At 37.5% G+C, this 487,587-nt stretch overlaps 1 protein-coding gene and 1 pseudogene across 2 annotated transcripts; one reads left to right on the forward strand and one right to left on the reverse strand.

Annotated features, from left to right (window-relative positions):
- Positions 1-75,369: 75,369 nt before the first annotated feature.
- Positions 75,370-480,603, forward strand: SLIT2 (slit guidance ligand 2). 2 transcript variants are annotated; one of them, XM_005897066.3, is made up of 37 exons: positions 75,370-77,432; positions 80,107-80,178; positions 81,311-81,382; positions 93,463-93,534; positions 325,750-325,821; positions 339,047-339,118; positions 345,307-345,378; positions 347,955-348,118; positions 350,629-350,767; positions 369,478-369,549; positions 370,046-370,117; positions 374,768-374,839; positions 378,832-378,975; positions 379,088-379,251; positions 380,215-380,238; positions 384,026-384,176; positions 387,825-387,899; positions 389,470-389,613; positions 395,151-395,294; positions 396,784-396,950; positions 397,823-397,955; positions 402,328-402,396; positions 405,477-405,548; positions 406,396-406,467; positions 408,184-408,255; positions 411,378-411,541; positions 421,466-421,590; positions 421,730-421,827; positions 426,651-426,790; positions 446,058-446,151; positions 452,508-452,645; positions 452,751-452,991; positions 455,215-455,345; positions 468,503-468,657; positions 476,585-476,876; positions 477,090-477,301; positions 478,828-480,603. In XM_005897066.3, exons 1-37 carry the CDS (start codon positions 77,254-77,256, stop codon positions 479,067-479,069), a joined length of 4,593 nt encoding a protein of 1,530 aa, XP_005897128.2. In that variant the 5' UTR covers positions 75,370-77,253; the 3' UTR covers positions 479,070-480,603. The 2 variants fall into 2 exon arrangements, with proteins under 2 accessions (XP_005897128.2, XP_070228289.1); XM_070372188.1 differs by lacking the exon at positions 380,215-380,238.
- Positions 214,914-215,745, reverse strand: LOC102272463 (nucleophosmin pseudogene; annotated as a pseudogene).
- Positions 480,604-487,587: the final 6,984 nt, after the last annotated feature.

The raw sequence follows: 487,587 nt of genomic DNA on the forward strand, positions 1-487,587 counted from the left end.
CCATGGGGTCGCTAAGAGTTGGGCACGAATGAGCAACTTCACTTTCGCTTTTCACTTTCATGCATTGGAGAAGGAAATGGCAACCCACTCCAGTGTTCTTGCCTGGAGAATCCCAGGGATGGGGGAGCCTGGTGGGCTGTCGTCTATGGGGTCACACAGAGTCAGACACAACTGAAGCGACTTAGCAGCAGCAGCAAATATATTGTAACAAATAAAAACTTAAAACAATGCTTCTATCTCCTTTGACTGAATATTTTCCTGGCTTTTGATCTTTCTCTTTTGCAGGACATTGCCTACTAAATCTGCCCACCCAGTTATTATATCAGGATTAGAGCCATAATCTCCTTCCTCCAGCCTCAGCCAGCAACTATCTATGGGAATTAAGTAGTAGAAACAAAATGTAAGCAAAAATAAGCTACTAATTGATTATTTCAAAATCTGAATATTCCTTTATTGAAATCTTTGCTCAAAAAGCATTTTTCTATCTGGACCATTATGAAACAAGGCTAGCTGCCACTCTCACTTCTATGTGATCCAGAGTTATATAATATAAATGAGAAAAAAGGGCTTTCCAAAGTAAAGGCAATGAAGTGGGGCAGAAATTTTCTAGTTTGGATAGCTCAACTTGATTTAAGATTTAAGTGATAAATATAAAGTTGGGCATTTGGCAAGCAAGCAAAGGAGCACATAGTAAAACAATGCTTTCAATAAGCAGATGTGCAATGTTAAAGTAGAGATTAGGTCACCATATCAGATTCCATTGTTGCAGTGGTCATATGTTTATTGTAACAAGCTATCATCAAAGTTTTCACCAGAACCAACTGATTTTTTTTTTTTGGCAGCTTCTTCCAAGTTGTCAACTATTAAATGTGACTGTTAATTTATTTGGCCAGAAAAAGAAGAGATTCAGAAGGCAAACTGGAAGTTAAAAGTGATTTATTTTAAGAATAACTCATACTTATTCTATAAATAATCCATCAATTAACCATATCAACACAATATAATTTGTTTACTTAGTTAAAATATATATTTTGTTTTTACTCAAATGAACAGAGAAATCCAAATTCAAAAAAAAAAAAAAACTTCAGGTTATACTGCTTTTTAAAATAAATTCAAAAATATCTAAAGGACTTTAGAAACTACATAAAGGCCAGTGTAACTTACTAAAGAACACTTCTATCCGACCAATAATTTCATCTAATTATGTTGAAGATTGATAAGCATCAGTTCAGTTCAGTTCAGTTGCTCAGTCATGTCCGACTCTTTGTGACCCCACGAATCGCAGCACTCCAGGCCTCCCTGTCCATCACCAACTCCCGGAGTTCACCCAGACTCATTGATAAGCATGGAAGATTTAAAAAAAGAAAAAAAAATGTGTTACTTATATTTTAATAAGATTTTGTCATGCAACACTGTATATTATAAAATTCAAACTAATTAATGAGAAATATCTTATTTGGGTATTACATACTGATTAGGCTGATACATAATTGTTTCACAAGTGATGTTAACAAAACTTTCCTCACCAGCTCAGAGATAAGAAATATGACTAAGTTTCACAGAGGCTAATGTTGAAATCTTGATTACATTTACGTATTTTATCCATAATCTAAGGCATATCTTCAAACAATTCTAGAATATTTTATAACTGAATAAATTAGACTTAATGGTGAAAATAATAAGATTCAATAGAAAGAAATTCAGACAAAAAAAAGAAAGTTACCTAATATGAGAAAACTGCAGAGACAAGATATAGAGAATAAATGGCAGTACATCTAAATGAATTCAAAGGTTATCTTTTCTTTGAATTTTTATTATACTTACTGTGTGAAAGACGTATTCCATTTCTTTATTATAGGTTATGTTGTATTAATCAAAAAAAATTTCCCATACTTATAGTTGAAGTCTTCCAGAATATTTCAACTCTATAAATTATGTGTTAGAAATTATTTTTTATTATTAGCTTATATTTGATTTGTCATTAATTTCATGGAAACCATACAATGTTCTGATGATTATGCTCAATAGGCAATTGTTAGAAAAAAGGTGGACTTAGGTGCTGATAAGAAAATGTAAAATAAATAGCTGACATTATAGGAATAAAAGAGCTTGGCCAACACAATGTGATTTGCAAAAAAAAAGAGAGAGAGAGAGTCAGAGACAGAATCAAAGATAAAAGTTCCGGTGAAAACTTCTGTAAGGGGATACACAGAGAAACTGTAGCTAAAGAAATGTCTGAAAACTAACAGCGAAGGAGATAAAAAGAGAATAAAAGTGAAGTGTTTTATGAGTAAAATGTAAAGAAAGTTTCATGAAATAAGGCATCAACATTCCACCAGAGCACAAGTGAAAAATGGAGTCACTTATGAAGGTCCTGAAGCAAGACTGGACCGTGGATAGATCAAATTCAGGGCAAATCGCAGAAAAGTATCTGGAACTGGTTTTGAACTCAACCTAACTGTTGAATAGGAAGGAGACAGTAGGGATTAATTAAATGTCTTTAATATTTAAAATATAAGATACTTAATATAAACTGTAAAACTAAAATTTCAAAGAGTATCTTTGCAGACCACAACCCAGTTAAACTAAGTGAAAATGTGCTTGTACATGTAGGTATAAAACAAAAACAGGAAATAATGGTGAGTTTTAAATACTTTATTTTAAAAAACTACAAAAAAAATAAACCTTTTGGTCAATGAGAATGAAACAGCTATTATAAGATTACAAGACAATTAGAATGATAACTTGCCACATTTCATCTAGGATATGACCATTCTTGCCATCTGAGGCCTATGCACAAAACTGAGTGCATTTCTTATTAAACAGGTTGCTGGGTATAAATAAACTAAGCCTTCAATCCACAAAGTTAGAAAAGGAAAGACCTAGGGAAAGAGGATGAGAGAAGCAAAAATTAATACATTTGAAATTAGAAAAATTAAATTGGAATGAATAAAAAACCCAAGAGCTGAATCTTTGAAAAGCAATAGCAAAATACACAATCCTGAGTAGTCTGATCAAGTAAATAATCAAATAACATTATGCAGAAATAAGACAAAACTATGATCCCAGAAACAAGTAAGATTTTTAAAAATTACAATACTATGCATAATTCTCTGATATGATAATCCCTAATGAAATAAATAATAATTCTAGAAAAACTGCGGTTACCAAAGTTATTTTAAGAAAATCTGAATACACCAATAACTATGTAGTAAACTGAAGCACTTTAAAAGAAATGTTCTCTGAAAAGGCATGAAGCTCAGGTGGTTTTAGTAAGAAGTTCTTCCGAATTCTGAGAAGAAATGATATTTTTATCCTATTTAAACTGTTACAAAGCATGGAAGAAATGCAAAATGTCATTATTCATGTTATCAAATGATGTTGCTCTTCTCTGTAACTATTCTTCCCCCCACTCAACCCCATGCTGTTATGATCTTTAATTTGCTGCCTCAAGGATTTTTAAACAATTCTCTCTCCTCTTTTGCAAAAACTCCACTGAAGAGATCAGTTTAAGTATTTTCATGGTGGAGATCAGTTTTTCTTTACAGGAAAGCAAAAAAGAAATTCCCTCAAACTTCTGAGAAAGAAAGATTTATAATTCCCTAAAAACATCAGGGACCTGAACTCTGTGCTCTGGCATCTTCTAGAAGGCAGTAAAACCTCTGAGGAAAATGGCCGCATAGGGATCAAGGACTGAATAATAGATAGCTTGGGAGTAACTGAGGAACAGAGATGACTGATTACAAAGGGTTACCTCCAATGCCTAGCACTTTGTAAGACCCCAGAAACTTTATACTATCTTAGTAATAGGACAAAGACTCAAGAATAACTGACACTGAATTCCCTGCCAACATTAAGGCATATGCACTTGTAGCTGGAATTAAACTGATTTAAAAGTAACAAAAACTATGATGTTTCTTTCACAATAAAGTTTATGCATTAAGATCATACCCACTACATACAGATTAAAAATATTTATTTAATATATTGTTGGTTAATTAAATCTGGAAGAATAATTTTTTAAAAAGTCAAACTGGATTAATTCTGCAAATATAAGTTTGGTTAAATATTGAACAATCCATTTGTAAAATTGACTGAATTAATGACCAAACATAAAAATTATGATTATACATCTAGTTGCTGAAAAGGAATTTGAAAACATTCAATATTCTTGATTTTTAAAAGTTCAATTAAATTAAAAATGAAAGGTCACTTGCTGCTGGTTTGCTATGCTCTTTCATATATTTTTCCTTTTTTAATTCTTAACAACCCTATCTTTCTTTTTTAGACATAAATTTTTACCCTGAAAAGATTGAATAACTGGCCCAAGATCATTCAGATTACTAAATGAGCAACTTAGAATGCAGATGTCTATTTCTGTACAAACTTACTATGTCATAAAGTTACCTGGTCTAAAACATAGCAAATTATTGGGTAAAGAATAAAAAGAATATATTTGACTCTAAATCCAGTGCTTGCTATACTCAAAGTTGGAAGTGTTTGTCTCTCCTGACACTTCTTAGACCACAATCTTGACTCATTCATCTTTGTTTCCCCTCATATCAGTATTGTACTAACAACCTATTATGAACTCTACAAATGTTTAACAAGAATGAACATTTTGAGTTAAATCTGTGGGCAGGGGTGATATTGAAAATGTTTGACAACCTACATAGTAGAGACACCAGCTAATCAGAATTGGCACCAGCCGGAAACAACCATCACAGCAATAATGAAATCAGTATGTCCTGATAGCTGTCAGGCCTATCCAAGAGTGCCCAGCTCAATCCCTAATTTTTCCTGTCCACAGGAAAGTACCATTGACATACCAGCAGTCATTCTGTTTAACCTACCCCTGTTGCATTTGACAAAGTTGTTTGAACGATGGAACGATGGTTAACACCAGACATACCCCATTTCCTTCCTTTTCAACCTGACTCCCTAGATACTACAGATCATTCCAAGCCAGACTATGTGATTCAAATGGGTTCAACAGAGTCCGTTTCCTGAGGTCTTAGAATTTGTCACATCGTAAGGCAGACACTCAATAAAAGAATTAGTATTTCATCAGGTGGCTGGACATTTGAAAGATTCTGCCTACTCTCAGGGAGATATTTTCCACCATAGTTTCTGGAGATGCACAAGGATGCTATACAAAGAGAAAGAAATGCTTGAAGTGAGGCTGAGGAAAGGCAGAAATGAGGGACATTCTTGATTTTTAACCTCAATTCTTGATCCTTAGTTTTTTTCCCCTAGCATGTAACAGACAAGGTTCAACCAAAGAAGCCGAACAATTAGGATATAGAGATACATCCTAAGAAATGTATGACAGGGAATTTGCTTGCCCAACTAAGAAGTCACCATAAGGCTGACTTCACATCTAATGTCAGAGCACGAAGTTACTAAGGAAAAGAAGGTCATCAGTCCACTGCCACTCCATGAGAACCATCTGGAACTCCACAGCAGTGGACTGAAGCTTGCATGTATTTTTATTGCCACTGACCTTCAAATAGGTATCTTGGAGGAGACACGGCCCTTGCCCAAGTTGCTGAACACACACACACAGACACACACCTGGCCAAGAACTAAGACAACTGGAAGATCAAGGAGGAAGTAGAGCAGTTGTAGGTCAGTCTGCTGCTTCACACCAAGGCCGGGAGTCAGCTGATCAGCAACAATGTATGTATCCTACAAACTGGCTGCTGCCTGCCTTCCTCTCTCCTGCTCTGGATAGAATCTTCTCTGTATCCCCTGCTTCCAATGAAATATACCTAAAAAGGGCATTCTGGGAAAGGCAGTTCAGCTTAGACATATTGACGTTATAGAGGCACTGAATTGCAATGCTAACTCAGGTACGTCTTTGTTGCTCTTAACAGCAGCAAAAAATAACCATTCCTAACTTACGCAAAAGAGGATGAAAACTGTGGGAAATGATCGATAAAAGAGTAGAAGATATGTGGAAGCCCCAGAATCAGATTCCAAATGATAATACAAAATAATAATAATAAAATGACATTCTCATGACAACAAAAGATATTCAAATAACTTCACAATCATAAGAACTACTAGAAGGTAGAATTCCCCATATGGGCTTATACTGCATTTCTTAAATTGCTCTGAAACTAGGACAGATATCCGTGTGTGTGTGTGTGTGTGTGTGTGTGTGTTGGAGGTGGGGGAGACTTGGTAGTATCCTTTAGCTTAAATAGAAGAGCTGAAGTAGACTTCTCAAAATTCTTTCCAACTACATGATTATATTATAAACCAAAATTTCTTTAATTGCCCTTATTCCCATAATTCAATTAGCTTACTCATATTAAGAATCTTTTCGCTCTTAAAAAACATATCCATAACTTGTTGGCAGGAACAAGTGTTTTCCATGAAATGCCACAGGAATAAAAGTAACTTTCAAAAAGAATAAGTGCTTCCAAAATTTGACTTGGAACAGATATGCAGTACCTCTGCTGCTTATGAATAGCATGTATGATCAGATCATAAAAATAGCTTCTTGATTTAGGTTAAATGAATCAGGGTTAAACTCTGAAAATGAATAAAAGCTGAGACTATCAAACTTCTCCCACTTGCCCTAGACAGTTCCTGTGCTGGGCCAGATTTGAATGAGGAAGCATGTCTTTATTTGATACATTGAAATACCTCCATTTTCTGAGTCATTTTGCCACTAGCTCTAAGCTCATAATCAATGTCAGATCACATTAAGGGCCACTGATTATATGAAAAGAGATGCCATCTTGATAAACACATTCATACAACCTTGCTCTGGCCTTAATTTGGTCTTCTCAGGAGAATGAGCATTAAAAAAAAAAAAACAAGCAAGAAAGCAAAAATAATACAAAGAAACTAATTTTATTTGTGGACTTATTGTCATCATTTCAATTATATACACCCATTGGAAAAATATAGATGTTTGCACAAGGAAATGAAATAATTAAAAGCACCAAAAATTGAACAATCACATTTCTATATTTATCCATATATTTTCAATGTATATAGATATATAGATACACAAGATACATATGTGTATATAAATATATACATATATATGTATATCGGAGAAGGCAATGTCACCCCACTCCAGTACTCTTGCCTGGAAAATCCCATGGGCGGAGGAGCCTGGTAGGCTGCAGTCCATGCGGTTGCAAAGAGTCGGACACGACTGAACGACTTCACTTTCACTTTTCACTTTCATGCATTGGCGAAGGAAATGGCAACCCACTCCAGTGTTCTTGCCTGGAGAATCCCAGGGACGGGGGAGCCTGGTGGGCTGCCATCTATGGGGTCACACAGAGTCGGACATGACTGAAACGACTTAGCAGCAGCAGCAGCATATATGTGTATATATATGTGTTTTATGTTTAAAACATATACATATATGTGTATATACGTACACACACACATATATAATTTAATGAATCGTATCAGTCAAGCCACTGTTTGAAGTACAGAGTATACATGTTAACCTTTTTAGTGCCATTGTTTTGCTTTTGGAAAAGGAAGTCAAAGACTTCCTCCTTTCTGCCAACCCAGAGTCAAGAAGGCAGCATAGATTGGTTAAATTTCATAATCTCTCATGGGGCCTAAGTTCCAGAGGCTCAGGAATTTATTAGGCATGTTGTGAGGATCCGTAGGATCTGCTAGTTTCATAGAGCTAAAGAAATAAAATCTTTCCCTGGCTCCCACTTTTCTATTCTGAGAATTCTCTGCTTTCCAAATATATTACACAAACAAGTATATGAGGTGCGCTTGTGCCTGGTTGAAGACGACCTGAGATAGGGGGCTGGGACCACCTTTGCCGGTGCATCGGCACAAACTTTGTGTTCTTTCTGAAAAAGAAGAGGCTATATCTGTAGTTGGTGGTAAAATCTGACACTCAGGCATGTATCAGAGTAAATAGAAGGCAAATGGTGTATTTTGGTTCCAGTCCATTTGAGCCTGATAGTAGCAACTCTCGGAGAAGGAAATGGCACCCACTCCAGTACTCTTGCCTGGAAAATCCCATGGACGGAGGAGCCTGGAAGGTTGCAGTCCGTGGGGTCACTGAGGGTCAGACACGACTTCGTGACTTCACTTTCACTTTTCACTTTCATGCATTGGAGAAGGAAATGGCAACCCACTCCAGTGTTCTTGCCTGGAGAGTCTCTGGGACGGGGGAGCCTGGTGGGCTGCTGTCTATGGGGTCGCACAGAGTCGGACATGACTGAAATGACTTAGCAGTAGCAGCAGCAGTAGGAACTCTATGCAGTGCTCTTATTCCATGCCAGTAATTGTCCTGAGTGCTCACATGGATCACTTCATTATCTGTCATATCAACCAGACAAGGTTACATCATAACTCAAATAAGACAATTTGGTTATTTGGAGTTTGGTTATTTAGACAATTTGGTTATTAGAGTTAGCAAGGCTAACTCTCTTATTCTTGGTGGTAGACACTCTCCACAGTAGCAATGTGAGATGTATGAGTTTGCAACTTGGTCAAAACCTCTCTACAAGGAGGTTATAAAGAAAGTAAACCACAAATCAAAACCTGCCACATATTAAAATCATTAATTAAAGAATTATTTATTATTGAGCAGGAACAGAACAGTTTTTTCAACCTGTTCTACAGGTTTCATCCATCTTGTTTGTCCTTTTATGTGCTCCAAACTCCAACATGAAGGAATAGATTATTTAAGACAGATGACCACATATTTAAAAGGCAGAGGTCCATTAACAAAGTCAGCATCAGTTAAAAAAATCCCCAAACCAATGGGCTATATGGACACTAGCCCCAAAGGGTAAAAGCTACTGGTCTCCCTAGATGTTTCTGCCTTGTTCTGAAAAGACAGAGCATGACTGGTAATATTTTTAAAATATTTAAGTCAATCCACGAATCTTTAAAAACTTCAGTTTACAGGGACATATGTATACCTATGTCTGAGTCATGTTGATGTACGACAGAAACGAGCACAATATTGTAAAGCAATTATCCTTCAATCTAAAATAAATAAATTTTAAAAAAATAACTTCAACTAACTAAAGTCTATTTCTAACATTCATTATTCTAATTTTCAGATAACAACTTATTTCTGACATTCACCATTAACAAACTAAAATTACAAAGTATATTATGTTGATTATGCTATCAACAACAGAAGAATTTGCATACATTTCAAGTGGTCATCTTTTTTTAATATACTGCACCTATATTAGAATACTTGAAGATAGGGAATTCCCTGGTGGTCCAGTGGAGAAGGAAATGGCAACCCACTCCAGTGTTCTTGCCTGGAGAATCCCAGGGATGGGGGAGCCTGGTGGGCTGACGTCTATGGGATCGTCGGACACGATCCCATAGAGTCAGACATGACTGAAGTGACTTAGCCAGTGGCTGTGCTGTGATTTCAGTAATGTCCGACTCTTTGCAACTCCGTGTACTGTAGCCCATCAGGGTCCCCTGTCCATGTGGATTCTCTAGGCAAGAATACTGGAGTGGGGTGCCATGCCCTCCTCCAGGGGTCCAGTGGCTAGGACTATGACTTCCCAAGGCAGATTGCCCAGAGTTCAATCCCTGGTCACCACTACTAAAACCCAGTGCATGCAAATAAATAAATAAATAACATTTGAAGATAAATTTGTTGTTGTTGTTCAGTCACTAAATATGTCACATCACTCTTTGCGACCCCATAAACTGAAGCACACCAAGCTTTCCTGAACTTTGTTATCTCCAAAAGTTTGCTCAAACTCATGTCCAGTGAGTCAGTGGTACCATCCAACCATCTCATCCTCTGTTGCCCCCTTCTCCTCTTGTCCTCAATCTTTCCCAGCATCAGGTCTTTTCCAATAAGTCAAATCTTTGTATTAAGTGGCCAAAGTATTGGAACTTTAGCTTCAGCCTCAGTCCTTCCAATGAATATACATGGTTGATTTCCTATAGGATTAACTGGTTTGATCTCCTTGTTGTCCAAGGGACTCTGAGTCTTCCCCATCACCGCAGATCAAAAGCAGCACTTCTTTGCTGCTCAGCCTTCTTTATGGTCCAACTCTCACATCCGTATATGACTACTGGAAAAACCATAGCTTTGACTATATGGACCTTTGTCAGCAAAGGGATGTCTCTGCTTTTTAATATGCTGTCTACATTTGTCACAGCTTTTCTTTCAAGGAGCAAGAGTCTTTTAATTTCATGGCCATAGATTTCATAACAAGCAAGAACTGTGATCACCTCTATGTTACAGCTTAAGAATTTGAGGTCATCAAGAGATTACATAAGTCTAAGATCACATTTAGTCAAACTTCAAACCTAACAAGCTTGTCCCAGGACCCATGCATTATTTACAAGTCTCAGCTTAGGTCATAGGGTTTTATGTGTTAGATTTGGGAACCAAAATGTAACACTCAAACAGACTGCTGCTTTGCTAACTACAGTTCTCCTACATATGTTTTCCCTAGCCACCCTTCAGGAAGTAGTTACTGATTAAAGAAAAGATCAGATGATCTTGGATGCCAGAATAAATATGTTTGCTTACCATATTCGGTTCATACCATTTAAGTTTCAATTTGGTGTTTGTTCAAATGGTTATTAATCCTAGTTTCTGTTGCTTTCTCAAAAAGAAAAAATACATTAAAAAAAAAAGTAAAGTGATCTAAGATTGCTTTGGTATATTCACATTTTGACCATAATAAAACCTTAAGTGCTAAATATACATTGATGATATTTATCAGTCTTTATATTTTCAAAATAATTTAAGGCTTCTGAATTTCATTTCTGTTTGATGCTGATAAAGTACTGCTTGTCTCTGAATAAATAATCTTAAACATGCTTGAAACAAAGAATCTCTAAGACCCTTTAGACATCAAATGGTTCTTATGAAACCCTTGGATGGGCCAAATATAAAAGACTCAGAAACACAAGGATTAAATTTCCCTCGACATCCACTTAAGTTATAAAATTAAGAAACTGTGATTGGCAAAACAGTTTTGGAAATTTTGTAACATTTGTAAAGGCATTCAAGATGTTTTTCAGAAATTAAAACAGGCTGGTTCTTTTATTCCCAATAAAAAAATATATAATAAATTTACACACATAGGGAATGAAAATGTATATGTACATATATATAAAATGGGCGTGTGTACTATTTGTGCTTAGTCATTCAGTCATATATGACTCTTTGATACCACATGGACTGTGCAGCATGCCAATTCCTCTGTCTTTGGGATTCTCCAGGCAAGAATACTGGAGTGGGTATCGGTTCCCTTCTCAGGGTATCTTCCTGACCCAGGGATCGAAAGCATATCTCTTATGTCTCCTGCATTGTCAGGCAAATTCTTTAACCTTCTGAGACATCAGGGAAGCCCTGTTCATGTGCATAAATATATATAAAATCATTAATTTTTTTAATTTTACAATTTCAAGTGGAAAGTTTGTACCTCAATTTTGTAATCTCTAGTGAGACCTCATTATACATTACTGAATCCCATTACTTTAAACCCAGAGACCAATTTTCTGCTAGAATTTTTTAAATATGGAAAAAATTTTAATTACTCACCCAACTTCTACTCTACTCTAGTAGCTGGAGGCTCATCTTCAACTACTTGCAACTTTAGGAAGTGAAGCTTCTGGTGTCATAAATATTATCTGCATAGTGGAATGCCTCCAGCTTACATTCCATGACCTAGGATACAGATTGTGACCATGGCTCTTTAGATTCCCCTAGTTTTATGGATAGTACTAATCTATTATTTTTTATTTTATAGCTTTACTGAAATATAATTGACATATAACATTGTGTAAGTTTAAGGTGTACAATGTGATGATTTGAAATATACATGCATATATATACATACAGTGAAAAGTGAAAGTGAAGTCGCTCAGTCATGTCCAACGCTTTGCAACCCTATGGGCAGTAGCCTACCGGGCTTCTCTTTCCATGGGATTTTCCAGGCAAGAGTACCAGAATGGGTTGACATTTCCTTCCCCAGGGGAATCTTCCCGACCCAGGGACGAACCCAGGTCTCCCGCATTGCAGGCAGATGCTTTACTCTCTGAGCCACAAGGGAAGCCCTAAGTGAAAGTCTCTCAGTTGTATCCAGATTCTCTAGGCCAGAATACTGGAGTGGGTAGCCTTTCCCTTCTCCAGGGATATAGTGAAAAGTTCATCACAAAAAGATTATTTAATATGTAACTTGTTATTATTGATGATGAAAATGCTGAAACTCTATTCTCATAGCAACTTTCACATATACAATACAATATTGTATTCTCATAGCAACTTTCACATATACAATACAATATTGTATTGTATATGTGAAAGTTACTATGAGAATACAATATTGTATATGAATACAATACAATATTATATTGTATATGAGATATACTATAATCACCATACTGTACATTAGATTCCCAGAACTTATTCATCTTGTAACTGGAAGTTTGTACCCTTTAACCAATATGTCCCCCTACAGCCCACCCTTAAACCCTGGCAGCTATCATTCTATTCTGTTTCCATGAATTTGGTGTTTTTGTTTTTGTTCATTTGCTCAGTCATGTCTGTCTTTTTGTGACCCCATGGACTGTGGCATGCCAGGCTTTCCTGTCCTTCACCAACTCCTGAAGCTTGCTCATACTCATGTCCATTGAGTCAGTAATGCTATCCAATCATCTTGTCCTCTGTTGTCCCCTTCTCCTCCCCGCCTCAATCTTTCCCAGCATTAGGATCTTTTCTAATGAGTTAGTTCTTTGCATCAGGTGGCCAAAGTATTAGAGCTACAGCTTCAGCATCAGTCCTTCCAATGAATATTCAGGATTGATTTCCTTTAGGATTAACTAGTTTGATCTTGCAGTCTAAGGGACTCTCAAGAGTCTTCTCAAGCACTACAGTTCAAAAGCATCAATTCTTTAGAGTTCAGCCTTCTTTATGGTCCAACTCTCACCACCATGCATGACAAAGCTACTGGAAAAACCATAGCTTTGACTGTATAGATGTTTTTGTTTTTAGGTTCTACATATAAGTGAGTTCACATTGTCTCTCTTTGTCTGACTTATTCCACTTATCATAATGCCTTCAAGTTTTATCCACATTGTGGCAAATGGTAAGACTTCCTTCTTTTCTATAGCTAAATGATATTCTCACTTTACATATATATTCATATTTATACTTTTCTTAATAAGGAAAAGTATTTCTTTGTGTCTTGCACACTTTTCAAAAGCAATTATTACTATTCATTATTCCATTTCCCTGGTAGCTCAGTTGGCAAAGAATCCACTTGCAATGCCAGAGACCTGGGTTTGATCGCTGGGTTGGGAAGATCCCTGGAGAAGGGAGTGGCTACCCACTCCAGTGTTCTGGCCTGGAGAATATCATGGACTGTATACTCCATGGGGTCGCAAAGAGTCAGACATGACTGAATGACTTTCACATTGCTATTCAATTTTGATATTTACTACAGTGTTGGACTCAAAGTCTACAAAGAAAAGCTTATTGAATAAATGAATTACAGGATGAATGAAATGATATATACAGTAATTTCTTGAGAACTCAAATTTTATTCTAGTGACCCTTCTAGATGGCCCCCATACCACAGAAGAGTTCAGCACATGCCAAACGTGTGCTTGATCTGCATAGAAAAATGTATCACACTCTAGTAATATTCAAATTGAATGTGGAGCCATAACTTTTTTCCAGAAATTAAACCTGTATAATTGAACATTTGCTGAGTTACCCCCACTTCCTATCTCCAATTAAACATGTCCCAAAATGAACACATCATTTTCTTGTCTTGCTTTGTCTTAAATCTGTTAAAATCACTTCAGCATTGTCAGTATAATGTGTGTATATTAGTTGTCAGTCACATCCTAGGGACAGTCAATTGTCCTAATATAGAAAACATTTTGAGAATGGGTCTTGGCATTTAATTTAAAGACAGAGTTACTTGAAGTAATTTAGCTATCTTTTTTTTTTTTAAACACGATCACAGGTTTTACTAATTAGCATAATGGACATTAAAGAGGAGGTTTTATTTATGAAATCAGTGGTATTCATGACCTGCGACTAGATGGCTAGCTAAATCCTGCCACTAAAATACTAGCACATTTGCTTCCAGTGAATATTTGCCACTAGGCATATCTGCCTGCAGCTGCTGTCTTTTTAAGAATCCCTAAACTAAAAGGACAAAGATCCTTTCCTTTCCACATCTCCTATTTTTTGTTTGTACACAATTGGCTTCCTTCAGCCTCCGTGAACTTCCCTGAGTTCCAAAGAACAAACTCAAAGTTTAGGGAAGTGAGAAAATGCAGAAACAAAGAAAAGCAGTCAAGAAACTATAGTACAGTGATAGAGCAACGTCCAGGCTCCTCCTGAAGGAAGTGCATTACAATATCTTAGAGTTCTTCAGGGGGAGCTAAGGCCCCCATCCAGAGGAGGATGGTAACCTCAGACTGAACACAAGATTCCTGGAGCACCGCCCTGTTACCTCACCAGCAGCCAATCAGAAGAAAGTCACTCACCCGAAATTTTGTCTATAAACACTTATCCCCAGTAACCACCTAGGAGTTCAGGGGTTTTGACCATGAGTCACCTGTTCTCCTTAGTTGGTCCTTCAGTAAACCTTTCTCTCCTCCAAACTAATGTTGCAGTTTGTTTGGCCTCTCTGGGGACACAAACTTCGGCTTGGTAACATTAATACCTTGATGGAGTAATGAAGTTCTCAAAACAGACACTTATGACTTGCCATTGTGTTCCCTTGAGCAAAGGCACAGAAGTACAGAATAGCAAAGCATTTCTGCAGAACGTTCAGCTGTTAGTAGTGACTGAGGCTGAAGTGAAGATGGTAGGATGATTCAAGATTAGGGGAGGCTGGTGGTAGCCACAACATGACAAGCCTTGTGTTCATCAGCAGATGCTTGGACTGCATTGCATTTAGGTTTTCTTTTTTCAATTGATTTTTTTAGTTAAGAGTTTTCAACATCTACCCCACAAAGACAGGCAGTTATAAAATTAAGCAAAAATAGTATAGGTTTCCAAAAAGCATTGCAATTTTCGTTAATTCAATTATTGCAATCCTTAATGTGAAGACAAACTGTTAACAATTAATTGGTAGTTAGTGTCAAATCAATGATTTCCACTTATTAAATGATTTGTTTTTTACTATGAATTCTTTTGTTGCATTCAAAACAATGGTCTGAGTTGAAGAATGATCTTAAAACTTTTCTTAGGACCATAAATGAGAAGTTGTTGTTTCTCATTTTCCTCTGCTTGCTGTTAATAGTAAGTTTAGCTATCAGAAACCTGAGAGAAAATCCGGTGATTTTTTTACCATGTGATTTTCTCTGACATACCAAATCCAACAGAACCAAACTTTGAGAATTTTCCCTGGTTCATCATAAAAAAGGAAGAAGGAGGAAGAGCAGGTAGAAGAGGAGGAACAGGAGTAAGAGAAGAGGAAGTTGAGGAAGAAAATAGTTCCATTTAGTATTTTAAATTGCTCCACTTATTTGGTTTTTAGGCTAATTTGTGATTTCCCTGTGAAATCTTCATTTAGCAATCCCAGGCCTACTCAGTATGGTCAGTGCACTCGAACAGAGAAATGTTTGGTGGTGTCAATTCTAATCCCCTGTGGGTGATGACATCCTTGAGTGCTGTTGAACTATACTTGCAAGTGGAAGTCTGTAGTTTGGGTCATATGGAAGCAAACAAACATACAGAACCAGGATGAACAATGCAGAATCATGGTGATGTCTGTTTATAAAACATATGTTACACGTCCATAATGGAAGAAGGCAGTGGCACCCCACTCCAATACTCTTGCCTGTAAAGTCCCATGGACGGAGGAGCCTGGTGGGCTGCAGTCCATTGGTTCAATACAAGTCGGACACGACTGAGCAACTTCACTTTCACTTTTCACTTTCCTGCATTGGAGAAGGAAATGGCAACCCACTCCAGTGTTCTTGCCTGGAGAATCCCAGGGACGGGGGAGCCCGGTGGGCTGCCATCTATGGGGTCGCACAGAGTCAGACACGATTGAAGCGACTTAGCAGCAGCAGTAGTTAGCACAGGTCCATAAGTGCTAAAGCAACTCAAGACAATTGTAAACCTGATCTCTTGGAAATGTACCAGAGCAAGTGCTTTTGCATTTAAGGCAATTAGAGATAATGTGTTATGTTAAAAGAATATATTAAAGAGAATTTGGTCAAAGTGCACGTTAGCCACTTGGTCATGTCCAACTCTTTGCGACCCCATGGACTGTAGCCTGCCAGGCTCAGCTTCTTTGTTCATGGAATTCTCCAGGCAAAAATACTGGAGTGGGTTGCTATTTCCTTCTCCAGAGGATCTTCCTGACCCAGGGATTAAACCTGGTTCTCCTGCATTGCAGGCAGATTCTTTTACCACTGAGCCACAAGGGAAGCTCCTTGGTCAAAGTAAACATACAATAAAGTAGGGTTTCTCTTATACAGGTTTTGAGAATGAGCAATCATCATGTAACAATCTCTGTCTTCGTGGAACTTACATTATAATAGAAAGAGACAGTAAACAAAGAATATATATATATTACATTATGTTAGACAATACATATAGTATGTTCTAAATTGATTTTGCTATGAAGAAAAGTGAAATAGGAAATAGACAATTAGAAGCATGGTGATAGTGGTGGAACTTTTCCATAAAAAGATGGTATCCCATTCATGTTGATGTAGCGCAGAAACCAACACAATATTGTAAAGCAATTATACTTCAATTAAAAATAAATAAGTTAAAAATAAAAACTAAAAAATGGTATCCACACATCTTTAGCTACTTTCCTTTCTTGTTTCTTACATCCATATGTTTATTGCATTTTTCTTCTTCTATGAATTATCTTTTTACAGTCATACCTCTTTTTCCTATTTGGATTTTTCTTTTACTAAGTTATGTCTTCACAAGTTAAATATAATATATATTATATTGATATGTTGCATATTAATTATATAATTAATCCATAGTTAATTAATATGATACTGATATTATACTAATATTAAATAATAGTATTATGCTAACATTAGTATAATACTAATTAATTAATTATGCTAATAATATATTACTTATATATGCCAAACACAAAGTACATACAGTATAACACATATTTCTCAGCAATATAGAATACCTAATTCATCATTGGTCTTTTAACTTTACAGTATAATCTGTGTACATGTATCATTGCTCTTTTGAAGGAGAATGTACATCATTAAAATATTGACTTCACTACAGTGACAAATGTATTCATGCATTTACGTACACTTGTTTTTTCTCGCTTTATATAAGATTCTAGAACATTTTGTTTGTACTGAAACAGATCCTGAAAATAAGTAATTTTTAGGTATCTGTTGTTACTTTCCTCCCTATTTTATCTCCTGCTGATTGAAGTCAATATATTGTTTTGTCTTTAATTGTTTCAACTTGCAGATTCCTTGAAGAACTGATGAAATCTCTGGAAATTTGTCTGAATAAAATGCCCACAAATAATTTTGCACATAATTTCAGAGACATAGAGATCTCCTAAAGATCAGAGATAGACTTTTTAGTTGTCTCTTAACCCTAAATTTAGATATTCTATAATATGCAAAACTATTAAAGTTTGCAGTTTTAAAAATTCAGTCATCTTTCTGAATTATCATATATGTACTCTTTCAATGACTTCTCTAGTATTTTCAAAGTAGTCAATATATCACATGTAAAAACAATATCTTCACCTTACAAATTATTTCTCATCTATTCTGACCACTCTAACAAGTACTTTAAGAAAAATATGAAATATTATTGGAGAAAACCCTAGTTATCAAATATTTTACCTCGTGTGTGCTGTTAGCTTTAGTGAGTTTCTTTATCATAATACAGAAGTATCCTTCTATTCATGTTTTACTGTAAGGTCTTATCAGGTATTGGTGTTGAATTTTTCTGATACTTTTGTCAGTATTTTTTGAATCATCATATAATTTTTATTTGTTCAGGTAAAATGTAAATAATATAAGCCAGGGAAGTCTAGGCTTTTATATTTTCAGTAAGAAAATAATCCCAAATCCTATTAGATTAATACAAGAAAACCTTTTTTTACTCATATGAGAGGCTTTGTTTGAGGTGCCAAGGGGACACCATGTAATAATTTAGGAATTCAGGTTGACAGAGACTTCCCCCTTAACAGCTGCCACAATTACCAGAGCAACAGGAAGGGAACCTGGAAGATCAGACTGATTTTACAGTTTCTACCTCTAAATAACATGCCAAATTCCACTCACATTTCATTGGATCACTGGTTCACACTCAGGTTTAAGAGAAGCAGAGAAGGTCAATCATAAGTGTCAGAGGAGGGACTATAGAAGGAATTTATTGTCCCAACATTTTTGCAATCATGAAATAAACATTATTTTATGTTTTAGGCAGGGTTTTTTTTTTAGAAAAGCAGAACGTATGTGTATTATATATCACTTCTGGAAAGGAATAGGCTCTGATGATTATGAAGGCTGAGAAGTCTACATCCAGGAGAGCTGATGGTATAGTTCCAGTACAAACCTGAGTCCAGATGCAGAAGACCAATGGGTGTGTGCTTGCTCAGTCATGTCCAACTCTCAGTGACCTCATGAAGTGTAGCTAACCAGGCTCCCCTGTTCATGGAGTTCTCCAGGCAAGAATACTGGAGTGGGTTTCCATTTCCTACTCCAGGGGGTCTTTCCAACCCAGGGATCAAACCCATGTCTCCTGCAAAGGGAGACAGATTTTTTACCACTGCACCACCTGGGAAAACCTAGAAGGCCAATGAAGACCAATGACTCAGCTCAAAAACCCTCAGGCAAAGAGAAAGAATTCTTTCTTATTCAGCCTTTTATTCTATTCAGTGCTCCTTTGGCTGATTGGATGAGGTCCACCCACACTGAAAGTGAAAGTGAAGTCGCTCAGTCATATCTGACTCTTTGCGACCCCATGGACTGTAGCCTACCAGGTTCCACCATCCATGGGATTTTCCAGGCAAGAATACTGCAGTGGGTTGCCATTTCCTTCTCCAGGAGATCTTCCCGACCCAGAGATTGAACCCAGGTCTCCCGCATTGTAGGCAGACACTTTACCATCTGAGCCACCAGGGAAGTCCAGGCAAATTTCTCTGCTCAACTTTCCAATTCAAATTTTAATCTCATCCAGAAACATCCTCACAGACACACCTAGAAATAATGTTGTTTAATCAAATATCTGGATACCCTATGCTCCATTAAGTTGTTCAGTCACTAAGTTGTGTCTGACTCTTTGCAACACCATGGACTGCAGCACGCCAGGCGTCCCCGTCCTTTACTATCTACCAGAGTTTGCTCAGACTCATGTCCATTGAGTCAGTGATACCATCCAACCATCTTATCCTCTGTCATCCCTTCCCCTCCTGCCTTCAGTCTTTCCCAGCATCAGGGACTTTTCTAATGAGTTGGCTCTTCTTGTCAACTCAAGTATTGAGTGGTGGTCAAAGTATTGGAGCTTCAGCTTCAGCATCAGTCCTTCCAAAAATTATTCAGGGTTGATTTTCTTTATTATCATTAATAATAATAGTTATTATTTCCTTTATTATTAATAATAATATTTATTGTTTCCTTTATTATTATTATCCAAAAATTATTCAGGATTGATTGATTTGATCTTACTCAATACATAAAATTAACCATCACACTATATTCAGTGTATTATTATAGTAACATAGTTCTAGCATTTTATTACTTATTTTTTACATATTATCTCTTTTTGTTTTTATCTTAATTTACCCAACATAGACTTGCCCAATCCTTTTAAAATATTGAGTTTTGTTGTGTTAGTGCATTTGTTATATAGATAATAAAGATTTGAATGTTAGTTGTTTTTTGACCTAGTCCTTTGTCTTTAGGTTTTCTTAAGGAAGTTTATAAATTCCAGAGTGGACAGAAAGAATGAAGGATCAGTGATTCCTCATTTGAGAATGAGCACCAGGGATTTTCTGACTCTTGGGCCTTTCAGAAGAATGAAACAACAGATTCTATACTTTTGCTCAAATAACTCATTATGTGTTTCTGAACTTGAAGTCAAATTAGTCTCATTTGCATTTCAGATAATTCTAATTAATGAACTGTATCACTTTATATTTCTATTTATACTGCTTGAATGTTTTCTTTTCTTATCCTATCCTTTACTATACCTCCACTGTTACTATTGCTTTGTCTTGTCTCCAAAGACATAAAACTGCTGCTGCTGCTGCTGCTGCTAAGTCACTTCAGTCGTCTCCGACTCTGTGTGACCCCATAGATGGAAGCCCACCAGGCTCCCCCGTCCCTGGGATTCTCCAGGCAAGAACACTGGAGTGGGTTGCCATTTCCTTCTCCAATGCATGAAAGTGAGAAGTGAAAGTGAAGTCCCTCAGTCATGTCCAACTCTTCGCAACCCATGGACTGCAGCCTACCACGCTCCTCCGTCCATGGGATTTTCCAGGCAAGAGTACTGGAGTGGGGTGCCATTGCCTTCTCCAAGACAATAAAACTGAGTCAATTCCTAGGCAGGTTGATAGGAAGTGCAGGGTCCCTGAGGAGGAGAGGGGAGTCTGGGGCTCTCAAAGAAGAGATAGGGGTCTGAAATTCCCAAGGAGGAGGGAAGGACAAATGCCTTTTGTTTCTCTATGTTCCTTAGTCACCTGAAACCTGGTTGTTTTCTTTTTTTTTCTTTAAGCCTGAAACTGATGATTACACAACAAACAACTCATTTTAAACTCTGTACTAAGGGTTACATAACAACAATGTATCCTGCTTGAAGACAGTTTCTCCTTCCTAAAAACCTTCTGGCTAATCCTGTTAAAATGCAAATTATGGGAGTGGGTCTAGTAACATATTTAAAACCTTGAGGCTTTCTTTTGATTTACTGTAATAACTGATTAGAAAAGTATATACTCCCTTGCTTAGACTAGCAAGCGGGGCACTCCCCATCCCCCTTCTGATGTCTGTGTCAGAACCTTTCTCTGTCCCTTTTTCACTTTAATAAAACTCTGCTACACAAAAGCTCTTGAGTGACCAAGGCTGGTCCCTGGTCCTGAAGCTAAATCTTCTACTTTGGAGATCATGAATCTGACATCGTTCACTGTAAGCTATCAAAATTTTGCTTATTTTCATTCTAGTAGTGGATGCCTTTAGAATCACATTTTAAAATGTGAGCCTCTATTTTTCTTCCAAAGCAATGATTCACTTTAGAATAAATCATTTATCCTTTTTTTGGATGAGGGGCTTGTGTTCTGTATTTCCTCTCCTCCACACTGACAATTTATGGAGAATAATCTAGAGTTTTACAACCTGATTATTAATATTAACTTAATATGTTAATACATTTTAAATAGCTATATTATATTCATTTTAACAATTATTTGGCAATCAGTAATAACAGCAATCCAAGTTTCACTCTGACTATGGTCACTTCTTTTACAATCAGTTTGCCCATATTCCAGATCATTATTTTTATTCATTTATCAGATGAACAGGGTAATTTTCTAAATACACTTTTTATGAAAGATAATCAGATTTTTTATTTTATGAATATTTACAAGTGTATGATATTTTTTTTTGTATGTCATATTGTTTTGGATCAAGTTTAGCTACATCTAAGAGAAATATCTGGAGAAGGCAATGGCACCCCACTCCAGTACTCTTGCCTGGAAAATCCCATGGACGGAGGAGCCTGGTAGGCTGCAGGCCATGGGGTCGCGAAGAGTCAGACACAACTGAGCGACTTCCCTTTCACGTTTCACTTTCCTGCATTGGAGAAGGAAATGGCAACCCACTCCAGTGTTCTTGCCTGGAGAATCCCAGGGACGGGGGAGCCTGGTGGGCTGCCATCTATGGGATCGCACAGAGTCGGACACGACTGAAGCGACTTAGCAGCAAGAGAAATATCTAAATGAAAAATTGCTTAAAATACATTAACATTTATTTCTCTCTCGCTTAAAAGAAGCCTGGGCATAAGAAGTGCAGACCTGATCTGGTAACTCCATGAATTTTGTTGGTTATCTAGGCTATATACTTTTCCATCCATGGAGTGCACAGCATTTTCATGATCCAAGATGGTTGCTCAAGTGCCAGTTATCACATGTACTTTCCAAATAGAAGAATGTAGGTAGAGAGAGTAGTGAAAATAAAGTTACTACTTTCTTTTAAGAAGACTTCTTGGAAGTTTAAACACTTCTAGTTATTTGAACTAATAGGAAGAAAATTGTCACATCAACACACATAATTGCAAGGAAAATTAAGAAATGTGCCTGGCAAAAACTGAACAACTGATGGAAATTTGAAAATACGTATAAGTTATGGCTACATAACTCAGCATTGCTATTTATGAATAAGTAAAATTTAGGGGTCACTGTCTTTCTTTCTAAAATCTCCATCAATATTGCTTAATTATAACTGTCTTAAAGAAAAGCAATTATCCAGATTTTTCTCTTTTGTAGGTAATATCTTTTTTCTCATCTCAACATGCACTTTTTGAACTTGATATGCATCTCTGAAATTATGAAGAAAAACTCAAACATATCTGTACCTATATACTTTTTCTTCATTACTTTATTTTAAATTCAATAATCCCTTTTAATCCTAAAATTATAGTTTATCTTCTACTCAGAAAGTTTCTTTTTCTTACTTTGATTTTTGTTTCTCTTCCATTTATTTTACTTTTACTCCCTGGCATTTGTATTATAAATATATTGGTTTCTTAGAGCTCTATCCTCAGTAACTTATCTTTCCTACTTTATATTTTTATTTACTTTTGGAGACTTTCTTTACCTTATTTTCTAAGTCACTAGTTGATTCATTAATCACATTATATTTCCTCATTTGAATGAAGCTTGCTTTAAAAAATTTAGTAGTAATATTTTTCCTCAGGAACAGTTCCTAACCTTCCTTGTTTCATGAAATAATTCCATTTCAAAGGAGCACATCTGTACTGATTGTTTAACACTATTTTCTTTTGGACTACTGAGTCTTTTCACAAACCTGTAATTTTTTTCTGTCTGAATATTCTTAAACAAGAGGTCTACGTTGGCCTAGTACTGTGATTTGTGGTTTATTTTTCAGAGATTGTGTTTAAGCTTTTATCCCTATGAAAGAGGAAGAGAATGTTTATGTTTTCTGTGGTTTGATTCTGCTGGCCTGGGTATCCAGATGGCCACAAGGCACAGGGATGGATATGTTTCATCTTTTCTAGCAGGTCCTCTAAAGCAGATGACTGATTTCTGACCCATTCTAGCCTGTAAGGTGGCCAAGAATTAACTCTGAATTACATCTTCAAATGGAAAGGTAGACATTATTATAAAGCTAAGACTTAAGCAAAATCCCTTACTATTCCAACTGTTGCGTGTTGTTTCTCCATGTTTGTTGTGTATCAAGAAAGGTTTGAGGAAGTCTGCTATAGCTGGTCATGAGTACAAAGAACTTTAATAAATAGAACTCACTCCAGATTATCTAGCTAGCTAACTCCCACCTCTAGTTCTTATTATTTATTTTCCCAGTCTTCAGGGAGAGAAGCTACCCACCTACCTAACAGGCAAGACAGCTCCTTTGCCTCCAGCTGCTTGACATTGTCCAAAAATTTATCAAAGATTCTTGGTCTTTGATGGAAATTCTGCTCCCAATACCACATAGACATATTTTTATCTTTAGACTTCTTGTTTAATTTCAATAATATTGGGGGGAAGGAGAAGTTGAATTCATGAACACAGATATCTATTTTGAAACTAAAACCTGCAAATCTGTGTTTTGAGCCAAACCACTGTGTAAAGGCCAATTTTCCAAACTATAAATATGGTTTAAAATGTTTCCACTGCTTACAGTATGTGATGTGTGGTGTAAAATATTTTAATTATTTTGACAGCAATTGTTTCATTTCTTAATGTTGGTAAACCTATGCATACAGGAATATTATAAAGCTTAAAATATGCTAACTTTATCTAAAACCAGGCTTAGCACAACTCAAAAAAAAAAAAAAAAAACCTAAATTGATAAACAGGGTACATGTATAATATGTTAGGTTTTACATAACAGAATTATGTGGTTGATACTTTTCCCATGTGTATGTGAATACTTAACTAAATTGGGCACTAAAAATATCAATGGTCTGCCAAATTTTAAGGCCTATGAGGCAAATTTTTACCTTTAATTAAATGTTGGTGACACATGTACACCTATGGCTGATTCAGGTCAATGTATGGCAATTTTTTTTTTAATGAAAAAAAAAATGTTGGTAATACTTACTTAACAGATTGAAACTAATTTTTTACTTCTACCCAGAATAACTCCCACCCTCACATCCCAGCTATTCTCATTACTCCTTCCTTCTCTTTTGTCAGGTCTCTTCTCAAATATCTCCTCAGGGAAGTTCCATCTGACACTCTTCCAAAGAAGTGCTTTCTGCCACCTCCATATCCCCATTCCACTTTCATCTTCCTAACTTTTCTCACATCTGCTATTACCTTCTGCCTCTTCCATGGTGTTATGAATTGCCATGGGCAATAGGTGTGTCTGCTTTCTCCCTGCCACATCCAACACCAAGAACCATGCCTATCACACAGCAAACACAGCAGCTATTTGCTGAATAAAGGAAATGAATCAATGAATCAAATAAATGAATCTATAAATCCCTTTGCTCCTGGCTTAATCCAGGAATAGTCTGTCACAACCCAAAGTTTGCAAATGTTAGAGTATCATTGTGCTAGTTTTCATGAGACAAATTAAGGCTTAGATGATTAAGGAAAAAGCAAGTCAGAGTGGCCATCATCAAAAAATCTACAAACAATAAATGCTGGAGTGGGTGTGGGAAAAAGGGAGCCCTCCTACACTGTTGGTGGGAATGTAAACTGGTGCAGCCACTATGGAGATGCAGTTTCCTTAAAAAAAACTAAAAGTAAAAATACCATATGAGCCAGCAATCACACTACTGGGTGTATATTCTGAGAAAACAATGGTTCAAAAGGACACATGTACCCCAATGTTCATTGTAGCACTATTTACACCAGCCAAGACATGGAAACAACCCAAATGTCCATCAACAGCTGAATAGATAAAGAAGTGATACATATATATACAATGTAATGCTACAGCGATAAAAAGAAATGAAATTAGGTCATTTGTGTATATATACACACATATTTGTATGGTTTTCTAAATTTCTGGATTTGCCATTCTGCCACATCATACAACAGAAAGATACTACATTTTTGAAACAAGCTAGCAAGTCCTATAGACAGACCATTCACAGTTGAATAGGCAATTGTGTAAAGAAACAAAGAAACAGTAACAGTGCTCATAAAAGGACTAGGAAGGAAGAGTAAGGTAGATTTCAAACTTTTTCACCTATTTTCAGTTCTATAGCTGTCATTGTTTGCCAAGTCACCGTCATCTTTCATTAAGACCATTGCCATAAATTCCTAACTAAGTCCTCCTTCTTTTCTCCCTCTTCTATCTGTTAACACACCGCAGCCAAGATGAACATTTAAGACACAAACGGGTTCTTATCCTCCTACTGTGAGTGTTAAATGAATGTTTAAGCCCAAGTGTTTCAGAAAGCAGAGCCTAAGGCAAAAGCTTGTATGTCAAGACTACATGTACACACTGTTAGATGTAAAATGGATAACCAACAAGGACCTACTATATAGCGCATGGAACTCTGCCCAATGTTATGCGACAGCCAGGATGGGAGGGGAGTTAGAGGGAGAATGGATAGATGCATATGCATGGCTGCGTGCCTTCACTGTTCACCTGAAACTATCACAATATCACTTGTTAATCAGCTATACCCCAATACAAAAGTAAAAGTTTTTAAGAAAAAGATAGTGTTGAGGAGTTCAATGCCACAAAAGCCAGAATGAGGGAAAAGGGGAGGGAAGCAGGAAAGGAGAGAGGGAAAATGGGATGGTATGCAACTGACCCTTGCCCAGACCCAAGTAACATGTCAACTCAATGCCACATGACCATCCCCCCATGGGCCTTGTAAACTGTGATGTCTCAGGACAGTCTGTGAAAGGTAGAGTTGATTGGAGAGGTGAAGAGACTTTTTCTTCTGTCTCCCCTATCGGTCAAAGATTTGTTCCTCAGTGCTTTATCTCCCCCATATTTCCAGTCTGGGCAAGTATGGAATCCTAAAATGATTTTATCTCAGCAGCCACAGAAAGAAAAGCCCTGCTGCTGGAAAGGTAGATGTAACAGGGGTACCTGAGTTGGACACGACTGAGCAACTTCACTTTCACTTTTCACTTTCATGCATTGGAGAAGGAAATGGCAACCCACTCCAGTGTTCTTGCCTGGAGAATCCCAGGGACGGTGGAGCCTGGTGGGCTGCTGGTCTATGGGGTCGCACAGAGTCGGACATGACTGAAGCGACTTAGCAGCAGCAGCAGCAAGACACAGTGAACTCAGGGTGTTCCAGAAAATTTGATTTTGCAGTTACTAGGAATGGAGCAGAAGTTGTGGCCAAGAGCCTTGGACACAGTGAGGCTGAAGGGATCTGAAATGGTACTAAAGAGCTGCCTGATAGAATGAGTTAATATAAAGTGCCTTCTTGTCTTATTGGAAGCATCCAGCAAATGTTATTGGTCTATTACTTATAATTAGTCCAGGTGAAACATTTGAAACAGGGGCGTGATAGTTATAAATATGTTATAAATAGCACTCAGTAGACACATGGAGATTTCATGCATTCATTAATTATGCTTTGTTTAATTCTATTTAAGAATGTTCATTGATTCATTGGTTTTGATTGACCACTCACCTTGTACAAGACAGTGCTTGGGACCAGTGATCACAGTAGTGAACAATTAGATATGTCTTCTGTCCTCATGAGAAGAGAGAGCCAAACACATGATTCTGAATTAAATCACAACTTTGATGGGTAAATACAGGGCTCTCTGGGACCACATAAAGGAGGGATATGACCTAGTCTTGGAAGGAGATTATCCAAGAACCCACTTGCCAATGCAGGTGACACAAGAGATGCAGATTCAACCCTGGGTCAGGAAGATCCACTAAAGGAGGAAATGACCACAAAGAATCAGACATGACTGAGCAGATGAGCACACAGAGAAGTGACACTTTAATTGAGAAGAAGAGAGAGAAAGAGCTTGGTGGACAGAGGTGGCAGTGTAGGTATGGTGGTTAATTAAATGTGTTAATTTGGCTAGATCATGATATCTGATTTTGGGGTCAAATACCAGCCTAGATGTTGCTGAAAATGTATTTGTTAGAAGGCACTAACATTTCAACCAATATTAGTTCAGTTCATTCTCTCAGTCGTGTCCGACTTTTTGCAACCCCATGAATCACAGCACTCCAGGCCCCGCTGTCCATCACCAACTCCCAGAGTTCACTCAGACTCACGTCCATCAAGTCAGTGATGCCATCCAACCATCTCATCCTCTGTCGTCCCCTTCTCCTCCTGCCCTCAATCTTTCCCAGCATCAGGGTCTCTTCCAATGAGTCAACTCTTCACATGAGGTGGCCAAAGTATTGGAGTTTCAGCTTTAAAATCAGTCCTACCAATGAACACTCAGGACCGATCTCTTTTAAGATGGACTGGTTGGATCTCCTTGCAGTCCAAGGGACTCTCAAGAGTCTTCTCCAACACTACAGTTCAAAAGCATCAATTCTTTGGTGCTCAGCTTTCTTTATAGTCCAATTTTATAGTTGAACTTTATAGTTCAACCAGTATACTTTGAGTTAAGTGAATTATCTTTCATAATGTGAATAGACCTCATTTAATAATTTGAAGGCTTGAAAGAAAATTGTTGTTTAGTTGCTAAGTTGTCACTGACTCTTTTTCGACCCCATGGACTGTAACCCATCAGGCTCCTCTGTCCATGGGATTTCCCAGGCAAGAACACTGGAGTGGGTTGCCTTTTCTTTCTCCAGGGGATCTTCTCAACCCAGGGATTGAACCCGTATCTCTTACATTGGCAGGCAGAATCTTTAGTACTGAGCCACCTGGGAAGCCCCTTGAGAAAAAATGTTATACTCCTAACTTATCCACCCCCTTTTCTCTTTGGGAAAATAGATGGGAATACCAGACCACCTTACCTGCCTGAAAGAGATGGGAATACCAGACCACCTTACCTGTCTCCTAAGAAACCTGTATGCAGGTCAAGAAGCAACAGTTAGAACTGGACATGGAACAACAGTCTGGTTCAAAATTGGAAAAGGAGTACGTCAAGGCTGTATATTGTCACCCTCCTTACTTAACTTCTATGCAGAGTACATCATGCAAAATGCTCATGCTGAATGAAGCACAAGCTGGAATCAAGCCTGCCAGGAGAAATATCAATAACCTCAGATATGCAAATGACACCACCCTTATGGCAGAAAGTGAAGAAGAACTAAAGAGGCTCTTGATGACAGTGAAAGAAGAAAGTGAAAAAAAACTGGCTTAAAACTCAACATTCAAAAAACTAAGATCATGGAATCTGTTCTCATCACTTCATGGTAAGTAGATGGGTAAAAAAAAGGGAAACAGTGACAGACCTTATTTTCCTGGGCTCCAAAATCACTGCAGATGATGACTAAAGCCATGAAATTAAAAGATGCTTGCTCCTTGGAAGAAAAGCTATGACAAATCTAGACAGCATACTAAAAAGCAGAGATATTACTTTGCTGACACAGTTCTGTATAGTCAAAGTTATGATTTTTCCAGTAGTCATGTATGGATGTGAGAGTTGGACCATAAAGAAAGCTAAGTGCCAAAAAATTGATGCTTTTGATCTGTGGTGTTGAAGAACTCTCAAGAGTCCCTTGGACTGCAAGGAGATCAAACCAGTCAATCATAACAGGAATCGAACCTGAATATTCATTGGAAGGACTGATACAGAAGCTCCAATACTTTGGCTACCTAATGTGAAGGGCTGACTCATTGGAAAAGACCCTGATGCTGGGAAAGATTGAAGGCACAAGGAGAAGGGGACGACACAAGATGAGATGGTTGGATGGTGTCACTGACTAGATGGACATGAGTTTGAGCGATCTCCAGGGGGTTAGTGGTGGACAGGGAAGCCTGGCGTGCTGCAGTCCATGGAGTTACAAAGAGTTGGACACAACTGAGTGACTGAACTGAATGTCCCCTTTGGTAACCATAAATTTGTTTCTATGTCAGTCCGCTTCTGCTTTGTATATAGATTCATTTGTATTCTTCTTTAAATTCCACATACAGTAATTAACACAGTATTACAATATTGTAAACTGTTATACTTCAATATTTTAAAGTAATTATAATTTTTTTTAAAGAGAGAGAAAGAGAGAATGGGCTAAATTTATCTGGCAGTCAAATCCTTGAGCAAGTAGTGCCTTGAGGGGCTGGGGAAATGCTACAAACACAAGGGTTTACCTTTCCAGAACACACCCTGAGATGATGTGGCTTTGGAGGAGTCCGGCAGCCAAGAAGGGCAGGCTTAGCCAGCATTCCTGATAACTATGGGATTAGGGTACCTGCCAACTTTCCACCAGCTTCTGTCTCCAGATAAAGACCAAAACTGTTTTACCATATATAAGAAAAAAGTCCACAAGAGGAACTCTTTTATAATTTTTTTGGATTTCAACAAAATTTGCCCAAGTGATGTTTCTGCTGTTTTTCAAGTTAAAATCCAATTCTCACACTTGAAACTTTTGCTTAGAGCTATAAAATACATTTGGAAAACAATGTTAATATAATATTAATATGGAGGAAAATTGCTATTTATTAGGGTTAAAGAAACTTTGTGTGGATCATTTTATTGCCTTGTTAAGAAAAACCTTAAAACTTTGACAATATGTTTACTTCAACACTTATGTATTTTCAATGTTGATGATTCTGTAAACTGAATATGGAAGTTTCTGATTTATAGATTGACTAATTTGGTATAGATTGAAGAAACAGATTTTAAAAAGTGAACATCACCCTGCATATTCACTGAATTCTTAAGTTCTTACTTAAAATGACTTAAGCAATTTTTTTTTTTTTGCTTTTCAATGATAGTTTAATGCTAATTTTTGTGATCTTCTCAAATGCAGTTTGGAAATCCCCTTGATCACAGCTATGACTAATTTATTTTTAATTGCATGCTGACATTGCTTAACTTCCTCTACATTTTGGCAGTTTTCTCCATTCTTTTCAGCAAGATTCAGCAAGATTATTTCAGCAATCTTTTCATGAGAAAAAAATATTTACTCCAAAGTGAAAACAGGTTTCTTTGTGGGTGTCCTAATATATTTGTCACTTTCCAGTTCTAGAATATTTTGGCATTGAAAGTGTCTATCTGACCTTTATAGAAGTTTCTGAGAGTTATTATGTTTTAATATTATTTCTAAGATCAAGTTAAATTTATTTAAAATGTTGATTTCTGCAAATACTAATATAAGGAGACAGCATCAAGTTTAACTGAAAATACATATTTAGACTGTGAATGTATTTATGCAGGTTGATGAAGCTAGGATGCAAAGGGACAAATGAGACTGTGAAGGAGTATGTAGGTTAGATATTAAGAATTCCATTTTTGAAAATGAGGAGATTCAAACTCAGAGAGTTTATGTGATATGTCCAAGGTGAGAGAGCAACAAAACCTAATGTTTGCATCCAACACTCATGCTTGTTCTACTATTCCATGTTGACTTGTTACTTTTTGGCATTTCTGAATGAATTCCATCCACAAGGGGAAAAAATTTGAAATGGAATAATGATGAAAGATTTCTGTGGCTTTGAGACAATGAACAAACCAGGCATTAGTCAGTCATTTTCCTACCTCCTCCCACCCATCTTTTAAAATTTGGTCAGAGACCAAATTTATTTTTTGTTTGTTCCAGTACTCTTGCAGATTGTTCTAGGGGGAAAAAAGGACAAGTGGAATGTAAATAGAACATTTGATTCTTGATCTGAGGCAGTGTATGGTATAGAGAAAGAGGAAAACTACACACATAAAATAAGGAAAATGATTTTTTTAAAGCCATGTATTAGTTCAAATTGCATACAAATAAGGACTAAAGTGCTGGGCATACAGATGGAACTGGAAGCAGATTTTTATCATCATTAGATGGACTGCTTATGAAAGGCTACTTGAAGGAGGTTTTAAAAAATTTCAAAAAGATAGAAAATAAGAATATGTGGGGAGAAACAGAGAGGGAGTAGGTCAAATGTCCAAAGACAGTGATGTGCTCAGCTTGAACGGGACACCTTAGAGAGGGAAGAGTAGAAGCTCCTGGAATTGGTAAAAATCATTGAATGCTAGGCTTCAAAGACTAAATTTGACTGTAAAGTTGTCAAAAATAGTTAATGACGAATGAAAAGAGTCCTTCAGATTTTGTCCTTTCGGATGCCTGAAATGCAAAATGTCCCAAATCAAACACTTGACTTCCTATCTTTTGAGTCACAGGTTTCACAAGCCTGGGACCTGAATCATCCATAACACCCTCCTCTTCCTCATCCTCCATCTCCCAATACAATTCCTTCCACGTTCTGGCGATTTTACTTCCTGCTGCTGCTGCTGCTGCTAAGTCACTTCAGTCGTGTCCAACTCTGTGCGACCCCATAGACGGCAGCCCACCAGGCTCCGCCGTCCCTGGGATTCTCCAGGCAAGAACACTGGAGTGGGTTGCCATTTCCTTCTCCAGATTTTACTTCCTAGACATCTCTTAAATCCATCCACTCCTCTCCATCTCTTTTACCACCATCCTAATGCACTCTCCCATTGTCTTTCTCTTGAATTCTTTTCTTAAAATATCCTAATGTGTCTATGGGCTTTCCCTGTTGGCTCAGTCAAGTAAAGAATCCACCTGCAGTGCAGGAGACACAGGTTCAATCCTGGGTCAGGAAGATCCCCTGAAGAAGAAAATGGAAACCCACTCCAGTATTTTTTCCTAGGAAATCCCGGGACAGAGGAGCCTGGTGGACTACAAACCATGGAATCTCAAGAGTTGGACACAACTTAGTGACTAACCTTCCCTCTCTATTTGTACTCATCCTGATTCCTCTCAAACACATTACCTATGTATGCTTTTCACATTCTCGCCTTTTTGACCAGTTCATGTGAACTCATTCTTTGGCTTTGTTCTTAAGCAGAACATCCCATGGTTTCTGCCTCTGACTTACCTGACTAGGTCAAATTCCTGTTTTAAGCTCTCGTGGCACCATTTACCTCTACTCTGAAGCACTTAACAACGTTGTTATCAATTAGCCCCTTTAATTATTGAAACAACTCCGCAAAGATGGTTTATTTATTTTTATGTTCTATTGATAAGAATAGCGAAGAAAGAGGTTAAATAAATTCTTCAAGTTTATATGAATAAAAGGACTTCCCAAGTGGTGCTAGTGGTAAAGAATCCATCTGTCAACACAGGAGACATAAGAGATGCAGGTTCGATTCTTGGATTGGAAAGATGCCCTGGACAGGGCATGGCAACCCATTCCAATATTCTTGCCCAGAGAATCCCATGTACAGAGGAGCCTGGCAGGCTACAGCCCATAGGGTAGCAAAGAGTTGGATACAACTGAAGCAATTTAGCATGCCTAGGAATAAAAATTGATAGAACTAGGAGACAGACTTAAGCAATCTTACTTCCAATTCTGTATTCTGGATGCTATAGCTGCTTCTATATGCTTGTCAACTGGTGGATGGAGAGATACCTGAATTAAGCAAATGAGTTAATGTCAGAAGTTATTTTTTGGGGTACTCAAAAGAAGAAAGAGGAGGGAAAATGGCTATCCATAGACTTACAATGGCAATCATGTGTTTTGCTCATGGTGAGTTTGCTAATGAAAAAAGATCTGTAGAGTACACATTCAAAGAAGTGAGAAAGCGAGACAGGTAATGACTGATGCGTCAAGGTCAAAACTGAAAGAGAAGCTGACAGCAATTCTAAGAGCATCACCTATGGAATTGGGAGAGTAATGCTGAAAGTGTTTTATAAATGCTGTGGGACCCCTCAATATAAAAGATTTTGTCCGTTATATTCTTCTGATGAGTTTCACAAAGTTTTCTCACATCATCCTCTTCCCTGAATAGAAATACCTCTTCAAATTTGTAAATCCCTCTGAAACATACAAGTTTTATACCTGATCATTGGGCTAATGCATAGTATAGTATGATCTCTGGAGCAGACCTCATTTGTGATATTATATGACAGCTAGCTTTTTATTGATCATCAAAATTATAGCAATTTCATTTTATTACTAATTTCTATTTGAAACAAAACTTGGGACACCACTTATGCCGAATATGGGTTTAGAAGTCAAATGCTGTAAGATTAAACTTGCCTCCCCCCCACCATTAGTAGCAGTTTTATGATGCTTTTGATGGTAACATTTTTTTTTTTTTTTCCTGGAAATTTCTTTTAGTCAACACATTTTCAAAGCATTATTTGTCTTTTGAGAGATTTCACTAAGACAGACTGTCAGCATGGTGAGGTATTAATAATAATGTAAACTATACAGAATATTAAAAATAGAGCCTTTCTAAGAAACAGTCTTACCAAAGCTAAGCTTTTCAGCACCACTTTAAAAGATTCTATAAAGTATGTTCTTAGATTTTTATTTATAAGTACACACTAATTTTCTAAGAAACAAGAATAACCACTTGGAGACACATGAAGTGATTTTACTTGGGCACTGGGTACAGTTTCAGAAATCCCTATCTTTGCATCATGCATAATCAGACAATAAAGGTTGGTTTCGCTTTTTTGTTGGTTTTCCTTTAAGCATAGCTATGACTTGGATGATTTCTCAAATGAACTTGGGCTCTTGTCTGTGGAAATTCTTAGAGGGGAAAATGACCTTGAAAAAAAAATCTTGGAAAAAATATTCTTGTAGCAAATTTGTTTGTTTGATTTTTGTTGTTCTTGTTTGGTGTTGCTGGGGAGTGATGGAAAAGAAGAGGAAAAGTCTTTACCACTGCAGGTATAAATGAATGTGAACTCTGAAGCCATATTGCCACGTTTCAGCTGTGCAACCTTGAAAAAGGTACTTGAACCCCCTGTGTCACCATTTTGGAGAGGCAGAGTGGAGTGAGAGTAATATCAAGTGCATGGAGTTTCTCATGAATTATAAAGCAGTTGGAAGAATTCCTAGCATATAACAATGACATAATCAATGCTAGTTCTTCTTATTATTAAATGTTAATTTCAACAAATCAGTCACTTGTTCAAAGTCTTTCACAATTTCCCATAATCTTCAAATCACACTAACTTCCTTTCTATCTTTCAAAGAAATTCATAATCAGTTCTTACCCCCTCCCCCAGTTTAATCCCTTATCCTCTAGGAACATAAGTCACCCACCCTAATAACATTGTCTCTTTGCTGAGTTATAAATACCTTATACTCATTACATGTGCTGAGACTCCTTTAAAAATTACTTTATTAATTAATTGATATTACCCTTTCAATCAATTAATTACAGTTTCCTTATTAATGGACACAAGCATTGTGCCCATTCCTTTGTTATTTTATAAATGATATGGTACACATTCTTACAGATATATTAACATTTAAATCCCAACTTAGTTGTTTCATAATTTGAAAAATAATAATAATAATTTGAAGCTTATCTCGAAGTTTAAACTGTGAAGAATTATTGTGAATAATTTGATGATGAAAATGAGTAGCAATTTATATCCCATATATTAAAATGCCTCCTAAAGTTATAATGACCCAAGGGAACCCTCTTACACTGTTGGTAGGAATGCAAACTAGTACAGCCACTATGGAGAACAGTGTGGAGATTCCTTAAAAAAATGGAAATAGAACTGCCTTATGACCCAGCAATCCCACTGCTGGGCATACACACAGAGGAAACCAGAATTGAAAGAGACACGTGTACCCCAATGTTCATTGCAGCACTATTTATAATAGCCAGGACATGGAAGCAACCTAGATGTCCATCAGCAGACAAATGGATAAGAAAGCTATGGTACATACACACAATGGAGTATTACTCAGCCATTAAAAAGAATACATTTGAATCAGTTCTAATGAGGTGGATGAAACTGGAGCCTATTATACAGAGTGAAGTAAGCCAGAAAGAAAAACACCAATACAGTATACTAATGCATATATATAGAATTTAGAAAGATGGTAACGATAACCCTGTATGCGAGACAGCAAAAGAGACACAGATGTATAGAAGTCTTTTGGACTCTGTGGGAGAGGGAGAGGGTGGGATGATTTGGGAGAATGGCATTGAAACATGTATAATATCGTATAAGAAACGAATTGCCAGTCCAGGTTCGATGCCGGATACAGGAAGCTTGGGGCTGGTGTACTGGGATGACCCAGAGGGATGGTACGGGGATGGAGGTGGGAGGGGGTTCAGGATGGGGAATACGTGTTCACCCGTGGCGGATTCATGTTCATGTATGGCAAAACCAATACAATATTGTAAAGTAATTGCCTCCAATTAAAATAAGTACATTTAAATTTAAAAAGAAAAAGTCATAATGACCCAAAAAGTATAGTTGTTCACGAGACCTGAATCTGGATCAATGAAACAAAACAGATATAGAGATTCTAATCAGAATGCACAACAAAGGCAAATTGCAGAACAAGAAAGACAATGGATACAAGAATGATATATAAAAGGTAAACATTCTTAATGTATAAAAAGCCCTAAAATGACAATATGAAAAACCAACCACCGAATAGAAATTCTAAAACATAACATTTGAATATATCAATTTGACATATTTTTCCTAGAAAAGCTGTTTGTGTATATTGATAGTAGAAATAAATTTAAATTGACAAAAACTACAAACAAACCATGAAAAGAAATTTAGCACTATCAAGGAAGTCAAAGAATTTGTAACTTTTGATACAGTATCCCATTTCTAGGATCCTAACCTAATTAAAAATGAAGAAAAAGCCAATTAAATACGTCTAAGTATGTATGCGGTATCATTGGTAAAGCAATACAAAAAAAAAAACAGTCACAGCCTTTGGTCTATCAATGTTGTTGTTTGGTCACTACGTGATGTCTGACCTTTTGAGACCTCATAGGCTGTAGCATGCCAGGTTCCTCTGTCCATGAGATTTTCCAGGTAAGAATACTGGAGTGGGTTGCCATTTCCTTCTCTAAGGGATCATCCTGACCCAGGGATTGAACTCCCGTCTCCTGCATTGGCGGGCGGATTCTTTACAACTGAGCCACCAGGGAAGTCCCTGGTCCATCAATAGAGGGAGATTAATTAGTTAGTACAGTGATTTGATTTTTAAATAGTAGCTATTAACAGGAAAAAAATGCTTGCAAAATATCATTACACAACAAAACCCAGGTAACTTAATGGAAGCTCAAAAACCCGCTTCAAACCCTGTGTTGCTCTCTCAACCGAACAAAAGGACCGAACAAAAGGACCAAAGACTGTAAAGGTGTAGGACATTTTAATCAGCAGCGAAATGAAGGAACAGCATCAGACACAAATGTCAAGGAATTTTGACTGGTGTATTACAGATGGAGACACTGAAAGACAGACTCATTCTATTCTGTCCAAGAAAATGATGCAGAATGGCAGGAAGAGTTTAACAAATCTGGCATAACATCACAGCCATCCTTATTTCAGAGACAAGGTTACAGTCAAGAGTTTCCTGCATGAGTAATAAGGACCTCTATTTGGGGTTCTTTTATTTGAATGAAACATAATCAGATGCAGCATCTCATGGCCCTTTTGAGATATTTGAGGAAAATGCCTGGGGGCTGTACTTCCTGTCTCTTAACTCATCTCTCAATAGAAGACTAGCCTGGATGTGTAGTGTGTGAAAATAGACAAGCCATTCTATAAATTTCCCATTTACTCAGCTGTAAAATGGGAAGAATAATAGTGCCTACCTCCAAACACATGGAATTGTGAAAAAAAATTAGATAATGTAAAGGAAATTCAAATATAGGAATGTCTTACTAGGTCTTTAAGATTATTATTATACAATGTATACAACTGTACAATATATTATAATACAACCATAACTAAAAACCTGAAAGGGCAAATTTTGAAGGTGTGGTGGTCCATTAGAGAGATGATGTCTTAGGTAGAGTACTCCAGGAAATAGATTCTGATATAGAAATTTGCCTGTATTAAGGAGTATCTTCATAGAAATGAGACCAGTAGGACTGGGTAGAAGCAGAAGCACTTGGAACTCAATGCATCTGCAACAAAGATTTCAGCCTATACTATGAGAAGCTTTTATACCGGGATGAACCTTCAGAAATCACAGATAAGACATTGGTTTGTGGCTGCATTGGAGAGGAGCCTACCTATGGGGGAAATAGCTTGTTTGGGGCAAGGCAATTCCCAGGGGAGGCCTCTACAGTGAGCCAAAAACACACAACACATTCCCCAGCTGGGGCCCGAGTACCTTCAGTCCTAACAGGATTCTGGGCTGGGCCCCAAAGCACCATTACAGAAGAAGCTTGCAATCTTTAGCCACTACAGACCAAGAGTCCCAGGAGAATCGTCATGACCATACCAAAAAGGAGATGTACAGACTGGAAAGATTCTTTTTTTAGCCTGATATTTCATCCTCAATACAAGATAGTCTTTTTTTTTCTTGCCACATGTGAGGCATGGAGATCTTAGTTCCCAGACCAGGGGTTGAACCCATGCCCCCTGCATGAAAGCATGGAGGTTTAATCACTGGACCACCAGGGAATTTCCCACAAGATAGTTTTTCTTTTTTTTTTTGGTTGCACCCCATGGCATGTGAGACCTTAGTTCCCCAACCAGGGAGCGAACCCCTGCATTGAAAGGTGAAATCTTAACTTTTCGACTGCCTGGGAAGTCCCCTGATAGTCTTAAATATATTGTAGACTGTTTCAAAGAGGCTTACTCAAACTTCAAAGGCAAAAACTACAGGAAGGAGTACAGACTTAATCGCATACTTTCCTCTAACAAAAACAGAAAACTCAACATCAGATGCCCAGAGTTAGACCCCAGTACAAAAATGATAACAACTTCATAGAAAGAACAGGAACATATCTGCATGACCTACACACATACAAACACACCAGAGGCAAGTCCCCATTTGAAACTGGTTTCTGGCCTCTGGACTCTGTACAAATGCATCTTAACAACAGCTGGGTAAAGAGAACAATGGCATATAACAGGTTAAGATACAGAGAGAAGAGGGTTTCTCTTTACTTGTTGTCCAAAACCTGACATCTTTAGGAAACCAGAGAGGACCCTCAGAAGAGACATGTCGCCCTTCTCTTTAAAATAGGGAAGATTCCCTCGAGCTGGGCAGGGGAGAGGTGATGTAATGTCCACAGTGTGATGAGAATTCTGCCACTGGTGAGTTCTGAGAGGAGGAGGTCCCCAACCCTGCAGTCAGAGAATAGCTACACTTAGGGCTGTGAATTCAAAGAAAGGGAGACCTTGCTGGTCTTGCTGGCAAGAGCCTGGAGAGGCTGAAGTCCTCCGGAGCTGGGTAGATGTCCACACAGCTAGGTTTTAAATCCTCTTATTAATGAGTCCCCTGGTACAAAGCAGTGAGAAAAAACCAAATGAATGAATGAATGAGTGATAGTTGCTCAGTCATGTCCAACTCTTTGCAACCCCATGGACCATAGCCTGGCAAGCTTCTCTGTCCACAGGATTCTCCAGGCAAGAATACTGGAGTGGGTTGCCATTTCCTTCTCCAACAATCCTACTTCCAAATATGACCAAAGGAATCTTGTAAATCATAAAAAGTTGACCACTCCAATAGGAAAACAAAGGCAAAAACTATTTTTTATTACTGCTTTATTTGCTCAAAATAATGTGAGTCATTCATATTGGTGCTATAATTTATCCATTTCTTGCTGATGGACACTTGGGTTATATCCAGCGTTTTTGGTATTACAAACATGATTGAGGATCTTCTTACGTGTGCCCTTGGGGAATATGTGCAAGAAGTTCTGAAGGGTTTATATTCAGTTCAGTCACAGGGTTAGAAAGTTTGCACGTCCTCAACTTTATAATGCCAGTTTCTTTCCGAAGTGCTTATTGTTATTGTTTAGTCACCAAGTCATGTTCAACTCTTTGAGACCCCATGGACTGTAGCCCACCAAGCTCTTCTATCCATGGTATTTCCCAGGCAAGATTACTGGAGTGGGTTTCCATTTCCTTCTCCAGGATATCTACCTGACCCACATCTTCTACATTGGCAGGAGTATTTTTTTTTTTACCACTGAGCCACCAGAGAAGCTTGTATCAAAGTATATTCCCACCTATACGATTTGTGGAAAGGTTTACTTTCCCCTGAACACTCAAGATTGTCAGGCTCTTTAAAATATGCCAATCTGTTGGGACTAAAAAGGCATCTCATTGGAGATTTCATTTGCATTTCATAATTTTAATGATGCTGAGTCTTTATTATTGCTAGGCTGTACTCAGTCATGTCCAACTCTTTGCTACCCCATGAACTGTAGCCTGCCAGGCTCCATTGTCCATGGGATTTTCTGGTTAAGAACACTGGAGTGAGTTGCCATCTCTTCCTACAGGGGATCTTCCCAACCCAGGGATCAAACCTCCATCTCCTGCGTTGCACTGCATACCACTGAGTCATGAGTCTTTTTCATGTTTATTGACAATTCTTTTCTGTGAAAAGTCTGTTTGCATCTTTGTTTCGGGAGTGAGTTTTTAACCTCCAAATGTATGGGAAATTTATGCTTCTTTTAGTTTGCATGTATCATTTTATATCTATGAAGTTTAATATATGTAAACTAAATATACAAACTAAAACAAATATATATATATAACTAACAGAGAATGTGATCTAAATGAAACCAGTTCCCTGAAATTTGTTAAGACTTACTCTGTGGGCTATAGCTTTTTGACATTGATTAAATTTATAAATGTTCATGTGTTGAAAAGAATAAACATTTTCCAGTTCTGTATAGGATGAAACTTATTTATATATTCTGTCTATATCTATTAGATCAAGCTTATCTATTGCTTGTTTTATCTACTTGATCTATCCAATGCTAACAATAGTATATTGAAATAGCCAATTTTGTTGATATATCATCTGTTTCTTCTTGCAATTGTGGAAACTTGCTTTAATAAATTTTGAACTTATGATACTCAATGTATGTAAGTTTAGAATTGTATTTTTCTGGTGATTTGATCCTTTAATCCTTACTTAGTCACACAAGCTTTATCTGATTATTATTTGTCTACTATATTATTTTGTACTCTTTCTCTTACAGCTATTCTTATACTTATGGTTGAAGATTCACGCATTGTAAACAACATTTTGCTGCATGAGAAATGTTGAAAAAGGTCGATAAAGCTAAACGGTAATTCTGTTGAACGTTGGAAAAAAATTTTTCTACCTTTGGCAAGAGTGCTAACTGTTACATTTTTTGTTATTCCTGATAAAAATGGATTTAGTTTTATCATCTTAGTTTCTATTTTGTTTCTTCTTTGTTTTGCTGCTTTTTGTCCTTCTCCTTTCTTTACTTCTCTTGCATTTATTAATTTTTTTTCTTTCTCTGTCTTTTCTCCCTTATTATTGGAAGGTATATGCTCCTAACTCTTCTTTAAATGGTTACTTATTTCTTAACTTTCGTATTTTACTTAATAAGACTAAATACATCAGTGTATTTACTCTTTTTTTAGACAATTCAAAGACCTTAGTGTTCAAACTGTAATCAGTCTCATACACGCATACACATACACATGCACACAAGCTCCTCATCTTGTTTTTCGTAATACCCTCAATGTAAAGGTTATTATAACATGCTTACAATTTCTTTTGCTCACCAACTTTTTAAGAAAATCATGCCTTTCTTCTGGAATCACTTTTCTTTTTTTTTTTTTTAGTAATTCAGTTGTATTTGCCTGAAAATGTCTTCTTACAATGTTTTGTAGGCTACATAGTTCTAGGTAAATGATTATTATTCCTCAATATTTTAAATATACCACTTCTTCACATTCTTCTGTCAAATTCCTGTATTTCTGTCTTTGATGTTTAGTAGTTTCACTGTGATGTGTTTTTTAAAATCATTCTTAAATATATTGTACTTGCCAAATCTAAAATGTATGTTTTCTGCCTTCTGTCAGTTTTTTAAAAAACTTTTAGTCTTTATCTTTTAAATATCAACAATTAAAAGCACAGCCTCTAATGCTAGACTGCCTAAATTTGACTTTTGGCTCTGCCACTTACCAGCTATGAAATCTTTGGGAAGTTATTTAGTCAATTTCTGCTCACTTTCCCTATCTATAAAATGTATTAATAATAATATGATGATGGTTATTATTAATGCTTCCTTGATAGGGTTAGAATACTCCCTGGGCTATAATAAATGTATTTATAATATGTCATTTATAACATAATAAGTATTATTATTTTTATTACTATTCTTTTTTACTTTCTGAAAATCTGATGTGTGATTTTTTTTAGAATGTGTATTTCTATGTTTCAAACGTTCTTTTTAATAGTTCTTCTTTTTGCCTTGCTGTTTTTCTCTGAGTAATTTTTAACATTTGTCCTAATTCCTGCTGTCAGATTTTTTAACCCATTCAATGAATGTATTGTATAATAATTCTAACAGCATGTGTTTTCCTGAATCTGACTGTGTCTTTTATTGTTTTGGACCCTCTTTTCCTTATGTGTGTATGTGTTTTGTGTTTTTGTATATATATGTGTATGTAATGGAGAAGGCAATGGCACCCCACTCCAGCACTCTTGCCTGGAGAATCCCAGGATGGAGGAGCCTGGTAGGCTGCAGTCCATGGGGTCACTAAGAGTCAGACACGACTGAGCGACTTCACTTTCACTTTTCCCTTTCATGCATTGGAGAAGAAATTGGCAACCCTCTCCAGTGATCTTGCCTGGAAAATCCCAGGGACTGGGGAGCCTGGTGGGCTGCCATCTATGGGGTCGCACAGAGTCGGACACAACTGAAGCGACTTAGCAGCAGCAGCAGCAGTGTATGTAAACAATTGGAAATGCGTTCCCCTATGGATTAAACTCAAAGTTCTTAATATTCAGTTCTCATCTTCGGTAGTGAAGATATATGACCCTTAACTAGTAGCTCGGTTGGTAAAGAATCTGCCTGCAATGCAGGAGATCCCGGTTGGATTCCTGGTTCGGGAAGATCTCCTGAAAAAAGAGAAAAGCTACTCACTCCAGTATTCTGGCCTGGAGAATTCCATGAACTGTATAGTCCATGGGGTCGCGAAGAGTCAGACATGACTGACCAACTTTTACTTTCACTTTCAACTTAACCAGAGCGCTGTCTTGAGGGAGAGTCTCAAGGGAAACTCTTACCACCTGTGAAGCCATAGACACTTTAGCTGTCAGTTTTTCATCTTGAAGAATACCTTCCCACCAAATCTAGCCAAATAGCTCTTTTACTGTGGTTTTAGGATACCTGCCTGTTTGAACAGTCAAATACTCATTGATGTGGAATAATGGACCAATTACGGGGTTATTTTTGTTTCTTATGATATATTCTTCACTACTTACCAGATTTTCCATTACTTTCTTAACAGATTATCCTTGCTTTTTTCTTTGAATAATGTATTGTTAATGTTTTGTATTTTAAGGACATTTTAAATATTTCATTTGTGAGAATGAGCATCAAATGAAAGTTTGATGCTTAATCTAAGAAATTAATTTAAATTCTAGGAGAATTTAACCCAATGAATATGTATGATAGTGTGTCAGTAGATCTTTAACTAACTAGTTAATAAGTAAAAATATTTAAAGTAGATTGTTTGCTTCATTCTGTGTTTGATATTACTACTGCATACATCTACAAAAAGGCTAGTTGAATTTTCATCCAATTTGTTGAAATAGGTTGTGTGGATTAAAAGTAGGACCATGTAGATACAAAAAGCAGTGATTTCCAGGGAACTTTAAAAAGTAACAAGATCCCAACTGAAAAGGTGATAGCAAATGAACTATGTCTCCTAACTGAATAGTCAGCAGTGACAGAGATTTATTTGTTTAATGATAAGTGGAATAGTTATTTGTTCATTTTTTTCATAATCAAGATAAGGAAATCTTAACAAAACAGCTAAATCTATTTCATGGATGTTATGTAAGTTTTCCCTAAGCTAAAATTAAGTATAATTTACCTAAGCCATTTTGGCTTAGTAAACATAATTTTAAGCAAGCATTATTTATATCTCACTTTATTTTATAATGTTATTTCCATAAAGAATCTGTATGTGAAGAATAAAACTGTAGATTTTCTAAGTTAGATCCTCAGAATACCTACCTTTAAATAGAGATGAGAACATATTTTGCAAGAGTAAATTTTCAGCAAGAAAACTTTTAGACATTATACAACAATGTTTTCAATGACTTTTTGGTGCTGCAGAAAATCATTCCTCCTAATTTGTAAGGGTGACTTGGTCCATAAATGGATTACTCCATCTGTCTGTACAGAATCTGAAATTCTGACCTTACACAAAAATTAGGAAATTCTGTTTCCTGAAAATGTTAATAAATAAATTTCTAGCTTTCATATTTATATAAGTGAGCAAATGTGTTTTGAAGACCCACTGCACACACTGCGATAATCAGTTTTAAGGAAGTGAATCTACTTATTCCCCTTTGAGACAGGTAGGAGCGTGAAGAATATGCTACAGATTACCTGCATGGTTAACAGCATGGAGGGCTTCCAGAATTCAGATAGACAGTACCAGACGGCCTGGGGAAGGGATGCCAATTTTACAGCAACTGGATATATACACAATAAAGCATGAGTGATTTTCTAGGAAAATCTTTATTAAAATTATGAAATCTTGCCCCACTAATGAGAGTGAGTCACTATTTACACATTGATTTTATGACTACATCCTGATGGGAGGAAAATTCAGCCTTTATTAAGTCCAAGCCCTGTAATGCACCACTGGCACTAGAAAAAAGAAGGTTGTCACAATGATCCAAACACACACAAAGAAAACTTCCAGTGCTTCAAATTCTGCACCAAGAAACTATACAAGGAGAAGAAAGAAAAAAAAAAATGCTTGATTCCAAAATATACCAAGTTAAAAAAAATATATACCAAGTTCTCTTACTGATCAAATATTCAAATGCCAACTTAGTTGACATGAGGAATGAAACAAAGGTTTGTAATGCAATAAGGTAATTTCCCTGAAAGTTCTCATACTCTAAAAGTTCAGACAGTCTAGTTTCCACATTCAGAATAAATTTAGGATGCCAGTTCTATTTCAGTGGAAGGATTGATATTTCATCCCTGGTGCTCTGTTCTTTCCTAAAATGCTTTGCATTGTTAATCATATTCAGTAAACCAGAATTGATCATGAAATTTGAAAAAAAAAATGTAGAAAGAGACATTTATTTTTTTAACTTTGATACCAGTGAATGTTTTATAATTTGATTGCTCAAATACAAGATGTTATTAAGAATAAAGAGAGTTTTAAACATCATCTGTAAGAATTTACACCTTCAGTATGCTTACACCGTCACTGTGGTTCCCTTGGAAGTAGTCAGCTGTTCAAATCCTGCTGCAACTGTTCCATGAATATTTATATTTTCTCAGTCAGTAGTGACTCAAATGGACTTGATGTCCATTTCTTTCTATGTTGCTATAAAACAGTCTTTTTTTTTAACAGGTATTCTTGTAATATAAGTTCCCTTTCTGTTTCACTACTTATATTCTCTTCATCAGCATTGTGCTTGATTTGACCTTCAAGTCATCCTTTGTTGTCATCCAGATTGTTTAAGAGAGCTTGAGTAATTTTGTTGACTTCTACCCCATGATTGGCCTTCCCTGATGGCTCAGCAGGTAAAGAATCCACCTGCAATGCAGGAGACACAGGAGATGCAGGTTCAATCCCTGGGTAAGGAAGATCCCCCGGAAAAGGGCATGGCAACCCACTCCTGCATCTTGCCTGGAGAATCCCATGAACTGAGGACCCTGGTGGGCTACAGTCCAAAGGGTTGTAAAGAGTTGGACATGATGGAGCAACTACGCATGCACTCACCCCATGGTTAATGTATTCACTCTTCAATAAATACTTATTGAGTGGCTACCATATCCAAGGCACTTCCACATGCTAGGAATGTGGAATAATATTAAAAAAAAAAAAAAAACAGAAGTTCAGTATTCATGAAGCTTATAGTCTAGTGGGAAGAGATATACAACAAACAATTAAGTAAACTTTATGGGGTGTCAGATAATAAGCAGTCTAAAGAAAATTAAAGTCCGGAAAAGAGAGTCTTTTCAGGAGGTAGTGAGAGGATACTTGCAGTATTTAAAATGACTAGAGAAAGCATCAGATATATTTGAGCAAATGTTGGAAAGAAGTGAAGAAACAGGGCACAAAGTTCTCTAGGGGAAGAAGGTTCTATACACATGAAACAAATACAAAGAATCAGAATCAGGAATATTCATGGTGTGTTCAAGGAGCAGCAAGAAATATTTAGGCTCAGTCACTTAAGGATCAAGATTGCCAGGAGAAATATCAATAGCCTCAGATATGCAGATGATGCCACCCTTATGGCAGAAGGTGAAGAAGAACTAAAGAGCCTCTTGATGAAAGTGAAAGAGGAGAGTGAAAAGTTGGCTTAAAGCTCAACATTCAAAAAACTAAGATCATGGCATCCGGTCCCACCACTTCATGGCAAACAGAGGGGGAAACAGTGGAAACAGTGGCTGACTTTATTTTCCTGGGCTCCAGAATCACTGCAGATGGTGACTGCAGCCATGAAATTAAAAGACGCTTGCTCCTTGGAAGGAAAGTTATGACCAACCTAGATAGCATATTAAAAAGCAGAGACATTAGTTTGCCAACAAAGGTCTGTCTAGTCAAGTCTATGGTTTTTCCAGTAGTCATGTATGGATGTGAGAGTTGGACTATAAAGAAAGCTGAACACCAAAGAATTGATGTTTTTGAATTGTGGTGTTGGAGGAGACTCTTGAGAGTCCCTTGGACTGCAAGGAAATCCAACCAGTCCATTCTAAAGGAGATCAGTCCTGGGTTTTCATTGGAAGGACTGATGGTGAGGCTGAAACTCCAGTACTTTGGCCACCTCATGCGAAGAGCTGACTCATTTGAAAAGACCCTGATGCTGGGAAAGATTGAAGGCAGGAGGAGAAGGGGACGACAGAGGATGAGATGGTTGGATGGCATCATCAACTCGATGGGGATGAGTTTGGGTGGACTCTGGGAGTTGGTGATGGACAGGGAGGCCTGGCGTGCTTCGGTTCATGGGGTCGCAAAGAGTCAGACACGAATGAGAGACTGAACTAAACTGAACTGAACTTGAATGATAAATTTTCAAACATACCAAGAGAGGCAGGACTAAAGGAGGATGAGGTCTTAGGTGGGGAAGGGCATCAGAATTTCATGTTTGAAAGTACCCTTTTGAGATGTGTACTAGACATCCAAATGGGGATATCAAATATCAAGTTGTTTATATCCTTGTGGAATTATGAGAGATATCCTGGCTTTAGATACAGATTTGAGAGATGGTGTGTATGTGTTTGTGTGTGTCTGTGTAATATTTAAAGTCATGCCATGAGATTGGATAAGTGAATATATAAGAAGGAAAAAATGGTCCAAGGGAAAAATCCTGAAAATTCTAATGTATAACCTGAGGATATCTAACTAGATTATGTGTATCCTGGGAATACACAAGATTTTCAAAGGAATATTCAGGCTGGGATACTTTTGAGGAAGTCACTTTCCTTGTCCTCAACATTGATGTAAGTAATCATGACTAGAATTGACTGAGCTGATATTCTTCAGTTGAGCAACCTGGGTGTTTTTATTTCCAACTCCTCCTTTCAAAATATTTCACCTTAGGAGTTCCTTGGCAATCCAGTAGTAAGGACTCTTGGACTCAGTGCTTTCACTGTTTTAGCCCAGGTTCAATCTCTGGTTGGGGGACTAAGATCCCACAAGCCAGGCAACATGGCCAAAAAAAAATATGTATTTTACCTTTATGCACTTTACATATGATATACTTTTCACACATATTGAATCTTCCTATGCTGCATTGCCACAGGTGTTAACACCTTGGGATTCAAAACAAGGGGGAATTTGAAAGTATTAGTGTCTCTTTGGACTTTAATGGCTGACAACAAATTTTTATACATGTCAGGTGGTTTCCGGTTTTTTTATTGCCACAAAATTAGAGGAGCTCAATACAGTTATTACCTAAAATATTAAAAGTAATTTGTGATTATGAATCATTTAATTAAGGAGTGTAGAGTCTTGAAATGTAGTTGAAGAACTAAGTGACATTTTTATAAGGAAACTGCTCCTATCACCATCGCAGTGAATAGTGTTCCTTAGAGAGCACACACAGAAACAATGAAAAAGAGGAAGAGATGTGGAGCACAGTAATAATACGTAATAGTCACTGACAGAAGCATGAACTAGTGAAAAAAGAAAGATTCATACAAAGCATTAAGAAACATGTGTGATTATATAGGAAAGGGAAGAAGAGATCTTGATTGGGAGGGGTGGGGGAGCTTCTATGCTGTGTAAACGCTCTACTTTGTCTCTGGAATGTTGGTTACATGAGTCTGCATTGTGACAAATTCTTGAGCTGTACATCTTTGTCGTGAATTTTTCTAAAGGTATAATTCACAATAAATGGCTTAAAATTACAAGAGGGCAAAATTCTGTGTTGGGACTGCAATGGAAATAATAGTCTGAGGAGAAAAGAGAAGGGTTTATCATTTCGTACTGCAAAGAAAGCCATGTTCATGTACTTTAAAATAGATAAAGGTGTGTATAAAATTGCTATAATATTAGTATTTCCCTGGATATATTTGTCAGTGTGATGTCATGGTTCTATGCAAAATGGCCCTATTTAAAATATGTTACCACATAACTTTTGCAACTGTGTAAACTTAAGGTGAAAATCTTTAGATGTCAACTAAAATTAGGAACGGGCAAGGAGAGGCACCAATGAAAAGCTTGAAGACCTCTGGTTTAGAGGTCACGAGTATGAGGAGATATAGCAAAGCATTCTGAGGTTGAGCTGCCAAGAGAACAAAAGAAGAACTAGGAGAGCACTGTTCTCTGGGAGCAATGTTTCTACCAGGAAAGGTTGATCAGCACCAACCAACACAGCACTATTGAAAGTTTAACTAAAATGAGGACTGAGAATTCACCACTGGATTTGGTAATGTGTAGTCATAGGTGACCTTGATTGAGCTCTTTTGGGAGAGTTGTGGGCAAAAAGCCTAACTGAAGTGTATTCAAGAGAAAATAAGATGAGAGGCGTTTAGGACAGCAAGCATGGACTAACCTTTCAAGGATTTTTGGTTTAAAAAGGCATAGTTGGAAGGCAGTGTGAAGTCAAATGGGTTTTTAAGTTCATTTTTGTTTGTTTAGTTGAGAGACATGGCCACATGTTTGTAAGCTAGTGGCAAAAACCCAGGTTAAAAAAACGACAATGGTAAGCCAAAAGAGGGGTTAGTGGAGCTTTATTCTTGAGCAGGTGAGAAGCGATGGTATCTGGAATATAAGTGGAGGGCTTAGCCTTACCTGCAAGTAGTTCTTTCATAGTAAAAACAAGGAAGACATATATGGATAGAGTTGGAAGTTGGGTGGATATGTTTTAAGGGTTGTGTGGCATTTCTGAGTGTTATCGTTTCAGTGTGACTGGAACAAGATCGTCATCTTAGAGTGAGAAATTGGAGGAACTTTGGGGGATTGAAGAAAGAATAGAAACTGTGAGAGTCATTTGCAAGGTGAGAGACTAAATAGAGTAAGGGCATGGTCAATCAAGGTTAGTGATCGTGAATCCAAAAGTAAAAGCATAGTTTTTTTTTTTTTCTTAGCCCTCTTTAGCCATGTTCACTTTTTCCCTCCAGCTACAGATACAGATGTGGAATAAGCAAACTAATGGATTTGATCAGTGTTGGACCTTGCTTAATATTTAGTCTTAAGCCAGTTCTTTCACTCTCCTCCTTCACCCTCATCAAGAAGCTCCTTAGTTCCTCTTAGTTTTCTGCCATAAGGGTGATATTATCTGCATATCTGAGGTTGTTGGTGTTTCTCCCATCTATCTTGATTCCAGCTTGTAATTCATCCAGCCCTGCATTTCTCACGATGAGCTCCGTGTATAGATTAAACAAACAGGTGACAGCAGACAACCCTGTCGTACTCTTCTTTTGAATTTGCTTAGCAAGTAGGACACAATCAGAAAATTGTGAATGATGAAAATGATGGTCTTGAACTCAGTGTAGGTAATGAGGAAGATGATGGCATGAGGAAAGTGAAAAACAGTGAACAGCTTGTAGAACCAATGGAGAATGCATCGGAGGTTCCAGTTTCATCAACACGCTGCTGAAATCTCCCTTTCCCTTCCTTTTTCCTTGCCTCCTATTTACTGATTTTCTTATATATTTTTTGCTTTCTTTTTTATTTCAATTCTAAATGGCCTTAAACAAATTACTTAATTTCTCTATGCCTCAGTCTTCTCATCTTTTAAATAGAACCCACATCATTATATTGTAAAGATAAACTTTTAATTTTTGATTTGTAAGATACATGTTAACTATACCCGAAAGAGTGCTTGGCATCCAGTATTAATACAAATTCTACAAATGTTGGCTATTTATGCTGTTATAATCATTTCTAAATATCTTTTTCTTTAAATGTTAATACACTTTGACAATGTTCCAGTGTATTATGAGAGATGCCGGGTTACAAAGATGGATAGCACAGGTTCCACACTTCAAATGAACTCTTAATGTTACCAATAATAAGAGAATAACTGAATAGGGTGCTCTGAGATCATATGGAAATACACATCTAGGAACCTAACAATGGCCGAGGCTGATTTCTTATGGATGAAAAGGAATTAGCCAAAAGGGAAATGTTTGATGGGAACAGGAAGGCAATTCCAGAGAGGAGGGGCATATCTAAAGAAAGTATTTTAAAAACAAACAATGACATTGGAAGGCACAAGAATCCTCACAATGGACTGAGACTGATTCAAAAAAGTTAAAAAAAAAATCTGGAATTTCAGTGTTTGAATGAAATATATTTCAGAACTGTCTTGATTTACATACAACTAAGGGCTACTTCGGAGAAGGCAATGGCACCCCACTCCAGTACTCTTGCCTGGAAAATCCCATGGACGGAGAAGCCTGGTAGGCTGCAGTCCAGGGGGTCGCTAAGAGTAGGACATGACTGAACGACTTCACTTTCACTTTTCACTTTCATGCATTGGAGAAGGAAATGGCAACCCACTCCCATGTTCTTGCCTGGAGAATCCCAGGGATTGGGGAGCCTGGTGGGCTGCCATCTATGGGGTCGCACAGAGTCGGACACGACTGAAGTGACTTAGCAGCAAGGGCTACTTACTAGTAACCTGCTAAGTGAGTTATTAAATATCAATGTATTTTTGAATTTTATATTAGAATTAGCTCATTTCAAAGAGTTTTCTGAAATGCTCTATTTTAGTATTTTACTGAGAAATCTAAATTTCAGGAAATGCTTAGCAAAGTACTGAACTGCTACTGCATGTTCACAGAGATAGAATATTTCTAAAAAATTCAAAAAAGGTGCTTTGCTATCAGTGCATCACAGTGTTATGGGATTTGGTGGTGGTTTTCCTCTGCTGTTCTTGCAAAAAATGTATGTTGATTTGTCTTTATCAGTATCAGTTTTGTTGCAAATGTTCAACCAATTTGATAGTTTATTGCCACCCATATTTATGTTTGGGGATTATATTTTTCCAATAAATAAACCTTCAGATTTGCATGCACTGAAATTTAAATACAAATCATTCATTTTTTTTTACTAATATAGGTATACAATTAACTTCCCACAAATTTCTTGTAACTGGATTTTCTTGGTGACATGCTACCTCACACTGAATACTACTCAAAAAATCTTGCATCATATTACCAAGATAAGTTGTAATTAAATCAGTGGGTAATTTTTAAATTTAGAGCATATTTTTAATAATGTTAGAATGATGTATACAATCTCAATTATTTTTTATAAAGTAAATAGCAAGCTGTTTATATGTGTTGCTAGCAGCAAGGTTTCTGCTAAGAATTATTTCCTCTCCAATTTTTTTTTTTCTCAGTTAGCAGTTGGAATAAAGTGGGATTTTATGATCCTCAGAGTTTCTGTCATTATGGTAGAGAGAATAATGTTCTGCCTGAGGCTTCCCTGGTGGCTCAGATGGTAAAGAATCTGCTTGCAATGCAGGAGACCGGGGTTTGATCCCTGGGTTTGGGAAGGTCGCCTGGAGACGAAATGGCAACTCACTCCATCTGGAAAATTCTATGGACAGAGGAGCCTGGTAGACTACAGTCCTGGGGGTCACAAATTGTTGAACACGACTGAGCAAGTAACACTTCACCTTTTTCAAAGATGTCCACTTCCTAACTGGGTCCATTCCTAAGTGTGACTGTGTTATCTCACACATTAAAGAGGACTTTGCAATGAGATTAAGTTAAGGGTCTTGCTATGGAGCTATTATCTTGGGTTATCTGGATATTCCCAGTGTAGCCACAAAAGCATTGTAAGTGGAGAGATGAAGGAGAATTAGAGTTACAGAAGATGTGACAATGGGAAAGGAAATCAGAGAGAAGGATTTGAAGTTGCTACACCCCTTGCTTGGAAGACAGAAGAAATCACAAGCCAAGGAATACAAGTGGCCTCAAGAAACCAGAGAAGTCAAGGAAATATTTTCCTAGAGCCTCCAGAAGGGATGCAGCCCTAGGTATAATTTGATTTTAGGGTTTCTGAACTCAAGAACTATAAGATAATAAATTGTTGTTTTGGTGATTTATTCCAGCAGCAACAGAAAGGTAATACAGTCCAACTGAATGTACCACAACCATTTAAAAATTGAGAACAGTCATGACAAGCATATCTGAATATAGCCTAGACTTGAGCTTCCCAGGTGGCGATAGTGGTAAAGAACCCATCTATCAAAGTAGGAGACATAAGAGACGTGGGTTCGATCCCTGGGTGGGGAAGATTCCCCCTGGAGGAGGAAATGGCAGACCACTCCAGTATTCCTGCCTGGAGAATCCCATGGACAAAGGAGCCTGGTGGGCTACAGTCCATAGAGGTACAAAGAGTCAGACACAACTGAAGTGACTTACCACTGAGAATCTCTTTGGACTTACTAGACACAAAAAATCACTTGAAGGCTACTCTAAATTCACCTCTGAGTTCAGAAATGATCTGCTTTGCATGGGAAGCTCTGGGAGAGAATATCAGAGAAATATGGCATTGTGTGTTAATCAACATTTATTGAATCATCCCTGGTTACTCAGAACCATATCAGCCTCACTGTGCTGCCTTCAATCTACATGAACTGAAACAGCAGAGTTAGACAGCCCATGTTCAAATCCATTCCCAAACATGTTTGTCTAACCACATGTTTATCTAACCACTGTAAAGCCAAACACAAAAAAAATTATTTTTTTTATTTATTTTTTATTTTTTTAAATTATTTTAATTTAATTTAAATTATTTAAAATTTAATTATTTTAAAATTATTTTTAAATTATTTAAAAAATTTTTTAAATTATCCCTTTTAGTCTTTCCTTAAACGGAATAATAGTTTTTACATTTCCCATATAGTTAAAAAGCAAGAAGTGCAAGTGGAATATTATTAAGTAAAATATTCCAGTAGAAGTTCATAAAATGCTATACTCTGTCTAAAGTTATATGACATACCCTTGGTAACAGTGATGGAGTAAATATCAGGTGTAGGAATGAATTTCCTCTAGAGCAGCCCTAAAAATGTGCTAATCTATGGAACTCTATAGCTATCTTTAACAAATTGCCAACCTTCATTCCTTAAATAAGGACTATTGCTTTGGTTTGGAATTTCAATAGTTTAGAGGTTGAGAAATATCTAAATGTTGCAAATCGCTTAACCATCAGTCCACTAAGCATGTAGTAATAAACACAATGTCTGATTACCTGTTTCAAATGCTTCCATAAACAAGTTTTAAAAACATTTCTAAAGTTTTTTTCTAGTTGCTTTTCCTAAGTTGAATATTTTAAAGATAGACTAGACTAACATGTTCTACTTAAAGAGAGGGGTCTAAATGTGCTTTTAGTGAAGAACTAAAAGTGGTATCACTCTTACATTCCTGTTACAGTTTTCATTTTATAGTAACAACGCTTCTTGAGAGATGTGCTATTGAGTGAAGCTATTGAATGATTTGCTATTGCTCAAAAAGAAGTACTGGATAACTGATTCACTGAGTTTTGGCTAGTGTCATGGTCACACAGAAAGTATGATTTGGATATAGGCTCGTCTCACAGCAGAGCTGGAGCTGACTCTGCCAGTGAGACTTCTGGCTTTATTCTTTCCTTCATCCCTCTGCAATGTTGGTTTTGCAGAGAAAGTGATATCAGATATTTGCAAGTAATAACAGTCATATATTACTGCAGTAATAAATTTTATCAAATCATCCCCACACTGACGGGTCAACACAACAGTTATTCATCCATGCTCACACATCTATAGATCAACTGAGGATTGATTGACCTATACTGGCCTTGACTGGATTAGTTTCATTGGCCAAAGCAAACCACACAACAAAGTTCAATATCAATAAAATGAGGAAATGGCTAAGTGGGAGGAAAAAGAAAGAGAATATTTGATAAATAATACTCTAAATTGTTAAAGACTCTAACTTAAGCCAAAAATCAATTTATTGCAAAGATACAGCATAGCTCAAAGGAGCAAAGGAAGAGCTGAAGAATCAGGTTAGGCTTATAAAGGAAAGAGAATGGATCCAGTTGTCTATGTAGCAGGAACCAAAAGATATTCTCTGTGGGCACTGTTCCCTGGTGAATGAGCACCACAATTTTTATCCCTTTGTGTTACTCCAATCAAGTTTGAAATTCCAAGGAGAGCACATCTGTTGGCCCTTGATTGGTTCATGTACCTGTTCCTTGGGTTGGCTATCAGGTAGTGGTGATACAAAAACCAACTCATTTTTATTTTCTTTCCCACCTGCCATGCAAGATGAAGTGTCAGCTTCACTTTAAGGAGGGTGCCCCTGGAGTTGGTAGGACTGACAGCCAACTTTGTTAGGAGTTACATAGATAATAAGATCTTGGCCGTTTATAGCTAGTAGGAGAGAGGAGCTTCTGTCCTACTGTTCTAAGCATGAGACTGAAATTAATTGTGAATGGTTGATTCAATGCAATCCCTATCAAGCTACCAACAGTATTCTTCACAGAGCTAGAACAAATAATTTCACAATTTGTATGGAAATACAAAAAACCTCGAATAGCCAAAGCGATCTTGAGAAAGAAAAATGGAACTGGAGGAATCAACCTACCTGACTTCAGGCTCTACTACAAAGCCACAGTTATCAAGACAGTATGGTACTGGCACAAAGACAGAAATGTAGATCAATGGAACAAAATAGAAAGCCCAGAGATAAATCCACGCACATATGGACACCTTATCTTTGACAAAGGAGGCAAGAATATACAATGGATTAAAGACAATCTCTTTAACAAGTGGTGCTGGGAAATCTGGTCAACCACTTGTAAAAGAATGAAACTAGAACACTTTCTAACACCATATACAAAAATAAACTCAAAATGGATTAAAGATCTCAACGTAAGACCAGAAACTATAAAACTCCTAGAGGAGAACATAGGCAAAACACTCTCTGACATACATCACAGCAAGATCCTCTATGACCCACCTCCCAGAATATTGGAAATAAAAGCAAAAATAAACAAATGGGACCTAATTAAACTTAAAAGCTTCTGCACATCAAAGGAAACTATTAGCAAGGTGAAAAGACAGCCTTCAGAATGGGAGAAAATAATAGCAAATGAAGCAACCGACAAACAACTAATCTCAAAAATATACAAGCAACTCCTACAGCTCAACTCCAGAAAAATAAATGACCCAATCAAAAAATGGGCCAAAGATCTAAATAGACATTTCTCCAAAGAAGACATACAGATGGCTAACAAACACATGAAAAGATGCTCAACATCACTCATTATCAGAGAAATGCAAATCAAAACCACTATGAGGTACCATTTCACACCAGTCAGAATGGCTGCGATCCAAAAGTCTACAAGCAATAAATGCTGGAGAGGGTGTGGAGAAAAGGGAACCCTCTTACACTGTTGGTGGGAATGCAAACTAGTACAGCCACTATGGAGAACAGTGTGGAGATTCCTTAAAAAACTGGAAATAGAACTGCCTTATGATCCAGCAATCCCACTGCTGGGCATACACACTGAGGAAACCAGAAGGGAAAGAGACACGTGTACCCCAATGTTCATCGCAGCACTGTTTATAATAGCCAGGACATGGAAGCAACCTAGATGTCCATCAGCAGATGAATGGATAAGAAAGCAGTGGTACATATACACAATGGAGTATTACTCAGCCATTAAAAAGAATACATTTGAATCAGTTCTAATGAGGTGGATGAAACTGGAGCCTATTATACAGAGTGAAGTAAGCCAGAAGGAGAAACACCAATACAGTATACTAATGCATATGCATTAGTATATATAGAATTTAGAAAGTATATATAGAAAAAACATAAATACAGTCTACTAACGCATATATATGGAATTTAGAAAGATGGTAACGATAACCCTGTATACGAGACAGCAAAAGAGACACTGATGTATAGAACAGTCTTATGGACTCTGTGGGAGAGGGAGAGGGTGGGAAGATTTGGGAGAATGGCATTGAAACATGTGAAATGTCATGTATGAAACGAGATGCCAGCCCAGGTTCAATGCACGATGCTGGATGCTTGGGGCTGGTGCACTGGGACGACCCAGAGGGATGGTATGGGGAGGGAGGAGGGAGGAGGGTCCAGGATGGGGAACACATGTATACCTGTGGTGGATTCATTTTGATATTTGGCAAAACTAATACAATTATGTAAGGTTTAAAAATAAAATAAAATAAAATTAATTAAAAAAAAAAGAAAATGATGATTTGTATGACTGTGCTTATTGCTGGAGATAATGGTCATCTTTTCTCTACTCCTGTACAATGCATAGGGGAAGAAAATACCCAAATGATTATGAGTACCTTTAACAAGAGTGCAAGGAAGAATAAATGCAAAGAAGCAGTAAACTCATGTCACTATACATAGCAAACAGTACCATAAGTTTGGAATTTACTGAAATCTTCCCTGTCATTGAGAGATTTATGCAACACATACTATGAAAAATATTACAAAAAATACAAAAACATATAATTCTATATATCTACAGAGGGAATAAAGGGTAACACCTAATAAACCATGAATAAGTATACATGGGTGCTGAGTTCCTCATAGTGTAACAACACTTTCTGATATTAAAAAATACTTTTATTAATTTAAAAATATAGATTGAATATATATAGACAGATGTATTATGTATGTAGATTTGGGTACCATATACACAAGCATACATACCTAATATGTAAAACATGATGTGGATATTTTTATTCTGGTCACTAGATGGGCATTGATACTAGAATTACATTTAATTTTGTTTTAAATTTTTTATTTTAAAGTATATCGTATTTGTAGCAAAAAAATGCATTTTTCTTCTTAATTTAATATATAATTTTGAATGTTTTAGAAAAAATAACTTCCTAAAAATATAATAGGAATTATCAATGTTTTTCATTTTCTTTTAGTTATACTTTTGGATGAACTGTAACATTTTGTGCATTTTGAATAATAAATTATCTTTTTATTTGTTCTTTCAAATGTACAAATTGAGATTGTGATAGGAATAGATAAAAGAAAATGGAAAATCTTGAAAGGAACTATCTGCTTAAAATTTTAAAAATCTAGAAGCAATGGAAGTGAGCAAAAGTGCATAAAATTTACAAATAAGGCCTTATATTTTCTTTCTATAATGATGATTTACCAATTGTAATAATAAAAATGAACAAGAGGTCAGATGAAATCCCAACAACCTTATTTTCTTAATAACTGAATATGTAAATATCAGCTCAAAACAATGAGCATGAAAAGAGAATTATCCACAATAAATTCACAATTCAGAAAAAACAAATACACCCTTTAATGATCTCCTGATTAAAGAATGATGAAAAGCACATTTATAAAATAGGCAAGTTGAAAAAAAACCTCAAAAATTACTGTGTGGTTCAGATTATGATCTTGGAAAATGGCTGTCACTTCCTTCTGACAGCATGAGAGTGTTTCTGTGAAACACAATCTGACTCAAGTTAATGATTATAAAGTTTTATTGGATATACATGGCAGAAAATTTAGTATTAAATTTTACATTGAAATTATTTAAAAGGAAGAAAAATTGTGCACATTTAGTATTTTTATTCTAAATCGATGGTTAAGAATTGCTACTACATTTATTTATACGTTTCCCAATTAATCTTGACTTGACTAATGAAGATATCCATAACTGGATATACAAGTTTGTGACTGAAGAAACACTTTGCAATAGAAAAAAATTAAAATAATTAAAAAATGCAGTTACTAGTACTCAAAAGTCTGAGTAAATATCTATAAATAACATTCAACAAAGAAAAGTAAATGCCAAAATATCATTGCCAAAATAGAAAATAATATCACACACTTAATACTAACTGTGCTTAAAAATGCTTTTTATGACACAACATGATCAATATTTATAGAAAGGAAAGTAAAAAGTTCAGTTTATTAGACTTCATTTCCAAATTTGTTGGAAATATAACTGATCGTGTAAAATAGAGTTAAAGTAAAAAATTATGAGTTTTACTATCTGGGATGGAAAAAATAATATTAGATTACTAGTTTAATGAGTAATAAAATAAGAAATTATAAATAAATAAAAAGTAAATACTATTCAATATGATTATGGCAAGGATAAAAGTTACGTTGAACAACTAGTATTCACTATAATTGTTGAACTCCCAAAGGCAAATAATAGAACTGAATTCATTGGTTTTACACTGAATGGATCAAGTATGCATTTTGACTTAAGTACTAAGAAACAGTTTTCAATCTTTAGCAATGATTTAAAAGATTTTCTATTGCTATGATAATGATGTTAACATAATTGATAATTTTAAATGTATACAAAGTAGAATCTAGGCCTAAAACCTAGGAACATGTATAGTATATAGCTAGATTTTGTTGCTAGGAGACATGACCATGACTTACAAACAGCAATGACATTCCTTAGAAAAATTTAGAGATTACCATACAGTTCTTTTTTTTATCTGCCCAAACATGGAACAAATAACTTGATAAAATAAATTTAAAATATTGACCTTATAAACATACTTAGACACATGATAATAATGCCAACTAAATAATATTAAAGCAATTGGATTTAATTAAGCAAGATATGAGATATTTTAGAAGAATAGAGGGAAATTAACAGAAGACCCACGAAGAGTGAGACTTGATCTTGGGTGAAGATTTAAATTAATAGTGAATCTGAGCTATTAAGTTAATTATCATGAACTATTGCTTGTTAGCAAAAAGGTTAACAGAAACTTACCAAAAAAATCTAAATTTAGCTGTTATACCTTTTAAAATTCACAAAATATAAACTAAAAGCTGTCTATAAAGAAGAACAAAACTATATGTGTTTTTAAGTCAATAGAAACAATACATGAAATATGCAGCAAAAATTACATGCAAAAAAATATAAGACTTCAGAATAAAGAAAACAAAATGTTTTCAGGCCTATAAAATAGAAAGAATAATACAAATAATCACCAATTTCTAAAGAAAGTGTTTCTTGGTCTTTTTTTTTTTCCTCCCATGGAGTTTTGAGATAATTTCACATTTAAAGTGGTCAGTTCAATGATTTTTAGTATATTCACAGAGTTGTGCAACCATCACCATAATCTAATTTTGTCATGTTTTTAAATAACAGCTTTATTAAGATATAATTCACATATCATAAAATTCACCTTTTAACAGCAGTTCAGTACCTTTTTGTATATTCAGTGTTGTGCAACCATGACCACTATCTGAATCCAGAACATTTCCTCATTCTGAAGAGTAACCCCTTACCAATCCAATTACTAGTCTCCAGTGACTAGTGGTTCCCTTCTCCCCTGTCCAACAACAACTTTCCCCATACCTGAAAAGCAGTAATCTACTTTCTGCCTCTGTGTATTTATCTTTTTTGGACATCCACATACCTTTTATGGGCTTCCCAGGTGGCACTAATGGTAAAGAATCTGCTTGCCAAAGCAGGAGATGTAAGAGACACGGGTTTGATCCCTGGGTCGGGAAAATCCCCTGAAAGAGGAAATGCTACCATCTTCCAGTATTCTTGTCTGGAAAATTCCACAGTCAGAGGAGCCTGGCAGGCTGTAGTCCATGGGGGTCACAAAGAGCTGGACACTACTGAACACACACACATGGCCTTTCATGTCTGTCTTCTTTCACTAAACATAATGCTTTCAAGTTACATCCACACTGTAGCACGTATCAGAACCTCACTCTTTTTACAATCCAATAATATTCACTCATATGGATGCACCACACTGTATTTATCCATTCATCAGTTGATTGACATTTGGGTTGTTTCCACTCTTTGAGTATTATAAACAATGCTATCATGAACATGTGTGTACATGTTTTTCTGTGGACATTTGTTTTCAGTTGTCTTGTATATATACTTAGGAGTGGATCAGTGGATCACTGATCCATATGATAACTCCATTTTAACCTTCTGGGGTACTGCCAAACTAGTTTTTAAACCAGTGACACCATTTTACATCCTCACAAGCAATGTATGAGGATTCTAATTTCTCCATATCCTTGCTAATACTTGCTATTATCTGCCTCTTTTATTGTAGCCACCTCTGTGTGGGCCGGGTGGTATGGCATTGTGGTTTGGATTTGCATTTCTCTAATGACTAGTGATACTGACCATCTTTTCATGTGCTTATTGGCAGTGAGCAGAGCTTCTTAGCTTATTTATTCAAACCCCATGTCCCTTCATAATTAGACTTGTAAAAACCTTTTATTGTTAACTTGTATTTCTTGTCATTTTAAGATTAAAATATAGTCATATTTTTATTGCATAAATTTGACTTATAAGCTATGTTAATTTAAGGTGTATAATGTGTTACTTTGAAATGTTTACATATTGTAATATGATTGCAGTTGTAGCCATACTTATCTCACTATATAATTATAGTACTATTATCTATATTCATTATACTATGCATTAGATCTTTATGATGTATTTATTACTCACTGAAAGTTTGTATTCTTCAGTTCAGTTCAGTTCAGTCACTCAGTCATTTTCAACTCTTTGCGACCCCATGAATCGCAGCACGCCAGGCCTCCCTGTCCATCACCAACTCCCGGAGTTCACTCAGACTCACATCCATCGAGTCAGTGATGCCATCCAGCCATCTCATCCTCTGTCGTCCCCTTCTCCTCCCGCCCCCAATCCCTCCCAGCATCACAGTCTTTTCCAATGAGTCAACTCTTCTCATGAGGTGGCCAAAGTACTGGAATTTCAGCTTTAGAATCATTCCTTCCAAAGAAATCCTAGGGCTGATCTCCTTTAGAATGGACTGATTGGATCTCCTTGCGGTCCAAGGGACTCTCAAGAGTCTTCTCCAACACCACAGTTCAAAAGCATCAATTCTAAGGAAAAATTGGAAATAGAACTGCCTTATGACCCAGCAATCCCACTGCTGGGCGTACACACAGAGGAAATCAGAATTGAAAGAGACACGTGTACCCCAGTGTTCATTGCAGCACTGTTTATGATAGCCAGGACATGGAAGCAACCTAGATGTCCATCAGCAGATGAATGGATAAGAAAGCTGTGGTACATATACACAATGGAGTATTACTCAGCCATTAAAAAGAATACATTTGAATCAGTTCTAATGAGGTGGATGAAACTGGAGCCTATCATACAGAGTGAATTAAGCCAGAAAGAAAAACACCAATACAGTATACTAACGCATATATATGGAATTTAGAAAGATGGTAACAAAAAAAAAGAAAGATGGTAACAATAACCCTGTATATGAGACAGCAAAAGAGACACAGATGTATAGAACAGTCTTTTGGACTCTGTGGGAGAGGGAGAGGGTGGGATGATTTGAGAGAATGGCATTGAAACATGTATAATATCATATATGAAACGAGTTGCCAGTCCAGGTTCGATGCACAATACTGGATGCTTGGGGCTGGTGCACTGGGACAACCCAGAGGGATGGTATGGGAGGGAGGAGGGAGGAGGGTTCAGGATGGGGAACACATGTGTACCTGTGGCAGATTCATTTTGATATATGGCAAAACCAATACAATATTGTAAAGTTAAATAAAATAAAATTTAAAAACAAAACAAAACAAAAGCATCAATTCTTCGGTGCTCAGCCTTCTTCACAGTCATAACATCAATTAAATTTTACTCCTGATAGAATAGAATTTGACAAAATTGAAAAATTACTGCTCTTTTTGGTTTGCCTTATAGCATGCAACTTCAAAAAATTTGAAAGGACAAAATATGTAACACAGATGGATCTAAATATCAATTTTAAAAGATGATGGAATAATAATAGATATAACAGTTCAATACATAAAATCCAATAAATATTTGATTTTATGTATTGAACTGTTAAGAAAAATATTTTTTCTATGATTTGATACTTATGGACCCCTGAATATTATTTGGACATAATATACTAAAAATTAATAGCTTGTTTCTGAATTTAAATATTTCTTGACAAAACTTGTTGGCAATTTCAGTTACTACTGCCTCAGCAGAGCAAAATTTTTTCAAAAAATTACCTCCAATCTAAAAAGTCTATTTGGAAAAGAAATGTGGGCGCCTATCACCATATATTGCCAACTAAGACGTCTGCCTACAATGCGGGAGACTGGGGTTCAATCCCTGGGTCAGGAAGATCCTCTGGAGAAGGAAATGGCAACCCACTCCAGTACTCTTGCCTGGAAAATCCCATGGACGGAGGAGCCCAGTAGGTTAAAGTCCGTGGGGTCGCAGAGTCGGACACGACTGAGCGACTTCACTTCACTTCACTTCAAACCAAACAGATTAAAAATATAAACCCAAATTATAAATGTCTGAGACTGTAAAAAACTTAAAATGATCCTTGATTCCATTCCTTTGGTAGCTATGAGGCAGAGGGAGAAAGCCACTCAGCACATAAGGAAGACATACTCCTAACTAATGCCCACTGCAGATGGGCCAAACGGGATAGAGTCAAAGATCAGGGAGAAAAGTAGTTAACTTGAGGCTTCTCTGGCAGGAAGCAAAACCAGAGTCCAATCTGGGAACATTTCTATCCCATTCTCACTTTCTAAAGCAGAAGATCCTCACCACTTCTGCCTGGTAGGATTTCAGAATTGTTGTGGATCAGATTACTCTCTGCCATGTATCTTCTGTTCTTCCTCTTTCTAAATGGAAGTGGTTAATACAGTTACTCCAACCCTGTTCTACTATTGTATATTTGGAAGGCATGGAAAATAAATTATCTTTTTATTCAAGAGAATCCAGAGCAAGAGAAATCATACTCAGATTGGATGTGGAGTCTATTGCATCATTCCCAAACAGCCTAGGCTTTGAACTAGTATCATGGCAAAATGGAACTTTTGGGTTGACTATTTTGGGGAATGTTCTAGTATATTTTGCATGTGAAAAGTTGACTGAGTTGAATACCTGGTGACCTGAAGGGCAGAAAGTGATAGTCCTTAATGCTTTTCACCAGATATGTCTAGCTTTCAGTCTCCTGGGCATGCAGAAGATTACATATCCTATTCCATTTGCTGTTGAGTGGATCATGTCTCCAGATCAGGCCAGTGGGTTACCCCGTGAGAAGCAGAGTGAGTTGAATACCATACAGAGATGGGAAGTGTTTATTACATAATAATGTAGATTTTCCAATGACTATAGTAACACTAACCTCATGGGCTTCTAAATAAAAAGAAGCATTCTCCAAATTAAACAAACATTTAATGGTAAAACTGGTGGGAAAACATGATGAATTGCGAATATTATCTCAGACCCAGAAAGGTATGCTACTTTTCCCTGTGAAAAGCAGGCAAAGTTCTGAACCTGTGGTCTTTCTTTCCACTTACAGGATTTATAGTTACCGCTGGTAATGCAATGACTTTAGAATAACAGAAGCTAATGCGGCTCTTCATTCCCAGTTTCTCTCCAGGATACTTGGCAGTTTCTCTCAATCTTCTGGTTGCTTTTTCAAAACAGCTGGAACTTAATTCTGCAAATACAGAGAGACAACATTGTCCTACAGCTTTTAATTGCCAATTAAGCAGGTTTCAATTTATGAATCCATCTCGTATGTGATTAAAGTGGAGAGGTTCTTTTGTAAGGTTTTTAAATGCTGTGAGTATTTTTTTTCACATTCCTTATCTGAGTAGAGAGGATTAATAAGTTTTAACGAATAACCATAAATAAAGATAAGAATTGAAGAAAAATAAAATATCTATACTGGCATATTATGTATCTGTGTAAAATTTAATATTAGATATGACAAATTATCACTATAAATTAATAAAAAGATATGAGATAAAACACACAAATATAATAATATATGCATATATCACAAATATGTCCATGTAAGAACTATATATATATGTTTATGTATCAGATAGACCTATCAAGTAGATCTCTGAAATCCTCAAGTGGAAATTTTCTTAAAGTAAATGACACCATATACATGTTGGAAAACAAAATAATATTATAAGAATTTGTCTAAATAACCCTAGACTCCTATTATGATTTCACTGCCAGTCTTAAGTAAATTAAATTATTTCACTATTTTTCTATTATGTTTTCAAACTGTAGTGCTGGAGAAGTCTCTTGAGAGTTCCTTGGCCTGCAAGGAGACCCAACCACTCAATCCTAAAGGAAATCAACTCTGAATATTCACTAGAAAGACTGATGCTAAAGTTGAAGCCCCAATACTTTGGCCACTTGATGCAAAGAGCTGACTCTTTGGAAAAGACCCTGATGCTGGGAAAGATTGAAGGCAAAAGGAGAGAAAAGTGGTAGAGGATGAGATGGTTGGATAGCATCATCATCAATGGACATGAACTTCAGCAAACTCCAGGAGATAGTGAAGGACTGGGAAGCTGGGTGTGCTGCAGTCCTTGGTGTCACAAAGAGTTGGACATGACTTAGCAAATGAACAACAACAAATTTTTCTGTGAGAGGTGGGGTCGGTAGTAGGGTTTACTCATTTAATTGGCTTTGGAATAAATATTTCCCACTTGGTTCTTGCTGTACTTACAAAGTTAAATCATGTAGTATACTAAAAGAAAACAATATCTGGGGACAGTACTACTGAGGATGGCTCCTTTTGTTATTAATGGCATGTCAGTTTGTGGGTTTTCCTCACTCCCACGACCAGTTTCTTTATCTCTCCATGAATCAAAATTGGAGAAAGAAATATAATTTGTCTCCCTATATTTAATATCAAAACTAGCAAATACTGATACTAAAATGGTCAGGAATCTGGGCAATGAAAGTAACAGTTTACTTAAAGCAGAAAATCCTAGTATCAGTCTCACCTTGCCCCAGTCTCAGATAAGGGACAACACCCTCTTGTATAGTGGTTCTTAATTCTGGCTGGCTGCACATTAGACCATGTGGGAGCTTTAAAGAATTCTGATGCCCAAGACCAACCTGAATTCATCAAGTGCAAGCACTTTGGAAACTGTGATAATTAATTTTATGTATCAACTTAACTGGGACAGGAGGTGCCCAGGTATCTGATCCAATATTATTCTGGGTATTTCTGTGAGGGTGTTTTTGAGTGAGTTTAGCATTTAAATTGATCCACTGAGTAAAATAGGCTGTCCTCCCAGGTGTGAACAGGATTCATCCAATCAGCTGAAGGCCTGAATAGAATAAAAAAGACTTACCCTCCCCTGAGCAAGAGGAATTCCTCCTACCTGACTGCTTTGAGCTGGAACATTGTTTGTTTGTTTTTTCCTGCCTTCAGACTTGAACTGAAACATTTGCTCATCCTGGATTTTGAATCTTCTAGCCTTCAGATTGGAATTTATACCATCAGCTCTCCTGTGTATTCAGCTTGCTGACTGCAGATCTTGGAATGTGCCCGCTTCCATAACTGTATAAGCCAATTCCTTCCAGTAAATTTTTAAAAGCCAATTTTACTTGTGTATATAAAAAGATTCTTCAAAACGTCTATATTTTGGGTCGGCCAAAAAGTTCATTCAGATCTTTTTCATAAGCTGTTTCGAACAAACTTTTTGGACAACCTAATATATACATATGTACATTTATTATGTGGGTATTATGTACATATACATATATAAAGACAGTTAAGTGACTTTACATGGCTAACAAAATGTGAGAAGTCATGAGTACCACATGTAAGTCGTGTTCAAGAGTCAAAAGATGAATCTTCTCCTTCTATTTCCTCCTTGAATGTTTTAGGAATAGTATTCTCAGTGAGTATGGTTCTTGAAATGGAGATGATGTGGAAAAACAGTGAAGATGACATGAAGCACAACAGACCCATGTATGGACATGAAGCATAGGTGAGCATAATAATAAACATTATTATTATAGGTTTCCTATGAGTTTTTCAGGCTTGTGTTAACATACATACACTACCCAATCTACCAACTCTGGGGCAATTCTGACTCTGCGTTTACTGTAATGTGAGATAGTATATTTCCTTAGGGACTAAAACATTGGATCATGGCTTTATATTGTTCACATCTCTAATTATTCAAATAGTGCACCAAGAAAACACCTTTTAGTCTTTCAAACCCTAGATATTGTTTTGTCTTCCTTGGGTCTTTCCTGGTATCACAGAACAGCATCAACCTTCTAGTTTTTTTCACACTACTATATATATATATATATATAATGTATTTCTCATCATATGCATCAGAGCAGTTGCTAAGCCTATTTTTACATTGTCTACCCAGTAACTAACACGTTCTGCAACAGAAAGATTTATGTCTTTTCTAGCTCTATTTCTCTGGCATCTAGAACAGTATTAAGCAGTTAATAGGGCCCAATATACATTTTTTCTAAGCTAAATCAAATAATCCTTTGATGTGAAAATGATAATCAACTCATTTATTGATACAATTATCTTCAATGTTTACATGCCTTGAGAATCACATAACAGTGTTGTGATTTTGGTTCTACTATTAAACAGGATTTAGAGAGCACAAGAGAAGGAAATTATATTGTCTTTACTCATATTTTTACTTCCTTTTTTATTTTTTTCCTTTCTGATGTTTCTAGTTCCCTTCCTCCATCCCTTTTGTCTTAGAGAACTTCCTATAGCTATTCTGTCAGGGTAGATTGGCTGTCAAGACAAATTCTCTTAGTATTGTTTCATCTGAACTGTCTTGATGTTCCCCCCTCTGCCCACCATCTAATTGGTGTCACTTGATTGCCTTTTCTCCTTCAAATTGTGGTTTTCTTGGGTTTGGGTGTGATGGGTGATTTTCTTATTGTATTGTGTATGTTGTGTTAGGAAACTCTTGATGCTATTTAAGTCTCTTTTAGCTCGTAGTCAGCCTGTTAATATTTAGCATATAGTTTCTGGCCTACTTCTAAGAGCTTTAGTTCTAATGACACTTTACTTTTCATAGGCTTTGCAATGTGGTTCTGGCCTGTTTTGCTATCCTGATGCTGCTGGGTCTCCTGTTCGATTCCTGCTACTGAAGTAGTATCTTGGATCATCTTCTGCCATAGTGTGGGGGAGAGGCAGAAAATGTCGGGCCTGAGTCTCCTATGCCACAGAATAGGAGGCAGGAATAGCTGGGCTCCAAGGATGCTGCCCCGTTGCTGGGTCAGCTTACCTGCTAGTGTGCCTTCGACAGTACAGCAGGGGTGGGTTGGCCTTTGGGGTCTCTGAAGCTGCTGCTTTGGGTAGATTTCAGCCAGCTGGTGCCCTATGTATGGAGCAGGGCTTCCCATTAAGTCTTTCTTGGATTTGTCCTTTCTTGGCACTACGTGAGACAAAAGGAAACAGGAAACTCACAGTGTTGTCATTCCTCAGGTCCTGACCTCCTTGTCAGTCCACATTTTTTTTCCCTAGTTCTCTAATCCTTTTATCATTGTCTCTTGAATCCTTTCCAAGGCTTTAGTTGTACTTAGAGGAAAGATGGGGGATACGTGAGCCTGTAGCACCTTGTTCCAGAACAGAAAGTCCCCAGGTACTTTTATGGATTAATTTATTTAATTCTCATAACTTCTTTGAAATAGGGTAATATATAATCTCTTATTTTCCACGTATGATAGGTTAAGGAAGAAAAATGAAATTGAATAAGATCCTGGCAAAGACACCAAAGAAGAATATATAAGTGAACACATACACACAGAGTGTTGACTCAGATCTCAAACAGATCTACAGCTATACTGCCTACTTTAATCAAAAAATAAAGCAATTTGGAATGCACAAACAAGCTTTTAGAAGTTACTTTATTTTTATATACTTTTTCAAACAGTATTATAATAATTCATATTTTATTTTTCATAATTTTTTCATTACACTGCTTGGGAAACCGTATATGGTTATATTTTTCTGTTGTGTTATCTCCTAATCACAATGAACAGTACACAGTTTTATGAATTGATATTTCTTACACAACAAGGAAAGACTAGTAAGAAAGATCTAAAGTAATACTTCTGGATTTTCAGATGTGACATTTTATTTATTGAACAGCTGAACTTCTTTGTTTATACTTAGAGATTCTTCCGTATATAATGGTTTTTCCTAAGTTTACACAGACTTGTCTATCATCCATGTCTCATCTGTTGTAGAATTTCCATGTTGTTTCAGTGGGGAAAATGTTCTTTTTGTCTTATGTAATTAAGGGGAGTGTATCCCAAGGAAAGAAAGAGAAATGAAATAATTCTGTTAATACAAAAAGGAGATAAAAAGAGAATTGGTTCATCAAATTATATTCACTCCACTGATTGCTAAATATTTGTATGTTGTTTTGCATTCACCATCTTCAATTAAAAGTAATTATCATAATGCAAATAATAATAATACATTATTTTACAATGTATGTAGTTCTTTCAGATACATAGTTTGCATTTCATTATCATGAATTTCCTATGATTCATAAATTAGTGAGATGCCTAATGCTTTGGACAGTGGCTGCTGAGGTTAAAATTCTAGCTCCACCCTTTTCTGGCTGAGTGACCTTGGGCAGGTTATTTAACCTTTCTTGGCTTCATTTTCCTCATCCCTAAAGTAATATGAGCAAGTCACTCAACCTTCTTTTCCCTTAACTACATCTCTATAAGGTTAAATATAGTTTTCCAGGAGGAGTAAATGAGGAAATAAAGTAAAACACTTGGAATAATGCCTACACATTGTAAATACTTAATAAATGTTACTTTTGTTATCTCCATTTTCTACATGAAGACCATCTGGTTCAACAGATAAGCACATGCAAGAAATGGATATGCAGCATATCTTGTACTAATTTATTTTATATTAAAATGAAATGAATTTAAATTTTCTTTAAATGCTTTTGCAGAATTGCATTTCAGAGTTCAAGAAATAGAGCAGTAGATAATACTGAAAAAGACATTTATTGCTTGTCAAAACGCAGCCACTTTAGAGCTCAGAGCTCTTATCTTTACCACATCCCTTCAAATTTTAACATAACCCTTTAGGAATCTATGATCTCGACCATTGAACAACCACCTCTTTGGACTAAGGTCAAAGTGTATTTGCCACACCTTTTGATATCTGTATATGCTCAGTCACTCAGACATGTCCAACTCTCTGCGACACTGTGGACTGTAGCCTGCCAGACTCCTCTGCTCATGGAATTTTCCAGGCAAGAATTCTGGAATAGGGTGCCATTTCCTACTCCAGGGGATCTTTCTGACGCAGGAATTGAACCTGTATCTCGTGTCTCCTGCATTGGTGGTGCTCTTCATCACTAGCACCTCTTTTGACATCACCAGTGAGCTAGAAATGATTTTTAGCTATTAAATTAGTAATTGATTTAATGATAGAAAATACCTACTTTGGATCCCAATTAAAAGAATATTATCCCCTAGCAAAGAATTCTATAATTCTTATGATTAGATCTATATTACAAAAAAATTAGGATCAAAGCTATATTTTTAATTACATCAGCAAAATAGTTGTATAAATTTGTTTTCTTTATTATGTTGTGTCTTCATAACATCCCTAATTTTGTCTTTTGGTCTACAAAGCCTAAAATACTATCAGATACCTAACAGAAAAACTTTGCTAACTCTTGGTCTAAGACATTATTGTGACTCTTTATTTTGTATGAGAAAATGGCTTTTTGACCATTAAGAAGGTATACATTTTGAACTATATTTTTCTAATAGTGGTTATGAATTGCCTCTGTTCATCAGATTTGATTTTTATTTAAAATACATACTATTTAGCCTTGGGATTTGAAAATATTTGTTTGGAGTTTATGTTAAGCCAGCCACCCTGGTGGCTCAGACGGTGGCCTGCAGGCTCTGCCTGCAATGCAGAACTGAGTTCGATCCCTGGGTCGGGAAGATCCCCTGGAGAAGGGTATGGCAACCCACTCTAGTATCCTTGCCTGGAGAATTCCATGGACAGAGGAAACTGGCAGGCTACAGTCCAAGGATCACAAAGAGTCAGGCACAACTGAGCAAGTATCACCACCACAGCAAATATCTTTGTAATATTAGCCTGATACTGTGACCTTGTCAACCTTTCTGAATTAGTAGAAGGAGCCTGCAGAAGTTATAAGGGGTTCCTGCCCCCTCTTTCCCAAATAACACAGAAATATGTTTTCTTCTGTAAAAATCAGGAGGCATTTTTAGATTTAGTAAGTCAAAAGATTAGGCAATTTAAAACTGTTTTTGCAACTGAATTTCCTTTTTCTCAATGGTTAATTTCCTGTAAATTTATTTTAACCCTGTAAAACTATTAAAATTTTTGTTATTTTCCCTCCGGCTTTTAAATGTTAATGTGTTTTTTTAACCTGCCTCATTGAGTATTAACTATTTCTTTAACCTTGTATTTTGTGGTTGTTCTTGCCTGAATATCTTACACATTAAATGTTCAAATGTTTCTTTACTCCATCTTCGCCTTCCCAGATACACTTTTGTCTTAATTTTATACAGAAAGAATCTTTGCACAAAGCATTCAAATCACAGAATTTGAGAAACAGTTTATTTGATGTTTATAAAATGGAATTTGGTGTCAGAGTGGAATACTGATTGCTACTTTGCCAGTTACTAGCTGTATGAACAAGACCAACTGAACCAATATCTGTGAGCCCCAGTTTTTGTAATTATCTATGAGAGAGAAAAATAGCTTCTAACTCAGAAGACTGTCCTGAGAAGTAAAGAAACCGAGATATATAAGGTGATGAGCCCAGTGTTTAGAACCAGATACTAGTTAATAATACTTTCCCTTATAGCTCAGCCGGTAAAGAATCTGCCTGTAATGCAAGAGAACCAGGTATGATCGATTGCTGGGTCGCAAAGATCCCCTGGAGAAGGAAATGACAACCCACTCCAGTATTCTTGCCTGCCATATCTCATGGACAGAGGAGCCTGGCACGCTACAGTCCATGGGGTCACAAGAGTCGGACACGGCCTAGTGACTAAACCACCATTACTTAATGAATATAGCTACATTACTACTGAGAACTGGGAATGATTTGTTGTTCAACTTGTCTAATCTCAGTCTTTTAAAATTGAGAAAAACTAAGGCCAGAAAATCTCAGTGACATATCCAAATTACAACATAATTTGTAACAAATTATTACAGTGGAAAACCAGCTTCACCTCTTCAAAAGAAGTATTATGGGGCATAATTATCATGAAGCTAACGGTACCATCTTCTCTCTTTTGTCCTCGATCTTTTCTCTACTCTTATAATACACCTTTCCCAGGGTTTCCCAGGGCTCAGCACTAGGAGTTATTTGATCATTATAATAGTTAGTAGAAATATCAAAGCTATTCTAACAATACAAAATATTTTAGAAATGTTCACTGCTGAGTAGTGGTAGTAATGATGAAAATCATTATACTGCCCTTTATTTAATAAGCACCTAGCTCAATGCTGGGTATTATGCTGTTAGTTTGACTGATACCATCTTATCTTCATAGTAATCATGAAAAGTAGGCATTCTTATTCCCATACATATATGCAATATTAAACTGGGGAAAAAAAAACCCTTATGAAATGAATTTTGTACCTGGCTGAGACATAACAATTAGAGCAGCCTGCTGAGATGCAAGCTCTTTCCATTTCTCAAGGCCATTTCTTTGGAAAATGAGCCTAAATTCTTGTTACCTCTGTGGGGCTGTCCAAGAAAACATTTTGGTGCCCCCTAGAGGTGATCAGGAATGTACACTTGTCAAATGCCAAGGAATGAGACACTGAAGCCAAATCAGCAGGTGCTACCTATCATTCATTGCTGCCTGCTTTTCCAAACTTTGGTGGCTCAGATGCAGCCATGGAGAAGCTCTAGAGACTAGTGATTCTCCAGCTTCAGTGAGTATCAAAACCACTTGAAGGCTTGTTAGAACTCAGGTTTATGGTATCTACCCCCAGAGTTTCTGACTCTACCCTGAGGTGGGGCCTAAAACTGTGTATTTCTAACTATTAATATAATCCTTGGTGTTTCTGATGCTGTTGGTCCAGAGACCACACTCTGAAAACCACTGCCCTAGATAATCATCTCAGAGTTTAAACTAGCTCCAAAAGCTGGTCCAGTTTTAGTAACTAGGCACTGATAACTATGGATCCTAGTTCTCCCCTCCAAACAGATGATGCAAACAGATTTAGCAGAGATGTGAACATCTCCTGGATGAGGGTGACAGCTTCTGATGAACTATAGATTCCTTGATTCCTGGAAATTCTAGAACTCTTTAGGTTGGGTATAGGAGAACCAGTTGAGATATGAGTTCAGGGAACTCAGTTCTCGTTTCATCTGCGCCAGGTAATCAGACCTGGCTGAAGACCAACGTCCTGAACACAAATAAAATAGCAACCATTTAGAATTATACTGTGGTTTTTAACTCTTATCAAATAGCTTGGAACATAGGAGGCATGAAACAAATTTTAATTCTTAATTTCCATGCTGTTAAATTTAAATATTTACATTTCTAATACAAAAATATTATGAGAAAAAATATGTAATTTACCTGAACACAATATGCAAAAATGGAAAACAGTACCACTAAAGTAGTTAAATCCACAGAATTATTTTGTGTCATGAATTAAATCAATGCTATTGCTGTTATCTAACTCTGTTTTTACTCATGTTTACCTATTTTGCATCAATTCTGCTTTATTACTCCTTTCCCCCATATATCCCAATTTCACAGAATTTTTCTCCATAGAAAATGTAAATTGAGAGAATGTTTTCTTATTTTTGTTTTTGTTTCTTGTCTTTTTTTTTTTTTTTTACTGTATGAGTGTTTAAGTGTATAAATTGTTTTTTAAATCATGCTAGCAACTGGGTTTGTTTTTTTTTTTTTTTTCAAGGTAATAGGGGACTTGAATGTTGACTTTAGTGGGTTGCTGTTGTTCAGTCGCTGAGCCATGTCTGACTCTTTGTGACCCCATTGACTGAAGCACACCAGGCTTCTCTGTCCTTCAGTATCTCCTGAAGTTTGCTTAAACTCATGTCCACTGAGTCGGGAATGCGATCTAACCATCTCATCCTCTGCCACCCTGTCTCCTTTTGCCTTCAATCTTTCCAATGAGTTTCTTGTTGTGCCAGGTGGCCAAAGTATTGGAACTTCCGCTTCAGCATTAGTCCTTCCAATGAATATTCACGGTTGATTTCCTTTAGGATTGACTGATCTGATCTCCTTGCAGTCCAAGGGACTTTCAAGAGTCTTCTCCAGCACCACGATTTGAAAGCATCAGTTCTTCAGCACTCAGCCTTCTTTATGGTCCAACTTTCATATCTGTACATGACTACTGGAAAAACCACAGCTTTGACTATATGCACTTTTGTTGGCAAAATGGTCTTTGCTTTTTGATATGCTGCCTAGGTTTGTCATAACTTTCCTTCCAAGGAGCCAGTGTCTTTTACTTTCATGGCTGCAGTCACTAACTGCAGTGATTTTGGAGCCCAAGAAAAGAAAATCTGTCACTGCTTCTGTTTAAACAAGGTCAGGCTTTATGGCGACCTCATATGATAACAAGAGGCACCACAGAAGGCTTTCTTCAGGATAGGTGTAACAGAGTCAAAGAGAAGTTCAGAATTCAATTGGGAGCAATGTAGTCTAGAAAGAATGAAGACCTAGAGTTAACAATACTAAAGCAAGTGAGGCCTCCAAAAATGTCCTGAAATAATACTAATATTTTTTTGAATGATAAATCTGGTTACTCATGTATAAGTTGCCCTTTTCCCTGAAAAAGTTGACGACACAAAGAAATTAATGTGCCGTATCTCTCAGGAATTCCTTGTAGTCTTTTTTTCCTTGATGAAATCCACTGGATGTATCTTTTTATTCAAATTTGCATCAAATTAAAAAATATATTTCTGTAAGTATGTTGCTGTAAGTGGTATTTTTGGTTCTTTTCTTGGTTTTACACAGAATGGAAAGTGAGCCAGGGAAAGAATCAAACTTGAACTCGTATCTATGACTTGTATTGTGCAATGATATAAATAACATTACTTGTGAATATTTGGAATGCAAGATACATTTTTGCGATTAAAATACAGAGCCATGATTCTGTGTGGCGGATGAAAGTGAACATAAATACTCATATCTTGTTGCTGACAGGGTATTAAAGTTGTGGAATTAAGTAAACTAGTGTGGTAGTAAACATATTTCAACCATATAATTTACTAGTACAGACTAAAGAAAATTCCCTGGGGGTCTTGTGGGGGGAGGCACAGAACAGTCCTTCATCAATGATACATACTTATTCTTTATCTCATTTTCCTTGCAGAAAATAATATGACCATGGTTTCTACTTCTTCCTTCTTAAGGAAGTTACATAACAGACCTTTATGCTAAAATCTAGAAGGACAAATGAGTTAATGAATGTTAAATGCTTCTGAAGTACTTAAATGAACAGATGAATATAAATTTGTGGCATTAAAATGAGCAATCCAGGGTTCCAATTCAGTTATCTAATGGGTCCCCGGTCTTTGGACATGCCTCAAAATGGCTTCAAGTTTTTCAGGGCAAGCAAAATGACACAGGTAGAGGTAGCTATTTTGCAAAGATATTTTGGAAAACCTAAGTAGGAGAAAAGCTACTGTGTATACTGGAGGAATTTCAAGTTAAGGATACTCTTGTGTTAAAGAAATTGATGAATTTTCAGGGGACCTCCTGTGTGTCGTGTATACTGTTAGATGAAGGAAATAGAAAAATGAATTGGATGGGTCCTCTCGCATTCAAGGGTGTGAGATTGGCATTAGACAGGGGGCTTGCACAAATTCCTGTGTAAGCGGTCTAGGGTGGACTGGGACCAGGAAGAAGGAGGTGAGTTATTTTAAATTCAAGCGAAATTGTCGACTCATTCAGATGTCATTTCAAACCAATGGTGACAGTTTTTGCTTAGGGCGGCGGAGGGGCGGAGTGGGAAGCGGGAGAGTGGTAGCAGTTGCCAGACACACATCACACTAAAAAGACAAGACGAAACAAGGAAATTCTCTTCCAAAACAGTGGGGAAAAAATATCCAGAACTCCCTGAAATAAAGAAAGCCTTCTGGTTACAACGTGCGTTGCTAGGGATTTATTTTTCCCCCTCCTTTCCTAAGAGAGTAAAATCGCACAGATATATTGAAGCTCTTGGAGTTTTGTGAGCGAAGTGAGTACTCAAGACGTCAACTGAGCACGGTGTTAAGTGCGTGACTACAAAGAAAGGGTTAAACGGAAGGGGGTGGGTCGGAGATGGGGAAGGCTGGCGAAAAGGTTCACAAGCACCATTTTCCAACTTACAAAAACTTTGAACTTTTAAGCACCCAAAAATAAACATGTGTGTGTCTGTGAGCTCAGGCAGATATATTTCGGTATTTTTTTTTTTTTTTAATCATAATGTCTCTGTTTCTCTCTCAGTGCTTTAAACACTGAGCAGTCCCCCTAGGATCGCGTGGCAAAAGCTGCAGCAAGGAATCGGCTGCGCTGTTTACGAGCAGCGTTCAAAGCAGCTCTCTTGTCCTCCACCCACTACCAACGACCGTCTTCGAGCCTGGGTTACCTCTGGGGCCCTAGAGCTCGGATCGGGGGAAACCTCCTTCCACCGCCAAACTTTGCTGGGGCGTGAGAGCGAGGGCGCGAGCCGGAGTGCGCGGGAACGCGCCGCCCGCCGCCGCCTCCGCCCGCCGCTGGCAACCCTGGCCTCACCTCTGCCCGGCGAGGTGCAGGAGACCCGGGCTCAGCCAGTGGGCGGCGCCGGACCGCGCGGGGCGGGGCCGAGGAGGGGGGGGGGGTGGGTGGGGGCTCCGCCGGATATATAAAGCCGGCCCCGGCTTAACTTCTGGCTTGGGGTTATTTATTTGGGGAGTACGCGGACGGCGGAGACTGGTGGCGGCGGCGGCTGCTGCTGCTGCCGCAGACGGTGGTTAAAAAAGGCGGCAGGGAGCGGCGGCGAGTGATGGGAGCGCCGTGGCTCCCGGGCGCAGGCGGGATCTGCCGAGCTTTCCGGGCAAGGCGGGAGCGCTGAGGAGAAAGGGGAGCGTCCGGGGGCCCGCGGCCAGCTCCAGAAGCGCGGGCCGGGTTTTTGTTCGGCTGCACTGAGCGCCAGGCAGCCCGAGCCAACAACTCCAGTTACAACAACAATCCACCTTCCCGCAGCCGAGCTAGACAAGGGCTGCTGCGTCCGTCCTATTGTTTAGACACTTGCCAGGAGCTCGGGAGTCAACAGAGCCACCGAGTCCCCGCTCCCTACCGCCGCCTTCCCTCTTCCCCACTTTCCTGCCCCAAGAAAGGGGCGCGAAAAGCCACCTGGAGAAGGGAAGGTACTGGAAGCAGACGGGCTGCTCCGGACTGCGGCCGCCAAGTCAGGTGCAGCGCCCGGATTCGGGCGGCGTCGCGACGTCGGCGGGAGGACTCCCACCGTAGCTGTGGGGACTGGATTCAAAACCTGGGAAAAGTTCCTGCACTTTGAGAAGAAGGGCCCACTTGTGGGCGGCTGTCGGGGGGAGACCGAGGGGCTGCGCCCCGCCCCCGCTCCAGGAGGCTGCTCTTGTTTCTTCCACCTTTGCCATCAGGTGTCTGCTGCGGAGCCGCGGCGTATCCGGGAGACGCGAGGGGCTGACACACGCACGCACACAGGACTGCAGTTCAGCTGCCTCTTGGGGTCTCCTCGGATTAGCAGATCCCACCGACCCAACTGCCATCTCTCTGCCTTCCGGAACACCCCGGGAGGACCTGGGAGGCGGACACCTCCAGCTTGGCCTTTCCACACTCTTTCTGGCCGGCTTGCCAGCCATTCCCTACTCAGTCTTAGCAGGAGCTCTCATCCTCAACTTGGCCTTTTGGATTTCCTCTGCCGTGGTTGTGACTAGTGGATGTTCTTGCCTGCTGTGGCGGTGCGATTGCCCTTTTGTCTTTTCTGCTTGACCTCGGGGAAGGCCCTCGTGCGGAGCGTCTCCAAGGACGCCGGGCGGGAGGCGGAATTGCCCATACATCCTTTAGCGAAGTGCATGTGACGGGGACCGGCTGGGGCTGCGGAGGAGCTGCAGGCCAGGGGGGGAGGCCGCGTGAGTGAGTCACGCCAGGAGCCCCGCAGCGCGGTTCCGCGCCCCCCCCCCCCCGTCTGCGCGCCAGCCCTGTGCGCCCCCGCGCGCCATGTCCAGTCGTCCAGTGTGCTTCGCTCCCGGCCCGCGGGGCTCCTGCGCCTTGTAGTTTCGGAGAGCCCACTTTGATCGAGGCCACCGTTCCTACTGAGCCTCCTCCTTCTGTCTTATACAGTCCCCACTGGAATTGGATTTGCAGAGGGGATCGGTGGAATCGGATCACCTCAGTTCCACGCACAACTGGCCCCTGCATCTTCACGATCTTCATCAGCCGTTACAAGCTTCAGGTCTCTTACAGCCAAGTTGATATTTGCCAGACAGCCGACGCGCGATCCGCTCCCCGCTGCTCTGTAGCCTTGGCCAGGCCAATTGATCTTCTGGACCTAAAGTTGCCCAAGGAGCGTCTGCCCTGCAGGAGAAGGGCGAGGGGAGCTGAGAGGCGTGTACCTGTGTCAGCTCTACTGCCTTGAATATTACTGTTACTTCTGTATTATTTTGTGCACGTTATCTGGACACTCTGGGTGGCTAGCCTCGAGCCAGGCACTGGGCCTCAGGCACCGCGCGGTTGGAGCAAAGGAACGAGCTAAAGAGAAACCCCTGGGGCCGGCGAGCTAGGAGGCGGCGGGGGAAGATGCACGGCGTCGGCTGGCAGACGCTGTCCCTGTCTCTGGGGTTAGTGCTGGCGATCCTGAACGAGGTGGCGCCGCAAGCGTGTCCGGCGCAGTGCTCCTGCTCCGGGAGCACAGTGGACTGTCACGGGCTGGCGTTGCGCAGTGTGCCCAGGAATATCCCCCGCAACACCGAGAGATTGTGAGTATGGGCTCATTCTCCCCCTTGGCCCTCCCTCCCATCGGGGTCGCGCAGCCCCTGTATCTAGACTGGAGGGACCCCGAGGCACAGGGACTTGTGCCTGGGGCAGCCCCCACTAGCTTTCCTCAACGCGCATCCTAGGCTTGAACTCTCTGGGAGGGCGCTGCCCAAAGAGGGGCGGGCCCGCTGACTACTGCGCTTGGTCCCTTCCTCCCGCTCTCGTCCCGCCACTCGCTGCCCTTTGCGGGCTGGTTCTCTGAGGCTGGGGAGGCGGGGAGATGAGGGAAGAGGACTAGAGTATGCCTGGGGCAAGGGAGACGCGACTTTGTCCCTTGGACTCCGTAAACTGAGTCACCTTGCGGTTGGAAACTCTCGCGGGTCGGTTCTGGGCTCAGTTCCGGCTCTTGTCACCGCGGGGTGGCGCGAGGAGAGGGGTTGAGGGGAAGGGGGTACTCAAATGAGAGAAACCTCTGCTCCCGGGCTTTGTGTCTCCCTCCTGGGGATGGAGGGAGAGGAGATGGGGTGTGGGGAGGCTGATCCCGCCCGGGGGCACTTCCACAGGCCACGGAAGGAAGGATGCCCCAGGATAGCGGCCCCGTGCAGCCCCCAGCTACTCTTCCCCCGCCTGCCACTTCCCGGGGGAGGAGGCGGCGGCGGAGAGCCCCAAGGGACGTGTCGGAGCAGGGAGACTTCCAGAGGCAAGACCGCGCGTCCCATCGACTAAGCGAAGTTGGGGCTGGCTGTCCAAACGAGGACTGGTCAAGGCGGGTCTGTCCGCTTTGGTAACCCCGCGGCCCTCGGCTGCCCCCTCCGGCCCTTCCTGCTGAGCCCCAGTGCCCCCTTTCCACCTTTCTGGCAGTTTCTGCGTCTCTGCGCGTGTCAGCAGCTCCCTTTCCTTCCTCTCCTTTCTTCGCGCTCTGCTGCCCGCAGACATCCCCGCCTCCCTGTCTCTGCGATCCCCTAATGAAGAAGTAATAGCAGAGCGGGTGATGACGGCCCACGCGCTGCTTTTGGGGCGCTTTCCGAGTTCAGGGAAGTGAAGCGTGGAGGCCTTTCTCTTTGTGAACGTCGAGGCCGCTGCCCCGGCGTCCGGGGCGCGCTTCCCTCGCTGTTGCGCGTGGGCCGGGCGGGGCAAGGAGGACCTGGGCGACGCTCCCAGGCTGCGCTCACCGGGCCTCTGCGCCCGAGGCTGTGAGGGTGGAGGGCCGCGGAGGGGACCCGCTTGGACTCGCACGCCTCCACCCGCGCGGCTCCCAGCGCTTCGAGTCGATTTTATCCAACCCATTTCCCTCTCTCTCAGTTTAAAGTCGAGCCACTTCTTTCCCTTGCAAATGGCTCCCCCATCCCGAGCCTCACTGAGTCGACCCCTACTCGGTTTCTTCCCTCCTTCCCAGGCCCGCAGCGCTGGGCACGTTGCGGCCCTAGCGAAGGTGTCTTGTCAAAAATGTGATTTACCAAGTTTGCGTGGGATGGGGGCTTTAGGACTCAGGTTATGTCAGGTAGTTCGAAAAGGGAACAAACAATTTGATGGTGCTTTACTCAGCGCGGAAAATGGTTTGGGGAGAAGGTAATGCAAAACTTTCGTCTTAGAGCTTGTCATTTCATGCTATTCAGAATGGTTTAAAGTTTAACCACTGATACGTCTTATTCAACAAAAGGGGAATGCATTTGGGGAAAAAATAAATATAGCAACTGAGTTTTAGGTACTTGAAAAAAATTTAGCCTTATGAAGGATTTATAAAGAATTTTCCGAAAATAGTTTACTCAGTGGCGGCTTATAAAATTATATTATTGACAACATAAGCACATTAAATATAGACCCCCAAACATGCTGTTTTAAAGTCAAGGTAAGGTTTACTTCCCTGAAGGGGAGAACATTCAAACCGCAGCAAAGCCTGGTTTTACTTGAAATGATTGAAACCAGGGCAAGTTTAGATCTTGACCTAAGATGCCAGAAAAGGGGGTTGTGACTCTCAAGGAAACTGTGGTGCTGAAATCTGGACCAAAATGTCAGGGTCTGAATACTATTTCCATTATTGCCCTTGCTGGTAGTTTCACTTTACAGTTCGCAGCGGGGGTTCCTGAACTGCAAATGAAGAGTTTAGTTTTCATACAAACATAGAATTGTTGGAAGGTAAATGCCTATAAATGCCAGTCTTTGAAGTGCAGTTCTTTTGATGACATTTTAACTTTATTCTTTGCCTTAGGAAGGTTAGCCACGGTGCCAGCTAAGGATAGGGGTCTGAATTTTTTAAATTTCTCCCCTGAATAATATTATAAAATTGTTCATTTAACTTCCTGAAGGAAACTTTTTGGGAGTGTTCATAACAATTATAGTAAAAAGCAGAGTATCTGTGAAATGAATATACACCTCCTTATAAAAACAAAAATGAAAAGCACTCCCATACAGACACAAAAGAGAACTCTTGATAACAGAATCACTTCAATTTCTTGTCATATGCCGGTAAGCATAGACTGTGTAAACTTGTTAAGAATCATTTAAAAAATTTTCTTTCACAGATGACTTCCTTCTCCTTCCCTCTCTTTTACTTTGCAAACTAATAATTGGAACTGATCTTTTATCTCACAGTTCTTATTCAGTGTATATTTTTCTTTAACTAGATAGTGATAGAAATTAAATGGAATTTTCATTTTCTTACTTGTTTTCTCTTAGGGATTTGAATGGAAATAACATCACAAGGATTACCAAGACAGATTTTGCTGGTCTTCGACACCTAAGAGTTCTGTAAGTATGTTCGTCTGTGTTTTGGAGAATTATCATGTTTTTTAAGGTTGTGGATTTTGAATCATTACTGATCTCAGGTTTAAAATCTGTCTCAATGACAGAAACATAAAATTTTACCAGGCCTTGGTTTCCTTTCTGTTTATCAGTATACTACAATTTTTAATAAAAATGTAGACTTTTATTAAAGTTTAGGTGCAGGCCATAAAATAGTATTATGGAAATGACCTCAAATATTTGCTGTAACAACCCTAAGTGCTTATGCATATAAAAATGTAGCATAATTGCTTTCACAATATGAGTAATGTGAGACATTTGATATACTTTTAGGATTTGAGATTAACTAGAAAGAATTTAAGTGGGTCTGCATTTTATTATTGTTAATATAAAAATGTTCAGACTTTTCTAGCAATCAACACATATAAATATTTTCTAACATTAAAATAAAACAATCCAGGTTTTTGCAGAGTTCTTCCCACTAAAATATTTTGAATTGGTAATATTTTGAATTGTCTCTTGTATCTAATAACTTTGCAGCTTTTATAAAATTGTTGCAATGTGATTACTTCTTTGGGTGTTGTGAGTGAACCATCATTTGAGATTCAGTGTAATGTAAAACTTTTTTCTTACAAATTTTTAATTAAATTTAAATTTAATATTTATATTGCAGTGAACATATTCTTTTGATCATTGTGTGTTCTCTGTTTATTTTTAAAAGAAACATTTTGCCCTTGATGAATTCTTCCCATTTCTGACATATATCCATCAGTGAATTGAAGTCTATATATGATGAATTGTTGTATGTTGATTCTTTCAGTTATGAACTCACTTGAAAACTAGCCATGAAAATTGTAGTATCAGGGGTTACTCCTCAAGATATACTATAGTTTAAGGTTCAGGATTCTGACTAAATTTTGTGAGAAACTGAATTAGTATTTTTTATGAAAGTTTTGTGATGAGGATACTATTATCCCTCCCTGACTCTTTTCATATATATCATTGTTAGATTTTGTATTGAATCTCAAACCAGAGCAGTATTTAATTTTGTAAATGGACAAGTTTTCAGTTGCTGAATTGAAACTTTTTCAGATAATGAGTGCTAACATTAAGACCCCTGTTATACTTTGCATTTCAGTCAGCTTATGGAGAATAAGATTACCACCATTGAAAGAGGAGCATTCCAGGATCTTAAAGAACTGGAGAGACTGTGAGTATTTTCAATTCCAAATTTATGACGACGTAACTATATTTTTAATAATACTTGCATTTCCAGGACCATGTCTTTAATTTCATGTCTTAGTCTGTAAATTTACAAAAACAAGAGGTTGAATTAGTGATTTTTAAACTAATTTAAAATTAGAAATTATAAATAGTACTAATTTGTGATAAAGTTCAAAAACAGACTTACTTTCCTGACACATTTACTTCCTTGGTAACCATTGCTTTGGTACTTAGAGATGTACGTTTTTTCTTATTGTTGATCTAGTTTGTTTTATTTGCTTATGGGAGGAAAGGTGGTGGTTTTATTTGCATTAATGGGGCATTATAAAACAAAGTTTTGCTGATAATTATTTTAGTTCCCATGATGTTGCTATGTGTGTCATTAATGGCATTGGAAGAAATATTTAAAGTTCTTAATGTTATAAAGATTTGCTTTCTGATATTTAACACTTGTGGTGAATATTTATTTCATTATTTTATATTAGCTTTCTAAATATTCTTTTTGATGGAAAAAGCATTTAAAGATAAATGGAAGTAAGAATTACTTTATCACAGCATGTCATATAACATTAATTGTTGTTTTTCCAAGAAGATCAAATGTGGACTTCAGAATTTAAAATGTATTTTTTTTTAAATTTCAGACACAAAGTCTTATGGATTGATATATATTACTTGAGAACCATTATTATTTTAGGCCTATGTGTATATGTACAAAAGACAGAAGCCTCTGTCTGAAATAATTAAGATAAAATACACAATTTGTTACTTGAAATATGAATTATATATCTCCATATGTGTTGATAATTCAAGTTTAGTAGCTTTGCATTTCTAAGGCCAAATAATGGCTCTATTAAAAGTACCAACAATTATTTTAATAAGTTCTCTTGTCTGTTTTAAGAGGCACTGTAGGTAAAAATAAAAATTTTATTTAAAATAGTGAGAGATGAAGTTCATTTTGGGTATAGCACATACTGATTCACTGGGCCCTAGTACAAAAGTTAATTCAGTATAATTGTAAGTAAAAAAATGACTTGTCAACTTCTAAGTTATTTGTAAATAGAAGCTACACTTATAACTTAAAGTTAAATACAGATATATCTAATTTATTTATAAAAATTTTCTCCATGAACAATATTACAATAAAGGGATATATTTGTGGGACTCAAAATAAATGTAAAGTCACTACTTAAAGCTAGTTTTGGGACGGAAATAAAGATAAGGTAAACATTTGGTTACTTTTATAACAAAGTTCATAAGTTCATAATCTATCTCAGTATATACAAATACTCTGAAAATATTTATTCTTTGATCTCTTTTGTGACTACCTCACTACTAGTGAGTACTTGACAAATTTATTTTTAATTCATCCATTGAAACTAAGCATTAATATAATTTAAATGTTTGTTAAGATGAAGAGATAATTTAAAATTATCATTTAAACATTAATAGTTTTTTCATTAATAACATATTTATTCATGTATATGTGTGTGTGTTTAGGATTTATATATACATGTGAGATATATATGTCTGTATATTTATGGTTTTTTTTCTTGAACAACTTTGACCTTGAAGGATTCTCAGTGGCTTTTCATGAAGTCTCTATTTGGTTTATTTTGTAATTTTAAGTGTTTTCAGAAACACTGAAACAAAACAAACTTTTTCATTATTTTTCAAGCCACTTTGGAGTATCGTTTGAACTTTCATTTTGAAAAAGTTAACTTTTCCTAAAATTTATTAACCAGATACCTTATGATCTGAAATTCAATTAAAGTTGTAAGTAGGTGCTATTTTTTGACTTTGACTTCCCCTGGGAGTGTCACTTCATCTTACAACAATTTTCTGTTCTATGAAGATGCAGCAAGATGTTTCAGAGTGGGAGGAGGGTTTGTAATTTTGAATGAAAACTAATATATATGCAGGACTTCTTTAAATCACCCCAGCTGTTGGCTGAGAGCAAATATTTCATATTTGTGAGGAAAAGCTGAGAAAATTCCTTTTGTTTACAACTGCCAAGTCCATCTGATGGAAACACATTGTTATCTGACAGCCAATTCATCTCCTTGGGACTCTGGAATTTAAAACCATTTCTTAGGAACACTTTTCAAATATTTATTTTTTTTTAAAATACATTAAATGGCAAACAGTTTTGCTAAAGAATGCATTCAGGTTATTGTGAAGTAAACTTTTATATTTTGTTCAGTATATTAATTAAAAAATAAAATTTTAAAAAGCTACCCAAAGAGTTCTATAATCGAATTACTATGGCATTATAATGATATAATTATGGCATACATTTTTATTGTAGTAGGTGATGTCATTAACATTGCACAGATTGCTTCCCCTCCCAATAGTTGCAAGAGACAATGTAATAAATGGGAAGTAACCAGTGAATTAACTTTTAAATAATTATATCTCATGTGAATTTATATGTTTTTGGCACCTTGAATCTGAAGTTTAAATTCAAACTCCAAATTATGAAAAGGTCTATAAATGCAAGTTTATGTTGTAAATGCCATTTACACTACATATGTATATATAGCAACTTAACTTTCATTCTTTGTGTAAAGAACAAAAATAAAAACATTAACATTATTTGTGTGCAATTTATGGTTTTAAGTTTGTTTTTCCATTTTAAAATGATAAAATCAAAACAATTCCAAATGATATTTTGTGAATATTTCAAAATTCTAAGTTTTTTCTTTTTATTTGTTGTTGATAGAGTTTTAACTTGATCTAGAGAAAGAAGACATCTGAGAACAGAAGATAAGAGCAGTTCCTTTTAGAAATCCGACTTTTAATCTCTAAGAAACACGGTCATTTTATCAGATTGAGTTTAATTTTAGTATAGGATAAAAAAATCATTATTGTTAAAACATTATAGGTACAAAAGAAACACTTTTTTTTCCATTTCAAAGAATTGATGGAACTCAAGGTTATCAGTCAAAATACCAAGAACTAGATGGGAATTAAAATCATCTGTCTTTTCCTCTTTCCTTTTTTCCTTTCCTCTCTCACTGCCTCACTGCCTCTCACTCACTTCTTTGTATTGTATAGAAAACAACATCAGATGATACGATGATCAGACTGTGGTTATGAATCATCATAAAAAGAATAAGTTTTAATCACACCTACACACTATGAGCACACAGTACATCCACTTGTGACAGTTTCCTACGATGCCCCTTGACCTAACATGTGCCTGGCAGATTCCCGTGGGTGCTCTGTGTTGCCAGTAGTACTTGCTTATCTGGGATGAGAATGAAGCCGTGAGAATGTGCCTGATGTTGATTGCATTAACAGGTCTCATACTGCATTACAGGTCTCATATTGTTTAATCAAACGTTCAAATGAAAGCTGATATAGTTAAGTGACTAGATATTCAATGGAAGTTAATTTAGGGAAAACAGATAAGCTATAGTGAAGAATTGGAGCATTTAAGAATTAAACTTCATTATACTTAATAGATGGAGAAGGCAATGGCACCCCACTCCAGTACTCTTGCCTGGAAAATCCCTTGGACAGAGGAGCCTGGTAGGCCGAAGTCCATGGGGTCGATAAGAGTGGGACAAGGCTCAGCGACTTCACTTTCACTTTTCACTTTCCTGCATTGGAGAAGGAAATGGCAACCCACTCCAGTGTTCTTGCCTGGAGAAGCCCAGGGACGGGGGAGCCTGGTGGGCTGCCATCTATGGGGTCGCACAAGAGTCGGACACGATTGAAGCGACTTAGCATTAGCAGCAGCAGCATACTTAATAGAAGATACATGTGTATATCTGCAATAAAGTCTCCATACAAAATTATTAATTCAAACTACTTCTTGGCTAGTGGGTAATGTGTTAGAAGGCTGAAAAAAATCACACTGGGACCCATGACTTTTCTCTGCAGGTGTAAAGTTCCATTATTCACTTATGTCTTACAGGATTATGCTGAAGTAATTAAAGTTCTATTTTATGGCATTTTAGAGAGACCCAGGCCATTTTGGGGCTTCCCAAGTGGCACTAGTGGTAAAGAACCCATCTGTCAGTGCAGGAGACATGAGAGATTCAGATTTGATCCCTGAGTCAGAAAGATACCTGAAGGAGGGCGTGGCAAACCATTCCAGTATTCTTGCCTGGAGAAGCCCATGGACAGAGGAGCTTGGCAGACTATAGTCCATAGTGTTGCAAAGAGTCAGACATGACTGAAACGACTTAGCAGGCATGCATGCAGGCCACTCAGTATTTCACTACTGTGAAACATCTGCTTTTATACGTTCCTTGACAACACAAATGGAAGAGTATGAGAAAGGTTTTGAAATTTTTAAAGTTTGTCCAAAAAAATGGTAGGGCATTTTGCCCTAAATGCAATAAACACTTATAATACAAAATAAAATTCATATATGCTTACATTACATTAGTGAGAACCAGTAGCATACCATCGAAAACCTTGGATATTAGGTCTTTCATTAACTTAATAATATCTTACATGCTTACAATAACGAAATTGCACAAGTGATAAAGCCAAAGGCTTGGGTTGTACTTTTGTTCCTATCAGTAAAGTGTAATGGCGTTCTTAAGACAATATTTCTTTAAACATTCCAAATTTTTGTATCTTTGGATTTCAGATTACCTTTTTTTTTTACTAGCTGTGTCATTTGATACTCATTTTTGCTTGAATAAAAGAGTCCTAAAAACATTATTATAATGAAGCCATTGCAAAACCTGTTCACTTGTCTATTTTAGTTTCTACCAAGTAGATACAAAAAAAAAAAAATAACTCAGTTTAGAAAAGTCTTTACAATAGAGCCTAAGTTTGACTACACACTTTACTCTCCCTAAAGGATATCTCAAAGGCACATGTATTTTTTGAAGGTGGCGTTGAGTTATTTCTCCCTGGGTGTGCACACCATTTATAGGCATGTGACAGCTAGTGTGAAACTAAGGAACTCCAACACTCTAGAATTTTGGTTGTAGGTCGCTACCCATTAGTTCAAGCAGAGAATGTGTTGTGGAACAGATCCGAGGGAAGTCTCCCCTGAACCCTTGCTCATTAGGGATGTGGAGAATCCCTCTTCTAACTCATCCTGCAAGTTTGTAGGCAACACATAACACATTCTTTTCCTTGAAGTAACGGTACACTAACAGTGCTAATCTACTTGGAAAAGAATGCAAGCTCCTCATAGTTTCTGGCACCTTTATACTCAAGTTTAAAGTGACTGCAGTTATTTTCTTGGGAAAGTCTCTATAAAGAACATCTCAAACTCGGTAAAGAAGCTTGGTATGTACATTGTAGGAGATAAATCATGCACCTCGATGCTCAATGTGAATTGCTTTATCTGTGATAGCCATTAAATGTCCAATTATTCTTGCCTGTTTATAAGTGATAGCGAACTATTTTAAATTGCATTTACATCTTAAAGGCTTTAATGCAAGTGCACTGTTGAAGTTTAGCAGAACATTGAATCTGTCTGAGAGGGTTTCTCATACAACTTTTTTTAATGGGCCTTGAAGTTGAACGGTGGTGAGAAGTTCTGTTTGCTCTTTGTGGAGCGTTTTATAAATTCTGCAGTGGCAATGCTGTTTATTTTTCCCACATCTGTTTTGGGCTCATCCTTTGTAACAGTGTTTGCTGGATGCTGTGGCCTTTATATCTCCCTTGAAATGAGTAGTTTAGTTTGCACTGTTACAATGTATTTGTGGAAGCAACCAATGTCAAATATTTTACGTTGAACTCCTGTCTTTCATTCCTGTTGGATACCCTTCTGCTTGAATTATGCCTTCTAAACTGAATTTTACAACTTAACATGGGATGAGAGACTTTTCTACATGAACTTTACATATATTGCTCTTACCTGTTTCAGAGCAATTTATATCTGCTGGACTGGAAGGAATGTTGGTGAAAACATTTTCAGAGTGAGAGTTTAGTAACAGTTTGGATTTGGTTTTAATGCAGTTGGAATTTTTGCTTTAAGATAACATCAACAGAAAATTACTTGTTCTCTTGGCAGGGTCCATCTCCTCTGAATGCAGGTGGGACTCCATCTCTTAGCTGTCGTTCTCCTCATTGTAGATAATCTAGCCTCCCCTCGGTAAAAACACCTTGTAATTTTATATGCTATTGCCTGGTGTCCTATGGAACGTTGGCAAATACTCACCGGTTTTACTGTTGATTGTGCTTTTTAAATAGCACAATCTTTTTAAATAGATACGATCTCTTCTCCTTACCTTTAAAACATTACATGAGAGTAAATACTTGATTTCTGTTCCATTGTGAGATCTTGATCAAATTGTCTTATCTTTGAAAACTGCATTTTTGGTCATCATTAAAGGAGACAGTTATTATATCTCATAGCAACGGTATGTAGTTTCAGTAAGATAATGCATGTATTTTCACAAAATACTTGATGCAGAGTTGGAACTTTTTATTATTACAAATTTCAACATCTCCTTTCCTGTTTTTCAGAAACTGAGTTTTGGAAATACTTTATCTTTTTGAGCTAATAAAATGTGTCTATAATAAATCTGACTTTTAAATATCCATATTTACTATCATTTTCCTTCTGATTTTCTTCTTATAGCATATAGTCAATAGAAGAGATGTGAAGAAAGTGCAAAGCCTTCTCCAGATTTTTTTTCAGAGTATTTATCAGAATCGCTCTGAACATATAGAGACTATCAAGAAGTAAGGGGAGTGAAGAGGAAGCAACTTTTTATTAATAAATTTTTATCTCTTACCATGGAGCATAAAGGGTGAAAATACTGATACTGCCGAAAATATAGTTTATCTAATACTTGCTAAATGTTAAAAATCTTTGCTTTAAAAATGTTAGCATAAAAGACAACTGGAAATTTACCTGAGAAGAAGACATTTATGTATGAGAAACGGGAGACTGTAAATGATAGACTTTTAAAGGTAGTGTTCGTCAAATACTTGTTTCAAATCAGGTGCATTGTAAATGTATCACATTTACAGTGATAGGTAAATATGGGACTTTCTTACTAGCTTAGGTAAAATCGTTTTCATTTTACATTTTGGATTGGGGTGAAGGTTGCAAATGTTAATTGGATTGAGGAGGAAGTTGAAAGAAGACCTCCAACCTATAATGATGGATAAGTAACAGGAGTGGGTGGCAGATAATAATCTGAAACAAAGCTTATCAATAATGCCCTTCAAGTTGAGCTGTTAAGAATCTGCATTTCAGAGGCCTGTGGTTTTTAGTGTGGTACAGAAAGATCATTCATCTCACTGAAGGCCACCCAGAGGAAATGGTTACTGGGATCTCTCATCTTTTCCCTAAAGGAATGTGTCTCAGAGACTCATTACACACCTTTCTGAAACCATGACTTTCCAACCAGAGAATTTTTAGTCCTGAGATCCTGTAGGCAGATTCCATCTAGTTAGTGATGACATAGGAGCTGAATATCATTGAATCTCTGTTATGTGTCCTTGGACACAATTGAATATCCTTGCTGGAACAGTTAGAAATTGACCCACCTGATCAGCTTAATGCTGCTAATTTTTGTTGGCTTCATAAATCCTCCTCTGAGATGCCTTTAATTCACTACATGCTGTTTATCTGTTCTTGGACTATCAGATTTTAACTTCTTTAACACATTTGCATTAGAGTTATTATTATGATGCTCTTCACGCTACTAAGAAGTAGTTTGTAGTATTGGAAGAAGCCAGGCTACTTTTTCTCCAGCTCTGTTTAGAAATTATTATGCACCTTGATAGTCTTTTTTTTTTTAATTTAAATTTATTTTAATTGGAGGCTAATTACTTTACAATATTGTATTGGTTTTGCCATCCATCAACATGAATCTGCCATGGGTGTACACGTGCTCCCCATCCTGAACACCCTCTCCCACCTCCCTCCCCGTATCATCCCTCTGGGTCATCCCAGTGCACCAGCCCCAAGCATCCTGTATCCTGCATTGAACCTGGACTGGCGATTCGTTTCATATATGATATTATACGTGTTTCAATGCCATTCTCCCAAACCATCCCACCCTCGCCCTCTCCCACAGAGTCCAAAATACCGTTCTATACATCTTTGTCTCTTTTGCTGTCTCACATACAGGGTTATCGTTACCATCTTTCTAAATTCCATATATATGCGTTAGTATACTGTATTGGTGTTTTTCTTTTTGGCTTGCTTCACTCTGTATCTTTAACATAATTTCGTATTTTAAAAAATACTCTTTAGTTTAAAGATTTAATTCCTGGTCATTGTAGAAAGGAACTCTGCTTTAATTTTTTTCCTTTATTGAATATTTTGGAAGAGTTTCACTTTGTATTGTAATGTTTGCATTTCCATTTATTCTTGGTACTGATGGAAGAGGAAATAGAAGACTAGGAACCAAAAATGTATTGGTATTCTTTTTAAAAAAGTGCAACAATACTGTTTTTCTATTCATGTTATCACTTCACCTGTTACCTACCTTTTTTCATATGACATTACCTTGCTTGATACACATGGTTGGTTTAGACACATGAAGATCATTTATAATAATTTTCATTATATAGTGATAAATTACTTGAATTTTAAGAAAAATATTTTATACACATTTTCATTTTTATTTCAACTTTAGGTATTTTAAATAGATATTTAAAATAGTGCACTGACTAGAAAGCTAGTTTCTTTTTAAAGCTTGATGTTTTATTTCCAGGTGATCCATTCATAGATATTTAAGAAGTGGGCTATGTAAAACTATGTTTTGCCCCAACCCACCCCCCACCCCCCAAAAAAAAGAAAGATTGCTGAAAGGGAAAGTTGAGGACTACATTATTTTGAATTATTGTTTAGGGATGTTTAGACTGTGTCTCTTTGAAAGGAGTGATTCAGGGGGTATGTTCTGGAGTCAGCCCACCTGAATTTAGATTCTAGCTCTACTTTCTATGAGCTCTGTGCCTCCCTCCGAAATAGCAGTGGCACCTACTTATGGGGTAGAATGAATGTGATAATTCATGCGAACTTCTCAGAACAGTGACTGTCACCTGGTAAGTTTAGTATGTATTAGCTGTTATTTGGAGAAGGAATTAGGAACCTCTTAAGCATATGAAAAGAAATGAGAAAAGACACTGCTTGCACTCTTATCTGAATTGCTTTCTTTCTTACAATATCTGAAATTGTGTGGACCCATTAACACGTAATCTAGTGGCAGCTCTCAGTCACTTGGATATCTGAATTTGTTTCAACATATAGAATTCCTTCCAGTTTCTAGATTATGTTGAGAAAGGCATGACAGGGGGAAGTTAAAGGAAAGGAGGCAGTTGCTCTATAGGGCTCATGAAAGCAGGTTTGGTCGTGGGACTTTGATTATCTGGAGAGGGGCATAAAACCTAAGGCACGTACCTTAGAAAACATGTCTGGAGAAAGCTGGCTGAACATAAAATGCACATGCTAGGGTTTTGCCAAACTATATCAAAATGCAAAGAGCAGTTTGTTTTTATTCAGCATTTCCTAAGAACCTAGTAAGTGCCAAGGAAGAGGGAAGGAAATATGAAAACATAGATACAGTGTTTACAGGGTTTCCCCATTGGATGGCTCAGCAGTAACGAACCACCTGCAATTCAGGAGCTGCGGGTTTGATCCCTGGGTCCAGTATTCTTGCCTGGAGAATCCCATGGACAGGCTACAGTCCATGGGGTCGCAAAGAGATGGACATGACTGAAGCGACTTAGCACACAGCACATAGTCTTTACGCTTGAAGAGCTTACAGTGTAGTGGGACTCAGACATTTATGTGAATTAATGTTTTGAGTAATATAGTGTTAGGGACTCTTGCTTATCAAATACTAGAGGCAAATGCAGACACAGACAAGGGAGGAACCAACTTTACGTAGGAGAATCAGGGGAATTACACAGAGGATGTTAGAAAGGATCCTTTGGAGAAAAGGGAAAACTCCATACAGAGATTTGCCTCTGTGAGGGCTGGGGACCTGAAGAAACGTCCTTCTTTTGGTTGGAGACTCATGGACGATGTTTGTTCTCCAGTGGTTTGGATCAGATTATGAAAGCACATCTCTGTAATTTTAAAAATTGGGATTGCCTCTCTGGAAAATGGGGAGTCTTTCCTAGAAAAATTCTTATTACCACTGTTGTGAATATTTGTAATTATTTTTTCAGACATAAATATAACAAGATCATAATTAAATTATAGTTCATTGAAAGTGTATAATAGACTCTGGGAGTCCTCGTACCTTAGAATTATGCCTGGCAAAGAAAAAAATAAAAGCTTTTGATTTAACTTTACATTAATCTTGTTGTGTGCTTTATTCATCAAAAAAATAAAATTAGTGTAAGTGAAAAGTTTACCTTTTCACTACTAATTTTATGATTTTACCTCTGATTGTCTCAACATACATTTTTGTGAGCTATATACATTTTATTAAGTTCTGAGCATTTATCTGTAGATGACTAACCTCTTAATAATATGAGTTATATAACAAAAGATGGTAAGCATAATCATCATTGCCTCATGGCATTTTAGACTTGGAAGAAGTTCTGAGGTTCACTTGATCCAACTTTTAACCTAATGCAGAATTTTTATTACATTGTTGCAGGGAAAAAATGCATAGCCTCTGCTTGAATAATGTGGATAATAATAATAATAATAAAATAAGAGTTGAAAGCTTCCTAAGGCTGTTCATTTCTTAATATCTTTTGTACTTACAAAGATCTTCCTTATAATCATCTATCAATGCTTTGTTAAAAGTTAAAATTACTAGCACCATTTCTACACTCTAGACACTAAATGAGTGTAATTCTATTCCCATCTGATGACCGTTTGAATACATTATCGTTTAAAAGAGGGTAAGATATGATATGCCCTCTTTTCCTGTCCCCTTAACATTTATTTTTAAGACAAGAAACACCTCAAGTATCTTCAGTGTGACTTTACTTTCTGGATATTTTTGCTCTCCTCTAGAACTATTGTGTCAGTCACTCAGTTATGTTCGACTCTTTGAGATTCTGTTGACTGTAGCCTTGTCAGGCTCCTCTGTCCAAGGGATTCTCCAGGCAAGAATATGGAGTGGGTTGCCATTCCCTTCTCCAGGGTCTTCTCGAACCTGGGTCTTCTTCACTGCAGGAAGATTCTTTACTGGCTGAACCACCAGGGAAGCCCAGCAACTTATAAATCATTAAAGTGTGCATTTTACATCATATTATCATCATTTTATTTAAATTTGGAAAAAGGATAGACATTTATTTTGACTGAAATGTTAAGTTGTACACTTAAAATGAATGGGATTGGGAAATTCGTACATTGGGGCTAGAATTTGCCACTCTTCTCTAAGTGTTTATAATCCGAAAGAACTTAGTTATATAGTGCACGCGTACTGAGTTGCTTCAGTCATGTCTGACTGTGCAACCCCATGAACTATAGCTCGCCAAGCTCCTGGGCTTAAATTGAGTTAGGGTTGCAATCAAATTCTTTTCTAAAACATTTAAAACATCCCAATATCAGTTAAACATTTTTAGGAAAAACATTACTTAAACATTTTTGCCCTCACTGTTAATTGTAACTCAGCCTTATTCAGTTGAGAGTAAAGAACTGTGGATTGCAGTTTTCTTCTGATTTTGCCTAGAGGGATAAATCATGCTGACACTTTCTCATACGTTTTTGTGAAACTAAATGGAAAGGTTAAAAAAAATAGAAATTTCTGTCTCCCTTCAGTGACTTGGCTGAAGATTTAGGTCATTTGGGACAGAATATGAATTATTTTAGGGCACCGTTTAATACGATATTTCTGCTATATGTTGAGCTCGCTAAATATACATACTCACTAAACGAGTCCAGAAAGCCTTTTTCATTGTGTCTGTGCTGGTTGACTGATGTTGCAAGGGTTGTGGATATAGAGTTTAGGCCCCAGTAACCATCATCTGAGTAAGCACAATGGAAAATTGCTTTAAAGAATCTTGTAACAAAAGGTGTAACCAACTTTTGATTTGTAATGCTTGAATTCTCTTGAATGTTATTTCATTCTTTCTGAAATACAGGATGAGGCATGACACTACCCAATCACAGTCTCATTGTTGGGTACTTTCTATGTAACATATGCTTTGTTTTGTTTTTCTCAAAAGGCGTTTAAACAGAAATCACCTTCAGCTGTTTCCTGAGTTGCTGTTTCTTGGGACTTCGAAGCTATACAGGCTGTAAGTAGACAGAAATAGTTATTGTTGCTATGTGTAGTACCTTGCGTTTTATTAAATGTATTTTGGATCTGTTTCCTTGTGCTTTCCTGGAATCTATTCACCAGTAGATTAATGGATTAAAAGTTTGTCTTTCTTTTCTTCTTTTTTTGAAACTTATGATTGGTTTTCCAGTGGTTCCAGTTCTTGTGTTTGGTTAGCATTTACTGGTTCGTGTATGTGTTATTGCAGTTGTATTATTCTTTTTTGGTCTTGATGGGGGGATTTACCTAACTTCTTTATGGAAACTTTTGATTAAGTTCTGAAGGGAAAGATTGCCACTGTGCTTCCTTTTCAGAGGAAGTTGGCAGTGTATTCTTGTAAAGTTGGGATTCTTAATGTCTGCCTTTTTGATATTTGCTTCTATACTCGAATAGTCTTTATTAGTCTGGAAATACTATTATAAGGTATTTATAGAGGACTGTAAATTTCCTCTTAAATTTTCCTTTTAAAGCCAGAATTCCAAACTCCACGATATGAATGACTGTAGAGGGTTTCATATCAAATACGTCATCGACTGTTAATGGAAGTATTTCTTTGGAAGGAGTGTTAATGTGGGTTTTAGGCAGAATCAGTTTTTTCCTCCCTGGAATCCTTGTTCAGTGACCGAATGTGCAATAGTGAAAACACACTTTTGACAGCTCTTACAAGTAGGTTTTTAGGCATATGAATGATTTTGTGCAGATGGGAGATAAGCTGCAAAGTGTTGGGGAAATTAATAGCAATGGTTATCAGTGTTCTTGGATGTTGTGAAAAATCATTGGGATATACAGAATAAATTGCTCAGCTTGGTTTCCACCTGGATGGTTGCAAAGTCCCACATGTGGAGCCTGTGGGGAAAGTGAGGAGACTGCTTTTCCGACCTTGACTTTGTAGCCAAAGCTTTGTAACCTATTAGTTCAGTATTGTTATCAATTCCAGAAGTAGGAAGGGTCTTTTCCCACAGCCCTCCCCCACATCGTATCTCTGTTAGGATCTCTGTTAGGGCCTCCTGACACCTTGGCTCATTGTGGAGAGAATTTTCCCAGCAGGCAGAGGTAGAGCCAGTTACACACCAGGTCTTGTCTCTAGAGTCTGACTTTCCTGATTCTATTCTTGTAAGGATAGCCAAAGCCGCCTAGCAGTATTTCTCTTCTGCTTTGTGTTCCCTGCTGATTAATTGGCTCAATTTAGGTAAATTTAAAAGAATCAAATAAAGAAACCTAGAGACTGCCTTTTTAACAAGAATTCTCTAAAGACTATTTTTACCAAAGACACTGGATGTAGGCTGTTATGAAGATTATGTGTATGAATATAAATTAATATTTATATTTAATTATTTGTACTTAGTTTCCAAGAATGGCTACAGAAGTGGTTTTAATAGTATTCTACTTTCTTCCTTAACTTTTTTTTGATTGTGGGGATGCTGAAGAATTGATTTCAAAGCTAGTATATAATGAGTGCTATTAAATTAATTTACTGCTATGCTAACGATGTGCATCTAAAACAATCCACATTGTCTAGAAAATTGTCTGTTGTCTATGTGGCCGTGAAAAAAATTTTTAATGGAATGATTGTTACGGCTAGAATTAAAATTATTAAGCTGAAGGGGGGAAATGTAGGAAATCACTTTAACACTGTCCCTGAGAAACTAGAATGTTTGATTTTTAGTTGGAGAGTATTTGATTAATTTTCTTCGGGTGGTATAATCTAGTGCAGAATCCCCTATCAGCAGATTATGTTCTGTTTAGCATTTGCCTCCTTTGACAATACCATGTAGTAGGCCAAGGGATTTTCACTTAGGTTATATTATGATTTTATAACCTTATGAAGTTACTTTTTGGAAGAAGACAACTTGATATCCTTAAGTAAATGAAAGAAACAGAACCCACGAAACTCTAAGGCAACATCTAGTAAGTAAAAAGCATGTTAAAAAATGGGGAAAACGGGCAGCTAGAAAATGAGTTATAATGTGCCTGTTTGGCTCAAAGGATTTCCCCTGGGAAGTAATGGAAGATAAAATTTTGTTTCTGATGTGGATCTGTAAGGACTCTGATGCTTTGATTTTCCTGAAGTTAAAGCTTGATGGCTTTATGTTCAATATTGCCTGGGATTTGACACCTGACATGGGCACTGGATACCCATGAAAACTTAGAGGTGTACATTTTTTCTGCCTCAGCAAATAGGAATCTATCTTCTTTTGAGTTGAGACACTGTTGTCTCACCCAAGTTAAATGTAATGTATGGTTAACCATGATCTTTCTCTTGAGAGGAAAGTTATCAGCTACCTGTGACCAGTTTTTTATGATGATGATCACTAATTGAATTAAACAACCACCAGTAAGAGTATGTAATAAATAAAGGAACAAAAGCTTGTGAAGTTAACTGCCTGGCTAGTTTAATTTCTAAGAAGATGGGTTCAAGTTCAAGTATTCTTCATATGATACAGGTGCCTAGTAGCTAACCCGAAACAAATGTTCTAACAGATGGGAAAAGTCGCACAAATCTACATGCAAAAATTGTCCTTTAAAATCTTCATTTTAAAATGAACTTTTATTTCACAAGAAGGATAAGTGACAGGACAAAGGATACAGATTTTGGACAAGCAGTATGTTCGGAGAGGGAAAATTTGACTGGTGGCTAATTTGCATATTAAATGATCCACCGTTGCCCACCATATAATGGCAACCCACTCCAGTATTCTTGCCTGGAAAATTCTGTGAACAGAGAAGCCTGGTGGGTCACAGTCTATGGCATCACAAAGAGGCAGACACGACTGAGTGACTGAGTACACACACACACACGCAATTGCCCTACCATATAATTTAGTGGAGCCATACTCATCTAGAATTCATGAAAGAAACAAATTTAGAATTTATTATCTCTAGTTCTTTTCCTAACTTATTTTATATTTTACCGTTACTTAATACTGTTGTTTCTAGATGCATAATCGATGAAAAACTTATTTTTATAGTTCACACACTGATGTTTGATTTTTATCATTGTTTGCTTAGATCAAATCTAGTCTGTTCCACTGGACATTATACAGATTTTCTTTTTACTTCTGTAAGGAATAATCACCATTTGACTCTTGGCTGGAAATGAGATGCCAGGTGAAGAAGCACACATGCTTTTTTAAAAAATTCTAAATGCAGTATAAAAGAAAAGGAGGGTACACTGTAAATGAATTATGATTCGACACGGTTAGTTGCTGCTAGCGGCCAAATATGCTTTTCCTTTGCTGTCTGCTCCGATTTCTCTTTGGACGGGTTGAGAGAGCACTCCGTGTTCAGGTCAAGATGTTTGCTCAGAAATAGTAGTACAGTTGCAGCTGTGTTTGCTGGAGCAGGAGACTAGTTTAAATAGCATTACCATTTATCCAGTCCATTAACAGAACTCTGTAAAATAATACCAACTCTGCATAAACTACAGGACAGTGTAATAAAATTACAAGCACTTGTTGACAGATGGAAAGTGTAAGTAAAGAAGAAAGAAAAGTGAAGGGCCATAGGTTGGAGGTTAAAAGAGACAGTACATAGTTTTCTTACTTATGGAGATTCTCCATCCTCTCACTTGGCTCCTCCTCCAAAACCAGGATTGCATTTTTGTTATTAGTTTATTAAGAGTGGAGAACATGATTTTCTGAGCAATTCAGAGTGGGTTAACTGACAGAAGTACAGTGACTTTTGAAATGGTTGATTATGATGGAAATTTATGAGTAGCATATACAAATCTTCCTGAAAAGTATAACCTTAAAGGTGGCTTGCCAGTGAGTGATTCACACTTTACAGCCTGAGTTTGCAGCTACTCATCTAGGCTCATTAGAGAGGCATTTCATTGGTAGTTCTGTGGTTAAGCATTTGGTTATAAATATTTGTTTTGTGGTTTTCCGTTTATTTCCTTGAGTATTATTATATTTACCCAGACTTCTAACATAAGCTTAAGTAGCCAAACCACGTTGCAGAAACTCATTTTTTTATTTGTATCTCTTGAGACAAAACAAAGCTAACAAATGAAAATAAATACATAGGTTCCAGTGATTCATTTTCTTTGCTTCTTTAAATGAAAACTCTTTATTTCTGGTTAACAAGTGGTGTTTCCCTAGTGAGCTTTGGAGCCATTAAATTATCTAACATTATAAATAGTATTTTTAAAGCCAAGAACTCTTTTTATGGCCTAGTGACTCCTTACCTGAGATAAACAGATTTTGAGCAATAAATTCAATTGGTCAGGTCACAATTCATTCGCTGTCAGATAGGATCTCAGATTCTCCAAATTGTTTTTTTGATAATAATTATTACAATTCTTTAAGAGGAAAACTTAATTTCTATTAAAATAAAAATTAGTTTGGGAAAGATAACAAATATATGATGAAGCTGCCCTTACTTACCTTTCCTTTCTTATAAAAGGAGCCTTGGCTTTTGATTTTGGTTTTGAGGAGTTACAAGAGTAAGTATGCTTAATGTTATAAAGGTCTAGATAATTCAGAAAAATAGAAAAGTGGGAGTATAAATTATTCATGATGTCCCCACTCAGATATAACCACTGGTATACTTGTCAATTATTAGTAGATTAGTTTTCTTTTTCTGTAATTATGCATATAAATACTGCAGTACATGCATTACAAATACGTTTTTTAAATATCCCCAGGGTTTAGTATAAAGCTTGACCTTTAGAAAGCTCTCAGTAAGTGTTTGATGTATTGAATTAAATCTCTGTTGGGTTCAGGGTTTGTAACTTGAATGAGCAAATAGTAACACTGGGAAGACATTATGAATAATGGGGAACCAAATTAAATTTAAAGGATACCTTGGTTCATTAATGTTTATCCCCTTAGGTTTTCTAAACATTGAAGCGTCTATTGGTATGCACTGAAAAATCAAAATAATGTTTTCCACCTAAGCAAAAATATCTTAATTTACTATAATACTATACTTGTATAAAACCACCACCATACTCCCTCCCCTCCGCCGCCGTTCTCTGATGCCAGTTAAGTCTCAGGATTCTTGGATTCGAGGATAAAAGTAGAAGACAAGCATGGTGCCTGTGTCAGAATTCCTCCTGAGTTAATTTCTGCCAGCTCTGATTAAAGTGTGGGCTCCTAGAGTGTCAGGTGTGTAGTCTCCTGCTTCATTTTACTCTTGGCCTGTTTGGCCCCTGCCACAGTAAATCCAACAGTGGTAATGCAGGAATTGCGGGTTACAGTTGCCACGGTTACCGTTGTCCCGCCAGATCGACATCATTACTCATCTAGGGAGCTGTCATCGTAGCTGCCTCCCATCTCTGGTGCCGAGACTGCCAGAAAGCTTTAGATGCAGAGAATAAAAGTTCTTCAAGATGGTGTGTCTGTGTCATCATTTGAAGGATACACTGTATCGTTAATACTGATACCTATCTAAGGGGAACAGATTGATTATGTTTGAAAACAAAGAACCTGTATGAGAGATAACATTTAGGAAAGTGTTAACTGTCAGTGATTAAAAACCCCAAGTCCCTTATTATTTATTAAGTAACTTATTAATTATTATTATTAGGTCCAAGGGACTCTCTTCTTGCTACTTAAAAAACAGAGATATATAAGTAATATTTAAAAATATTACTGTTATATAGCAAAAGGTTCGTTTTTAAGAGGTAGACCAAACTCTTCATAGACTGACCTGGACACACTTCAGAGTAGCCCCTATCTCTTGCCGTGAAAAAAGGCAAGCCGTTGAATAGGGCTTACTTGTGTTTTTGTTTTTAAATCAATGTGCAATAGTATGATTTAGACGTTATAAAAACAATGAAGATTAAGATTGTTTTTGATATTTTTGCCAGGCCTCCCGTGGGAAGTTTTTACTTTAAAGGGATCTAATAGAAGACTTTTGCTGGAGAACGTCAGAAATTGGCAGGCTTCTGCTGTTGCCAGAGTAGATTTTTTGGTGTGAAATCCACAGCATAGTTCCTGGCATAGGAAAGTCAAGTGCAGGAAGGTCTTTCCCACTCAAGTGCACTTGTTTAAATAGTTTCTTCCCCAAATGTAAATGTTTCTGTTTCCACCAGCAAATACTCATGGCTTGCCAGTGAGTGTAAATACTATGAACACTGTGATCCATGCCATGGTGTGTGGCCCACAGAATATGTGGCATTTGTGGACTTTAGCCATTGCCAACTTCTGACCTGTAATATGTACATTAAAGCCTTCAGAGTTCATGGAGACTGAGTGTGCTTTTTTGAAAGATGAATTTAAGTATATGGTTTTCATGTCAAAAAGGTTTTGAACACATATCAGGAAGAAATATTTTAAAATTTGATTGTAAATCATAAAATTGCTGCTGCAATCTCAAGATTATAATTTAGTGATTGAAGTTTATATAAGTATTAATTCTAGGAATAAGTGACCATAAGGTATTAGTTCTATTGAGCTAATTTTAATGTATGTACATTACATTTTAAGAAATCTATTTTGTGAGAAATATGTTTTACTAATATTGTAAAATATTAGTGTTTAAATGCCTACTCAGATGTTAGTGCTTTGCTATCTTTGTAAATCAATGGATACTTCTGGAGCAAAGGTTTCTTTTCTATAAAATAGGGGTGACATTTATCTCCTGGGAATATAGCAAGTCACAATATAGATTCTGTATTCAAAAGAACATTGTCAACTTTCTGGTATAATATGATAGAAATGATATGGTATGATAGAAATGATGCCTGTGGAGTTCTCGTCCTCTCAGTGTAAAATAGGACAAAGTAATAGTCACACAGATGTCCCAGCAAGTTGCCCACAGTCAGAAAAGCTCCTGGTTCTCTTTCATGTTTCTTCTTGCATTTATTCTCAGTGTGATAACATATACATAAGTATAACCACATTAACTTTTTAACACTGCAGATTAGCATAAAATGTGCATTTGCACCATTCCATTTCTCCTTACTTGGCAACACAAGGTATATTAAGGCCAGAATGTTCTTAATGAGGTCTCTCATCTGCTTCCAGTTGATGATTCATATAATTTAAAAATTCTTATATAAAATAAATCAAGGATAGAAAAAGAGGCTGTGACTCAGGAACTATTTATGTTAGTTCACATATTAAATTGTTGTTTTAATGATGTGTTGTCCTGAATAACAAAATGAAGGAAAAATACAAACCAGTTAGAAAACGCTGAGTGAACTCCTTAAGGTATAGATAAACTCTTTTGGACGTTATTCAGAAGATGTATTGCATTGCTAAAGTACATTTTTATCACTAACTAAAATTTCAGTTTAAAAACAATGTAAGAGAAGCATCCCAATGAGCATATTCAAAATATGATTTGACCTGTGAAACATTCTGCCACCTTTACATAAGCTGCATTGTGATATTCAATGGATTTTTAGACTAAGCATTTTGTCAAAATGCAGTTCAAATTGCAAGCTGTTCAGCGCTTTGAATTTAAACGATGATTGATAGTGAAATAAGTTTGAGTCAGAAGTTATTTTTGTTTTGTTTGTATTGTAACTCCAATTCTTTTTATATGTACATAAGCTTTGCCCTTAGACGAGAGTGATGTATGTCCTCTTCATTACACACAACCAAGTTAATTGCTATCAAGAAATTATTTAAAGAGAATTATCCTTAAAACACTTGATAAATTATGATATGAGAAACTTGGGGCAAGAGTTTAAGCTTAAACCCTAGAGAGGGAAGGACTGAAGAGTAAAAAGGCCAGTCTTCGGTGGGACCTGTGGTCTAGGGAATAGCATAGTGGAGTGAAATGCTATTAAGAGGACATCTGTGCCTCTTGAAATGTCCCCGAATGAATGTGAGCAGCTAAGTATGGCAACTTGATTTAAGTGTTTTTTTTTTTTTTTTTTTTAAAGAAAAGAGACATAAATAAGTCTGGAAACAGAATGGGAAGATAGCTTTGCCCCGTCATGATAGGTTTCTTCTACTAGTGAAAGATTAAAGCTTGAAGTATGTGAATAGCTGAGAACAGCACAGAGAAAGGTTGATTGCTTCCCCTCCAACAGTTCCAATTGATTGAAAAAAGCCTAATTTAAAGTTCTGTTTGTTCTATGTCTTAAACCATCAGAATTCTCTTTTAGGACCAGAGGAATGCTCTGGAGGAAAAGAATCCAAGGATAAAAAGTCATTGCAGGCCAACAATTGTTCCTAATCCTCACAAAATGCTGGAGAAATTAAATTTATTCTTTATTGCTCAAAGTGTTACCTAGGTCACTGGGCGATGGGAAAATTGCACTGGAAGTAGAGTAGGAGCAAGCTTTGTTTTGTGTCTAGATGCTTAACCTTAGACACGACAAGGCATCTTAGAATGTGGTGGGAACTTGGTTCAGAGCATTAACACCAAGACTTTTATTACCCCGGATTTATAATAGGCTGTGCTGTCAGGAGATGAAAATGTTGTGTTTACATTGCAGTGTTAAATGATCATTTAATTAACACCTAAGGAAAAAAAGTTGTGAAATTCTTAGCAGCTTTTATTGTTGGTTTCCTGGGAGGTTTTAATATCCGAGTTTCATTGAGATTTCTTTTTTGTTAGTAGAGACACAAAAGACATTATACACTTTTTAAGGAAGACAAACAGTTTAACCTTGACCCTTTCTCCCCTAAAATATTAATTTAAATTACATTTTAAATCTGGTGTGCTTATTTAAAATGTTTCTAGATTCAGATCTTAAAAATATGTCTTAAACACTTTATTTCTATGTAAACATCTGTCATTTAAATATTAGTTAATTTACATTCTAAACTTTCTGCTGTAGAACATTTGAAACTGCCAATTAGTTTATATGAAGTGTAATACATTTATAATACTAACTATATGCATTATACATCTTTCAAGCTACACTGTAGTTACATTATCTTAAGAATCAGTGTCAAAATAGGTAATCATTTTCAAGCAAATTTTATGACAAAAAAGGTACACTGTTATTATATTAACATCATTATTTAGTTAGAGATCATTACTATCATATGATGCAAGAGGTTTATATATAGACAGTAGAAAGAGTAAGAGCATTAGTATGAAAATTCAAATTAACTTCATTAATTGCTAAAAGATTGATATTATCAAATGCCTTCATTTATTCTTGATCTTTTATAAATACAGTTACCTAAAAAAAGAGTGGTCTTGAGACAAATTGATAACACTTGGAAAATATAGGGCAGTTGTCAAGGGCAGCTGAATGCTCAATACACTTTTTCCAGAACTATTATTAAAATTTATATCTGTTACTCCTCTCATTTTATCCAGATATGCAACTTCATATTCGAATATGTGAAGTACTTTAAAATATTTATTAAGTTACTTGCTATTAAAGTGAAATCTTTCTTAACTTTTCCAGAAATGATTATACCATTATAGTGTAGTTTTTTTAAGTACACTGCTTTTATTCATACTGAAACTAAAAATGTTTATTCCCATTTTTTAAAGTTTAAATTCAAGTGCCTCAGGATAAAACCTGCTTTCTGTATTATTCATGGTAAGAGTGCAAGGAGTATTGAATGTTATTAAAATCTCTTAATAGAAAGCCCTGCTTTGAACTGAGAATTATATTCTCATTCACAAAATACTACCAAGCATTACGTAGGCACTTTGTACAATGTTATATGCTTTCCCTACTTCTATCAAGTTTCAGCATTTCTCTAAAACTTTTCTTTTTTTTTTTTTTAACTCACACTGAGTTTTTTTTTTTTTCCCATTCCCAAAGCTGTTTCTCCATTCAGAGTCTAGTAACAAAACCCCTTAAGTAGGAATATTACTTTAAATGTTATCTCCTTTATATATACCTACCTTTTGACTTGAGGTAGTTATAAAACACAAAATGTTCAGAAGTTAAAAAGTATGAAAGAGAAAGAGAAGAGTGACAGTATCTGGTTACTTAACATACTAGATGATTAGTATGTTCTATATGATATAGTTCATTATACCAGTTGAAATTCCAAGCCAAATAGGTACTGTGTGCAGATGTGTGTGTCTATGTGTGTGTGTATGTATGTGGTTGGAAATGGGGATACTGAGAGCTAGGGAACAGCTATTTTGTGAATGCTCAGAAATGTTTGAAGAGTAAATATGTAGAGAAATCATAGGAAATTTTATTTAACAGATAAATATATTGCTTTTACATTAAAAAAGCAATGATATGCTCTTATATTGAAGAAAAGTCAGTGTCAAAATTTTATGCATTAGTTATTTAGAATCTCTAACTTGAAACCAATGAAAAAGATTTCAGGATTTATTTTAGATAAAGTTTCCAAGTTTGCTTCTTAAAAAATAGAAGTAACTTATCTAAATGCAAACAATTTACTGTAACAAATATGTTTGGTAGTTGTTCCATTGAAACCATTGCATGCAAGAGATTGGAATATATAATATCTAGAAATACTCTAGTCCACTCTGTGGGGATTAGGTAGTTAAAATTTTAACTTCCCTTTTGCATAAAACTCTTTTGCCTGACTTTCAATACCCAGGACTATCCAGTTCTGCATTATCACTTTAGCAACATATACGTTATGTCCCAGGCAAGCAGATTTTCATGTTAATGATTGGACATTCCCAGTGCGTTTTTGGACTCCTTGCTTGCTTCCAGTGTGGAGTAGCATAGACTACCATCCTCTTGTTAGCCTCACCTCCTCTATCAAACCTTTCTCAACTGCTTTAGTTACCTCTAAGATCATTAATTATATTGTAGTGGTTCTGAGTACAGACTGTTGACTCAGACTGCCAGAGTTTGAATCACTTAATGGGTAAACTTGGGAATGTCACTCAATTTCCTGCCCTGTGCCCTGGTTCTCCTTGTAAAATGAGGATGATGGTTAGAACTTACCTCATGGGAATGTTGTAAGGAATAAATTATTCACTAAATGAACAAAGCTTAATATGATGTATGATAATAGTAAGTGCTCAGTATTGTTTTTATTTTTTGATTTTTATTATTTCAGCTACCATGTTTATTACCTGCCTCATATGATGTTCTCTTGGGTATTATATTAATAATGTGTGTTAACTTTGCCGAGACTCCTGTCTTATATTTGTCTTTGTTTTATATATAGCATTTAGCCTAGTGCAGCTTAATTAAGAAACACTTTCCAAGTGAATCCTTGATGGAACTTAGCCTGAAAAAGACACTAACAATAGTTTGAATTTGGAATGAAATATAAACGATGTGAATCATAAGTCCAAAAATGTACTAGTTATATTCCTGAATCTGCTATTCACTAGCTGCAGATGCTAAGCAAAGGTACTTGATTTGAGGACCAGTTTTTTGGGATTCCCTGGTGGCCCAGATGGTAAAGAATCCTCCTGAAATGCAGGCCACCTGGATTCGATCCGTGGATGGGCAGATCCCCTGGAAAGGGGAATAGCTACCCACTCCAGTATTCGTGCGTGGAAAATTCCATGGACAGAGGAGCCTGGTGGGCCACAAATCCATGGGCACACAAAGAGCTGGACATGACTCAGTGACTTTTTCTTGGCTTGTAAAAGTATTTGGTAGTTCAGATAAAAAAGGGACAAGAATTTAGCATAAGGCCTCCTGGTGGCTAAGCTGGTAACGAATCCACCTACAATGCCAGAGACCTGGGTTCTATCCTTGGGTTGGGAGGATCCCCTGGAGAAGGAAACGGCTACCTGCTTCAGTATTCTGGCCTGGAGAATTCCATGGACTATAGCCCATGGGGTTGCAAAGAGTCGGACACGACTGAGCGAGTTTCACACTCACATTCTCCTGGTCTCTAGGAAATGTGCAGATGTAATTGAAGGAAGAAGAGGAAATAAAACTGTATAAAAAGTTTGCTCTAGCTCTTTTTTCCAAAATGTGTGGAGAACTCTTCAGACTACTTCTAAGAATTGTAATAGTAGAGTTATTCATGTAATAAACCAGGAATTAGATGAGGAAATTGTGGATGAATGATATTGAGGTTGTTCTCTTTACTATTAGCAATTTAAAAAAAAATAAAAGGAGTTTCTGTGTTAAATGAATATAACCTGCTTACATTTTGCATGACTTTGCTATTAAATGTAAACTGTTTGAAGACTTAGGTTAAAAAATAATGAAGGAGATTTGATGGTTATGCAGTATTAAGTGACTATCCTGATACATGATAATCCCTCAATAGGAGGTAAGTGGTATATAACTGAAGTAATTTCAATATTCACCTGTCCCTCAAACATCACAACTAATAGCATGAGGAAATGAATTAAAAATAAGGCAAATCAAGGAAGAATAATGGTGGACATAGGTTTTTATGTTCGCATTTGTGTTATAATCTTTTGATTTTAACAGGTTTGTGAGCTGGTACCTTCCTTTTCTGTGATTCACCCTACTAAATGCATTGTGCACCCTGGACAATTAATTTTCCTTTTATTTTGAGAAGACTAGAATGTATAGAGCCTGAATATCCTGAAGGCGACTGAAGTCTGGAGTCTGTTTCTGAAAGACAGGTTCCCTCTCAGGGTTGGTGTGGTTTTTCTTTCCTTCTCTTTAAGGAGAATGAATTCCACACCTAATGAATAGTTTCAAGAAAAGTTGTTAATCAGGTACTCCAAGTGACCACCCTGGATTCTTCTTTTATTACAGAGAGGAACATGATGGAATGAGAAAGCAACATAGTTATATTTGATAAAAGGAAATACCTTTTTTCCTTTCCCCACCCACCATGTAATCCTCTGGAATTTAGTTGACACTGGGAAGTTACTGCAGCAAATGGTGTGTTTGAAAAAACCAAGTTGGAGGAACAAGACTAATACTTGTAGCTACAATACTTACATTAAAAATCACAAAATGTATCACTCAGCTTATTTCAGGGTGAGGTTTTCACATGAAACTGTCTTGGAAGAATTTTTCTTTTATTCTGGTCAATTTTACAATGAAGTATTACACAATGGGCAGTGCCATTGTTATCAACATTACTTTTTGTTCTTTTCTGGGTTGTTGGATATCACTCTGTTGCCTGAGATGGGATACTAGATCAAAATCAGATGAAGGACTTAACTTAAATATGACAGAGGGGCAAAAGAGGAACTATACGTATAATGGAATGTTATTAAAATGGACAGATGTTATTCTTCAGCTCTTTCCCATTCAAAAACCATACATTAAAGAGAGAATAATGATATAAATCAGTAAAAATACAGTCAAGATATTGCTTTATTTTCTAAATTAAATGATCAAGTTGAATAACTCTATTAAACTATAAGTAAACATGTTTTGCTAGAGGTTTAGTTATTTCTAAATAAATGTTATATCCATATCATCAGTGTGATATCTGTTGCAAGGTACTTGCTGTCATTGTATTTTTATAAGATAATTCAGATTTAGATCTTTTTTAACTAGAGCTCTTCTCCCCAGTCTCAAGCATATATTATTTTAGTGCCTTGTGTTTATGGCTCTGCTGATTATTTTGTACGTATTGTTTTTCAAAGCAGTGATTCGTAAAGTGTGCTCTGCAGTGATGTAAGAGCAAAGTTTTGTCATCAGATGTGTCAGGAAATAATGAAAGACATCCCCTGCAGTGACTGCAGTGCACGTTTGTGTGTTAATCTCCAAGGCGTCTTGTGATGAAGAAATTCACTTAACTTAAAAAATTTGTTTCTCAGTGTTATGTGGTTATACGGTCCTCCTTTTTCTCGGCTTCCCCGACTAATACCAATTAATCCAAATAGCAAGAGCAGCTTCCAAAAGCTAACTGCTTTTTGTCAATTCTGTTTGAGATTTCTTTAAAAAAATAAAAACTATTTTAGTTATGGGTGGCTGAAATTTAATGTTATTTTTCTGGTGCCAACATAGTGATCTAAACTTTTTTTTTAAATGCATTGGCTTGACAAATCTGTTCTTTTCAGTTCACCTTTGAAAGTAAACTTGATATTCTTTTGTTAACTCTAGAGATAGAGAAACTTAGATCTTTGCGTAACATTTTGATATCTTAATGCTGATATTTGCTTACATGTATGTGTGTTGTATATAAAATCATTTGCTATATGTGCACATATATGCACACACAGATAGGCACACAAGCAGATACCAGTGCTAAGGTATCAAATTCTTACAAAGGGATCTAAATTTCTCTATCACACATGTGCTGTGCTGTGCTGAGTCTCTTGAGTCGTGTCCGACTCTTTGTGACCACATGGACTGTAGACCTCCAGGCTCCTCTGTCCGTGGGATTTCCCAGGCAAGAGTGCTGGAGTTGTTTGCCATTTCCTTCTCAGGGGGGATCTTCGGGACCCAGGAATCAAACCTGGGTCTCCTGCATTGCAGGCAGATTCTTCACCAACTGAGCTACCAGGGATGCCCATCACACACATGGCGCCACTCAACTCTGTTTTAATGACTGAAAACATGTTCATCAGCTGACTCTTTCTCCCTTCCCTGATTCTGTCATTGTGACACCTGGAGCCTGCTGTGCACAGCATTCTTCAGCAACACAGGAAGTTTGCATCCTCTCAGCTGGGCATGAACTTGCAGGAGTCTTTCTCACTCCACAGAGATTGTTGAAACTGAAAGTATTTTATATGCAATTTGTATTTGGTTAACGGACTTTGAAATCAGCATAGAGTTTCATATGTTCAGTATTTTTGACTGAAACCCATGTCTCTAAGGACTAAAAGACAAAACAGATTAGGTTTGAAAAAAATTTAATAGTATTGGAAGCTTCTAAGACAGTTTTTACATATACCACATTGGTGTTTCTCAACAGGATACTTATACTAATCATTACTGAAATTGTGGTGCTTTCCCTTTCTGTTAGTTCCCCCTGGCATGTTGCTTTGACTGCCAATCCTTGTTTATATTAAATATCGAGGGGAAAGATATCAAAGAAAACACCACATTATAGCTAAAACAAACCTACTTCAAAGCTTGATGAAATGGGCTTAATAGAAATAATCACTGCAAATTATCCAATATTTACAAACACATTCTCAATGTTATGTGGCTTTAGATTTAATAAAAGCATAAAAAGAATCCATTGTGTTGTAGTTGGGTTTCTCTTTGTGTAAAGAAACTGAGTATCCAGTCCTCTCTTCCCATGTCCCTGTTTTTCTCCATCACCATCTATCATACTGTATATTTTAATTGTTTGGTTGTTTTTCCCTGTCAATTAAAATGCAAGTTTCATGAAGGCAGAGCATAGTGGTAGGTGTGCAAGAAATATTGGTTGAATGAATGAATATAGGTTTTGCAACAGACTATCAGGATTTGAAACTGTGTGACTTGGAGCACATTACTTAACCTCTCCACCTCAATATCTTTTTCCTTAAGGTGGAGATAATTAGAGCATCAGTGTCACTGAGAGGATTAAATGAGGATGTAACGCATCTGCCACAGAGTTCAATTGATGGTAATTATTTTTCATAAAAACAACTCCTAAATAGGTTGAGGAAAAATAAACAAACATTAACCATCATCTATTAAAATGATTTGTTACTGCTTTTTGGCTGAGTCTGTGTTCCCCCGCCCCCTACTCCCAGCTGTACTATAATAGTATGGGAAACCTAACTGTTCTGTGACACCTCAACATGCTGCTTGTTCTTTCCTTCTTTTTTCCTACTTATTTCATGAGTTCTCCATTTTCATGGCATTCTTGGTCTTCACATTCCTGCTTCTGGGATGTTGAAATGCCACCAGGCTTTGCTACTAACCAGGCACTGCTTTACTTCCTGTCTACGGAGATTGCTGCCTTTCAGAAGTTGCCACCACCCACCTGGGTAGAGGGCTCCTTCCCTGTGTGGCTGTGCAATACCAGACAGTAGATACCTGCCAACACGCGGGTGTTTTCACTTAACTTTTTAACATGATTAATCCATATGCCTTGTAGCCAAGGGAGTTCAAGAAATTTGACTGTCTAGTATATTGTAGAAATATCAATAGTTTATATATATTATGTTTATTAGGTTGTTTTTTTTTTTTTTTTTTTAACAAAATCCACTCCCTGGGTTGTATACCCCTCTAGAGCTTGCGCACTTTCATCTCTGTTCACCATAGAGCAGTTTTCACATATAGTGGGCATGCAAATATTTGTAAGCTGAAAGAGAAGTGCAGACGGTACAAAGGATCCACAGGCATCTTTCATACCACACGAGCTACAAAAAGCACTTGAAGCTTTAACTTTTTAATGTTTTTGCATTTGTTCTCCCTTGATAGTGTTTAGGTTTAAAGAGAAGAGCGATTAGTAAACTTGTTCAATCAGCATGTCATATGTCAGTGTAAGATACACACTTACACGTAGTTGGCTTTTTGTACCAGTTTCCTCACTGTGAATATTGAGAGTCTAGAAAAGTCTATTCTACAATATCTTTGACAGTATTTATAAATTCTTTATGACTATTTTACACATTTGTGTGTGTGATTTTATTTAATTTGCAAATAAGGCAATAGTGCTACAGAATTACTACAAAATTGAAATTGCTAAAATAGTAGGAAGCGATTGAGGCAGCTAGTTTCATCTCATCATTTTGTATCCTTATTTGGGTTGCCAAGGCACAGCTTACACACTTAGTGTGCTTCCACAATTCTTTGCCATTCTAGAGCATGTACTTCTGACATTTTTATTAGGCTTTTGTGTTTGGTCACTGTATTAAATCCAGCAATTTATTCCTTTCCACTTAAATTGTCTTCCCTGTACAAGGGGTGGAGAGGAATTCACAGTGCCTGCACATAAAAGGCCATTATCTTATCTTAGCAAATCCGGCTCTACAGAGACAGTGAATCATGACAGCTCAGCTGGGAAGCTGGGAAGGGAAGTGTATCAAGGAGGGAGAGATAGTGAGTTGAGTCAGTGATGTAGCCTGTGCCTGGGGTGGTACTGAGTTCATCAGCAGCAAAGGTTAGCATTCCTCTGCAGATCCTGGCCTGATAGACCATTTAGCAGACAGACTGATGTTTGCACCCAGGGAGTATCTTCTGCCTCTAAACTTGATTTAGTTGTAGCTTGTACAAACAATTCAGAAGACCCTATTACCCTGTTATTTTCTTGACCCAAATTAAAGCACCTTTTTTTCCTTTTTTTTTCTTTTCCATAGGATAAACATGCTGACATTTTGTGTGTATAGCTGGACATAGGCTGAACAACTCTGTAGCAACTTTGGAGCTTTACTTTAACATAGTCTTCATTCTACGAAGAGAAATATTTCCTGATTGGAGAAAGTGGTGGTGATGAGGGTGGAAAGGTTGAGGTCAGCCATGTTGCACTCATGAATTCAGTGCATGATCCAGAAGCTCTTCTAAGTGGTTCATTTGTATCAATATTTATTGGATCTTCAACGATATGTTGTTGTTCAGTTGCTCATATGTGTCTGACTCCTTGTGACCCCATGGACTGCAGCATGCCAGGCTTCCCTGTTCTTCACCATCTCCTGGAGTTTGCTCAAACTCATGTCCATTGAATCGATGATGCCATCCAACCATCTCCTCCTCTGTTGTCCACTTCTCCTCTTATCCTCAATCTTTTCCAGCATCAGGGCCTTTTCCAATGAGTCAGCTCTTCGCATCAGGTGGTCAAAGTATTGGAGCTTCAGCTTCACCATCAGTCCTTCCAATGAATATTCAGGGTTGATTTTCATTAATATAAAAGAGAGCCAAATCAGATGGGAAAACTGAGACCCAAAGAGATGAAGTAATTTGCCCCACTGGCAGGCTGGCATTTGACTACAGTGTAATGCTCATTACCATGTGTTTTAACTGGACTAAAGAGTTTCTTTTAACTAGGTAAAAACGTCACAGAAGGCATGATCCATATAATCTATTTAAATCCTTACCGTGTTTGATGCGTTGTAACAGTGCACAGGTACTTAGAGAGACCTTGTGCCCCTCTGTCTTCCATTTGTCCGTCACTTATTAAGACCTGGAGCTTAGTGTCACCTTGACTCATTTCCTCTTCCTTTACCCCTACTCTGAAGTTCTGCTGAGTCTACCTTCTGATAGCTGCACCCATCAATCCTCTCCTTTTCCCTGTCTTTAGTTTAATTCCTAACTAGGGTCCTCTGCTCCAAAATTTCTTCATCCAGAGGTGTCTTCTTAAAGAACAGCTTGGTTTAGGTTCTTCCCCCAGTCAAAACTCATTTGGTCTACGAGCATGGCAGTTTAGATTTAGCAAAACATTTTCCCATTACTTTCAAAGGAACTCTTAGAAATACATATCACTGCCTCAATTGTATTAATGAAATAACTAGCCTACAGTGGTTAGCTGAATTACTAGCCAACTGCAATAAGACTGATAAATAGTAGAACTATTACTTTTCTCTAAACTTTTATAATCACCAGGATCTGTAGTCTAAACTCTAACTTGGCCTTTAAGTTTCCTCAGTGGTCTCAATTTATCGTTCTTACTCCCTGATCTTATACTTCAAGAGTTACACACCTGAAGTCAGCTACTCTTGAGCCTGTGGAGTTCTGCGTCTGCTATTTCCTCTGTCCTTTGCATCAGGCAAACGTCCCTTCACTCTTTGCAAGCCAGATCACGCCTCCTCCACCTTGAAGGCCTCATTGATTTCACCTAGGAACACGCAACCTCGTTACTTCAGCGCCTCCGGCAAACAGTGCTCTCCATTTAAAGGTCACAGCAGCCTCACACAGATTATGCCTCTTCCTTCTCTACTGCCTGCCGGAATACTTCTCATCCCCCTCTTTGGTGATAATATGCCTTATGTCTCAAGAGGCTGTCATAGCAGAGGTCATATTTTATTCATCTCACCATCACCTTAGGTCCTGGCCCAAAGTTGGGACTGCTTTGTTGACTAAGTGAGCTTACATGAAGACTTTCATAATGCATTCAAATGAATTCTTCGCTGAGCTTTTTTGGGAGAGTTTAATCTGAGCCCGCTCCCTTTTTGCAGCCCTACCACATAGTTTTTCTTAGGCCTCTCTTAGTTTTATGTAACAGTTGCCTTTTAGAAGAGTGATTTTTCTCTCTCCTAAAAATCCAAGCTTCTGGTGGCAGGTTCTAAGTCTTTTTCATTTATATGCCTCCCAAGGTAGATGCTGTATTACTAAACATGTAACAGGAGCTTGATAAATGTTTATTACATACATTTAATAAGGATTTTACATTCTTTTCCTCCAAGTCACATTTCTATCATCACAACAGAAAACTTCTGTCTTAAAAAATATTTTTAAAAAATCAGTAATAGTGTCTCTGATTTTTAAACAGTTAATATTTGACAGAACTAGAGCATATTTATACAGATTGGTAAACCAGTGTCCAGACAAACAGCCTTGCAGTTGTTTTCTATCGTATTTATTATGGGAATGTTGTTATGTTAATTTATTTTAGAATTTAAATAAATGACACGTGAATCAGTATGCTGTGGTGGAGAGAGCCAGGATTTTGTGGGATAGGATTCAAACTCTAGTTTCAGCAATGTGCTGGGTGGGAAACACTCTCCTCTAACCTGGTTTCCTTGCCTGTTAGGGGATGATAATACACTACGTATGTTATTGGGTTGCTGTAAAGATTGAGTTTGTGGTGTCAGCAAAGTCCTTACATTTAGTAAACTCTCAATAAATATCACTAGTTATTAGAACGGAGAAAGCAATGGCACCCCACTCCACTACTCTTGCCTGGAAAACCCCATGGACGGAGGAGCCTGGTAGGCTGCAGTCCATGGGGTCGCTTGACTTCACTCTCGCTTTTCACTTTCATGCATTGGAGAAGGAAATGGTAACCCACTCCAGTGTTCTTGCCTGGAGAATCCCAGGGACAGGGGAGCCTGGTGGGCTGCCGTCTATGGGGTTGCACAGAGTCGGACACGACTGAAGCGACTTAGCAGCAGCAGCAGTTATTAGAAACACTGACACTTCCCTGAATTCATGTGTTCTACACATGTGCTTGAGAATTGGAATATTTCACTTTATTTCTGAAATGCTCTCTATCCAGGATAACATTTCACGTCAGCCAGCTTATTGTGGATGCTTATGGAAGAGCTCTTCAATGTTAAATATGTTCAATGCTGAATGTCTCAAGACGAGGTAAACTGTTTAAATACAGAAAATAAGTGCTTGTGGTTTGTGGATTAGTTATATGGTTTCGGTTGCAAGTAACTGACACCTGTCTGAATCTGGTTTTAATAATAAGCAAAATTATGAGATCACAGAGCAAGTTCAGAGATAGCTTTTCATTTTTTTCTCTCCACTTTTCCATCCTCAAGGGCAGATTATATTAAGGCTTTGCTCCTATTCTCAAAATGGCTGTCGTTTAGGGCTTCATGTTGAAATTCTTCTGGTTCATATGCAGTAGAAAAGGGAAAGAGAGAAAGAAGAAAATAAAAATCAGAGAGAAGGGAGGCAATATTTCCCCCCTGCCCAGTAGATTCTGTATCCCTTATTCCAGTCCATTGAAGCAACTTAGGTAAAGTTAGATCTAAAGTCTATAACTATAGACCAAGAGTTGCCAAAGAAATGGCATATGGTGATTGATTTAAAGTACTTAAAATATTTCTCTGGTCTTTCAGATGGATAGGTAAGTGAATCAGATTAGGATTCTGTCAGGATTGAGGAAGGGGCACCGATTGATGTGAGGAAATAACCAACAGTGTCCGCTACAGTTAGGAACTTAAATTTTAATTGTTCATTTAATTTTCCTGTAGAAATTTAGAAAAGTTGCTGATATAGCAAGTTTTAGTTTAGGTCCATAAAACTGGAACATCTTAGGTTTGCTGATTGCTTTATGCTCCATCTTCACATGTAGAGATAATAAAACCTACCTTTCAGGTTTTTGAGATAATTAAAAATAAAATCTATGTAAAGCTTGCTTTGAGTAGTTGTATTTTCTTGGTCAAAATTTGTATAGTCATCTTTGACTCTTTTATATTACTGTTTTCCACTTCTAAATACTTACATTATGAATCTACGTAGGTGCCTGATTATCACATATAAGTTCATACACCCAAGAAAAGATTCAAAAGTTTTTTTATAAACTAAAGTCTACATTTTATAAAATCTATATTCATGCAGTTTTCTATGTTCCTCACAGGAGCTTTGTGAGGTAGATATCATTTATGACATTCTCCAGATCTCATTACCTGCCTCCTCCTCGAAAATGTGACTTTCATGAGGACAGAGAGTCAGTCTGTTTTCTTCACTGCTGTGCCTTCAGCATCCAAAATAGTACATCATGGAGGCAGACTGATAAATGCTCAGTCAGTGTTTGTTGAAGGAAAGGAGAAAGGGAGGGAGGAGTTTGCCTACAGAGGGTAAAGGACTCTCTTAGTTCATGACTTAACAGTAAAGATATGAACCCCCTTGTTTTGTGGGCCTGAGACCTGTATCCACCTTGAACTCTTTAGCTACATTAGGTCAGTTTTCTCTCCCTCGGTTCTTAGTTTGCTGCAGCAGGGAATTGAAACAATAGACCAAGATAGCTCAAGCAGGCAAGGTTTATTGAGCAAGCGATAAGTAGTACAGTCTTGAGACATGAGAGTGGACCAACCTCTGCAGGAGTGTTCCTCGCCAGTTTTGATTTCCCTTTTTATATTGCTTGTTTCCTCCCCTGGGCAGTCCCTGAGGCCTGATTGGTTATACCCTATGCAAATGAGGCATAAACTCGAAACCAGTCAGGAAATGGGGTGTGTTGGGCAGGTTTTCCCTCCAGAAGTCTTCAGTCAGGTCTGTTGTTCTCCTTTCCTGCATCCTGTGGCCTCCTAACTGCCACTTCCATCTGACCACTATTTTGGACCCTATTCTGACTTGAACAGCCTAATAGCTTCATTCTACTTTCTTCACCCTCCTTTCCTCTCTTTGCTCAGCTGAATGAGCACATGAAGTTCCCAAGATAATCCTTGCTTTTCACTTTCACAGGACCATTATATATACAGATTTTCAAGCCAGTGGTTCTACTTGCTCAGCCCTCTCCTGCCTTCCTGTACCCTGTCATTGTCTCATAGTATCCCTGGTTGACTCTGTTGTTGTTCAGTCGCTAAGTCATGTCTGACTCTGCGACCCCATGGACTGCAGCACATGTTCTCTGTCCTCCACTATCTCCTGAAATTTGCTCAGATTCATGTCTGTTGAATTGATGACGCTGTCTAACCATCTCTGTATATAGAGCCTTTGTATTCCAGTTCAAACATGACTTCCTCTGGTAAGCCTTTCATGATCCTCCAGATTAAATCACCTTCTCTTTACACATCCACCTACTACAGGATATAGTTTTTAAAGGCATGTGTGTTTGTATGATTATTTTATGGTTTCTCTTTCTTCACAATAGATCTTAAAAACAGGATATGGATCTTGACTTATTATTGGTTCCCTAAAGCCTGAGCAGTATCTGGCATATTCTAGGTGCTCAGTGAATATAACATGTTGACTGAATGTCACCATTGTCTTCTCAGTCTATTTTCATGTGTTTCTCATCAGTTATACTTACAGTTTGCAGAAGAAAGGTTAGTGTTTTGTATAAAGTCCCTTATTTCCCCCCACATATCTTTTCTCACAATAACCTATACACTCCTGCTGCTGCTGCTAAGTCTCTTCAGTCGTGTCCGACTCTGTGCGACCCCAGAGACGGCAGCCCACCAGGCTCCTCCGTCCATGGGATTTTCCAGGCAAGAGTACTGGAGTGGGGTGCCATTGCCTTCTCCAGACCTATATACTGGAAAATTGTAAAGTCTTCAGGACCAGCCACTGCTTACCTGCTTCAAGTCTGTATCCTCATTTCCTTCTCTTATTTTAGGTCTCAGCTTTAAATTTGCCTTCACTGCACTTCACTTCATTCAAGGATAGATGATGGTTCCCTTATCTGAGTGACCTCAGCACTGCTCCCCCACCATTAATGTAGTTAGCATATCTGTTCCTCTCATTTGTCTGTCTATTGAGCTGAAAAATAGACTGAATCTAGTCTAAGATATTTGCCTCGAGCTTAGCGTGGTACCTGAGATGGTACACACCAGAGATATTTTTCCCAGTGACTGAATGCATGTCTTGTATGATATTCCCCAGATATTGAAATCATTCTTGGAAAATGCATTCAGTAAACAGTTGAAATTGAATTCAGTGTCTTCAGTGCAGCATATGCATCCTTCAAAGATGGCTTAACATAATCTACTTTTTAGTGATCTTAAAAACTGAAGAGCATATTGGGTGCTGCAGACAAGTACCCAGCTGGGGAGGAGAATGGGAGATGAAATCCAGCATGTCTTTTGTTCATTAGGCCATATCTACCCCTGAGAGGCTATCTTTAAAAATTTTTCACAGAGATACTGTGTGTGATAATATGACCCTAGATAGAGGAAGAAAATGTTAGAAATTTCTATTTAAATTTTTCTCTCAACTTTGAGAACTCTCTATGTTTCTCTGAATTTTAAAATACTCATAGTGGTACTGTAATACTAAATTCATATAAATATATGAATAAATTATAAATGGTGGGGATGCTTGCTAACTGTACTGATAATGATACGTGATGAAAGCAGTTATGGAGAACTGTGATTGAACTTAATGAGCCCAATGTCAGTGTAGTTTCCGAGTTGACTTATGGCTTCTTCTTGACGCAGTTTTCAGCTGCCCTAAGAAAGGCACGCTCAGGTAATGACATCGTGGACATCCTGTGCACCATGGCACTTGTGCATGTGTGAATCGTGTGTCTGTCCCTTGTTCCTGTGCTTGTAATGAAGAAGAGAATGATTGGACTGTGTCTTTTGTCTGCAGGCTTTGTTCAAATTCATCCAAATGCCTCCCTTTTTGGCAAAGCGTCTTCCTTAATTTCCAGATTCTCAAGTCCATTCTCCTTGCATATGGGTATAATGCATATGATGAGTCTTCTTTTCCCAATTATTGGCATACTCTTTAGATAAAAAAGTAAGTGTTTCATTTCTCCTCTGCCTTTGGGATATGATACTAATGAGTGAATAGTTGGTTTCTGATCACAAAATAGACAAACATGCTTGGATTCAGAATATCTTAACTAGAATCATGGCCCAGCCACTTTCCAAATGTGTGATTTGAACAAAATAATTAACCACTCTGAGCTTGTTTCTTTTTCTATAAGATGAAAATAATAATTAATTCACAGATTTGTTAAAAGAAATAAGCATATGTGAAGTGGTTGGCATAGTATGAAATAGACATTCTATAGAATTTTGACTTTTGAGCATGCTAACTGCAGAATACTTTTTCATATTTATTAGCAATACTAAAATCACAGCTGCTTGTTTGTGAGGTCTGATGTGATGGTTGCTTTAACATAAAAGTTTGTTCCTTCACTGTATTAAACTAGTTAAAATGTAACTGCATGCGTGCTAAGTCACTTGAGGTGTGTCCAGCTCTGAGTGACTCTATGGACTGTAGCCTGCCAGGCTCTTCCATCCATGGGATTCTCTAGGCAAGAATACTGGAGTGGTTGCCAGGCCCTCTTTCAGGGGATCTTCTGGGCCCAGGGATTGAACCTGCATTTCTTACGTCTACCTGCATTGGCAGGCGAGTTCTTTACCACTAATGCCACCTGGGAAGCTCACATTTGTTTGGTTAGATGATTGGCTAATGGATTAATCATTTTCTGAGGAAATGACAACCTCCAAACCTTTTTTATTTTTCATCTTAAGCTGCCATACAAGAGTTGAGTAATGATACAGTGGTGGAGTGTCCATCAGTGTCCTGAATGTTGTTGAGTCATGTGGATGCTACGGGCTTTGGAGGAGTAAAACCACTTCTGACTGCAGTATCTAAGAGGGCAACACAGAGATTCTAAGTGGATTTCTGTAGTTTCCAAAAGCATAAGATGAAGAAAAACATCCATACAGAGAGAATAACATTATTTGAAATGGTTAAAAGGTATGTTTTTTGACTAAGAAAAATTTCATATGCTTGTGGTATTGGATTAAGGAGAAAAATAGTCAAGAAATGTAAATTGAGACCATTTTTAAAGGCTCTGAAATGCTTGGCTAAGGACTTCAAATTTTATTTGGAAGGCAGGGGTCATCTGATCAAGATAATTCTCTGGGAAGATTTTGACTGTACATTGAAGTACAGAAAGACTTTAAAGCCTAGAGATAGTCACAGAAATAATACCACGGTCCAGAGTTCTAAATTCAGGGTGATACTATTAGGAGAAGAGAAGGCAATGGCACCCCACTCCAGTACTCTTGCCTGGAAAATCCCATGGATGGAGGAGCCTGGTAGGCTACAGTCCCTGGGGTCGCTAAGAGTTGGACACGACTGAACGACTTCACTTTCACTTTCACTTTCATGCATGGGAGAAGGAAATGGCAACCCACTCTGGTTTTCTTGCCTGGAGAATCCCAAGGACGACAGAGCCTGGTGGGCTGCCGTCAATGGGGTCACACAGAGTTGGACACGACTGAAGCGACTTAGCAGTAGCAGGACATATAAAAAGATATTTGCAGTTAAATTGCAATGAGTATTGTGTTGCATGATGGTTTTATGTAGAGAACAGGATTTTAAAATTTTAAGTAAAGCCTATGTAAACAACAAAGAAAGCCTATTTCCAGGGCACTTTAATTAATTATGGAACTGCTGATAACAAATGAAGTTCTAAAAGTATAATAGTGTGAAATAGAGTCTTGCATGGAAGAGCACTACTTTTGTTTCAGGGTTTGGAGTCACTTCTTACCTTTTTTCCTGACATATATGCCCTGGTTCCGTTATTCTGTTGCTTGAAGTAGTGGAGGCATAGATCTATTAATGTAACCTTCACTTTTTAATTAGAATAAAAGAATGTAAAGTCTCATGCTAGAAAGGATCTTAGAAACTTAGGTGAAGAAACAAGTGCCAGAGATGTTATGTAACCTGCCCAAGGTTGCCCAGCCTGTGGAGGAGCCTTCACTATGGCTCATAGGTCCAGGCTCCCATGTACAGGTCCTCCTAAGACTCTTTGCTGCTTGGTCTACACCTGCTCCAGGAACCCAGATCCTTTTTCCTTCTTTTTCTTACCATTTCACACTGTTTGCATTTGTTGTTATTTAAAGGCACTACCCTTAAATTCACAGACTATACAATGATGCTCATTATTATTATCATTACTGTCTTTAGAAAGTAAACATGTATTAAGGGTGCTATGCCAGCCTCTGTATAAAGCCAGATAAATCTACAAAGGCCTTAGCCCACACTGTGTCTCATATTTTATAAACTGGGGTTTATATCCTCAGGCCACTGAATTAAACATTTATATGTTAGTTTTCTCCCTCATTCTACATTCTTGCTTAGATGGTTTTTTTGCTTTATTTTGTCTTTAATTCTGGCCAATACTTTTGGTTCTAAGGAAGAGGAAAAGGAAATTCACATGTTGTTTTTCTTTTCCCAGAAGCTATAGGTATATTTTTAATATGTTCTTTCTAGAAGGGCTATTAGTTTATATACCTTACCTTAGTTTACAGATAAAAAAGCTAAAAACTGACTAGCCTTGCTGATGAAATGTAAAGGCATGAATGAAATTCAAATTTTCTTGGATCCATAAAATAGAACATGTATTGAGAAGTGACATCCTAGTATTGACATTGACAAACTGAGAAACACTCAGAGAAAAACACTGAGGATGTAAAAAGTCCTGAATGGAGTATCATATGAGAATCAGTTGAAAAAACTTGAAAGGTCTATAAGAGTTAATCTAGGTGCTACTTAATCAGATTTTCTAAAACATTGAGGTATTATCCTCTCAGTGAAGTTTTTAAATGCTAGCTAACTCAGAAGGTCCAGAGTAATTTGGTAATGGAACTGTGTACCTCAAAGTCTTTACAGAGCGCTTGGTGCCAGGTATCCAATACTAGGCCACTGTTGAAAGATTGTACATGAGTGTGTCTTAAGTGTTTCTAATTTTTATGTCACTGAATTGCATTTAAAAGTGAATCTGATACTAAATGACATTATATAACAGAGATTAACCGTAATTTCTCTGAATCAAGGATGATAATGCGTTCCCTACTCTGGTAGGCTCCCTGAGGGTACTCTCTGAAACATCTGAAACACTTCGTATGCAAAAATCTTAATTTGAAAATCCCTGGGGTAAATAATTTCCAATTTTCATTTCAATGGAAAGATATTAATTTAACTTCAGTTTAGAGCAAGATCAATTTGTGTGCCTGGCTCCTGATGTGTTCAGGAGTTTTGAGGGAAATTCTCACACTGGTTTGTACTGGAGCAGAAGACATACCAGTATCTTAAAAGCCAGTTAGTGCAACTTTATTTATTTCCAATTAAATCCAGTCCTCACTGTACCCCTCTTGAAAGGTATTTGAGCTGCCTGAGAAGTTATTTAACCCAATATAATGAAATAGAACAAAACAAAATCTTATATTATTTTCAGGATTCTAAGGAGGTACCTTCAAACATTTTTTTTCTGCACAGTGATCTTTTTTCTTCTAAAAGTCTTAGATCTATGCGCAGTTGAGAAAGCATAATTGTAAGTAAATCTACTTGAATTTATAGGCTTGATTTTTCTTAACAGACCACTTTTGAAAAGAAAGGATGGAGAATAAAGGACAGATATTATTAAATAAAGTATTGGCAGAGTTACATACTCAGATTATCAGGTTCTTTGATACAGAATGCTGTAGCATAAACTACATTTTCACTTTATTTATATTAGGGTCTGTGTTGTACTTGAAGTCTCTTCCACCCAAGAAAATCTCTAGGAAATAGTAGCATGTTCAAACAAGTTTTCTACTGATTGTTGTCCACTGACTTTTAACATATTGTAGACATTCTAGAAATAACTAGCAAACCAAACAACTGTCCATAACTACCTCTTGTTACGCTTATGAGAGCAGGGTGGTAAAACAGTTTATATTCTCTCACTCTGAATACAGAAATATTTTTTAACTTATTGCTTATTTTATCTCCCCATACTCATACTAATGTCAAATGTTAAAAAAAGATATGGAGAGTGGAATTTTGCATTAAACCAAGAGAATAAAACCAAAAATGAAAAAGTGACCCGAGCTAGAAACAAGTTAAAAATGCAATTTTTCAGCTTCACAAAAGTTACCATGGCATTACCTTTCCTTTTGTGCTGGTGATTTAATTTAGTAGTTTAAGAAAAAAAGTGTCTATTGCTGTGTTTAAAAATTCTAATTACAGGGATTGATAAAGAAATTTCCAAGTACAAGGGGTATTTGTAGAGAACTGGTGAAACTGACAAGTGATTGACATGTAAACAACCCCACTGTGCCCTTATATTCCATTCTGAGATGCTGGACCACAGATGCTAAGTAAGCCCCAGGAAGTTACCCCCATCTAGTTTTTATTAAATGCTTGGCTTCATTGATGTAAACAATATTGTGTATTAGCTGCCTAAATAAACTGCTTTCTTTGGTGCTGCTGTGCTATCCTTCCTCGGTGTGGTGGGATAGCTGTGAAATGAATGAATGGGAACTTTCCTTTAGTATGTTTAACTGAATTTAAACTCTGAAGAGGAAAGCAAAGTGCAGAGTTCATCAAATAGATTGAAACCGTCTAAACATGAATGAAAGGGATAGCATTTCCAACTTGCAATTTTCTGTTTATGACTTACCAGAGTCTGAGTGAAATTGCCCTTTCTTCTCTGCTAATGTAAAGGTGACAGCTCAGCATGTACACGCAGTGTTATGTTATGTGCAGTCAGAAGCTCTTGTAATTGTCCTTGAAAGCAGTTTACTGTTAATATATCTTGATTTTCAGAGTGTCATTGTTTTTTTCTCTTGGATCAAATTTTGGTTTTCCTGCTTCTTTACAAGTAGCTTTCTTAATTCATATGCATTTTTTACTGTACTTTTTAGTTCTCATTTCATTCTAAAAAATCTTTACTACAGCGTGGTTTGATAAACTATTTTGAAAAAGGAGAAATAGATGCATGCTATTGTAAGTTATGATTCTTTTAAGATGGTTTACATATTTTTGTAATGCATTCAAAAGCAGAGAATTGATCTGAAGTAAGACTTTATGTTTTCCTGATTTTTAAAGTTTGAAAGACATTCTTCTGTTTCTTACCATTTTACATTTCTAAAATGTTCAAATGACTGCCTCAGAGTTTGGAGACAAAATATTCTTAATTTTTTTCCTCTTAAACTTGAATGCTAAGAACTTGGACGTTTTAAATGAGCTATTTGCCAGCAGATGACAATTCATTCCAGATTAAAGAGTAACCAAGTACAGTAAGATCTGTGTTTGCTAACCAGCAAAATCTGGAAAATTGCATTTTTGACATTCCCCAGGCAAAATTGTCAATCTAATAAATGTCAGTAAGACTAACTGAAATAGGGTAGGGTGAAATATGTTGGAATTAGATTAAGGTTGCTAGAGATTTAATGTGTATTCTTGTTAATTTAAAAAATCTCATAGGGTTTTCACAAACAAAAATTATATACCTGTGTAAATCATGACATTTCATTCCTTTGCCAGCCTATGAAGGAAAAGTGGGAGGTTAAAAAAAAAAAGAGAGGTCAATATGAATTTACTCCAAGTCAACTGTAATCTATATCGTGTCTTCCTAATATATCTCATAACAAAAGCTTGTTGTATCAGTATATTCCAAACGTTTGTAAGTTATTTAGAACTTGGAACATGTTTTCCCATAGAAACAATGTTGTAAATATTGGTTCAGTTCCCAGGCCAGTGCATCCAGCCTATTTAATCCATATGTATCTAAGATACAGTACCAGTATTTGCTTGAGTCCTGATCCTGAAGGCATATGTGCAGCAAAGAATGCAGTGATGGGTATTTTCTCACAATTTTCTGAAAAGAAAATAGTCCCATAGGAATTTTCCAAAGAAACTATTTTTGATATTTGTCCCTTTCTTTCTGCATTTTCAGTGTCCCAGAGCCCTCCTGTGAACTTACAGTCAAGGCAGGGACAACAAGTTATCTCATCTGACCTTGGAAAGGAAAGCAGTGCACTTTATTTACAGATTCACTGTGGGGAATGGCATTTTGACTCTTTTATTATTATCGACTTTTTGATAAGGTTCGTTAACCTCAACTTTCTAAATGACCAAGTTTTAAGAAAGATAAAACATAAACTATGAATATGATAAAAGACAATTAGTGTTTGACAGAAGCATCTTGATATGTTGCTGATATGTAAGGTCTTAGAGCTTAGAGGTGATTTTTAATAGATTTCCATTTTGTCACCCTTCAAATGCTTCATTTCTATTAAAATGCGTTTTTTTACAGTAACTCTCAGAGCCTTTGTTGAGGTGAGGCAGTGTCATGGGGAGGTTGATAATAAATTCTTAGTGTTCAAATAGGGGACTATAATTTATTGCGTTGTTTTTCAATTATGTAAAATTGCTTTTATTCATAATTGCAATTTTACATTTATTTTAGTGGCTGTGTAGACTGTATTTTCCCCTACTATCCTAATTTTGGAGTAGGAATTTTATTATTTTTTTGTTTTCTTTGCTTTGTACTAATTCCCACTCTTGTCAATCCCTTTGTTCTCAGACCTACTGGGAAGCAGGTTAAAGACAACCCCCCCAACAGCTGAATCATAACAGCCATTTTCAAAAGATACAGGTGTTTCTTAAGAAATGTAAAACCTCTGTTTTGCCCTGAGAAATAGGAACATGCACACTTTTTAAAAATGTCCTTGCTAATGTATATATATCAACAAGGGTAAAAACAAATTTTATTACCAGAACATTATTTCAAATGATATTTTTAGTGAGAAGTAACTTTTATTTTCTCGAGTTTATTTCAAAGGCTGACATGTTTTTTCGTTGACAAAAGAAGACAATAGTGTTTATGAGATTATATATTTTTCACTAAATTGAGAAGTAATTCCAATTTTCCTCAGTAACTGTATGCTGATTTTCAGGATTTTTTTTAATCCAGAAAAAAATTAAAATATGAAAATAAAATAGTATGTATAAAAATCAGATTTCCAGTCTAGTTTTGTAGGTCTTATTTTGTTTATGTTGTTTAATTATTTTTTTTTAAAGATCTGTTACATGATTCTTAAAAATGTGAACTTTCCAGGTCCAACAGGGGGAGCCAATTCCATATTCTGCTCAGGTTGCTTGGCATTTTGTTGTTACCCATTTATCAAAGCCAAAAAATAATTTCTTTGCCCCTCTTGGCCATTTACAGGGTCCCATAACAGATAATAATTAAAATGATGCAGTGTTTTATACTAATTATCTCTTAGTCTATAATACTAAATGTATTAAGCTGTTATGGTTATGCCTAGAAAAGTCTGAAATAAAGGTCATTATTTTCGAGTGTATGATATTTTTATTGAAGGTAATGTTAATCGCATAATCTTTTCACAATAAAAATCAATATGGAAAATAGACCATTTTAATGCTCACAAAAATTATTTAGATATAGAAAGTTCTGAGTAGGTTAATAAAAATGGGAAATATATTCTCTGCTTTTTAAACGCATCAAGTGTATAAAATATTAATAATTAAAATCATATGACTGTTATATGAATGTTTTAAAAACCACATACCTTGCTTTCTTTAAAATAAAGATTTTTGACTAAGTTCAAGGTCTACCACAATGAATCATTTAGGGTGGTATTGAATTTCCATAATTGTTTGGTTTTGTATTCTGTTCTCAAGGAAGAAAGTGGAATGGTTTTACTTATTTATATTGCTATAGGCTATATTTTGATTTTGTCGTAAGACATTCTCAGAAATTAGGAAACTTTTCTGTCTGATATTTACATTTACTTGGACAAAAGACAGAATTATTTTGTGCAAGGACATTGTTTTCACATTTTAGAATACATATTATTTCATAATTTTGAGTGCAATAATTTTATTTTGAAATCTTTCATTAGCTAGCTACAAGTGTATATATATATGTATATCTCCTCGGTTATAATAATTGATAAGTTTATTTGGGTTGTTTCACATTTAGGCACCTACAGCATACACACACACACAAATACACATCCCTTGTGTTCTCAATTATAATAGAACTTTGGTCTTTATTTTTCTGTGTATTCAGACTAACAGTGATGAATGTACTAAATTCCTATTTAAGGATTAATTGCTTATTTTAAATTTCAAGAGAGATAATTCTACAACTTATTGATTGATTTTAGCAAAAGAGAAGGTTTGCATGCATTTTTTTCTCTATGAAACTCTTTTTATTTTTTCTTTGAACTTAGCTCCTGTGATGCCTAGAGCTGTATTGGAATATCAGTATGCTCCTAGGTGCCTAAATACAATAACACTTAGCGAATTTTCAGTTTAACAAAAATTTGATCTGCTATATGATTTTCTAATTAAAAGATTAATCTAATTAATTTTTGTATTCCCTCAACATATAGCAGTACAGTGTTTGCCACATAGTAGATACTTTGTAAAAATGTGGGTAAGTGAATGAATGAATGAAGGGTGAATTCTTACTGGCTATATGACCTTGAAGAGTGTATATATCTGCTTTTCTCATATATAAAACTACATGCTCACTGCCCAGTTTGTTCACAAGGTTGTTGAGAGAGTCAGCTGAGATATAGAAGAACTTCAAAAATTATAAATATTTTATGAAGAACTTATGAATAATGATTAACAGTACACTTTTATAATTTAGAATATTGCCTGTTTTGGATGTATCTTTGTTATAATCTTAAGAAAGCTTCAATATTAGAATGTCTCTTATTTTGCAGTGTTGCAGTGAATCATGCTCATAGGAATGGCCACGTAGATTCATGTTTGTTAAAATGAGATCCCTTTTATATCCAATTACCCTTTTGTTCTTCATGCCTCAGAATGTCATTTTGCCCCAATAGCCAGACATTAATTGGACATGCTAACTCTAGTGTGCCTGCTACTTATGTAACATTAGTTCCAGACTCCCTGCTTTTAATTGAAGTGCTACATTGTTAAATTCTCATGTCATGAATTGTAATTCCCTGGCCCAGCTAAGGAAGAGGACTCTATTGAAATATTTCCCAAATAACATTTCTTTTAAATTGATGAGTGTAGTTTGATTAATGAGATATTAGTAGGCGTGATGTATTTTCAATTGTAAATAAGTGCTGAGATTTAAAAAATTGTTAAAGAAGGCTATTTTAGAATAATCCTATCCCTCATGAGAAAAGTTGTCTTGACAACAGCACCATTTATAATTAGAAGCGATGAATATTTTATTTCTCAAAGGAAAATTCTCCCTCAGTATGCATGACAGTGATTGGGCTAAAATGTTCATCAGTCTCAATGATTTCTAATGCAAAAAAATACACTGGATATCAACTTTTGGGCTCGATAATACTAAGGCTTTACAGTTTAGCTTTAGGAGAGGTTTTTCATATGGATATTTATATTAGTGAGATAAGAAAAGGAGATATTACTGACCTTTATTTACAGAAAGATTTCATGTCTAATAAGTGGCACATTTGAACTAGAGAAACGTGGAATAGATTTTTTGTCTTTATCATTTTGCCAAAGGGTGCAGAAGCATATGATACATTTCAGAATTGTGCTTTTACTCATGTTATAATCTATTTTTTATATCTTAGAATGTGTATCTTTTCAATTTGTAACATTTTACAAATTTGAAGTAAATGAATAGAGACTTAGCTCAGATTAAAATATTCAATATAAATGTCAATCCTTTTTTTTGAGTGTTCACAATTTAAATAAATGACTATTTGCATTAAAGGACACAATTCAGGTTTCATTTTGTGCAGTCATTTTTTGTTTCAGTCATTTGACATTTATCCGGTGCCTACTACATGCCAGACAATTTGAAGGTTCAAGTTAAATGGAACACAGTCCCTCTTGGGGGGATGAAACGGCACACCGATACAGTTGTTGCTGTTGTTCAGTTGCCATGTCGAGTCCAACTCTTTGCTCCCCATGAACTGCAGCACCCCCAGGCTTCCCTGTCCTTCCCTATCTCCTGGAGTTTGCCCAAACTCACTTCCGTTGAGTTGGTGATGCCATCCAACCATCTCATCCTCTGTCTCCCCCTTTTCCTCCTGCCCTCAATCTTTCCCAGCAAGAGGGTCTTGTCCAGTGAGGTGGCTCTTCTCATTAGGTGGCCAAAATATTGGAGCTTTAGCTTCAGCATCAGTCCTTCCAGTGAATATTCAGGCTTGATTTCCTTTAAGAATCACTGGTTTGATCTTCTTACTGTTCAAGGAACTCTTGAGAGTCTTTTACCACTGTTTGAAAGCATCAGTTCTTTGGTGCTCAGCCTTTTTTGTGGTCCAACTCTCACATCTGTAGACCAAACTTCAGATAATTGAAACTGCTGCAAGGTGTCAAGGATATTCTGTTCATTTCCAGAAGGGTCCCATTTTAAGTTGGGAGTGTAACAACCACTAGAGAAAATGTCATATAATCCAGTGGGGTGAGAGAGCAAGGAGAAGAGTAAGTGATGGAGGTATAGGGTAGAGTATTAAATGGGGCCTTAATCCAGAAGGTCTTATGATTTAAAGCAAACATTTAAGTCCCTCACTGTGAATTCATTGGCTTATTGTATCACACTGTTGTTTGTATCTGATTATGTATGATTTGGATTTTGTATGATATGAATTTATGTTCTATCATCATCTATGCTGCATGCTAAGTTGCTTCAGTTGTGTCCAGCTCTTTGTGATCTGCTGAACTGTAGTCCCTCAGACTGCTCTGTCCATGGGATTCTCCAGGCAAGAGTACTGGAGTGGGTTGCCATACCCTCCTCCAGGGGATCTTCCTGACCCAGGTATCAAACCTGGATCTTTCATGTCTCCTGCATTGGCAGGTGAGGTTTTTACCATTAGCACCACCTGGGAAGACATTTTCATTTATATGACCATGTTAAAAATTCATACACTTCTTGAAGTCTTATAACTATATTACAATTAAAGTTTAACATGACGCTTTTTTAAATCATTAATTCAAATATTGTACTTTCAAAAAATTCAAAGGGTATATCCTCATGATGAATTTTAATTGGAAGTAATGTTATATGGAATACTTTAATTTTATGTTTTGTGAGCTTTAGCTTTACTTTTACTAGAGTTTCATTCTTTGGGTTGCATTCATAAGAATGCAACATTTCATTCGAACACATTCAGTGGCCTGATTTAGAGGATATAACATTATCTTATCAGCAGTCTTGGAAGGCAGATATTTTGCTTATTCCAAGGCACTGAAAAAAGGATTGAATCAAAGTGTCCTGGCTCTTTAGATTTACATTTCATTCATCTATTTTTTTTTTTTTTTTTTACGGAGGAGAAATTCCTTTATTAACCCTAATTTCTCATTAGAGCAGTTGCTGCTACTGCTAAGTCACTTCAGTAGTGTCCGAGTCTGTGCGACCCCATAGATGGCAGCCCACCAGGCTCCCCGTCCATGGGATTCTTCAGGCAAGAACACTGGAGTGGGTTGCCATTTTCTGACATCTTAAATTCAGTATGTAATTACAACTGTGATGATATTTTTATTTCAAAGATAGTGCACATTTCATAGAAAGGAAACAACTTATGTGAGATGCCTTTATTTCCTTCTATGTACCAAGCTATATTTGATGCAGAAAATGCCAAGTTGCGTGACCATGAACATGGTGCCCAAAGGGAGCCTTCCATCCATTGAAAGGACAAAAAGGCGAACAGCAGTGGAACATCAATACTGAGTTAGAAGGATGATTGTCAGCTCTGGTGGGGCATATGTGTATTATTTGTTCTTTCTGGGTTTGTGGAGGTCTTGTAGAAGAGTAGTTGAGTGTGGCTTTCAAAAGAAAATTGCATGTTCCTAGAGCTGAGGACTGGGAAAGAGCATTCCAGCTGGATGGAGTGGCAGGAATAAAGACATAGATCTCTGAAAGAGAATAAGAGCTAAGCTGAAGGGAAGCAGTAGGAGATGAATCTGGAAAGGCTAGTTTGAGTTATCTTAAATAAGGTGCTACAGAGTTTGGATCTCATGTAGTTATCAAGGACAAACACTGGAAATGTTTAAGTAGAGTTGTGATACATTGAAATCTGTGCATTAGAATAATAATTACAATTAAGAGGGTGGACTGGAAGCATAATTTTGTTTATTTTCTCCTGAAGAGTTTTATCTATGAGGGTAGAGGGAGTATCTTGTTCAGTCATGTGTCACACACAGTTCTAACTGCAGTGTATTCCTCAGAACTACTTCAGTTCAGTTCAGTTCAGTCGCTCAGTCGTGACTGACTCTTTGCGACCCCATAAATCGCAGCACGCCAGGCCTCCCTGTCCATCACCAACTCCCGGAGTTCACTCAGACTCACGCCCATCGAGTCAGTGATGCCATCCAGCCATCTCATCCTTTGTCGTCCCCTTCTCCTCCTGCCCCCAATCCCTCCCAGCATCAGAGTCTTTTCCAATAGAATGTTAGTTCTTCCCCCTACCCTTAGTTAGAAAGCCCAGTTAGATACTTACCCCCAAAAAAGAAAGTGAAAGAGAACTAAAGATTGAGCTAAGGCAATGAAAATGGATAATATAAATGTATTTGGGAACTATTTCAAGGTGGCAGGCTATTACACTGGCCCCACTGAAACTCACCTCCTAGTACTCATGGCCTTCTGTAGTCCCTTTGGTTGAGCCTGGGTTTGGCCCAGTGACTGGCATTGATTAATGAGAAATTAGTAAGAGAGATGTAGGCAGAAGTTTCATAAATGTCCTCTTGGCATGCTTACAGTTAGAATGCACCTTCTTGGAACAGCTACCATGCGGAACCCTGAGAAGTGACATAGAGGGGGCCACGTGGAGTGAAATGGAAACCCCAAACAACAGTCCCATCTTTGCTCCCAGCCGATCCCAACTGTGGGGACATTTGCAACTTCTAGCCCTCTAAGCACCCCAGCTTTTATTTACCATATAAGGGAAAATTTCCCTGCTCAAACAACAGGATTTTGAGATAATGATTGCCATCTTAAGTCACTGAGTTTGAGGATGCTTTGTTATACAGCAGTGTATAATCTTTGTAAGAATCAAAAATAGCTTTCATGTATCTAGGTTGAATTAATTGGTGGATTGTGATACTTTCATTTAGCAAAGATTAGAAATGCAACAGGAATAGCCCTTTGTTAGCACACTAGACTGAACTTCTGAAAAGAGGAATAAATATTCTTTACTGCATTTTAGCTTATGAAAGGTACTCAAAACTGTTTCTGAATGCAGTATTGAAAGAAAATTATATTTATGATAATGATGCGACATTTAATTACTGTTAGATGGAGAACTTTCCAAACAGCTTTCTTTTTATTTTAGTTTTTGGTTATCATGAAACTCTGTGACCTAACATGCTGAATAGTAATTTGGAGGTGTAAACACAAGTGCACACACATAAGCTCACACAAACACATATATCAAAAAAAAGGGGGCAATATTTGTTCAACTGGAACTGCTTGGGTTAAAACACAGAAAAAAATTAGTCTACGCCATATGCTGCTGCTGCTGCTAAGTCGCTTCAGTCGTGTCCGACTCTGTGTGACCCCATAGATGGCAGCCCACTAGGCTCCTCTGTCCCTGGGATTCTCCAGGCAAGAATGCCATATGCTAAACAAACTCAAGTTAATGAACAAATTTCAGTAACACAGGCTAAGCCAGGCTTATCCATTGTATTACATTTAATCTAACAAATACAGAATACCATGCATGGGAAACCTCTAATTATACACACAGCTTGCATACTTGAGTTAGAAAGTTTGGGGTTCCATCTGAATGAGAGGCAAATGATGTCTTTAGGGAGTAATTACTACTTTTTGATGAAAATGTACAGTTTAGGAGTCCTAAATAAGCTATAGTCTCCAATGGGATTGCTTGAGTGTGCAGATTTTCAAAGCTGTGACTTCCTACTACAGAATTTTGCATAATTATTATACCTTCATTGCTATCAAAATTTCATTTGGCCAAGAAATAAGCCCTCGAACCTTGGTCATCCAGAAAGAAAAGAAAAATGGTGGAATCAGTGAAATTAGTGAAAAACTGTGACTGGACATTTTTTTTTAAACTTAGGACTTATTATTATTTTTTTTTTCCCACTTCTGAAACTTAAAGCAGCAGGGGGCAGTAGAACATTTGAATATGGAACAGAGAAAGGAGGACTGGTCAGTGGAGGGGGACACTGGCATCTCTCAGGAAGTGCTGCTTTTTATTTTTTTTAATTTTATGCATAAAACTTTTTTTTTTTAATCATTACTCATATTTCCTATTCTCACCATCCTGCAAGCTGGGGATGAATAGTCAGACATAGTCCAACATTAATTGTAAATGAAATCACTCCTTAAAAAAAATAACTTTTGCTCTTTCTCAACTAAATAAGTCAATATAATTTGCTTCTATGCACAATATGTTACCATGTTGTGGTAAAACAAATGCTAACAATATGTTTTAAGTCCCTTTTCCTCTTGTGTGTAACTTTCAAAGTCTTAATAAATAGGGTAATTGGTCTTAAATTAGGATGCAGGAGAATTATGAACTAGACGATAAATTGTGCTTTTCAATAGATATATGGGGTTCTTTTCCCTGGAGTTTATGGTCTTTATCCCACTATACTTTCTTGTGCTTCTTGTACTCTAGCAAGTCAAATCATACCACCATTATTCCTAGAGAAATTCTTGGCTCTACCTATGTCTCTTTGCTCATACTGAAATTTTAACCTAGTTTTCTTGTATATTCATGACTCCACCTTATATTCAATCTTCAAAACTTAATTTAAATTCCAGATTATTGGTGACCACTTCTGGTATTTCTCCAACCAAAACAGCTGTACTCTCCATTGCATTCTCCCTAGTGGTATCCATGCACTCAGTTGAGAGTATGCAGTTTCTACGTTGATTTAAAAAATAATTATTTGTGTACAATTTGTATTTTTCTCATAAGAATCTCAACTCTTTGAGTGTAGAAATTCATTACTTTTTCCATGGGATTTCCCAGGCAAGAATACTAGAGTGGGTTGCCATTTCCTTGGGGATCTTTCCCGGGGATCTTTCCCAGGGATCAAACCTGTGTCTCCTGCATTGGCAGGCAGATTCTTTACCATGGGGCCATCAAGGAAGTCCAACAAATACATAAAACCTGCAATAGTTTCTTATTCTTGTTACACATTTGAGAAATATTTGTTCAAGCAAAAAAATGCACTTATACTTCATCTTACCTCTACTGCATTCAGACATTCAAAAAGGTAGGAGTGAAAAGACAAGAAACTAACATTTACCACATATTTAAATGTGTGCTGGGCTTCCCCAGTGGCTTAGACGGTTAAGAATCTGCCTGCAATGCAGGAGATGTGAGTTTGATCACTGGGTTGGGAAGATCCCCTGGAGAAGGAAATGGCTACCCACTCCAGTGTTCTTGCCTGGGAAATACCATGGAGAGAGGAGCCTGGCGGGCTACAGTGCCTGGGGTCTCAGAGAGCTGGACATGACTGAGGGACTAACATACTAAATGTGTGCCAGGGACGCACAAAAAATTACTGTGTCAGTTTTCTTGAAATCTTTATAGCAACTCTTTAAGATGGGAAGTAAGTCCATGCAGATGAAAACACGGAGCTCATAGGCTGTGACTTGCCCAAGCTCACACAGATGGTTTGAGACAAAACTGGGGTTTGAGAGCTCCCCCTACAACCTTCAAAGTCCAATATGTTTTTACAACACAGCAAATAGTTATTTGTTATCTACTATCAGCCACATACTGCTTTATGGACTATTGATTCTACATTGAATAAAATAGTATCCTTGCCTTTGAAAAGCTCACATTCCAGCAGGAGAGAGATTAAAGTAATTAATGTTATTCTGAGTGATAAGTGCTTGAAATGTGCCCTGTAGGCTATGAGGAAGGGACTGTTGGCTGCATGGAGAGCCATGCACCTTGTGGAAAGCTGTAGATCAGATTTGAGAGGTGATGGATCCTTGGGGGATTAGTGGATAAGGTAGGCTCCTTGGGCAGAGGAAGAAGTATGAGGTCAACAAACAGAAAGGCAGAGTCCAGAAAGGCAGACTGTATTCGTTGGGTGGGAGTGAAGTTTGAAGTTTGTGTAAGTGGCCAGAAGAGAGTGGAGGGTGCTGTTGTCACATTGTAGGGTCTCTGGAGCTCTTCATGGTCTCAATAGGTAACCTGATGCATTAAATCATGGGAATGCAGAGGTCTGTAGATGAGCTATGAGTGGATAGAAGTTTATGGATTAGATATGAAAGCAGTACTTCATACTGAATCTCTAAGGTCAGAAGGAAATGTATGAGAAGCAGCAGCATGGTAAAGGAAGCATGGACTTTGAAGTCAACTAGAAGCGACTTAGCAGCAGCAGCAGCAGCAGCAGCACCTTGGAATACCAGCTCTGACAGTTTTTAGCTATGTGTTATTGACCTGACTTTTTTGAGCTGTAATAATTGCCTCTGTAAACTGTGGATATTAACTTCCTCAAAGACTAGAGGTGGGGATTAGAGAACGGATACAGCGCCTAATAGATGGTGTGGTATTATTTAGTAAACACAAGTTTGTCAATAGGCTTCACTTCTCTGCATGTGAATCTACTTATAAAAATGTTGGGAAGGCACTGTTTCTAAGACTGTATATTTTTATATATTATAATGAAGTAGATTTAAGATTCTAATTATATACATAAAGTTGTACATTTGTAAGTATGTAAATACGAACATGTGTATTTATCTTTATGAAATCTTGATGCTGTGAGTGCATACTTTCCATTTTCTTGCATTTACTAACATTGAAGTAAAAATGCTTTTGTCATTCCTCATTGAGCCCTATTATGGGGACTTTTGAGTGAAAAATGAAAGTGAAAGTCTCTCAGTTGTGTCCAACTCTTTGTGACCCCATGGACTGTAGTCCATGGAATTCTCCAGGCCAAAATACTGGAGTGGGTAGCCTTTCCCTTCTCCAGGGGATCTTACCAATCCAGGGATCGAACCCAGGTCTCCCACATTGCAGGCCAATTCTTTACCAGCTGAGCCACAAGGGAAGCCCAAGAATACTGGAGTGGGTAGCCTATCCCTTCTCCAGTGGATCTTCCCGACCCAGGAATCGAACTGGGGTTTCCTGCGTTGCAGGTGGATTATTTACCAACTGAGCTATGAGGGAAGCCCAAAAAGTCTAATTTTGTGCCATTCCTATGATATTTTAGGTCCTAACATCATTATTAATTCAGAATTATAAATGATATGTTTCTTCTGGTTTATACCAGCTCCCTTGTTTTTCAGGTATGGATAATTAACAATAATGCGATACCTGTAACTAAAATAATATTTGCCAGAAGTCCTATTTGAGGTGTTTTTTAGTTAAAACAGTAAATATTCTGTTTGTCATAGTTACTCTCAAGTATTTCAGAAACAACAATGAAAAAAGTTTTTAGTAAGAACACGAATGTATGAAGGATCTCAAATTAGAATTCCCTGAGTTAGAAACTTCCTGATACGCTCATATCCTTACTTTCAACTTTTAAATAAGGCAGTAAACCCTATTCTAGTTTATAACTAATGTTTTAATTTTTTCTTGATTCCCTCTGTTTACTTTTCACCAATTATTTCCATTTCTCCTATATTTTTAGCTTGTTGCTTTTTTGTTATCTCTTTGCCTTTAAGTATGGTCAAGATTCCACTGTCAAAAAAAAAAAAAAGAAGGAACAAATGAATTCTCCTCTTGGTCAATGTTTTTCTGTTTATTAAAATCCTGTAAGCATCTTGGTATAATTATCTATTTGCTACCTAATCTGTCATTAATTCCTCAATTCACTATGATAACCTCTACTCTCTGCCACCCCTAAATAGCTGATTTTAACTAAAATTATTGATAATCCTCTGAATCTCCTCTTACCAAATCCAGTTATCTGGTCTTAGTCTTCATCTGTGACATTGGACAGAAGAATTTAGCACCATCACACAAATCTCTCCTCACATTTCTTTCTCATTCCTTTTTGTTTTTATTCTACACATGTTTTCTGGGCAAGCTCACCAATTTCCAGTTTTAAACTGCACCACCAACTAACACCCCTAAAATCTAGATCTTCATCCCAGAAATTCAGATTCATACAGGCAAATATTTGCTGCCCGTATAAACTTGGATGAAAAACTAGCAATTCAAACTTGAACTGAGCACAAAAATGTGTCTCTCTCACTCTATGCTGATCTCCTCCTCCTTCACCCTGGACAAGAAGGTGTTCCATTCCCTCTGTTTTCTTCTACAGCCCCCAGCACTGTCATACCCTGAGTCACCTAGGGCACAAACCTTGTGTCAGACTCAGACGTTCCTCTCATCCTCACATACGGGAAACCTCAATCATTGACAATTTTGACTCCTAAGCATTTCTTGAATCTTTCCCTTCCTTTCCTATCCTGTTTACCATTGCCCTAGATTATTACATTAGTCTAAAATGGTCTTGCTGGCTAGAGAACTGCTTCCTTCCCATCAATGAATTTGCCCCAATTACTGCAAAGTACTCTGTCCCAAACCTAAGTCTCCCCAAGTGATTATACTGAAAGCTCTTTAATGCTACTTGGACCCATTCTCTAACTTAATTTCATGTTAGCTTTCATTTATAAGTCCTCAAAAAAAGGGAATGTGTTTATTATTATCTGTATTCTCAAGAACCTATCACAAGATAGGTAGTCCATAAATGCCTGTGCACTGAACTCAGTATTTTATGCTAAGATAATTTTAATTAGAAATAAACATATAGGAAATTTGGGAAATTAGAAAATGGTTTTGAAGTTTAAACTCTACATCCTGGTTTAACAACGTGTTGTTATGACAAGATTATCCCTCAGATATTTATTTTCAGGTAAACATAACATTAACTTTTAAAAAATGTGATGAAATGTGAGTATGTTATGATGGCAGTGTTATAAAATAAAAATAAAATAGGACTTGGTGCATTGTAGATGGTTATTCTGATTGTATTTTAAATACAAGTTAGTATGAATGCCAATTGGTAAAATTAAAGCATTTACTAAATTTTTTTCAAACATATTACACACTGCTACTGGCAGTAAATAGTACTAGTTTAATTGGAAGGTTTTCTTTGTTGTGTTTTACCATTGTAATTGAAATGGACTATTCTTTGTGGAATGTTTAGTAAATTACACAGAATATTGAGGCTTGATTGCTTCCAAAATTAATGTAATTTTGTTTGAAATATATTTTATTAAGCCACTATAAATGTGTATCCAATAAGTTATTTGATGAATTAGTATTCAGATGAAAACATATTGAGTTTCTCAAGGCTTTTAATATCAGTTCTATTTCTGTACACATTTTAGCTTTCCAATACAAGGAATACAATTTGAATTGCTTACTGCTGTAAGCCACTGGTTATTTTCAGGCATAATGGAATAATGGTGTTTAGCTGCAATGTGGTATTTTCTAAAAGCACATGAAATATTTCATGAATAAGATTAGCTAAAGAATTTTAGTCTCATTTTATGACCATGACAGTTTAGGTGTGCAACATGAGAAGTTTGTATTTTCAGAACAGTTTCTCAGAGTGTTATTTTTAAGAAAATGAAACTCTTTCTTATAGGATCAGATATTGGGTTTCCACTAACTGTGTTAAATAACTGGTTTTAAGTTACGGTATGGAAAATTTAGGTTATTCACTTATTGAGGCATTTTAATGTAAACCAAGAAGAGTTTAATAATTATAATTGAAAACTGTCACACATATAGGATGGTGTGAGGGTAAATTTATTCTTTAGCAAAATACTATGAACTTTATTATTTCATCTTCATTGGAATGTCCCGGAGGCTTTTGTTTCTTGCCATCCTCATCCTTGTCCCGTCTGGCCCCACCACACACAGATTGCAGTGTGGGCAGCGGTGTCAGAAGTTTGGGAGAGGGATGGCGGGGGAGCGGGGCTGGTCTAGGGCGGCTGGACCAGAGGCCAGACTGGAACATTCTCTTCTCCTCTGAAGCAACAGGATTTCAGCAGCAAAAAGAAAACTAAGGGCCCAGAGGAGCAAAGTTTGATGTTTCCTATGGTGATTGGATTTTAGAAATGGCATCTTAGGCTCCATTTAAATTCTTGAGGTCTGTAAAATTAATGTCTTTGTTGTTGTGAAGATCTTTTAAGAATACAAAGAAAGAAACAAAAACCTGTATACAAAAAATAAAAATAAAAAAATTATTAAACTAGAAACATCTCTTGGGAAAGAATGTTTAAGTTCTAAGTCATTTCAGTGGTTTATTGAATTGATACTATTTCATGAAAATTAAATGAATGTCATTGTGGTAAAAGATTAGAATGAATTTATAAGGGTTTCTTTATTTTATAATACCAGCTAAGCATTTCTTTTCATGACTAAATCATATTATAAGTTCCTCATTCAACAAAAGGGCAATTGCCTTTTCCTTGTCTCATATAGACTTTATAACTTTACATTGAAAAGTTATAAAAATTTTGGGGCTATGTGTTATATCTTCTGAAAATAGAAATATGTCTGTCTCAGAGAAGTACAAATTGTTTTATATAATCAGTTTAAATTGACATTCTCCAAACATTTTTATGAGTGATTACTATTTATGGAAAGTTAAAGAAAGTATGTGCTATAGTTTTAGATAAAATTAAAATGCATATTAAAGGGAAAAAGTTCCAAAATTTTATTTAGAGTAGTAATTATAATTAATATTTTATCACTCTTCAGTGACAAATTTACCACAGATTTTTTTTTAAAAAAAATCTTTATTGAGTATAATTGATTTGCAAGATTTTCTTTAATAATTAATTATTCTTCTGATAATTTTCATGGGGCTCTGTAAGAAATTGATTATAATATTTGATATTTAATTTTCAATAGAAAGATTGTTATTATTTAGCTATTTAAAATGTATTGGGTCAACATTAACCTTTAAGCTTTCCTGTCATCTAAGAATGTTCTCTCACATAGAAGATTGGCAGAAAAGAAGGGAACTCTAACCCTAAACAAAGAATAATAACAAAAGTTTTGGACTGCCATAACAAACTATGTGGCTTTTGGGTAGAAGGGTTTTCATTCAATACTCTTAGCCATGTTACTCCACAGCAGTGTTGCCTTGTGGCACTGATTATGTACCTATCAGCGCCCAGACGTGATAATCATTGGTATTTTAGCTAATAATTCACTATTTGTTTGCTTATGCTGTGCTGTGCTTAGTCACTCAGTCGTGTCCAACTCTTTGCACCCCGCGGACTGTAGCCCACCAGGGTCCTCTGTCCATGGGGATTCTCCAGGCAGGAATACTGGAGTGGATTGCCACGCCCTTCTCCAGGGGATCTTCCCAACCCAGGAATCGAACCCAGGTCTTCCACATTGCAGGCTGATTCTTTACCATCTGAGCCAGCAGGGAAGCCTATTTATGTGTTTACTCACCTTTATCAAATTCTTAGCTGAGAGATTTCTGTTTTCATCTAATTTATAGTGAAAACAGACTGTGCTGAATCTGAATGTAAAATAATAAAATCCAGCATTTTTGACTGAGGGAATTTTTTTTTATCATATCTACTAACTACAAACACCTAGGTGAAGTTTTGATGACCAATCACAAGTAATCCCTGGCAGTTGTTACAAGAAATAGCATTTGAAAAATGAAAGAAGAAAAAAGTGTAATAATTCCACTACATGACTTAAGAACATTCTGGAGTTACAGAAAATTGTTCAATCAGTGATAATTATATATTATTCAGTAGAAGTTACTAAATTATGTTATTTAGTAGTAGATACACACATACATTGGAGAAGGCAATGGCAACTCACTCCGGAGGGTACTCTTGCCTGGAAAATCCCATGGACGGAGAAGCATGGTAGGCTGCAGTACATATTCATATTTATTTTTTACAATTGTTTCTTGAAAGAGCTGAGATTTAACTTACATACTCATGCTGTGTATGAGCACAGGCACACAAAATTGGTTAATAAAGTTCACATCTTTCTTACTTCAGGTTACAATTAAATTTATTTTGTAGCCTGAAATACTTTTATGCTTTTATTGGTAAACATATGTTTTTGACAATCTCTTTGTGATTGTGTTAGAATTTGACATGATTAAGAGAGTCTCCAATTTTGTGATCGGACCCTGATGCTGAGAGGCAAAGGGGATGACAGAGGATGAAATGGTTGGATGGCATCACGTACTCAATGGACATGAGTTTGATCAAATCCCAGGAGATAGTGATGGACAGGGAAGCCTGGTGTGCTGCCATTCATGGGATTGCAACGTTAGACATGACTTTGTGACTGAACAACATTAGGTACTTCTAGACCTAGTTGTAAGATATTATACTTAGCCTGCGTTGTTTCAGTTAGTCACATTCTCTTGTAGCTTCTTGGCACAGTATTTGGCTTTCTGTAGGAAGTAGCCTTCTTGTTGCTTTCTGTTTCCTGTTTTTTTTTTTTCCTTTTAAAATTTATCCACATTACTGCTTAAGAGTCTTAGAGCCCATGTTTTTACAGCTAAGTTTGGGGTCACAAAAATTAAATGTTTATGTATTATGACTGCAAGTAGAATGTTGTTGTTGGTTTGTAGATCTTAGATTGTTTCTCAGTCCTGGGGCAGTTAAAGTTGAAAATTAGATGAAAAGCATATTTCTGCCAACCGCAAGTTATGTATACATTTTGATGGGCAGGATGACATAGTTGAGAGTATCCACATCTGGTGTCAGTAAAACATGGATTTGTATTCCAGCTGTCTATTTATTGGCCTGGTTATCTTGGACAGCTTTCTCAGTATTTCATCATTAATGGAGAAATAACACTAACTGCTTCTGAGGATTGAATTAATGTTAAGATATGCTAAGGATTAGAAAACCACATAATGACAATGTGCAAACAGTCTTGGGGCTTCCTAGGTGGCTCAGTGGTAAAGAATACCCCTGCCAGTACAGGAGCCATAGATTTGATCCCTAGATTGGAGAGATCCCCTGGAGAAGGAAATGGCAACCTACTCCAGTGTTCTTGCCTGGGAAATCCCATGACAGAGGAGCCTGGTGAGCTACAGTCCATGGGGTCGCAAAGAGTTGGACACGACTGAGGGACTGATCATGCAGGCACAAGCAACCTTTCCCACTTGGAAAACAAGTATTTTGCAATTTGAGAGGTTAATATATATACATGCACATTGATTTTAAAATACACGTACACATAGATATTTATTTAGTTTATACTTTTTGCCAGGCTCTGTTCTAGATTCTTAAGATACATGATTTAACAAAGACACCAGTCCTTGTGCTGCTTAATAATTTAGAAAATGACTATTGAAGACTTTTTGTCAATGTCACTAATGTTCATTTTAAACCAATCCAGCAATCTGGGCTGTTTTCTTGGCTCACATTATATTCATATTCCCATGAAATAATGGAAAGAAGAAAAATGTAGAACAGGTTAAGAGTTATTTATTTGTCACGTAAAAAGAGGTTTTTTGAATTGATTCAAAAAGACAAAGGATATAAAGGAAAGTGAGTAAATGATATTAACAGGTAATTCATAAAAGAAGAACTGCGGGTAGCTATTAAATTCATGGAAAGCTACTAAAACTTCCCACCTTGTAGCACAAGAAATGCAAAAAAGAAGGGTATCTGGTATCTTCATAAGACTGGCAAAATGGAGAAGTATTGATATTATCCAGTGTTGGTGAAGATATGGGGAAAAACAGGCAAATTTCTACATAGGGATATGAATTGTAATTTTTTTAGAAAGTGGTCTGTATTACCTAATAAAATAAGAATATAAATGTGGACATACCCTGGATTCAACTTAACTTTTGTAATCTGTCGTAGAGAAACAAATGTACAAATATGTAAAACAATGTACAAATATGTAAAACTATGTTTTCTACACTCTGTTACATTATGATATGTAATAACAAAAGCTAAGATAAAAATCACGTCTTCTTAATAAAGGCACATTTCAACACAAATGCGCTAATTTTGGAAATATGTTTTCAAAGCTATTCTTCAGCAGCGTTTGTGAAAACAAAAGCTGGGAAAATCATAAATTTTCATTAATAATGAGTAGTTCAGTGAAGTGTGGTGAACCCAAAATATGTAGCATTATGTAGGTAAATTCAGCATGATGAATTAGATATATCCCCATTGACCTCGGTGTATGTCTGTGATATATTATTAAGTGAGAAAACCAACAGGCTTGTGATAAACTTATGATCATATCTTTGTCTTAATGCTTTTCTATACATGGTTATTTCAAATATGAAGAGTTTTTAACAAACAGAGAGAGAGAAAGGGAAGAATGTATATGAAACTGTTTCCTCAGTGTGGGGGTTGTTCCTACGAGACGGGAACTCACAGCACTTGACTTTTCTGATGTTTGAGTTGTCACAATGATCATGTATAATGCTGTGATGAAGAAACACAAAATAGAAACAAAAGAAAATTTCAAGCTATTAAAAATGGTCTATTTCGGGTTTAATTAATCCTTCACCAGTGGAGTCAGTTGTAGAATCTACTGTAATGATTTGCACTTAGTGTTTAGTAGATATTTCAATCATTAATTAATTGAAATGTACTGAGGACTCTATATTCAAGAGCTTTAAACACCTATATATATATCAGTTCGGTTCAGTTCAGTCGCTCAGTCATGTCCGACTCTTTGCAACCCCAGGAACCTCAGCACACCAGGTCTTTCTGTCCATCACCAACTCACAGAGTTTACCCAAACTCATGTCCATTGAGTCGGTGATGCCATTCAACCATCTCATCCTCTGTTGTCCCCTTCTCCTCCTGCCCTCAATCTTTCCCAGCATCAGGGTCTTTTCACATGAGTCAGCTCTTGCCATCAGGTGGCCAAAGTATTGAAATTTCAGCTTCAACATCAGTCCTTCCAATGAACACCCAGGATTGATCTCCTTTAGGATGGACTGGTTGGATCTCCTTGCAGTCCAGGGGACTCTCAAGAGTCTTCTCCAACACCACAGTTCAAAAGCATCAATTCTTTGGTGCTCAGCTTTCTTTACAGTCCAACTCTCACATCCATACATGACTACTGGAAAAACCATAGCCTTGACTAGATGGAACTTTGTTGACAAAGTAATGTCTCTGCTTTTGAATATGCTATCTAGGTTGGTCATAACTTTCCTTCCAAGGAGTAAGCGTCTTTTAATTTCATGGCTGCAGTCATCATCTGCAGTGATTTTGGAGCCCCCCAAAATAAAGTTTCTCACTGTTTCTATTATTTCCCCATCTTTTTGCCATGAAGTGATGGGACCGGATGCCATGATCTTAGTTTTCTGCATGTTGGGTTTTAAGCCATCCTTTTCACTCTCTTTCACTTTCATCAAGAGGCTCTTTAGGTCTTTGCTTTCTGCCATAGGGGTGGTGTCATCTGCCTGTCTGAGGTTATTAATATTTCTCCTGGCAACCTTGATTCCACCTTGTGCTTCATCCAGTCCTGCATTTCTCATAATGTACACTGCATATAAGTTAAATAAGCGGGATTACAATATACAACCTTGACGTACTCCTTTCCTATTTGGAACCAGTCTGTTGTTCCATGTCCAATTCTAACTGTTGCTTCTTGACCTGCATACAGATTTCTGAGGAAGCAGGTCAGATGGTCTGTATTCCCATCTCTTGAAGAATTTTCCAGTTTGTTGTGATCCACACAGTCAAAGGCTTTGGTGTAGTCATAAAGCAGAAGTAGATGTTTTTCTGGAACTCTCTTGCTTTTTCAATGATCTGACAGATGTTGGCAATTTCATCTCTGGTTCCTCTGCCTTTTCTAAATCCAGCTTGAATATCTGGGAGTTCACGGTTCACATAGTATTGAAGCCTGACTTGGAGAATTCTGAGCATTACTTTGCTAGCGTGTGAGATGAGTGCAGTTGTGCAGTAGTTTGAACATTCTTTGGCATTGCCTTTCTTTGGGATTGGAATGAAAACTGGCCTTTTCCAGTCCTGTGGCCACTGCTGAGTTTTCCAAATTTCCAAATTTGCTTTCTCTACATATATGTGTGTGTATATATACATATAAAATTATTTATGATACATTTATATATATGAATATTTGAGAGCTATTGCATGCATGATACTTTCTGTCTAGAAATGGCTTTCCTGCTTAGCATGAACTTCTGTGTTTTTTTTTTTCCCTTTGGAGTTGTAGTGAGCCAAGCATGGATAGTAACAGAGCCCAAAATAAACTCATCTTCCTCCAGCTTCCGCCCAGTCTCCAAAAATGTGATCTGGGAAAGGCGTAATGACTTTATGCCTTCTTTCACTCAGTTATTCCAAGGCTTATTGCTTGCTAAGTCTTATGGGGAAACAAAGATATATTCATGGGTCTTTTGCCTACAAGGAGTTTACAGTTCTGCAGGTTAAAAACATGTCATCAATTCCATGTCACTTTATTCTTTTTTTTTTCTGCATAGATTATGGTTTTATTACATACCTTATTATCAACTTTTACCCCCAAATAAAAAACCCCTCCATTTTAACACTTAAATATAAACTTAGTATAAGGAAGTGAAGCAAGGGTGTGATTTTACTGAGGGGCCAGTGAAGATGTTTTTTACATATTTATTTATGATGTTTCTTATACATAAAAAGTAGTAAGATAGAGAGGACAGTTTCCTGCTTGGTCGCTCATTTGTGTCTGACTCTTTATGACCCCATGGACTGTAGCAGGCCAAGCTCTTCTGTCCTGGCATTCTCCAGGCACAAATACTGGAGCAAGTTGCTATTCCCTTCTCCAAGAGGATAGTTTAGACATATTAAAGAAAAATGAATACCATAGGCATTATACTTGTTGGACTAAAGATTGTAGTTTATCAGGCATCAGTTATACTTACCCACTTAAAAAAAACTTCCATTTAATAAAACTTCAATCTTTAAGCCCAGAATTCTAAGCAGAAGAAAGACCTCTAGCAGGTATTTGTTCCTGGTATTCTAGTTGTGAAATTTTTGGCTTTTATTCTACTCATGCTTTTATATAGTTATCTTTAGTATAGAGTCATAGTATTATTTAATACATAATATATCTTTAATAACCAAAAATAAAAGTATATATTTTATGTAGCATATTTATTTAATATAATAATAAAATGTATTATTTTTATATGTTTGTATGTGTATCTTATTATATATTCTATTGTAAATCTGCTAGAACTACTGTTATGCATATATTTTACCTATTGGTAATCCATTAGTATACTATGCATTTTTGATTCTTGTGAATATTTTGGGTAGCATTATTTCACTTGGAGCCTCAGTTTCTACATCTGTAAGATGGGATTTCAATAATGTACTTTCAAATTTGTTGTGCAAAATAATACTTACCAAGTACACATAGCCTCCAGCCAGGCCCTGTTCCTATTAATAACTGGTGTTTTAGCATTCACTTACCACATTCCAATATTGTTTGTAATGAATTACCACAGCAAAGAGTAAACTATGACACTGGCAGTGGTAATGTATTTTTCAGAATCATTCTTTTTCTTCTCATTAGAAGATAAAAGAACAAATGGTGAAACAGTCCTAAAAAAAAAATGTACTTCTCCATGTGGTGACTGATTCTCAACAAAAAGAAAAAGACATTTACATAAAGGATTTCTGTTGGATTTCTAAGTATCGAGAAGAAGCATTTTCTAAACTGCTGATATGTTATATTTAATGATTCGTTCTTTGGGGAGATGGTCCATTTTTTGCACATTCATCATGACTCTAAAACTGAGTAAGGATGAAAAGCATGTAGTTCCTGCCTTGTTCTTACATCAGAAGAATTTTTTCTTTTGTCCATTTTATGCTTGTTTCCAAAGGCTTAAAATGAAAGCTTTGTTTCTGCAATAATGGCTTAGTGTAGGCTTACATTGTTGATCCCCTCAGTAGATGCAATGTAATCCACTTTGGTAATGTGAATTTTTAAACAATCATCGGCCTTTGCCATTAACCCTTCTCTACTAATGATAATACTCTACAAAAACTACAAAGGAACCGGGGCCCAGCTTAACATTAGACTTGGAGCGCACTTAGCTGAATTTGCATTTCTTATTTTAGTAGCAGTGAATTGCTGAGCATATGTTGAACTTCATCAATACCAAATGTAGAATAGGTGATTGTGAAACTAATGTTCAAGTGCAAGCATTCAAATACAAACACGGGAACCTAGAAGAAAATAATGATGAAATGAAGCAAAAGGGCTTTCCAGTCCAAAATTCTCCTTCAAGGGGCTTCGGCTGCAGTTGCTTTTTGCAATATTTTTTAACTTGACCTGTTGCTTTGCTTAGTTCATTGTAGTGCAAATGTCTCAAATAAAGCTGTACATGAGTCATTTTTTTTTTCCTCCTCAGTTCAGACCACTTGGATAATAGCGCATTTTGAACACAAGCATGGGAACCTATTGAATGTTTCCTGCATAAAGCCTTAGAGCTTGGCTCAGCAGCTTGACATGTTTCTTTAGGAGAGAGAAATGGTAAATTAGCTAAGAGTAATTTTATTCCATGACATATTTCCAAACTAACTTTGAGAAAACATTTCCACTTAGTGTTTGGATTCCACTTTGGGGACTTTGAAAAGGTTTCCTGCTTTTGGTTAAGTAATATAGTTGGTAGACGGCTAAATTAAGATATTCTTCAGGGATTTATTTATTTAGTTTTACCTAAAGGAGAGAGGACTTTACTGCCGTTCGTATTGAAGCTGCAGTACTGTATGCCTTCAGGGCCATGGATTTAATAAACAAAAGATCTGTCACTGAGCTTGGTGCATGGTAGGGGGTAGATGTAATTATATACTCTAAAGGGGAAAAGACTGTTGTTATTATTTTACGTTTATTGAGTGCCAACATTTTGCAATGTGCTGTACCTAATATAGAATTAGACACAGTCCTTGCCCAGTGGACTATCTATTTAAATTAGACACAATCTAAATATTTCTCTTAAGTAGTTCCTGTGTTTTCAAATTTGTTACACAGTCCATTGTACCGATACAGAGATATTATTGTACTCGCAAAGACAGGTGGTAGAATAAGATGTGATTCTTAGACTATAAAATTGCTCACGTTTTTCAGATTTAGGGAAGCAGGAGAGGTATTACACTTAGAAAAGGATGGATGTATCCTTTTGATTTTTACTTTGGAAAAACAAATTGCTCTTTAACAGTAATAATGCCACCGATTTACTTAAGTAGATTTGGAGTTGCATTTGTGTGTGTGTGTTTTTAAATTCTATTTATTTATTTTTGCATGTGATTTGTAGCTAATGGCAACCAGAAATTCCGTGAGGGCCAGCATCACATTGTCTAGCCCAGGGCTTTGTAAGTATTAGTCACTCACTAAAAGTTGTTGAAGGGATAAATAAAATGGGCTTGCAAATGGATTTGCATGTAAGCCATAATTTTCTCATAGCTCTCTTTTCTGATTTTAGAGACGGAGGAATCCGTGCTGTCCTGACTTTGGGCCAGACAATAAAAACAAACAAACAGCAGCAACAGCAAAACTCTGAAAAATCTTCCTGAGAATACCTTCCTGGTTTGGAATGTCTTCCGCTGATGAAGATGTCCCTCATCTCTCAGCAGGGCTCAGGCATGACGGTCCAGCAGATAGTCCAGGGCTCTGAGAGTTCCCAGGGCTGTTGTGATCCCCACCAGTGATCAAAGGGCCTTTTCACATCGAATGTCTGGTTTCTAGGGAGGTAGTCACCATATACAGCAGTCAGCTTATTGATCTGGTGTGTGGACACACACTGTTCCTCTTTTTGTTATTAGTCAGGCTGGTATTAGGGGAAATGTGCAGATAAACATAGAGAATATATAAGTTGACCTGTTTATCTATTTGTTCCATATACTGTGACAGTTTCACACCAGCTGCTGCATCCTCAGCTCAGTACCTTCATTCACCTCCCTCCTGATTTCGCACGGTGCACATCAATTCTCAGTTGAGAGATGTAGCTATTCTCTCTGAGCAGAAATGAGAGTCCTTGATATCACAGCAGGATCATCCAGCCCTGAGTTTGCATCTCTGGCCTGCCATTTATTATCTGTATAATCTAAATCAAGTTAACTTTTCTAAGCTGTGGGCTCTTTTAGATGTAAAAAGAGGATACTAATGGTACTTAGCTCTTAGAATTTGTGAAAATTAATCTATGTACTCTGAGCATACTACTCTGTCTTATTTTAGTACCATTAACATTATTATAGATAATAATATATTTATAGTGTCTTTGTCAAGTACACATATCAAAAAGTCAGTTACATGTATACTCATTATTTTAATTTAAAATATTGATACTGCAAAGCAGTTTTATAAGCAGTTACATTCTGATCTGCCAGTAGTGTAAATGTAAAGCTAAAGAAATAGGGAAATGGGCCAGGTTTGATTACCACATCCACCCCTTCCGTTTCCTTATGCGCACTCACCTGTTCCTACACTCATTATAACCCTGTCTCTTTTACCTGTTCTTCCTGTTCCAGTTCCTTCCTGCCTTAAGTTGCCTTCTGACTCAGCTGAACTCTAATTCTTTTCCACATAAGCCTCTACTTCTTATTCTCAGCAATGGCCACACTTTCTACTGTGATAAGCATATGACCTGGGACTTCCCCAGTGGCTCAGCGGTAAAGAATTCACCTGCAGTGCAAGAGCTTCAGGAGATGCGGGTTTCGATGCCTGGGTCGGGAAGACCCCCTGGAGATGGGAATGGCAACCCACTCCAGTATTCTTGCCCCGAGAATCCCGTGGACAGAGGAGCCTGGCAAGCTACAGTCCATGGAGTCACAAAGACTTGGACATGACTGAAGTGACTTATCACAAGCATCTGAGCTAATTTCCTGAAATGTTTTTTATTTTCCTCAAAATTTCTTCTGTTTTCCTCTCCACCTGTCTCTCCCCCTTCTGTTTCAGAACACAAAAGTTTTCTATAACATTTCAGATCAGTGATTGCACCGTATTCTCCATATTCTGTCAGTTGGTCCTCCAATCTTTGCAGAATCTCCATCTTTTCCCCCCCTTACACTTGTTTTCTCCCTTTTGCCCTCTAGATTTCCTTGATCTACTTCCAGCCACTCCACACATACTCACTCTTCTCCCTACCTCCTGGCTAAAACTGTGTTCTGAAAATTCATATCATGTGTTCTTATCACTAACTCTGATGGTCTCTGTAATCACTTACTTTTCTTCCCCTACCCTGCAGCCTTTTCCTCATCCCTATTTTTGAAAGCTAATGAAAGCATCTTCTCCTTCTGTTGGAGCTTACTATCAGCTCCCCACTTTCCTTCACTAACATGTAAGCCTTAGGTCAGGTGTTACATTCTGTATATGATGTATAGATCTGTATACCCCACTTCAGCCTGAACCTCACGTTCCAGGCTTTTTATTTCTGATCCCTTCCTAAACTTGTCCATCTGTCTGTTTTCAAGGCAACTACAGTCAACCAGCTAAAAGCCCGACTTACCACCTTTCCTCTAAACAAGCTTTCCTCATGTTTTTCCTCATTCTATTAATGATCTACCAATTCTCCTTAGTTACTCAAGCTACAAATCACTGAGACATTTGATAGCCAATCAATTGCCAAAATTCTACGGATTTTCCTCCATCTCAGTCCTTTGTGTCTGCCACTTCCCTTGCTTTCTCTGTTCCTGAGGCTTTCACTACCTCTTGCCTCTTCTAGTAGGGGAAATTCTTCCCTGGCCACACAATTTTTAGTCTTTGCAGAAAATGAGAAGTCACAAATGCCTTCCCCAGCCATTCAGGCTGTTAGCTCGCAATGACTAGCTTTTGATCCAGTGACCAAGACATCATAACTTGTAGAGATTTCCCCCTGACTCTAGCCCATTGAGGCTGCAGAGATGGTATACTTTGCTGAGAGAATCCATGGGAAATACTTTGTAACACTCGTTGTCCATTCGCTGGGTTGTAATCATGAGGGAAGAACCACAAAGCATGTACCAGGAGAATCCTTCTCTGTACAGGCCAGTCAGATTCCAATTGTACATTTCCTGCTTTCCTATCTCCCCAGACCTCTCCTTCACAGCTTCGCCCTTTAGGATTGCAGGATCCTCTGTGCCTCTCGTATTGGTCATCATTTTTTTCTGTTTGTTTAATCCAACCATTTCCTCCCAGTCTATGTTTATATTTCACTTCTATGAAATTCTGAAATGAAATCTTCAAGTGTTTATTTCAGTAGCAGTGTTTTTTTTTTTTTTTTTTGAGTGATCATGCATTATTCTCTTTAATCATTATATTCCATGCCTTATGCCCCAAAATAAGCACTAGGAAAAGAAAGTCAATGTCCACGAACCATTTTAATTCCCTGTAGTGTCTGGTACAGGGCTTCTTTGTAGTCTTTGATGATGAATTTTCAGGACTACACACACTAATGGTATTGAACACTCTGAGCCCTTTATTACCCCTTGTCAATATGATGTCACCTTCTAACCCCTGCTCTTAGGGATACTATGTTTATTAGAGACATCTTCTGCATCAGTGGATTAGGTAAAGAAGTACCATTTTAAAGATGTTTCAGAGTTTGCAGAGTACTTTCATAGAAACATGTCACTAAATCCTCATAAAAATTCTGTGATATAAGTACTTTTTTATTTCCATTTTGCAGATAAAAGGACTAAATATTATCATGTTTGAGAGTAGTACTCTCCATGTGAGAGACTATGGAGATTAGAGCAGGAATCTCCCACATACACAGTGATACTAACAGTTTTTCTCTGTAGAAGATTTCAGCTGAAAATACATCATGACCTTGGATTTTCCAGAGCATTTACCCATGTCAAGATTCTGATATCTTGCTTTCCAGGAAAGAGTAACCTCACCTTTTCAGTCATATGTAGTTAAAGAGGGTAACATAGATGGAGAAGAAAATGGATTCTGTCTTTGAATGAAGACATTAACATTTAAAGGATTGGACCATATAAGCAAAATTAATGCTTATATGTACACTCATTCATATTTGATATGGCACCCCACTCCAGTACTCTTGCCTGGAAAATCCCATGGATGGAGGAGCCTGGTAGGCTGCAGTCCATGGGGTCGCTGAGGGTTGGACACGACTGAGCGACTTCACTTTCACTTTTCACTTTCATGCATTAGCGAAGGAAATGGCAACCCACTGCAGTGTTCTTGCCTGGAGAATCCCAGGGACAGGGGAGCCTGGTGGGCTGCCGTCTATGGGGTCGCACAGAGTCGGACACGACTGAAGCGACTTAGCAGCAGCAGCAGCAGCTGTATAAATTGAATAATTAAGATTAAAATTTTTTTATACATTATGGCAAATTCACAATAGATGTAAATCTAAATCTTAGTTTTTATTCTGAGTTTTTCTGCAGCATAAGCAAAAGAGGGAAATAATGCAGTGTATGTAGATACCAGAGTTCAGCCAAAATGGAACTTGCCCTTAATATTCTATGGAAAAGGAATACTCCATATATGGAAAAGAAATATTACAATTTAGTTAGCCGTACAACCCTACTGGTTATAGAAAAATTGTCTCTGGGCAGAGCTCAAACTACCACACAATTGCACTCATCTCACATGCTAGTAAAGTAATGCTCAAAATTCTCCAAGCCAGGCTTCAGCAATACGTGAACCATGAACTTCCTGATGTTCAAGCTGGTTTTAGAAAAGGCAGAGGAACCAGAGATCAAATTGCCAACATCCGCTGGATCGTAGCAAAGAGAGTTCCAGAAAAACATCTATTTCTGCTTTATTGACTATGCAAAAGCCTTTGACTGTGTGGATCCCAATAAACTGTGGAAAATTCTGAAAGAGATGGGAATACCAGACCACCTGACCTGCCTCTTGAGAAACCTGTTTGCAGGTCAGGAAGCAACAGTTAGAACTGGACATGGAACAACAGACTGGTTCCAAATAGGAAAAGGAGTATGTCAAGGCTGTATATTGTCACACTGCTTATTTAACTTCTATGCAGAGTACATCATGAGAAACACTGGGCTGGAAGAAGCACAAGCTGGAATCAAGATTGCTGGGAGAAATATCAATAACCTCAGATATGCAGATGACACCACCCTTATGGCAGAAAGTGAAGAGGAACTCAAAAGCCTCTTGATGAAAGTGAAATTGGAGAGTGAAAATGTTGGCTTAAAGCACAACATTCTGAAAACGAAGATCATGGCATCTAGTCCCATCACTTCATGGGAAATAGATGGGGAAACAGTGGAAACAGTGTCAGACTTTATTTTTTTGGGCTCCAAAATCACTGCAGATGGTGATTGCAGCCATGAAATTAAAAGACACTTACTCCTTGGAAGGAAAGTTATGACCAACCTAGATAGCATATTCAAAAGCAGAGACATTACTTTGCCAACAAAGGTCCGTCTAGTCAAGGCTATGGTTTTTCAGTGGTCATGTATGGATGTGAGAGTTGGACTGTGAAGAAAGCTGAGTGCTGAAAAATTGATGCTTTTGAACTGTGGTGTTGGGGAAGACTCTTGAGAGTCCCTTGGACTGCAAGGATATCCAACCAGTCCATTCTGAAGGAGATCAGCCCTGGGATTTCTTTGGAAGGAATGATGCTAAAGCTGAAACTCCAGTACTTTGGCCACCTCATGTGAAGAGTTGACTCATTGGAAAAGACTGTGATGCTGGGAGGGATTGGGGGCAGGAGGAGAAAGGGACTACAGAGGATGAGATGGCTGGATGGCATCACTGACTCGATGGATGTGAGTCTGAGTGAACCCCGGGAGTTGGTGATGGACAGGGAGGCCTGGCGTGCTGCGATTCATGGGGTCGAAAAGAGTTGGACATGACTGAACGACTGACCTGACCTGAACTGAACTGAGAGAGAAGATTATCTTGGGAAAAGTAGGTAGACATAAACTGTTATAAGTTAAATTCAGTTACTGTGTCATTTCAAGGTTTGCCACAATATAGTGTGTTGTTGATGTTTCCTCTTGAATTCTTCCCATGTGTCTTGCACAGTGTATATGTGTGTTCAATTTGTATTTACTGAATCATTTACTTTAAACCTAAAACACTTCTTAGAATGTTTGGTTAATGATAACTAAATTTTTTAAGAGGCGAAAAAATAATAAGATGTGAGCAGTCATGAGAAAAAAAAAAGTGAAGCAAGTCAGAAGCACAAGGGTAGTGAAATAGTACTTGCTCAAAATACATAAGGCTGGCCAGTCATCACGGCACAAGCAAACCAGTCTGAGGCCTAATCATGTGACATCTGAGGCCTCTGGAGTAGAAGACTGGGTCACTATCTAGGCATAACAGCACTGCTTTTGCTATTTCCGTGTTCCCAGTACATTACAGCAATTTGGATGAACTAAAATGTTGTATCAGTGAAACGTTGCTTACCCTGACCGCACATTCCTTGCTCTTCTTCCACCGGTGTTAAAGCAGAAGTAGTGATTTATAGGGGTATTTGTTGTTGTTGTTGGGGTTTTCTTTCTTTTTTTGTCTTGTAAGAACTTTTATATTTAGAACTAGCCAGGTGAACTCAGTGGCCAATTTTGTTGGCAACATTCCAAAGCATCATAGTCAAACATATGCCTTCTCTCCATTAGGCCTGATCAGGGTGATGATGTTAGCTATGTCAGTGTCACAGAGCTTCTTCATAGCATGTTTAATTTGGTGCTTGTTGGCCTTGACATCCACAGGAAACAGCAGTGTGGTGTTGTCTTCTATTTTCCTCATGGTTGACTCAGTGATGAGGGGGAACTTGATGATGGCAGAGTGGTCAAGCTTGTTTCTCCTAGGGGTGCTCTTCTGAGGATATTTGGGCTGCCTCCTGAGCTGTCTGAAAGTGAGTGAGGTCCAGATCTTTGTTTGTGTCCATGGATGCTTTTCAACACTGCCTCCTTGGCCTTCAAAGGCATTGCTTTGGTCTTGGCTTTGAAAGGGGCAGGGGCTTCCTTTGTTTTTTTTTTAGCTTTTATTGGAGTATGGTTGACTTACAGTGTTGTGTTACTTTCTACTGTACAGCAAAGTGACTCAATTATACATATACATATATCCACTCTTTTTTAGATTCTTTTCCCATTTGATCATTACAGAGTATTGAGTACAGTTCACTGTGCTGTACAGCAGGTCCTTATTAGTTTTCAATGTTATCTTCATGAAAAGCTGGGGATATGCCTTTAAAAAAGAGAGAGATGTACAAAGAGTAGAAAACACCCCTGCAAGTCCTCAGTAAACCCTGAAGATAGAATCAAGAATTGAAAACTCATTGAAGGAAAACTGAAGGAATTGACAGGCCATCTCTCTCTCTTTCTCTAGTTCCTCTTCCTTCTCTCTCCTCTTTTTCTTCTCTTCCCTCTCTCCTCTTCCTAAGTTATTTTCCCCTCCTACTTCCCTCACTTCTGTGCCCCTTTCCTTCTTTTCTTCCCTTCTTCCTCTATCTAATCTTTCATTAAATATAAAGAGAAGCAGTGGTAGAAGATGGCTTTTAACTGGTTTCTGGTTTCTCTCTCTTCCAATAGAGGAATAGCCTAAACTCAGGGAGAGTATGTCCGAACAATGTTGTGGTAAAAAAAGCATCTTACAGGACCCCTTTAGTCTGCTGTCCAACTCTGATCCAGTTAACTGTGGTCAATGACCCAGGGTCATGAAATACCCACCCCTATGTATTGGAGAAGGTAGGGTAAAGGGAGACAGATTTTTTTTTATTTTTTTAAAGAAGGGGAATGAGAAGATGGAGAAAAATAAGAAGAGAAAAAGAAAATGTCAATTTTGACTCAGCAAATATCCTGAAAAATGTTTGCTACACCAGTCATTCTTCCAAATTAGTACATCAGATTGCCAAGATGGGCTTCCCTGGTGGCTCAGACAGTAAAGAATGCACCTGTAATGCAGGAGACCTGAGTATGATCCCTGGATTTGGAAGATCCCCTGGAGGAGGGCATGACAACCCACTCTAGTATTCTTGCCTGGAGAATCTTCTTGGTCAGAGGAGCCTGGCAGGCTACAGTCCATGGGGTCACAAAGAGTTAGACATGACTGAGTGACTAAGCATAGCGCTGCATTGCCAAAATGGAGCTTACTTAATTATTTGCCTTTATATATGTATAACCAAATATTTTGTCCTCAGTTTGACTGGGGTTGTTATTATCCTTAAGTAGAACATTTATCTTTGTAATTTTGCTAGAAAGGATACCATTGACTCTTCCTAATTCATGTATCAGGCTATTAAACAATGCAGATATAGCCCATTTTATAAGCATTGCCTTTGTATAATATTTACAGCTATTTTGCCCTGATTTCATCAGCCTTTGTTTTAAGGAATAACCCTACCTAGAACATTTGCAGTTTTTGTAATTTTGACAAAAGGGACACATTCCTTCCTCATGCTAATTGGTATCTCTCATTTAAATAACAAAACAAAAAATTCCTTTCTGAATTCAAAACTAGGAAAAAATTAACTCCTAGTTGAATGAACTAGTATTTTTTATATTTGACCACAATTTTATACATGTTGTATTATCGTATTTGCTTCATGATGAAATAAAGGACTGAGAGAATTCATCTTACTTAGCATGTGCTTTGGCTACCAGAAATTCAGGGCTTTTGTGTTTAATGGCACTAACTTTTCTTAGTTAAATGTTCCTGCTATATGCTTGCTCACCCTCATTTACTATTTTAATGTTCTTTTATGATTTTACTCTATCTGTGCCCTTCAGAAATCTGTTTGGGAAGTAGCTGGCGTATAAATAGCATAAAAAATAAACTAGCATAAAAAAGCATATCCTGACATTTACAGTTGTAGGATAATTCCATGTTAAGGATGATTCAGTCTGCAAGTAAAGTCGTTGGATATATGTCTAAATATATTTTAGAATCATTTTGATCATCACGTAGCTTTTCTAAGATGCTGGTGTTTCTGGTTTTGTTGCTTTCGTCCCATCAAAACATCCCTCTCTACCCCAAAATGCATAATTACTCAGTTTGGCTAATTTTATCGAACTGATGTTTTTGAAGGGCATTTGACTCTCTTGAATCCTCTCACAGGCTCTACGTTTTCTTAAATGTACTAATCCTACTGTGGATTTCTCTATCCCCAGAAAGCATAAGTACCCATCTTGCTCATTTACATTTGTAAAGTTTTGTTCTTTCTGGATATCTTTGTATTTGCATGCTTTTTCTTTCTCCTTCTCTCTTTTCGACCATTGCACTTGTCTTTAAAAACTGGTTTAGGTATAACCTCTTTCTGGTATGACTTAGTGAACTCCAAGTGACTCGTATCCATGTCTTTTTGGAGTTACTTACTCAGTTTTTATCTATTTGCCCTTACATATATGACATTTTGAAAGCATTCTAAAGCCTTTTTTAAAGTACAAGAAGAAGTTCCGACTCTCCACTTAGAAAATTTGCTAATTGTTTCTCAGATGGTGTCTTCTTTCCCTTTTTACATTATCCCTGAAGCACATAATTCAATGTTCCATGAATGAGGAAATGTTTGTTAAATGGTGTTTGTTCTTAGCTGCTCAGGTTAAAAGATAGAATATTGATGATGTTTTTCTTAGCAAACATTTTATCAAGAATTAAAATGAAAATTTTTTCCAGGAAATCTAAAATTAAACTTAGAGAAATGCGGCACAGTTTTTGCCATAGTTATATATTCAACCATTTCAAACAGGTTTCTAAGCTAGTTTCTTTGTTTCTCCTCCTATTATTCATATTCTTTCCAGATTGATGAAGGCATATGGCTTTAATTATCAAGTATATGCTGAGGACATGCAGAGCTACAGCTTTTTCCTGACTTTTCTGATGAAGCTAGTTCCTAACAGCAACATTTGCCAGATTATTTTATTGTATTATGACATTAAACATGGACCAGCAGAACTCTAGCTAATTGGGAATGATACCTTTTCCCCTAATTGCTTATTTATTTTCCAGGAAACTAATTTAGTTTGGTTATAAAATGAAACCTCAGAACTCAGTATAAATAAGTATGGTCATATAATATCAATAGTTAGACTGAGCAAAATCCTGTAAATAAATAAACAAAACTACTGACAAAATTTATTTAAAAATGAATAAATGCAGCTTTATTGCTATTATTCACAACCTTTAAGATTGGAAGGAACATTGAACACTTGTTTTTCTTCTGTCTTTAAATAAATTAGCCAGCATTATTTGTAATTAGTGAGTTAATTGTTTATAGTCAAAGACTATTGTGAAAGTGCTTTAAAATTAAAAGCAGTTTATTTCATTTCCCTGGAAAATAGGCAAAACTCACTCTTTATGCTTAAGTGATATAATTTAAAAAGTATTTTGTCTCTCAAATTTAAATAATACATGTTCTAAATATAATTTAGTTATTGTATATATATTAAAACTTTAAAATTATATGAAATAGTACAGCATTTGTCATCAACAGCTAATCCCCCTAATACACATCATTTATCTTATTTGAATTGTAGCAGTCTTATTTCTGTCAAAGAAGAGTCTATATCACTTGTTTCATATATGTTGAAATTTTTAAATGAGTGATACTAGCCTGAGAGACATTTACAAATTTGGAACTTCAGTTTTGATCTTGTTCTTGTTTAGTCACTAAGTCGTGTCCAGCTTTTTGTGACCCCTTGTATTACAACACACCAGGCTTCACTATCCTTCACTATCTCCCTGAGTTTGCTCAAATCCATGTCCATTGAGTCAATAATGTCATCTCACCCTCTGTTGCTCCTTTCTCCTTCTACTCTCAATCTTTTCCATCATCATAGTCTTTTCCAATGAGTTGACTCTTCACATCAGGTGGCCAAAGTGGTGGAGCTTCAGCTTCAGCATCAGTCCTTCCAATTATTATTCAGGTTTGATAGTCCATGGCGTCACAAAGAGCTGGACACCACTGAGTGACTAAGCACATGAACTCTTAGTGGTTCTTCTTTCACTGCAAGTCGGATTGTTGTTGTTGTTCAGTCACTCAGTTGTGTCTGACTCTTTGAGACTTTATGGACTACAGCACTCCAGGCTTCCCTGTCCTTCGTTATCTCCTGGAGTTTGCTCAAACTCATGTCCATTGAGTTGATGATGCCATCCAGCCATCTCAAACTGTCACCCTCTTCTCCTGCCTTCAGTCTTTCTCAGCATCATGGTCTTTTCCAGTGAGTTAGCTCTTCACATCAGGTGACCGAGATATTGGAGCTTCAGCTTTAGCATCAGCCCTTGCAATGAATGTTCAGGTTTGATTTTCTGTTGGATTGACGAGTTTGATCTCCTCTCTATCCAGGGGACTTTCAAGAGTCTTCTCCAGCACCACAGTTGGAAAGTATCAATTCTTCAGTGCTCAGCCTTCTTTATAGTCCAGTCTCACATCTGTACACGACTATCGGAAAAACCATAGCTTTGACTATATGGACCTTTGTCAGCAAAGTGATGTCTCTGCTTTTTAATACTCTGTCTAGGTTTGTCATAGCGTTCCTTCCAAGAAACAAATGTCTTTTAATTTCATGGCTGTAGTCGCAGTCCACAGTGATTTTGGAGCTCAAGAAAATAAAATATGTCAGTCTTCTCATTGTTTCCCCATCTATTTGCCATGAAGTGATGTAACCAGATGCCATGATCTTAGTTTTTTAATGTTGAGCTTTAAGCGAGCTTTTTCACTCTCTCTTTTTTCACCTTTTTTAAGAGGCTCTTTAGCTCCTCTCCGCTTTTTGCCATTAGGGTAGTGTCATCTGTATATCTGAGGTTATTGTTGTTTCTCCCAGCACTCTTGAATCCAGTCTGAGCTTTATCCATCCTGGCATTTTACATGATGTGCTCTGCATATAACTTAAATAAGCAAGGTGACAATATGCTTCCTTGATGTACTCCTTTCTCAATTTTAAATCATGCCATTGTTCCATGTCCTGTTCTAACTAACTGTTGCTTCTTAACCTGAATAGAAGTTTATCAGGAGGCAGGTAAGGTAGTCTGGTATTCCCACCTCTTTAAGAATTTTCCACAGTTTGTTTTGGTACACACAGTCAAAGGCTCTATCGTGGTCAATGAAGCAGAAGTAGATGTTTTTCTGGAATTTCCTTGCTTTTTCTGTGATCCAAGGGATGTTGGCAATTTGATCTCTAGTTCTTCTGCCTTTTCTAAATCTAGCTTGAACATCTGGAATTCCTCAGTTCAGGTACTGTTGAAGCCTAGCTTGAAGGATTTTGAGCTTGCTAACATGTGAAAGGAGTGCAGTTGTGCAGTATTTTAAACAGTCTTTGGAATGGTCCTTCTTTGCGATTGGAATGAAAACTGACCTTTTCCAGTCCTGTTGCCACTACTGAATTTTCCAAATTTGCTGGCATATTGAGTGCAGCGCTTTCACAGCATCATCTTTTAGGATTTGAGATAGCTCAGCTGGAATTCTGTCACCTCCACAAGCTTTGTTCATACTAATGCTTCATAAGGCCCACTTAACTTGACATTCCAGGATGTCTGGCTATAGGTGAGTGATCACACCATGATGGTTATCTGGGTCATTAAGACCTTTTTTGTATAGTTCTTTGGTGTATTCTTGCCACCTCTTTTTAATATCTTCTTCTACTGTTAGTGCCATACTGTTTCTGTCCTTTATTGTGCCCATTTTTACATGAAATGTTCCCTTGGTATCTTTAATTCTCTTTTAAAGATATCTAGTCTTTCCCATTAAACTCTGTAAGTAAAAGAGGAAGAATCTATTTTTAATGTTAAACAAATAATGTTTGAAATTAAAACATGGAAAAATATCAAACTTCTAAAATCTGCTGTAAGATTCAAAAACATTAATTATAAAATTGCATTTTATATTTGCAGCTTTATCTACTTTTTATCTTCATCTATTTCTAGACAGTTTTGCCATAATATAAATAGGATGGACTGAAAGGTTTACAAGTGACATTTGAAAAGTTGAGTTTGGATATGTAGAATTTTAAGGAAAAGAATGCTGAAAAGTGGTTATTAGGTTTCAGTCATCTTCTCAGCACTGCACTAGAAAGTATGAATTCAAAGACAAAAGGCAAAAAATGCAGTCTAGAATGAAGAGAGTCACAACAGAAAAGATAAACTAAAAATGGACTGTGTTAAGGCTGATGACGGTATTTTAGTAAATAAATGACTTTGAGCTAGGCCTTGAACTGCAAATAAGAGTGTTCCTGGAGAAGAGTGTACATGGGGAGGGAGGAGGGGAGAAGAGAAAGACAGACAGAAGGTAGAGAGCTAGAGACACAGAGAGATACCTGCTGGTTAATTCATGATGGTATTGCTAAACCAAGTTATGGAAGTTGGAGAACAGGGCAGAATATGCAGAAGAGATACACCCAGTCCCACATATCTCATATACCTGGACATTTCCAGTAGAAAGATGATAGCTCAACATTCAGACAGGAGATTAATGCTGGAGACTTCACTCACTCATTCATTCAGTAAATATTATTGGCTGTTTACTGTGCCTCAGGCATCATATTGATAATAAGCACTGTGTTAGAGAAGGAGATGTAAAAGTGAAAAGACATGGACTATTTTATTCAAAAAATATCCAGTCTGTCAAGGGGACTGACATTAAATAAGCATTATAATGTAATTATTAAGAGAACTTTAATAAACTATTTTATGAAGTTGATATAATCAAAATCTATAATGTCAAATCATAAAATAATTATTATGCGTAATGACGTTAATTGCATGTAACAAACTTATATTGCATTATAATTTAAGACGTGTGTCTATTGCATAGGAGAATGAGCCGCTTATACTGTCTGTAAGCTTTACAGTAAAGGTAGCATTTGTTAAAAGGATTGATGGATGATATCAGAAGTCACTTCTAGCATAAAAGTAAAATAGTAAGAGAAGATTCAATCTAAATATACCAAGTAAGCTTATATTAGGACTTAAAAATGGGTTTTGCTTATACCTTTCAAAGTTGGATTTTGAATCCTTCAGAGGAAATGTCTCTATGGTTCCAGTAATATTCTGAGCTGACTTAGTAGTATGTGGACAGAACAATGCTTCTTGTTTTCATTTGTGGTGAAAATAATCAGATAGACACTAATTATTTGCCTGTGAATAATGTGCTTTGGGTCACAACTAATTCCACTAGTTGACATTTTTCATTGCTTCCCATCCGTCCTGAGAAATGATATGGATTGCCTTGCAGATGAACAGACTTTTCTTGGCTTATCCAACCTTTAAAGTTGTATTCAAGTTCTGTGGCTACTCTAATTTTGTCACTTTTAAGTTTGCATCTTTCTTTTCCTTTTTCCCACTTAGGTTTGTTGTTGTTTTTTTTTTTTTTCCCCGTTTAAACCTTATACCATTAGCATTGCTCGGTAAACTTTCTTATTTTACACCTCTGTGACCACAACTTCAGCAATATTGGCTCTGCAAATCTCACTGAATGGTCAGTTTACTTTTTGGGTTTTTTTCACCTCACCAACTGTTTGGCATATAGATTTTTCTTTTCAGCTAGTTTAGAGTAAATCAATATTCCAGGAAACAGCACAGCTCAATTCAGATGGGTCTGTCATACTCCTCTGCTTGTAGAACATGATGTTGTTTCGAGGTCTCCAAATCCTACTGAAATCTTAAATGCAATTGTGCAAAGCATGAATAAAAATAAGCTATTTGGTGATAATGATGTGCCTGGTGTTAGGTTAGCACTATTGTGAATTATTCCTCATTTATAACACTAAATCAGTTTGGTTTTTGAGAAATAGCTTATTCTTTTTATTTGTGTTTTTGTCTGAGCAGATAGAAAGAATGACAACTTGCTGATTTCATGTTTGAAAGGAAACAATAACTTCAAAGTACTTAGAATATTCACATAATAATTATATAATCCCCCAAGATCCTTATTAATGTTTGTTAGTGTATACTCCTTGTCTTTTCTCGCACTCAATTTTGGAACTTTTTTGAGTTGAGAAGTGTATTTTGTTTCTTTCTCTAAAAATAATGATGATGTGGGAGAAATATGTATAGTATTGAGGATTAATTTGTTCTGAATGAAAAAAAAAATTTGTTGTGAATGATAATCATTCAGAAGTTAAAGTGTCAAATCATGACCTTATGGAGTTAAAAGACTCTTTTCAGATTATATAGTCCAATTTTTTTATTGGAAACAGAAATTGTAAATTACAGGTAAATTTATAAGGTAGCAGAACCAAGACTGGTTCCCATGCTTACATTAAAATTTGTTTTCCAGTTGCAGCTGTCGTTTGTTAGCCTATGAGAAAATCAGCAAAAAAACAAACAAACAAAAAAGCTAGCAAACTCGATGTAGACAAACTTCTCTATGTAAGAAAATGGGTTTCCCAGATGACACTAATGGTAAAGAACCTGCCTGCAGGAGACGTAAGAGACATGAGTTTGGGAAGATCCCCTGGAGGAGGGCATGGCAGCCCACTCCAGGATTCTTGCCTGGAGAAATCCCACGGACAGAGGAGCCTGGTGGGCCACAGTCCATAAGGTCCCAAAGAGTCAGACTGAAGCTACTTAGCTTCACACATGTAAGAAAATCCAGCTTTTTACTGAGGGATAGACATATGACGGAGAAGGCAATGGCATCCCACTCTAGTACTCTTGCCTGGAAAATCCCATGGAGGGAGGAGCCTGTGTTCTTGCCTGGAGAATCCCAGGGACGGGGGAGCCTGGTGGGCTGCTGTCTATGGGGTCACACAGAGTCGGACACGACTGAAGTGACTTAGCAGCAGCAGACATATGACACAGTATTGTAAACTGGCTCTGCATTTTTACAGAAGCACTGTTAGAGTTCATGGTTGTTTTGTTGTTACTCAGTGTCTTTTTGACACCAGCATGTTTTTTCATATATAATTTCAGCAAAATTCAGTATGGGTTTTTGTACATTCACATAAGAAATGACATTATAGAGAAAGGAAATTATGATGACACAGGAAAAATCCTACTTGAAGACAAAGAATTGTATCAGAAGAAAGCAATCTCTGGATAATGAAATAAATTTTACAGCTTTTGCTATCAAATGATATTTATTTACAAAAGCAATATTATGAATTTGTAAGAGTAAATTAGTCAAGCATTAGGTAAAAACATTGCATTCATCTTGAAAAATTAAAAGTTCTATATTAAGTTATTCTAATTTAAAAATCAATCTTGATAAATATCTTTGTTTTCAAATAGTAATTACAGCTGATTATAGCTAACATAGTATTGCTTAAATACCATGATGCTTGTCTGTCTACTAAGAACTTTTTTATGTTTGCTCATTAATTTTTTTCTTATAATCTTTAGTGCTAGATTTTTTAATAAGAGTTTGGTTGAGGTATAATTTACATGGGCTTCCCTGGTGGCTCAGATGGTAAAGAATCTGCCTGTTATGTAGAAGACCAGGGTTCAATCCCTGGGTCGGGAAGATCATTCACATAATATACAATTTAATTTTTAAAGTGTGTAATTCAGTTGTTTTAACATATTTGCAGAATTGTTCAGTCATCACCACTAATTTTAGAACATTATCATCATACCTTCAAAATAAAGCCATTATCAATCAGCAGTCTCCTCCCCCGGTCCCTGTCTCCATGCTCCTGGCAGTCACTCTCTGTCTCCATGTATTTGTTGATTCTGGACATTTCCTATCACATGGAATCATGTAACCTTTTGTGACTGCCTTCTTTCACTTAGCATAGTTTTTCAAAGCTCTTCCATAATATAGCAAGTATATATAAGTTATTACTTTTTACTTCAAAATAATATTCCATTGTATGGCTGCACCACATTTTGTTTATCCGTTCATCACCTAATGGGCTTTTGGTTTTTGTCCACTTTTTGGTTTACATGAATAATGCTGCAGGGCACATTCATTTACAAGTTTTGTGTGGATCGTTGTTTTCATTTCTCTAATGTGTATACTTATGAATACAATTGCTGACTCATAGGCTAACTCCATGTTTAACATTTTGAGAAACTGGCAAACTATTTTCCAAACTGATTGCATCGTTTTACCATCCAGCCAACAATGTATGAGGCTTCCAATTTATCCATATTCATGCCAACCCTTATCATCTCTTTTTGATTTCAGTCATGTTACCCAGTGTGAAGTGGTATGGCACTGTGGTTTTTGACTTGCATTTTCCTAATGACTAGTGATACTGAGCATCTTCCATGTAATTATTGGTTATTTGCATATCTAAACTTTAGAGAAATGTCTGTGCTAATATGTTTTTCCATTTTCAGTTGGGTTATTTGTCTTTTTATTATTGAGTTATAAGAATTTTTCACATTATGGATACAAGTTCCTTATCAGATAAATAATTTACAAAGAGTTTCTCCTATTTTGTGTGTTGTCCCTTCATTTTAAGGGATAATATATTTTGTAGAAAAAATGTTATCAATTTAGATAAAATCCAATTTATAAGTTCTTTTGGTGTTGCTTATATTTATATTGTTATGTCTAAGAAATCATTACCTAGTCCAAGGTCAAAAGAATTACTTCCATCTGCTAAAATTTATTTCTCTGTTTGTGGATGGCAAGTTATCCTAATACCATTTATTGAAGAAGTTATATTTCACAAGTTAATTGTCTCGTACCCTTGTTGAAATCAATTGCTCACAAGCGTAAGGGATTATTTCTGGACTTTCAGTTCTGTGCAGTTGATATATATGTCTATCCTTATGCCAGTATCACATTCATCTTGATTCTATGGCTTTATAGTCAACATAAAATCAGGAAGTATAAGTCCTCCAACTTTGTTCTTCCTTTTCAGTATTATTTTAAATATTCTTGGGCTCTTGTATATCCACATGAATTTTAGGATGACTTTGTCACTTTCTCTGAAAAAGGAAGCTGAAATTTTATCATGATTTTATGTAATCTATAGGTCAATTTGGGGAATGTTTTTGACTTAATAATAAATCTTCTGATCCCCATATATGGGGTATCTCTCCATTTATGCACATTTATTTAGTTTTCTGCAATGAATGTTTTTGTTATTTTCAGTGCACAAACTTTTGTACTTCTCTTGTTAAATTTATCCCTAAGCATTTTATTTTTGTAATGCTCCTGCAGATTGTTTTCTTAATTTAACTTCAGATTTCTATTGCTAGTGTATAGGGATATAATTGATTTTCATGTTTTGATTTATATCCTTCAACCTTACTGAATTAATTTATTAGTTCTAATTGTATGTGTGTGTTTTCTGTAGGATTTTCTATATTCAGGGTATTTCCATCTGATAATAGAAGTGGCTTTAATTCTTTCCTTTTAACCTAGATTTCATTTATCTTTTTTCTTGCCTAAATTGCCCTGGCAAACACTTCCTGTACAGTGTTCAAAAGAAGTGGTGAGAACCAATATCTTTGTCTTGTTCCTGGTCTCTGAGGGCTGCTGTTTTTCTCAACTACCATGAATGTGAGGCTGCTAGGTTTCAAGCTTACTAAGGAACTGGGGAGGGGGGATTATAATTGGTTGACTGAAAGGCTACAAATATTATTGCTTGTATTAAAGTTTAGAGTTTTTTTTTTTTAATAAGTCATCTTATTTCAAGGTTGTTTCAAGCCTTTGGTTAATTTTTAGAATTTTAAAAAAGTTGGTCCTAAAAAAAAAAAGTTGGTCTTTTTGCCTTTACTTTTCTTGCTTTTTTGAGTAATGAATTTCTTAAGGTTCTGACTCTGCTATTTTAGAAGTGGTACTAGGTTTTAGTGGGGCATATTTAGGGGCAATAAAGGGGAAATTTAATATAAGACAAGATCTAACATAAGTATTTTTTCCTATTTTTAAAAGAAAAGAAATAGTATTTTTGCCCAGAAATATTTCTTAAGATGTAGTAGGTGCTAATTTTTTGAAAATGTCAATTTATTTGGGTATCTATCAGTTTCCAGTTACAAAATGATTTAATAACTTTTTAGAAATTATCATTGTATTTGAAACAAAAAATATTTAGTGTAGAATGTGCTTACTCATATTAATTTACAGTAAAAGCTGTTAAACTTTATAGTGTGCTCTTAAATTCTTCTGGGAAAAATGGAACTTTTGATGTATTGATAATTGACTGAGATATCTTTTATGTTTTATTTTGTAAGCTGAGAACTTGAATGTGTGCTAACTTTCTGGTTGTCAGCACACTGTATTTTTAAGCAATTGATTTTCTTTGTGTGAAGTGTATGTGAAGATAAAATGCATTTCCTAATTGTTAACATAGAATATGCTCCTGAATCAATTCTTAAGCAATTGTTCTTAGGTCATTTATAATTACATGCTTTTCACCTTCCTTTCTTTTCTCCTCTCTCCATGGAGAACAGATTAACTTTGGAACACACTACAGTTTGCTTTGCCAGTTACATTCTAGCAACTGAGAAACTTACTTTGTTCTGAGTGTATCTGAACTAAGATGTAGCCTATTCTCAAAATGTGTTCAGGGACAGATGTTTTCTTTAGTCCTCTGTTACTGCATAGGACAAAGAGAAAAGATGCTTTGGCCAATTGAAGCTGCCAGAAAATTGGTTGTCTAATATTTGTGTCAAGCCTTGAGCCACAGAGGATCTGTTTTGTTAGTTTGTTTTAAAAAATAACATGTGTCCATTATATAGTGATGTCGGAGAAGGCAATGGCACCCCACTCCAGTACTCTTGACTGGAAAATCCCATGGATGGAGAAGTCTGGTGGGCTGCAGTCCATGGGGTTGCTAAGAGTTGGACACGACTGAGAGACTTCCCTTTCACATTTCACTTCATGCATTGGAGAAGGAAATGGTAACCCACTCCAGTGTTCTTGCCTGGAGAATCCCAGGGACAGCAGAACCTGGTGGGCTGACGTCTGTGGGGTCGCACAGAGTCGGACACGACTGAAGCGATTTATCAGCAGTGAGCATGTAGAAGAAAACATTATGAAGAATGAATTCAGAAAAGAACTTGATGATGAACAAGTCAAAATATTTTGTCTGTTGTATTTCCTTTGGAATGTTGCTTAAAAGATAATAGAAACTGGTTCACCTGGTTCACAGATTGGTACCACTTGACCTCATTAATTATAATTTTTGAAATATTATTGTTAGTTTTTCTAAGTTCATTATGATTGGCTTGATAAAATAGAGAACTCAGAAATTTTTATAGTGTATGTATGTTTTCCATACATCTATATTTTCAACCATTTTTCCACTATCACCTCTGCCCTGGAAGAAGAATTATATTAAATATAATTCTATTTTACCAGAGAAATTACATACTAATGTAAGATATTTTGTTGCATTCCACTGAACTTTGGAGAGGTACAAACCTTTGTAAGTATCCGAGACTTCTGCAGCCCCCTAAACCCAGTTATTGCCCCTTTGTGGGTGACATTACCCCCGTAGACTGTGCATGCCCTTTATTATCTTTATATAACACCATCTATAGGAAGTTTTTTTTTAATTTAACTTAATCTAACTTAACCTAAATACTAAAGTTTGTTTATATGATGTCATGTCTGTCTGTGCTGCTACTGCTAAGTCTCTTCAGTCCTGTCCAACTCTGTGCAACCCCATAGACGGCAGCCCACCAGGCTCCCTCGTCCCTGGGATTCTCCAGGCAAGAACACTGGAGTGGGTTGCCATTGCCTTCTCCAATGCATGAAAGTGAAAAGTGAAAGTGAAGTCGCTCAGTCGTGTCCCAACTCTTAGCGACCCCATGGACTGCAGCCTACCAGGCTCCTCTGTCCATGGGATTTTCCAGGCAAGAGTACTGGAGTGGGGTGCCATTGCCTTCTCCCACGTCTGCTAGCAGTTTTTTAAAATTCACAAATATTCTAGAATTAGAGTAGAGGTAATATCATTTGTGTGTGTGTACATTCATATATTGGAGAAGGTAATGGCACCCCACTCTCCTACTCTTGCCTGGAAAATCCCATGGACGGAGGAGCCTGGTAGGCTGCAGTCCATGGGATCGCTAAGAGTTGGACACGACTGAGCGACTTCACTTTCACTTTTCACTTTCATGTATTGGAGAGGGAAATGGCAACCCACTGCAGTGTTCTTGCCTGGAGAATCCCAGGGACGGGGGAGCCTGCTGGGCTGCCGTCTATGGGGTCGCACAGAGTTAGACATGACTGAAGTGACTTAGCAGCACATTTATATATATATTTGGAAGCTCTCTTTAACCCAGAGTTGTGAATTTGATTAAAGATATATTTTTTGCATAATTGTATAATGGTTATTGCAAATTAATCTTAAACTAATTCTATTTCTGATTTTATCTCTTCTCAGTTATATTCATTTATTTTATTTTATAGTGCTACCAAAATATTGGTACCTTAAAAATATTGTTTGAAAAATGTGTTAGGTTTTTAATTTTTTTCAATTATTTTTTGACAGTGGTGGTGGTTTAGTTGCTAAGTCATGTCCATCTCTTGCAATCCCATGGACTGTAGCCTGCCAAGCTCCTCTATACATGGGATTCTCCAGGCAAGAATACTGTAGTGGGTTGGCATTTCCTTCTCAAGGGGATCTTCCCAACTCAGGAATCAAACCCAGGTCTCCTGCACTGCAGGCAGATTCTTTACTGACTGAGCTATGAAGGAAGCCCTAAGCAAAGAATGACTCCTTAGCTTTTACATAAAATACAGTAGGATTGGAAATGATTAGGAAATTTTATACAAAAGATAGACAATCTGAATTCTCAGAATCTGAGCATCTATTGGACATTTTCACATTTAAAGAAAAAGCAACTGTGTGTTCAACCAGTATGACATGGTCTTCTCTAGGTCAGATGCAGGATGTTGCCAGGGAGGATGGTTGTATGTAGCACATCCCTGTCACACAGCAACCCTGGACAACCACTGCTGATATATTCATATCTTGTATCTACTTACATTTATAAGTACATAATAATCTACAAGCAAAATCAGCAGCCATTTTAATATAACCTTTAGTTTATCAAAAGCTTATCTGTGTTAGATGTTTTCTAACCATGAGATAAAATGTGAGTAAAACATAGCCCTATCCCTCAAAAACTTACCTGTTACAGTCCAGCTGACACACACAGTCACTAGCGTGAAGCTCATTTTGAGACAATCAGATTAAAAAAAAAAAAACAAGCTTTTCAAAAATGATTATTTTATAATAACTTTGCAAGAAAGATCAAGAGTTTACAGGTGAAAAGCCATAGCATGTATCTTGGCTGAAAGTTGCTAAGTTAGCATTTAATTTGTATAACTGATGAGGCCATCACATCAGATGGTTCTGAATTTATTTGTTCATTTCCTAAAAGACACTCACTAATTTGTTTTAAAAAGTGTGTTGCCTCAGTATTCTGCATTCTGTACCAATACAGAACATATATTACTTCATTTAAGCCTCCCCACTGCTCTGTAAGGTTTTATTATCCTAATTTTGCACATGAGGAAGCTGAAGCTCCTGGAAATTTACCTGACTCACCGCATTTTCCAGAATTTAAACCCAGGCAGTCTTATTCACTGGATATAACTTGTACACAGAATCAGAGTGCACAGGAGTACACAGGTGAATTCAACATGGACCTTTCCCTCAAGGAGTTTCAATGAATTCAAAGAAGATGACATTTGGTGGACAAAGAGAAGTGATTTAGTGCAAAAGAAAGGATTATGTGCTTTCTCAACTCAAGAGTTTGTAGCAGATAGAACAGGGACAGTTAAGTTAAGGTCAGATATCTCTCCTAAATAATTTTAATTTAGTTTTATTTTATACTTCATTATCGTCCTTCCAAATTATCTTTTCGATAGAAGGGTGAGAAGAAAGAATTAAGCCGTGAAATATCAAAAGTGGTTTATGTTCTCTTTTTCTTGGCAATATCCAGACAATGCAGCCTCTCTTCTCCTAAGATTAATCACTGTGGCAAATGGAAGAAAAAAAAGAGCCAATATGGAAGAGCCTGGGAGACTGCTCTCTGCCTGATCTTAGAGGGATTAATATGACCAGTTAGAATGAGCACACTAACCTCACAGGATCCTGGGATTCCGTTCTCTCCAGGTGTTGTTAGAAATTAGAAAGTTTGAATTGGTAGTTTTACCTTCATCAAATAGAGCTGCAAAATATGTAGGTGTTATAAAACAGCTCATACATGGGGGAAAAAAAGTACAGTTTGAACAACAAAGTTTCACTTATAAGTGCATTTTTCAATAGCAGATACTACAGTACTACAAGATCACAGTTAGTTGGTTGAATCTGCTTATATGGAAGAACTGTGAATACAGTGGGCCAACTGTAAGTTACACTTGGATTTTCAACTGTGCAAAAGATCAGGGCCCCTAATTCTTCTGTGGTTCAGGGGTCAACTGTATATGGAAGGTAGGGAATTTAGCCATTATGGTAGATGATTAGAAAATGTAATTTTGATTTTATTTCCTATATGTTTTGAAAGATGCAAATGAAATCTGTTAAAATGATATCCACTCTTTGGAAAATAGAATCTAGGAGATTTTCATATTGCTATGTAGATAGATAGGAGTTTATCCAGAGAGGTTTAAATAAGGAGCATAGAACTTGAGAAGGATTGTGGATGAAGGGAAGAATTAATAAAGAAGGTGGCTTTTGAGATGACTCTTTAAGATGGGTAGAATTTAGATATGTGGAGATGCATGACTGGGTGTGTATGGTAGGGCTTCAAGCAGAAGTTAAAGATGAAACAAAGGCATAGAGTTAGGAGAAGAATGAATGTGCATGAAGTACTGGTTCATGCTGACTTGACTGGTTCATGGTGACCTAGAATCATATATAAATCACTGGCATTAAGAATGGGCCATTTCCTTGAGATAATTTAATTAAATTCCTTGAATATCAAATCAAAGGGTTTATACATTATTATATGGTGAATGGGACCCACTAAAGGCTTTTGACTGAGAAAGTAATATGTTTAGCTAGTTATTCAGGAAGATATACTTGGTAGTAATATGTGAAATAGATTGAAGAGGTAAAATCTGGGAAAACAAATTTAGGTTATAATAATTCAGGTGAGAGTCCTAGTTTAGGCCAATGGCAGTGAAAACAGAGGACAGGAAATAGAATCAGAGAGTGAAATGGAAAAAGGCCCATGGAGTTGGCTGCTAATTGTGTATGGGGAAAGGGAGAGAGAGTTTAGTCACTGGTGATGACCGTGAGGTTTTTGATTCCTAGTATCCAGGAAGATTCAGCTTCCATTAATGGAGATTAAAAAATCATATTTGGTATGGGAAATGTTCACTTTTAAATCTGAACCCATTAAAAAATGCTTAGGCATTCATTTCTAGGTATCTAAGAGTTGATTTGAAATGAAAAAAGAAAAAGTTGTGCTGAAAATGCAGAGAGAGGACAAGGCTTAAGATACACACACAGAGGATGTTATTCATATAGAGGATATTACTATCAAGCCATTAATTTGCATGAAAGTTACAGTTGAATGAATAATGAGAACAAGCTTAAGGCTCTGTTTCAGGGACTACCTACATTTGAAAAAAAAAAAAAAAAGAAAGGGAAATCCATAGCATGAAGAAAAAAAGAGGATCCAGGGACGGCATGTTCCAGAAAAGAGTTAGGGAGGGTAAACACTGGAAGAATAACGTTGGATTGGGTGACAGCACTCATCAAATTAAACACAGTGTTCTGCTTTTAGCAATTAGAGATGATAGGATGCCTCTAAAAGCATTTTTAGGAGTTTGAGAGTCAAAGAAATAAAAATCAGGGACTATGGAATAATCAAAATATTTATTGAAAATCTATTATGTGCCAGTTTGAACATGAGAATAGGTGATTGAACCTTAAGTATATATGAAATACATGTTCTTTATAATATATAGAATGACATTGTATTAATCAAGGTCCCAGCAATCATTAGATGGAAGATTTAATTGGGCAGGGATAAGTAATAACAAGGAACGGTGACACATTTAGGGACTTTAGCAAGAGCCAAAAGCCAGAGGACTAGAGGACTAGGTCCAAAGGATTGAGAGAGAACAGTGTTACCAAAACCCAGGGAGAACTGGTGCTGTAGAAGAGGGGGCACTGCTGTCAGAACGGAACCGAGGCAAAGACGTGGCTGAGGCCTAGCTGTACCTCCTGTTGGATGGAGCAGACTGGAAAAGAAATTATTTGGGAGCTTGAGTGATTCTTTTCAAGAGTCCGATGCAGGGTGCGTGAATCAGGACAGTGTATCTGAGGGAAGAAGGCAGAAAGCATCACCAGTGTACATGGTGCCAAGACTCCATACTTTTAGTAATAGAAGTTGAATCAATATAAAGTAACAATGAAATGGCAGGGTTTATTATTTAATGAACGTATGAACTGTGAAAATGCTGTATAATGGATAACTTTTTCATGCCATGTGTAAAGGGTAATAGGGCTTCCTTGATAGCTCAGTTGGTAAAGAATCTGCCTGCAATGCAGGAGAACCTGGTTCTATTCCTGGGTTGGGAAGATCCGCTGGAGAAGGGATAGGCTACCCACTTCAATATTCTTGGGCTTCCCTTGTGGCTCAGCTGGTAAAGAATCCGCCTTCAATGCGGGGAACCTGGGTTCAATCCCTGGGTTGAGAGGATCCCCTGGAGAAGGGAAAGGCTACCCACTCCACTGTTCTGGCCTAGATAATTCCTTGGGATCACAAAGAATTGGACACTTTCACTCACATAAAGGGTTAATATAGTGGTTATTCCAGTAGTCATGTATGGATGTGAGAGTTGGACTGTAAAGAAAGCTGAACACCAAAGAATTGATGCTTTCAAACTGTGGTGTTGAAGACTCTTGAGAGTCCCTTGGACTGCAAGGAGATAAAACCAGTCTATTCTAAAGGAAATCAATCCTGAATATTCATTGGAAGAACTGATGATGAAGCTGAAGTTCTAATACTTTGGCCACCTGCTGTGAAGAGCTGATTCATTGAAAAAGACCCTAATGCTGGGAAAGATTGAACATAGGAGGAGAAGGCGACGACAGAGGATGAGCTGGTTGGAGGGCATCACTGACTCAATGGACATGAGTTTGAGCAAGCTCTGGGAGATGGTGAAGGACAGGGAAGCCTGGCATGCTGCAGTACATGGGGTCACAAAAAGTTGGACACAACTGAGCGACTGAACAGTAACAGCAACAGCATAGTGGTTATTGAGCTTTTCTTATGAAACAGAGTGAATAAAGAAATAAATGTGAGTTGAAATATTAGTGCATTTGCTATTCCCCACACCACCAAAATATTCTTAAGTTGGAACACAGGGAAGAAGGACTGCTAGTCAAAACAAAAATCAAGAGTCCAGGAATCAGCATTGGCTCACCAAATTTAAGGCGAGAAAAATAGTACTGATTATTTGTGGTTAAATATAACAGAGAGGGACATCAAAACTGCTTAAAGATTTCTAGCCTCAAGGCAAACTGATTGGGACATGTAAACTGAGATGAATCTGCAGATGGGAAAATCAAAAACGTATTATTACCTCATGACTAGCACTCGGTAGTAGTAGTAGTAGTAGTAGTAGTAATAGTAGTAGTGGTGTTCTCCAGGCCAGAATACTAGAGTGAGTAGCCTTTCCCTTCTCCAGGGGATCTTTCCAACCCAGGGATCCAACCCAGGTATCCCACGTTGCAGGCAGATTCTTTACCATCTGACCACAAGGAAAGCCCAAGAACACTGAAGTGGGTAGCCTATCCCTTCTCCAGCGGATCTTCCTGACTAGGAATTGAACCGGGGTTTCCTGCATTGCAAGCGGATTCTTTATCAACTGAGCTACCAGGGGAGTCCAGTATTAGTGTAGTAATAAAGTTAATAACTACTATTTATGGATGGCTCACTACCTGCCAAGCATGATTCTAGTTACTATATAATTTAAGTCTGTAATTTTCTATCCAGTTGCTCATCCAATCTGGAAAAGAAATTATATTATTTCCTCCATTTCATAGATTAGGAATCTGAGACTCTGAGTAGTTAAGTAACTTCTCCACAACCATACAGTGGTTAATAAATGGATAAGTCTGTCATGTATCGTCTTTGGATTCTGTGTTCTCCTACGTTCTCCTGGATGTGCTGTACCTCCTTCCACCTCTTGCAGTCCAGTGAGCTATTAGCTTCCTCTTCTCCTAGTTGGCTTATTTCACTTTTAGTGTCAAATCCTATGTGTCCACTTAACACCTCTGTAGTCGCTGATCCATTGTAGATGGTCATGCCATAACTGATATGGTAGATGTGCATAGAGCCTTGAGAAACTGTTGCCCGTGATTAGAATGTAGGCATTCATTCATTAATCCCAATATTGATTCATTCCCTATTAAGTGTTAATGACTGAAGTACTGGGCACATTAGGTAGTGAATATACCAAGCAGAAAATTTCTTGATGTTATGTAGAGGGGTCAGACAGTAATAAGTAAACAAATATCAAACAATGTCAGGGGGTGGTATATGCTGTTAAGAAAAAGAAAACAGGGAAGAAGACAAAGACTCATTGCAGATGTTTGAGATGGATGATATTCCAGGCAGGCAATCACCTTTTCAAGAAGTAATATTTGAGAAGAGAAAGTGAATATCAGGGGAAAGACCATTTGAGTGACAGCGAATGAAAAATGCAAAGACATTACTTACTGTAGAATTTGCTTACTTTCTCTGCTCATCCTTCAAGGTAGGACCAGCACTATTCTGCTACATGAATACTGTGCCCCTCATAACTGACAGGTGGAGAAAGAGATAGAAGACTGAGGTTAGCTAACCACAGGTCCTTTGTGATATATCTAGGATGGAGATTATCATGTCAAAAGTCCATCCAGTTATATTCCAGATGCATAGATTGATAGCGTATAACTTCTCATTCCATAGTGACGTTTAGACATATCAAAGTCTGCATGTATAGCTCAAGCACATTCACCGGCATAATGCAGTTTTTTGTTATCTCTTGAGCCTCCACTTCCAGTGCCACTAAGCTGAAATTTGTTTCTTCTTTAAAATGTGAAGATGTGGACTTATCTAGAGCAATTATTAGCACAGTTGCGAAACAGTTTTCACAGAGTTGGAAAAGGGCTGCCCGCCCTCTTTAACCTTTCAACTACTCACTGCCCCTCCCCACTCATTACTGTGTTTATTTAATTAACATCCCATGTGCGTGCATGCTCAGTCGCTTCACGCTTGTCCGACTCTTTGCAACCCCATGGACTGTAGTCTGACAGGCTCCTCTGTCCATGGGATTCTCCAGGCAACAATACTGGAGTGCGTTGCGATGCCCTCTTCTGGGGATCTTCCTGACCCAGGAATCAAACCTGAGCCTCCTGCATCTCCTGCATTGCAGACAGTTTCTTTGCCATTGAGCCACCTGGGGAACCACCCACATCTTTATTTCAGGAGTTTTGCTACCATACAGGACTTCTATACTATTTCTTCTTAAAAATTTTAGTGCTTTATAAATATTTGTTTGTGATTGACTACTAAAGCAGTTAAGAGTTGCGTGCAATTTATTTTCAGGGGTCTAATTGCTTCCTTATTTCTCACTTAAGAATTTTCAAGGTGTTTTATTAGAATTCTTTCAATAAGCTGCTATAATAGGATGTATAGGTATTGTTATTGCTTTTAAACAAAGGGCAGGTTAACTAACAAACTTTTAAGTGGCAGCCACTAGATCAACTGATTAGTTAGTTATAGAGTCATGACTGAAACTTAACTTGATTTTATTTCAGTTGTTTCTTTAGAGCTCGATGTTAAAAGGTAATAATGATACCTTCACTCAAACAAGCCAGAATTAGATTGTTACAGGGAAGAACCGACTCCATGTTGGATCTCTTTCTTTTACTTTAACCTTGCTTCCCGTTGTTATTGTTCACTAAAAAGATGCTGTTTATACACAATGGCCGGCCTCAGGAAGCCCTACTCCTTTAAGTAAATATTAAACCAAAATGCCTTTGTTCCGGACCCTGTGGCTGGCTACAGGAAGGAAGAAATTAATACATCTCCCCCCTGATACTTGCCATTGTAGGAGATATTTACAAGGTTAATGACTATTTTACTTTATTTCTTCACTTGCCCCTATCTCTGTTCTATAAAAGAACCAGACCCTGATAAGATGATTATTTTAAGACATTAGTCTGCCATCTTCTAGGTCAGATGACTTTCTGAATTAAGTTGTATTCCTTGCCTCAACACCTTGTCTCCTGGGTTTATTGTTATCTATTGACCTGTGGTGCTGTGAGCACAACGAGCTTGGACTAGGTAACAGGACTACTGTACAAGTGTTTTTAGGCTAGTCGTTACCTGAGTGCAAGCTCCGGGAGATGGTGAAGGACAGGGGAGCCTGGTGTGGTGCAGCCCATGCGATCACAAAGACACGACTGAGTGACTGAACAACAACAACAGCAGCAGCAATACCTGAGTGGGTAAGAAGCAAAGAGGTTGATCTCAGGCAGCAAATAGCCTCTATATTCTTTTCTCAACTGATTGAATGTTGATCTTTCCCTCTTTGCTTCTCCTGGATTAAAAAGAACTAAAAACTCCAAAGATACCAGTCAATTAAATTTCAAAAGAAACCAAAACGATGCCAGTACCAATGCCACCTTTTTCAGTGGATCAAAAAAATCTAAGTTCAGGGTAATTGCTTGAAAGCTGCTTAATAAATTAGTTGTTAATCCAAGGAAATGCCAGAAAACCTTCCAAATGCCACTCATTTGAAAAAGAATGCTCACTTTGGATGAATTCTTAGGTAATTTTTCAAGGATATCACTCACAGGAAAGGACTTTTTTTGTATCTAAATGATTCATTTTTTGTCTTTTATACATTAAAAATTTTCTCTCATTCACATTGTCATAGCTTGACAGAGTTGTGCATAAGGATTTTTATTCCTTTGTGTTAAAATTACAGAAGATGAAAGTATTTTTAAATATCTGTTGTTCAAGAGGGGCAGGTGCTATCCAGCCTACAATGGTCCATTTTACTTCATCAATACACTGTTGGTCGCAGTGACTTCCTTTCTGATGGCAAAAATTACTTCCATATTATCAGAGTGAATTAAGCTTGTGCTACGATCTGTCCTAAAAGATTCAGAACATGATCCTTTGATGTCAGCTTTGGGGCAGGATATTCCCAGCATCACATTTAGTCAGAAATATGGAGGGTATATGTTAACATGAGTTACATATCTCACTCCTGTGGAGTCTTGTGGTAAATAATAGAAATGAGCAAGGAGCCCTGCTTCAAGGCAAATTCACATTATTTCCTGACACACACAGTGAAGCTTATTTTGGGATAATGGCTACATATGTTCAGGAAAATTGGACTCATGAGCCTACTGTCTGAACATTTTCCAGAAAAAAAAAGAATGTATTATTAGAAAACGTCAGGGAGGGGTCCCTCTGTTATTTTTTTATAATCCTTTTCTGTGAAAATAAATACCAACAGTCTTTGGTTTCCTTGTTCAATAAATGAACTGTTGTGGTTAATTGAATAATTTGACAAAATGGCATATGTTATATATTTCATATAGAGTGCAAATGTTTATAATATTGAAAAAATAATAACCAACTCCTTCACATGATAATGCAACTGAACCTGATTTACTTTTTTATTTGGTGGAAGAAAGTGGGGTTTCTGAAAAGGCAGTTTAGGATTTTACAGTTTCTCAGAAGTCTACTTGCTTACTTATTCAAGAAATATTTGTTTAACACCATTGTATGCTAGAAAGAATCTTAGTACCAGGTTTGTAGACAATAATTGAACACATTCCCTACTTTCTAGTGGCTCAGAATTTAATATTAAAACAGGCACATAAACAAGGATTTCCGGAGGAAAAGAGAGCTGTTCTTAGTCGTTCAGTCACTGAGTCATGTCTGACTCTTTGTGACCCCATGAACTGTAGCATGTCAGGCTTCCCTGTCCACTGTCTGGAGTTTGCTCTAACTCATGTCCATGGAGTCACTGATGTCATCCAACCATCTCATCCTCAGTTGCCCCCTTCTCCTCTTGCCCTCAGTCTTTCCCAGCATCAGTGAGTCCGCTCTTCACATCAGAGCTCTTCCTAGTAATCCTTGGGTTATTTGAAAAATTCTTCAAAGAAAATATTGTTTAAAAGGAGTCTTACCAAATGAATTCGTATGTAGTTTTTGTGTGGACTCTGGGGCAAAGGCCTTTTTAAGAAGGAGCCACCAAAGTACATAATTAAAGAGGCATGAAATGTCATTATCCCTTTTAGGTACCATAAGGGATTGGGTGTGGCTGGAGCATAGATTGTTTCAAAGACAGTGAGTCACCTGAAACTCTAGTCTAATGACAGCCCAGGACACTATCCTAAAATGGCTTGTGTGCTGTGCCAGGGTCTTGGGTTTTTAATCCTGAAGGGTCCTAAGTCATTGGAAAACTTAGCAGTCAGTGTAAAAAATACCTAATTGAGGTTCAGAAATATCACTCCTGTTCTTACCACAATGTATATCATCATTGTATGTTTTTCTAAGGTCCCAATATATTTCTAGGATGCAATTATATATCTTTCTAGGTACCATGTGGTTGCTAACACATTGTCAAATGAATCTAAGATTATTATAATTATACCTATTTTCTGAATAACTTGCCCACCAATCTTGCCTTCTCTGAAAACTTTTCTCCATTATCCTCTCTCTTTCTTAATCTGTTTGTCCCTTTCTTGCTAATTTCTCTCTTTCATATTCCTCCAATCCTGAGAGAATGGGAGGAAAGAACAACCACAAACCCCCCAATCCCTTGACACATTCAGTTATGTGTTATACTTATTCATTCATCTATTATCATCTCTCTTAAGCCAAGGGAGAATCTGTATTTTGTTCATTAATTATTTATTAAAAAATTTCCAGTGCTGCTTCTCTTCTGGTGCTGAGGGTATAATAATGAACAGAATAACAACAACAAAAAAAGCCCAGACTCATAGAACTTACTTTCTGGCCAGACAAGATAGATAATAAGAAATATATAATTAATAAGCAAGTTGTATAATATATTAGAACATAAGTTTTATGGGAAAAAAGAAAGAGTGAGGGGGATTGAGATGGTTTGTTTGAATTTCAAATTGAGTGGCTGATTGGCCCCACTTAGGTGAGATAAGGACAGACACTTCAAAGTGGAGAAGAAGGTTACTATATAGATAAGTGAGGTGGACAAATAAGAAAGCCCATGCAGAGGCCTTAAAGAGGGGTCAATCCATAGGACCCTGGGTGGTGAAGGTCTTGCACCCTGAAGATGTGTTCACAAAGTCCTTTGTAATAAAGAGCCAGGATGGTATTGCCCTTCTTCCCAAAAGCATAGAGTTTAGCAAAGGGAAAGTAAAGGAATTGCTTTCCCCTTGGGACGCCCATAGAGAATGTCCTCTATTGGGTACACATGAATTGGATAAGATGTTATATTAAGTCTGTGTTTGAACCTCAGCAGATTCCTTTCCCTTAAGCTGACAGTCAACTAGCTGCTAGAGCTGTTGCACAGTCCACCTCTTGTTTTGTTTATTGGAATGTTTGGTGTTTCTTAAATGTATTTTCATGTGCATTTTAATTGACTTGTTTTTCAAATAGAGGGAAAGAAAATTTCCTTGAGGCATTTGTCATTCCTTATTCAATGGGAACCTGGAGCAGCCTGGCACAGGAGTGAGTGGATAAATCCATCTACAAGTTAATGTAGTGGAACACCACTGAACGTGCTCATTCGACAAAAGTAATTAGAATAAGGGGCGTATTCAGGCCTTTCCTTTACTGTCATCTCCCTGCCCTTTTAAAATAGTGTGATTTGGAAAAATAACATCAACAAAAAATTCACTTCAATCAGTAATTAGCTCTTTAATGACAGAAATTTTCTAGAAATTAATTACTATTCAGTAATTACAGTGCATGTCCACACTAAAGATTTGAAAGAGTTGTAGCTTCTTTTGATGTAAGGTAGATTCTCCAATGTGTGCTTTTACTCCAGATTTTAAAATTATTTTGGAATGTACTGATTTTTAGATTCTGTTAATACTTCTGAGATAGGCTGTTGCACTTTTTTTTTTTAAATAAAATTCCATTTTTGTTCAAATGGTTTATTTTATTGTTTCCCAGAACTTGTTTCTGGGAGTCATAATCAAAGATAAATTTATTAATAATATTAGGTAATAATATTAGAAAGGCCATAGAACATAGGCAGTAAGTGAATAAAGTTGCTAGATTTCTTTGTATAAATGGACAGATTGGATCATGATTTTTAGAAATATGTGTGATTTGTGATTACTAATGATTAATCACATTCCTAGGAAATTAGTGTTTTCCCTTAAGTGTTCATCCTACTATGCTTTTAAATTATATGAACATCTGCTTAACACTGTGTGCCAAAATCTATGGTTAATAACGTAGATTGCATAAGCACCTTTTTCTTATTAGTAGAAATGTATTAAAGATAATGGAAAGTGAGGTAAATTTTACAGTATTTCATAATCAACTCATGTTAACAAGATAGAATGAAGAATTACAATGCTATCGATTTTAGTGTTGGTATCAATAATAATAAAGACCCATCACACGTATTAACAGGGTTGTCCCACGTCATCTTCCGTTCAGAGATTTTCTGTATATCCTTAGAATTAGGGAGATGTGGGTATGGAGTTTGACCTATGCTCTATCTAAATCTGAGCCATATCTCATAATGATGTTTTACCAAGGCTAGAACACTTAGCAGAAACTTAGCAATCTTCGGACCAAAATCTAAGTTTAAATATGCTGCTTTAAAATGAAGCAGTTGATTTTTATTTATCTATTTGTTCACTTTTGAAGTATTATTGAGTACTAGTCACTGTTCCAGGTGCTGAATAATAGCCCCTTCAAAGGCATGGCTGTCTCGCTGTGGAAAGACTGATTAATGACTAGACGCCTAAATGTTTATGTTAGGAGACCAATCATTTCTCTGTTTCTGATAGTGTTTTTTTACCTTCAGAACCATAAAGCTTTTTCTACAATTTTTCATGGTCATTTATTCTGTAATCTTCTTTCATTTGTATAGAACCTAGTCTATGCAAAGAATCTTTTAATTACAGTCAGAACCACAAAGATAGAAACATCCGGTCTTTTTGCCATCATAGCTCACAGTCTAGCAGGCAGAGTTGACAGACACTTGGGTACACCCCTCTGATCGAGGCGGCAGTGGTAGAAGAGAAAGTGAACAACCTGGTATGGAATTGAAAAAAAAACAGAGAATTACTTCTCATTGGGATGATCTGGGAAGAATTCTTAGAGAAGTGTTCTTAAATATTATCCACTTTTTCATTGTCTTCAGTATTTTGATAATATTCTTTCCACACTCTTACATTGCAGTATTACTAGCAGTGTATCTTGGTGTAGGAGAGTCCCTTGGACTGCAAGGAGATCCAACCAGTTCATCCTAAAGGAGATCAGTCCTGGGTGTTCATCGGAAGGACTGATGTTGAAGCTGAAACTCCAATACTTTGGCCACCTGATGCGAAGAGCTGACTCATTTGAAAAGACCCTGATCCTGGGAAAGATTGAGGGCAGGAGGAGAAGGGGATGACAGAGGATGAGATGGTTCGATGGCATCACCGACTCAATGGACATGGGTTTGGGTGGACTCTGGGAGTTGGTGATGGACAGGGAGGCCTGGCGTGCTGCAGTTCATGGGGTCGCAAAGAGTTGGACACGACTGAGCGACTGAACTGAACTGATGAGGGTTTAAATGAATAGAATAGTCATGTGTTTCAAGGAGAATGGATCTATAGTCAACATTTCCTCTTTCTTTTCCTTTCCTACCAAACTCCCCACACACAGTTTGGGTCCTTCCCTTGTCTCCCTCCTTGGCATCCTGGGGATTTTAATTCCATTCACCCTGAAAGTGAAAGTCACTCAGTAGTGTTAGACTCTGTGATCCCATGGACTATACAGTCCATGGAATTCTCTGGGCCAGAAAACTGGAGTGGGTAGACTTTCCCTTCTCCAGGGGATCTTCCCAACCTGGGGTTCAAACCCAGGTCTCCTACATTGCAGGCGGATTCTTTACCAGCCTAGCCACAAGGGAAGCCCATTCACCCTAGTGAGCCATTTTCTGAATAGTTGTCCTTGACCACCATCTAACCAAATAGAACCTTTAATCTTACTAATCCTGCTTAACTTGTGGGTTAGGAAGCACTACTGATAACCCCTAGCTTTCTAAAATCCTGTTCTCTCTTAGGACAGTATCTTTCATATATTTTTTTCTTTTCTTTTGTTTAAACAGGAGAGTGATTTTTCTTCTCTGATATAGTGTATTTTGGGAAGACAAGGGAACCATGGTTAATTTTATTTTCTGTAATGCCTACCTTGCCAAGAACATAATAGATGCTTTGTAAATACATGCAGATTCCTTTTGAGAGGATTTATATCAGTGGCACCCACCAGTAGTTACAGCTTGTGGAATGCGTGAGGGATGTGGCTAGTGTTTCACTAATTTTTGTAAGAAATAACACTTTCTATCTTTTAAATCAAATTAAATTTGATTTTAAATTCACATTTCCCCAGTCAGGTGGGAACTTAAATCTCAGCCATGATAGCATCCTCCAGGATCCTATAAGAACTGAGGGATATATAAAGGGATCCTATAAGAACTGATAGTTTTAGATACTATCCAGAAAATAGTGGAGGGACCTCTCTCTTTAGTTCATCTTTGCCAGTGCTGATGTATTTTCTTCCAAAATTGCCATGGGTCTTTGAAAACCTGTGGCTCTTTGGCTCTTTGCCTTAATTAGGTTGGGTACAGGAATTTTTGCCAAACCTGAGGTCTTGAGTGTCACGGACAAGCATCCTTTTGCATACTCAGATCTTTTCACTGCAGAGGTCCCGCTGCTCCCTATGGATGCTTTGAGGACCTTTGGCCCTTTCCTCATGTGAAATAAATTCTCCTTCCTATGTGGCTGCTCTTGATCCTGTTTCTCCTAGCTTGATGGAGCCAGCTTCCTAGAAAAAGACAAACCTAGTAGCAGGAAGTCTGCACATTCTGCATTTGTTGCTGTAACTGAAGGTCTCTCAATCTCAGCACTCTTGCTGTTTTTGACTGTATAGTTCTTTGCTGTGACTGACCGTCCTATTTATTGTAGGAAGTTTAGCAATGTTGCTGACCTCTACCAAATAGATGCCAGAGCATCCCCCACTTGTGACAATCCAAAATGTCTCCAGACACTGCCAAATATCCCCTCAGGAGATAAAATCACCTTATATTATGAGTCATTGTTTTAATTCAAATATACTGAGATATGAAAAGCTCTATATAAGCTATACTATAGCAAATATATAGGCAGGAGATATTAATTCTTTTTTAGAAAAAGAGTGAGAAAAAACTAGTTGGATTAGTAGCCAAGTGGAGGATGGTGGTAATGAAAAGGAAAGGAGCTGGCACTTACGTGTCAGCAAGATATTACTCATATTTTACTGAACATTAAGGAACTGTATAATGGGACTTCCCTGGTGGTCCAGTGGTTGAGTCCAGTTGCTAGTGCAGGGTACACGGACGGCTTCGATCCCTGCCCGCCTGCCAGGGGTGACTAAGCCCATGTGCCACTGCTGAGCCCACGTGCTACAACCACGGAAGCCCTTATGCCCTAGAGCCTGTGCTCCACAAGAAAAGCTACCAAAGTGAGACTCCTCACACCACACTGAAGAGTGGCCCCTGCTCACCACAGCTACAGAAAGCCCGCAGGCAGCAACGAAGACTCAGCACAGCCAAAAATAAATAGATAAATAAAAAGAAACTCTATCTTAAGACTGCTTATTTATTAGGCCGAAGATGTGAGTTTTAAGCCCACATCCATCCAACTTCAGATTTCAAGTACTTTTCATGATACCGTATACTATTCTAGCTATGCGGTTTACTTTGCCAAATATTTTAATGCATATTTATGAAGAGTGAATTCTTTGCCTTGTTTTGTAATGTGGTATTTTGTTTTGGACACTAGGTTACAGGTATGAACATTTCTCCAAAAATCAGTCAAAATGTGAAATGCCCGTCAGTTTTCATTCAAATTTGAGTAGTAGATGTATCTAGAGTTCTTAAAGATTATGACCTTATAGACTGTCTGCATAAAAAACATCAGGGTTAACTCAAAGCACATGCTGTTTACTATTTTGCTAAACTCTGGTTTTTTTTTTTTAAGGACAAGTAAGGCAACTAAGTAGAACATCAGAGAATTAAGTGAGCAAAGGTGGGAGTAGAGGACTTCTCAAGAGACAGATGAGCAGAGTGTGTCACTGCAAGCTTATATAAGGCAGATGCCACAAAGGCAGAGGATGAATGAAGAGAAATGAATCTGTAGATAGTTGGATATTTGTAGTGGGGTTTTCTTATACTGTTTTACTTGATTCTCTAAGCCATTGGAGAGCCATTGATGGATTTCAAGCAGTAGCATTTCATGAACAGATTTGTGTTTTAGTATTCTCTTTTAATATGGACAGTGGATTTGAGTGAGCATAGGTCTCTGAAAGAAAAGAGTTAAGATGTTGTTGGTGTAATCCAATCAGGAAAATTGAGGTCTTGCACTAAAATCATGAGTGTTGGTTTTTATTTATTCATTTACATTTAAATTTTTTTTCCCCTAATTCACAAGGTCTTAAACTTAAATATGCCTCAAATCACCTGTTAAAATTCAGGTTGAGACCCAAGGTTCTGCATTTCTTAGAAGCTTCCAGATGGTGTCAGTGCTTCTAGTTCATAGACAGTATTGTGGGTAGCCAGGTTCTAAATGGCATCTACTGTGCTGGATACTGGAAGGATAAGGTGGTGGCACATAGTGTTCAACATGTGGTCCCAGGTGACTGCAATATAGATGTTCTGATTCTGTCAGTATGAGACGGTTTGTCTGCCTCTTCATCTTCAACTGTCTCCATGTTGGTTTTACTTTCTGGCTTCACAGAGCTTCCTCATGCAGCTCTGGGAGCTTCCTCATGCAGCTCTGGGAGCTCATCCTCTTTGGTTCAAGTTTGGTAGAAATGAATAACTTGCCTGTTTTCCAGCAGTCTCAGTGGAAAGTCTCATGGTGTTGCACTGGCTCCAGTTAAGTCATACATCTGCTTCTAAACTCATCAGTGAGTCAGGAGGATTCTGATGTTCCAGTTAGCCTGGCTGGAGTTTTTCCATTCCTGAAATCAATAGTAGAGTCAATTCTATGTGAAGTGCTTGGACTGATAATGGGGAAAATGTGTCATTCCCAAGGAAAGATCAGGATATGTAAGTGAAGTGAAAGTCACTCAGTCGTGTCTTCATGGACTGTACCTGCCAGACTCCTCTCTCCATGTAATTCTCCGGGCCAGAATACTGGAGTGGGTAGCTGTTCCCTTCTCCAGGGGATCTTCCCAACCAAGAAATCGAACCAGTGTCTCCTGCATTGCAGGCAGATTCGTTACCAGCTGAGCAACCAGGGAAACTGAAACAGCAGTTAGATTTCTCCTGTATTTGGTGAGTGAATGTCTACCAGAGGTTTCCAAATGTTCTTGATTTCTTAGGAATTTATTCCTGGAGCTCGAGTTCAAAAGAAATACCTAACAGTTCATTTATTTGGTAGTTAGATCCTAATAACAATAAAGATTTATGTTCTAACAACTTACTAGAGTTTTGTTGATTAAGTAGTTAAGTCTAAACAACTTAATAAGATTTGTGTCCTAACCATTAAGTAGCTGTTTAATAAGATAGTGTGTGTATATATATATATATATATATATATATATATATATTTAAATGACAATTTGTTCCATTCTTTACTAACCACAGTACCCTTCTAAGGGGACATGTGTACCTGTTGGGCTCCATACAGTTTCTTGACCTCAGATTCAGATTGGATACTGCCGCCCTCACTTCCTATTGTACATTGATTTTTGTGCAGTAATTGCTTTTTTTCTAAAAAAAAAGTGAAAGTTTTAGTTGCTCAGTTGTGTCCATCTCTTTGCAACCCCATGGACTGTAGCCTGCCAGGCTCCTCTGTACATGGAATTCTCTAGGCAGTGGGTGGAGTGGATTGCCATTTCATTCCCCAGGGGATCTTCCTGACCCAGGGATTGAACCCTGGTCTTATGTACTGCAGGCAGATTCTTTACCAAAATAGCAACTTCTAAATCCCAGCTTTATAAAAATATGATGTCATCAAAAGGAATGTATCAAGAGTATGAACACATACTTCTTGAACTGTGAACTACTATAAGCTAATAATTCTTGATGTAGTCTCCAGAGATGTTAAGTATTACAGTGTTGCTCTAGAAATAAAATATCATGACAGCAGCTACAAATTCCCTAAGTTGCCTTGGTGCACAGTTTGGGAACCATGGCCTTAGAAATTTCACCTTTGAAAGGAAATTAGACATCTTTGAAAGGAAATTAGACATCTTTGAAAGGAAATTAGACATCTGTGTAGAAATGGAGAATCAAATGTTGACTGTTTGGGTTGAGTTTAGATAAGAGTTCTGGACTGGTGGACAGTCTCAGCATAGAGATCCGATTCCTTCTGCATTTTGAACTGAGTAGCTCCGAGATGGTGGAACACACGTCTCCCGTCTCTTCAAGTGTAAAATAATGTATGCCTCCTCAGCTACCACACAGCTTCACTGTAAACTGTGTTATTTTTGATCTAATGAGAGTCCTGAATCTAATTGATGTCCTCCACAGAGTAGATCATTGCCGTATTTGCATTTTATCTTGCTATCGTATTTAAACTGCACCAATAGTGGTGCTTATTTTTCTAAGTTTATAATTGTTTGGATATTGGCTTAAATGACTGGGAGGTGGGCATCATGTATTTTTCATTCAGATTGCGAACACTCTGAAGTTTTAGACTTTGTTCCTTTCAGCTTAACCATGTCTGTAACATGGATTAATTATAAGGAATGAGTAGGACTGCTTCTGATCTTGACTATTTTTTAAAGTAGTTGATAGAGTATTTTCTCATTGATTATGCTTTTCTCCTAGATCGTTTGTTGTTTTAACAGGGTAGGTCAGTATCTTCCAAACTGATTTTTTAAATAACTTAAAATGTAATCTGGAATCATCAGATTTCACAAAGCATGTGCAAGTTTCATTTTGCTGGAATTGGTAACCTTTATTTATTTTTATTTATTTGTTTAACTTTGTATTTTATGTTGGATTATAACTGATTAACAGTGTTGTAATAGTTTCAAGTGGACAGCAAAGGGCTAGAGTCAGTAATCTTTATATGTCCCTAGGCTGCAGTCCATGGGGTCACTAATAGTCGGACACGACTGAGCGACTTCACTTTCACTTTTCGCTTTCATGCATTAGAGAAGGAAATGGCAACCCACTCCAGTGTTCTTGCCTGGAGAATCCCAGGGACGGGGAAGCCTGGTGGGCTACTGTCTATAGGGTCGCACAGAGTCGGACACGACTGAAGTGACTTAGCAGCAGCAGCAGCAGCAGCAGCAGCAGTTCATGTATGAGATATAATGGATCATCATTCTATCATCATTACATCACTGGAGCTCACCTTATAATGTTGCTCCTCATCTCATGAAACTGTCACTTCTACTGATTGTGCAGAATACTGTTTCAATTTCTCCCCATAGTCCAGAAAGTAAAGTATATTGAAAATATTAGATACATCACTGTTAAGTGAATATTTGATTTTTTAATTAAAAAGCAAATGCTACTAATAGATATTATTTCTACAGAAATACTGCATTTTCTCCTTGAATATACAAATAACTTCAACTTTTATTTGTAAAAAACATAATGTTAGACTGCTTATTTTTTCTTTCCTTTTACATTTTGAATCGAAGTATAGTTTAGTGTTGAATAGGATCTACTTTTAATATCTTTTAATAATGCAAATGAAATATTTAAATAGTAGCACGACATTGTAACTTTTTATAGCAATAGACTTTGAAACTCAACATTCTTGTACATGTTCATGTTTTGAGGTTTGATGTAGTTTGTTTCTCAAATGGCATAAACGTGGCTTTGCTATGAATCCCCAATGCCTCAGCCGGGTAAAGAACCCACCTGCAATGCAGGAGACATAGGAGACGCAGGTTTGATCCCTGGGTGGGAAAGATCCCTTGGAGGAGGGCGTAGCAACTCATTCCAGTATTCTTGCTTGGGAAATGCTGTGGAAGAAGATCCTGGTGGGCTGCAGTCCAAAGAACTACAGGGTCGGACAGGACTAAGTGACTAAGCAGACACACATGACATGCTTTTTTTTTTACTCTATGATATTTTAGAAAATATGTTAGTAATGAGCGTCTGCATGTCCTTATCACGTCATATAAACAGTCATGCTTGAATGAGGTGTTGAACAATACTTCTTCCCAGGCAGCAGAGTTTGTTTGTGATCCCAAGTATCAACAGAGTTCCCTGAATTATAATACAGTTTGTGCTGTGATGATGTCTTCCCAGTAGGGACTTTTAATAACTTCTCTTAGCTCTTGTCTCAGCATTTATTTATTCATGATTGGCATGTGACAGTTACATTCTTGGGTTTCATTTGTGTCTTTTTATCATGCAGATATTCGAATGTCGTTTATAGATCGAGAATGACAGTGCATCTGTTGCTTGTTGAATAGACTCTTGCTCTAGGCTGGCAAAGTGTCATTGCTGTATGCCTCTGTGTATGTGATTTTTCTTTTGTACAGCCATTTTTCTCTTAGCATTCCAGTGACTGAGCGAACGACTGTGTGATAGCAATACTTAACGTGTCACTCACTGAACTTCAAATCATCACCATCGCTCAGTGCATAACTCCACTCATGGTTGGCTGATCCTGTCACTCTTGCGGCTTGTGCAGAGTAGAAGCTATTTCTCACCTCTTATTCCTCCTTATATTTTATGTCCATGTTTTAACTGGCATGTTGTATATATCTGGTGTTTATTATTAGGAGTTAAGATTTTTGTTTCATCCAGATTAATACAAGCTAAAAAACAGAACACTTTGTTAATGCATATTAAATATTAATCACCGAGGCTAGAGATTTTGGACTTATATCAGATTGTGTAAATACTACTATCTTGACTGCTGGAAAGGAAAAGTTAATTTGGATCTTCAAATTTGCTAATTCTCGAAGCATATTAATTTCATAGTAGACTATCAGCCTTTCAAGAAATATTTGATTCAATAAATAAATTTACAGTGATATAAAAAAGTATGTTGTAAATACCTTTATGAAAACTGATGTTGTGTAATTAGGAGATATCTTTTGAATGTAGAAGTGGACCAGGGAGTCGCATCAGATGAGTTCTCAGAGTATATCTCATCTTGCCTTTGTTCTAAATTAGAGCCTATTTTTGACTAGCGGTGTTGTAGTAGGAAAAATAGACTTCTCTTGGTGCAGATTTGAGGTGTGCTTGTAGCAGGTGTAAAATTATATGCCTTCTGACAGAGAATTAACCCCTGGCAAAGGTAAAACTTTAGGCTTTTGTGAAAATTAAGGTTTTAACTTTATATATAAAAAAGCAAACCTAAAAAAAAAAAAAAGCAAACCTTTAAAGCATGATGAAATTTTAGAATTAATGTGTAACTTGAATATTTTATTTTGAACTTAAAGATGATACTTTCAATAGACATTAAAAAATAAAAGCAAGTATAATGACAAAATTAAGCTTGTGATAATTGTTAGTCACTCAATCATGTCAGACTGTTTGGGACCCTATGGAATATAGCCCACCAGGGTCCTCAGTCCAAGGAATTCTCCAGGCAAAAATACTGGAGTGGGTTGCTGTTGCCTTTTCTAGGGTATCTTCCCAACCCAGGGATTGAACCTGTGTCTCCTGCATTGCAGGCAGATTCTTTACTGGCTGAGCCACCAAATGAGGGTCTCTAAGCTTAATAAGACTTTCAACTGTATCCAGGTATACTGTAATTTTTTTTTTTTTTTACAAATTGTGTAACTACAAAGGGAGGACCCCATGCAAATAATGCACAACATTCAATAATAACAAAAAGCATTTTTATTGAGAGCAGGCACTTGCATCATTTACTACATTGTGTACAAAATATCTGACAAACCTTTATTATTGACTTTTTTCCCTTGCATTGGGAGAGCAGCTCAGGTAAGCCCATCAGAACCTTATGGCCTGAATGCAGCTGCAAATAGTGTCCCTTACAAGAGAGTGCAGCTGGTTTCCCAGTCTTTCTTGTGCCAGACAAGGAAGTAACTTTCCTTAAAGAAGAGGATTACAGTCATATCCTCCAATGAGGAAACTAAAACCAGATTTCTTTTTAGAGTTTGCAGTGGGGATTCTGAAGGAACGTTGCACTGAACTTTAGTTTATTCTAAACTCAAGTTACTAAAATTTTGGTAACTTTGCACATTCAACTTCGGAAGTGGATGGGACCACAGAATAATGTGTACTTTGGGTAACTTAACAGTGATCCTGTTCCTTGCATAGGATTAAATGGTTAGTTCTTCTAAAACTAGCAGAAACTGCAAAGAAAAGTGAGCACTACATTAGCAGCTACTCAAATATCCTCTGAAATGTTTCCTTAATTTTGTAATGAACTTTTGCATTTGTCTTCACATGAAATACCAGGCAAGCATTATTTTCTCATTTTTGTATGTTGTGTAAAAGCATTTAATGCTAAATTAAGATGAAAAGGTAGTGTTTTACCTTCCCTTTCTGGAAAAAAAAATCAAATATTTATTAACTGCTTTCTATTGTTGTCTTTCTCTTTAGAAAGTAATTTGTGGTCAGTGGAGCCCAGTGGGGAAGCTCCTTTTCCTCCAGATGGCTGTGACATTTGAGAAAACCTTGGAGGATTAAAGGCACTCCAGTGAGTGCTCAAAGTCCTGACACAACTTGACAATCCTAATGCGGGTCCTGAACTGATTGGATGACCAAGGGCACCAAATTCTCATCCAACTGTGCAATCACCATGCACACTTTTAAGGGCATGAAACTTATTCCAAAGTTTTGGTTTGGTGACTGTTTTAAACAAAAGCAAATAAACCTTTTCTTTCTGGCATGTACTTGGAAGGGCTCATGGAGGTACCTTGAATGGCTTAAAAAAAATGGGGATACTTTTGCATGAATGAGCACAGCATGCTATAAATGTCTTTACTCTTTATTAAGTAGGGTTTGCAAACAATCTAAATGGTTAAATGGTAGAGGAAACTATAGAAGTTGATCTTGGTGAGCAAAGCCTACCAAATCTAATTATATATTGTCACCATCTGCTGAAATATGATAATAGACTTAAGACAATTGCTGTCAGGATTTCAAAAGAAAAAACTTTGAAAAAAATTGTATGTGTAGTGTGTGTTTGTGTGTGTGTGTGAAAGAGGAGAGAATCACAAGAGCAAGAAAGAATAGCATCTTACGTGTCCTTTCTTTTCCTCATTTGTCAGTTATTGTTTAAAATGATAGGAAGGACATTTTCCTAATTTTTGAGTTGATTAAAGTTATCAAATTTTGGTAAGGTGATTTTATTGGTTTGGAATTTTAATTATATCCATGGCAGCTTCCAAAATTACCATGGCAACAGGTGTGTAATTATCAGCATTGCACATAGCTTCAATGTGTAACGCATTTCTTCCAGCTGAATGAATATTAAATCATACTGGCTAACACCTCTGCTAGTAAAGAGATAAAGCTTTGGCTATGGCCTGTAAATTGATCCTGCTTCTATAGATTTCTTTTACTATGAAGCTATTGAATGGGGTAATTTGTGCCTTTGAGGGTTTTCTGAATTTGTTAGATCTTGACAGAAAGCTAGTTTTATTTCATTTAAGTGACGTGTTTAATTACTACTCTCATTTCCTTTTGTAGAATTCTCTCCAAAAATTGCTGCTGTTGCTTTTGGCTGCATGGTGTGTGTTCATGACAGATGACATTTTTTTTAAGGGCATTTTCTTAACATACCTTGTGTTCTAATTGCTGCTGCGTCTAACAAATTCAGGTGGTCTTTGTATGAAGCACATTTGGAGTGAAATCTTTGAATTAAAACATAAATACAGTCTTCTAATACACATTAGCTCTAAGAAGATAGTATAATCCATGATACTTAGTGAAGTCTGAACCTCAGATTGTTTCTAATATTCCAGGTGATCCTTTCAGACTCACTCCACCTGTAAATACGCAAAGGAGTGAATGATCATCTATATTAGATATTATCTTTTATATATCTCTGATTGTTTTAAAACTCAGAATCTCCCTTAAATATCTAATGAAAGAAATAACAATTTACTTTTATTATTACTATTATTGTGACTTATTTGACTGATAGAAGTGAGGCTTTTAGGGACTAGCATTTTTGAGAAGTCTATTTATGTTTAAAATACACAGACTAGGTCATGTTATAAATGATATTGTTAAATAGGAATCCAGCCTAATGATTACAAAATTTTATGAATCTTTTCACTATTCATTCTTTGTATTAATGGACATTTTATTCTGGAATGACATTCAGTAACTCGAGATCATTAAATGAAACAGACAGGAGTTAATCTGTGTTAGAACAGAAGCTAGCATAAGAAGATATATTCAAAACTTCTAGACGCTTGGATTTCTGAGATAGGTGATTCTCCTAAAGATTAGAGAAAGGCTCTATATGTCTGCTCTACCACGCCCTCTCCATCCCAGCCAAATATCCCATGATATGGTATCATGTAAGCATCATCAACTTTAATTTGTGTGTTTCCATTTCAAGCTAAAGTTGAGGTTACCACTGGTGCCAGATTGGATCGCCTACTTGTATATTGGTCCATCATAAAACGTAGTGTAACAGGCTGTATTCATAGTATGAATGGACAGCTAAGAAAGAGATGAATCCTTTACTCATGCAGATAGGTTAACATTCCTGAAGTAGTGTCCATGACATTGAAAACCATTCAAAGAACATGGACAATATACTGGTTTTTCCTAGATTGGTTTCTCCAATATTTCTGTCTTTATTATTTACTCTAGCTCATATTTAAGCTGTATGATTTCCTTAAAGAAAGAATAAATACTACCCCCACCACACACACAACACTCAGGGTATTTCTGTGGACTCCCCTTTAATGGAGCCCTGCCAGCATTAGCTATTATTTCAGTTGCTGGTGGCTGTTCAACTGTGCAAGGTTGCCTGGAAACGCTCCTTCTTCAAGGCAAAGCTCTCCAGCCACTTTCCATACCTCCCAGTCTAGGGCTTAAAGACTCAGGAAATGCAGCCACTAGTGTTTCTTTTTGAAATCTCCTTAGTAAAATAATCATCTCATACATGTAGGAAATAGGAAAACAGCTTCACAGTCTATGGGGCATGCATGTTTAAAACAAAACAAAAAACTTTCAAAAAATTTTAAAAGTGTTACAAGTTAAATTGAAAATTTTAAGTGAGCTCGATATAAAATTTTATTAAATGAGTATTTTGTAATGTGTAATGTTATTTGGAAATGTTTAAAATTAACATCTACCTTAGTCTCAGTCTGGAAATTTGGTTCTTCTTCCATCAAGGTTGCATTGTATTCCCATGGCCCCTTTAAAATGGAAAAGTTTGAAAGTCAGATACCTTGATTTTGAACTCTATGCTCTTATTGCATTTTAAAATAAGTAACATTATTAGATAACAAGTTGTGATCATTATTTGTTTTTTTTTCTTTGATTTAACCTTGACTTAGAAATCTGCAATGACTTAGAAGTCTAGTGTTCTCATTGTTATCAGGGTGGGAATCTGATTTTCATGTGAATTTGAATTGGTAAGGCAAATGGAATATCAAAATAAGCTTATCGTGGTGATTTTGAAATAATTATCAAGGCAAAGATGAGAGAAAGAGTTCAAGTATTTGCTCTGAATGAGACAATCTGTCTCCAAAGTGCTTTACATATTTTACCTCCCCTAGTCCTAGGAAAGGCCCTGTGACCTGGGTAGTTTTGTCCCTGTTTTACAAATTGAGAAACTCAAGCTTTTGGAGGTTAATTAAAATCAGATTTCTCCCAGTCGTTTTTAATTCCAGAGGATATACGTTCCTAATACACCTCTAACTTCCTCACTAACATGGCAAGAGATGATATCTCTGATAGCATATAAAGTAATCACCTTGAGGATCAGTCAGTTCAGTTCAGTCACTCCGTCATGTCTGACTCTTTGCGACTCCATGGACTGAAGCACACCAGACTTCCCTGTCCTTACCAACTCCTAGAACTTACTCAAACTCATGTCCATTGAGTCAGTGATGCCATCCATCCAACCATCTCATCCTCTGTTGTCCGTCCCCTTCTCCTCCCACCCTCAATCTTGCCCATCACCAGGGTCTTTTCCAATGAGTCAGTTCTTCATATCAGGTGGCCAAAGTACTGGAGCTTCAGCTTCAGCATCAGTCCTTCCAGTGAGTATTCAGGACTGATCTCCTTTAGGATGGACTGGTTGGATCTCCTTAAGGATAGATAAGCATAACTGCCAAGGATTTGGATTGTTCACATCAATAATGTACTAAAGAATAATATATACACAATGTGATAAACCACCACCAACACAATTAGAGTACTGTTAAAGTTTCTGCAAAATTGGGTCCTGCCTTTTGAACTCTTAACAGAAATAGGTAAGGATTAATAGGTATTCTGATAATTCCATAGAAACCAGGAAAAGTACTCTGGACCTTTGAGGACCCTTATGTGCCAAGGCCCTAATAAGAGATGTGAAAATAAGTTAAAATGTTGACTCTGCCCCCATGGAACTCCTACCTGTGAAAATCACGACTATACAAAGTCATTTTATCCACTGTGGTGATTGTGAAGGCAGAGTAGAATGTGCTGTGGGTGCGTGGCACTGAGGAGCACTTTTAGAGTCTGGAAGGATGTGTTCACCCAGGAGGGAAGAAGGAAGGGCGTTTCAGGCTGATGCAGAGGTGAAGATGGGTTGGTGAGCAGCTCCACGTGGCCCACAAAAAATATGTTTTGGTGAGTCAGGAGAGGGTTCTAGTTAATTCCATAGAGTCAATATCACAAAGTCCCTTACTTGACATCCATAGAAATTCGCATGCCACCTTACTGGGTAAAGAGGGTATCTATAGATTATTTATCAATTATTGGCAAAACATGAAGATTCACACTTTGGAAAGATTGTATTTGTGATGCTCAAGAGAATATGGTAAAGGAAGAGAGATTGGAACGATAATATTGGTAAGGATATTACTTTCATCTAAAGACCGTAAGCTCTAGGCAACCAGTGCTCAGGGCTTGAACAAAGCATATGAATAAGACCAAAGAAGAGAGACTCAGAAAATCTGGAATCAGTGTCATTTGTGTATTTTTTTTCTTTTTTTTTTTTTTACATCTGCACATCTTACTTTTAACTCTTTTGGATATATACTTAGGAATGGAGTTGCTGGATCATACTGTCACTTCTATGTTTAACATTTTGACAAAACTCCAAACTCATTGGCTTTTGTAATTAGGAAATGAGAGAGGACTTTCTAGCGCTAATAAAATACACACATTTTTCTCTAAAGCAAACAAACAAAAATTTTCAGAACCCAATGTTTACTACAGAAAGCATTCAGCTTTTATTTATTCATTTTTTAAAAATAAACGTGAATGCACTGGTGGCAGCAGTAAGGAGAAGTCAGCTGTGACATGCCTGGCAGTTAGCTATCCTCATGTGTAACAGACCTACAGAGACTTCAAGCAGGAAGCGGATTGAACATGGTAGGATGGAAATGACTTGATGGAAGGGTTAGTGAAATAGGATGGCTCTTCCTAAGAGTGGAACTGCACTTCAGAGAGGCTGTGAGGATGAAGTAAGCTCTGAGAGAAAAGAGTATTCCATGAGCAGCACAGTGAAGGAAAACTGTAATACTTGGGTGCAAAAAGGAATGAAAGAGTCTTCATTTTCTCCTCTAGCTCTGGTTCTCTGACAGTATTCTGCTCATCCCCTGTCTTCACTTAAGTCAGACTCCACTGAAAGAAAAATTGCATTAACACTTTGCTTTCTCTCTGCATTAAGTTCTTTTACTAAAAAAACAACAACTATGAGTTAAATGGAGAAGGCAGTGGCAACCCACTCCAGTACCCTTGCCTGGAAAATCCCATGGATGGAGGAGCCTGGTAGGCTGCAGTCCATGGGGTCGCTAAGAGTCGGACACGGCTGAGTGACTTCACTTTCACTTTTCACTTTCATGCATTAGAGAAGGAAATGGCAACCCACTCCAGTGTTCTTGCCTGGAGAATCCCAGGGACGGCAGAGCCTGGTGGCTGCCGTCTATGGGGTCACACAGAGTCAGACACGACTGAAGCAACTTAGCAGCAGCAGCAGCAGCAGCATGAGTTGAATACCTATGAGTTTTATTCCTCCTCCATTGAGATGAATAGCTCACACATTAGTGAGAGTATCAGATGTGTCTGAAAGTGGGAGGAAAAGTCTCACCTTTGGACTCTGTCTTCCTCCTTAGAACTTCTAATGGTTTCATCATTTCATTTCATCCCAGACAAACCAGGAGGGCTTTTATATGAGGAGAGACTCAGGATGCCAAATTATGAATATAACCCTACCTTTTGACAAGTTATTTTTTTTTAAAGCAAAGAGAGAGGAAAGAAGGGAGAGAAAGAAAGAAGAGAACAAAAAAGTAATATTTGAATGGCATAACATTTTTTTAAAATTAATGTACCATCAATGAAAATAAATCCTCAAATTTTGAATGTTCTGTAATCTTCAGTAGCTTGTCTAAACTCTCGGTATCTCAGGACCCTTTTTTATAACATAGGGATACTGCTTTTATTCCTATTTTGTGAAATAAACTATTCCTACTCAGTTTGAAGCTCTCAGTGTGAAAATACTTTATAAATTTTAATGTTCTTAGCAAATAAGTTTTCTTTATACAGTGAATCCTTAAGGATAATAACTTATACTTTGGCATCTACTTTACAGGAAACATAGTGTCTCAAAGTACTAGGAGAAGTCAACAGAATTGTTGTAAAAAATTGTGTAAATTGTGATAAGTTAAAACCAAGGTTTATAGAATAGAAATTTCAATAAATTTGTTGATACAGTTTACTAAGAACTGTGCTTGGTACATACTATGCCCTTGGAAGCAATCATAGTTGTAAGGGTTGATTTTTTTTTTTTTTTTTTCTAATAGATACTATCTATTGAGTGCTTAATAGGAGATAGTCACTGTTGAAAACACATTGCATGTATGAACTCTAATTTTTGCAGTCAGCTGTGGGCTATTATTCCCATTTTATAAACAAAATATTGAGAGGTAGTTTAAGAAACTTTTCCAACATTCAACAGCTATTACTTACTATGTAAAAATGAATCTATATTCTCATTTTGTATCAACTAAAGATCTCAATAATTACTAACCAGAATTGATTAACAAATGATAATCACATGTTCAATATTTGACTTTTTATTTACTTTAGGAGGCTATTCTTATTTTTTACAGATTATTATTTATTTTACCTGCAGTATTCATTACTTTAAAGGCTTCCTAAGTGAGTAGTTTTCAAACTGTGCTTCAAAGATTTCCAATAATTTAATGAAGACTATCACATCCTTTTAATTCATATTCATCTAGGTGGATCTATTTTATATATTAATATTACATTCATTATTAGAGTCTCCCTTCCTTCCGTCTTCTTTCCTTCCTTTCTGTCTCCCTCCATTTTCCCTCACCCTCCTTCTTTCTATCCATCCATCCATTCATGCATCCATGAATCCCTATTTATCTATCTATATAAATACTCAGTCAACCAACCAACCAACCAATCAACTATCAAATATGTATTGGACTCTCAATATATATAAAACACTGTGTTACTAACAGTTACATTCTTAGAAAAAAAGATCATAAAAGTTTTTTTCTAATTTTCAGAAACCACAGACAGTGAATTTAAAACACAATTTTGTTTAATTTCACATATGAAGTATTTTGAAAAATATTTATATATTACATGTTATCCTTTTTATTAGAATCAAAGATGTTCTCTTAAGAGGGAGGCATGTAAGTTGTGTCCAGCTTTGAGGAGTTACATAGACCTTGGCTGTGGGAATGCAGATGTACTTTCCTGTATATAAAATGTTTACTTTTCCTTTTTAATTTTTTATGAACTTCAAGCAGAGAGGGGTGAAGTTTTTACAAACATGAGGCCTTGATCGACATGATCTTGGCTCACAACTAATCAATCTGAATTGATATGTCGTAGTAAGGTCATTATACAGAATGGAAAAACAGAGATGGTTCTGAAAAGGGAAAAAAATCAATGAACTTTATTTTTACCCTTAAATATCTAAAGTACTTAGTATTAGAAACAATAAAACCCCAATTGGAGAATAAGACATTTAAATTTTTAGATTACAGAATCTTTCTGGAGCTCGTGCAAATCACTTCATTAATGTCAACTGTATTATTAAATCCAAATTTATAAAGCAAACATGTTAGCTACAAAGTACCAGTGGATTAAAAACTTTGGTCTTTCCTGATTGCATGCATAGCACATTAAAATGCAGGACTTAATTTTAATACATCTATGTACCTTTAAAGATTTTACAATAGAAAAACATTTTTTGAGTATGAAAGTTAGATATCTCTAAATCTATTTTTCTTAATGTATATTTAGAAACCTTAAAGTGATTTTCAGTCTTGACTCAAAATATAGCATTCATGATATTTTTTTGTTTTCTTTCTTGTCTCTTTTTCCTTTCTATTGCTGCTGTACTGCATTAAGAAAGAAATATTGAGTAAGACTGGTTTTTCCTGATTAAAAATGGTTTCCAAGGTGAAGCCTAATTAGAGTATGCTTCTCCCCTTACTGCAGACTCCTCTCTACTCTAGAAGACAACTTCCCTGAGGTAGGGAGAGGGCCTGAAGGTATACTCAGTGAGATTATAAAGCAAGATCAAAGAATATACTGATTTCTCTTCAAGATTTAAGGGCATGTGTGCTCAGTCATGTCCAACTCATTGCGACCCCATGGACTGTAGCTGGCCAGGCTTCTCTGTCCATGGAATTTCCTAGGAAAGAATAGTAGAGTGGGTTGCCATTTCCTACTCCAGAATATCTTCCCTAAACTGTCTTGTTAAAGGTGGTTCTATTCACCTGACTTAAAACTTGCGGTGGGGCCTGGAGTCCAGGATTGGTGGGTGGTTGAAGGCAGAGAGGAGAGGAACAAAAGATTACAAAATCTCAAGGGAATGAAATAAGGGTATTGGATGCTTGAACAGTGGTGGGCTGTGATAGAATACCTTTCCTGGATCCTGAGGATTGAGGGTAAAAAGAGGAATAGCTTGTTTTGCACAATTTAATATTCTCATCAGATTTACAGCTTACCCTAATTTTGATGTGAGCTATATGCATTTCAGTTACATTAATTTTTATATTCTGAGATGTTATGGTTTATTTCTTAGTATTTTGTTTTTGTAAAATTTTGTGTATTTTTAAATCCCCATCAATGCATACATTCACTTAAAAACAGATACTTTTATATCTAAAGCTATATGTAGAATACATATGCACAAATATATTTTTCCTGCAACATAATCCTGAAGATTTGTTTAATTTTTATTAATTAATAAATTAATTAATCTGTTAATTTATGTTTAATTTTTATAAATTTATTTATTTAACCACACACTTCTGTTATGGAACTCAAATATTGACAGTGTTCTTTCTTAATATTAAAATGTTTCCTCTAAAAATTTGTTTTCTAAGAGGAATATTTTATTTAAAAGGGAAGTTTAATGTTTAGAAATTGCCTTGGGACTTGGTCTGTAGGTTAAGTACACCTTCAAATACTGAAAAAATAACAGCATTTATGGTAAATCAAACCTTGATAACAAAATCAATAAAATAAAAATAAACCCTAGAACTAGGTTCAGCTTCAGATGTCTAAATAAAAATATGTTATTTAGTGGGTAATTTACTGCTGCTGCTGCTGCTAAGTCGCTTCAGTCGTGTCCGACTCTGTGCGACCCCAGAGACGGCAGCCCAGCAAGCTCCCTCGTTCCTGGGATTCTCCAGGCAAGAACACTGGAGTGGGTGCCATTGCCTTCTCCTGGGTAACTTACAGTGAATCTCAAAATAATATAGAGTGAATAATCATGATATTAAAATAAGAGAATACAGATATTTGAGATTTATGTCATTTTCTTAATTTGAAACATGTGTATAATCTTTAACATATGCAGTAAAAAAAATAAAATTATGATTAAGCCATTTTGAAAACAGAAGAAAACAAAAATATATCACTGATAACTTATTAATAAATGATAGTATTGTGTCTTCCTTACCATAATTATTTCTGCAGACAAGAAGAATCACTTGAAGAGAATTTTTGTGTTTCCTTTTGCTTGTTTCTGTCCTTGGGTTTCCTTTCTGTCCCATGGTGATATGTAAAAGTAGGACACCTGTTTTCCACTGGGTTTTCAGTTTGGGTAGATTCTTACAGCACAGCAATATATTCTTAATCAGAGTTCTTTTGGAAATCTGTGGTAAGTTAATGATAGCAATAATAATATTATAAAGCTGCAGTCAATAAAATGAAACGTCTTCCACAAAGACTGTGTCCCTCAGTCTTTGTGAAAAAAAGAAAGAAATCTATGAAGACACACACAAACTTCCTGTGCTGTCTTAAAGCTTTATGAATAAGGAAATCAGCTCACTTCCATAAGGATCCAGAAAGGGAATATTTCAACATAAATCCTGGTTAATAAAATCTAGGTAGCATGTACTTTCCAACAACAACAAATTATAAGAGAACAGATCATTGTAGAGTAATGTTTTTAATGAGCCAGAATATTTCTGTCTTTGAAAAGATTGCTGATTGAATTGGAAAAGGCAGAGGAAAAACTGTATTTGCTTGAAAATTTGCAAAAGTATTTTCAGTTAGTATTTCCCTCTTTCTATTTTAAATTAGCAATAAGGAAAGTTATTGTATATATGTCAGAAAAATCAGATCAGAAAAGCCATCTTCCATTGATTTTTCAACTTGTAAGGAATGAGGAAGGGAAAGTTGATCTTTGCTCTCACTCATCAGGGTGTTATGCTGGTCAGCTTGTACACAAATGATGTATTCTGAAAGCAGACTTTACACTTAGAGAAATCCCAGGATGGAGCATTAGTGCCCCATGGAGTGTTTGCAGATGCAATGATGCAGCAGGGAAGCCAGCTTCCTGTATCCTGCCCGCCTGCACTTAAGCTTGTTATCAGTGTTCATTTTCAATAATGATTCAAATAATTGAAACATAAAGGATCTGCATTTCAGGATAGCTGGAATATTCACTCTACTAACTCTCCACTGCAAAGAGGAAAAGAAAGCTTAAGTGTCCAGTTTATGATGTTAGCAGATAATTAGGAATAAGAAAATCTAAAGAATTCTTAAATCAAACCAAGTTGTATAACCTAAAATTCAGACAGTATCCATCTTATTAAAATTTGCCTTCTAGTTTCCAGTTTTCTTTAATTTTATGCTTAATATCATAACTGCCATTTTGTGTGATTACATTTAAAATTGTTTCATGTAAGGCATTTTTCTATTCCAAAGGTTATTTTGAAAAAAACTTGAACTTCGTTTTATCTCACTCACATATGTAAATTAGCCAATGCAAGCAAATAACTTCTGTGAGGAGCCAGGTGTTTTCAATGATTTAATAACTGATTCCAGACTATGACTTTTATAGCCCCAATACTCTAAAGTTTTAAAATAAACTTTCAGGCAGTGAATTGAGGTACTGGGAGGTCACAAAATCAAACTGTTAATTGTGATGTTCCTTCTGGTTTACATCCTAACTATAGAGAATTTCTAAGAGTTGTTCTCAATATTGCACTTACTTCACTCTTTATATAGCATGTTTCATTTACATATGTATGTAATTGTATATTTTCTTTTCTAAATGAAATTGTCCTCGTTATATTTCACATTCTCCACAATCTATTCCAGGTGAAGTGCTAGTCCTACTGAAGTTTCTAAATTTAATTCTCGCTGCTTCATACCCCTCAGTTAACTAAATTTTGTTCTTCTGAGTGGTGATTCTCAAATTATTTAACAACAGGTTTATCATGATATATCAACTATTCAGAACATATATTTGTCTATCCTATGAGTGTTTTGTTTAGCTGCTGGATATCAGTTCTAATTTTTTCTCATGTATGTTCTGTTATTTTGAACATCCCTATATTAGTTAGGAATGATTCATGTAACACAGCAAATGATTGCTGAGTCTTAACTGTTTGTATTTGTATAAGAAAAGTCAAGAGGTAGGTAGACAGTTAAGGGCTATTGTAACTCCTCTGCACTGACTCAAGAGACCCAGGCCCTTTCTGCCTCACTGCTGCACCAACTTTAGTATGTTGACTTTGCACCTTATATTCACAATGTGGCTGCCATATCTCCAACTTTTCTTCCATATTCCAGGCAATGAATATTGTTAAGTGGAAAGGAGCAATATTAAAGAATTGTGTCAGCTTCTGTTTTTTTTGTTTTGTTCCAATAAAATAGAAACCCAGCCCAGCAATCTTTGGCTCACATTTCATCCACCAACACTGTGTCAAGGGTGCCCCTACCTGGTAAATAGCTAAGGAGGAGAAAATGCAAGTGAGCACTGGGTCATTGAAAGAACACTCTGCCCCACTGCCTTTCACTCACATTTATCTCTCCAGTTGGAATGCTCTTTCTGTCCTCTCTCCTGTGCCTTTCTTCCATATCTTTTGTCCCATTTCTGACGGAGGTTCTTTATATTTTCCTATGGAATATCACATTTTAACCTTCATAATACAAGGCAGAATATCTGTAACTAGCTGTGTGCAGCTGTGTCTTAATCTTGAGGTTGAAAACTATATGACTCAGTTGCAAGTTTCAAAAATTTTTTTCAGCTAACTTGTTCCATAATTCACTGATTCATTTAACATGCAAGTCCAGGATTTGCTGGTTTATCTGGATCCAAAGGCTGAAATGATGTGCATCTTATTATCATCTGTGTCTATTCTTGTTCTCAAACTTATCTATCCTCCTTCCCACCCCTCTTTGCTTCCCTATTCTCCTTCTCTCTCCTCCTCTCTCTCTCTCATTCTTTATTCTACTTTCCTCTGTTTTCCTTCATTTGTAAATAGGTTTTCAACACATTGTGTAAGAGATAGCAATCTGTGGCTCTTAATGTACCTGGTTTTTAATCAGTCCTGAATATTCATTGGAAGGACTAATGCTGAAGCTGAAGCTCCCATACTTTGGCCACCTGATGCGAAGAACTGATTCATTGGAAAAGACCCTAATGCTGGAAAAGATTGAAGGCAGAAGGCGAAGGGGTGACAGAGGATGAGATGGTTGGATGGTATCACTGACTTGATGGACATGAGTTTGAGCAAGCTCTGGGAGTTGGTGATGGATAGGGAAGCCTGGCATGCTTCAGTCCACGGGGTCGCAAAGAGTTGGACGACTGAGTGACTGAACTAAACTGTTTTCGTTGTAACAGAGTCAGGGAGCCCCTCTTGCTCCCAAATGCATTTATCAAATGTTTCTGGAAGAAATATGATTAGCCTTGATTGACCACATTTCTACCCTTTAACTAAACCAGGCAGAGAATAGAATGTTAAGATTGGCTAAGCCTAAGTCATATGACCATTCTGGTGACCCATGGGTAGAGAGGACTATAATTGGTTGTCCCACCACAATCATAGGTGATGTTGGGGAGAAATCTTGTGCAGGCAAAATAATAGCTGCTATTTTTCCTTTTTTTTTTTTATTCCAAGTGTACGCCTCTGACAAAGTAAGTAGGCGCTCAGTAAGTATTTGAAGAAATGAGAGGAAAATTAGGATAAGAACTGAGCTGACCTGAGAAGAGAGGAGAAAGCCAGGTAGTGTTTCAGTGTCTCAAAAGCTGTATTTAGATCATACAATGCCCTTCTATATTTTGAAACCATTTGAATTCCCAGTAGATAAGTCGTTCAATTTTTTTAAAAAACAAGGAATTTCAACCCAGAATCACACCCCAAAATATGCTGTCTCACCAATTGCCCTTTCAGCAAATATATATTGAGTGCCTCCTCTATGCTAAGGCACAAAGTGGAAGGTAAATGCACTTTTAGTGAAGGTAATTGAAATGTTTTTCCTCTATACTTAAAGAAAATGTTAATCTGATAGAGAAAATAACAAGTGATGACATAGCAAGTAGAATGTATTCAGGGAACCAACCATTTGCTTCCTTAAAGCTTCTTAGAAAAGTGCATAGTGGTGTATTCAACTCTATGGAAATAAGAAATTTAAGGAAATGAATGGAACTGGAGGAATCAACCTGCCTGACTTAGGCTCTACTACAAAGTCACAGTCATCAAGACAGTATGGTACTGGCACAAAGACAGAAATATAAATCAATGGAACAAAATAGAAAGCCCAGAGATAAATCCATGCACCTGTGGACACCTTATCTTTGACAGAGGAGGCAAGAATATACAATGGAGAAAAGACAATCTCTTTAACAAGTGGTGCTGGGAAAACTGGTCAACCACTTATAAAAGAATGAAACTAGAACACTTTCTAACACCATACACAAAAATAAACTCAAAATGGATTAAAGATCTAAACGTAAGACCAGAAACTATTCAGCCCTATTTATTTTACACCTCATGTGAAGAGTTGACTCATTGGAAAAGACTCTGAAGCTGGGAGGGATTGGGGGCAGGAGGAGAAGGGGACGACAGAGGATGAGATGGCTGGATGGCATCACTGACTCGATGGACGTGAATCTGAGTGAACTCCAGGAGTTGGTGATGGACAGGGAGGCCTGGCGTGCTGCGATTCATGGGGTCGCAAAGAGTCGGACACGACTGAGCGACTGATCTGATCTGATCTGATTTTAAACCAAATAAGGAGGCATTTGATACATCTTTAGGCCTCTCAGAAAACATCCTAAACAAAAGCATGTAATTCCAAATAAAACAAGTTTATTAACACATTTTATTTCTGTTACCCTGTTGATTGATTCAGAAGAGTTGTGGGGTGAAAGATTGTACCATTTATTTCTCCTGATTTTTTTCCATTTGCCTGGAATAACTCAGTTTATTAAAGATTTCTGAGAAGTTCACCGTCACTGCCCTCCTGTCTTTTGCTTTCAGTGTTTGGGGTAAGGAAAGGATGAACTTGAAGCGTGGTTGCTGCTTTGCCACTGCTGCACCGAGTCATTACGTCTCCAGAAAGCACGCTGAACCTGTCAGGCAAAGCTTCCTAAAGCTGGGTCCTTTCAGTCCATTCTTACGGGGGTAATAAGGCTTGGAACTGATTTCAGGGGGTCTGCCCTGTAGAAGCATTCCTCTTGGTTTTCTTTTGAAGATTGATTGGTTTGCAAAGGAAGGCCAACAGTACTGCTCTTTTCTTCTTACTTTCTCTCTTCTTTCCATTCTTGAAAACTTGATAGTTGTATTCAATAAGAAGTCTTACTTGACAGATTCTGTGTCCATGCTTTATGTAGTTCTTTAAACCTGATTCCTGAAGCTGAGCAACTTTTAATGGGACTCTTTAGTGAAGCCAAAACCACTTATATAATCTAGCTCTGTAGTGTAGTGTTTTTCTGATTTTTTAAAATGGTGCGATGAGATAGAAAAAGATGAGTAGGCAAGGGGTGGGATGGAAGGAGAGATGCAAGAGAATTTCTAAAACTAGAAATTTAACAGACTGACTCAGATTAAGGTTCACAGTAGCCTGCTGGAAAGAAATGTCTGAACACAATTTCTGACTTTTTTTAAGGTAATTGACAATAATTATAAGTGTTTGTGGTAAACCACAACAATCTCTCTATAATGTTGTGCTCAGAATATGCCACTAGACCAAGTTAATGAGGATGTTTCACAGCAATACGTTTAATTCTAGTCAAGTAAAATCAATTTAAATAAATGCAACATAAAATTCAAATACCTGCTCTGTGCCCCGAGTCTTATTTGAGGATCTAGAAAACTCCTTTTAAGTAGTTCTTACAATTGAGGCATTTGATCCAGTGGCAGAAATATGAAAAGGTAAAAAGAATGCTCATGATAAAATTTGATAGGTGCTCTGAGAGTAGTAAATATGAGGAATTAAGGGAACCTTTACATTTGACATCGTTTGTTCTGAGGACGTGTTTTATATCCTGACTCCCAATTTTAGGAGGTCCCCTGTGAACCTATAGGATATCATAAGTGATTTTTTTTCTTCTGTAATGTGGTGGGGATTTATATATGACACTCAGTTATACAAAAACAGTATTCTACTTGTCAATAACTATATTCTGTCTGCACTGATGGAGAAAGTAACTTTGCTGAACAAATTTATTTCAGCCACCTTTGGTGTATATTGGTCTCTTTCAGATGAATTCAATTGCAGTTGACTAAGTCCTTAGTCAATTTGAAGTTCCTATTCCATGTCAAGAAGGTGTCTTCTGTCAAAGAATCTGCACTCCTGTTTTTTTCCCAAATTGGTGCTGAGTGAAGTGAAAGTTGATCAGTCGTGTCCGACTCTGTACGATCCCATGGACTGTAGCCCACAAGGCTCCTCTGTTCATGAAATTCTCCAGGCAAGAATACTGGAGTGGGTTGCCATTCTCTTCTCCAGGGGATCTTCCCAACCCAGGGATTGAACCCAGGTTTTTACCTTATGATTCTTTACCTTCTGAGCTGAGAGAAGGGCTAAATCCCCATGTCCTATAATAAGAGCAAGATGCTTCTATTCTTTGTGTTGTATTTGTCCTCTTGGATTTCTCTGGGGTCAGAGGTATTGTCTAATATTGTCTTGAGAGGACGCCTTGTATTGCCCCCAAATATCTTATGTTCTTTTCCACCAAGGTCTGGCCATTTGAGGATGGTAAAGCTTATATAGGCTTGAAAAGAGGTTCCTTTGCTACTGAATTTTGAGATCCCCATCGTGTATAGCAGGGGTTGGCAAACTACAGCATGCAAACAAAATCCAGCTGCTGTGGGCAAAATCCAGCCACACCAATCCATGTGTGCATTATTTATGTCTGTTTTAGTTCTACAGCAACATAGGGTAGTAGTTTCTACAAAGATTGCACGGCACCTCAAACATTTACCTCCTGGCCCTTTTCAGAAAACATTTGCCTCGAGGAAGGTCAGCATCATGGCAGTAGGAGATGCTATGCTCTCTTTGTCTCTTCCTCTCAGTCTGCCCGTAGTAAAACACACATATCTCAACAAAGGCTTCTCTATTCCTCACACCAGGATGCTGGGGAGATCTGCATATTTGTGTATCTGAAGCTGCTGGACTGAACACCAAGAGGAGGCAGAGCTGAGAGAACAGCTAAAGTCATGCCTGCAGTTTTGGCCCCCTAGCTCTCGCTGTGCCTGCAGCCCCAGAGAATCCAGTAGTAGCAGAGGCAGCAGGGCACATGATTCCAGCTTCCCAGCCTCAGCAGCCTCAGGGATCTCAAGGAACCAGGCATCAGTGATGGCAGGACTTGTGACCCCTCCTGCTCCCTCCTCCCCATTCCTCCAGTTGCAGCGATACACATAACTCTGGGCCCCCTGCCTGAGGCAGTGGTACCCAGAAACCCAGCAACCCTGAAAGAAAAAGAAAGTGGAGGTGTTCGTCACTTATCAGTCCTGTCTGACTCTGTGCGACCCCATGTACTGCAGCCACCAGGCTCCTCTGTCCGTGGGATTCTCTAGGCCAGGACACTGGAGTGGGTTGCCATGCCCTTTTCCAGGGTGTCTTCCCAACCAGGTATGGAACCTGGGTCTCCTATACTGCAGGCAGACTCTTTATCATCTGAGCCAGCACCTGCAATTCTGGCTCCTCCCATCCTCCCCCACCCCCTGTTGTGGTGCAAGCACAATAAACCCAGCAGCAATGCCAGAGGCAACGACACTGGCAGTAGGCAACAGCGAGGCATCAGTGACCCTGAAGGCATGAGCAGCAGCACGGAGGGCACTGGCAACATGTCTGGAAGAGGCGTTAGAGGGTGTAAAGTGCTGGTTCTCAAATCTATGAGAGGCTGCTCAGATAGGAGAAATCAAAAAACTTGTGCTATAGCACCACCTACTGAAAGATAAAAGAAAACTTATAATACCCAACCTATTGGATTGTTAGAATTGGAGTAAAAAATGGGAAGGAAATCCAAAAAAGAAGGGATATATGTATACCTATGAGTTTGCAGGTAGCTCACTGGTAAAGAATCCACCTGCCAGTGCAGGAGATGGAGGTTCAATCTTTCAGTAGGGAAGCCCTCTTATAGGAGGAAATGGCAACCCACCCTAGTATTCTTGTCTGGAAAATTCCATGGACAAGTGGGCCTGGTGGGCAACAGTCCATAGGGTCCTAAGAGTCGGACATGATTCAGCGACTGAGTAGGATCATGATGTATAAGTATAGCTTTTTTTAAAAAGAGCTGAATAAGAAAGATGTTTGCTACTTCAAGTATGCTGGCAGAGGAACAGCTCTTCAAGCATCATGAAAAATTACAGTAACACAGTATTACAAAGTGATAATCAAAGTTCTCCAACAACCAAACTTAAAAGTCATGTTATGTTGCTGTCTAACTGATGGACAGTTCAAAATAGTTGTTATGAAGAAACTTTACAAGCTACAAGAAAACTCAAAAAGGAAGTTCAGTGAGTGCAAGAATAAAGTTGGTGAGCAGAAGGGATATTCTGCCAAGAAGATCGAAAATCGAAAAAAGAACAAAACAGAAATTTGGAGCTGAAGAATTCAATAAGTGAGATGAAGAATGCCCTAGAAAACACTTTAAATAGAGCAGATATGGCAGAGAGCATTAGTGAACTCGAAGATACAAATATGACAATGATTTAGGTAGAAGAGGAGAGCTAACTGAGCTCCTTTTAAATGAGGAAATTTTATGAGAACTATTTGACTCCATTAGGAAAGGCAGCATAAAGATAATGGAGAGGGAGAAGGGTGCAGAGAGTTTATTTAAAGAAATTACTGAGAACTTCTCAGACCTGGAGTAGGAACTGGATTATACGAGTTCATGAAGCTAAGAGGACCCTTAGTTACCTCAGTGCAAAAAAACCTCTAAGACATATTAAAATTTTCAAAAGTCAGGGACAGAGGAAGAATATTAAAGGCAAACAGGAAAGAAAGACAGTAACCTATAAAGGGGCCCCCATTAAGCTATGAGCATATTTTTCAGCAGAAACTCAACATGCCAACAGTGAATGGGATGACATAATCAAAATATTGAATGATAAAAAATATCAGCCAAGAAAGTACTACCCAGTAAAGATATCTTTTAGATATTAAGAAAAAAATAAAGCCTTTCCAAGGAAGGCAAGATGAAAAGATAATCTACCAAATGGGAGAAGATACTTGCAACTCATATCCAAAAAGTGGTTAATATACAAAAAATATAAAGAACTTGCACAACTCAACTATGACAAAACAAACAACTTAATTGAAAAATTGGCTTGAGACCTAAATAGACATTTTTCCCAAAAGGATATACAGATGGCCAGTGTAGCACGTGGGAAGATGTTCAGTATCACAAATTATTACAGAAGTGAAAATCAAAACCACAATAAGATATCACTTCATGAACTTTATAATGATGGTTGTCCAAAAGATAAGAACAAGTGTTAGAGATGTGGAGAAAAGAAAATCCTTATACACTGCTGCTGGTTATATCCTTTGGTGCAGCCATTATGGACAATAGTATTGCAGTTCTTAAAAAAAATTAAAAATAGAAATACCATATAATCCAGATATTCCACTTCTGGGCATTTCTTTGAAAAATACAAAAACATTAATTCAAAAAAATGTAGGCACCTGTGTGTCTATGTTCATTCCATCATTATTTACGATAGCCAAGATATGGAAACCACCTGAATGTCCATCGACATATGAAACAAAGAAGCTGTGTTATATGTATAGATACATATACACACAATGGCATACTACTTAGCCATAAAAAAGACGAAATTCTGCCATTTGTGACAACATAGATGGAGCTTGTGGATATTATTTTAAGTGAAATGACTCAGATGAGAAAGACAAATGCTGTGTGATTTTACTCATGTGTGAAATACAACAGAAAACACAAAGCAAAAGCAAACACCCAGATACAGAGAAAAAATTAATGGTTACTAAAGGGGAAAGAGGTTACCAAAGGGGAAAGAGGATTGGGGGAAGGTGATATGGGTAAAGGAGGTCATCTATATGATGACTGATGGAAACTAAACCTTTGGTGGTGAACACACTATGGGGGAATTTTTGTTGTTGTTCAGCCACAAAGTTGTATCCAGCTCTTCTCAACCCCATGAACTGGAGCATGCTAGGCTTCCCTGTCCTTGGTGGTGAGCACACTATGAATATAGAAGTTGAAAATATAATGTACACCTGAAATATTTAATGTTATAAACCAGTGTTCAGTTCAGTTCAGTCGCTTGGTTGTGTCCAACTCTTTGCGACCCCATGAACCGCAGCACGCCAGGCCTCCCTGTCCATCACCAACTCCTGGAGTCCACCCAGACTCAGATCCATTGAGTCAGTGATGCCATCCAACCATCCCATCCTCTGTCGTCCCTTCCTCCTCCTGCCCTCAAACTTTCCCAGCATCAGGGTCTTTTCCAATGAATCAACTCTTCGCATCAGGGGGCCAAAGTATGGGAGTTTCAGCTTCAGCATCAGTCCTTCCAATGAACACCCAGGACTGATCTCCTTTAGGATGGACTGGTTGGATCTCCTCGCAGTCCAAGGGATTCTCAAGAGTCTTCTCCAACACAACAGTTCAAAAGCATCAATTCTTCAGCGCTCAGCTTCTTTATAATCCAATTCTCACATACATACATGACCACTGGGAAAACCATAGCCTTGACTAGACGGACCTTTGTTGACAAAGTAATGTCTCTGCTTTTGAATATGCTGCCTAGGTTGGTCATAACTTTCCTTCCAAAGAGTAAGCGTCTTTTAATTTCATGGCTGCAATCACCATCTGCAGTGATTTTGGATCCCAGAAAAATAAAGTCAGCCACTGTTTCTACTGTTTCCCCATCTATTTCCCATGAAGTGATGGGACTAGATGCCATGATCTTCGTTTTCAGAATGTTGAGCGTTAAGCCAACTTTTTCACTCTCCTCTTTCACTTTCATCAAGAAGCTCTTTAGTTCTTCTTCACTTTCTGCTATAAGGGTGGTGTCATCTGCATATCTGAGGTTATTTATATTTCTCCCGGCCATCATGATTCCAGCTTGTGCTTCCTTCAGCCCAGCATTTCTCATGATGTACTCTGCATATAAGTTAAATAAACAGGGTGACAATATACAGCCTTGACATACTCCTTTCCTGTTGGAACCAGTCTGTTGTTCCATGTCCAGTTCTAACTGTTGCTTCCTGACCTGCATACAGATTTCTCAAGAGGCAGGTCAGGTGTTCTGGTATTCCCATCTCTTTCAGAATTTTCCACAGTTTATTGTGATCCACACAGTCAAAGGCTTTGGCATAGTCACTAAAACAGAAATAGATATTTTTCTGGAACTCTCTTGCTTTTTCTATGATCCAGCGGATGTTGGCAATTTGATCTCTGGTTCCTCTGCCTTTTCTAAAACCAGCTTGAACTCTGGAAGTTCACGGTTCACGTATTGCTGAAGCCTGTGTAAACTCAATTTTATTTTATCATTTATTTGTTTAATTTTGGTGGGATGGAATCCATACTCCTTGCATTGGCAGCATGGAGTCTTAACCACTGGACTGCCAGGGAAGTCTCACTGTTATTTTTTTTTTTTTTTTAGTTTTCTGAATGTTGAGTTTTTTTTTTTCTAATTTTATTTTATTTTTAAACTTTACATAATTGTATTAGTTTTGCCAAATATCAAAATGAATCCACCACAGGTATACATGTGTTCCCCATCCTGAACCCTCCTCCTCCTCCGTCCCCATACCATCCCTCTGGGTCGTCCCAGTGCACTAGCCCCAAGCATCCAGTATCGTGCATTGAACCTGGACTGGCAACTCGTTTCTTACATGATATTTTACATGTTTCAATGCCATTCTCCCAAATCTTCCCACCTCTCCCTCTCCCACAGAGTCCATAAGACTGTTCTATACATCAGTGTCTCTTTTGCTGTCTCGCATACGGGTTATTGTTACCATCTTTCTAAATTCCATATATATGCGTTAGTATACTGTATTTATGTTTTTCCTTCTGGCTTACTTCACTCTGTATAATAGGCTCCAGTTTCATCCACCTCATTAGAACTGATTCAAATGTATTCTTTTTAATGGCTGAGTAATACTCCATTGTGTATATGTACCACAGCTTTCTTATCCATTCATCTGCTCATGGACATCTAGGTTGCTTCCACGTCCTGGCTATTATAAACAGTGCTTCGATGAACATTGGGGTACACGTGTCTCTTTCCCTTCTGGTTTCCTCAGTGTGTATGCCCAGCAGTGGGATTGCTGGATCATAAGGCAGTTCTATTTCCAGTTTTTTAAGGAATCTCACTGTTATTTTTAAGAAAGTGTTTGCTAACCCCCAGTCTCTAGAGTCTTTGGATTGACCACTCTTTGCCTGCCCTTCTTCTTGACGTGTTTCATCTTTTTCAGGCACACAGGATTGATTGGGTTTCATGCACAGCGATCCCAGATGAGATAGCTGTGTCAAGTGTGTCTGTGCACAGTCCTCCCTGTCCCTCTCCCTCTCCTGCTTCACTGCTTTTGCATCGCACTGGATATTAAAAGAAGTAAAGCACCAGGCCAGTCTCAGCTTGCCCCTGTCACTCATACCTGGGACAGTGCAAGTGACTATGTTAAGCTTCTGCTTTCCTGACTGAAGAACTTTGGTATCTTCTTTTATGATACTTGTGTATCGTTTTCAGCCTAGTTATGTCCCTTCTGGTAAAGAATCTGCCTGCAGCTCAGGAGACTCGGGTTCCATCCCTGAGTCAGGAAGATCTCCTGGAGAAGGGAATAGCTACCCACTCCAGCATTCTTGCCTGGAGAACCTCATGGATAGAGGACCCTGGCAGCCTCTAGTCCATGGGATCACAAAGAGTTGGACATGACTGAGGAAGTAACACTTTCACTTTTATATCCCTTCGAGATCTCTGTTCTTCTTTCCTTGAAAGGTTTTCTATTTTATATAGGCAGGGGCCAGGAACAAGAAGGCTTGTCTTATGTGAATGATTCTGAGTACTCTGTACTAGCAATACCACATCATAAGAGAAATTGCTAGGAATGAAAATTCTCCAGTCCTAACCCCAATCACTGAATCAGAACATCTAGAGTAGGGGCCTGGAAGCAGGGTTTCAGCATGCCCTCCCGGTGATTGTGATGTCTGCCAAAGTTTGAGAACCACTGCCTCACATCATATCTGCAACTAAAACTAGATGATCTCTATTGACCAAGTTTCATTCTTGATCTGTGACAGAGAGCTTTCTAAATGTAGAAAACTCCTTTGTCTTTCCACAAAGATTGGCTGGAGTAAACTCAAAAATTCTGTTTTGAAAATTAAAACATTCTTTTTTGTTCTTGCATTTCTGGCCTAATAATTCTCGTCCTTTCTGAATCCCTCAATGCGTCTGGTTAAATGAGGTAAAATACACAGGAAGAATGAGCATCTTATGAGGGTACAGCTTTCCTAAATAATACTCCTCTGTGCATTCATGATACAAGTTTTTTAGATGGTGGAGTATGGGCCTGGGACCAGCAATATGGTTTGCTGAGTCAGGAGTTTTAATTCTAGACTTTAAGTGGTTCCAAGATTGAAATCCTCAGCTTTCTTGGACAATTTCATTTAGACCTGCAGGGGGATCCCAAATTTAGCAGGAGTAAAAGATAATTCCTTTTCTTTCCTCTCAAACTACCCTATATTTCCTGAATTCACAACCTCAATGAATAGCTCTGACAGACTACAAGCATCTGTTTTGGAATTGGACTGAGCTAGATTCAAATACCAGTGTCATCATTTATTAGTGTTCTAGTCTTGAGCAAGTGAACTTTCTACATTTCTTGTAACATGGAGGCTCCCATGGGTAAATTTTGGAGATTTGGAGAAAGCACATGATTGATAAATGGTATTTATTTATTTATTTACTATCCTAAACTTGATGCCACCTCAGCATCCTCTTAATGATCAACTCGCTAGGCATCGCTTTCATAAATACCTTTCAAATAATATTACTTTTCTTTCAACAAATCTCCACCTCTAGCAAAGACCGTCTCAGTTCTTTTGGGATGACATAGTTTCTAGTTTGTTCTTCCTAACCTCTTGTTGGCTCACCTCTTTCTTGGAGCTGCCATTTACAGTTTTGCGGGCTCTAGAGAATCCCAGGGACGGGGGAGCCTGATGGGCTGCCGTCTATCGGGTCGCACAGAGTCAGACACGACTGAAGTGACTTAGCAGCAGCAGCAGAATGCACAAGGCACCCATCTAAGGGGCACCATTCAGAGGTCAGAGAAACTTCCCATTCATGCACAAACACGTACCCACTCTCACACAGCCATGCACACCCCACAGTCAGTGACATAAACATTCAAATGCACACACGTACACATTTCCACAAACTCAGAGATCACCTGCCACACACACCCACTCACATCCATTAACATTCACACACACATTTGTGTATGAAAAAGAGCAAAGCATATTTTTCAACAGAATATACGTTTATGTGACTGTATTGAGAAAGGAACACTTTTTTTCATCCACATGGGGGTGTCATAAGGTTTGCTCTGCTGTCCTCTCTCATCTTTTCTTCAAGAGCTGCCAGAATGACTCTGTAAGATGCCCCCACCCCTTCCCTGGACCATCTCCCAGGGCACTGTATGCCCTCTCAGACACACATCATTGTTTGTTGCCCTAATGCCTACCCAAGGTTCAAAAACCCCAGGAGATTTTCACTGGTACCCAGCCTTGTATCTTACCAAAAGGAGATGGGTAACAAATTATTTTTCATTCACTGAATAGGCAATGAATGTTGTTTGGGGGCCGCTTTCTGTATATATGGATTCACAAAAATACTGTGTCTTAACTTGCCTGGTGATGGTATATTTACTTATTTAAATTAAAAGAAGAACTCAGAAAAACATACCTAGCCACTTAGGTTTCATTAATAAATATTCTGTGTCATACATTTTTAGCAAAAGGAGAAATTGCAGTCCTCCATCACTGTAATCATTGCTCTGTTCCTCTGAGTGGGCTAAAAGAGTTCCAGCTATCTTACTCTTAAGCCATACTTTTACAGTCTTTTAATGTCTAATATTTAACGGGAATTCTTTATTTGTACCACCACTATGCCAGACACTTGGAAGCCTAATTTCATTTAGTCTTCAAACCAATTCTGGGGATGGGTTGATTTTTATTCCCATTATCCACATGGGGAATATATATTTATATATATATATATAAGAGGAATTTGCTTGATGTCAAATGGTGCATAAAGGGCAGAACTTGGCTTCAGAACTGGGTTTATCTGCTTTCAGAGTTTGTGGTTTTAGAATGATTACTGGGCATTCTTTTAGGCCTCATTAAATTCATAAAAATTAGAGTGGAAAAGGAACCCAAAGAGTAAAGGATGAAATACAGTTTAATACAACCATTCTTTAGATTCTCTAACTTCCAAAGTTAACATTGTTCTATTTGTAAGTGTGAATGATCTTAGCAATTTTTGAAAAAATAACTGAGTTTATTTCACATATATATTTTTGTCTCCCCTTCATTTCCTTTTGTCTGACCACCACTACTACTATGTCTTATTGTAACATTCCATACATACTTAGAAAACCAAGCAAAGGGTGAGTTCCATCTTCAAAAACTAAACAAACAAACAAACAAACAAAACATTTTGGACAACACATTCTTAGCAATGGAACCTGAACATCATTTATCAGACATGGTAGGGAAAGTTCTCACTCTGCATTGTAAAATTGGCAGCCAGATAGCACCTGTTACAGGAATGAAATAAGATGGAAGATTTTAACAAAGAGTTTAAACTATTTTCTTAAATAGACTTCCTGCACTGCCGTAGATCTAAATAGCCTCTTGATAAGTCACCCGGATACAATTGTTCACATAACTGATGAACTTGGCCTCCACTTTGAGAAGGATACCCTCTTTTTCTACACTTGCTTGCATTTTTACTTTAATGTCTTCTACAAAGCTAGGTCCTTCCCATGTTTTAGGAGTCTTTTCCTGTTTTGTTTTTTTTTTTTAATGAGTCTTGACCTTTTGATCTTGGTACTGATGATTTTGAGTCTTTTCCATTCTGGTTTGATTCTTTTGCACTTCTGGCCAGAGTATCTCAAGTAGATTTCTTTACTGGAACTTTCCCTTCAGCTGACTCATCACCAGGACCATCATCACCTTCATCATCATCACCATCTTCATCTTCAGCAGCAAGTTTTGCTTATTTTGTGAAATGATTTCCAGATTCACATCCTCCTCCTCTTTGTCTTCTGACTCTGCATCTTCCTTCACAGCTACTAAGTGCTGTCCACGGATACACAGAGGCCCTGACCCGTACTTCAACCACAGGCCCACGGGTGGTGTTACTTCAGAGCCCCTAAGGGACACTGTTGGCTATATAGGTGTTTTCAGAGTTGCTTGTGCCGCTTTAATTGGACTGCCTCCGTGATTCATTGCCTTTGCTTCAACAGCATGTACTTGGTCTGTTGAAGCAGCTCCAAACTGATCATTCTTAAAGATGACTGAAGCTCATTTTCACCATTATCCACCTTAAAGGGATAACTTTGTCAGCCTTTAGTTCACAACCAGAAAAGATAGTTGTGGGGCCTTGGGGGCTCGCTCATGTCCATGTCTATCCAATCTTCCATGGGCAAGTGGTGTGCAATTATGTGGAAGAGAAAGCACGCAGAGATAAGCAGCTACTGTTTAGAGAACAGCTGTGTAGAATGGAGTCATACCAGGGTAGTCTTTGCTAATTTTTATATTTTTCTCTGAACTATAGCATGGTGTTGTTTGGTCGCTAAGTCATGTCTGACTCTTTGCGACTGCATGGACTGTGGTACAACAGGCTCCTCTGTCCTCCCCTATCTCCCTGAGTTTGCTCAGATTCATATCCATCTGAATCACTGACTAAACCATCTCATCATCTGTCATCCCCTTCTCTCTCTGCCTTCAGTCTTTCCCAGCATCAGGGTCTTGTCCAATAACTTGACTCTTCACATCAGATGGACAAAGTATTGGAGCTTCAGCATTAGTCCTTCCAATGAGTATTCAGGGTTGATTTCTTTTAGGATTGACTGATTTGATCTCTTTGAAGTCCAGTGGCCTTTCAAAAGTCTTCTCCAGCACCACAATTTGAAAGCATCAATTGTTTGTTGCTCTGCCTTCTTTATGATCCAACTCTCACATCTGTACATGACTGCTGGATGGATCCTGCTAAATTTTGACTTTTAAACTAGAGAAAAATATTTATTTTCGATTTTTATGATCCTTGCTGGTATGTCTACTCTCCCAGTTTTACACATCTACAAATACTGGGTAAGATAAAACAAAGCATAGAAAAGGAGATGCTTAAGGCCATTCACAACTTCAAGCATCTTAATACTGAACTTGGAAGCAAGCGTATTGATGTTGAGTCGTATTTCTCTATATAAAGTTTGAAAAGATCTCTTAACTTATATATCTTTTATTCTGAAATGCCATTTTTCAAAATGTGTCTACAATGGGATAAACATATTATTTTATAAACCTTACAAGTTGCCTTTAAAAAAAACCACCAGATATGGATTTATTGTGGGAGCATGTTTACATATACAAATATTATTTTCCCATTTTCAGTTCCTTGTAAATAATAGGTGCGGGATGCTAAATGTCACTATATTTATATGCAAAGCAGCATTTCTAATCCTGAGTCACTTCTTTCAACTAACACATCTGTCTTTGACCTCTCTTCCCATGGCATTTTAGAATTGCTAGGGAATTTATAATCAAAATTAGTTTGGCAGCTTTCTGAAAGATAGAACCAAATGTTCCTTGCTGGAAGAAAAACATCAACTAATCCTGCTTTTATTATCACACTCAAGAAAACCACTTTTTGCCACTGATTTTAAGTCTGTTGTTGATTTCTCTTGGATCAGCTCTCCTGGATTTCAGTTTATAATTATATGTAATGTGAACCCCAATTTTGAAATGCCTAACTTTCTATTGTATGCAGTGTTTTATAAATAGTCTATTCCATTTCTCTGAAAGAAAGTTTTCAAGGAAGTCAAGTGTTTTCTGTTTCAAATCTAAGTTTAATAATAACCAGTATTAATGGTTATTAATGTGTCATTGGTGTCATTCATTCTAAAATCTTGTCTGTCTTTTCATATAGCTAATATGTGTTAGTCACTTAGTTGTATCTGACTCTTTTGCAACCCTGGTGATGCTCCTCCATCCATGGGATTTTCCAGGCAGCAATACTGGAGTTTCATTTCCTTCTTGTCATTTACTTCTCCAGGGGATCTTCCCAACCCAGGGATCGAACCTGGGTCTCCCTCATTGCAGGCAGACTCTTTACTGTCTGAGCCACTGGGAAAGGCCCATTGCTTTTATGTGTGTATGTAATATACGTGGGTATATGTATGTGTGTATAGCTCCTCAAGTCAACTCCAACAGAATTCCTTAGAACTTCCTTTAGCAGTTATCTACTCATTTGACAAATATGTATTGAATTCTTTTGATGTGCTAGGTTTACTCCTAAGATTTAAAAGTAAACCAATATATAAAATGACATTTTTTATACAGATATATAAATGACCATGAATGACCCTATTCAGTTGCTCCAAGGACTCCAAATCTACTGGGAGAAACAAGCAATGAATAGCAGTTATAATACCATATAGTAAGTGCTTCTCTGGAGTACACATAGGAGATGCACAGCCCATTCCAGGAACGGTAATGAGATATGGAGTGGTTGGCTGGAGCCATCTGAGGCAGGAAGGTTTTCAGCAGGGTGAACAGTGAGCAGCATCTAGAAGAAGTATTAGCAAAACCTAGCAGAGTTTGTCTCTTAGGGGTTGTTCTCTATGAGAGGCTGTAGGTATGGTGACTAAGCTCATGGACTCTGAGGTAAACTGACTGTGTTGGGATCCTGGCTCTGACACTTATGAAACATGAAATTTAGCATCACTTTTGTGTGTCTCAGCTTCCCCATTTGTGTAAAAGTGGGCTTTAGACTAATACCTACCTTATGAAGGTACAATGAGATTATATGTATTGATATAGGCAGGATGCTTAGGGGAAAGTACTTTGAGAGTACTTCTATTGGTTTGTTAGGGGTGAGTGTCAGAATAACACAAACTGGGTGGATTAAACAATGGGATTTATTACTTCACAGCTCTGGAGAACAGAAGTCCGAAAGAAATGTGCCTGCAAGGTTGGTTCTTCCTGGGGACTGTGAGAGAAGGATCTGTTCCTGGCCTCTCTCCTTGCCTTATAGATGGTCAGTCTTCTCCCTGAATCTCTTCGTGTATTATCTTCCCTAGATGCATGTCTCTGTGTCTAAATTTCCCCGTTTTACAAGGATGCTAATCATATTGGATTAGTGAAGTAAAAATCGCTTAGTTGTGTCCGATTCTTTGCAACCCTGTGGACTATACAGTCCATGGGATTCTCCAGGCTAGAATACAGGAGTGGGGAGCCATTCCCTTCTCCAGGGAATCTTCCCAACCCAGGAACTGAATCCAGGCCTCCTGCCTAGCAGGTGGATTCTTTACCGGCTGAGCTACCAGGGAAGCTGGATTAGGGCCCAACCTAGTGACCTCATCTTAACTAGTTACATCTATGGCAACCTTATTTCCCAATAAAGTCATACTCTGAAGTACCGAGGATAAGACTTCAACAAATGAATTGGAGTGGAGCATAATTGAATGCACATGTGTGCGTGCTCAGTCACTTCCGACTGTTTGCAACCCCATGGACTATAACCCACCAGGCTCCTCTGCCCATGGGTTTTCCGGGCAAGATGTCCTTCTCCAAATGAATGCATAACAGTGCTCAATTTTTTTAAAAAGATGCTCATTTTCTGTTGTATAAAAGTTAAATGTTTAGACAAGATAGGTGAGAATAAGGAGGAAATTTGAATGGAAGTAGCTGTCCCTTTGACAGGTAGCAATCGTTGCCCAGAACTGCAAAGGTCTGTTGTGGTATATTTTTGATACTTAGGAGAAAAATGCCAAAGCCCATTTTTTCCATCATGTGCTTATCTTTTCACTTCTTAAATTGAAGATACATTTCTACTTTTAGTTGCCTCTTACTAAAAATCATAGTTATATTTTTCTGGGCTATGATAGAACTTAGAGATCAACAGTTCCAACAATCTCACTTGGAGAGGAGGAGAGGAGAGGGACAGGAAAGTTGGCTAAGGAGGCCTTTGTTACCACCTTTGTAACCTCAGTGGTACCCTTCTGGCCCCTAAGCCTCTTGGGGGTAAGGGAATGTCAGTGGCACATACTTCACTTATGTCTCATAGGTACTCAGTTGCCTTCAGCAACATTTACTTTCCCAACTCACTTATTTGTGGGAAGAGAAAGATTGCTTACAGAAGAAATGGATAAAATGACGCTTTAATCTATTGCTTTCAATTTCACCCCAACTACTTTTTGTATTTGGACTTTTGATTTAGGTTGCCATTTCTCTGTTCTTCAGCACTGAAATAGCCTCTTCCTAAGCATGTCAATCCTGTTTATTACCTAAGAGTCATTTCCTGCTGCCCCTCCAGGTGGTAAATGGCATCTTTTGCTAACTGAGATCTCCTTTCCCATTCCTGTGGTTCCTTTCCTGTCCTCCCTTTCACTGTTTCATTCTTCACTTTCCTTCCTCCTGTCTCCTCTCTCCCCTTTCTTTCCCTTTCTCCCCCTTACCCTATCCTTTGCAGCTTCATTCCTTATTTTCCTGTTTCTTCTAGAGACAGTAAACAGGAAACATAGCTTCAATTGTTACTGAATTTTTGTACATTAATACCTTGGAAAGATTTATGGTTTCTTAGTTGTGACAGTATAAACTCGGGGTTTATGTTCACTCAGTACATCAATCACTTTTCTGCCAAATCTAAAAATTCTGTGTCAATAAGCCACAGAACTGAAATCTGTTAACATTTCCAACATCAATATGGTGTTGTCAAATTTGAGATTTAGCCTTTTTTTATTGCTTTTTTCCCTGCTTACATCATCACTGATGGTCTGATTAGAAAAAATGGAGTGATAAAACATGGTGAAACAGTTGTTACAGGGCTACTGTGTATGTATATAAGTGGTATTAAACAATTAGTTGTAATTTCTAAGCATTTTAGCTTGAGGAGCTAGCACTTTTTTGTTGCTCATCATGTTTTTCCCATTCAGATTTTAGGTAGATTAATAGTAGAACACACATGCATTGTATAATTCTTAGAGCAAAAGTGGCATCAGAGTTGTGTTCTTCAAGTTCTGCAGTCTCTCCCTGCATGTGAGAGACTGTCCAAAAGACTAGTGAACAACTCAAAATGCAGATTCTATGACGGTGAACACATACAGCTTTGTTGATTTCCTTTTTCCTGGCGTATAAATAGAGGCCTGAAAAATATTTATATTTTAAGAATATTTTACTATGATTATTCAGTTTATTTTTCATCTTTTTAATGACCTAGTCATTACAGTTACATCTGCATATTAACCCTGAAAAGGGTCTAATTTTAGAGTTGTATTTTAGACTTTGTACATTTCTGAGGAAGAAATATGACAGTGGCAAGGATTAAAAGGTCAGATGTTTCATTTTTCATATTCTATCCCACTATTTCCAACTTTAAGATCTCAGGATCCCTATAGACTCTTTGAGCTAAGTATGTGTGTGCTAGTTGCTCAGATGTGCCCGACTCTTTGTGACCCCATGGACTGTAGCCTGCCAGGTTCCTCTGTCCATGGGATTCTCCAGGCAAAAATACTGGAATGGGTTGCCATTTCTGTCTCCAGGGGATCTTCCCAACCCAGGGATTGAACTCTGGTATCCTGCATTGCAGGCAGATCCTTTACATCGGAGCCACCAGTGAAGCCCAGAGCTTATTGAGGACCACAAATAAAGAACTCTGACGCTATTTGAGATCAGATTACCTGGATTTTGGTGTTGATTGCACGTAACTGTCTAATCAACTCCTTCTTCAGCCTCTGTGAACTTATATATCCTCCCACAAATGAATGGTTTAAGAGTAGGAATGCTTTAAATGTAATAACTACTTGTGAGGTTGTGAGTCCCTCACTCCTGAGGGTTTCACGTCCAAGAAGGCATCAGATTTCCAGCATGTTGTTGACAGGACGTAGGGGTGCATGTAAGCTTGATTGCTTCAATGTCCATAGATACCATTTCTCCCCTTTGAGGACAGTAGTCATATATCCACATTCTACATCAGGGAATAAATGAATTGGGAGCTGAAACCGATCCATGGCTGCTAAGGCCCTTGAGGTGAACCTCAGATTGAGAGCAAAGGGAAACAATGTGTCAGACAAATGAAATCAGTATGTGATTGTCAATATTTTTAAAGTTTTATAGAATGAGGTAACACTGAAGGCTGTGCTTGTATGTGTGAGGCAAGGAGGATGTGGGAAATCTCTGTATTTTTCTGTCCAGTTTTGCTGTGAACTGAGACCTGTTCTAAAAATTAACATCTATTTAAAAAAGAAATGCTCTCCACCAAACAAAAAACAAACAAAATCTCCAAAGCCAGATGTCTTCACTGGCAAATTCTACCAACCTTTATCGAAGAAATAATGTCAGGTCTACATAGACCTTTTCAGAAAATGGAGAAAGATAGACTACTTCCCAAAACATGGGATAATAAAATCAGACAGCTCCATTAAAAAAAACGGTAATCCAGTATCCCTCATGAACATATATGCAATATCCCTTTTCAAAAATTGTAATCACCATAGCAATAAGTAAAAAACGTAATACATCATGACCAACTCGGTTTTATCCCAGGAATGCAAGGTTGCTTTAAATTTCGAAAAATCAATCATTGCAGTTTGACATATTAGCAGATTTTTTAAAAAGGGAAAATATTTAACATTTAGAACTCACTCATGGTAGAAACTCTTGGCAAGCTACAAATAGAGGGGAATTTCTGCAAACTTATAAAAGGCATCCTTGAAAAACCTTACAGTTATCATTCTCCAATATAGTAAACTGCTCTTCCTCTAAGTTCAAGAGCAAACCAAGTATGTCCACTCTGACCACTCCTATTTGACATTGTATAGAATATCCTAGCCAAACCGGTAAGTCTAAGGAAAAATTATACATCTTCGTAAGGAAGAAGCGAACTCTCTAACATTATTGTTTTTCTTTTTTTGGTAGAAAATCTTGAGGAATCATCAAAAAATGCATTCAGACTAATAATTGGACTTGTCAAGGTTGCAATATGCAAATTGCTTACTCGTCTCATGTTTTTTCCCAAGAGAAATGGAATTTTTGTCCACACACAAATTTATATGCAAATATTCAGTGTAGCTGTTAAAATAATAGTCAAACAGTAGAAAAGAACTCATTGTTTATCAGCTATTACTGTGATTTAACAAATGTAGTGGTATCTATAGACAATGGAATTCTACTTCTCAGCAATAAAAAGTACTGAGCTATTGGTACTTATAACAACTCTCAGAAACCTCATGCCAAGTGAGAGCAGCTAGACATAAAGGACTCCACGCTGCAATATTCTTTATATGATATTCTAGGAGAAGCAAAATTAAAGTAAATATATCAGTAGCTGCCAGTGGTCAAGACCCAGAGAGAAATTGACAGCCAGGGTCATGAGGGAACTTTTGGGGACAGTGGAATAATTCTGCATTATGATAGGTATATTGGCAACAGGATGACAACATTTGTTAAAACTCTTTGTATATTTAAAATAAATTTTATTTCTCATAAATTATACTAATACAAAGCTGACTAAAAATAAGATATAAGACTCTAACCAATGCAATATTGTAAAGTAAATAAATAAAGGGGGAAAAAAGACTATCTTTAGATAACTCTTAACAATTATACTGACAAAAAGTGTCACCAAGGATTTCAGTAATTGATTCAGAGTTGTGGGCTGATAAATGGATGAAAATAACCCCCAAAAGCTCAATATTATTAATAGAAAGCAACCACTGAAACATAATGCTGCAACATAGCCACATAAGGAGATCAGTAAATCCTAGCCAAAAGTTTAAATCTTCCATTATTTAATGAACTTGACCCAAACTGTGGCACTTGTTAGTAATTTTAATGGTGGTAACAAATTTCATATGTATATGCTTTACAGTTTTAAAGAAGTTAGAATCTTGTACTGTGTTTCCTGAAAGATCTTAAGGTCTGAGATATATTCTGACCATGAAAGCAAGAAAAGTCATGGGTATAAATAGACATCATCAAAAATTGGAATGTTCTCTAGAATGCCGTGTAATTTCCCAAGTCTTTACACCCATTCTGCTAGCCTGTCTGCTTCTGTTGCTTCTACTTTCTGAGAATCTCATTTTGGGTATCCCACATTCCAACTTGCTGAGATAGGAATGACTCACTCACTTGATTTGACTGATGAGTCATTCTCCAAGATGATGGGTACCCACTGAGAAGATTTGTTGTATCAGATTAGTTCACTGCCCAGGATAAGGAGCTGTTTTGAGGACAACAGTAAGCTCTGGCTTGGATGGGTATGATGAAAATCATATGGTACCAGGACAATGATGGCAATATATCCATGGCAGTTTTTATCAGAAGTAGCTGTGGCCTGACTAGCATTTTAGACTATAAAACCTCTTTAGTATATAATTTCATCTGACCCCTATGACATTTTTAACTTTTCTTTTTATAAACGAGTCTTTGTAGTTCTTTGTCTGGTGAATGGCTCTCAATAGGTGCTCAGTAAGTATTTATTGAAAGAATTTGTGAAGAAATTAATAAATGGATTAATGGAGAGATGAATAAATCAGTGAGGTTTGCAGAAGTTATGTAACTTGGCCAAGGTCATAGGACCTGAAAACATTAAAGGAAAGCAGTGGAGTAAAATGAGCAATTAGTTATGCAGCCTTTGCACTCAGATCTGGACCTTAACTTGCTTAGCCTCAAGTTGTTCCTATGTGAAATCAAGATAATGGCTGCATTTACCTATCAGAGTCTTGAAGTAAAGTGAAGTCGCTCAGTCGTGTCCGACTCTTTGTGACCCCGTGGACTGTAGCCTATCAGGCTGCTCTGTCCATGGGATTCTCCAGGCAAGAATACTGGAGTGGGTTGCCATTTCCTTCTCCAGGGGAACTTCCCAACCCAGGGATCGAACCTGGGTCTCCCACATTGCAGGCAGATGCCTTACCCTCTGAGCCACCAGGGAAGCCAATCAGGGTCTTAAGAGGCATTAAATGGAAAAATGTTTGCAGGCCCAACAGCACATGCCAGGCACTTGCTATTGTTGTTTAGTTGCTAAGTCGTGTCTGACTCTGCGACCCCATGGACTGCAGCACGCCAGGCTTTCCAGTCCTTAACTATCTCCCAGAGTTTGCTCAGACTCATGTCTATTGAGTTGGTGATGCTAGCTATCTCATCATCTGTCGCTTCCTTCTCTTTTTGCCTTCAATCTTTCCCAGCATCAGGATCTTTTGTAATGGGTTGGCTCTTTGCATCAGGTGGCCCAAGTATTGGAGCTTCAGCATCAAGCCTTCCAGTGAATATTCAGGATTTATTTCCTTTAGGATTGAATAGTTTGAACTCCTTGCAGTCCAAGGGACTATCAAGAGTCTTCTCCAGCACCATGTTTGTCAGCAAAGTGATATCTCTGCTTTTTAATATGCTATCTAGGTTTGTCATAGCTTTTCTTCCAAGGAGTGGGTGTCTTTTAATTTCATGGCTGCAGTCACCACCTGCAGTGACTTTTGGAGCTCAAGAAAAGAAAATCTGACACTGCTTCAACTTTTCCCCTTCTATTAATATTTTCTATGAAGTGATGGGACCCATGCCATGATCTTAGTCTTTTTAATGTTGAGTTTTAATCCAGGCACTTAGGAACTACCAATTAAAATTTAGAATTTCTGATTTTCATTTCTGTAACTCATGTCATCCCATCATGCTTGTGAAATAATTGTTCTTTTTGTAGAATAAAGGAGCAAAATGAACACAGTTTTCATTTTAGCAGAGATAAAACCATGCAGTTTCTTTGTCTTCCTTCTGCAAGTTCTACTTACACTATATATCTATTTGTGTGTCCTTTTTGGTTTCTTTGGTCACAATTGGATAATGTATCTTCTCAAATTTAGTAAAAATCTTACTTATTTAGAAACTATGCTTCATTTAATTTCAGTTCTGGCCAAAGCCCAGGAAAAAAAAAAAAAGAATTAATCAGAGAGTCCTTTGACCTCCCTCCAAATAAATACCATAATATATACGATGCATGTGTAAATGTATAAAAACTCACACAGTTGATTCACAGGAGAATAATTTGGCAATAATTTACTGAAAGCTTATTGACCGTTTTTTAATATAATTATGGTAAGCTGAGTTTTCTGGTTTTCCCATACAGAGTCAATTGAAATTAGCCAAATAAAAGAAGACAAGAAAACTGACAACAGTTGGAATTAGTTTTTCACAGGCTTTACTCTTTACTAAACTCAGTAATATAAGGTCTATGGCTTCCTCTGAGATGTAAATATCATTTATACTAAACCTGTTTCTTTGATAAAAGTTTATGTTGGTGTTAAAAAAATGCATATCTTTACAAAAGATTCCAAACGAAAATTACTCAGAAAGTATTTCTTCACTCAGCAACGTTTTAGGTTTTACAAACTGAATTAAACTTACTGAAATAGGGATAATGATGAGCCTGCAATAGAAGAAATTAAAGGTATGATATGTGAACCTCATTTATCCATTTTTAAACAAAATAAAAAATCTGCTCTTGGGTTCTCTGACACGAATTATTGAGAACTATTTCTGTGTATCATACAATCATATCTCTCCTTAACAAATATTGGGATAGAATGATACCAGGCATAATCTGAAAATGTCAATATATAAATTTTTAAGAGAATAATCTGAGATTTATCACCAACAGGGCCAAAATAACAGAGAGATATCAGACTGTGGATGATACATCATGACCTCTCTTGTATGCAGACAGTTTTAAGTATTGGTTCTAATTGGAGGTATTGAAAGGTAGCATGTTCCACATATTGAAGCCCATGTAGGTGAACACACAAAGTACGTGGTGGGCTTTTGTTATAGTTTTGGTTCTTGCTCTCATTTTTCTATAATTCTTTATTGGAGTGTAGTTGATTTACAGTGCTGTGTTAGTTTTGTTTTGTACTAACAAGTACAAAATGAAGCCAGTCAAAGGCTAACAGAGTTTTGCCAAGAGAATGCACTGGTCATAGCAAACACCCTCTTCCTACAACACAAGAGAATACTACACATGGACATTACCAGATGGTCAACACCAAAATCCGATTGATTATAATCTTTGCAGCCCAAGATGGAGAAGCTCTATACAGTCAGCAAAAACAAGACTGGGAGCTGACTGTGGCTCAGATCATGAACTCCTTATTGTCAAATTCAGACTTAAATTGGAGAAAGTAGGGAAAACCACTAGACCATTCAAGTATGACCTAAATCAAATCCCTTATGATTATACAGTAGAAGTGACAAATAGATGCAAGAGATTAGATCTGATAGACAGAGTGCCTGAAGAACTATGGATAGAGGTTCCTGATATTGTATAGGAGGCAATGATGACCATCCCCACGAAAAAGAAATGCAAAAAGCAAAATGACTGTCTGAGGAGGTGCCTTAGACAAAAGACACTAGCAAAATAATGTTCAAAATTCTCCAAGCCAGGATTCAGCAATATGTGAACTGTGAACTTCCAGGTGTTCAAGCTGGATTTAGAAAAGGCAGAGGAACCAGAGATTAAATTGCCAGCATCCACTGGATCATTGAAAAAGCAAGAGAGTTTCAGAAAAACATTTATTTCTGCTTTATTGACTATGCCAAAGCCTTTGACTGTGTGGATCACAATAAACTGTGCAAAATTTTTCAAGAGATGGGAATACTAGACGACCTGACTTGCCTCTTGAGAAATCGGTATGTGGGTCAGGAAGCAACAGTTAGAACTGGACATGGAACAACAGACTGGTTCCAAATAGGGAAAGGAGGATGTCAAAGCTGTATATTGTCACCCTGCTTATTTAATTTATATGCAGAGTACCTCATGAGAAACGCTGGGCTGGATGAAGCACAAGCTGGAATCAAGATTGCCGGGAGAAATATCAATAACTACAGATATGCAGATGACACTACCCTTATGGCAGAAAGTGAAGAACTAAAGAGCCTCTTGATGAAAATGAAAGAGGAGAGTGAAAAAGTAGGCTTAAAGCTCAACATTCAGAAAACTAAGGTCATGGCATCCGGTCCCATCACTTCATGCAAATAGATGGGGAAACAGTGGAAACAGTGGCTGACTTTATTTTTCTGGGCTCCAAAATCACTGCAGATGGTGACTGCTGCCATGAAATTAGAAGATGCTTACTCCTTGGAAGGAAAGTTATGACCAACCTAGATAGCATATTAAATAGCAGAGACATTACTTTGCCAACAAAGGTCCATCTAGTCAAGGCTATGGTTTTCCCAGTGGTCATGTATGCATGTGAGTGTTGAACTGTAAAGAAAGCTGAGTGCCAAAGAATTGATGCTTTTGAACTGTGGTGTTGGAGAAGACTCTTGAGAGTCTCTTAGACTGCAAGGAGATCCAACCAGTCCATCCTAAAGGAGATCAATCCTGGGTGTTCACTGAAAGGACTGATGTTGAAGCAAAAGTCCAATCCTTTGGCCACCTGATGCAAAGAGCTGAGTCATTTGAAAAAACCCTGATGCTGGGAAAGATTGAGGGCAGAAGGAGAAGGGGATGACAGAGGATGAGATGGTTGGATGGCATCACCGACTGAATGGACATGAGTTTGGGTAGGCAATAGGAGTTAATGATGGACAGGGAAGCCTGGTGTGCTGCAGTCCATGGGGTCGCAAAGAGTGAGACACGACTGAGTGACTGAACTGAACTGAACTGAGGAGGCCTTACAAATAGCTGAGAAAAGAGAGGACGTGAAAGGCAAAGGAGAAAAGGAAAGATATACCCATTTGAATGCAGAGTTCCAAAGAATACCAAGGAGAGATAAGAAAGCCTTCTTCAGTGATCAGTGCAAAGAAATAGAGGAAAACAACAGAATGGGAAAGACTAGAGATCTCTTCAAGAAAACTAGAGATACCAAGGGAACATTTCATGCAAAGATGGGCACAATAAAGGACAGAAATGGTATGGACTTAACAGAAGCAGAAGATATTAAGAAGAGATGGCAAGAATACACAGAAGAACTATACAGAAAAGATCTTAATGATCCAGATAACCATGACGGTGTGAGCACTCACCTAGAGCCAAACATCTTGGAATTCAAAGTCAAGTGGGCCTTAGGAAGCATCACTATGAACAAAGCTAGTGGAAGTGATGGAATTCCAGTTGAGCTATTTCAAATCCTGAAGATGATGCTGTGAAATTGCTGCACTCAATATGCCAGCAAATTTGGAAGACTCAGCAGCGGCCATAGGACTGGAAAAGGTTGGGTTCCCTTCCAACCCCAAAGAAAGGCAATGCTAAAGAATGTTCAAACTACCAACACAATGCACTCATCTCACATGCTAGCAAAGTAATGCTCAAAATTCTCCAAGCCTGGCTTCAGCTCTATGTGAACTGTGAACTTCCAGGTGTTCAAGCTGGATTTTGAAAAGGCAAGGGAACCAGAGATCAAATTGCCAACTTCCGTTGGATCATGGAAAAAGCAAAAAAGTTCCAGTAAAACATCTACTTCTGCTTTATTTTCTACACCAAAGCCTTTGGCTGTGTGGATAACAACAAACTGGGAAATTCTTCAAGAGATGGAATACCAGACCACCTGATCTGTTTGACCTGAGAAATCTGTATGCAGGTCAAGAAGCAACATTTAGAACTGGACATGGAACAACAGACTGGTTCCAAATTGGTAAATGAGTATGTCAAGGCTGTATATTGTCACTCAGCTTATTTAACTTATATGCAGAGTACATCATGAGAAACTCTGGGCTGGATGAAGTACAAGCTAGAATCAAGATTGCTGCGAGAAATATCAATAACCTCAGATATACAGATGACACCACACTTACAGCAGAAAGCAAAGAAGAACTGAAGAACCTCTTGATGAAAGTGAAAGAGGAGAGTTAAAAAGCTGGCTTAAAACTCAACACTCAGAAAACTATGATCATGGCCTCTGGTCCCATCATTTTGTGACAAATAAATGGGGAACCAATGCAAACAGTGACAGACTTTATTTTTTGGGCTCCAAAATCACTGCAGATGGTGACTGTAGCCATGAAATTAAAAGATGCACCTTGGAAGAAAAGTTATGACCAACCTAGAGAGCATATTAAATAGCAGAGACATTACTTTGCCAGCAAAGGTCTGTCTATTCAAAGCTATGTTTTTTCTAGTAGTCATGTATGGATATGAAAGTTGGACTATAAAGAAAACTGAGCACCAAAGAATTGATGCTTTTGAACTGTGGTGTTGGAGAAGACTCTTGAGAGTCCCTTGGACTGCAAGGAGATCCAACCAGTCCATCCTAAAGGAAATCAGCCCTGAATATTCGTTGGAGGGACTGATTTTGAAGCTGAAAGTCCAGTACTTTGGCCATCTGATGTGAAGAACTGATTCACTGGAAAAGACTCTGATACTGGGAAAGATTGAAGGCAGGGGGAGAAGGGGATGACAGAGGATGAGACGGTTGGATGGTATCACTGACTCGATGGACATGAGTTTGAGTAAGCTCCAGGAGTTGGTGATGGACAGGGAGGCCTGGTGTGCTTCAGTCCATGCGGTCGCAAAGAGTTGGACACACCTGAGCGACTGAACTGAACTAAACTGAACTGCTGTGCTAGTTTCTGCTGTAAAGCAAAGTGAATCATTTTTACATGTACATATATCCACTCTTTTTTTAGATTCTGTTCTCAGATAGATCATTATAGAATATTGAGTAGAGTTCTATACAGTAGGTTTTTGTTAGTTATCTAGATTATATATAGTAATATGTAATATATATAAATGTCTATCCCAATTTCCCAATTTATCCCTTCCCCCTTTCTTCCTTTATAACCATGTTTGTTTTCTGCATCTGTGACTCTATTTCTGTTTTGTAAATAGGTTCACCCCAGTCTCTTGTATACTTTTCTTTTGGGGGAAACAAGTGACTCTTGGTGAAGGCAGGGTTTGCCTTTTGTGGCAGAGTCATTAATGTTTTCTTATTATTTCCAGTTCTCTGCCCTACAAGATAGAATTTTTTGACTGCCTTCCAGTAGGATGGGTCCATTACTACTTCTGGCCAGTCAGGTGTGAGCAGCGATGAGGGCATTTTCTCAGTCGGATCATTTCATTGCTGTTGTGAGACTCACTAGAGCTGTTCTTAAACTTTAATATTTTTTGTCACAAGACCCCTTTACAGTCATAAATTTTTGAAGTTTGTAAAAAGATTTGGTTTATGTTTAGCTATAGCTATACATTGTCTATATGTTATATTTATATTTACTGCATTAAAACTTGAAACAGAAAATTTTTAAATGTGTAAAAATCATTTAAAATAGCAAAACAAACCCATTACATATTTTCTTAGTATTATATATTATATGTATAGGTGGTATGGGCTTCCCCAGTGGCTCAGATAGTAAAAAATCCTCATGCAGTACAGGAGACCCAGGTTCCATCCCTAGGTCAGGAAGATCCCCTGGAGAGGGAATGGCAATTCCCTCCAGTATTGTGGCCTGGAGAATTTCATAGACAGAGGAGCCTGTTGGGCTACAGTCCATGGGGTTGCAAAAAAGTTAGACATGACTAAGTAACTTTCACACACGCACAAAATATATATATCAGATCAGATCAGATCAGTCACTCAGTCATGTCCGACTCTTTGCGACCCCATGAATTGCAGCATGCCAGGCCTCCCTGTCCATCACCAACTCCCGGAGTTCACTCAGACTCACGTCCGTTGAGTCAGTGATGCCATCCAGCCATCTCATCCTCTGTCATCCCCTTCTCCTCCTGCCCCCAATCCCTCCCAGCATCAGAGTCTTTTCCAATGAGTCAACTCTTCGCATGAGGTGGCCAAAGTACTGGAGTTTCAGCTTCAGCGTCATTCCTTCCAAAGAAATCCCAGGGGTGATCTCCTTCAGAATGGACTGGTTGGATCTCCTTGCAGTCCAAGGGATTCTCAAGAGTCTTCTCCAACACCACAGTTCAAAAGCATATATATACGTTTACATATGTAGTACATATGGTATATATAAATATACACACATACACTAAAAAAGTGAAAAGAGTAGCATTATTTTACATTTTTTCAAACTTATTTTTGTTTTAAAAGAGGTAAGTTAGAGGCTCGTATCAGCTTCTGTATTCAGTCTGTTGAAATTTTGCAGTGTCATGTGACCTCTGGAAAATTCCACCGTGTATTAATTAGGAAGAAAATAAAAATGCAAAAGGAAGAGGCAAAGGAAATATGGCAGCTTGAGTAGGAATCCATGTGCCCTTGCTGGTTCCAAAATGTGGGGCCCCATCTGAAAGGTCCAGAGTGAGGCCTCCAGAAGCCACAGGAGGTCCCAGCTGACACAACAAGGAAAAACTCCAGTCCGAGAACCACACATTTAAGTGAATTCTGCCAGCAACCTGAATAAGCCTGGAAGTTCATTCTCCCCTAGTGCCAGAGTGGAATTCAGCTCTGCTGACACCATGATTTTGACCCCGAGAGACGTCACTGCACTTTAAAGTTTGTGTTTTTTTAAGTTACCACCCTCTGAATCAATGTAATTCATCATCAGTTCAGTTCAGTCACTCAGTCATGTCTGACTCTTTGCAACCCCATGAACCACAGCACGCCAGGCCTCCCTGTCCATCACCAACTCCCAGAGTCCACCCAAACCCATGTCCATTGAGTTGGTGATGCCATCCAACCATCATATCCTCCGTTATCCCCTTCTCCTCCTGCCCTCAATCTTTCCCAGCATCAGGGTCCTTTCAAATGAGTCAGCTCTTCGCATCAGGTGGCCAAAGTATTGGAGTTTCAGCTTCAACATCAGTCCTTTCAGTGAACACCCAGGACTGGTCTCCTTTAGGATGGACTGGTTGGATCTCCTTGCAGTCCAAGGGACTCTCAAGAGTCTTCTCCAACACCACAGTTCAAAAACATCAATTCTTTGGCACTCAGCTTTCTTTATAGTCCAACTCTCACATCCATACACGACCACTGGAAAAACCATAGCCTTAATTCATCATAGTAACAAGCTAAAAAAGAAAGACCATATATTCATCTCTACACTGATAGAAAAAGAACTTGACAAAATCTAACATCCTTTCCTGATAAAAATCTTCATGAAACTAAGAAGTAAAGGACATTTCTCAAGATGGTACATGAAACCTATAAAAAAAATCCACATAGAACATCATACTTTCTGCCCAAAGACGTAATGCAAAGATTTCTTAAGTATGATACCAAAAGCACAGTTTCAAAAGAGCAATTGGAACCCTTGACTTTATTAAAATTTAAAACTTCTAGTCTTTGAATGGCACTGTTAAAGAATGAAAAGAGAAGCCACAAATTAGAAGAACATATTTGCAAATCTTATATTTAATAGTGAACTTGTATCTAGGATGAAGAATTCACAAAACTCAAAAATAAGAAAAAAAATTACCCAATGAAAGATAATTAAAAATACATTTAGGTCATTAACAGAAAAATCAGATTGAAAAAAGAGAAGTGAAATCCCAGTCAGTGTGTGTGTGCATGCTTGGTTGTGTCTGACTCTTTGTGACTCCATGGACTGTATTCTGCCAGGAGCAGGATTAAAAATATTGTGGAGATATGAACAAAATGGATGTTTTAAAAAATGTAGTTAGTTCATTATTATCATTAGTAGTTAATTCATTAATGTAAGGCTTCCTTGGTGGCTCAAGACAGTAAGGAATCTGCCTGTAATGCAGGAGAGCCGGCTTAGGTCCCTGGGTCAGAAACATCTCCTGGAGAAAGGAATGGCGACCCACTCCAGTAATTTTTGCCTGGAGAATCCCATTTACCAGGGAGCCTGGTGGGCTTCAGTCCATGCAGTTGCACAGAGTCAGACATGACTGAGCAACTAACACTTTAGTTCATTATAGCTTGAACTTTAAAATGCCTATTTTCAGTCTCCTTACCTTTTAAAAAATTTATTTATTTTTAATTGGTCTCCTTATCGTTAAAGTTTATGTGTGTGTATGTTTGTGTGTATGTGGTGGGTAGCTATTAATACTTACCTTTCAAGAATAAGATAATCAAATGAGATCATTTCTGTGCCTATAATTTATAACTGTAAATTGCTGTAAGAGGTGTTATTACCATCATTAATATATTTTAATTATTATTATGGGATACCATCAATATATTATTGTGATTATTATTATCAAAGATGAGTTGCTGTATCATCAAACAGAAACAAAAAATAGCCAAATAACACTTTAGTATTATTACAAAAATAGTTTTGAACTTGCAAAACCCCAGGATTCCTTGGACTTCACTTGATAAACATCATTCTATGGCTGCTTTTCTCTGACATGGCAACTAGATCACGTGGCCATCTTCGTTTGGGTGAATACAGCATGGAGCAGTGTCCTCAGCTGATGAACAATGGGGATTGTACAGAGAATGAGAAGTAAAGTTTGTTTGTTTTTTAGTCACTGAGATTTTGTGAATGTTTTGTTCTTACAGCATAATCTAGCTCATCCGAATTATCCTACTTTCCCAAACAAAAGCGGAAAGGTCCAGACGCTCACTCTGTTGAAGTTTTAATAACCAGAGGGATGAGCACAGGTCTTATTTGAAGCCTTAGATATTCCTATCTGGTACTTGGAATCTATTAATAAATGAGATGTTAAAGAGGAGGTACAGATAAGAGAGTTTATGCCAGTGAGAAGCTGGCAGAAACCCTTGGCAGCAAAGCCACTGGTGCCTGTAGCCTTATTCACTCCTCTTTGTTCCCCAATGGACAGATACTTACGGATGTCTGACTTCTTTAGACAAAACTGAGTATCTTCTTCCCTGCTTTTGAGCCTGGTTCTTCAGTCTTCTTGTACATTTCCTCCCTGCTTAAATTACCTAGAATTCTACTCTTTCCATATGAGAACACCAGCTAGCTTTGCACAGTCAAATGAATGAGGTTTTGCTCTGTCAGAAGTTAGAATTCAAAACTCTCCAGGGGTTTCCAGACTTCTTTGATCATATTCTACTTCAGGAAAAAAAAGAAGGTTAGCATATAACCCTAATATATCTCTCCCTGCCAGAAACTTAGATCACTTTTATAGACTAGACAATTTTGCTTGATCAGAATTCATTATTCCAAAATTTAACCTCACTATTCTAATTAAATACAAAGTCAGCTGTCTTATTGAAATGCAGAATTTCAATTTTCTAGGTAAGTAATATTCGAGGAGGATAGCTGTGATGCAGTGAATAATTGATCCTATTGATCTTCACCAATAAGCATCTTTAAACATAAAATAATAACATGGTTGTGGTGAATACTATCACATTATTTTCCAGGCTAATGCTTTGCTGTGGACTATAGGAAAAATGATACAGAGATAGTACTAGGGTGCAAGTTATATAGGCTTTGATATCTTCTGACAGAGGGGTTCCAGGACCTGAATTGAGTTTCTAAAATCACCCAGCAGGTTGACTTGAAAAGCCTTTTGAAAAATACATCACAAAGTTACTATGGCACTGTAGGCTTACTTCTGCATTGAAGAATGAACTAGTTTAAGGTCTTGTCCTAGGCTCCATCTAAATGTTAGGTCTCTTTAATTGACATTTTAAAATTAAAATGTATTAAAATGAAACATAATTAAAACAACTTTGAAAATATCAGCTCAATTTTTTCAGACTCATAACTGTTGAACATTTTGAAAAAGGTCTTTTATGTTTTTAGAAGATACTGTTAATTACACCAATCCTAAAATTTTAAAAAAAACTGCTTTTGTTTTTGTTATTTTGTTGAAAATTACTGAAACTCATCACTTAAATATATGCTAAGAAATTCTTAGAACAATACCTGATTGCTTTCAAGCTAATTTTCAAGTGAATTGAAACATAAACCCCACATTCCCAGAATACATAATCTTCCATAATTTTGTTTCCAGGATTGTAATTTTATAGTACTCATAAATAATCCATTTAAGGATGGAAAATACACTGTGCCTCAGGGAGTATCCAGACAAGTTGCTTTTATCACAGATATCTGTTTGTTTCTAAAGGCCAAAAAGCCTTTTTATAAAAACTATTAGTTTGAGTTGTTGGTATAACTCTTTTTCTATATAAATTAAACCACAGAACTCATTATAAAAGCATGCGTGTGATACTCTAGGCTTCTCTTGTTGGTGATAATCTGGTAATTTTCTGAAGTACATCAACCAGAATGCACATAACCCATTTCAGAAACATCATAGTATTCCTGATGCGTGAAATGACTCTTTTGAACAATAGTCAAAGTGTGTCAGATGGAGATGTAACAGGCAGGGAAATGCACATGATCAGAGACCACCAAGAGAACTGCTAGTAATTTCATTGCACCAAGTGTTTATTTAACTGTGGAAAACATCTTATTTGGCATAGAAAGTACATTCTTTGGAGAAGCTGACTGCATTGTTCAGCAGATAAATTGCTTTCATGGCTGATGTATTCGACTGAAGGTGGAATTTTCATGAAACAATTCATTTGTTGAAACTATATTGTTGAAAAATCTCAATACTTTAAAATATGTGGTTAATAGTATGTTTCGATGTGGTATCTGATTTATTAACTGTATAGTACTGATGATCAAATATTTGAATCAATGATGGTTATCTTTCTGAATTGTAGGTGCTGATAATTCCTAAACTGACTCATATTGTCAGAGAGGTTTCTGGATGTGCTTCTTTTACAGGGCAGACTCAGTAAAGATTTCTTGGCATCTTTGTACATGTTTTCTGTCCATTATTTGTTTTGAGATAACTTAATTCTTATAAAAATATGTTCTAAAAAGTATCATTGATGTTAGTGTGCTGACCCCTTTATAGGAAGAAACAGGATACTGAAATCAGAGCTAGGAAGGCAATATTATAAGCGATATCAGCTATCACTCATTAGTCCACTGGAGACTATAAACCTGTGTTATTTGGTGAAATTGACAGAATAATAGTTTTCAGTATAAGAGATGTTTATAGCTAATAATTAAGAAACACATATAAGTGTTTCCTTGCTCATACTATTTGAATTTCTTCAGGTTTCTTCCATTTTGAGAGTCTGCTGAGGAAATTGAAGCTTGATTAGATTTCTTGCCTTTTGATCCCTTCAGTATCCTGACCCTTGGGGGTGAGTTCTTGGGCCAATGGGAAACATTAACCAGATGTAAAGGTGCAGTTATCTTCTGGCAAGCAAAGTATTGACATTATTATCTGCAGTTAGTAAGTTTTCCCATAGGTGCTTTTTGCTCTTGAATCTTGAAAATCTTTAAAACCTTGACTACTTGATTTTCTTTATTACATCTGTACCTTCTTGGTTGATTGAGAGTAGCTACCCTGGCTTATTTGGGGGCCCTCTGACTCTATTTCAGGTAACTGGCCCATGTGCAAGTATCCCCAGGAAGCTAATATAAACGACTGAACCACTTGAGTTATGCGGTTTTCAGACACTACAGTTTAGGCTTGCGTGCTTTAGTCATGCTGTACCTCCTTTCATACTTTTCTTTCTGCAAAAGCTTTCTGTACAAGAGGATGAAGCCATTATCATTTTTTATACTTTGAAAGTTTTGCTCATTACAGACGATTCGTGACTTGTCAAGCTGAACCAGTATTAGTGGTTTTGCCTTGCAAGCCCCATGCATTAACATTGGCTATATTGCTGATCACAGGGTCTGAGGGCAGCACTCTTTCTTGGGACAGCCAACAGGGCCGAATCAATCACATCCCATTGTGCTTGCATCTGTATGCAGATTGCCTTTGTATAGCGTGACTTAATAAAAAATAGTTGGTTATGGTGGTATTATTTTATTATAATTATGATGATGTTTTTCTTGGTTCCATTAGCAACAGCCTCAAAAACACAATAAAATGATTCTTTGCAACTCATGCAAAGTGTGAGGCCTGCCTTCGTTTGACTACTTCTGATGGTGTATTAACAACCCTTTGTTTAAAGTCAGGCAGGTATAGAGTTTTCAATGAGAAAAGCAATGAAAATAAATTTGAAAATACATAACTACTGAGAAAAATAAAACTGACTGTTTTTACAGGATACACCCTATTTTAAGAAAGTGTCTTATTTTTTCAAATGTTTCAGTCTTTACTTAAAAATTTCTATGAAAAAAAATGGAAATTCTATAAAATCCCTGTTTTAGAGTCTGTTGGGTTACTATTTCAAAATAACAAGGTTTTTACCCCCATGGGTATGTCTGTAGTGTTACACCTCTCCAAGCAACCTACTAATCTTGTCTATTAAATGGGAATTTTTTAAAGAACTCTGATCCCTTATAAACAGAAAACTACTGTCCACATATCCTGCTATTCTTCAAATCATAGGACCACATGGAGCGAGAGATCCAAATCCTACTAAGGTACTTTAGTTTCCATCTTTTTCATGCTTCTAGAAATGGAATCCATTAGAAGCCAACAAAGCCCATGTGCGTTCTTGTCCCTCCTGTCAGCACACTGCATTTTGATAATTCAGCCAGAAGGCATTATTATAGAAACAGCCTTCAAGATCTGTTCTTGAAAAGACATTTGTATACTTATTATGCAATTCTATCATTTGTCAATAGGTAGTTCTGTAAATAAAGCACTGAGGTCTAGACTGTAGTAGCTGATGGCAGTAATCTTGGACAGAGCAATTTCTTTTTCTTTATATATCTTAATAGTTCACAGGCAGTCTTGAAATAATGATCTTAAGGTTTTGTTACTGTTGGTAGTGGCTGGATATTTGAATAGTAAAACCATAATGGCTCAGAGACGCTCTAGTAAAAATTTTGTTGTTTTTTTAATATGCACAACCACTTGTCCAACTGTCCTGAATATTTTTTACTCTATGATAAACAATATGGGAATCTTTTTACCTTAAATTTGTAACCATGCTGTCATTTACATTACATGATTACAATTTGTCTATATCCTGTAAACATGAAACATCTTTGGGTGGGTATTTTGCTTAGTAACATAATTAGAATATAATTCCTGAGCTGAGAGGGATACGAATAGAAATTTGTTGGCCCATCCCCATGTAAGGAGACACACACAGACACGCATGCATGCACATACACCTACAGATTTGGAGGATGAGCAGAACATGGGGAAATGCAATATGCTTCAGATGGCTATTTTGGCTGGGGCCTGTAGTGGGCACCGTTTCCGAAGCAAAAATGTATTAATAGGGACCTCACAAAGTGCTTGGACCAAAAATTTTATTTTGCAGGGATTAGGGGCCTTTGAGGAATTTTTTTTCAGGAGATAAGTGGTGTGATCCAAATTTGCCTGTTAGAGCATTACAGCAACAGTATGAGGGTAAGCCATTATTTTATTCTGTTGCGTGGCTGATTTAAATAATCATAGCCTCATTGGTCAGATTGCAAGTAAAAATGCATATGCTCCCTTTGTAAATAGCTGCATGCTAGCTCTTGGCATAGAGTATTACATTTAAAAAATTATAACCAGTTAACTGCTCTCATACACACCAAACTTTTGCTGTTGAAAATATGTTAAACTCTGATCTTATACCTTCACTAAAACCCAGTTATAGAAACCTTTTAAAAGAAAGCTGACCACAACAAAACCCCATACTTTATTTATTTATTCTGTTAGAATAACTTTATTTTGTTGTTTTGTTTTTAAAATTTATTTATTTTTAATTGGTGGGTAATTGCTTTTCAATGCTGTGTTGGTTTCTCTCATAGATCAACATGAATCAACTGTAGGTATACATATGTTCCCTCCCTTTTGAACCTCCCTCCCACCTCTCACCCCATCCCAGCCCTCTAGGTTGTTACAGAGCACCAGAGCACTGGGTTAAGCAACTTCGCACTGGCTATCTATTTTATGTATGGCACTGTATATGTTTCAGGGCTGCTCTCTCAATTAGTCCCACCCTCTCCTTGCCCTGCAGTGTCCACAAGTTTGTTCTCTATGTCTGTGTCTCTATTAATGCCCTACAAATAGGTTCATCAATATGGAGTGAAAGTGAAAGTTCTTCCCTGGTGACTCAGATGGTAAAGAATCTGCCTGCCATGCAGGAGACTCGGATTCCATCCCTGGGTTGGGAAGATCCCCTGGAGAAGGGAATGGCAACCCACTCCAGTATTCTTGCCTGGAGAATTCCATGGACAGAACAGGAGAATTCCATGGAGAGAACAGCCTGGCAGGCTATAGCCCATGAGGCCACAAAGAGTTGGACACAACTGAATGACTAACACTTTCACTTTTCACCATTTTTCTAGATTGCATCTGTATGCATTAGTATACGATATTTGTTTTTCTCTTTCTGATTTACTTCCCTCTGTATAACAGACCCCAGGTTCATCTACCTCACTAGAACTGACTCTGATTAATTCCTTTTAATGGCTGAGTAATATTCCATCGTATACATGTACCACTACTTCTTTATCCATTCATCTGTTAATAGACAACTAGGTTGCTTCTATGTCCTGGCTGTTGTAAATAGTGCTGCAGTGAACACTGGGGTACATATATTTTTTAGAATTATGAAAATCACATACTTTTTAAGGCAATTTTTAAAAATTATGCTGAAATTTTCAAAACAGCCTAGATGAGAATTGTTCTGATGTTTTTAATACGAAAAATCATGATATAATTAACTAATATAAGTAAAATAAATATTTTGAAAGGTGAATCATAACCATGAGCTATGCATGGTAAATTTTTAAAAGTACTCCCAAATTGCATTTTATTATTCTTCTATCCATATGCACATCTTTTAAATGACCTAAAACATATAATAATAAAAGCAAAAGCACATGATGACTTTGTTCTATCTTTAGACCCCTGACCTTGAACATAGTAGATATTTAATGTTTATTGTACTGTATAGATTTAACAAATACTGTGTATGTCTAATTATGTTCACATTACTGGTCCCAGCACTTTTTAAATTATTAACTAATTTATTTAAAAATAAATGTGAGTGACTAAGAATGACATTAATGCTCAAATATTTTTCCCAATTTTTGAGAGATTGAACACTGATGGCATGCTATATATGGAAACCTGTCTAGTTATCAGAGTGGGCAAAATGACTAAATTTGGTTCCTTTCACATGCATCTCATGTGCTCTTCATAGCAATCCTGGGCCTGATATTGCTACCAGAGAGGTTGATACAAAACAAGTAAAAATGAGAGAAGGAACTTTTTCTTCTGAATCCTCATGGTTTTGTCTTTTGTGTTATAAAATTTTACTGTGGTAAGAACACACACTGAAGTCTACTCTCTTCATAAATTTTTAATTGAAAGTGAAAGTTGCTCAGTCGTGTCTGACTCTTTGCGACTCCATGGACTATACAGTCCATGGAATTCTCTAGGCCAGAATACTGGAGTGGGTAGCCTTTCCCTTCTCCAGGGGATCTTCCTGAACCAGGAATCAAACCCAGGTCTCCTGCATTGCAGATGATTCTTTATCAGCTGAGCTACAAGGGAAGCTCATAAATCGCTTCATAAATTTTTAATTATCCAATACTATATTGTTAATAATAGGTACAGGATTGTATAGCAGATCTCTAGAACTTACTCATCTTGCTGAACTGAAACTATATGCTTGTTGATTAGTAAGTCCACATGTCTTCCTCCTCCTAGCCCCTTTCAAACACCATTCCATTCTTTGATTCTATGAATCTATTTTAGATATGTCATAGAAGTGGAATCATGTAGTATTTGTCTTTATGTGACTGACTTGTTTCACTTAGTATGATGTCTTTAAGGTTCATCCATGTGGCTACAAATGTCAGGGTTTCCTTCCTTTATGAGGCTAAATAATATTCTGGTATATATGTGTGTGTATTTTTTGCTGTTGTTTAGTCGCTAAGTTGTATCTGATTCTTTTGCAACCCCTTGGACTGTAGCCTGCCAGACTTCTCTGTCCATGGGATTTCCCAGGCAAGAATACAGGAGTGGGTTGACATTTTCTTCTCCAGTGGATCTTTCTGACTTGCGTCTCCTGAATTGCAGGCAGAGTCTTTACTGCTGAGCCACCAGTAAATATATATACTGAATAATATATATATTATTATATATATAATGATATATATTATAATATATATATATAATATATATTATATATATATATTATATATATAATAATATATAATAATGATAATATAATATATATTAATATATGATAATATATAATGTAATAAATATATATACTGAACCAATATATAGACATCAGATCAGAGTAGATCAGATCAGTTGCTCAGTCGTGTCCAACTCTTTGCGACCCCATGAATCGCAGCACGCCAGGCCTCCCTGTCCATCACCAACTCCTGGAGTTCACTCAGACTCACGTCCATCGAGTCAGTGATGCCGTCCAGCCATCTCATCCTCTGTCATCCCCTTCTCCTCCTGTCCCCAATCCCTCCCAGCATCAGAGTCTTTTCCAATGAGTCAACTCTTCGCATGAGGTGGCCAAAGTACTGGAGTTTCAGCTTTAGCATCATTCCTTCCAAAGAAATCCCAGGGCTGATCTCCTTCAGAATGGACTGGTTGGATCTCCTTGCAGTCCAAGGGACTCTCAAGATATATGTGTGTGTGTGTATATATATATATGTATACACTGTCCTTATCCATTCATCTGTCCACTGACATTCAGTTTGTTTCTATATCTTGGCTATTATGAAAAATACTGAAGTGAACTTGGGTTTGCTAATACCCCTTTAAGTTCTTGATTCAGTTCTTTTGAATTAACCCCAGAGCTACATTGCTGTATCATAAGGTAGTTTTATTTTCTTAATTTTTTTGAGGAACATCCCTACTGTTTCCCATAGCATGCGTACCATTTTGCACTGTCAGCAATAATGTACAAGGTTTCCAGTTTCTCCACATCCTCCCCAAAACTAACTTTGTTTGTTGATAATAACTATCATGACAAGTATAAGATGATATGTCATTGTGATTTTGATTTGCATTTACCTGCTGATTAGTGATGATGATCACCTTTTCATATACTTGTTGGCCACTTGTGTTTCTTTTTTTTTTTTTGAGAAATATCTGTTCAGTTCCTTAGCCCATTGGGTATTAGTTATTTTAATCAGGCTTTTAGTGTTTTTGCTATTGATTTGTAGGAGTTCCTTATATAGTTTGGAAATTAACCTTTCTTCAAACATAGTTTTCAGATGTTTTCTCCCATTCCATATGTTGTCGTTTCATTCTATTGATTGTTTCCTTTACTGAGTAGAAGCATTTTAGTTTGATGTAGTCCTACTATAGTTATTGTTGTTCTTGTTGTCTGTGTTTTTGGAGTTGCATTCATGAAATTATTGCCAAGACGAATGTCATGAAGCCTTTTCCTGTGTTTGCTTCTAGGACGTTTATGGTTTCAGGTCTTAATGTTCAAAAATCCATCTTGAATTAATTATATATATGATATAAGGTAGAAGTTCCATTTTATTCTTTTGCATGTGGATATCCAGTTTCCCCAACACCATTTGTTGAAGAGACTATCCTTTCATGATTGTGTATTCTTAGCACAATTGACCATACACATATGTCTTTATTTCTGTGCTCTCTGTGCAGTTGGTATATATGCCTTGCTTTTTGCCAGTAAAATACCGTTTCAATTATTGTGGCTTTGTAATATAGTTTGAAATCAAGAGTTGTAATATCTCTTGCTTTGTTCTTTCTCAAGTTTATTTGGCTATTCATGATCTTTTGTGGTTCCGAATGAATTGTTGAATTATTTGTTTTATTTCTATAAAAAGTGCTATTAGGACTTTAATAAGGATTGAATTGAACTTGTAGATTTCTTTGGATATGAACATTTCAACAATATTAAAGCTGCTTATACACAAACATGAATTATCATCCCATTTGTTTGTGTCTTCTTTATTCTTTTTACATTTCTTATATCCAGGAGAAAGGCAGTGCCAGAAAAAGACTAGTTTAGGGCTCTCTAAAAGTGCCCCTTATCAGACTACTTCCAAAATAGATTTTCCCTTTTCTCCTTTCTGTATTCTACACATCCTAAAAGGCAGGTTTTAATATCATATATCTGGCCTTGTTACCTTGTAACAAACCATCCCTTGTTATCTCTTTCTTCTAAACCCATCATATTTATTTATGTTGTTTGTTTTCCCTATTATTAGTTACTTAACCATACCTCACTCTTTCTTAAGACTTAATAGGCCTAGAATTAAACTTTGGGTTGATTTATACATTAAGTGATCAGTTCATTTCTCTTTTCAAATCATATTTTCTGAATATATTTTATATGCTGGGGAATGACCCCAGGAATAGAGAATCTATTAGGTAAAATTCCACTGTGTAGCAGCAATTATTTAAGTGCTGTATGCAAGGAACTATTTGACTAACTTTGGTCAAATCACACCAATAATCTGAAGCTCTTTGTCTTCATTTTCTGTTGATAAAATGAGGATGATATCTGTTCTCCTACCTAGAAACAGAGGTAGGAGAATTGATGCTTTTGAACTGTGGTGTTGGAGAAGACTCTTGAGAGTCCCTTGGACTGCAAGGAGATCCAACCAGTCCATTCTGAAGGAGATCAGTCCTGGGATTTCTTTGGAGGGAATGATGCTAAAGCTGAAACTCCAGTATTTTGGCTACCTCATGCAAAGAGTTGACTCGTTGGAAAAGACTCTGATGCTGGGAGGGATTGGGGGCAGGAGGAGAAGGGGACGACAGAGGATGAGATGGCTGGATGGCATCACTGACTCGATGGACGTGAGTCTGAGTGAACTCCAGGAGTTGGTGATGGACAGGGAGGCCTGGTGTGCTGCGATTCATGGAGTCGCGAAGAGCTGGACACGACTGAGCGACTGAACTGAACGGAACTGAAGAGATAATAGAAAGCACTTCCTAAACCCAAAAGCACTGTGTTGAACAGATGATTTAGTAGTTCACTGCTCCTCAAAGTTTTGTGTTTACAAATAGTTTGTTCTTTTATAAGAGCCTGAAAGCTGCTTCTCTATAGTTTCTCCTAGCAAATACTGCTTTGTTTTCATGGAGACACTGAACACATCTTCCTTTTTCCTCTAAAATTTTGTAAGATAGCTATAATGGGTTCTTAATTTTCTTTGTTAAGATAAATATTTCAAGTGTTCTTATCTTTTTAAAATTTTTACATAGAATAGTTTTAAATCTCTTTTTGTTGACACTCTCTTCTTTTTTTTTTAATTTTATTTTATTTTTAAACTTTACAATATTGTATTAGTTTTGCCAAATATCGAAATGAATCCGCCACAGGTATACCTGTGTTCCCCATCCTGAACCCTCCTCCCTCCTCCCTCCCCATACCCTCCCTCTGGGTCGTCCCAGTGCACCAGCCCCAAGCATCCAGTATCATGCATCGAACCTGGACTGGTGACTCATTTCATACATGATATTTTATATGTTTCAATGCCATTCTCCCAAATCTCCCCACCCACTCTCTTCTATATACCCCTAAGTGCTTTTTTTAAATTAATATATTTTAACTTTCTCAAAGTAATTTTAGATGTTTAAGACATTGAGCAGAAAATTCAGAGAATTGCTATATAGCTACTTTCCTTCTGCACACAGTTTCAAGTTTAATTTTTCTATCACATTTGGTTGTTAAAGTTGGACACATTATCCCCAGTTGTGATCAAGAACTTCAGTTTCAATGGAGACTGAGAAGGGAGAGGACTTAAATCTGGCACCCAATTTCTGACTTGTATAACAGAATGGATAGACAGTCATTTATTCATGTAGATCTCTGGTTTAAAAAAGAGGAGAGTTGAGATAGTAGAGGATGATTTCCATTTTTAATGTATTATATTTGAGACACCTTTGAAACACCCATGGAGACATGTCCATAAGATCTTTGGGTTGCGATGATGGAGCTCTGGGGAAAAACTCTTGTGAAAAGAGGTAGCGTGAAGGTAGACCCCTGAAAGAATGTGGCAACAGGGGAGAACAAAGAAGAACTAATAGAGCACCTCCAAAAGGCTGCAAAGAACAACTGAGGAAGTGAATGTTTAAGAAAAGCCAGACTTTTGTTGTGTTTGTTATGTTTTCTTGCAGAAAGGTCAGAGGAGTTAAAGATTTTTTATGTTTGGCTTGGCTGTCTTGGCTTCAGCAGACTCAGCTGAGCTTTGGAGCTCAGTCTGAAGTGGGTTCAAGAGTTATGAAATGTAAAAAAGTAGAGGCAGATGGTACAAAAGGATTCAGAATTTGGAGTTTGAAAAGGAGAACAGAGAATTAAACATTTGAAAATATCATGGAAAATCAAGAAGGTAGAAGTAATATTATGGCCAGAATTTTGGGAGATGCTTTGTGTACTTTTATCATTGATCTTTTATCATCTAGACTTCTGCAGAAGACATTATCTAGCTGCCATACAGTATTTTCTGAATTTTTTACCAAATGTGTATTGTTTCTTTGTTTCTCAGTTCCTAATACAAATAACATGCTATTCATTTAATAATATATTGATTATAGGTTTCAGTTTTGCTGTTTATACATATATTCCATTCTGCTAGTCTGTGGATTCTTGTGTTAATTATCAATTATAATTTCTAGAAATCTTGAAACCAAGTATATTTCATTATATTATGTGTAACATCTGGGATGTATTTCAGTTCTATTTATGTTTAGCTCAATCAGTAATATCCATTTCTTGGCTAATGCAAAATCCTAATGTTATTATAAATTCAGTTATATTTTAAATTAATTGAAAATTTTATCCATGGTAAACATAATATTATCGATGGATCAGAATATATAATATTAAATGAAAGATTAATTTTTGGATAGTATTTACAAATCTTCTTTGTGGCATATGTACAACCTTGTAAAAAATGATAAGCAGCTTAATGTTAAGCTGACTAGTATGAAAAATATTCAACATGGTAAAAACTTAAAAGACATGTGTTCTCTATATCCAGTGTTTTATTAATGGGCAGGTTAAACTTTATTCCTTTCATACTGTAGCTGAATTATAAAAATGTAGAAGTCAGTATTAGAATATAAGTTTGTCAATACTATGCTGTTTGGTTTAAGAAAAATATTCTCTTCAAATAAGATAATATTAATTGTGACAATATTATAATGAGAGTGCCCATACCATAGTCTTCAGATTATGTCCTGAAGCCACATAGGACAGTCTGGGTTTAAATCCTGGCTTTGCCATTTATGAGCTGAGTAACCTTAGGCAAATTATTCAACTGTCTGACCGTTGATTTTTGTATCTATAAAAGGGGTTAGTCATATCATGTCATGTCATATCGTGGGTAGTTGTGAGTTTTGATTAGATTAATACATGTAAAATAATCATAACAGTAATTGAACATATTGAGTGTCCTGTGATTGTTTACTAGCATAAGAATTCATTTGCATCTATACTCAGCTCTCTTCAGTGTGCATGACATTAGGTGAATATCAGTGGGGATGACATTTTATCCTTACATAGTGCTATTCTCATGATAAGTAGCTCAAACTTAGGTTTAGATGATAGAACTATTCTACCAACTAATATAGTTAAATTGATGATAGGATTAACAGTAAATTAGATCCTATTTAAAACCTATGGGTCTCACATAGTATGTTGACAATTACCATTACTTTAATCTTTTCCCTACTCTTCTTTCTTGGGACCCAGTCAATCAACATTCCTTGAGTATTTAATATGTATCAAATGTTACCCTATGATTTTAATGCTTAAAACAGGTACAGTTATTGCCTTGAGACAGCTTATACACTGGAGGGCAAGAGTTATATTAAACCAGTAAGTACTGCAAAGAAAAAGTTACAGTAATATCAGACTATAAAATAGAATATATTTCCTGGTACTGAGTGGCAAAAACCACCCTAACTGAAGGGCTATAATAATCTGAGATCAAAGAATGAAAACTTTTCCTACCGAGGAGGAAAAGTACCTGGTAAAACCTGATGTATGGGACTTTACATGACATGTGTACTAACTGCAGAGAAATACAGGTGTGAAGTCAGGCCAGGCACTGAGAGCCAAGCCAGAACTCCTAGAACTCAGAGTTCGTGTTAAGGATCTTGACTTCATGCACCCTAAATCTTTTCATTTGTGTTTTTGTTCCCTTGCTAGCGTGGAAATGACATTACTAAGGTTGTATTTTTAATGAAGGGGTTCAGTTTAAAATGTTAAACTGTATACCTCTATACCTTTGAACTTTATGAATTCAATTTAATCAGCATACTTATAAATCCTATAAATTTTATTTTAATGATTACTCTGGCTACTTGGGGAAGATTAATTGAATGGGAAATGTGGATGTGGAGAAAGCAGATAGGAGGCAATTTAGTAATGTGGGAGAGAGATTATTTAATCTTGGCCTAGAAGGATGACTCTCAGAATGAAGAAAAGTAGATAATTCTAGAATCTTTAGAAGAGACCATTTGTAAAACTTGGCAATTGATTGATAGAAAAAGAAATGAGTATACTATGGTTCTTGTATATGGTTTGAGCACATGAAGTGTGAAATATAGGAAGAGGTATAGGTTTGGATATGGGGAAGGTTATAAGTTTAGCATTAAAGTTGTGTTATTTATTTTCTTCAAATTAGGTCTGGTCTACTGTGGAGCAAGTGAAATACTGAGATGAGTATATGGTTCTGGAGTGCAGAAGAAAACGCAATTGCAATTTAAGTCTCTAAGTCATAGACATTAAGCTGGGAGTTGAAGCTATAGAAGTAGGTCAGGGTACTTCTCTGGAGGTCTAGTGGTTGAGACTCTGCCTTTCAATGCAGGGGATGCAGGTTTGATCCTTCTTTGGGGAACTAAGACCCCGCATGTCACAGGACAACTCAGCCCACCCACCACAACTAGAGGGGCCCACACATAGCAACCCAAACCCAGCATACACACACACACACAGTTTAAAAAAAAAAAAAAAAAGAGGAAGAAGTAGGTTTGCTTATGATGCAGGAAAGAATATGGAATAACAATGAAGAGTATGTAGGAGCACCTGGTGCTTAAAAAGGAAAAAAAAAAAAAAAGCCAGCATTTAACAGTCAGGTAAAGGAGAAGGATTTAGTAAAAAGCTAAGCATGTTTCACTTGATTTAGTAAAATGGATATCAAGGCCAAACTAACCTTAGTTAGTTAACCCAATGTGTTAGGTTCAGTGGTCAGAGTAGAAGAAATGTTAGGATAAGCAGGAAGTGAGCAAATAAAGAGTAAACAACTCTTTGGATATTTGACTTTGGAGGAAATGAGCAAATGTTCAGAATTTGGAGAGCAGTTATTTGTTTTTGTTTTTGTTGTAAGATGAGAGGCAAGATTTGCCCACTTATGGAAGGAGTCAGTATGCAGAGAGTGACTAATGGTTGGGGAGAAAGTTTGTAATAGAGATCTCCAGGGTCCTGTGAAGGTAAGAGAGATACAGAACACAGAAGGAAAGGTAAAGGTGCTATACAGAAGCAGGTTGGTTCATAGATATGGATGTTGAACAGTAAGGGAGTTACTATTTAACGCCTTTTCATTTCATTGGTGAGTAGAAGGCAGTAACTTCCCTAGGGTAGGAGAAAGGCCAGTGGAGTGAGGACCAGGAGTGGAAAACAGTTGAAATTTTCAGAGCAGGAGAACCAGAGAAGGAGAACTGACCAAACAAACACATGGATTGCCACAAACTGGTAAATCATGCTCAGAGGGGGTGACCATACATTTTATATGCATGCTAGCTGGCTCTGAAATTGTTCCATGAGCACTCAGCAACTAAGATGCTTGTATAGAGAAGATGGGCAGGTGAATTCTGTCAGGTTTGGGGATTTTAGGATATGTGCAATAAAAAGCCCCAAAGTGTGAGTGAGTTTGGGTTATTGATGAGGGAGCATGTGGTTGCAAGGATGAACCACTGAATCCAAACTGGGTGGACTTTGTCATCATTATCTTCCTCCATTATCATCTTCTGAATAAGTATGAAACTGAAGTCAGAAGTGCTTGGGAAAAAGAAAGAAAGTAGACACAGTGGCTGATAAAGGGTGAAGGCTTCTCTCATCTCATCATCCATCTGTCACCACACAGACACTTCGTTGAAAGAACATTGTCTCTCCATCCAATTCGTGGGAAGAACCCTAGTTAATCATGTTGGTCAGAGCTAGACATTTATTGAAATAAGTTTTGCTAATAAGTAGAATTTTGTACCTCAAAATCCAGAGCCAGTCTGGCTGATTCCTTTGTGACTGCCTGCCTTCTGGCTTTCTCCTCCATTGGCTTGACCTCCTGTTTGGTGAATGCTGTCACGCGTCATGTTTCTGGGTGAGCAGCAGAGCTGGAAGGGAATGCTCTTGAGCTGAGAAGGTCTTCTCTCTGCATGCTGACTCCAACCAGCTCCATCCAGGAAACCTGCGCCCTCATTTGTGCAGCTGGGGTGTGGGTTCCCTTCACAGACCAACTCTGTGATATCTCTGCAGACATACCTATGGGAGCAGTTCCAAGATCTAGATTGAGAGTGGAAGTTAAAAGATTCCTTTGAGCCACAAGACTAAACTGTGCTCTCCCACCTGATATAATGTGGAGGTTTTGAATGGATTTGTTGTCTGCATTTGATCTCTTAACTGTGGATCTTTGGCCAGGTTAATTAAGCTCTGGATTTTTCATCTAAAAGTGGAACACTAATCACACCCTTCTCACAGGTTGATAGTGAAGACTGAACAAGTTAAAATCATGTAAAACATTTATCCAGAGCCTAAAACACCATATTTAATAAATAATTAGTTTTAAAAATGAATTATTATTTTATCAGTGGGTCTTAATGTTTTTCTAGAACATGCTTAGATTTATTTTGAATTTAAACATTTTTTTTATTTTAAAATTCTTGTTTTACTCTTTTCTCATTTGATTGGTGATCTTAGAATGTGTGGTGGCTTCAGTCATATCTGACTCTTTGCTACCCTATGGGCCATAGGCCACCAGGCTCCTTTGTCTATGGGATTCTCCAGGCAAGAATACTGGAGTGGCTTGCCATGACCTTCTCCAGATCTTAGAATATGTACCTCTTTTTTACTTTGTAGGGAAAGAGGGAGAAGTGGGAAGCTGGGGACACTCAGTCTTGAAGAACAGAGAAACAAAAAAACTCCTGGAGGTAACCGAGAGGATAGAAGAGAGTGGGAAGGAAGGTGGGCCTTGAAAGATGGGAACTATAAATAAATATAATGCTTAGACTCACATAACTAGGAGGATGTGGAATCTATAATTTGAGTCAGAGACTCATAAGGCTCTGAAGGCTTAAGTCTGCCCCCAACACTACCATCACTGCACCTGAGAAAGCTGATTAACAATTATTGTCAGACGTAGAAAACTGGAGTTATCTGTGTAAAACTTGAGATTATTTGTTGTATATGCAATATATCAGTATGTGCTAAGTTGCTTCAGTTATTTCCAACTCTTTGTGACCCTATGAGCTACCGCCCACCAGGCTCCTCTGTTCATGGGATTCTCTAGGCAGGAATACTGGATTGGTTGTCATGCCCTCCTCTAGGGGATCTTCCCAACCAAGGGACCCAACCAGCATCTCTTATGTCTCCTGCATAGGCAGGCAGATTCTTTACCCTGAGTGCCACCTGGGAAGCTCTGTATATCACAGTATAACTAGCTATATTTGTTAGTTGGAATAAGAGAAGATATATAAAAGCAATACTAATTCTGTTTCTCATTTAAAAACTAGTATTGAAATTTTTCATATTTATTAATTGGTTGTAAAGAACATACTCAAGTAAAATCCACCTTATGACCCAATATTAAAAAACAGAAATTTTCCATGGAGAAAATCACACCCCAGGCTGAGGAGGATAGGCCAGTTTATCCTGAGTCCTTGCTTGTCTGTGTCTGTTTTCCAGCCCCAGGTCCCACTTGCCAGCAAAAGAAGCTGTCTCATGGACTGCACATCCCATCGCTCTGTATCTGACTGGTTATGAATGACTTTAATTCAAACTTAAAATATGTAGTGGTGATTGGAGAAGGATGGGGATGAGAGCTTGACCGTGACGTTATCTTATGAAGGCTCTTCTCCCTGCCTCCCTCCTCTCTCTCCATTGCTGTTCTTGTGGTGACCCTCTTTTCCCAGATGTGAGCTTGCAGAAGGCCACCCCTAGCAGGGATTGTTACCTCCCAGGCACTCTCCTTCAGGAGAGTTCACCCTCCTCTAGGAACTTTACAGAAAATGCTTTTTTATTGTTTCTATGTAATACATTTTTAGCTAGCTGTATTTGTTTTCTACACTGAGTATGTACTACCTAATTAAAGAAATAAAAGTAATTTAACACTATTGTTATACTGAAGAAAAAAATACCTATTTTCAGTGAATAATGTGGGATCTTAGTTTTAGCAAATTCATTGCCCATTTGGTTACCTTCACCCCGTACTTCCATACTTTCTAACTTACACTTCTTGAGCATTCATGCAGCACATACTGCTTATCCATTGCTGGGTTAATATTCCTCAAAAATGCAAGTAGGATTCTGGAACTGAGAGTTCGAAGATTTAGTCAATCTTTGCCAATCATTGGGAAATACCATTTTTCATCACAGTTCCTCAGTTCTTTTAGGTAAAATGAGGATAATAGCACTGATCTGTTTCCACAATTTTGATTAAAAGAAAAAAGTTAAACACCTACATGAAAAGATGTTAGTGTTTTTTTTTTTTTTTTTGAACTTTTAAATAAAGATTTAAATGTGGAAAAGTTATAAGAGAACATACTATTGAAGTTAAAACCTGGTGAAGGATTTGACTTAGAAATACTTTTCTAGTTTTAAAACAACAAAATATTGAGACTGAAAAAAGTATTACAAGTAGAACCACTTTGTAAGATCTAAATAGTCTATAAATGTCAGATGATATTGATCTTACAAAATATTCATTCATATAGAAGTCTCAAATTTCTTAGATATACCTACATTATTTTAATTATAATAATGTATTTTGTAACTGTTCACACTAAATTCCATTTAAGTCTAAAACATGTTGTATTGTACACATATAGATTTTTAAATGGTTTAACTTATTAAATTGAAGACTATCTATATTTTATCTTTGAGAGTTAAACAGTATATAACTGGAAAACTGGAGAAACCATAGTAACTTAAAATAGTGCTGTTCTGTACCATTTTTGCTGTAGTGGACTCAGGAAATACAAATAAGTGCCACTTAATGAAAAATATGTATAAATAGTTAAGTATGTTAATGTAGATATGTACTGATGCAATTTTGACTTAGTATAGATCTTTGCTTTGTATCATTTATTAGGATACCATTGGCAAACCACTTAGCAGTTTCCAGGAGTTTCCACTGAAGACAATGTTCCAAGAGGCATTGAGCTTAACTTTTTTGAACCTTTGTTGTCGGCACTGGTTTCTGGATCGCTATTCTGTTAACATGATGAGCTAATTGACTAGCAGGACTCCCTACAGAATAGCTGCTTCTGCTTAGCTCATCAGGAGTACAATTTGTTGTTTCATTTCCTCTTCTAGTCCCGTTGGGGAAATTGAATTGTGAAAATACCACCTACTGGGAACATTCAGTGTTCATGACTGAATAAGGAACTTTATCTATCTGCTTATTTTTTTGGTACTATCTTAATTAGCAATGAAAGAAGGGCTTTATTATAGGTGAACAAGTGCTGTGGTTTTGTTACAGATAGATGCTGTTAGCAAACCATTTGATTCACAGAACCTTCTCAAAGTCAGAGCCTTTTGCAGGTACAAAGCTTATTTGAAATTTTAATTTGCAATGTTAGAACTGTTTGCCATTTTAGTGATTGTTAGTCTTCTGATGCAGAAGTTGAAGACAAGTGAATGGTGGTGTTAAAAAAAAAAAAAAAAGCACAGTTGTGAAGCTTAGAAGATTTATTATTTGGACCACACGAACTTTTGTGTTTTAATTTTTCTCCAACAAAGATTGTTGCTCTATAACAGTGTGGACTTGAACAATGTATCCTTAAGGTGTAAAATCTTCACAGTTTTACAGTTTCACCATTTTTTATTAATGTATGCACTCAGGCAAAAACAGAGTTTATGAGACCTAAATATTGTGATAAACAAAGTTAGATAATATATTTTACATCTTTTTCTTTTAGAATTTAGTGCTAGTTTTTACTTTATGTTATCAAACTCTTAAGTGTAATAAGGAAATTTTCTAAGATTTGCTGTGCTTTGTCACTCAGTCGTGTCTAACTCTATGCAACCTCATGGACAGGCTCCTCTGCCCATGGGGATTCTCCAGGCAAGAATACTGGAGTAGGTTGCCATGCCCTCCTCCAGGGGATCTTCTCAACCCAGGGATCAAACCCAGGTCTCCCACATTGCAGGTGGATTCTTTACCTACTTTATCTTATCAAACTCTTAAGTGTAATAAGGAAATTTTCTAAGATTCATATAGCTTCTAAATTAAAACTTCAATTGTTTTCCATATGGATAGATACCAAGGAGGGAAAGATGGGGCACATAAATTGTCATTGCGATTGACGTTGTTGTTCAGTTGCTAAATTGGGTCTGACTCTTTGCATCCTGGTGGACTGCAGCATGATAGGCTTCCCTGTCCTTCACTATCTCCTGGAGTTTGCTCACATTCGTGTCAATTGAGTCAGTGATGCCATCCAACCATCTTATCCTCTGCTGCCCCCTTCTGTGCCTGCCGTCAGTTTTTTCCAGCATCAAGGTCTTTTGCAATGAGTCAGCCAAAATATTGGAGCTTCAGCTTCAGCATCAGTCTTTCCAGTGAATATTCAGGGTTGATTTATTTTAAGATTGACTGGTTTGATCTCCTTGCTGTCCAAGGAACTCTCAAGAATCTTCTCTAGCACCACAGTTCAAAAGCATCAATTCTTCAGCACTCAGCCTTCTTTAAGGTCCAACTCTCACATCCATACATGACTTGTAAACACCGTGGCTTTGACTAGATGGACTTTTGTTGGCAAAGTGATGTCTCTGCTTTTTTAATACATTGTCTAGGTTTGTCATAACTTTTCTTCCAAGGAGCAAGCATCTTTTAATTTCAGGGCTACAGTCACTGTCTGTGGTGATTTTGCAGCCCAAGAAAATAAAATCTGTCACTGTTTCCACATTTCCTCATCTATTTGCCATAAAGTGATGGGACCTGATGCCATTATGTTAGTTTTTTGAACGTTGAATTTTAAGCCAGCTTTTTCACTGTCGCCTTTCACTTTCATCAATAGGCTCTTTAGTTCCTCTATATAGTTTATATAGTTCTGCTATTAGAGTGGTATCATATGCATATGTAAAGTTGTTATGTCTCCTGGCAATCTAGATTCCAGCTTGCGATTCATCCAGCCTGGTATTTTGCATGATGTACTCCACATATGATTCAAATAAGCAAGGTGACAATATACAGCCTTGACATGCTCCTTTCCTGATTTTATATGCTATCAATACTGTGTATAAAATAGATTACTAATGAGAACCTCTTGTACAGCACAAGGAAGGCTACTCAGTGCTCTGTGGTGACTTAAATGGAAATACAAAAAAGAGGGAATATATGTATATGTTTGATTGATTCACTTTTCTATACAGCAGAAACTAATGACATTGTAAAGCAAATATACTCCAATAAAAGTTAACTAAGAAAAAACTCAGATATTTTCCAGCACACCAGTTTAACAAGCTCCTTATCCTTAGAGTAAAGGCAGAATAGTGTAGTGATTAGAAACTGTGGCTGTGGAATAAGACAGCCTTGGTTCCAGTCTCTTGCTCTGTCCCTCGCTAGCTGTGTGACCCTGGGCAAACATCTTAATTCTCTGAATCGTATAAGGTTAACTTAATAGGGCTAATGAGAGTTAATACAAGAGAAGCTCTTGGAAGAGGGTTTGGCAGAGTGCCTAGCACATAAGAATTGCTCAATGGGTATTAGCAGTTGTTATGTATATTTCTTGATAATCTAGCACAAAACCTGAGGTAAATCATTTGCTCAATAAGGAATTCATAAATGCATTCTTTAATGAGTGAATGAAAAAGATGAAATGTCCATAAAACTTAGAATCACTATAAATCTATCTCTGCCCTGTACCTTTAGATAAAACAACACGTATCTCTATAGTTATGAACTTATAGCCAAATATGGGAATGGTTTTGAAGAACTTAAAATCTGTATTTCAATAATAGGTTCTTAATATCCCCACATTATTATTATAGTCTCTAAAAAAATGGAACACTTGCAACATTCTGTGAGTCTGGATGATTAGAAACAGAATATGAAGAATTCATCTTAATAAAATACTGTGAAAATCTTGCAAAGGTTTTTCACAAATATACACCCTATCCCTTATAAAGAAGAACTTGCTTGTATACAGTTCTCTGATGTCTGAATTGAATGAATAAGGGGAGGGGACCGAGGGGGACACTTCATGGACTAACTTCCTTATGTTCTTCACCAGATACTGTGAGTATTCAAAAGCAAAATAAAACCTAATGCATGGTCCCTGCTCCCAAGGAAGATGTAATCAATCGACTTGTGTAGATGGTTGTAACACATGATAAATCCAGTTATATGTGTTTATATATACTGTTATTGTATGTACACATGATCAATGTAATAGGTAGTGCTACTCAAAGTCTATGTCCTAGGAGTCTAAGAAAATTAGGAAATTTCCTTTCACTACTTAGAATGTTCCGCTTCTCTTTGAAATAGATTTATGTGGAACTGCTGAAGTCAGGGAATTGCCTTAATCCATTTTTTGAGACCTCTCAGAAAGTTCTGAAGTCTAGGAAACCTCAAGGTGAAAATATAAAATTTCCATGATGAGAGTTGCTTATTTTGTATTATACTAAGAAATATAGATAAGATAGTGACATCATTGCTAAAGATACATGTACTTTTCTTTTGCAATCACAATAATTTATGGTAGTGTTGGAGGTTTGTTTTTTTTTCCTAGTGATTATTCCCACATGTGGGAATACAAAGCAGTGAGCCTGGCATACTGTTTTCTTCATGCTTGTCTATCTGTCTGTTGGTCTTTACTCACTCTTTTTTTGTAATTAGTCTGTGATTATCAACAGGAAACCCCTGAGACCACTGTTATTAACCTGAACACAAATGGAAGATGGTATTGATGTACTAAGTGGTACGTAGTGGCCGTAGCCAGACTTTCCGTATGACTTCTACTTGGAAAGCAACAATTTAGCAAGTTCTTCCTGCTTTTAGCTAATTTTTAAGTATCAGTCTCCAATTGGGTCTTTTCTTATACAGGAATATGTTATTGTTTACTCCCTCCAATGCATGAATAGTAAAATAATCCAGAAAGTATATTTTCATATGATATAAGCATGATACTTATCTTGGTCATTTTATAGCAATAGTAATATTCACAGATATGTCATTGGCTTTTCCTGGTGCATTGCAGCTAGTTGGGCCATGTGACTTGATCTGGAAAATAGCATGTGATGTGTGTCACTTCTGGGTTGACTCAGCCCTTGTTTGATAGTGTAGTCTTTCTTCACTTGCCCTAAAGAAATTATAGTCTTTTCAATAAATAGTCCTAGGTTTATTAGATTTACAAAGGAAATCAATTGTGTTTTACTCCTTATCTCAGAAAGACCCAAAATAATTTCAAGTAGATTGAAGATTGAAATATGAAATGCCCAGCAATAAAATATCTTGGAAATGTCATATTTTCCAAATCTTTGGTTAGGCACATTTTTCACAAAGTGAGACACATAAAATCACAAACCTTAAATGAAAAGAATGAGAATTTGAACTCTATTAAAACTTTTAAAACTTATCCTTATCAGAGACCCATTTCATAAATAAGAATGAGAGAAATACTTGTAATACATATGATCACTGGAGGATTTTTTTTATAAATTACATAGTTTTTAAAAAAAAACTTCTCTAAATTAGTAAGAAAGAACAGATAACCCAATAAAACAGCAGAGAGGAAGGACAAACGTCTTAACAGGCACTTCAAAGTGAGAATATACAAATGGCCAATATACCCATTAAAGAATGTTCAACGTCATTATTCATCAAGAAAATAATAATTAAAGCCACAGTAGGATGCCAATGCTAACCCTTTAATATGGCCATTGAAAACAAAAACCAAAAGCCTAATAGTACCAAATGCTTAACAAGGACTGTAGACCTAAATCTATTGAAACTCTCAAAAAATTGGCCTTTGGGACATACACTGGCACAGTCAGTTTAGAAAACTGTTTTGTAATATACACTAAAACTAAACTCATTCCTTATGGTCCAACAATTTCACTTCTAGGTAGATGTTCAACAGAAATATGTAGGTTCGTATTTTAAAAGATGTATTCCAGGGGGCTTCCTTGGTGACTCAGTGGTCAAGAGTCTGCCTGCCAATGCAGGAGACACAGGTTCTATCCCTGGTCCTAGAAGATCCCACATGCTGTGGGGCACCTAAGCCCTTGTGCCACAACTATTGAGCCTGTGCTCTAGAGCCCGGGAGCTGCAGCTACTGAAACGTGCGAGCTCTGGAATCACCGCTCAGCAACAGGAGAACCAATTAGAAGCCCAGGCACTGCAACTAGAGAGCAGCCCCTGTTCACAACTAGAGAAAAGCACATTCAGCAAGGAAGACCCAGGACTGCCAATAAATAAATAAAAGTATTTCAAAAAGACGTGTTCCACACAGACATTTCTCCAGAGAGGACATACAGATGACTGACAAACGCATGAAAAGATGCTCAGCATCACTCATTATTAGAGAAATGCAAATCAAAACTACAATGAGATATCACCTTACACCCATCAGAATGGCCATCATCAAAAAGTCTACAAACAATAAATGCTGGAGAGGGTGTGGAGAAAAGGGAACCCTCTTGCACTGTTGGTGGGAGTGTAAATTGATATAGCCACTATAGAAGACAGTATGGAGATTCTTTTAGAAACTAGGAATAAAACCACCATATGACCCAGCAATCCCACTCCTAGGCATATATCCTGAGGAAACCAAAACTGGGAAAAAAAAAAAAAAAACCCACACGTATCCCATTGTTCATTGCAGCACTATTTACTGTAGCTAGAACATGGAAACAACCTAGATGTCCATCGACAGAAAAATGGATAAAGCAGCTGTGGTACATATACACAATGGAATATTACTCAGCCATAAAAAGGAACGTGTTTGTTTCAGTTCGAATGAGGTGGATGAACCTAGAGCCTATTACACAGAGTGAAGTAAGTTAGAAAGAGAAAGATAAATATTGCATACTAATACATATGTCTGGAATCTAGAAAGATGGTACTAAAGAATTTATTTGCAGGGCAGCAGCGGAAAAACAGACATAGAGAACAGACTTATGGACATAGGTAGAGGGGAGGAGAGGGTGAGATGTATGGAGAGAGTAACCTGGAAACTTATATTACCGTCTGTAAAATAGATAGCCAATGGGAATGGCTCAGGGAACTCAAACAGGGGCTCTGTATCAACCTAGAGGGCTGGGATGGGGAGGGAAATGGGAGGGAGGTTCAAGAGGGAAGGGATATATGTATACCTATGGCTGATTCATGTAGAGGTTTGACAGAAAACTATAAAATTCTGTAAAGCAATTATCCTTCAATTAAAAAAGAAATAAATAATTTTAAAAGGTGTGTTCCAGAATATTCCTAACAGCAGTGTTTTTAAACCCTTCAGTGAAGCAACCTAAGTTTGTATCAACAATGGGACACAAAAGTAAATTGGAGAATATTCAATCCATAGATATGAATACAGCATGTGATGAAAATAAACAAACCATGGCTATCTACAACATAGACTCTTACAAAGATAATGTTGAGCAAAAAATGTCAGGCATATAAGGCACAAACTGCATGGTTTATTTTCTATGAAGTCTAAAAATGGACAAAACTAATCTGCTATAGTAAGAATTAAAATTGTGTGTTCCTTTGGAGAAATAAATGACTGAGAGGAGCCATGTGGAAGGGAGTTCCTGGGAGTGATTTGTTTATCTTGGTGGGTTTATTTTGTCAAACGACTTGTGCACTTTTAGTTAAATATGTTATATTGCTGAAAAATTCAGCACAATCTATAAACAACTTATTTTTAAAACGTCTACTTTGATAATTACACAGGAAATATTCTTCACCTTTCTAATCAGCCAAATCTTATTACTTTTAAAGTTAGATTTGGTGTGGTCTAACTTTGTTCGTTTTGCTCTCTGCACATTAGAATCACCTGAGGTGTTTTCATTTTTTATTAATGTTTCTTGGTGTATAGATGCTTTACAATATTGCATTAGTTGCTGCTATATACAGTTGAGCTATACAGTCAATCAGCTATATGTATACATATATCCCTCTTTTTAGATTTCCTTTCGTTTGGGTAACCACAGAGCAGTGAGTAGAGTTCCCTGTTGTATACAGTTGGTTCTCATAAGTTTTCTATTTTATACATAGTAGTGTATATGTGTCAATCCACTCTCCCAGTTCATCCCACTCCTCCCTTTCCCAGCCTCCGTCCTCTGCTACCCATACATCCTTTCTCTACGTTTGCCATCTCCATTTCTGCTCTTTGGCTAACTTTGGTTCACATGCACACTGCTCATATTCCGAGGATGCCACTATGTCTAAACATACAGGATTGCTTCCAGAGAGTTTCAAAGGGATGCAGTGTATTACCTGAATGCTAGTAGCTTGTTTTGTGATGAGAAAGGTTTTTTAATGCACAGACTATTAGACTGTCTCCAGACATTGAAATTTAATTCCCCAGTGCCTGCTCTTCTCTTTTAATAGTTCTTTTAGGTAGGAGTTTTGTCTTTAGAGAAAACAAATGAAGGGACCAGTATGGAAGAAAATCAGTGGACATACATACTTACACGTATGGTAACAGAATCACCAGTAGTGTGATCTGGGTCAAAATATGTTTTTCAGGTTGTGAAGAACAAAACTGGACCAAAAGCATTCTATAAATGTCTGCCTCTTGTTATTTCTTTTTGGTTTTAGCCAAATAATGTCTACCCTTTCGTTGATCCTGCCGTCTCCTCAGCTGTTCTAATTCAGCATTCCTAGTTGGCAGGCAGTAATGGATAACTTGACTTCAGAATCTCAACAACCTGGTCCCAAACAACCCAGGGAAACATCAAGACCCTCAGTTGGCAGGAGCATGAAAGTATTTTCAGAAGGCCAATGAGGTCATGTGAAATCTCTGTTTGTCCACCTTATTTGAATAAAGCTCAGTGGGCATGATTTCAGCAGAATATGAGGTGCCGCTTATTCTCAAGCTTTTGACTGAGTTTCATAAGTGGATGTAGCTGGGGAAAGCTAAAAATTTCTTTGCAGAGTTCAAGTTCCTACATATCCAATTAAAAATTAGCATAGTGGAGAAGAGCCAAACACCAAAGATTGTATCTGCTGCACTGTAAAAGGCCTGTTCTGTGATCATAAGTGAAAGCAAAACAAAACACTTTGATTGGCAGTGCTTATTACGGACAAGTCTTTTCAGGCTGATGCTGAGATGGGGCTACAGATAAAGAAAAGCAGAGGAAATCTGAGAACAGTGGTGATCAGCAATTGTTCCTTATCATCACCTGCATCAAAATAGTCTGTGATGTTAGTATTTTTTTTTTAACTCGTTTTTTCAACAGAGCCTTGTTAAACAGCTTTTCAGCCTCAGTGACTAGCTTGGGATGTGTTATCCATATGACATGGCACCTAACTCAAGGTGCTCAAAGTGAAATTAAAGGAGAAATAACTTGGATAGAAAGAAGTTATTACACTATAATGTAATAAAAAGAAATATACAAAAATGGAATAAATCTTCTAGGAAAATGTAATCCCTAATTCCAGACTCATGACAAAAACCCCTTTCAGGCCTCACTTTTTGTATTACTTCTGTTTGAACTTCAGGACTTCTGTACATCCAGTGTTTTATTCAAGGGGGAAATGTGTGAGACCTTAGCTTCCTTCTCTACTAGTTGTGATCAGGTCATAGCCTAAGCATCGCTTTGCCCCAAAACCGACTCTAATTTCCCTCTCTCCTATAGGATAAAATTTCAGTTTACTGACCTTCCTCTGTGCTCAGCCAACTTCCCTTTTGTTCATGATATTACACTTGACTTTTACTGTCCTTCTAGCCCTGTGAGATCATAAATTCCTTTAGGGGCAAGGCCATTCCTATTTCATTCAGCATGGAAACCCATCTTCTGACTCTGGAACTTAATTTATACTCATTGAGTCAGTAGTGAATGAACCTCTCTAAGAAGCCTCGGGGACATGATGACTCAGTCTGCTTGGTAGAACCATGAAAAATTTGGGAGTAAACAGAGTTTGCATCACTGTAGCTCATGGCATTGCTCTAAATGACAGTTTTCTTATACAGGCTTTTTGTCCTGTATTCATAATAGAGAAAGAAAAAATATTACCCATTATTAAACTATGAGCTCCTGGGGCCTTTTAAATTTGGTCTATATCCCATTAGAAAAATCATATAAAATCCATTGACCCTCTTCCATTCCCACCTTTCAAATATACTTGTGCTCATGCGTGTTTGTGTATAATTTCTAGGATTCCATAGACCTTTGGAAGCCCATTGAGACTTCAGCTCAAAACCTGATATTTTGGAGTATCCTCTTTTTCATTTCTATGTGGCTGAACACAGCTTGTGGAGTCAGTGGACTCAGCTTCCTACATGCACGTGTGTAAGCTAAGTCACTTTAGTTGTGTCCAGTTCTTTGCAAGTTTATGGACCATAGCGATCCGGCTGTTCTGTCCATGGGATTATCTAGGCAAGAACATAGAATGGGTTGCCATGCCCTCCTCCAGGGGATCTTTCCAATCCAGGGATTGAATCTACATCTCTTATGTTTCCTGCACTGGCAGGCAGGTTCTTTACCACTAGTACCACCTGGGAAGCCTCAGCTTCCCTACACCCATTATTTATTATGACCCCAGCATATTGTTTCATTTAATCATAATAACCCACTTGTAAAATAGGCCAGCTTACCTTCCTCAGTTTGCAGATTGGGACACTGCATTGGAGAGGTTCCATAACTTGGTAAAAGTGTCACAATTTTTAAGGGGTAGAGCTGAAATTCCAAGCCAGGCAGTCTGGCTCCTGGGTCTGCTCACATCCAGCATTCCATACTGGTTCGCTGGCATCTTGATTCATTACATCTTCTCAGTGTCTAACCAGCAATTAAGAAAGCCTGTATCCACTTTATAGTCCAAGAAACTTAAGTGCAGCAAGATAAAGGGTGACTATAAAGTTCACTCGTGTTTTTCCATTAAAATCTTATAGAAAAACTCAAATGAACTTTTTGGGTCACCTAATAGAATGAATTATTTTAAGTCATTTACAGTACTTGTTTGTGGTAGAACTTGAATATGAACCCAGATGGATCTTACTCCAAAACCCATGGCATTTATACTATATCCAACTTTTAAGCATCTGGCACATGGTAGGCGTCCCCTCTGAAAGGACAAAGATGGGAAAATGTGAATGTAGGGTTGTTTGTGGAGAAGGGAAGGGTAACCCACTACATATTCTACATATTCTTGCCTGGAGAATTCCATGGGCAAAGGAGCATGGCAAACTGTAGTCCATCGTTTCACAAAGAATCGGATATGACTGAGCAACTAGCACACACGGGATTGTTTGAGCCATTGGGTTTTAAGCTGTTTGTTTTTTGTATATCATATTGAGACAGAGAACTAGAAAATTCTTTAGTATGTAGGCTTCTAAATCTGTGCAGAAAAGTAGGGAGGGGAGAGCAGAGCCAAAGGGGAGAGCATCAAAGTGCAGAGTTCCCCTACTTCAAAGTGAGAGTTGTGAAAAGCCATCATTAACGATCTATCATTTTATAGTATTTTGGATGTGAACTGGGGAAGATAAGATTTTCAGAATTATGTTGCCTCATATTCAGTTAGTTTTCTCATGAAATATATGTATACACAAATGTATATATTTATATATATATTCAGTTATATTTAGCTCTTCAAAGGTGGTGGTTTTCAAGTGAGATTTCTTGGTTAATAAAACTTAGATGCATATTTTATGTTTTTAAAAGATTTATGCATAGCAAATTTACTCACTTTGAGTCTTCTATTATGTATTAGATTTTCCTGTGGCGAATAAAACCCAATAAAATATGTGATTAATTTATGCTATTATTTTAGATATAATTTAATATAAATTAATCATTTTATATAGAGAAAAAATTTTAACAGTATTTCCCTGCATAATATTGTTATTATTAGCCTCAACTTGTAATCAGAACTATTGATTTCATATGGAAGAAAATCCAGATCAATTTTTTCCTATGCTGTGATAGTATCTTTTACATTTATGATGTAACTTAACAGAGTAAATAAATACTTTTTGGCTTGCAAACATTTTTTTATTTCAGAGACTTGGAATAAGTTGATTTATTACCGATGCTGTTTTTAAAAGGAAGCTTTTTTGAAGAAAATTTACATAACATAAAATGCATGCTTTTAACTCATGCAAGTCAGTATTTTTTTTTTTTTTTTAGTTTATTCTTAGAGCTGTGCAGTCATCATCACTATCTAATTTTAGAGCAATTTTATAACCCCAAAAGAAATCTTGAGCCCATCAGCACTTACTCCCCATTCTTGCTTCCCTCCCGTTAGCTGTATTTGCCCCTACCAACTGCTAATCTGCTTTCTGCATATGAGTCTGCCTGTTCTGTACATTTCCTATAAATGGAATCATTCAAAGTCTGGCCTTTTGTGTCTGGCTTCTTTCACCAAGAATAATGTTTTCAGTGTTTAGACATATTGTAGCATGTATCAGTATTTATTCCTTTTTGTGTCCAAATAATATTCCATTATATGGATTTACCATATTTTATTTATTCATTCTTTAGTTAATGGACATTTGAATTATTTCCAGTTTTTACCTATTTTTAATAACCTTGCTTTGAAATTTTATGTACAGATTTTCTGTGGAGACATGTTTTCCATTCTCCTGGATATAAACTTAGCAGTGGAATTGTTGGGTCATATGGTCACTCTGTGTTTAACAGTTAAATTGGGTTATTTTTTGATTGTTGAGCTGTAAGAGTCCTCTATATATTCCTGCTGCTGCTGCTGCTAAGTCGCTTCAGTCGTGTCCGACTCTGTGCGACCCCATAGACGGCAGCCCACCAGGCTCCTCCGTCCCTGGGATTCTTCAGGCAAGAACACTGGAGTGGGTTGCCATTTCCTTCTCCAATGCATGAAAGTGAAAAGTGAGAGTGAAGTCGCTCAGTCATGTCCGACTCTTAGCGACCCCATGGACCGCGGCCCACCAGGGTCCTCCGTCCATGGGATTTTCCAGGCAAGAGTACTGGAGTGGGGTGCCATTGCCTTCTACGATATATTCCTGCTACAAGCTCCTTATTAGATATTTTATGAGCAAATGTGTCCCCCCATTCTGTAAGTTTCTTTGCACTTTTTTTGAAGGTGCCTTATGAAGCATGACACTGTTTTTATTTAATACTTACATAATCCAGTTTGCTTAGAGCTTATCAACTGTGTTTTTGATATCATATCAAAAACCCCGGTGGCTCAGAGGGCAAAGTGTCTCCTGCAATGCAGGAGACCTGGGTTCAATCCCTGGGTTAGGAAGATCCCCTGGAGAAGGAAATGGCAACACTACTGCCTAATTCAAGGTCACGAAGATTTACTCCTATAGGATTAAGACCCCACCCTTATGACTTCATTTAACTTTAATTACCTCCTTAAAGACCTTCTCACTAGTCACATTGCAAGTTAGAGCCTGAGTGTGTGAATTGGGGAGGAGCACAGATCAGTGTATAATGCTTTCTCTTATATAATGATTCTGAGATACTGAGCAAAAAAATTTTAAATATCTGTGAATGAAGGAAAAAAATCATATCACCTCCCCCAATTTAACTTTTAAATTTAAAATTGACATTAAAGTATAATTTGTTTTAATAATACTTATGCTGGCTTGTATAAGTATTTTATAAATACTTATATAAATCCCATTAGTCAAGTTGAACACAAGCTTTAAAACAAGAAATTTCAGAATGAGCAAAATTTATCTGGTAGCAATTAGAAAAATATGACTTCTATTCAGTACATCTTCTATTTAGTTCTTCATTCAGTTCACATAAGACTTGTTTGGAAAGTTTCCTTGTTCAGTTCCAGTTGTCTGATCTTAAATGTTTGTGACTCACCTTCCATGTTCTTTCAGCCACAGGAAATTCCTCCTGCCAGTCATTAAACTTTTGTAGAACCTTTTCTTAACTCAAGTGCGACAAATTTGAATATGGTTACATGAGCAAGTGCAAACAGAATGAAGCCTTGGGTTCACATCTGGGCTTTCCTTTTTACTAATCAGTGAGACATTGAGCCAGTTAGTTCATCTTGTCCTTTATTACCTTGTCTTTGGAATCAGAATAGTAATATCCACCACATATCGTGAACGTGGAGAGTAAAAGAAAGATGACAAATCTGAGAGCCTGTCACATTGCTGGACTCACCCTATGTCATGCTTACTATGTTCTTGTTTGCTGGTCTGTTTTTATCTTCATCCTCATGCTCTGGAGATAGGGCTCCCCCTTCCTCTTCTAACTTATTTCCTACCAGTCTCATTCTCTGTTAATAACATGAGAGGTGTCTTCTTTCCAGCCCAACTAACTCCCATTTCAAGACTTTTTATGTATTTTACCTTCTATCTTGACTTTTTTGGCTCCAGATTTTTGCAGAGCCTTCCTATCCCTTTGGCCTGCACAAAAATTACCTCTTCTAGTGACCTCAAATCCACTTATTCCAAGAAGACATGCCTTCCATTCACCCTCAACCCTAGACACAGTACCTCTTTATCCTTCACCTTATTAAATTTCTAGCACTTTTCACTATATGTCTTTGTTAGGTCTCTTCTACACTAGAATGTATTACTGGGACAGAGACATTGTCTTCATTCAATATTCTGAACGTATGAGGGTTTGACAGTAAATATGTATGAATTATATATGAATGGAAGAATCTACGTATGTAAAACCAAGTAAATAACAATTTAAATGTCTTCTTTCTGACTTTGTGTGTTTTATCCCTTGGGCTGTTATTAGATGTAATTTTCTAAAGTCACACAAGGTAGATGATGTGGTCCAGAAAAGTTCCATGTGAAACTGAGACAAAGAATCAAAATGTACTGCAGCAAATTTACAATGTAAGTAAAACGCATGATAAACTAAGACTTGTTATCTGACACTTCATGGATATATCCATGCAACAACATATTTTTATCTGTTATGAAAGAAAAGTGCAAGTGTTTGTAGCTCAGTCCTGTTTGACTCTGCATCCCCATGGACTGTGGCCCACCCAGCTCCTCCCTCCATGGAATTTTTCTGGCAAGAATACTGGAGTGGATTGCCTTTCCCTTTTTCAGGGAATCTTACTGACCTAGGGTTCAGACCTGGGCCTCCCACATTGCAGGCATATTCTTTACCAAGGAGGACCCATATATATAAATATCTGTTTATATATCAGGGAAGCCCCAGATATATAAATATCTGTTCTATTTTCCGGAAAATCTGATAATACAGCATATTGCTCTCACTCTCATTCCAAAAATCTTGTTATAGGTTGAGGGTAACAATTAAGTCTACCATGGGATATATTGAATAGTTTCCTTTTGATTTAAAATGTCAGCTAATCCTTTGACAAACAGTAGTGAAAGCTCGGGGGTGATTTCACTGACTCAAACCTGATATTATGTATTGCAAAAACTAAGACATCAAGGGCTTTTTAAATGCCGGTGAAATTCCTAGGAGAAGTAACTGCATAATAGCTTTACGAACAGCTCCTCTAACTTGTCATATACTGACATTGTGTTTAATTATTAATTTCAATGATTAAGTATTAATTTAAAAAATTGCTTTTTTAGAAGTAATTTAAGAAATACTTTCTCTTATTTCTGGCTCAAGTGAAAAGGAAAGTAACACACACACACACAGAGAATAACATCAAATTAAAAGAGAGAAAAAAAAGTATGAGAAAACTGTAGTGGGAACTTGGCTTCTCAAGACACTATACTCATTAACTCCCCGCTCAATAAGAAAAATCACTAATTAATGGCATTTCTTCAAGTAAAGAGTATCAGAGTATATTGCTTCCTGTTTTCACTAAAGGCGTATGATGGTACCATGTCTTAGTTCAATAGTTTCCCAGTAGATGGCACCATTGTGACTCAGTGTTGCTCCATCTTGATAAGGAAGTGTCAAGAAACACTTTTAATTTCAAAGCATCTCTAAATAATGAGATATACTAACACTTGCTGTGTTGCCTTAGAAAGCAAATACTCCTACAGTATCTAGAAAATAAGTCAACTGCTGAAAAACTAATAAAAATCACAGGAATTTCCACTGCATGCATGTAACTTTTCATATCTAATGATTTTTATAATTTTAAATTATTGATGTTATTTTTATAAAGAATGTGAACACAAACACAGGTACATGTGCATATTTAATCTCCTTCCTTATAAATTCTGAAACCTTTCACAAGGTTTTTTGTTAACTCCTTATATTTGTGCCCACATTCCACATACACTATAGCCATGGGAAGGGCAAGAGTCAGAGAAACACTAAAGGTAACACTTTATATCTAGACAGCTGAACTTTTACCTTTGTGCATTACCTAGACTCATGGAGGCTTCTAGACTTACAAATCTGAGTCTCTGACAGTTATAAGACATGATATTTGATTTTCTGTGCTCTCAATTCCCACAGTAATATCCTGTTGAACTTTGCTAGTAACTAAAAAGCAGTTCCCATGTTTTGTGTCTTAAAGATTTATGTGCAAGTTTTCTGTGTCAAATTGGGAACCTGATTTTCTCTAAGAACAGTATCTTAATGATTGTTAGCTTGCCTGGGTAATCCATGATGCCATTTTAAACTGTGATTTGATAACTCCTCTGTGACTTTGAGATAATAAGGTATAGTGGTTAAAGAAGAAGGGCTAGAGTAGAATAAACATCAGTGGATTCCAGTACCTGCCCAGTTAGTTAGTAGTTCACTATACTGTTTACTTACTAGTACTCATAATTATTACTGCTGCTACTAAGTCGCTTCAGTCGTGTCTGACTCTGTGCAACCCCATAGATGGCAGCCCACCAGGCTCCCCTGTCCCTGGGATTCTCTAGGCAAGAACGCTGGAGTGGGTTGCCATTTCCTTCTCCAATGCATGAAAGTGAAAAGTGAAAGTGAAGTCGCTTAGTCGTGTCCAGCTCCTAGCGACCCCATGGACTGCAGCCTACCAGGCTCCTCCATCCATGGGATTTTCTAGGCAAGAGTACTGGAGTGGGGTGCCATTGCCTTCTCCTATAATTATTACTATCTCAATGAATTTTGGCAAATCACTCAAAGAAACTGAAAATTCCCATTGGCTTCAGAGAGTATTTGGCCCAGTTATTTCTATGAGAAAAGGTTGTAGGATAGTGAACCCAGGTCTAGACATCACTGTCACCAACCCCAGCTCTTCTCCTCGCTCCCTGCCTAACCTAAAAAAGCTGATACAACCTCTCAGAGACTCAGTTTTCCCATCTTCAAAATGGGAAAGATGGCCCTACCTGACAGTATTACTGTAAGGATAAGGATTAAACAACATTGGTTTGTGTGTGTTTATGTAAGCATGTATAAATATAAGTATACACGCACATATATGAATATATAGCACCAATGTATACACACAGCTGCATTACTGTACTACTTATATTGAAGTTAGGTGTTAAAACAGGAGGTTGACTATGTTTTATGACTTCACATAGTTTTCTCCATCTTAAAATAACTGCAAGCTTTCAGGGATTTCCTCTGGGCTCTGCCTCTGCTTTTTAAAAATTTTAGTCCTAGGAAGCTCCACAAGCTTAAAGTAACTCAATACAACACATAAACATGGCTCATGGAGGTTCTGTTAAGGGTCTGTATGGATTCCTTGAATAAAATAGAGCCAGCCCAAACACTTTGAGCAAATAATTCCAACAGTAAGCAATAATCACTGCCTCTAATATCCAAGCCATTCCTGCTCATCATTTTCCACCAAGGTCATGATTCATCACACCATCTTCCTAAATAACTACCCAAGACAAAACCCCATTCCTCCCACTCCTGTTCACGCATGTTTAGCTTTGGTGAGAGGCTCTCTAGCTATGTGCTGCAACAACCATGAGCAGATGACTGGCCCAAATTCTGACTTGACCCTGTGGTATTAAGGCAGATCTGTAGTTCTAAGGGGCCTTTGGAAACCACACTATGATAGTCTTTCATTAATAAATTCATTCATTCAACAAATATTGAGGGAATACTTTGTATGCCAGTTCATGCATCAGACACTGTGTTTGCCCTTGTGATCCTTCAGTTTGTCTAAAAATATTATCCATCGATTATTGAACACATACTGGGTGTCAGGTGTTTTGCAAACGTTGCCTAATTTCATCCTTGTAGAACTCTATGAACTAAGATTTATAAATTACAGAAGTGGAAGCTAAGATGCAGAGGATAAGAAAGTTACCCCTCAAAAAATGAAGGAAGGAAGGAGAAAGGAAAAAAAGGGAAGGAGAGAGGGAAGGGGGAAAACGGAAGTAAAATACAAGAGTGATACAATGATAGCAGAGCTACCATTTCAATGGCTACCTCTGAAAGCTATGTCTGACTTGAAAACAGCCTGCCCTGCATGCTTGGGTGTACCACCAGATGCTGGCAAGAGAGGCCTTCTAATGCTGGATAGAAAGGATAAATGCATATTAATTAATGATTCAGTGTGGTACCCTGTGTGATACACTGTGTACATATATACACATTGTGTGTATGATATGTATATATGTACATAGTCACATGTACATTGACCTAATTGAGTCAAATTTATTAAACACATAGGTTTGCATGTGGTTGGGGAACTTATAAGAGCTTTTGAAAACCCCCTTGCCCTTAGGATGAAATAGTAAATAGGGATCAATGAGCAAATATATTGGAGAAGGCAATGGCACCCCACTCCAGTACTCTTGCCTGAAAAAATCCCATGGACGGAAGAGCCTGGTAGGCTGCAGTCCATGGGATCGCTAAGAGCTGGACATGACTGAGCGACTTCACTTTCACTTTTCACTTTCATGCATTGGAGAAGGAAATGGCAACCCACTCCAGTGTTCTTGCCTGGAGAATCCCAGGGATGGGGGAGCCTGGTGGGCTGCGATCTATGGGGTCGCACAGAGTTGAACCCGACTGAAGTGACTTAGCAGTAGCAGAGCAAGTATATAAATACAGAAAAACAGGAAGCAAAGAAGAAAGAAGAGAAAGCCAAATTATTTTATTTGGCCTTAGGGGTTTATTGTCTTTTTATTTATTTTCCAAATTATTTTAAAGTTACATTTTTAAACTGCTATTGAAAGTTGTTACCCGAATGACAATATCTCATTTTTTATCAGCCAAAATAATTCCCAACATTTCAAGTTAAGTTGTTTTTTTGGCTTGAACATGAGATAGCATTAAGTAAGATTTGGAAAAGTCACCAAATTGCTCAAGTTAACTATATGAATTGTCAGCATTTTTTTAAATTTTTTTGTTCTTTTTGCATAGCTGACGTCCTTGTATTAGATAACTACTCTCATAAAAATGTTGAGTCTTCTCGCTGTTCTCATGAATCTGAATTTCATAAAGAAAGAAATTTTTGAGTACCTTTTTAGGAAAGAAACAAAAACTTTGTAACTGGAGATAGTTGCCATTTTTAATATGTTTATTCATGAGTTTCAGTAGAGCGTTTTTGGAAAGTTATGAAATGATGGTCAAGAAAACTGTTGTGAAAGACAATTATTGAGAAACTTTCTTGACTTGGTGTCCTCCTTTGGCACTTAGCCGATCTCTCCAGCACATTCTAAACCTCAATTCTGGCTCGGTCCTCTTACCACACTGCATGGCTTCCATCTAGTGGCTACTGCATGAGACTTACCAGGCAATCCTAAATCATAAAATGAGTAAATATTTAGCACTGACAAAATATGACCCTATAAAGATATGAAGGCCATTTACTGCCTAATCCCTTACTAGATGATATATCAGATTGCATATTTAACTTTATTTATTTGACTTCGAACAAAATGTTAAACTCCCAGGGCCTCAGCTTTCTCATCTATAGATTGGGGTAAATAAGCACTTCACTTAGAATGTTTTGAGGTTTACATAGAATAACCCAGGTCCTGCTGCTGTAACTTAGTGCCTGGATCACGGTAATCGCCTTAAAGAGCTTCATTCTTGTTCGTGGTGCTTTTGTTGGTGTTAGTTATAAAGTGAATGCCTTAGTCACGTTATTTCCACGCTCTGGACTACTTGCAAATCTGAGTTCTTAGAACCTAATCATATCAATAGGTCTATTTGAATTAACACTCAAGTAAAATTTTAAGAGCAGTGAAAATAGTTATTATATCTTGAACAGGCATTAAAAATCATAAATCTAAAAAAGATCCTTTTTCCCTCTTCATCTTGAGTTGAAATTTTTGTGTGAGTTGTTTTTTCCTTTGCTTCTTGGCAGAGAGAGAGTCTCTTTAGCAGAGTGGTTTACAGAATAGAGTCTAAATGCCAGACTCCCTGTGTGTGGAACCCAGCTATGCATTTGCTAGCCATGTGACCTTGGGCAAGTTACTGAAAGGAACTGAAAGAAGTTCCTCAGTTTCTCAGTCTGAAAAATAAGCAGTTTAATAGGACAACCTCTGAGGGTTGTGATGAGCAAAAAGTAATATAACACATGGTTAATATTATAAGAAGGTTAACCATTATTATTTTTTATCTTCTAACAGAGGTTTATTTTATTGCTTCTTTTAAAAAAAATCTTGCTGGAACACAGTAAAAATCGTTGCTATTCATAAATGTATTCAGTCAGTTCAAAGTATTGTTTATCGTACATTACTACTATTATGTAATACTATTATAAAATTCCCTGTAAGTCTGTGCAAGCCAGATTTAAAAAAAACAAAAACAAAAACAAAACACTTGACCAATAGGCACCAAGGTGAATGAGATTCCAGGCTAGAATAGCATTAGCATAATAGCTCAGATGGTAAAGCGTCTGCCTACAATGCAGGAGACCTGGGTTGGATCCCTGGGTCGAGAAGATCCCCTGCAGAAGGAAATGGCAATGCACTCCAGTATTCTTGCCTGGAGAATTCCATGGACCGAAGAGCCTGGTAGGCTACAGTCCATGGGGTCGCAAAGAGTTGGACACGACTGAGCAACTTCACTTTCACTTTAAAGATACTATTTAGCCCTAAGGAGGAGAAAGATGACTACTCTCTGAACAGAGACAAAAGGAAATAACACTGCATTGTTTGAGGATAAAGTCAATCAAAACAGAGAGCTGCTGAACAGGTGGCCATTTGTTGCTGAGTCACTGTTTCAAAGCATCACCGTTTGCTGTTAGAAAGAATGGAAAGATGCCAGGACTATAGCTTAGAGATTGTGTGTTGAGATATGAAGGTCAAGGTGATGTTTTAGATGGAGTTTATCAGAGGCAACTTCTGACACAAAGATTTATACGAAATAATTCGTAGGAAGTGTTTCTAAGAAGACAGGAGGACCTGGGAACAGAAAGGATGAGATGTCAAGCAAAGTTTAACTGAGGATCACGTTAGTTCAATCCCAAATATGAGCAAGTGCTGGGGATGTCATAGGTCTAACCAAGACATGTTCTGATCAGGAACTAGGGAGCTGAAGCTCTGAATCAGTTGCTGACTAAAGACCAGCTCTTAGATACTTTCTTTTCACTGTATGCACAGGGAAAACATGTTCTAGCGTTCTTGAGAGCAAGGAGATCCAAACAGTAAATCCTAGAGGAAATCAGTCCTGAGTATTCATTGGAAGGACTGATGCTGAAGCTGAAGCTCCAATACTTTGGCTACCTGATGTGAAGAACTGACTCATTTGAAAAGACCCTGATGCTGGGTAAGATTGAAGGCAGGAGGAGAAGGGGACAACAGAGGAGGAGGTGGCATCACCAACTTGATAGACATGAGTTTGAGCAAACTCAGAGAGATAATGAACGACAGGGAAGCCTGGCATGCTGCAGTCCATGGGGTCACAAAAACTTGGATATGACTAAGCAACTGAACTGAACTGACTGATATAACTCTTTAGATACCAGGCAAATTTTGTTTTCCTTGTAAGTTCAAACCTGCTAGATAAATCTATGTATTTTGATTGTGGGTGAAAATGAGAATGTTAAACTAAGAGTTTTTATCTTCAACTCGGTGGTCCACCCCTATTAGGCAATTCACAAAAGACATGATTCAACTAGAAACCAATCATTCAGTAGCAATGACAACACTTAGATTTAGTAGTAACTTCTCTCATGCAACCAAGAGCAAACTTAAGATGTGTTTTCCATAAATTTTGCTGTATTTTGTTTTTTACTGTCCTTTTCTCACCTTTATGTTTCCTAAAGTTCATGAGTTTCGTAGTCTCATTCAGTCTATTTGCTATGAACAGAATTGTTCTCCCTCCCAGATGTGTGTATTGAAGCCCCATTCAGAGATGGGGCCTCCAGTGATTAAGTTTAGTAGAGATCTTAAGGATGAGACTCTTGTGATGGTATTAGAAGGCATGCCAGAAAGTTAGCTTTCCCTGTATCTCTGGCATATGAAAGTACAGTGAGAAGGGGGTCTCTGCAAGTCAGAAATAGAGGTCTCACCCAAAATCAACCATGCTGACACCTTGATCATGGATTTCTCAGCTTTAGAAGTAAAAGAGAAAATTTTCCTGTTCTTTAAGCTGCCTGTTCTATGGTATTGATTATGGCAGGCCAAGTAGACGAGGACACTATTTTTTGCTCTTCTGGGACTAGTTTCTGAATCTAGAATAGAGGAACTTAAAAGAAAAGTTAATCAACATTGCCAGTCTTTATCTTAGATATTAAAATGGAGATAGCCTTAAGTTCCCTAAGTTTGATAAAGAATCTGATGAATGCCATTTTATAGAAATATTTGCCTTTTACAGGAAGTCAGGCACAACTTTTAAATCCAGAGTATGTTTTGAAATTGGCTGAAGTCTGATCATTACATGCCACTTAGAATTCTCAGTCTTGCTGGTAGAACATTTTGTAGTAACATTTAAAAATATAAACATTTTATTTTTCTCCTTCAGTGAAGGAAAGTGATTCATAATGAGTTCTTCTGTCCCTCTCTTCACCATATGTCTCCTGCTTAGTGTTGATTTCCTGCTGACATTAAAAGGAGCAACATGTATTGGAGTTAGAATGAAAGCTTAAAATTTAATGGTGAACTTTTTGAACAGCATAAATCACATTATCTTATAAATCCACTTAAAATGCATTGTGAACCATTTCGCTATTTTGCAGAAGATTATTGTATTGGAAGCATCAATGTTGCCTTTTTCCCAAAAGGCTAAGAAAAGTATTGTAAATAGATTTATTTCTGCAGTGTAATGAGAGGAGGAGCTTCCTGTGAGAAGCTGATAAGAGTCTTAGGATTCAATAATACACAGCCTATGAAATCCAGCTTGATGTTGAGAGACTCTAAGCATTTTATAATTCCTGATGGACGGTTTCCTTTGCCTTCCTCTTTCCATGTTCTCCATTTGACAGCACTTATGCATGCCCATGCAAGATTATTATTTAGCACATCTCTGCTTTGGTTTCATGTTCATTTTTGTTAGATTGTTCAGCCTACATTTATCAGAGATCTACAGAAATTGTTTCAGAGTGGTACTAATGAATACATGGATGGAATAACATTGCATTATGTTTCTGCTGTCCCTATGCTTCGTCATGAGGAAATAATCATATTTCAAAGGTCATTTCTTGGCTTATGTTTTTATCTTCCTTGTCCTACTTCATATCCTCTAGTACATTTTGAACTGTCATTTTAGTGTGATGGCTATATTTATGTATCCATTTATCTGTATCACACAAAGATCTCACATATTGAATGCTTTTTTTTTTTTTTCCTATTGTGAATTACAGATAATCAGCTGTAAAAAACTTAAGTTTTCTAGTTTTCTAGTTTTCTAGTTTCTCTAAATTTTAGTGAGGACATCAGTATGAGACCAGAAATGAATCCAGAAGTGAGTTAACATGGTTTGAATACTCAACAGGAGCATAGCATCTCATTTGTCTTTGCCTATTTTGGGAAAAAGAATACCTGTTAAAGTGAAAATTAGTGGAGGAATGTCTTACCAGGGATACATTTTTACTGTGCTGTATACCTGAGAATGTCAGTTTTAACTATAGGAAATCGCATTTGATCATTTTGACCTAACAAAAAATCTGTCAGTTTCATATAGTTTGATCTAAAAATATGATACCAGTTTAAGTGTAATTGTGTTCACTTCATCAAGCTAATTTAATTTTGATATACAACACTTTTTTATACATGACCCTCCTATTCAAAGTTTTGGTGTCTAAAAAATCTCCAGTCATAGGAGAAGGGATAATTAAAGGTCCCTTAGACTATATGGAAGAAATCTGGGAAGGAAGATTGCTGTTGACAGAGAGCCAATGAAAGATCTATTTAACAAATAACACAAAGGATAATGTAAATATGGGTAAGATTTTTGCATCTTAAATTAGAAATAATGAGTTTGAGTCCTAACCATCGATTTTTATGTATTATTCTTGTGGCTAAAGGAATTTTGGAGATTCTTCCATTTTATTTAATTCCCTCTCCATACAGATGTAAAAGCATTCATTTTGTCTTACAGCAAATAATAAACATAACGTCAGCATTTTTCTGGGTTTAGTTTTTCACTCCTTCATGCTTCTTGTGTGCTAGGCATTCTTCTATCTAAGCACCAGGATTACTGGTGTGGATAGGTCAGGCAGTGTCTCTACTCCCAGGAAGCTTACACTCTCGTAGAAACATCATATATATGTATGGTGGCTTCAGTATAATGAAAGATGGTGACTAGAAGTGGGCATTCTTTCAGATGGGCTGGTCGGGACAGACCTCTCCGAGGAGGAGACAGTGACCTGAATGAGATAGAGTTAGATTGCCACAGAGGTTATTTCATCCCTAAGGGATCTGAGACAGCAACAAGACAGAATTTGGGGAAAACAGAAAAAGTTAGTGTCCATGAAGCAAGAGAAAAGCTGAGAAATGAGGATTAGGAGGTTGGAGTGAAGTGGGTGTCCATATATTCAATGTCTTTCTATTTTTATCATTTGAAACTATTAACCCCAGAAATTTCTGTTTAGAATTATTTGGAGGCTTTAGGTAACATGTATATAACCTGCTCACCTTCTTTTGTTTCTTTTCCCTTAAGATTTGCTATACTCTTTTTTTTAAATTTTATTTTATTTTTAAACTTTACATTATTGTACTGGTTTTGCCAAATATCAAAATGAATCCACCACAGGTATACACGTGTTCCCCATGCTGAACCCTCCTCCCTCCTCCCTCCCCATACCATCCCTCTGGGTCGTCCCAGTGCACCAGCCCCAAGCATCCAGTATGGTGCATCGAACCTGGACTGGCAATTCGTTTCATATATGATATTATACATGTTTCAATGCCATTCTCCCAAATCATCCCACCCTCTCCCTCTCCCACAGAGTCCAAAAGACTGTTCTATACATCAGTATCTCTTTTGCTGTCTTGTATACCATCTTGTTATTGTTACCATCTTTCTAAATTCCATATATATGCGTTAGTATACTGTATTGGTGTTTTTCTTTCTGGCTTTCTTCACTCTGTATAATAGGCTCCAGCTTCATCCACCTCATTAGAACTGATTCAATGTATTCTTTTTAATGGCTGAGTAATACTCCATTGTGTATATGTACCACAGCTTTCTTATCCATTCATCTGCTGATGGACATCTAGGTTGCTTCCATGTCCTGGCTATTATAAATAGTGCTGCAATGAACATTGGGGTACACGTGTCTCTTTCCCTTCTGGTTTCCTCAGTGTGTATGCCCAGCAGTGGGATAAGATATTATTAGCCATTCTCTGAATTGATGCTTTTGAACTGTGGTGTTGGAGAAGACTCTTGAGAGTCCCTTGGACTGCAAGGAGATCCAACCAGTCCATTCTGAAGGAGATCAGCCCTGGGATTTCTTTGGAAGGAATGATGCTAAAGCTGAAACTCCAGTACTTTGGCCACCTCATGAGAAGAGTTGACTCATTGGAAAAGACTCTGATGCTGGGAGGGATTGGGGGCAGGAGGAGAAGGGGACAACAGAGGATGAGATGGCTGGATGGCATCACTGACTCGATGGACGTGAGTCTGAGTGAACTCCGGGAGTTGGTGATGGACAGGGAGGCCTGGAGTGCTGCGATTCATGGGGTTGCAAAGAGTCGGACACGACTGAGCGACTGATCTGATCTGATTATTGCTCAGCCAGTTAGCTTACCCTGTATTCCTTTTGTGTTTCCCCTGCCCCATCATAGGAGTGACTCACAATTTTCATATAATACAACCAATTTTTTACTTTTTAAACTTAAAAAAATATTTTTTATTGGAGCATTGGTGATTTACAGCATTGTTTTAGTTTCTGCTGTGCAGCAAAGTGAATCAGTTATAGATATACATATATCCACTCTGTTTTAGATTCTTTTCCCATATAGGTACAACCAAATTATACCCAAAGTGCATTCACATGTGCACATAACAGAGATTGTACACAGCAACAGTAGACATGTACACAACACCAAGACTGGTGGAATCTTTATTTTGTTAAATTTTGCCCAAAACCAACTTAATTGGAATGGAGAGGGGAATATTTAAAAACCAAGAAAAAAGACTTGAATTAATGGAAAGATTGTAAATAAATCCCTTTCATGAACACATCACAAGTGCTCATTCTTTGTATTTTTTGCGATATTCTTAACTATTTGCCAAAATGAAAAACCTATAAGTAGTGAATTTCTACAGTTACTTTAATGTGACTAAATCATAATTTGCTATATACAATGTTAAACATGTTTATATAGATTTAGAATTTAAATTGTATTTCAAGGTAAAAAGAGCATTTTTCTGATTATAAATGTTTAATTGTGGAAATCTCACTTGCTCAGGAGTCTGTATTTCATTCTTACTGCTTGCAATTTCAGAGAGGACCTCTACTTTAAGCCTTTAGTACTGTTGTTGCAATTTAACATACATACAGTAAACATGTGTTTGCTAAATAAAGGAATGAAATAGAGAAGATATACTGTATAAACATAATGCAAAATAAATATTTAGTCATCATACTATGTGTTTCATAAGTAAGGAAACTTGTAAGCCTGATATGTATTTATTTTGATGTTGTTGTTTAGTTGCTAAGTTGTATCCCACTCTTTTACTGTAGTAAATCTGTCCATGGGATTTCCCAGGCAAGAATATTGGAGTGGGTTGCCATTTCCTTCTCCAGGGGATCTTTCTGACCCAGGGATTGAACCTGTGTCTCTGGCATTTCCTGCATTGGCAGGTGGATTCTTTAGCACTGAGCCACCAGGAAAGCCCTATGTATTTATTTATACCACTAACAAATAATGATTATGAATTCATTTAAATATTTGAGCTTTAAGTATATTTCCATTAAATATCTTTTCTTAAAGGAATTTAATCTTGGCTCATGTGATCATTTTATTATACCTCTTATACGGAGAAGGCAATGGCACCCTACTCCAGTACTCTTGCCTGGAAAATCTCCCATGGATGGAGGAGCCTGGTGGGCTGCAGTCCATGGGGTCGCTAAGAGTCAGACACGACTGAGCGACTTCACTTTTCACTTTTCACTTTCATGCATTGGAGAAGGAAATGGCAACCCACTGCAGTGTTTTTGCCTGGAGAATCCCAGGGACAGTGGAGCCTGTTGGGCTGCTGTCTATGGGGTCGCACAGAGTCAGACATGACTGAAGCGACTTAGCAGCAGTAGCAGTATATGGTTAAAGGATCTCTCTTTTTATTGATTATCTTTTTAGATTGCTTTATCAAGCAAAGGTAATATTTTGCATTGCTTCATAGAACTTGTAAATTAAATGTACAAATGAAACAGTTTGCTAATTGTCAAGTTGCCCATAGTTTACATAGAAGTTAAGATGCATGGGACTAATGTTTTTATTGGCACTTTTTCCATTGACTGCTGACACTTTCCAGGAATGTCAAATTGAATCAAGAAAGTACAAACTAGCCATAAAACATTTTTATCTGCTTATTAATTTCAGAGCACCTTAGCTTCATATAAATGACAATGTTTATTGTTCTCTGACAGTTCTTGATTTTGAATTAGGTCACTTACCCATCATAATATTTATGGAATTCCAGAATAAAATTCTAGTAGAGAAAAAAATGTCAAAAAATAATTTGAGAAAGTCATGAAGTCAAAAAATTCGGAAGACCCATGAACTTTATCATAGCTTTAAAAATACCAACCACATTATAGCATCTTGTGTAACAAAATTTCATATATATGGTTTTTTCAAATATTGCAGTGACCATTTATTCACAAATAAAGCTTAAAAAGTTAGCTACTATCCACATGTATATTATGGTGTTTTAAAATTATCAGTAGTATGCTCTGTTCTATTTGAAAATTTTTACAGTTAATTTTTACATTTTCAGAGAGAGGGTTTCAATACTTAAAATATTCAAATAATTGAATTAACAATGTTTGATATTTTATAATAGTTTCCTATTTCAAATTTCATTTCACATTATTGGTTAAATTTATTAAAATAATTAGGATTGACAACAAAAATCCAGTAGTTCAGCATGTTTCTGTAGAATTCAGATTCCACGTTGACCTGCTTTTAGTGCAGTATTTGTCACTAAGAAACATTTAAAGTTGGTATACACAAACGCTTTCTGAGCGTTCTTTATGTTTATAGATAATCATAGAAACATTGACTAGCATGCTATGGGATGCTGTCCTGCTTTCAGAGATTTACCCAAGTGGGCATTGCCCTTTGTTTCCCATCTCCAGGTAGCCCTTAGTTATTAGTTTCAGATCTACCACTTGTTTGCCCCAGTTCCACAGTAACTCTGATTTTAAAGTAACAGTGAGTGAGACTTCACTAACGTCAGATTTGTAAATCCAAGTAAATTAGGTCTGTGCATTTCCTTTGCATACTTCTTTGTTCTTGCTGAATACTTTAGTTAATCAATAATGAGTGATTTGACTTAGGAAATCCTTTGTCCATTTCCCAGGAAAATGTGTTTGCTTATTTTCCCTAAATTTTATTTTCATTTTAAAATACTGTTTGAAGTTCATTGTAAGTGTTCCATGAAGTTTGTTTTAGCTCTTGTTATTTCTAGATTGTTTTGACCTTCAGACTTTATGGCTTGGGAAAACTCTGTTCTTTTAATAGATGGCTTTTCTTTTTATAGAAAAGAACTTTTTATTTTGTCACAAAGTTTTATGCTTTGTTCAATTTATTGTATTTTGAAGGTTTTTTGTTATTACTTTGAGGTTTCTTTAATGTCATTTTTTAAAAACTCATGGCCCATTTTTTTCCTGAACTTTTAACAAGTTTTTTGTTTTCGTTTTAACAAATATTGCCAAAGCTTCTGATGGCTTTTATTTGTAAAAATGAAATAGTCTCAGGGGGGGAAAAAGGTCCATAAATATGTGTGTATGTGTGTGTGGTGTGTATCTATTATAGAGAACAAATTTCCATTTGAAAATCTAACATATTGATTGACTACAATAAAAACTTATCAAAAGTTGTTTTGTTTTCTAAAGGCAGGTTTCCTCCGTCTTCCTGTACATGAATTAGTTTGATAGAAAAAAAGCTACTTTCAACCAATGGAAATTTTTTTAGTAAGTTCAATTTTATGTTCCTAGGAAATGCTTAAAGCCTTTTAAAAAATCAGAAAAGAAAGATATTTTATATGGATACTTCATGTTGCAAAGTAGCTTTTTAGCTGAAAGTTTAAAGTTGTATGTGGAGAAAACTCAAATTTGGGTTGATTTCAGATGCTTTAAGTTACTGCATTCCTAAGCTGGCTTGCGTACTTTTTAACACATAGCTTCCTTTGCCTGCTGGTCCCCTACATCCCAAATTTTCACGACCATGAGTTTTTCAGAACTCTTCTGTAATAGCGTTAATTTCTCAGTTGGGTTTTGACGTCACCTTTGTCGCTTGTCTAGAAACCTGCGATTTTTCCGTCACACTAATGAGCGAATGATTGTTCTTGGTCCGTGTTCCTTGGTTAAGCTCAGACCGTGAGCTTCTTGAGAGCAGGAATGCTTATGCTGCCTGCTTCGTCATTGCATTCTCAGTGCTTAGTGTGGTACCTAACTCATGCCAGATGACTGTTATCACCCAACATCTTCACTGGATGAAGCATCTCTGAGCCTGGCATGCCTAGGTGGTAGGGAAAAAAGGGTATCACCAGGACTGTAGACTAATGAGCACAGCAACAGCTAAAACGTTCAATGTGTAGGAAGCTGAATGGACGGGGCAGATTTGTAGAAGGCTGTATAGGAACACAAAGCTAAAGCTAGGAAAAGAATGAACACGGAGTCTGGGAATCAAATTCTTGAGAGAATGAGGAGTTTAGCAGAAGGATATGTGACAGCAGAAAAATAGTTTTCTACAATAATCATATTTCACTTGACTTGGTAGTGGATTATCTGATCAGAGATGACCTGGAGAAAATTCATGGGGTACTATTATATTAATGGGAAAGTCTCCAAAGTTTGACAGGTAAGGTTGTTTGTATGTTGGTGATAACTAAAATTGTAAGGAACAGGTAAAATTGTAGCTTTCATTTCTGTAAACTTGTTGAAGAGGAAAAGGAAAAGAGGGAAAGGCCTAAATGATAAGAAAGGAGAGCTGAGCTTAGAAAGCAGGACATGAGACTTGGCTGAAAAGCACTGATACAGAATAAAAACATTATCTGGTGTGTATATGTATGTATATATAAATGATGATAAATAGTATAGAGCTGGTATCAGGGATAAGGCTTATATTATTTCGTCTAATCCTCAAAACAACTGTCTGAGGAAGATTTCAGTGTTACTCCCAAAGAAGTCAGTAGTGAGTGAGAGGCAGCTAACTTGCCCAGGGTCCCCAAACTAGTACATTTTAGAGTTGGAGAAGGAGCTCATTTAGAGGGTTTTACTTTATACCCTCCAGTCTAGGTTTTAACCAAACTCTTTGCAATAGTTGTGGTATAGCTGCCCAGGGCTTAGTAATTATTTTTATTTCATCTCATTTGATCCTTGGAAAATTTCCAAGATAAGCAGGAAAGGTGTCAGTGTCCTCAACTGAAAGGCAAAGAAACAGACTTCAAGGGAGAGAGATGCCCAGGTATGTACAGCCTGTGAATGGTAGTGGTCCAGCTGGAACCAATAGCTTTTAGTTCTAATAACAACACTATTTCCACTAAACTGGGTGCACTTCCCTGGTGGCTCAGATGGTAAAGAATCTCTGCAATGCAGGAGATCCAAGTTTGATCCCTGGGTCAGGAAGATCCCCTGGAGGAGGGCATGGCAACCCACTCTTGTATTCTGGCCTGGAGAATCCCATGGACAGAGGAGTGTGGTGGGCTACAGTCCACAAGGTCACAAAGAGTTGGACATGACTGAGCGACTGACAGTTCACTTTCACATCACTTCTTCCACTATATTATGCTTCCTTCACAGAGGGTGCTCCATTAGAAAACCAGGCTTCAAGTTCATATTTTGATTATAATACAGTCAGTAAGTGTCTTTTTTCTGTACCTGCATAGGTACTTATGCTGGAACCTGTTGGATAACATTTTGTCAAAGCCAGAGGTCATAGGAAAGTTGTGTTCTTATAGAATGAGTCTGTAGGTCTAGAGAAGCAAAAGGTATTTTGTGAACATTGAATCATTGTGGGTTCTAAAGGTTGAAAGTGTTTGGCTACATTTTTAACACTTTGTCTACATTAGGTATTTTTGAGTATGGTATTTGTGTCCTGAGTTAGTTAATAACACTTCATGCCAGAGTTCTTGTAGGAACTGCTGGTGTGTTTCAAAACCAGCAGTGTCTTTGAATAAGTGCAGCGAAGCTATGAGGGAAATCTGTCAGTTTACATTCTTCTTTTACAACAGTGTCAGATAGTAACAATAGTCTCTCAAAATTTACCAATAATGATTAGATAGGATCAGCAGATTATTATTGCTTTTTCTCTCCCCTTCTTCCCCACTCCCCAACCACATGTAGAATGTTATCTAAAATAAATTCCCTTAAGTGTGTGTTCTCTATCATTTTTCACCATGTTTCCATTTATTTCTAAGGCTTCTGACTTCAATAGCTAACTTGGCAGAGTCAAAGAAGGCAATGGAGGAGGGAGGGAGAATGAAATAAAACTCATTTCAAGGCCGTTCCTTGATCCATTCTGTGCTATTTGCCTTCATGCACATCTGATCCACACCATGGCCCTGAAAACTCAGTACTTTCATATACACTTTGCCAAAAAGAAAAATAAAGCTAGAAAAATGAACTCACTTGTGCAGAGTCTCCTAGGGAGTAAGGGAGGGAGATTGAAACCCGTGTCTAACTCCTAAGGCCGTGCTTCTTTGTGTTTAAAGACTCTTGCATTAAATTCACTTTTAGTATGTATGTGTGAAGTTATAAGTGACTGTGATAAAAAGTAATGTCTTGTGACAGACAGTCATACAAAAATGTACAGAAAATTTTAGAGCAAGTGCCTAAACACCTGCTGAGCTCCCCAGGAGGCTCAGTGGGTAAAGAATCTGCTTGCAATGCAGAAGCTGAGGGAGACGTGAGTTCCATCCCTGGGTTGGGAAGATCCCCTGGAGAAGGGAATGACAACCCATTCCAGTATTCTTGCCTCGAAAATTCCATGAACAGAGGAGTCTGGTGGGCTGCAGTCCACAGGGTCACACGGAAACAAATGAGCATAGATAGCATTCACACTTGCCACTCAGAGCAGCGATGGGACCTTGCCATCACACCACATGTGTTCCCTTCTTTTCCTCTCATGTGAACCTGCTCTTGCTCACCTAGAGAAAATACTGTCCTAATTCATGGTAATCACTTCCTTGCCTTTCTTTTCCTTGTAACCTGTCCTGAAGGTTGTTTTTGGTTTTTTTTGTTGTTGTTGTTGTTATCGTTGCCTAAGAAAGCACAGCTGTATCCAGATGAGGAGTATGGCTATTCAGTAGGAAGCTAGGCAGAACATGCCTCTGTTACATTCTTTGCTGTTCTCACATTGAAGATCAGGAGTCTTGAAATCTGGGTTCTGGTGGCCATTTCTCAGGCTTTGAGTGCCCCTAAGTGGCCAGAACAGAAAATACAGCATTTGACAACTCAGGGACTATCCTTCCAGTTAACAGCTCGACTTTCCTTTGAGTTCCTGGCCTCACTTCTGTGTTCTTCATCTTTGTTGTTGTTGTTGTTAAACAAGGGCTCCAAGTACTTTCATTTGATACTGCTTACAGAAGGGCATTTGTGCAGCATTAAGTGGGAAATTGCTGACAGCTGAAGTGGCTGTCTGTCCTGTTCCCCTTTTAGGACACTCCTCATGAGCCCTCGTCACTGCAGTTCTATCAAGTTGGGACTAGGTGGGGGCGGTGGCCCCAGACATGCTGATCCTTGGATATGCCTTGATTTTCCTTCCTGTTCACAGAGTTTGTGGCTTAGAAACAAAGTCCATTTTCTGTGGTTTTGTTAGGAGCTGTCAGGTTGTTTAATAGAATGATGAACTTTGATTTTTACTCTCTTTGAAGTACCTTCAAAAGAGAGTAAACATTTCTAGTAGTCACGTATGGGTGTGAGAATTGGACTATAAACAAAGCTGAGTGCCGAAGAATTGCTAATTTTGATCTGTGGTGTTGGAGAAGACTCTTGAGAGTCCCTTGGACTGCAAGGAGATCAAACCAGTCAATCCTGAAGGAAATCAACCTTGAATATTCATTGGAAGGGCTGATGTTGAAGCTGAAACTCCAATACTTTGGCCATCTGATGGGAAGTACTGACTCATTGGAAAAGACCCTGAAGCTGGGAAAGATTGAAGGCAGAAGGAGAAGGGGATGACAGAGGACAAGATGGTTGGATGGCATCACAGACTTGGTGGACATGAGTTTGAGTAAGCTCCAGGAGTTGGCGATGGACAGGGAGGCCTGGCGTGCTGCGGTCCATGGGGTCATAAAGAGTCGGACATGACTGAGTGACTGAACTGAACCGAACTGAACTGAAGGTACTTCATGGGAAACAGTCTGCCTCTGAACACATAAGTCTGTGGGCATTTACTGGGAATGGGATGATACTTTTAGTAAAGGAAAGACAGCAACCTAAGAATACTTTTAAGACTTATCCTTAGTGGGAGTTTATTGGTTCCTCTGTTTTCATTATCAAGGCAAAAATTCTTTTTTCATGCTTCTTCATGAAGTCCTATCTACAATCCTAATTTCTTTACAGGTTGAAAAAATGGAATTGAATTTAAATTGCTACCCTATATTTTGAAAGACACAGTGTTTGCTGGTGTAAGATTTGGTTTACTCACCTACTCAGCCAATATTTATGGAGGAACCAAAATTATTGCTATAAATAAGGTGAAAAGATTCCTGTTTTTATGACCGATAGTCTATGGCAGGGAACTAGAAGTAATGATTAAATAAGTGAATACATTTAAAAAATAAATGAGATAATTTCAGTTGACAGTCTAAGAAACATGAAGAAAAGAGGATCTTTGGTTAGAGAATGCTTGGACGAGAGAAGAGCTGTTTTAGATGAAAGAGTCAGGGGAAGCTTCTCCAAGACCAGGACCTTTGAGCTTAGTTGTCAGTACAGAGAGTAAATCAAGAACTGGACAGCATTTGAGACAGAGAGAGCAGAAAATGCAGAATCCCAGTGTGCATCTGCAAAACAGAAAGGTGTTGAGGAGAGTAGTAAGAATGAAGTAGAATAATGAAGAGGGGCTGAGTTTGGCCCTTTTGATCATGTGTGAATTTTATTCTGTAGGTAGTAGCCATCACTAGAAATGGTGATAACACTTGCATGTTATCTGAGGATTACATTTGCATGTAGATTTTTTTAAGAAAAACTGAAATCAAATTAATGGGATGTTTATGAGTTTTAATTACTTGATCAGACATAGGATGTTGGTTATCTCATAATGAAGCAGGCACAAATGAAGCAGTTAAGGAAGTACAACATAAGAATTATTGTTTTCATATTAGTTTGCAGTTTTTCAAAGTCCGTGTTTTTCTTTTTTTTTTTTCGTGTTTCTTGCACATTTTCCTAACCAACGCATACTCGGTTTTTTGAGATATAGACAGTATCTCACAAGCTAAGCTGCTTCAAAGTCACATGCTTATGCTCAGTCATATTTGGTCCCAGCAGAAGTACTTGCTAGTATGCCCTTGACATGCCCTTGACTTTCTGGAGGGGCATTTTGAGAATCAGCTGCTGCACTTATTCTTGTATTTATGTAGAGATGTTTTTAAGGATATTGTGCACCATATCATCATATGACCTCTCAGGTAAATGTGTTCCTGGCTTCAGCACCAGGGAAAATATGTGTACTTTTCCTGGATAGCTGGAATGCTTTTGATCTCCAAGACAGTGTGTCTTTCAGCACAGAAAGAAGTCTGCTTCTTACTCTGGACAAGGGTTTCCATAAATGAACACCTCTGAACTTACCCTTCATCACAAGTTACTTATCTATTTCTGCATCCTCTTGTATCAAACACAGTCCTATTAACTGCCTAGAATCCTTTCTGCACCAGGTAATAGAGTATTTCTCTCAGTCGTGTCCGACTCTTTGTGACCCCATGGACTGTAGCCTGCCAGGCTTCTTGGTCCATGGGATTTTCCAGGCAAGAGTACTGGAGTGGGTTGCCATTTCCTTCTCCAGGAGATCTTCCTGACCTAGGGATCGAACCCAGATCTCCCGTGTTGTAGGCAGACGCTTTACCGTCTGAGCTACCAGGGAAGCCCAATAGAGTATATAGATACCATAAAATTGCTCACCACCCCCCAGCACCCCCAAGCCTGTATTCTCATTGTTTTCAAACTGCTGCTAACAAATACTTGGCACTTTCATTAGGCCTTGAATTTCTGTAGAGCAGTAGGCCATGGCTCGAAGTGTGTACACCCTCCCCTTTCCTCACAGCCTTCACCTTCTTCTCTATATACTGACATCCACATGTGCCTTACCATGGACACACTCACACAGGCCAACTCTTTCTCATATGCCAAGAGAATGTCCAGTAGAAACTCAACTTTCTGTGTCTTAACAGACTCTGTTGGCTGCTAAAGAATATGATAAGTACAAGTGCTTAGTCCTTGAAATTTTTTAGGTTGGCAGTTTTGTATCCTTACCTGAGGAATCTGCACTTTTCTCTTGTCTGTTATAATTTTTCTCAGACTCCAGAAAGATGTTAAAGAGGAGACTCTCCTCTAACACATATCATAATGTCTTCAAGATCATTTCTTAAACCTTGCCTATGGTACCAAGAAACAATAATGCAAGAGGAAAGACACTATTTTACTAATGTAAAAAGTTGACTTTCTATGCTAAGGATATGGATATTCTACGTAGGTAAGAGATAGCATGGAAAGATCGGATCCTCATCGTGCATCTGTGTTTAAAACAAATATTTGTTTTTTTCTAAGACAGAGCAGCCAACCCAAAGCAGCCTGCCTGGCAAAAGCAGAATGGGAAGGGTAGAATTCATCTTTTGTGGAAGTCAGATAAATTTCATGCTCCTTAACATTGCCTCTGACCGCAGGCTTTTCACCACAGTCTGGCTCCTTCCCCAGTGGGAACAAAAAAGGAAAAGCGATTAAAGTTTCCTCAGTAATAGACAGCAGGGGGCAATGGTCTTGGCGTCTTCTACAGAGGCAGAGAGAGTCCTTTAACAAGACTTGTGAGAGTGCTTTGAAGAAAAGAAGTTAAGACTCACAGGGCTGGTAGAGGTCTGTTGGAACAGTTGTTCATTTCCTCTGCTTCGTAAGGCTTTGACTTCCTGTAACAGCGTCACCCTCTTCATTAAAACGTTCCAGATAAAAGAAGGAAAGAGAAGTTGAGCTCCTAGCTGGGGCCAGGGTTCACTGTGCTCCGCTGGGTGAGTAAGAGTGTTCAGAACTTGACTTTTATAAGGCGATCAAAGAGACATGGATGATTACTAAATCCAGTGTGTGTGTGTGTGTGTGTGTATGTGAAAGACAGAGAGAGAATCGGAATGAATGAATAATAGAGTATTTTTTCTGTATGTATAGGCAGCCTGGGAGTTTGGATGGCCAGAACTGTCTTTGCCTTGGTCCAGTGGACTGGCTGGACTACCCCTCTCGAGGACCAAACCTCTGGACCTTTCTCTCTAAAAAGGAAAGGGGGGAGAAAAGGTTTGCAATCAGTATTCAGACATTCTTATAACTAATAGGATTAGGGGCGTTACAAAGGGATTTGAACAAGATAATTAGTTTACTGCTTAGTCGACAGTGGAGCAAGCAAAATCCTTCTGAGAAAAGGCAGACAAAATAGGTCAGAAAATGTGTGGGAAATGAAGTAAGACCTCTCCACGAGGACCCTGAGCAACTTGAATATTATGAAAGGATTCCAGAGCCTTCATTCACTGCTGTGGACTGTTTGCCTTTTCTTTTTTTTTTTTCTCAACTTGGGCCACCAGAGGTGTGAAGAAAAGTGACTTACGCAATGTTAGAGTTAATGGCTGTTGTTCCTGGACCCAGAATATTCTAAGTCCGTAAATGCTGCCTTCAGAAGGTTTCTCACAATGTTATATAAAGGGAATGTTTTAGAAAATCTGAAGAGTTCTTATCAGGCATTTTACAAGCTAGAAAAATAGTATACAATTAGAAGGACTTTAAAAAAAATCTCTGATGTTCTTGAATAGATTGTTTAATTGCAAAAAATAATTGCAAACAAAAATGTGAGGGCCGTGTTCTAGACTTAATTGAATTGCTTACCTAAGTATTTGTGTTTTAATATGGACAGTATTCACTGCGGTAAAATATACCTAAGAAGAGAACCATTTGAACTTTTAAAAAAATTACAAAAAGTAAATGTTTATCTTTTTAAAACACGTATTCTCTCATCTCCTCCCCATCATCTTAAAAATCTGTGAATCAACTGTACTATTACTGTCCATAAATTAAAGAATACTTCCAAAATCATGGGAGGAAAAAACTCTTCAGAGTATCTATGTATGTGGACACCATATACTTTATTAAGTTAACTTCTGAATCTTATAGCAACAACCAGTCAGATCAGAATCATCACTAGTTGTTAGAAACCCTTTTGGCCTGGCTTTGGCAGAGCCTTGACCTAAGACCAGAGGAGGAAACAGCAGGCATTCCTGTTTAATGAACTGTCCAGTGGCTCCACAGAAGTGGAACTTTCATTATTTATTAAAAGGTGAAAGAAGACTAATTGACAAAGGAACTCATTGGACAAGGAAAGCAATTAACCCTCCTCCCCCACATCACCTTGTTAAAATATGACACAATAATTAATTTAAATATAGAAGCTCAAATGTGTGTTTTTATATTCCCAGAGATTGTTTATATTCCTTTCCCCTGTTCAGATAAGGTACATTCTGTATTCCTTTCATGTCACAGTAAAACAGGCATGATTTCCCACTCCTCACTACATGAAGCTGTTTTTTGCCATTGTATCTTTAGTACTTGGTTTAGTTTTAGAATGCAACATGAAATTCATCTCCTCAAAAAAGAGAGGAGCAAGGGCAGGCCCATTTTGTATGGTAGGGCGGTTCTCTCTGAACAAGGATATCCAACTGGATGGTGTGTTTTCAACTCCAGCTCTTCTGGCAGAAGGCATGCCTTCACTGTAATTTATCTATAGTTTATTTGTGTCTTCTAATTTATTCAAAGATTATTTGTATACTATGTTGGATTTTAAATGATTAGTACACATCTTTAATTACTGTAAGTGATACATATGTCTGGAGGGTAAAGTTCCTTGGATAACTAACTAATTCTGACCAAAAATCATTTTATTAATAGATAGTTTCAGATAAAAGTTCTCTTAAACTTCACTTAGTAAGGATATAAAATACCCATCTAAAATTTAAATTGAATTAAAAGAATTATAGACTCTCTAGGCTATACTACTTTGTGTTTTGGACTTGGAGAAATACCAGTATGAAAAATAACAGTGTTCCTGAACTCCAGACGATGGCCATCTGGAAAAGGCAGATTGTTGTTTCCTCACAAAGTCGTGTCCGACTCTTTGTGACCCCATGGATTGCAGCACGCCAGGCTCCCCTGTCCTCCACTGTCCTGGAGTTTGCTCAAACTCATGTCCACTGAGTTGGTGATGCCAGCCAGCCATCTCATTCTCTGTTGCCCACTTCTCCTCCTGCCTTCAATCTTTCCCAGCGTCAGGGTCTTTTCCAGTGAATCGACTCTTCACATTAGGTAGTACAAGTATCGTAGCTTCAACTTCAGCATCAGTCCTTCCAAAGAATATTCAGGATTGATTTCCTTTAGCATTGACTGGTTTGATCTTACTGTTCAAAGGACACTCAACAGTCCTCTCCAACACCGCAATTCAAAAGCATCAACTCTTCAGTGTTCAGTCTTCTTTATGGTCCAACTCTCACATCCATACATGACGACTAGAAAAAACATAGCTTTGAGTGTAACAACCTTTAATACTGACTCTGAAAAGAATGGCACATAGGAGACTGAGATGCAGGCAGAGACACGGGAGGAAGTGGAGTGGGAAATGGGGGAAGGGATGGTTCTTGTAGGTGGTGGGATTTCAGGTCAGTAGATTCACCACCAAAATAATAAAAGAGACTTGCAGGTAGGGGTGCATGTTGAGGGGTGGGGAACGGCAAAGCATGCTCAGTAAATGGTTGGAATTGATCATGGATGTGTGGAATCTGTTGGGGGGATATAAGTGAAAAGGTAGTATGAAATAATTAAACTAGGAACTTTATCATCAGGGTGTTACTCTATCTGTATTAGAAAACCACTTAACAGATTCAGAGAAAGAAATGATTATATGAGGTCCACATTAAAAAAAAAAATGATGGCACATCTATTCAATGCTTCGATTGGGAGGCTGAGGAGTAGAGATTTAAAGGAATAAATTGCTGCTTGAAAACCTGTTTAGGAGGCTAATATTATAGGTTAGGTGAAAAGTGATAAGGCTTGACCAAGAGTAGTGATGGTAGAAATGGAAGATTACAGATGCAAGGAACATTTTGAAGTTACCTGAATTATAAAAATTAATAACTTACCACATACAGAATTTTGTCTCCCAGCTATTCACTTAACATGGCAAAATGAACATACCCTTATGTTATTAATTATTTTTGGAATTGTTAACTATAATTACTGTCTGATAGTATGAACTATAATTTATATATCCTGCCATATATTTCATTTAATATTAAGCATTCAAATCATAAAAGCCTTTCTGAAGTTGTAAGACTTCAGAACAATCATATTGCAGAGTAAAGAATTAAGTACTAAAATAAACAAAATGATCTCCTCTCATGAAATGTTCAGTAGTTCTCCAAAGTCATGCCACCTCTTCAACAAGCTAAGTAACAACTGTGTGGATTGCTAAGGCAATCAGTACTTCAGTACATATACCCGTCCTTCTTCTTGCCATCATATTTCCATCCCTAGAATCCTTCTTATGGAAAACCTGGGGTCCTCTCAGATGAAGCTCACCAAGTCACATTTTTAAGGAAACTTTCTAGATTCTGGGATACTCTGAATCTCAAGAGCACTATAATGTGAAATTTGAAAACCTCTAAATCAATATTGAGAGTAGCTTGTCACTGGGAAATTTTTTTATTCCTTTTCTAATTATTTGTTTTCTGATTTTATCAACATGAAACATCAAATTAACTCAGATCATCTGTTTAGATGAGGGATCTGCAAACTGCTGCGGACAGACAAATCTTGCTCTTTGCCAGGTTTTATAAATAAAGTTTCATTGTCCCACAGCCACGCCCACTGTGTTATGTATGGTCTGTGGCTGCTTTCTCACCGTAACCATAGAATTGTAAGGGAGACTATATGGCTTGCACAGCCTAAAATATTTACTATCTGGGCCTTTACTGAAGAAGTTTGTTGACCCTTGCTTTAGATGCTAAATGAGTGTGTTGTACTCTGTTGCTATGATCAGCAAGACTTAAAACGATGAAAAACAGCTTCCTTTGTAAAAGTGAGCAAAGTCGAAAAATTGGAATGCAAAATGAAAGCTATTGAATCACCTTAGGATTACCTACAAGAATTAATGAGATAACCTATGTAAAACATATAGAAAATTGTCTGGAATGCAATAAGCATTTAATAAGTTCAGCATTTTTTTGGTCAAATCCATTTAGCGATCTCATGCAGTTTCTTAAATTGAAATCCTCTAAGGGCTCTCAGATTTATATCTCTAGTTAGTCTCTGATCAAAATTCAGACCCGTGTCCTACTGCCTACCCTCCACCTCCATTTGGATGTCTGATGGGAAGAATCTACATCTTCTAATTTTCTAAATAGAGTTCCTGGTCCTGCAACCCAAACCAGTCTCTCCTGCTTACTTTGTCTCCTCATTTAATGGCATCTTCGCCTTGCTCAAATCAAACAACCAAGATCATGCTTGACTTCCTCTTGAGTACATCTTCCATATTCAGTGCTACAGCAAATCCTGTTAGCTCTACATTCAAAATATATCCACCATCTTACTGCTGCCCATCATCTCTGCTGCTTAGTCCAGGCTGCCTACAATACCCTCTCAGGTATCAGAATAACCTCTTAACTGGTTTTACAGTTTCTACTTTAACACCTTTCCTCTGATTCTCCAAATAGCAGCCTGAGGGATCCTGTTAAAACAGAAGTTAGACCATGTCATCTCCCCTGTAATGGCCAGTGCTAAAGTGGCTTCCAAAAAGCCTAGTGGCTTCATCCTAGGTCTGCTCATTCCAACATTATTTTGACTCACATACTCTCTCCAAGACATCACCTCCTACAGCTCTCACCCTGCTTGCTCTGCTCTGCTCAGCAACACTTGCCACCTTGCTGTTAACACAGTATGTCAAGAATATTTCCATCTCAGGGCCTTTGCACTTGCTGTTTTCTCTGCTTGGTGTATTCTTCCCCAGTTAGCCACATAGCATGTTACCTCATTCATATCCTTTATAAATCTTTTTTTTTTCATATTTTATCAATACAGGCAAGACTATATAAATTTTTTTCCTTCAGCATTTGCTTCTTATTCTCCTTCCTTGCTCTATTTTTCCTCTAGAAGTTTTATCATCTCACATACTGTATTGTTTGGTGGTTTAGTTGCTAAGCCATGTCCGACTCTTGTGACCCTATGGACTGTAGCCTGCCAGGCTCCTTTGTCCATGGGGTTCTCCAGGCAAGAATACCTGAGTGGCTTGCCATGCCCTCTCCAGGGAATCTTCCCAGCCCTGGGATTGTACCCACATGTCCTGCATCTCCTAAGTTGCAGGCGGATTCTTTACCTGCTGAGCTGCCTGGGAAGCCCATTAACAGCTCTTACCCAGAAGGTAAATCAGGGCTCTGCACATAAAACATGTTTCCCATGAGTTGGATGGATGGTTATTTTCCTCGTCATTTTCAAGGCTAACAGTTACTGTGTGCTCATCATGTGTTAGGTGCTGAGACATTATTTCTGTCTAATGGATAATGCTCGCAGAGGCTAAAATGACTTGTTTGAGGCTGGTGTATTAGTTTGCTAGAGCTGCTATAACAGAGGATAACGAACTAGATGACTTAAGCTCAGAAATGTGCTGTCTCCCAATTCTGGAGACCTAAAGTCAAGGCTTCAGCAGGGCTGGTTCCTTGTGAGAGCACAAGGAGGGCCTCTCACCCTAGTTTCTGGTGCTCGCAATCCTTAATGTTCCCTGGCTTCTGGAATAATCATCCCATTTCTGTCCTCTCCATGTGACATTCTCCCTTCATTTGCATCTGTCTTGATATCCAAATTTACCATTTTTATAAAGACTTCAGCCATATTGGATTAAGACTCATTGTAATGACCTCATTTTATGTTAATCACCTCTACAAAAAAAAAAAAAAAAAACCCTGTCTCCAAATAAGGTTACATTCTGAGGTCCTGGGGGTTAGAATTTGAATAAGAATTTGAGGGGAACACAGTTCAACCCACAGCAGACATTAATTTCATTAGTAGAGGGACTTTGATTCAAACTTGTATTATAGAACTCACAGTGTACTAATATCTGCACAGTGTACTAATATCTGCACATAAATATAATATTTATGTGAATTTAGTAATATTCATTAATGCATTGTACTGTGGACTCTGGTAGGAAACTCTAAGTGGAGTTCAGCCCCTGCCCATGAGGAACTAACTATAAAACAGGAAAGAAAGACATACAGTTAAGCCCTATGACTTAAAAGCACCCAGAAAGTAACTCACCTCCCGTTTTTAATTATATAGAGCTTTCCATCTATGAGGTTTATTTTGCCAAAGCCTTCTAATGAAATAGTTCCACTATTTAATTTAATTTTCAGAGAGGTTGCCAGAAGTGCAATTAACTGATAAAAGTTCCAACTATGAAATTTCGTTTTGGAAAGCAGTCTGCCATATCTTTATATACCATTAAATTCAATCATATGCTTGTCATCCTGGCAGAACATCTTGATATACTTGAAGAAACATAGTAGGGGAAATAAAAAAAATATTGTCAGTTCTCCACGGTAGGGGTTCCAAGTACAAATGTTAGCATGATTGGGTTATACTGATCCATCATTAGGTTGCATCTCCCTGGAGCTGAAACTACATCTGGGCTTGGCAAGGATGCAGTATCACCAGTCAGAGTGTGAACCGTGTGTCAGTGTCCCAAAGAAGATATATATTCTTGTGTACTATTAGGATTGGATATGTTTACGTTGTAGACTCTAAATCAATTTCTGAGGCCTTTCTACAGTTGTTGACAGCTGCAGGTTTGTAGATAGCATAGTATATTGTGAACTTCAGTTGATATGTACAGCCTAAGAAAGCACTGAAATATGGGGCAATAGAAAAGAGCACAAAGACTAAAACAGGGACTGCATAGAATTCACTGAAATGATGTCTCTCATTGGTTTAATGACACCCTTTAAATAATATTATCACAGAAAGTGAAGTTATAATTTACTCAGACTGATGCAAAATATTTGTGACTTTTAAATTTAGAAGGTTTTATGGCCCTTATAATTTGAAATAGATTGAATTTATTTGTAAAATAATGTATTTTATTTAGATATCTTTTGTTTCTTCAAAGTCCAACTAAAATGCATTTAGTTATACTCCAATGTTTGGGGAGGTGGGTAGGCATAATTTTTAGCAAATTCACTAGTGAAGGAGCTAGGATGACCAGACAAAGCTAGTCCCTTACAATGCATTTTAGCCTGTCTGCACTTCTGGGTACTGATTTTTTTCCCCTGTAATTAAAATCATACTCCATTGTTGACTAGAATATCTCACTTTGGGTTAACAAGACTTTTTTATCCAGGCCACAACAGAATTAACTGGAAATAGTAAAGCTTCCATATGAGAAAAAAAAAAAAAAATCCCTTCTTAAACAGCAAATGTTTAGTCAAGGTAGTTTTACACTTGATCTTAGCCAAAAGGTCGAGAAGCAATAGTCAAAGTAATTTTAACATGGACTTTAAATCCTCTCTCCAGGAGGATCTGGTGAAAACTTGTGGTGGTCAGTGTAGCAGAGGAGGGCATCTGTATCCTGTTCTAGTTAGACCCTCTTCTTTCACAACCTGGAGTTCACATCATTCCCTGATGCCCTTTGCAGGGATACGTTGTGTATCCCATGCACAGCCGATCATCTCTTTACATCAGGTCTTTATACCTCTCGCAAGAATTTTTCAATTTTTCATTTAAATTTGTTCAAATGCAGCTTTAATGCAGTCAACGGCATGTCTAGGTTGGTTTTCTTGCTTCCTACATGCATTTGCTACAAAATAATAGTGGTACTAGTAACGTATTCATTTATTCATACATTCATTCTGTCTCTCTTCCCCTTTCTCTCCCTCTCCATACACAAACTGGGCAGTCACACAAATATACAGTAGGTACACAAATACCCATAATCAGCGTCCTTTGTGTCTGAGTTAGACATGTTACAGCCCCTGAGCGTTGTTTAGAAGCAAGTATCTTCCAAGGTGCAACAAAAGATTCTTAAAAGTATGTCCTCCCTCTCCAAGAGTCAGTGTGTAATTCCTTTGTAGATTCGCAAACATCCCCACCTAAAAACATTCCACCTACTGCACCTCAGCCCAGAACTCTGCTTGTTAACCAAAGTTTGTTTCCGCTCTATAAGGACCTTAAAGTACTTTATTGGGAAAAACATTTTCTATGTAATTATGATGTCTTAGTCATAATTTAGCCTAGTCAGAGAACCCAATTTGTATTTTAAGATGATTTTAATAAAACAAAAATATATCAATAATACTATTACAACCAAGCAAATGATTCCATCGAGGTGTGCATAAATCCCTATGTGAAAACACAGGAAAATACAGAGGTGATAGTTGTGAGTGGGGAGGAGAATGGTTGGGGAAAGGCGAACTGGATTAAATGGGCGTCATAGTGAGCTCCTGGTTCCTCCTGAGTGGAGAAAGGAGGTGTACGCAGGGTGAGGGGCCGGCAGACAGGATGATCAGTACAAAGCACCCAGCCGAGAAGGGGAGGCAATGTGTGTTAGGAAAGGGAACCAGTTTCATGAAGGGTGCAGAAAATGGATGAGGCTGTGAGGTAAAACTGGAAAAGTAGCAAAATCACACCTTGCAAACTTTGAAGGCGTGGCAGGGTAGGAAGAGGTGACTGTGTTTGTATTTTAAAAGTTCCTCAATTAGAGCTCTGGAGGATAAATTGGAGAGGCTATAGGCCGGAAGCAGGGTCTTCACATTTGCTGTGAGATTTATCCTGAGGGTGCAGAAGGAATATTAGAAGGCATTGCTATTTTGTCGGAAATTGCATGGAATTTTCCATGCAATTGAAATGACGGCTAGAGTTTCTTATCTATTTAATATTTTTCTAGGGAATGCTTAGACAGGTTACAGATGGAGACTTTTTCAGATGTGAGACAAAGCTGAGGAAAATAAATAAAAATGAAAATTTAGCTAATCATGTATTGAAATAGAAAAAGGCTACTTTTCCTTGCTCCAGTAGTTTAGAAGTGACTAGAATAAGTCACATGAATAGGAGTCTTGAATTGAATAGGATTCTATTTCTCATAGGTCAAATCATGCCTGGGAGATCTCCAGGTTCTTTATAGCAATATATCAGGGAATGCACTGACATTTTCCCTGAATGCTGTTCACATTATTTGTACATGCACACACAGCTTTGGTGATTAGAAAGTCTTTTATTAAAAGATGAAGAATCGAGTAGGGTATAGAGGATTCACTTTGGTCTTTTTAAAAGAGCTACTAAAATTTTGACTTACATTTTACTGTGTGCAGACATAAACAGGATTTAATTTCTTCCCACCTGAGTCATAGCTGCCTTCCCAGAAAAGGCCTAAAATATTTCTCAAGGACAGAACCCAGAAAACTGAAAGTTCCAGAGATCAGTGCTTTAGGGGACAAGGCATGGAAATGATACATCTTCTCATAAAGTTTAAATGCATTTTGGTTCAAGTAGATAACTTTTAGCTCAAGGCGCTTGCATGATTCACTCATTCATTCCTCACAAGTTGATTGAACCATAGCTAAAATATCAGCTATTGAAGTAGAATAGAAGAAAACCTTGAAAAGAAGCTAAAAACGTATTTTGGAACTAGACTATGAATGGCTTTATAACCGTGATGATCAAGTATTTGTTGAACACTTGTTATCTACTAGGCAGACCTGGTGGTGGAAGTATTGTATTCTAGAAGGCATCCTGGAATATTTAAGGATAACTGATAACCTGCCTTTTGAAGGCAGATGATTAATAACCCCTACAGAGCATCATTATAAAATGGTTTTCTGGAGAAAAGGAATAACGCGTGAAAGTGAGATAGGGCCTCGGTGTGGCAAGAAGAGAACAAGAAGACAAAGAAAGCCACAGAATTCAAAAGTGGCAGATGGTGGGCAGAAGCCTCTATTGGATTGGCAGTGACAACATGATTTACCTCAAGGATAAAAGGAATACTAGTTTAACACGTGCTGGAAGAGGTGTGTGTGGTTGTGAGACACAGTACATTGGCCTTGGAGATGAGGAGACACTGGCCGTGGGTCACTGTGGGTATAGGTACCTGGGTCAGTGTAGGAGGGGAATGAAAGGAACATTCTTCATTTTCTCGGTGCATTAGAAGACAGACTTGCTTTCCTAGATTCAGAAGGTTAAGCCCAGGATGGGAAACTTGAGGAGAGTGGTCAAGTTACCCACTCCCACCAACTGCCATTGTGGCAAATGACAAAGGATGAATTGAGCTCAAGTCAGGAGGGGGCCCAATGAAAGCAAAAACCATAAATGTGCAATAATGTTATTATTTTGTTTTATTTGTATTTTCCCTAAAAGTTGCCTCCAGAAAAAAAAAAATCAACTCAGTTGATACTTAAATGTAACTGTCATGTTGGTTTGACTGCAATTGTGATAGCTTTTCTCATGGGGGCATTTCTTATCTCAAGGTGCTGGATCAGACACACGTATGTTAGAATCCTGGCATAGCTTGGAAACCTCCATCAGCTATAAATGGAGAGCACTTTTATCATATCACTGTTTTTTTATGTATATCACAATCTTTTGATAACATGGAACTTGCTTTTAAATTTCATTTTTAAGAGAAAACTTCTTTAAAGTCTCTTAGCCTGACAAGTCCTCAGTTCTGTGTCTCTGCTGTCTACTGCATTCAACACTTTTATTTTTCAGTGTATTTTTTTAATTGCAGGATAATTGCTTTATGTTGCTGTATTAGTTTCTGCTGTGCAACAATGAAAATCAGCTTTCTGTATAGATATATCAGAGAAGGCAATGTCACTCCACTCCAGTACTCTTGCCTGGAAAATCCCATGGACAGAGGAGCCTGGTAGGCTGCAGTTCTTGGGGTGGTTAAGAGTCAGACACGACTGAGCAGCTTCACTTTCCCTTTTCACTTTCATGCATTACAGAAGGAAATGGCAACCCACTCCAGTGTTCTTGCCTGGAGAATCTCAGGGACGGGGGAGCCTGGTGGGCTGCTGTCTGTAGGGTCACACAGAGTTGGACATGACTGAAGTGACTTAGAAGCAGCAGCAGCAGCATACATATATCCCCTCCCCCTGAGCCTTCCACCCACCACCCCACCATCTTTTTCATTGTCAAGTCCACCTGTTCCATGAAGCTTTACTCTCATACTGTGGGGCCACACATCTCTACACTTGTTTCCCATTGCCTACATCTCCATGCGTGTGTTAGTCACGCAGTCGTATCTGACTCTCTGGGACCCCATGGACTGTAGCTCACCAGGCTCTGTCCACAGAATTCTCCAGGCAAGAATATTGGAGTGGGTTGGCATTCTCTTCTCCAGGGGATCTTCCTCATCCAGGGATAGAACCTGGGTCTTCTGCATTGCCGGTGGACTCTTTACCATCTGAGCCTCTGTAAGGAAAGATTTTGCTGCATTCTGTCCAGATATCCTACGCATACCCTATCCTAACCCATACTTTGCTTTTGCAGTAATGTCAGCCCTGTTACTTGGGCACCAAATAAGTGCCCTGTCTGCATCCAGGGCATGGAAGGAAGCTGTGGAGGGGTGATTCAGTGATGCACTGGCAACACTGATGAGCCCCAGCCCACTAAGAACCATGTCAGTTTCCTCCATCCTCTTTGCTCCTCTCCTGGCCATTAATGCAGAGAGCTCTGCGCCCAACCCTGTTATTAAATTATCTGCTATTAAAATGATAAATTGGTTTCTGCTTCAGTAATTCAATGTGCTTGAAGACTACTCTTTATGGAATCTTGCTTTTATATTAATGTGTTACTTTAAAAGGCGATATTTCTTACCTGAACATCATATTTTCCAGAATTTACTGTTTATTTCTGTTATTAATTTGGATCCTTTAAAAATATCTTAGAGAGTGTTTTTAAGTTAAGTGTATTTTCCATAAGTAAGAGTTGTAGGAATGTTTATTGAATGTCATTGAGTGTTAAAAAGGATTTACATAGAATCAGAAGACTGAAAGGGGCTTATGCCATCACCTCTCTCTTTTATATTACCATTTCTTCTCCAGGTTGCTGTTTGCATTCTGTAACCAGGTCCAGTTTTTGCTGTTTTTCTGTTAGCACACTTTATCACAAAGGACTTATTAGATCTGTACCTCGTGCACCAACAGCAAACATGTATGACCTTGGGCATGTGGCTATGTATAGTTTTCCAGGGTCAGATCCACAAATTTAGTGAGAGTTTCCAAGGTTTCTAAGTTCCCTTTTCCCTTGTAAAATATAAGAATCACTGCTATAGTGGAAAGGACTCCTCACTTCTATAACATTAGTTTCAAACACAAATTCTACCACTTGCTTGTTCTGCAGCCTCAAAGGAGAAAAGCTACTCTCTAACCTTGGTTTCCTTTAACAGTCCCCTGAAACTGTCACGTGGACTAAATGAAATAAAATATACAAAGCCCCGGCCCATAATGGTTGCTTCCTAAATGCGAGGGAGACTTTGTCCTTGTCTAAAAGCCATCATTCCCACTGTGGCATTGTTCTGATTCATTTATCATCAGAGATAGAAACCAGCTGCTCCAGTCTCTGTGCATGACAACTGTCTGTGTGCTTAAAGTACTTAAGCAAACCCTTGCCTCCTTAACCACAGGTTAATTCCTTTGACCCTTCGTAGCCAGTTGTCAGATGGGAATTTTCTCAGTGGTTTGCCCACTTAAGGCGGTATGTCTCTAGAGGCCAGTGGTTGAAGGGGGAAGCTGGTGTTATTAACAGCAGAGCTGAGTACCAGCTTGGATTCTTGTTTTTCTGCCCCGATTGTCTCTGCTTTGCCATAAAGGAGGGATCAACCCAGTAGGATGATTCCCAGCAGCCCCAGACACCACTTCTGCCTACAAACTGGGAGTGAGTATGAGGAAGTGCTACTTTTTAAAGGATGAATAATGAAGAAGAAAGATTGAAGCAGCAATAATGGGAGAAGTCTGAGGAGAAGTCTGGGAAAAGTGTTTGAAATTGTATACAGGATTTCCAGCCAGTCTGGAGCCAAGAAAAGCCAAAAGTCAGTATGCAAAACAAACTGTTCAAATATCTCTTTTCTTATGGTCAGAAATGAATCAGGCAGCTTTTAAAAGCAAGGACTTAACAATTTCAAATTGCAAATTAAGAACAGATAAAAGAAAAATATGCATTATTTAAATGAATTGCTGCCTCTAAAAGGCCCCTTGGCATGTTTATCTGTTTGAATAGCTAACTAAATTCTAGATGCATAATATTACAATCCTGAATTTAAGACTAGCTATTCATTTTATTAAAACTGTATGTACAGAGAGTGAATGGGTAACTCCATCAAATAAATGATCTTCAGAAAATCCACTATACACCCAGTACCTCTTTGTTGTGTGGAATGAGAAAGATGAAAATACCTTATACACTTTTAGTTTTTGGTCTGATGTGTTGTTAATATTTTTCCCTGAACAAAGGCAGGAGAAAAGTTAGATGTGGAATTCAGGACCCCAAGATATATGGGGATTATAAGCAGGACAGAAACAGAGGTGGCCCTGATGAATACTTGCTCTAAGGAGGTGGCTTTGCAGAAGGAAATGGTATTCTTCGAAAAGCCATTCTTTGGACGTATAATATCAGTCCTCTTTCCCTGTTAGTCACGCATTAGCCACAAGATTCTGACTTCTTACCACTATTAATAAAAACTTCTAAGTTTCTTGGCAACAACTTTTAAACCCAGCAGTTTGCCTTGTCATTTGGGAAGGCAGCACATTCTCTGAGGAGCTGGAGCCTACAGTGAGAGATCTGCGCACCTGGTGAGCAAAGGAGAAGGGGCCGGGCAGATGCAACTGTCCAAGAAAGAGCCAGAGGTTCTCGCTGCATGCTGTGGTGACTGGTCGTCAGGTGCACCATGCATAACATGAGTTAGAGCAGCTGAGATAAATTTAATTCAAAAGTTTCCATTTTTGAAGTCTGTTCAAGGTTATCCATATTATAGCATGGCTTTCATTTGAATCCCAACATCCTTTCTTGATTTGAGGAGAAAAGATGGAGCTAATCGGTAAGACATTCATGTGGGAGGGTGCCATATCCTGCATTTCATGGAAAGATGTGAGTTGTGAACTGCTGACGAAAGCCAGCAGGTATGTGCTCTCGGGGATGCAGAAGAAGGATGAGCATCTTTGTTTGCCAAGACGTGGTTAGTTGGAAAGAAACAGTTCTTCAGAAAAAAAAAAAAAAAAACTAAAAAATACCTCTCTCTTTCTCTCTCTTTGACACACACACTCTCACACTCATGGTAAATACAGCAGAAAATTAATTCAGAAGCAATTATTTCACAATAGCAGTGAAGTGAAAATCATTGCATTTTTGGCCACTTGACTCACTAAATAAAAGAAGGGAATAGAAAATAGTATTAGAGGAATCTACAGAACTTTCTCAGTGAAAAGATGTTCAGGATTATTCTGAAGAAAGAGAAACAACTGGTCAAAAGGAAATGGAAATTTTATAGACTGGGATTTTACCAAGCCTATAAACCCTTCTCATCACCCTGAGTGGCTGTCTGCATCCGGACTCCCTGGAGAGCTGATTCACTTGTCTACTGAGGGAGGTGGTAGGTGGATGTGCCACGGGGCACTCGGAGGGACCCCCGGCTCTTGGGAAGGTGGCTCTGGGAGCCCAGGTATATGGCTCAAGGCCAGGAATCCTTGAACGAAGGCCTGCTTGGTCAGGATGCATGTCCTCTCCCCAGAAGACCCCCCTCCTGCAGTGTTCTCCAGGTCTACCCATGAGACCTGGTCCCACAGAGCAGGTATCAAGCACCCACATGTGTGGCCTTGCAGCCATGTGCAGAGCTGGCGTGCCTGGGTCTGTGTCTACTTCTTCTGCCAAGAGTGTCCTGAGCAGGAGCCTGCTTTTGTAGACAGCTCTGTGGTTTCAGAGGGCTTCCCAGGTTGCACTGGTGGCAAAGAGCCTGCCTGCCAGTGCCAGAGATATAAGAGATGCAGGTTTGATCCCTAGGTCGGGAAGACCCCCTAGAGGAGAGCATGGCACCCCGCTCCAGTATTCTTGCCTGGAGAATCCCATGGACAGAGGAGCCTGGTGGGCTACAGTCCATGGGGTCACACAGAGTTAGACACGACTGAAGAGACTTAACACTAACACACACATTCTCCAGTCAGTCACATTTGGAGCCTAGAAAATAACATGAGTAAATCTGTCTACCTACCTAACTTGCTATCTGTTATCTTTCTGAGAGACTGAAGAAATCTATGTATTTCCTAATCTTTCAAAAATATGCACTGTTATTATTGTGCTAATAATGTACTAGTCGAATGGTACTAAGTATCCTGATTATGTACTTAATAGTCTGCATTATTATATGATGCAGTGGCTGTAGTTATTTAAGCAACCCAGAGTATGATATTTAAGAATTACTTTTGCTTTGAGAGGAACAGGGAAAGAATATTCCTGTCATCCCTAAAAGGACTTTCAGTTTTATGTTTGAATTGTGAAGATTCATCACTTTTCTGAAGATTACTTCAGTTGCATTTAATTGTTATCATTAGTCACTATAAAAATAGTGATAGTCTATTTGTTCAGGAAGTGAAAAAAATCTGGGTAGGAGCCTCTGGAAATTCAGTTTAATTCAATTTAATTTTTTGCTTATTCGTATGATTTTTTATTTATTGGGAAGCTTTGGGAAGCTTTGTCCATGAGGAATTGTTAAATATTTTCATTCAGATTACTTGAAAAGTAGAGACAATGTACAAGTTTCATTTTATTGCACTGTTTTCTAATTTACGGAGAGAAAACCTATTTTTTATTTTGATTTGCTTAAGAAGAAGAAAATAGAACATCAGTAATACAAGTATTAGTGAGACTACTAAGGAGTTCAAAATAACTGATAATTACAAGCTAGAAATTTTATAAGGAAAAACAGAAGAGATATAACAGCATTACTATTTCTGTATCTACAGCTCAGTGTTTTTGTCTAAATTCCTATAAATATAATTTGAAATGGCTAACCTGTCAAGAGTATAGTCAGTAGCTGAGAACCTGTTTAATTTTTTTTTTAGCATCATCAACTTTAGTTTCTTTGTTTGAGGAAAAGTACCTTTGATAAATTCTGAACTTGATCAACTGAGTTGGGCAACTGAATCTCTGTCATATATTGGTGCTACTTCTTTTCCCTCTAGCAGACCATTAGAGACCCATGCCACTTCATTCTCTCCATACATAAAGTGAAAGCAGAATTACTTTCCTTCTCTAAATGATGCTATAAGGAAGAATATGAAATCTTGTTAAACGGACTGAGCCATGTGGATACACTATAGAGTTGGGCTACATCTCATTCAATGAGGTATTGAAAACGACATCACAGATTAATTTTATATTTTGCATTTTAAGCTGCATTTTAGATATTTACAGTTCTATTCCATTTTTTCCAATGTGAATTTCTTTTGGCCCATCACTATCATTAACAAATGTTAAAACAAATGACACCCGTTATAACAGAAGGCATCTGGAAGTGTCACTTCATCCCATCCCCTCAGCTACTGTCAGAGAACATGTAAATCACCCCAGAGAGGGAGAGACTATATCCTATTTTCAAAGATCTGCTCTACAGAAAAACATATACCTATATTATTGATGAGAGAAAACCTTGATCCAGCTAGGTTTGATGATTTTATTAATTTTTCAAATAATAAACATGAATTTGTTTTTACTGTCCCGATTTTAGCAAACTTCTCTGCTAAGTTAAAATGTTATGAAGAATTACACTTAGATATTTGCTTATTAAATGTATTCAGAAAAGTCATATTCTAAATCTAATATGTGATTTGGAATTATACATGTTCCTATAATACAGTGAAAGTTATGCTGTGCATTTCACAATTGATAACCTTAGTCAACTACAGCACCTGCATCCATACTTGAGATAAAGTAACTTGATTAACCAAAGAGAAAGAGAGACCCCATTATGTTTCTCAGAATAATCTATTCTTATAGCAAAGTAAAATATTCACCTCGGCCATAACCAAAGAGTAAGAATATTAGGATATTACCCAACCATAAAACATGAAATTCTGCCATTCACAGCAACATGAATGGACCTTGAAATTATTATTCTTAGTGAAGTAAGTCAGGCAGGCAGAGAAAAAAAATACTGTACGATATCACTTATATGTGGAATCTAAAAATAATATAAATAAATGTATATGCAAAACAGAAACAGACTCACAGCAAAAACAAACTAATGGTCACCAAAGGGGAGAGGGAAACATTAGGGCTAGGAGATTAAGAGACGCAAGCTACTGTGTATAAAATAGAGTAGCAACAAGGATATGTTGTGCAACACAGGGAATTATAGCCATTATCTCGTAATAACTTTTAATGCAGTATAATCTGAAATGGGCTTCCCTGGTGGCTCAGTTGGTAAAGAATCTGCCTATAATTTGGGAGACCTGGATTTGATCCCTGGGTTGGGAGAGTCCACTGGAGGAAGGCATAGCGATCCACTCTAGTATTCTTGCTTGGAGAATCCCCATGGACAGACGAGCCTGGCGGGCTACAGTCCAAGGGGTCACATAGAGTCGGACACAGCTGAACAACTAAGCACACACAATCTGTAATAATATTGAATAGTTATGCTGTATACCTGCAACTAATATAGTGTAAATAAAGTATATTTCAAAAAAAGAATATTAAAATAACACATTTGTGGTATGTTTATAAATACACATATTTTTTAAACCTCCACAAAGCTTTTTTCTTCAATGTTAAGTCACCTAGCAACCTTACCCTGGACGTAGGTCACTAGTGTGACGTAGGTAACCATCCCAGCTCTGCTGGACTGTCGTGGAGGTACTGAATCTCCACTCAGTCCTGAAGTTCAGTCCACTGTAGGGAACAGTCACTCAGTCCCACTTTCATATGACTTTCTCTTTGGGGGATCAAACATTCCCCCTCAATGTTAAGGTTTTTGAAATTAATCCATGCTTCTTTTGCAAATGGTCTATTTGTTCCCTAAACAGCTAAAAGAAATATTGCCATTAGCTAAGAATATATTGAATTTTGTTGAGATGAATAAAATTTCCAAGATCTTGTAAATAGAAAGCTGTCCATACTTGGTAGGTTAATTTCCTACTAAAACACACACACACACAAATGGCGTGTGTGTGTTGAAATTATTTTATTGTGAATATGCCTCACAAAGATACACTGAGACTGAGAACTGCACTCAGATTGAGCCCTGAATCTCCTGCAGCTAATTTTCTATGTATAATAACTAAGTCAAGTTCGCCCATATATCATTTTATGCAGTACTTTTGTAGCAAATTGATTTAAGTGGCTTTTTGGAACAGTTGTTGGGCAGAATTGATTCTGTGGCCGATAGATTAACTTACACAGCACAATTGTGTCTGGGTTGATTTTGGCGTCTAAATAGAGTTTTAAGCAAATGGAACGGTTGGTAGTGGCTGGAGTGAGTTCTCCATCAACTTAGTGAAATGTTGTGAGGTATATTATTGAGAGATTCAGTAAAGTATGGTGGATTACAGTACCTATTGACAGCTGGCAAAGACAAAACAAAGTATTTGAGTTGCATTAGAAATTTTAAAGTGTATTTGTCTCCTTGAAAATGTATAATCTGACATGGTCAAAGGTCAATTGATGAAATGTTCTAATTAGCAAAACCTTGGCACCACCAGATAAAGAAACAAGTGAATAGAAGTGGGTGGATGCCTTTGTATTCTCCATTCACATCTTTCCAAACCCAGAACAAATTCAGCCTGGATCATTTTAGGTTTAGCTTCCTGAGGGCAGGAACTTTCTGTCCACTTCTGAATCCCCAGCACTTCTTAAATGCTGAGGGTAGTAAGTTCCTTTCACTTCTAAGGCTCCATGTCCTTGTCTGCATATGAGTGATAACAATACCTGCCTCTTAAGTTTATGATTATTAAATGTGATATATGTTTAAAACTGGCTGCCCTGGTGCCTCAGATGGTAAAGAATCCGCCTGCAATATGAAAGACCTGGATTCGATCCTAGGGTTGGGAAGACCCTCTGGAGGAGGAGTGGCAACCCACTCCAGTATTCCTGCTTGGAGAATCCCATGGACAGAGGAGTGTGGTGGGCTGCAGTCCATGGGGCCTCAAAGAAATCAGACATGACTGAATGACTTAGCACACAACACATGTTTAAAACAATGGAATGATGCATTCCTCCAAAGTATATAAAAGAAATAAACTGTGCAGTTTAAAAACCATTTAGCCCTGATTCTTCTTTTGCACAAGCTGCTGTTGTTGTCTGTTTTGTCTTATACCATTTGTCATTTTTCCCTCTTAATCTCATTCTCTCTTCTTTCGCCTGCCTCTGTCGCCCCTTCTCTCTGTTTGCCCTGTTCTTTTTTCTCCCCTTCATTTTTAAAAAATTTTTTTTTATTGAAGGATAATTGCTTTACAGAATTTTGTTGTTTTCTGTCAAACCTCAACATGAATCAGCCATAGAAATACATTTCTCTCCCTTTCTTACTTCAGCACAGCTCTGAGTTGTCTGAGTTTTCTTTGTCTTGCTTAGTCCTCTCTGCGGTGTGGCAGTTTCCTCTCCATCAGCACTGCAAGCTTGGGAGGAGGCAACCGGCAGTGAGAAGCTCCCGCCACACTGCTCCTGAACTGAGGCTTGTGTCCTGGCAGAGGGGGTGACAGGGTTGATGGAAACACTCACCCCCATTTCTTCCATCCGTGAGGCTCCACCCAGGGTGGCTCACCGAATTCAGAACCTTCTTTTTTAGATACAGTTCAGAAATCATAGCATCATGAAAATGTGGTTTGGGATCTCCTGAAAATGTGTGCTAGCTGCATAATCAAGGGTGGACTGTGCATTAAATGGTAACATTAGTTTAAGATTGCCTTTCAGAAATTAGACAATGGCTTTTTTACATTCAGAACATTGTGGCATACCCGGATATGGGTTATGAACCTCTTATCCTTCTTTGTAATTCAGAAACTGTATATGATGAATTTAAATTCCTGGAATTTAAAATGTATCTTAAAATAGCTCAGAGCTTACTGGGATTGTTTTAAGTATTTATTGATAATGACAGCAATATACTTCACAGATACTGTGTTTAACTGTGCAAAAAGGCTTTTCTGTTTTCTGGTAAATTGTACTTTTGTAGATACAATTAGTATACTAAAATTTTACCTAGATTATAGGCCATCTTCCAAAATCCTGTTTGTTGGTGTATATTTCCACATAATAAAATGATAATATGTAGCATTTACTGACTATCATTAATACTTGTGAGGTCCTTTGTTAAATATTTCATATAATATTCCCAACAGCCCTATGAAATGGGTTCTAAATATTAGTCTTTATATAAAAATTAGGAAATGAAAGCTTAGAGAAGTTAAAAAAAAACTAGTGCGTGGTCATAGAGCTAATGAAGGCACATCCAGGATAAAACTCTTAGATGGTTAAAGCAGAGACCAAGCCCTCAAGTTCACCCTGAAGTGGAGGGAATAGAGAGAAACATGTATCTGGCTGTGGCACCGCTAGCATGATCTGGTGCTTGCTTTGTGCCTAGCACCCCGCCAAGCATTGCATAGGCTTTAATTTATTCCAGCTCTTCCAAGTGATAACTTTATGAAGTGGGTGATATTATTGTCCCCACTTTACAGATGAAGGAGTAAGGAATTAAAGAAGCAGAGTGGCTTGCCCATGTGATAAAGTCAGTAAGTGGCAGAGCCATGTGAGTCTAAACCCTCTAGTTTGAGTGACCTGGCTGTATTCCTCACTCTGTTCACAGGAAGACAGGATTATTCACACTTGGTGTGTGTCACATTTAATTAAGATTGAAATGTTCTAGCTTTCACCCATCACAACCATGTTTCCTTTCTGTTTCCTTTAGAATAGCTACCCTGTGGGGAATTCTGAGGAAGGAGAGAATCCTTGATGGGGAACACTTCTCCCATGCCCCTCAGCCTCTCCCCAAATTGCATGAGTTCCCTGGAATGTGACCCCTGAAATATTCTAACGATACTAGACAATTCTGTGAATATGTAGTATGAGACTTTACTACCTATTAACTAGTCTTTCTCTTGGACTAATGCAAACATCTGTTTCTTACTTGAAACATTTTTTTTTCTTATACACCCACAGCTATTTGGATCTTTAAATACTTAAGGGTTTACCTTTGTAGCTCAGTGGGTAAAGAATCTGCCTGCAATGTAGGAGACCTGGGTTCAATTCCTGGGCCGGGAAGGTCCCCTGGAGAAGGAAACAGCAACCCACTCCAGTATTCTTGCCTGGAGAAGCCCATGGACAGAGGAGCCTGGTAGGTTCCCAGTCCATGGGGTCACAAGAGTCGGACACATCTTAGCGACTAAACCACCACCAACAGATGTTTAAAAATAGTTATCTTCCATGAAATGTATTGTTTGGTTATATAAGTAAAAAGCTTCACTAAAAAATATATACTTTTTAACAAATTAGGAATTTAGGCTATGATGATTTCTACAGGTTGACATACTTATTTCTGCCAACTTATATTTATCTGCTTTTCTAAGTTAAAATCTGAGCAAATACTAATTTATCATTACTCAGTAGTTTTCAAAGTAATCCATGGAAGTACAGATTTATGATATTCCCGGTCAGACTCTAAGAGAGGTTAAACTGTGGAGGAAAATAAAATTACCAGTAATTAAATTTACAGGCAGGTTTGCCATCTAAAGCAAATTTATGGCTTCATAGTGAAAGATAGTTTAGACACTTTCACGTAGAATGAATCCATTTTTACGTGATATAAGTATTATACATTGCTGTTTCAATTTATATAATTAAAATGATATCATTGCACTCTGAGGTTAATGGGATACTCAACTGGAAACCATACGTCGTGAGCAGTAAAATAGCAGCATTGCAGTATTAGCTCTTTTGTTAAAAGCTGATGCAGTATTTCAGCGCCATTAGAGTACATTCCACCTTTTAAAAATCTTTAGAACGAGTAAGAGAGATGTGCTGATTAAAAAGAACATTTTCTTGAAAGTTGCCTTGATTTTTTAGAAATGGAAGGATTAAGTGAGGATCTGTAAAGAGTGCTTAGATGAATGCATTTGCCAATTATTTTCATTGTACCTCCTATTTAAAATAAATTTTCTAGAGACTATTCCAGACTTCACGTGAGGTTTCTAAAATTATCGTCAGGAGTTATATAGGATTGTTTTAAGTTGAAATCATTGAGATCTGTTTAAATCTGAGAAGAAAGACTTTCTTAGACCATAATATTTTACATTTGTCTACCTAAATTACAAGTAGTAATCTGTAATTAAGATATCTACACATCAAATATATATATACATATATATACACACATATGCACACATGCCCGTGCTTTCAGGCAGTGAGTTTTTAATCTCTGTATCTTTCTCTCTTTTTTCTCTATTTCTTCTCTCTCTGTCTTTGTCTGTCTCAATGTACATACATTTAGAAAAAAATCATGCTTTTTCAAATCAGCATCAGTATGGCTATGCATATATGGATAAAAACAGTGGTAAGAAAATAATATGTCTATTCCCATTATTTTTTTACATCGTAACATTTACAGATTATTACTTTTTATTTTTTAATAAGAACATTTAACATGAGATCAACCCTGTTTACAAAATTTTAAGTGTACAATACAGTATATTAACTGTAGGTGCAACACTGTACAGCATCTCTCTTAGAACTCATCTTGCATAACTGAGAGTTCCTGCTCATTGGTTAGTAACTTCCCATTTCCCCTCCCCACAGCCTCTGGCAACCACCATTCTGTTCTCTGCTTCTTTAAGTTTTTTTAAATAATTTATTTTAATTAAGAAAATAATTACTTTACAATATTGTGATGATTTTTGCCATATATCAACATGAATCAGCCACAGGTATACATGTGTCCCCCCCATCCTGAACGCCTTCCCAGCTCCCTTCCCACAAAGTTTTGTCCCAAGTTCAAAACAGAAGAAATCAAGAGATGTTTTTATAGCCTATACCAATTCTGTGAGCGTGATCAAAAGAGTATGTCACATATTGTAGAGCTGTTGTGGGTTTATGGAGGTAAAATTAGGGGAAGAACACTATAACTCAATGTAAACAGTTGAACCAAAGCCAACAAGTCTTCTAAGAGAGGATGATATGTGAAAGGGTGCAAGATGATTTATAGTAACCACTCCTTGATGGCCATGGGCCAATAATTGGGATTCTGTTATATTGAACAAATGATATATTAAATCAAAAACAAAACTATCACAAAGAAATCAAAGAGCATATTAAATATACTTGTCCCCAGCACAAGCAGTTGTTAATTTTTAAATTGCCTTACAAATCCTGTCGCATGTATCAACTGAAGAGTAAACAAGTGTGCTGTATCCATACAATGGAATATTGTTTGACAATAGAAAATGAACTGTGGATACATGCTACAAGATGGGAGAGGAAGAGGGGAGTGAATGCTTATAAGTCTAAAGTTTCTTTTAGGAGTAATGAAAATGTTCTAAATTTAAAATATGATGATTGATAAACAACTCTAAATGATCTAAAACCATTGAATTGTGTAGTCTAAACTGATTGACTTTTGGGTACATAAATTTTATTTCAGTAAAACTCTTAAAGTCTATTTGTAAAAGTTTTCTCTTGGTGGGGATCATAATTTGTTGAGATTTGAGTTTGCCAATTTTATTTATTAATCAGTAATTTGTAGCTTTCCAGTTGAAATTTGCCTTCAATGGAAAATATTTTCATAGCCATTAAGAATCACTTTTTAATTGGAATATGTAAATTCTGGAAGGCAAGGCTGATGGTTGGCTATCTTTATAGAGCAGTTTTTATGAAGTCAGAATTGAGTATATATATTCAGTATATACATATAAGTATATATATATATAAAAGACCCTTCATTGTAAGTATATCTTTAAAACAATTAGGGAGGAAAAACAATAAAACTTTATGTTCTGAAGTAGATTGTTAGATATTGCTTTCCAGTCATTCTTGCACAGAGATTTCTGAAGCTTTGCTTTGTTTTATTACTTGCGCACCTTGTTCTGAAGTAAGTTAGCAGCGGCGGCAGCACCTTGTATCTTACTGCTAATAAGATCAGCTGAAAGTCCATAGTCATCTTATTTGAATATTCTGGGATCCCAACACAAACTCTCTTTCCTTCTAATTAATAGTTAAGTGCAGCAAAATTTTGTTTTCTTCCCATTCAGTGCCAAAAATGTCACCCTTAATATATCCGTATGTCTCTGGTCTTCTTATGCTGGTCTCTTTTGAAATAGCTTCCCATTTCTTCTTAACAGTTCATCTGCACTACTTTCCCTAAGACCCAGATGCTTTCCCCTTGCTAAAGCATTTCCTGGTCTATATGTCATATCATTCTTATTATCACTCATTATTTCATTTCCTCATGCTTGTTACCATGAATATGTGTTTGCTCTTTATTCGTATATATATGTATGCTGGTCTTACTGACTATATTGAGATTTTTTAATGAAAAAATAGTATCACATCTTTGATATGTCTCAGTATATGAATACTGCGATTCCAGATACAAATACATGGAGTTGTATTCAGGAAACTGTTATTTCTTTATTTGCATCCATGTTTTATGGACTAAATTATGAGAATCACACATATCCTTGGGCCCAATATTGAGAAAATTACAGAGATTTTATGTCCATCAGCTGAAACTGAGACTATTGTGTAGGCTTAATAAAGATTTTCAGTGACTGTGTTCCACTTGAAATATGTAATATTTATACTAACACCATGATTCTAACTTTGATATTATGTTTATCTTACTGATCTCAGTAAAGATATTTGGATATTTAAAATAATATTTTTAAAATATTATTTTAATAATAATATTTTTAACCATATCGATGGGAAGAAAATAATATCATGGTCTTAATATACCAGAGTAAACCATGACATTTTCATGTAATATGTCCTAAAGGAGACACAGAGTACCTATTACATAAATAATCTGTTTGGAAATCTAAATGTCAATAAGTATAATCCTAATTCCCTAATCAGTTGTGGACATTTTTATTTATGCTTTATAGAGTCTCAAAGAGTCAAACATGACTGAAACGAGTTAGCATGACCACAGCAAGGCACTATATTAAGGCTTGGCAATGCAATGGTGAATTATTCGGTATCTGTTCTCAGAAAATTTTGGCTCTTGTGGATGTCAACAAGTATGCTAGCTATATGACCACAGCTAAATTGCATAACCTCTGTAAACTTCAGTTCCTTGCCTCCAAATGGTAATACAAGAGTACTTCTGATATGATTATAGAAACAAATCAAAGTGTATCACCTGGCAGTTAATACTTTCCCAATGCAATTTATCTTTGAGTATTATCTTATCTATCAATTCTAAATTGAACACATGTAGGTATCTATGGAGTCTTGCAACTGTCATCTGTAAGTTATGTAAAAACCTGTTGACACTTTTTCTTATGTGGAAGAAAGCACTATTTTCAAAGCATATTGGAAATCAGAAGAAAAGTGTTGTTTAGTTGCCAGGTTATGTCCAACTCTTTTGCAGTCCCATGGACTTTAACCCACTGGGCTCCTCTATCTATGGTATTTCCCAGGCAAAAGTACTGGGATGGGTTGCCATTTTCTTCTCCAGGGCATTTTCCCAACCTAGGGATTAAACCTGTGTCTCCTGCATTGGCAGGCGAATTCTTTACCACTGAGCCACCAGGGAAGCCCAGAAGAAAACGAGATGTGCATTATTACTACTATGTTCGATAAAGCTTTGGTTGCTGAGTACCTGAAGTTGTTGTTAAGTCCACACTTACAAGACAGTTTTTAGTAGAGAAACAGCACCAGTAATCTCTGAAAAGAGACCATTCATATATTGGACAAAAAAGATTTCTTTTAAAGATATGCTACATTGGATTATATTAAGACCAGGAAGAGACAGGATATGTGTAGAAGAGACAGCCCTGTTTAGCAAGAAACGGTGGTCAAGTTGTTGGTTAAAAACATAGCATAAAAGGAACAGATTATCACAAAGCAATGATTATATCATATTTTATGCTGTGAGTAAGGAGGAGAAGGGGACAACAGAGGATGAGATGGCTGGATGGCATCACCGACTCCGTGGACGAGAGTTTGAGTGAACTCCGGGAGTTGGTGATGGACAGGGAGGCCTGGCGTGCTGCGATTCATGGGGTCACAAAGAATAGGACACGACTGAGCGACTGAACTGAACTGAACTGAAATAGTTTTGGATGCATGAGTGAGAGAATACAAGTGAGAAAGAGAAATAGAACACAGCTGACTTTCCCACCTTCAGATATTGAAGTCTCCAGTACAAGTTTTGGTTCCTAGGAACAGTAACCTGCAAATATGAAATTTGTCAATGCATATCCTCTGAAAGAAGATTTATGTGTGCTATGTTCAATTCTCACAGTGGTGCAAAGACTCATTAATCTGTCTTTCTCCCTCTGATCTCTTCATTGAACTCTAGTTTAATAACTCAAGGTTTTATAAAACAGTGACATTTACCTCTCTTGTGTTGCTTTAATATCAATATATTTAAAAGTACTTTCAGGAGCCCAGTTTTCTTTCCTGATTTCCCCTTGCTGTGAATATAGTATCAGATTTTGCTACTTATCAGTGCTCCAACTTCAGGCTTATAACTTACCACCTTTTTTCCTCGCTTGCACATATCCATTGCCATGTAAGATTTTTCTTCAGAATTTAGTTTTCTTTCCATAAACCTTTGCTTATTAAAAACCTGTGATATGCCAGGAATTCTTTATAAATAAGATGAACTAAAATCTCTGCCTTTATTCATCATATTGTCTCAAAAGAAAGACAGTTATCACAAAAACAAATCAACTAAAAATTTTTGAGTGTTACAGTAATATGTGTGCATGCCAGCTTAAGAGCACAGAAGATGAGAATAACTGACTCCACAATCATAAATAGTAATGTTTAATAATTAATTTGTAATTGTGTAACAAGCTTATTGATATTTAGTTATTTTAATATTAATTTTCGTTATAATAATATTGTTGTTTAGACCATGTAAAATGGCCCTAAGAGTGATTTATTCTAGCTCATTTTACAGGTTCACAAATGGAGAGAGGGGTAAGTGACCTGCACACAATCACATAGCAAATACATTACAGAGATCTTAGCACATGGCTCAGCTGGGGGATTGGAAAAGAACTATGTTTAAGGGAGTACTGTTTGCTCTGTGTCTTGAACAATGTAAAACCTTGCATTTCATGGTGATAGGAACTAGGTGCTTAAGAAAATAAAATGTGGATAAGCTGAAAGAGTTGGAAAGATGATTTTATAACAGGTGGGTTAAGAGAATGGAATCAATGAATGAAGGTCTGAAGTGAAACTAGAAGCACAGAATGTATCAAGGAAGTCCCACAAGTGAGGCACAATGTGAAGGCTTCAGGAAATTCCAAGAAAGCCTGCGTAACTGGAGAAGAGTAGGCAAGGTGGAGATAACAAAGAGATGAGGTCAAAAAGGATAAAGTGATGAGGTGTCCATCAATTATTTGGGAGTCTTGTGGACCTTGTAATGCTTTGAGCTTTCCCCTCCTTTTAAGATGGGACATCAATGAAGAATTTTGATTGGAGACATGGCAAACTATGATTGTAAGAAGGCAAAGGGAACAGAGAGAGACAGAAAGTTATGAAGATAATCCAGAGAAGGTGGGGTGGTAGCTTTGTCAGGGGAGCAGAGGTGTAGGTAGACCAGATTCTGAAGATATTTGAACAGTTCAGGGAATTTTTTGGTGGATTACATGTTGGGTATAGAAGAATATTAGATGTTGATGAAGACTCCAAGTTTTTGGTCTGAACTACTGTAAGGATGGTGTCCTCTTAATTGAACCATGTAAGAATTCAGAAGATGGTTATTTCAGTTGGACTTGATTTCAGTTTTGGAAATGTAAAGGTGATGCCAGTGTAGAGGACACATTGTTAGGGATCGTAAATCAAGACAAAGATATGAGTTTGGAATCTCAATCATGTATGGAACAGTGCTGACTATTGTTATCCAACAGGAACTATGACAATAGAAAATGGGAGGAAGGAGCTTGATTCAAGATGCTGCTGAAGTAGTTTTATGAATGAGTTGGATGGAGTAGAAGGGGGAAGATCCCAAATGGGAAACTCCAGGGTGATTACTACTAGCACCACTTGCCAGGAATCCCATGATAGCTCAGTTGGTAAAGAATCTGCCTGCAATGCAGGAGGCCCCAGTTCGATTCCTGGGTTGGGAAGATCCCCTGGAGAAGGGTTAGGCAACCCACTGGAGTATTGTTGTGCTTCCCTTGTGGCTCAGCTGGTAAAGAGTTCTTCTGTGATGTGGGAGACCTGGGTTCGATCCCTAGGTTGGGAAGATCCCGTGGAGAAGAGGAAGGCTACCCACTCCACTATTCTGGACTGGAGAATTCCATGGACGGTATAGTCCAAGGGGCCACAAAGAGTTCTACGTGACTGAGCGACTTTCACTTTCTCAGGCCTGGCTCTGGGAGGCCTATATCTTTACAGTTATGCAAATACCAAGAAGCCTTTTCTGTTTAAAACCACTTATGTTCATCTGTGTTCATGTCCTTCCTACCAAGATTAGCTTCAGAACAGGACAGTCTTTTCCAGCTCTTCTCACTTTCTTATCATGTCAGAAAATGAATAAACCAGACTTTCAGATTTAATGTAATCAGTAATTTTAATTCACATGGAAAATTCCAAATCATGCCTGATACTTTGCAGTGATTTTTTTGTATTTTCCCAGGTTTATTGACATACATAATATTCATTTAATGTGTAGAACAAAATGATTTGATATATTACTAAATGATCACTGCAGTATGTTTTATTAATAACCATTGAAAGTGAAAGTAAAAAGTGTTAGTCTCTCTGTTGAGTCTGACTCTTTTCTAACACCCACCAGGCTCCTGTATCCATGGGATTTCCCAGGCAAGAATACTGGCATGAGTTCCCATTTCCTTCTCCAGTGTTATCTTCTCAACCCAGGGATCGAACCCATGTCTCCTACATCTCCTGTAATGGCAGGCAGATTCTTTACTACTGAGCCACCTGAGAAGCCCTAAAACAGAAGTATCTTTGGTATTCTCTAAAATCTCATCCCACCATATTACCTCACATAATTTAAGGGCTTCCCTGGTAGTTCAGATTGTAAAGAATCCACCTGCAATGCAGGAGACCCAGGTTCAACCCTGGGTGAAGAAGATCCCCTGGAGAAGGGAATGACTACCCATTCCAGTATTCTTGTCTGGAGAACAGTCCATGGGGTTGCAAACAGTTGGACACAACTGAGTGACTAAGCACAGACACATAGTTAAAAAATCTGAATAAGAGCTTTTAATATTTACCTTCTTAGAATCTTCAAATATACATTATTGTTAAATAACAGGCACAATGCTGTACATTGCACCCCAGAGCAGCACTTTAATCTTATAACTGAACACTTGTACTTTTTTTACCACCTTTACCCATTTCTCTAACCCACCCCCCAGTTTCCCACCTCTGGCAACCACCAATATGTTCTTTCTGTGAGTTCCACTTTTATTTGATGCCACATATAAATGAGATCATACAGTATTTGTCTTTCTTTGACTTATTGGACTTATTAACGTGTGCTCTCAGGGTCTACCCATGTTGTGGCAAATAGCAGGATTTCCTTCTTTACCAGGCTGAATAATATTCTGTACCATCTTCTTTATCCACACATCCATTGATGGACACATGTTATTTCTATATCTTGGTTATTGTTGATAATGCTGCAATGAACATAGGAGTGCAGATACTCTTTCAAGAGAATGATTTTGTTTCCTCTGGGTATGCTATTTTATATGGTAGTTCTATTTTTAATCTTTCAAGGACTTGCTATACTGTTTTCCATTGTGGTTGCACCAATTTACATTTCCACCAATAGTTCACTAGTGTTCCCTTTTCCCTGTGTCCGTGCCAACACATGTTATCTGTTGTATTTTTGATGCTAATCATTCTGATAAGTGTAAGGTGACATCTCCTTGTGGTTTTGATTTGCATTTTCCTAATGCTTTGTAATGTTGTGCGTCTTTTCATGTGTCTATATGTCTTCTTTGGAGAATGTCTGTTCAGGTCCTCTGCCCATTTTTAATTGGGTTATTTGTTTTCTGATATGTAGATGTATGAGTTCTTTGTATATTGTGGACATTAACCCCTTATCAGATGCATGTTTTTCAAATATTTTCTCCAGTTCCATAGGTTGCCTCTTTATTTTTGATGGTTTTATTTGCTATGTAGAGCTTTTACAGTTTGTGGACCTAAGAGAAGCAGAAGATATTAAGAAGAGGTGGCAAGAATACACAGAAGAACTGTACAAAAAAGATCTTCACGACCCAGATAATCACGATGGTGTGATCACTCATCTAGAGCCAGACATCCTGGAATGTGAAGTCAAGTGGGCCTTAGAAAGCATCACTACGAACAAAGTTAGTGGAGGTGATGGAATTCCAGTTGAGCTATTTCAAATCCTGAAAGATGATGCTGAGAAAGTGCTGCACTCAACATGCCAGCAAATTTGGAAAACTCAGCAGTGGCCACAGGACTGGAAAAGGTCAGTTTTCATTCCAATCCCAAAGAAAGGCAATGCCAAAGAATGCTCAAACTGCCGCACAATTGTACTCATCTCACACGCTAGTAAAGTAATGCTCAAAATTCTCCAAGCCAGGCTTCAGCAATACGTGAACCGTGAACTTCCTGATGTTCAAGCTGGTTTTAGAAAGGGCAAAGGAACCAGAGATCAAATTGCCAACATCCGCTGGATCATGGAAAAAGAAAGAGAGTTCCAGAAAAACATCTATTTCTGCTTTATTGACTATGCCAAAGCCTTTGACTGTGTGGATCACAATAAAGTGTGGAAAATTCTTCAAGAGATGGGAATACCAGACCACCTGACCTGCCTCTTGAGAAACCTGTATGCAGGTCAGGAAGCAACAGTTAGAACTGGACATGGAACAACAGACTGGCTCCAAATCAGGAAAGGAGTACATCAAGGCTGTATATTGTCACCCTGCTTATTTAACTTATATGCAGAGTACATCATGAGAAACGCTGGGCTGGAAGAAGCACAAGCTGGAATCAAGATTGCCAGGAGAAATATCAATAACCTCAGATATGCAGATGACACCACCCTTATGGCAGAAAGTGAAGAGGAACTAAAGAGCCTCTTGATGAAAGTGAAAGAGGAGAGTGAAAAAGTTGGCTTAAAGCTCAACATTCAGAAAACAAAGATCATGGCATCTGGTCCCATCACTTCATGGGAAATAGATGGGGAAACAGTAAAAACAGTGTCAGACTTTATATTTTTGGGCTCCAAAATCACTGCAGATGGTGATTGCAGCCATGAAATTAAAAGACACTTACTCCTTGGAAGGAACATTATGACCAACCTAGATAGCATATTCAAAAGCAGAGACATTACTTTGCCAACAAAGGTCCGTCTAGTCAAGGCTATGGTTTTTCCTGTGGTCATGTATGGATGTGAGAGTTGGACTGTGAAGAAGGCTGAGCGCCGAAGAATTGATGCTTTTGAACTGTGGTGTGGGAGAAGACTCTTGAGAGTCCCTTGGACTGCAAGGAGATCCAACCAGTCCATTCTGAAGGAGATCAGCCCTGGGATTTCTTTGGAAGGAATGATGCTAAAGCTGAAACTCCAGTACTTTGGCCACCTCATGTGAAGCGTTGACTCATTGGAAAAGACTCTGATGCGGGGAGGGATTGGGGGCAGGAGGAGAAAGGGACGACAGAGGATGAGATGGCTGGATGGCATCACTGACTCAATGGACGTGAGTCTGAGTGAACTCCGGGAGTTGGTGATGGACCGGGAGGCCTGGCGTGCTGCAGTTCATAGGGTCGCAAAGAGTCGGACATGACTGAGCAACTGAACTGAACTGAACTGATATCCACTTGTTTATTTTTGCTTTTATGGCCTTTGCTTTTTGAGTCAAGTCTAGAAAAAAAATCATTGTTAAGATCAATGTTAAGGTGCTAACCACCTATGTTTTCTTTTTGGAATTTTATGGCTCCTGTCATATGTTTATGTTGAAGTCTTGAATCCATTTTAGTTTCTGTGTGTGAAACTAGTGGTCCAGTTTTATTCTGTTGTACGTGGCAGTACAATTTTTCCAAAATCATTTCTTTAAGAGGCTATCCTTTCTCCATTATATGTTCATTTTTTCTTTGTCATAAATTAAGTTTTCATATGTGTGGATTTATTTCTAAACTCTCAATTCTGTTCCATTGATCTGTCTCTTTTTCTGCTAATATCTTTTTATTTTTATTACTATAGCTTTGTAATATAGATGGAAGTCAGGAAGTGTGATGCCTCTGGCTTTGTTCTTTCTCAAAATTGCTTTGGCCATTCTGGTTCTTTTGTGGGACGAAATAAATTTTAGGGTTGGCTGTTTGTTCTTTTTCTATGGAAGATAGAACATTGGAGTTTTGAGAAGGATTGCGTTGAATCTGTAGATCATTTTGGACGTTTTAGCGACATTAGTTCTTCCAGTCCCTGAGCATGTGATACCTTTCCATTTGTTTGTGTCCACAAATTTACAAAGCAAATTTAGCCCCTTGTCTTCCATCCCAGCTCCTCAATGACCACACTTGTTTTTCCTAAACACTTTTCACATTTTGCTGTTGCCTTCCTCAGTAAAGTTGAGTGGTTCCAAACTCTCCCCAAGATGTCAAGCCCCTTAACGTGCATCAAAGACCTTATGTTTGGACCTAACCCCAGCTCTCCACTATATTGTTTAATGCTCTCCAAAAAGAATTGCCTAGTTCACTGGATACCCACCCTTCTTCCACAATACTTCCCAACGTGCCTCTTTGCCAATTGTCCCTGCCTGCTCCAAAATTCAATTTCCAGATTAATCTTCCTAAAAATCAACTCCAATCAAGCCATTTCCTTTTCTGAAGCACATTTTTACACTCTATTGCCCAGTGATGTAATTACAGACTCTTCTATTGGCAGCTCTATCCTGCTAACTCAGTAGTTCGGGCTCATTTTTCTCATATTACATAGTTCACAAAACAATGCACTCTCATCAGTAATATTGCACATTGCCTACAATGGTCTTTCAAGGAACAGAGCAGATATCCTTAGTCTCCTAACAGAATAACTGTAACATGTATGTAACCAGTGCCTCTATAGTAGTCACTGTATGTCAGGCACTTTTTGACCACTTTAAGAATATGATTTCATTGAATCCACCTAATAGTCCTATAATACAGACACTGTTATTGTTTCATTTTACAGATGAAGAAACTGAGGTACAGAAAACACAAGCAATTATCCCAAGGTCATGTGGTTAATAAATGGAAGAGCTAAAGAATTCAACCTCAGATAGCCTCAGCCTGTAGTCCATGCTGTTAATTCCTCTGGCATGTTTACCCTCTCCTTAAATTTCTGTCAACCACCCATACCAACACTAGAGGATGAGAAATATTGAGCTCAATTGTTTCCATCAAATTTCCAAAAACTCCTTTTTTATTTTGAAAGTGGCTTGAGTCAGCTAAGTCTCCAATAAATGTTACTTCTCTGATCTTTTAAATCGCTCTTCTCAGATAGTACCACTCAGGCTTTACTTATCCTATACTCTCTTTGTTGTCACCAAACTGTGAGATAAAAAAATCACATCTCTGTAGTGAGATTGAAAAAAAAAAATTCACAACCAAGCTCACAAAAGACACTGTAAATTCTGATTTCCCAATTTTGTTAATGGTTCCTCTAATCTAAGTCACAAGTGACTCATATCTCCTCTCTCTCTTTTGCCTAATCCACATCCACATACAGTTCGCTTCCAAGTTTGGTTCTTCATGCATCCTTGATACCACTCTCAATCTTTTGCACCTTTTCTATGTAAAGGGTGGGAGATGCCTCATCCTTTAACTAGGTCAGAGTAAATAAGCAATGTTTTTATTAACAGTTATTCTATTGTTTGACATTCTCATTGCTTTTCCCCCAACTATCATAAAAATCTTGTATCTGGATATTTAGATTTGAGCCTTTGATCCCTGATATTCTGCTAAATTCTGTTGACAGTTTAAGAAAGAACATCTGCTCAGCTCCCATCCACCACTCTCCCCTTCCTACCACTGTGGCTGAAAGAACTCACTCTTCAGTGGGTACGAAAATATCTGCTAATCGCATCACTGATTTCTCCTTCCAACCTCATCTCTTATTACTCCACTGCATGTTACACCTTCTAAGAAAACCAGAACAAAAGCTACTCCCATGAAAAGTTCTGCTTTGCACCTCCATACTCTTGCTTGTGCCATTTATTTCACACAAAAATGCCAATGAAATAAATCAGAGGCTAGGATGAGTTAAGAAAAAAATCTCTGAAGTTTTAGGTCACAGAAAGGATATATTGAGATGGATTTAATAGCCCCCAGTGTCATCTTTAGAAATCCCCTCATCTTGACTCAATAGTTATCTGGATTTCCTCTATATCTAATTTAACACTCTGTGTCATTGTTTAGCACTAATATCTGACATCTCTGAAGCTTGGTTTCTTTATAATAATTAAAAATAACAGTGATAATAATAATACCTACTTTACAAGATGGCTATGTGGTTTAAAATATAAATTTTGATATTGTATTATTTCTAAAATTAAATATTGCATATAGAAGGTACTAAAAACTTGTTTAGGTTCTTCTTCCTGTCATGGATGAACATTGCCCACTTAACTTAAGGGAACTGAGATCCATAACTGAAGTTGGCTGCCAGAGTGAGGTGGGCACAAGAGCAGAGAGCCCATAGAATAGTCTACTCCTGGGGCAGTGACCCATGGAACACTGATCTTGAGGCTCCAAGCCTAACTGTCACTCACTGTTATATAAAAGATAAGATGATAAGTGTTAGCAAAATAAAACCTTCCTATGTTCTAGAATTCTGCCTGAGGCGATCAAAAAGACTAAAATCTGAAGTCAGCATCTCTGCCATTTTTATTCACCTTGGGCTTTCCCAGTGGCACCCATCTGCCTGCAGTGCAGGAGATGCAGGAGACGTGGCTCCATCCCTGGGTTGGGAAGATGCCCTGGAGGAGGAAATGGCAACCCACTCCAGTATCTTGCCTGGGAAATCCCATGGACAGAGGAGCCTGGCAGGCTACAGTCTATGGTGTCACAAAGAGTAAGGCACGACTGAACACACACACACACACACACAAACACACACTCTCACTCACTCACACAGTCTCTGAAGCAGTCTTTGTTTTGTTCTAGGAGAAGTGGAAAAAGAAAACAAATGATGAGAAAACATTGAATTGACAGAAGCACAACATAAAATCACTATCGTTTTTCAAGGAGTGCTCTAGATTTAAATTTGCTTGAACTCAGTTTTTTCCCTCCTCACTTCTTATTATTTTTTTTAATTATTATTTTATTTTTTACTTTACAATATTGTATTGGTTTTGCCATACATCAACATGAATCTGCCACGGGTGTACATGTGTTCCCCATCCTGAACCCCCCTCCCACCTCCCTCCCCATACCATCCCTCTGGGTCATCCCAGTGCACCAGCCCCAAGCTTCCTGTATCCTTCATCGAACCTGGACTGGCGATTCATTTCTTATATGATATTATATATGTTTTAATGCCTTTCTCCCAAATAATACCCCCCTCCCTCTCCCACAGGGTCCAAAAGACTGTTGTATACATCTGTGTCTCTTTTGCTGTCTCGCATACAGGGTTGTCGTTACCATCTTTGTAAATTCTATATATATGAGTTAGTATACTGTATTGGTGTTTTTCTTTCTGGCTTACTTAACTTTGTATAATAGGCTCCAGTTTCATCCACCTCATTAGAACTGATTCAAATGTATTCTTTTTAATGGCTGAAACGTCTTTGTCTAGCGTCTCTCTCCACAGAGTCGGACATGACTGAAGTGACTTAGCAGCAGCAGTAGCAGCATCTCTCTTACCTTCTCTTAGCTTAGTAGCCTCCTTTGAGTACTGTTTCTGGCATTAAGGCTTTTAAATATGTGTTCTTAATTCAATGTAATTAAGCAAAGGAAGGAAGTCAGTCTGAATCAATGACAAGCTGGAGAAACAAGCGATTTTTAAGGAAATGAAATTTTATTACTCTTAGGGATATACTGAAGCTATTGAAAACAGTTCACTTAGGACATTAATGGCTACATTAACACCTACATAAGCGTATCTTACAAACTCACTGTTTGGAATAAAACATATATGTACTTTTCTTTTTTCTAAGGACTTTTACTCTTTAAATAGACTAATGTTTGTTTCTACAGATTGCTTAGCGAACCTTTTTTTTCTTAATTTGAACATTGCAGAGATTGAGATATAAATGCAAATCTCAGTTGTTTAAAACTTGGTGCTCATGAGGTCAAAACCACACACTAAATCTCTATATCAGCCAGTTCTCTCTATTGTGTGGTCACAACTGTGTGAGCGACCAGCTCTGGTCATAAGCACTGGGGGAGAGGCTGTCGATGAATTTGTCCAGTATGCCTTCGCTTAATTGGAAAATGGCTCTGTTTCATCAGCCACACACCCGTGGTCAGTAGCTTCACCTTTCTTCGTGAGCATCGGTTATTTTGAATTTTAAAGATAATTTTAGTACCTTCATTGTTACTTTAATACTTTATTTATTTGCTGTTTCAGCTTTCTGCTATGTGGTAGCGTTATTTAAAATTTCCTCTTTTCGATGACGTTTCTTGCATTGTGTCTTTATATCCTACTTGTTAAGGCTAATAATACTATATGAGCTTATAGAATTGCGTCTGAACTCTGAAGGGAAAATAATGATCCATTTCATGAGATGAGTAATTTTTACAAACTCTCCTTTCAGCTCAAAGAGTGCTTTTTGTTCCCTTGATTAAAATGTATTTCCAGATTAAATTAAAATGCAAATATAGATGGTCTGTGTTTATGGTTATAATAGAATTATTTAAAGAAGGTTTTAAATCAATGTGCTGTTAATATTTCATGCAAGAACTGTGGGTTTTATTGTTGGGCCGGTACTGCCATGTTCCATTTTCAAGATTACTTAAAGTGCTATGAAAACTTAATCATACTGCCCTGGTTTTATCAGTTTTGCCCAGTCTTCTCTAGGATGTTAAAAGGAACTATTTTCCTGTATACTTCTTAAGTTATATCGGTGGTGTTGGGGAAATATCAAGTACTATTTCTTTAGAACCCTTTAAAATTGAGTTATGAACAATTTACTGTTTGTTTTAAAGAAATATTTTATTACACAGAAGTGAATCAACTTTTAAATTTAAGAGAACCATATTTAATAATTTATTATGAATTAAAGATCTGAAAAGTTACTTCAAGAGACTATTTTGTCCAAATTTTTAATTTCTATTAGAAATATAAAATATTTGTATTAGAAATTGCATCTAATGCTATTAATTTAATTATAATGATTTAGTGTTTCTTTAGCTTTCTTTTTTGGAAAGTGACATCACTTCTTAATAATTATTAAAATAACTCTTAAATCATATTTATAACTTGATCTTTTATCCCTTGTCTTTTTTAGTGACCTCAGTGAAAACCAGATTCAGGCAATTCCAAGGAAAGCTTTTCGTGGGGCAGTTGATATTAAAAATCTGTAAGTATTTTTTCTAATTGATACTGTTGTTTTTAAAGTTATCCATTTTCCAAATTTAATTCATATTAAATAAAGTGTCAGAAAAGAAATGGTGAAAGCTTATGCATTTTATGCTTCCTTAGGAGAACTTGTAACAATAAGTTTTGAATCATTTTTACATGTTATCTGAAGGAAGTCTCGTTTAGAAGATGTCTTGAAACTGAAGTTATCAAATAACAACCACAGTTGTTATCACAAGGTTCTTCAAACCTTGTGGTTAACCTTGTGAAGTCTAAAGAAATGATTTTATTAAAAGGCATTTACAATGTATTTTCTTCCCTCTTACTATGAGCTTATTTCAATAGTACCTTTTTCACTTGTTATTGGTGTTTATTGGAAATGCAGACTATTTTTTTCTGGAAAGAGTAGATAATATTTTCTTGTTAGAGATACCTGTGGCCTAGAGCTACAGCTTTTTAAAATAGCTTTTAGATCACCATTTTTATTAAATTCTGAAGTGTGAGAATGAGAAAAGTGTCTTTCAATTTGTGTGAATACTTTACTTAGATTTTCCCTTTTATCTTTATGAAAGAATGTATGTATAGCCTTCTTTAAAAAGCAAAGTAAAAGAAACCTCTGTATTTTTCCTTGTTAAATCTTTAATCTAGTGTCTTGCGTAGATGTGTTGTTTTGTAAGTGCACATAGCTCTTTACATATCAGATCTAAGATTACAGTGGCAACCCTAACATTATGGATATGTATCTTAATAAATTTTAAAGTATCATATTAATCTTTTAAAACGATGGGTTTTGACTGACTATGAAACTAGGATGTAAAGTGTTTTCTTTAGCTTCTACGTTAGTTTGGAATGTAAAGGGAAAAGCCCCTGTGTGCTGAGATTAACTATCAGGAATTCAGTGTTTCTTACCTTTGTAATAAACGGGGCAGAAACTCTTTCAAGAATTAACTTACTTTCAGAATTCTCCATGGTGGAATCCAACATTTCTCAAGTAGTGAATGTGAGACAGATGTTTTCCTTCGTCAAAGAAGACAACTGTTTATAAAGCTATAAGCTATGGCCTCTATGTCTTCTTTTCAATGTAAATGGTTTTTGTTTTATTTATTTTTTTTTTTGTAGTTCTATTTTTAGTTTTTTTATTTTATTTTATTTTTAAACTTTACATAATTGTATTAGTTTTGCCAAATATCAAAATGAATCCGCCACAGGTATACATGTGTTCCCCATCCTGAACCCTCCTCCCTCCTCCCTCCCCATACCACCCCTCTGGGTCGTCCCAGTGCACTAGCCCCAAGCATCCAGTATCATGAATCGAACCTGGACTGGCATCTCGTTTCATACATGATATTTTACATGTTTCAATGCCATTCTCCCAAATCTTCCTACCCTCTCCCTCTCCCACAGAGTCCATAAGACTGTTCTATAAACACCAATACCGTATACTAACGCATATATATGGAATTTAGAAAGATGGTAACAATAACCCTGTGTACGAGACAGCAAAAGAGACACTGATGTATAGAACAGTCTTATGGTTTTTGTTTTAAATTTGTACTTTCTAAGTGTACAGGTAGAGATAGAAAAATATAAACTTCTAAATATAAATATATAGCACCATCAAAATCCTGGCCTTAGACTTTTATTAGCATTTACATGTTAAAGAGATTTTATTTGCTTAGATTTAATCTCTAATGAATACTGGGGGAAATCTTCAAGTAGATTCAGAGATATAGGGTGTTCAAAACTGCCTCTGTATATTATCTCTTGTCAGAACAACATAAAGATTCCTATGTAGCACCTACTCAAGTTGTCTATATGTCTCTGTGAAAGGACAGTAATGGCCAAAGTTGACCACCCTTTGGGAATGCCTCTTGCAGTCTTTTAACAGTATTCTCTCTAAAGCCTGAAAACAGGTGGCTTTTAATCTTAGTAACGATATTTAGGGAATCCAAGTCTGCAAGTAATCCTTCTCTCATGTTTAAGGATGCATTTGGGAGTGAGCTACCAGTCATGGTGGAATTCTTCCTTAATTCCTCTTTGTTTCTTCTTTAAAAATGCAATTCTAAAAGTTTAGAGATAAAAAGAAAAGTGAGATACTGACCAATGTACTTTGAGGAATGCATCATTGATTTGGTGGGATTTGGGAAATATTTTCCCCCACTATATCATTTCCCCTTTTCCAGTGTAAACACAATTATTTAAAAACCATGAGATAAGCCTAGGACTGGAGTCTCAGAATATTTTGCTATTTTTGTTTGTTTGTTTTGTAAACATGACAATTCATTAAACTTCACTGAGCCTTAATTTTTACTTTTATGAAATCAATATAATAATTGCTTGCACTTGTGATTATTAGAGAAAAAAGGTACTGAGGAGAGAGAAAATTAGAATATGGACTAATCTGCAATATTAGTTAGAAATCAGATAGATCATGGGCCAAGTAGACATTAAGCTGCAAAGTAGAAAAAATATACATATGTGTGTGTGTGTATATATATATATATATATCTCAGACGGTACTAAATCTATGCAAGACCCTGATTTAAATTGTGAAGTGCCACAGATACTGAGGAAAGAAAGAGATAAAGGTGTTGCTTGAGGTTATCAGGGAATACTTTAGAAAAGAATTACTGGAAAGAAAATATACAGAAATCTTCGAGGAGTTTGGTTCATACTGTATATTGGTCAATAAAAGCAGATTGAGAAAGTAAGAATTTATTAAGACCTATTCAAAGCCTGAATTCTGGGTTTTGAAGAGATTGGCAGATAAAATTAAAGTGCAATGAAATGTGTGTGTGCGTGTGTGAGGGAAGGAATATGTCTGTATCTTTAAGGTGAACCAGTACTAATTCGGAATAGCAGCGCTAGCAGAAAGCATAGCAGTCCGAATATGGAGAAAGCTGGGTAGAATGGCATCCAAATGACTTTGTTTTCGGAGATTTCTTTTCTTATGGAGGAAAGGGGGCTTAAGAAACTATGTGGACGCTGAATGATGATGGTCAAAGAACAATTTATTCCTGCTACTCTCACTGGCTTCCATGTAAAAGTGTGAAAGACCATGGAAACAACCTTGAAACACCTTAATGCATTTATAGGTTTAGTTAATTAAAAAGGATCATACTTAAAATTTTCTAAAATTTTATAGTTAATTAAACAATAGATCAAAGTACATTATTCAAAGAAATTAAGTTTCATGGGACTCTGAAGTTTAGTTTTATCATTAAAAGTTAAGAAAAGTATTTAGTAAAATATATTAGCACTGAGAGTAAATTTTAATTCATATTGTCATTAAAAGGGTAAATGTAGGTCATCAAGTAATGACTCAGTTAAAGTCCGTAAGTGTTGACATTATTATTATTATGAATATTCAGTGTGGGAAGTGAAAGTGAAAGTCGCTCAGTCGTGTCTGACTCTTTATGACCCCATGGACTATACAGCCCATGGAATTCTCCAGGCCAGAATACTGGAGTGGGTAGCCTCTCCCCTCTCCAGGGGATCTCCCAAACCAGGGATCGAACCCAGGTCTCCAGCATTGCAGGCAGATTCTTTACCAGCTAAGCCACCAGGGAAGCCCAAAAATACTGGAATGGGAAGCCTATCCTTTCTCCAGCGGATCTTCCTGACCCAGGGAAACAAAACGGGGTCTCCCACATTGCAGGCAGATTCTTTACCAGCTGAGCCACAAGGGAAGCCCATTCAGTGTGGGAAGGAGAGGCATAATGCTCTGTCCTGTATATCATGCCAGTGTTCATTTACAGTTTGGACAAGCCTTCCTGGTCCCATGATGGGTAGTATTCAAGTCTTTCAGAGATAAAAGAGAAAACAGAGGCTTTACAGAAGAAATATGTGCTTTAGTTGCATCAGGATAATATTTTGTGTAGTGTTAGTTGCTCAGTCATGTCTGACTCTCTGCAACCCCACAGACTGTAGCCCACGAGTCTCCTGTGTCCTTGGGATTCTCCAGGCAAGAATAGTGGAGTGGATTGCCATTCCCTTCTCCAGAGGATCTTCCCAGCCCAGGGATTGAACCCTGGTCTCCTGCATTTCAGGCAAACCCTTTACCATTTGAGCTACAGAGAAGACCTTGATATTTTGTATAGCACTGTCTAAAATATTGGTCTAATGCACTGTACTGGGTTTATTGGAGTTACCACATATTCAGGCAGGCTTTATTCTGAGTAAATTCCAGGTATCAGAAGATTTTCACTGGAAGCACTCGCTTTAATCTTGCGGATTGGCTAAATAGGCTCAAGGCAACATTCTGACAATATGAAATTGATGCTGTGGAAATTTTGCAAATTAGCAGATCTTATTCCTTTTCCTTCAGGCAAGCCACAGTAAAACTATTCTAGACAGATGGACATTTATCTTGCTGTTAAATATCTCCAGGGAGGACATCCCATAACTTTTTTGCTTACCTCTATTAATTTCCAAACTGGATTAAAACCCTTTATATTTTATGTTGTTACCCAATTTTCTCCATCTGCTACTTAAACCAGTTTTTTTTCCCCCCCAGCATTTGAGACAGTGAGATCTGAGAATAACAAGATCATATCAAAATATCAACTATCTAATAGTGTTTATAGTAGTCACTGGCAGCCAATTTATATAGGATTTACATCTGTGTTTTTGAACTCTCCAGTCAAGTGTGAATGAAAGTACTGATACTGTATCATTACCAAATGATGCCTTACCGAAGTGATAATCACTGTTTATGTTATTTTTCTTGATAAATTTGTGTATATATTTAATATATGTAACACTGACTAATAAAGTCTTGGCTATCTCCTGATCAGTTTCTGAATGAAGACATGTTACATTGTGGCACTGTTTTGTTTACAAGTATATTTCAATTGAATGATTGAAATATACTTTTCCTTTTAATTGAATGATTTAGGAGAATATTCAAATTAAATTTTTCTTTATCGCTAAGACTTGCAAGCTTATTCTCTAAGTATGCATTTAATGAGTTCAAAAATTTTCCAAGAGTCTCTTGTTCTTATGTGAAATAATTCCTACTCATGTTATCCCAAGATTTAAACAAAAAACACCAATTTATGAACTTAAAATTCAAATTGTTGACAATAGTTATTAAGATTGCAAAAGTGAAAGTGTTAGCCACTCAGTCGTGTCTGACTCTTTGTGACCCCATGGACTGTAGCCCACCAGGTTCCTCTGTCCATGGAATTCTCTAAGCAAGAATACTGGAATTCCCTTCTCCAGGGGATGTTCCCAACCCAGGGATCAAACCTGGGTCTCCTGCGTTGCAGGACCTGAATACTTAAAATAATTAAATTCCAACAAGCATTATTTTAGATAGTATCTTTAAAGTACATCATATCTGTTTTTTATTCTTCTTTCATGTTGCAGTATATCTTCAAAATGTACTCTGTATTCCAAACTTTACTATTTGTAAATGAATACAGTCATTTTCTATCTGCTTGCATCATACAAATTCTAGTAAATTTTCATCTGTTATCAACTGTACTCCCTCTTTCTATTAAAACTATTCATAGGTTAAAATAGGTGAGGGGAAAATATTTATATGTTTTACTATATATTGATTTAAAGACAAGAATTTAAGTTAAAAGATGATTTAACTTGGTTCTCTTTGAGTAAGTCATGGTGTCATTTGGGAAACAAGAATGCATGACTGGCTTTTTAAGAAACAAAACTATTTGGGATGCACTGATTATTAGTGATAAGATTTGGCAAATAGGAAAAAGAAGGTTAATCTAAATGTTGTTACACACTATTATATTATTTAGAAATTTTTTTCTGAAACTCTGTCATCTTCAATTTATTTTATTGATGGATGATCATTTAAAACCCATAGGAGGAAAATTCACAGTTGTATAGTAAATCACAGGAAGACATATATTTTGTTTTTTTCCCCACCCTTCCCAATTTTTAAATATCAATCTACTCTTCTCCTTTCCTCTCTCATCTTCATGTTGTTGTTGCTTAGTCAGTAAGTCATGTCCGACTCTTTTGCAACCCCATGGACAGTAGCCTGCCAGGCTCCACTGTCCTTGGGATTTCCTAGGCAAGAATACTGGAGTGGGTTGCCATTTCCTTCTCCAAGGGATCTTCCCCATCCAGAGATCAAGTTTGCATCTCCTCCATTGGCGGGCTGATTCTTTACCACTGAGCCACCAGGAGAGCCTCATACTTCATGATAATAAAGGAACAAGGGTTGTCCACATAATAGAGAATCAATATGTAACAATCAGAAAGTGAAAGTGTTAGTCGCTTTGTCATGCCCAACTCTTTGCGGCCCCCATGGACTGGAGCCCACCAAGCTCCTCTGTCCATGGGATTTCCCAGGCAAAAATACTGGAGTGGGTTGCCATTCCCTTCTATTCCTTCCTGGCCCAGGAATAGAACCCAGGTCTCCTGCATTGCAAGTGTTTACTGTCTGAGCCATCAGGGAAGCCCTAACAATCAAAGAGTGTATTATATATTTTACCATTCAAATGCAAGACTTACCTTATCTTTGACCTGTAAGTTAAATCATATTTACAGAATGTTGACCATAATCAAAAAGAAGATCCATTTGTATAAAGTTAAAATTGTGATTTTTATTGCTCTCAGCTCCTTCCTAGGGTGTTTTCAGTGAGCCTGAGACTGGAGAGACTTTGAAGGGGAGATTGATTTCTCATTCAAGGGGCCTGTTATCCTTAGTTTTAGAATAAATACCACACATGGTTCTTAGGCATAGAACCTTCCTAATGTATCTGTGGAGATGATTCTTCATTATATAGATAGCAAATGAGATTGATTTTTATGATATGAGGACTAGAGCCCCTCTTAACATCTATTTTAAGTCTTCCCTTTGTAGCTCAGCTGGTAAAGATTTCACCCGCAATACGGGAGACCTGGATTCCATCCCTGGGTTGGGAAAATCCTCTGGAGAAGAAAAGGCTACCCATTCCAGTATTCTGGCCTGGAGAATTCCATGGACTGTGTAGTCCACAGGATTGAAAAGAATTGGACACAACTAAGTGACTTTCATGAACATCTAGATTGCTGCCTATGGTCATAAGGGATAACCTGTAACACAGTTATCTGGGTTCTAAAATTTAAAGTGTATCAGGAACTCGGCAGACGCCATAGTCAGGACCATGGGAACTGTCCAGGGTCCTGTAAATTGCCTGCTTTGTACTCACTGTAAAAAAGTACACTGATTTGTGATAATCCCCAGTAACTATGGGCAAGTTTGTTACCAGTAACCTCTCCAGCTTTGCATTTTGCTCGGTCTCCAGGTGCCTTAGCACTCTTTTTATTGATAGCATTTTCTCATGTAGATGAATCTATATAGCATATTTTCATAATCATTTTCCAAACCAAAACAAAAAATACAAGAAATTTTGATTGAAGAGTTGGGAATCTGATTCACATATGTATAAAGTAGCCATTGTCATGATCTTTCAGTGGTTGCATGTTGTTCTTGAGACAGAACAGATCTTTCTGTTTTTTGCTTCCCCAACCCTGGACAGCCAGCCATACTTTTCTCCCTCTGAACAATTACAATAACCTGCTAATTGAGTTTTGATCTCCAGTCTGTATTCTCATTAGGGAATTTCAATGTTCCAGCCAAATTTTGTTTACATAAAACATTGTTTTTCATCCCATCTCTTCCTGGTTGAAAATCATTCCACTTATTAAAACAAAAACAAAACGCTTTGCTGTAGGCATCATGGTAAAGCCTTGGGAATTTAATGGAATATTGTCCACAATAGTTCTACAGGGTCTATAGGAATATAGGCTATTCTCTGAGAGAACAGTGAGTTTTACCCAATGGAATTGCATCTAGTCTCTTTAGATATTCATAATGGTCCCAAAATTTGGAGACCTGTGCAGGCTCACAGCCCCCTCTCCCACTGAATCTGTGCACAAGTTCTTTGCTCAAATCAGAATGATCTCTGTCTTGCAGACATTTACTCGGAACATTATAGAGCCTCGGCTCACAACTGTTCTTTGAACCAGTCTCCTCCATAGGGAATACCCACTTTTATTTCTGTCTTACTGGATTCTACCCATTTTTTAGGGATTAAGGGATTTTTTCTTCTCCCTCACACTATTATTTTCGCCTAGGGCAGTCTCTTCCTTCTCTGAAATTCTGTAATATTCTTCTTCTGCTGACTTCTTCCTTGAAAATTTGCCTTTAGAAATTCAGCCTAAACCTCTATTTGCAGAATGAATAGCTACTGAATCTCTCTTCCTAGCCACCTGTGTCTAATGAGGGCTTCAACAATACATAGATTTAAAGTTGAATCGAGGTTTCACTAAACATTTACTACTTGTTTTGCATAACTTTAACTTCTGTGGGCCTTCTTTTCTTATCTGTAAAATCAAAATAACGATAATACCTACCTTTTCAAGTAATTGTGAGGAATAATACGATGGGAGTGTCTAAAGACCCTGCTGTTTAATGTGCGTTCAATAAATGCTAGCAGTTATTATTGTCAGTTTCTATTTTGACCTCCCTGATTAGTTTATTTAGACTTACCAGAACTGGAAGGTCAGTTTAGTTGTCTTTCCTCCAGTGTGTATTATCATGTCTCTTAGAGCTACCTTGAACTTCCTCCTAATAAATTAACAAATGGATATAACTTTATACTATGGCTTATTCCAATAAAAGCTGAGATTCTCTCTTCCTGTGAGGAAAACAAAGTGTTACTTGAAACATTGCAAAAGGGTTAAATTCTCAAATAATGTAAGTAATTTAAGATTTTTCAGAAAGTTCTTTCCTTGGTTTTTTCCTTCACTAATGCCCAGGCTAACACATTGTGCTTTCATGCCGAGGTAAATGATATAGTTGCAGAAACTTCTCTTCAGGATGGATTAATTTAAATTTTTCTCAAGCCCTCTGCATATTATGACTTAAATCTTGGATTACTTGTTTCACAATCATTATTGGCATAAGATTTGTATATTTAGACACTCATATTTACCTGAACTTGATACAAACAAGGGAAGAAATAGAACAGATTCTGCCCATATCCTTACCAGCATTTTTTCTTTTTCTCCCATTACATTTATGTTTTATAAGGTTAGCGAAATGTTGTTATTCTCTCATACTGATTCTAATCACTTTGATGTGTTTTAAGTCAACTAAATTCTTGGAGTTTGTCATCTTGCAGTAGTGAGTTGAATATGAATGAAACTTTCTCATACCTAAAAAACCCTGGCAAAATTGGAACCTAGTCATAACAATTTTGTTGACACTCCGTACAGACTCTGCCTGGCTTAGAAATTATTAAAGATTTTTTATGTTCACTATTGTTTCAGAGGTAAGTATATTTTAAGGTGTTCTAATTTTTACAAAAAGAAAATCAATTTATAATAAGATCTTATTACTTGGACACTGCACTGAAATATGAATTTTCTATGGATAAGGACAAAACCAACTAAAGTTAATGCAGGAAGATGTGTTTTGTATGTGTAATTCAAACAGTATGGTATATAGATTTTTAACAATGAAAACAGGAAATCCTAGGGAAAAAAGCAACAGAATACAGTGTCTCCAGTTATGTTTTAAGATGCCAAGTAAGCAAATGTACAAACTTTTTGTCATTTAATATACCTTTTTGTTAAAATTTATATCTAGCAAAATTATATATTATTTTTCATACCAAAAATTAATCAAAATCTGAAACTAGGCTAAATTATTTTTAGTCTTAAAGAAAAGCAGATCAGCTTTAGAAATTTTATGTGAGAGAAGCATAGAGTGATCACTCTTGATAAACGTGTGCTGCATTGTCGAATGCATTGCTAGAAAAAATTAAATAAGCAGTCTAGAGTTATTCTAGAGCATCAGAAGATGAATAGTTACCATTAAAAATAGAATCATAGAGTGTTAATGCTGAGAGAAATCTGAAAACTCCAGGAGATGGTGAGGGACAAGGAAGACTAGCATGCTGCAGTCCACAGGGTTGCGAAGAGTTGGACATGACTTCGTGACTGAAAAACAGTATGTTTTTAACAACATCGTTTTCATGAAATTAAAGATAAAGCCGCTGCTTCAAACCACACATATACAAACTAGGACAGTGATGGATCCAGCGGGAGGGGGATTTGGAATTTGAACAGAAGCAGAGAGGAGGGTTGGAGGTAGAAAATAAGGAGGAGAAGACTCAGCAGCCTGGATGAGAATATGCAAGTTAGAAGTCTAAAGGAAACCACCAGTGGTCCTATCCATACCATTCTTTCTCCCAGGAAAATGAGAAAAGTGCTAGCTCGCTTTTCCCTGGAAAGTAGGCCATGTTAGAAAAGGACCCTTGAGCTGTGAGAGACACCCAGTACTCTTATCATCCATAGATCAACAACGTTACCTTATGTCTGGATAAATAGCTATAACATTACTTCTTGGAAAAGTGAAAAAGTTTTCCTCTTATTAATTATTTAATTTCGAACAATTCAATGGCATAGTGTGTAATCACATCTAAATGTGTCACTAAACTTGTGGCTGACCACATCCTTTCCTGTTTATAGAAAGCAGAAATGCCCAGGGTTTAAAAGGTGGTGAAGGAAGTGAACAGCGTGAGAGAAACAAGGTGCAGAAAAATAGTCCAGAAACTCTGAAATAAATTACACTTTTGTGTAGCTTTGACACTGTTTATCTTGAACCATATGCAGATAAACAGAGATTTGTGCAGAGATTTTTCTCATGAGCAATCATATGAGTACAGTACTTTGCATAAATGTAACTTTGACTATTAAATCTATCGTTGATGAAAAATTGTCTGCTTTGATTTTCATTATCCTTTCAAATGAGTAACGTTTTCATAAAATACCTTTTTTGACCCGAGACATGACAGCATCCAGGAATCTTTTAGGGAAGAATTTGGTCGTATAAGAACCGAATATCTGTAATGTTTTAGTGCCAATAAGGGCTTAGACTTCTGTTAAGAATCAGAAGAAGCATATAATCAGGAGCAATGTTAAAGAGGGATGAAATTAGGAAAGTTTCCACCAGCGTCTCAACTTCTGGTGGTATATAGAAAGTAATCTGCCTTTCAGTACTTGTAGGACAAGATTTGCTTGAGTGCTTTCTGGCAAGCTAGGGCTTCCCCTTTGTGTATAGTATGCATGATTTAAAAGAAGCTGTGTCAGCACTGATTTATACATTGACAGCTAAGGATAATAAGGTATGGGCAAACATACAGCTCACCCTTTTACAGATTAACCTGGAGACTGCATTAGGCAAATTTGATAGCATTAAAAGATTTTGCCAATTTGTCTGGAAACAATTTCTCTTTTGTAGTGTGTCAAGGGTAACACTTCATGCCATTGTACTAATTTAAATGGCTTTGATAAATTGTTCAAGAGGTTAGAGAATAGTAGTGTAGATATATATTTAGCACTTTAAAATAAAAAAAAAAAGGCTATTAACTTAATTGTTAAATGAATTTAATCTGTAAAAATCAAAAGTGCTCCAGAATGTAAGTGTTTTCTTGGAAACGCAGCAACCGTATTACATCATGAGTCTTTAAAAGTCTTCTTAGAAAATAAAATTATACGTCTGCATACTTCCTAATAAGCAGAGATGTCTTCGGCTGTTACAGTTGCATGAGTGGTAGCTGTTATTTGGGGAAAGCCTTAGTTTATACAGGCAATAAAATTGTATCTTCTCCAGGGCTCACCTTTTTTATATTGCACGTCTTAGATCACACAATTTGCATGGCATCAAGGTAGCCTCCTGTATGATTATGTCCCCCAGAGACCTTCTTAAAAATGAGATGTATATTTCATGAGACATTCTCTATGTACATAATTTTTAAAGTAGGGAATTTGAAGAGGCCCTCTGAAAGTCACTGAATTAAATCGTTGCACCTTTATTCAATTGCCTTGTGGGAAAAACAGCTATTTCAAACAGTTCCCCTAAGAACAAACCTCAAACGTGAATTAGGCCTTTTTGGTGAATCTTACACGTGAAATAATACAAAGATCCTAATCTTTGTATTAGGGTCATAGGCTTACCCTATTTATGTACCTCCCTTCCCAATGCATGCAAGGCTGACAACTCACCTATATCATCAACCATTTGGTTTCTATCTCAAGTGAAACATTAAAATACTTTTTCTTTATAAGAACAATAATATCACTAAAAACATCAGGCTACTAAATTTTAGATAAAAGCTGATTATTTGTTTAAGAAAAAAGAAGGCAGTGGGATTTAATACTTAGTTGTCTGTTTCAACCAAGTAAATTCCTTAGTATGAACAAGGAAATTTTAATTCCCCAAACAATCGGTAGGAGAAAGCAAATTGAAGTTTGAAACAGGCTTTATTTTCAATCTTTAAACATTAATAAGTGAATAATAACTGGAGAAGATTTACTTATTTGAGTTTTGTGTTATTTAGAATGAATTAATACAGCTTTAAATGTTTGACTGCAGATATATGTAGAATTTTAATCTTGCTGCAGTATGTGTTTCTTCGTGTTTAGGGCCGAAATCAGTGTCTTTGAGAAAAGAAATTTTTTTTTTTTTTTTAGTTTTCTAAAAAGTTAGTTTCTGGAGAGTGGTATAATTTGAGAAGCTCTTTAACTGAAAAGTCTGTAATATTTACAGTGCTGTGGATTCACCATTAATGATAGTGCAAATTATGGAAACAGTGAAGCTTAATATGAAACAACTGGTCGCTTTGTAAAGTATATGCCTAGTTGGGAATAGCAAGGAGATAGATGGGGTGTCATTTCTCTTTCTTGATTTGAAGTTCTTGAAGGAAAGCTGCTTTTAAAAGAAGGAAACCTAAAAGTAGTCTTGCTCGTTCTTGCCAAGGATAGTGAAATTAACATGCAGCTGGGCTTCTCTGATAAATGGATTCTGTTAGGTCACTGAGGGGTGCATGTGACATTAAGTGATTTACAGTCCTTTACCTTAATGAAATTGTTTCAGCAAGATGACGCTGAAAGCTCTTAATGGATAGCTTTTCTTGATGTAATGAAATTGCATTCCTATGGCATTTAATATAAGGTGCAGTTATTATTTACTGGCGCTTTCTGAGGGCTGCTATTTGCACAGACAGTTCAGAACAAAAAGAGATTTCAGTGGCGGCACCGAGGCCAGAATGGCTTGTGACATTCTTCTGCAGATGAGTGGATTTGTGAGAGCATTTTGGTTGTTGCGGCTAGGGCTTGAGAGACCCTTCAGGAGACTTCTTTTCACCTAACCCTGCTAGTGTCCAGTCTTTTACATATTCTTCTAATCTGTTTAACAGGCAACTGGATTACAACCACATCAGCTGTATTGAAGATGGGGCATTCAGGGCTCTCCGGGACCTGGAAGTGCTGTAAGTACCCCTTATTTCTCTTACTCTTTTAACCAGAGCTTTGTGTTTAGGGAGTGCTAATGTGGATGCTTATCTGTTAGCTTGAAATCTTGTGTCAGAATGGTTGCTGAAAGAGAAAGCCCTTAAATAACTCAGAGCAAATGCAGAGAAGAGTGGAAATGTATGGGTGCAAAACCTTGTATATCATATCTGTATGCTTAGGTAGAATTGTCTAATTTTGGAAACACACTCACATGTTCACACGTATTGTCTTTTAAGTGTTTCTCCTTGTGGTAAAACAGGCTCATATACAGGATTTGTAAGAATTCCCAGAATTGCTATATATATAGATAGCATCAGTTGTACAGGAAAAATTACAAAAAATAAAAAATAAACCTTAAGAGCTGATATATTGGTATATTTTAGTTGCTGTGCGATGGAAAGACATTTCTCATTTTAAAATATCATTTTAACTAGATAGCTGACCATCTTTGTAGGGTTATTTTAAAATGTACTTTCTAAATTTAATAAGCCACCTATTAGGTCCATTTTAAAGTCTACTGACTTCATAAAGTACCACACACAGATTTGAATTATAAATGGCATTTTCTGTCCTTCCTTGCTGGATAGACATTGCTGAAAAATTGATTAGAGGCAACTGAATAATCTCTACAGATATTTGACATTGTAAAAATAATTTTAATGACATTGTTAATTATAATGAAAAATAATTTTAATGAAAACTAGTTCCTAAAGCTGCTTAAGCCGCCTATACACTTCTGAAAAATTTCCCCAAAGATTCACCTTTCTAACTTTTTAAGTATACTTACTAATTTCTCCCTCCAATAAAATATAGTTCTAAGATATAATTCTCCCCTGACTCAATTTATTCATCAGTCTGAATCTAAATTAAATGTGAAGAGGATTTGAATTTTTAGTTCGTGTATTAAAAGTTACTAGAAATTGTGAAATTCTTCCAAAAAAAGATCCCATTGCTTTATAAATTGAGTTTGAAGAACAGAGTGTAATTCTGAATAAAGTTGATTGTTTCAACTAGGATGGCTTATTTTAACAATTTTTCTATATGGTTTTGGTGTTAATTGTCAATAAATGAAACTAATTTTAGCTGCATCACATACAGTTATTATTTTTAAAAAATTATATAAGAATGAGTTGATTGAAATAAAATGTTCTAAGGATATACACTATTTTCTAACCACGTGAGAGATGTTGATAAGAATCTACCTTATCCTAAAGGAATAAGAAATTTAAAGTGCTTATTATACAAACTGTAGTTATAAGTTCACTTTTAAAATTGTGTTCCAGAGCCATTTTTAATATAGGAAGTTCACTAGTGCTATTTCAAAGTCAAAATAACTGCGGTACAACTATGATTTCTTGATAGTGCTCTGACATCTGAACTATAGTCAATGTCACTAAACTCATATGTGAAGAGACGACCACATGTACTATTTAGTTGAATAGCGCAGATCAAATCAAAGAATTTGTTACTAATGGTAGCAAACACTTTATGAAAAATTTGCTAAATGTTTTGAATGAATTGAATATCATAAAATATTTCATTATTAAGCAAAAGAACTTAAATACTTATTAGATATAAAATAACTAATATATATGTAATATATTGAGGATATGTTGAGTGCTCTACATATATTTGAGAGAGAGAGAGGAAATAGCTGCTATGTGCCAAGTACTGTGGTCAGCACTGGAAACACTTTACCCACAAATACAATAACTCTTCATTTACTTTTTTGGTTCTAAACTAATATCATTGTTTTTAGAAGCAGTAAATTCAAGAAAACACAGTCACCTCATATATTTTGTTGGGTTTACAAAATATCTAAAAGATGACTTTTGTAAGATCCACTATCATGAAACATACCAAAGAATGATAAATATCTCATGGTTCATGGAGTCAAAATAAAAATTCAAAATGTTGGGAACTCTTTTGAGTACTTTAATATGTAGATCTCAAAAAAGCTAGCTAATGGTCAGAGTTTGTTTGTTAAAGAAAATAATTAAAATCAGCACGAAACAAGGAAATGTGAATTTTTATCAAAGAATTTTAATGTTTTGTGTTAAAATAGTATAAAGTCAAGCAGACATTCTTTTAACATATATTAATTTTTTAAATGCTTGTGATTGACCCAACCTTTAGAGAAAAAAATTAATGAAGAATTTAAGGCTTACTTGGATAGAGCAGTGGAAAGACTAAATACGTTAAGCCCTAATCTCCTAGTCTCTTGACAAGTAAATCAAAAGTTCACCCATCATAAACAGTTGGTCTGGGGCCTTTAAAATGTAGAGCTCCTGTTTTAAATACAGAGTTCAGAAAGTAGGTTACCCATTTTGATTGTTTCTATCATCCATGACTCTTTAAGAGATATCTTTTTATTATGTGGAAATAATGAAAGAGCATTAATTTGCACATCACCTTAAATTTCAGATTTCTAATGTTTTAGATCTTTAAAAATGTTAATTTGTGATTCATTTGTGAATGTATAGATATACTAAGGCCAAACAGGAGAAGATGGGCGTAAACACACTAGGCCACTGATGGAAATTTGTTTCATTAAAATATATATTAAGGGAGAGAGTGAATAAAGTTCAAGAAGGAAAAGCCAAGGTAGATGAAAGCAGGGAGACAGTTTATCACTTGTTTGTTCTTAATGAACTGACTTTTTATGGAAATTCTCATTGATAGGATTTAGAGTTTATTTTCCTAATAAGATACTATGTCAAAAGTAACACTGGAAACTAATTGTAGATCAGTATTTTCTTTTCCTTGGACACGAGATTCAGAAATGACATATATCCCTTGACTTGCCAGTTTTATATGGTTTATTTATTTTTCTTTTCTATACAATAGACATAATTTAATTAAAACATAGTGGTCATATCCATCCAATATCAGACTCTCTGCCAAATCCTATGCTTAGCACTAGGGAATAAGAAGGAATAAATCAAGATCGAAGTCTGAGAGGGCCTAAATGATTACCAAGACTAACATTTCTTATTTATCCACCAGGATATCCTTTGTACATGAATATATTCTCATTACAAAGACAAAATCTTGAGGTTGAACATAGACTTTCATACAGGAAAAAGTGTTATACAAGTATAACTATACAAGTTTACTATACAAGTAAAGCAGTATATAAATTTGCATTATTTCATAATAGGAATTTATATAACACCTGCATGTTATTATACCTAATTAACACTTATTATTAATTTCAAAATAATTTCATTGGTTCCACATATTGTTCAGTTACCAGATATTAACATCAGTATTGCTTTGCCAGCATCATACGTGCTACATGCTAAGTCGCTTCAGTCGTGTCCGACTCTGTGCAACCCTTATGGACTGTAACCCACCAGACTCCTCTGTCCATGGGATTCTCCAGGCAAGAATACTGGAGTGGGTTGCCATGCCCTCCTCCAGGCGATCTTCCCAATTCAGGGATCAAACCCTTCCCTCTTATGTCTTCTGCATTGGCAGGTGGGTTCTTTACCACTTGTGCCATCTGGGAAGTCCTTGCCAGCATCAACACTAAATAAAAATACTAAGATAATTTCTTTAGTTGAATTAAATGAATTGACATTTTGAGAAATCTTCAAATTGATAGCCACTGGCTTCAGCATGCAATGTAAACTCTTTTGTGTGTAATTATAAGAAACTAATGGCTTCCCTTCTATACCAGCTTCCCTGGTGGCTCACAGGGTAAAGAATCCGCCTGCGATGCAGGAGACCTGGGTTAGATCCCTGAGTTTGGAAGTTTCCCTGAAGCAGGGCATGGTAACCCACTCCAGTGTTCTTGGCCTAGAGAATCACCATGGACAGAGGAGCCTGGTGAGCTACAGTCCATAGGGCTGCAAACGGTTGGATACAACTGAGCAACTATGCACAGCACAGCATAAGAAGCTATAGTTCAAAATTAATGCATATCTGCTGAGTGTGAATTATTTTTTTAAAAAGTTATCCCCAAAGTCACATTATCCAACAGTCACATTAAATCTGTGAAGATTTAAACCATATAAAGTCAGCATAAATTTTGAGGATAGGAAAAGGGGTCATTTAAAGCAAATCCCTTTGAGAAGTGAAACCTTTTATTTCAGACATCGAGATATGTTTTAATGGTGTTTGAGAAAAATCTCATTTCACTTGAGTACCGGGAAATACTAAAAGCTTTTAGATAACGTAAGTCAACCAATTCAGTGCTTTATAGGTCCTTCATTCAGCGGGGTTTTTTTTTTTTTTTTTCTATGTGACTTGATTCTAATCAGTCAGATTAGTTCTTACATCATTCAATACATTCCAAAACTGGATAGTAAAAAGAATCCATGCATGTTCTAGATCTGTAGCTATCGCATCCTGCTTTACGGAGAAATTTAAGTTAATTCCTTGACTCCCGAATACCCTGTATCCCACCATTGATAACCATAGCCACCAGCTAGTCTAAAGTGACCTCAGTGTATCTTGCTTAGCCCAAGCAGAACTGGCCCCATAGCCCATGGAGTCTCTGAAACATTTGAGTTGCCAGTATTTAAAAATTAGGAACCTTGGTCTAAGAGCTTCCTTCCATTTCTAGCTTCTTTTGAGCAGATCAGATTGTTTGGCAGCTTTCCATCACAGCAGAGCAATAGTTCATCAGAGCTGAATATTAGCTGCTACAACAAAGAATTATCACCATCCTCAAGCTCCTCGTCGTCCCCAGCTGTCTGTCTGCTCTTCTCCATCTCTCTTCCCCATTTTATTTCTTTACAAGCAGCCTACTTCTCTCATGTATGTTTCCTGTCTGGCCTCTGTAGACAAATGAATGCACAATGTCTAATTCAGACACTTCTCAAGTATCAAACAGCATCCAACTGTAACCAAAGAACCATCTTTCCTGCCTCCTTCAGCAACTTGTCCTATGTAATCATCACCCTACTGTATCTTCTTTGTACTGGAATCATTTCTACCTTTTTCACCCATTGCTGGGATAACTATCTTTCTCACTGTCTTGTCACAGTAAGACTAAAAAAAAAAGAACTCTGTCTTCTAAATCTTATTAACTCTAAGTTTTTGTAATTTGTGTAATTGGTTTCCACAGTTAATTGTATGCTATTTTAAGACAGGATTTTATGCCTGGTTTATTTTCAGAAATTTCATATTGCCATAAAAATAAGAGCCATTCAGGAAATGTTTGATGAATGAATGAGTAATAGCTGTAGTAGAGATAGTAGTAATAATACAACTGACAATGCTTGTGTTAGAGGGAAAGTAGGACAATTTAGAGCCAAGCAAAGACTATATTTATTTTCACTGTATCTCCCTTGACCATCCCTGTTCAAGACTCTAGCTTCAAGAAACCATGATCACAACCACACAGCACTAAACGAAGAACAGGATGTGTGACTACAACTAAAAACTGCTAAGGGACTTCCCTGAGGTCCAGTGGCTAAGACTCCATGCTCCCAATGCAAGAGTCCTAGATTCCATCCCTAGTAGGGGAGCTAGATGGCACACGAACAACTAAGAATTTGCATGCCACAACTAAAGATCCTGCTTCCCTCATCCCAGAGCAGCCATATAAATAAAGAAAGAAACAAAAACTGCTAGAGTATGTTAAGCTTTTACTATATTGCTACAGCATATCTCGTCTTTTCTACTCAATGCAAATACCAAATATAAATATCATTCTTCCTACTCACATTTCAACAGTGGCTGATGTCCACAGGAAAGAACCATTAGCAGGACTTGACAGAACTGATTCTGTGCTATTGTTGTGAGATTTCAGCTGGAGACTTCAAATGGGTTTGTTTACTCGTGGACACTAATAATACATAATACCCTTCAAGGAACTGTAACTCTTCAATTATTTTTATTGTCTGATATTCTAATGGCTCATGTTCATTCCTTAACCAATATCAGAAGTAGACATGTAGGCACAAAGTGCATAAAGCTACATGGTCAAAGATACTGTGGCTAAAGTCGTAGGTTTGCAGTAAGTATTTGATGAATGCATAGCAGTATGTTAAAGTTCGAAATTTATTTGTCATCTTGTGTATAATATAGTGCCTTCTTGATGCCATCTTTACCAGATACTTGTTCTGCATAATCACAAGAAGTTTTTTCTGTGTTAACATATGGAATGATCAGTAAATTTTCATATCTAAAATTTCTGACTTTTTTTATTCTACAGCACTCTCAACAATAACAACATTACTAGACTTTCTGTGGCAAGTTTCAACCATATGCCTAAACTTAGGACTTTGTAAGTAGCTTCAATATATATAAAATCAATTTAATCAATTGATTCTCCTTAAGTACTATTTTTAGCAAGTAAAGAGGATGACCACTAGTTCATCATGGGCTAGACAAGGGAAACACCACTTTTTAAAAAGTTCTCGATATAATATTGAAATAAATGAACTATTATTCTGAAAACTTGAAAGCTTCCTTTTAAATAATATGTGTTATGGGAAGTTTGGGAGGGGAGAAAAACATTTACTTTGAGCTATTGTGGAGGTCACATTTCATTAAGAAATGGAAGACTCCTTGATTGGCTGTCAGAAATGATAAATGGTAAATCTTTATGATTTTATTACTGTACAGCAAGCAATCCTAATAAAGCTAAACTGGCTCTCCAACAGTCTTTGTAATGTAAAATTACAGCATCACCCTTTAGTGCTTCTATAATTAAGGTTGTGTCAGCATTTATATTTTAAAATATCTTTTCAGGGGTTACAGATGGACATTAAAATATTTTAGATGGATAAAAATTATTCTCTAATAAAAATGTTTGCTATAGCTATTTTTTTTTTCTTTAAGAACAGAATTAATCCTCAAAACCCAGGGTGGGGTATTTAGTTAAAGCATTTTCAGAGATAAATCTCATTTGAATTGGGTTTCACAGTCACGAATCACCTTGACATAAAAAGTATATCATATACAATATGTGAGAAATTGTGGGAAACATAACCAAAGCAGTGGACTTCTTTAAAAAAAAATGTGTGTTTAAGTAGGGTAAATATATTTTGATAGTGTTTTGAAAATATCTTTCATTTTTACAGTGGCTTATAACTCAAAGCGTTACATTTATTTTCTCTCTTTAATCAAAAATTAGTTTAATTGCGACTTTTTAATGAATTAGATGTCAGTACTAATTCATGTTTTCTCATTAAAATCAAGTCTTCATGGGATGGCATTATAATTTCCTTGGAAAAATATTCAGGAAAATAAAATCATTCCAAAAGTAAGCAAATATAACTAAATTTTGTTTTCTTGGGGCTATCAGATTGAGACTAATCTGGCCCAGTGGGTCCAGTTCACTCAAACTCTTATTTGATGAAATTGGTTTCTCATTAACTTTAGCTAATTTTTAAAAAACAAATTGATCAAGCTTTCAATCTGTGAAAAACTAAAGCCATTAAGACTGCAGAAACTCTGCCATCTGCATTTTTGATAGTGAGTCTTATTTTCATGTAAAAAAAATCCACTACAGTTTGTCATACTATTCAGGTTTTTAAAATTTTATATTGTTTTCTCATTTCAAATATATATGCATCTAATCGCATCACTATAATGTGCTTGGTTTAGATGGAAACACTTACAGAGCAAAGGTGTGGAATGTGCTTTGTAGTTTCCGAAAGATGCCACTGACCTCCTAGCAAGCTTCACCAGAGGTCACCCAGCCTTCCCCAAATGTCCCTTTCTGTCCTGTGGCATGCCATCTAGTTTCGATGGAAGACAGTCTGTTCTGTATCTTCAGGCTCAAGGAGAATGTAAAACAGTCATCTAATTTTAAATTCCCTTGCTTTGGTTGTTTCATTATTCTATATTATCATTGCTACTTAAAAATTCCATTTTTATGGTCCAATTATCTTTCTGGACTGAGTTCCATGTTTTAATATCCATTACTGTTATTGGGTTAGAATCGAGCACATCAGCTAAAAAGGGCTAAAATGGTATTACTATGTCATAGATGATTCTGGGAATGATGCTTTGATTTATAGTTTTGGGTGTCCTTTTCTTTAGTTTGAGAAAACATAAAAGCCAGTTTGAAGTCATTTACCTAATTTAGTGGATATATTTGTCTGATATTTTATAAATGGAGAAGTACTATTTGCCACTTGAAAGGGATCCATGATCTGGTATGGATCTGTGCCAGCATAGAGGGGACTGGCTTAATTCCTTCACTCCCAGCCATCTATGTCTTTTAATTTCAATTCCTGCTCTTTGAGGCTATGTCCCCAAGAGCCAAAAGCAGCTAATCCCTTTTACTGCGATTAAACAAAAAGAAGGAAATCAGAATCAGGATGTGAAAAGAAGCAGTTTATATTAAATTATTTTTCTGTCTGGTTCAGCAAAAAATGAAAGTGACCTGCTAAAAAGGTTTTGCCAGCAGTTTCTAGAGAGACTAATAATGACAAGACTAACTGGGAACCAGATTGGGAACCACAATTTTTATTAACATGCCTCCTACCCCTACCTGGCCTCTGATCTTCCCATTTCTCTGCCCACCCCCATTGACTGCCAGTATGTTGGAACTGCAGAGCAATTTGCCTCGGACTTCTGTGTGTCTCTTTGTCTCTTTGAATAGACAGCAGCAAAAGATTTTCATGGTCATGTTCAAGCTCTCTGTGTATTTGCTTAGCTCAGTAGATGAAGAGGGACTTGAGTTTGTGGTTATCAGTTTAATTTTTAGGAAAATAATTAAGTTGGCACGTATTAAGCTTTAACCTATTTTATGTTGAGATATAAACTTATATATTATTATGAATGAACTTTGCAAATTTTGAAATAACTCCATTCTGTTTTCTTGCTTTAAACTGCTTGGCTCTCATTCAGTCGACTCCATTCGAACAACCTATATTGTGACTGCCACCTGGCCTGGCTCTCGGACTGGCTGCGCCAAAGGCCTCGGGTGGGCCTCTACACTCAGTGTATGGGGCCATCTCACCTGAGGGGCCACAATGTAGCTGAGGTTCAAAAACGAGAATTTGTCTGCAGCGGTAAGAGAGAAAGAACCTTTCTGTTTTCATATTCCCGTATGCTATGATGTAAGGAACTGTGCAGGGTGCATGCTTGAAAGGTTTCACTGTTCCTCACTAACCTTTGCAGTTGTACACTAATCACTCCATGGAATTCCTCTGTGTTTGTGATGATGGTCATAGGCTGTAAGACAGTCCTGCATGGTTGGCAGTTACTGATGATTTGTACCTAAGTTGTGATGAAGGATTTTTAAGTTTTCACTCCAAGAGAAATGTAAGAACTTTTGAGATTATAGTTCTGTTTGCTACTCATGATTTTCCCTTTAAGAAAGATCATTCTTACTTTGATCTTAACAATTGGAAAAATGATGAACAAGAATTGGATCCTGGCTAGGAAACTGAAAAAGTAATAGAACTGTAGTTGAAAAGTGATAAAATACTTTTCATGTATATGTATGTACTAGTCGTTAAGTTCTACCTAAAAGAGATCAATGACTGGCTTCAGTAACAAAAATATAAAAACAAAAATAAGACTTAGGTTATGTAAAGTATGAATAGGTGACTTTCAGTTCTTTCTATGTGTTTAAGTATTTCACGTATATTTACCTCCCTCATAACGTCTGTAGAGAAATGTAATATTATCTTTATATTAGAGATTTAAATGCTAAGAAAAACAGATGATAAGTAACCTTGTGCAAGGTTATAGAGTTGAGCTCAAGGACCTCAACCTGCACAGTCTGATTCCCAGTTCATATAATTATATGTTAATATGTTGCATAAGGGCCTTCCCAGGTGGCACTAGTGGTAAAGAACCTGCCTGCCAATGCAGGAGATGTAAGAAATGAGGGTTCAGTCCCTGGGTCGAGAAGATTCCCTGGAGGAGGGCATGGCAACCCTCTCCAGTATTCTTGCCTGCAGAATCCCATGGACAGAGGAGCCTGACAGGCTACTGTCCATAGGGTCACGAAGAGTCAGACACAACTGAAGTGACTTATCACACATGCATACACATGTTGCATAAATATTAACATATAATTCATAAATATAAGACTGTTTCTGCTTTAGAAGTGTTTGTTCAAAATAACAATATAGCAAAATTTTAAAATATTTATGTTTATAATGCATCATAAGAGGCTTCACTCGTGGTTAAGATGGTAAAGAATCTGCCTATAATACAGAAGGCCTGGGTTGGATCCCTGGGTCGGGATGATCCCCTGGAGAAAGGCATGACAACCCACTCCAGTGTTCTTGCCTGGAGAATCCCATGGACAGAGGAGCCTGGTGGGCTACAGTCCAGGGGATCGCAAAGAGTGGGACACGACTGAGCAATTTTCTCTTTCACTTTCAATGCATCATAAATAGCAGTTTCCTAAAGGCAGAATGAGAAGACATGCTAGTTTAGGATTATTTTATTGCTCCCTTTGCAGCCTTTTTATGTGTTTTCTCATATTTGTAACTCAAACAAATTTTCATGTAATGTTATGGAACATTGTCAATAGGTCTGATTGCTTTATAAAAAATTAAATAAGGAAATGACTAACAATTCGTTACTAACCACTTTTTTCTCTCTTCACTTTTTCCTTCCTGTTTTCTAGATGAGGAAGAAGGCAAGTTGACGTTTCTTATTTAGACTGAGGCTATTTTTGTAACGTATGAGAACTTGTTGAGAGGGATCGGGTTAGTAATTAGCCAGCAGCCTCTTCCCTGTGAATCCCACCGGTAGGGCCCTTTCTCTGCAGAGCAGAGAGGGCTGGCCCTGCTTCAGGGACAAACCCAGCGTTTATAGACGCCCATTTGGTACAACATGCCTGATGGTCTGTTGTTTACCGTTCGAACAGAGAATTTCGGTATTGAATAGTAAAAACATATACCTGTGTGTAACTACACTTAGGCTAACATTTTAGGCTATACAAAGTCAAAAAAATCATCTAGATTACAACTAACAGAATGACATGGTACAACTATCACGACTTCAAAAAAAGCAGTAATTTTGAACCTACCTAGAACTCAAACTTAGCATCATTTATTTTCCTCATACTTATCTGCACAGGATTACTTATTTAGAATCAACAGTTAGGTCCACCAAGAGGGAAGTTTTGCTATTTTCCTTTCCTTCTTTAAGTTAAAGTAAGTTAAGCTACTTAAATTCAGTCAAGACCAGGCTCTGTCTAAGCTTATTAGAAATGAAATACAGATATTATTCTGAAATTGCTGCTTTTTTGAAATTCATAATAGTTTTGTATAGAATTCTAGTTTCAAATCAGAATTTAACCTTTCTCTTAAATCTTTTGAATTTTAAAAATTATCATTTTTGTAGTTTTAAAGATCTCATTTGTTTTACCTATGTTGATCCCAAGACATAAATGCATGCTTCCTAAAATATATTTTAGAAACATAGTGTCATCATATGATCAGGTATTTAAATACACGCATTTCTGTTCAGTAACATGCTTGTGATTTGAACCAGGTGTACATGTTGCACACTTAAGTAATTCAGGAAAAAATACAACTTCTATTTGTTTCTTTTTCAGGTCACCAGTCGTTTATGGCTCCTTCTTGCAGTGTTTTGCACTGCCCAGCTGCTTGTACCTGTAGCAACAACATCGTAGATTGCCGTGGGAAAGGTCTCACTGAGATCCCCACGAATCTGCCAGAGACCATCACAGAAATGTATGTGCCCCGAATTCCCTCTTATTCCCTTCTCCCCAGTGACCCAAGCCATGATTTTCTTTAGGAGAATCTGGGTATTTCGAAGGCCAATCTGATCGATCAGCTTAGACAAATGTTCCTTTCAAAATTGTGTTGACCCTTACTCTGTTTAATTAAATATCTTGTTGAAGTGGCTAGGATTTTTTTGTTTGTTTGTTTAGCTCAGGTACAATTAAAAAGAATGAATTTTAAGGAAAAATAGTACTTGCCCTTTTCTTTAGAAAGTGTTATCAGGTTCTTTAGGCAAAATAAGAATGTGAGTACCTTTTCTCTCCAGGTGGATCTGGAGATCTGCCCTTGTCCATTTCTACTTGGAGTAGGCATGGTGGGGCGACGGTAAAAGAAAAAGTGGGGTACTAGATCATAGAAACAAAATAACTAGAAGGTGTCTCCCTCCTCATGACATCACATTTTAAAATGCTGTTTTATTGTTTTACTTGAATTATTGTAGGAATCTACTACATAGTATAAAAAAGATCAAATCAAAATATATAAGATTTTTAAATTAGTGAGCATTTTAGCTTATTTGACCCAATGGCTGCCTCCATTAAAAGTTAAATTCTTTTGACAAAATATTTCATACCTATTTTGTATGCATCTGCTGGGTTCATTTCTGTGTTCTTGCCAAATATAAGTCATGTGGATAAAAACAAGGTCACAGAAGATATAAAGTGGGCTGCTTTTATCATCTTGGGAGGTGAGCATTAGGAAAAATCTTTACCTTAATATCTACTAAATAAGAAATCACTTCTTAATCACCTAGTCTATGATATGTGTGTGTGTGTGTATGTGTATTAAGTTAACTCTAAATTTGAATTTAATATTTTTGACATGTTTGGTTGAAATAATAAAATAGGAACAACTTCTTGTGATAGGCCTACATGCTGCTGCTACTGCTTAGTAACTTAGTCATATCCGACTCTCTGTGACCCCATGGACTGTAGCCCACCAGGCTTCTGTGCATGGGATTTTCCAGGCAAGAATACTGGAGTGGGTTGCCATGCCCTCCTCGATTTATACTGCATGCATGCTAAGTTGCTTCAGTTATGCCTGACTCTGTGCATCCCTATGGACTGTAGCCCGCCAGGCTCCTCTGTCCATTGGATTCTCTAGCAAAAGTACTAGGCTGGGTTGCCATGCACTCCTCCAGGGATTCTTCCCTACCCAGGGATCAAGCCAGGGCTCCTGCGTTGCAGGCAGATTCTTCACCACTGAGCCACTAGGGAAGCTGATAGGCCTCCAGAGCAAGCACCAAAAAAATCAAGTCATTTTCAAGAACTATTCATTATTTTTTCACCTATTAACTTCCTTATTTTATAAGAGAATAATCTCAATTCAGAAGACCCACTAACATTATTTTAAAGTATTTAAATGTGCTTTAAAGTGTACTTATAGCTTTGCAGTGCTTGACACAGAAATAGAATAAACATTTGCACATGATAATATTATTCTCATCAAATTTTTAATTAAGGAAACACTCTTGGCCATAAAGAACATTTTTATATTTTCAGTTCAGTTCAGTTCAGTCACTCAGTCGTGTCCGACTCTTTGCAACCCCATGAATCACAGCACGCCAGGCCTCCCTGTCCCTCACCAACTCCCGGAGTTCACTGAGACTCACGTCCATCGAGTCAGTGATGCCATTCAGCCATCTCATCCTCTGTCGTCCCCTTCTCCTCCTGCCTCCAATCCCTCCCAGCATCAGGGTCTTTTCCAATGAGTCAACTCTTCTCATGAGGTGGCCAAAGTACTGGAGTTTCAGCTTTAGCATCATTCTTTCCAAAGAAATCCCAGGGCTGATCTCCTTCAGAATGGACTGGCTGGATCTCCTTGCAGTCCAAGGGACTCTCAAGAGTCTTCTCCAACACCACAGTTCAAAAGCATCAATTCTTCAGCGCTCAGCCTTCTTTACAGTCCAACTCTCACATCCATACATGACCACAGGGAAAACCATAGCCTTGACTAGATGGACCTTTGTTGGCAAAGTAATGTCTCTGCTTTTGAATATGCTATCTAGGTTGGTCATAACTTTCCTTCCAAGGAGTAAGTGTCTTTTAATTTCATGGCTGCAGTCACCATCTGCAGTGATTTTGGAGCCCAGAAAAATAAAGTCTGACACTGTTTCCACTGTTTCCCCATCTATTTCCCATGAAGTGATGGGACCGGATGCCATGATCTTCGTTTTCTGAATGTTGAGCTTTAAGCCAACTTTTTCACTCTCCACTTTCACTTTCATCAAGAGGCTTTTTAGCTAACCTTAAAAGAAGAACACTATGTGCCTTGGAAAGTGCAAGTGACATTCTGCAAAGGAGAAACACTGGGGACAAAGGGCAGAGGTGGCAGTGAGCATTTCGCTTTAGGAATTGCACAGTTGAGCTTAATTAGAGTAAGTAGTACATGTTGAGGCATCATGAAAAATGATGCCTCAAAAAGACATCTCCATTCAATTTTACAGCCATAGATTACCAAAGGCCTCTCATCTTAGAAGATATAATATATGACAGAGTAAATAGTAGAAAGACATAGTAAGTGTTCACATAACGAATTGTGTGTACATCTATTCAGGCCAAACATTAAGTAAGTAAGCACTTACTATAGAAAGGCAACATACATTCTCCAGAGATCTCTATCAAGTGGCATGCAAATTAAAAGCTGTGAAATGAGGTACAAAGTAACACACATTGTAAAAGAGGAAAAATTATAAAGTTCATGGTATTTATTACAGAGGGCCTAAAGTGGAAAGCAGGTTATGGTAGTTAACCAGAGTCCGAAAGCTTTAGTTGGAACCCGAAGTCTGCCTGTCCTTTACTAACTATGAAGCTATAGGCAAGCTACTTATCCTTTATAGGATTGTCTCCATCTCTGAACTAACTGTTGTTGTTAGTTTGTAATGAAAGAATTAACATATGTAGGGCTTCGTGTGCTTGTGCATGCGAGTTAGAGTCGTGTCTGACTCTGTGACACTATGGACAGGCTCTGTCCATGGGATTCTCCAGGCAAGAATACTGGAGTGGATTGCCATGCAGTCCTCCAGGGGATCTTCCCAACCCGGGAATCAAACCCATGTCTCTTATGTCTATTGCCTTGTCATGGTTCTCTACCTCTGGCGCCACCTGGGAAGCCCCCTCATGTGCTTAGAAGATAGCAATCATTCAATGAATGATACCTTGATTGTTGAAGCCTTCATCCAGGAGATAATGTATGAGATAGGCCTTGAAGGATAATTAATGAGTGTAATTGCAAAGATGAGAAAGAGTTTGCAGAAGTAATTAACATTATGAGCACAGACAATAAGAATGGAAGTCTAAAATACTGCCAAACAGGAACTCAGTTTGATGGGTTTTTGGTATCTGGGAGTTCAGGAAAGAGATAAAGTTGAAAAGGTAGGTTGAAACTAATTCATGGAGGCGCTTGATAGTATGAGGATCTAAATCTTTCTTTGGAATGTGTTCGAACACAGGAGTTTGAATCTCCAAGGAGATTAATCTGTTGTCTATGTACCAGCGGTTTGGCAAAAGAAGAGAAAACCAGGCTTGAGGCTTCTATTGTGTTGGTCAAGGGGAGAGGTCATGAGAGCAAGAGCTAGGAAGTGATAGTTGGAATGATGATGTGGAAGCACATGTGATAGCCAGTACAGAAGCAGAATTAATAGGATTTGGCATTTGATGAGATGAGAGAGTAATGGAGAAAAATGAACCAGAGATGATGCCAAAATTTTAAGTATGAAGGATATGGATATGGTGGTTATAACATTGTATGTAAAAAAACTGAGGAGTAGTACCAAAACTGGGAGGGAAAATGACGGTGAGCAAAATCTGTGAAATACTGAATTTCCAATAAGGTGTTTAGAGATACTATAATAATAAAGACTGTCATAATTTGGAGGAGGACATGACTTCAGACAAAGACTTTGGAGTAACTGTTATTACAAAAAACAAAGTAGATAGTTGAAGGCATCAAATGGCCAATGGAAAGGAGAAAAAGAGAAGAGAAACCTGAGAGGACTAAATTAAAAGAGCAGATGGCCACAGTAGATAAAGGAGGAAGGGGCTTCTAGGAAAAATGATCTGCCGAGTCAGATACTCCAGCTGAAGAACCAAGAGGAGATCTGAGAATAAGTCTCAGAACTTGACTATATTACTCTTGAAGGGTTCAAGATAGAATGATAGCTGAATGAGTCGCTTTTCAGAGTGTTAAGAAAGATTAGAGGTGATGAATATTGAAGAGAACAGATATGAAGTAGTTTGAAGAGTTTGGCTGAGAAGGGATTTTTTAAGAAGACAATTGGGTAGATTTGAATTTATTTTGAGATACAGAAATCTGCAGTCCTTAGAAAATCAGAGAGTAAGAATGGGTTTAGAGAGTCATGAGGGGCTTCCCTGGTGGCTCAAATGGTAAAAAAAAATCTGCCTGCAATGCAGTAGACCCAGGATCAATCCCTGTGGTTGGGAAGATCCCCTGGACAAGAGAATAGCTACTCATTCCAGTATTCTTGCCTGGAGAATTCCATAGACAGAGCCTGGTGGCCTACAGTCCATGGGGCCACAAAGAGTCAGACATGACTGAGTGACTAACACCCAGAGTCATGAGAGTGTGAGAGTTAAGGTATGTGGGAGCAAGACTGTTCGGGACCTAGAAGGAAGCTGCTCAAATCCTGGTCATAGGAAAGGAGATGAAAACACTGTTGCTGACTGAGAAAAGAGGAGTGAGTTGTGACATAACAGACTGAAAGGAACAGGAAACATTTCAAATAGTTTATCTCATGTAGTCTGCTTTTTGTCATAGAGCTTTTCTTACAGTTGCATGCTCTATAGATTTTTGTATGATGATAGAAATTAGTACCTGGAAATTACACTAAATATATGTCCCATTGAGTTTGTTTGTGTTGAGGAGATGGTGTATCAGGTAAAGCTATAATAAAGGAGAGATGGAAACATGCAAAGCTCTAGGTGAATTTTAGTTCTCTGATTATTACATTATCAGCTCTATCAGTAGAGCATCTGGTAATAAATCCTATTGATCTTCAACTCCAACAAAATACCCCATTACTATTCTTTATAGTGGCACAAGTTACTAGCTTAGTGACTCATTTATTTTATTACTCTTTCATTTTTTATTAAAGAATCAGTAAGATTCATAAATGTAGAAATAAAGCTGGGCAACATCTTCTTTAAAATTTGTTATGGGTTTCATATTTTTAATACATAATGAACTGAACATTGTAAATTTCTTTCATAGTTTTCATATAATGTTTTCAATCTGGATTTTTACCATAAATTATCAGTAGAATGTCTTTTTTTCTTTTTTGCAAGTTATCAAACATTTCTAATCCCTTGAAAATTGACAACTTCATCTTGCTATTTTAAAAAGACTGGGCTCTGGACTTGCCTAGTGGCCCAGTGGTTAAGAATCTGTGCTTCCACTGCAGGGATTTGTGAGTAAGATCCTGCATGCTGTGTGGTGAGACCAAACAAAAAGGAAAGAAAACAGACCAGGCTCAAAACAAGTAAGAAATCTTGTTTAAAAAGAAAAAAAATTATTCAATTGTAAAGTGACTAAACTGCCTCAACCTTAGATTTATTTGGCTCCAAAACCTATGTTCCATCTTCCATCCAGCTGCCAAAAAAAGGTAGATGTGGCTTAGCTTGTTGGAATATCGTAAAAGGGATGAATGAAAAAAATCAGGAGAGGCAAATATCAGAAAACAGGACGCTTTAAGATACTTACGTACGAAGGGAAGAAGCACAGAGAAAGACAAGGCGTGAAGGTATAGGGATTGTATTTGTATTACTTTATGTCTACAACTGTTGTCTTCTTTCCTAGCCTCTATTAAATAATCTCATATCTCCCTAGATTTTGTCTGTATAGAAGTTATTACAACTTAATTCAATATTCTGGTTAGTGTCAAACTACCCTATTAGACTGCAAGCATAATGAGGGCAGGGCCATATCTTTTTTCTTCACCACCTTTGTCCCAAAACTTAACACTGTGCGGGTGGGGAGAAGAACAGTATTGGGGGATGAGTGGGTGATCTAGGACACAAGCTCAGGAGAGCCTCCAAGCCTCTATTCTTCAAAATAAAAGAAAATGTGATGAAGGAGAATCAACTAGTAAAAGATAGATGAGGGAAAATAGAATGTATAATATCAGGTAGAATTAGATTTAGAAGAAAGAAGTTGTTGCTGCCCCAGAGGCTGTCCAGCACCTTGCTGCTTTGAACTCTGCTGGTTGAGCACCTTGTTTTCATACAGATGGAATACCTCAGGCAAGTCTATACATGGATGGTCTGACCCATGGGGGCAAAATCATTAATAGCGAATTGATTCTCTGTATATCAAATCCTCTGAATTAACTTCTTAAATCTTGAGGTATAATATTTTGAATGTCATGTGATAGATTGCTATAAAGTAGACATTTAGTTCTCTTCAATCCAGTTATAGATTTTCTGTGGCATATCGCCTATCCAAACCATTATACAGAAATTGCATAAATCACAGAGGACATTTAGACACAGGTTGTGACAATTTAGTATGTCTTGTTCACTCTTAGTTCTTATTGCTTTTAATCTTGGTTGCATTTTCCAGGCCTCCAAAGCTGGGAACCATACAATTTGCCTTTTAATTTGTCTGAAGATCCCTGATCTTCAGGGATCTTCAAATTTTGTTCAAATTTGTGTTCAAATTTTGGGAAGGGAAATTCTGGTAGTAAAGTTCTCAGGTCAGGTCTTATGAGGGTTGTCTCAGTGTTTTCTAAGATGTGTTGCAAATGCTCAAGTTATACTGCTTGTTTTGGATGTGGGAAATGGCAACCCACTCCAGTATTCGTGCCTGAAAAATCTCGTGGACAGAGGAACCTGGAGGGCTGCAGTCCAGAGGGCTGCAAAGAGTAGGACACAACTGAGCAACTGAGCACACATTCAGTAAAATGGGAAGGGAACTCACTCTGTGGGATAAGCTCACTGCACTGCTTTTACTCTGCTAGTAGTAACGAAGACTCTTTCAAAGAGATTCAGAATGTTGGAGGTTGGATATGAAGTTCAGGAGTACATTTTTTCCTTTTGTTTCCTCTGGATCATTCGCATGCATATTTATAAAGAAATGAAAGTGAGAATGATTCTTGAATGCTGTATCTGATTATAAACTGCATGTTTGACATTGAATATCTGATTTTAAAAATATGTCTTTGTCCTCCATTTCTGTTTAGGCACTCTTCTTGTGTTTAACCCTTCTACATGCTATTTTTGCATTTGCCTCTTCCAAAATTTTGAACCCTTATTTCAATTAAATTGTACTTGTCAAATTTTGAATCTGCATATTTCAAAGTTATTTGAGTTTCTGTTGGTGAAAAAGTGATTGCTTTAGTCACTCAGTCGAGTCTGACTCTTTGCAACCCCATGAACTGTAGCCCACTAGGGTCCTCTGTCCATAGAATTCTCCAGGCAATAATACTAGAGTGGGTAGTCATTCCCTTCTCCAGAGGATCTTCCCGACCTAGGGATCAAACCCAGGTCTCCTTCATTGCAGGCAGATTCTTCACAGTCTGAGCCACCATGGTAGGGATTTATAAATTAGATTTGATCAATATGTTTTTTTTTTAAAGGTCTTGAAAATATTTTATTTTATTTTTTTAATTTTATTTTATTTTTAAACTTTACATAATTGTATTAGTTTTGCCAAATATCAAAAGGAATCCGCTACAGGTATACATGTGTTCCCCATCCTGAACCCTCCTCCCTCCTCCCTCCCCATACCATCCCTCTGGGTCCTATTGTATATTAGCTTATTAGGAAAGTTACAAGTATTCATGAAATGAAGCATGACTTTTTTACTTTAACATGAACTTAGGAATGTCTTAGCTCACAATATAGCTGTCATGCTGTGTAATTGTTTCATTTTCTTTTAATTATGCAGATTTTGAAAATAAATTTTAAAAATAAATATAATATGTAGTTTGACTAATTTTTATAGCACATGTAAGTTACCTTGACTTTCGAGGTTTCCCTGGTGGTTCAGCTGGTAAAGAATCCACCTGCAATGAGAGATCCCTGGGTTGGGAAGATCCCCTGGAGAAGGAACAGCTACCCACTCCAGTATTCTAGTCTGGAGAATACCATGGTCTCTTCCATGGGGTTGTAAAGAGTCGGACATGACTGAGCAACTTTCACTTTCACTTTTTCCTTTTATTATTTAGACAATATTGAACAAATATCTGTCTGAAGTTTTTATATTATGATTCCATTATAAGTTAGGAGCTTAGAAAAATACATAGTAATTTCACTTCCTGCAGAATGCAGAGAGCATTTTGTTCAGTATACAAAATAAAGATCACCATTGTGTTTCCTCAGAACATCTTACTTAATTCTTAGTTATCAGTAGCCATGCTTAGTGTAATCCCTACAGCAATTTTGATAGTTCCACAGCAAAATAGTATAAGATAAATTTGGTAAAATACATTTATAGATTAAACTGTATCTGTAGTTCCAAAGACCATTGAGTTCACTAATAATCATTGGAGTGTTTTCATCTTTATCATGGCAAAATTCTCAATTTTATATGCATATCTTGATTATCTTGATATCATTAATTGCTATTGAATTAAATAGAAGAGTAATCTTCTTTGTAAAGAAAATTCATTTTTATTAATAACATAGGTTCATGAGAAGAAAATTATATGCATCAATTTCCCTCAATTTACTTCCTTTTTTTCAATTTTACTAAGGAATAATTGACAAACACAATTGTATATATTCAAAGGGTATATACATCACATCATGATGATTTGATATACTTATTCATTGTATGGTGATTACAAAGATCAAGGTAATTAACACATTCATCACCTCAAATAGTTAACTCTTTTTGTTTCTGGTGAGAATGCTTAAATTCTACTCTGAGCAATTTTCAAGTATACAATATTTGAAATATATTAACTGTAGTTACCATGCTGTATATTAGACTCTCAGAATTTATTCTTCTTATAACAGAATTTGTACCTGTTGACATACATCTCCCCAACCACCAGCCTCTGCCAATCACTATTCTGTTTTGTGAAATCATCTTTTCTTTCTTTTTTTTTTGGTTCCACATATCAGTGAAAGCATACAGTATTTGTACTTATCTGTTTGCCTTACTTCACTAAGCATATGCCCTCCTGGTTTATCTGTGTTGTCTCAAATGACAGTATTCCCTTTCTTTGATTGGCTGTATAATATTCCATAGGATACATACCACAATTTCTTTATCCATTCATCTGTCATAGTACATTTAGATTGTTTCCATAGTTTGCCATTAGTGAATAAAGCTGCAAAAACATGGAGATGCAAATACTGCTTAGAGATAATGATTTCAGTTCCTTCAGGTATATACCTAAGAGTGGGATTGCTGGAGCATATTGTAGTTGTTTTGGGGGCTTCCCTGGTAGCTCAGCTTGTAAAGAATCTGCCTGAAATGCAGGAGACCTCAGTTCAATTTCTGGGTTGGGAAGATTCCCTGGAGAAGGACAGGGCAACCCACTCCAGTATTCTTGGGCTTCCCTGGTGGCTCAGACAGTAAAGAATCTGCCTACAATGCGGGAGACCTGGGTTCGATCTCTGGATTGGGAAGATCCCCCGGAGGAAAGGATGGCAACCCACTCCAGTATTCTTGCCTGGAGAATCTCCATGGACAGAGGAGCCTGGCAGGCTGCAGTCCATGGGGTCGCAAACAATCAGACACAACTGAGTGACTAAGCACAGCACAGCATACTGTTTTCCATAATGGTTTCATTCTCACCAATGGTGCATAAAGTTTCCCTTTTTCCACATATTTGCCAACAATTTTTTTCTCCTATCTTTTTGATAATAGCCATCCTAACTGGTGTGAGGTGATACCTAACTGTACTTCATTTGCATTTCTCTAATGATTATTTTGATTACTTGCTTTATTGTAACTGAGTTATGTGAATTCTTTATATATTTAGGATATTAATCCCTATTATATATGATTTGCAAATATTTCTCCCATTCTGTTGGTTGCCTTTTCAATATATTGATTTTTTTTTATTTGTACGTAATTTCACAAAAATTTATATCTATAAAGTATATGTTACATGCATGTATACACATACCTTTTATGTTCTTCTATTGTTGTTGAGTTGTTTGAACATTCAAGCAGAAAGGCACAATGGCTTTCATAAGAAAAAAGTATAGAAGAATGAATCAAACATTTGTAATATTAGATAAGATATGAAAATGAGTGAAAAAGAAGTATTAAAATAGCTAGAGGGGTAAAAGCAGATGCTCCAACTGGTTTCTCTTAAAAATTCCAAGTCGTCTGATGAATGTTATTGCAGCAGAGAATGACATGTGGAAATGTAAGTTTTTTTTCACATACTGCATAATCAACACTATTTTTGAGTGCCTATTTTGCATCAGGCATTACAGATAAGAGGTCACAGTTTCAGCTTTCAAAATGTTTACAACATCAAGAATTTAAGTTTTATACAACAGAAATTTTAAAAGCTACATGATAAGTAATAAAATACATATGCATGGGAAGACAGAGAAAGGAATATCTTGATTTTCCTGGGAGACTCAAAGAATCTTCATGTATGAGGATGTGTTTTGCAAGCAGAGAGATCAGGGGCTTTCTAGAGAGTGAAAAGAGTATATGCAAAGACCCAGAAAAGTTAAAGAGTTGTATGTTTTCAGGAAATTTAAACAGTTTTAGTGGTTAGAACATACATTGAAAGCCTCATCTTGAAAAATCACTGTCCTGATGACAATAGAATAGAAGGGAAAATTTTGAGCATTGTAGTATGATTTACTTTGATAGCTAGAAAAATCACTCTAACATGGAGTAGAGAATCCACTTTTGATACAAAGAGTCTATAGAAGGTATAATAAAGATAGGCTTAGTAGCAGATAGTAGTGAGAAGTTATTCCAAGAAGTGACTCAAGTGCTGTTGTGGTTGAGTCACTGGAAACTTCTACAGGAAAGTAATGAAGACCCATCAGATATGAATAAGCTGTGTAGACTTTAACATAAAAATGAAGACAGCCGGGGCACAAAGTATTATTCATTCTCAGGTGAATAAAATTGTCATTCCTTTAAAGAATTAAGTTATTGATTGATTGTCATATAGTCAGCCTGAAACGGTAAGCTGAAATCCTGTATAGTTCAAATTCTACTAGCGATCATAGTATTATCTGAACTTTAGGGGAAAGATAACGGATGACTTGGGCAATAATTCTGTGCAGGCATCAGGGAGAAGGCTAGTCACTATCTATTCATTGAGTTATCCTATTAAAGGTAATTTGCATAATGTTTAAAACTAAAATTATTGCCAAATAGGAGACTTAGTTCAGTGCCTAACTTATATTAAGCATCCAAAAGATTTTAGTTATTAATGAAAAACAAAGCAGCAAAACTTCTGTTTGTCTTTCTTGGATTGTGAAGGAAAAATTATATATGAAAACTGGTTGTTACTGACATTATGAATCTGTACTCTGTCACCCTGAAATTGGTGAGTCACGTGTCTTAGCCCATTTTTCCCACTAAATCTAAATTATGTGATTCTGTGTATTGAGTGTACTTTTGTTTGCATTTGAGTATGTGTCCATATAAATACGTACATAAAAATTTTAGCACTCATTCAGAATGTCATTGCCTGAAATACGAGGTCAGTAGGAACTCAAACACACATTTTTGTTTTACTTTAAATGCTTAAAGACCAAATGGAAAAGAGTTATTTTTACTATGAAAACATCAATTAAATTTGCACTGAGAGAAATATACCCAGAATGACATCACAGGAAATAAAATAAGATTAAGGAAATGGACAGTTTTCAGGAACAAGTCATCCCAAAATAGGAATTGTTGATAATCAATTAGGATGGACATAGTCTTAAGGCAAAAATGCCAGCTATATGTGAAGTATGTCCCTCTAGAGGCCAATATTCACTCAGCTGTTAAAGATATTTATTAAACTTAAAAAGTTCTGGTAACCACAATTACATAACAGTAATAATATTCTAGTCTAAAATAATCTTGGGTCATTTTAGGTAGAGACATATAAAAGATTTCAATGGCGTGCATTTACTGCTAAAGTTAGAAGTAATATCTCCAAAATATACAGTACTTATTTAGAATTACTGTATAACAGGCAAGAGGATCTCTGATGGCAAAATAATATTACTGCTTCCTCTTTTACAAATGCAGGGCTGATATTACCTATGATGAGAATGTTTGTCTCCTCTGAGTAGTCCATGACTCAGAAGCAAAAGTCATTCTGCAACCCCAGCCTTCACCCCATTAAATCTGTTCTATTCTTTGGCAGCTGTTTTTGCCATTTACGTTGAAAGCAGATGGGGAAAATGCAAAGAACTGTCAGTTTTATTGCCATGTATAATCAGCATCTGGGCTGTATGTTACAGAAACAATCAGTCCAAACTCATACTTTACTGGTGGTGTAAAAACCCTTTTTGAGTTTCTCAGACAGCTTTCAAATTAAAGTGCTCTTTTTTAATCATGTTGATCATGGAAACAGCAACCATTTGTATTGCTTTTTCAGCCTCCATAAGAATGATGCATGAGTGTAGGTCTTTAAAATACAGTTATGAGTTATCTTCAAAAAACCCGTCTTGCTAATTTGTTTAAAAATGTGTTTTGAACCATAAATATTTATTTCACATTAGAGATCAAATCATGTATCAGATTTATTCCTTTATATAATCTGTGTGTTTATGTGTAACTAATATTTGCTATAGATATTATATAATGCCATATGTTATATATTACATATATACACATATATATCCTCATTTTTACTTTTCCCACTATTTTTGGAACTGGAAAAATACACCGTATATGTTTTCTACATCTCATGATTTATACCAAAACATTTATAGCAGGGTTTATTTTCTTATTTTTCAGAAAGAGAAACAGACACACCGAGAAACCAACAGTAACGTTTGCAAGGTCCACAGAGCTAATCAGTGGCAGATCTAAATTTAACCCAAGCCTGTATAAAGCTCATACTTTTACTCACTGAACTACATGTTCTTAATCTTTATAGCTATACATACACAAAACATAAATGCCTCTTGAGGAGAGCCATTTCAGCTTTGGCATGTGGATGTTATTTTTTAGAGTTTGTCAAAATAATTTATTGAAACTAATGCTTGAATATTGAAAGCTAGTGAGCTGAAATAAACTAATGTTCTTTAATTCAGTGTAAATGTCTTCGGAACTAGTTGGAATTTTTAATCACCCAATTACAGTGTATGTCTTACACTTTCCTGATATAAGATCTGTTCATTGGTAACTGTAGTAGAATATTTATATGTCACAGAGCCCAGCTATACCTGCATATAATTTCCATGTTCTAAGAGTCCATAATGTTACAGCAGAGAGATTTACTGATAATTTGCTATTTTCTACCATCTTTGAAATAGACATCAGAACGTGATGTATATTGGTAGCTGTTTATTCTTTAGAAACTCTAAATGTGTGAAAACATATTTAAAATAAAACAATAATTAGAGAGCAAGAGAAAAAGATATATAGGAATAGGGAGGAAAGGTCTTCACTGGTTAAGCATACTTGTGAATATTTTTATTGGAGCAGTTAGAAAATTGTCTTCTAACTAAAATTGAACTTCTTACTAAAACTCCCTTCTGGTTTTGGTGAAGTGTAACAGCAAATTGCTTTCAGATATACTTATACCCAGTGATGAAATGTTTTGGAATTATTCATGTAGATTCTGAGGAGTAAGGTTCTGGCTTTTTTTATATGAAAAAGGCTTCTTTTATCACATAGGGTTTATAAAGTTTTTTGTTCTAAATCTATTTTTACTTTGAAATTCAAAATATTGTTTTCCTTTTATGAAGGACTAGCATTTGCAAGGCTCTTAATTATGGTGGATTTTATCTTTACCATGCAAATATATCTCAGCCATTACACTATCTGTTTTTGTAACCCTGGAATGTTTTAAATCAGATTCTTCATGGAACAATGGATTTAAATTTGTACTCTGTAAAATTCAGCAGATTCTCTGCTATTAAAGTAGAAGATTAGAGAATAGCAAAGTAAATTTCATTTACTTTATTTTTTTAACCTTCATCTGAAAACTCTAATTTTTTCTTCCTTATTTTTTATAATCTGGTTTTAATCCTTACCTCTTATTTGAAGAAGAAGGGCAATTTTTGACATTTGTGTTGTTTGTCGTTTGTCAAATATATTATGAAGTTCTTGTAATAAAACACAAAACTTATTTGTCCTAGAGACCTAAAAGTTTACAGGAAGTACATATTATTTTATTGTTTGTCTACTGAAGACAAAAAATAGACATTTTTAAGCATTTTAAAATTTACTGGTTGACATCTGTCAGTGGTAGAATATTTTCCTGCATGAGAATCTGTCCCTTTGAATGAAGAAGGCAATTACGTTGTGCCTTAATGGATTGCTAGACAGTGCCATAAAAACCAATTAGCTGCTAAGTCAATGTAAATGACCATATAAGTTTTGTTTCAAATACTTTTTTTTTGGAACAAGTTAGAAATAAATAGATAAATACAGAAGAGCATAGTTCAGCTTTCTGTTGCTTATGTTATAAATGCAATGGATTGCCATGTGAAAGTAAGTCATGGCACATTGCAATATGGAATAATATATGCAGCATTGCTATATTTAAATTACTATTTTGCATATAAAGTTAAATATTATTTCATCATGAGTTCTTTTCATTTTATAAATTTTTGAGTATATATTTTCTAAAAAAAATAAATAGCCTCACTCATTATGTCTTGTTGTATTTTAGCAGGAATAGTTATCAATGAAATTAATTGCAGATTCAACACAAACCAAGTTACAATAAAATATATTTGAATGCCATTAGAACAATTAGTGATCATTGTAAGTACTCCAGTACTCTTGCCTGGAAAATCCCATGGGTGGAGGAGCCTGGTAGGCTGCAGTCCGTGGGGTCACTTAAGAGTCGGACACAACTGAGCGACTTCACTTTCACTTTTCACTTTCATGCATTGGAGAAGGAAATGGCAACCCCCTCCAGTGTTCTTGCCTGGAGAATCCAAGGGACCGGGGAGCCTGGTGGGCTGCCGTCTATGGGGTCGCATAGAGTTGGACACGACTAAAGTGACTTAGCAGCAGCAGCAGCAGCAGCAGCAGCATAAGTATTCTAGGTTCTGAGAATTTAAAATAATAAATGAATTTTTGAATTCATCATTTAATTTTAAAGATTCTAAATATGTGAAGAAGCTTTTTAGTTATGATAGGTGATAGAATTTGTTTGGCCATATTTGTGGTTAATATTGACATTTCAGAAATCTTAGTACTGAATAGCATAGTTTTAAAAAAGCTTGCATTGAACAAATCAGTTGGAAATTTAACTGTAAAATTGGACATTTTATTAATAAAATGTCCTTGAAGGTATAAACATATCTATACTTTCAATCACTAATGAACTCCAATTATGTAATGTTGCCCTGAGTAGTCATTAAATATTTGCAGGTTGAATGAATGAATAATTGCTGATTCCTTATTTTAAGAAGCTGAAATTGTATTTATAAAAAGTAATTGCATGATCTAGTTTTGCATGACTGTTAAAATAAAAATACTATACTAGACACTAAGAATTTTTATTTTTTCTCATCATCACATTATATTGAGAAATCTTTTACAAACTGAAATGATGTTTCATTGACCTAGATTTGAAGAAAGTCCTTTAATCAATAGTATTCCATCTATAGCTTGTTTTTATTATATTTCATTTATAACATTTTAAACTACTCAAAATCCAACTACAAGAATGGATCACAAAAAAATATGTCACTAAGCCATCAATTCATAAAGTTGTAATCAATAAATGTAACAGTGAAATTGTTAAAGTAGCCTTTGCTATGCTTTGGGCTTTTGAAGAAAGTAACCCTTTCTTAAAACCTAGATAAATAATCCAGATGCCAAATCCTTATTTTATTCATAGGATTTATTTGTTTTCTTCTAGGGTAAATCAGCCCCTTAGGAGCTAACAGCCTGGTAGAGGAGGGATATGTGAAAAATTAATACAGTCAGAGAAGAACAGATGCGTTTAGAAGAAAATGCTCTTGAGTAGAGAGAAAGATACAATTAACCATACCAAAGAAAGTAAAGGAAGGCTTCAAAAAAAGGCTGTGTGCTAGTCATCTTAAAATAGCTGAATATTATTAATAATGATGTAAACTTATTATTAATTTCAGTGGCTAACAATGAAGAATGATTAAGAAATTATGGACCATTTTGACAGTCATCAAGAAAGCCTAAAAATAAGGTCTTCCAAAAATTTTGATGATTAGGAAAACATTGGAGAAGGCAATAGCACCCCACTCCAGTACTCTTGCCTGGAAAATCCCATGGACGGAAGAGCCTGGAAGGCTGCAGTCCATGGGGTCGCAAAGAGTCGGACATGACTGAGAGACTTCACTTTCACTTTTCCCTTTCATGCACTGGAGAAGGAAATGGCAACCCACTCCAGTGTTCTTGCCTGGAGAATCCCAGGGATGGGGGAGCCTGGTGGGCTACTGTCTATGGGGTTGCACAGAGTTGGATACGGTTGAAGTGACTTAGCAGCAGCAGCAGGAAAACATAGATGATACTATATTTAGTGTAAAAGATTCAACTCAAAATTCTCTATACACTAAAATTTCAGTTATATAAAATAAATATATATACATAAAAACAAGTAAAATTCACTGATCTGAGTGATATATTATGAGTGATTTTAGTTTTCTTATTTATGTATTTCATAAATAGTTTAAGCTTAAGTTTGTCTTTAATATGAACAAAATGACTTTGCTTTTTGGAGGGGAAGAATCATGATTAACATTGCAGGTCAGAGAAGAGATTTTTCCTTTTGTGTGAGAGAGGAAAAGGACAGAAACTTGGGGAATAACTCACTTTAGAGGACTAGAAAGTGAAGCCATAAGTTAAAAAGAGAAAAGCAGGCCAAGAATAAGTAATATACAGTATCACATCCCAGGGAAAGATTGTTCACAGTATCAAATGCTACAGTGAGTTCAAGAGCAACAAAGATTGAGAAAGCCCATTGCGTGTAGGGACAAAGAGGTCAGATGGTGAACCCTGAGACTATCGAAGAAAACGTGGTATTGTAATAACAGATTTGGAATCAGAAAAGTACAAAATTTAAGAAATTTGACTTAAGCTCCTAGAAATATTTTGTTTTGATCTGATGTTCATTAAAAAATGTTTGTAATACATATAAATGTCAAAGTATTACCAACATTCAATAAAAATGAATTGCTGTATATGATACATATATAGCCTATAAATTGTCTATATATGTATATTCTATTTATATGTAAATATACTAATGGGCTTCCTAGGTGGCACTAATGGTAAAGAATCTACCTGCCAATATAAATGTATATGCGTATATATATGTATGCATATTTTTTAATTCAGATGACAAAATGGAACTCATGCCAGGTATTTCAGCAGATGGGTTTAGTATGATGAATGAGTCAAACAGCTGTAGAAAGGGACACAGAGGTTAGAAAGCTGCTTCCACCTCCAGGGCTGTAGGGAACTAAGGAGAAGGTAGTGTTATACAAAGGCAGGAGCTAGTCCTTAGCAGGAGCTAAAATGAAATGAGACCACTGCTGAGGACACCCCGTGAGGCAGAAAAGGGGAGAATACTCTGACTTCTCCCCTCGTCCCGCCTTCAGTCTCCCACCCTGACCACGTCTCACAAAAGCCAGCCCTTGAGCCTGCACCGTGTGGTTCACGGGCATCAGCTCTCTGGGATGCGGAGCAGAAGTGAGAGAGGGGACGGGAAGTGTACATGAGCATATTTGTACAGGTAGAGAGGAGGCTGAGAAACAGCATTTTTAATGGACTAAAACATTTACCAAACCACCCTATGAAATATACTATTTTGCGTCCTTCATAACTAGATTGGTAAAATCTTGTCTTTGATTGCAGAAGTATGGAGTAGATAAAGTTAGAGGGTTATTTTCAACTTGCAGATTATAGTGTATCATAAAAATACTTCAGTTGTTTTTAAAAGCACTTTCCTGCAGTGGTTTTCACATGAAATATTCACATAACGGATTGACAGAGTCCAGAGAGTGTTACCAAAAATATCTGTAGTACTTACACATTTAAAAGTCAAGATTTTGCCTCAGAAGCGGCTTCAAAATTAATTTTATGCATATAACAGTTTTTTCAACCTATAACATGCTTTCTGTAAAGGAAATGGCTTATAAAATTTAATGTTCAACAATAATGTCTTTTGTGGAAGAGTTATAGTTATCTCTAAAACATGTTCTACATCTCTTCAGTGTTACAACATATTTCTCTTATTGATATTGAACTTGGTAAAATATATTCCCAACATAGATGTTCTCTCTTTTATACAAAGTCCAGACTTAAATATTAATGAACCCACAATGCTTAAAAACCAAAATCTTCTTATTGTTTTCACAGTTGCTTTGTTTTTACTCCCAATCTTGCACCATGTTTAGGGAAAAGCACAATTAATTTTAATAGTCTTTTTAGAGAAAAAAGCAAGAATATATCACTCAGGAAGCATATCACCTTTGCTTCTTGACATGACTTGAATTAAACATATCTGAGAGCTCACATTTCTATTTAAAAATTGAATATATTTTTCATTGCAGACGTTTGGAACAGAACTCAATCAAGGTCATCCCTCCTGGAGCTTTCTCACCATATAAAAAGCTTAGAAGAATGTGAGTGAATAATATTCTGAAATCAATGAAATTTTAAAAAATTATACAGGTCATGAACATGCAAAGACATCCATTTAAGTATGAATATTTAAGTGTTTGACAGCTTAAATATTAAGTGATGTGACTATCTGGTCGCTAGTTCTATAATAGTGTAATGTTAAAAGCTAAAATATTAATTTATTAAGTTCTCTGTAATTTAGCATACTAATTCACACTAGTGTGAACATATGTGGTCAATATATTATGCAGTCAAATTCTTAACTGTTCTGTTTTCAAAAATAAGACATGCCGTCTTTAATAATAATTTAGAAAAATAGCCAATAATTGATTTAAAAGTGTGATTTTTTAAAAAGTTTAGGATGCTTCAGATGTTGCAAATATTATACACATATTGATAGGTGCAAAACTGATGTGTAAAGGCAATAAAGAGCTTTCTCCTGCAGTAAATCTCACTGACATTCTATTTAATTTAACCTAACCCTATTTTTAATCTTAGCGACCTGAGCAATAATCAGATCTCTGAACTAGCACCAGATGCTTTCCAAGGACTACGCTCTCTGAATTCACTGTAAGTATTGACCACATAACTGAAGGAAAGTAGAATGCATTAGGAATAATGCCTCTATATTTTAAATTTGGATTTAAAGAATATGTTCCTTTACGTGCTTTACTATGCATTATTAACAGTATTAATTATTATAAATCATTAGTGAATTTTATCATTTTTATGGAGAACTGCTACCTGTCACTAAAATTGGCCAATTTTTAGGGGTTTATGTTTTAGAATTCGATAGTTTTACTGTTTAGAAATCGAGTATGAACCCCTTTTTTGACAGTGTTTTCTTACAGAAGTAAAGGGAAAATGTTTACTTTGGAGGCTCCGCTCAGTACTGCATTTATAATCCCATCCTTAAACCCATAGTCACTGTCACTGGGGACAATTACAGTCCCGTTTAGAATGATCCTAGGTAAATGTGCAGAGAGCAGTGAAAGATGGCCAGTGAAAGGGCCCCCCTCCAGCCCTCTACTTCATCACCTTAAAGACTTCCCTGAAAGAACCAGCTTTAATCTCTCCAAGAACAAATAGAAGAAATATGGCAGCTTTTTAATGTCAAAAGGACTTCCAGATGGGCATATAAATTAAAGTGAATTTATAGAGACTGTTATTCCTTCAAATTTGTATAAAATCTTCAGAAGTCTGCTAAGTAGAGTATGTATTATTTCAAATTTTAATTTTAAAGTTTAAAAATGAAATCTGGTTTCTTTGTTTGAGGTGATGCTTAGAGAAGAGTTCTTATTGATGTAAATTACTGCATTGCTCTTAGGAACTTCAGAAGTCAATGGTAGCCAGTGAGAATTTTAGGATACACGTGTGTGATACTTAGATAAACACCTGGGGTTTGTAGAATACTTTACACTCATACCAAGGGGAGGAGATGTACCAGTTTATCTGGGTTGTAAATAGCCTCTTGATGAAAGTGAAAGAGGAGAGTGACAAAGTTGGCTTAAAGCTCAACATTCAGAAAATTAAGATCATGGCATCCAGTCCCATCACTTCATGGTAAATAGATGGGGAAACAGTGAGAGACTATTTTTTTGGGCTCCAAAATCACTGCAGATGGTGATTGCAGCCATGAAATTAAAATACGTTTGCTCCTTGGAAGGAAAGTTATGACCAACCTACACAGTGTATTAAAAAGCAGAGACATTACTTTGCCAACAAAGGTCCATCTAGTCAAGGCTATGGTTTTTCCAGTAGTCATGTATGGATGTGAGAGTTGGACCATAAAGAAATCTGAGGGCCGAAGAATTGTTTCTTTTGAACTATGGTGTTGGAGAAGACTTGAGAGTCCCTTCGACTGCAAGGAGATCCAACCAGTCCATCCTAAAGGAGATCCGTCCTGAGTGTTCATTGGAAGGACTGATGTTGAAGCTGAAACTCCAATACTTTGGTCACCTGATGCAAAGAACTGACTCATTTGAAAAGACCCTGATGCTGGGAAAGATTGAAGGAGGGAAGAGAAGGGGACGACAGAGGATGAGATGTTTGGATGGCTTCACTGACTCAATGAACATGAATTTGAGTAGACTCTGGGAGTTGATGATGGACAGGGAGGCCTGGCGTGCTGCAGTCCATGGGACTGCAAAGAGTTGGACATGACTGAGCGACTGAATTGATGCTGGTCTGCTTAGAAAACTGCAATTTTCTTTAGACCAGAAAAAAAAGGAAAACTATCACTTCACCTGCAGTGTCTGCCTAGGTTCATTTTTGTTTGTTTGTTTGTTTGTTTTTTAGTATATGAAGTCTAAAACCAGGGAAACAACTGCTGGCAGAAAATCTAAAGTGCAGCCGTTCACCCTTTTGGTTGACCCCATACCTTTTATTTATCTCAGTTACAGCAGTGACTGGCACATAGGCAAATGATGAACACTGAACAAGTTATCCACTCTTGTATTCTTGCCTGGAGAATCCCGTGGACAGAGGAGCCTGGCAAACACAATCCAAAGGGTCCCACAGAGTCAGACACAACTGAGGCAACTTAGCATGCACACACACATGAACAAGTAACCGTTGGATTCAGTTTAATTGGGCACCAGGCTTAGAACCTAACAAAATTCCGGGCACATAGTGAATGTATAGTATTTATTGCTGAATGCATTACTTGAATGATATTCTATTGAATACCCAAATAGGTGCCAACTTGATCTGATCGTTTGTTCCCTAAAGCCCTCTTTCTCTTATTCTTGACCGAAAGACGTATCTTAGTATTGCTTTACCCTTTCTTAATGCCTTTACTCCTTGCTGCTGCTGCTGCTACTGCTGCTAAGTCGCTTCAGTCGTGTCCAACCCTGTGCGACCCCATAGATGGCAGCCTACCAGCCTCCCCCATCCCTGGGATTCTCCAGGCAAGAGTACTGGAGTGGGTTGCCATTTCCTTCTCCAGTACATGAAAGTGAAAAGTGAGAGGGAAGTCGCTCAGTCGTGTCCGACTCTTTGCGACCCCATGGACTGCAGCCTACCAGGCTCCTCCATCCATGGGATTTTCCAGGCAAGAGTACTGGAGTGGGGTGCCATTGCCTTCTCCTTACTCCTTGAGTCTGACAATACAGAATTCTCTTTTGTTCCTGTGTTTTTAAAATTGTTTCTTCTCTGACTTACATTTTTTAAAAAATCTATATTCTACATAAATGACTTTTTATGTCAAACCATATAACTATACCACTGGAATCTATACAAATGGTATGTCTACTTGTATAGTCACCCAGATTTATTTCCTTAAGAATTTTCTTCATATTTTATAATTTATCCCACCTCTCACTGACACCTTAAAAGGGAACAGCTTTTTCCTCACTCTGATTCATCTCTGTTGCATTGTCATTTCCCCTCCTTTCTGAACAGAAGTCAGGTACAGCTGCCAAACATATTTTGATTCTCATTTTAGCTTTTTCCTTTACATTTTATGATATCCATTTATTTCTTTTCGAAATGAATGTTTCTGGCTTTTAAAGTATAAATGCCCATTGTAGAGAATATTTTATGAAAATATAGATAGATAGATGCAAATTCAAATGACCTCTGGATGGCAAATCACCTGCAATCTAGAGATCGTCCACTTTTTTCTATGTATATATGAGTATATTTTTCTAAGTGAAATTATACTGTAATATATTCTTCTGTATTATGCTGTTTTAAACTTAATATCATATCATAAGGGTTTCCCAGGTGGTACTAGTGGTACAGAACCTGCCTGCCAACGCAGGGGATACAAGAGATGCGGCTTCGATCTCTAGGTTGGAAAGATCCCCTGAAGTAGGAAATGGCAATCCACTCCAGTATTCTTGCCTGGAAAATTCCATGGAAGAGAAACCTGATGGGCCACAGTCCATGGGGCCACAATGAGTTAGATGTGATTGAGCACAGAGCATACGCATAATATCATAAATACTTTCATGTCAACAAGTATTTCTTCAAACATGATTTTTATCAATGAGAAATATATATTTAGCTAAGCCCCTTCTTTAGAATCTGGAAATATTTTGTTTGTATTTCATTTTTCACCATTATAAATTAGGCCACGATTAATAGTTAGCACATAAAAATATTGTATTTGTCTGATTTTTTTTTCTTAAACTCCTGAGAGAAACTACTTACTTAAAATTTATATACACATTTTTATAACTCTTGATTGTTGTTATGGTTCAGTTGCCAAGTCCTGTCCTACTGTTCGCAACCCCATGGACTGCTTAGAGAACAGCTACAACTCATTTGTGCCCTTAAAAATATAATTTCTGTCTTTTCCTTCACATTATTATGGTTCCTCCCCTCCTTTATGAGGCTGAGAATAGAAGGCCATCATTGCAGACCTGTTGTCAGTAGCCAGCATGATGAGTCAATCGTTTTCATTTCCTTGCTGCTGAAATCCTCTCATTTCACCATTTCTGTGAATAAGATAATTTCCTTAATTTATTCCTGTGCTAATTTTTACTTCATTTTCCTCTTCAAACAATATTTATTCATCAATCCAATGTTAGAACATCACTGTGTGCCAAAGCCTAGGCACTGGGTGTATTACAGTGATCGTCATGGTTCCTGCACTTCGTGGTTACACTTAGTGGCTAATGGGGGGAGGGGGGAGGACACGAGGATACATTCCTATTCATATTTCTTTGGGGAACATACATTTTAAAAATTCTGTATAAATATTAATGATCACTGTCTTTGCAAATTTTACATTTCTGATGTATGTACATTATATTTTTAAAACAAATATTTTACACTTATATGGATTCCTTTCACTCTTAACCATTATGATAATTCTAAATTTTACCCCTTTGAAGAACAACGGATTCCAGGTTAGTGTTCTCCTTTGTTATATGCTGTATTCTTTCATATATGAGCTCTGTGTATTTGTGTATAAAAACATGACAAATTAACTGTGGACATTTCTATGAAAGGACAGTAAAATTATAAAGTGTGTTAATTTTTCTTAGTTTTTTGTTTATCTATGGTTTCAAACTTTCTACCATAAACATACATCTAACCTATAATCAGGGGAGAAGCATTTCCAAATTGAAGTTTGTTTACTGTGCTATGGCTTTATGATATATGGAGCTTCCTAACCTCCTTTATGCCTGAACACGTTTGTTTGGATAAATTTGTTTTGCTGCTTGGTCTCTAATATTTTTTGTTTGTTTGTTTAAATCATGTGTTTTCCAGTGTCCTCTATGGAAATAAAATCACAGAACTCCCAAAAAGTTTATTTGAAGGACTGTTTTCCTTACAGTTACTGTAAGTATTTGATTGTTTTTCATCTGTTTAACCTAAATATTATATTTTACACAGTGTACCATCTCGTATTTTCATGGAGGCTTCAGAAAAATTTGACCCAAAATGACAGTTTAATGAAATGGAAAAGATTAGTGAAGCTAACATTGATGATGGTCATTTATTTGAAGACACAAGCGTCCCGGCTGTTCTGTCATTTAAAGTTTCTGCAATCTTTGCCCTTTATGAAATTTATCTGTTTTGATTTAACAGTACTTGGAAAGCAGAAAGACATGGTGATATGTTTATTCACCTTTGTCCAAAAAAATCTCTAACAGTGACAATACTAGAATAACACCCCCCAACACAAAAATGGTCTCTAGTAGTCTAGGACAGAGTGTTAACAAAGTAATCTTTAGTGAGAGAATCATCTGTTAATTTCCTGGATTTTAATATGTAAAGACCACTCTGCTTAGAGAGTAGCTACAACTCATTTGTCTCAAAAGAAGTATTTATGATACAAATTTATAAGAATAAGAATTGACTCCAGATGTCATAATGAATGCTCATATGAAAATGAGATTGAAAAAAAAAATGTTAATACTAAGATTGTTAGTGTTGGATCATCAAAATCTATTCAAATCCCCAGACAATTATAGGATATCTCTTTTGGGGCACACACTGACCTATCTGCTATGGAAGAAAAGATGAATATGCTACAATTTCTGCTCTCACCTAGCTCACAGCCAGCTTACTTTAAAATTCCTAAGTTTAGAATGCTATTTTCTCTTTTGAGTGTATGCATTTGTTGGTGTTAGGTTTGTACCATTTACCTGGTAAAAATGTATTCCTAATCCCACAAACTTCCCAAATGTGGATCTTTTTTTTTACTTGATAAATGTATGGTTATCATTATATCCTATTATTCACATTTTTAACTGTTTAATATTATGCAGAAGCATATTATATATCACAGCCCAATTCATACTCTCTCACACACACACATGAAACAAATCGTTAACAAAGCAATATTTAACCTTACTATATACAGTACTGTCAATTCTGTCCATTCTCTCTCTTCTTAATGCTATATAACCCAATAAATTAATTTCCAGCAAACCAATCAGTCAAGCTAAATACTGACTTTTGTGACCTAGTGGTTTTATTTGGGCGTAAGATTATTTTACAGCCCCTACAAGGAAGTTAGGTATAGCTGTGTGCTACAGCCAAGTGTTGTCTATTTTTTATTTGCCTCTCTCTCAGTTCTTCCTAGCACTGTTCTCTTTGCCATTTACTTCTAATCTCTTTTGCTACCACTGCCCTCTGTGGTATCAACACTTAAAGTTGCACGTTTTTTTCTTTTCCTCCCATACTTATTGGTAGTTGATGTAGTAAATGGGTTAATAATAAACCCTTGGAATCTCTATGTAGATAAATCTTACTCAAAAAACCAGCTTTCTCACTGTGCCTTAAATTATATCCCTAGACTAAGCCTGCCGGGGCTAACAAGGCACAATTGACTCTGTAAGGTTAGCTGAGAATTTGATTCAGTTAAGCTTCTTAGATCTGTTGAACAGATGAGATATTTGCGAGAAGTGGGTAAATGGAAGGAATAGAAGAAAGTAGTGTTCAGTATTACTCCCCCAATTTCTGGACCACCTGAGAGTAAAGGAAGTACAAAATTCTCAGAGAAGCACTTTCTTTAGTTGTCTTCCAGACTCCCTGCTTTCTCCCTGTCTTTAGCATTCTGCTGCCTGACTCCTCTTTTAGTTAGCTGTATGCCATCTGTCATGGCCCTGAGTGAGGAGGCATGGATTAATCAGTCCATACCGCAAATCAGTCTCTAAGGTCTTAGGAAAGGATTCTGTAGACCACAGAGAAGGCCAAAACTGAAATTCCTAAAAGAAGATTAAAAAAAAATAAGAAACTCTGATCCCTGGTTCAGGAACTAAGATACTACATGCCACATGGTGTGGACAAAAAAAGAAAGAAAACACACCCGAATAGTATGTCCATTAAAAAAAAAAAAAAAAAAAAAGGCAAAGTGAAAGCGTTAATCACTCAGTTGTGTCTGACTCTTTGTAACTCCATGGACTGTAGCCCGTCAGGCTCCTCTGTCCATGGAATTTTCCAGGCAAGAATACTAGAGTGGGTTGCCATTCCCTTCTCTAGAGGATCTTCCCAACCCAGGGATCAAACCCAGGTCTCCTGTATTTAGGCAGATTCTTAACCATCTGAGCTACCAGGGAAAAGGCAAAGGTGAGTTAAAAAAAAAAAAAAGACAAGTGCAGCAAGGAGAACTACTATGAGGAAGTCCTGACTTTGCACAGGCAGAAAGTTGAGATCTTAAAAAAGCAAGTAAAACTGAAATACCCTGTGTTAATCACAGAGGGTCTGTTGGGCAAATTGGGAAATAGTATTCAGTGTGTTAAAAAGGAAGGCATCACACCCAAACCATATAGCACACATTTTTGAGTTACCAAGTATTTGTTAAAATCCTAAGTATCAAAGCTCCGAACTAAATGGTGAGAGAGAATAAGAAATATCAAAAAATTTTCTGCCCCCAGAAGGCTAAACTCTCTGCAGACCAACTATGTGGGCCTATGTAAAATAGTTGACGAAACTAGGTAACACTGACTAACTTGCTCTGGAAAGTAGAGGAAGGAGCATGTTAATTGGGTGAAAGTTGTATTCTGGAAAATTCTTGCTCTGGAGAAAGTGAGGTCCTCTGAGGTCTTGATAGGCCAGATGGTTGAGGCAGATGGAGAGCAGGACCCGTGTATTCCCATAGGTGAAGCAAGCATGAATAAAAGCATAGGCAAGGTGACATGTAACCTGTAAGGATGACGTTTGCACAAGATCTGTAAACCATGGCTCCACAAAATACTAATATTGAATATTGGTACGATATATGAGAAAATGGAGAAGGAAATGGCAACCCACTCCAGTATTCTTGCCTAGAGAATCCTATGGACAGAGGAGCCTGGGGGGCTGCTGTCTGTAGGGTCGCACAGAGTCAGACACGACTGAAGCGACTTAGCGTGCATGCATGCATTGGGAAGGTAATGGGAACCCACTCCAGTATTCTTGCCTGGAGAATCCTGGGGACGGGGGAGCCTGGTGGGCGGCCGTCTGTGGGATTGCACAGAGTCAGACACAACTGAAGTGACTTAGCAGCAGCATATGAGAAAAAAAGTTTGTGAGATACTGTGCTAAACAAAGTGAATTGGATATCTATACTGCAGAATAGAGCTTCCCTGATGGCTCAATGGGTAAAGAATTCATCTGCAGTGCAGGAGACATAGGAGATGTAAGTTTGATCCCTGGGTCGGGAAAGTCCCCTGGAGGAGGAAATGGCAACTCACTCTGGTATTCTTTCCTGGAGAATCCCGTGGACAGAGGAGCCTGGCGAGCTACAGTCCATGGGATTGCCAAAGGTTGGACATGACTTAGTGACTAAACAGCAAGAGTTCAGAAAAGGGAATCAGAGATCCCATTGGGAATTTTGGGCTGTTGTCAGGTCTTGAGTTATTCAGAGCAAATTGGGAGTTACTGCACTATTTGGGAGAGGAGTGACGTGATCTGATCGATGTTTAGAAGTCTCACTCCAGCTACTGTTCTGAGAATGGATTGGACTTCTTTTTCTTAGAGCAGCTCCAGGGACTAATGTTTATGAGGACTTTATAGAGCCTTTGATAGCAAAGGCTGGTTCTCACCCGCCTTTATCTATTGCTGTACTTCTGCACCTTCCAGAGAATATCTTTGATAATTTTTTGTTGGATAAATGTGTAAGTACCACTAGATTTAGGCAATCCAATCATTAGATATGACCCTTGCTTTATCTGCCATGACCCCAAATCTTCAGCCTGCGATACCTGCATAATGACAGTTAAATCTTAGTGTCAAGGTTAAAAGCAGTGAATTTCTTGATTGGATTTTCTCAATAACAAGAGTCTTGAAGGTGGGTTAATGAGATACTACACTTTAATTAATTCTATGACTATTTGATCAAACAGATTACTGAATGCCAACAAGATAAACTGCCTCCGGGTAGATGCTTTTCAGGATCTGCACAACCTGAACCTTCTCTCCTTATATGACAACAAGCTTCAGACCATCGCCAAGGGGACCTTTTCACCTCTCCGGGCCATTCAAACCATGTATGTATATGGAGTCAGGGTCAAATTTGATGACCGTTGTTTTCATTCTGGATTTGAGAGTTGAGTTCATTGCAAGTCATGTGTAAAAGTGTTCTGTATGTGTTTCTGAAAGGCATTTGGCCCAGAACCCCTTTATTTGTGACTGCCATCTCAAGTGGCTGGCGGATTATCTCCATACCAACCCAATCGAGACCAGTGGTGCCCGCTGCACCAGTCCCCGGCGACTGGCAAACAAAAGAATTGGACAGATCAAAAGCAAGAAATTCCGTTGTTCAGGTAATTTCTTACTTTGTGTGACATTTCCCCTGTGTTACTGAAAACAGTAGTTAATGAGATGTAGAGACAGCTGACCTTCGACTGAATCGCCGAACATTACAGAATTGTATTTCTTTTTCTTCTGCCCATGAAGAAAAATAGACACCATTCACATAGAATCCCTACATGTAACCTTTTTAACACACTATCCAGCAGAAGAAATAAAGGGAAAAAGATGCCTGGATACTTCAGGCTGTAATCCCACGGTTTGAATTTAACAGTGGGCTTCTAGCTAACTCAGTGCCTGTTAAATCTCGTTTGTTGTATTGTTTTCCATTGAGCAGTGGTGAAGTAGTTAATTGTCTTTCTATTTCTCTGAGAAAGTGAACTGCAACGTAGTTACTTGATTTGCTCAGGTTCAGAAGTAGGGGGAAAAAGAACACTCTGGATTCCTTGCTTTTCACAACAAAGCAATGTTTTGTTTCTACCTTTACGTTTTCACATTTTGACCAGGACTGTGAGGATTTTTTTTTTTTTTTTTCCTGAAAGGCCATCTTTTAACACTTTGGGAATATTACATTTACTTATAAAAAGTGAAATATAGGTGCATTGTACTAATATTAAAGAGAAAACTTAGTTCATTGAAATTTTATATTTGCTTTGGTATATTCTTTCTATTTTTTCAAAATAAAATGCATTGTTTATGTTTCGGGTAGTACACTACCCAACTATTCCAGGCGTTATTTCACATTCGGCAGTTAATTCATAACTAAAAAGCTAATATCAAGATAAAGCCGTTTATTGTCCATGATTCTAGATGCATTTCCTACTCATGGTTATACTTCAGCCACTGCTGTGAATATACATTTTTTTCACTTAATTATCTATAGTAACTTTAGTCCATTCTTAATCTAATATAACTCATATCTCTGCTTGCTGACATTCAGGTGCATCTTCTATTTTTTTTCTCTTTTTTTTATTTAGCTAAAGAACAGTATTTCATTCCAGGTAGGTTTTGCTCGGTAGTAGGACTAACTGCAGACACCTTTTTCTCACTTATAAAACCTAGCTTCTAAAACTCTGATATGCATGCTTTCAAAAGTCCAGTGGATACGCTGTAGCTAGATTCTGCATAGATCACTAGTAACTGTTTCCTGAAAACCTGACCTTTGCATGCAGCTTCTGATGTTAAACATACATATTATTAAACTCCCACTTTTTTTTTCTCTCTCTCTCTCACTTTGGCACATTATCTAAAATTTCTCACAGTAGCTAAAATGTTTGAACCTATGGCTTTCTACTTAAATCATTTTCTCTCCTTATGTGTATATCTGACCTTTCAACCTGTTTTTAAAATATAGCTTCTTGAGCTGGTTTTAAAGACAGACCTTTCTGTTGTCAAAGAACTAGTTCTACATGCAATCAGTCACAAACACACAAAAATGTTTTCAATCATGAGATTTACTCTTTTATAGAGATTTTTCTATACTAAAAAAGTATCCCTTACTTTTTGCTTTACTTGGTTTGCTGTTGCTTCGCTTTTTATACCAAAGCATCAGCTTCCTACTGGTTTATGTGCAGCTGTACTTTGTGATCTTCAATTCTTGCATCTTTGGACTCGTAGTATAACAACTCCATGAAAGCAGGATCGATATCCATCCTGAAAGTATCATGAGCACCCAGTGCCTTGAATAACTTAGTTGAATGGAGTGTTTCTTAGAAAAATAATTGAAATATTTTACCACTGCAATCTTAACACTGTCAAAGCTGATGATTCTAGAACTAGCTCTTTGAAGTATGTTTATTTACTTATTTCTTCCTTGCCTGCCAATTGTGTAAAATGCCTCTTGACTTGTTTGTTTTAAACTATTATTTAAAAATACATGTTAGTAACTCATTGGCTATATTTGTAATCTCTTGGGTATATTCTAGACTATAAAATATTTTAATAGTTATAAATAAAGGTATTTCTAAGCTGTTAGTATAAAAAAAAAACATCTTTTCTCTTAAGAGTTCTAGGTTTGGTCTCTATTTTAAGGAGATATGCCTTGCTTGCCATTGCTGAATTATAATACGAATAATTTTATGCATTTAACCGATTTTGTTTTATCACACATTTTGACTTGAATGATCAGTAATATTTTGTATATTACACTGGCTCCAGAAGAAGTAACATGTTGAAATAACAATTGGCTTTCATTGGCAATCTTTAAAATTTATTATTTTTACCCAATTATTAAATAGAAAGTCATCTGATAACTATTACCCAGAAAAAGTTATATTGAAAACCAGAACCCCCCATAGGATAAAACATTGATATTACTTAAATGTCCAAATTAGAGAAGTTAATATTATCAAAATATTCAATCTCTTACATTTAAATATGCTTTTTCATAATTAGAAATTCGGAGAAGGCAATGGCACCCCACTCCAGTACTCTTGCCTGGAAAATCCCATGGATGGAGGAGCCTGGTGGGCTGTAGTCCATAATTAGAAATTAGTATTTCAAATTCACCAAGTAAAAAAATCAGGTAGTTTTCAAAATTTTGTTAATAAGATTCAGTTCAGTTCAGTCTCTCAGTCATGTCCAACTCTTTGTGACCCCATGGAAACAGCACACCAGGCTTCCCTGTCCATCACCACCTCCTGGAGCTAACTCAAACTCATGTCCATCAAGTGGGTGATGCCACCCATTGAATCAGTGATGCATCGAGTTGATGATGCTGTTAACAAGATTAACAGCAGCCAAATAGGTTTTGCAAGGAAAAAAAAAAAAAAAAACCTCTATATCAGATATCATGGCTTAATTGTCAATTTCTGATTATTCAGTTTACATGATTTAAAAGCGTAATTCTAGAAGTCAGGACTCAGAAGAATTCTTTGAGCCTCTGCTCCCTCTCCACCCCACCCCCCCCAGATATTAATTAAAATCTAAGCTTACTGAGAGAGTAGTCATAAAATAAGTATTATTGTCATTGCATTGAATGCAGATTACTTTCAACGTAAAATACCTCATGTATCTGTCATTTACACTTTATTCCCTGCATTTTCTCTATTTCACTTTTAAAATGAAAGCTTAAACCACAATACAACAGATCCTCATGTCATATCGTAAATGTCATGACATTAATTGCCAAATGTAATGAAACTATTATATTCAACTTTCCGAACTTCTTCCGAGATCCTGATTCCATTTAATTCAGTGACATTATTTATGAGTTGGAAACGTCATTAAAAAGCATGTAAGCCATAAAACCTAAGGTTTCGTCCAAATTTTCCAGTGGGAGTCCTTGATGATCAATCTCATGATTTGCATTTTATTTCATTTCACGTGTCTGTTTGCCTACCACCATTCTGGATGGCGTCTAGATAGTACAGTGATCACTCAGAACAAAATTTATCTTGTGAAGAGTTCATCTTTTAAAGGACTTGACAAGAACTTAATTTGTGCTATGCATCTTGTATGCCATTGCTTTTCCTGTAAGACCCCTGTGCTTCACAAAATGATTATGAAAGTTTACAAAGCATGACGGTTCCTGTCAAACCGAGCCATTCCCCAATAATTGCCACAGTCAGGGAGGAAGGACGAGACCTTAGTGAGTTATATATATACTATGTGAATCTTACTTGGGTTTGCTCTGTCTTTCTTTCCTTCTGGGTGATCTTTACTTTTTCAGGAATTCACCATTTGGGCTGTAAGTAAAAGTGTCTGATCTGAAACATAATATCCTCCCTTTTCAATCCTGATGTATCTTCTTTTAGTCTCACTCTTCTGCGCCTTCTTATTTGTTTTTATTTTTTCAAGAAGACACCACAGATCTGTTGGGCCTCTCTGTTGTCCTTGTAGCGCACCTTCAACTTCTCCCTGGATGTTGTTCCCGAAAAAGCTGTTGTTTCAGTTCTGCAGTTCTGAGGAACGCTGGAGGCACCTTTCAGTATAGCCCCTTCTTTGTGTTTCCAGGAACTCTTCGGTAGTAATACTCTTACTATGGTCATAAACATTCTTACGGGAAGAATGCATGTCATGTAAACAGTATTACGTTTCCAGACCGTCTGTAGCTTCTCTCCTGCTTCCCTTCATCTTTCCTCTTGGTCTTCCCCTTGGCCTAGTGGATGGTGTAGTGGTTATGTAGCGAGATTTTCTGTTGTGCTTGATCTAACCATGTGGTTGCCAGGTATGAGTAAAACATGGTTCCGTCAAGCACCATGGAACGTCACGCAGCTTTCTACAGCATGACAAGCTGCTGAGGCTTAAATCAGGATTTACTTGTCTCTTTTTATAAAATCAAAATGAACAAAAGAGGGCTTTTTAAGCATTTCTGAAGATTATGTGAGAGGGAGAGAATAATAAAAGACCATAGAAAATTAAAAAACCTGAGTCCATCTATTTGCCTTGAAAGCCCTGATTGAAAATGATATATAGGCATATGTTTATTACTGGATACATTTTCAATTCTTGACTCAGAGAAAAAAATAAACTTTTTCACGATTAGTAGCCATTGTGTGATTAGCTGTCAAATAGGCTAGAATGGCTCACAACTGGATCAGCAGAAAGTACAGCTGTGAAAAGCTCAACTCTGTTAATGTTTTCCTGTCCTGTGAATCCGGTTACTCTTTTTTCCAGCAAATTCCAAGCCCTTGTTTTAACCCTTTCCTGACATCCATTGACCAAAACCCCCCAAGTTGTCTCCCTGCTGCATAATCTATAGTTACCTTACTTTTTTCTTCCTACAAATTAACAAATATTCTAACTTTCAGACTCAGTATCTTCTTTTTTGGCTTGAATCCTCAATAGGTACAGAAGATTATCGATCAAAATTAAGTGGGGACTGCTTTGCCGATTTGGCTTGCCCTGAAAAGTGCCGCTGCGAAGGGACCACAGTAGACTGCTCCAATCAAAAACTCACCAAAATCCCAGATCACATTCCCCAGTACACTGCAGAGCTGTAAGTTCATCTCCCAGAAAAATCCAGTTTCAGAAGGAGGGAACGAGAGCATCAAAACATTGGGATTCTTTTCTTGCCCTTTCATCTCAATAATTATGTTAATTTTAATTGACACACATTGGCATAACTCTATTTTGTACAAATGTAAGTATTAGAGGCTTTCTTCCTTCCTCTTTCTGGTCCAAGGTACAACTACAGAAAATAACTCAAAAATTCAGTTAGTACTTGATAATGCTAATAACAGTACATCCATTTGATACTTATTACTTGGGGGCTTCCCTGATAGATGAGTTGGTAAATAATCCACCTGCAATGCTGGAGACACCGGTGTGATTCCTGGGTCAGGAAGATCTGCTGGAGAAGGAGTATGCTACCCACTCCAGTATTCTTGGGCTCCTTTTATAGCTCAGCTGGTAAAGAATCTGCCTGCAGTGCGGGAGATCTGGGTTTGATCCCTGGGTTGGGAAGATCCCCTGGAGAAGGGAAAGGCTACCCATTCCAGTATTCTGGCCTAGAGAATTCCATGGACTGTATAGTCCAAGGGTTGGCAAAGAGTCAGACACAACTGAGCGACTTTCACTTTCACTTTCCCTGATAGCTCACTTGGTAAAGAATTATACCTGCAATGCAGGAGACCCTGGTTCAATTCCTGGATGGGAATGATCCCCTGGAGAAGGGATAGGCTACCCACTCCAGTATTCTTGGGCTTCCCTTGTGGCTCAGCTGGTAAAGAATCCACCTGTAGTGCAGGAGACTTGGGTTCGATCCCTGGGTTTGGAAGATCCCATGGAGAAGGGAAAGATTACCCACTCCAGAATTCTGGCCTGGAGAATTCCATGGACTATATAGTCCATGGGGTGGCAAAGAGTCGGACACGACTTAGTGACTTTCACTTTCTTGCGTATGAATTATGTCCAAGGGCTTTCCTGGTAACTCAGGTGGTAAAGAATCTGCCTGCAATGCAGGAGACCTGGGTTCAATCCCTGGGTCGGGAAGATCCCCTGGAGAAGACAATCCTAGAGAGAGAAGACTCTCCAGTATTCTTGCCTGGAAAATCCCAGGGACAGAGAAGCCTGGAGGGCTACAGTCCATGGGGTCACAAAGAGTCAGACACAGCTGAGCGACTAACCCTTTCACTGTGTCCAAACCCATTTCTAAGCATTTAATTGATTTTTAATGTATTTAGTCTTTTCAGCAACCAAATGAAATAGTTTGGAGTCAACATTTTGAATCTTTGTTCATTGTGAATTCAATCAGAGTCCTTTTTTATCAGCTATACTATAATAATTCACTGACTCATAAGTTGAAGGATTCAGTAATTGTCAAGTATAAAACACAAAGGATAGTTTTCTTTTTCTGAACAGTGGATAACATAGCAGGAAAAACTGAAAATGATAAAGTGTGAGCAGATCTATATTTATAATACTAACATAGGGCTTAGCACATACTAGGTTCTAAAATATATTTGTTGAATTATTTATAGATTCTGTGTCCATCTGTGTTGGCCTTTACTGACTTAGTTATAAAAGTATGACATTTAATGTTAGGGTTTCTAAAAAAATAAAAACCTAATGAAACCTCATCACTTTTAGAACATCTTAGTAGTGTTTATGTCTAGCACCATCTGGTATTTGTCATTAACTGCTTTGCAAAGTTGGTTGTCTTTTTGTGCCTGTATAATTCTTTCATGTTCAACTAGATTATAGCCCCTTGATGGCAGGGATTGTTTTATAGTTTATCTCTCACAGTACCTATGCTGATGCCTGTTACTTAATGAATTTTAATCAATTTACATATTTAAAAATTATACAGTGCTTTCAAAAAGATGACAGCAGCTAACTACCTAGTGGTTATAAGGATTTTTTTTTAAATTTCTATTAGTACATGAAGCTATTTCATAGGTCCAGAACTTTAGAATTGTGTGGACACCATGCAATAAAATCTCCAAACTCTGTGTTTACTGTCATGTATGGAGTTATATTTATGTTCAGTAACTCTGCAAAGAATTCTAATTCTATCTTTCAGCATGATAATACTTAAAATAAGTTCACCTGTCACTCATGCATTTAGAAACTAGTACCTAGTTTATCTTTCAGCAAAGGTTGTGTTTGCTGAGAATGATGGCATTGATGGTAACTAATGATGGTAACTAATTAAGAAATTACGATTTTTAAAAATTAGTCCTGGGAAGAAAATATTTGCAAAATATATATCTGTAAGGAACTCATATCCAGAATACATAAAGAGCTCTTGAAACACAGTGATTAAAATCTACTTTACCTGAGACTGCTCTGTCAGTCCATTGGTTAAGACGTAGAGCTTCCACTGCAGAGGGCATGGGTGCAATCCCCAGCCGAGGATTTAAGATCCCGCAAGACATGTGTGTGGCTGCTCTTCCCTCCCTCCACCCCGCTCAAAAAAGTACCTTACCAGATTAAAAAGTGATCAAATAATTTGTATGGACATTTCTCCAAAGAAGATATCTAAATGACTGATAAACACATGATAAAGCACTCAGGATCGCTAGGCATGTGAAAATACAAATGAAAACCCCAATGAGGTAGCACTTCACATCCATTGGCTTTTAAAAAAGAATGGCTTTTAAAAAAGACAGTAATGGGTAAGAGAAATTGGGCCCCCCATACATTGCTGGTGGAAATGTAAAATGGTCCAGCCCTTTTGAAAAACAGTTTGGCTTTTCCTGAGGTGGCTAACATGGTTAAATGGCTTTACCATCTGACACAGTGGTTTCACACCTATGTATATAGCTGAAAATTGAAATCATACATCTACACAAAATCTTGTACACCAGTGTTCCTAGCAGATTATTTATAATCATCCAAGTGGATGCAACTCAGATATCCATCAGCTGATGAATGGATAAACACATGTGGCATATCCACACAACGGAATATAATTCGGCCATAAAATGGAATGAAGTACCAATCTATGCTAAACGTGGAAAGACCTTATAAAAATTAAGCAAAGTGAAAAAAGCCAGGCCAAAAATCCACATTTTGTATGATTCTATTAATAAGAAATCTTCAGAATAGGAAAATCTGTAGAGACAGAAAATAAATTACTGGTTGCTAAGGATTGAGATAGCGGAGGGCAGGAAATTGAGAGTGACTACTGACAGGCAGGGGGTTTCTTTTTTGGGTGATGAATATGTTCTGGAGTTGGAACGCAAAGATGGTTGCACAAGTTTGTGAATATTTTTAAAACCACTGAATTGTACACTTTAAAAGGGTACACTGTATGGTCTGGAAATTGTATACCAGTAAAGTTGTTAATAAAAACATTTATGGAGCAAGTGACTAGAAAAAAAAGGTCTAAAATGCTTTTGGAAGCAGCGGTAAGAGTGGAAAAAAAGAGGAAAAAACAATCTACAGATTACTGAATGATGAGTTGGTTTTGAATTTTGATTATTGGTTTTCTTTACTATATGCTTCTTAATATGTTTTATTTTGATCCTTACAATATGGGATAAATTGAAAAATATCTGTCCTTCCCACAAATTTTCTGATACATGTCTTGTATTTTTCTTTTGGATAATCATTAAGTAATGTTATAATTCTGTACGAGAAATAAAATTTAATCTCTTCCTGACTTTTGGGAATGAAACTCTTCTGTTTCTGCTTTCCCTAGGCGCCTCAACAATAATGAATTTACAGTGTTGGAAGCTACCGGGATCTTCAAGAAACTTCCTCAGTTACGTAAAATGTAAGCCATATATTAGCCATCTTTAAAAATTCCTATAGTGTTGTGTTCTCTTATACCTTTGTAGTTTTATTTCGATTTCTTAGGAAATAGGGAAAATTAAAGATTCAAAGATATGTCCATACGGTGACCACTTGTGATATGAATATAGGGTAAACACTGAGAGAAACCTAAGTAATTTGCTCTTTTCTGTGTATGTCAGCGATGGCGACCAGGTTTTCTGTAGCAGAACCCTCATGTCTTTAACGCTGACAGCTGGTCTGTTACATGGTCACAGCAGGAGTCCCCCAGTCTAAGTGCACTAGAGATGAGTTCAGTAACGTGTTGTAACTTCCTTCACCATTCCCCAAACTGTGCTGTTATTTCTCTTTCAGCACATTCATGTCGACTGTTTGACTTTTTGCTTCATTAAGCTTTCATTAGAAGATAGTCAAAATTAATGATTGGTAATCTGGCTTGATAGCTCACGTGTGTTACTACATGTCTGCAACTCATATTTTAAAATAAGTTTCTAAGGTCAGCAGTTTCCACAACACTCAGACAGTAATCCAGCCCCCTTAAGGATGATGGAAGGAGGGATAGGACAGAGGCCAAGAGTGTAGGGCCATGGAGCACTGTCAACATAACAGGAAACATCAGGAGGAGCAGAGAAGCACGCTTTCGTGGTATCTGTGCTGTCATATTGTGACTGATCCACAGGCAGAGAGTGGAAATGGCAGAGCAGACTGAATGCACTTCCTGTGCACTTGGCCTGCATAATACACTGCCTCCCAAAGAGTTTCTAAAGTCTTAAACGTCCTCCTTTTTCACTGATGCTGACTGCTTTTTCTTTTTAGCTGTAAAATGCTTTTCAATTCAACACATATTTATTCAGAGGCTGCTATGTGAAGTGCTCTGAAAGGAATAAAATGATACCTAAAAATGATCCTTATTTTGTGGGCATCACTGGTCTTGGAGTGAGCCTTGAGAAAGAAAAAATCTCTAGGAAGGTGTTACCTACCTCAACTGGATGTTCTTGCCCTTTGGGCAAGCATTAGTGTTTTGTATCGTACAGAATATGGGCAGTTAATTTGGTGGTTCTGACCCATTATTACATGAGAGGTTATGGGCACAATCGCATATTCAAATACATTTCTGATGTTGTCTAACCCCAACATATTCTAGTTTTTCCTTCTTTACTCAGCTGCCTTCTTTGAGTAATGAATTCATTAAACCGTTTAAATTGGGGGCACTTCTTTGAAAAAAAGTTTCTTATTAAGTGTGGCGGCAAACGTGAAAGTTTACACAATGCAGTACCTGACATCAAGGTTTTTATATTTCTGGGGGCCCTGGTGGGTCCGTGATTGGGCTGGCACCATTCAGCATAGATGTTTCCCGCTTGTATGATTATCACTTTGTCTTGATGGAATCAGAAAGTGGTGACTTTTCAGAGCCTTGGGAATGCCAGGCAGTGAAGAGCTTAGAGGTTTTGTGGAAGATGCTTGTTCAGTAAAAGAAAATGATCAGAGGCATTGCTTAGTGCCCTTGTTGTTAGAAATTGTTTCAAATATTTGTTTCAATCATTTTTACTTAGAAACTTTAGCAACAATAAGATCACAGACATTGAAGAGGGAGCGTTTGAAGGAGCATCTGGTGTGAATGAAATACTTCTCACGAGTAATCGTTTGGAAAATGTTCAGCATAAGATGTTCAAGGGCTTGGAAAGCCTCAAGACTTTGTAAGTATTCTCATTTGCATTGTGATTTTTCTACCACAGAGCTGTCATTCACAGTTCTTTATATTCCTGGGAGGAGTAGCTCCTGCTCTTCCTCACCCCCCTCCCCATCTCTCTGTCTCTCTCTTCCTCTCAGTCTCTCTCACACACACACGCAAATACATTTTTTAGAGGCAAACAGTTCCTGACTCCAGTACCTCTGGCTTCAATATGTTGCTTACAAATGATCAATAGAGTCTCTCCTGGCTATTGAATCCTCAGCAAAAAAGATCATCTTGGTTCCAGTGCTTGTACAGATCTGGCTCCCTGTGCTTTCTCAAAATGATCATTCTCTTTCCTTTCATTCAAATTCCTCCATCTAATACTATGTCTTGGCCCAAGGTCACCAGCTTCAGAGCCAATTCCAAATCTGTGGAATAAGCCTAGATTGAGACTACCTTCATCTGCCCTTTCAAGGTCTTAGTGAAGAAAAAAAAAGAAAGTGGCTGCTGGTGTCTCTTTTAGTATCTATTTCAAAGAAAACATGTTAAGAGTATGTCAGCTTACTCAGGGATAGGGAAGCTAGGAAAAGAAATCTTATATGTTTCTAAAAGGTTGTTGGCCCAGGAAAATGTGGCTTGAATAGAAAAGGACAACACCTTGAGTTACTTGAGTCTTCATTCAGTGTGTTTATGTAGCTTTTATAACCTTTAAAGAATATAAATATGTTTGCCGTAAGTGGTGGACTAAGCATTGGAAGAAACACCAACAAAACTGAAACCTTTGGAAGGCACGAAGGAAATTGTAAGCAAGAAGCAGCCCTTGGGAATTGCAGTGGAAAGAGACCAAACTCCATGTCTCCCCTAAATGCCTACCCTATCCCTTGGAGGCACCAAGAGCCACGCCCAGGGGAACTGAGACCCAAGGGAGTTCATGCCTGACCTTAATCAGACGCGAGGGATAGGACATTTCCCCAGCGTTCGATAGCATCCCAATTAACATCCCACTCAAAAAAGCACCTGTCCGTGAAAGGCACACATGGCCTGAGACAAACCACCCAGCACAACCAGCCTGCAACCTGCTGGCTCCTCTCATGGGCTAACTCGGGGTCCCAACAAAGTGAAAAATGTAATGCAAATATCCTTTTGGTCTTTTTATGGAGGAGATACTGGGAGTGTGTAAAAGGAGGGCAGAGAAGTTATACTACAGGTGGCTACATCTACTCCTGCCCCCATTCCCCTCTCCCAAGCTGTCTCGGGTAACTTGGCAAAACTAAGTCCTGCAGCAGCCAGAAGCCTGCCTTCTTAGATGGTGGCTGAGCCACTGATGTTACTAGAGCCTTCTCCTCAAGGGGGCAGTGTGCGTCAGGGTGGGCAATGGGGGGTGTTTGCCAAAACTCAGTCTCTGTACACCAGTGCCAAATAGAAAGGTGTAGAGAGAGATTCGTGAAGTAGAAAAGAGTAGTTTTTATTGCTTTGCCAGGCTAAGGGGGCCACAGAGGACTAATGCCATCAAGACCATGTGACCCACCTTGGAGTGGGTAATGAGGAGTTTTATAGTGTTCAAGGAGGTAGGGCGTGATCAGCTTGTGGACAGTTCTTGGACTGGTTGGCATCAAGGTTAAGTTTCAAGCATCATCAATTTTCTGGTTTCAATCCGTTCTAGGGTCAGTAGTTTTTACCTGAAGGGAGTTTACTTCCTGTAAAAAAAACAGCTTAGGAATGTGTATCAGGCCTTTATCTGTATCTTTCAGGAAACTGGGAGTTCAGTGAAACTGCTGTGTGGCAGAATTATGGTCTAAATTATTACCATTTCCCTAGCCTAACAGTTCTTTAGGCTATTCTTTGTTTCCACATCTTGATATTTCGCAATCATCAACTCTCGAATTAGCATTTTACTTCAAAAGACAAAGACACAGGGGCTTGTACAAGGAGCTTCAAGGGGAGGCGTGAGGTCTGCCTGTAACTCTGCTTACTTTGGTCAGCCTTGGGCTGCCATAACAAGATACCACAGACTGAATGACTTAAACAGGAGAAATGTGTTTTCTTATTGTTCTGGAGGCTAGAATTCCAAAATCAAGGTGCTAAGATGATTGGTTTCTGGAGAGAACTCCTTCCTTGGCTTGTAGATGGCCACGTTCTCTCTGTGTCCTTCTATGGCTTTTCCTCTGTGTTTGGGACAAGAGAACTCTGGTGTCCTTTCTTCTAAGGACACCAGTCCAGTCAGATCAGGGCTCCACCCTTAGGATCTCATTTCATCTTTGTGAGGTCGCTCAGTCTTGTCTGATTCTTTGCGACTCCATGGACTATAGCCTACCAGGCTCCTTCGTCCATGGGATTTTTCAGGCAAGAGTACTGGAGTGGATTGCGATTTCCTTTTCCAGGGGATCTTCCTGACCCGGGGATTGAACTTGGGTCTCCCACAATGCAGGCAGATGCCTTACCATCTGAGAAACCAGGGAATCTACTTTACCATCTGAATCACCATTTCACCTTAACTAGCTCCCTAAAGGCCCCATCTCCAAGTGCAGTCCCATCAGGGATTGGAGCTTCCCAGATGGCTCAGTGATAAAGAATCCGCCTGCCAATACAGGAGACGTGGGTTTTACCTCTGGATCGGGAAGATCCTCTGGAAGAGGAAATAGCAACCCACTCTAGTATTCCTGCCTGGGAAATCCCATGGACAGAGGATCCTGGCAGACCATAGTCCTTGGGGTCACAAAGAGTCAGACACAGCTGAGTGAGCACACATGCAAGGCTTCAGCATATGAGTTTTCAGTTCAGTTCAGTTCAGTCGCTCAGTTGTGCCCGACTCTTTGTGACCCCATGAATTGCAGCACGCCAGGCCTTCCTGTCCATCACCAACTCCAGGAGTTCACTCAAACTCATGTCCATTGAGTTAGTGATGCCATCCAGCCATCTCATCCTCTTGTCGTCTGCTTTTCTTCCTGCCCCCAATCCCTCGCAGCATCAGAGTCTTTTCCAATGAGTCAACTCTTTGCATGAGGTGGCCAAAGTATTGGAGTTTCAGCTTTAGCATCAGTCTTTCCAAAGAAATCCCAGGGCTGATCTCCTTCAGAATGGACTGGTTGGATCTCCTTGCAGTCCAAGGGACTCTCAAGAGTCTTCTCCCACACCACAGTTCAAAAGCATCAATTCTTTGGCGCTCAGCCTTCTTCACAGTCCAACTCTCACATCCATACATGACCACTGGAAAAACCATAGCCTTGACTAGACGGACCTTTGTTGGCAAAGTAATGTCTCTGCTTTTGAATATGCTATCTAGGTTGGTCATAACTTTCCTTCCAAGGAGTAAGCGTCTTTTAATTTCATGGCTGCTATCACCATCTGCAATGATTTTGGAGCCCCAAAAAATAAAGTCTGACACTGTTTCCTCATCTATTTCCCATGAAGTGATGGGACCAGATGCCATGATCATCATTTTCTGAATGTTGAGCTTTAAGCCAACTTTTTCACTCTCCTCTTTCACTTTCATCAAGAGGCTTTTTAGTTCCTCTTCACTTTCTGCCATAAGGGTGATGTCATCTGCATATCTGAGGTTATTGATATTTCTCCCGGCAATCTTGATTCCAGCTTGTGCTTCTTCCAGCCCCACGTTTCTCATAATGTACTCTGCATATAAGTTAAATAAGCAGGGTGACAATATACAGCCTTGACGTACTCCTTTTCCTATTTGGAACCAGTCTGTTGTTCCATGTTATATGAGTTTTAGGGGAATACAATTCAGCCCATGCTGCTGCTGCTATGTCGCTTCAGTCATGTCTGACTCTGTGCGACCCCATAAGAGCACCCTAAAGAGTTTATCAAAGTATTTTTTTCTGACTAGCTCCAGTCACAGGACTCTCTATGAGACAAGTTCTCTAAATTCAGTTTTCACCTTCGTTATATATCTAGCAATGGTTTGTGACTCCTGTGTTTAGGCATCTGAGGTAGACACCCACTAACTCTCTACTTAATCCCACTGTACCTCAAGCTGCAAAACAAATCATTTAGAGACAAGCTAAAGGTATTGAAAGGCCTTCAGTGGGTTTACCGGGACACAGCTATTGCTTTAAGTGGTATCTTTCAGCTTGGAGCTATGAAGATTTCAACAAGACCCCTCCCCCTTCACTGCCTGTGGACTTCTCAGCCCTTTAGGACTAGTAAACCTCTTAGTCGTACATGCACATATTTCAGTGGGTCTTTGAAGCCCCCGCCATTGCAGGCAAAATGTAGTACATATGTGTGCTTACAGATTTTTCCAGCAACAGAAAATAAAGCTTTTTTCAACTTTTCCCAGAAGTCTGTGACTCCAATAAGATTAAGACCAAATGTTCTTATTTATTTATGACAAAGGATAGTGCTGATAGTCACACTTTTCTGTTGTGCATTTGTTTCCAAATGCAAAACAATGCCTTGATAAGGAGGGCATTATCCTTTCTTGTTATCTGTAACTTAGCAGAATGCAAAAGCCGGTACTTCTAATTTATTAGAGGACAATGTAGAATTTTAAAGGAAAGTTTTGTTGCTATTTTTGCTGTCTTCTAACAGGGTGGTCAACCCACATCTAGAAAAATTAAGGAAAATATTAACTTTTTAGCAATTCTGTATGAAGTTTATGGCAACTATTCATTTTTACAATGGATTTTAAAGAAGCTTTTCATTCCCTTCTAAGCCCTTCAAAGAAACAGTTTGCAAAAAGAATTGAGAACCAACCAGAACTTTAGCAGTGATGAGGAAATGACAAAAGTTTTAATCCTACTAATGTCAATGACTAAAGAAAAAATGGTTAGAGTTTCTTTCAAAAGAAACCTGTTTAAGCTTCCTTGTGAACAACTGGGATCTCTTAACTATTGTCTCCTTTTAAATTTTAAAACTCAAAACAAATAGAATAATTTGTACAGGCTTTGTGGAAGCTCAGTCAAATTTGGCTCCCCCAGCCACTGTTGACATTGACTTGGCTGTAAGTCCCTGAGATGCCCTTAGTCCTGTATCCGCTCTGGCTATTGATTCTTTTCTGCCTCCTTTCTGTTCAGCAGCAAGTGTAATGTTACGGAGAATACACAAATCACAGGGCTTCCAGGGCTTAGAGAGGTGTGGGTGAATTAGGATATTATGTAATCATGCCACCATAATTGTACCATCAGAGGAAAACATTCTGCCCTCATTACATGGGGTTGTAAGCCCATACTTGAGACTCTTGAGTTTTGTAACCGAGTGTTATCACTGACAACTCTAAGCATTTTGTTCTTGCACAGGTTTCTTAGTATAACTGGCTCTCTACATCTGTGGATTCTGCATCCACAGATTCAAGCATACACAGTGAATGCAGAACCCGCAGATATGGAGGGCCACGAATTTGGTATATGCAGGGGGTCCTGGAATCAATCTATCAGAGATACAGGGAAATGACTGTAACATATCAGCAGTTCCTTATGACAGGAAAACATTCAGAAAGCAGGAGTGAATATGCATTTGCAAGGAGGGGTTATTGTGGTCTTCAGATAGGCAAAATTGATTGATATGTTATCTCCTTAACGATGTTGTATTTTTCCCCCTCAGGATGTTGAGAAGTAATCGCATAAGCTGTGTAGGGAATGACAGTTTCATAGGACTCAGCTCTGTGCGTTTGCTTTCTTTATATGATAATCAGATTACTACCATTGCACCAGGAGCTTTTGATACTCTCCATTCTTTATCTACTCTGTAAGTATGAAAAATAGTCTTCCTTGATGTATTAATTAAGCCAGTGTATGATATTTATTACTTTTATTGATACCATTTTAATGCATTACTAAGTGTTTCATAAACATAGGATTAAAGACAGGTATTTTTAAGGACAAATTTATCATGTTAAACTTATTTTAATTCTTCTAACAATATTGCCTACTAGCTTATGTTAAAATTTAACAAAAATTATTGTATTTTTCAGTGAATTATTTATAACAGTGTGATGTGGCTTAATTTGTAAATGGTAATCTTATAATTTGATTGAGTTGCAAATGAGAGAAACGTATTTTTTTCCCAGTGTTCTCACATTGGTGTCTTTGCCGTATGAGTATCATAAAACAGAGTTGATAGGGTTATTGCCAACAAACTGTACTCAAAGGATCATTCACAGTGACAGGAGATATATTATGATGACCAGACTGACAATAAAAGCTCACCATAGGGCATTTACTATGATATTAAGAAGATATTAAAGAAATAGGGTGAGCCTATCCAAGAGCACATTTTATGTAGACAAAGAATAAAGAATATTTGTAGGTCTACAGGCAGAACTCAGAAAGTGTCAAAAAACAAACTCCAAAACAAACAAGGGTATTTTAAGCCCCTTGTATGTAAGTATCTAAGAAAAGCAGTATTTGGAATGATAAATCTTACATCTGATATGGCTTTCTGGTAAGAGTGGCACCTAAATATACTAATTTAACTGAAAAGGTAGTTAGAAGGAAAAAAATCATGTTTAACATAGCTGAAATCCCAGAAGAAATAATTTGAAGGAAACATCCATCCATCAGTAAAGTATTTAATCCCCTTTCCACATAAAATCTGACATTTTCCATCGAGTGACTAATTTGTGCATATTAAAGATGCCGTGTTTATAAATAATGGGATTGTCAATAGGTTAGTGCTGAAGTGGTGAAATGCTAAAAGTATTGAGATTTGTAGAAATAAATTCATTTTTATAACTGGCATTTAATCAACTCAGCTGTCAGTTTAGATGGGAAACCTATTCCCTGGAGCAAATAAGAGATGGAAATCTTGAAATGACAAATTAATGAAATAGCTGTTGTCAGGTTAAACTCAATAATATAAGGTAATCAGCCTTCATCTTTATATTAAATTACTGCATTATCAGTGTAGAGAAGTTTGACAGCAAGTCAGATCTGACAAGTTTAAATTATCTCTAAATGAGATATCCATCAGGATACCCTGCATAAACTCTGAATTGCCACCTTCACTTTATTTTCATGTGAAATTATTTGAATAATTCTCATATGAAAATATTGTTTTTATTGTTTAAGTTCCAGACATAAATCTTTTTAGTCAGTGAATGCATCCTGTATGTTGTATGTGATTGAGCATGAATTGGGGGTGGAGTGTGTTGTGGGAAAATGGTAGCATGATATTTTGAGAAGCACAAAAGCAGACGCCTAAATTTAACTCTGCATTGTTTGCCTGTGGTGCTTAGAAACCTCTTGGCCAATCCTTTCAACTGTAACTGCTACCTGGCTTGGTTGGGAGAATGGCTTAGGAAGAAAAGAATTGTAACAGGAAATCCTCGATGTCAGAAACCCTATTTCCTCAAAGAAATCCCCATCCAGGATGTGGCCATTCAAGACTTCACTTGTGATGATGGTAAGAAGGAACAGCCAGGGCTTTGATCACCAGACACTCTCTGGTGACTGTTCCAATGCTATAGGGCATATGCAGCATTCATAGTTCAGGTAATGAATAGCTGTAGTTATTATGCATTTTTTTACTTTGTTTTGTGGTTTTCTTTTGTTTTAGCAACAGGCACTTATTTGCTCCAACTGTAAATTCACATCTAACTCTACTTGATATGTGTTTCTGAACATTTTTAAAGATTTTCCAGTTTTTAACCTGTGGTTGATACTATTTATATAGCTTCATTTTTGCTTTTCTTTATTATGCTAAGCATCTGTTTTAGTAATTACCATTTTTAAGTGATAAAGGCAATTGACTTATAAAATAGAAATGCTAGTAAATGTAACAAAAAAATAGTTTTCATTTTAGTACTCTCTATATATCATTGCATTTGATTCTCATAACAGGCCTGTAATATAGGTAGAATGTAGGTGCTATTATTTTTGCCAAAAAGTGGAGTTCATTTGAGCTCTATATTTTCAAATGAGGGACCCATACATTTTTTGCTAAGCTTTTAAAAAATAATCTGTCCCTTTTTGTCTCTTCATTTCTGCTTACAATTTTTCCATAATTCAGTTTACATTTATATATTCTGAAAAGTATAAACAACTGAACAAAGAACGTAACATTATAATCATATTGATAATACTAACTGTGAATTGTTTTCTGGAACTCTGTCCTAGACAGAACATACAGTGTCAACTTGTAAATCCTTAATGCCCTAAGCATAAGTCGTTGTATGGCTGAAGTCTCTTGTGTTTGTTAAACTGAAGGCATAAAATCCCTTCTGGCATCTTCAGAGCCACAACTCCGGTTTTCCTGTGTATCTTTTGGCAATTTAGGAAATGATGACAATAGCTGTTCCCCACTCTCTCGCTGTCCTGCCGAGTGTACCTGCTTGGACACAGTGGTTCGATGTAGCAACAAAGCCTTGAAGGTCTTGCCCAAAGGAATTCCAAGAGATGTCACTGAATTGTAAGTAGAGCTTGTCTTTCCCTTTCCTGAATGAGTACTGTTTCACACACCAAGGGAAATGGAGACCAAACAAAAATCTTTTGAGTCTTATTTGCAAAGTACATTCATTCCGTGGGCCATTCATTAGTATCATGTAACACCCTAAGCAAATAATATAAAAGCTTGTTCAGGTCCCCTTGGGAAAGGCTGGTTGTGTGTTTCTCTTTGGTTTTCACTGTAGGATTACCCAGTGCCTTTAATATGCAATGGTGCGCTGTGAGCTCCCAGAGGATGTAAACCCTAATGGGCCTCCCACACTTGGTTGTCTCCACAGCCCTTTTCTCATGGACTATCTTGCAAGACCAACATTCTATCAAATGCACCTTGAGAAATTCCACATATTTAGTTTATCTACAGTGACTGGAATATTTCATATGGTTAATTATTCTTTACCCTGTGTCCCCTTAGAGAATATCTCACCACAGAGGATACATAAATATGTAGGGTGTAGAAGAAGCTGACATAATCTTCACACTTAAAAAGAGGTAGTGCCCTTTGGATTTGAATCAGAGTCCTTTAGGAAAGGTGTGGGGCCAGTGATCCCTAACATTTGCAAAACTGAAATATAACCACAGTTTACATGGCCAGTATACATATATCAGGATACTAAGCACCACACACACTTCCTTAGCTGCCTCCTGCTTTATATGTGGAATGGAATAAATCAAAGCATCAGCTGTTTGAACAATGCTGCACGCAGGCTCTGTCCGATTCCAGTATCTCTATACCAAAGATCCGGGGCAAATGCTTGATGTGTGATTGAGTCTTTTGCCTCTGTTTATTTTTCAACTGTGTTAAACTATGTATCAAAAATGGAATTCATGCAGATGTGTACTTGTAATTCATGTACAACAAACCAGTAACTTTGATAAACTTTTGGCAACCTGGAATGTAAGTAATGAGATTCAAGAAGATGTCACTTCAGTTATCAAAGAACTTGTTTTCAAATCATGTGCAGTTTTACAAATTGTAATTTGGTCTTTAATTGACACTTACAGAAAAAGTGTGTGATCATCCCTCTAAGAGTGAGCTGTTGTTAAGTGTTCATTTTCCCTCTCTCAGTACCAATCCCAGTTGTTAGTTAACTATGAGCCCTGCTTTATGTGTGTGTGTAATTAAAATGTTAATTGTTATTTTGATATCTATTTATTTCAAAAGATTACCAGCCATCCAGGGTTGAGAAGTTAGATGCTTGTATTCTATAGGCAAAATATTGATTCTAAAAATAACCCAGCCAAGACCATAATACTCAGCATAACATTTAGATCATCTTTGATGCTGAATCCCTTTTCTACCATTTTAACTGACCCATGCCTTTGTCCTTTTACCAGATTCCCATCAAATAATCTTCAGTTCAGTTCGGTCACTCAATCGTGTCTGACTTTTTGCAACCCCATGGACTGCAGCACTCCAGGCCTCCCTGTCCATATACATACATACAACTCCCAAAGTTTACTCAAACTCACGTCAATTGAGTCGGTGATGCCATCCAGACATCTCATCCTCTGTCGTCACCTTCTCCTCCTGCCTTCCATCTTTCCCAGCATCAGGGTCTTTTCAAATGAATCAGTTCTTTGCATCAGGTGGCCAAAGTATTGGAGTTTCAGCTTCAGCATCAGTCCTTCCAGTGAATATTCAGGACTGATTTCCTTTTGGATGGACGGGTTGGATCTCCTCTCAGTCCAAGGGACTCTCAAGAGTCTTCAACACCACAGTTCAAAATCACCAATTCTTCTGCACTCAGCTTTCTTTATAGTCCAACTCTCACATCCATACATGACCACTGGAAAAACCATAGCCTTGACTAGATGGGTCTTTGTTGGCAAAGTAATGTCTCTGCTTTTTAATATGCTGTCTAGGTTGCTCATAGCTTTTCTTCCAAGGAGTGTCTTTTTATTTCATGGCTGCAGTCACCATCTGCAGTGATTTGGAGTCTAAAAAAATAAAGTCTCTCACTGTTTCCATTGTTTCCCCATCTATTTGCCATAAAGTGATGGGACTGGATGCCATGATCTTAGTTTTCTGAATGTTGAGTTTTAAGCCAACTTTTTCACTCTCCTCTTTCATTTTCATCAAGAGACTGTTTAGTTCTTCTTCACTTTCTGCCATAAGGGTGGTGTCATCTGCATATACAAGGTTATTGATATTTCTCCTGGCAGTCTTGATTCCAGCTTGTGCTTCATCCAGCCTAGCGTTTCTCATGATATACTCTGCATAGAAGTTAAATAAGCAGGATGACAATATACAGCCTTGATGTATTCCTTTCCCAATTTGGAACCAGTCTGTTGCTTCATGTCCAGTTCTAACTGTTGCTTCCTGACCTGCATACAGATTTCTCAGGAGGCAGGTCAGGTGGTCTGGTATTCCTATCTCTTTCAGAATTTTCCACAGTTTGTTGTGATCCACACAGTCAAAGGCTTTGGCATAGTCAATAAAGCAGAAGTAGATGTTTTCCTGGAACTCTCTTGCTTTTTCGATGATTCAACTGATGTTGGCAATTTGATATCTGGTTCCTCTGCCTTTTTCTAAATCCATGTTGAACATCTAGAAGTTCGTAGTTCATGTAGTATTAAAGCTTGGCATGGAGAATTTTGAGCATTACTTTACTAGAGTGTGAGATGAGTGCAATTGTGTGGTAGTTTGTCTTTTAATTTCTTTATTAATCTATATCTGAGAACCTGCTTGATTTGTCTATGCCATCTATGTGTTTCTTCTGTCAGATAGTTGAATCTTCAATCTATTCCTGTATAAATTATTAAAAAGTAATTTTTTAAAAGAAAATATATTCTAGAGATGAGGAAGATATTAACTCACCTTCTGTGCATTTTTGCTTTACTGCCCCAAGAGTTTATTCTTAGAACCATACCACCTCAACAGGATCCCTCTTTCCAGTAACATATATGCTATATGTATTAGAAAATTTCCATGGGCATATTATATTAAATTATTAAAGAATTTGGCAAAAATAAGTATGTAGCAGTTAACAATTCTGAACAAATGGTATCCATTGTTTTTAATCATTTCCATGTAGTTTCTGTCTTAGATTGTTTCACATATAAGCAACCATAGTGCACTTTCTGAAAATTTTTAGCTTCGTGTTAGGATGCTTTCTGGAATAAAGGGAAAGTCCTGAAGTATATGGGATTATGCTTCCCTCTAGTGGTACCAATAAATTCTTAGCTAGAGAAATGAAAGAGGAGAGAAGTTGAAATAAGACAGAGTCAGAAAATTTGAATAGGCATAGGAAGTCCTAACAAAAGCCTGACTCTTCATCACAGCTTTATTACATATTTTGATAACTTGTGCCTTTTATATAACTTTTATCATGTTGAAATATGTGAAAAAGCTTGTCATCTTAGAAAATTGCTCAGCTACTTGTGTATCCAGCAAAAATATGAATGTCAATCTCAGATCTGGAGATAGGCCACAGCGCTGGTGTGGTAGGGCTACATGCCTGCTGCGGCAGGGTTGTTCATGGACACATCTATAACCAGAGGGTGAAGTTGCTGAAAAACGTTTCTACTCATCACCCTCTACATTCTGGGGAAGAAGAGCCTTGGGAGGAGATGGAATTATTTTTCTTTTTGTGATATCATGAATATGCCTTTAAGGATTTATTTCTGTGTTTTGTCTATTAGCCCTTATTTTCTCATCATTCTGTTGACTCTAATCAGAAAGAGAAATTTTACTAACATGTTTTATTTTATCATTACTTTTACATAAATGTACTGTTTTTGTGCATTAGATGTCATAATTTTCTATGAAACCTCCTAAAATTAATATCACCAAGCAAACATACAAGGGTAAAAACTATTTTTAAGATCTTTTTAAACTGAAATCTAATTACATTAAAATTCCCAAATATATCTGTTCAATCACCCATTGTTATTTACTAAGCATATTGACACAATAAGGCGGTGAAGATTGGTCTTGTCAGTAGTAACAAGTTTCTGCCAGTAGTGAGTGCATTTCATGGTATTGGTCCCACGTAGACACAAGTACAATGAAGGCCGATTAAACTCTTGCTGACACACAAGTGGTTGGATACATACCTTGCCTTCTTAGATAAACCACAAAGGACTGGACTCACCAGTCTCTCCTTGGTTTTATAATTTAGCGTAAGTAATCCACAGAAGAATTCTACTGGATTTGACAACTGTGTTTGTGTTTTTTCTCTACTTCTGTTAAATAGCAATCCTATCTGGGAACATGACCTTGTAAAGCCAAAATTGTTAAATGTCTCCTTGCTTCAACTAAAAGTGAAATATTGCTCAACTATTTTCTGATTCACTACTGTTACTTTTTAAAAAAATAATATTTTCTTTGTTTTTAGGTATCTGGATGGGAACCAGTTTACCCTGGTTCCTAAGGAACTCTCTAACTACAAACATTTAACACTTATGTGAGTAATGTATGGTATTTTTCTGTTTTTGACATCTTATTTGCTTTCATGTAAATGTGGATAGTAGGGGCAGAAGATTTAGTGAACCTTTCAGATTCTATAAATTGTTTTCAGTTAGATGCTTTTTGTCTTGCTCATTGTGGTTCTGGATCACTAGCTACATCTTCATTGATTATCAGTCGGGCAATGGTGCATCTTAGAAGAAGGTCTTCTTCTGTGTAAAGTACAAATATGATTATGTCTAAGTATCAGAGAATTATAGACTTGCAGAAAGTTGAATACTTCTATTGAAGATGAATGTGAGCTATTTAACGACAATCCAAGGAAAGAAAAATGGAAAACAATGTTTATATTCTCAACTTTAAACAAAACGGAGCAGACTGACACTATATTATAAATCTAGTTTAAAAACTTGATTTTTAAAGGCTTTTTTTTAATTTTAAAAGGGTTGATTCTCATATAATACATTATGAATTAAGGTATGGGTTTCCAGTATTTAAATTTATTTTCTAAAATCCATGTTTACTTACATAGTACTGAAGTACAGTTGACAAAGATGCTGACATTCTGAGTATAAACATCAAACATTGAATTGTTTTTAGTTTGGTTTGATGTCATCCTAAAGTATCATCTCTCTTTCATTAATGTATGTAAACAATTTCTTACAGTTTTTAATTGTAAATACAAGAGTATACTTAAACATACAAGCATTTTTTTTTCAATCTAGTTATGTGCACAATATTTCTTAAAATATATAATCTTCTGTATATAATGTCACACTTAGAGTAGCATTGTTAGTAATTGATAAAACTTGTAGCAAAACAAAAAAAAATCAGCAACAATGTTGGATATAAAGGGAAATATTTTATTTTTAAATCTGTTTGATTTTAGAGTAATTATAACTGTCTTAGATTTCTAGTATTCCTAGAAAAGAGGGATTTATTCCTAATTAGTGAATACTAGAAACCTAGGTAGCTACCTACATAATTATGTTTCTCACTGTAAACTTTACCCTGAGCACATGAAAGCTAGTTAAAATGTTGTTGATCCTTTTCAGTTTTCCTTAAAAGTATGCGAAAATCAAACACTTTGTTTGAAGTATATAGGACTGTTAACTCACAAATGGTTAAATTAAGAAAAAAGAATACCCTACAAGATGTCTTGTTCTCCCTCTAGTTATTTATTTAATAGCAGCAAGAACTGATTACACACATTTGTTCTGTTAAATAAACCATTAAATTGCTGCAATTTCCAAAGGGTCAGTTCAGCAGAATTGGGTCATTTGTGAGACAGCATGTGATTATTTAAAACCAGTTTGGAAATGAAAAATGAGAATTTATAGATCCAGAAATGGTTTTACCAATGACTCACTATACAACTCTAGGCAGGTAACTGGGCTTCCCTGATAGCTCAGTTGGTAAAGAACCCGCCCACAATGCAGGAGACCTGGGTTCGATCTCTGGATTGGGAAGATCTCCTGGAGAAGGGAAAGGCTACCCACTCCAGAATTCTGGCCTGGAGAATTCCATGGATTAAAGTCCATGGGGTCTCAAAGAATCAGACACGACTGAGCAACTTTGACTTTCAGGCCAGTAACTACTGCTAGTGTAAATGTATTTATTTTTTAAATTTAGCCATAGTACTTCAGCAACTAAGATGGATTATAAAGCTTCTGTAACATTCCCACCATTTCACAGTTTCATTGGTCCATTTACTGATACTTTGACATTTTAATGTGGATAATCTGAAGCATCTTTTCTAAGTCTTGTACTTATTCATAAATTTTCTTCTGAAAAATATACTAAACATAAATACACACACATACATAAATGAACATAAATTACAATCCAAATCTTCCATTTATTCATCAATCTTCCTTTAGCCATATATTTGGCATTTTGTTTTAGATAAAAATCACTGAATATTCTCTAACGTGTATCACACTGTTTTATGTATGTGAGTGTATGTATGTATATATTCACCCATTTTTTCTAAAGCAGAATGGAAAACATCATTATATATGTTATATATTACACTGCATTATATATTATTATGCTTATAATATGTCATTATTAATATTATGTATATCATGTATACATTATATGGGCTTCTCAGATGGTGCTAGTGGTAAAGAACCTATCTGCCAATGCAGGAGATATAAATGATGCGATTCAATCCCTGGGTCAGGAAGATCCCCTGGAGGAGGGCATGGCAACCCACTCCAGTATTCTTGCCTGGAGAATTCCATGGACAGAGGAGCCTGGTGGGCTGCAGTCCATGGGGTCACAAAGAGTCAGACACAACTGAGGCAACTTGGCACAAGCAGTATACATTATATAAAATAAAAATAAGATCAGGTTCACTGCATATTATTTACAACCTGTGATACAAATTACTCTTGGAAATACCCATTTGGCATGGGTAGAAAATTCACATGTCTCTCATTTACTCATCATTTATTAAACAGACATTTACTAGGAACCAACCATGTGCCAGTGACTTTGCCAAAGGCAGTTTTTAATTATGGTGTTGTTTTTGATGATGGCTTTGTCAGTGTAATTAGATGAGGGATTCTTTCAGTTATCCTATTTGACTATTTGTATGTGACAGTGAAGATAAAGTATAACCGATGGAACTTTTGACAACAAAGGTTTATTTCTCAGCTGTCAAATGTGTCTGTTGTGAATGGCTTCCACGTGATTGCCCTGGGACCCAGTAATGGGAGGGCTTCTCTGTGGAATGTCAGGAGCCTTGCAGAGGAAGGAGCAGAGGGTTAAGGGAAAAGTGAGCTTACTCTGAAGCTTTTGTTCTGAAGTTCAACCAGCTCTGGTGGCCACACTTCACTGGCCGGAGCAAGGCATATGGTCGTTTCTAATTTCAGCAGGCTTGGGCATGAATAATGATGAATAATTATGTACCTCAGAGGATTACCCAATGTTCTGTTATTTCCAGACAAAAGCTAAGTCCTAACCAATGCTGCTACAACTGTGAACAGGAAGAACCTTCTCTTTCTAAGAATCACTAATATGTCAATGTCTATGTAACAGTAGACCTGTTTTTTTTTTCTTTTTCTTTTTTAGAGACTTAAGTAACAACAGAATAAGCACCCTCTCTAATCAGAGCTTCAGCAACATGACCCAGCTCCTCACTTTGTGAGTATGAAAGTGTGATGCTAAGTTAATTCCTTAATTCACTGGACATTCCTGATGTACAAAACAGTGTCTGCCCTCAAGGAATGTTAATACTGTTGGGAGAAACAGACAAATAAAACCTCGATAAACAAATATAGATCCTATAAAAAGTGTCAGGTTCTATGAGAGAAACAAAGAATAACTTACATTTGTGGCAGGGTTGGGAGAAATCCTTAAGATAGACTTCTGGAGGAAGTCACCTTACGGAGAACACGGTTGAGACAATAATGAACGACAGCCGTAGGAAGCCTTCTAGGCTGTATTTTAGAATTAACTGTGTTGTAGTAGTGAACAGCACAAAGATTAACAAAATACGATGCCTCGGTGCCCTCAGTTTTTTTTTTTTTAATTTTATTTTATTTTTAAACTTTACATAATTGTATTAGTTTTGCCAAACATCAAAATGAATCCATCACAGGTATACATGTGCTCCCTCTCCTGAACCCTCCTCCCTCTTCCCTCCCCATACCATCCCTCCAGGTCCTCCCAGTGCACCAGCCCCAAGCATCCAGTATCGTGCATTGAACCTGGACTGGCATCTCATTTCATACATGATATTTTACATGTTTCAATGCCATTCTCCCAAATCTTCCCACCCTCTCCCTCTCCCACAGAGTCCATAAGACTGTTCCATACATCAGCGTCACTTTTGCTGTCTCGTACACAGGGTTATTGTTATCATCTTTCTAAATTCCCTCAGTTTTTTTAAGATGCTCAAATAACCCTTTTCAGTTGCTTTGTTTTAAAAATGATATTTGGCCATTTGGGGATATCTGAGTAAAACAAATCGGCTTGTGTGTGCTTTCAGAATTCTTAGTTACAACCGTTTGAGATGTATTCCTCCTCGAACCTTCGATGGACTGAAGTCTCTTCGGTTACTGTAAGCATCTTATGTTTAACAAAATACTTTATTTCTTGAGAATCTGGGTTTTATGTTGCTTTTTAGTAATTTAACTGCTTTATTTTGGGGATTTTTTGATTATATGCATTAGAATTTACTACAGATTTGAAAATGGAAAATTATATCTTACTGTATCATTTCTCAACAGATTTTACTTGGACAACATAATTTTTTCTTTTGTAATATGTTGTTGCTTTGGTCATTTATTTGATAATATATGAGTTTAAGATACAATTTTATATGGATCTAATTTTGAAAAAAAATAGAAATTTTTAATTTTTTAAAAGTTACATAATACAACACAAAATATTTTTATTATACAAAATTTATCTTACAGTACATGAAGTAAAATATGGTCTTGTATCCCAATTCTCTCCCCAGAATTGACAGTTAAACAGTTTAATGTTATCTTCTGGTTATTTTTTATGTTTTTTTAATATGTTGATATATTTATGCCCACAGCAATATAATTTAAAAATGATAAACAGATTTTAAGTCTGTCATTGACTTTATTTAGCAATATGCTTTAGATTTTAGATTTGCCATTCCATCAAACATAATACTCCTCAGCTCTTTAACTGCTACAGACTCATAGAATGGATGAACCATAGCTTGTTTAAGTACCCTCATCTTTACTGTCATTGGGTTGATTCCAAATTTTCATTATTTTATACAGTGCTGGAATGAACATCCTACACATCCATCTTACTGTCAAGCATATTAGAAGAATACCAAAAGTAGTCATCTTGTTGTCCACCAAACAATTTTAAATGTATTATTTTAATATACTATCCATTTCAAAGCACTCTTGAAAATATTAAATATTATAAATCCCTTCATTTTTGTCATATGACAGATGGAACATTATTTTCCATTCTTCTTTTAATTTGCAATTCCAGTTACTAGAGCATTTGAGTATATTTTGTTTATTGAGTGTTTGCATTTCTTATTCTATTAGCTTGATCATATTAATTCTCATTTCCTATGGTTACTTTGTCTTTTCCTTATTAACATACCTGCTTTTATGCACTTGACTCTAAGTTTACAGGTCTTTTTTACAAAGGAATTAACATATTTATAGCTTATGTATATTGCAGATACTTCCCATTCTGTTTTCTATATGTAATCTTTTTTTAATTGAAATATAGTTGATGTGTTGTATTGGTTTCTTATTGCTGCAAGGTGATTTGGTACACACACACACAAACATATATATACATGTATGTATATATTATTTGTCAGATTCTTTTCCATTATAGTTTATTACAAGATTGAAAATAGTTCCCTGTGCTATGCAGTGGGACTTGTTGTTTTATATTATGGTTATATTTTACATCGTCAAAAATATATCACTCTTTTTCATTATGATTTCTGAGTTTTATAACATAGAACTTTAAAAAGCCTTACATATCCCATTTTTATAAAAAGGAATTCATCTATATTTTACTTTAGTACATTTTCAGTTTTATTTTTGCATTTAACTCTTCTATATAAAATTTATTATGCATATGATATGAAGTAGGAACTAACTTTTTGCTTCCCCAAATAGATATCCAGTTATGTGAAGACTATCTGTTTAATATACCATTTTCTACACTGATTTTAAATAACTGTTACTGAAAACTCATATATTGGGGATTTTTCTGAACTCCCTGAAATAATAGGAAATTTAATTTTTCTTTTCCTTGTTTTTAGTTCTTTACATGGAAACGACATTTCTGTTGTGCCTGAAGGTGCTTTCAATGATCTTGCTGCATTATCACACCTGTGAGTATCTATTTCATGAATATTGGTTTAGGGTCAAACTCTCCCTGGCAAGTGAGTTTGGAACAAATGGTCCCCTGCCATTTTTTTATTGTCATATCATAAAATGTGATTGGTTCCATCTTTAAAGAAGATCTAAAGATTTTAAATCTAAATTCAGTGCTCTTTACAAGATAGCCTTAATTTATCCTTCTGCTCCTAACTCCTTGTTAGTTGAGTTCTCTTTGCTTATAAAAATATCTCCTATTACAAATGTGGCTCCCCAGCTTCCTGAATGAGTAAATGAATGAATGAAAGTCTCTCAGTTGTTTCCGACTCTTTGCGACCCCATGGAGAAGGCCTGCCAGGGTCCTCTGTCCATGGAATTCTCCAGGCAAGAATATTGGAGTGGGTAGCCGTTCCCTTCTCCAGGGCATTTTCCCAGCACTGGGATCCAACCCAGGCCTCCCATATTGCAGGCAGATTCTTTACCATCTGAGCCACCAGGGAACTCCCCCAGCATCCTAGTCTATTCCTTTTCTCTTAATATTCTCTGATTCTGAATATTATATCGCCTTCAATTCAGTCTGCCCAAACCTTGTTTATCCAAGTCACATCCCAATTGTCACCTTCTCCAAGAAGCCCACCCTGATTTGCTCAAACTGGATTCATTTATTGAGCAAATATTACTCAGCATTGACTATCATTGTTGTTTAATTGCTCAGTTGTGTCTGACTCTTTTGCAACCCTTTGGATTGAGATTTCCCAGGCAAGACTACTGAAATGGGTTGCCATTTCATTTCTCCAGGGGGTCCTCTGTACCCAGGGAATGAACCTCATCTCTCCTGCCTGCGTCTCCTGCACTGCAGGTGGATTCTTTACCACTGAGCCACTGGGGAAGCCTAGCATTGACTATGGTACCATGTACAAATAAATGAGAGAATGTTTAGATATTACTATGTGATAGAAGGAAACGGCCAAATCCTCACACTGGGTGAAATGTTTTTCCTTTGCATTCTTTCTTATGACAGGTTGTTTATACCTCCATATTCCTTGGGAGTACAATAAAGCAGTTTATTAATGAGATCCATAAAAATCTCACTTGAATCAAATTCCTCTATTTCATTACTGTTAGTTGTACTGTTAAGACTGTAGCAAACCTGTAAGGAAGTTCAGAGACCAGCCCTGGAACCCAGAGCTTTGTCAGGCTCAGTTTGGTGTCACCTGGTGACAGTTTAAACATCATTGTCAGTTGGTTCCTGGTTCTCCAGAAAAAGTTGCTATATTTTTTCTTCTGTTTGTCCTCCTCTCCAAAACCTACCAAACTCCAAGAAGATAAGAAGTTCAGATAATTGAGAGAAGGGAATGGGCAGAGAATAGGAGCCAGTAGTCAACCGTGCTACACCTGCATTTCCCTTACAGAGGCTCTGTTATCAATGGAGGTTTTTGTCCATCTGACTGGTGCTCACTTTCAATATCCCTTACATTAAACTACCAGGTCCCTGGAGGCAAGACCTCCATTTTTTTCACGTGTCAGCCTAGCACCTACCTCAAAGTGGACGTCAGGGCCACTCCTCTACAAATTCCACGGAAGCCACTTGCCTGAGAGTCCATGTGAATGAGATCCCTGGCTCAGGGGTGCAGGACTATGGTGCTGTGGCTGAGTGCTGACTAAAGAAATGGCCATTCTGCTAGTATTAGGGTGCTGAACTAGAAAAGTCTGCCTGGGAAGGTGCTGCTTGAGCTATGTGACATTTCTCTCCAGCAGTGAGAGCGATTTGTCATGTGTCTTATTTTGTCATGTATTTCATTTTATACAATTGTCTTTTACTCCCTGGGTCATAGAGAGCTCTGCTCCATTCACTTTTCTTACTGTGTCTGTTGGCACAGTAAGGAGTTAGGAAATGTCAGTAGAGATGAGATCCAATAGCTCAAGAACATCATTTTCCTCATTTTTAATTTAGAAGAAAGGTTTGAATCTGAAATACATGTAAGCATAACATTTACTTCATTCCAATTCTTGGCCAAAGTTGGGCATTAAAACAGCTACAATATAAAGTATTGTGGTTTTGTAAGCATAATTGAAAGTCTCATCATATAAGAATAATTTTGCATAAACCATATACCTAGAAATATTACTAACTTGAAGTTGATTATAAATCAGAATCAATCAGTTTTTAAATGCTTCTTCATGCATATACTGTTTGTACCCAGGCTTGGGAAGCTTGTGAACCCATTGGTTAATGTCTCTGGCCTCAGTTTTTCAGTCTGTAAACTGGTTATTAACAGTATTGATCTCATACCTCTTCTATTTAGAATAAAATGAGATAAGTAATAGAAATGGCTTAGCACAGTTCTAGTATATCATAATGATGCAATAAATGCTATTATCTTGATTATTTTTCCTATCACTATAGCTGCTTATATAAATAGGCACCAGTTTTTCATTTTCTAATATGAAAAACTTTAAAGAGACAGAGGGAGTTCAAAATCAGCTTTGGGGAGCTAGCTTTATGCACCTTTATTATTTTACATCCATCCTTATTGTCTTGTCTTGTACTGGTCTTTGACTCTAAACCATCCTTTCCAACCTTCTCCATCTGCTTAAATCCAAATATCTAAAAGATCAGACTTCCTAAACCACCAGGCTCCCAGAAAAGTTACCCTTTGTTGAGTTATAAATTCTTCTACTATACCACTTATAGTGAAAATTATTTGTAGGTATGAGTTTATGTTACTCTCCTTTGCAGAAGGAGTTTTGGAGGTTAAAAATAATGTATTATTCATAGCGGAGTCCTCAGAACCTGGCATAGTGATTGGATTCTAAGTAAATCATTGGTGAATGAAGAAAGTGTTATCTACACTTAGGGCACGCTTGTACCCAGTATAAAGCTGTCTGCAAATACAGGAGACCTTATAAAGCTGGCTGTTAACACGGGTGACAACTCACTAAATCACACTGCACATAAGTGAGAAAAATGGGGAATCCCTAATCCCTAATGCCTCCAATTTTCATTTTTATCAGCAAATCTATAGGGACTTGTAGTAAGCATCACCGAGTTACATTCCCTTAGGAAATAACAATACTTCCATATTTGTGTGTGTGTGCGTGTACCTTTGTGTGCTTTTGTGGTGATGTTTTCCAGAGCAATTGGAGCCAACCCTCTTTACTGTGATTGTAACATGCAGTGGTTATCCGACTGGGTAAAGTCGGAATACAAAGAGCCGGGAATTGCTCGCTGTGCTGGTCCTGGAGAAATGGCAGATAAACTACTTCTCACAACTCCCTCCAAAAAATTTACATGTCAAGGTATGGTTTTTAACCATTGTCCTTCTTCTGTAAATAAAACTTGATCGTATTAATTTTAAAAAAGAAACAGAAAACCATGGGCTGCTAGGTTTCAGAGGGACAGCTAAAAAACTCCAATAAATAATTACTGTTTCCTCCTGTGCTTGGAGAAGACAGAGCAGTTACATGAGGAGCCCTAGTAAAGAACTAGGCTTTTCAAATAAATTGCAGAAACAATGCATTGGAAATGACTACGTTTTCTTTAAAATATAAGGAGAAATGAAGAGTACACAATTTCTGGAAATTCCTCTCATGGCCTCTAACAAGTAAAATATTTTGCTTTTGCTTTGTCTAAACGTGTGCCCTGCTCCTAGGGCTTCCAGGGCCCTGTGGCTTCCTGATGCCAGGTAAGGAGGCACGAGCCCTTCCCCATGTTCAGGCCAGACCTTCTGCCTCACCTCTTGTGCTGCACTTTTCCTATGTTGATGGTGCTGTTCTCACTTGTTTGGATCCTTTTATTTTTCCTTTGTTTTATGTACTTGTGAGTTCTATACAGTGTCTTAGTAACATATTTTCTTCTCTTATTACAAAACTAATCTATGTCCAATATAGAAAAACTAAAGAAAAGGAAAATGTGAACAATAAGAGACTGAAGAACTAAATGTAACAATTAAGGACAATGCCAAAAGATAACCAGTGTTAAAGTTGTTTTGTGTATCTTTCCACTTTTTCTAATCAAGTAAATCTCAATATCACAGCTAACTTTGAAAGAAATAAAAAGAAGATCCTCAATATTTTGCATTGTTCTTTTTTCTTGAACTTTATTTTTCTCCTTGAATTTATATTTCAAATACCTCAGAATTGTATCATTCTTTGCTACAAAAAATATGTATATATTTTGCATTTTTAAAATTTGCTACCAGTAAAGATCTATGAGTTTCTAATTTTTTCTTAGAAGTAAGTGTTGCCAGTAATACTTATTGAGCATTGGTTGGGGCAGCATAGTTATTTATCAATATGTTAACACTTATATTCAAACTGTAAATTTTCTTGGAAATGCCTCTCTGGGATTATGTGCATTGACTGTAAGAGCCTTTGCAAATAACCAGTGTTTTAAATTATAATTTTATAATCTCTGACATTCCCTTGGAGCAGTGTGCCACATGGTAAATTTCTGGTGGACTGAGAAGTATACCATTTTTTTGTAAGGTCAGAGTGGAGATAGGGAATGAGAAACTGCCATAAAGCTTGCTTGTAGGCATATTATTGGGCAGAGTAATTCTAGAAGGGCTATATGGGCAAGTTGAGCAACTGCAGACTATTTTTACACTTCTCTGTACCCAGGGATGCTCATACTCCACTTTGAAAAATGCTGGTGTTTATCTATAATTCTAAGTTTAGGATTCCATAGAGATATTTCTTGAAAAAATAATTTCACGATAATGTAAATTTGAGAAAAGCTACATACTTACATTCATTCTTAGAGCATCATAGTCCGTATTAATCTATTAAATGTTCCCAGAAATCTGATGAATACAAATGAACGTGAAAGTGAAAGTGAAGTCACTCAGTCGTGTCCGACTCTTTGCGACCCCATGGACGGTAGCCTACCAGGCTCTGCCATCCATGGGATTTTCCAGGCAAGAATACTGGAGTGGGCTGCCATTTCTTTCTCCAGGGGATCTTCCCAAACCAGGGATCAAACCCGGGTCTCCTGCATTGCAAACAGACGATTTGCCGTCTGAGCCACAAATGAACATACATGCATAAAATAAATGTCTCTTTATACCTAACTGGTTTGACTTTTTTTCCATTAATAGTATTGTTTGTTCTTAGTATAGCATGAATGGAAATAAGCTATACTAAGGGAACATTGGTCTGAATCAGTAGAGCCTGATAGAACTTTCTTCAGTGATAGAAATGTTCTGTACCTGTGCTATCCAAATATAGTAGGCACTAGCCACATGTGGTTGTTGAAATGTAGCTAAGGCAACTGAGGAAGTGAATTTTTAATTGTATTTAAATTTAAATGTAGTTGTATGTAGCTAATGGCTACCATGTTCAGTAGTGCTGTTGCTACGGGGCTCAGAGGAAGACGTCCTTTCGGAGTAGCTATGAAAGGTTTCTTGCAGGAATGTGTAGGCCAGTTGCTTGAACAGCAGGCAAGTGTAAGGACAGGTTGGAGGAACTGCAGGAGCCCAGCTGTGATATAGGAAAATGTTGGAACTGTGGCAGTTTAGTTTACTAGTCACTGAGTTATCAAAGTAACACATCACACACATTTCAGGGTATACCTTAAACTGCATAAGTATTATGTCTATGCAAGAAGCATAAACATTGAAAACTCAATAAATATAGTGTAACTGCATTTAACAAGCTTTTAGATTTACTGGGTTCTTCTATAACATAATTTTAGAAAGATAGCAAACATTGAAACTCATAATGTTCTTTGCCAACATTGTCCAGTATTTGTCAAAATATTGTGAACCAGTCTCACGTGCTTTGCTAGAAATATTTACTTTACTAATTGGATTGGTAAGGGGCACAGTATTCTAATCCATTCATTAAAATAATTAACTCTGGGAAATCTACTGAGTACTATGTTTTTGAGCTTACATGCTTTATGAGCTTGAAAGTAATAAAATAATGCTGCTTTAAATATTTTATAATTTTGGTTTTTTATATTTTATTTTAACTTTTGCCATAGTTATGCCAGTTTTAATATGTTTTATTTATTCATGAAAGTCATGGAAGTACATATTCCTGATATTAAAGTTTGTAAATATGTAATTTCAAATTTCAGCAGGAAGATGAATATTCTTTATTTGCAAACATGTTTACATAGGTATATTTAAATAGAATTTAAATGTTTTCTCTGCTAGAAAACACTGTTATTATTGTGAGAAATCAATTCTCGCAATACCATTTTTATCTTACATTTGCAGAGTATTTTCTTTGTGGTATAATATTATAGTTTTAGTGCACAACAGAAATAAATGAATTGCATGAAATATATTATCAGAGTATATTTAATTAATACCCAGATTAGGACATTCTTGAGTGGGAAGCAGATGATCATGATTTGTTGTTATAACCTAGGTGTCCTGTTTTCATCTTTTAAATATCAGATGAAATTAGAGTGCTCAAGCAGAAAATGGAGATTTTGCCCTTTCCAGGTTTTCATTGAAAACACCAGCATGGAATGTAGAATACTGTTAATTTCTAATAGTCCCTTTATTGTTCTTGGTTCAGGAAGCTTTAGCTATATAGACAACTAAATTGTTCATTTTTAATTTGACATTTATTAAACACTTAAATGTGCTAAGAGTGAACCATGTGATGATAAATCGCTTCAGTAGTGTCCAACTCTTTGCGACCCCATGGACTGTAGCCCACCAGGCTGCTCTGTCCATGGAATTCTCCAGGTAAGAATACTAGAGTGGGTTGCCATTTCCTCCTCCAGGGAATGTTCCCAACCCAGGGATCAAACCTGCTTCTCTTCTGTCTCCTGCAGTGCAGGTAGATTCTTTACGACCAGCGCCACCTGGGAAGCCACCAAACAGAATGAACAGTCTAATGTAAACAAGTGGTGTACTGCTTCTTTCATTCAACAAGTACTGTGTGAGTTCCTATTATACAACAGGAGTGGTCCCAAGATATTGAGAGTACAATAATAAATAGGACAGAAAATCTCTAGCCTTCATGGAGCTTATATTCTACCAATAGATACATTTTAAGGGATAATTACAAAACAATATGGAAGTTTGGTGGTAGAAACATATATACAATGTTAATAATGTATATCCAAACCAAACAGTTGTGGAAATGTAACCAATACCACAGATTTCCTCTTCTTGGGCTCCATAATCACTGTGGACAATGACTGCAGCCATGAAATCAGAAGACGATTGCTTCTTCTGATGGCAGGAAAGCTATGACAAGCCTACACAGTGTGTCGAAAAGCAGAGACATTCCTCTGCCAACAAAGGTCCATATAGTCAAGGCTGTGGTCTTCCCAGTGGTCATGTACGATTGTGACAGCTGGACCATAAAGAAGGCAGAACACCAAAGAATTGATACCTTTGAACTGTGGTACTGGAGAAGACTCCTAAAAGTCCCTTGGATAGCAAGGAGATCAAACAAGTCAATCTTAAGAGAAATCAACCCTGAATATTCACTGGAAGAACTGATGCTGAAGCTGAAGCTCCAGTGTTTTGGTCATCTGATGAGCACAAACAACTCACTGGAAAAGTCCCTGATGCTGGGAAAGCTTGAGGGTAGAAGGAGAAGAGAATGCCAGAGGATGAGATGGCTGGACGGCATCACGGGTGCAATGAACATGAACTCGGACAAACTCTGGGACATGGTGAGGGCCAGGCAAGCCTGATGTGCTGCAGTCCATAGGGTCGCAAAGAGTCAGACACAACCGGGCAACTGAACAGCAACAACCAGTACCACTAGGTCCATCAGGGGAACAGGAGACTGGTATAGTGTGTCAGGTAGAACAAGAATGGAACATAAATCAGGGGAAGCAGCTCCTATGGGCAGGTGTCTGGTAGCCAGGAACCCAGATCAAGAGGCGAGGAACTGATGCTCAACATATCTCATTACTTATCTGTGAAGATCAGCTAAGGGTCAGGAAACCTGGGACCGTTTCATATCCCAGAATGACCAACATTCCACCACCACATGGTTGCTGTCTTCTGCTAATTTTACAAGTTAAGAATCCTCTAGGTTCTGGAATTTCTAGGAAAAACTTTCACATCTCTCAGTAATAAAATTGTAATGTCATCAGGTTTTTTTTTTTCCCCAGTGAATCAATATCCTTTGTTGGAGGGTGTGTGGGAGGGGATATTCTTAACAAGCTCAAAGTCTTATTTTGTGTCTCAAAACTGTTAATTAATATTGACCTTAGTTATTTAAAGTATGAAGGGGATTAAATAATTTAACCCAACTAGAAGTAATGAAAATTTTAATAGATCAGTTTTGAAGTAGAATTTAAAACCGTATCAAATTCTCTTCAAATTTAGTATCACTACCACATAGTTATAAATTTGAAATAACCATAGCTGTAGGGGGCTATGATTTTCTCACTGGCTAAAAAAAAATATTCAGGTTTGTACATCGTTATTTGCCAAAAGCACTGTCTTTAAAAAACAAAGGCTATTTTTTATTATACTTTTTTTAAAAACTTCGAACACTGGGGAAATTTTAACAGACATTTATTTTAATAGGAGATGAGAACCAATTATTTGTATTCTGTTCTTAAATGTTGTACATCCATATTATCTCTGATACAGTAACTCCATAAAATAATTATTGCCCTTTTTCACTTGAGTGTGATTTAAGAACTTAATTTTCTGGCCTAAGTTCATATGTGATTGTAGCAAATGTCCAAGCCCAGGGATCCCAGAGGCGTAATACCCATCTTTGTGTTTTTGTTTAACCATTTATATAACGCGCATTTGTAGGATTTTAACCCCCTGTCATTTAGGGACCATCTCTACCCCTTGGAAGGAAAGTTGTGACCAACCTAGATAGCTTATTCAAAAGCAGAGACATTACTTTGCCGACAAAGGTCTGTCCAGTCAAAGCTATGGTTTTTCCAGTAGTCATGTATGGATGTGAGAGTTGGACTGTAAAGAAAGCTGAGCGCCAAAGAATTGATGCTTTTGAACTGTGGTGTTGGAGAAGACTCTTGAGAGTCCCTTGGACTGCAAGGAGATCCAACCAGTCCATTCTAAAGGAGATCAGTCCTGGGTGTTCTTTGGAAGGAATGATGCTAAAGCTGAAACTCCAGTACTTTGGCCACCTCATGCGAAGAGTTGACTCATTGGAAAAGACTCTGATGCTGGGAGGGATTGGGGGCAGGAGGAGAAGGGGACAACAGAGAAGGAGATGGCTGGATGGCATCACCGACTCAATGGACTTGAGTTTGAGTGAACTCTGGGAGTTGCTGATGGACAGGGAGGCCTGGCGTATTGCAATTCATGATGTCTCAAAGAGTTGGACACGACTGAGTGACTGAACTGAACTACCCCTTCCTTGAAACTATAGGGATACCAATGGGCTCCCTCTTGCCCATTTTAGTAGCTTCTTTTTAGCTTCTTTATTTGCCCTCTTTTCATCGTGCACATTGGTGGCCACTGCTGCTGCTTGTACATTCCTGTTGTCTCTTCATTCCTTTGCTGACTTCTTTTTCTTACCCACTCTTTACTATTGACACAGTGGACTTCTCTCCTCAGCTCTGATGATTAATTTCAGTCCCATAGCTTCAAGTATCTAGCCATGACTTTTCTTATGAACTTCCAATTCATATTTCCATTCACCTAGTGAACTCCTGCCTTGCAGAAACTTAAAACACATATTACAAAACATGCCTTCCCATTTTCCACATTCTCTTACAGCTGTATTCAGTAGTTGATCCATAGATGTCTCTATTACTGAACTGCTTGTTAGGTATTCCCGGTGTTAAGTATCCTCTACTTTTTTCTTGAGTTCTCTTTGAAATGCACCTGACTTTACATACGAGGCAATACTTCCACTGTTTGACTTGTATGTCCAAGGGATATAGTTCCAAGAGGTTAGAATATAAAAATAAGTGGACTTAGATAAACTAGGTGGATGTAAAAATCACATTATAAGAAGAACATTTAGTTAGGTGGAATTGTAATTTAAATAAAATAGGAAGAGAAATCATATCATTTTAAGACATTTGAACATATAAGAGGATGCTGCTATTTGGAAATGCTATAATTCACAAACATCTTTTTAATTAGCTTTCTCTCCAACTCAAGTGCTGTAAATAAGAAATTATCTTTGAAGAGTTTATTTTAAAAGAGAGATTTGAAAAAAGAAGCAAATAGAATGGTTGCCATAGTAATCAACTTTACCAAGCTGAAGAATATGTTCCTAATTCTGATGCCACCAAAACCAAAACCATTTGTGGTTAAGGAAATCATCAAGGGAAGCCTGTGCACATGGGGAAGCTTGCTGTGCTGATTCTTGTAGCTAGGCCGAATTTGTCAGAAAGCAACACATCTCCTTTCCCACACCCACAAGAAATTGCAGATACTGAAAATAGTTGAGCAGATTTGCTATATTAAAAGCCAAACCTGGTCCTGGAAAAAAGTGGAGAAATTAGATAGTGCTTATTAATCAGATATGGCCCTGTAGATATTTATTATATAAATCTTGACTGTGCTAAAATCAGGGCAGAGACTACTTCAGCCTGGAATTTTTTTTTCTCTTTTATTTTTTAAATGTTTGACCATGCCAGATCTTAGTTGCAGCATGCAGGATCTTTTTTTTTTTTCCTTCAGCCTGGCAGTTTTATCATCTGCATACTCTACTAAAATACTTCTTAAAAACATACCCAGTTTTTTTTTCCTTAAACAATCTCTGGCTTCTCATCTAAATAATCAAACATAATTTTTGAAAAATGTCACATTCCACAGAATAAACTTAGAAGCTGCCAACCCCGAATCCCTCCATTCAGACCACAGCCTTTCAAGGTTGAAAGCACAGACATAGACTAAAGACAGTTTTCCTTAAGGTCTTGGGAAGTGGCCAGATGAATGTTTACAGTCCTTGCATTTGCTGACTTGAGGTTTTGCTGATGTATATTCTTAGCTGCTTCATCCTACGCCTTTGTTCCAAGATTCTTCTTTCATCTAGCTCAGCTCAGGGATCCATTACCATTTATATATTTCCTTTCCTAGTGATGATTCTAAGTGTGATCATTTTAGCAAACACACAGTCATTTACTGTGGTGTGTGACATTAACTTACTGCTCTAACTTCCACCGTTCACTTCTTCAATGTGCTGAGTAGCTAAATTCATTTGATAAATACATTTGGAGTGTGAGAAATTAAGTTTCTGTGATGCTCAGTTTGGTATTAATTCCAGGAATTTCTCAACTGTAATTTTAAAATAATGTTTATTGGAATATAGTTGATTTACAATGTTGTGTTAGTTTCAGGTGTACAGCAAAGTGAATCAGGTACACATATACATATATACACTCTTTTTATATTCTTTCCACATAGAGATCATGTAGAGTATTGAGTATAGTTCTCTGTGCTATACACTAGGTCCTTAATAGTCATCTGTTTTATATCTAATACTGTGTATGTCTATCCCAATCTCCCAATTTATCCCTCTCCCTCCATTCCCTCTGATAACCATAGGATTGTTTAATACATCTGTGACTATTTCTGTTTTGTGAATAAGTTTATTTGTACCATTTTTTTAGATCCCACATATTAGTGATATCATATATTTGTCTTTATCTGACTTAACTTCACTCAGTATGACTGTAATTTGATACAAAAACTATGTTAGTTATTCTGGTACCAAGAAAAAGAAGAGGGGACACTGGCAAGGCCTCCCCTAATGAGAGGTATCACCCGGCTCAAACACCACCCCGTTCCATTAGCACAGTCCTCCCCAGGACTGTCATTTATTCCCAAACAGGTTAAAAAAAACAAACAAACAGGAAACTGTGTCTAAATAAATTTCAGGTGTTTGTTAATAGAAAACCTGAAGAATATAGAACACTACCTTTTGGGATTGTACTCCAAAACCACAATACGAATGTGTATTTTTTAGGTTAAGTTTTAGATATGAATAGTTTTAATGGCCATGATGTTAATTCACATTTTCTTTCATATGAGTTTCTGTAAGGAGACCAACAGCTTACCAGTATAAAACCTCTGTAGAAAAATGTGACTAAAGAAAGTTTATACCAGCAGAAGTCATACGGCTTTTTGGGGGGAGGTACCTTGGAAGGTTACAGCAGTGATAGGAAGGGAGTGGAGAGGGCTCAGATAACTTTGCTAGAAATTATGTGCTGAAACATCACTTAGAATTATGACTGTTTGTTCCAATGAGGATAAAGAACTACAGAGATTGATGGTGAAAGCAAAAGTATAGTTTATGTTACACAATATTTGTATTTTAAATATAAAAATGGCACTCCACCAGAGTGTCCTCATCAGACAGTTTCCAAAAGGCAGTCTAGTGAGCTTTCACAAATGGTGTGAAAATTATCAACAGAATGCAATTTTATTGAGGACAATACACTATCTACATTGTTAGCCACTTACAGAACAAATATGTGCAACCAATGGAAAGTAACTTCAATTCAACCTCCATTTAATCTAGAACTTTCATGGATTATGAGAGCTTTTTAATTTGTACCCCAAGAGGAGAGATTGCAAGTAGTGACCTCTTCAGTGGTTTTTTCTTTGCAGTGAAGAAAGATACATAAATCTTACCTGTCACGTGCCAATATGCTAACAAAACTAAAGGGACATGAGCAAGAATATAATGGAGGTTTCATTTTTGGTTTATTTTAAAAGTGGCACTGTTTTGTATCTCCTGCAGGAAAATAACAGTCCTGAACTACTATTAGCAGGACAGGTACATACTGTTGCATTTTTAATTACACTAGTGAATTTCTACTTATTCATTAAACTTACCCCCATCCCCCAGCACACACATGGGCACACATGCATGCTGCTTTGGGATCCATGGTGTACCTTTTTGTGCAGCTGACGAGTAGCGGAGTTGCAAGCACTGGCCATGAAAGCATCCACATAAGCTGTTCAGCTAATGAGGGGATTGACCCTTTGACATTGGTATTGCAAATGTCAGATCCTAACCACCGAAGTGCACAACCTAGAGTCCCCCTCGACATCTGAGATTCTTACCATTGTCTCTCAATGAGGCGGCCTCCTGTTTTGTTCTTAAAGATGATATGATGGTGCTGACTTCCATAATTTTTATCATGGAAGATAAATTATTACTTTATAATAATTTTATACAAAATTATTATTGTATAATCTTATACAAAATTTACTGGTACATTAAGGCACTGAAATAGTTTTCAGTGAACTGGAAACTGAAAGCATCCTCTTCTCATATTTTTCAATCACTTTTTAGGTCCTGTGGATGTCAATATTCTAGCTAAATGTAATCCCTGCTTATCAAATCCATGTAAAAATGATGGCACCTGTAACAATGACCCAGTTGACTTTTATCGCTGCACCTGTCCATATGGTTTCAAGGTAAGTAGAAGCTGTTGTGGGAACCAAGATCTGAAAAAGTAGTTCCCCCTGATGGGTATTTATTATTCAGTTGTGATTTCTTTATGTGCTGAGAACTATTTTATTTGCACGCAACTTAACTTGACCATTTCTTCTCCAGGGGCAGGATTGTGATGTTCCAATTCATGCGTGCATCAGCAACCCATGTAAACATGGAGGAACTTGCCACTTAAAAGAAGGAGAAAAAGATGGATTCTGGTAGGCCATTAGTCTATGATCTGTGTCTGAAGGATCGAAACAAGAATAAGAAAACATGATTTTTTTTTTTTTAAATCCAAGGGCTTTATTTTAAAAAGAATACTAGAAATTCAATTCACAAGGAAGATATATATTAGTCCCTCTCATAGATATTCGAGATATTTCAGTATTAAAAACAGGGTCATGGTGGAGAGTTCTGACAAAACGTGGTTCACTGGAGAAGGGAATGGCAAACCAATTCAATATTCTTGCCTTGAGAAACCAGGAACAGTGTGAAAATGCAAAAAGATAGGACGCTGAAAGGTGAACTCCCCAGGTCAGTAGGTGCTCAATATGCTACTGGAGAAGTGTGGAGAAATAACTCCAGAAAGAATGAAGAGACACAGGCAAAGCAAAAACAATGCCCAGTGGTGGATGTGACTGGTGATGGAAGTAAAGTCTGATGCTAGAAAGAGTAATATTGCATAGGAACCTGGAATGGTAGGTCCATGAATCAAAGTAAATTGGAAGTGGTCAAACAGGAGATGGCAAGAGTGAACATTGACATTTTAGGAATCAGTGAAATAAAATGACTGGAATGGGTGAATTTAACTCAGATGACAATTATATCTACTACTGTGGGCAAGAATCCCTTAGAAGAAATGGAGTAGCCCTCATAGTCAGCAAAAGAGCCCAAAATGCAGTTCCTGGATGTAATCTCAAAAACATCAGAATGATCTCTGTTCGTTTCCAAGGCAAACCATTCAATATCACAGTAATCCAAGTCTGTGCCCCAACCAGTAATGCTGAAGAAGCTGAAGTTGAATGGTTGTATGAAGACCTACAAGACCTTCTTGAACAAACACCCAAAAAAAGATGTTATGTTCATTATTGGGGACTGGAATGCAAAAGTAGGAAGTAAAGAGATACCTGGAATAACAGGCAAATTTGGCCTTGGAGTACAAAATGAAGCAGGGCAACAGCTAACAGATTTTGCCAAGAGAATGCACTGATCATAGCAAACACCCTCTTCCAACAATGCAAGAGAAGACTCTACACATGGACATCACCAGATGGTCAACTCAGATCAGATTGATTATATTCTTTGCAGCCAAAGATAGAGAAGCTCTATACAGGCAGCAAAAACAAGACCGGGAGCTGACTGCGGCTCAGATCATGAACTCCTTATTGCCAAATTCAGACTTAAAGAAAGTAGGGGAAACCACTGGACATTTCAGGTATGACCTAAATCATATCCCTTACGACTATACAGTGGAAGTGACAAATAGATTCAAGGGATTATATCGGATAGACAGAGTGCGTGAAAAACTATGGATGGAAGTTTGTTGCATTGTATAGGAGGCAGTGATCAAGATCATCCCCAAGAAAAAGAAATGCAAAAAGACGAAATGGTTGTCTGAGGAAGCTTTACAAATAGCTGAGAAAAGAAGAGAAGTGAAAGACAGAGGAGAAAAGGAAAGATATACCCATTGCAGTGCAGAGTTCCAAAGAATAGCAAGGAAAGATAAGAAAGCCTTCCTCAGTGATCAATGCAAAGAAATAGAGGAAAACAATAGAATGGGAAAGACTAGAGATCTCTTCAAGAAAATCAGAGATACCAAGGGAACATTCCATGCAAAGATGGGCTCGATAAAGGACAGAAATGGTATGGACCTAAAAGAAGCCGAAGATATTAAGAAGAGGTGGCACGAATACACAGAAGAACTGTACAAAAAAGATCTTATTGACCCAGATAACCATGATGGTGTGATCATACACCTAGAGCCAGACATTCTGGAATGTGAAGTCAGGTGGGCCTTAGGAAGCATCATGACGAACAAAGCTAGTGGAGATGATGGAATTCCAGTTGAGCAATTTCAAATCCTAAAAGATGATGCCATGAAAGTTTTACACTCAATATGCCAGCAAATTTGGAAAATTCAGCAGTGGCCACAGGACTGGAAAAGGCCAGTTTTCATTCCAGTCCCAAAGAAGCAATGTCAAAGAATATTCAGACTACCACACAGTTGCAATTCATCTCACACGCTAGCAAAGTAATGTTCAAAATTCTCCAAGCCAGTCTTCAACAAAACATGAACTGTGAACTCCCAGATGTTCAAGCTGGATTTAGAAAAGGCAGAGGAACCAGAGATCAAATTGCCAACATCCGTTGGATCATCGAAAAATCAAGAGAGTTCCAGAAAAACATCTATTTCTGCTTTATTGACTATGCCAAACCTTTTGACTGTGTGGATTACAACATTCTGTGGAAAATTCTTCAAGAGATGGGAATAGCAGACTTCCTTACCTGCCTCCTGAGAAATCTGTATTCAGGTCAAGAAGCAACAGTTAGAACCGAGCATAGAACAACAGACTGGTTCCAAATCAGGAAAGGAGTACATCAAGGCTGTATATTGTCACCCTGCTTATTTAACTGTATGCAAAGTACATCATTCAAAGTGCCAGGCTGGATTCAGCACAAGTTGGAATCAAAATTGCCAGTAGAAATATCCATAACTTCAGACACACAAATGACAGAAAGTGAAGAAGAACTAAAGAGCCTCTTGATGAAAGTGAAAGAGGTGAGTGAAAAAGTTGGCTTAAAACTCAACATTCAGAAAACTAAGATCATGGCATCCAGTCCCATCACTGCATGGCAAATAGATGGGGAAATGATGGAAACAGTGAGAGACTTTATATTTTGGGGCTCCAAAATCACTGCAGATGGTGACTCCAGCCATGAAATTAAAGGACGCCTATTCCTTGGAAGAAAAGCTATGAGCAACCTAGACAGCATGTTAAAAAGCAGAGACATTACTTTGCCAACAAAGATCTGTCTAGTCAAAGCTTATGGTTTTTCCAGTAGTCATGTATAGATGTGAGAGTTGGACTATAAAGAAAGCTGAGCTCCAAGGAATTGTTTATTTTGAACTATAGTGTTGGAGAAGACTCTTGAGAGTCCCTTGGACTGCAAGAACATCCAACCAGTCCATCCTAAAGGATATCGGTCCTGAATATTCATTGGAAGGACTGATGCTGAAGCTGAAACCCCAGTACTTTGACCACCTGATGCAAAGAATGGACTTATTTGAAAAGACCCTGATGCTGGGCAAGATTAATGGGAGGAGGAGAAGGGGACGACAGAGGATGAGATGTTTGGATGGTATCACCGACTCAGTGGACATGAGTTTGAGAAAACTCCGGGAGTTGGTGATGGACAGGGAAGCCTGACATGCTGCAGTCCATGGGGTTGGAAACAGCCAGACACGACTGAGTGACTGAACTGAACTGAAAAATAGACATTGAAGTATTCTCAGATCATGTGTACTAAGTCACTTCAGTCATGTCCGACTCTGCAACCCTATGGATAGTAGCCTGACAGGCTTCTCTTGATGAAATTCTCCAGGGCAAAATACTAGAGTGTGTAGCCATTCCCTTCTCCAGAGGATCTTCCCTACATAGGGATCAAAGCCGCATGTCTTGCATTGACATGTGGGTTCTTGACCACTAGAGCCACCTGGGAAGTCCCGTTCTCAGATTAGGATGCTACAAAACCAAGCAGTTTAAAAACACATGTGTACATTATATTAATCAAGTCAAATTAGGTCAAGACAAGGTAGTAGCTCTATTGTGCTAATTAATAGCCATGTAGTGCCCTACTGCAAGGCGTATATTCATCTGTTGCATATTGTGTGTTCCTTTAAAACAGACAATGTGTAATGATAAGATGTAGATCCCACTGAAATAGGAAATTAATGATTCATTTCCAAGTCACAATATGAGTAGACAGACATGCTGTGAACATTTTTAATCTGGAGTTGTTTAATCTTACAGTACAGTTACTTCAGATCTACTTCATGAATCATGAAACAGAGTTCTTATAATGACACTAATGATTTCACATAAGAATGCTAATCTACTACTAAAGCTTGTTAGAAATATCACTTTTTATAATACAATGTTGGCTTCCCTGGTTGCTCAGCTGGTAAAGAATCTGCCTGCAATGCGGGAGACCTGAGTTCGATCCCTGGGTTGGGAAGATCCCCTGGAGAAGGGAACGACTACCCACTCCAGCATTCTGGCTTGGAGAATTCCATGGACTCTATAGTCCATGGGGTCGCAAAGAGTCGTATACGACTGACTTTCACTTAATAATACATATGCTTCATTTCTACATTCTGTTATGAAGTTGTCTCTTTTTTCATCAAAACTTTACCCATAGATTATTCTGATACCTAGCAAGATTAAAGGTACAGTGTTTTATGCCAGTGGGAGAAAAATTGTATTTGTCAAGGTTTAAAGAGAATATTCACATTTTACAATAACAAAAAAGACAAAGTTTTAGTCTTTGCTTTGAGACAGGTTTCTTTTTTGCTTTGAGACATCAAGAACATTACAGGTAGGGTAGAAAGTTGTAATTTTTAAAAAGTCATAATCATTCCTCCTTATTTATGAGCAAAGAAGCATGAGTTATTTTATTAGAGTACAATTTAATATTAAGATATCTAAGGCTGTAAACTTTGCTCATGTTTTAGACCTGCGAATGTATTGGATTTATTGACTTATAGGACCAGGGGGCTATTTGCCATAGCAAGTTCTTCTAGCCAGCATAAATTTTCTTTCTCAAATTGTTTCTGATTTGGGGGATAGTCCCTTAAATTGATGCTTGTACCATGTCATTTAAATTGATGCTTGTACCATGTCATTTAAAAACATTTTAAAAATCAATTACCTGTTGTTAAAAGCTCTGTAACTGGTGAGTATATTTAGTTTTTTCAATATTTAGACCATATGGTTTGAAATGCAGGAAGATGTCTTTTATGTTTTCTTCCCCTGGTGTTCAGGTGTATTTGTGCTGATGGATTTGAAGGAGAAAATTGTGAAATCAATGTTGATGACTGTGAAGATAATGACTGTGAAAATAACTCTACATGTGTCGATGGAATTAATAACTACACATGCCTTTGCCCACCTGAGTACACAGGTAGGAAAAGGGAAATTGCTATGCCATCAATCTGCATTTGAAAGCGCCGCTGGAGCTATGCTGCATGTGTGTAGTAAACCATTGTATTATTCAGTAACTGATTCATGTTTTGGAAATTAGATGTAATGTAATAACAGAGTTAAAGATGGTTTCAGCCAACCAAATAAAAGTCCTGGCAAGCTCAGTTATAACACAGGCATCTTCATAAAGTAACATTTTCTGGCACAAAGAAAATTATACTGAAGCTTTCAGTCCCACAACTGAGTGACATTTTCATGCAAAGCACTTTTCCTGTGGAGACCAACCCACCAATATGTATTTGAAAAGGGAGCATTTCTTTACATGGGCAAAACAGAATTAAGCATTTGAAATTCTTCATGTCTATATTTGTTTCTTCATTAGAGAGTGTTTGCCTTTAGCACTCTCATCCTTCAAACTAAGTCACAGTCAAGAATATATACATTGATCACTTTGGATAATCTTATCAGACCATTATCCCCCTTTCCCCTTTTTTTTTCTATCTTGATACAAAATGTCAGGAATAAGGATGATAAATCTCATAAGACTATCCAAGCTGATAAACTTCTGCCCTGGATAAACCAATTTGTTGTAAAGTCAACATCAAGTTTATGACTTACTTATTCTGTCAGAATATCTGTTTTGATTGATTTTTGTGGCTCTGGGTAAGAAACTTCATAGTTTCAATCTTGTTTTATTTAGTTTTAAAGTTGATAGAGAAAAGGAGACTGTTACATGTTTTATTTGTAAGAAATAAATGGAGTAGTAGATTCTGTCACTCTATTCAAAATTACCATTTTCATTTGGCTGGGTATTTTTCATTAATTATATTTATTTCCATATATATAGTTAAGAATATCAGAGGGTAAAATAGTTCCTTGGATGACTGAGGTGTTAACATCTATAAACATGAAAAATGGAAGCACAGCTGTATGATTAATTTTCCCAGGGATTCGTTAGAAAAGCATTGAAATTTAAGCTTTTATGGCATACTCAAGCTTTGCAATTTAAGAGGTACTTTTCTTGGTGGGAAAATGCTAAATAGAATAATGAGTTTTTGTTCTGACATCCTGGGCCTGTCTGAGAAATTCTGCAGCTGCCTGTTCCATGGTATGATTTATTTTTCACAACAGTGAAGTACCTGATGCCATATGATGTAATAATACTGTTTCCAGTAGAAATTTGAACATGTTGTATTACCAATTGCTCTATTACATATAAGCAGCCTGTGGACTCCTTAGTGGCCAGAATTTGAATTCTTTGTTGTGTTATATTAATTAAAGATAGAGTCGGTCTAACATGCATCCATTCTAATGTGGCCGGAGAGTTTAGGTGTTACATAGCTTTGACATTCGTATCAGTATTACTTGTGTCACACCTCAGGCACTTACCATTCATATGAGTGCACAAATTCTGAAGCCCTTGGAGTTACTCTGAGATTCTGAGTTTTATTGGATTGGGGAGTCCAGCCTTGTACAGCCAGCCCAGTGCTTGCACTAAAATCTGGAGCTAGTACCTTCTTAGAATAGTTATTTTATCCCATCATTGTTCTGATCATTATAGAAATAACTTAATTCCCTTAATGTCAGAGGCCTCTTTAGACTATCCTACTTTGATTGGGACAAATTGGACCTGAGAATTTCAAGCACGGTTTGGTTAGCCAGTGTGTTCCTGAGCACAGACGCCAGGAATTTTTCTATATTCTCTTCCCAATGAAAACCTGGACCTGACAAGACTACTGCATTCAGGTTCCTACATGCCTTTTTCATGATGCTTTACGTAAAGTAGCAGTTTCTTCTGAACTGGTTTCCATGGGTCCCTCTTTGGCTTTAGGTTTGCTATGTTATTCTGTATCCATTTCTTTGAGTCTTTGTTTTTACCTTCTCTTCCTTCCTTTTCCCAGGCTCCCTTCCTACACCTGATCCTCTTGAATGTTTTCTCCACCTTAAAGTGATTCAGTTCAGTGCAACTTCCTCTGAGAAGTTATTACAAAGCTTCATTTCTCTGCTGTCAGATCTCTTTCTTTGAAACATATGCAAAAAAAAAAAAAAAATCCAAAGCTTAGCACAAACACTTTTGAACCAAAATGTGACATCTCAAAAAGCTATGATGTGGGAACCTTCCAAATAGTCAAGAGCTATTTGGTGCTTAATAAGAATTGAGACTCTTCTGTTTTTTTTTTTTTTCCCTGGTCTTATCTATTGCTAATATCAATTTGCCTTAATCCAGGCTAAGAATAAATAAAAATATTGCATTCAATAGAAAGTTCATAGCATACAAAACATGAAGCTATGATCACTGTAACTGTGGGTTGGATTTTGTGGGAAGTGAAGAGTTTTGCGAATTGGCATTGGAGCAGATACCTAAACCAGGCAATGTTTGTATCTCATCTACTAGCTGTAGCATTTTTGTCTGTATGTGAAATGAGCTCATTTACAAAATATCAACCAACCATCTGCAGATTTTGAAATCAGTGGCACATAAGTGGCCTTTAATTATAGGAAGGTATAAATTGGACTCCAGAGCTTTATCCAAGTCTGCTTCATCCAAGTCTGCAGTTAAGGAGGCATTTCCTTATATTGTGGCTGCACTGTTTGAGATTTAAGTTTGGAATCTGATTAATGAGCCTGAGATCTTGGAACAGAAACCCTACTGTGCTCAGGGAATATAATAATGTTGTCATTGTTTAAAAATCATTCAAGTTGCAAGTTGCTTTACTGCTTGGAGACTTTTTTTACTCTATCTCTCTGAGGCATTCACTGAGAAAATGAACTCTTTACTAGGAGCAAATAAGACTTCATAGGGAAAACTCATAAATTACTATGGTGAAAATTTTTACATTTAGCACACATGTCAAGAGTCAAAATGGATATGATTTGTTAACAGAGAAAATTCAGAGATCTGAAAGCAGTTTCAGAATGAGGTCATGATGTGATGAGCAGGCTATAAAACACGGCTACCCATTTTCAAATTAAATGAACCACCATTGGGAAATTTATTAAATATATTTAAGCCCGTGTAACCAAAATACCACAGTACATAGTTATTGATTTATTAGAGGACAAAACTCTGTCCTTTCCTACTTCAGAGATTGACAGCATAAATTTTAAGAGTCAGTATTGTCTGTTATGTAACCCTTACTCTCCCTTCCCCACCCAAGTTCTCCAAACCATTCTTTTCTACCTAATTTGATCCATCATCTGTCCAATGTAGAGCATATGACTGTTGATTGCTAGGATTCTTTAGACAAGATTAATCTTTGGAAAGCTTTAATTCACCATGACTCTAAATTAAAATGACTGTTAAGGATTAAGTAAGACTCTGAAGTGGCTAAACAATAATTAAAAATCCATTCCAGGATTTCAGTATTAGCTTGAGAGTTGTGTTTCTTCTTACGGTTTATCATTTTTTAAAAGCTGTTATTATATCCTTTCTAAAAACAAGGCATTTCTTGAAAGTGAATTGTCAAAGAATTCCTCAAATTAAACTAGCTGAAAAGTTATAAAAATGAACATTGGAAACATGGCACCCTTGAGATGTTGAAAAACTTGACACCTTTTCCTAAATAAGCTCTATGAATTCAGATGTTGCACTGAAAAATGTGGTTTTGCATGTTTCCTAGGAGGCAGAACCCTGTATCTGCTTTGAGACTGTTTTTAATTAACCTTCTTCTCATAAGACCATATACAAAGTTGAAACAAAATTGATCACTTTTTAACCATGGATATTGCTTGATGGGAATGGCATACGTTCAGTAAGTGAAAGTTTCCATACAAGTTGGGCATGTAAAAACTTAGAATGTATTTTGCAGAAAAAATTCAGAACATTTTAATTTTTCCATTATCTCTTTGTTTTCCAAATCTCCTATGCCCACACACAAACCATTATGTGCACATCTTACAAGTAAAGCTGCCTGTTGTTAAGTCGCCTGGTTTAGCTGAGATCTCTCGCTGCCTGTGATGGCGTCTGCCTTTTGCCTCATTTTCTCCTTGTTTGTGCGTTTGGCCCGGCTGTAGGTAAGAAATGTGAGCCTTGCTTCAGTTTGCTCTCTCACCCTGGGCTTCTCTGTTGTTAATGCTGTGCTTTGGCTTCCTGTGCTCTGCTGTGTACTGCGATGTAAAACGTCTTTTGTCTCTTCTGTCTTTGTTGCTGCCAGCTGCTAATCTGAATGAGGTGGAAAAAGGTTAGTTGCCTTTTAAGTCTATTATGATTTTATTTCAGTTTCCCTTTTTCTTTTAAAGCTATATAGATTTCATGGTGTGTATGTGGTAAAAGGAATGTTGACTAAAATGAAATCTGATATGAATATGTCAAATCAGTCATTCAGATCCTTGATATGTGGATAGCTATACCAAACACTTACAAAAGGGTGTCTGAAATGCACTTTACCAATTTCCAGAAGGCTGCAAAAGAAGCTTTCTGAGTGGGCAGAAGAAGTGGCAAAAAAGAAAGACTAATGCTTTCTAGTTTCTTCTTGTCTGTATGCTTTTCCTTTTTTAAAGACCTTCCAAATGTATTGTTTTTATCATGAAAAATGTAAGTCAGTTAGTGCAATAGGTAGACTGTAGGTAGAAAAAATGTTAAATAGTGAGAATTTTCCCATAATTTTAAATTAATATCTTCAGTAATTTGAAACATGAAAAATATTGAGGTGTATACATTGGTTAAAACATTTTATGAGATAAAAATTACGAAGCCCAAGAAGTTGTTTTTTTTTTTTTTAATGACGTCAAACTCATAGAATGTCACGTGTACTAGGCAGTATTTTTAAAGCATAAAAAGATCGTATTACATCCTTGGCCTTTATGGTCTGCATGATTTCCCAAATATATCAGGGTCTGGGAAGGGAAGTCCTGGAGTGACAAGGGCGATCAGCATGTCCTGGGAGTCATCATGGAATCTTTGTTGAATTTTTATCTTAAAAATTCAGAATTATATCTAATAATATTGTTTTTTTACTCATTCAGCTTACCACACTTTCAAGTGCCAAGTTTAGGCACATTATCCTAAAAGGGTGTGCTTGCCTTGACAGTTCCAGTTGTATATATGGCATTAGCAGTATGATTCAAAGACTAACATGGACTATATTATATAGTACCTCTGTCTCCTCTTCATTTTTTTCTGCTACATTGTTCAGAGGATTTATTGGTTGTTCACTTACTCTTACTATGTGCAGAGTTAAGTTAAAAAGCATGAAAAAAAAGTTTTGTCTTATTTGAGACTGTATAAAATATAGTCTATGCATTCTCTGTGGATTAATGCATCCAGTACCATCCTTGGTCAAATATTGTCTTTTTTACAAGTACTAAAACAATTGGTGGTTTGGGACAGAGACTTCTAAGGCCTGATTCTATCTCAGGAAACACAATGGCCATTATTCTGTCACAAGAATATGTCCTGAAATAGTTATATATATACATACTCTCAGGAGCAAGCTTGACAGTATGATAGTGTTTTAAATCATTATGTGGTTTCATGTATTGACTAAATTTCACGCTTGTGTTTACAAAAGATGTCTCTTATTTCCAAGAACCTGCTGCTGACTAAATTTGCTTTTAAAAGCAGTCAAATCATTTTCTATTATTTGAATCCCAAACATAAGTAGAAATGAAGTTTCAAAGTCTTTATAGCACTCAGTGATTTCCGTAAGTAAAAAGAAACTCTGTAATTAGCTGACTTATCGTTAAGTTGAACTCTGTTGTTATTCAGTTGCTAAGTCGTGTCCGATTCTTTGCAACCTCATCGACTGTAGACCACCAGGCTACTCTGTCCAGGGATCTTCCCAACCCAGAGACCAAACCCATGTATCCTGCTTGGCAGGGGGATTCTTCACCACTGAGCTACCTGGGAAGCCCCAAAGAACTCTGTAAATATGAGCAATAAATATTTGAGCAATAACTTCTATAAAACAGGACTTCCCTGGTGGCTCAGACAGTAAAGACTCCACCTGCCAGAACAGGATACCTGGGTTCAGTCCGTGGGTTGGGAAGATCCTGTAGAGCAGGAAATGGCAACCCACTCTGGTATTCTTGCCTGGAGAATCCCAGGGACAGAGAAGCCTGGCAGACTACAGTCCGTGGGTCACAAAGAGTCAGACTCGACTTACCGACTTTCATTTGTTCACTTGCTTTGTATAAAACAGCAACAAAGCACTTACCTGAAGATGTGTGTGTTCTCAGTCACTTCAGTTGTGTCTGACTCTTGGTGATCCCGTGGACTGTAGCTAACCAGGCTCCTCTGTCCATGGGGATTCTCCAGACAAGAATACTGGGGTAGGTTGCTGTGCCCTCCTCCAGGGGATCTTCCTGACCCAGGGATTGGACCTGCGTCTCTTATGTCTCCTGCATTGGCAGGCAGGTTCTTTACCACTAGCGCCACCTGGGATTAGGGGTCCAGATGCAAACAAGTGTCTAACTGAACCCATGGCCTGCATTCTAACTTTGGGACCTTCCCCTGGAATTAGTCCCTTCTTATTTACTGCCATATTCCAGATTTGGCATTTTTCGCATCCCATAGTGGTTCTGACTCATCCTTAGTGCCAAACAAGCTTTCCTTCTGCTGTCTCCTCAGCTGGCTATAAATAATTGACCATCATGCACATTTGAAAAGGGTAAATCCATAGTCACAAAATTCAGATGCAGACAAGCAATCTACTTAATCTACACATGAAAACAAGAAAGTGTCTAATTGGTGCCTGTATAATTATCCTGATGACCAGGCTACCTTCCATTACATAGGGCAGGTGGGATACTGATGAATTTATGAAGCTAACAGGAAAAGCTCAAATTTCTCATCCAGGCACTAAAATGTATCAACTCTGGGGCCTCTCACAGTCTTTAATGACATCTGACCCACTTCATTTTGATGTTTGAGAATAGTGTGGAAGAATGGAAGAATGTATAAGAAAACACTTGAAAATGTTAGATGTCTATACTCCAGAAATATCATGGGCTGTCATAGAGGACAAGTTCAAGTTTTCCATCATTTAATTTCAACTGTCATTGCTGTAGTGACATGGTTTAGATGATTGATGTCATTCCCAATGATGGAGGAATTCTAACAAACTTTTGATAGAGAAAATTCTACCTAAAATAAGTTATATTTATGAAGGAAATTTCTCCCCCAATGGTTTTCAGTACTGTCTTTTTAAAAAATTATTATTTTTCATTTTATTTACCATACTTACATCCAAAGGAAAAGATTTGTTTATGAATAAGTCTTTGGTTTTCTTTGCCCTCTTATTATACTTTGAAGTATAAGGAAATATTGAATACTGAAGAACTCTTCAATTTGGCTGCCTTTTTTTAGGGTTTTTTGTATATTTTTGGATTTTCATGATCTCTATTGACAGTGGCTCCTTCTCTCATTAATTATGCCTCAAGATGTGTAGGGTCTGTTTATCAGTGTCAATATAGGTGCAGTTGTACTTGCAGTCTGTTTTAACTAGAGAGAGTACTTTGGCAGCCTAATTATACTGTTTGGTTTGCATTCATCTTCCAACCTTTCAAAGCCTTCTTAAATGCATTTGAATCTTAGAAAAGATTTTAAGGATCCTATTTGCTCTGTAGTTAATAGACAACGCCCAGAACAACAGTTTAGCTTAACCAAGCCTTAGTCAATATAATTTGGACTGATTTATTCTGAAAACAAAATTAAATATTTCTGCAGTTTTTGTGGTTGTTGGAATTGGCTGCATTATTTAGACATAATGTTCCAGTGAGGAAGTACTGAAAAACACCTCCTTTTTATTTATTGATTTGAAGAGGTAAATTTTTCCATTTAAAAAAATTCAAAAGATATTTATTGAGAAAATACATTATTCAGGATACTGTGCTCAGAATTGAAAGTGATATGAGAATACATAAAACATTAGCCCTTGTCAAGCTCGTTGGCTTTGATTCTTCATTGCAAGTTCAGATTAGGTCAGTTGTTTCACCAGTATGAAGCAATCATTTCTCATTCCAAGAAAGTGAATGGCAAAATATAGCTACTTGACTAGTTTTTAAATAAAGAGAATAGTTTTTGAATACAAAGTGTAATCAAACTTTCTGGCAAATGAGCATTATAGAGCAACCCATTTCATATCATAAAGAACAAAAATGAGAATATAAAATGGTTTTCTTTTTTGAAATGTATTAATTCCCCACATTTATAACATATTTCCTTGAGCCTTCCTGTTTTGAATTATGATAAACTTTATCTCATGAGAGATTGCACTCTGGCAGTGTTCATTATGTGTGTGTCCCATTTTGCACACCCTTTGAACCAAGAGGACATTTATCAGTGGCTAATATATCTCCAATGCTTTCATGCATTGGAGAAGGAAACGGCAACCCACTCCAGTGTTCTTGCCTGGAGGATCCCAGGGACAGGGGAGCCTGGTGAGCTGCCGCTTATGGGGTCTCACAGAGTTGGACACGACTGACGCGACTTAGCAATAGCAATATATCTTCAAAAATTCACAGCCTCAAGATCAGTTCTCTATATTTCTATACTAACAGATTTGCTTAAGTTTGGAAACGTGGGTATGCTCTGGATAGTTTATTGATCATATTATGAAGGGCAGTTAACTATTGCTAATTGATAGAACAAATTTCAGGGTAGTAAACACAAGTAAGAAAGCATCAGATTATTGTTAAAAGGAACCTTTAAGAAGAATTAGCTCTTTTATAAAAAAAAAAAAGAAGAAGAAACTCTCTGTTCATAAGTAATTCTTTACTTACTGATGGAAATAAATTCATTTATTATTATCACTACTGATAAGGATACTGACTATCCAGATTGGGGACTGGGCATCTGCTCGTGTTAATGTGCTCTGGTGCCTGGGATTATAACAATGAGCAAACCATGGAACAAATAGGACTGGCCTGGTTCACTGAAAGAAGAGGAAACAAATACTTTTCTTTCAGGTCCAATTCAATTAACCTGTCCTGGAATGGCTCCCATAATCCCATCAGCTGTATCCACCATCTAATACATTCCATCCATCTCCCTGCAAGGTCTGTGAGAGGAGAGAGGATTGTATTCTTTATATGAATAAGAACAAATGAGAAATGTACAATTTTTAAGGAATTGCACAGAATTTTTTAAATTGGATAATGAAAAACATTCAGGTCTGTTTATCTTAATCTTTCTCAAACATTCCACTTACACTCATACTTCCTATTGATTCCAGAGTTCATCCTCTCTGTTTCCCATTGGAATAGTCATCATTTGGCAGACAAGATTATCAGGATATCTGAGTTAACAGGGTAGCCTATCAAGTCCAGCCCGCAAGGGCATACGTGAGGCTGGGATCTCAGAACACGAATCTGCTACCAGTGTTCCTTACTCTCTCTTCTTTCTTATATTATCCCTTATGCCATCCGGGTCTCCTTCTCCTTAACATGTATAAAGTATTTTCCTCTGAAAAGCAATCAAATAAGTGGTGTCTTTCACATTTTTCAACAGCCATTGAGTATCTAATTTGTGGCAGATAATTTGCAGATAATGACAATGAAGAGATACAAAACTATAAATAAAGCTATCCATCCCTTACCCTCAAATAGTGTAACTTTAGGAAGTGAAATATCAATTTATTTCCAGTAGGTTGCTTTTTTTTGATACCTTTCTTTGCTGTGCCAATTCATGTAGAGTAGAATTAGTAGCATTTTTCCAGGTTTTTCTTGATTGAAGGAAGAGCTCACAATGCAAGTATTTGAAGAATGACGTGTTTGACCTTCCAGAACTCTGTGGCTTGGGGATGCTGTCAGGAATTCAACCAGACTTCCTCCTTTGTTATAAGTGTATTTGAAAATGTCATAACAGATTAAATTTAACACTAGAATTCTGGTTCAGTTATCCAGATTGTGGTCATAAGTAACCCTTCCATTTTTATTAATATCAATGATCCTTTCATATTAAAAAGAAACTAGCTTGGTAGAGTTTATCAATAGGAATAAGAACAGGCTGCAGCGGAATCCTTCCACTCCCTTCATACATCCATGATCCCCCAAATGGACCCTGAGATTATTTCTGTTTCAGAGAAGAAAGAAACTAATCTGCTTATATTAGCAAAAACTAGTGAGAGTTAAGCGTTCCAACAGTGTCATATGCCTCTATCTAAAATCATTTGTTATGTTTGTAAATATGGCCAACCTGAACATACAGTGCTAACGTTTGGAAAAATATAAATGAGATACTTACTAATTAAAACCCACACTTTCTTATTGCTCAATTAGTGAAAAAAATGAATAATCAACAAAGTTGAATTGGAACATTCCTGGAACCCTGATCTAGGGACAACCTCTTCTCTGTTAAGCAGGCTTTGATAACTGAGTAAGCTTCTGCAAGATATGCTGTTGCCTAAATTTCTTGGTAGATGGAAAGCAACTAATTGTCAATCCAACAACTCTTCAAAAATGTCTTCTTTTCTAAATGGCACAGTTTACCTTGCCAAGAGAAGTCTCTTTAAGGATAATAGTCAATTTTGCATCTGTATGGTATATTTTTCAATAATAAATAAAATAATAAGTTATTCAGCCTGTTTGTAGGGCATGATGCTGTCCATCACCAGTCACTAAATGAAACTTAAGGGAAACTTAAGCATCTATCTTATGTCTCTATTTTTTTCCAGATTTTAACTCCTCCAGAGTAAGGACTTTGTCATGCACATCCTTTTATTTGCTGAGTCTAGTTCAAAATAGTTTCTCCCCAATGTATTATTATGAAAATTGTTAAACTAAAGTTAAGTTTGAATTTTGGTCAAGTTTAACAGCGCCACTCCAGAATACATGTAAAATACTTCTATATGTTGTTAATTTCCTCTTACACTATTCTTACTAGTTTCAGGAAAAAATTAATATTCTCTCTCATGGATTATATGATATCTTCATTATTCATTGATTTGACAAAGAATCACCACAGTTAAGAATTTTCAACTGTGCCATAAGTTAAACCAGTATATTTTAAGAAAAAGCATGTTTTAGAAATGTGTCTTTAGAAAATGTAAGTTGTTTTTAGTGACAAGGCTCAACTCAGGTGTCATCCATCTACCATAAGCTTTGATGACTTTGATGTAATTTAATAAAACACTTTCAAGATTATTATTTTCTAATTAATGATAATAGAGATGTTGGTAGTTGTTTTTCATTGCAACTGTTATTCAAAGTTCAAGCCAGTCTCCAGATTTATTGTTAAATAGATGAAACAGAAATTAAACTCACTTTTCTCCCCATACCCATAAGACAGTAGTTTATGATTCTCTTGCTATTATCACCTTTAATACCCTAAGAGGAGGAGAATCTTCATCACTGTTTGGGTGGCCTGTCCTGCAATCCTCACCATTTAATGCCAATGCCTCTTGGAGAGAGGGCCAAGGACTGATTGGTCCAAGTCAACCAAGACTCAGTGCTTCTCAGAGAGGCATCCAACTCTGGCAGTGAATGGAGAGCTAAACCATACTGATAGGCTCTTTTCAAACCTTGACTCTTGAAGTGCAAAGGTCATGGTTTGGGGCCACTTCCTCTCCTTGTTCATTGCTTATTACAGACTCTGTTGGGGAAGCTTAAAGAGTATTTCAGACATGGGAGAGAACAGTTACACGGAATGAAATAAAAAAGGAAAGAGGCAGAAGGGAGGAAGGGAAGGAAGGGAGGGAAGGAAAGATGGAAGGAGAAAAAGAGTGAGAGAAGAAAAGAAATAGTTGCATAAGTTGAAAGTTTTATTCCCCACCATGCTGCTGCTGCTGCTAAGTCGCCTCAGTCGTGTCTGACTCTGTGCGACCCCATAGACAATGGCCCATCAGGCTCCCCTGTCCCTGGGATTCTCCAGGCAAGAACACTGGAGCGGGTTGCCATTTCCTTCTCCAATGCGTGAAAGTGAAAAGTGAAAGTGAAGTCGCTCAGTCGTGTCCGACTCTTAGCGACCCCATGGACTGCAGCCTACCAAGCTCCTCCATCCATGGGATTTTCCAGGCAAGAGTACTGGAGTGGGATGCCATTGCCTTCTCCGATTCCCCACTATAAACACCCAATAATTTAGAATTTACCAGCTATTTTGGTTTACTAGTGCTACTATAACAAACTGTCACAAACTGGGTGATTTAAATTATAGGAATTTAATGTCTCACAGTTATGCAGGTTAGAAGTCCAAACTCAAGGTATCAGTGGCATTAGAGCCTTTTGGGAGAAGGACCTGTTGCAGACATCTCTGCTCGGCCTGTCAATGGCCATCTTCCCTCTCTGTCTATTGTATGGGCTGCCCTCTGTGCTGGGTTTCTTGTCCTATAGGAACATCATGGGCTTCCCCAGTGGCTCAGGGGTGATCCCTGGGTTGGGAAGATCCCCTGGAGGAGGGCATGGCAACCCATTGCAGTATTCTTGTCTGGAGAATCCCATGCAGAGAGTAGCCTAGTGGGCTACAGTCCCAAGGATTGCAAAGAGTCGGACACAACAGCATAGGCACCTGTAGGAACATCAGCCATACCGGATTAGGGCCCACCTGCAGAACTCATTTTAACCTGATTACTTCTGTAAAAACCCTATCTCCAAATAAGATCCCATTCTGGGGTACTGAGGGGCTGCACATATTTTTGAGGGGGAACTAGAGGGGGAACAAATTCAATCCATGACACTTCATCACTATATTTCAAACTCTTGATTTTTGCCCCAGAAAACCTGATCTTTTCAGTGTTCTCTGTGTCACTGAAAGGTAGTTCCAGTCTTCATACCAGTCTTCTAGAAATCTAGAAGTTCCAGACAGCTTCCTCTCTCCCCTATGCCCACCCAATCCAACACCAGTTCCCATCTCTTTTGTTTCCCAATGTCTCTCCAGACTGTCTGCATCTCCGCTACAATCACCTGAGTACCAACTGTGTCGTCCCTCACCATTTGTGTCTGTCTCCGTGCAATCCATCCTCCACTAGAGCCAGAATGTTCTTTCCAAGATACAGATGTCAGCTGGCCATCCTCCATCATAAACCCTTCAATGGCACTCACTGCTCATTAAGTAAAGACATTCTGCCTTGTGGCCCCTGCTACCCTCTGTGACCTTCTCTGCCACTGTGCTCTCCCAGCTCACTCCCAGTGTCTCAGAGTTCATGTTTTCCATGTCACCTCCTGCATAGAACCTCTGCCAGTGCTCTTTATCCCCTCTTCACCTGCAATCCAAGCCCTACTTCTTCAGGAAAAAAAAAAAAAAAAACCTCCCTTACAGTCAGTTGCCCTTCTAGAGCAAACCAGAGCACATATTAGCCTTCATCACTCAGGTTATTTTATAGTTACTTGTATAGAAATTATTGGATCAATATCTTTCTCCTCCTCCTCTCATGTATGAGCTCCATGAGAACAGGGATATAATTTTTTGTTATTCACCATCTTACTCCTCGCATTAACACCAGTCTTCTTATATAGTATGTACTCAAAATATATGGTGATATTAAAAATCTGGAAGTTGGCTACCAGAATCATTCGTTAAAAAAAAATGCAGAGGCAGATCTCACCGTAGATATCAGGCAAGAAGTTTGTGGAAGAGTTCTAAAACTATTTCAGTGAGTGTGGTAACAAGATATGCAAATAAAAAGATGACATAAGACACCAGAAGTACAAATGAAGATGAAGGAAGGGCCACATGTGTTTAAGAAGTAGGAAACTTTAAAATTAGGTCCATGGATCTAAACTGAAGCAGGACACAAGGCCCGCTCCAGGCACTGTTTCCCATAGGAACCATCAAGTTCGTTGAGATTTCTGCCTCGTTGCAGTAATATGCACAGTATTGGTACCTCAGTGGAACTAAGGTACATGCCGACACTATTCTTACCACTGATGCAGTAATGTTGTTTGGTTCAGCTAAGGCATGATGCTTCCTTTGCTGACTTGCTATCTGCCTTATCCATCTCCTTAGAAGCACTTTGCCTTTAAAAAATATAGCCACAGTTGTTGACCTTGCACAACTTCAATTCCAGAACCTCATTTTACTCATAAAGAACTGGGGCCCAGAACAATAAAATAGTTCACTTTTCTGCAACCAGTCCATTGTTTTATATCAAATAAGTCACAGAAGATTATTCCAGGCAGTGACTCAGTAACCCCCATGTCATTTCACCCAAGAAATAATTTTTTCTCCCCAGGATCTCTTTATGCTGGTTCACTCTTTACTCCAAACAGAGCATTAACTCTGATGATCCAGCTTTTACTGCTCCACCCACAAGGTGACCGTAGCATTTGTCACCCAAATCAGGGCATGTGTATGTGAGTGCATGGGGACACTATTGAAAATCACCTTGGGACAGCAGGTATAAAGCAGGACTGTCTGGAGCAAGCCAGGATATACAGTCATATTACTGCTACATCAGATTCTTCAGAAAGACCACATTGACAGATGCTCAGTAAGCAGTGAACTGCATCTTCTTCTGGACTCTGAGGATAACTTGTAGGAGAGGGCATCACTCCTACCTTACTGTGTCAACAGCTCTCATTAATATAATTGTAGAGTTTAGTCATTTCAAACTTCACTGTCTGCCATACTTAACTGACAGGCACAATCAGGAAGACGTGATCTAAAATCTAGATGTCACTTTCTTACCAAAAAAAAAAAAAAACCCTCTGTTTAGGACATGTGCTGTTCTCTCTTCACAATTTTCAGTTGATCATTCACTAACTTCTGTTGTCTTGAGAAGGTAATGGTACATTCCCTGGTCGACTCCTCTGTTTCTTCTCTACAACACAGGCAACCAGACAACACATACGCAGAGCTTTACCTTCTCATCAACAGAAAACACTGAAAGCTAGAAGCACAAAGAAGATTAATTTGCTCATCTGATCAAAAGTGAAATCAGAAATGCCAGGCAATGACTGGGTTCCATGCTATTGTTTTGTCATTGGAGAGTTTTAAGGGCTCAAGATGAACTCAAATAAATAGGATTTACTGGGATTTTGTGGAGTTGGTTGGAGCCAAATTATGAATCCAACGTTTGCCTAGACTCTGTCTCTTGAGGGATTTATGAGCACTGAAATTTAACCTGTGCCCAACCACATTGCCCTTAACCACTTCAATGGCCTGACTTACCTTTCCCCCAATGCCATGTCAGAGATGTAAAGACCTGCTTATAAGTTAATAGATTACAGCTCACCCTTCCATCCATTCTGTCACCTCACACACTTCATCATTTCATGAGAGGAGGGAGCCCTTGATGATATGATATCAAGAAGGCCTTGGATCATCAAAAAAAAAAAAAAAAAGAAGAAAAGAAACAAATTCAGTTAACTTTCCTTTCCTTTATTCCCCCCCCCCAATTTTTCCACTAACTCAGTACTAGCTCTGACTATACATACCTCAAAAAGAAAAAGTACATAATATTCTCTTAATACTGTGAGGTTTGGGAGAAATAGTTCAGTAGTATTAATAATTAAAAGCATATGAGTGCATTAGAGTCTTTTGTTTCCATTCTTCTCAGAAATCTAACACAGTGTTCAAATGTCCAGTTTTCCTTTTACAGTTTAGGACTAGGTAAACCTCCCTGCATTTGTCTATGGAGCTTGCTTCATTTCCCATTTTATATTAAGCGTCTATATCTTACCACTGTGAGATGTTATTTGAAAGCTGACTTCCCCCAAATACAGCAGAACACAATGTAATTTGAAGAAATTCAAGAAACAGTTCAATGAAAGCACTTATTTTTAATATTTAAAAAGTGTTTAAGTGATGTTTAAAGGAAAGAACATAAGCTAATTGTTGTTAATGATGAGTGGCTAATCATTAAGTAGAAATTAAAGAGAAAAAATATCTAAAGGTGGAACTCAAAGAAGTTGAATATAGGTCAACAAGATAGAGTTCTTTCCTTAAAAGGCATGAATGTTTCTTTCAACAAATATTATTTTATTATGTCATTATCCCATACCCTAGAGAGATATAAAGACAAATATTGAAAACATGCTGCTCTCAGTGATCTTCCAATCAAAGAAAAGAAGTGAGATAAACACTAATGAATACCCAGTGCATCCAAAGCAGTACAACACTACAAGCTTACCTTATACGGTTGTCATGAACATTAAGCAACTACATATTTATGCAGTGTTAATTAAAGCAGTCTGATACACAGCATGCATGCATGCTCAGTCATGTCCAACTCTTTTTGACCCCGTGGACTGTAGCCCACCATGCTTCTCTGTCCATGGAATTTTCTAGGCAAGAATACTGGAGTGGATTGCCATTTTCCTTCTCCAGGGAATCTTCCCAGTCCAGGAATTGAACTCACGTCTCTTGCATCTCCTGCACTGGCAAGCTCTTTACCACTCTTTACCACTGAGCCACCTGGGAAGCTCCTCCCTGATACACAGCAGTAAGCACTGTTATACATGTTTATTAAGTCAATAAATAAATACACAAAATACATGTGCCTTAAGAGAATCACAAGCAAATATGATATAAAAAATTATTGAAACAAATTGATGTATAATACCATCCTTAATAACATGTAACAGATGGTTGAAAAGATCCAGGAAGATTTCATAAAGAATAGGTTATATAATGGATGAGAAAATTGACAGCAGAACTTATTAAAGTTACTAAGGCAAAAGGAAGCCCCATTAACCCAGGCATAGAGTTGAGATAAATTCATAAAATGGTGAATAGACATAGGTGACAAGAATATAGGGTGGAAGATTGGGCTTTAAAAGTGAGTCAGGCAGTAATGGGAAACAGATAATGCTTTGTATTATTTGTTAGTATTATCATATTTGGTGATACTTAAATGAAGATAAGTCCTTTGGGAGTAACCAGCCAGTTTTACCAGAGTCAAATGTGCAGCTATGTGATGGTCACAATGATCTATCATATACAACTTTAGCAATTAGCATTGCTGTTCTGATGGCTAAAGTAATTAGTATAGTTATTAGTATTGATTAATGTACTGCTATGGATTCTTATGGGCTTCCCAAGTGGCTCATTTGTTAGAATCCACCTGCCAATACAGGAGATGTTGGTTCAGTCCCTGGGTCTGAAAGATCCCCTGGAGAAGGGAATGGATACCCACTCTAGTAATCTTGCCTGGAGAATCCCATGGACAGAGGAGACTGGCAGGCTACAGTCCATGAGGTCACAAAAGAGTCGGACATGATTGAGTGACTAAACAACAACAGCATGCTATTCTTTTAAGATAGATTCCTTATCAAATCATGAAATCTTGATATTGAGGTAGCTTTCACATTTAAGCTGGCATGCTTAGTCTTAAAGCTGTTGTTTAGTTAACAGTTTCTTAGACTGATCTCCTTTCTCACTCCTTTCCACCTTAAGTTTATGGAGAAATACTTAACAGAGAATTAAGGGTTGACTCCTGTTTTCTTCTCTTAGAAATGAAGTTCTTTCTCTATGTTCTGTCTCCAGCTCAGACTTTCTCTACTGGTAGACTGGGAGCTGATTGAGAGCAGAGTCCCTTGCATCCATCCTTGTAAGCCCCAGCATCTAGTCCAGTATCATCTAGTAAATCCTTATGAACTGTGGTTTAGAATGTCTTAATTGGATTGGATTGGATTATATTAGATCACAATGAATAAGAAGTAAAGCATTTCCTCTTATCATTTTTCAAATAACATTATTTGCGTATAAAGTGAAGCATACATAGAATAATATTTAAACTGCCTTAGATATAGACTACTGTAAAGAGTCTGTATCCAACTGGATAGATTTAATTTGAAAACTGACAGCAGTTTCATCACAGTAGCTTGATAGATTACAATGAATACATTCCATCAAGCTGTATCATTTAAAGTAATACTAGTTGAAAGTAAAAAGCTTTAAATAAACCTTGTTTAAAAATAGCTCATCATGTATATGTTGATAAAAATTCTTTGTATCACAGATTCAAAGACACAGAAAGTCTTCTTATAAAAGAAATATATGAGACTTTTAGTGCAATTAGTTCTCTTTAAGAGACAGGGAAAAAACTAATTATATACCACATTGATGTAATTCCAAACTGAGTACATGTATATACTTAAACCATGGGAAAAGATCCTTGAAGTGTAAATGATATACCAAATTTAGTTGTTAGGCAACTATTTCTACCATTTGGCTAAGTATACCTTAGAAGAACAGTCTGTAACAAAGAGATTTGCTTCAGACTCCTGATTTTTTAACCAACGCTGCTTTAAATCTACACACTTTGAACACATAAAAGTTCTAATTGTTTCTTGGAAATGAACAACAGCTGCCTATAGATGTATCGCTTTATTCCTTTATTTACTGCATATAAAATCATTTAAAGGTAAGGTAGAAAAGGAAAGAACTTTTAAATCTTATATCTTTCCCGACAACTTAAAAATCTCACACAATAATCAGGAAAGTGTTCTCACTGAAAATCATATTTGGTCTAATGTGTCTGAAAATAATATATGATTGTATTATTTGTATATGAAGAAATCTCTTTAGAGATAATCAGACATGCAATTCAGCACAGAGAGTCTAGAATCGACATGGTTATGCTTGTAGTTCTTATTTATGGATGACAATTATTCTTTATAAACTAGTTGATGGAAAGAAGCATACATTCTCTATCTTGATTGATTCTCCTTTTGCTGTTTTCTTTCTGTCGTGATGGATGTAGCTGAGGTGTATTCTGTTGAGCTGTTCCAATAAGTCATAAAAAGGAAACAGTCTTTTTTTTTTCTGGGCTTATAAGACCTTGGAGACCCTGAAGATTTGAGAATTATTTTTTTTTCAAACATAAAACAACAGAATGAGCCAGATATAAAAGGATACCTACCAAATGATTCTATTTACATCAAGCTCAAAAACAGGCACAAATAATCTATGGTCAGGGTAGTGGTTACTTATCCTTGGAGTCAAGCCTCTGGTAAATGATGATGGTAAATGCTGTGTTTTCAGATATGGATGCTGGTTATATGAATGGGTTCAGTCTGTGACCATTTGTTAGCTACTCATTTATCTTTTGAATATATATTATACCTCAATAAAAAGTCCAAATGAAAAAGAATGAATAAAAATGAAAAGCATCCATATTCCCTTTTCCTCCAGTGTACTACATTCTAAAGGGGCTCCTCCTACTCACAGTTTGCAGTAGTTGCGTTGTCCCAAGTCATAGAAGTATTTAGCAGCAGAACCAGCATTTTGGATCTTCTGCTTCCATGCCTTGTGATTTTTTTATTTTTGCCAATCACAAGCTATGCTTACCTCTCAGACCCATGACACAGCCTGCTGGCAGAAAAGCTTTTAACTTTTCTCTATGACCTAATGCCATTTGCCCTGTTAACAGGAGAGTTGTGTGAGGAGAAACTGGACTTCTGTGCCCAGGACTTGAACCCCTGCCAGCATGACTCCAAGTGCATCCTGACGCCAAAGGGATACAAGTAAGTCTGAGGTTGCATTGAAGCTCATGATTGGGGGAGGAGGGCCTTTCTTCTTTTATTTATTTAGGTATTTATTATTTATTTGGCTACACCAGGTCTTAGTTGCGGCATGCATGATCTTTGATCTTTGTTGCAGAATGTGGGATCTAGGTCCCTGACCAGGGATTGAACCTGGGCTCTCTGCATTGATAACTCCGAGTCTTAGCCACTGGGCCACCAGGGAAGTCCCAAGGATGGCCTTTGTTTAAGGAACCCTCTTCTTTCAGGGTCTAGCTTCACACCTTTGCTCAGGATTTATAGGGCATTTTCCCCAGGGTTATTGGCATTCTTATAAGTGTTTATATGACCTTTTTTTAGTACACCAAAGAGTTTCCTTTTGTTCTGTGACTTTTCAAGGGAAATTTTGTATGAAATAAAAGGGCCTTTGAATGTGTGTGTCTGTGTTTAATCACTCAGTCATGTTGGACTCTTTGCAACCCCATGGACTGTAGCCCACCAGGCTCCTCTGTCCATGGAATTTTTCATGCAAGAATACTGGAGTGGGTTGCCATTTCCTATTCCAGGGGATCTTCCCAACCCAGGGACTGAACACACATCTCTTAAGTCTCCTGCAATGGTAGGTGAATTCTTTACCACTGGGCCATCTGGGAAGCCCAAAGTAGCCTTTACTTCAGTTCAGTTCAGTCGCTCAGTCGTGTCTGACTCTTTGCGACCCTATGGACTAGAGCACGCCAGGCCTCCCTATCCATCACTGGAGTTTACTCAAACTCATGCCCACTGAGTCAGTGATGCCACCCAACCATCTCATCCTCTGTCGTCCCCTTCTCCTGCCTTCAAACTTTCCCAGCATCAGGGTCTTTTCAAATGAGTCAGCTGTTCGCATCAGGTGGCCAAAGTATTGGAGTTTCAGCTTCAAGCATCAGTCCTTCCAATGAATATTCAGGACTGAGTTCCTTTAGGATGGACTGGTCGGATCTCCTTGCAGCCCAAGGGACTCTTCAAGAGTCTTCTCCAACACCACAGTTCAAAAGCATCAATTTTTTGGTGCTCAGCTTTCTTTATAGTTCAATTCTCACATCCATCCAAAATAGCCTTTGGCTGTGTTTAATTAAATTCATTTGAGACCCAATAGTGAAAGTCGCCCAGCTGTGCCCAATTCTTTGCAACCCAATGGACTACACAGTCCATGGAATTCTCCAGACCAGAATATTGAAGTGGGTAGCTGTTCCCTTCTCCAGGGAATCTTCCCAACCCAAGGATCAAACCCAGGTCTCCCACATTGCAGGCAGATTCTTTACCAGCTGAGCCACCAGAGAATCCCAAATAAATTCATAATATCTACTAGATGCGTTGTTACCTGAATGGAAGTCATGTTTGGTAAAATAAGAAGTTTAAATTAATGTAACTGAGTATGTTTTGGTCTGCAATAATACTTTAACTACCCAAATGGAGGAAGGCAGAGTGACCTATGTCCCAGGTCGCCTTGGTACAGTCCGTTTATGTCTGTTGTCTCTAATTAATATTTAGTTAATTAGTGTTGACACTAATTAATATTTAGTGTCTCCTTCACTCATGTGCATGTTTTGTGGGATGATAAAGCATCCAGTCATGCCAGCTAGCAATCTTCCTGAAATATATTTGGTATCAAATGAAATTATTCCTTTGCCACAATTCCGTAATATTTTTGTTTGTTTGTTTTTTGGGTGTATTTTTTTTTTCATTTTCCCCTAAACTTATTTATTTTTAATTGAAGGAAAATTGTGCTGGTCTCTGCCATGCATGACCATGAGTCAGCCACAGGTATACATGTGTCCCCTCCCTGTTGAACCTCCCTCCCACCTCCTACCCTTTTCCAGCCTTCTAGGATGTTATAGAGCCCTGGTTTGAGCTCCCTGAGTCATACAGCAAACTCCCATTGGTTATCTATTTTACACATGGAAGCATGTACACTGTCATGTGTAGAATTCTGTAATATTTTAAGGGTCTATCAACAGCAATTTCTTTTTAGACAGGCAGTAGTTTAGAAATCATCCTGTAGGTATCCTTTATTTTAAACATGAGGAAACCATGACCCAGAGAGGTCCATGTCTGTCCAGAGGTCTCAGTGTTACTCAGTGGTACAGCTGGAGCTGCATTTTATACTTCCCAGTTGGGTGATTTTCTACTACAGGTTACCTCTGAGAAGTTTTACACTTTATCACCACGGCAGGTTGTTTGTTACAGAAGGTAAACTGGATTCTCAGAAATGATACTGTAGGCTCAGGTTGAGTTGTGCCTACAGGAGACAACTAGCAAATAGCAATACTTGTTCTTTATTTTTTAATTTTTTTATTTTAATTGGAGGCTAATTACTTTGCAACATTGTAGTGGTTTTGCCATACATTTACATGAATCAGCCATGGGTGTACATGTGTTCCCATCCTGAACCCCCCTCCCACCTCCCTCCCCATCCCATCCCTCTGGGTCATCCCAGTGCACTTGTTTCTTTCTTTTTTTTTTTTTAATTTTATTTTATTTTTAAACTTTACATAATTGTATTAGTTTTGCCAAATATCAAAATGAATCCACCACAGGTATACATGTGTTCCCATCCTGAGCCCCCTCCTCCTCCCCTCCCCCATACCATCCCTCTGGGTCGTCCCAGTGCTCTAGCCCCAAGCATCCAGTATCGTGCATCGAACCTGGACTGGCATCTCATTTCATACATGATATTTTACATGTTTCAATGCCACTTGTTTCTTTACCCAGTATTTATTGAGCATCTGCCATGGGTCAGGGCATGTGCTAATATTGTCATCTTTTGGTTTTATGGAGCTTTATGGCTATTTACTCTCTCATACTCAAGCTTAGTTGCCATAAGATTCAGAGAATTAAAAATTACTCAGATCAGGAACAGTTTTATAAGAATAGGTGGATTAGAGCTGGGACTAACATATTAATAATTGTCAACAGATTATTGAATATTCCAAGTTGAATGGGAGATGGGGTTGTATCACCTGACCCCTACTGCCTTTCGAAGATCAATCTGAATAAAATATTTATTCTCGTTTCATTTAGAGAATATTTCAATTCAATTTGGTTTAAAATTCATTATTTTAGAATATACAGTTGCAGCACCTGTTCATTTTATTTGATGCTTTTTTTAAAGAAAATATATTTGATTCTACTTTTCATTATATTTTACTTTCCAACCGTATGTGGTAAAAACAAAAGTCTTATTGAAATCTTTATTTTATACAAAATCCTGCATTGCATTTTGTTCTTCCAAATACATAGGTATATTATTTTAGCTCTTACTGTCTTTGATCTCCCCGTAATGAATTTGGCAAATTGAACTTCCATCATTTACATAACAAATATTATCATTTCTTAGAGAAATTAATCAGTAGAGCAGATGGTTTTCCGGAAGGACTTATCTGCTGGACAGGTTTCACAAAGCTTTGTGAATTGTAATTACAAGATAAACTGTTAGTCAAACTTAATGGAAACCATTCAAAAATAAGTTCATCTTCAAAAAGACTAACCCTTAGTTTAGTATCTTCAATTACTATCAATTACATTGCATGCTCCTTATAGTGCATTTTACTGGATTATACATTAACTGATTTGGGAATGCATTGTTTTCAGCAGTAATTGTGAGTTTGTATGTAGTTTAGCAGGAAACAGGATAAATCATAGTGTTTGCTATTACTCCCATATTATAAATAATTGCACATTGTGGGAAAGGAAGTTGCAAAAATGTAAGTGAACTTAGAAACCAAAATTATATGAAGCTGCTAAAGAAAATTTCTACCAACAAATATTGTTTGGAAAAATTGTCCTGTTCCTTGAACTACATTTTCTTATTACTAAGCTAATAGAGCTGGGTTTAGTTCTCTTGCTTTATTCTATACCTCATAAATCTCCTAAATTGCTTTGAGATATTTTTAGACTATGATATGCCTTAAGTAGAATTTTCAAGCATACATCTTACTTAGTCAGCTTTGGGGCTTCTAAACGATATATTTTATAGTCTTTGCTTTCTTCCTTGTTCCTTGTCAGATAATAGAGTTCAGAGAATGTGATACATTTTATTGATAATACAAACTTTAAGGAACTCATAATTAAATATTTTCTTCCTGTTTTGAAACTCTGCCTGAGAAGTCAAAGAAAGGCCAAAATGTTGGTCATGATGTGACTCTAAGTTCTAATGGGCTTGAAAAATAGTCTCTGTCGAGAAAAGAATATAAAATAGCTCTTAGACAGCCTCTTTGGTGCATATGTGGTTCTCTTATCTTTTACTTTGATTTCTCTTCTCAGATAAATAATTCAGAGTGTTTCAAAGCATTTCTTCTTCTTTTAATGCTCTGTACTTGAGCAGCTCTGCTCACATTAACATTGATGGAAGCCCTTTTCTCAGGCCTTGTCCATCTAGTTGAGAATGTCTATGACCATTTAGAATCCATTTAACTTCAGGCTTGTTTACTTTGCTTTGTTATGATTTAGCACTAAAACCACTGGCTCTAGAGCCAGCACGCTTATGCAGTGAGCTAATTTGATTTCTTAATTCATACATGCAAGACTGTCTGTGGTGCCCTTAGACAGTATATACTCTCATTTATTTTAATTCATCAGTTCTCCAGTAACTCCTAAATCCTGATTTTGCATTTTCAGGCAAAACCTTTGGCATTCAATAATATTCACATTCACTAGAGTGTTTTTAACTATCCTCATTCACTTACATCTTAATGGCTTTGAAGTAGAAAAGTAAATAATTAGTACAGTCTAAACCATGAAGATTTTTTTAGAATTATAAAGACTTACCTAGAATTATTTTTTAAAACCTATCATTTATTGATCATTCATTATATATAAAATGCTATGCAAATTATTTTGTAGATAATGTTTTTATTTAAACTTTTAACAAACACCTGTGAGATGGAAATTACTATATATGTGTTATAGATGGGAGGAAGACATAGATTAAGCAATGTAGTCAAGATTACATACACTTCACAATGAAACCAAAATATGAACACAGCTCTGCCTATTTGCAAAGTCCAAATACTATTAGGCTAAAATAATTTCCTGGTTGTTGTTTTTTTTTTAAGTCAGTAAACCCTTTCTTAAACTCCAAACAGAGATACTCATGGAAGCCAATGTGTAAAACTAATGAATCACAGCAGTAAAGTGTTGTTGGGTGGCGGAGTTCAGAGGGAAGCTGCCAGAAGCCCCCTCCCTATTTATGGCTATATCTGTAGGAGCTCCAATAGCTTCACAAAGCATAGTTTAATAATCGCTGCACGTGCCATATTGCTTTTCTCTGAGCACCTTTAAAGTACTGTGTCTTGGTGTCATAGATAGAATTCCAATGGTCAGCACTGATGAAAAAGTTTTTAAAGGGAACACCGAGTAACTAATTTAACAGCATAGGACTATGGTTAGAAATTCAGGCTTTCTTATCAGATTGCTTGGGTTCAGTTCCTGACTGTGGCACACAAGTTGGATGTCCTTGGGCAAGGCACTTAATCAGTTTGTGCCTTGTTTCCTCACTTGTAGCAAGGAGTCATGGTATCACCAATGTCACATGACTGTGGAGAGAATTCAGTGAATCCACATATGAAAAAGTGACTAGAACAGGGCTTGAAGCAATATGCTCAAAGAACTTCAGCTGTATTATCCCTGGTTCTTCACCAGCTGTGCAGCCACACATCCCTCTGCCCCACACCACCAAAGTGAACAGTCTGAAAAGCTGTCTAGGGTTGGGTCCCAGGAATTTAGTATCACCTTCCCTGCTCTACCCAGTTAGGTCAGCCCCCATTCTGGCCTAACAGGAGTCTGGATTCATGGTGAATTAGAGAATATCTAATGCTATTATGTTTGCTTTTCATAAAATTATATTTTACTCTAATGCATCCAGTCTCTATTGGAAAATTAAAAATTTTAATTATTCTTAAAAATTTACTTAAGATTCTTAATAAGTTTTACAACACAACACTTTTATCATGTCAGTACTCAGATGAATTAGCTGGAAATAGAGGATACCATAGCCAAATAGAGTGAGGGAAGAAGAGAGGAAGGGAGGGGAAGAGGAAAGAATGAACCCCGGTGCAATTAGCCTAATCTTATTTGGATTGTGGAGGCATACTGTCATCTGAGAGGGGAAATTGCTGTTCCTCTGAGAGATCACAGTGAGAAAGCATGGAAAGCTTTGCAGATCAGTACTGTTTTCCAGGCATCTGTTAATGTTTAGGCTTTATGAGCCTGTTCTAAATATGTTCTTTCAAAGGCAGTACCAGTTTCCTAGAGGAAATGCAACTGTTGTGCTCATTTTGGCTCACTTAGGTTTAAAACTGTTTACCTGCTTGTTCAAACAGATGTGACTGCACTCCAGGATACATAGGCGAACATTGTGACATTGACTTCGATGACTGCCAAGATAACAAGTGTAAGAACGGAGCCCACTGCACCGATGCAGTGAACGGTTACACATGCACCTGTCCTGAAGGCTACAGGTAAAAGTGCAAGTGAATATTTGTATTTAAAGTATTATAGGACTCAGTTCATATTGGCAATTAAGTAACATCTAATCAATGTATTTTTTTCTGTTCATTCTTCAGTGGCTTGTTTTGTGAATTTTCTCCACCTATGGTTCTCCCTCGTACCAGCCCCTGTGATAATTTTGATTGTCAGAATGGAGCTCAATGCATCATCAGGATCAATGAGCCAATATGCCAGTGTTTGCCTGGCTACCAGGGAGAAAAGTGTGAAAAACTGGTCAGTGTGAATTTTGTAAACAAAGAGTCTTATCTTCAGATCCCTTCCGCCAAGGTCCGGCCTCAAACAAACATCACTCTTCAGGTAAGGTTCCCCCACTACCAAGAGCTGATCTCATCTGAAATCAGCTCAGATTCCAAGCATAAATGTGCATGGCGGTTTCTGAGTGATGTTATTTCTTAAACGGACAGTTACATACTGCATAACACAATGACAGATAATGCTACTTGTGGGAAAAGTTCCTGTTAGTCTCTCTAATATTTCTTTCTGTCAAACCTAAATGGACACCAGGTATTTGTATTCGCTACTTGATCACATAAAATACACACACACACACACACACTCACACACACACACACACTCACACACTCACACTGAGAAAGAGAGCAGCAAAATATCTTTGCTTTGTGCTTAGGTAATGGCTTACCATGTGGCACTAGTGGGAAAGAACCCTCCTGCCAATGCTGGGTATGTAAGAGATGTGGGTTCGATCCCTGGGTGGGGAGGATCCCCTGGAGGAGGGAATGACGACCCCTCCATTATTCTTGCCTGACAATCCCATGGACAGAGAAGTCCGGCAGGCTATAGTCCACAGGGTCGGGAAGAGTCAGACACAGCTGAAGTGACTTAGCATGCAGACATGCACAATGCCACTTGATTCATTTATTTCTGTGGCTCTGCAGTTCAGGTTTTATACACTGCGAGGGTGGGCGGAGTGGGGAGCTTTCCTTAGGAAATATGCAGCTGACAAGAGTACAAATGAGACAGAAAACACCTTGACAGAATATTCAGCCAAGTGTCATTTAGCTTCCACTTGAATTTACAAATTCAAATTTTAAGTCTTTCCACCAAGTCACCATTTACCTTTGAGCAAGTCATTCAGACCCCTATAGACAAGGTTAGGCTAGATTGCTGCTGCTGCTAAGTCACTTCAGTCGTGTCCAACTCTGTGCGACCCCATAGACAGCAGCCCACCAGGCTCCCCCGTCCCTGGGATTCTCCAGGCAAGAACACTGGAGTGGGCTGCCATTTCCTTCTCCAATGCATGAAAGTGAAAAGGGAAAGTGAAGTCTCTCAGTCGTGTCCGACCCTCAGCGACCCCATGGACTGCAGCCTTCCAGGCTCCTCCATCCATGGAATTTTCCAGGCAAGAGTACTGGAGTGGGGTGCCATTGCTTCTCCGTAGGCTAGATTAGGGGTCATAAATTTACATAGGGCAGATTGCGGCTGCATGTTTGTTTTATCTGTTCAGCAAGATATTTCAATATATTTTGAATTCAAATGTGTTTAGCCAAATTCCTATGACCGCATTCCTTATTTGTTTTACCCTGGCACTCTAGCAAGGGGGCAAGGCATATTGAGAAGTCACGAGGAATGGGACCCCGGAAGGCAGGCTGATGTTCTTTAAAAAGCCTGCCTCCCTAATTTCCAGCCATTTTCCACCCAAGTTGTTATGAGAAGTACCCAGTGGTGTTTGGGCTTAAGTCCTAACTTTTCCTGGTCCTTGAAAACCCTGAGAAAATCAGAAAGCAGAATAAATACAAAGATTTCCCCCAATCATTGCATAATTTAACATGCAACATGAAAATCCATTGTGCTCAATACAGTTGCATTTCACATATGCCATAAAAAAAAAAAAAATCCATAACAGGAGCAAAAAGAGCAGATAAGTGAAAATCTCCCACAAAGGAAATTCTAAGCACATTCAGTAATGTTAAGAGTTTCTTTTTCTTTTTTTTTTTTTCTTTTGGGACTGGCTTCCTTTTTTAAATTTATTTATTTTTTAATTGAAGCATATTAAGTGTTTCTTATTATTCTTTTTAACAGAAAAGAAATGTGATCATTTTATTCCTGATTAGATTTTATCATTGTTGGCTGAGACAATACAGCTTAATATATAAGAGGGGAAACTTGATTCACATTAGGCACTGTGAACTTGATATGGAAAATATATTTCAATTTTAATTTTCTGAAGTATAAGTTGTGTAATGTCCTTATTTTTGCATATGTCATTGGACATGAGTCTTTAATCTTTAACATTGCTAATATGCATGGAAAGAGAGTAAATATGTGTTTATGAATGTAGAAAAACATTTTGAAGGTCTTTATGAAGTTATTTATAACAAAGTAATCCAGGAACAGGTCATCTTTCAAGTAATCATTTCAGTGTATATTAGTATTTTCTCAGAGCCGTAAAGAAGAAATAAACTAGACTAAAAGCTCTTCACTAGGAAGTCTTGTTTCTTCTTAATGAAGTGTGTATGAACAACTGTTCATCCTACTAATGTCAAGGCTACTTCCCACCAGATCGCCACAGATGAAGACAGTGGAATCCTCCTGTATAAGGGTGATAAAGACCATATTGCTGTAGAACTCTACCGAGGACGTGTTCGTGCCAGCTATGACACCGGCTCCCACCCGGCTTCTGCCATTTACAGGTGAGGATCTCTCAGTTACTGGGTGAAAACAGTTGCTTAATGCAGAACTGCTTCTCTTCTATTATTGTGTTATGGGGAGGGAAGGAACAATTTGACTACAGCAGACTTTGTAAGCATATTAGAGGCCTGGCAATAACAGATAGCATACTCAAGCTGGATAATTGAGGAAGGATTTATTAGATGACTATTTACAAAGATTATTTGGGACAGTGGAGTGATCTGAAGTTAGTAACTCGGAATATTGCTCCTGCCCATGGGCTTGAAGGAAAGAGGGGAGACAGCAGTTATGGAAGTCAATGCTAAGAAAAGGAATTGTGGAGAGGACTGCCTGACAGAAAGAAGCAGCTCCACCTTCAATGGAGGAATGCTGTCAAGCCTCAGGGAAGGAATCAGGGTTTTAAATACTCGATTTCCCAACAACCTCCTGCTCATGCTTCTCTCTGGCCAATCAGATGCCAGAAAACATCAGACCACCCACTGATCTCGGTAATGTAGCTCACACGTGAGCCTCTCAGGGCTCAGTGCAGGGAGAAGATGGATGGAGAGTAGTTCTAGAGAAAGAAATGCAGGATACCCAGCACAGGGAAAAATTTAAAGTTACTATTCATGCAATCTGTATTTATTGAACACTTGATGTGTGCAAGGCACAGTTCTAAGCTTTCAGCAACAAAGTTCCTGCCCTTAAGAAGCTTACACATAAGAAGCCAATGGACACCTCCAAGATGTATAATCGTATCATTCATTTTGGAAGTTTCTAATAACATAATGAATTGATGATATACTGAATGCGGTAATAATATACTGATATGTGGATGAGGGAGGATACACTGCTCAAAGTACGCTTTTTGCATAACCTTCAGAGCCCCTCCTTTGGGTCTCAACACCAGTCATTTGGCAGACAAGTTACCTAGTTATCGAATTTATTTCTTCACATGTATAAATAACTGCCACCATTTAGAGCAGGGTCACAAATTCAGAGGCAGTCAGTTTTTCCAGGTGATAACTTAAATGAACTGAGTGGGCTAATTGCAAGCAAATGATATGTGCTCTCATTCTTTTATTCTTGAAAAGATTCTAACTTTTTAGAGAAGCATTTCTGGGTTACAAATAGCCTTGGTGTTGGCACCATAATAGGAATGGTTGTAAGCAGAGTGAACTAAAAGCAAATCTTTGTCAAAACAGGACTAGACCTCTTCTACTCAGGTCTCCCTGAATGCTGCCATGTGAAAATGTGGACCCAGGTTTTGGCAGAACTTCTGATTTTTCAAGAAAAAAATTGACACTTTAAATATAAAGTTTTCCTTCCTTAAATATGATTCACATTTTTTAAATGCCATTTGTGGCAAACAAAACACATTTGTAAACCAAACACACTGGGCACCAAGTTTGTGGGCATTGACTGAGACAAAAAATGGAGATGCTGTTCTCTGTGTTACTGACATCATGCTTATATATTTTCCATGTGCTTCACATGTTATTTAATCTTTCACAATGGTTCTGGGAAATTAGATGCCAATTGTAGCCATGAATGGAATTCAATAAGTCCTTTTCGTGGTAAGCTAATCCGCTTGGGAATATTTAGAGCCTGGAAACAAACATAATTATTGGTTTCCAAGTAGATTACAATAGTTACTTCATCTCTAAATGGTGGTGAATTAGTGCCAATATTTTCAATGCTGCTAGATCTTAAATTTTATAGCCTCAATTTGTTTCAGCTCCTAAAAAGATTTCAGAATATTGATTTTATGGTTCATTTTTGGTGTTTTGTATGTCTTATTTTATGCAATGAAACAGCATCGAACTCTCAGAAACTATAGTAAAAGTTCTTGGAGTTGGCTTATTAAAGCTAGTGTTCACATAAAATATACTTAAAATGCTTCTAGATGAGTTGTAAAAACCCAAGCGATTATATCCAAATGAGGACTTACTCTAAAGAGCTTATTATGAGTTTATGTTCATTACTATTTTTGCTTAACAATAGAGTATACCTTGTAACATCTATAAAAAAAGAATAGTATCATATCACACACTTTTTGTTATGAACCAGAAGTAGAGGTTTCTGCTTGAAGATCATCTAATAGAGACATCTGTTATGAGGGCCAGGGAAAACATAACATTTGTTTATTTCTTGCTCTTAAGTTTATGTCAAAACAATCAACAAAGGTTATTGCATTATTTTTAAGTAAAAGAAAAGAAGCAACAGTCACCAAGAATTTGAATAGAGAGATCATACATAGATTGATTTATTGATTTATTTATATAGATAATGTACATATATATATATGAATATAGTAGTATTCCAAATAAGTTGGAAAAAGTTCCTGTGACATAGACACTATTAACAACATTAAATTATTTCAATACCTTAGGAGAATCTAGTCTTTGACGAGTAATAATCATAGTGTGAGAGTTGGACTATAAAGAAAGCTGAGCGCCTAAGAATTGATGCTTTTGAACTGTGGTGTTGGAGAAGACTCTTGAGAGTCCCTTGGACTGCAAGGAGATCCAACCAGTCCATTCTGAAGGAGATCAGCCCTGGGATTTCTTTGGAAGGAATGATGCTAAAGCTGAAACTCCAGTACTTTGGCCACCTCATGCGAAGAGTTGACTCATTGGAAAAGACTCTGATTCTGGGAGGGATTGGGGGCAGGAGGAGAAGGGGACGACAGAGGATGAGATGGCTGGATGGCATCACCGACTCAATGGACATGAATTTGAGTAAGCTCCAGGAGCTGGTAATGGGCAGAGAAGCCTGGCGTGCTACAGTCCATGGGGTCACAAAGAGTTAGACATGACTGAGCGACTGAACTGAACTGAACTAAATCATAGTGACTAAGACGTGTTCAGATCTAGGCTTGTTCAATTACTATATATAAACTGTAGCAAGGTATTTAATTTTTCTGTTCTTCAGAATTCATAATATTAATTTTTCTGTGCTTTAGAATTCATATCTGTAAGTAATAATATAGTACGTACCCCATAAAGTCTCTTTGAGGATTTGATTCTACACTTAGCTCTGTCCTCACTCTTACCTTACTTTATCTTCATTATCATCTCCCTTCTAACAATAGAGGAAAATCTTTCTGGTGTCTATTCCTGGAGTGCAGCAAGAGTTAAAAGTGCATCCTCTATCCTCAGATATTAACTCTAGAAGTATATCATGTTTTTTATTTCTGTGAAGGGCAATTTGGAAATAGCTTTCCCACTTCTGGGAATTTATCCCAAAGATATACCTAGACACATAGAAATGATGTATGCACAAGGTAATTCACTGTCGTGTTGGTTCTAAAAACAAAAGTTAGGAAACAACCCAAGTTTCTGTGGGCAGCCACACAATGGAATATACTATAAAAGGAAAAAGGAATAAGGGAGGGAAAGAGAGGATGAGAAAGTTCTCTATGTAGGATATTGAAAAATTTCCAAGGTCTGTTGCTCAGTTCAAAAGAAAAAAGTGTAGAGAGCTGTGTCAAAACAAAGTAAGGTAGAGAGGAGTGTCTTTGTGTTTTTATTTTCATGTACTTTCATAAAGAAAAAACTAGGGATAGAGAGGAAAGAATGTGATGGAGTCACAACTGGTGTATAAGTACAATTTGATATAAAATTCTGATTTTTGAACCATTTGAATATCATTACAACTCAAAACCAAGATTGAAGTAATGGAAAAGAACAGGTATTCTAAAGACAGTCTGCCTTGATTCAAGTCCCAGATTTGCTATTAACTGTGTGTCTTGGTCAAATTCTGGTCCTCACCTGATAAATGGAGATAATAAATCATAGTTTCATCTTTGTAGGACTGTAGTAAAAATTTTGTGATTTGATACATGTGAAGTATTTATAATGCATACCAAATAATAAGTGATGATAGCTGTTGGGATCATAAGTTCAGAATGTCCAGAACTAACTTCATTTCCTTTGCTTCACCCTGGTACATTCCTAATTTCATTGAGAGGCATCACCATCTTCTTGGTCATTGTAGGTGTAATGAATTATTCTTAATCTCTTTCTTTCTTTCACCTTCAACTTGAAATTTGTCCAAAGTCCTATTTCTGGTCCTACTAATTTTCTAACGTTTATTTAAATGCCTCTGTCCTTGCTCAGGCCTTCTAAGAATATGCACTCTGATAAAAAGTGCCACATCTCCATCATTACAGCAAAGCCCATCAATAATACTGTTGCCATCAGCTTTCACCTAAGGGGCTTAATAAATATTTTCTTTGGTTGAATTAAATTTTCAAATCTTGATGTGTTTCCACTTTATATAACTTTATTAAATATACATTATACAATGTTTTAAAAGGGAATGTTTTTACATATCCTTACCTCGGAGAATTTGAGTTCAGTTAATTGCATGATTTTATGTTATATGAAATATACCTTGGTAAGACTTTGTTTCCCAAATTATGCATTGTTTAATGTGCTCTTGGAGCATCACATATGGGAATAATTTTGTACACCAGGCACATTCAATTACCTAGTTAATTTTCTACATTAATGGGAATGGATTTTGTTTATTTTAGTAAGATGAAATCTGTTGAATTAGGGGAAATGGGCATCCATTAATATTATTTCTATTGTAGTGTATTTGGGGTTTAAAATTTTTGATCTTAGATGTCAATTATTGTCCCAAATGAATCGACATGAGAACCATTATTTCATGGAAATACGTTTAGAGGTAGTACTTGACAAGTTGTAAGTGTGTTTAAGAAAACCAGAATGTAGTACTGGTTTCTTTTCCAGTAGAACGAAAATGGTGTTCACTTCCTCACTGTATTTCTTACATGATTTCCGTAGACGTGTGTACTGTTAACAGGGCCTGCATGCGTGCACGGGTGTGTGGGGCAATTGTTTTCACATAGACTGCACCGCAGTCACCTGGAAGGTATGTTAAAATGCAGAGTACTGGGCTCCGCCCTCTAGTTTGTGATTCTGATCCCAGGTGAGCCTCAGTTTTCTTTTCGTTTGCATCTGACCAGGCACCACAACGTGAAAACCACTTGTGTGAAAGTAATACATCTGAGCTGAGCTCTGAGAGCTGATGGTGTGCATTGCTCCCCTTGTCCAGGTTTCAAGACTTCATAGTTGATGTCAGCCTTGTCGGGAATATTTTCCACCACAGTAATCACCAGATGCTACAATTCCAGACTCATTCTGTTTTTCAGAGAGCCAGTTATTAAATATTAGCCTGCACCCTGCTAAGAGAGCTGATCAGCAGCAACAAAGAGGCCGTAAGCAGCCCAACAAATGGGTAGATGTAGAATACGGCATGCATGCCTAATTGTTAGAATGCTTAGAGAATAGCATAAAGAGGGACTTATTAATAGTGCTATGAATGAATGAATGACAGCCCAAACTTGAAGCCAGCATCAGCAGGAGTCCCTCAAACAGGGACAGAGTAACACTATTTTCTCAAGTAGGCTGATAATCACTTGCCCTTCAAAAGACCTTCTTTTCATCTAGATAGGCAGAAACTTAAAAAAAAAAAAAGTTAATCACAACTGTCTGCTTCTTTCTTTAGATTCAAATTAATGTCATTTTCCAAACCAGACAGCTTCTTTGAAGACATAGTCATTACTATTTAAAAATTAGGAAATCAGATGTACACATTACAAAAACACAGGACCAGGCCATGCCTTCATCAGTTTCAGTATTCAGGGAACCTGCACAACGTCAGAGGACTTGCCTCTGCAGACTGTTAGGCTTGCTTAGCTACACAGCCTCTGGATTATGCAACATACAGGCTTACATTAAGACAAAAAGAATATCATTGGAAAGACAGACAGTAGATAGACTTTATATAGTCTTCTTTCCAAGGTAAATAACTCAGCAGTGTTTGACATGCTATATGGGAAGGCACCACTTTTTATCAGCTTTGTAACTTGGAACAATTTGCACTTCCATTTCATGGGGAGACTTCGAAGTAACTAACCTAAAGTGCCTAGTCTAGGCAAAGTAGGATAATTGGTAATGCTGAGGTTTATGGATACTCTTCATGTTCGGATACACTGATGCTGAAGAATAAGGACTCAGGTGCAAATACTGTTGTTTTACATGTGACTCCTACCTTACGTTCAAATGTAAAGTTTCTCTCTATTTTTAGAGCATTTTCATTTAAATTACATACATACAGTCCCCAACCTATGATGGTTCCACTTAATGATTTTTCAGCTTTATGATGGTGGAAAAGCAATATGCATTCAGTAGAAACCATACTTAAAGGTTTGAATTTTGATCTTTTCCTAGGCTAGCTATATGTGGTATGATACTCTCTTGTGATGCTGGACAGTAACAGCAAGCTAACCATGGGCTCCCAGTCAGCCACCAGTGTAAACAACCAAGATACTTACAACTATCCTACTCTGCTTTTCTACTTTCAATCCAATATTCAATAAATTATATGAGATAGTCAATACTTTATTATCAAATAGATTTTGTGTTAGATGATTTTGGCCAACTGTAAGCCAGTATAAGTGTTCTGAGCATGCTTAAGGCAGGCTAGGCTTATGATGTTCAGTAGATTAGGTGTATAAGTATATTTTCAACTTAACCATACTTTCAATTTACAGTGAGTGTATTCTTCAGTTGTAAGTTGAGGAAGATCTGAAATTTGCTCCAAAATACATTTACTTGATAAATTATTTTGTAAAAACTTCTGAAAGCTCTTATGCAAGTACATAAATACATTTATTCCCATTTGGCATCCCATTTCTTTCCACTTAAACAATTGGGCAGGGAAATTTTTTACTAGCATTCTTACTTCACAGATGAAGCATCTTTAGCCCAGAGATACCAAAATGAGATGGCCAGTTGAATTTGTCTGGTTTCTCATTCCTATTCCACTGCACAGAGTATGTCAACAAATACTTTAAAATTTTTAAAGCAAAAAGCAGGGGTTGACATAAGCGAAGGAAGTGAAATATTTATCTTCACTACTGAAATACCTTAAGATTTACCATGGAGAAAGAAATATTGTCATTGTTAATGTGTCCTGCAGATATAAAGGCAATCAAAGACAATTTAAGGCCCCTCTTCTTTTAAGCCCCAAGTTTTTAAACTCTGTAGCAAAGCACGAGACAATTGAGTAACGACTTTCACACATCCATTTAGAAACACAAGAAAACGAATCTCAGGTAACAGATGAGTATAGTAAAACTGAATTACATAATAACGGTAGTAAATGCAATTTATGTTCCCAGTGGAAAGGTTTACTGTTAAGTGGTTCACTTGCGACTTTTGTGAGTCGTGGAATGTATAGTACCCTAGGGAGAAGTGAGAGTGTTTGCCAATACTTACAGGACCCAGAAGGATGTTACACATTGCAAGTGGATAGGTATGAGATGACCATGATAGACTGCAAAATCAATGATGGCTCAGTTTTATTCTGCAACAACTGGTGTGTCGATCACTGTTTTTATTTTAAAAGGGTATATAGATAATAAAGAACTCCTGGGCAAACCCCAGATCTCTGGCTTAAGGAAACAGCATGAAACACTAATTTTGAATTCTCTTAGCTTGGCCATATTCTCTTCAGGCTCCATCCACAGAATATCATCTTAAAACCAAAGAACTTAAAAATATTAATTTCACAGTACTTATCTGTTTAAAAGCTTGGCAAAGCCTCACTTAATTCCTAGGAAATACAGATGGGATTAAGTTCAGAACTCTTACTAAGTTCTGGAATCATCAGATTAGACATTGAAAGCCTTTGGGAAGATAAAAATGTAGTCACTCTGAATTTCACTTATAAATGGGAAAATAGGATCAAAAAACAAGTTTCACATCTATATACCTCATATGCATTTTCATAATCTTCAGCTTTCATTATAAGTTTATTACATATTTTCTCCAGTTCAGTGATTTTTACTAAATACAAGTTGTGCAACCATCATAGAAGATTATTTTCCATAGAATTTCATTCCTGGGCTAGTTGGGAGAGAAATCATCTATTAAAGCCTTGTTACTAACACAACATTGTAAATCAGCTATACTCCAACAAAAATTTTTCTTAAAAAGCTTACTACTGTTGAGAACATGTACCACGACTGAAGCAACTTAGCAGCAGCAGCAGCAGCAGTGCCTGGATCATAAAAAAAGCAAGAGAATTCCAGAAAAACTTCTGGTACATTGACTTTGCTAAATCCTTTGACTGTATGGATCACAACAAACTGTAGAAAATTCTTAGAGATGGGAATACCAGACCACCATTCCTGCCTCCTGCAAAACCTATATGCAGGTTAAGAAAAAACAGTTAGAACCAGACATGGAGCAAAGAACTGGTTCAAAATTGGGAAAGGAGTACATCAAGGCTGTATATTGTCACCCTGCTTATTTGACTTATATGCCAAGTACATCATGAGAAATGCCGGGCTGGATGAAGCACAAGCTGGAATCAAGATTGCCAGGAGAAATATCAGTAACTTCAGATATGCAGACTTCTGCCACCCTTATGGCAGAAAGTGAAGAGGAACTAAAGAGCCTCTTGATGAAAGTGAAAGGGAGAGTGAAAAAGCTGGCTTAAAACTCAGCATTCAGAAAACAAAGACATTGGCATCTGGTCCCATCCCTTCATGGCAAATAGATGGGGAAACAATGGAGACAGTGACAGACTTTATTTCCTTGGGCTCCAAAATCACTGCAGATGGTGACTGCAGCCATGAAATAAAAAGATACTTCCTCCTTGGAAGAAAAGTTATGACCAGCCTGGACAGTGTATTAAAAAACAGAGACATTACTTTGCCAACAAAGATCCATATACTTTGCTGACAAAGGTCCATATAATGAAAGCTATGATTTTTCCAGTAGTCATGTATGGATGTGAGAGTTGGACCTTAATAAAGAACGCTGAGGGCCGAAGAGTTGATACTTTCAAACTGTGGTGTTGGAGAAGACTCTTGAGAGTCCCTTGGACAGCAAGGAGATCAAACCAGTCAATTCTAAAGGAAATCAACGCTGAATATTCGCTGGAAGTGCTGATCCTGAAACTGAAGCTCCAATACTTTGGCCACCTGATGCAAAGAACTGACTCATTTGAAAAGACCCTGATGCTGAGAAAAATTGAAGGCAGAAGGAGAAGGGGACAACAGAGGAGGAGATGGTTGGGTGGCATGCCCAACTCAATGGACATGAGTTTGAGCAAGCTCCAGGAGATGGTGAAGGACAGGGAAGCCTGACGTGCTGCAGTCCATGAAGTCGCAAAGAGTTGGACACGAATAAGCGACTGAACAATAGTGCTTGCATTGTTTGCTTGTGTTATTATATTTCTACCAATCTTTAGTGTCATCATACAGTTAATGTTAAAAATAAAGCTGACCTAACTTAATTTCCTCTTGAAGAAGATCCTGAAATAGTATCCAATTATTTATATAATGATGATGATAATGGTGATGCAGATGGTAATACCAATGCATACCATTTAACTTTGCACTTTCTGTAGGCTAGATGTTTTGCTCTGCATTAAAGCAAAAAAAAATATTTCACAGGGATAGACCTCAGTTTAAGCATAGGAAGGGGGAATATTTGCTAACATTTACTGAAGAGATGACTGAAGTTTATTAGCACTATGGGGTCGCACAGAGTTGGACACTACTAAAGTGACTTAGCAGCAGCAGCAGCAGCAAGTAACTTATCTAAAGTTAAACATTTAATAAATGCAAGACCAGAATTCAAATCCAAGTTTATCTGCCTCCAAAATCTGTATGTTTAACTAGTAGTTGCTATTACTATTTAGCATATGCCTTTTGAAGAGTCATATTTAAGACCACTAACAGTTGGTATGTAGCTTTATTTAGAAAGTATTTTCTTTGTATATTGGACTTTCTGGATGGCTCAGTGGTAAAGAATCTGCTGATCGCTAGTGGAGATGAAGGAGACATGGGTTCGATCCCTGGGTCCGGGATATCCCCTGCAGGAGCAAATGGCAACCCACTCCAGTGCTGTTGACTGGAGAATTCCATGGACAGAGAAGCCTGGCAGGCTACAGTCTATGGGGTCCCAGAGTCAGATGCGACTTAGCACACCTGTAGTTGGAAATGTAGTGACATTTGCTCAGTCATGTCCCACTCTTTGCAACCCCATGAACTATACAGTCCATGGAATTCTCTAGGCCAGAATACTGGACTGAGTAGTCTTTCCCTTCTCCAGGGGATCTTCCCAAACCAGGGATCGAACCTGGGTCTCCCACATTGCAGGTGGATTCTTTACCAGCTGAGCCACAAGGGAAAGCAAGCACACCCGTATTCCTTGTATATTATCTCTGTTGATTTTAGTGGTGTCATTTGTTGGGATAATTAAATGGGTATGGGGCAAAAAAATTGTTTGGCACATCTAACATTTATTTTTTTTAAGATGGTATCTGAAACAGGTTATCAAAATCCCCATACATGTGGACACTTTTAACTACTTAAGACCAGAGAACATCAAGTGTTTTCACAGCTGTGCATTATGGTTTATATTGTTAGATCACAAAAAGCATTTTGGTCTATGCTGGCAAACAATGGAATATGATTAGACTCCTGTGATAAGAACGATACAGAAATGTTAATACATTTTTTTCATTATTTTCCAGGCTTGACCTATTTGCAAATTTAAGTATCAGTGCCTGGAAATTTAAGCAATCATTTTGCTTAGGGAGGGCTTCCCTGGTGGCTCAGTGATAAAGAATCCACCTGCCAATGCAGAAGCCACAGTAGACGCAGGTTCAATCTCTGGGTCGGGAAGATCCCCTAGAGGAGGAAATGGCAACCCACCCCAGTATTCTTGCCTGGGGAATCCCATGGACAGAGGAGCCTGATGGGCGACAGTCCGTGGGGTCCCAGAGAGTCAGACACAACTGAGTGACTGAGCACGCATGCATGCTTGCTTGGGGAGTATTAGGTATTCCCAGTCTTCCTATTATATGTTCCCATATTTCTCTTTTTGAACCATTTTTCCAGTCTTTCCAATCAATATCTCAAATATTCGCTCTTTAATTTTCACTATCAATCCTATTTTTTTCTTTGTTTGTCCCCTGTTTCATTGGCCTGATATAACACTTGTACTAGATTAACAATCACCTTTAAACCTTATAGCACCTACTTACTAATTGCACCTAACTTCATTTTCAGTTGTCATGTTCTGTTTACCTAAAATTTTTAATCTCTTTGGTTTTGTCCATTTTATGTATTTCCATAAGCCCTCTCAAAGTTTTTAGAAGGTGGCAGTAATGATTGTTAGACCTGACCCTTAAAAGTTATAGAAGAGAAACTGGAGAACCATTATCATCACTAGATTCTCTAGATATGACTATGTTGAGCATTCCAATTAATCTGCTATTCCCACCTCTCCACTGAGAATCATCTTCATAGTAATCTCGTTTGATGGAAAATCTTCTGAAAATTTCAAATAAAATGAGGGTATATTTTCAATTAACAAATTTCAAAAACTACAGTGATCTTACCAAGTTGCTTCTTCCTGTATTTTTGTGCATGTTTGATTATGGTAAGTGTTACTGTGTAGTGCTTAAGAGTGCAGAGACCAATGATCCCCTAACATCACTGCCTAAAGAGTATATTTGGCACAGCTGTAGGCTCCTTATGTTTTGAACACAATTTGGAGTAACAGCAGCTGAAGAAGAGAAACTCTAATAGCATTTAAAATGCATACATTATGTTTTGTAATTTCTGCAAACCAGAAGATTGTGACTACATACTAATAAAATGTACTCATTTCCGCTTATCCCAATGGGAGGGCTTTCCTGGTGGCTCAGAATGGTAAAGAATCCACCTGCATTGCAGGTGACCTGAGTCCAATCCCTGGATCGGGAAGATCCCATGGAGAAGGAAATGGCAACCTATTCCAGTATTCTTACCTAGAGAATCCCATGGACAGAGGAACCTGGTGGGCTACAGTCCATGGGGTCACAAAAAGCTGGACACAACTGAGCAGCCGACACTATCCCAATGGGAGAACTTTTGTATTACCTAAGAAAACGTTTGTGTTACATAAGAATTATAAAAGATTGTATCTCCCTGAAAATATTCATTTTAAAATCAATTAAGTTCAGTTCAGTTCAGTCGCTCAGTTGTGTCCAACTCTTTGCCACCCCATGAATTGCAGCACTCCAGGCCTCCCGGTCCATCACCAACTCCCGGAGTTCACTCAGACTCACGTCCATTGAGTCAGTGATGCCATCCAGCCATCTCATCCTCTGTCGTCCCTTTCTCCTCCTGCCCCAATCCCTCCCAGCATCAGAGTCTTTTCCAATGAGTCAACTCTTCACATGAGGTGGCTAAAGTACTGGAGTTTCAGCTTTAGCATCATTCCTTCCAAAGAACACCCAGGGCTGATCTCCTTTAGAATGGACTGGTTGGATCTCCTTGCAGTCCAAGGGACTCTCAAGAGTCTTCTCCAACACCACAGTTCAAAAGCATCAATTCTTTGGCGCTCAGCTTTCTTCACAGTCCAACTCTCACATCCATACATGACCACTGGAAAAACCATAGCCTTGACTAGACGGACCTTTGTTGGCAAAGTAATGTCTCTGCTTTTGAATATGCTATCTAGGTTGGTCATAACTTTTCTTCCAAAGAGTAAGTGTCTTTTAATTTCATGGCTGCAGTCACCATCTGCAGTGATTTTGGCGCCCCAAAAATAAAGTCTGACACTGTTTCCCCTGTTTCCCCATTTATTTCCCATGAAGTGATGGGACCAGATGCCATGATCTTCGTTTTCTGAATGTTGAGCTTTAAGCCAACTTTTTCACTCTCCTCTTTCACTTTCATCAAGAGGCTTTTGAGTTCTTCACTTTCTGCCATAAGGGTGGTGTCATCTGCATATCTGAGGTGATTGATATTTCTCCCAGCAATCTTGATTCCAGCTTGTGCTTCCTCTAGCCCAGCATTTCTCATGATGTACTCTGCATATAAGTTAAATAAGCAGGGTGACAGAACACAGCCTTGATGTACTCCTTTTCCTATTTGAAACCAGTCTGTTGTTCCATGTCCAGTTCTAACTGTTCCTTCCTGACCTGCATATAGGTTACTTATTACTTATCTTTATTAATATTGGATAGGAGTATATTTTCCCCAAAAGAACTTAGTCCAGTTTGTATTGTACCTCCTTTTCTTTAATAAATAGATAATTGGAGAATCAGCTAAGTTATTGTGTTTTGTTTTTTGTTTTAGTGTGGAGACAATCAATGATGGAAATTTTCACATTGTGGAACTACTTGCCCTGGATCAAAGTCTCTCCCTCTCAGTGGATGGAGGGAGCCCCAAAATCATTACCAACTTGTCAAAACAGTCCACTCTGAATTTTGACTCCCCACTCTATGTTGGAGGTAAGCCCTTTCTCAAATTTCATGGATTCCCAAACCCCATGATTCTCATCACAGATTAATCCTGAAGTTGTTGATGCCTGGTGCCATGGTCATTGATCAATCATTGATGGACAGCAAGGATAGAAAAGAAAGAGCCCTAGATGGGTATAAGAGTCTATTTTGTAATGCTGACCCTGGGTCTAACTAAATATGTAGTCGGGAGGAGAAGGACATTAATGTTTCTTTTGTGTCTATCACTTGCTAGCTGATTTACCCATCAGATAATTATTTGATGTGGTGTATGGAAAAAGAAAGCTGGTTATAAGTCAAATCAGACAATGAAAAAGATGAGAAAACAAGTTTGATGCAAACTGAGGAGTATATGACCCACCCCAGCTCCCTTAAGGAGGGTAACACTACCAGCTTCAGTCAGATGTTGCTGTGCTTGAGTGTCTTCACTACTAGTCACAAACTCATCTACAGGATAGGATAGTTATTAATGAAATCAAATTAATGAATGAACAAGTTAAATTCACAAATTGTACTGGGGCAATGGGAAGTACTTCTGTTGAGCTCAGACCTTAAGGGGAATGATAAAGAGAGAAGGTTGGAAAGGTGGTTTAGGGCTTGAAAAGACACAGTGAAGACTATTTTTAAGCAACAAGAAGGCAGATGAGCAAATATATGAGGGATGGACAGAGATCTGAAGGTGCGCAAAGAAAAGGAACCGCAGTGGGGAAACCTGGCACTCTTGCATAAATCTGGAGGAGTGGATATAACCTGGAGATAGAATTTCAAATTTCAAGCAAATGAGTAAGAAAGCATATGATGGTGAATTGAGTTGCATCGAATTAAATTACATTGAACTGAGATGAATTGACAGATAAAATCAACTCATTTTACAGATAAATAAGCCAAAGTTTCTGAATGGGTCAATGTAACCAATTTCTTCACCATGACAGGTATTTTCAACTTTACACCAATTATTTTCACAAGAACAACCTTGGGATGCTACATATTTTTACCAACCCCTCAAAGCCTTCCCTAAAAGCAGTTTTGAAAAATTTCTGAAATTCCAGAGCACCTCTGATTTTAATAATTTTAGCAGTAGACAATCTGAACTCTCCTATAGAATTGCAATTTTTTTAAAAAGCAGTTAAAAGTCTTTGGTACAATTCTGTAAAGATTTATTGAACACCTCCCATAAGCTGAGAACTAAGTTAATAGAGGCATAAAGAATGAAAAACTGAAAAAGAATCATCCCTTCTGTACCCAGGGGAGTGGAGAAGACAGACACATCCTCATGAAACCATAATGCATTGTAATAAAAGTATCTTATAGAAAGTCTGGGCAGCAAGATAACTGATCTCTTTGCTTCATGGGAATCACATTATGGGATTCATTAACAGGCAGGAGCCTCCATTGTTGCCTGTACTACAGTGAATGGCAGTTGAAAGTCATTGATGTTACCTGTGGTTGGAGAGAAAAGAAATTATATTTGCTAAGCACCTGCTGTGTTCTCAGCATAATGCTTCTTTTACAGTCTTACCCCCAGAGACTGTAGGAAGTAGGTATGATTTTTTGTTTTATAATCCCTAAGGGAGTATCTCAGGGACTCCATAGAACATGTCCAAGTTCACAAAGCTATGAAGCTATGATAGAGACCTCGTTTGAGTTCAGGTCTGTCTGCACCCAAAGCCACCTGCATTGATATTCACTTCTTAATATTGAGCAGAAAAGTAAACAATCTAACTTCTGTGGCTTTTTGTTTCTTTCTGGACTTGTCCTTCACCTGATTTTTTTATACTTTCATTAGAGATCATTTCACTGAGTATTCTAAGACCCCTTTAGAATGTAGTTTAAAAAATAAATAAGTATTGAATGGGAATGCTTGGGCCAGATGCCTGGTAGTGCAGTGGTTAGGACTGTGCTTTCAATGCAGAGGGTATGGATTTGACCCCTGGTTGGAGAACTAAGATCCCACATGCCACATGGCATGGCCAATAAGTAAGTAAGTAAAGAAGGCAGAGCACCAAAGAATTGATGCTTTCAAACTGTGGTGTTGGAGAAGACTCTTGAGAGTCCTTTGGACTGCAAGGAGATCAAACTAGTCAATCCTAAAGGAAATCAACAGTGAATATTCACTGGTAGGACTGATGCCGAAGCTGAAGCTTCAATACTCTGGCCACCTGATATGAAGAGCTGACTCACTGCAAAAAGACTCTGATGCTGGGAAAGACTGAGGGCAGGAGGAGAAGGAGGAGACAGAGGACGAGATGGTCAGATGGAATCACCGACTGAACGGACATGAGTCTGAGCAAACTCCAGGAGATAGTGAGAGACAGGGAAGCCTGGCACGCTGCCATTCATGGGGTCACAAAGAGTCGGACGTTACTTAGTGACTAAACAACAAAGAAAGTAAATAAATAGAATTCCATGTTTTTAAAAAAGGACATTTTTCAAAAAGGGGGAAAGAAGAGTTTTTATTCAGCACTACCAAGTCCTTTGACTGTGTGGATCACAATAAACTGGAAAATTCTGAAAGAGATGGGAATACCAGACCACCTGACCTGCCTCTTGAGAAACCTATATGCAGGTCAGGAAGCAACAGTTAGAACTGGACATGGAACAACAGACTGGTTCCAAATAGGAAAAGGAGTACATCAAGGCTGTATATTGTCACCCTGCTTATTTAACTTATATGCAGAGTACATCATGAGAAACGCTGGGCTGGAAGAAGCACAAGTGGAATCAAGATTGCCGGGAGAAATATCAATAACCTCAGGTATGCAGATGACACCACCCTTATGGCAGAAAGTGAAGAGGAACTCAAAAGCCTCTTGATGAAAGTGAAAGAGGAGAGTGAAAAAGTTGGCTTAAAGCTCAACATTCAGAAAATGAAGATCATGGCATCTGGTCCCATCACTTCATGGGAAATAGATGGGGAAACAGTGGAAACAGTGACAAACTTTATTTTTCTGGGCTCCCAAATCACTACAGATGGTGATTGCAGCCATGAAATTAAAAGACACTTACTCCTTGGAAGGAAAGTTATGACCAACCTAGATAGCATATTCAAAAGCAGAGACATTACTTTGCCAGCAAAGGACCATCTAGTCAAGGCTATGGTTTTTCCAGTTGTTATGTATGGATGTGAGAGTTGGACTGTGAAGAAAGCTGAGTGCCAACGAATTGATGCTTTTGAACTGTGGTGTTGGAGAAGACTCTTGAGAGTCCCTTGGACTGCAAGGAGATCCAACCAGTCCATCCTAAAGGAGACCAGTCCTGGGTGTTCATTGGAAGGAGTGATGCTGAGGCTGAAACTCCAATACTTTGGCCACCTCATGGGAAGAGTTGACTCATTGGAAAAGACTCTGATGCTGGGAGGGATTGGGGGCTGGAGGAGAAGGGGACGACAGAGGATGAGATGGCTGGATGGCATCACTGACTCGATGTACATGAGTTTGGGTGAACTCTGGAAGTTGGTGATGGACAGGGAGGCCTGGCCTGCTGTGGTTCATGGGGTCGCAAAGAGTCGGACACGACTGAGCGACTTAACTGAACTGAACTGAACTAGTCCTTCTAAGGATAGAGGGCTTGGAAGGATGCAGACAGTGCCTCTGTCCTCTCAAGCCTGAAGAAAACCACTTTCAATCGGCCTCATTGCCAGAGACTGCACTGGGCTCATTTCCTTCCCTCTCAGAGGAGAGTCTTAAGGGTAATTCACATTTAAAAAGTAGAATACAATCCTAAGACCATGGTCCTGTATTCTTTATGATAAAGGCAGAAGAAGCTGAATTAGCAAAGGAGAGAAAGGTAGATGACCTCTGCAAAGAGGAACACTCTGCAGGGAGGCTAGCCTGAAGGTGATACATTCCATGCCATAAGCCTCTCCAAGAGTATTTTCTGTCAAAACAGGGAGGCAGCTTTCTCCACCCTTGGGTTTCAGCTCCCTCTGATATAGCCTTTCCATAAAACAAAACAATGTGATCCTCATGTTTTTGTGTATAAAAGTCCAACCAGAACACATATTAGTGTAGTGTTAGTTGCCCTGTTGTGTCTGACTCTTTGCGACCCCACAGATTGTAGTCCGCCAGTCTACTCTGTCCATGGGATTCTCCAGGCAAGAATACTGGGGTGGATTGCCATTCCCTTCTCCAGAGGATCTTCCCGACCCAGGGATCGAGTCCCGCTGTCCTGCATTGCAGGCAAACTGTTTACTGTTTGAACTACAGGGAAGACCTGTATTAATGAGATTTTTTTTAAAGACCCACACATTGAGGCACCCTCCACGCATCACAAATCCTCTCCTAATGTCCCTATTGGACAGTGTTGACAAAACCTCAGTGTTGACACTTGGTCCCTTTATTGTCACTCTGAAACATGTAGGGCTTGTTAAGGCTAAAAGGTATCTACTAAATTAACTGTTGTTTATGAATAGTAAATCCCATCTATGGTCCATGGCATAGAGGAAAGGCTGAAGGAAAAAAATCCCTGGACCTTACTTTTGTTTTTATCAGTTAAAACTTAGTTCTCTGGTCAGAAGTCTACCAAGCACCTGAAAACGTTGAGTTATGATAGTTCTTGATTTTATAATATCCTACTGAAAGTAACTATATGTGTAATGTATCAACATTTTCGTTTACAAGTTACTACAATCAAAACTAGACCTGTATCATTGTTAACTTTGGGAATAGAAAGAACACACTTACTGATTGCTTCTCCCTGCCATGGAACTTCATGGGTCTGTACTTTAGTCTTTACATGCGCATATATGCACGTTGTGTGAGCTCTTGAAATAGTTTTGGAAGAAGTTCTTTTTTAACTTCTGAAGAAAGGATCATAAATGTACAGATATTAGAGTCCACATGTTTTTGCAGAATGGATATGATTACATTTGGAGAAGGCAATGGCACCCCACTCCAGTACTCTTGCCTGGAAAATCCCAGGGACAGGGGAGCTTGGTGGGCTGCAGTCCATGGGGTCGTGAAGAGTTGGACACGACTGAGTGACTTTACTTTCACTTTTCACTTTCATGCATTGGAGAAGGAAATGGCAACCCACTCCAGTGTTCTTGCCTGGAGAATCCCAGGGACGGGGGAGCCTGGTGGGCTGCCGTCTCTGGGGTCGCACAGAGTCGGACACGACTGAAGTCACTTAGCAGCAGCAACATGATTACATTAGAAGAACTTATCCCCTTGGGCTTCCCTGATGGCTCAGTGGAATCCCCCTGCCAGTGCAGGAAACACAGATTCAATCCTTGGTCTGGATAGATCCCACGTTCCATGGAACAACTAAACCCGTGCACCACAACGATGGAGCCTGTGCCCTAGAGCCCGGGAAATGCTACTACTGAGCCCATGTGCCACAACTGCCGAAGCCTGCGTGCCCTAGAGAAGAGAAGCCAGAGAAGCCACCGCAATGAGAAATCCACGCATTGCAACTAGAGTAGTCCCAGCTCACCACAGCTAGAGAAAAGCCCACACAGCAAAGAAGACTCAGCATATCGAATAATAAGTAAATAAATAATGTTTCAAAGCCTCTTCAAAAAGGAGGAAGAACTCACCCCCAAACAAGAAATTTACAGTTATTAGTCCTCTCCTGGAAATGGAACATTCTGTCCTTTTGACCCCATTCTAGGAAGCAATCCAGTTACCAAGGCCAAACAGGCAGACTAAAAACCCAAACTCAAGACTTTTAATCCACGACACCTAATTCAGCAGGCCCATTTGCATCAGATTCAGCTGAGCTATATGTTTTTATTTCTGTGCCCACACCTTCCTTCTGGGTCAGAATCTCAGGTGGGGAAAAAAGGGGGCCTGGGAAGCCGCCTTCTGAACAGCGCCCCTCTGGTGGGTCTTAGATATTTCAAGCTGGGAAACAGGTGGTGCGTCCATGGGCATTACAGATGAGAAAACTGAGCCCCAGAAGAGAGGAAATGACTGGCCCGAATGCACACAGTCCAAAAATACAGGCTTTGATCTCTAGCCTAGTGGTTTTGCATAAGCCACTGTCTGACTTTGGTACCTCCTAGACCTCGAATGGGTCTCCTTTGAATGGGAGAGAAGATGCTACCCAGAGAGTACTGTGGTTCTTGGTCTTTATAACCAACAAACCTAGAGAGTGAGAGCCATGGTCTTTCCCAGCTTCAGCGCCCCCAGCCAGTAGCTCAGAGTCGAGTGCAGGGGAGAATGTCAGCTGCTCTGAAGACCTTGGCTCCATCCCCTCCCCAACTGCTTCACATAGGATCCCATCCAGGAACTATTTCAGAGTCTGGCTTAGGTCATGGAAAGATTCCTCAGCTTTAACAAATGAGGGTTACCATATGACTGTCACTAGTGGGATATACATGTGTGTATATATGTGTGTATGTATATATTTATGTGTGTATATATATTTGTGTGTGTGTGTATGCATATATATATATACACACACACATATGCATATACATCCCCTGGAGAGGGGCATGGCAACCCACTCCAGTATTCTTGCCTGGGGAAATCCTATGGACAGAGAAGACTGGCAGGCTACAGTCCATGTGGTCGCAAACAGTCGGACATGACTGAAGCAACTTATCACACTACACATATATATGTGTGTATGTGTGGTGTGTGTATATATATAGATGGGGCTTCCCTGGTAGCTCCGCTGGTAAAGAATCCAGCTGCACTGCTGGAGACCCCAGGTCGATTCCTGGGTTGGGGAGATCCCCTGGAGAAAGGCTAGGCTACTCACTCCAGTATCCTTGCCTGAAGAATCCCATGGACAGAGGAGCCTGGTGGACTACAGTCCATGGGGTTACAAAGAGTCAGACACAACTGAGCGACTAAGCACTTACACACACACACATACACAAGATTGCAAATTCTGGTTTTGGAAGAATTTAATTTATAGCCCCAATTTCTTGGAATATGAATGTTTCACCCAATTAGCAAGGGAATAAATAAAATGTGAATGAGGTGCTATCTTGATAGGAAGCAGGGTGAGTTTTTCCGGCAATGACATCCGTGGCTGAGCTTGAGACGTTGCCAGTGTTATGCTGGACTAGTTGCCAGCTTGAAATTTGTCAGGACTGGGGCGAATGGTCGTCGTGAATCTCAGCTCTCATCCTCTGAAAATCAATGGATTGAACTATGGCTTGAGATTAGGGAAGTTTGTCTTATCAGCCTAATTCTAACCTAGTCTTACTAATGACATTGAGCATGTCCTCTGAGCTCTCTGGGCCCTGGGGTTGGTCAGGAAATAAAAACTACTTTGTGAAATCCTAGGCTTCAGGGGTGTGTGTCCAGGATGGGAGTTGGGTGTGGAGGTAAAGGAGCAGGAATCCTTCTCCCATTCCCACTTACTTTTAAGTACAGTGACCCGAATTTAGATTTTATAAATTGGGGGCAGGAGGAGAAGGGGACAACAGAGAGGTGGCTGGATGGCATCACCGACTTGATGGACATAGTTTGAGTGAACTCTGGGAGTTGGTAATGGACAGGGAGGCCTGGCGTGCTGCAATTCATGGGGTCCCAAAGAGTCGGACACGACTGAGCGACTGATCTGAACTGAAGGTTTTTAAAACCAAATGTTAAAAATTAAAAATGGACTGCCAGTGAACCTGGGGTCTTTATTCTAGTTGTGCCTTAGAATTGCCTGGAGCACCTTCCAAAAAATAAAAACGAAGAAACATACATCCCTTCTCCCTCCCCCACTCCACTCAGGTAATCTGATCAAATCAGTCTGGGCTGAGGCCCCAAGCATCAGTGTTTCTTCAAAGATCCAGTGTGATTCTGATGTGCAGCCTGGCTGAGAACCGCAGGACAGGATGCTTGTTCTGCTTGGTTCTCCTAAAGAAGAGTTGCACAGACTGCTCCCATCCCACTGGAAGACCTAAGAGGGTCCGGGTGGCCCCTGGCTGAGGAACCCCAGGGAACCTGGCTTCTGACTCGGTGTCCCTCCCCAGGCATGCCCGGGAAGAACAACGTGGCCGCAGCTCTGCGCCAGGCCCCTGGGCAGAATGGCACCAGCTTCCACGGTTGCATCCGGAACCTTTACATCAACAGCGAACTTCAGGACTTCCGGAAGGTGCCCATGCAGACCGGCATCCTGCCTGGCTGTGAACCATGCCACAAGAAGGTGTGTGCCCACGGCACATGCCAGCCCAGCAGCCAGGCCGGCTTCACCTGCGAGTGCGAGGAAGGATGGACAGGGCCCCTCTGTGATCAGAGGACCAATGACCCCTGTCTTGGAAATAAGTGAGTTTGGGCTGCTTGGGAGTTAAACCCACATTCTCCAACCCTGAAACCCATACTGAAGAAAGGAAAGAAGGAAAGGGGGAAGGGATAGAGGGGAGAGAAAGAAGTCAGTCCATTAGCACTGTCTCCCTTACATTCCCTCCCTCATCCCCACTCCGTTCCTATCCTCTCTGCCTAACGCATTTCCATCCTTGCGTTCCTCCTCCTCTGTAGATGCGTCCACGGCACCTGCCTGCCCATCAATGCGTTCTCCTACAGCTGCAAATGCCTAGAGGGCCATGGGGGCGTCCTCTGTGATGAAGAGGAGGATCTGTTTAACCCATGCCAGGCGATCAAGTGCAAGCATGGGAAATGCAGGCTCTCAGGACTGGGGCAGCCCTACTGTGAATGCAGCAGTGGATACACCGGGGACAGCTGTGATCGAGGTGAGCCGGGCCAGCTGGGCCCCTCCCTCTCTCTTGGCAGAGCAAGAGGGGCCGTCGTCTTTGAAAAGAGAGAAAGGGAGACACACAGAGAGGAGAGTGACTTGAGAAATGCCAGCTCTTTGCACTATCTGCAGTTGCTCTTATTGATTTACTTTCGAGTGTAAGGCAGGCACAGATACGGAAGGTACTGAACCTCCATGGCAGGCTTCCTTTGTGGCTCAGCTGGTAAAGAATCACCTGCAATGCGGGAGACCTGGGTTCCATCCCTGAGTTGGGAAGATTCCCCTGGAGTAAGGCAACTCACTCCAGTATTCTGGCCTAAAGAATTCCATGGACTGTATAGTCCATGGGATCGCAAAGAGTCGGACACGACTGAGTGACTTTCACTTTCACTGTCAAACCTCCGCGGCAGAATGTTACATGGCCTTCACATGTCTTCCCGTGTTGTGATTTGCTATGTGAATGCTCCTTTTTCTGTTATGCAGAAGGTCGTTTCCTTCATTCCTTCTTACCTTTGGGCCTCCCAGTGGCTCAGATGGTAAAAAAATCTGCCTGCAATGCTGGAGATCCAGGTTTGATCCCTGGGTCAGGAAGGTCATCTGGAGAAGGAAATGGCAACCCACTCCAATATTCTTGCCTGGAGAATCCCATGAACAGAGAAGCCTGGTGGGCTACAGTCCATGGGGTCGCAGAGTCGGACATGACTGAGCAACTAACACTTTCACTTTTCTTACCTTCCTCTGCTGTTCTCCTCTGTATAGATCACTCATTCATCTTCTGGCACAGAAAAGAAGGTGCTAATAATTCTGCTGTAGCTTTAGGACAGAATCACCTTTGACCTTAGAATCAACTGATTTAAGATAGCAAATTATGCAGGAGAGAGGGACAGAAATGGGCTGACATTTCAACCCACGTACTTCCTTCTCCTGTGTCTGCGTGATCAGGATGTGCTCCACCTCCAGCTGGCAGAGATTTTGTTGTGTGGATAGGGGTGATGAGATGAAAGGAACGTGCCTGTGGAGGCTTCTAGCAGATGGCTCTTTTTGAACTAGTTCGTACTCGGGTGATTTATGAAGTTAGTGGAATGTTACTTGTATTAAGTAACAGATTGAATGGTATTAAACTCTAGGTCTAATAAATTAAATTGCATACTCTCTGAAACGGTGCCCTGTGGTAAGCAAAACCAGCTGTTAGTAGTATAAAAACAGAAGATGTATATTTTTGCTATATAAAAGAGAAGATTTAGGAAGCCAATTTTCTTGTCGGTCCAAAAGCATAGTATTTTTATAGTCCACATATAGAGTATTCAGTTGCTCAAAATAAAGGCCAAGAAGAAGTCTTCTGCAAGGAACAGAGCAGACTGTGCCACCAGCCTGTAATAACAAATTTGAGCAAAATGCTGAAAATAGCCCTTACAAACCGGAAGCCAAAGCAGCATCTCCCTAACTGAGCAGTAGATTCATAGCCACTTCGCACAACTTACAGCAACTGCCCTTACACTGCCTGTGCTGTTTGTTCTTTTCTAGAAATCTCTTGTCGAGGGGAACGGGTAAGAGATTATTACCAAAAGCAGCAGGGCTACGCCGCTTGCCAGACGACCAAGAAGGTGTCTCGGTTGGAATGCAGAGGGGGCTGTGCAGGCGGGCAGTGCTGCGGACCTCTGAGGAGCAAGAGAAGGAAATACTCTTTCGAATGCACTGATGGGTCCTCGTTTGTGGACGAGGTGGAGAAGGTGGTAAAGTGTGGCTGTACCCGCTGCGCTTCCTAAACGCATCCCTGGCAGCTTTGGTCTTTGGAAAATGTTGTCTACTTCTTGACCCTGTTGGACTCATGAATGCTTCATAGTGAAAATATTTGAAATATATTGTAAAATACAGAACAGACTTATTTTTATTATGAGAATGAAGACTTTTTTTCTGCATTTAGAAAAAAAAGAAATGCTTGAACTAAAGCTTCCCCAATGCTGGAGAAGTATAAAGAATGATACACCTGGAGGCATTAGGACAACCATGCGAACCATGATAACTTGGATTCAGCCTTTAATTTGCTGGAGACCAGCAGAAGCACATACCCAAGAGAGAGACAAGGTTCTCTCTGCTGATGAGAAGTTGCCCAGAGCATAATACTCTGCGCCCTAGTTCTCATCTACATGGTTCATAAGGAAGGACAGACCAAGCACATGTGTGTGAGTGAGGGTGCAAGGCAGATGAATGGAACTCCAGAATCCACAGCCGGAATGAATGGATGAGAAATATTTTATGCAAAACATAAGGTATCCTGAAGACCGGGGTTCCATTCATGAGAGGAGATGAGAGTGCTAAAATAAATTTTATCTTCTTTTTAAACGTCAGCATGTTAGCAGGAGAAGCACACAAAAGTGTTTATCTACCGTTTTCCAGTATTAATTTTTTGTAATATAAATGACAAAGGAGATGATAAAGAACCAATAGATTATTGATAAATAAATTAGTAATAATATGAATTTTTGTTTCTATGAGTTCTAAACAGCCCTATACAGTATTCGGTTTCCATGAGAAATATTTATTGTATCAAAGTACATTGTACTTAACATTTTAGGCCATCCTTTTGCTGTTTCTCGATGCTTTAATATATATTAATTTATAATTGTCCTGATATTTTTGTACATTTTTCAAACTTAAAAATCAGGATTCTTTTGTGGGTTTTTTTTTTTTCTTGGCAATAGTACTAACATAGGGTGTTATCTTGGGATAAATGTGTGTTGATCTGTTTGTTTACCTTGACATCTGACCACTGGTGTCACTGACCTACTGGCCTCATTCAGGACGCCTGCAGAGGGTATGTAAAGTCTATGCGTGAGACGCTCACTGTACAGAGAGAAGCACCCCTCTGCAGCATGTCCTCACAGAACAGAATGATGTGTAGCAATCGACACTAGAAAAGTAGATCTTTTACAAATTAATATTTCCTTGACCTTTTTTTGCCCTTTTACTGGGGTTGGGGAGGGGAGAGAAAAGGCTGTAATGTCAAGAACTGTGATTTTTTTTTTCACAAACAATAAAGCTCCTTTATGACTTTAATGTTCCCATGTTAACATGTTTGCTGCTAAATTACAATGTAGAATTAATAGAATTTATAGTGGACTGTGCTCTTCCCTCGTTAAAATCCCAGGGTACCCTGTAAAGTTGCAGATGTTTCTTTCCAAAAACTTTTTTTTACAAAGAAAACTAGACGTACATGTATAGTTCAGTGTGCTTTGTCTTTCTCCAGACTAATATCAGTTACACTACTGATGTATGTAAATTAAACAGATATTTACTTCATCTTCAGTTTGTTGGTTTTCTTAGAAACTGCATGCTATTTAGAGCTCCCTCCTTAAGAATGTGTTAATCAAGGTGCTACCAAAAGAACAGGGAAGGAAATTTGTACCTCTTTGATGCCAGAAATTGGTTTGAGATTAGCATACTGTCACATCTTGGGGTTTGGGGTGGCCACATGAAAGAGATGGAGGGCATAACACGTTCTTGGCTAATTAAAAAAAAAGTGCATATTCAATTCATTCCTTCCTCCCAGATATTATAAAATGAAATCTAACTAGACCAAAATGGGACTTTGTTTCTGTTGTTCTTTTCCCCACAGTTAGAACCAAAATGGAAAACTTTTGAAAAGACAAAGAGAACCTTTCTCCACAGGTGCTCTCAGGAAAGGGTTGGTAATATCAATATATGCCATCCAGAACAGGGAAACAACACTGACTGAGTGGAATGTTAACCCTCCCCCATCAGGAGTTCTTTGGTTCCCTGCAAGAAAACCCAGTCGTTTTACTTTTTTGGTCAAGCTGTGCCACATATGTGATCTTCTTTGCCTGACCAGGGATTGAACCTGCGCCCCTTGCGTTGGAAGCATGGAGTCTTAATCCCTGGACCACCACGGAGGTCCTCTGTAGGAAAATCATGTGCATGTGAGCTTGCATTGATGAGTGCACGCAGACGCACACACACACACACACACACACACACTCTGCCTCTTTCACAGACACAAATGTCTAATTATTCACTATTCTTTAAAATGTCTGCATTTTAATTATATAAATATTATATAGTCCTTGTAAAACCTTTATAGTATTTATTCTCGCTGGTTGCTTCTTTTTGCAAAGATTTGTGTTATCTTAATAGTCATTGTTTTTTAAGGGCTTATTATATGGCAGGTGCTATACAAAGGACTTTATGTGAAATATCTCATTCATGTCCCACGACAAACCTGTGAGTTTTTATGCTCCTTGTTTTCCACAGGCATAAACAGCTCAAAAGTGGGGGAACTGAATTTCAGCCCATCAGCTCTCTCAGACCACACATGCTTTGTGTTCAAAAGATAGAGGCAGCAGCTCAGTAATTGCTACCTTTTCTACTAAGAGACTTTAAAGGCTTGGTGCCTTATTTCCCCCACCCAGTTATTCTCTGTACTAATTATGTCAATTGAAGTAATCTACATTATACACTTTTTGTTGTTTTTTAAGCAAAAAAGTTGAAATATTAGTTGTTTTCAGAATGTTATCCTTTCTCCTTCTTGCTTATAAAGACACAAAATATAATTGTTTGCTGGAAATTGGGTTGATTCAGCAAGTTTCTTAGGGGATTATTTGCCTCGTGACACAACTCCTTTCTACAAAAGCTCTTCTTTGAGGAAATTCAGTAGTCAAATAATTACCAGTAAATTTCAAGTAAATGAAACAAAGTAAGGGCAGTTATTCATGTTATGAAAGTCTGCTTCCTTATAGGGCCTTGACCATAGGATTTCTTCAATAGGAAACTAGAGCATTTCTGACAGAATTCAATATGTTAAAATCCATTTTGCCTATATCAGAATCAAGGCTACTACACAGAATAATGTACCTTTGTAATCTGAAAAGATAAAGTAATTAAACATCCCTAATGTGTTTACTTAAGTCTCACATGAGTGAGGAGGTCCCTTCAGATAACATACCATGAAGATTTGACATGTGTTCCGTTTAAGATGTGTTTGCTGAATAATAGCTATCTCAATCTTCAGAATGTTTTCACCACAGATTTCCTGAAATTATTTCTGAGCAATAATAGACTAACCCCAGCTTTAGAATTGCTCTCAGCATTTTCTTTTTGGATGGCTTGCTTTGTCAGCAGCAATTCTTTCTGGGGAAATGATTGAAAGACTTGTGAAAATCGATCCAGGACTTAAAGATCATGACTGTTATGATGTCATCTGCCTCATATAGTGACCATTATTCAAAAATTATGCTTTTAAAAGTCTTTATAAAAGTATATGAAGCTTTATATAAAGTATATAAAGCTTTATAAAGTACATAAGCTATTTTCATTCTTAATCTTCTCTTGTGTACTCAAAAATAACTTTATTTCCTATCTTCTATTAAGTGCAATAAGCTACGCTAAACTTTTGACACATAGTCTAAAGTGAAATAGACTTTGTTTCTGCCATTTTGAGCTTCCCAGGTGGCGCAGTGGTAAAGAATCTGCTGGCCAATGCAGGAGACGCAGGAGACATGGGTTTGATTCCTAGGTCAGAAAGATCCCTAGGAGGAGGAAATGGCAACCCACATCAGTATTATTGCCTGGAAAATTCAATGGACAGAGGAGTCTAGCAGGCTATACAGTCCATGGGGTCACAAACAATTGAGCACTATTGTACAAACACGACTGAGCACTATTCTTATTCTGCCATTTCAGCGCATATATGCAGTTGTAATTGAGGTTGTAATGGGTATTACACAAATGAGTAAAATAATATATAATCTCCAATTATGATAAGCACCCTGAAGGAAAGTATAAGGTACTAGATAAACATAGAATAGAGGGATCCAATCAAATACATATCGGGAGGCTAAAGAATGCCTGTGAGGAAGTGACATTGAAGCCAAATTATAAGGATAAAGTCAGATCTAGGATGGAGACAAATGGAAATATATGAAGGTCAAGTGTGTGGGGGTTCATGCAAAGAGAGCAGTCTGTTCATACGCCTGAGGAGAGGAAAAACATATGTAGTCAAGGAAACAAAATAAGTTAATGTGATCAGAGTGAGGCATGCATTTATTTCATGTGTGCAATAGAACAGTGACCATTTTCTGACTTTATTAACTCACTTCATCTAGTCCATTTATTTTTGAGCATCTGTTTACAGTAAGCTTTTAAACTGCCAACAGAAGTAGATTTCCATTTTAAAATAGCAGCTAGTTACGTGTAATGTAGTTCCAAATGAAATACCTCTGGAGACACAGAAAATATGAACACTTACAATAGCACTGAAAAGTAATAATATTTCTGGAATCTCAAAGGAATTTCCATGACCTCAAAGGCTGATGAGGTTGGAGTAAATGAAACAACTGCTGGCCGATCCATGCTTTAAAACTCATGCACATTCTTTGCTCTGGACATCAAAGCCAGAGATTCAGGAAAGAGGTCAACTGGAAAACCAGCAAAAGTACGCTTAAGGGTGCCACTTTGCCAGGATGCCAGAGGACTGGTCCTCCAATCTGTGAGGGAAAATTATTCTTCCTCTATTAAGATGTTCCAGTTCTCATTAAGGAAACCAAAACAGTCCAAGAAATACTAGGGAAGACCAGTAGTGTTAAGCTGAATCTTCAGAGATATAGTCTCTATAAATAAGCCATTGTATATATGGATTGAGCCGGGAAGAGCCATGGTAACATTGCATGCTTAAAATGATGGAGAAGGAAGTACTTTATCAACTCAGGAAATCAGAGAACAATTTCACTGTATGAATTCACTATTAAGCAAACAAAATTGTTTGAGCAAATGCATGGTTGTGGAAATATACAGGCTATACTTGAGGGTGAGGGCTAAGAAGTTCAGAATTCTTGTGGCAAGAATAGTATTAATAAGACAGAGTAAAAGAATGATTTGTCAAGACCTGAATTATGGGAGTTTTAGATAAGTAGCAGAATTTAAAATCAATTGATCAGGAGGCTGTTTCTTAACTGTAAAAACATGTAAGGGCCAGGAGTAAAAAAAGGGTGGGGATGGTAAATGAATTAGACTGTATACCGTGTATTGTTACAGTAGGACAATTAATCATGCATGATGAATTGTGTATGTTTGCAAGGAAGAACGAGAAGTCAAGCATAACATTTTGTGAACTTGTTTCACAAGGATTGAATCTGGGTTTAGCAGCAGCATGGCGACTGCACAGAGCTGGAAACAACTTGCCAATAGGAGTTGCTGACCTGGGAAGCCCCAACCTTGTGATTTCAATGCATCCTCCACTCCACTGAATGAAAACAATACATTTCTCTAAATCATGTCTTTAATTAAATATCTTTAATTAAGGGATCTTTAATCCCTTCTGCAGGATAAAATCCAAACTCTTTAGTGTGGTATTCCAGATTTCTCACAAAATGACCACCCTCCCCACCCCCCACCCCCAATCCCATCACGTAAAGCCTTTAATATGGTTTCTCTGGTGGCTCAGATGGTTAAGAATCTGCCTGCAATGCAGGAAACCTGGGTTCAATTCCTGGGTAGGGATGATCCCCTGGAGAAGGGAATGGCAACCTATGCCAGTATTCTTGCCTGGAGAATTCCATGGACCAAGGAGCCTGACAGACTACAGACCATGATATCAACAAGAGTTGGACGTGACTGAGCAACTAACACTTTCACTTTCAAAAAGTGTTTAATATATGCTCTTAGAGTGACAAAGTTGTAGGACAAGATATTTTAAAACAAATTATGGCCTTGGATGTCTAAAAGCATGGGTATGAGTTTTACATAGACTTGGTCATTGAAACCAAGAAAATGGATAAGCTAATTTAGATACACAAAAGAATGAGCTTGAACTGAAGAACAAGACCCAACGTTAAGTAATGATCATGTTTCTAGAATGACGTGGTCCCAGAATGGAGATGAAGGAAGAGCAGTTTTAACAGAGTGATGGGATAATAGATGGATAGCTATGAAAAGGAATGGAGATTATGAGTACTAGACTTCCCTTTCAATAAGTCTGATAGCAAAAGAAGAGGTGAGTCAGGATGGCAGTTGGAAGAATTGGTGAGATCCCAGGGCACTCATTAAATGTGTCAGTAAGTATTGTTTTATCCCCTGAGGTCACAGCTTGTGAAGGTGTGGGTCAACACTTGAGAGAGCACTGAAGAGAACACTGAGATCCAAGCTAGAGGAGTGAGACCGCGCCATGTCATCACCTACATGAGCAAGTTGAACGTTGGGAGGTTTCAGTGGAGTTGAAGAAACAGGATTCCTGAGAGCAATAAGCCAAAAAAGTACTGAAAAAGAGACAATGATATATATGCAACAGTAGCTTTTCCAAATGGACTTCATTGCTTTCCTCATCCTCCCACAAGGGGAAATAGAGGACATGGCAAGTGCTGACTGCATCCAGAAATACAAAATCCAGTCCAGTGGAGGCATTGCCATCTTGCATTTGAAAGTACCTTTGTCTTTGTGTCAATATGTGGGTGGCTGAATTTGGATTCTAAAGAAAATCAAACATAAAAAAAAAAAAAGCACACACAAAATGAGGGCGTGGGAGAAAGAGCCACAGAGACAATCATCCAAAAATCTTTCTGTCATTAATCTTACTCTCCGTTCTTGGAATGGCTAAAATTATTTTCAGTTTGTTCATATAGATTGTGGCAGAGAGATTAAGTGACTTGCCCAAGGTCACCCAGCCCAGATCTCCTGACTCCGACTGTAATGCAATATTGATTTTACTGGAATTGATGGGCAAAGTCTGTGAATGCCCTCATGAGACAACACCAGAGGAATGAGTATTTCTCAAAGGGAGTTATTTTGCTTTTTAAAAAAATGTCCATGAATAACAATTCCCCAATAAAAATACACTAAAATTTTCTTTATATCTGTCATTTGGTAAAGATAAATAGTACTTTTTTTATAGGACTCTTCTTTCAGAAACTGAGCCTAGACAGAGGGAATGAATTTTATGGTGCTGCTGAAGGATTTTTGGTCATCCTTCTGGTCAGGTGAGCCTTGATGAAGGGGGTCAACCTGGAGCAATTGAATTTGGTGGCTAAGCTAGTCACAAAAGACGGGATGGAACATGCCCTGGTCCAGTTACATCAGCTGCAAAGTCACAGCCCTGGATTCATTCCGGGTCTGAACACATCCCTGTAAAGGAAAAAAAAAAAAAAAAGGGACATGGAAAAGAACTAGAGAGAAACTTCTTTGAATAAGCATGTCTGATAAAGTCCCTGTCCACAATTTCAAAGGCCCCCATTGTCCCAGAAAGGAGAAAGATGCGCATCTGTGAGTGGTCTGATCTTGCAGTGACTTGATCTTGCTTCGTTTCTACTCACAACATGGGCAGAATCAATTGCCTCGACCACCGGTTCTTACTTTCAATTACATCTCCACATTGATTTTTTTCATTCCTATTATTCGTACGTTAGCTACAATTCTTCCCTTTTGATGCCTGTCACCCCTTTTTCCGAGCTGTGAAATGAGCAGGAACACATTTCTGAATGACGTGCACAATACTCCATTTGATTAGGAAATAAATCTCCTACTATTTGGCACAAAAAAGCGTGGTGGTCTCACAGTTCAGAGCATGAAGTGAAAATTCCTCTCCCTGTCTTTTCATTTAACCTCATTTTCCTTTTTCTTCCTTTCTTCTAAATGCTTCCTTATTTTAGAACATTAACACAGGACTCTACCAACAGGAAGGAGAGTCTTAGATTGAAGAGTGGGAGTGTAGTCAGCTGTTACCACAGCCTTGCACACTCAAAGGCCAAGCGTACAAAGAGGGAAGAGACCCTGGCAGTTCAACTTAGTCAGACCTAGAGTTGCTCCTCTCAGCCCTGAGTGTACAGGTACAGGCCTACACACACACACACCCACACACACACACACACACACCCCATGTGGTTTCCTAGAACAAAATTTCATCTATAAACTCACTAATTCCAAAGTCAGAAGAAATTAAGGAAAATCCCATGATATCTGGTCACCTGAGCTTTTCGCTCCAACTAAAGAACCTACATTTGAGGAACTTTGGGAGCACGCAGTTTAGAGACCAGACAACAGGTGAGCTCATCAGCTGAGGGAGACTGACAGGATTCCAGAAATCTAATCTTCCCTCACATGGGAAGAAAGGTAAAAATTACATTACTTAAGGAACTGCTTGAGATCAAATCAAAGAGAATAATAGTTGCAGCTTTGTGTGATCCTATTTTCCTGTTCTTTTTAAAACAGTCTCCATATACACAGAAGCAATTTCCATTGTGACGGTCAGGGTAAAATATGGAACTGATCAGTGAGCTCATA

Source organism: Bos mutus, chromosome 6 (genome assembly GCF_027580195.1).
Source record: "Bos mutus isolate GX-2022 chromosome 6, NWIPB_WYAK_1.1, whole genome shotgun sequence".
In the NCBI taxonomy this organism is placed as follows: Eukaryota; Metazoa; Chordata; class Mammalia; order Artiodactyla; family Bovidae; genus Bos; species Bos mutus.

Excerpts from the sequence above, each read along its gene's own strand:
- SLIT2 (XM_005897066.3), top strand. The coding sequence starts at position 77,254 with ATGCACGGCGTCGGCTGGCAGACGCTGTCCCTGTCTCTGGGGTTAGTG. Across the intron at positions 80,179-81,310 it reads CTTCGACACCTAAGAGTTCT|TCAGCTTATGGAGAATAAGA; the intron begins GTAAGTATGTTC and ends TTTGCATTTCAG. Across the intron at positions 446,152-452,507 it reads CTGACGCCAAAGGGATACAA|ATGTGACTGCACTCCAGGAT; the intron begins GTAAGTCTGAGG and ends TTGTTCAAACAG.